Source organism: Bos grunniens, chromosome 21 (genome assembly GCF_055505025.1).
Source record: "Bos grunniens cultivar Pamir isolate PY7600 chromosome 21, Bosgru_T2T1.0, whole genome shotgun sequence".
Classification (NCBI taxonomy): Eukaryota; Metazoa; Chordata; class Mammalia; order Artiodactyla; family Bovidae; genus Bos; species Bos grunniens.
The window spans coordinates 40,156,230-40,731,040 of NC_141185.1; the positions used below are offsets into that span (position 1 = coordinate 40,156,230).

The 574,811-nt window shown below is 43.1% G+C and overlaps 2 protein-coding genes, 1 long non-coding RNA gene and 3 pseudogenes across 9 annotated transcripts; 1 reads left to right on the forward strand and 5 right to left on the reverse strand.

Annotated features, from left to right (window-relative positions):
- Nucleotides 1–26,491: 26,491 nt before the first annotated feature.
- OTUD7A (OTU deubiquitinase 7A) lies at nucleotides 26,492–415,566 on the reverse strand. Of its 5 annotated transcripts, none has more exons than XM_086364070.1 (15): nucleotides 415,427–415,566; nucleotides 384,294–384,375; nucleotides 218,991–219,118; nucleotides 185,855–185,949; nucleotides 184,140–184,294; nucleotides 107,744–107,926; nucleotides 99,305–99,523; nucleotides 74,475–74,576; nucleotides 70,722–70,849; nucleotides 69,877–69,989; nucleotides 50,472–50,599; nucleotides 48,304–48,453; nucleotides 29,620–29,734; nucleotides 29,345–29,429; nucleotides 26,492–28,246 (listed from the first exon to the last, which is right to left on the reverse strand). In XM_086364070.1, the coding sequence occupies exons 5-15, from the start codon at nucleotides 184,288–184,290 to the stop codon at nucleotides 26,801–26,803; spliced, it is 2,820 nt and encodes a 939-aa protein (XP_086220196.1). In that variant the 5' UTR covers nucleotides 184,291–184,294; nucleotides 185,855–185,949; nucleotides 218,991–219,118; nucleotides 384,294–384,375; nucleotides 415,427–415,566; the 3' UTR covers nucleotides 26,492–26,800. The 5 variants fall into 5 exon arrangements, with proteins under 5 accessions (XP_086220196.1, XP_086220198.1, XP_086220195.1 ...); XM_086364072.1 differs by having other exon boundaries at nucleotides 415,308–415,445; XM_086364069.1 differs by lacking the exon at nucleotides 384,294–384,375.
- LOC147349473 (small ribosomal subunit protein bS16m pseudogene) lies at nucleotides 282,064–389,249 on the reverse strand (annotated as a pseudogene).
- LOC147349474 (uncharacterized) lies at nucleotides 389,299–461,603 on the forward strand. The gene is made up of 5 exons (XM_086364988.1): nucleotides 389,299–389,314; nucleotides 391,235–391,582; nucleotides 405,165–405,241; nucleotides 414,884–416,700; nucleotides 460,683–461,603. Exons 1-4 carry the CDS (start codon nucleotides 389,299–389,301, stop codon nucleotides 415,952–415,954), a joined length of 1,512 nt encoding a protein of 503 aa, XP_086221114.1. The 3' UTR covers nucleotides 415,955–416,700; nucleotides 460,683–461,603.
- Nucleotides 461,604–489,920: 28,317 nt separating this feature from the next.
- On the reverse strand, nucleotides 489,921–492,703 carry LOC147349475 (transcriptional adapter 2-beta pseudogene; annotated as a pseudogene). Its single transcript, XR_015150191.1, has one exon. The product of XR_015150191.1 is annotated as a transcriptional adapter 2-beta pseudogene (transcript).
- A 7,298-nt stretch (nucleotides 492,704–500,001) lies between these two features.
- On the reverse strand, nucleotides 500,002–503,477 carry LOC147349476 (uncharacterized). 2 transcript variants are annotated; one of them, XR_015149847.1, is made up of 3 exons: nucleotides 503,129–503,477; nucleotides 502,478–502,575; nucleotides 500,002–502,380 (listed from the first exon to the last, which is right to left on the reverse strand). It is a non-coding gene; the product is annotated as an uncharacterized LOC147349476 (long non-coding RNA). The 2 variants fall into 2 exon arrangements; XR_015149846.1 differs by having other exon boundaries at nucleotides 502,478–503,477.
- Nucleotides 503,478–537,230: 33,753 nt separating this feature from the next.
- LOC147349477 (wee1-like protein kinase 2 pseudogene) lies at nucleotides 537,231–539,711 on the reverse strand (annotated as a pseudogene).
- Nucleotides 539,712–574,811: the final 35,100 nt, after the last annotated feature.

Below are 574,811 nucleotides of genomic sequence, written 5' to 3' on the forward strand. Positions count from 1 at the left end.
GAGGCAGGGATGGAGGAGAGGTTCACCGTTGCCTCAAGGCCTCAGCTGGCCAGTGGGTGACCTTGGTGAGGGCGCTGGCGCTGTGCAGGATACTGCCCCCACGTGTTCCCTAGGGCCCCCAGCCTACCCACTGGCCTGAGGCCCGGTGCACTGGAAGGAACGCTGGAGGGCGGGGGAGGCGGGGAGAAGGCCAGAATCAGTCTCTTACACGCCTGAGATCCATTCCTCCGCCAACCTTTAGCTGAAGGGGCCCACTAAGGGTTGCTCATTGACATTGGGTCGCTTGGGGGAGGGGCCCGCTACGGAGCCCACCAATGGCTGAGCAGGACCACTAATGGTTGCCCCCCAACCGTTGCTTGGTAACGGGGTTGGGGGGCGGGGGGAAATGGCCCACAGCAACAACAATGTGCTCATGACTGCGCCTGGTCCTCATTCCATGACGGTTTGAAAGCTGAGTTTTTATTGTCTTTGATCAACATATCTTGGCTAACGGTAGAATCCGATTTCCAGTGGAAGACAGCTCTTTATTTTTTTGGCCATGCCTGGGGCATGTGGGAGATCCCAGTTCCCTGACCAGGGATCAAACCCCTGCCCCCTGCCGTGAACGTTCAGAGTCTTAATCACTGGACCGCCAGGGAAGTCCCAACAGCCCTTTAATTTCCACAGTTAACACATCTATTAATTTATATTAAAGTGGAGACAGCAGAAACTAAAGTGGAGTGAAATTCTATAAGGCTAGCAAGAACACTTTAGAATTCCCTTTCATTATTATGGAAGTATGGAATTATCATAGATGGTGTTATCATAGATGTCAAGAAACCTGCAAAAATTGTTGTAAGGAGTTTTCAAACTTTAATGTACATCAGAATTACTTTGAGTCATACAAAACCCATGTATTTGTAACTTTATGGAATATTTAAGAGGTTACCAAGGGTGTTTCTGCTCTCTTTTAAATTAATTTGTTTTTGGCTCTGCTGGGTCTTTATTGCAATGCGGACTTTTCTCTAGCTGTGGCAAGCTGGGGCAACTCTCTGGTTTCGGTGTGTGGGCTTCTCATCGTGGTGGCTTCTCTGGCGGTGGAGCAGCGGCTCTAGAGCGTGCAGGCTTCTGCAGTTGCAGCACACAGGTTCAGTACAGTTGTGGCTCCCAGAGTCCAGAGCACAGGCTTGATGGTTGTGGCACAGGGGCTTAGGTGCTCTGCAGCATGTTGGATCTTCCCGGATTAGGGATTGAACCCCTGTGTCCTGTATTGGCAGGCATATTCTTTACCCCTGAGCCACCACAGAAGCCCCCGCTCTGAATCTTAATACCTGCTTTCTCTCACCCTGTGAAGGTGTGTGACTACCTTCTATGGATTATTTTTCTTAAAAACCAGATGTTTTAGAGTAGGGATTCTTAATTCAGGGTCAGTGTTCATACTCCAAAAGATCTGTAAACTCAGAGAGGAAAAAGTTTTTTTTGCTATTGTCTAAAATTTAGTATTTCAGTTATGAATGTAGATCCCCTTTCCCACAAAAAGCAAAGCTAAATAAATAAACAAAAAACCCACAACAGTGTTAGCTGTATGCAAGTGTTCACATCTCAGCTTTATAGTTGGGAGATACATATAGATGTAATGCAGACTCTTCGTTACTTCAGAATTGTGGTAGTTATTGGATCAGCAGCTAAATATTTACATCACTTGAGGAGCTCATAAAATACCACGAAGGTGTGAAAGTGAAAGTTGCTCAGTCCCATATGACTCTTTACGACTCCATGACTGTAGCCTGCCAGGCTCCTCTGTCCATGGAATTCTCCAGGCCAGAATACTGGAGTTGGTAGCTGGTTCCTTCTCCCAGGGATCTTCTCAACCCAGGGATTGAACCCAGGTCTCCCATATTGCAGGCAGATTCTGTGCTGTCTGAACCACCAGGGAAGACCAAGAACACTGGAGTGGGCAGCCTATCCTTTCTCCAGCTGATCTCCCCAACCCAGAAATCGAGCCAGGGTCTCCTGCATTGCAGGAAGATTCTTTACCAGCTGAGCTACCAGGGAAGCCCTCATATAATACCATAGAACATGATATTTTAAATGTTTTGATAATGATTTCAATACAGTTGGTTTCCTTTGTAATACTCTTCTACTTGTTTATAGAAAAATTCTAGGAAAAGCTCCAGTGGCTTAAATAGAGCTAAAAGAGCTGACTGTGTTGGCACTTTTGAAACCAAGTGGACTGAAAATTATGTGAAAAATCTATTCTTCTACAATCAAATTATATTTTTAGGTACTGCCAGGAATTGCTGCTCTGATTTGTCTGATGAATAGGGATAACTTCCAGATATTATTCCAGTCCCTAACGTTATACTTAGTCTTGCAAGTTTTAATGGTAGGTTCAACATAGAGTATAAGTTCCAAAGACTAGAATTCTTGTCTGTGTGTGTTTTGTTGCTGTTGTTCATTGAAGCAGCCCAACACCCAGTACATCATTGAACACATTGAAGGCATGAACACAGTGGAACTTCTTAAAAAACAAACAAAAAAAACAAAACAAAAACAGCCGTATTTGATGCACATTGACATTTTTAGGAATAGAATGTTTTTCATAGTTTAATCATTTAAAAGGGTTGGAAGAATAGATAAAGCATAAGCTCCTAAACTTAACATTTCTTTAAATCCAGATGTACAATGAAAAATAAACCAGCCCTGCCAGTAGATCGCTACTGTGCTGTGTGCTTAGTCGCTCAGTTGTGTCTGACTCTGCAACCCCATGGACTGTAGCCCGCCAGGCTCCTCTGCCCATGGAATTCTCCAGGCAAGAATACTGGAATGGGTTGCCATGTCTCCTCCAGGGGATCTCCCCAGCCCAGGGATCTGTAGATTTTCTTTGCTTAGCAGGTGACAGATGATTTAAATAGATTGATATCCTAATTGTTTTTTTATTGTTTACATTAGATGCTAAGGTGTTTTTGTTGTGTTGAAGTTTGATCTGAAGTGTTGATGAATACATTGCCTTACCCACTTGCCTAAATTTTGAGGAATACCACAGTACAAGTGTGATGACTCTCCCAGATGTGAATATTCTTATATATGAAGAGAACTCACAACTACCTCAGAACTTTTTTTTCTTTTTTACTTTTACAGGTGAGAGAGTGCTATGCTTTCAAGGGCCTCTTCTTTATGAAAAAAAGGTATAAAATCTGTTTTCTTTTTAGAAGTTAATTGAAACTGCTGGCTGGATAATACCAGATTTCAGTGGTTCATAGCTTTAGTGAGTTACTTTTTTCATAGATTTTCATAGATTTGTATTTCATATGAATCCATGGGTTACATAAAGCATTGCTATCTTGCCATTCATTACTGACCTGGGAAAGGAGCAGTAGTTGGAAAGAGCATTTGAAGGGGAAGATAGAAGATTGGCTATTTATGAGAGTAAAATAGCATTATGTAGTTAATGACTTGTGAGAAAATACTGCCAAGTCAATTTTATTTGCAATTATAATATGTTGAGTAGCACCGAATAAGCATTGAATAGTTATGTTAAAAGTAACGTTTAATATGAGTAAATTTATTTTTTTCCTGTACTTGTTGGATTTCCTGGCAAAGTGAATCCCAGAGAGTTCCATTTCCCTTTTGTCTATATCAATGTTGTGTTTAGGTAATAAAAAATGATTTTACATTTAGCCAAAGATAAATGGGATGATGCATTATGAAATTAAAAATGGTTTTAGTATTTTGTTTCTGGTAACTTTTTTAGCACGAATATTTAAGACATATCAATTTTTTTAACAGTTATAGTTTAAAAAAATGAGCAGTATATTAAACAGTATAATATTTAAAGGCAATTTCTATGTATGTTCTCGGTGAATAGTTTGTCTGTAAAATTGTCTTATGATTGTAAAGTATCAGTGTGACTAAATAACCATTTCCACTACTTTTTACTTGTTTTGAATACATAGTAGATGCATGTTCTTAGAGTTCTAAAATGACTGAAATTGGACTCATGGAGATTGTCAAGAACTTTGTGTGTGCATGTATCTTGATGGTATAATACCAGTGCAGTTTATAAGTGTGTTTTAAGTCCTATTGATCATTTATATCCTTCAATGTTATTTTTGTTGTATCAGCTTATGGTAAATTCTGATACAGAATGTGGCAGATTTTTCTTCTGGCAACAGATACACATTTGTGAACAATTTTAAATGGCAGTTGGACTAGCTTAAACTATTGTGGTTCTCTTGGTTTGCCTTTGATAGAAATCCAAAACCAGATAGTCATCGCTTTTTCATAATTAATGACTTTCTCTAATAATTAAATCTAATTTGTTGGACTGAAGTCCCTATGGAAAACAGTGTGACAATTCCTTAAAAAATTAAGATAGAATTACCATATATATAATCTAACAATCTCACCTCTGTATATGCTTGCAAAAAAAAATGGAAAATAGGATCTCAAAGACATACTTATGCATCTATGTTCACTGCAACATTATTCACAATATCCAAGGATTGGAAGCAACAGAAGAGTCCATAAACAGATGAACAGATAAAGAAAATGTGGTCTGTGTATATCAGCCAGTCAGTTCAGTTGCTCAGTCAGGTCTGACTCTTTTGCAACCCTGTGGACTGCAGCGCGCAAGGCTTCCCTGTCCATCACCAACTCCCAGAGCTTTCTCGAACTCATGTCCATCGAATTGGTGATGCCATCCAACCATCGCATCCTCTGTCGTCCCCTTCTCCTCCTGACTTCAATCTTTCCCAGCATCAGGGTCTTTTCCAGTGGGTCAGTTCTTATCAGGTGGCCAAAGTATTGGAGCTTCAGCTTCAGCATCAGTCCTTCCAATGAATATTCAGGACTGCTTTCCTTCAGGATGGACTTGTTGGATCTCCATGCAGTCCAAGGACTCTCAAGAGTCTTCTCCAACACCAGTCCAAAAGCATCAATTTTTTGGCGCTCAGCTTTCTTTATAGTCCAACTCTCACATCCATACATGACTACTGGAAAAACCATAGCTTTGACTATACAGATCTTTGTTGGCAAAGTCAACAAAGGTCTCTGCCTTTTAATATGCTGTCTAGGTTTGTCATAGCTTTCCTTCCAAGGAGCAAGGGCCTTTTAATTTCATGGCTGCAATCACCATCTGCAGTGATTTTGGAGCCCAAGAAAATAAAGTCTGTCACTGTTTCCATTGTTTCCCCGTATATTTGCCATGAAGTGATGGAACTGGATGTCATAATCTTAGTTTTTTTAATGTTGAGTTTTAAGCCAGCTTTTTACTCTCCTCTTTCACCTTCATGAAGAAGCTCTTTAGTTCCTCTTCACTTTCTGCCATAAAGGTGGTATCATCTGCATATCTGAGGTTTTTTATATTTTTCCCAGCATTCTTGACACCAGCTTGTGCTTTATCCAGCCTGGCATTTTGTATGATGGACTCTGTATCTAAACTTCCCTGGTGGCTCAGACGGTAAAGAGTCTGCCTGCAGTTCAGGAGACTGGGTTTGATCCTTGGGTTGGGAAGATCCCCTGAAGAAGGAAAATGCAAACCACTTCAGTATTCTTGCCTGGAAAATCCCATGGACGGAGGAGCCTGGCAGTCTACAGCCCATGGGGTCGCAAAAAGTCGGACATGACTGAACGACTTCACTTTCACTCAGCATATAAGTTAAATAAGCAGGGTGACAATATACATCCTTGATGTGCTCCTTTCCCAATTTTGAATCAGCCTGTGTTGAGCAAGACCATATGAACCATTTTTCCATCAGCATTTTCTTACTTCATGTCTCTGTTACAGTTTGGTGATTCTGGCAACATTTCAGACTTTTTCATTATGATCATATTGTTACAATGATTTGTGATCAGGGGTTTTTGCTGTTGCTATTTCTGAGGGCTCAGATGATGATTAGCAGTTTTTAGAATAAAGTACTTTTTAATTAAGGTATGTATATTGTTTTTCAAAAGACATATGCTATTGCACACTTAATAGATTATAGTATATTGGGAATGTAACTTTTATTTTTTAATGCTTTTTAAAATTGAAGTATTGTTAATTTACAACTTTGTGTTAGGTTTGGGTGTACAGCAAAGTTATTCAGTTTTATATATATATGCATGCTCTGATTCTTTTATATTATAGTTTATTATAAGATACTGGGGCTTCCTTGGTGGCTCGGCTGGTAAAGAATCTGCCCGCAATGCAGGACACCTGGGTTTGATCACTGGGTTGGGAAGATCACCTGGAGAAGCCAATGGACTTCTTTGTAAGGGCTTCCCTGGTGGCTCAGATGGTAGAGAATCCACCTACAGTGTGGGAGACCTGGTTTTGATCCCTTGGTTGGGAAGAAAGATCTCTTGGAGGAGGGCATGGCAACCCACTCCAGTATTCTTGTCTGGAGAATCACGGACAGAGGAGCCTGGCAGGCTATAATCCATGGAGTTGCAAAGAGTCAGACATGACTGAGTGACTGAGCACAGCATAAGATATTGCGTATAGTTCCCTGTGCTATACAGTGGGAATTTATTTATTTTATATATATTGTAAGTATCTGCTAATCCCCTCTTCATGGATCATTGTCTTGTCATGGCGAAGGGGCTTGCGTAACTCAGTGAAGCTATGAGTCATACCGTGCAGGGCCACCCTAGATGGATGGGTCATAGTGGAGAGTTCTGAAAACTGGAGAATGGATTGGCAAACCACTCCAGTATTCTTGCCACAAGGACCCCATGAACAGTATAAAAAGGCAAAAGATATGACACCAGAAGCTGAGCCCCCCAGGTTGATAGGTGTCCAATATGCTACTGGGGAAGAGCGGAGGGCAATTATTAATAGCCCCAGAAAGAATGAAGCTGCAGGGCCAAAGCAGAAACGACACTCAGTTGTGGATGTGTCTGGTGGTGAAAGTAAAATCTGATGCTTTAAAGAACAATACTGCAAAGGAACCTGGAATGTTAGGTCCGTGAATCAAGATAAACTGGATGTGGTCAAGCAGGAAATGGCAAGGGTGAACAATCGACATCTTAGGCATCAGCGAACTAAAATGGACAGGAATGGTGAATTTCATTCAGATGACCATCATATCTAATACTGTGGCCAAGAATCCCATAGACCAAGTGGAGTAGCCCTCACAATCAACAAAAGAACCTGAAATACAGTACTTGGGTGCAATCTCAAAAATGACAGAATGATCTTGGTTCATTTCCAAGACAAACCATTCAACACCACAGTAATCCAAGTCTATGCCCCAACCACTGAAGCCAAAGAAGCTGAAGTTGACCAGTTCTATGAAGACCTAGAAGATCTTCTAGAACTAACACCAAAAAAAAAAAAAAAGTTCTTTTCATCATAGAGGATTGGAATGCAAAAGTAGGTTGTCAAGAGATACCTGGAGTAACAGGCAAGTTTGGCCTTGGAGTAGGAAATGAAGCAGGGCAAAGACTAAGAGAGTTTAGCCAAGAGAACACACTGGTTATAGCAAACACCCACTTCCAACAACACAAGAGATGACTCTACACATGGACATCACCAGATGGTCAATACTGAAATCAGACTGATTATATTCTTTGCAGCCAAAGATGGAGAAGCTCTATACCATCAGCAAAAACAAGACCTGGAGCTGACTGTGGCTCAGAGCATCAGCTCCTTATAGCAAAATTCAGGCTTAAGCTAAAAAAAGTGGGGAAAACCACTAGACCATTCAGGTATGACCTAAATTAAATCCCTTATGATTATACAGTAGAGGTGACAAATAGATCCAAGGGATTAGATCTGGTAGACAGAGTATCTGAAGAGCTATGGACAGAGATTCATGACATTGTATAAGAGGCAGTGAACAAGCCATCTCAAAGAAAAAGAAATGCAAGAAGGCAAAGTGCTTGTCTAAGGATGCTTTACAAATAGCTGAGGAAAGAAGAAAAGCAAAAAGCGAAGGAGAAAGGGAAAGAAACTCAACTGAAAGCAGAGTTCCATAGAATAGCAAGGAGAGATAAAAAGGCCTTCTTCAATGAACAATGATAGAGGAAAACAATAGAATGGAAAAAAACTAGAGACCTCTTCAAGATAACTGGAGATATCAAAGGAACATTTCATGCAAGGATGGGCATAATAAAGGACAGAAACAATATGGACCTAACAGAAGCAGAAGAGATTAAGAAGAGTTAGCAGGAACACACAGAAGAACTGTACAAAAAAGGTCTTGATGATCCAGATAACCAGATGGTGTGGTCAGTCACCTAGAGCTAGACATCTTGGAGTGTGAAGTCAAGTGGGCCTTAGGTAACATTTCTACCAATAAAGCTAGTGGAAGTGATGGAATTCCAGTTGAACTATTTCAAATCCTAAAAGATGATGATGTTAAAGTGCTGCACTCAATATGCCAGCAAATTTGGAAAACTCAACAGTGGCCACAGGACTGGAAAAGGTCAGTTTTCATCCCAGTCCCAAAGAAGGGCAGTGCTAAAAAATGTTCAAACTACTGGAAATTGCCTTCACTTCCCATGTTAGTAAGGTTATGCTCAAAATCCTTCAAGTTAGGCTTCAGCAGTATTTGCATCAAGAACCTCCAGATGTAATGTACAAGCTGGATTTAGAAAAGGGCGAGGGACCAGAGATCAAATTGCCAACATTCCTTGGATCATAGAAAAAGCAAAGGAATTCCAGAAAAATACCTACTTCTGTTTCATTGACTATGTGAAGCCTTTGACTGTGTGGATCACAACTGTGGAAAATTCTTAAAGAGATGGGAATATCAAATACCTTACCTGCCTCCTGAGAAACCTGTATTTGGGTCAAGAAGCAACAGTTAGAACCAGACATGGAACAAGTGAGTGGTTCAAAATTGGGAAAGGAATATGACAAGGCTGTGTATTGTCATCCTGTTTATTTAACTTATATGCAGAGTACATCATGTGAAATGCCAGGCTGGATGAAGCACAAATTGGAATCAAGATTGCCAGGAGAAATATCAACAGCCTCAGATATGCAGTTGATACCACTCTAATAGTAGAAAGCAAAGAGGAACTGAAAAGCCTCTTGATGAGGGTGAAAGAGAGTGAAAAAGCTGGCTTAAAACTCAACATTCATAAAACTAACTTCATGGCATTTGGTTCCATCACTTTCTGTTAAATAGGAGGAGAATAAGTGGAAGCAATGATAGATTTTCTCTTCTTGCGTTCCAAAATCACTGCAGATGGTGACTGCAGTCATGAAATTAGAAGATGCTTGCTTCTGGGAAGGAAGGCTATGACAAACCTAGACAGCGTTTTAAAAAGCAGTGACGTCACTTTTCCAATAAAGGTCCATATAGTCAAAGCTATGGTTTTTCCAGTAGTCAGATGTGAGAGTTGGACCATAAAGAAGGCTGAATGCTGAAGAACTGATGCTTTTGAATTGTGGTGCTGTAGAAGACTCTTGAGAGTCCCTGTGACTGCAAGGAGATCAAACCACTCAATCCTAAGGGAAATCAATCCTGAATACTCATTGGAAGGACTGATGCTGAAGCTCCAATACGTGGCCACCTGGTGAGAAGAGCTGACTCATTGGAAAAGACCCTGACTCTGGGAAAGATTGAGGGTAGGAGGAGAAGAGGGTGACAGAGGATGTGATGTTTGGATGGCATCACTGATTCACTGAACTTGGGTGAACTCTGGTAGACGGTGAAGGACAGGGAGGCCTGCTGTGCTGCAGTCAATGGGGTCACAAAGAGCTGGACATGACTTAGCAACCGAACAACAACAACAATCTGCTAATCCCAACCTCCAAATGTATCCCTTTTCACCCCTTTCCCCTTTGGTAACCGTAAGTTTGTTTTCTATGTTTTTGAGTCTATCTCTGTTTTGTAAATAAGTTCGTTTGTATCATATTTTAGTTTCCACACATAAGTGATATCATATGACATTTGTCTTTCTCTGACTTACTTCACTTATTATGATAAAATCCAGGCCCACCCATATTGCTGCAAATGGTATTACTTTTTTCATTTTTATAGTTGAGTAATATACCATTGTATTATATGTACCACAACTTCATTATTCATCTGTTGATGGACATTTAGGTTGCTCCCTAATGACAATTGTAAATAGTGCTACAGTGAACATTGGGGTGCATATATATTTTCAAATGATAGTTTTCTCTGGATATATGCCCAGGAGTGGAATTGCTGGATCGGATGGTAGCTCTATATTTAGCTTTTAGGTGAACTTCCACACTGTTCTCCATAGTGACTGTACGAGCTTACATTCCCACCAACAGTGTAGGAAGGTTGCCTCTTCTCTACACCTTCTCCAACATGGAAATTTAGTTTTTATATGCACCAGGAAACCAAAAAAATAGTGCTACTTTCTTTATTGCAATATTCATTTTATAGCAGTATTGATCAGGAATTGATCCCACAGTATATCTGAGGTCTGCCTTAGAAAGGAGGTTCCAGGTGGAGAAGCAAGAAATAGTGAGGGGACTCAAGGGCCAGCCATGGGTGACAGCTGAGTGCTGCTCCTCAGAGGTCGAGCCTCCTCACCCACATTCTCTTGTCCACAGCACATCCTCTTGGGTTCAGCACCAAGATTTCTCCTTCCTCACAAATCCAAAAACCTCCAAAACGTGTGGTGTAGACGAAGTCGCCAATCATCTAGTTCCTGCTGTGTGTCCATCAGGATGGGATGGTCCAGAGCTCACTCTGAGATGCTGGAGTGAGCAGCAGCCCCTCTGCTCTTTCTTCCCTCTGCTCTGTGTTGTGGTCCATCAATGGGCTTAACTGTCAGCTCCTCATTCATCTCCCCAGGTTGGGGTTGAGCCCACGCCATCTCATCTGGGGACTTTTCCTTCCATGATGGTCATAAGGTGGCTTTCCCTCTTGTGTCACTGATTGTGGCCAGCAGTTTTCCAAAAGAACAGGAGCTCCGATGGAAGTTTATCCTTCGACTGACAGGCAAGAAGCAGTTTGACCTATGTTCACACCCTTGACATCCCTGGAGACCCTTGGAGCCCGTCCTTGGGGCTCACCATCCTCTCCTCCCAGTCTCCCTTCTTGGGCTGTCTGGCTTTCCAGAGGCACAAGGCATGAGGCACGGATGCTCTGACCTAGTTCCCATGGTGAGTGCTGATCCCCCCAACTGTGATGCTTTTACTGAGATCCAGCAGTTCAAGCCTTCAGATTGACAGGTAGAGGTTAAGTGGCCAGAGAGAATATTCTTCCTGGTCCCCTACCTCTAGGGCAGACCAGTGCCACCAGCTGCTGGACACAAGATCTTCCTGAAACCCCTGGTTTCCCCTCCCTCTGTGGGCACGTGTGGGACAAACACGGACCTAGGGGCCAATGGAGCCTTCTGTAGACCACTTGCTGCTTCCTGGCTGTGGGACCCAGGGTGGATACCATTACTTTCTCTGGGCCGTGATTTCTTGGTCCACGAGCTGCAGTGATGATCCTCCCTGTTGGTGTCAGAGTGGCCAGATTGTGCCAGGATGTCTCCAAGTCCCCTGCGGGGGCTCCCCAAAGCCTTTTCCTGGCCCTGGACCCAGAGTGGAGGTCGCCACTGCTGTGGGCCCACTGTCCTTGTCCATCCTTTTCCCAGTAGCCTCTACACTAACCGGTTGCTGACCCTTTTCTGCTTTCCCCCGCCCTCGGCTGGGAGGAACCTGGTCTGTCGTATTCCTGGGTCCCCAGCCTTGGTGAGCCCAGCACAGAGCAGGCTTCTGATCAGAGTTTGTGTAAGGAGTGCTCACTCCACCTGCTGGACAGACCTTTATTCCCTTCTCTGTCTGATGCAACTCTTTGCTCCCTGAGAAGTCCTCCTTACCTGGCGATTCCTGCTTGGAGCTGAACTGAGCCCCAGGGCCTCACTCCCAGCCGCTCTCTGGGAGATGGCAGAGCAGGTAGTCACCCCCATTCCCTGGACGGCTGCTTGCTGGGCTCACCTGGGCACACAAGGGAAGGTTCCTCTTCTGCACGGAGAGAAAAGGTGCCAGTCACACCCATGGGCTGGGCCTCTGAGGGTAGGGGCAAATCAGACAAAAGTTTTGATGTCCAGGAGCTAAACACCCAAGCAAGGATATGCACACACCTGAATTTGATGAGGGCAGAAGGCAGATGGAGTTCAGCTTCCAAGAGAAAGAGGGCAGGAGGAGGGCAGGAGGAGGGCAGAAGGCAGGAGACACAGATGGCGCAGGTCTGTACAGACACACCATGGGCCTGCCCAGTCTCGCACTTCTATACATGTGCCCACCTTAGGTACGCACAAGCCTGTGTGTGCTGAGAGCCTGCTCCAGAGAGTGGAGTTTCTGGACGTCTGTGGGCGCTACTGCATGGGCATCAGAAATGATGGACTGTATATGTTGGAGTCTCAGGTAACCAGAACCATTGTTGGTGGAATTGGAAAGCCATACAATCTATTTGAAACATTGTTTGGAAATTTCTAATAATATGACATACACACTCATTCTATGAGCTACTAATTTTGCTTCTTTTGTATTTAGCCAGAAGAAATCAAACCTTATGTACACCAAAGATTCATGAAGGCTTCTGGTGGCTTTATTCATAATAGCTCCAAACTGGAAGCAACCTGTCCATTAACATGAAAATGGATATATAAACTGTGATACAGTCACAGTGCCCAGTGATAGAGTTACAAAGAAACAATGCCTGTGGTCAGGTATGGATGTGAGAGCTGGGCCATAAAGAGGGCTGAGCACTGAAGAATTGATGCTTTTAAGCTGTGGTGCTGGAGAACATGCTTGAGAGTCCTTTGGACAGCAAGGAGATTAAACCAGTCCATCCTATAGGAAATCAACCCTGAATCTTCATTGGAAGGACTGATGCTGAAGCTGAAGCTCCAAAACTTTGGCCACCTGATGTGAAGAACCGACTCTTTGGAAATTTCCTATTGCTGGGAAAGACTGAAGACAGGAGAAGAGGGCAACAAAGGATGAGATGATTGGATGGCATCACTGCTTCAGTGGACATGAATTTGAGCCAACTCCAGGAGATGGAGAAAGACAGGGAAGCCCGGTGTGCTATAGTCCGTGGGGTCACAGAATTGGATGTGACTTAGCGACTGAACAACATGGGTGAATCCTCAAAACCTGTGGAACAAATGAGAACTGGCAGCAAACAGCACATATATTGATTCCATATATACATATATAGAGTCTGTAACTCTAGAGTGGTCTGGATAAGAGCTGCTTTTGGGGGCGGGGTGCACTGTGGCGGGTATTCTGATCTCAACCCTGCTAGTGGTGAAAACACACCCAACTGTGTTTGATATTTGTGCTTTTGGCTGTACATAAAATACTCCTCAATAAAATTATTGTTGTTAAAAATTACTTCCGATTTGAAAGCAAAATTCCTTGCTTAGGTAGCCACACTGTAGAGTCACAGAGGTTTGTGGACTTGGCAGGTCTAAGCCACTTCCCAGGCCTGGAACCCCTTGGCTCCTCTGAGAAAGCCTTGCTATATCACCCACTGATACTGCACACCCCTTCCTGACCTCCTCCAGGGGCCTGAGACCTTGCCTTAAGGCGACTGTGGCCTGTGACAGGCAGACGTGTTCTGACAAACGTCTCTTCCCTGATCACCCCAGGGTGGGGCGTGTACTGTGATAATTCAGGGACTCAGCACTGGCTCTGAGTTGTCACTCATTTCTGGTGACTTAAAGATGCCACTGTGATTCCACAGTCAAAGTGGGCGGCTTGTGGTGGTCGTGAGATGAAAAGAGTTTCATCCTAAAGGTGGGAGTCTGCAGCACTGGTGGGTCTGTGGTCACTTCCCCAGCTTCCAATGTGTGGCTGGAGGGGTTACACTTGGCAGCCGGCTGAGCCCCCATGTCAGTTCCCCTCCCTTGGAATGGATGCTACTTCAGTAGAAATGGAACTAAAGTGAAAGTTCTGGCCTTTCCCATCCTTACCATGAGAATAAATCAAAGGTGATTAACTTGCATCCTGGGGGACCTGCAGAGATCTCTGGGGCTATCAATGACTTGAGAGGCTTCCCAATGCATCCCCTTATTGTTTCACAGCAGAGGCTGGAGGGTAGCTTTGGTTCTCTCTGTCTATCTGCAAGGACCACCAGAAACTGTTTGCTGGTGCCTGGAGGTGCCCAGGACTTGTCCCGTCTTCCTGCTCTCTGCCATTGCACAGCTGGCAGAGGGCCCACAAAATGCCACGCTCGATCCCACTATTGATATCCTCATGCAGATGGCACCTGCCTCCCTGAGACACAAAAGAGGGAGAACCCTGCCCCCCACCCCCGCCACCATAAATATTCAGGGACCCATCTACTTAAGAATGCTGTGGGGAGATCATGGAGTGTTTCAGGGCAGCCCAACAAAGTGAGAGAAATGTCGCTATACCTGAAAAAGGAGGCATGATGTTTGTGGAGACTTCTTGGATTTTGAAGGCAACCCATCAGCTATTCCCAAAGCCTTTACCAAAGAACGCGTAAGGCCATCAGGTATGAGAGGGGCCCACAGACGTCATCTCCCAATAGACTCAGTGGCACTTAGTGTGGCCAACAGCAATGCTGCCAGCAAGCAGACCACTGTGCAGAGTGCCAGGGCTCTGGGCAAAGCTCTCCCCTCTTCTGCATGTGACTATTCTCCTTTCTCTGGCTCCTGGCTACTACTGGCTTCTGGTGGGGACTGAACGGCTGACAGAAACATCAGCTGACTACAGTCCTGACCTCTGATCATTATGACCGGGTGTGATCTGCCCCGCCCTCCCACGAGATTGGGTCTGCGCAGCTGCAATCTGTCTTCTCGTGGAGACGGTATGTCGAGAAAACCCAGAAGGTGCGTGGAGAAGTGGCTCAGACCCTGCAACGTGTCCTCTTGCTTGTGGCCTCCTCTCCCTCAACTCACACGTCTCGGGGAGTTCCCACTGACCAGATAGATGGCCGCGGACACCTGCTTTCAGATGGTTCTCTGTGATGTGGGGGCTCCAGCTTGAGGGTGGGTGGTGAGGGCATTACCCACCACCCCCAATCTCAAGTGTCCCTGAAAGCTGTTGGGGAAGGGAAATCATGCCAGTAGACAGAGCTGGAGCGAATAAATGGTTGTCGCTTTTCTGATCTGAAAGACAGCCAGAAGAATTCACCTACACCAGTGATTCTTTCCCTCCTCCTACCACCTTGGGGCTATTTGGCAATGTCTAGAGACATTTTTGGAGAAGGCAATGGCACCCCACTCCAGTACTTTGCCTGGAAAATCCCATGGATGGAGGAGCCTAGTAGGCTGCAGTCCATGGGGTCGCTAAGAGTCAGGCATGACTGAGCAACTTCCCTTTCACTTTTCACTTTCATGCATTGGAGAAGGAAATGGTAACCCACTCTAGTGTTCTTGCCTGGAGAATCCAAGGGATGGGGGAGCCTGGTGGCTGCCGTCTGTGGGATCACACAGAGTCGGACACGACTGAAGTGACTTAGCAGCAGCAGAGACATTTTTGGTTGTTACGCCTGGGTAGAGGGAGCTGTTGGCATCTAGTGAATACAGGTCAGCCAGGAGCTTGCTGCACATCTTTTAATGCACACAGGACCAGTCTCTACAAAGAAAGAACAATCTGGCATCAAACATCATTAACGCCACTCTCAAGTAATCAGGGTTTCCCTGGTGGGTCAGATGGTAAAGAATCTGCCTGCCACACAGGAGACCCGGGTTGGATCCCTGGGTCAGGAAGATCCCCTGGAGAAGGGAATGGCAACCCACTCCAGTATTCTTGCCTGGAGAATTCCATGATCAGAGGAACCTGGTGGACTACAACCCATGGGGTCACAAAGAGACACACGACTGAGCGACTAACCCTTCACCTCACTTCACCAAGAATTCTGATCCACCCTGATTTATGGACAGGGATGAAGAGTTGATCGGACAGTCAGGAACTTGGAAAGGAGGAGTCAGAGGTCGGTGACAAGGAGGTGTGGAGAATGTGGTGCAAAGGAAGCCGTCTGTGGACAGCTCTCCTAGACCACGGGGCTACTGTGTCCCATGCTTACGCTCATTACAAGTACCGGGGGCAGAGGAGGCTCTCGGGAATCGAGTGAATGAGACAGCAGGCCCTGTAATAGCATTCAACCCTCTCTCTAGGCATCCTGATGTTTGTTTAATGGGCCCCAGTACAGAGGAACCTGTCTGTAGGGAAGGAAGCTGGGGGTGAATGAAACTACATGATTCCCCCTTCTCAAGGCCAGCCTGGAGGCCACCTGCCAAGCTTGAGAGACCTTTGATGGTGGGGACCAGCACAGAGACTCTGTGCGGATTCCTCCCTGGGGCGGCCAGTCAGACGCAGCTGGCCGAGGGCGCTGGACCTTTCTCATTGTGGAAGGAAGGCCATTTCTCTCACTAGAATAGACATGTGTGGATTCAGATGTGCCTTCCCTGCCTGCAGTGCTTCTGCCAGAAACTACCATTCATGGATTCAAAAGATGCCTCACTTACCATGATGGAGCTCCACACAGTGTTGCTTTTGGAGACGAAGTTCAGCTTCATGGTGATGGGATCACGCACAGGGGCTTCACTCACTGTGTGTCTAGCTGATCCAGCAGCAGCAGGCCTGGTGGAGCCTGGAATGGCCCACGGGAAGTTGAGCAATGGTGTCAGCAGGGAGTCAGCTCCCGGAAAGGCAGGAGCTCAGACCAGAATGGACCAGATGATTTGAATCGGTGATGGCCATATGGTGGGGTCTGTTCCTTGGCCAGCACATACGATCTGGGAGTGGGAGTGGCTCTTGTCACCATTTTGTCTTGTAACCAAGAACTGTGCTTCCTGCCCCCCATCCTGAGCTCTAGGGGTTGTAGGTCCCCATTCCCAGGGAGGAAGGGGCTCCCCCAGAGGCTGTGTGGTGTCACTGGACTGGGGACTGAGACCTGGCCAGTGGCTTCTCAGGCCACTGCCTCAACTCAGAGAAGGGAGCTGCTGTTTCGCTGGTGGTGAACTCTAATTATCAAGGAAAAGCAGAGCTGCTGCTACACAGAAGGGTTGATCTGTGACATTTACGGGACTCTTGGGGGTGTGTTTTATTATATCCATGTCCCCCAATAAAAGTTAATGGTCAACTACAGCACCCGAAAGAGGGCTGTGATGATTCAGACCTTTCGGGGATGAAAGTTTGGGTTATTTCATTAGAAATGAAAGATCCCAACAAGCTGAGGTTTTGGCTGAGGGCAAAGGAAACGACTGATCCTGGAAGAAGGAAGTCAGGAATGCCAACCACGGGCCCTGACGACTGACAGACACAGGCTTGGTGGACGTGTCTCTTCTTGTTTTCCCCCTTTCTTGGTGTCTGTGCACATGTGTGTATACAGAAAATACGTGTATATGCACACACACACATATGCATACATGCACATGTGCCTCTGAGTGTGCACACACACATGTGCGCACACACACAGGACTTCCTCTTTTCTTTTGCTTCCAGTACCTCTTAGCGTTGTCCTGGCAATAGTTCACCACTTGCCAGCTGCAGTTTGCTCCAGTTACATATCCCCCACATGGAAGGTCCTGCCGTACTATGTCCCCCTCAAGACACCAGCTCCCCCTTCTCAGAGGCCTGTGTTCTGCCCTGGGCACCCCCCACCTCTCAGGTTGTAGCTTGTAACCACCTGGCCCCTGGGCTTTGCCTCCAGCCCTGTGATGAGCTGCACTCTCTCCGTGTGACCTCTATGGGCCCTTTTCGTGTTTTTTTGGTGTTCTGATCCCTCTTCAACCAAGTCCTCATATTCTCTCTGTAAAGATAACTGATATGGCTTCTATTTTCCTAAATGATACACGTATTCCAGGACTTGCTGGGGACATAGAACCTTCCCTCAGGTCCCTAATGTCCCTGTATGTGAGACAGTAAAAGAGACACAGATGTATAGAACAGTCTTTTGGACTCTGTGGGAGAGGGAGGTGGGGGATGATTTGGGAGAATGGCATTGAAACATGTATAATATCATGTAAGAAATGAATCGCCAGTCCAGGTTCGATGCAGGATACAGGATGCTTGGGGCTGGTGCACTGGGATGACCCAGAGCGATGGTACGGGGAGGGAGGAGGGAGGGGGTTCGGAAAGGGGAACACATGTACACCTGTGTTGTATGGTGGTACAGCAGATTCATGTTGATGTATGGCAAAATCAATACAATACTGTAAAGTAATTAGCCTCTAATTAAAATAAATAAATTTAAATTAAAAAAAATTTTCAGAATATACTGAAATTTTATAGAAAACAGGGACCCGGGAAGGTGAGATGCCTTTCTCAAGGTCATTGAAACTTAGGGGCCAGGCTTTCTTTCTTACTGTGCAAGGCTCCCACCATCCTGTACAGCCTTTTAAGTACCTCTCGAATCTGCTGGTGGAGGAGTGTGCCTTTTGTCTGGGATTTGCCACCTGTCCTGCAATAACTGAGCATAGTCTACCATTTTCTAGCTGAGAAGAATGTCTGAGCCAGAAACGGAAGGTGGAGACCTGGCAGGACACTGACCCCAGGACCACAGCACATCTTACATCTTGGCACATCTTACCCCAGCCAAGCATCTTTCCTCTCCTTCCCCAACCATGTCACCCACACTCTCCAAGCGAGAAGACTTGTAGGTTAAGTCGACCCACTGGACAGGCTGGGAGATGCTCCTGGGAGGCCCTGCAGCTTGGAGCTCGGGTTCTTCCATGAGGCAAATTGGAGCTGGAATCTTGGTTTCACCACTTACCTCGCCAAATTTCACTTCTTGTCTACACGATGGGGATTTTGACATCTAATTCACAGGGATAGAGTCTGATGAAGCCTAGAACATGCCTGATGCAGAGCACAGTGGCCACCACCGCCACCGCTGCCCCCATTCCAGCACCCAGAGGCACATAGCTTTGATTGTTCCAGGGGCCCATCACCTGCCTGGGACAGGCCTGCAGCCCTGGACCTCATCTGAGCCTCTGGAAAGCCCACTTACTTTCTTTTACAGACACGTGCCTCTCCTGAACAGAAAAGCATGCACAAATAAAACCCCACCATAAAATTCTCTCATTCTCTTGCCCTCCCAGTTGCCCTCTTGCTGATGTCTGGCAAACACACATTTACAGAAGTTCTATTGTTTTCTGACAGATGGTGTCCTGACCATTGACAGAAACCTTTGTCTCACAAAATAAAACTGCTTGTTTTACAACTCTTCTGATTGAAAGAACTCTTAAATTTGGGTGAGGAAGGATGCCTGTTAGAATCCTCTTCATCTGAGCCAAAAGCTTTTCTTAGATGATGTATTGCCAGGGACACAGGATTGGGTAAATAATTGGACCAGCCAGTGCTTTACAAACATGTTAATTTTATTGAGTAGGCATCAAAGCTTCTCTCCGTGTCAAGTAATGGAGAAGCCGTATCACACAGATTACAGAGCTATTGTTACTTGAAATAATCTTTCATAAAAGAAAGAAATGAAATACAGTTCTTCTATAAAAAGTGCAGTAGTAGTCATTACTGGAAGTTTTCCAAAATGAAAGCAAGATTTACTACATATTGCAAAAATTGGTTTAGTGCTTTAATACTTTACAAAGTAACAACCCAACCACCAAAGACAAGCTCTTACAATGGGTTGCTTCTCCAAGGATGGACCAAGATGGAAAAGAATATTTGCATTGAATTGGAAGCAACACTTGTAGGTAGAAAGGGGCCCAGGACGACTTGGTCAAGGTAACAAGTTTTCTGACCCCTTTCTGCCTCAGTGTTTTCTTTCATCCTTGGTAATAAGTAAACCGGGGAAACAAAGTAATGTATCTCATCCCCAAATCAGTCAAATGAACCTGTGAAAGAAAAAAGGCAGGGAAAGAGACGGAGAAACTACATTCACTTGCCAGGGCACATGGGCGGAAACCAAGCAATTGCACATCCACACCCATTGGTAAATGAGACCACGGTCAGAGCTGAGGGTGAGCGGGGTTCAGGCTCCGAGTGGAGACCCAGGGAAGACCCTTGTGGTTCTAAGGGCTCCGTGGCTGGTGGAGGGCCCGGGGCTTGCTCAGGATGTTGAATGATGACTGGCTCTGGGAGGTGGTGTTTGCCTCCTGGACTCCGGGCCACGGCCCGTCTCCAGCCGTGCTCTAGTTTTGGTCACAAGTTAATGGGACAAGCTGCCCCACCCCCACCTGCCAAATCATCACTCCAAGGCAGGTGTTTGGATTCCATTCCAGGTAGGTGGGAAAAACTGGATGGGCTGCAGGGCTCTCCTGCCTTGGAGACAAATTTGCGAGGTCTGAGGGGGCAGTCCTGGCAAGCTTGCCATCTCTGAGGATTGGCAGGACCACCCCCTCATCCTGCCCCATCTGTCAGGGCAGCAGTGAGAGGAAGCCTGTTTATTTGGCAATTTAAGCAGAGGGACACACCTGTGTGGGCCCACTCACCATCTGCTGGGCAGCTGCCGAGAGAGTGCTATGAGGGAGCTCTTCCCCCCCAAAATGAGGGACCCTAAAGTATGGCACCCAGAGAAATGGCATCAAAACCACAGAAGGGGAAGAAGAGAAGGACAAAGGCTTTTTAACCAGGCCACAGTAGGACAAGGGTCCTATAAGAAGCTTGTAACAGTATTTTGCCAACAACTCTTAGAGGAAAACACATTTGGTCAAAGGACCTAGAAGTAAACGCCAAGGTCAGGTATGTGGGAAGATCAGCCGGGAGAGGACAGATAGTGTGGAAGGGGAGGCCTCCCTCCCCCACCTGCGGGTGGGGCCACCTGGGAGCTGGGCCCAAGGATTTTGTGTTGCTTGGCTCTGCAATGGCTGGGCTGTGCCCCCTGCATCACAGACATACCCATGACTGAGGGGGCAACTGGGGGCCCCCAACTTTGTCAGTACAGTCCCCTTCGTCTCCTTCTTCTGCAGGCCTGCTTCTGGTGACATGACAATGCATCCTGCTAGTGCTCGGGCTGTCTCCCTTTCCTGGCTGAATCATCTGCTGCCACTGAGTTTGCTCTAAGGAAGGAAGGAAGGCCTGTCTCCCTGGAGATACGGAAGGCATGGCGTCCTAAGGACCCATTATAAGGGCCTCTCCAGAATGGTCCAGGCCCACGATGACCTCATGGAGGGGGCATGATCATGAGAGCTGCCCTAGAGGAAACTGTCCCCACCTCGGCCTATCCCAAAGGGTCCTCTGTAAACAGCAGAGTCCCTTCTCTGTGAGGGAGGGCCACCAGGGCAGGCGTTTTTACACGGCATACTTGCCACTATCAGGCCTGGTGCTCACTGCTGCATCTGGTCTTCATGAACCACAGGCTGCCTTATCAGCTAAAATTCTCCCCATTTAGGGGCAAGAATAGACTCTATTTGATAAAGGCTGAAACTGATACTTGTAAGGTTCTTAACAGCTGTCAAATGACTGATTTCATTTCCTTTTTTCAACAAGTATTTCTCCAGCATCCAATATGTATCAGGTGCTGTTGTAGGCACCAGGGGTACAGCAATGAGCAAAACATACCAAAAATTCCTGCCCACATGGAGCTCACATGCTGTGGAGCTGGAGGGAGGCATACAATGAATGAATGAATGGATACTTCACATGCAGCCTTCAAATGGCGATAAATGGGCAGCAGGAGGGTGGGATGTGTTGGCTTATTAAAGAAGTCAGGGAAGGTCTCCTTGAGAGGTGACACTGGTGCAGCCTGGCAGGTAGTGAAGGGTGAGACATGTGCCTGAGAATGGGTGTCAGCGGAGGACATGCCAGGCAGAAGGGCATGTTCTAAGGCCCTGAGGCAGGCTTGGGTCATTGGTGCAGAGGCTGGGGAAGTACGGGGGTGGGAGTGGTCTTTGTAGGGACCTGGTTGTCCCTTCATTTAAAGTCACCTTTCAGTGTCTGTGCTATCATAGACGTTCTCAAGGAACTGGCTCCACTAATTTATCCTCTTTAAAATAAATGGGCTACTTTAGTCTTGAGCATATTCAAGATATGGTAACCCTTATCCTATGTTAAAGAACTGAGTGTGTGTATGTCTATGCGTACCCTTGAGATGTTTTCTTGAAAGAATGAAAAAGGATAAGCAATGGGCACTTTGTGTACACTAATTAGGGTTGGTAGAATTTTGTTTTTGCAATCAAGTAGCAAAACTGAAAATTTCAGCAAATTATTTTGCAAAATACACAGAAATAGTAATATTGCTAACCTTGTTTAGAGATTCTAGTTCCTATGCTATTCCTTGGGTGATGTATGTACCAAGTCAGCCGGGGCAGGGGGGCCTTGGCATCTTGACGCTGTACAAACTACACACACGTTTATTCCCGAGGGGTCCATGGAGGGCAGCCCCCTCTCTCTTCTCTGCTGGGAGAAAGCACTGGTTTGGGGGAACAAAGCCACCAGCAGAACTGTGAACAGACAGTGTGGCACATTGCTCAGAACAATCATGAAACTTTTCTCAACTGAGGGGTGCTTGGGATGAAGAGTCCTAGACTCAGCCCCGTGTCAGCAGACCCATCATTAGAACCATGCTCTAGGGAACCAGGACCCCCACTGGAGAGTGTGACTGAAACAAGAATGAAGCTGGGTGCCCCTCATTACCCTGGAGCCCCCCATCAAAGCAGCCAGCAGCAAAGAGAGTTTACAGTTAGGACTGAAGTGCAAGGTGTGGCCCCGAGGTCTCCAGAGAGCCACCACTTTAAGGCTTTTTCAAAGGGGGCACCTGTTCCCTGGTGTCAGGGGTGCCAATCTCTGCAGGGCCCTTTCCTGAACATGCCTGCGCTCAGGTGACAGCAGAATCAGACTGTGGATGGAGGCAATGTCACAGCAGCCAAGGTCTGATGAGGCAGGGCCTGATGAGCCATGACACATGTTCTCTTCTTATTTATTAGAAGCATTGGAAGAAAGAAAAAGAAAAAAGCACTCGAGGAACTTAATTTGTAAAGTCCACACCACAATGCGGAAAACTGACTCATATCCTAAAGCAGGAAACCGTCCCAAATGCACGTCACTCCACATCTCTTGTAAACATGAAAGACAGAGAATACAACACATGGTTTGGCAAAGCCTTTTTTTTTTTTTTTTAACCTCGCACAAATTTCCCACCATTGATGGGTACAGCCCTTTTTTCCTTAACTAACGTGAAATATGTTTTGATCAGTTAAGTTTATTTCTGCAAAATAGTCTGCAAAATAAGCTCATGGTTGCTAAGCAAGTGGGTGAGAATCATGTAGCCATGACCCTGCCTCAAAGACAGTGGGTACTACCAGGAACATTTCACACCCCGAGGTGTGCCCCTCTATCTTGAGTCACTAAATTCCTGATGGTACGCTACCAGAATTAACACATCAAATGACTTTGGAAAACATGAAGTTTGTAAAGTAATACATCCCAACTTTTCGGAACACCACTGGAGCTACTGGGTGGTGATAGGTAAGAAAAAGTCCACGGTAACTTAGTGAATAGAAAGTATTCATTTAAGAGGAAAGGTGCAGTACCGAAATCCAGGAACAGGAAATGAATCGAGCTTTCCATGGAAAAAGGAAGAGACATTCACAGAGTTCCACTTTCAGATCAGATGTGAACACATAGCAGAAAGTGTTTCATCCCCCAGAGTCCACACCGGAGCCCTACCCAACCTAAATTTAGCCCTCCAAGGGGACAACCCCGTGACAATATAAGGGTGCAAAATATTGCTCTGTGGCATATTCTGAAAATAATATAAAAATAATTTCTATAGTACAGTTTAAACTTGGCTTGTAAAATATCAACATAGCATAAAATCTACAAACAGAATACACTTAAAAACGCCTTCCTTTCACAATATATTAGTTTAAAAAAATCATATACCCAGGTCACGCAGATGCAGAAAGTGTGAAGCAAATGACTGAGATAACCTCCACTGGGGTTTAGAAGTATCTGGGGTTCCTTCTGGAATTTTGCTGTCACGTAGAGACATCCAACATTCCCAGAAAGGGAAGGTTGGCCAGACCAGGTTGGAGGGGAAGACAGCTCACAGGTGGGACTGTCTGCGTCGGGGACCTGTGCCCTGGTGGGGCTCATGGCCTTTCTAGAACATAGATTGGCTGTTTTCCTTTTCTCTAGTGCCCCACCCCACTTCCTTTCCCCCCGCTCCACCAAGGGCCCCCAGGTCACAGAAGGACATTAAGGGATCTCTTGACCCACATGTGAAAAACACAGCTGTTTCTAATGGTTCTCGCACAGCCTGATGAATTCATTTGGTCTAAGAGATGTCTGGCCAGGAATGAGGGGTAAAGCTCTTGTGAACACGGAGGGGCTGGACCGTCACATTTAGCGCAACAGTGGGGCCTCTGTTTTTAACACTGTTTAGAGGAAGGATAGATCCAGATCTCTCACAAGAGGAAATGGCTGTTTGTAAACAATGCTGACCAAGGGCATCGTGTCCCCCACCAGGGAGCGACAACCACAGGTGCTCTGCACATGGAGTGGCTAGTGACCACATGGAGAGACAGAGGGTTGTCTACTCTAGGGAGAGAGGAGGAGCCTGGGGGCTAGGGTTGGGGTTGGATCTCAGGCTCTTATTTATGGCACATATGTCAGATGGGGGTTGGGTAGAGGTGACTGAAATTCGAGGAGCTAGAACAGATCACTGGTTTTTTATAATACGTACAAATTACACTGCCTAGCTCTTCCTCTCGTATTACAAATAGACTGTTTTGTAATAGACTGCCTTTTTTTTTCTGTTTTGTTTTAGTTTTTTTTTTTTTTTAACTTGGCGGAGAGCATGAGAAAGATAAAATATTTGCATAGCCAGTTTTGGAAATTTCTGTTTGGCTGTTTTCATGTTAAAAAATTAAAAAACAAACACGAAGTTACTTTCTGCCTTGACTTGCTGTGCCTATGTGTTTGGTTTATGAATGCACAGGGAAGCTCTTTCCAAGCTGGCTGTTCCACCTTCTGTGAGATGCAGGGCAGGAGCCGGCATCTACACGCGAAGCAGTATTTATTTCCTGTGACCTCACAGCTTTGGATGGCAAAGCAGTTGGTCAGCATGATGTGAAGAATCAGTTCAAAAAGCTGCCACAAACCCTCTTGATGAGAGTTTTTTTAAAAACTGCTTTTTTTTTCTTTCAACAAAAGAAACCCCAGTAATATGAGGGTCATGAATGTTAGTGATTACCACACATTGAAAGTATTGTTTAGCATGAAAAGTAAAACTTCCAAAAAATTTAACGTCCTATTTAATAAATAATTTTAAAGAACCACTTATGTAAAACTTGAATAAATGACTGAAAACTCCACCTGCTGTGGATAATTAAAAACAAAAATGAATTACTCACAGGAGATATTCAAATTAGTTTATTATAATAATTCAAACAAGTAAAAAAAAAATCTTTTTTTTTTTTTTTTTTGCTGCTCTTTATGTCGGGGAAAAGCATCCTTTCTGGAGAAGGAGAAGCTGGCTCCAATGAAGAGATGATCTGCCTCCCGTGTTTTCTTTAGATACACCCCCAGCGAAGCGGGGCACTTTCTCTCTTTCTTGGGATTATTAGAGGCTATTCTAAGGCTCTCACAGGTTTTAAAGGATTCTTTTGCTAGTGAGGATTTCACCCATCATTTCTGTATTTCTTGGAAACAAGGTATTTCCTTAGAGAGGCAGGTTTAACGCCTCAGTGTCCTTGACCAAGAACGGTATTCTCCAGAGGTAATCTTGGAAGGAAGACGCTGCATATTGCTGCTCAGAACAGGGTAGCTAAGGACACATTTTTTTTTTTTTTCCTCAAGAAATGTAAGGAGGCACCAGTATAGGGACCGCTCAGGGATGGGGCTGCCCTTAACGTGTTCTGGAGCCACCGTGCGGAGGGGACCCGGACGGGAGCGGCGCGCCTCCACCTGGCTGATCCCAGACAGATGCGGGTGGAGGTCGGGGTGGGCTTCCTTCCCGGCGGCCCTCAGTCCCTGCCCTCTGGAAAGAGGGGCGGGCCGCGTTTCAGGGCGGCCTAGAGGGGGGTTAAACAGTGACCGCAAAGTCAAGTCCTCGCCTCTCTCCTGGGGCACTGATGGTCGCTTCCGAGGGGCCCCTCCGGCGACAGTTCACTGGGGAAGGGTCTTCGAAGGAGAAATGTGAACAGGCTGTCATCTTTGCTCATATATGGGCAACTCCAAATCGTGAGTTCGGAACCTTGCCCTCGGGCCCCACGGTGTCTTTGGAAAGCTCCTGTCACCTGAGCTGCCCCGCACCGGGAGTGACCGCTACACATCACCGCGCCCCGCGAGGTAGCTTGTCCCGTGCCCAGCCTACAGACGCCCGTGGCTTTGATGGCAGTGTGAGTGTCGCTCGAGCCGGGGGCTGTGGGAGGAGGTTTTGCTTATGAGATGGAGCCGCGTCTTCCTAAGGGGCCAGTGAGACCACCAGGGCGCCAGTGGGCGGCCGAGCACCCTGTCCTCCAGGGGCCCCGGAAGGGCACAGGTGGAAGCCCGAGGCAGAGCCGCCACCGCGGTCCCAGGGCCGCGCGTTTGCCTCGAAACCCTGGGTGGCAATGACTGCACGCAGGTGACCGCTACATGGAAGAGGTCAGTCGCCGGGTTAGGGGGAAAAAAAAAAAAAGCCAAAAAAAAAAAAAAAAAAAAAGCATGTAAAACACTCCCTTCTAAAAACAAAGGGCTGCAAATTTCTTTATTTCTCTTATCGAGGAACAAAAATACCCTTGCAATGGCTATTGAGTTTCCACAGGTACGAGGCAGATGCTAGCTAGCACACCCACTTCCAACAGTATGACTTGTTTCCTATCCGTCTACTACCTGAGTGGCATCAGTGTAGGTTCAGGCACCATTAGGAACGTTTGACCAAACACGTACACAGCACGGACAGAGGATCGCCGGCCTCCCGGTGGACCAGGGCGCAGAGGAGACACCGACAACTTGGAGAGGACAGCCCGGCGGTAGGGCCGAGCCGTGCGCTCAGGGCCGGGCCGCGCGCGCCTCGCGCCGCCGCCGCAGCTCCTCGCGGTAGCAGTACGAGCAGTAGTGCTCGGTCTCGGCGCGCCCGTAGAACGCGCAGTTCTCGCGCTGGCAGCGCCTCTGCGCTGGGCCCGCACCCGGGCCTCCCCGGCAGCCCTCACCGTTCGAGCGCGCGGCCGGCGCGTCGGCGTCGGCAAACTCCAGGCCGTCGCGCGCCGCGCCGAAGCCGTTGGTGTAGGTCTGCGACTTGGGCTCGGCCGCGCCCGCCGCCCCGGGCAGGGCTCCTGGGACGGCACGCGCCAGCGACTCTACCGTGTTGACTGTGCGCAAGGCGGCGGCGCGCGCCGGACTGTAGCTCTGTGATGACAGCGAGCGGTTCTGCTGCGGGTACGTGGCGCACGGCCGCAACGCTCCTACAGCTGGGACGCACGGCTCTTCCCGCGCGCCCGCCGCCTGCACGTGAATGACGCTCTGGCGTCCCGGCGCCGGGGGGCTACGGCCGGGTACCGGTCCGCTGGCGCCTACGCGCCGCGTGCTGCCACTGGGGCCTGGGGAAGCCGAACCGCCAGCCGCCGCCCGTGCCGCCCGGGAGCTGGTTCCGGGCCCCGGGCTTGGGCGCTCCTTGAGCTTAAGCACCAGCTGCGTGGGCTGCCCGGCCGGCGGGCCTGGTGAGGCGCGCTCGGGGCCGGGCGCGCCCTCGGCCTCCGGCCTGCGCTGCGGCCGCTTGGCCGTGGAGGCAGCGGCGGCGGCGGCGGCTGCAGCGGCGGCGGCGTCGCGGCGCCGCTGCTCCTGCTCGGCGCTGAAGCGCTCCTGTGCGCTGGTCAGGTAGTAACCGATCATCTCCTCGTGGAACTGGTGCCGGTGGCTGGTGAGCAGCAGGCCGGCGAAGATGAACTTGCGCTCGCCCTGCATGGCAGCGCGCAGGATGTTGAGGCTCAGCTTCACGTCTGTGCTGTACTTCCAGGCGTCGCCGCGGGGCCCGCCGCCCTTGTCGGCCGGCGACGCGCCCGCTGCCTTGTCCGTGGGCGACGGCGTGGTCTTCTCCGAGGGCGACGTACTGGCTGAAGCGCCCGACTCCTCCTTGCTGCCCTTGCGCGCCTTGGCCTTCTTCTCCTTGCCGCGCTCGGGCGCGTCGCCGTGCTTGCCGTTAGCGGAGTTGGCGCGGCTCATCTTGCCGTGCACCAGGCCGCCCAGGCCGCCCATGTTCTTCTTCAGCTTGATGCCCAGTGTCTTGCTGAAACTGCCCAGCTTGTTGGCCACAGAGTCCGCGCGGGTCTTGTCCTTGTCCTTGCGCTGCTTCTCCTTCTCCTTGTCCTTGCCGTTCTTGCCGTTATTGCTGTTGGAGTTGCTGCACACCGAATCTCGGTCCGAGTCCAGCGAGTCGGCCAGGGACTGCACATCTTCCCCCGCGGAGGCTGTCGGGGACTCCGGCTGCGCCAGAGGAGCCTGCAGGGGAGAGGGAGGGCAGGAAAGGGAGGAGGTTAGAGATCAGCCTTCCCCTTGCTGCCGCAGGAGGCAGACCCCGGCCCCTTGGTGTTGCGTCCAGCCTGACTGTCCCAAGCCTGAGCTGTGTCCCAGCCCGAGTCTCTTGATCCTCGATCTGGAGTTGCTGCCTTCACAGCCCTCGTGGGCCCTAAAAAGGGGCCCACAGCCATGTCATGATGTAGTCCAGGCAGCTGGACTCTGGAACCAGACTGCCGCTGACTGTCACTTATGCCATACAGGGTATCAGGGCCTGCATCAGGGAGCCCTGTGAAAACTTGATAGGAGTAAAGGCTGAAGTACAAAAGCACTCTGATCAGTGCCAACTGGTCCTGGGTACTTACTAGCTGTGCGCCGGGCACTGCCCTCCTTGCCTTCTTCATGGAAACTTAGAAACTATTAGTTATGGGCCCCACTTTATGGTTAATTAAACTGATGTCTGGGGAGGGGGGCAATTATTTGTAAGCTTTTTAAAAAAAATCCCCTTTCCTGAGATTTCACTACCAGGAAAGTGAGGGCACAAAAACATCAGCCAGATACTTAAAGCGAATCATTCTTAACATCTGGAGGCAGGGCCAGCATGGTCTTACCAGAGGGAGGGGGGCAAGTGGGGCACCAGCCCCCTTTCTCACAGCTCTACCCTCCCAGGGGGGAGAGAACAAGAGGAAGTGCCGAGGAATCGCGCCCGGGTTCCCTGCCTTTTCAAGGACCAACACACAGACTTATAATTAATTCTGCTCCATGGCAGCTCAGCATGTTCCCATCTCGGCAGAGAGAGTTTTGTGTTGTGACTTGTCTATAGATTATTTTGAGGGTGTGTTTATGCCTCTCCTTCTGGAGAAATAAGGGGAGAAAAACTCCCCTAGTTGGAGCGCATGCCTATGCCCAGACCCGCAAGCACAGGGGAGCACAGACACGTGTTTCAGCTGGAGCCGGGGCTTCGCAGGCCATAGGCAGGATGGAGGCCAGCATCTGGGGGCCCCGCGTGGGGGAGGGTGCGCCCTGCCTGCCCACCCCAAGCTGAGAGTGCCTGCTGGTCTGTCTGGCACGTGCCAAGCTCACCCTGGTCTCAGAGGGGATCCGGATCCACGTCACATTCATGTAGCTGTGCAGAAGGTTCAACTTGGCTTCTAGTGACAGGATCAGGCTAGGGAGAGAGGAACAGCAAGTGAGATGCGCCCCAGCCCGCCCGCATGTACCCCTCCTGCCGGCAGGCCAGCCAGCCAGCCAGCTACTAGGAGCAGGGGCGCCTTGCCCAGGTCCTCCCCGAGAAACCCAGCAACAGCCCGCCTCGAATGGCACTGGTAGGGAGAGAGGGGCACAGGGTAGGGTCTTACTGGGCCAGCCGGGCGTTATCATTGTCATCTTTCCCCCACTCCCAGTCCTTCCCGGGGTCCACCGCAAAGTGCAGAGGCAGCAACTTGTGCTCCGAATCCGTCAGGGGGATCACGGCTGGAACACAAAAGAGAGAGACCTGTGCCAGGTGGCCCAGGGTGGGGGCGCAGGCTCGAAGCCCCGGCGTCCCCTAGGGAGGACAGGCAAAGTCCACGGAGTCCAGGTGTTGCTGTGATTAAGGAAACCGGATGGAGTTGTACACAGGACCTCTACGTGGGCAGGAGCCTTAAGGCCCGAGGTTTCAAAACCACCACTAACAGTTTAGAAAATGTCTTTATTGTGGATGCCAAAGAGCAGTCTGGAGACATGATTTGGCCTCGACATGGATCAAAAGGCAGATGCCCTCCTGGGGCAGCAGACAAAAAGAAGCTATTACTGCTTTTGCCCTTTCTACGGACCGGACCCAGGCCAGACAGTGCACTGAGCAAGGTCAATGGGGAGAGGGCTTGAGGACAGGCCCACCCAGCTCTGCCCAGAGAAGGGGAGTGAGGGCTGCCTGCCGTCTGCTCATGCATGAGCTCATTGGGCAGGTCTATCTGTGTGGGACCCACGGAAACAATGGCCTTGGCCACAGGGAGCTCACAGCCTATACTGAGGGCGGGATGAACAGCTGACATACAGCTTCTGCTGTCAGGTGGTAATAGCGCCCTGAGGGTGAACAGCAGCCTGAGGGAGCTTTGGTGAGCTGTTCTGGAGCAGACCACCGAAACTTCTGAGGAGGGAACGTGTAGGTGGACAAGGCGGCGATGTGGAAACAGTGACAGACTTTATTTTCTTGGGCTCCAAAAATCTTCACTGCAGATGGTGACTGCAGCCATGAAATTAAAAGGCCCTTGCTCCTTGGAAGGAAAGCTATGACAAACCTAGACAGAGTATTAAAAAGCAGATACATCACTTTGCTGACAAAGGTCTGTATAGTCAAAGCTATGGTTTTTCCAGTAGTCATGTACGGATGTGAGAGTTGGGCCATAAGGAAGGATGAATGCTGAAGAATTGATACTTTTGAACTGTGGTCCTGGAGAAGACTCTTGAGAGTCTCTTGGACAGCAAGGAAATTAAACCAGTAAATCCTAAAGAAAATCAACCCCGAATATTCATTGGAAGAACTGATGCCGAAGCTGAAGCTTCAATACTTTGGCCACCTGATGCGAAGAGCCACTTCACTGGAAAAGACCCTGATGCTGGGAAAGATCGAAGGCAGGAGGAGAAGGGGGCGACAGAGGATGTGATGGTTGCATGGCATGATCGACTCATGAGTTTGAGCAAACTCTGGGAGATAGTGAAGGACAGGGAAGCCTGGTGTGCTATAGTTCATGGGGTCACAGAGTCGGACACAACTGAGCGACTGAACAAAGCAGTGAGGAGAGACAGGCCCCTTATTGCACAGAGGGACTGATTCATCAAAACATGCCTCAGTCCCCAGGGACCTGAGCCCACTTCAGAAGGGTTGGGGTGGACGCAGGACCTGGGAAGCCGGCCTGCCCAAACGCTGGGGGTGGTATATGTGGGTGCAGGGACCATTGCCCCTTCAGGTGTGACACTCAGACCTGCTGGGGCCTTGGGGCCTCCACAGGGAGGTCTCACCCCCGCTGTCCCACCGGCTTAGGAGGCAGGTGAGGCTGGACTACCATCTAGATGGGGAAGTGGGTTAGAAGCTGACAGCTGGGCAGGGCCCTCCCTGATTCAGGGTTATCCTTGCCTGCTCTGGCCTTGGAACGCCTCTGCCCCACTCCTGTGCTGGTGGCCAGATGTTGCCTGACCCTGATTGAGCACACGAGGCCTCCCAAATGCTGCTTTCCTTTGGCACAGAAAGCCCCATCTTTGAGGACACTGAGTCCCCAGTCGCCACTCTAGGGTGCAGGGGCCCTGATCCTGTCTGGGGTTTACTCTGCCTTCTTACTCCTCTGCACATTCCTTACCCCTACTCCCCAGATGCGGGCCACAAATCTGGTGTCATTTCCCCAAGATTCATGACAAAGGTGTCATGGCAAAAACAGAAAGGCAAATCAATAAGTAACAAATACATAAAATCTAAGACTGAATACCCGTTTAATAGTTGATTTTCTAGTAAGAAACAGGCAGTACTGACTTGGTGCTGCCCTCTAGTGTTAATAAAGACACACACATAGTCTTCTTCCACCCCACCCTCTGCTGCTGCTGCTGCTTCTAAGTCGCTTCAGTCGTGTCCGACTCTGTGCAACCCCAGAGACGGCAGCCCACCAGGCTTCCCCATCCCTGGGATTCTCCAGGCAAGAACACTGGAGTGGGTTGCCATTTCCTAGCCCCCGTTTAAGGGAAACAGGTTTGCTCCAGATTTTCCTTTTCACCTGGATGGGGCTGGGCGGCACTGTGCTCTAGTTTGGGAGGTCAGGGGCAGCTTGGTCTACCTTGGCCACAGACTGTTTGGTCTTGTCTGGTGTGGCTGTGACTCATAGCCGTCCCTCCCAGGGCTGAGCTGTGGAGTAGTCACAATGGTGGGGGCAGAGGCTGCAGGGCTGGTTCAGGACCAGCCTCCCTTGGGTCATACCCAGGAGCTGGTGCCATAGTCCCAAGAGTCACCATGACAACAGAGAGAAGGTTGGCATGGCTTTCCACCCCTGGGTTGGGGCAGGGGGTAGAGGCTCCCTCTGTAGACAGGGCAGGATGGCTTCCTGGAGGGAGAGCTTGGTAAAGGTACCCACCCACTCCACACCCCCATGCAGATGGCCAAACCAGAGTGTTCAAGAAACAGACCCAAGGATTCTATTTTAAATAAGCATTATCCATGGGTCTGCTGCTGCTGCTGCTAAGTCGCTTCAATAGTGTCCAACTCTGTGTGACCCCATAGATGGCAGCCCACGAGGCTCCCCCGTCCCTGGGATTCTCCAGGCAAGAGTAATGGAGTGGGTTGCCATTGCCTTCTCCCTCCATGGGTCTAAAATCAAGCAAATCTGGCAAACATTGTTCTAGAATAATAATCTGTTAGAAGTAATTTCTGTAGGTACAATGTGGACAATTTGGGGTCTGGCTGTCCACCTTCCCAGGGAAGAGGTGCCTTGGGGGCACCTTCCTAGGCCTGGCTATATCTCCCAGCCCCCACCCTAGCGTTAGGAAAGAACACAGGCTTGCTTGCATCTGTGGGGCGTGAGCAGAAGCACTGTGTGAAGCCCTGGGCAGTGTGATGAGGGGTGGGCGGGCCTTCTCCCAACACCCTTCCCACCTTCTAGCCTTCTGATGATGGAGGCCCTGCATCAGGAGTGGGTTCCTGATTCCCCACTTGGAGGGGACCTGCCTGCTCATCAGGAACATCTGTTTTAGGCTTTATTTGCAGGAGAAGCAAACTTGTCACTTGAAACCGCTATGACTTTGGCTTATTTGTCAGATAAACCAACTAAAGTAGTATAGCTCTGCAGCCTCCTCAGCTTCCCTACCAAAGGGCCCCTGGGAATTCCTCTACTCAGTAGCTGGGCTGGGATGGACGTCCTGGGCTCCCCACCCTGACCATCCGCCTCCCCCCAAACACAAAAAGCAGAAGGTTGGAATCACCTGTAGGTGCTAGAGCCTGACCACCCAACAGGCTCCTAGCAGCTTCTCAGCCTGGACGTCAGAAGGCATCTTCTGTGCAGAGAGCATAGCTGTGGCCCTCGGGTCAGGGTGGCAGGGCTTAGGAGCCCTACCTGTACAGCCTAGAGGGAGGCCTTGAAAACAGGCCCTCTGTGAGACTCAGGTACTTAAGATGCCTCTGCTTCTCACTTTACACACCTAACTTTTCCCTGTTGGAAGCCTGGGAAGCCTGACCTCACCCAGTGAGAAGGAGACTGATGTGGTGACTTGCCCTCTGGTGGCAAATGTCAGGAACAGCAAATACTTTTCAAAATAAGCCTGTGAATTCCCACCCTCCCCAAGGCCCTTTGAAAAGGCATGCTCCTATCTTTTAACCCCTGCAGAAGGGAATGGCTACCTATTCCAGTATTCTTGCCTGGAGAATTCCATGGACAGAGGAACCAGGTGAACTACAGTTCACAGGGTCACAAAGAGTCAGACACGATTGAGTAACTAATACTTTGGGGGCTTGCCTGGTGGCTCAGAGGGTAAAGAATCTGCCTGCAATGCAGGAGACCTGGGTTGGGTCCCTGGGTCAGGAAGACCTCCTGGAGAAAGGAACAGCTACATACTCCAGTGTTCTTACATGGAGAATTCCCTGGTAACCTGGAAACATATAGGCATCATCTCAAAATAGCCTGGACAAAGTTGGTAACCAAAGCAGCAACCAATTTTCAGTACTTATTTTCGCAAAAAAGAATGGAGACTTCTGGTTTCTTTGAGGGATATAAGAAGGGATATACCACTCGTATAACAACGACAAGCTAGACAAAGTGCAGATTCACAACTTTCCTTTAACCTGTCCAAGAGCTGAAGTCACAGACAACTGGCTAGCCCCAGATAGAAGGAAAGACAGGTGTCTCTGAGGAGGTATGGACATGAGCTTAATTGGGGCAGACTAAGCTAGACCCCAGCTTCCCTGGTGGCTCAGACAGTAAAGCGTCTGCCTGCAATGTGGGAGAGCCAGGTTCGATCCCTGTGTTTGGTAGATCCCCTGGAGAAGGAAGTGGCAACCTACTCTAGTACTGTTGCCTGGAAAATGCCATGGACAGAGCAGCCTGATAGGCTACAGTCCATGGGGTGGGAAAGAGTTGGACACGACTGAGCGACCTCACTTTCACTTTTTTTTCTTTCAGCTGGACCCCACTAAGATTTCAGCTAAAATTGTTAACAAGTTGGTAAAGGAAGGATGTAGACTGGTGGAAAGAATACAGGACCCTAGGGGCCACAGACATAAGGGAAATCCTCAAGCACACACAGCCCTCTCTCTGTGGGACCTGAGCTGGTACTCAGAAAAAGACTGGCCAGTATTCTCACAAAGTGTCCTTCAAAGAGTTCTATACTAAGGAAGAAACTGCAGAGAGTAGGGCAGCACACACCACTGATCTTAGGGCCTTTCTCCAGTAAAGCATGGGGAGGGAGCAGAAAATAGGGAATAAGTCTCTTTTTCTCTGGGGGAGGGGCAGGAATATGTGTTGAGCCCAGAACTACAGCTGGGGGAGGTCACTCCCTCCCCCCAGATCCAGGGACACAGTGCCTGCCTGAGATAGAGGCTTACTCAGAACAAAGAAACAGTACCCTCTCGGCTCTCCCTCCCATACCCAGGCTAAGAAGCTGTGAGGAGTAGCGATCTACTGCTAGAAAAGGGGCCAGGATATGGAGAGAGACCCATGCCAAAGTGAGGCTCAGCATAAAGCATGCAGCAGACAGTGAGAAATACCAGACCCACTACAGACACAAGATCTTACTAGAAGAATCTGAAGCTGGGTAACCAGGGTTTGGATCTAGTCTGATCCAAATTCCATGCAGCAAAACAAAAGGAATCAAAGTGATGTACCTTAGTCTTTATTGCTCTATTCAAGATGGCTGGTTTTCAACAAAATATTTTTGGCAAGAGGAAAGATGAGCGAAAACCAGTCCATTGACAGGTGAAGCCAGGTGAAGGGCAAGATAGACAGGACACAGATGTTTAAACTATAAGACAACGATTTAAAATAACTGATTAATAAGTTGAAGACTCTAAATAGAAAAAGGAGATATCTTGCAGAATTTGATGGTTAATTTCATCAGAGAGAAAAAATCTGTAAGAGTCAAATTGAAATGCTAGAAATAAAAAAAAAAACACAATTATAAAGAATGACTTTGAGAGGCTGATTAGTAGACTTTGCACACCTGAGGAAAGAGTCTGTGAACAATAAGACAGGTCAACAGATGTTAACTAGATGGCAACAGAAAAAACAAGTTGGGGGTTTGCAGACCAGCACATCCAAGATTGGTGGGGCAATATCAGATACCCCCAAATCTGTGCAAGTGTAATCCCAGAAGGAAAGGAGAGACAGAACAAAACAGAGGAGATATTTAAATAAATAATGGCTGACATTACTTATCTAAATATTTCCCAAACAAATGACAAACCCTACCAGATCCAAGAGGCTAAGAAAAAAGCAAGCAGGCAAACAACAGCAACAAATCTGGATATACATAATACATCCAAACTGCTAAAAACGGAAGACAAAGAGAAAATATTGAAGGCAGCCAAAGGAAAAAGACACATTACATATACAGAAATAATCTAAGGATCACAGCAGACTTCTCATGATTAAACAAGTAAGAAGATAGTGGAGTGACATCTTTTTTTTTTTTACGCTATGGAGTGACATCTTTAATGGGCTGGATGAAAACACCTTGCTAATCCAGAATAGCAAAAGATCCTTAAAACGAAAAACAGAACTGCCATATGATCCAGCAATCCCACTCCTAGGCATATATCCGGAGAAAACCATAACCTGAAAAGATACATGCATCTCAATGCTCATAGCATCATTATTTAGAACAGCTAAGACATAGAAGCAATCTAAATGTCCCCTGACAGATGAATGGATAAAGATATGGTACATATATATAATGGAATATCACTCAGCCATAAAAAGAATATATATATAGCATATGGATGGACCCAGAGATTGTCATACTGAGTGAAGTCAGAGAAAGACAAATATCATATGATATCAATTACATATGGAATATTAAAAAGGGTACAAATGAACTTATCTACAGAACAGAGTTACAGTTGTAGAAAACAAATTTATGGTTACCAGTGGACTGGGGGCGATAAATTGGGAGATTGCGATTGACATAAACATTACTATATACAGAACAGATAACTAATTAGGACCTACTGTATAGCACAGGGAACTCTACTCAATAATCTGGAATGGCCTATATGGAAAAAATGTCTAAAAAAGAGTATATATATATATTTTTTTTCTCATTCACTTCGCTGTAAACCTGAAACTAACACAAGATTGTAAATTGATTATACTCCAATAAAATTAAATAAAAAATAAAGAAGACAGTAAAAGACAAAAAGGAATAAAGATAGATGGAACAAACAGAAGAGAGCTGGCATTAAATGTGAGTGGTCTAAGGTCAAAACATACTGATTAATAGATGACACTGTCAGGTCGATAAAAAGCAAAACTCATGTATATATTGACTGCAAGAAATCCATTTGAAATATAAAGACATACATAGGTTAAAAGATACTAAGAAGAAAACTGGAGTGACTCCAGTGCAAGTCCTGTTATATACAGAGGAACATTACATAGTGATTCAGTGGTCAATTCTCCATGAAGCTATCACAATCCTACCTGTGTGCACAGGCTTCAGAGGACATGAAGCAAATACTAACAAAACTGAAAGGAGAAAGACACACTAATTATGGTTGGAGACTGCCACTTTTAGGAACCAACAGAACAAGCAGACAAAATCAGCGAAGATATAGAAGACTGAATTACGTCACCAGAGCCCTTGAATTAATGGACATTTATGGAACTCAGCAACAGCAGAACACGCATTCTTTTCAAGATCCCATGGAATATTCACCAAAACAGAACATATTCTTAGCCAACCTTCACAGGTTTAAAAGAAGAGAAATCATAAAAAGTTTGTTCTCAGACCAAAACTAAATAAAAACCCATAACCAAGAAAGACGTTTGGAGAATCTTGAACATACATCTTTTGGAATTTAAACAACATGCTTCTAAATAACCCTGTTGGTCCTTAATCCCTGTCTACCACCATGATGGTTAATTTTATGTATCAACTTGCCTGGACCAAGGGATGGCCAGAGAGCTGGTAAACATAACACCTGGGTGTGTCTGGGGGTCAGTCCTGGAAAAGATTAGCATTTAAATTGGTAGACTGGATACAGAAAACTGCCCTCACCTACATGGGCTGGCATCATACATTCCACGGAGGGCTCAAATAGCACAGAATAGCCAAGGAAAGAGGAACTGGCTCTCTTTGTTTGAGCAGGACATTGATATTCTCCTGCCCTCAGACATCAGTGCTCCTGGTTCTTGGGTGTTCGGACCCAGACTGAATTACACCACAGGCTTTCCTGGTTCTACAGCTCGCAGTTGGCAGACAGCAGAACTTCTTGGGCACCATAATTATGTGAACCAATTCCTGTAATAAATCTCCTCTTATATATGTATCTATATGTATCCCATAGGTTCTGTTTCTCTGGAAATCCCTGACTAACAGAACCACTAATATGTTTTCCATCTCTATAATTTTGTCATTTCAAGACTGCTATAGAACTAGAATCATACAGAATGCAGTCTTCGGGGATTGGTTTTTTTTTTTTTCCTTCAGCATAATTCCCTTGAGGTCCACTCAAGTAATTGTATGAATCACAGGCATTCATTTTTATTGTTGAGTATGATTCTGTGAGACAGTATGCACCCAGGAATCATGTACCCAGGAAAGACATTTGGGTTGTTTCCAGTTTTTGGCTATGACAAATAAAGCAGTTTTGTGTACAGGCTTTTGGGTGAACATAACTTCATTTTTCTAGGATAAATGCCCAGGACTGCAAATCTGGGTCATATGGTAAGTGAGGGCTTCCCTGATGGCTCAGTGGTAAAGAAGGGGCCTGCAGTGCAGGAGACCCGGGTTCCACCCCTGGGTCAGGAAGATCCCCTGGAGGAGGGCATGGCAACCCATTCTAGTACTGTTGCCTGGAGAAACCCATGGACAGAGGAGCCTGGTGGGCTGCCGTCCATAGAGTCACACAGTCAGACACAGCTTAAGGTGACTCAGCAGCAGCAGCAGCATGAGAAGTGATGTTTAGTTTTACAAGAAGCCACCAAACTGTTTTCCAGAGTGACTGAACCACTTTAACCTTCCCACCAGCAGTGTAGGAGCAGTCCAATTATTCCACATCCTTCCCAGTACTTGGTGGTGTCAGTTTTTAAGATTTTAGTCATTCTGATAGGTGTTCAGTGATATCTTGTGGTTCTAACGTTGACCAACTTTTCATGGGCTTATTTGTCTTCTCTATCTCCTCTTTGGTAAAATGTCTGTCTGTATCTTTTCCCAGTTTTTGTTTGGATGGTTTGGAGGGTTTTCTTTTTGCTATTGAGTTTTGAGAGTTCTTTGTATATTTTAGATACAAATCCTTTGTTGATATGTGGTTTTCAAATATTTTCTCTCAGTCTGTAACTTGTTTTTCCTTCTTTCCTCCTTCCCTGCCTTCCTCTTTTCCTCCTTCCTTCCTGTCCCCCCGCACCTCTCCCCACCATCTTTGCACAGTAGAGATCCAACCTATTTTTTTCTTTTTTGGATTATGCCAATCCCAAATGACTGCATGCTGTGTGATTCCCATTTTGCAGCATGCTTGAAATGACAAAGTTCTAGAGACACAGAACAGATTAGTGGTTCTATTAGTCACGGATCTCCAGAGACACAGAACAAATAGGACAATATGTAAGAACTCTTTACCTACCTCTAGGTCCACAGTTGGACATTTTACTTTTATTATATGGTCAACTTTAATTTTTGTATAAATGAGGTTTGAGTTTACACTCCTTTTCTTTCTTATGGATTTCCAATTGCTTCCTCATCATTTGTCTGAAAAGACTATCCATCCTCCATTGAATTCATTTGCTTCTCTGTCAAAAATCCTCTCAGTGTATTTGTGTGGGATTATTTCTGAGTTTCCTATTCTGTTCTACGGATCTCTGTGTCTAACTCTCCGACAATACAGGCACTGTGTCAGGAGCTCCGCGTTTGTTACTTACAGGTCTTGCATCAGCTCCAGGGTTCTTGCTGCGATTCTGTAGAGGAGGACGTGAACCCCGGCGCTGCGTGACTTGCCCCGGCCACAGGCCGGCCTTACTCCACAGTGTGTACTTTTCCTTTCACTGCTGTTGGCACCTTGCCTCCCCCTCCTTTTAAAAAATTATCTGACATCAGTAGACTGTGAGCATCTAATCTTGTTTATTCACTCATTCAACATTTATTAACTGCTCCCCCAGTGTCTTGGTGCTGGAGACGCAAAGATGAGAAAGACAGGACATGTGGCTTTAAGACATCTAGAAATCTGGTCGATGAAGAACCGAACCTGCGTCTCGAGTCCCTTGCATTGCCAAGTGGATTCTTTACCACCGTGCCCCCTGGGAAGCCTGGCAATCAAGAACAGGAGCCTTTGAAAGGTGGTCCTTGTCATCCTCCTCCTCTCCCTGCACCTGATCCCACCGTGGCCTTGGCTCTGGCCCATCAGTGCCCAAGAACAACCTCTGGTGGGCCTGACGCAGAGTTCCCTGGCTGGGTAAGAACCTTGCATCCTTGTGCCTCTGGGAAAAATCAGACTTGCTTTATGAGGATTTGCTTCACGACTCCTCAAGGTGCACAGCAATGGCAGCTCTTTCCCCTCCCTGAATGCCAGGGATGTGGCGAGTTCCTGCCTGATGAGCTGCCTGTGGCCTCACGCTCCAGGCGGCCCACTGGGCTTTGGTCAGGATGCGTTCTTCCCCATAGACCCTTTCCCCAGAAAAACGTCCCCAGAGACAATTCTCTAAGTGGACTTGGGTTGTCAGGAAGCTGTCCATTTTTTTTTCTGGACACAGGTTCTCTCATGCATTAGACGCAACCCTGGGGAACAGTGATGGGGGCTTCTTGGAGAGCAGAAACAGGCTGTCACGCTGCTTGACTACGAGGTTCCTTCCCCATGTCCAGGGGGCAGGACAGGCACCTGGGGCTTTGTCTCCCTCCTCTTCTGCAGGAGGACTGATGAAGGCCATGTCCTGCTCCAACACCACCCATCAGAAGCCTGCAGGTCCACAGGTAGCCTGGGGCAGCCTGAGGGGAGAGACAGCACTTCATATGGAGATGCGGGCTGGGCTGACTCAGTAGTCAGGGAGATGGTGGCTGGGGGACCAGACACCTTGGGGAGGCCTGAAGGAGCCTGTGTCCATGTCTCCTGCCCCCTCAGCTCTCCAGGCCCCAGTTTCCTAGTGAAAGACCCGTGGCCAGTTCTTGCCGTGTAGTTGAGCACAGCTGGCATCCCTTTGGAACTAAGCCCCGGCCTTCAGAGCTGATGTTCCTTGAGGTGGCGCAGGTGTCGGTGGACAACCGGACTCTTGGGCGTTTGATCAGCAAAACTCAGCTCTCTGAACTCATGTCCCCCTGTAAGCCTAGAACAGAACTCACAGCCTTGAAGTTCCACCCACTGCTCCTGGCCACGCGGGGGCTGTTTGAGATGTTTGTGGGTCAAAACCCAGTAATGTTAAAGATGACACCCTCGTCTGGTCCCCAGGCCTTGCGGTGGCCCACACCTCTGGGAGCCACACTCGAGGCTATGGCAGGAGCAGCAGCGGTATGTGGCCAGTGGCCCAGCGAGGCTGCCTGCAGACCACGTGGAGAGGCAGCTGGCCTTCCACACCCTTCCTGAGTGTGTCTTTCAGTGGCAAACCACAAACCTAGAAAGTGGCTGAACAGGAAGAAGCCTGACTGCAAAGGGAATGCTAGGAATTTCTAAAGACTTCTTGCTACTGTGAACTTATCTGATTCTTATAATGTCCAGTAACAGGTGGGGTGGTATGTGGTTCCTCTATTATTGTATTTAAACAGGTTCACAGATGGGCCAGTTTGATTAGAAAAAGGTTAATTTATCATTTTAGGTTGCTATATTAACAAAATTATATTATAAAATCCATTTAAATGGAACATTTAATAATATTTATAGCCCTGTTAAGACCAATTTCTACTTAATAGGAAATGAATGCTGTTTATTATAAATCAATCCTATAAGAAAAAGCAGAGTTCGTTGTCAAATAGATTGGAAACGAAATGTCGCATTATATCTGGTTTGGGAAATCATAAAACATAGACTGGCATTTAACTGTGAGCTGTGCATAAAATACAGATTGAAAACAGAGTTCATGACCGCTGTTTTGTCATGAAGGGAGAGGCAGTCTCGGTAAGGTCTGCATTCATGTGTTGAAGTCCTATCCCCCAGGCCTCAGATTGTGACTGTATTTGGAGATGGGGTCTTCAGAGGGGTAATTAAAGAAAAATGAGGTGATTAACGCAGACCCTCATCCACTGTGACTGTTGGTCTTATAAGAAGAGTGGATTAGGACAGAGACACAGCAGAGGAAATCGCGAGAGGACACAGAGATTTGGGGTTACTCTGTCTCTGGAGCCCAGGTCACCTGGAGAGGCTCTGCCTTGCTCGGACCCATGCCTGCAGCCTTGCTGACCCCTGAAGGAAGGAGCCGAACCCCAGGCTCTCACCGTGTGAGGTGTGGGCCATCCAGTACTGTCACCGCCACGAGTGTGCTGTCACAGTGAACACTTGCTGAATGAACCTCCCCGTGGCTCAAGCTGTGCAGCGATACGCAAGAGAGCTGGGGCTCGCCTTCAGCCTGTCCCGACCTAGGGCCAGCTGTCTGTCCCCAGTTCCAGCCCCAGCTCTCGGAGCACCTTGTACCCACGGCAGGCTCTCCAGGCCCTCGACCATACATCCAATGGTCCTGCTCTTTGTTCTGCTGAACCTCCCCAGTGGGATCACCCCTTCCCCTGGAGCAGAGTTATAAGATTAGCCATGTTCCAAACGTCTGCTGGGGTGTGGATTTACAGAGCTTGCAGAATATTACTTTGTAAAAAAAAAATTCACCACCAGCTACAGTGGGTCCCAGGATCCCCACACACGAGCTGCTGAGGGCAGAGAGCTCACAGATACTGATCAGGCCACTGATGGATCTGAACGCAGCATCCGCTGGTCAAGAAGGTGATGATGATGAGCTGAGCCAGACGTAACGAGAAACGTGGCAGGTTCTCATTCATTCCCAAGGGCTTGAGTAACCAGGTATTCTCATTCTGTCTGTATTGGTTTGCTTGGGTGGCCATGATGACGAAAGACGGAGGGGCTTAAACAGCAGCCATTTATTAATAACAGTCTGGAGCCCGGAAGTCTAAGCACAAGGTGTCAGCAGAGTCATTTCTTTCTGAGGCCTCTGTCCTTGGCTTGCAGGTGACTCTCTTCTCTGTGTCCTCTTGGGATTTCCTCTGCTGTGTCTCTGTCCTAATCTACTCTTCTTATAAAACCAACAGTCACAGTGGATGAGGGTCTACGTTAATCACCTCATTTTTCTTTAATGACCCCTCTGAAGACCCCATCTCCAAATACAGTCACAATCTGAGGCCTGGGGGATAGGACTTCAACACATGAATGCAGACCTTACCGAGACTGCCTCTCCCTTCATGACAAGCCAGGGTACCTTAACTCAGACAAAGGACCTGTCATCAGTTCACCGAGGGAATGCAGGATCTGGTCTGATGCTTTCCTGCTATTTACCAGTCTCCAAGGTCACGCGTGGCTCCGAGCTTCCTGCAGAACTGATGAGGAAAACTTTCCGCGAGCGTCATTAAGAGGCCATGGACTGAAGCAACTTCAGTGTGGTACCACTCCTCCCAATGATGGTCCTCACTGTCCACCTCGCCTGTGGGAGCCTCATCCATCGGCCCAGGAGCCCTCCCGACACCACCCCTTGTTTCTTCCAGGACAAGATGCACTAGGATCTTTGTGTGTACTTTCTGTCCCAGATCTGGTCATCCTTTTAGACATGGGAGTTTGGGGTCAAACAGGACCCGCTTGCTGCTGGGGGCTGGGGGCAGGTGCTTGTCTGGAACAAAAGGTGAGGAGGCTGCAGGTGAGGCGGAGTCACCTGGTCATCTCCGACATTCCTGAATGTCCCACCTGCCCCAGGGTGCCTGCCTGTCCCGCACTGCTGAGTGTGTGTGAGAACCAGCCCCCTAACTGCCTGAGCCACCTCGAGCTGGGTTTTGATGACCTGCAGCCAAAGCCGAAGCAGTTCTAACCATCACCAGGGAGTGAATGGAGGGAGGCGTAGCAGGGAAGGGCAGGGAGGAGGAGGATGGTTTCCTCACGACCTTTCCTCTCACTGAGCATCCTTGGTCCTCGTAGGCAAGGTTGCTACATGAGTGGTGACGTCAGAGTCTGTAAAGAGCTTCCTGGGCAGCTCCTGGGGGGCAGAGTGCAACCCAGCCTGAAGGTACAGAGCTGGAGACCTTCTGGAAGGAGGGAGTGAGACGCCCCTCTCCAGGCCGAGGTCTCACTTCAGCAGGATCTGAAGGCTCCTGACTGCTTTGGGGAGGTTGTCCTGGCATAAGCCCAGGGCTCTAGGAGAGAAAAGCTCTGAGCATAAACTCCCTGGTGGCATTTAGATGTCAGAGGCATAGGAATGTGCCATCAAGTCAGTCGCCAGGAGCCAAGCCTGGCTCTGGCTCTCAGCAGGACCACCTACCCAGTCCCTGCCCCCCCTCCTACGGGGGCACAGCCATGGGTGGGATGCATGGCGCTTGTGCCACCCTCACCTGGTCAGCCCCAAACCTGACACCCACGGGCAGTGCATGGCCTGGGAGGAGGGCTGCTCTTCTTTCTGCGCTTAAATAAACTGGATTTTCTCCTAAGGAGCACACCATTGACAGCCTCACGCACCCCTGCTTTTTAGGGGATTGAGAGCCTAACAGCATATGTGGTTTATTTCCAGATGAGGACCCGAGTTGGTGAAGAACCCATTTTTTTTTTTTTTTTGCACCTTTGCCCTTCCCTAGATAGGTGGTCATTGCTGGTGAAATAAAGAGGAGAGTCCAGATGCAACTGCCTGGAAACATCACATTCTCTCCCTAATTCATAGCTGGCTCAGTGAATCCCCACCTACCACCTCACCCCCTCCTTCCTCTGATGCACTCATTTCTGAGGTTGCTCCACAGCTGGACAAATGCAAGTGTGGAGCTCAGCCTTTGTTAGTAAGATGCCAACACAGGTACTGGAGGAAGGTGTTTTTCCCAAATAAAATGACTAAGTTTCAAGAAAAGAGCCATTTGGCCCAGCCTGGAATGTGGATGTGATGCTTGGTGCTACAGCATCTATTCTATAACCATGAGGCTGAAATCACATAAGGATGGTGGAACAGGGAGAGGCTGGAGCCTGAGTCCTTGAGGATGTCTAGGGCTAATGCACCAGCCCTGGACCACCTACCTCAGGACTCCCTGTTACAGAAGCAGAGCAGCAACCACCCTTGCAGCTCAATGCTATTCGGAGTCATCTTTTTTTGGGTGCTAACACATGGCTTTCTGTGGTTGCTTCTACTTTCTTGGCCTCATAAAGGCTGAGAAGAGAAGATAAGCCTGTTCCCCAAGCAGATTCCTAATGTTTTTTCAGTTTCTCACCACCATGCCCAACCACCATTCCATCCTAGTGGAACTGCTAGGATCTGGTATTTGTGGAAAGCCGCCGGCAGTCTCTGATGTCAGGCTAGAGGTAGGACAGTACCCCACAGAACTATGGGGTAGACTTCCTCTGGTGATGGCTTCTCGGACACTGTCTGCTCTGTTGCTCCTGCCCACAGCAGATCCTTTCAGGGAGACACTGGGTGGCCAGGAAGGGGGCCAATTGAGGCCTTTAGGTTTATCTTTGAAGGAACATGTATGGATCAGGGGACAGGCCTGATTCTGGGACAGGTGGTACCATTCCCAGGGGTGACTGAGAACTTCCGTGTGTGGAGGGACTATCTCTTGGTGGTAACTTCACAACTAAATGGTGAGGTCCTTACACATGTCCAGTTAGAAAGAGACCAATGGGAAAATGGGTGGAAGAGAAAGGGCAGAGGATGGGGTGGGGGTGAGGAGGGTGAACAAGGGGAGGCAAAGGCGTTCACTCCCAGGGAGGTGGGTGTTACTGCACAACAGAGAAGGGGACAGGCTGGGAGGCACATGGCGCCCCTCGGGCCACACGGTGAGGGCGTGGCAGCGCCCAGGCCCAGTGCCGTTATGCCTCCATGACAGGTGCCTGCGGGGCTGTACCAGCAGCATGCCAGCCACATCCTGCACTGGCACGGCACCTTTGCTCAGCTCCATCTGTCCATTATTTCTAGTTAGAATAATCACTCTCCTGCTGAATGGAGCTGGTGCCTGTCTGGGGCATATACTGCCTTGGACAGAGTGTGGCTTGGTGGGGTTGCCTGTCTCCCCTACAAGGTGGTGAGGGCCCAAGGCAAGGACACCTCATCTTTGGGTCCTTCAAACCTGCAAGCAACAGGTAGTATCACTGAATGGACCCTCAGCTCCAGGCCTGTAGGACCACTGGACTTCAGGCCAATGGGAGAAGCAGGAAGCACGGTTTCGCCTACCAGCACGCACTAGCGAGGGTGGCACAGGGGACGTGTTGGCAGCAACACTTAAAGCCTCAGAGTCTGTAGAGCATTCGTGTTCTCTCCCAATGTGTGAGGGCCTGGTATGCAGCACTGAGGTTACCCAGCCAGTGGGAGCCACTCACATGTGCTGTGCTTCTGCTTGTGCAGTGGTCGTGAGAACTGAATGGGTCAATGTGCAGCCCTGGTCACATGAAGACCGTGGGGGCAGGGACCGCACTGCTACGAGCAGGGAGCCAGCAGGGGGAGCTGTAGGAGCCCACGGCACAGCCCCAGACACCATGCTGGGACCACAGCCCACTTTATGGCAAAGCAAGTTTTCAGAGGTGAAACCACCCGTACCTCTGTGATGCTGCCTGCTAAGCTGTGGAACTCCCCCACATTTGTCCTTTTGTTGATGAGCACCTTCACACTGGCCTGGAAAGCATCCAAAAGCAGCACTAGAAGGCCTGAGAGAAAGCTCAGTGCCTTCTGTGAGGCGGGGACTCAGCTTGGAAGGCCCTGTGACCACGATCTTCCCTTTACCAGAGAGTCTCTGCGAGACCAGATGAGCGGCCTGGACCCCAGTCCTGAGAAAGGGCCCTCATTTTTAAAATTTTGAAATAAAACACAGCCAATTTTATTAAAATTCTCCAAAATTTATACGCAACATGCCGTTTCTACAATGTTTCACCTTGATGTGATGGTTTTATTATTTCATCTTTCTTTTATAGTTTTTTCATTTTTTTCTGTACAGTTCAATAGAAGACTAGAGTTCAGAGCTGCCAGGTTAGGAGCCGCTGACCTACCACTCATGGCTAACATCTGACTTCTAAGGTCTTTTCAATCACTTGCCGGTAGGGTGAGGCTGGGAAAGGGCCCTCTTGTCTCCCAAGAGCCACAGTGAGCCACAAGAGCCGAAAGCCATGAGGGAGGTGCCAGCTCTCACTGGGCCGAAATGCAGAGAGACAACAGGAAAGGCCTAAATGTGGCTACAGTGAGACATCTGTAACAGCTCAGCAAAAGGACGTGACATCCCTCAGCTGCCTGAAGCCCTGCTTGCCTTCCTTCTGGACTCACATCACCATGGGATGAGCCAGCAGATTTCCTGGGACCATGTCCGATGGCAGGGACCCTGAAATCACTCAGCCTTTCCTTCCCTTGGTCGCCTGAGGCCTCTGTCTAACCAGACACAGAAGTGAAAAAGGAAGAGTTCCCCCTTTGTTGCTCAGTTAATCACACATCCATCAGCAGTTAACATTTCAAACAAAATCCCACCATCTCCACAACAGACACATAATGCGCTGACTAAAGACAGGCCCCACACAAGTCTATGTGACTGCGGCTGGGACTGTGCAGTGCACGGCCTGTGGGCCCAGCTTGGTAAGACTTTCTGCAGCACTGAAATGACAGGAAGCTCCCATGTAATGATTTGAATGGAAATATCCATCTTTTGATTCTAAGCTTCCTGCAGAGCAGAGGCTGGCGAACATTGTTCATAAAGCGCTCATTAGTAAGTGGTTTAGTCCCTGCATGCCACACAGTTTCTGACACTGCTTCTCAACTGCTCTAAGGGTACAAAAGCAGTGAAGTCGCTCAGTCGTGTCCAACTCTTTGCGACCCCATGGACTGTAGCCTACCAGGCTCCTCTGTCCATGGGATTTTCCAGGCAATAGTACTGGAGTGGATTGCCATTTCCTTCTCCAAGGGATCTTCCCAACCCAGGGATCGAAGCTGGGTCTCTCGCATCGTAGACAGATGCTTTACCATCTGAGCCACCAGGGAAGTCCTGGTGGCTACTGCTACAAAAGCAGTAGCCACAGATAATTCGCCTTTGAATGAGTGTGCCTATGTTCCAATAAAACCTAATTTACAAAGAAAGTGAGCTATAGTTAGGTGACTGCACTAGAACAGCTTTTAAAAATTACATCTGAGATTAACTACATCCATATAAAATATGCGTAGAAGTGAAGGGAACCACAGTAAAGGCTAGATAAGGGTGACAGAATTATTAACTTCATCATATTTTAAAGTGATTCAGTTATATATATTCTTTTTCCGATTCTTTGCCCTTAGAGGTTATTAGAAAATATTGAGTACAGTGCTATACAGCAGGTCCTCGTTTATTTTATATATAGTAGTGCGTATTTCCTAATTTATCCTTCCCCACTTCTCCCTTTGGTGACCATAAGTTTGTTTTCTCTGTCTGTAAGCCTGTTTCTCTCTTGTAAATAAGTTCATTTGTGTCTTTCTTTAGATTCCTCGTGTGATATCACATGATATGTCTTTCTCTGACTTACTTCACTTAGTATGATAATCTAAGCTTTTTAGTATGATCATCTATGATAATGATCATCTAAATCCATTCCATCCATGTTGCTGCAAATGGCATTATTTTCAATGATATTTTTTGCATGCATACGGTAGTTTTAGGCAAAACCCATCACTGCTGAGTGCCCTTCTCAAGGGAGGGCTCCACATCCCGCCTCCTGCCCTCCTGGCCCCTCTGTCCCCGCCACTGTCAAGTGGCAGCAGGCTTACCTTGTTCTCTCTGCTGGTCTCTCTGCTCCATGGACACAAGGGCAGAGAAATGCGCTTGGTCGTAGGCAAGAACCAGAGGTGAGCAGTGGCATCTGTTGGGAGGTACCTCCAAAGGCAGGTAAATCCCTCCGAAGGGGATTGGAGCGAACGCTGCAGACACAAACAAAGGTGAGGAGGGCACTTGGAGCTGGAGGGGGCACGGACAGCAGCCCTCACCAACCTGGGGGAGGTGACAGGGCAGAGGGAACGGAGGGTGGGCTCAGGCTGCAGCCCTGGGTGCTGGCATCACCCATCATCCACTCGGCAGTAGAGGGGCCTCCTCCCACCCAGCAGGAGCTCCCTGGGAGCCGGGTGTTGCTCAGCCCACAATGGATTAGGAAGCCCAGCTCACAGGGGCCAGGATCATTAGACCCCTAGTCCTGTGCCTGACAGGGCACCCTCCCCAACCTGCCTCCCTGGGCAGCGTCCTCCTGGCTTGTTTGTCCTGGTGCCTTGTCAGGCTGTGCCCTGGGAACAAGAGGACCAGGGCTGAGGGGACTCTGCTGTGACCTGCTGGGCCTGCCTGCAGCCCTGAGGCCTGCTCAGGTGACCAAAACACCTGCCCCAGGTGGTCAGCCAGGACGTGCACTAACGGCTACCTGGAAACCTGTGTTTTCCTGTGTTCACAAAAGCACCTGCACACAGAACAACATCTGTGCTGCGCCAGAGCCTGTCTGTTCTGGGTTTTGAGAAACTCAATGAGAGCAGTCCAGGCCCAAGTCCTAAGTAAGATGGGAAATGAGAGATGGGGATTGGCTCCTTTAGCAATTGGGACGTAATCTTGTTCATTTCCTTACCAAAAGGGGGGAAAGGCCTAAATTCTTACTGAGATACAGTAAATACTAGAAATACATGCCCTGATATGGCCTCTACTTTTTAATCACAAAGGACCTTGTCTCTTGGCCTTGGAGTCAGTGACTCACTGCCCTCCTTTGAGTGAAAGGAAAGGACAGTCGACCTCAGGGATGACTTTGATGAGCTCAGGATTCCTCCCCCACCCTTCCTCTCTCTGTTGAGAGGCAAGGTGGGTCCAACCTTTGAGAGGGCTACAGGACAAGGGAAGGAAGTGTGGACCCAGCCCTTGGGATCTGACGAGTATAGGGACCCTGATGCGAGGCCTGGCTCTGCACCCAAAGGCTGCGGACCTCGGCAGGCCTGTGTCACTGGAAGTGACCAAAGCACCCCAGGCCCCTGCCCTCTGTGGTTATACCAGCCACGAGAGGCAGGGCACTTGCACTGGAATGACCCTTCTGGTCCCTTCTCTTCAGAGAGCCCATAGGTGGTATCCTGTGGGCTCTAGGAGAAAGGCTGGAGGGAGAACATGCCTGGAGCCCTCCCTCCCTGGGTCGATCCTGCTTCCTCCAAGGCTTCAGCCAGGGGTAGGGGCACGTTGTGTGGCCTCTCTGGGCTTCGGGCTTCTTGTCTAAAAAGTGGGAGGCAGTGTCCACCCTGGGAAGTACTGGCCTGGCCAAGGGAGAGGGGGTGTGAAGTAGGTACCAACCCTAGAAAGCCCTCCATCCCTTCCTCCTTCTTCCCAGCTCTGGTCCCATCACAACCTTTTGGGTGACTTTGCACTTTACGCCTTTCTTGTTTCTTCTTTAAAACATGTAATGGGGGCAGGAGGGGACTGGGGTGGCAGAGTGGCCCTGGGACAAGTCTGGCACTACTGGAGGGCATGGGCAACTGGCGGGGCCAGGAGCCCCTTGGGGTTCATCCTGACCCCCTACTCAGCCAGATTTCTCTTGCCATCAAAACACAGGGTGGATGGACAGCCAAGAGTAATCCCTCCTGGGAACTCCCTGAAAGTTCAATGGTTAGGACTCTGGGCTTTTACTGGCAAGGCCCCAGTTTCAATCCCTGGTCAGGGAACTAAGATGCCACAAGTTGAGTGGTGTGGCCAAAAAAAGATAAAAGGAGAGTAAACCCCTCCCCCCTCCCCCCTCCCTGCATGGGGAGGAAAAAGAAACATGGAGTTGAGGAGAAATAATAAAGGCTTTGTTCAGGCAAAGCAAGGTTCTGTGTCTTTCTGGAGGCTCAGCCGTTATGTTCAACGGTCCCTTCCTTATTTGGGATGCTACACTTTCTGGGTGATGAATAAAACACATCCATTTCATTATGGGTAAACTTACCTTCCCCACCTGAGTCCCTCAGCATCGTATCTGCTACGACGACAATGGGCCTCCTTAATATGTGGGCGAGGACGAAAACGTGGAACTCCTCCAGACTCTCGTACACAGGGTCTTCGGCGTTGTCCATGCTGGGGACACAGTGAAGCAAGCCTGTCACTGGACCAAGTCAGGAGGGAGAGCGGCGGATGGAACACCCTTCCTTGCACAGACCCTGGCCATCTCGGCCATCTGAAGTCATCTGTGGCCACCTCCCTCCACACCACTTGATGGCAGCAAGCACACTGGACCCAGCCCTCCACCCCTACCCTGGCTGGGTGGTCTCAGGACAGAAGCTGAGGCAGAGAACCTGGCAACGTGGAAGCTGAGCCCCCTTTAAGACACAGTCTCCCTGGTGCAGAGGCGTCCTGCTCAGAGTGGGTGGCCACATGGGGGCTGGTTCTCTGGGGGGTTGAGGAGGAATGGAGGCTCTCCCTTGGGCTCATGCCCACATCCAGCAGCTTAGGCTGAAGCTTTACCCTCAGGACAGCAGGTATGCTTGGGTACATTTGATGGGCTGCTGCGAGCACTGCTACCAAGATCTGTGGGCCTTTCTAGGGAATACCCCGACTGAAGAGGGCGGTGAGAAGTCTTCCTTGAGTGAAGTGGAGGGAGTGACAGATTGCCCAACCAAGCCACTTAGACTTTCCTCAGCCTGTCCCCTGGCTCTTGTCTGAGGCTCAGGGAGAGGGCAGGCTCCAAAATCTGCATCACTTAGGACTCTAGGACATGGGCAGAGGACTGTAGCCTTGATATCCTCAACAACCAGGCTGCCCCAAAGGGAAGAAGCATGGAGAGGGGAGAGCCAGTGCCCCCAGCTTGATGGGGCCTCTGGGGCACTTGAAGGTAGAGGGTGCTCTGAATTAACTGAGGATGATCTCTGATGACTGGAGTAGGTGGGGGTCAGAGTTAGCAAGTGTGACCCACTTGAGGATTCCAGGGTGGGGCTGTCCGGGGTGTGCACAGCCTGTGGTCAACTGCTTGAGTGGCTTCTAGAACAAAGGCTCTGCATCCCCGGAGATGCCTCACAATCACCTTGGAGTTTTGTTGTTATTGCACCTATGGCTTTTTCTGTTCTTTTTTTTTTTTTGGTGATTCAATATACTTTAATACTTAAAAAAATGGCAATACCCAAAAGCTCACAAAAAAGTTGTAAAATATAAATAATTTTTTTCCCCTTCTGGACCATTTGAAAGTAAATTATCAGCCTGAAATCCCATCACCCTGGTAGAACTTTGTGTGCATTTCCTGTGAACAAGGTTACGTTTCTATGATACATTCTCCTGTGTCACCACCAGACTCTGGAATTCATCTAATCACTAATGCACTGATGCACGTGGTCACAGTTAAAGACCCTAGTCACCATATGCCAGCTGCCCCAGCAATGCCTTTGAAAGAAAAGTTCCAGCTCTGGACGGTGTGCTGTATTCATCTGTAGTGTCTCTTTAGCTTGCCTCTGAAGCTCTGTCTTCAGTTTGGAACATTCCTCAGGGTACTTGACTTCTAGGACCTGGGCTGTTTTGAAGACCACAGGCCTGGTATTGTGTAGAATGTTCATTTATTGTTGTTTAGTCACTAAGTCATGTCTGACTCTTTGTGACCCCATGGACTGCAGCATGCAAGGCTTCCCTGTCGTTTGCTATCTCCTGGAGTTTGCTCAAACTCATGTCCTTTGAGTCAGTGATGCATTCAACCATCTCATCCTCTGTCACCCACTTCTGCTCCTGCCCTCAATCTTTCCCAGCATCCGAGTCTTTTCCAGTGAGTTGGCTCTTCGCATCAGGTGGCCAATGTATTGGAGCTTCAGCTTCAGCATCAGTCCTTCCAATGAATATTCAGAGTTGATTTCCTTTAGGATTGACTTCTTTGATCTCCCTGCTGTCCAAGGGACTCTCAAGAGTCTTCTCTGGCACCACAGTTCAAAAGCACCAATTCTTTTGTGCTCAGCCTTTTTTATGGTCCAACTCTCATATCCGTATGTGACTACTGGAAAAACCACAGCTTTGACTAGACGGACCTTTGTTGGCAAAGTAATGTCTCTGCTTTTTAATATGCTGTCTAGGTTGGTCATAACTTTTCTTCCAAGGAGCAAGTGTCTTTTATTCATAACTGTAGTCACCATCTGCAGTGATCTTGGAGCCCAAGAAAATAAAATCTGCCTCTGTCTCCACTTTTTTCTCCCTCTATTTGCCATGAAGTGATGGGACCAGATGCCGTGATCTTAGTTTTCTGAATGTTGAGTTTTAAGCCAGTTTTCTCACTCTCCTCTTTCACTTTCATCAAGAGGCTCTTTAATTCTCCTTCACTTTCTGCCATAAGGGTGGTATCATCTGCACATCTGAGGTTGTTGATATTTCTCCCAGCAATCTTGATGTCTGTGGTCTGGTTTTGTATTTTCTCACAATCAGAGCAGACTGGCTTATGACGCACCCTTTTAGTGGTTTTAGAGCTGCTGACTTCCCATCCATAATTAATAAGCATTTTATGGGAAGGAACTTGGAACCTATAGACACATTCCACTCCTCACCAAGTCTTAATACCATTTATTGATATCAGTTTGGATTCTCGGCTTTTATTTGATTCAGTGAGTTATAACCCATCAGTGTGGTTATTCTGATGCTCAGATACCCACCTGGTCATTGGAGCTCTTTCAAGTGGGATCTATGGCTATGTGACAGCCCCGTCACTATTTAGAGCACATCCTTGCTTTTCAGCAGAAGGAGGTAGTCCAGGTTGCAAACTAAAAATGCTGCCTGCCGTATCAGTACACAAAGGGTGTTGCAGCCATCAGTCATTATAGCTGCCCCAACAGTGAGCCCTGAGGAAACTCAGGATGAGAGCAGGATGCCCCCCAACACCATCTAGCAGCCAGCTGCTGCAGCCACCCGCCTCTTCCTGACGGTACACCCCGAGTGGACTCAGGACGAGAAAACACAGGATCCTGGCCCTGGAGAGCTGAGGTGCACATCAGAGCGATCAGTGAGCCCAGACTCTTGCATCTCCCCCCGCTCCCCACACACAAAAGCACTCAATTCCTTAACGTGGAATGTTTGGTAATCTTTTGATGTTCTGACTACTTGGTCTTTGTTACAAAAAACGCCTGTCCTGGTTCACCTATTTCCCTCTTAGAGCAATCTCTTCGAGCTATCTGAGGGGCTGTGTCCCAGGTTTAAGTCCTCAGCTTTGTCCACCGAATAAAAACATCACTCTCAACTTTTAGGTTGTGTATATTTTTCAGGCAAGAAGATTCATCTTATATCTCTTCTGCCTCAGCCCTGTATTTAGCCATTTCTATTTTTTTTTCCCCCAAATGGTGGATAATGGTATTTAGAAGCCAAAATATGATTATTGCTAATGTCACTTCCCCTAGACTTGGTAAATAGAGCTGGGAGACGTGTGTGTGTTTGTACCCTCACAGGAGTACACAAACATTTCCATCTGTCATCTATCTATCCATGTATTATACATCTATCTATCCATTATCTATTTACCTATCTATCATCTACCTATCCATCCATCCATTACCTATCTAGCTGAAACTTTGAGTCCCCTGATACCGCCCATTCCAATCTAACACTCCAGAGTTCATTCTACTTCTAACTCCTTTCTCCAAATCTCCACCAGTGATGTTGCCCTTCCCCTGAGTTGCCCTCTTCACTCCATCTGGCTCTGACACCCTGGCCTTGGTCCTCTGTGTCCTGCCACCCTGCACCCTGCCCACTGCAGATGCCCATCTTGCTTTGATGAACCTTATGGATTTAGGACTGAATTTTTCAGGGAAGGAAGGGACGCAAAAGAGGAGCACGTTAAAACATACACATGCCGAGTCTAACACAATGCCACACGCATATCCATGCATGCATGCATGCTTCCATCCATCCATGAACACATGCATTCATCCTTCTGTTCATTCACCTGTCCATCCACCCACCCACCTGTCTGCCCATCCATCCCAGATCTGTGCTAGGGTTGGGGCATGTGGTTGCTCCACATACATCTGCAAGTCTCATAGCTGGACACAGACAGCAGTGATGGGGGTGCAAGCCCAACTGGAGGAGAGTTATGGAGATGAGACTAGAGCAGAGCAAATCCTGTTTTGGTGTTGAACATGAGAGCCAAAGGTCAACTGTGACTCTGCTCAGTGGCCCAGAGGGCGGAAGAAAGGGTCCCAGCTCCACCCTGGGGGCAGCCGGAGAATCTCTAAGTCCTTCCCTACTTGCTCCGGCTCCTTGCTCCCAGGGCACAGGGAGCAGGTTTGAACTGGGGGTGGGTCCTCATTCTGTGCTCTCCCCTCAACACCCTTGCATGCCCTTGTGCTTCTGGAGCCTCAGCAAATATTCCTGCTCATTGGATGCAGGCTGGGAATTTGGCTTGATGACTCCTCAGGCTCCTCTGAGGTGCAAATGGGCAAACAGGAGAAGACTTTGGAACAGTGACCTGTGCGTGTGAGTTACTGTGACTGAGCCTGCTGGTAGAAATCAGCTCCAGCAAAGCCAGTCCTGAATATTCACGTCCACTTCTCATCCCAAGACTTCACATCAACTTCCTGTGAGTTTACTGAGCTGGGGTTGTAAACAGAATCTTGCCTCTGGGAAAAGACACCTAACATCCCTAAAACACTTAGTTATTGGTTAAGAAGACTAATGTGCAATGTAACTGCTTCATCCTCACACCTGGGTGTGTCTGAGAGCTTCCTCACAGGCCCTAGGCCACAACAAATGTGTTCCCTTTACTTCAGTGTGTACCTGGGGAGGGGGGATCAGGAGCACAGGGACACCCACCCACCAGTGAAAACCCCCTGAGAAAGATGGGTTCCCTCAGCAGAGGCGGTGGGACCAAGACGCAAGGATGGTGGAGTGAGTCCAGATGGCACTGAAGCTGGTGGCAGGAATGAAAAGGTACAGTGCAGATTCGGGGGTGGCCTAAATGGCAGTAACAGCCTTAGAGGACATCCCAGCAAGAGCCCATGTCATGGACAAGGAATCCAGTCTGGGCAGCCAGTGGGGTCTTGCCCAAGGGCAGTCACCCGGCTACACAGAGGGGCAGCTTGGGTGCAGGCCCCCCCAGGACATGTTCCCTATTGCCCTCCCCAAGGTGCGGTGTCCACACCTCCTATCTTGCTCAGGGAAGTCCTGCTTTATGGGTCACCAATGGCCGGTGGCCACTCTCACTCTCCACAATGTACCAATTTAGACAAGTTGTATAGTCACCCCAGCCATGGTGATTCTCCTTGTGACATAGTTATCAGTATCCTGTGTACCCTCTCATCTGAAAATAAAAGCATCCATGGATGGGCCTAGAGATGATAATACTAAGTCAAGTCAAGTCAGACAGAGAAAGACAAATACCATATGATATCACTTATCTGTGGAATCTAAAAAATTGATACAAATGAACTTGTTACAAAACAGAAACAGACCCACAGACATAGGAAACAAACTTATGGTTGCCAAAGGGGAAAGGTATTGGAAGGGATAAATTTGGAGTTTGGGACGAGCAGATACACACTACTATATATAAAAATATAAACAACAAAGTCCTACGATATAGCACAGGAAACTATACTTAGTATCTTATAATCCTGTAATGGAAAAGAATCTGAAAAAGAATATGTATATACGTGCAATCGAATCACTTTGCTGTACACCTGAAATCAATACAATATTGTAAATCAACTATATTTCAATAAAAACTTAAAAAATACAAGCACATATGTGTTTGTGTGTGCATACACACATATACAGGACTATGAATATATGTGCATATTTAGCTTCTACATAAAACCCTCCCCACCACCTCTAGGTGAAAGGCAGGGTACCCCATGGACTTTGCCGACCCTTGCTTTTCCTAAGGGTCATCCAGAGAGGCCTCTGCCGTAGTATGCGGTCTCCTCCCCTCCCATAGCTGCACAGCACTCGTTATGCATGTGTCAGTGAAAACACTGTTGCCTGTCATGTCCGTAAGCAGAGGATGTCGCAGCCACCAAACCATCACCTTACAGCTGCCTGGATGGCGAACTCGGAGGGAACTCAGGATGCCCACCATCAAACCAACAGACGCTGCAGCCACCCACGATGGTGCACCCGGAGGACACGAAGGATGAGAAAGCCCAGGATACTGGCCCCGGGTAGCTGAGGTGCATATCAAAGGAATAATTTTAGGGAGCCCAGACTCTTGCACTTTCCCAATGCACGGAAAAGCACTGTACTTCTTAACTTCAGATGTCTGATTTTCCTTAATTAACTGTAATCTTCTGATGCTCTGACTACTTGGTCTGTGTTGTAAAAACTCCCACATGGCTCTTCCCTTACCTTTTTGGAGCAGTCCTTTGAGCTATCTGAGAGGCTACCTCCTGGGCTTAAGCCCTCAGTTTTGTCTGCCAGATAAAACATAATTCTCAATGTTTGCGCTGTGCATTTTCTTCAGTTGACACGTATGTGTCACTGGCAGCATCTCTGCCACTGGTGGGGCTTGACACCTTCTCCTGGGCAGGTTTGGAGCCATGAGGACATTTTTGATGAGCTGACACATAGGTGGAGAGGAAGCTGGATGGGGAGTCAGCCTGAGGGGCTCACAGGGGCTGAGGCCAGCCAGTGCCCTGAGGTGGGCCTCTGTATCTGGTCAGGGACCGTGTCTGCCCAGATGGGCAGCTTTTCAAAAAGATTTCTTAAGGCACAACAGTGCAGGCAGCCAGGACCTTGCTAAGAGTTATGGTCTGGGGATCTAGGACGGAAGGATGGTGGCACTCTGAAGGGACCAAGAGGGTCTCGGGATCTGACAAAGAGCTTCTCAACAGTGGCCAAGGCCTAGGGGTGAGGACTCATCTCACTGCCTAAAATGAAGAAGCTGGGGTCATCTGTGTGACAAATACTTCCTGAGTGCCTGCTATAGGTATAGCACCGTTGCTAGGTGTGTGTATGTGGGTGTTCATGTGTGCACATGTATGCAGGGCTAGGTGGCAGAGACAGACAATTAACAGATGATGAAACAAGAAAAAGTATCAGATGTTAATAAGCATGGTGGTAAATGGGGGCTTCTTTAAATAGGAAGGTCAGAGAAGGCTCCTGACAGATGAAGCGACAGCTTCAATCATATTTTCAATAAGCAATGTCTTTAAAAATTTTGAATGGATTCCGCATTTGCAAATGTGAGAACTCATTAGGTGAACAGTCTTCCTGCTTGGTTCACTGACAGAAGTCACAGAATCTTGAGGAATATTTGTAAGAATGCCTCCTTTCCCACAACAGGCCAAGCCCTGACCCCAGAGTGCCAGTCTGAGGGGTGAGTACCTCCCAGCAGCAGCATGCCACTCAGGTTTCCTTAAAAGACTGAATTAAGGGACTTCCCTGGTGGTCCAGTGGCTAGGACTCCGTGCTCGCAATGCAGGAAGCCTGGGTTTGATCCCTGATCAGGGAACTAGATCCCATAAGCCACAACTAAAGATCCTGCGTGCCACATCTAAGACCTGGTGCAGCCAAATAAAAATAAATGTAAAAAAGACTGACAAGTTCATATCTCTGAGACTGTATATTAGGAAACCATTTAAGAGTCTAGCTATTTCTGAAAAAGCCCAATAAAAAATAAAAGTAGCAAACCTACTATGAAATTATGTAGCACAGCAATGAAATTGTGGGAAGTCAGTTGCACAATGAGCAGCACACTGGGGCGATGCAGGCCTGGGACGTCAGTCACTCAGTGGGGGCTGCCCAAGAGTCCTCGAAAAGGTCCCCCTCTCTGTCTCATTTTCTCTTTGTTCTAACAGCCTCTCAGGCTCCATAACCTGTCTCATCCAATGGAGAAAAAGTAAGCTATTGCTTTATAAAAGGTTAAAGAACAAAATTGATTATTTTCATCACAAATTCCAGGATAAGTTGTTGATTCTTGCTCTTCATGCCTGATTAGGATCATTTGCATGATTGTGCATCAGGATGTTCTGATTTGATAAGAGGGTGGGTTTATGTTGGCAATCAGGTTCAAGTTCAAATCCTGGCTCTGTCCCTTCTGGGCTGAGGGATGCTGAGAACTAATTTCCTGAATTTGTTTTCTGCCATTGGAGATGATAATGATAGCTTCACAGCCCTGCTCGATACAGATCATATTGTAACACGTGTGTGCTCAGTAGATGACATGGCTCTAATTCCTGTCAGACGCTGCTGTCCTTCCCCATCTCCAGTGAATCTTGATCCCCTAGGAAAGCCAGCCTTCCCTGCTCCAGATCCCAGTCAAAGGCTGTGTGGGAGAATGGTGTGAGCACTCATCCCAAGAGGGCTGGCCTTTGCTCCCTGGCTCCTAACAGGTCAAGTCTGGGCACTGGTGTCACGGGCCCCAGGCAGGAATGTCTCCCCTGGGGTGTGTGTGGAGGCACAAGCGCTCAGCACCACACCTGCTGGTCCAGGATCTGGTTCTGTTGGTACACGCAGCCCCATTTGGCCAGCACTGAGCTAGGGTTTGGAAGAGAATCAAAAAGAAGGATTGGGTTGGCTGCACCAATAGGATGTTGCACTGGGAAGGAGAGACAATATAAAACATACATGAGCCCTTCGTGAGCAGGGGCGCTGGACAGGGCTAGGTGTACAGCAGCACATTATGGCTGGAGGACAGAAAAGGGAGTCCCAGGGAACAAGAAAGTACCTGGAAGATTATAAAGCAGGAAGGACTTCAGAAAACAATCCCATAAGGTTGTTTATGAACTCCTGGACTCCCCTTTCTTCAACTCTGGGCTGGGTGATTATCGATATGATCTGCCCTAATCAGTACACCAAAGGCTCTGAGGACTTACTGAATGTCCCCTGCCCAGGTTCAGTTCAGTTGAGTTCAGTTCAGTCCAGTTCAGTCGCTCAGTTGTGTCCGACTCTTTGCAACCCCATGAATCGCAGCACACCAGGCCTCCCTGTCCATCACCAACTCCCGGAGTTCACTCAGACCCACGTCCATTGAGTCAGTGATGCCATCCAGCCATCTCATCCTCTGTTGTCCCCTTCTCCTCCTGCCCCCAATCCCTCCCAGCATCAGAGTCTTTTCCTGAGTCAACTCTTCGCATGAGGTGGCCAAAGTACTGGAGTTTCAGCTTTAGCATCATTCCTTCCAAAGAATACCCAGGGCTGATCTCCTTTAAAATGGACTGGTTGGATCTCCTTGCAGTCCAAGGGACTCTCAGGAGTCTTCTTCAACACCACAGTTCAAAAGCCTGCCCAGGTTACAGACTGTGTAATGTGTGGCTTAGGCAAATAGGACAGCAAAGGCTTTGAAAACCACAGCCCAGAGAAGGCAGGTTGAAATTTACAGCGTGAACCTACATGCTTAACATGAAAAGTCAAGATTTTTCATAGATTATTAACAAGACTCAGAGTCTTGTAATATCCAAAATGTCCAGGATGCAATCCAAATGTACTTGACACCTGAAGAACCACAAAAAATCTCAATTTTCCCAAGGAAGAGAATGATCAAAAGACTACCAACGCTGAGTTGGTGGATGTCAGAATTATCTGACAAACATTTTAAAGAAGTTATTGTGAAAATGCTCCAATCAGTGATGGAAATGTTAGAAATTAAATATACAGTAACTGGAAGAAAAAATTCAGAGCGGACTCAATAGCGGATTGGGGATGAGAGAGAATGAGTCAGTAAATTTGAAGACAGATCAACAGATGACCCAATCTGAAGAAGAGGGAGAAGAAAATATTGACAAAAGGAGAATTTCAGTGACTTCAGACAGTACCAAAAGTGTAATACTCATGTCATCAGAGTTCCAGAAGGAGAAAGAGTACACAGCCCCTAAAAAGGGGAAAAAAAAACTTAAAGAGATAATGACTGCAAGCTTCCTAAACTGGGTAACACTTCAGACCTATCGATTTAAGAAGCTCAGAGAACTAAGGAGGATACACCTAAAGAAAGCCCTGCCAGACACAACAAAATCAAATTGTTGAAACCTAAGGATGGAGGAAAATTGCTGAAAGCATCCAGATGAAAAGTGATACACTGAACAGGGGAACAGTAATTCAGTGACTTGTAGATTTCTCATCAGGAACTACCGGAGAAGAAGGGGAAACGAGATTTTTAAAGTGCTGCAAGAAAAGGATGGTAAACTACTGATAGAATTCTATATCCGTTAAAAATATCCTTTAGGTGTAAAAGGTGAAATAAACATATTCTCAGAAGAATTAGTAATGGAACTCACAACCAGAAAATCTCCCTCAAAATTAAAAGAAAATGTCTGGATTGAAAGAAAATGATACCAGAAAAATGTTGGAACATCAGAAATGAAGGAAGCACAACAGAAATAGTCATGATTTGCATACATATAATAGAGTATCCTTTTCCTCTTGAGTTCTTTAATATATATTTGAAGATCCACATTAAAAATATTATATTGGCTGATGGGGTATTTAAAGTATGTAGATGAAATACATAAGAAAACTATACCATAAAGGAGAGAATAAGGGAGCTATTTGGTAGCAAGGATTTTGAATTGCACTTGAATTCCAAAAGGAATTGCTTAAAATATGTATATTGTAATTACTTGAGCCACCACTTAAAAACTCTATGAAAAGATGTTAAAATCATAAAAATTAAATTAAAATAGAATCTTAAAAATTCAAATAACTGAAACAAGGAAAGGGGAACAGAGGAACAAAAAACACAATGGGAAAAAGCAAACAAATAATAAAACAGGGGACCAAAACTCAAACAGATCAATAATTACATTAAATACAGATTATATAAATGTAGCAGTTAATAGAAATTGTTAGAATCAATAATACCTATTTGCTCTGTTAAAGAAACTCACTGCAAATATAATGATATAGGTAGGTTAAAGATAAAAGGATGGAAAATTACAGATCATAAAAATTTTAATCGAGATCAATTTCAAGAAGCTTTATCAATATCATGCAAAGTAGACTTCAGACCAAAGAAAACTGCCCCAGATAAAAAGAGATATTATACAATGATCAAAGGATAAATTCAGAAAGAAGGTGGAATAGTCCTAAATGAATGTGGATTTAACAAAAAGACTTCAAAATACTTAGAAGAAAAAACTGACAAAACTGAAAAGAGAAATAGAAACAGCCATAAGTATAATTGCAGGGCTCTAAACTTCTCTCTCAGTAGCTGAAAGAACAAGTAGACAGAAAATCAGCAAGGGTATAGAAAATCTGAACAAAACCATCAATCAACTGGATCTAACTGACATCAACAGAGCACTTTACAACAAGTACAGAATACACATCTTTTTAAAATGCACAGGGAATATTCACAAAGACAGACAATACACTCACTCCTTCACAAAACTGAAGGCATTTTAAATGATTTAAATCATACCAATTATGTTCTTAGATCATAAGGCAATTAAACCAGAATTAGTAAAGAAAGACAACAAAACCATCTTACACAATAGACTTTTAAATAATTCAGTAGTCAAAGAGAAAATCTCAAGGGGAGTTAGAAAATATTTTAAACAATGAAAATAAAAATGCAACATATCACAATTTGTTATACGCAGCTAAGCAGCTCTTAAGAGGGAAATTTATAGTCCCCAAATACATATATTACAAAAAATATCTCAGATCAATAATATAAGCTTTCACCTGAATAAAGTAGAAAAATCAGTGCAAAATATACCTAAAGCAAACAGAATGAGCAGAAACTCTAAAGGTAAGAACAGAAATCAATAAACTTTAAATCTAAAAACCAACAGGGACAACCAATTAAGCCAAAATTGGTTCTTTTAAATGATCAATAAAATTGTCAGAACTTTAACAATGTAGATCAAAAAAAAAAAAAAAAAAGAGAGAGAGAGAAAGAAGAAAAGACACTAACTGCTGAATCTGAAAAGAAAGGGCATATCACCAAAGTCCCCCTGAGGTATTAAGTTACAAGAGAAAATCATAAACAATACTATGCACATAAATTCAACAACTTTGATGAAATGGAACAATTTCTCAAAACAACAAGCTACCCAAAACTACTTATTTCTATTTTGTATAACTGTTAAAGAAGCTGAATTTATAGTTAATACACTTCTGAAAAGGCGATATCTGATTGCAGATGAATTCACAGATTTTGTGAATCTACCAAACATTTAAAGAAAAAACATCACCAATTATAGACAATTTACTGGAAAAAATAGAGGGGTGTGTGTGTGTGTGTGTGTGCACACACGCATGCTCAGTCATGTCCGACTCCTTGCAATCCCATGGACTACAGCCCACCAGGCTCCTCTGCCCATAGAACTTTCCCGACAAGAATACTGGAATGGGGTGCCATTCCTTTCTCCTGGGGATCTCTCCAACCCAGGGACTGAACCTGCATCTCTTAGGTCTCCTCCATTGGCAGGTGGATTCCTTTACCACTAGAGCCACTGGGAAGCCCAGAAGGAGAGAGAATTGTCTCCAACTTGTTTATGAGACTAGCATTACACTGGCACCAAAAGTAAACAAAGACAGTAGTGCATAAACAGAAAACTGTGTTCAATAACCTCCATGGCAATAGATACAAAAATTCTCAACATAATATGCCAAATTGAAATAACAAATGAAAAACTTTTAACACACCAAGAGAAAGTGGAATTAAACCCTGGAATGCAATGATTCCCTGCAATGAAATCCCTGGTTCAATATTCAAATATCATCCAACATAACCTACCATATTAATGTCTAAAGAAGAAAAAAATCCACATGATCATATTAACTGATGTAGAAATGTATTTGATAAAATTCAGCATTCATTAATGATAGAAATTCTCAACAAAAAAAATACAAGGAAACTTCCTCAATCTGATAAAAAATACCTACTAAAAATCTATAACAAATATCTTATTGATGAAAGATTTCTGACTAAGAGTGATAATCAGGGAAGAGTTTCCTCTCTCATCATGTCTGCTCAACATCATACTAGAAATTCTAGTTAGTGCAATAAGAAAAAGAAATAAAAGGCATAGAGATTAGAAAGAAAGAAATAAACCTACCCCTACTCACTGATTATATGAATATCTGTGTAGAAAATCCCAAGGAATCTAAACCTCTTAGTACTGATATATGAGTTTAGTAACATCACAGAATACAAAGTCACAAACATCAGTAACTAGCAATAACTAGCAATGAACAATTGCAGATCCAAATGAAAACACATATACATGTGCATGTATGTGAGCACGTGTGCACACACACACACACACACACAATCATTTACAATAGCTTCAAATGAAATATTCAGGTATATATCAGATGGTGATTACAGCCATGAAATTAAAAGACGCTTACTCCTTGGAAGGAAAGTTATGACCAACCTAGATAGCATATTCAAAAGCAGAGACATTACTTTGCCAACAAAGGTCCGTCTAGTCAAGGTTATGGTTTTTCCTGTGGTCATGTATGGATGTGAGAGTTGGACTGTGAAGAAGACTGAGCGCCAAAGAATTGATGCTTTTGAACTGTGGTGTTGGAGAAGACTCTTGAGAGTCCCTTGGACTGCAAGGAGATCCAACCAGTCCATTCTAAAGGAGATCAGTCCTGGATGTTCACTGGAAGGACTGATGCTAAAGCTGAAACTCCAATACTTTGGCCACCTGGTGTGAAGAGTTGACTCATTGGAAAAGACCCTGATGCTGGGAGGGACTGGGGGCAGGAAGAGAAGGGGACAACAGAGGATGAGATGGCTGGATGGCATCACCGACTTGATGGACATGAGTTTGAGTGAACTCCGGGAGTTGGTGATGGACAGGGAGGCCTGGCGTGCTGCAATTCATGGGGTCGCAAAGAGTCGGACACGACTGAGCGACTGAACTGAACTGAAACATGTATAGAACTTTTATGCAGAAAATTATAAAATGCTAATAAAACAAATCAAAGAAGATTTAAATACATGAAGAAGCATACTGTGTCTACCTAATACATGGAAAAAGATGTGTAAGTACACTCAACATTTTAAAGACTTCAATCCTCCAATTCATGTATAGACTTCATGTAATCCCAATAAAAATCCTGGCAGAATATTTTTCAGATATAGATAAACTGATTCTATAAATATGTATGGGAAAGCAAAAAAAAAAAAAAAAAGGACCAGAAATATTGAAAAAGGAGAATAAAGTTAGAGGAGTGATGCTACCTAATTTTAAGACTTATTATAAAATGACACTGTCAAAAGGACAGGTGCATATTTCAATGGAACATAATACGGAATCTCCCACCCAGCGTAAATCTCCCAAACCCACATAAATATTGCCTATAGGTATTGGAAAAACATAAAAGCAATTCAATGATGAAAGAATAGTCTTTTCAAGAAATGATATTGGAAACTCAGACATTCATTCTAAATAAATGAAACCCTGATCTGTTCTCCATCATTATAGTTTTGCCTTTTGGATAATGTCATATAAATGAAACCATACATACAATACATAACTTTTTGAGACCTGATCCTTTCATGCAAGTTGTTGCATATATCAGTAGTTTGTTTTTAATTCCTGAATAGTATTTCATAATATTGATGTACTCCAGTTTTTTTTATCAAAGGACATTTGAGTTGTTTCCAGTTTTGGGCAATTATGAATGGAACTTCTATAAACATTTTACATAGAACTTTGTGTGAACACACATTTTCATTTCTTTGGGGCAGATTTTCTCAATCTTGACACTACTGAAATTTTGGACTAGCTATTTCTTTGTTTGGGGGGCTGTCCTGTGCACTTTAGAAGGCTTAGCAGCATCCCTGGCTTCTACCCATTAGATTCAAGCAGTATTCAGACAACATTCCAGTTGTGACAATCAAAATATCCCTGCTGCTGCTGCTGCTAAGTCGCTTCAGTCGTGTCCGACTCTGTGCGACTCCATGGACTGCAGCCTACCAGGCTCCTCCGTCCATGGGATTTTCCAGGCAAGAGTACTGGAGTGGGGTGCCATTGCCTTCTTCCTAAATCTAGCCAAATGTCCCCTGGGGGCAAAATCATTTCTGGTTGAGAACCAGTGCTCTAGGGTAAATACTTAGGAGTAGGACTGCTGGGTCATATGGCAAATGTATTTTTAAATTTACAAGAATCTGTCAAACTGTATTCCAGAGTGGTTGTGTCATTTTTATATCACCAACAATGTGATGTAAAATTTGCTTTGCACTCTCACCAGCACCTGGTATTGCCAGTATATTTTTTTTCTGACTTTCTTATAGGTATGTAGTGGTTTTAATTTTCATTTCCCTAATGGGGTTTACATGGTATTCTTCAAACTGAGAGGGTCCTGATTTATTCCCTGCCTCCAAAGAGTATAGTGGTTGTTGAAAATTGCTTGAAATTTTTAAGTAATTCCTCTCATTAATTTATCATAGAACTAATGCTTACAAAGGTTTTCAGTATTTGGTAGAGGAGGAAAAGGGAGACCCAGAGAGACTGAGTTGGAAAATACCTTTCTGTACCTCACACAGAAAGACACCTGATGGCAAAGGTTTATTAGCCTATTGTTAACGAAGGCTGAGATCTGAAATGATACTCCCTTGAAACACGTCCTGGCATTAGACTACAAAACAAAGAGGCCCCATTCTATCACCCACAGAAAAGAGCAAGAACTCAATTCTCTATAAGAACAGAAAGAGGCTTCTGAGCTAAGGGGTAGGAGGAAAAACAGGGACCAGGAGACCTGGGAGGCATGACACCTGAATTTGAACTACAGCTCTTCCACTCAGCAGACTACCCTGGGCAAATAGTTTTTATCCTGATTCAAATTTCCTCATACTTTAAATAAGAATTATAACCTTTATCTCATAGGGTTACAGTGATGACAGAATGAGATAGTGTGTTTGGAAATGCACAGCATGCCTCAGGCAATTAATACATGTTGAGTTAATGAATAAATCTTTTTCAGAGTCTGTAAAGGTGGAGTAAGAAGTTGGTTGAACATATTTAGTCTTTGGATTTCATATAATTGTTTCACTTCAAATTAGACAACTTTGACTGAGTGCCAGGAAGTTGATAGCTTTCTGTCTGATTTAACATCTTTCATGACATCATTCATATCATGAATTTAAAGAGAATTTATACCCAAACTATCCATCAAGGGTGAGACAGAATAAAGAGAAATTCAGATATGCAAGGACTCAAAAAATTCTATCTTTCTTAAGAAGCTATAAAACTTGTCATAGCGTCTTCCGTGGTAAACTGCAGGGTCCTGGACTCAGACAGGTCTCAGTCTGCATTCTAGCTCCACCAGTTACAAACCAGAGGTAAGTCAACTAATCTCTCAGAACATTAGTTTCCCAACATGTAAAGGGGGGTAATGCCTAATTTATAAAGTGGAGATGAAGTGTGTAAGGCAGTGGCACTTAGGTAGTATGTAAGGCAGATAGGTGCCCAGCAGAGGTTCATGGCTTTCTTTCTTCAATCCTCACTGCCCAGAACAATAAGCTATTTTTATGTTCCATTCCTACAGGTCTAGGGTCTGGAGGTCAAGGTTCAGAGTATATATAAACTCATAGGACATATAAACTCATGGAAGGGATTTGCTCTACAGTCAGAGACTCCGGAAAGCCCCTAAGGCTCCACCGTTTTCAAGACTCACAGGAATGAATTTCTAAAGGTGGAATATCAGACACTCAGATGAGCCAGTGTGAGTGTCATAACCACTACACTATGGACAGGGAGATGAACCATGGAAAGTCAGGGAAACCATACATTTCAGGTATTTGGGATAGGCCTTACAACATACCATATAGGCAGCAGGCATGCCAACTCACAGGCTGAATGTGACAATGTCTTAATAAACATTATGTTTCTAGTCATAAAAGCTTCTTTCCACTTTCAAACCCATGATTTCACTGCCCAGTGCCAACAGAATCAGAGAATGTGGCCGACTGCTTTGATGGTCACAGAGCCTTCTTGCTGTGTATTTGTTCCTTTGCAATGTGAGAGTTGGACTATAAAGAAAGCTGAGCACCGAAGAATTGATGCTTTTGAACTGTGGTGTTGGAGAAGACTCTTGAGAATCCCTTGGACTGCAAGGAGATCCAACCAGTCCATCCTAAAGGAGACCAGTCCTGGGTGTTCATTGGAAGGACTGATGCTGAGGCTGAAACTCCAATACTTGGCCACCTCATGCAAAGAGCTGACTCATTGGAAAAGACTCTGATGCTGGGAGGGATTGGGGGCAGGAGGAGAAGGGGACGACAGAGGATGAGATGGCTGGATGGCATCACCGACTCCATGCACATGGGTTTGGGTGGACTCTGGGAGTTGGTGATGGACAGGGAGGCCTGGCGTGCTGCAGTTCATGGGGTCACAAAGAGTTGGACATGACTGAGCGACTGAACTGAATGGGACTTTGCCCCTCCTTTTATTAAGGATGGAGTCTATCTGCCCAGAGGCTGGCTCAGCCATGGGACTTGCTTTGGCCAATGTTTCCACGGGACATTAGTAAACTTGATGCAAGTAGAGGCTTGAGCTGAACCTCTACAGTGTAGGCTGCCCCCTCTTATTGCCCTGATCCATACTGTAAGGGTCCTGAGCCTTCTCAAGGATAAAATCTAGATGGAGGCTCAGCAAGAGCCAGAGTTGTGAATCAGGCCATCTTGGATGGTCCTGCACCACCCAGACTAACTGCCAGATGCTGCAGCCCCAGGAGAGGCTCCAGAAAATTCCAGAGCAGAATGCTGACTCCAGAACAGGAAAAAATCCAGTATCTCTGTGTTAAGCCCCCCAGTTTTGGTGTGGTTTACTCCACCACCATGGAAAACTGATATAGCCCAGCAGGGCCCTTACTACCAAATGCATTTTACATCTGAACAACAAAGATGGTCCAGGAGCTTGGGAGACATGCCCAAGATCATGCACCCAGTCTGGGACTCTTAATCCATGACATCTGAGTCTGGGCGTCTGGTTGGGGTCCACCAGGAAGACCCCTTTCTTAGTTCTCAGTTGCCATTAAACCAGATGAAGCACCCAGAGGTCGTCACTAATTGCTTTCATAGATTTTACCAGTTGTATAACAAGTAATGGATTCCTCCCATTGCACACACACCCTCTTCCCCCAGAGTGTCCATAGTCGGGGTTGGGGCTGCACGTGCCAGGTGGTGATGGGCAACTTCATTCCAACACTGGATTCCATGCAGATCCGCATGACTTGGGGTGGAGTTATTTTCCTCTCTCTCCCATGTCTTCTTTTCCTTCTGGGGACCAGCCCTCTTACCCATGGCCCCACTAGCAGCTCTGGTGATGGGCAAGCTGAGTTCACCTTTGCTGGAGGGGACTACAAACTCCAGCAGCAGCCTTTTGGAGGTAGCACTTCACAAGTCTCTGGAGGTGCAGTTAAGTAGCACAGAATGTCTGATTTCTCTTGCTTTAGCCACAAGAAACAGACATGTTGTGATTTGCGAGTAGGAGCAAGAGAAAGAATGAGTACTGTAGCTCTGAGTGCGCCTGCGCGGAAGCCCCCGGCCTCTGCCTGGCCTCGCTCTCACAGTTCTCACCGCATCTGCATCTACTGATACAGTTGCCATTCAGGCTTTCTCACGCATCTGAACTCGGCAGAGAGCTCATGCTGGTCTTGCCTTCCTGGGGTCTGGGAGAGCGTCCTCCCTGTGGTCACCAGTTCTAAACAGCCTATCCATGATGGCTCTCTGGCTGGTGGTTCGCCCTGCCTGGACCCCAACCTGGTCTCCAGCCTTCTCTCTGAGTGAGTCGTGGATACGCCTCCCTGCCTCCAGGGTCTCCTGCTGGGGCTCCGCCAGTGAGCCTTGGGATTGGCTACTATGAGTCTTGCGGGAAGAAGGCAGGAGGTTGGTCAAGTGCATCCTTGAGTCTGACCCTTGCTCCTTTCCGACCTCTTCAGATGTTTAACCTGGTTCTTTCTGGGAAAAACTGCCGGGCCAGTGTCCATGCTGGGAGCAGCAGTGAGCAGCAGTGCAGGGTCTGTTCCCATCTGTCCTGGGGCCAGAGGGCCAGGGTCTGGGCAGGAGTGGGGCTATACATGTCACTCACCATGGGGCCAGGCTCCAGCATGACGCTTACCTGCTCTGGAACCCTGCTGGCCCAAGTTTCATGGAGGTTATTTTAAAAGACCACCACCGTTGCCTGGTGGCCCAGTGGTTAGGATTCCAGCAGCAGCCTGAAGCTTCAGAGCCTGGTGAGCGCGTGGGCAGCTTAGGCCCTCCCCAGGCTGGCTGGACAGTGAGTCCCCCATGCCTGAGCTCAGGAGATGCACACGGTGACTGTGTATACTTTCTTCCAAACATCCGGCAGGGTCCTGTCATCCCCTACCACCTGCCCTGCGTCCTTTGTAGAACCTAAGATCTGAAGGCAGGAGTCTTCCTTGTGTCGTCCCCAGCTTGGGGGTCCCACATCCCCCCCCATCACCTCCCATGCCGTCATGGGGAGGGCTGGGGCAGCACTTACCCCCCGCCCGAGCCGCCGTTCTTGCTGAAGTGTGTGCGTGGCTCGCTGGAGGCCAGCTTCAGCAGCTCCGTCCATTCCCGCTCCCACTCCTCCTCCGTGTACACCAGCCCTGACTGGCACGAAGGGGGGTGGGGTTAGGAGGTGGCGTCCACCTCTTCAGCCCTGCACCCACATCAGTCTGGCTGAGAGCCCGACTTCCCGGCTTGGTCAGCCTGGGGTGAGCACTGTTAGTGGCCAAGGACCGTCAGCATTTGCTCTGGACAGAATTTGTTCAGAACCCCCAACCTCCAACCTCTATGCTGTCAGAAGTGCATTCAGCAACAGTGGTCATTCTCAGGGGTTAGAGCGACCGAATGGAACCTGCACATGTACTGGGCTGGGTGCTGACCACTGACATGTGTGCAGGGACCTGGGCAGACCCATCTTTAAGGGCTTCCATGCCAGCAAAGGGCCAGTGCTCACTAAGGTTCTGGGATAAACATTCTCTTTGGACTGAGCACACACCCTGGGGCTGGGGCCACGCCAGGGCCAATCAGCGGCTGCACCAGCAGCGACCTCACAGTTGACCATCTAACTCACCATTCAGGTTGGGACAGCCTTGTGAGTGAGGGTAGGTGGTTTTCATAATTATACCAGGACAGGCGAGGGGAGTGGATGTCTGGTCACTGTGGGCAGGGGCTGACTGTTGGAATGGGTTCCTCTTTAGTGGGTTTGAGTAGGGGATGGAGCCATTGCTGCCGCATCTCATAAGACAGACTTGATATTGGGGCCCCAAATAGGACCCCATCTTGGCCTTGGCTGCACCCTGGCACCGTCCTGGCTCTGCCATGCTGACAGGTACCCACCTCCTTGTTCTGCTGTGTCTGCTGCCACCTCCACCTTCGCTTCAGGGCCTCCCTCTCGGCCCCTGTCCTCATCATGGTGTAGAGAGCTTTCCGCAAAACCAGGTCCCGGTCATGAAAGCCCCACATTCCTGCAGCCAGGAGGTCCGTGAGGAGTAGAGGAGAGAGGAAAGATGTGAAAGTAAAGTGAACATGTTAGTCACTCAGTCGTGTCCGACTCTGCGACGCCATGGACTGTAACCCGCCAGGTTCCTCTGTCCATGGAATTCTCCAGGTAAGAAAACTGGAGTGCATAGCCATTCCCTTCTCCAGGGGATCTTCCTGACCCCAGGACCGAACTCAGGTCCCCTGCTCTGCAGGTAGATTCTTTATCTTCTGAGCCACAAGAAAATATGCGAGGAAGGGGCAAAACAGAAGAGTTGAGACCACCACCACCTACCAGTCCTGGCCCCCACAACTTTGTCAACAGTAGTGAGATATTCAGTTCTCTCGATTAGCAAGCAGCTCCCCTCTGCCCTCCCTCCTGATGTTTCCTGCAGATGCAGGCACGGAATGAAGGAGCACAGCCCCTTCTTAAAGCAACAGCCATTTCACTAAGTCTTGGGGGCCCTTCGCAGGCTGCCCTCAACCTCTCAAGGTTTGTTCTGAGGGATGTAATGTTTGTGCTTCTGACCTTGTGTTGGAGTGGGAGAGAGCCTGTGGGGACGGTGGATTATGTGTCCTCATGCAGGGCCCCAAGGCAGGATGGCAGTCAGACCCCAGTTTCATCGAGGGTCTGCTGCATCCAGTATCTGTAGCCCTGAGGCATCTCTGCACACATCTGGGCCCTGGGAGAGCACCTGCTTCTGAGGGAAGTGCCCCACCTGGCCCAGGGGTCATAAGAACAACCCAGCATCTCTGAGTACATCCTTGGGGAAGCTCAGAAGTGGTTAAGAAACCCAATCAATGGAAGAAGCGCCAAGAGAGATGCAGCTCTGGCTACAGGGAGAGACCAGGGAAATTTATTCATTCACTTGTTCATTTGTTTAACTGAATACTACTAATTCCACTTAATTCCATACTTATTTTACAGTAAGGGTGAGGCACCATTCTAAGTGATGGGAATACCCACAGCAGCAACTAGGGCAGACTAAATTCCTAAAATCTCATGGAGTCCACACTGAGGGGAAGGGAGGGGAGGCAGCCATAGAATTAACATGTAACACACTATGTTGCAGGCAGTGGCAATGTAAGCGGAGACAAAGCAGGCTAAGAGGACAGAGTGCTGGGTGGTTTGGTCACAGTGTGAGTGGAGACATTGGGACAAAGACATGAGTAGTTAGGGACAGGGTTGAGTCACCATCCCAGGTGGAGGAAAAGGTCAGGGCCAACCCCAAGGGGCCCCATGTGGTGTACTAGGGAGGGGAAGGTGTCTGCAGTTGGGATGGAAGGGGCGAGGTGGAGAGTGGAAAGGTGGGCTTTGAAGTGAGCTGGGACCCTCTGGAGAGCTTTCGGAGAGCAGTGACCCACACTGACTGATGATCAAAGGCTCAGTCTGGCTGCGCATCCTTTTGTGCAAAGACGTGATAACAGGGGCCTGCCGTGGGCTTTCCGGTCGTCTTTTTCTGCAGTCTTTTTCTACAGACAGAGGAAGATGGCCATCAATGCTCCTTTTATGAACTGGCCGAGCTGAGCTTTCTCATCCCTCCGACCTGCCTGCAGCCTCCTCCCAGGCAGGGCAAGTCCTGGGTCCAGTCTACTAGTCATGGCTCCTTGTCTGGGTCTCTTGTGCAGAGAATCTCCTTGTCCCACACGTTTGCCCACAAGCCTGACCCCAGGATTACTGTCATTTCTATGCGTGCCCCACACCCTAGGTCAATGGCAGGGCTGGTCAGCAGGTCCAGTAAGCACTGCTGGTGAGTGTAGAGTGGCCACTTTGAGCAGACTTGCTTGTACATAGTTTAGCAATTTGAGTACCAAGGGGAAACAAAGTACTGGGAGGAAAGAATCAACCGGCCGTGAGTCCCAGGTTCAGTCTCGGCCCAGCCTCTCACAGCAAGAGCAAGGGCCACCTGCAGGAGGCTTTCTCCTCCCAGGCAGAACTGGGGGGCCTGCTGTGCTACTGTGAGACACCTGCCATCAGTCAGGACCACGGTGGCATGTGACCACCTGGCTTGTGGCCTTGTCCACCTGTGGTCATGACGGGGGCAATGCCTGTGTACACTGAGTGTTAGAAGGGCAAAGGCATTCCTGTGCCTGAGACTTTGCAAAGAGGAGAGATGTCTTCTTTTGTAATTTTTCTCTAGGTTTGATACAGAATAAGGTGAAGTAAGTTCCATAAGAGAGGGATACTGAATATTTTATGATGGAATAAGACACAACTTGCAAAACATGTTTTTGAAGAATCAACTTGCAAAACATGTTTTTGAAGAATAACGTGAAAAATTCAATTTACAATTTTAAGGGGAAAATATTGGATTCCAAACCGTGAACACTGTGAGATCCTAATTTCACTGGAAGTATATACAAACGTGTGGAAGACAATATACCAAAATATTAAAAGCAGACATCGCCGGGCAGTGGAATTGCTGATTGTTATTTCACTACGCTGAACGGGGAGTCGACAGACAGGAATGAGTTAATACTGAGACAGAAGCGGGCAGCGGGTGGGGCCCTTGTTTTCCCTGTCACCCTTGGTCAAGCCTAAGGAGCGTGGAATGTCTCCTTTGCACTTGGGCTCCATCCTCCTCTGGGTATCTCGGGGCCTGTCCCAGACGCCCTGCATTTCCCTCGAACACTTTTCGGGCTCAGCTCAGTCCACCTCTTATAGAACAGACCTCTCACTACAGGTCTGAAGTGAGGTCTGGGGCATCCTTGCTCTGGGTCACAGCACTGAATTCAGGTCGTGTTTACCTGGGGAGGTGAGTTTGACCAACAAGGACCATATTCTTGTTGGAGGGGCCCATCCCTGGAGAGGGTCCTCAGACTGCAAGAGTAATAAGGCACCACCAGCTATGATGCTGGGGTCCTTGGCACAAATCCAGTCCTGCATGTGTATGTAAGCCTGGGTCCAGAGGGGTTACATGATCTTCCAGAAAGTGTACTGTGACCTTCTGCCATCCAAACATTGCCACCCGCACCTGTGCATTTGCTGGTGTCGCTTTTTGCAACCAGGAAGCTCACATCTCTTGGAAGAGTTTGCTGACCTCTCTGCAGCATATTCTGAGTGTGCTGATCTCTGTGTTACTTACCCATGTCTGTCTTTTTCTCAGTCTAAGTGCATCAGCTGCAGTCAGTGTGGTGGCTCCAGATCTACCCAGCCTCACGCACTGCCCCACAGACTTTCTGCTCAAGCTCAACAGGGCTCAGCCCTGATCCCAAACACCCTGTTATTTCCTGACTTTCCACTTTATCCGTGTGCTCTCCCTGCCTGGAGGGTCCTATTTATATTCTTTCAAGTTCTTCAAGCCTCAGGAAAATCTCAGCTCCTCCAGGAAGTCCTCTTTGATTGCTCTAGACCCCGATGTCTACTGCCCATCCCTGCAGGTCTGCTCAGGCCTCCTTCTATCAGGACAGATCTTTTCTCATGCATGCTCTATGCCCCCACCAAGCCTGCCAGCTGCTTGACAAGAAGGCTGGGGGTTGTTGGCTCCATCCCTTGGGGATCTTTTCAGTTGACAGTGATGCACGTCACTCTACTTAGTATAAGACTGTCCTCTAATGATACACAGAGAAGGCCTGGGCACTGCCACCCTCTGTCTACACTGCAGGGCTTACCCAGTGAGGCCGCATGTAAAAGGCAGTTCCCGTCCCCTGTCGTGGCCAAAGGAAGAAGCCGTTTACAGCTCGTGCACACGGTGGACCACCAATTCAGGCGACCTGGAACAGAAGCTCATGTTTAGAATCCCAGGACAAACACGGATGTTTGCTAAGTAAGCTTTAATATCAGTGGGTGATTTTCTAGAGGATTCTAGAGAACTTCAGTGGTAAGGCGGAGGGTTATGGCTGTGTGTGCTCAGCTGGTCAGTCGTGTTCAATTTTGCAACCCCATGAACTGTAGCCTGTTGGCTTCTCTGTCCATGGGATTTTCCAGGGAAGAATACTGGAGTGGGTTTCCATTTCCTCCTTCAGATGATCTTCCTGACCCAGGGACTGAACCCGAGTCTACTGTGGCTCCTGCACTGGCAGGTGGATTCTTCACCACTGAGCCACCAGCGTGATGGCTACTTATGCTCAGACAAAACAGAGATATTTTTTCTTTTAAGATAAAAAATAGCCAAATCCTTCCATCAGTTAACAAGAAACTCAAGATTAAAGCCTTCTCTTCTTGAATCTGGGAACATATTTTACACAAAATTTTTGTGTAATTTCCTTGAACACAATTTCTCTTTCCAAGTTATTTAAAAAATCATTATTTGTTGATGTATACATACCTTTGAGAGTATGGTTAAATTTAATTTTTTTAAATTGATGTATAGTTGATGTACAATGCTCCCAGTATACAGCAAGGTGGTTCAGTTATACATACATACATATACCTATTGTTTTTCAGATTATTTTCCATCATAGGTTATTACCTATTCAAAGATATTGAATGTATTTTCCTGTGTTATACAGTGGGTCTTTATTGTTTATCTATTTTACACATAGTAATGTGTATTTGTTAATCCCAAACTCCTAATTTATCCCCCTCTTTCCCCTTTGATAACTATAAATTTGTCTTTTCTGTGTCTGTAGGCCTATTTCTGTTTTGTAAATAAGTTCTTTGTATCTTTTTTTTTTTTTTTTTTGGAGAAGGAAATGGAAACCCACTCCAGTACTCTTGCCTGGAAAATCTCATGGACAGAGGAGCCTGGTAGGCCACAGTCCATGGGGTCGCAAAGAGTCGGACACGACTGAGCGACTTCACTCACTCACTATCATTTTTTTTAGATTCCACATATTAGTGATATCATGTGATATTTGTCTTTTTCTCTCTGACTACATTTAATTTTATACATCAAACCTCTGTAGGTATTTTGGTAGAGTCATATTAAATTTCATTAACACATCTTGAGACTTTTGCTTCCAGGAAAACAGAGTAGACATCTTCTCCCCCTACTGTTTCTACTAAGTACAAGTAAAACCCTTGGACATTAGGTATAAAATAGCATGGGCAGATTGAAAGGCGGATAGAAGGCAGACTGGCTAAGAAACTCAAGACCTGAGCTCAGCCTGGTGGGAAGTGCCCTGGGTTCCTCTTTGGCTCACAAACCCCAGATTAGATGCTAGAGAAGGTGACAGTCTGGAACTAATGGAAATCATTAAAAAAAAAAAAATGATGCTCTCTCTAGACAGAATACCAGGAGACGGTTAGTTGAGCCTGACAGCCACAGATTAGAAATAGCCACTGTATTCCAGCTATATCTGTAGAACGAACTGTAGCCCTCCTACCAACTAGCAGAGTGGGGAGCAGAGACTTCATCCTTGCCAGGCTGCAATGAGTCACTCTCCACCTCTCCCCCACTGCCAGGTGGTGCAGAGTCAGGACTTCAACCCTGCTGGATGGTAATGAGGAGTCCACCCCCACCCCAATTGAGAACACACAGGGAGCCTGGCCTTTCACCCCCATCAGAGGGTGATGAGGTCCCCCACCACCATCCAGCAGTACCAAGAAGTTCACCCCACATTAGGTGTCAGCAGAGGCAGCTTGGAAAACCTGTACATGCAACACAAATATCGCATATTAATGCATATATATGAACTCTAGAAAAATGGGACTGACGAGCACTACCATGTGTAAAATAGATAGCCAGTGGGAAGCTACTATATAACACAGGGAGCCCAGCCTGATGCTCTGTGACAACATAGAGGCGTAAGATGAGGGTGTGGGTGGTAAGCTTCAGAGGGAAGGGATACATATATATATGGCTGATTTGTATTGCTCTGTAGCAGAAGCCAGCACAAGACTGTAAAGCGATCATATCCAATTAAATAAAAACCTGTATGTCCACTCCTGTCTGGTGATTATCAATCAGTGGTGCACGGTACCTAATGGACAGCTGTCAGAGAAAGTCTGCTAAAACATAAGCTTTAAATAAGATTCAGAGTCTTATAACAATACCCCAAACATAAAATTTTTAATTGAAAGCTATTTGCACCAAGAACCAGGAAGACCTCAAATGGAAAGAGGAAAGACAAGTAACCAACACCAACACACATGATACAGATGTTAGAATTGTCTGAGAGATTTTAAAGCAGGCATCATGAAAATGCTTCAACAATTATAAACAGGCTTGAAACAAATGGAAAAAAATAGAAAAATGTCAGTCAAAAAAAATAAGGCTCAACAACAATAAAAAAGAAGATACAAAGAAAAACCAAATGAGGATTTTTGAACTAAAATAATGCAACAACTGATGAAAAACCTCAGTGGATGTGTTTAACAGCAGAATGAAGAGAATAAAGAATCTGTGAATGACCAGGTATAACATAGAAATAAAGAATCTGAATAATAGACAGAAAATAAACTGAAAAAGATCATGTGATCAGAGTCCCATAGGAGAGAAGAAATAGGGTAAAGCTGAAAAAAGTATCCAAAGAAATAACTACTGAAAACTTCCCAAATTTTGTAAAACAAACAAGCAGAAAACAAACAAACAAAACCTATAAATGTATGAATTCAAGAAGCGAGGAAACATATATCTTCAGTACTTGTATGCTAAAAACTAGAAAATGCTGATAAAAGAAATCAAGGAAGATCTAAGTAATTGGAAAGAAAAGTGAAAATGAAGTCGCTCAGTTGTGTCCGACTCTTTGTGATCCCGTGGACTGTAGCCTACCAGGCTCCTCCGTCTATGGGATTCTCCAGGCAAGAATACTGATGTGGGTTGCCATTTCCTTCTCCAAGGAATCTTCCCAATCCAGGGATCAAACCCAGGTCTCCCGCATTGCAGGCAGACACTTTAACCTCTGAGCCACCAGGGAAGCCCAAACAATGGGAGATACATACTATATTCACAATTGGAAACCTCTCAACACAGTAAAGATGTGAATTCTCTCTAAATTGATGCATAGATTAAATGAAATTTCATAATCTATGCAAGGTGTTTTGAAGAAAGGCAATTATTACCAACTTAGAATTCTATACCTCAGATAAATAGAAATAAACAATTTATCACCATCCGATCTACAGTAAGGAATACTAAAGACAGATCTCCAGAGAGAAGGAAAATGATTTGATGGAAGGAGGGTATACAAAAAAAAAAAAAAAGGGTATTGCATATATTGGTAAATATTGGCTGTTCAAAGCAATACTAGTAATGGCTTTTTTGGGTTAAATTATATGTAGAACTAAAAACACACGACAGCAGAAAGAGGTAAAAGTGCTAACTTAAGATAAATTCTAATAGCTCAAAAATGCATGTTGTAAACTATAGGGTAACCACACAAAGACTGATAAGAAATGTATAACTAACAAGATATTAGAGGGGAAAACAAAATGATAAATATCTTTAAATAATTCAAAATAGTACGAGAGAAAAAAAGAAATATGACAATAAAAAACAAACACCATGATAACAGATTTAAACCAAAAGAGCATTTATATTAAAAGTGATTGGACTAAATATTCCAATTAAATTTGCTGTTGTTGCTGCTGTTTAGTCCCTAAGTTATATCTGACTTTTTGAGACTCTATGGACTATAGCTCCTCCCTCCATGGGATTTCCCAGGCAAGAATACGGGACTGGCTTGCCATTTCCTTCTCCAGGGGACCTTCCCGACCCAGGGATCGAACCTGTGTCTCCTGCATTGGCAGATGGATTCTTTATCACTGAGCCACCAGGGAAGCCCAATTTCAATTAAAAGACACCATAAAAAAATACATTATCAGCCTGCTTTCAAAACCAACTAAAGGATGTTTATAAAAGAAACTATAAATATGATGATATAGAAATTTGACAGTAAGTAGGCTGAAAAAGATACATCATTCAAAAACAAGCAAAAGTAAAGCTGGCAAACTTTGATACTGGATGAAATAAACATTATTAAGGCATAAGATAAAGAGGGATATTTCATTGTATAGTAAGGTCAGATATTTATTATGCCTGAATGATTTCAAATTCTTTGAAATTTATTGATACAATCCTTATGGCCCACCATGTGGTCAATTTGGAAAATTTCTTACTTGAAAATAATATATATTTATTCTGCAATTGGTAGGTGCCATGTGGTATGTATGTAAATTGGGTTAACTTCTTTATTTATCTTCATCTAATCCCTACTGATTTTTTTTGAATATTTATTGTATAATTTATCAAGAGAATTCTAGTAAAATTTCCAATTTTGATTTTAGATGTGTCTGTTTCTCTTTTGAGTCTGTCAAGTTTTGCTTTACATGTATTTTAGGATAAATCTCAGGTGTATACCACATTTTTGTGTGTGTTAGTTTATCAACTGTGTCTGACTCTTTGCAACTACATGGACTGTAGCCCACTAGGCTCCTCTGTTCATGCAGTTCTCCAGGCAAGAATACTAGAGTGGTTAGCTATTCCCTTTTGCAGGGGATCTTCCTGATCCAGGGATCAAACCCTGGCCTCCTACATTGCAGGCAGATTCTTTACCATCCGAGCTACCAGGGAAGCCCATAACATATTTAGTAGTCATATTTTCAATTGACTTGTGTGTTGGGGGTTAGGGTTCTGAACAGTGAAACAAATCCACTATGTGCACAGTATCTCCCATCCCTGCTTCTGCATCACCTACGGGGGTTGGAGGGCAAGGGAAATTCACATAAACATGGAGTTCATGCTGCCTGATGACAGAATGATAAAGTCTTCTGCCTCTGACCCAGAAATCTAATATCTTCTTCCAGCATTCATGAACCTATGTTGGGCTGACTAACCAGCTTGCAGAATAGGATCTTCACAGTTCTGAACAGTTTTTAAAGATGGAGACAGGATTCCAACAGAGACTGGGCTTTCTCAAAGAGATAGGACACGGGGTCAGGAAGCTAGGTTAGGAGGTAGAAAAAGATAGTCCCAGGATTCTGTGGGGAACTCTCTTACCAGGTGATGGGCAAAGGGCCAGTGAGTAAGGGCCCAACTCTCTTATCTATTAACAGTTGTTTGGAGGTGAAGCAGTAAGAGTAGGGCTGAATGGGGCTGATGCTCACTCCCCTCCTGTCTGATTCCAAGGAGCCCCCAAATTGATATAAGGTTTCTGATGGACCAGATCATGGGAAATTCATTTGACTTAATTGTAAAAGAACTCAGAAATGAAAGTAACCGCACCTGGCTCTCTCCCTCTGCACCTGCTGGCCCCTCCCTACCTCTCTTCCCCAACATCAGCTGCTTTCATGAAAGGGTGGGCGGCTGTGACCGGCGCACTAAAGCGCGGCCGGGAGGACCTATCCCACACCCGAGGCCAGGGGCGCCGGCCGGGAGGAGCAACCCCACGTCCAAGGAGCGGTGGCTGCGTGGGCGCAGGAGGGCCTAAAGGAGCTATCCCACGTTGAAGGTCAGGAAGGGCGGCAGTGAGGAGATACTCCTCCTCCAAGGTAAGGAGCAACGGCTGCGCTTTGCTGGAGCAGCCGTGAAGAGATACACCACGCCCAAGGTAAGAGAAACCCAAGTAAGACGGTAGGTGTTGCAAGAGGGCATCAGAGGGCAGACACACTGAAACCATATGCACAGCAAACTAGTCAATCTAATCACACTAGGACCACAGCCTTGTCTAACTCAATGAAACTAAGCCATGCCTGTGGGGCAACCCAAGACGGGCGGGTCATGGTGGAGAGATCTGACAGAATGTGGTCCACTGGAGAAGGGAATGGCAAACCACTTCAGTATTCTGGCTTTGAGATCCCCATGAACAGTATGAAAAGGCAAAATGATAGGATACTGAAAGAGGAACTCCCCAGGTCAGTAGGTGCCCAGTATGCTACTAGAGATCAGTGGAGAAATAACTCCAGAAAGAATGAAGGGATGGAGCCAAAGCAAAAACAATACCCAGCTGTGGATGTGACTGGTGATAGAAGCAAGGTCCGATGCTGTAAAGAGCAATATTGCATAGGAACCTGGAATGTCAGGTCCATGAATCAAGGCAAATTGGAAGTGGTCAAGCAAGAGATGGCAAGAGTGAATGGCGACATTCTAGGAATCAGCGAACTGAAATGGACTGGAATGGGTGAATTTAACTCAGATGACCATTATATCTACTACTACAGGCAGGAATCCCTCAGAAGAAATGGAGTAGCCATCATGGTCAACAAAAGAGTCTGAAATGCAGTACTTGGATGCAATCTCAAAAAACGACAGAATGATCTCTGTTCGTTTCCAAGGCAAACCATTCAATATCACAGTAATCCAAGTCTATGCCCCAACCAGTAATGCTGAAGAAGCTGAAGTTGAACGGTTCTATGAAGACCTACAAGACCTTTTAGAACTAACACCCAAAAAAGATGTCCTTTTGATTATAGGGGACTGGAATGCAAAAGTAGGAAGTCAAGAAATACCTGGAGTACCAGGCAAATTTGGTCTTGGAGTATGGAATGAAGCAGGGCAAAGGCTAATAGAGTTTTGCCAAGAAAATGCACTGGTCATAGCAAACACCCTCTTCCAACAACACAAGAGAAGACTCTACACATGGACATTACCAGATGGTCAACACCGAAATCAGGTTGATTATATTCTTTGCAGCCAAAGATGGAGAAGCTCTATACAGTCAGCAAAAACAAGACCAGGAGCTGACTGTGGCTCAGATCATGAACTCATTATTACCAAATTCAGACTTAAATTGAAGAAAGTAGGGAAAACCACTAGACCATTCAGGTATGACCTAAATCAAATCCCTTATGATTATACAGTGGAAGTGAGAAATAGATTTAAGGACCTAGATCTGATAGATAGAGTGCCTGATGAACTATGGAATGAGGTTCGTGACACTGTACAGGAGACAGGGATCAAGACCATCCCCATGGAAAAGAAATGCAAAAAAGCAAAATGGCTGTCTGGGAAGGCCTTACAAATAGCTGTGAAAAGAAGAGAAGCGAAAAGCAAAGCAGAAAAGGAAAGATATAAGCATCTGAATGCAGAGTTCCAAAGAATAGCAAGAAGATATAAGAAAGCCTTCCTCAGCAATCAATGCAAAGAAATAGAGGAAAACAACAGAATGGGAAAGACTAGAGATCACTTCAACAAAACTAGAGATACCAAGGGAACATTTTATGCAAAGATGGGCTCGATAAAGGACAGGAATTATACGGACCTAACAGAAGCAGAATATATCAAGAAGAGGTGGCAAGAATACACAGAAAAACTGTACAAAAAAGATCTTCACAACCCAGATAATCACGATGGTGTGATCACTGACCTAGAGCCAGACATCCTGGAATGTGAAGTCAAGTGGGCCTTAGAAAGCATCACTACAAACTAAGCTAGTGGAGGTGATGGAATTCCAGTTGAACTATTTCAAATCCTGAAAGATGATGCTGTGAAAGTGCTACACTCAATATGCCGGCAAATTTGGAAAACTCAGCAGTGGCCACAGGACTGGAAAAGGTCAGTTTTCATTCTAATCCCAAAGAAAGGCAACACCAAAGAATGCTCAAACTACCGAACAATTGCACTCATCTCACATGCTAGTAAAGTAATGCTCAAAATTCTCCAAGCCAGGCTTCAGCAATATGTGAACTGTGAAATTTCTGATGTTTTCAAGCTGGTTTTAGAAAAGGCAGAGGAACCAGAGATCAAATTGCCAACATCTGCTGGATCATGGAAAAAGCAAGAGAGTTCCAGAAAAACATCTATTTCTGCTTTGTTGACTGTGCCAAAGCCTTTGACTGTGTGGATCACAATAAACTGTGGGAAATTCTGAAAGAGATGGGCATACCAGACCACCTGACCTGCCTCTTGAGAAATCTGTATGCAGGTCAGGAAGCAACAGTTAGAACTGGACATGGAACAGACTGGTTCCAAATAGGAAAAGGAGTACGTCAAGGCTGTATATTGTCGCCCTGCTTATTTAACTTATATGCAGAGTACATCATGAGAAATGCTGGACTGGAAGAAACACAGGCTGGAATCAAGATTGCCAGGGAGAACTATCAATAACCTCAGATACGCAGATGACACCACCCTTATGGCAGAAAGTGAAGAGGAACTAAAAAGCCTCTTGATGAAAGTGAAAGAGGAGAGTGAAAAAGTTGGCTTAAAGCTCAACATTCAGAAAACAAAGATCATGGTATCTGGTCCCATCACTTCATGGGAAATAGATGGGGAAACAGTGAAAACAGTGTCAGACTTTATTTTTTTGGGCTCCAAAATCACTGCAGATGGTGACTGCAGCCATGAAATTAAAAGATGCTTACTCCTTGGAAGGAAAGTTATGACCAACCTAGATAGCATATTGAAAAGCAGAGACACTATTTTGCCAACAAAGGTCCTCTAGTCAAGGCTATGGTTTTTCCTGTGGTCATGTATGGATGTGAGAGTTGGACTGTGAAGAAGGCTGAGTGCCGAAGAATTGATGCTTTTGAACTGTGGTGTTGGAGAAGACTCTTGAGAGTCCCTTGGACTGCAAGGAGATCCAACCAGTCCATTCTGAAGGAGATCAGCCCTGGGATTTCTTTGGAAGGAATGATGCAAAAGCTGAAGCTCCAGTACTTTGGCCACCTCATGTGAAGAGCTGACTCACTGGAAAAGACTCTGATGCTGGGAGGGATTGGGGGCAGCAGGAGAAGGGGTCGACAGAGGATAAGATGGCTGGATGGCATCACTGACTCGATGGACGTGAGTCTGAGTGAACTCCGGGAGTTGGTGATGGACAGGGAGGCCTGGCGTGGTGCGATTCATGGGGTCGCAAAGAGTCGGACACGACTGAGCGACTGAACTGAACTGAATAGGGATGAGGCCCAGGTCTCTCTGCCCCAGAGCGGGGACCACAGGTCACATGCACTTGTCCAAGTGAGCTGGGGCACCTTATGGAGGAGAGGCACTCACACTTTTATGGTTCTGTTGGAGAAAGGTCCAAAGTTACCATCCTACCCAGACACAAGGGGAAGTGGCCTCTGAGCTCAACTGACAGGAGTTGGGTATGTTCACAGTGGGGAATGGAAGCTCGTGGAATTCTGTGTGCAGTGCCCCTGGGTCCAATCCAGTGCAGACTTGTTGCTGCTTCTGAACTTGAACGTACAATAGGAATTAAGTTCACATGCATGGATGTCCCATCCCATAAATGCCAAAGGGGATTATTTTGATCAGAAGAGCCGCAAGTCGAGAAGGGTGAATGGGGAAAATGCTCCTGCCATTTACTCCTGGTGAGTAAGTCAGGGTTGCACAGGAGGCCTACTACTCATGGGGTCCGAGCTTTCACCTTGTAGACGACAACTGCTGACTTGCACATCAGAAGTCAGCCTTGGGGCCTGGACTCTGTCATATCATACCTCAGCCATCTGGGTGGCTGAAAAGTCCCAACAAAATTTAAGAGCCTCCTTGTGAAGTCAAGTTTCTTGGGATGCTGTTGGGGATTTGCAATTATCAATCTCTCTGGTGGTCAAGGAAAACTGCAGTCTCTTAGCCATCACAATCCACTGCAAAAGAGGGCTCCTATTTAGGTTCTGAGTTGGAGATGCATATATGCCTCACCTGGGCATTCTAATTGGTCCTTTATGACCTCCAACTTGCACACCAGCTTCCCATTCATGGAGCCAGCCCATCAGGCTAAGTTGGAAGTGGCCTAGCAAACTCTAGTACGTTTGCTACTTTGGGGCCCTACAGTCCCAGTGTCCCTTTGAGTTCCAAGAGTCTGTGATCAGTGCTTTTGCTGACTGGAACCTCTGGCAGGGGGAGGTGGCATCCAGGCAACAGGTATCCCTTTCGGACTTGTCACCCCCATGACATGACTGCCATGTTCACCCCATTGGCAAAGTCAAAACTGGATACCTCCCCCATGGAAGCCTGGTGATCCTGGCCTGATATTCCTTTTCTGGGGTGGTCACCTCAGCCTCAGCACAAAACAAGGTAGAATGGCCCCATGAGGATCACTCATCAGTGAAAGGGGAAGTCGCTCAGTCGTGTCCGACTCTTTGCAACCCCATGGACTACACAGTCCATGGAATTCTCCAGGCCAGAATACTGCCTTTCCTTTCTCCAGGGAATCTTCCCAACCCAGGGATTGAACCCAGGTCTCCCACATTGCAGGCAGATACTTTATCAGCTGAGCCAAAAGGGAAGCCCAAGAATACTGGAGTGGGTAGCCTATCCCTTCTCCAGTGGATCTTTCCAACCCAGGAATTGAACCAGGGTCTCCTGCAGGTGGATTTTTTTTACCAATGGAGATATCAGGGAAGCCCAAAACACTGCACAGAAAGACATCTATGGCTTTAGAGCATTTACAACATTATAGCATACTGCCAAAGAAGATATAGTGATATAAACTTCCATTTCATGAAGCCAGAAGAAAGAACAGCACATCTAACCCAAATGAAAAGGACAGAAGGAATAAAAATTAAGAGTAGAGGTTAATGAAACAGGAAATAAATGTACCAAGGAAAAGCCAATGGAGACCAAGAAAGGTTCCTTGAATAGGTTAATAAGATTCACATGTCCCTAGCAACATTATTAATGAAAACCAAAGGAAATTTCAAAGTATCAACACTGGAAATGAAAAAGGGACCATTAGGACTTCCCTGGTGGCCCAGTGGCTAAGACTTGTGCTCCCAGTGTAGGGGGGGGTGGGTTCAACCCTGGTCCAGGAAGTAGATACCACGAGCCATGGCTAAGGGTTCATACGCCACAACTAAAAGATCTCGCATGTGGCAGTGAAGACTGAAGGTGCTGGGTGCCACAGCTGAGAAACGGTGCAGTCAAATAAATAAATACATGTTTTTTAAAAAAGAAAAAAACGGCCATCATCACAGATCCTATTGACATTAAAAAAAAACTATGAGCTAACATAAACATCTGAGAATTTAGATAAAACAGCAAATTCTTCAAAGCCATTTCAAAATGACATAAGAAGAAAAAGAGATTCTGAATAGTTCAAAATGTCTTAAAAGAAATCAAGTCTGTAATTTTAAAACACACACACAGCCACATGATCATGTGGTTTCAGAGTGAATTTTTCCAATCATTTAAAAAAGTTATAACATCAATCTTGTAGAAACTCCTCCACAGAATAGAAACAGAGGATAGACTTTACAACTCTTTTTATGAGGTTAAACTAATATTCATATTAAAAGCTAATGTGAACATTACAGGAAACAAAAGAATATTTCTCATGAACATAGATGTCAAAATCCTAATCAAAACACTAGCAAATCAAATTCAGTGATACACAGAAGCAATGATACCATAACTAAATGAGGTTTGAGGTTTACTCCAGGAATGTACGAGTGGGTAACCATTTGAAAATCAATCAATATAACCCACCAATGTACAGAGAAAAAGAGGAAAATCACATGATCACTTTAAAGGATAAGAAAAAGCATTCGATAACTTTCAACATCATTTACGAAAGATAAAAACTTAGCAAACTGGGAATGGAAGGTAACTACCTTAATCTCATATGTATTATAGTATCTACAAAAATGCTACAGCTAATATCATATTTACTGGTGAAATAGTACATTTCCCTCTGAGATTGGAAATTAGTCGAGGATATCTGCTATTAACTCTCCAATTCAAAAATTTCCTGGAAGACCTATACAATGTAGTAAGACAAAAAGAACCTACCCCCACTCCAATTGGAAAGGAAAAAATAAAACTATCATTCTTTGTTTTTTATAGATCATGGACCTAGAAAGTCCAAAAACTTCTATAAGCTACTAGAGTTTATTAATAAATTTAGAAAGGTTCTAGAATACAAGATTAATAAATAACAATAAAGTGTATTTCTATATCTCAGCTGTTGCTGGCACTTTAAGAGCATTTCTTTACAATGTAACAAAATACATAAAATGCATAGAGATAATCTAATGAATAATGTTCAAGACCCTTACTTTGAAAATTAAAAAATATTTGTGAAAGAGTTAAGGAACATGTCATGTTCATTGATTAGGAAATTTAATATTGCGAAGATATAAATTTCTCTCACTTGGTCTATAGATTTATATGGAATTAACATAGATTTCATATTAAATATATAATTATTCTATATAGCATATATACACATTAATTTATGTAGAAATGTAAAGGCTGAGAATAGCAAAGACAAATCATAAGAAGAAAAACAAAGCTGGAGGACTTATACCCCATGATATGACTTATAAAACGATGGTCATCTTGTATTAAGGACAGATGCACTAAAGGAACAAAACAGAGTCCAAATCAGACCCTCACATATACAATCACCTGCTTTATCTCAAATGTTACCTTGCAGTACAGCAGATAAAAATGGTTTCAATAACGGTACCAGGGTAGGTATGTAAACATATGGGAAAATGGACTTTTACCACGTGTAAAAGTCATTTTTCAGGTGGGTTGTAGATTTGTGAAAGAAAGAGTTTTTATCTTCAGAAACCTGGGGTAGGCAATGATTTCTTAAACCAAAATAGAAGTTCTGAAAAAAGAGGAAAAAAAGGTAAATTGAACTACTTTAGCATTGGATCATCTGTTCATTAAAGTGTATCAGTCAGTAAAAGGACAGCCCATAGAGTGGGTGAGGGTATTTGTAATACACATCTGATAAAGGACTTATATTCATAATATATAAGGAATTCCCACAAATCAAACAAGAAGATGAAGGTTAAAAACGGGCAAAAAACCTGAAAAGGCATCCAGTGAAAGAGGATAACCAATGGACAGTAACATGAAAAGATATTCAACTTCATTAGCCATCAGAAAATAAAAATTAAAGCCACCATGGGACATACATCCAACACAGTGAGTAAAACGGGAGGACAAAAAATACAGAACATCCAGGACTCTCAACAGTGCAAGAGTCAGTCGGTACATCCATTTCAGAAAAGTATTTGGAAAACTATTATCAAGCTGAACATATGTAAATCCTATAACCCAGCAATACTGTAGTAGGGAAGAGGCTCTGTATTTTAAGTTAATCACTAAAGGGATGTTACCTATAAACTTAAATTACACATAATGGCCCATCTCCAGAAACCCTGCCTCCCAGGTAATGAGCATTAAGCTAAAACACCTTTATTTAGCTAACAGGAAATATTTTGACCTGGCCCGTCTATGAATGACTGCAGAGAGGAAGAAATTAACATATCCCCTCTGGAAGCCGATGGGAACCAGGAAGTGTTTGACTTTACTCCCTCCCCTTTTTCGTGTAAAAGGAACTTGAATTCTAACTCAGGCAAGATGGTTCTTCGGGACACAAGTTCACCACCTTCTCAGTTTGCTGGCTTTCCAAATAAAGTCCTTATTCCTGGTAAAACAACTCAACTCTCAGTTTATTAGTCTGTTGTGCTGTGAGCAGAACGAGCTTGGATTCCATAACAATACCACTCCTAGGTATGCATCTTCAAAAACATATTCCTGTGTTTATTGAAAACACGTACAAGTGTTCAGTTGCTCAGTTCAGTTCAGTTGCTCAGTCGTGTCTGACTCTTTGCGACCCCATGGACTGCATCACACCAGACTTCCCTGTCCATCACCAGCTCCTGGAGTTTATGCAAACTCATGTCCACTGAGTTGGTGATGACATCCAGCCATCTCATCCTCTGTTGTCCCCTTCTTCTTCCGCCTTCAATCTTTCCCAGCATCAGAGTCTTTTAAAATGAATCAGTTCTTTGCATCAGGTGGCCAAAGTATTGGAGTTTCAGCTTCAGCACCAGTCCTTCCAATGAATATTCAGGACTGATTTCCTTTAGGATGGACTGGTTGGATCTCTTTGCTGTCCAAGGGACTCTCAGGAGTTTTCTCCAACACCACAGTTCAAAAGCATCAATTCTTCAGCATTCAGCTTTCTTTATAGTCGAACTCTCACATCCATACATGACTATTGGAAAAACCATAGCTTTGACTAGGCGAGGCTTTGTGGGCTAAGTAATGTCTCTGCTTTTTAATATGCTGTCTACGTTGGTCATAACTTTTCTTCCAAGGAGCAAGAATCTTAAAATTTCATGGCCACAGTCACCGTCTACAGTGATTTTGGGGCCCCCCAAAATAAAGTCTGTCACTGTTTCCATTGTTTCCCCATCTATTTGCTATGAAGTGATGGGACTGGATGCCATGATCTTAGTTTTCTGAATGTTGAGCTTTAAGCCAACTTTTTCACTCTCCTCTTTCACTTTCATCAAGAGGCTGTTTAGTTCTTCCTTGCTTTCTGCCATAAGGGTGGTGTCATCTGCATATCTGAGGTTATTGATATTTCTCCCCGAAATCTTGATTCCAGTTTGTGCTTTATCCAGTCCAACATTTCTCATGATGTACTCTGCATGTAAGTTAAATAAGCAGGGTGATAATATATATAGCCTTGACATTACTCCTTTCCCAATGTGGGACCAGTCTATAGTTCCATGTCCAGTTCTAACTGTTGCTTCTTGACCTGCATACAGATTTCTCAGGAGACAGGTCAGGTGGTTTGGTATTCCCATCTCTTAAAGAATTTTCCACAGTTTGTTGTGATCCACATAGTCAAAGGCTTTGGCATGGTCAATAAAGCAGAAGTAGATGCTTTTCTGGAACTCTCTTGCTTTTTCAATGATCCAGCAGATGTTGGCAATTTGATCTTTGGTTCCTCAGACTTTTCTAAATCCAGCTTCAATGTCTGGAAGTTCATGGTTCACATACTGTTGAACCCTGGCTTGGAGAATTTTGAGCATTACTTTGCTAGCATGTGAGATGAGTGCAATTGTGCAGTAGTTTAAACATTCTTTGGCATTGCCTTTCTTTGGGATTGGAATGAAAACTGACCTTTTCCAGTCCTGTGGCCACTGCTGAGTTTTCCAAATTTGCTGGCATATTGAGTGCAGCACTTTCACAACATCATCTTTTAGGATTTGAAATAGTTCAACTGGAATTCCATCACGTCCACTAGCTTTGTTCGTAGTGATGCTTCCTAAGGCCCACTTGACTTCGTATTCCAGGATGTCTGGCTCTAGGTGAGTGATCACACATCGTGATTATCTGGGTTGAGAAGATCTTTTCTATATATATAGTTTTTCTGTGTATTCTTGCCACCTCTTCTTAATATCTTCTGCTTCTGTTAGGTCTGTACCATTTCTGTCCTTTATTGTGCCCATCTTTGCATGAAAAGTCCCTTGGTATCTCTAATTTTCTTGAAGAGATCTCTAGTCTTTCTTATTTTATTGTTTTCCTCTATTTCTTTGCATTGATCACTGAGGAAGGCTTTCTTATCTCTCCTTGCTATTTTTTGGAACTCTGCATTCAAATGGGTATATCTTTCCTTTTCTCCTTTGCTTTTTGCTTCTCTTCTCATAGCTATTTGTAAGGCCTCCTCAGACAACCATTTTGCCTCTTTGCATTTGTTTTTCTTGGGGATTGTCTTGATCACTGCCTCCTGTACAATGTCATGAATTTCTGTCCATAGTTCTTCAGTCACTCTATCAGATCTATTCCTTGAATCTATTTGTCACTTCCACTGTATAAACATAAGGGATTTGATTTAGGTCATACCTGAATGGTCTAGTGGTTTTCCCAGTTTCTTCAATTTCAGTCTGAATTTAGCAATAAGGAGTTCATGATCTGAGCCACAGTCAGCTCCTGGTCTTGGTTTTGCTGACTGTATAGAGGTTCTCCATCTTTGGCTGCAAAGAATATAATCAACCTGATTTCGGTATTGACCATCTGGTGATGTCCATGTGTAGAGTCTTCTCTTGTGTTGTTGGAAGAGGGTGTTTGCTATGACCAGTGCATTTTCTTGGCAAAACTCTATTAGCCTTTGCCCTGCTTCATTCTGTACTCCAAGGCCAAATTTGCCTGGTACTCCAGGTATTTCTTGACTTGCTACTTTTGCATTCCAGGCCCTATAATGAAAAGGACATCTTTTTTGGGTGTTAGTTCTAAAAGGTCTTGTAGGTCTTCATAGAACTGTTCAACTTCAGCTTCTTCAGCATTACTAGTCAGGGCATAGCCTTGGATTACTGTGATATTGAATGGTTTGCCTTGGAAACGAACAGAGATCATTCTGTCGTTTTTTGAGAATGCATCCAAGTACTGCATTTTGGACTCTTTTGTTGACTATGATGGCTACTACATTTTTTTCTAAGGGATTCTTGCCCACAGTAGTAGATATAATGGTCATCTGAGTTAAATTCATCCATTCCAGTCCATTTTAGTTCACTGATTCCTAAAATGTGGATGTTCACTCTTGCCATTTCCTGTTTGACCACTTCCAATTTGCCTTGATTCATGGACCTAACACTCCAGGTTCCTATGCAATATTGCTCTTTATAGCATCAGACCTTGCTTCCATCACCAGTCGCATCCACAACTGGGGGTTGTTTTTGCCTTGGCTCCATCTCTTCATTCTTTCTGGAGTTATTTCTCCACTGATCTCTAGTAGCATACTGGGCACCTACTGACCTGCGGAGTTCATCTTTCAGTGTCCTATCTTTTTGACTTTTTATATTGTTCATGGGGTTCTCAAGGCAAGAATACTGAAGTAGTTTGCCATTCCCTTCTCCAGTGGACCATGTTTTGTCAGAACTCTCCACCACAACCTGTCTGTCTTGGGTGGCCCTATATGGCATGGCTGATAGTTTCACTGAGTTAAACAAGGCTATGGTCCATTTGAACAGATTGGTTAGTTGTCTGTGATTGTGGTTTTCAGTCTCTCTGCAAGGCGATGGCACCCCACTCCAGTACTCTTGCCTGGAAAATCCCATGGACGGAGGAGCCCAGTAGGCTACAGTCCACGGGGCCGCTAAGAGTCGGACACCACTGAGAGACTTCACTTTCACTTTTCACTTTCATGCATTGGAGAAGGAAATAGCAACCCACTCCAGTGTCCTTGCCTGGAGAATCCCAGGGACAGAGGAGCCTGGTGGGCTTCCGTCTATGGGGTTGCACAGAGTCGGACACGACTGGCGCGACTTAGCAGTAGCAGCAGCAGCCCTCTGATGGAGAAGGATAAGAGGCTTATGGAACCTTCCTGACGGGAGAGACTGACTGAGGAGGAAACTGGGTCTTTTTTTTGATGGGCGGGGCCATGCTCAGTAAATCTTTAATCCAATTTTCTGTTGAAATGTGGGGCTGTGTTCCCTCCTCGTTATTTGACCTGAGGCCAAACTATGGTGGATGTAATGAAGATAATGATAAAGATAATGGGGACCTCCTCCAAAAGGTCCCATGCACACACTGCTACACTCAGTACCCCCAACCCTGCAGCAGGCCACCACTGACCCACACCTCCACCGAGACTCCAGGACACTCATGAGCAAGTCTGGGTCAGTCTCTTGTGGGGTCATTGTTCCTTTCTCCTGGGTCCTGGTGCAGACAAGGTTCTGTTTGTGCCCTCCAAGAGTCTGTCCCCAGTCCTATGTAAGTTCTGGCGGCTCTATGGTGGGGTTAATGGTTGACCTCCTCCAGGAGGGTTTATGCCATACCCAGGTCTCCTGCACCCAGAGCCCCTGCCCCTGTGGCAGGCCCCTGCTGACCCATACCTCCACAGGAGACACTCAAACACAGTACTGTCTCTGTCTCCATGGGGTCTTTGGGTCCTGGTGCACACAAGGTTTGTTTGAGCCCTCTGAGTGTCTCTGGCGGATATGGGATTTGATTCTAAACTCAATTTCGCCACTCCTACCATCTTGCTGGGGTTTATCTTTTGCCCTTGGACATGGGGTATCTCCTCAAAGTTGCTCCAGGGCTGCAAAGTCACCGCTCCAGTGCCAAGCAGCTGCAGCTCATACTGCATACTTTACATACCCAAAAGTCTGAAATAACCCAACTGTTATGGATTGCATGTTTGTGTTCCCCCTTCATATGCTGAAGCTCTAACCCTGGCATGGCTATGTTTGGAGATGGGACTTCTAAGGAAGTAATTAAGGTTAAATGAGATCAGTAGAAAGTGAAGTCGTGTCCAACTCTTTGTGACCCAGTGGACTGTAGCCCACCAGGCTCCTCCGTCCATGGGATTCTCCAGGCAAGAATACTGGAGTGGGTTACCATTTCCTTCTCCAGGGGATCTTCCCAATCCAGGGATTGAACCCAGGTTTCCCGCATTGCAGGCAGACGCTTTAACCTCTGAGCCACCAGGGAAGCCAGTAGGGTGGGGCCCTAATCTGACAGGAACAATGTCCTTGCAAGAGACACCACAGAGCTCATTCTGCCTCCTCCTCTCCCCTGAAGGTCTTTTACAGGAAAGACCACATGAAGACAACAAAAAGATTTAAATCAATTTAAGTTCAACTTAACTTCTGATTTAAGTTGGGTCCCAGAGGTAAAGACTCTTAACCAGTTGAAAGCATTCCTGAGGCTGTGAGCCAGCTGTGACCATCCTGGAAGATCACCCAGCTATGGTAAATGCCAGTACCTTACAGCTTCTGGAGAACCAAAAATGGCCCAGTGCTATTCTAATGTCTCCAGCTGTATCCAGAACGGGATGCCCAAGATTAAGGGTTCTTCGCAGGAGCAATAGGATTGAGAATATGGCTCACAGTTTCTACTCCAAGCTCTGACAGCGTGATCATTCACGTCTCCCCACACAATGACTTCATTTAAGAACAGGCCAAAAAACCACGGGAACTAGTACTGTGAATGTTAAGAAACAAAAATGAAATCTTGAGCTCCTACAAAGAAGAAAATCAGATGAACATCACCAATATAAGGCTGTGGTGTTACATATGGGTGAGGGGCTATTAGTCACTTATTCTGCCTTTTCTAAGTAACTTTTTTGGGCTTTGTAACAGATGGTTGTTGTCGTTTAGTCTTGAAGCTGTGTTTGATGCTTTTGCTACCCCATGGATTATAGGCCACCAGGCTTCTTTGTCCATGGGATTTCCCAGGCAAGAACACTGGAATGGGTTGCTATTTCTTTCTCCAGGGGATCTTCCTGACCCAGGTATCAAACCTGAGTCTCCTGCATTGCAGGTAGATTCTTTACCACTGAGCCACTGGAGAAGCCCACAACAGATGGTTCAGTTCAGTTCAGTTCAGTCGCTCAGTCGCGTTCAACTCTTCACAACCCCATGGACCACAGCACACCAGGCCTCCTTGTCCATCACCAACTCCCGGAGTATACTCAAACTCATGTCCATTGAGTCAGTGATGCCATCCAACCATCTCATCCTGTTATCCCCTTCTCCTCCTGCCTTCAATCTTTCCCAGCATCAGGGTCTTTTCAGATGAGTCAGCTCTTTCCATCAGGTGGCCAAAGTACTGGAGTTTCAGCTTCAAGATCAGTCCTTCCAATGAACACCCACGACTGATATCCTTTAGAATGGACTGGTTGGATCTCCTTGCAGTCCAAGGGACTCTCAAGAGTCTTCTCCAACACCACAGTTCAAAAGCATCAAGTCTTCGGTGCTCAGCCTTCTTTATAGTTCAACTCTCACATCCATACATGACTACTGGAAAAACCATAGCCTTGACGAGACGGGCTTTTGTTGGCAAAGTAATGTCTCTGCTTTTTAACATGCACTCTAGGTTGGTCATAACTTTCCTTCTAAGGAGTAAGTGTCTTTTAATTTTATGGTCACAGTCACCATCTGCAGTGATTTTGGAACCCCGCAAAATAAAGTCAGCCACTGTTTCCACCGTTTCCCCATCTATTTGCCATGAAGTGATGGGACCAGATGCCATGATCTTAGTTTTTTGACTGTTGAGCTTTAAGCCAACTTTTTCACTCTCCTCTTTCACTTTCATCAAGAGGCTCTTTAGTTCATCTTCACTTTCTGCCATAAGGGTGGTGTCATCTGCATATCTGAGGTTATTGATATTTCTCCCAGCAATCTTGATTCCAGCTTGTGCTTCCTCCAGCCCAGTGTTTCTCATGATGTACTCTGCATGTAAGTTACAGTGGAAGTGAGAAATAGATTTAAGGGACTAGATCTGATAGACAGAGTGCCTGATGAACAGATGGTTACCAGAGTTGAAAATAAGATGTCATTTTGCTTGTCACCCACGAAAACACTTGGATGAAAAAAAGCATAACGAGACAATTTCTATGAGAAAGGCGAGTTCATTCTTGCCCTGTGATCCTCTTTAATATCGCGGCCTTTCTGCAGGCACCACATACCCCTAGGGCCATTGAATCACTTTCTCAGGGCATCATTGTGCTCTGCAAATGCTTCTGAGATTTCCTCCAAGGGGACTGTGAGGATTCATTCCTGTTCTGTCTCCGTTATGTTTCACCCATGCTCCAGACTTCCTCATCCAGCTGGTACCCAACAGTGCACAGGGCTGTTAGGGGCATGGTGGGAGGTCCCTACGATGAGTGAATCCCCTCCCTTGGATTTCATCCCACACTAACTCCCACATCTGCTTCTTTAGCTCAGACTGCTCCTGAACTCCAGACTCACATGTTCAACCAGATGCCAACTTTCCAAGTCTCAATAGGATTTGAGACTTTGCTTCTACATCACCGCCAACCCCTCTTCCAGGGGTCTGTGTCTCCACATGGCACCACCATCTACCCACCATCAAGCAGGCTCATGCTTGACTCTTCTTTTTCTGCTACTGCCCCATCCAATCCATCAGTGAGACCTGTAGGACCTTCCTCAAAACAGATCCTGGTTCACATCTAGCTATTTCCTACCACCTCCACTGCTACCCCCAAGGCTCTGGGCTATCTGCTGCTCTTCCTGCTCCACTTTCCTCTGCAGAGTCCACTCTCAAAAGAACAGCCAGGACATGTCAGTGTGAATACAAACATGTCAACACCCCTTCTTAAAGCCCTCCTGGGGCTGCACAACCTCCCTACAGTTAATCCTGAGGCTCAGGCGTGCTTCCTGGCCCCCGGCTGCCATTTTATCACCTTCCTTTCCAACCCCTCTAGCGTTCATTCCATCTGCTCCCATATTCCACCTTCCTTAATGAGCCAAGGCTTTGAGTGTGTCCCATGGCTCATTCCTCCTTGCCCTCAAGAACCCTCTCTTGGGCACCCTCCCTTCACCTCGGAGTGCCTACCGCATGGTCTTGTGCCATACTGATGGTCTGCCTTATCATCTTTCTTCCCCACTAGAACCTCATCTCCATGAGGGCAACAACTTCACCTGCGTGGTTCATAATGATGGGATTTCCAGCACCTGGACGGGGTGTCTGTGGGACTGCAATTCAGGCTTGCTGTGGGTGCAGTTTTGGCAGCTGTCTTATCTCCTACATTAAGATGGAAGGAAGTGAGGCTCCAGCTGACCTGGCAGGGCTGGGCTGAGTCACGAGGCCTTCAAAAACCTGCACATGTTAGAACTTCTCCGTCAGATTCACTCCAATCCCATCCTCCTCCTGTGGAGACAGACTCAACACCACAGCTCAGAGACGTCCCCACTTTTCCTGACATCTAGACCTCAGCGTCCTGTGTGTGCAGTCACTGTGTGCAGTGACGCAGGCATGTCTCTGCCTTCGGACTCACATACTTGCTGAAGCATCATGCCATCTCATCCCATTCAGGGGCGTCCAAAAGGGGCAGGGGCGCCAGACGTTACTTTCCAAACCGAGAGACTCATGATCTCTGAGTCTTCTTAAGGGTGAACTCAGTAGGATAACCCGGTTGAGAGACGAATACTTTATTGAATTCTCAGGCTAAATGAAGAACGTGAGGCATCTCCTTTCCTCTCTCAGGGGGTCAGTGGCTTTATGTCCTGAAGACCTGGCCCTCCTGTCGTCCCCTCCTATCATGGGGCTGGAGTGGGTCATGTCTTCCGGGATTTTAAGGCCTGCAGAGAATGGCACTCCCTCTCCTGTGGGTTCTGCGGGAGGTGAAGCTTCGCCACTCGAAACAGAGGCTCCTCAAACAGGTGGGGCTGCCTGCATGCCTTGCGGAGCTGGGGGGCCACTCTGGATGCCTGCTCTGTGCTGGGCTTGGAGGGAATGGAGCTGGAGTATGGGTCTGGATCACATGAGCCCCCAGGGAGGGAGAAAAGTCCCCCACCCTGAGGCCCTGAGACAGAGTTTATATTTCCTTCCAAACACGACTTGTATTAAGTCTTGAACAAGCAGATTTTTTTCACTAAAATTTTTTTGAGATCTGTATTTCCATCTCCCATAAACCCAGTAAATTATACTGCTTATCAATGGTTGGTTCACAGTGATCTGAACACTAAATTATTGGACAAGGGAACTGACGCGCTACATGTGGCCATGTCAAGCAGCTTTCTCCCCACTGTTCCTCAGCGGAGCTCTGTCTGCCCTATGGAGAGTGACAGCAGGGCCCGAGGGACGAAGCCGAGGCTGTCTCCCAGCTTCCCAGCTCCTCACCCAGCTGAGGTGGGGGGCTGGGCGGGACTCCTGGGCCTCAGCCAGATTCCCACCAGGATCCAGGCACAGAAAAGGCCTGAAGGATGATCAGTCTACGGCTTAAAGAGAAGTACAGAGAAGCCGATGGATGGTAGGCAGGGGGGCAGAGAGGAATGCACATTTGTTCTACCCTCCACTATTTTCTAGTCCTCATCTCCCTGTTCTCGGCAGAACCCTGATGTTCAGACTCTCCCTGCCTGGGATCGTGGTCCTGAAGGCTGGGGCACTGGCCAGCCTCCAAAGGCCTCCTTCAGCACTGATGGGGTGCTGTCTGCAGCCCCTGAAAATCAAGAGTGAGTCACAGAACACACACGCCATATGCTTTGCTGGCTGCTTCCATGACACCAACAAGGGTGTTGGTAGGTTGACACCAACAGATTAATGGGAGAACAAACAACTCCCCAAGAGCCATTTGAAGGAGCAGAGGCTCAAGGTTTTTACAGGCAGGAGAGGCTGAAGAGAAAGGTGAAAGGAGGCATCCAAGTGCACCCAGGTCAGAGGAAAACCCAAAATGCAAAACAAGCCAGTGACTCGTCATCAGAGAGTGAACATTTGCAAAGAGTCAAGCAGTGCCCCTTTAAAAATGCTGGGTTGGAAGGTAAAATGTAAGTAAAAATTAATATGTGATCCATGGCAAAAAAATAACAGAAAAGACCTTCCAAAAGAGCAAAAGCTCTTGCTGAGCATGATAAGGCTGGAGGAGAAGGCTGGTATGGTGGACTCCATGCCCTTTACCGGGACTGGGGCTTTAAATGAGGCAGCAATTATCAGTGCTACTGACCATGCTCGAGGCTGAACTTTGTCAAGCACTTGGCTACCATAGCCTTCAAGAGAAATTAGTTCATGAATTTTTTTCCTTTGTAACTTATATCAATTTTCCCTTCCCTGTGACTAGTGAATATTAGGTTTAAACTACCACATAGAGGCATCGTTGAAATAGCCAGCCTCTAGAGAGAGGGCTTTAGTGTTAGTTGTTCAGTGGTGTCCGACTCTTTGCGACCGCATGGACTAGCCTTATGTAGATTGTCGCCTTCTAGGCTCCTCTGTCCATGGAATTCTCCAGGCAAGAATACTGGAGAGGGTTGCCATTTCCTCTTCCAGAGGACCTTCCCCACTCAGGGATTGAACTCAGGTCTCTGGCACTGTGGGCATATTCTTTACCATCTGAGCTACTGTGGCTAATCCAGAGAGAAGACCTGGAGGTAAGACAGAACCAGAAGTGGCAGCTGGTCTCTGAGCTGCTTTTGGCAGCTGTGCAGCAGTGGAGAAAAGAGTCACAACATCAGATCCAACACAGTTATCGGGAATGTGGATCCTGTTATTAAGCCAAATACCCCGAGGGTGAGGCTTCCAAGTCCTGGGCTGAGACCTGGCTGCCAGCCTGCCCAGCACAAGTAAGGCCCCACTCACCACCAGCCCCTCTTCATCTTTGGGGATTTAGTGGCCCTATGGAGGATGCACAGGGGCCTGAGAAGGGCATAGGATCCTCTACACGCATGTCTGAGAAGCCCCAAACATGTGACTATGCAAAGATTTATAGTGCAAATGATCATGAGTGAGACAGAGGCTGCCTGTCTCACAAAGAACCAAGGTCTGTTTCAGAATTTGTTTGGAACTAGTTAGTTTATTATTAGAAACTCCAAAGAAGACAAGTTTGGTTTACTCCCTAAATCTTGTCCTCATCGGGATGTCAGAGAAACAGTAAGGAGAGCAGGAAACCAAAGTCAGGCTGTATGCTTCCTTAACCTGGAGCTGGGGGTGCAGGTGTGGGTGGGGGAGGGCAGGAACAGTTCCACAGGGCACCGTGCTGTCTAATGCTCAACCTCACCAGGCCGGCATCCATCCTTTTCAGGTCTTTGCAGAGGGGAAAACTGAGGCCGAGAGAGGCCATGAACTTGTCTGTGTCCACAGGAAGTGCCAGGATCTCCTATTTTTCTCCAAGCATAGGGTCTTTCATTCAGGACCCAATTGGGCCATTGCAGTTGGATGGGAAAGGAGAGAAGTTAGGGCAAAACAGCTTGGGGTTCTTTTTGGGGGGACCTGACCTGGCCAGGCTGGATTAGGAACAAAGAGAACTCTCAGGAGATCTGAGCACCACGTGCTCCTCACCCCACACCAGTGGCTCCAGGCAGAGCTGGGCAGGGCCTGCAGGCACCCAAGTCGACAGAGGGTGGAGCTGGACCGCACATCCCTCTTGCCCCCGCCCCCTCCTCCCGACCAGGGGGGCCTGAATGGGGGGGAACTCACCTGCCTGCTCCAGGGCCACCATGGTCGCCTGTTCGATCAAGTCTCGTTCCACGAAGCTCCGGAAGTCCTCGCTGTACACACTCAGGTCCGGAAGCTGGAACGTGTAGATGGGCATCTCCAGCGGGAACTGCTCGCTGCTGCACTCGCTCGCCACGTGGGACCGCGCCAAGGACACGATGGCTGAGCTGGCGTGGGAGATCCCCCTCGAAAGCCGCTTCTCTGCGTGGGGGAAAGTGAGGGGGGTTGAGTGAGGGGGGCTCTATGGGCGTGCACACTAGCCCACATGACACATCCCACATGTGTGCACAGGAGCACATAGGATGCATATGCACATGTAAACACACATGGCACACTCATGCAGCACACATGGACACACACACATGTACACACTTGCCACACACGCAGAGGCACACCCATGGACACCTGCACACCCATTACCTCTCCCTCCCCAGCCTTGCTGGCCTCCTTCATGCTGGGTTAACATCACCACCACCTGGCACATGGCCCTTAGTCAGGAAACCACTTAGAAGGAGACAAAGGGCAAGTCCACCACACAAATGTTCCTCAGCGTCCGTAAAGATCAGCAGCCTCGCTTCCTGGGTCTGAAGTTACATGGAACTCAGTTCAGCAGAGCTCTCGAGGCATGACATTCTACACAGGGGGCTTCCTTTGCTTTTATGCTTTTGCATTTTTAAAGTGAGAAGCAATCCATTGGGCTTCCTCCACAGTGGCTTGGATTTTAAGATAGGTCACCTCCATTACAGTTACTCTTATAAACACACCCTGCAGGAAGATTCCCAGGACACAAATATTAAGCCATTGCCTGCCTCTATTCTGTCTGGATTTTCTGTTGTCATGGCAATCTTAAAAATTTTTATTTTGCCTAAGCTTTCCAGCAAGGGATGAGAAATGCACTGTAGAATTTCTCTAAAACACAACCGTTACTTTATTAGGAAGTCAATCATCTGATTTAAATGCCACCATCAAGAAGTCATATTTTAAAAAACATGCTTATTTTTTAAAGCTCTGTGCTTAATAGCTAAAGAATTCTTAAATGTGTGATATTAGGAATAAGTTTTCAGTTTTACAATCAATATTTGTAATGATGAAGAATTCTTTTAATAAGGGACTGCTGCTGCTGCTGCTAAGTCACTTCAGTAGTGTCCGACTCTGTGCGACCCCATAGACAGCAGCCCACCAGGCTCCCCCGTCCCTGGGATTCTCCAGGCAAGAACACTGGAGTGGGTTGCCATTTCCTTCTCCAATGCATGAAAGTGAAAAGTGAACGTGAAGTCTCTGAGTCATGTCCGACTCTTCGCGAGCCCATGGACTGCAGCCTACCAGGATCCTCCGCCCATGGGATTTTCCATGCAAGAGTACTGGAGTGGGGTGCCATTGCCTTCTCCGTTAACAAGGGACTAGTCCTCTTTTAATTTTACCCAGAAAACAAAATTCAGACTGGCATTTCAATGAATATTTTCTAATCTTTTCTACCTGTGGTAGACTCATTAGTTCCTGTGGCCACTTAAGTTGAATGGACTCCCACTCACATTAGCCTACTCATCGGTCAGCTTCTGTGCTCTGCTGATGTCTCTCTGAGCCGTGCTTCTGCCCCTGCTGTGCTGGCAGGAAGCCCATGCCCATGCCTTCATCAAGAAGGGAAGCTCTGTTCCCCCACAAGCAAGAGTAGTTGACAGCACTGCCATTGAAGTAATTTTGCTAAAGCAGATGAAAAACAAGAGGCCTTTGACCTGGTATAAGTTAATTTTAAGCTCAAATTTAATTCTCAGAGGCCTCATATATTTCCATGATAAGTCTCAGAGACAGAGTATTTCAAAACAGATAGTTCTGATTCACCTTCAATTTCATTCTGAGATGAATTCAAGACGATTAAAGTATGTTGTATTTTGAAGAAGGACAAGAAGAGAGATCAGACCACACAGGCCATGAGGAAGAGGAGCCAGGGAGCACATGGGCCAGTTGGTTGTCCTGTCCCCCAGGTCAGGGGCAGAGGAGACCCCATGCCTCTCTGCCCCTCACAGACCTTGCTGAGGACACATTTCTTGCCACGAGCTACCTTTCTGGAATCTGGGAAAAGAGGAACTGCCCCATCCTTCAGGACCCAACAGTTTGCTTGAACACCCAAGGTAACATGAACCCACATTGCTCTCAGCAGAGGCAAGGTGCTGGGCAAGGTCATCCACACGTCTTCATGGCTTATCAATCAGCATCTATTGCCAACTGATGAGGACCTTGGAGACGCTGTGACTCATAGTATAAATTGATGCTATTAAGCCACTCCAAATATTAATATTTGGAATCTGAGGGGAAAAGTCCTTTTGAACTAAAAGTGAATTACGTTAAAGATCACATAACAAGAAACAGATGCTCCGAATTCTAACTCCTTCCAACCACCACCTCCATGAATGCACATACATAATCACACAGACACACACACACACTCACACGCACATACACTCACAAATGGATTCTTTAAACATGAATTCAGCAATTCTTCTTTTGGAAGTATAAATAAAATAAAACAGGAATTACCATGTTCAAAGTTATGCCCCAGAGAAATACAGAGAGATTAAAAAAAATATGGAGGGAATATACAGAATTTTCTGACCCTTGACAAAGCCAGCCCAAGCACTTATGATTTAGTATAGTATAAGGGACTATCTTCAATATCCTGTGATGAACCACAGAGGAAAAGAATGTAAAAAGAATATATACAAATGTATAACTGAATTACTTTGCTGTATAGCAGAAATTAACACATTATGAATCAGCTGTATTTCAATAAAAATAAATTAAATAATGAAATTAAAAAACCCACACTAACAAAAAGCTATCTATGATTTAGGTCAGGGGATGTGTATTAAGTCTGTTTTCTTATTTTCTGTATTCTGGAGGCTCTGGCCTCTGGGGCCTCTCTGAATGGGGAGAGAATTTCCCTACGGAATTATCCAATTCTTAGATACTTAGATTCTTAGGACTCACCCAGGACAAACCAACTCAGAGCCCATACTGTGGATCACCTCCTCCATCTGGCTCACACCTGCAGGCCATGCCACTGCCCTAGTTACCCCTGGGCCAGGTGCCAGACAACAAGAGATGGCCCCTATGCCCGCCAAGAGCTGCTGAAGTTACTCACGCCAGCCAATCCTAAGTCTGTTTACCCTGCCTTGTCTTTCCCACTGGAACACAATGCAGGCTGCTGCCCTTGTTCTCCTCCATCCCTTCTGCCTTCTGACCAACCCTGGTGCTTCACCGTGTGACCCCACAGGGTGTGCCATGCCTCCTGTGTCCAGGAAACCGTGAGTATAAGAACCTCTTCTTCTAGGACAGTCGTGTCCCTGTCTGTGTGTCTCATCATATCTGATTAAAACAAGTCCTGGGTACATTTTAAAGCAGGTAGACAAAAATCTTCCCGACCCAGGGATCGAACTTGGGTCTCCTGCACGGCAGGCGGACTCTACCGTCTGCGCCACCAGGGAAGCCAACTTTTCTAAATCTGGAATCTGGGAAAAGAGGAACTGCCCCATCCTTCAAGACCCAACAGTTTGCTTGAACACCCAAGGTAACATGAACCCACATTGTGGTGATGGTATTTTAGGCTTTGTGGGCCATACAATTCGCAGTCACAACTACTCAATTCCGTCTTTGCAGCATGAAAGCAGCCATAGACAGTGAATAAACAATGGGTTCCAATAAAACTTTACTGAAAAAACAGGCAGTGGCCAGATGTGGTTCATGAGTTACTGCTGTTGATTTAGAATGTGGAGGGCTTGGTCTTCCATTTTAGGGGACTGTGATTTCAGGGAGAATTCAATTAAAGGATATATATAGATCTAATTCAGAAACTACAATTTACACTTGTTAAAAATATAGGGCATCCTTGGTGGTCCAGTGGTTAAGAAGCCACCTTGCAATGCAGGAGATGCTGGTTTGATCCCTGGTTTGGGAGGATTCCACACGCTTCAGGCCAGCTAAGCTTGTGTGCCATGACTAGTGAGCCCACAACTACTGAAGCCCACATGCCCTGGAGCCTGTGCTCTGCAACAAGAGAAGCTACCACAGTGAGAAGCCTGCTCGCCACAGCCAGAGAAAGCCCACTCAGCAATGAAGACCCAGCACATCCAAAATTAAATAAATAAATAAAAATACATATGTTTGTTCACAAGGCTCAGTTAATGAAATTATGTTATGATAGACTTCTGTTTTTGTTTTTTTTTTTTTTTTTTACTGATAACAATAAGATAGTGGTGAGTATCCGTATAAGGCCCTGATTCTGCTAATCTGTCTGAAAACAGAGAGAAGGATCCTTCTAGCCCCTTCCTTGGAAGGATAAGATAATGGGTTAGATTGTTTGCTGCTCAGAAAGAGCAGGAACTGCCAAGTTGTCAGCTCTCTGGATTTCCATTGCAGGAGAGATGCTGGGAGGCTGTCTGGTAAGGTGCTGAAGGAGCACACAGTCACAGAAAGGCCAAGCTAAATGATTAGAAGAGGTCAGATCTAAGGGCAGGATGAAGGAGAATTTAAGAACGGGATAACAAGACGGCCAAGTCAGTGACCACACCTCAATACCCTCTTCCTAACCCACCCAGGGGGCCCACAGGAGTAGATGCGTGGGAATGGGCTGGGTTCCATGGGTGAGGGCTGAGGGCGGGTGTTCTGGCTGTGCTTTTCCTCCCCCCAGCTAGCCCTGTGGGGGTAACTGCCTGAACCATCATCACCACAATGCAGGCCAGCCACTGCCATGGCCAAAGCCACTGGAGGAGCATCAGGGCAAATCTCGTGGAACTGGGCACCAAGCACAACACGAACAGGTGGGCTGGCCCCAGGCCTTCTTTCTTTTCTCCTATACTCCCTGTGAGCTGACAGTTACAACAGAAAGTAGAAGCTCCTGCAAATGAGTAATTTCTAGAACAGAGGAGCTGAGAGGTTCCCTAAGCAGGAAAGCCAACTGTGGCAAGGAGAGCCAGTGGAGAACATTTTGAGCCCATATTAAAGCATTCAGAGCTAGCCACTTTGAGTGCACTTCCCTCCATGCTCTCATTCAGAGGAACACAAAACAGAGCCCACGCCTTTGTCCTCTTCCCCCGATACCACGAGCTAAGATGGCTGGTAACTGCAAGGTACTGTGTGCTCACAGGCAAAACTTAGGAAACAGCTCAGCAGTGAGAACATGGTTATAGGAAGTTCACAAAGTACTTGGGCTGGAACGCGTCAGGAGAACAAGGTTTTAAAATACACTTAGTAGATATGTTCAAAGAGATGGAATATTACGATGTGAAATAATAAAAATAATGAGAAAGCGCAAATTTGGAATGAGAAATGCTGATCAACAGAATGGTTCACGTGAAGATGTTAAATTAGGATGTTAGAAGAGCATCTAACATCTAAATTAGGATGTTAGAAGAGCAAGTCAAGGGAATCTCTTAGAAGACATGAAAATGAGATGCAAGAGGACAATGGAGGAGGGGAATGGTTTTAAAGGAAAATAATTTGGACCCAGAGTGTTATTCCACCAAACGAAAATTTAAGTACATCATGTAAACATCTTTAGGTTCTGATGGCCTTAGGAGACTGATCAGGCAAAGTTTTTTTTAGAAAAGTCTTTGGAAAAGTATTCTTTTAGCAAAAGATAAATGTAAGTAAATAAAGAAGTTGACTGTTGTCTAAACAAGCAATAAAAAGAACCTAAATATAATTGAGGGTACATGGAGGTAGGAAGGGAAAAGATAAAAACAGGGTGAAATATGGCTGCTGATAAGTTCTAACAATTAATAGAGATAAAACCTAAATATAGGTTTTAATAGGACAGAGGTAACTTTAACATGAAGGAGAATATATAACTTTCAAACTAGTTGAAAAATTTACTTAGCCAGAAAAGACAGAAAAGGAGAAAAACACATACAAAGAAAGCATGGCAAATAAAACATGCAACATAAAGAAGCACAGATAGGACAATAATAAAAATAAGTAGATTAAATTCACTGCTTAAAAGACAGACACTTGGATTGAATAATAGAGTGATACTTGATGATAAATTACTTGTAAGAATTATATTTGATATACAAGGATAAAGAAAGGTCGAAAAAATGTTATTCCAGGCAAATATGAACCAAGAGAAAGGCAGGGAAGAGGGCTTAATGTCAACTAAAACAGATTTAAAGATAAAAATTATATGGGACATAGAGATACTCTATATATTGTTAAAAAGCACATTAGAGCCAGATGATCTCACAATTATGAATGCATACGCACCCACAAATACAGCTCAGTAGTGGAAAGAGAAGAAAAGCTAAGAGAAGAAACAGATAATGAGCATTAAACTTTCTAACTCAAACTTGGCTTTTCTGGACAACAGAGTAAGTAAGCACAGGACAATAATCCAAGATAGAGTTTCCAATATAGCCTAAATAATCAAGTTGAGCTAACAGAAACAGACAGCAATGACTCAACAGCATGGGAAGGCTGACCTAAGGCCATAGGAGAATTAGAATCCATTGTGTAAATATTAAGAGGAGTATTAAATCATTTCAGATCTTATGACTGTATATGTAGAAAATCCAAGACACTCTCTGAGAACTACTATATTAATAGGAGAATTTATGATATGACTGGATAAAAAATAAATTGCTTTTCTCTGTGCCTAAACTCTTAACAGAATGTGAATAAATGGAGTGGTATATGCAATATTCTTGAGTGGAAAAACAGTATTACCATATACTAATTATCCCTGAAATAAAATAAAAACCCAAGCTACTTCCAATCGGTATTCCAATTTTAAGATTAATATGGTAGAATAAATATCCAAAAATAGTGAAAAGGTTTTGAAAAAGAACGGCAATAAAGGAACTAGCCTTTGCAGAGTGATACTATACGAACCTGTAAGAGTCAAGTATAGCAGGCTGGGTGGTCACAGAGTCCAGAAACAGAGCCAAATACATTTTTTGCTACGTTAATGTACAGCCAAGTTGGCGTGTTAGTTCAGTGGGAAAGGGATGCTTTACTGAATAGATATGCTAGACTAGCTCATTCTCAATCCAGAGAAGCAAAACTAGATTCTTAGCTATTATTTATAAAAATTTCAAATTGCTTATAAGACCTAAGAACAACATTTAAAAAACAAATACAATAAAACATGACAGTAACTTTGAATTTCAGGAGAATTTCTAAAGAAAGGGAGAGGTTACCCATTAGTCATGAATGTATAGTAATATAAACATTTTGTAAGGCAGAATTTTCTGTGAATAGTGATAAAGCAAATAATACTGTGGGATGTATATATATGTGTATATACACATATACGCAAAATATATTTGTAGTTTAGTCTTCGTTATAAAGAATGCTACAAATTGATAAGAAGAACGCAAACAAAATAATATAAAAACGGGCAAAGTACGTGAATAAGTATATCACAGAGGAGGAAATCCAACTGGCTAACAAGCAAATGACAAGATGAAACTATTTTTTACCCTGCCAAGTAGAAAAACAAAGTAGTAAAACCATCATGAGAACGCCCAGTCCTGGCAAAATGAAGGGGAACACCCAGTTTTCATACATGGTGAACAGAAATGTGTTTGGGAACCAAGTCCTGAAGTTATTAAACAAAAAAACATATGTGTTGGTACAGCAAATCCACCTTGGAAATACCCACCGATAGAAATAAAAGCACCAGGACGTACAAGTTATGGTATAAAGTTTATTATAGCAGTGCCTGTAGTGTCAAAAAACCACCACTAACAACAAAATCTAAGAAAAGACAGAATCACCATGAAGAGACATGGTTTAGAAAAATCGTATACTATGGTGTATACTATGGTGTATACTACGGTGTAAACTATGAAGAGAGTACGATCGTGACTTACTGCTCAAGGAAACGAGCACTCTGCCAAGAGCAGTACGTGCATCCGACTCGGGTGTGTTTGCATTCCCAACAAGCAAAGTAAGAAGGAGCAGAAGGAGCAGAATAGGATGGGGCCACTGGTTCATCTCCGGGAGGTTTGGAAGATGTGGAGAAGAAAACTCTCACGTTTCCTTTATATATCTTTGTCACAATGAAATTTTCCCACTTTCGTAATTAAGACATGGAAAATGAAACGCACGGGAGAATGAACGTCAGTGTTGAACAGGTTTGGAGGCTACGCCGCTTAGGAAATAGTTTTGCAAGGGTGAGAGACGTCCGGTTTGGGAAAACCAGAACTCCAGGAAGAATGGGGGATCCCAGAGAAGTGGACTCACTCGCCTCGTCCCTGAGGCAGGAGTGGAAGCTGTAAGCGACAGGGTGAGGCGTGGTGCCTGAAGAGCCCCATGTGCCTGCAGCTGGGAAAGGCGATGACCTCACCCTTCTGTGCACCCCTGCCCCAGCCCCCTTGTAAACCACGCTGGACCAGGAAGCTGGCGCCTGGCGGGCCCCGCAGCAGGTACCTTGGGCGATGTCGTCCTGCCTGGGCAGGCAGGGCCGCTCGGCCGTGTGCCCGGGAGGGGGTGGCTCTCGCTCGGGCTGTTTGGGGCACCTGCCCTCGTTGAACACAGGTGGCAGGTTGGCTGTGTGCACCTGTCGGAGCTGCTCATAGTCACTGAGAGCGGCCGTGAGGTCCCAGTTTTTGCCTGGAGATGAGAAATGACAAGAGATTACAACACGGATGCATGAATAATGGTCGCATGTTAGCAAAGAACCTTGCAAAGAAGGGTCTCTGTTAGCACCTGTTCACTCCAACTCCCCACCAGGAGTTCTTGTTTTTTTAAAAATGCTTTTCCTTTTTTGGTTTTTCACTCAATGGTTTTTAGTATAGTCACAGAGTTGTGCGACTATCCACACGACACAATCCCAGAACATTTTCATTACCCTTTTCAAAAAAAAACAAACCTGAAGCATAGTTGATTTACAGTGTTTCAGGTATAGAGCAAAGAGGCTGTTATACCTGCACAGATATAGGCCTATTCTTTTTCAGACTCCTTTCCATTATAGGTTATTACCAGATATTGAATATAGTTGCCTGTGCTATACAGTAGGCCCTTGTAGTTTTAGTTCTCATTTTTCGAAGGAGTAAAATGGTCGGATGTGTACTCTAAAAGCAGAATTTCTCACCCATGCCCGAGGTCCCTCTGAGGCACATGACGTACCTACTATCCTGGCCTTAGATTCATAGACCCTGCAGAACCTTCCATGCCTCTGAAAACCTAGTTGCAGAGCTTATTTTCCGAGGGAAGCAAAGCACAGAGGAAGAAAAAGTAAACAAAAAGAATTTCCACGTTTTCTTTGGGCTCTCGCTCAGTATTTTAGTGCTGCCTTGAAGCTTAGTTTGGAGAGGGCAGAGGCTCGGGGTGGGGGGTGCTCGCTGAGTGGGAGCTTTGGTGGGAGGCCACCTCAGAGCTCAGGTGATGAACTGGGTGGGGCACCAGGCAAGACAGCTCTGCCCGCCTTGGGCACACTTGGCGGGGATGGGTGCTGGGGGTTCACAGCACGAGGGGAAGCTGATGGGGTCTGGACTCAGCGTGGGAGCTCTGATCCCTGACTCTGAGATTTGGTGGACTTGCAATGGAAGGAAGGAGGTAGCGCACATTGCATCCGACTCCATTAGGCAACCACGTACTTTTTAAAGGCAAAGAATTAAAAGCTTAGCTCTAGTTTTAAAAAGCAAATAAAATCTTATCTTCTCCCAACTAACTTCAAAATGCAGGTATTTACTATATTGACTAATTAAGTGGTACAGACAACAGAACGAGGCTTTGAATGTCTAAAATAATATCTGAACATCTTCCTCTGGTCTTTCTAATTTATTTTTCCTGCCACAGACTTGATACTATCAATCAGAAAATGTTTAAATTCTATCATACAATCATTTACAATTTAATCCAATTTTTTTCTTTCACAGTCAGGTAACAAAGACACAACAGAAGCATCTTTGCATATCTCAGTGGGGAAGAAAAGCAAACGAAATCATTCAGGTTATTCAGCTGAATCTCAGCAAGGTCTGGGGGTGTTTTTGTAAGTGGTGACAGGTAGGGGTCCTTTGCAGAAGGCAGCCCCATTACCATTTGGTAGTTGTGTCACAGAAACCAGCTGAAGCAGAAATAAAAGCACTCTCTTTCACTCTTACATACAACTACCAATCACAGTGTACACATATTGCCTGCGTGGTCGCAAATGCAGTTTCTAGTCTAAGTGCTTGTGTCTATCAAATGGGCATCTGTGCTCCAGCGTGTGGTCTACCGAGGGCAGGACAGGCTCTGCCTTTAGGGACATTATTCCTTAGCAGGGGCGATGACCTGGGTGGGCACCTCGCTCTAAAGCAGGGCCAAGGGTAGCAAATGTCCCAGGAGGGCTGAAACTGTCGGGGAGAAAGGGCAGGGAGAGGGGAGGTGGAGGAGAGGCACTGAGAACGCAACCTTATCATGGAATGCAGACACGTTAATATGGGGGCATGTATTAGCAATGGCACCAGCCCCACAAATACTGGCTGTGAGGCAAACAGCCCGCGTGGAGCACTGAGTGAGCCAGGAATTTCATCGTCCCACAGCGCCACGGGGAGCAGGAATTGTTCTGGCTCCTCACAAACAGGAAGTGAGGCTTAGAAGGTTGCTGCACCACAGTGCATGCGAACCCTCCAATCTCATCTTCCCACCGACTGCATCTTCCTGCAGGGCTGTCCTGTACACAAGACCCGGTCCTAGCAGAGCTGTGCCCCACCCCAGCTCCTGCTCCCAGGAGCCAGCCAACTGTGCTTCTCCACCCTTGGGAAAGAGTGTGTCCTGCTGTTACTACCCATGCCTGACAGGAGATCCTTCCAGAGCTCCTGATCTACGTTCCCATCACAGGTGATCAGGCTGGAGCATGAAGGCAGCATCCCAGAGATCATGCATAGCCTCTGTGGACCAGCGCTCCAGGGTGAGGGTATGTTCCTCCTGCATGCCTAGAGGATCAGCTGGGGTCATGCTGGGAAGCACGTGTCCAGCCATCAGCAAAGGCCAGTCCGCTCTGATCTCCTGCCCAGAGACCTCTCACTCGCTGAGTTTTCCCACTTGCTCTTGACTCCATTGTATTCTCCCATCACTGCCCTGGACTCCTGCCCAGTTTGCTAAACACCTGTCATATCCTTAACCGGCAAGCATCCTGGTTCTAACCTGGGCCACACCTCTTAGCAAATGGAGATCCAGTAAGTATGAGGTGAGAGCGAAGACGGAGGGAGCAGCACTGTCCACAAATTACAGCTCCCAAATGAGCCCCAAGTGCATGACTTTAAGATTTTAAAGAATTCAGAATTCCTCAGGGATCCAGGACCCCAGTGTCTATGCGTGTGGAAAGGGTCCATGAGGCCACTGAAGGGGAAGCAAGCACGATGGACAGCAGATGGAGTCCTCAGAAGTTAAGGGGGTCTGAGATCTGCTTCCAGCTCTGCACAGTTCCAAAGACAGCTGCTCAGGACAACCAGAACGCAAGTGGTAACTTACAGACACGTGGACAGGGATGGATGCCCCAGGGATGGGCTTGACACTGGCGGGTCATACAGACTGTATCTACTAAAGACAGAAAATATAGTGGAGAGGGACAGGCTCCTGATGGCCTAGGAGTAGGGTTTGGTGCTCAGAGAGCACACCTTTCAAGATCCCCTTTCATCTTGTCCGCTCTTCAGTCTGGGAGAGTCCCAACAGATGTCACACGGAGGGAAGATGAGGTGAAAGGGCACAGAGGCCCACCATGGTGGCACCACCACAGTGATGGAGTGGGCTGAGGCTGGGCGAAACGCACAGCTGGGTGACTGGGGCAGCCACAGGCTACGAGCCCTGAAGCCAGCTCACTTGTTAGAGGAGGGTTCAGCAGAGCAGTAAAGAGCCCGGGCTTTGGGTCTGGCCCCACTCCCTGGCTACTTCCGTGACACAGGAAACCTCAGGTTACATTTCTGTGCAATTGGGATAATAAAATGCACCAAATGGAAGTGCCAAGGAGGGGTGAGTGCGGCGAGGAGACTGCATTTGTACAGTTCTGAGCACACGGACAGCTCTTGGTGTTAAGACTATTCATAACAAGCTTTCATTTATTATGAATAGTCTAACCTCTGTCACTTACGGTTGAAATCCAGCTTGCAAGTGACAGAACTGAGATTCAAATCCAGGTCTGTCCTGATCAAAGCCTAAGCTTCTGGGGGCTACAGTTCCCTTGAACCCGACCTTGTTGTGGGTGTCAGGGCTCCTGGCCGCTGACCACCCTTGAAATCTCCCTCTCCTGTGCCCTCTCCTGTGCCATCATGACTCAGTAACAGGACTTTCCCTCCTTCCGGATCCCTCCATCCCCACCTTGCCAGTGTTCTCACCTGCTGGGTCTTTTCTCTGCTCCCCACAGACTCCCCTGTACTACATGGAATTCTCATTCATGTGTCACTCAGGCCATCCCCTGAACACTAGCAGGCCACCAGGCCACTAGGCAGACACCAGAAGGCCTCTGTCCAACATGACATCCTAACAGCCCCTGCGTCCTATGACTGAACACTCTGTCCCCATTGCTGGCTCCTCACCTTTCCCTGCCCTTAAAGCACACTGATTCCCCCTACCCCCACCATTTTTCTTCTTGTTCTTTTTTTCCTATTAATTTATATCCCATTTTGAAGATTAAGTCCACCTCTATGGGAATAACTATAGGTCCAGTTACAGTCTGTATCCTAAGTTTCCAGGCCAAATGTTCAACAACGGCAGATGCTAGTCAATTATCCAATCAATATTCCCCTCCGATTCTTTATGTGCAGAATCCTGATTTGATTTGCAAGAGCAATTTGCACAGCTAGAAATAGTCATTTTTCTCCTGTAGCCGACCTGAGTTTCCAAAGATGTTCCAGCAGTATTGCTCCAAGGTCAGTATTTCTGGTAGGACAGTATCACTGTCTGCAGTTTCTCAACTTGAAGCCTCGAGAGGTGGAGGCAGCTGCCTGACAAATGTTTCCTCCTGGGCGCTGCCTCGGTTTGTGTTTGTCACCTGCAGGTGACTGGGTACCAGCAGGTACAGGTTTCACCTTCCAGCATAGTCTACTGGTGAGGTGCTTGTGTTTTACACTTCTAATTCATTTTGATTTTTGTCTCAACAGGAACATCAAGTGGGGTCTGATCTCAAGTTAAACACCGTATTTCATTTTGTCTCCTGAAGGGGTATGTATGCTTTAATTTAGCACTAAAGCATCACATCCATTAAGGAAAACAATGAAGCAGAAATGTATGAGCCCATGGGAAGCTGTGAAACAGGAACTGACTAAACCCAGGGGAGAAAAGAGGAAAAAAAAGAGTTAAAATAATTTCAGAGATGAAGTTCCACGATAAGGAAGCAGAGAGAAAACAGGTACAGCTACCACAGTAAAAAACAGAAAAATGAAAATTAGTAGTAAAGTGAACGAAATGAGACAGAAATAAAGAAACAAAAGGTTATGGAGGATATGATAGACAGAGACTACAGGTGAAAGGAATGCCACACATACATCATTGGAGCTCAAAACAAGAAAGCTATGATTAAAAGGGAAAGCATTTTTCTTATCATATGGAAGTAATTTATTATTCCCTTATCATCAGGCAAACTCAACAAAATGGTATGCTAAAATGCAATGGTAATAAAATTTCATGAAACTTCAAGATAAGGAAAGCATTTGTCATGTGAAATCACATTGCCATGAACAGACACTGTGGTCCACATCTGGGTGCTTGTGATTCCCTTTTTGGCTGATTCTCAAAAAAAGAAATTTAAAACAATACATACTACCATGCCCGTATATTATGCTTTATCTCATCATTTCAGAAAAATTGTGTGTGTGTGTGCGTGCTCAGCCATGTCCAACTCTTTGTGACCCCATGGAGTGTAGCCCACCAGGCCCCTCTGTCCATGGGATTCTCCAGGCAAGAACACTGGAGTGGGTTGCCATTTCTTCCTCCAGGGGAATCTTCCTGACCCAGAGATCAAACCCGTGTCTCCTGTGTCTCCTGCCTTGGCAGGCATATTCTTAACCACTGTGGAAACTTAATTCACACAAATGTACATATTAAACAATTTAAAATATACAAGCTCCACAGTATCCTTTGATTAATTAAGAAGAAACAAAAACGGGATAGCCATCATCTAGTGATCCTGGGTACCCAATCAGGGAAAAGGGGAGGAAAATAAGGAGCAGAGGAGATGTCAGTTTCAGGAGAGAAATCTAAGCAATCACAGACTTAGCCTTTCAAAACAGAGAATTTCTAACATAAATACTTGATCTTACAGATTGAAAGGCCACAAGAAGATTTCCCTAGTATAATAAAGAAATATAAGGACAGTGTTCATGATATAGCCTTATAATATTATTATGTTTTAAAGATAAAGAGAATTATTTGAATATTTCAGCAAAAAGGAAAAACAATCAGGCTGATAACATAGTTCTTGGCAGCCAAATTCAATGCCTGAAGATACTGAAAGAAATAAAGAAGTGTGAGCTAAGAAATGTTTATACCCATCTAGGCTATTCTTTCATGGATAAAGGCTACAGACAACCCATTTAAAACAGGTATGAGTTCAGGAAATAATAGTCTCATGGATTGTTCTTGAGAAAATTAGGAGAAGATGAGTACCAGCCAGTCAAGAATGAATGGAGGTTTACCAAAGGGAAATTTGAGGGAGCAGTAAACGTATTTAAATGTGCAGCCAAGTAAAAGCAAAGGTACAGATACAAATGACAGGAGAATATTCTGCCAAAATGAAAATGGTAGAAAGCAGAGGCCACCACAGTTGCCTCAGCTGTACTACATGGGAGTACAAGACAGTATTCAAAGTCGGCAGATCAAATATACACATCTGAACATATATAATTTGTTGTTCAGTTGCTAAGTTGTGGTCAACTCTTTGGGACCCCATGAACTGCAGCACGCCAGGTTTCTCTGTCCTTCACTATCTTCTGAAGTTTGCTCAAATTCATGTCTATTGAGTCAGTGATGCCATCCAACTGTCTCATCCTCTGTTGCCCCCCTTCTCCTCTTGCCCTCAATCTTTCCCAACATCAGGGACTTTTCCAATGAGTCCACTCTTAGCATCAGGTGGCCAAAGTACTGGAGCTTCAGCTTCAGCATCAGTCCCTCCAATGAATATTCAGAGTTGATTTCCTTTAGGATTCATTGGTTTGATCTCCTTGCTGTCTGTCCATGGGACTCTCAACACCACAGTTCAAAAGCACCAATTCTTCAGTGCTCAGCTTTCTTTATGGTCCAACTCTGGCATCTATACGTGACTACTGGAAAAACCATAGCTTTCACTAAACAGTCCTATGTCAGCAAAGAGATGTCTCTGCTTTTAAATATGCTGTCTAGGTTTGTTATAGCTTTTCTTCCAAGAGGCAAACACCTTTTAATTTTCTGGCTGGAGTCACTGTCCGCAGTGATTTTGGAGCCCAAGAAAATAAAGTCTGTCACTGTTTCTATTGTTTCCCCATCTATTTGCCATGTCATGATGGGACTAGATGCCATGATCTTCGTTTTTTGAATGCTGAATTGTAAGCCAGCTTTACACTCTCCTCTTTCACCTTCATCAAGAGGCTATTTAGTTTTTCTTCACTTTCTGCTATTAATGTGGTATCATCTGCATTTCTGAGGTAACTGATAATTCTCCTGGCAGTCTTGATTCTAGCCTGTGCCTCATTCAGCCGTGCATTTTACATGATGTACTCTGCATATATGTTAAATAAGCAGGGTGACAATGTACAACCTTGATATAGTTTCTCAATTTTGAACCAGTCTACTGGGTATATGTCCAGTTCTAACTATTGCTTCTTGACCTGAAAACAGGTTTCTTGGGAGTCAGGTAAGGTGGTCTGGTATTCCCATTTCTTTCAGAATTTTCCAGTTTGTTGTGATCCACATAGTCAGAGGCTTTAGTGCAGTCAAACAGCAGAAGTAATTTTTTTTTTAATTCCCTTGCTTTTTCTTTGATCCAGCAGATGTTGGCAATTTGATCTCTGATTCCTCTGCCTTTTCTAAATCCAGCTTGTACATCTGGAAGTTCTCAGTTAATGTATTGCTGAAGCCTAGCTTGAGGGATTTTGAGCAATACCTTGCTAGTATGTGAAATGAGTGCAATTGTGTGGCAGCTTTAACATTCTCTGGCATTACCCTTCTTTGGTATTGGAATGAAAACTGACCTTGTCTAGTGCTGTGGCCACTGCTGAGTTTTCCAAATTTATGACATACTGAGTGCAGCACTTTAACTGCATCATCTTTTAGTATTTTAAATAAGTCAGCTAGAATTCCACTACCTCCACTAGCTTTGTTTGTAGTGATGCTTCCTAAGGCCCACGTGACTTCACATTCTAGGATGTCTGGCTCTAGGTGAGTAACCAACCATACCATCGTGGTTATCCAGTTTATTAAGACCTTTTCTGTACAGTTCTTCTGTGTATTCTTGCCACTTCTTCTTAATCGCCTCTGCTCATGTTAGGTCCTTTATTGTACCCGTCTTTGCATGAAATGTTACCTTGGTATCTCTAATTTTCTTGAAGAGATCTCTAGTGTTTCCTATTCTATTGTTTTTCTCTATTTCTTTGCAATGTTCACCTAAGAAGATGTTCTTATCTCTCCTTGCGGTTTCTGGAACTCTGCATTCAGTTGGGTATATCTTTCCTTTTCTCCTTTGCCTTTCACTTCTCTTCTTTTCTCAGCTATTTGTAAGGCCTCCTCAGATAACCACTTAGTCTTCTTGCATTTCTTTTTCTTGGGGATGGTTCTAGTCACCACCTCCTGTATAACAGTATGAACCACCATCCATAGTTCTTCAGGCACTCTGCCTACCAGATCTAGTCCTTTAAATCTATTTATCACCTCCACTGTATAATCATAGGGATTTAATTTAGGTCATACCTGAATGGACTAGTGTCCATTGTCTTCAGTTTGAACCTGAATTTTGCAATAAGGAGTTTATGATCTGAACCACAGTCAGCTCCAGGTCTTGTTTTTTTGCTGATGGTATAGAGCTTCTCCATCTTCAGATGCCAAGAATATAATCAATCTGATATCAGTATTGACCATATGGTGATGTCCATGTGTAGAGTCGTCTCTTGTGTTGTTGGAGGAGGGTGTTTGCTATGACCAGTGTGTTCTCTTGGCAAAACTCTGTTAGGCTTTGCCTTGCTTCATTTTGTACTCCAAGGCCAAACTTGCCTATTACTCCAGGTATATCTTGACTTCTTAGTTTTGCATTCCAGTCTGCTAAAACGAAAAGGACATCTTTTTTTTTGGTGTTAGTTCTAGGAGGTCTCAAAGGTCTACAGAGAATCGTTCAACTTCAGCTTCTTCGGCATTAGTGGTTGGGGCATGACTTGGAATACTGTGATGTTGAATGGTTTGCCTTGGAAGCGAATGGAGATCATTCTGTCGTTTTAGAGATTGTAGCCAAGCACTGCACTTCAGACTCTTTTGTTGACCTTGAGAGCTACTCTGTTTCTTCTAAGGGATTCTTGCCCACAGTAGTAGACACAATGGTCATCTGAATTAAATTTACCCATTTCCATCCATTTTAGTTCACTATATCCTAGAATGTCAGTGTTCATTCTTGCCATCTCCTGTTTGACCACATCCAATTTACCTTGATTCATGGACTTAACCTAACATTTCAGGTTCCTAGGCAACACTGTTCCTTACAGCATTGGACTTTACTTTCACCACCAGACACATCCACAGCTGGGTGTTGCTTCCACTTTGGCTCAGCCTCTTCATTCTTTCTGGAGCGATTTCCCTGCTTTTCCACAGTAGTATATTGGACACCTACCACACTGGGGAGTTCCTCTTTCAGTGTCACATATTTTTCCTTTCATGCTGTTCGTGGGGTTCTCAAGGCAGGAATCCTGAAGTAGTTTGCATTCTTCTCCAGTGGACCAAGTTTTTCAGGCTCTGACTAGCAGAGACATGCCCTTCAGCTGCTCCACGGAGCTGGGTGACACTCGGTGCCCTGGTTGTCCCACTGCTGGTCCTCGTTTAGTGTGTAAACCTTCACTGGCTGTTGGATGTTGGTCAAAGTGCTGCCGGGGGTTGAGGCAGAGGTCCCACTGGAGTGGCTGGGAAGGGGGTCTGGGGAAGACTGGAACCGATGTTGGAGGACACTCGGCAGCAGAGGGCTCCCTAGCCTGACTGCTGCTACTGGCTGCCCTGGGGCTGATCCATCGCCTAAGAGTTGAGGGTGAACATATGTAACAGGACTAAGGAAAACACTAGAAACATGTGAATGATATAATACTAACTAAATTGGATGGTAGAAGAGAGTGGGAAGAGGAAGAAGATAAAATTAGTTTTATTGAGGCAGATCACTGACACCAACTATAAGAAAAAGGGAAAGAATAATACATCAAGGTAGAAATTTTTAAATAATCACCAGATAAAAACATAACTTCTAAATATCAGAAAGATATTTTAAATCACAAAACTAACCAGTTCCATTGATCTATATGTCTTCTTGTGCCAGTACCATGCTATTTTGATGACTGCAGCTTTGTAATATGGTCTGAAGTCAGGGAGCATGATATCTCCAATTATGTTCTTTTTTCTTAAGACTGTTTGGATATTTGGGGTCTTCTGTGTTTCCATACAAATTAAATTTTTTTTGTTGTTTTAGTTCTGCCAAAAATGCCATTTTAATTTGACAGGAATTGCACTGCATCTGTAGGCTGCCTTGGGTTATATGGTCATTTTAACAATATTGATTCTTCTTCTCCAAGAACAAGGTATGTATTTCAATCTGTTTGTGTCAGCTTTTATTTTTTTCATCAGGGACTTATATTTTTCATAGTACAGGTCTTATGTCTCCTTCAGTTCAGTTGAGTCGCTCAGTCATGTCTGACTCTTTTCGACCCCATGAATCACAGCATGCCAGGCCTCCCTGTCCATCAACAACTCCTGGAGTTCACTCAAACTCATGTCCATTGAGTCAGTGATGCCATCTAGCCATCTCATCCTCTGTCGTCCCCTTCTCCTCCTGCCCCCAATCCCTCCCAGCACCAGAGTCTCTTCCAATGTCACCTTCACATGAGGTGGCCAAAGTATTGGAGTTTCAGCTTTAGCACCATTCCTATGTCTCCTTAGGTAGGTTCATTCCTAGGCATTCTATTCTTTTTGATGCGATGGTAATTTCTTAAATTCTCTTTTTTTTTTCTTTTTGTTTCTCTTCCAGTTTTGTTGAGATATAAATGACATATAGTACTACATACTTGCCTGGAAAATCCCATGGACTGAGGAGCTGCTGCAGTCCATGGGGTCGCTAAGAGTCAGATACGACTGAGCAACTTCACTTTCACTTTTCACTTTCATGCATTGGAGAAGGAGATGGCAACCCACTCCAGTGTTCTTGCCTGGAGAATCTCAGGGACGGGGGAGCCTGGTAGGCTGCCATCTATGGGGTTGCACAGAGTCGGACACGACTGAAGTGACTTAGCAGCAGCATCAGGATTTATTCTCTTAACAACTTTCATATATAACATATAGCAGTATTAATTATATTTATCATGTGGTATTAATTTCCCTTTTTGATCTTTTGTTATTAGTGTATAGAAATGCAAAATTTCTGTGTATTAATTTTGTACCCAGCAACTTTACTGAATTCATTGATGAGCTCTAGTAGCTTTCTGGTAGCATCTTTTTCTATGTACAGCATCATCATCTGCAAACAGTTTAACAGTTTTACTTCTTTTCCAATTTGGATTCCTTTTATTTCTTTTCCTTTTCTGATTGCTGTGGCTAGGAATTCCAAAGCCCAGAAATACACCCACGCTCATATGGTCAATTTATCCACAACAAAGGAGGCAAGAATATACAAGGAAGAAAAGACAGTTTCTTCAATAAGCAATGCTCAAAAAACTGGACAGCTACATGTAAAATAATGAAATTAGAACATTCTCTAACAGCATCAACAAAGTAAACTCAAAATAGATTAAAGATCTAAATGTAAGACCAGATTCTATAAAACTCCTAGAGGTAAATATAGGCAGAACACTCTTCGACATAAATCACAGTAATATTTTCTTTGATCCACCCCCTAGAGTAATGGAAATAAAAACAAAAATCAACAAGGGGGGCCTAATTAAACTTAAAAGCCTTTGCACAGCAAAGGAAACCATAAACAAGACAGAATGGGAGAAAATATTTACAAATTAAACAACTGACAAAGGATTAATATCCAAAATATACAAGTAGGTTATGCAGCTCAATATCAAAAAAACAAACAATCCAATCAAAAAATGGATGGAAGATCTACATAGATATTTCTCCAAAGAAGATATATAGATGGCCAACCAACACATGGAAAAATACTCAACATCACTAATTATTAGAGAAATGCAAATCAAATCAAAACTACAATGAGGTATCAATTTATACTGATCAGAATGGCCATCATCAAAAAATCTACAAACAATAAATGATGGAGAGGGTGTGGAGAAAAGAGAACCCTCCTACACTGTTGGTGGGAATATAAATTGGTACAGCCACTGTGGATAACAGTATGGAGGTTCCTTAAAAAAACTAAAAATAGACTTACCATATGATCCTGCAATCCCATTCTGGGCATATCTGAAGAAAACTCTAATTTGAAAAGATACATGCACCCCAATGTTTATAGCCCCACTCTTTTCAATAACCAAGACAGAGCAGCAACCTAAATGTCCACTGACATGGGTAGAGAAGATGTGGTATGTGTGTGTGTGTATATATACATTTATGAATATTTTGTTGTTTAGTTGCTCAGTCATATCTGACTCTTGGCAACTTCACTGACTGTAGACTGCCAGGCTCCTCTGTCTGTGAGATTTCCCAGGCAAGAATACTGGAGTGGGGTGCCATTTCCTTCTCCAGAGGATCGTCTCCACCCAGGGATTGAACCTGTGTCTCCTGCAGTGGCAGGCAATTCTTTACCACTGAGCCACCGGGGAAGCCCCACAATGGAATATTACTTAGCCACAAAAAGAATGAAATAATGCTGTCTGCAGCAACATGGATGGACCTAGAGATCCTCAGACTAAGTCAGTCAGAGAAAGACAAATACCACATTACACCACTTGTATGCGGACTGTAAAAAAGAAGATACAGCTGAACTTATTTACAAAACAGAAACAGATTCACAGACAAAGAAAACAAACTTGCGGTTACCAAAGGAGACAATGGGATGGGGGGGAAGATAAACTGCAAGTCTGGAATTAATATATACACACTACTATATATAAAATAGGTATGTATATGTATATATATATATAAAATGTGTATAGCACAGGGAATTATACTTAATATCTGCTAATAACATATGATGGAAAGAATCTCAAAAAATAATACATATATATGTATAACTGAATCACTTTGCTGTACACTTGAAACTAACATAATATTGTAAATTAATTATACTTCAATAAAAAATAATTACATTAAACAAAGGAAAAAGGGAAAGAGGATAGCAGTACATAAAAGTAGAATTCTAAAAAGTAAACACTAGATAAAAAATGTAAGTGGTCTAAACAGCAGAAAAAACATTTTAAAATAAAAAGCTAATAAAATATAGTGAAAATCATTTAAATATTTATATATAAATAGAAAATATAATATGACAGAATTAAGACCAACCATATCTGTCATAGCAATAAATTTAAATAGGTTTAATGCAGCTAGTTAAAGAAAAGGATTTTTCATATTACTTTAAAAAGCAAGGACCAACTTGTGCTGTATATGGGAGCTATATTCAGAGTGAAGTGATTCAGAAAGGTTATAACTAAAGGGGAGGAACCATGGTTTATCAGGTTTACCAGGCAGAGATAAAACAACAATAATAATCATAACAACAACAAAAGGCAATATAGGTGGTCATAATCTTACATCAAATAAAGCTGAATTTAGGCCAAAAGGCATTACGGAAGATGAAGAAGGCCACTTTATAATGCTAAGGAGTTCTGTTCATAGTGGAGATGGATTAATCATACAGTTTAATTTCTGTATTTTTGAGGTCTTGTTGACCTGTGAGAGCTCACTCTTCCCAGAACTCTCAGTTTTTAGTAACGACAAGTGACTCCCCAGCAAGTGTGCCTTTCAGTAAGGAAAGCAAGCCAATCCAGAGCCCACAGCCCCAAGCATCTCCTCTGTCAGGCCCTCCTGCTCTGGGCAATCATGCAGGGCCAGAGATGGCTCAGGGGCAGCCTCTGCACGCTGCAGCCTGCTGAAGTGACTCAATCAGTCACTCCTAAACCAGCTACCCTGCCTTGCCCACTCCTTCTTGCAGTAACAAGAGCATACCTTGTGTCCACGTGCTCCCCTCTCTCCCTCTGCTTTCTGACCCTGATGCTTCCCCGGGTGGCCCTGTGTGCTAGGACTCCCGCCTCTACAGAACTGTGAGGGAAACTTTCTTGCTTCATGACAGTCATTTCTGTGTGTGTGTGTCTCTTACTAGACCCGGTTAAAACAAATCCCAGGCACATATTACAACAAGACATAAGAAAGATGAATATATGCATATTAGATAAAAAGTAAAAACTCTACACCAGAAATTACTCTGAGACACTAAGATAAGCACACTGACATGGGCTATTCACAGAATGCCTGCTATTTTATGGCAACAGCCTCCAAACCTGGGAGACCACCACAACAAAGGTTTGTTTTTCTGCTCAGCCCAAAAATCTGCTGTGGGTCAGCTCCAGCTCTGCAGCTACTCTTAAAAACTGCCCTTCAATGTGTCAGAGGGACAGAAAGTCCTGGAGCATCTCCAACTAAGGATTAAACACTCTGACTCAGAAGTGTCACCTCATTTGGGTTCACAGTTCAGTTCAGTTGCTCAGTCGTGTCTGACTCTTTGCGATCCCATGAATAGCAGCACGCCAGGCCTCCCTGTCCATCACCAACTCCCGGAGTTCACTCAAACTCATGTCCATAGAGTCGGTGATGCCATCCAGCCATCTCATCTTCTGTTATCCCCTTCTCCTCCTGCCCCCAATCCCTCTGAGCACCACAGTCTTTTCACAACCCCATGGCAAAAACTAGTCAAAGGGCCCATCCAGCCACAGGGGCCAGGAGGAGTAATGCATCCATGTTCCCACTAGAGGGAGGCAGAGAGCCGGACATAGTCTGTGAATAGCACCAATACAAAGGATACAGAATTGACATACATGAAAAATAGCCTTCAAATATAAACAAAAATAAGTTAGAAGACATAATGGAAGATAATGTTCCATTCATAGTGAAAACTAAAAGAAAAATACTGAGAAATGAACTTAAAAGAGATATGTAAAACACATATGTGGAATAATTATGATATCCCCAAAAGGCACAAGAGTAGAACTGCATACACTATGTTCTTAGCTTGGAAGACTCAATATCACCATTTCTTCATAGCTAATTTGTAAATTTAATCTGACCTCATAAATATATGCATTTTTTTTTCCTTCTTGGAGTCAGACATGTAGAGTTTAACGTTCATTTGGTAAACTAAGAATAACCAGGGGGCTCTGAAACATAACAGCAGCTAGTGGGGAGGGGCACTTCCAGGCCTCCAACCCACCCCACCACCTCAATAACTGATACATGAACAATCAGACAAAACCATGCAATGTAAGGGGAAATCCCAGGGAGACTTCTATTTATACAAAATATCAAAAGGCAAATGTCACTGGGAAAATGTTTGCAACTTCTGTCACATAAGAGGCATCATCTTTGAGGTAGGTCTGTTCATGAGAAAATATGAGGGGAGGCACGCTGTGGGGGGTGAAGGTGCAAGAGAGCCTCGGCTGAACTGGCAAGTGGCATGGGAGTGAGGGTGGCCCTTCAGAGATGTCCACTCTGTGGTAATGGGATAGGCGGGGATCTGGGACCCTTAGCTTCAGTGCTGCAATACTTGTACCTGGACCTCTCTCCTCAAGCAAGAATATACAAAGAAACTGTATGGGACTAAAAACAACCCCATGCAGGTGTAGTCAGGGCAAATTCTGGACAAAAAGATACAAAAGACAGAAAACCAAACTGCTACTTCCTGCAGTTAGGGCAAATTCTGGACAAAAAGATACAAAAGACAGAAAAACCAAACTGCCACTTCTTAAGAGAGCCAAAGCAGGGTACTGCACATGCCCCCTGCACACACATATACCCCTACCCTCACCTCATATAAGGAACATGCTTACCCCTCACTTAGCAAGCCAGTGAGCACGGGAACCCGTTGCTTATTCTTGCTCCCACCTGCAGCAGCAGGGATTCCAATAAAACCTTGCCTGCATTTCTTGTCTGGTCTCTAGTCAACTTTTTTTGATTGGGGAAGGCTAAGAACCCTGGTGGGTATCAGGAAGGGGTTGAGCTGTTACACTTGGCCATAAAGAAGGCACTGGATGGGAGTCCCCCCCCAGGAGGGTAGAGTCTTGGGTGAGGTGACATCCTCTGGTTGGGATGACACCTGTGGAGGCCTTAGCTGTGAGCCACAAGCAGCCATGGCCCCCCAACTGGGCACACAGAGCAGATACGAGAGGTGCATGTCTCTGTGTTCTCCTGCGTGGTGCATGTGTGGTGCATGTGTGTGAGTGTGCAGTGTGTGTGTTTTTTGCCCGGAACCAATAAGGAAAAAAAGACTAACTATTCAAAAGACACATAGGCAAAGGACACAAACAGAGAGCTCACAAAAAAAGAATTATAAACGTCCATGAAACATAAGAAACGTATGAAAAGATGCTTGATTTTATTCACAAAAGAAATGCAATTTACAAATATATTAGAAAAAAAAATCTGCGAAACCATTTTACACATATCAGAGGGTCAAAATACAAAAGTTGGCAACCACCTGGTTACCAAGTTAGGGGGTGAATAGTCTTGCTTAGCTGCTGGCTGGAGAAAGTATGGAATGATATATTCCCCAAGCAAGCAAGCAAAGCAATTTTCCAGGATTCACCAAAATTATAACACCCTCATCCTGTGACTCAGCCACCCCACTTCTGGGAATTTACCTTACAGAAATACCTATAAACATGACAAACCCAGACAGTATATTAAAAAGCAGAGACATTACTTTGCCAACAAAGGTCTTTATAGTCAAAGCTATGGTTTTTCCAGTAGTCATGTATGGATGTGAGAGCTGGACCATAAAGAAAGCTGAGCACCAAGGAATTGATGCTTTTGAACTGTGGTTCTGGAGAAGAATTGATGCTTTTGAACTGTGGTTCTGGAGAAGACTTTTGAGAGTCCCTTGGACTGCAAGGAGATCCAACCAGTCCATCCAAAGGAGATGAGTCCTGGGTGTTTATTGGAAGGACTGATGCTGAAGCTTCAATACTTTGGCCACCTGATGTGAAGAGCTGATTCACTGGAAAAGACCCTGATGCTAGGAAAGACTAGAGGCAGGAGGAGAAGGGGGCGACAGAGGATGAGATGGTTGGATGGCATCACCAACTCAATGGACATGAGTTTGAGCAAGCTTCAGGAGATGGTGAAAGACAGGGAAGCCTGACGTGCTGCAGTCCATGGGGTCACAAAAGACTTGGACACAACTTAGCGATTAAAGAATAATAAATACTCAGTAGGTACAAGATGGTCATTGTAGCACTGTTTGTAACAGTAAAATAATGAAATGAGCTAAATGCCCACCTATAAGAGAATATTTAAATAAACTACAGTCCACTCCCCCCGACATAATGTTCTGATGTGCATGAAGGAATAATGAAGGGGCCACAGGAAGGTCTCCAGCATACCCTAGGAGTGAAATAAGCCAGGTGGGAAATATTCATAATGCCACATTTTCAGTAAGGACAGAAAAAAATATATATATAAATGTTTACTTTCATCTGTTTACACAAAGGTTGGAAGGGTAAATAAGAAACTAACAGGTCAGGGAGGACTTGGGTAGACAGCCCAGAAGGGGGTTCAATGCTTTAAGTTCTGTTAAGTTTTGAACTGTTCGAATACATTAGTTATCTAAAACAAACAGTAAATAAAATTTCAAAAGGATTTAAGGTAAATTACCCATATTTTAAGTGTTTTAGAGTGAAAACTTTCCTATAATGTTTTGTCTGCCATATTGCCATAAGCTGAAGATCTCATTTACGTTTTGCAGGCAACAATATTGAATTTCCTGGCTATTAAATGCAGACAGAAACCGAAAGAACCAATGGAAATACCCAGTCCTTTAAGTGAACTGGTAATTATACAGTTAGTTTTAGTTAGTTTATTTTTACAGAAATATGTAGAAGGAAATCAGTCCAAAGGCTGCCTCAACTAATCTTCCAAGAGGTTATAGCTCACCAGAAGTTTGTCCAAATATAACAACTCATAATATAAAAATTTCGTAATATAAAAATTTTATATGACTGATATTTTGGATATATTAATAAAAAACTTACGAGCACTATTTTGTATTCTGTTACCAACTATAGTACGTGCAGACAATTTAAACAGAGGTTGGAGAACAAGAGATGTTACGTTTGTGAACTTTCACTCTCTGACTTGCCGCAAGATGGCTTTTGTGAGCACTGCTCTACAAAGCCGCTGTTTTCAAGATGACCGACAACCCTGATGCAGATAAATCCAAGGTCACTGCTCTGTACCCATTCACAGAGCTGACCTCTCCATCCTTCCTGATTCCCTCTTCTTTTCGGGTGGTGGGAGAAGCAGTAGCTAACGCACAGCATGGTGTCTGCCACTCTCACTTCTTCAAAGGCACTGTATTCTCTTACTCCAATGCTGCTCTCTTCTTTTCCTCTAAATAGCACCTCTTCCTCCTTCACTAAATCTCTAGATGTCATTCCTCAGTGCTCAGATCTGGGCCAAACTCTACTGGGAGGTGTCTGAAAAGAATTTTTATATAGACGTAAGAGGTGAGCCGCCTTGTGCTGTTGTTCCCCACTCTTACTGACGACAATGCAGACGTGATACCTGGGGCTGCAAACATGAGGTAACAAGCATGAACATGGAAAGGCCAAGGGCTAAGAAGGCTGAGTGAGGGGGAAATAAAGAGCCTGAGTAAGTGTTTGGATAGATCACTGCCAGCAACCAGCTAACTAATGCAGAGAAGAGAGACAGGAGGTCAGAGGACAACAATGAGACCTAAGTGTTGTGCATGAATCAGGGTCTGACAAGGGACCTAGGCGAGGCTCTAACTCAGGCTGGAAGGATGACCAAAGGTGCTTTCTGGAGGATGTCTCACTTAGGCTGAGACCTCAGAGCAGAGTAAAGCTATTTTGGCAGAGTCAGGAGGAGGTGAGCAGGGAGAGGACAACACTTGAATAAACCTGGAAGTATCACTATCCGGCACATTTGAGCACTGACGGCAGTTACATGTGAGTCAAGCCCAGAGAGGAGGAGTCAGGAGAGGCCTTGTTAGGGAAGCTGAAGGATTCAGGGAGAGGGAAATGTTGAGAGAGAGCATCCCTTGAAGGGTCTTGTGAAGTGTGCCATGAAGTCTGGACTTTATCCCAGGGGCAAAGACCAGTCACTGAAGCATTTTCAATAGGAGTAGGGCTGGATCAGATTTTTATTGCAGAAAAATATCTATGCCACTATGGAAGATAGCATGGAGATTCCTCAAAAAACTAGGAATAAAATCATCATATGACCCAGCAATCCCACTCCTAGGCATATACCCTGAGGAAACCAAAACTGAAAAAAGACACATGCATCCCATTGTTCATTGCAGCACTATTTACAATAGCTAGAACATAGAAGCAACCTAGATGTCCATCAACAGATGAATGGATAAAGATGTTGTGGTACATATACACAATGGAATATTACTCAGCCATAAAAAGGAATGTGTTTGAGTCAGTTCTAATGAGGTGAATGAATCTAGAGCCTATTATATGGAGTGAAGTAAGTCAGAAAGAGAAAGATAAATAGTGTATCAGTTCAGTTCAGTTCAGTTGCTCAGCTGTGTCCGACTCTTTGCGACCCCATGAATCACAGCACACCAGGCCTCCCTGTCCATCACCAACTCCCGGAGTTCACTCAGACTCACATCCATCGAGTCAGTGATGCCATCCAGCCATCTCATCTTCTGTTGTCCCCTTCTCCTCCTGCCCCCAATCCCTCCCAGCATCAGAGTCTTTTCCAATGAGTCAACTCTTCGCATGAGGTGGCCAAAATACTGGAGTTTCAGCTTTAGCATCATTCTTTCCAAAGAAATCCCAGGGCTGATCTCCTTCAGAATGGACTGGTTGGATCTCCTTGTAGTCCAAGGGACTCTCAAGAGTCTTCTCCAACACCACGGTTCAAAAGCATCAATTCTTCAGCGCTCAGCCTTCTTCACAGTCCAACTCTCACATCCATACATGACCACAGGAAAACACTAAGGCGTATATATGGAATCTAGAAAGATGGTACCAAAGAATTTATTTGCAGGGCAGCAATGGAGAAACAGACATAAAGAACATATGGACATACGGAGAGGGGAGGAGAGGGTGAGATGCATGGAAAGAGTAACATGGAAACTTACATTACCATATGTAAAATAGTCAATGGTTATCTGCTGTATGTCTCAGGAAACTCAAACAGGGGTTCTGTGACAATCTAAAAGGGTGGGATTTCTATTGTAGAAAAATTAAGTGTTTGCATTTAAGAACAATTACTCCGGTGGAATAGTAGAGACCATTGGAACTGGGCCAAGTTGAAGGCAGAAGGAACGTTAGGGGGTGACTGCAGCAATACAGGTGAGAGATGAGATGCCCTCCCCCACGAGTGACAGAGAATGGAGAGCTGGGAGTGCTCCCAGTGTTTGATCTTTAGGGAGGGAAGTGGGAGGGAGGCATTCAGGACCAAGCTGACTCATCAAATGGCTGGCTGAGTTACGGCAATCCATGTCTGGAAATGACTCAGCCACTAAAGAGAATGGATATGCACACAAAACTGATGTGAGGGGGTTTCACCGAAGGACTGTTTACTGAGAAAAACACAGCAATGAAAGGTGTGTTCGGTACAATCACCGCTGGCAACAGAAGGACCAGCCCTGCCTGGTCCACACCCAGCATCCACATGCCTTTTTGCCTGATGCCGTCGCACACCCTGCCTGTAACACAGGAGAGGAACCCACGGAGCTGATCCTGGAAGCCCTGTCCTGGTCACTGATCTGGGATGGTCTCCAGTAAGAGGTGTTCATATAAGATTTGGAGGAGCAGCTCAGGCCAGTTTTCTCTGGAGCACTGTGAGCAGATGTCTGAGCAGCCTGCAGGCGTGAGGCTGGCTGGAGGTTTGGGGCAGCCCCCTGAGACATGCCTGCTGGGGTGATCTGGCCACTGGGTAGTTGGCGGTGGAGGTGATCCTAGACTCCTGAGACTGCAAGGAGGATGCCCAGTGAGTGCTGGTGACTCCTCTCCCCACCGAGCACAGCTCCTGCCAGGGCACCATTTCTGCAACTTCCTAAACCTCTAGCTTCCATCCCTTCTGGGAATGCTGGAGTGACTTCCATCTTCTTCACCCACCTTCTTCACCCATTGCTAATGGGTACAGGTGGTACTGGGCACGGTGCCAGGAATGCAGAAGCACAGAGATGAAACTGGTTCTTGGCTGCTGTGGGAGAACCAACAGGACTGTGAGGGGCTCTCCTTCCTGCTGCACCAGGCAACCACACTGGGTAACAAGGGATGAGGGGCTCAGCTCCAGGTACAGCTGTGGAGTCAGAGCACCCTTTAGGAATTGATTCCAAATTCAGACCTTTTTGATGCTGCGAGTGGCTGATTTGTGCAAGTTTAAAGTTTTGCCAGGATTCCCATGAATGGGGTCAGACAGTGAGCAGAAAGAATGAGGGCTTGACAGCTGCATGAGATCCTGAGAACACTGAGATAGGTTCTGATGAATGTGGGGGCCTTGAGTCTCCTGAGCCAGCAGAAGCGGCCCCTCCTCCCTTGACTGAGGCTGCTGCTGCTGCTGCTAAGTCGCTTCAGTTGTGTCCGACTCTGTGAGACTCCATAGACGGCAGCCCACCAGGCTCCGCTGTCCCTGGGATTCTCCAGGCAAGAACACTGGTGTGGGGGTTGCCATTTCCTTCTCCAATGCATGAAAGTGAAAAGTGAAAGTGAAGTCACTCAGTTGTGTCCGACTCTTTGTGACCCCATGGACTGCAGCCTACCAGGCTCCTCTGTCCATGGGATTTTCCAGGCAAGAGTACTGGAGTGGGGTACCACTGCCTTCTCCATGACTGAGGCTAGTACCCTATTTTCTGAAGACCCAGCAGTGACCTTCTTTTTAGGTGTGCAGGTGTGCCCAGCTCTTTTTAGTTTTCAGATTTGTAACTAGGAAGATGGCCTAGCTTTTTAGGTGTGCAGGTGTGCCCAGCTCTTTTTAGTTTTCAGATTTGTAACTAGGAAGATGGCCTGGGACAAGGTCCCACACACATCAAAAGAACTACAAGATTTTTGCCAGCAGAAATTTGAAGGAAGTGCAGAGTAAATTTCACAACTGTTAAACCAGCAATTGCCCAGCATGTGAATGGCAGAAAACGATACTGAGTTAATGGCACAGACTCTGAATGTGAAGGTCTGGGTGCTGGGTGAGTGGGAAGTGGAGCAGGGCAGGTGTTACAAACACTCAAAACAGAGTGTCTGCCAGGGGCCAGGTTCAAGGCCACGATGATTTGCAGATTTTCTCCTTTGCTTTGTTATTTATCTATGGTAAGATGAACCAAAGAGTACTCTTCTCCTTTCCTTGTCATAGAACGTACAGAAGGCTAAGTGTGAATAAGCTCTTAATTCAGTCCTCAAGTCACAGTTCATCAAAGATGGTCACAAGCCAACCAGGTGAGGGATGAGCGAAGTTCCAGATGGGGCTTGCGCCTCATGGAGTTGGTGTCTCTGCAGTTTGTAAGAAGTGAAGCGTCTTCAGCCACATGCTGGATGGTGTGGAGTTGCCTGCTCATTTCGATGTGCATCAAAGGATGCGTGTGGACGGGGACTGGACAAAGCAGCAGAGATTGCCGGAGAGCAGCGGCTGCCTCCCCTGCGCCCTTCTCTTCCTTCATTCTCCTCCAGAAATGGGGAAGAAGCATGCAACGGCGCTTCGAGACTGCTTTCCTGACAGGCTCCAGGTTCCTAAATGAGAAGCACTCGTACAAGGTTTGCAAGGCTGCAAGAGGAGCAGCCACCATGCTCCATGGCGCTCCCGCCTCTCGCCCACGCTACCCTTGTCATCTGCACCCACGGCTCCCACAGGAACGCAGAGGCAACCACTCTCTCCTTTGACCACATCCTGTGTGGGGCACGGTGACAGGACGTCACGCTCTGGCGCTGGTCGGCTTCCTTGCCACTCATGGCCCTCTTGGGTCTCCCTCTCTGGATCCTTCTAGGCCTCTTGGCCTCTGCTTGCTGACACGCCTCCAGCCCTGGGGCCACTTCTCTTCCGCATCCATGCTGACTCTCTGGGTGTCACATTGGCTCCTCCCAGTAAACACCCTCTGAGAGTACTGACCTCCCCTGGATTTCCGTCCCTGGGTCAGCTCCTACTTCAGCATTTCACCTTGGGGACTGCTGTGCACCAAACTGTGCGCCTTCAAAATTCATACATTGAAGCCCTAATCCCCAAGGTGACTGCATTTGGAGACAGGAAGGAAATGGAAGTTATACTAGATCATAAAGATTGGGACCCTGATCTAACAGGGCTGGTGTCCTTATAAGAAGAGAAAGTAGCCTCAGAGATCTCACCTTCTTCACGCCATGAGAGCACAGAGGAAAGGCCATGTGAGGATGCCAGCTGGGATGAGAGCCTTCACCAGCAGCCACATCAGCCTGTGCCCTGGCCTGGGACCTCCTGGCCTCCAGAACTATGGGAAGAAATGTCTGCTGTTTAAGCCATCCAGTCTCTGGTCCTCAGTGACAGCAGCTGAGGCAAATGAATCCAGGCGTCCGAGGGCATCCCAGGCGTGACGTGGCCCAAGTCCAGGGCTTGAGCTTCCTCTGCTCTCTGGCCTCACAGAGCTCTACTTGGACGTGAAAATCTAGTGTCAGCTTCTAGTCCGTTCTTGCTCTCACATTCCACATCAGCCAATCCTTTAGGCTTTACTTGAAAATATAGTCTCTCCATCTAATCCTCTCTCAAAACCTCCACCCTTCCCACCCTAGGTTGGCCGCACCTCTTGCCTGGATGATTGCAAGAGGGTCCCGGCTCCCGCTGCTCCAGCGTGCCCTGCATCAGAGAGGCTGTTCCCGGTCATTCCGTCTAAAATGCCATGGACCCTCAGTCCCAGCAATCCCGTATCTAGGAATTCCTATATTGAGGAATATACCCTAGAGAGATGCCTCTTCACCCACCACATGCCCAAGGAGCTGGTGAAAAGCACGCATGGCAGCCTGGGTCATAACAGTAGGAACAAGAAACAGCCTAAATGTCTACCGAAAGGAGACTGAACCAACACATTTTTTTTTTTTTTTTGAACCAACACATTTTTATCTCTTCAAACAATGGAGTGCCATGCAGTGATGAAAAAATCATTTACACTTCATACAAGAGCCCACAGGGATCTCAGGGCATACTGTTGCAGGATATAAGCAAGTCCCTAAAGATTCATATCATCTCAGTCTACTTATGTCAAGTTCAAAACATGCAACGTGAAGCAGCATTTGACTGGGGATACAGATGCAGGAGGTACCACCCTGAAGGTGCATAAGGGATGCAAGAGAACCCACAGCCTGGGTGGTGGGGACCCTGGTGGGAGGGACAATGAGACGAGGTCAGGGAGAACCCCAATGGGGGCTTCCAAGTTCACGACAAAGTCCACTCCCCTGTTTGAAAGGTGGGTGCTTCAAAAGTGCATTATTCTTATAATTGACTCTGACAACCGTGATTTTGTACTGTCTCAGTATTTAATAAAAATAATGCAGTAATTAGTGTAGGTTAAGCTATGGTAATTGGCAGGACCCCATCCCTGGCTCCTGCTCAGTTCAGTAGCTCACAGAGAGAGGTGTGTTCCTTTCACACACAGACTCCATATGGTCCCCCAGATACCCAGGGGCCGCCTGTAACACATGTCCCCCAAGGCTACCGTGCGGACCCTGGCCCCTCAGCCAGAGGGGAAGAGCCCAGAAATCCACACATGGATCCCCTGCTCCACCACGGTCACCCTCAGGCCTCATACCCTCAGACGGGCTGTGCTGGCTGTGACTGTCACTCTCATGACCCTTCCGTGGCGGGAGCCAATCACGTGACCCCTCCAAGGGCAGGAGGCCTGGGCGGTGAAGTCCCTCTCAGGGAGAAGAGGGTGGATTTGGTAAACTGCTAGATGTCCCCACTGTCCTACATGGGGAAAAATATATCTATATCTACAAATCCTGGGCATGTGTACGTGTGCATACACACATATACACATATTACATCTGCATATATGTGTATGTGTACATACGTATAAGAAAAACTAAAAGAGGCTATGGCAAAACATTATTGGGATTCTCTCTAAGGCAGGGATCCTTAACACCCCACCCCACCTGCCATGGACAGTTAGGAACTGGGTGGGCCTGACAGTAGGAGGTGAGCAGCAGGCAAGCAAACAAAGCTTCCTCTGTATTTACAGCCATTCCCCATCCGTCGCTCACTTTACCGCCTGAGGTCCGCCTCTGGCCAGATCAGCGGCAACATTAGATTTTCACAGTTCCTACCATGAATTACGCATGCCAGGGATCTAGGCTGTGTGCTCCTTCTGAGAACCTAATGCCTGGTGATCTGAGGTGGAGCTGAGGCAGGGATGCTAGTGCTGGGGAGTGGCTGCAAATACAGATTATCATTAACAGAGAGGTCTGACTGCACAGAGGCCATGATAAATCAAGTACTTGCAGACCCATGTCCAAACTCTATCAGTGAGTGGCAAATGACAATTAAGCTGCTTCTGATGGCAGGTTTAAGTCAGAATCCGACACTTACTTTAGTCTGTAATTGGCCTGCCTATTGTTTTATTTATCACTTTCGTCTGTGCCTCTTATCTGTACTGTGTACTTGTCTCAGTTACATTTTTGGTAAGCCCACAAGCTAACCCCAGCCAAAATGACTAAAAAACAAATATGCTGGAGAGCTTTTATGAAAATGAGGGAAGACCCAGTGATGAGACAATAGGAAACTCTAAGGCTGCCGACAAAAAGAAAGCTGCATTTAAAAGAAAATACAAGAGTCCTGCTTAAACTGGGCTTCCCAGGTGGTGCTAGTGCAAGAACCTAGTGCCAGCGCAGGAGACTTAAGAGCCACAGACTCAATCCCTGAGTCAGGAAGATCCCCTAGAGGAGGCCATGGAAACCATTCCAGTATTCTTGCCTGGACAATCCCATGGACAGAGGAGCCTGGCGGGCTATGGTCTGTAGGGTTGCAAAGAATGGGACACGACTGAAGAGACTTAGCATGTACACATGCCTACTTAAATTATGGGTTTATTGTAACAGCTGATTCACATTCTCCAAGCCCACTTTGTGTAATATGTGGCTACCGGCTATCCAATGAAGCCATGAAACCTTCAAAACTGCTTTGCCACATGGCAACCAAGCACCCTGGATTAAAAGACAATCCTTTAGAGTTTTTCAAAAGCAAAACGACAACAACAACAACAACATGAAGAAGAGAAGAAATTACTGAAGGCCACCACTTCATCAAATGTGTTGCACTAAGAATATCATTCTAAGAAGTCCTTCACAATTGGCAAAGAGTTGATCTGCCTACTGCTAAGGACATTTTTTGTGAACTTTTACGAGTGTCTTCAGTTCAAAAAGTGGTATGTGTTCCTCTTTCAGCACCACTGATGAAATAGACAAGTTGAGGAACTAACAAACGATATGAGGCACAGTTGTTAGAGGGGATTAATGAGTCACTGTCGTACACAATCCAGGTTGACGAGTCTACCAGTGTTAACAAGAAGGCAACAATGCTTGTTTTTGTGCTTATATTTTTCTGGGGGATGTGCCTGAGGATATGTTATGTGCACTTTTGTTGCCAACCAATGTCATGGCTGCACAACTATTCAAGTCTTTGAATGATCACATCAGGAAAATGGAATTGATCATTTTGTGCTGGTATATGCACAGATGGAGTGGCTGCCAAGACTTGAAGGCCTTCTGGTTTCACTAATCAGGTCAAAGAGGTTGTTTCTGAATGTGAGTCTATGCACTGTGTCATCCATAGAAAAATGCTGACTACCCGAAAAATGTCACCTGAATTTAACAGCATTTTTCAGGATGTGATTAAAATTATCAACCACATTAAAGTACATGCCCTTAACTCATGTCTGTTCATGCAGCTCTGTGAAGATATGGACACAGAGCACACACATCTTCTCTTATAAACAGAAGTGAGATGGCTTTCTAAAAGTAGATTATTGGCCAGGGCTTTTGAGTTATGAGAGCTGCTCCAGAGATTTCTTTTTGAAAAACAGTCAGCACTGGTAAAACATTTCAGTGACACAGAATTGGTCACAAAACTTGCTTACTTGTGTGACATATTCAGCCTGCTCAACAAACTCAATCTGTCACTGCAGGGAGAATGACAACTGTGTTCAATTCAGGTCAGCAGATAAAGTGGTTGCATTCAAAGCCAAACCAGAATTATAGGGTCAATGAGTTACCACAGGGATTTTGACATGTTTCAAACCTTAGCAGAGATTTTGAAAGAGACTGAGCCAGGACCTTCCTTCTCCCAGCTGGTGCATGATCACCTATCTCAGCTTTCAAAAGAGTTTGAGCATTACTTCCCAATCACAAAAGAATGGGAAGGAATATATCTAGGACCCATTTGTGAGTAAGTCAGGTGAACTGACTTTGTCCATGCTAGAAGAGGATAAACTGCTTGAGATCGCAAATGACAGCAGCCATAAAAGTGTGTTTGAGACAACTTCAAATCTCCATATGTTCTTCATTAAAGTCAAAGTGAAATATCCTGAGATTGCCACAAAATCACTGAAAAGCCTGCTTCCATTTCCACATCCTACTTTGTGAAGCAGGGTTTCCTGCAATGACAGCCACCAAAACAAGATTACGGAATAGACTGGACATAAGCAACACACTTTGGGTGTCACTGTCTCCCATCACCCCTAGATGGGACCTTCTAGTTGCAGGAAAACAAGCTCTAGGGCTCCCACCGATTCTGCATTATGATGAATTATGTAATGATTTCACTATGTATCACAATGTAATAACAACAGAAGCAAAAATTACACAATAAATGTAATGCACTTGCATCATTCTGAAACCATCCCTCCACACACGTCCCTTCTGTGGAAAAATTGTCTTCCATGAAATTGGTTCCTGGTGCCAAAAAGGTCAAGGAACGGTGATTTAAAGGGTAGGAACATAAGTGGCTTTTATTTCATTATTTTGTTGTAATCTCTTAATTTTCTTTGATGAATTCATACTAACATCTGAATTAATTTAATTAGCATTAAAATGCAGGTCTCGGTTTACCTGAAAGCTGGGTAAACATGATTTGTTTGTCTAGGTAACTAATTAGCTCCCTTTGGTTTTGTTTTGAACAAATATGCACATATTCAGAAACTAAAATGAATTTTGAACTGAACCACTTTGGACAATTGGTTAAATAATATAGAAAAGCAAGTGAAACATTTAATTTTAGCATTGAGTGATAGTATTTTGTGTTAGCCGGTGAAGTAAATATTGAAACTCCCAGTGTCGTAATGATGCGAAATATCACCTAGTTAGTAAATTTTTAAATATAATAATAAAATAATGCTGAAAAGACAACTTTCAATTTGGTCATGTATATACAGGGACTGAATGAAAGAAAATTATTTCTATATATAGAGCAGATAATAATTCATTTGTTGAATTCAGTTCAGTTCAGTCACTCAGTCGTATCTGACTCTTTGCGACCCCATGAACCACAGCACGCCAGGCCTCCCTGTCCATCACCAACTCCTGGAGTCTACCCAAACCCATTTCCATTGAATCAATGATGCCATCCAACCATCTCATCCTCTGTTGTCCCCTTCTCCTTCTGCCCCCAATCTTTCCCAGCTTACTCTTTTCAAATGAGTCAGCTCTTCGCATGAGGTGGCCAAAGTATTGGAGTTTCAGCTTCTACATCAGTCCTTCCAATAAACACCCAGGACTGATCTCCTTTAGGATGGACTGGTTGGATCTCCTTGCAAGGGACTCTCAAGAGTCTTCTCCAACACCACAGTTTAAAAGCATCAATTCTTCGGCGCTCAGCTTTCTTTATAGTCCAACTCTCACATCCATACATGACTACTGGAAAAACCATAGCCTTGACTAGATGGACCTTTGTTGGCAAAGTAATGTCTCTGCTTTTTAATATGCTGTCTAGGTTAGTCATAACTTTCCTTCCAAGGAGTTAAGTGTCTTTTAATTTTATTTGTTGAATTACTATTATTAATTATTATAGTGTTGTATGAATATATATAAACGACTAAGAACTTATAGCCTGAGAAGTTCTATTTTGGGGTCTCACACACTCCAGAGCTTATAAACAAAGTGTAACTTTCTAGTATGTCCAGGTGCTTGGGCTCTCTATGCTCAGAACACGACTAATCTAAACAAGGATGCGAGTGCATGATGAAATGCCCTCAGAGCAGCTGAAGCGACCTCTAAAATGAGCAGCCAGAAGTTCAGGACAGGGCCTGCCCTGACACTGCACTACGGGGAGTCTTCAGCAGACCCCCAGTTCCCAACACATCCCAGGTGCTGATGATAGAAATGTAAGGACCTATGTGTGCTTTTAAGAGGCCGACAGTGCAGAGGTAAGACAGCCATGTGAGCTGATGCTGTGGACTGGGATGATTGAGAGGTGTGGACAGAGAGCTGGGGGCGGGGTTCTGCACAGGGGCTGACACCCCCATTAATCAAGAGTAGGGAGTGCAGGCTAGAAGAGGAACAGCATATGTGAAAGCTCAGAGGCTTGTAGAATCACCCACTACCACTGAATTGTGCAGAGGTGTGGGGGCCTCAGAGACGTGAGGCTGATTGAAGGAAAAAGATATAAGCAGGAAGTGCAGGGGCACAGACCAGCTTCACGGGGCAATGCATCTCCTGGCAGGAGGCTGTCCAGAGGCTATCGGGTTGTCTCAGCTCAGAAGAGGAGGGGACTACTGGGGAGGGGGAGACGGGGATAGAGTGGAGGCTTCTGTGTTAGGTGACGTTGCTCAGCAGCCTGGGTAGTCTTGGAGTCAGGGAGGTCTGAAGGGCAGCAGCAGCTTGGGGTCTTACAGCCATAGGCTCCATCTTTATCAACGGCCAGCAGATGCTGGGGGATCTTCTGCAAGGAATGCAAAGCAGGCAGGCTCTCAATGGCTAACGGCTTGCTCACTCAGGGTATCTTTAAAACAACTGGATGTGTAAAAATGTGAGTCTTGGTGGGCAGACTTTGAGGCTCCCAGGTCTTTGCCTGCAGTGAAGAACCAACCAACCTCAGAGCCTCTACAGAGGACGTCCTCAGCTCACTAATACAACAGGGGTCGGGGGGCTGGCTGCAGGTTATGACCAGAGAGGACCAAAAACTCGGGTGGGATTGAAAAAAATGCATAATTTGATTTCAGTCTCAGATGGACTTTTTTTTTTTTTTTTAAAGATCACTTGATTTGAAAGACAGACAAATTTAGTGGTCGTCTTGTACCCAGTCACACACTCTGCCTGCCACTCTGCCTGGTGTCTAAGCCATACTGTCCCTACTACTGCTTCACCAAAGATGAAGACCTGTCCAGATAAAACTTGACATTGCAGACAGCATCCTTGAGACTCAATCTTCTCATCTTGTCTGCAGTCAGACTCATGCTTCTTACTGAAATCATCATCAGTCGCAGCAGCTTCATCAACTAAAGTAAGATCTCCTGGCCTTTGATCATTTTTAATATAAGTTTATTTTATTAAAGTATACTTGATACACGACGTTGTGTTAATTTCTGCTGTACAGCAAAGTGATTCAGTTATACAAATACATGTATCCTTTTTCAGATTCTTTTCCATTACAGGTTATTACAGGATACTGAATATAGTTTCCTGCACTATACAATAGAATCTTGTTGTTTCTAGCCTTTGAGCTTGAAATCATATTTTAAAAAGAATCTTGATACTGCTTTTCATAAAATCAAAGACAGTCAACTGTCCAAAGGAAAGATTCAGTCTTGAAAATTCAAGTCTGCTTTGCTGACTTTCTAATGTCGGTGACTGTCCACCCTGAGTGGCCCTGGCTCTGTGTTCTTTGCCCTGGAGCTGCATAGTCGTTAAAAAAGAAATTTACTTCTTTCCGTTTAATTGTTTCTGTTAAAATTTCCCAAGGTAGCTTTTAAAAACTAAAATCAAACTGAATCCTGGAGAGCTAAGAAATAAATCACTTTATGCCTCTTGGATGTTTGCCAACCTAGCCTCAGGGAGAAGTCTTAATTTGTGGTTTCTGAGAAAGCCTTCTAGTTCTTTCCATCCAATCCTACCAGGAGGTCTACCAGCTCCCTCCCATAGTGTATGCATAGTCCAAGGCTGGAAATGGGGTCTGTCTCAGTCACCAGGGTCCAGGCATCACACTGCAGCCAGGTTCTTTCCTGGGGAGCAAGGGCCCTGGAGGAGGACTAGCTTCGCAGAGTGAGCCATTGAGCCTAGAACACATTTAAACAGCTGAGAGCAGTTCCTGCACCTTCCCAGGTTCTGCGGTGCAGAAGGCAAGGTGTCCAGGAGAAAGAAGTAGGTGAGGGTGATGGCAGAGTTGGATGTAGGCTGGAGACCCACAGTCTGTGTAAGGTCTGAAGGCTAGGATAGGTTACTGCACCCACCCAGGAGGCCTGTGCATTCACTCCACAGGATTCAAGAGGTGCCTACTCTGTGCTACTTTAGCATTCTGGTACCAAACAGTTCCCTAATAAAGTGAGAGATCCAAAGAAATAAGGAAGGAGTCCTGAGGCCCTTTGGAGGACAGCATTGTTGGGCATTAGAACAGCGAGGTCAGCCCCTGTTGTGGGCCTGTGTGTCCACGTGTCTACTGAGGAGCAAGGCAGCCTGTGCATAGAGTTAGTGCTGCAGAGTCATGGGATTTTGTTTTGGGAGCAACACGACCATCAGCCGATTGGCAGCTGCATAAAAAATGTTCTGACCCTCTTGAGTCTTTAACACTTCCGTGCCATCATGTACACACTGTGGAATGAATGCCCAGATTCATGTTGAGTTCCATCGTTTTGCTAAGTGCCCACATGTGAAACCATGCCACAGTCAGGCCTAGACCATGGTCATCACTCCAGGAAGGAGTCACGTCCTTTCCCAGTCCCTCTATGGTAGCTTCCTATCGCTTTGTAACAAACGATCACACAGCTTGTACATCATCTACTGATGATCTCACAGTCAACGTGTGAGCAGGGCTGTATCTGCTTCCAGACCCCCCTTGGTTGTGGCGGGATTCAGTTCTGCTCGGAAGCTGCATGGAGTCTTGACAGGAGGTCACTGTCAGTTCCCAGAGGCTCCCCTGTTCCCTGGCTCTGGGCTCCTCCTCCTTCAAGTCAGTAATGGTGAGTGGAGTCCTCTTCACAATTCAGATCTCTCTGACCGTTCCTCCCTCATCAAACTCCTCTGCCTCCCAATTCTACTCTCAAGTGGCCTTGAGATAACCCTGTGTCTGCCCAGAAAATCCAGGAAAACCTCCCTATGTGAAAGTCAGCTGATGAGCAGCCTGAGTTTGACTTGTGAAGTCCATTCCCAGTAGCACCTGGATCAGTGTCTGACTGCAGAGCAGGGAAAGGGAATCAAGGGGGCATCTTTAGAACTTTGTCTATCACATAGCTGCTGCTTTGAACTTCATCTAAATGGAATCCTGCAGTCTGTACTCTTAGGCGTCTGGACTCATCGCTCAGATTAAGGTCTCTGGAATTCATTCACCTTGTAGTACCAACAGTTTTCTTTATTAATTTCTGAGCAGTATTTCTTTGTATAGATATACAACACTTGCTCTATCCACTCACTTCTGAAGGAGCATTTAGTGGTTTCTAGATTTAGGTGATTATGAATAAAGCTGCTATGAACATTCAAGTGCAGATTCAAGTGGAATCTATTATTTTTATAATAAAAATAATAATTTTATTATTATTTTTTTCTACAGTAAATACCCAAGAGTAGGACTGCTGGATCAAGAGGAAAGTGTACTCTTAATTTTATAAGAAATCACCAAGCTTGTTTCCCAAAGTGGTTTGTTACTTTGTATTCCCATCAGCAACATAGGACAGTTCTTTGATTCCATATCCTCCTACTACTTGGTATTCTCAGTCTTCTTAATGTTAGCCATTTTGGTGGGTGTGTAGTGACATCTCATTATGGTTTTGATTTCTATTTCCCTGATGACTTATTTGAAAACTGTTGTCATATGTTTACTGCTCATACACGTATCTTCCTTTTTAAGTCTTTTGCTCACTTTTTCTTGGGCTATTTTTATAATTAATCTTCAGTCATTTAAATATTATTTTAAATTACATGTTATTTAATATATTTATACATTATTATTAATTGAAGTCCATATATATACAAGTGCTTTATCAGATAAGTGTTTCATGAATATAATTTCTCACTTTGTGATTTACCCATTTAACAGTGACTTCTGATGAACAGATTTTTATTTTGATGAAATTCAATGTATCATTTGTTTTCTCCTTTACAATTAGTCCCTTTTTTGGCCTCTCTGAAACATGTTTGCTAACTCCAGGGTCAAAAAGATTTCCCCCACGCCTTTGTCTAGAAGCTTCACAGTTTTTGTTGCATGTTTAGTCTACAGCCTACTTTGAAGTAATGTATGTATATGGGATGAGGCTGATGGTAAAGGTTCTTTTTTTTTTTTACTTTTAAACATAGTATTTTACAGGTGTTCCTGCATCATTTATGGTCGAAAAGATTTTCCTTTCCCATTGTGACTTTGCTAAAAATGCATCAGTTGACGTGTCTTGGGTCCATTTCCAGACTCTATCCTGTCCTGTGATACACGCTCGTCTCTCCTCACAGGTCCATCCTTGCAGCCGAAAGGCAGGTACTCAAAGTCCTCCAGCTCTTTTTTCTGCTGCAGGGCTGTCCTACCCCACATCTTCACAGACTCACTGCCATTCCAGCCATTTTTTGAGAACCTGAAAAGCTGAATCTAAAATTTTTATAAAAATGATTCACGTTTTACATTTTACCTTGAAGAGTACAGCAGAGGACATAGAGGCTCACAGGACTTGGACTGTATTCCTAGTAGAAGGGCTAGGGCTTCTTGAAGGAAAGTCAGCAGTATTTCCCAATGGATGGATGGATGGTGGAGGATCAGGAAAAGGCTCCGAGACTTTCAGGAAAGTAGGGCAATTTCCTGCCCAGCCATGGCCTGACATCATATGATCTGGGTGAACCCTGGAGGTTTCCAGGGAGCTGGGCTGGGCTTGTCTGGGATATGGTTGTCAGGGGACCCAGTGAGCCTTGTGGTTCTACAGCAGTGATGCTGTTCCTAAGGGAGGCTCAGGCTCCTGGCCATGGTGGCAGTCAGAACAGCCCCATTCATTTGACCTGTGGGCATTCCCTAAGATATTTTTTGAAAGCTACATTCAGAAAAAAGCTTGCAATGATGTGACCAACAAGGGCTTAATTTCCAAAATATACAAATAGCTCATACAACTCAATAATAAAAACTCAAACAACTCAATCAAAAAAATGGGCAGAAGACCTAAATAGACATTTCTCCAAAGAAAACATACAGATGGCCAACAGGCAAATGAAAAGATGCTTCACACTGCTAATTATTAGAGAAATGCAAATCAAAACTACAATGAGGTATCACCTTGCACCAGTCAGAATGGCCATTATCAAAAGCTCTACAAATAATAAACACTGGAGAGGGTGTGGAGAAAAGGGAACCTTCTACACAGTTGGTGGGAATGTATATTGGTACAGCATGGAACAGTATGTATGGAGGTTCCTTAAAAAAACTATAAGTAGATTTACCATGTGATTCAGCAATCCTACTCCTGGGCATATATCCAGACAAAACTAATTTGAAAAGATATACACACCCCAGTGTTCACTGCAGTACTATTTACAATAGCCAAGGCATGGAAACAACCTAAATGTCCATCAACAGATGAATAGATACAAAGTATGTGGTGTATATATACAATACTCAGCCATAAAAAGAATGAAATAATGCCATTTGCAGCAACATGGATGGATTTAGAGATTGTCATATGAAGTGAAGTCAGACAAAGACAGATATAATATGATATCGCTTATGTGTGGAATCGAAAATATGATACAAATGAATTTATATCAAAACAAAAATAGATTGACAGACACAACAAACAAACTTATGGTTACCCAAGGGGGAAGGTGGTTAGGGAGGGATAAATTAGGAGTTGGGGATTAGCAGATACAAACTACTATGTACAAAACAGAGAAACAACAGTGTCCCACAAGTCACCAGATAGTGGAACAGAAGGACATGCACTCGTCTTCTCCTTCTAGAACTCCAACATTGCAAAAACTGCTGAACGATCATTGACAGGAGAATGTGGGCTCCCACCAAAAAAAGATACTCCACGTCCAAGGGCAAAGGAGAAGCCCCAACCAGATGGTAGGAAGAGCAAAATCATGTTTAGACTCAAACCCCATATCCACCAGAGATGCTTGCAGGGCTCAAACAAAACCTTGTGTGCACCAGGACCCAGAGGCCCTACAAGAGACTGAGCCAGACCTGCCTTTGAGTGTGTGAGTGTCTCCTGCAGAGCCATGGGTCAGCAGTGGCCTGCCGTGGGGACAGGTGCTCTGGCTGCAGCAGACCTGGGAGGCACAGCACGTGGCCTAGGTCCTCTTGGAGGAGTCGCCATCAGCCCCACCACAAAGCCGCCAAGTAGTAGATCCACAAACTGGAGGGCAATTATACCAAAGATGTTCTCACACTGTTGCAAAAGCTCTAGGGCCCACCACAGATTTCCCAACTGGGAGATATGGCAAAGGGACTGAGAACCCCCAGGGCATTTGACTTTGAAGGCCAGTGGGATTTCATTATAGAACTTCCACAGAACTGGGGAAACAGACTCCTGGAGCACACAAACAAAACCTTGTGTGCACCAGGACCCAGGAGAAAGGCAGAGTGATCCCACAAGAGACTAACTCAGATTTGCCGGTGAGTGTCCAGGAGTCTCTGGCAAAGGTGTGGGTCGATAGTGGCCTTCCGTGAGGCTGGGGCACTGAATTCAACAGTCCTGGGAGCTGCAGTGTGCTGGCATAAGTCCTTTTGAAGGAGGCTGCCATTAATGCCATTACCCCTACCATAGTACCCCTACCTGAGGCCAAACTACAGGGAGGGACACAGCCCCACTCATCTACAGAAAATTGGATTAAAGATTTACTGAACATGGCTCCACCCATCAGAGCAAGACCCAGATTCCCCCATAGCCAGTCCCTCCCATCAGGAAGCCTATTATCCTTATCCATCAGAGGGAAGACAGAATGGAAACCACAATTACATAAAACTAACCAAACTGATCACATGGATTACAGCCTTGTCTAACTCAATAAAACGATGAGCCATGCCATGTAGGGCCACACAAGAAGGACGGGTCATGGTGGAGAGTTCTGACAAAACATGGTCCACTGGAGAAGAGAATAGCAAACCACTTCAGTATTCTTGCTTTGAGAACCCCAGGAACAGTATTAAAAGGCAAAAAGATATGACACTGGAAGATGAACTCCCCAGGTCAGCAGGTGCCCAATATGCTACAGAGAAGAGCAAAGAAATAGCTTCAGAAGGAATGAAGAGGCTGAGTCAAAGCAAAAACAATGATCAGATGTGGATGTGACTGGTGATGAAATTATAGTCTGATGATGTAAAGAACAAAATTGCACAGGAACCTGGAATGTTAGGTCCATGAATCAAGCTAAATTGGAAGTAATCAAACAGGAGATGGCAAGAGTGAACATCAACATTTTAGGAGTCAGTGAACTAAAATGGATCAGAACGGGCAAATTTAATTCAGATGACCATTATATTTACTACTCTGGGCAAGAATGCCTTTAGAAGAAATAGAGCAGCCTTCATAGTCAACAGAAGAGTCTGAAATGCAGTGCTTGGGTGCAGTCTCAAAAATGACAGCATGATCTGTTTGTTTCCAAGGCAAACATTTAACACCACAGTAATCCAAGTGTATGCCCCAACCACTAATGCCAAAGAAGCTGAAGTTGAATGATTCTATGAAGACCTACAAGATTTCCTAGAACTAACACCAAAAAAGATGACATTTTCATCAAAGGGGACTGGAAAGCAAAGGTAGGAAGTCAAGAGATACCTGGAGTAACAGGCAAGCTTGGCCTTGGAGTACAAAATAAAGTAGGGCAGAGCCTAACAGAGTTTTTCCAAGAGTCATAGCAAACACTTTCTTCCAACAATACAAGAGATGGCTCTACACATGGACAACACAAGATGATCAATACTGAAATCAGATTGATTATTTTCTTTGCAGCTGAAGATGAAGAAGCCCTATACCATCAGGAAAACAAGACCAGGAGCTGACCATGGCTCAGATCATGAACTCCTTATTGCAAAATTCAGACTTAAATTGAATAAAGTAGGAAAACCACTAGACCACTCAGGTATACAGTAGAAGTGACAAAAAGATTCAAGGGATTAGATCTGATAGAGTGCCTGAAGAACTATGGATGGAGATTTGTAACACTGTACAGAAGGCAGTGATCAAAACCATCCCCAAGAGAAAGAACTGCAAAAAGGCAAAATGGTTGTCTGAGGAGGCCTTACAAATAGCTGAGAAAAGAAGAAAAGTTAAAGGCAAAGGAGAAAAGGAAAGATATATCCATCTGAATGCAGAGTTCCAAAGAACAGCAAGGAGAGATAAGAAGGCCTTCCTAAGTGATCAATGCAAAAAAATAGAGAAAAACAATAGAATGGGAAAGACTAGAGATCTCTTCAAGAAAATTAGAGATACCGAGGGAACATTTCATGGGCACAATAAAGGACAGAAACGTTATGGATCCAACAGAAGCAGAAGACAATAAGAAGAGATGGCAAGAATATACAAAAGAAATACACAAAAAGATCTTAATGACCCACATAATTACGATGGTGTGATCACTCACCTAGAGCCAGACATCCTGGAGTGCAAAGTCAAGTGGGCCTTAGGAAACATCAATATGAACAAAGCTAGTGGAGGTGATGGAATTTCAGTTGAGCTATTTCAAATCCTAAAAGATGATGCTGTGAAAGTGCTGCACTCAATATGCCAGCAAAGTTGGAAAACTCAGCAGTGGCCACAGGACTGGAAAATGTCAGTTTTTATTCCAATCCCAAAGAAAGGCAATGCCAAAGAATGTTCAAATTATCACACAACTGCACTCATCTCACAACACTAGCAAAGGAATACTCAAAATTCTCCAAGCTAGGCTTCAACAGTACATGAACTGTGAACTTCCAGATGTTCAAGTTGGGATTTAGAAAAGGTAGATGAACCAGAGATCAAATTGCCAACATCTGTTAGATCATAGAAAAAGCAAGAGAGTCCAGAAAAATATCTGCTTCATTGACTAGGCTAAATCCTTTGACTGTGTGGATGACAACAAACTGGAAAATTCTTAAAGAAATGGGAATACCACACCATTTTACCTGCCTTCTGAGAAATCTGTATACAGGTCGAGAAGCAACAGTTAGAACCGGACATGGAACAACACACTGGTTCCAAATAGGACAAGGAATATGTTAAGGCTGTATATTGTCACCCTACTTATTTAACTTACATGCAGAGTACATCATGTGAAATGCTGGACTGGTTGAAGCACAAGTTGTAATCAAGATTGCCGGGAGAAATATGAATAACCTCAGATATTCAGATGATACCACCCTTATGACAGAAAGCAAAGAGGAACTAAAGAGATTCTTGATGAAAGTGAAAGAGGAGAGTGAAAAAGCTGACTTAAAACTCAACATTCATAAAACTAAGATCATGGCATCTGGTCCCATCACGTCATGGCAAACAGATGGGGAAACAGTGGAAACAGTGACAGACTTCATTTTCTTGGGCTCCAGAATCACTGTGGACTGTGACTACAGCCATGAAATTAAAAGACGCTTGCTCCTTGGAAGAAAAGCTATGACAAACCTAGACAGCATAGTAAAAAGCAGAGACATTATTGACAAAGGTGTGTATAGTCAAAGGTATGATTTTTCCAGTAGTCATGTATGGATGTGAGAGTTGGACTATAAAGAAAGCCGAGAACCAAAGAATTGATGCTTTTGAATTGTGGTGTTGGAGAAGACTCTTGGGAGTCCCTTGGACAGCAAGGAGATCCAACCGGTCTATCCTAAAATAAATCAGTCCTGAATATTCATTGGAAGGACTGATGCTGACACTGAAACTCCAATACTTTGGCCACCTGATGCGAAGAACTGAATTATTGGAAAAGACCCTAATGCTGGGAAAGATTGAAGGCAGGAGAAGGGGAGGAAAGAGGATGAGATGGTTGGATGGCATCACCTACTCAATGGTCATGAGTTTGAGCAAGCTCTGGGAATTGGTGATGGACAGGGAAGCCTGGCGTGCTGCAATCCATGGGGTCGCAGAGTCAGACACAACTGAGAGACTGAACTGAACTGATGCTGGAGACACAAATTGAATTTTTGTTTCAGAAATAGCAAATTATACCTAAACATAAAAGTTATGTGTGTGTATCATTTTAAAATATTTGTATGTATATGCTGCTACTGCTAAGTCGCGTCAGTTGTGTCCGACTCTGTGCGACCCCACAGACAGAAGCCCACCAGGCTCCCCTGTCCCTGGGATTCTCCAGGCAAGAACACTGGAGTGGGTTGCCATTTCCTTCTCCAATGCATGAAAGTGAAAAGTGAAAGTGAAGTCGCTCAGTCGTGTCCAACTCTTCATGGCCCCATGGACTGTAGCCTAGCAGGCTCCTCCATCCATGGGATTTTCCAGGCAAGAGTACTGGAGGGGGGTGCCATCGCCTTATATAAGATACATACATATTTTCAATCCTAACTGAAACATTTGCATTCCTTTCCTCATTCCTATTCCTTTCCTCTTTCTGTCCAGATGAGGCCCTTACCCTGCCCTCATTCACAAGGGTGACCGGGAAGTGGCCAGAAGGGACAGGGAAGAGCCGGGATACAGCATCAAAGGCAGAGGCAGGGGCAGGTGCTGACAGACCTGTGGTGTGGAGTGAGCTCGTGTGTTGTGTGTGTGCTACGTGCATGGGCTATAATGTGCGTGTGTGCCTTATATACAGGAAGGGGGTGGAGTGGGTATAGGGTTCTGTCTATGGTATGTGTATGTGTAATGAGCATTTCTGGTGCCTTGTGTGGCATATGTCAGACAAGGTCTGACATGGTCTGCAGACTTTCCATGCATTTGTGGTGGGGTGAGGGGTCTTTTGCATGTGTAGTATATGTGCCTTGTATGGTGTGTGGGGTGTATTACGTGCTAGGTTGCATGGCACGTGTGGTGTATGTGATTGGTGTGTGACGTGTATGTTGTATGTCCTATGTGCACATTATATGTGGTGAGATATGAGGTGTGTGCACAAGAGGGCACGTGAATGCATGTAAAGTGGGTGTGCATGTGAGATGTGTGCACATGTGTGTGTGTGTGATGTATATGAAGTGATGAGCGTGTGTGCTGTCTGGCAGGGGTTGAATGGTGGGTGTGCAGGGTGAATATGCTATGTGGTGTGTGTGGTGGGTATGGATGGCGAATGTGCAGTGTGTGAGTGTGTGTGTGCACTGTTGTATGTGCACACTTAGGCTCCGGAGGGCAGCTATTACTCTGTCTCCCTCCAGGGCAGGCACGGATGCAGAAGGGTGCCTGCATGGTGAAGGGTGTGGGGGACACACGGACACACAGGGGTGCACTGGGGACCGCGGTCGTGCACGCATTCAGTTTTGCAGGGCTGCTTGCATCTGAAACCCCAGCTGCCCTTTTCTGAGCACCAACCCAGGCTCAGGTGAGCAGACGACAGCTGCCCCTTGGGCCTATATCCTGACAGGGCAGGGCCGTGGGCAGTTCCCAACATGCAGGTGCACGAGCAGTGTAGAATCTGCAAGCATGGCATGGCCAGGAGTTTCCTGGGGAGAAAGCCACCGAGGCACCTTCATGCTCACCGCCCCCACCCCCCACCATCACCCATCCACTGGGAACTGAGGTCTGAAATTATGGAACCAACTGTTGAAAGTGCAGAACAATGAACGAGTTTTTCAGACATTTTCTGAAATGGTTTAATCTATGCCTGAGGCCAAACATCTATTAATTAAATAGGAACTCCGATCTCTACATTCCCAAGTGGCTGCCGCAGCACTGCATGAAGGGTCTAAGGCTGTGGCTCTGGAGCAGGGCCCTCCTCCCATCCCTCTGCCTTTCTCTAGTCACAAGCGAGACTGTGCTGGCTGCACATGGGCAGGAAGTGATGAAGGATGAGGTTCACACCCCGAGCACTGAGCTATCTCTGTGGAGGACGTGGGGAACCACACTGTGGAAGCAGTGCTGGTATTGATATCAATGGGCCTTTCTGGATATTCATGGAGTCAGTCTCCATTACAGGAGGACGTTATTATGAACACAGCTCATTTATCTCAGCCTAAGTTAACCATCTAGATGACCCTCCACCAAAATCACCAGTTTGAATCCAGTGATCTGCATACCTCCTAATATTCCAGTCATCACTGGTTTTGGCTTGCAATGTTTGGCAAGCAAAGACAGAATAACCTAGATTTCATTCCAGCATCTCTGGCTAGATTGACAGGGTTATTCTGAAACTTTGCTCTACTGTTTTCCAATCTTCACTTGCAAAGCCCTGGCAAGTTGATTTTAGCCTCAGGGAGATACAAGGGGCTGCAGACCTGGGGCAGGCTTTTAGAGGCCTCCAGTTATAAACACACACAGAAACACAAGGAGCTGGACCAAGAGAATATAAGGAACAGAAGACAAAGATATCCTGTTACAAGAAACAGCAAAGGAGGATTGTAAGCAGCAAGAGGACAAAAGAGGAAGGTGGGTAATGTTCATTTTGTCATGCCTACTAGACTATAATTCCTCTTAGGGAAGGAGTTGATTTATATTCGTTTTTGAAGGAAATGGCAACCCACTCCAGTACTCTTGCCTGGAAAATGCCATGGACAGAGGAGCCTGATAGGCTACAGTCCGTGGTATTGCAGAGAGTTGGACTTGACTGAGCGACTTCACTTTCATTTTATTTACCATAGCACTTGTTCAATAAATGCTTTTAACATTGCAAAAAAGTAGACCTGGAAACATGTCACATGCCTCTCAACATGGGAAGTCATTCTTAATACTGCTGTCACATGGAGCTGTTTAAAATAAATCGGTCAGGATTTAGATGGTTAACAAAATTAACTGAATTTTCTAACATGACTTGTAAAATGTAAACCATGGCAGACAATCAGTGTTCATAGTTTTGAAAAGTTCCCTTTGCTGCCAAAATGTATGACATCTAATAGCAATGGAACATACATCCTGTACACAATTCATCTGAATAAACAACAACACTGCAAAGCGACATAGCTGATGTTGATATCTGTCACATTAACTGTCTAATGTACAACTTCTGTTTTTGAAGGAAGTAATCAACCTGGGAATTAAATAGGCAATATTTACAACCACATTTTTCCCACACGTGAGTTAAGTAATACTATTTTAAGAAAAGCTAAATGCTGACATCAGCCAATTTGGGATTTTTTAATTAAAAATACCATACATAAAACTACTGTATACTTATTTTAATACTGAAGCATTGATTACTGATATCACAGTAAACAAATTCAAATCATACTTGGGAGATTTGTTTCTGGCAATGGAAGACTAGGTTGTTTCAGACTAACACACATTGGAATAACTAGAAAACATGGCAAGGTATAAGAAAGAAGCCTCTTTGATAACATCTGAGAACACAAGGGCAGTGCAGAATTTTAAGGCTAAGATCTGGGAGGAGATCAATGACAGGGGAGGTGAGACTTGCACTGAGAGTCACTTTCCCTACTGGGAGTATCACCAATGATGAGAACAGTGGCTGAGAGGCTGAAAAGTGGGCAGATCTTTCAACAAATCTTGATCTTGGAAGACAAAAACTGAGTTCAAAGTTCATGGAGAAGAACAGACCTTGGTCAACAACCTGAGCTCTTAGTTGGGACCTGAAAGGATGACATCTCAAGAGTCAGAGTGAATTAGAAGTAGAGCAGTCATACTATGGAAATAAGTCCAACTTCAGATCATTTAAATCTCTGATTATTTTATTAAAGTAGTCGTGCATTGTTAGTACCCCAATCCAAACTGCCTGAAATAAGCAAATTGAATCCTCTCTGGAAAATGATAAACTCATCCAGAGCCTAAATTTGTACCTTAAAATTTTAATATATAATCCTATATCCAGCATTTATTAAAATGATCAGGAAGATGAGAAATTAAGACAGACAGAGAAATAACAGAAAACCAAACAGTAGGAACAGAAAAACAGATCTCAACAAACATACACTTTAATTATAACAAATACGTTGAAGTTAAAGAATTTTGGTAGAGAACTGGGAAATGTAAAATAAGCCAACTGGAAACTCTAGAAGTGAAAAACAGAATAACTAAAAACTCAATGGGTAGGTTTGAGAGTTGACTTGGTACTCACATAAAGAAAACTGATAAACTGGAAGACAGGTCAGAAGGAAAACTCCCGTCTGAAGCTCATGTGTGTGCACGCGAACACACACACACACACACACACACACACACACACACAGAGCAGGGGAAGGAGGGTGGTGAATAAGAAAATAAGTGTAAATCTATAAGCATAAGCACAGGCAAGGCACATCGTATCCAAAATACGTATAACTGAGTCCCAGAAAGAAAAAATATTTTAAAAAATATATTGAGAGAATTTTCTAAAATTAATGAAAGAGATCAAGTCACAGATTCAGAAATGACATCTGTCTACAATGTGGGAGACCCAGGTTCAATCCCTGGGTTGGAAAGATCCCCTGGAAAAGGGAATGGTTGCCCACTCCAGTATTCTTGCCTGGCAAATTCCATGGACAGAGGAGCCTGGTGGGCTACAGTCCATAAGGTCACAGAGTCGGACACAAATAAGTGACTAAAACACATGTGAACCCCAAAGAAATGCCAGAAATCTATAAGGAAGAACAGAATTTTAGAGCCAGGAAGAGGAAAAAAAAGACATATTACCTTCAAATGAGCAATAAGGAGATACACAATTGACTACTTAATGGAATAATGAATGCCAAAAGAAGATGGAATGACATATTCAAAGAGCTGAAAGAAATGACAGTCTAGATCCCTGTATCTTGTAAAAATTCTCCTCCAAGGTAAAAGCAAAATTTAAAAAAAATCCAGGTAAAGTCTGACAGCATTTATTGCCAGTGTACCACACTAAGGAAAATACTTAAGGGGGTTCTTTAGACAGAAGGAAATAATCCCAGATTGGAGCCCAGAGGTCCATGAAAGAATCAAAAAGCAGTGGAAAGTTTCTAAAATGTCTAAGTAAGTACTAATTTCATAGAGAATGATGCTCGCTTTATGGGGTTTAAAATGGAATCAAATTATGGGACAGAATTAGCACAAAAGTCAGGAGGGGGTAAATGGAGTTAAATTCTGAGTTCCATGACCTATCTGAAGTGTGGCAGAGGCACTAATTTAAGGGGGAACTCTGTTTTCAAGTGTGCATGTTATAATCTCTATAGTTACTGCTAAAAAATACTAAGGGATTCATGGCTAAGAAATCAGAAAGTGAAAAATAAATAATAAGTATCTTGATTTACACAAAATAAGTCAAGAAGGATGAAAAAATGGAACAAAGAGCAGATAGGAAAAACAGTGTGATGGACCAACACAACAGTGTAAAGCAATTATCCTCCAATTAACAATAAAAATTAAAAAAAAACAGTGCGATATTAGGTCTATAACCAAATATATCAGTTATCACATTCAACGTGGGTAAACTAAATACTCCATGTTATAGATAGATTATCAGCCTGAATAAAAAAACCCTAATTATATATTGCTTAGAAGAGCTACATCTTAAATACAAGGTGTCAGGAAGGTTGAAAGTAAAAAGAAAAACACATAGTACAAACACTAACCAAATGAATATAGAAATACTCATTTTGGGAAAGCAGACTTTAAAGAAAATAAAATTTTAATAAAGTTAGAAGAAAAAGTGTTGATTATGGTAATGGAATCACAGTCCAACAGGAAGATGTGACAAGACTAAATGTACTTAACCTCAAAGTATATAAAGCAAAAGCCAAAAGAAAATAAAGGAGAAACATACACATCCATAATCACAGTTGGAGGTTTGAACAGGTGCTTTCAGTAACTGATAGAACCAGCAGATGAAAATAGTATAGATTTAAGTGCACCCTAGAGCTGACTCCTCAGCCATGGGGATTCCATGGCTCACACTGCAGACATGTGGTTCCAGTGTTTCAGTGTCCACCTTTTTGGTGTGAGGGATGAGGACCTAGGGCCTGGCACCTCTGGCTACTCTTCTTTTCACTGTCTATATATACTGAATCCAAAGGTGGTTTGTGTATCTTTACTAGCTGAATTAGTGCTTGCCCTTGCCTTGTTTTGTGTTGTGTGTTAGAAATTAGTGACAAAAAGATAAACAGAAAAATCCTTAAAAGCTTGTCAGTTTAGCAGAAATGTCTAGCCTTCAATATAAATATTTGAAAAGGCTGAACTGAACATCAATAATCTAACTTGGGTGTTGGCAAATTATAGCCTGCAGGCCAATTCCAGCCTGCCCGTTTTTGTGCAGTGCACAGGATAAGAACAGCTTTTACATTTTTAAATAGTTTAAAAAAGAATATGTAACAGAGACTGCATACGGCTTGCAAAGCCTAATGTGTTTACTGCTGCTGCTAAGTCGCTTCAGTCGTGTCCGACTCTGTGCGACCCCACAGACAGCAGACCACTAGGCTCCCCTATCCCTGGGATTCTCCAGGCAAGAACACTGGAGTGGGTTGGCATTTCCTTCTCCAATGCAAGAAAGTGAAAAGTGAAAGTGAAGTCGCTCAGTCGTGTCTGACTCTTCGCGACCCCATGGACTGCAGCCTACCAGGCTCCTCCGTCCATGGGATTTTCCAGGCAAGAGTACTGGAGTGGGGTGCCACTGCCTTCTCCTAGAGTATCTGTCCTTTTGCAGAAAGGTTTGCCCACCCCGATTCAAGTACACATATTAACCGGTTAAAAAGAATAGCAATTTTAACCAAAAGATAAGAAGGGGAAAAAAAAGGACAAAGAACAGTTAAAGAAAAATCAGTGAGATGATAGATCTATAATCAAATATAGTAAGCATTTATAAAGGAAAGATCAGAGCTTCGTGAAATAGACAAATAACAACAGAAAGAATTAATAAAGCCAAAAGGTTGTTCTTTGGAAAGACTTAATAACCTTGGAAAGCTGGATCTATCTCTGTCTCCATATCTATCTCTATATCTGTCTCTGTCTCAGTCTCTATCTCTTTTTCAGTCTTTCTCTCTGTCTCTATCTATATGCAAAAGAAGTCAGACATACAAGAATATATACTATATGATTACATGTATACAAAGTTCAAGAATGGAAAAAAAACAAATCTAAGATGTTAGAAACTACAGTTGTGGTTGCCTTTGGAGAGAAGGAAGGTTAGTAAAAGGAGCGGGGAGGAAAGGGACTTCTGGGCATCTGGTAATGTCATAGTTTTTAATTTCTGTCAATGATGATTATCAGTGATGAATTATGAGAATTCATTAGGCTCTAAACTTATACTTTTTGTAATTTCTACGTGCATACAATACTTCAATAAGAAAATTTAAAACTTTGTGTTTTTTGGTTTTAAATTGTAAATACTTTGCAGTTGACTTTTTACCAGGTTTTGTACAATGTCATATGTTAGGTTGTTACTCAGAATACATCTGGTTTTAAAAGCATCCGGGGATGGAAACTAGATGAAGAGGAGATAGAAAGGCTTTTAACTGAACACTGTTTTGTCCCTACTGGGGTTGTAATGTGTGTATGTTTATTAAAAAGAAATGAACTATTAAAAAGTGGGGAAAAGTTATTAATATATAACAAAATGTAAATAGAATACTTATAAATACAGATATAAAAATATAAATAAGCACATAGTTTTATACACTTGTCCCTTTTAAATTAGTCTATTATGACTCACTGTTAGTCCAAAGTTAATACCAAATTAAAAGCAGTGTTACTTATTCTTATGAGCCTGATTATATCACCAAAATAATTCAGGCAAGAGGGAAGTATGCTAACAGTTCCTAGATCATGGAATAAGCATTAACATTTCACAACAAACCATTAGACGAAGAGCCATGATTAATAGGGCAAATGACACACAGTGATAGAATAAAACTTCCCAAATATCAGGAAACAAACAGAAAATGAATCTGAAGCTGGTCTTTTCCAAGGGTTTATCAGTAGTCCATCAGGATCTTCCCAGATGGGCTTTGGCACATCTAGTCCTTGACACTGAAATGAGATAAAATTACATCGGGTGAAGGGCATAAAACTGCAATTTGTATGAAGCACTGGTAACCACCCTCTACCTGGGCCCTTATGTACTTAGTGCTGTACATGTATGATTTCATTTAATCACACCACCATTCTATATCTGCAGAAACTGAGGCTCAGATTTAAACCCCTTGGTCCGACGATTCCAGCAGGCTAGGAAGCGGTAGACTAGAACTTGGACACAGGATGGCCAGCTTCAGCAAGCTTCACAGAAACACTTCAGCTGATTGATATTCCAATCAGCCCAGACAACAATTTCCCTCCCTTGTCAGTAGCTGCTTCTATCTTCTTCCACATGTGGTAGCCAGACTTCAAAACAGCCCCCAGAGGTCCCACCTACTGTTACTTACACCTTTGTTTCATCTCCTCCACATTCTACCAGAGTTGGTTTGTGTGTGCCCAGATATGGCAGAAGTGATAGGATGTCCCATCCAAGATTACATTGTGAAATACTGCGGGTTCTGTCTCAATTCCCTCTTTCCCTCCATCCCTTTCCCTCTGTCTCTCAATCAACTCATATCTTATGAGGATATCAGGCATGTAGTGAGACACTGAAGTCCCCGGCCAAGCGCCAATGAAGAGTGGAGACCCGCTGGCTACCATGTAAGGATCCCGGAACAGATCCCTCAATCTCAGTCAAGCTTCAGATGATGCAGCTCAAACTTGACTATAATCTCATGAAAGATGGAACCAGAACCACACAGCTAAGTCACTTCTGGGTTCTCAGTCCTCTGAAATGGTATGTGAAGGTATACAAGAGGTGGTTTAAGCTGCTAAATTCTGGGGTGATTCAGTAGCAATACAAAAAAAAAATTCACCATGACACCAGACTTTGATGACGTAAACATTCCTGATTTTAAGTAATACAAGAAGTGCTGCAAGATATCACTACCTGTGCACCAGAATGGCTGAAGTAAAGAAGATGACAACACCAAAGATTGTTCATTAAGATTATGGAGCAACTGGAACTGTTATACACTGTTATAGTGGAAGTATAAAACAATACAAACACTATATGAAAAGGTCCTGCAGTTTCTCTAAAACTGAACGCATACCACCAATGATCCAGTTATATTTAACTATGATCCTAGATATCTACGCTTATGTATTTATCTAAGAAAAGTGAAACCATATATCCATAAAAAAACGTATAACCTTCCAAAACTGAACCAGGAAGAAATATAAAATCTTAACAGACCCATCACAAGCACAGAAATTGAAACTATAATCAAAAATCTTCCAACAAACAAAAACCCAGGACCAGATGGCTTCACAGGTGAATTCTACCAAAAATTTAGAGAAGAGCTAACACCTATCCTACTCAAATTCTTCCAGAAAATTTCAGAGGAAGGTAAACTCCCAAACTCATTCTATGAGACTACCATCACCCTAAAACTGAAACCAAAGATGCCACAAAAAAAGAAAACTTCAGGCCAATATCACTGATGAATATAGATGTAAAAATTCTCAAAAAAATTCTAGCAAACAGAATCCAACAACATATTAAAAAGATTATACATCATGACTAAGTGGGCTTTATCCCAGGGATGCAAGGATTCTTCAATATTCATAAGTCAATCAATGTGATAACCACATTAACGAATTGAAAGATAAAAACCATATGATTATCTCAATAGATGCAGAGAAAGCCTTTGACAAAATTCATCACCCACTTATGATAAAAACTCTCCAGAAAGCATGCACAGAAGGGACATACCTCAACATCAGATCAGATCAGATCAGATCAGTCGCTCAGTCGTGTCCAACTCTTTGCGACCCCATGAATCGCAGCACGCCAGGCCTCCCTGTCCATCACCAACTCCCAGAATTCACTCAGACTCACGTCCATCGAGTCAGTGATGCCATCCAGCCATCTCATCCTCTGTCGTCCCCTTCTCCTCCTGCCCCCAATCCCTCCCAGCATCAGAGTCTTTTCCAATGAGTCAACTCTTCGCATGAGGTGGCCAAAGTACTGGAGTTTCAGCTTTAGCATCATTCCTTCCAAAGAAATCCCAGGGCTGATCTCCTTCAGAATGGACTGGTTGGATCTCCTTGCAGTCCAAGGGACTCTCAAGAGTCTTCTCCAACACCACAGTTCAAAACCATCAATTCTTCGGTGCTCAGCCTTCTTCACAGTCCAACTCTCACATCCATACATAACCACAGGAAAAACCATAGCTTTGACTAGATGAACCTTTGTTGGCAAAGTAATGTCTCTGCTTTTCAATATGCTATCTAGGTTGGTCATAGCTTTCCTTCCAAGGAGTAAGCGTCTTTTAATTTCATGGCTGCAGTCACCATCTGTAGTGATTTTGGAGCCCAGAAAAATAAAGTCTGACACCATTTCCACTCTTTCCCCATCTATTTCCCATGAAGTGGTGGGACCGGATGCCATGATCTTCGTTTTCTGAATGTTGAGCTTTAAGCCAACTTTTTCACTCTCCACTTTCACTTTCATAATAAAAGCCAAATATAATAAACCCATAGCAAACATTATCCCTAATGGTGAAAATTTGAAAGCATTTCCCCTAAAGTCAGGAACAAGACAAGGGTGCCCACTCTCACTACTATTAGTCAACAGAGTTTTGGAAGCTTTAGCCACAGCAATCAGAAAAGAAAAAGAAATAAAAGGAATTCAGATTGGAAAAGAAGAAGTAAAACTGTTTGCAGATGACATGATCCTCTACACAGAAAACCCTAAAGACACCAACAGAAATCTACTAGAACTAATTAATGAATATAGTAAAGTTGCAGGATATAAAATTATACACATAAATCCCTTGCATTCCTATACACTAACAGTGAGAAAATAGAAAGAGAAATTAAGAAAACAATCCCATTCACTATTGTGATGAAAAGAACAAAATACTAAGGAATCTACCTAAAGAAACAAAAGATCTATATATAGAAAACTATAAAATACTGATGAAAGAAATCAGAGATGACACAAATAGATGGAGAAATATACCATGTTCATAGATCAGAAGAATCAATATAGTGAAAATGAGTATACTACCCAAAGTAATCTATAGATTCAATGCAATCCCTATCAAGCTACCAATGGTATTTTTAAGAGAACTTGAACAAATAATCTCACAGTTTGTATGGAAATACAAAAAACCTCAAATAGCCAAAGCAATTTTGAGAAAGAAGAATGGAACTAGAGGAATCAACCTACCTGACTTCAGACTCTACTACAAAACTACAGTCATCAAGACAGTATGATACTGGCACAAAGACAGAAATATAGACCAATGGAACAAAACAGAAAGCCCAGAGGTAAATCCACACACCTATGGACACCTTATCTTTGACAAAGGAAGCAAAAATATACAGTAGAGAAAAGACAATCTCTTTAACAAGTGGTGCTGGGAAAACTGGTCAACCACCTGTAAAAGAATGAAGTTTAAAAATAAAATAAAATTAAAAAAAAAAGAATGAAACTAGAACACTTTCTAACACCATACACAAAAATAAATTCAAAATAGATTAAAGATCTAAATGTAAGACCAGAAACTGTAAAACTCCTAGTGGAAAACATAGGCAAAACACTCTCTGACATACATCACAGCAAGATCCTCTATGACCCACCTCCCAGAGTAATGGAAATTAAAGCAAAAATAAACAAATGGGACTTAAGTAAGCTTAAAAGCCTTTGCACAACTAAGGAAATTATAAGCAAGGTGAAAAGACAGCCTTCATAATGGGAGAAAATTACAGCAAATGAAGCAACTGACAAAGAATTAATCTCAAAAATATATAAGCAGTTCATGCAGCTCAATACCAGAAAAATAAACGACCCAATCAAAAAATGGGCTAAAGAATTAAGCAGACATTTTTCCAAAGAAGACATACAGATGGCTAACAAACACATGAAAAGATGCTCAACATCATTCATTATCAGAGAAATGCACATCAAAACCACATGAGGTACCATCTCACACCAGTCAGAATGGCTGTTATCAAAAAGTCTACAAACAAGTCCTGGAGAGGGTGTGGAGAAAAAGGAACCCTCTTACACTGTTGGTGGGAATGCAAACTAGTACAGCCACTATGGAGAACAGTGTGGAGATTTCTTAAAAAACTGGAAATAGGACTGCCATCAGTTCAGTTCAGTTCAGTTCAGTTGCTCAGTCCTGTCCGACTCTTTGCGACCCCATGAATCGCAGCACACCAGGCCTCCCTGTCCATCACCAACTCCCGGAGTTCACTCAAACTTATATCCATCGAGTCGGTGATGACATCCAGCCTTCTCATCCTCTGTCGTCCCCTTTTCCTCCTGCCCCCAATCCCTCCCAGCATCAGAGTCTTTTTCAATGAGTCAACTTTTCGCATGAGGTGGCCAAAGTACTGGAGTTTCAGCTTCAGCATCATTCCTTCCAAAGAACACCCAGGGCTGATCTCCTTTAGAATGGACTGGTTGGATCTCATTGTAGTCCAAGGGACTCTCAAGAGTCTTCTCCAACACCACAGTTCAAAAGCATCAATTCTTTGGCGCTCAGCTTTCTTCACAGTCCAACTCTCACATCCATACATGACCACTTGGAAAAACCATAGCCTTGACTAGATGGACCTTTGTTAGCAAAGTAATGTCTCTGCTCTTCAATATGCTATCTAGGTTGGTCATAACTTTCCTTCCAAGGAGAAAGCCATACAACCCAGCAATTCCACTGCTGGGCATACACATTGAAGAAACCAGAATTGAAAGACACATGTCCGTGTACCCCAGTGTTTATCGCAGCACTGTTTACAATAGCTAGGACATGGAAACAACCTGGATATCCACTGGCAGATGAATGGATAAGAAAGCTGTGGTACATATACACAATGGAATATTACTCAGTTTTTAATAAGAACACATTTGAATCAGTTCTAATGAGGTGGATGAAACTGGAGCCTATTATACAGAGTGAAGTAAGTCAGAAAGAAAAACACCAATATAGTACATTAAGGCATATATATGGAATTTAGAAAGATTGTAACGATGACCCTATATGCAAGACAGCAAAAGAGACAGATATAAAGAACAGTCTTTTGGCCTCTGTGGGAGAAGGCGAGGGTGGGATGATTTGAGAGAACAGCATTGAAATATGTATAATACCATATGTGAAATAGATGCCCAGTCCAAGTTTGATGCATAAAACAGGGCACTCAAAGCCAGTGCACTGGGAGAATCTAGAGTGATGGGATGGGGAGGGAGGAGGGAGGGGGGTTTGAGATGGGTTTGGGACACATGTACACCCGTGGCTGATTCATGTCAATGTATGGCAAAAACCACCACAGTATTGTAATTTAATTAGCCTCCAATTAAAATAAATATATTTATTTTTTTAAAAAAAGACACATAAGAATGCCTTTAGCAGTCTTATTTGTAACAGCCAGATCTGGAAACCACTCAGATGCCCAATAGTGAACAAATAAATTAACTGAGGTATATACACATAACTGGAATATCACTCAGCAATGAAATAAGCTACTGATACACACACAAATGAATCTCAAAATCATGCTCAGTGAGATTGATATAGTTAACTTCAGGCAGGTTGATAAGCAGTTCAAGGCCCCTTAGGGAGGAGGTACACATTCTATGTCTGAGCAGTCAGGTAGGCACTGTATTAATGATTATATAGCAACAATATATCTTGCTTAAAGGCATGCTTTCCTCCTTAACAGGAACTCATTCTTTCTGGATAATCTTGTACTGAAGTTATCTTAAGCTGTATGCTTTGGGAAAGGGTCTGGTGGAAATTTTACAACATTGAGATATTCTTTTCATCTATTCTTAGCAGCCAGTTGAAAAGTATATAATGTTCTGCTCAAGCTAAAATGTTGCTCTCTCTGTCTTTCCCTGAAAGGGGTTTACCTGCATATTTTAAAACCTGATACCTGAGGGAGAGGCTTTTAATTGAGAAGGCATCTAGGGAATGGAAATAATCTTCCCCAGAGCCTGGTGATACCGATGGACACCTTCTTCATCTTCTTCCTCCAGCCTGATCCAACAACAAGAAATCAGTATCTCCCTGGAAGGAACACATGTCTAGAACCCTATATTTTGAGACTGCTGATTGAGGAATGGAACCTAGGACCTCTTCATTCTGACAGCCAATAGGATTTGCATTCGTAAGTCCCATGGGACTGAAGCAAATGAAGAAGCAGTTCCTAGTGGGTATAGGAGAATTCCCTATCCTCTGCCCCAAAATACACACCCCAGAGCTATACACCCAGGCTTGGCACAGAGGGAGCAGGAAAAAAATTGCCCATCTCTAAGTCTGTCCATGGAAGGGCCTTAACTATACTCTTTCCCAGGTGGTGCCTATGGGTTAATCTTCCAACTGGCCTGCATCTAGGTGCTAACTATGATCCTTCCCTTGGAACACTGACAGTCTTGGCACATTCTCAACTACTGGGAGCCACCAAGTGCAAAAAAAGTAGCTTGGAAAACCACAAAGTTTTGAGAGACAATTAAAAGCGAGACATTCTTTTGATTTATTGTTATACCCAATTAAAAAGTATATAGCTCCCTTGCTAAGACTAGCAAGTGGGGTGCTATCCGTTCCCCTTGTGATGTCTATGTTAGAAGATTTCTTTGTCCCCTCTTATACTTTAATAAAACTATGCTACACACAAAAATAAATAAATAAATAAAAGCTTGGGCTGGGCTAAATGATAAGACTCATTTAACTACACAACATCACCCTGTCAAGACTTGGGAGAAGAAGGTGGCTGTTTTATTTAGTACATACAGAGTTGAGGAAGATGAAGAAATAGAAGAATATGTTTCAAACAGAAGAACAAGATAAACCTCTAAAAATAGATCTTAGTGAAATGGATATAAGTGATTTACACGATAGAGAATTCTAAATAATGGCCATAAAGCTGCTCACTGACATCAGGAGAGTAACACCTGAACAAAGTTAGAATTTCAGTAAATAGCAAATATAACAAAGCACTAAGGAGAAATCACAGAGCTAAAGAATACAATAACTGAACTTAAAAATTCAATAGAGAGGTTCAACATTAGATCAGATGAAATAGAAGAAAGGATCAATGAACCAGAAGACAGAGCATGGTATTCATCCAATCAGGGGAGCAAAAAGAAAAAAAGAATGAAAAAGAGTGAAGAGAGCTTTTAAGAGACATAATAAAGATGATCAATTACACATTACAGGGATTTGAAAATAAGAGAGAGAAGGGGGCAGAAAGTCTATTCAAAGATATAATGGCTGAAAACTTCCCTAATGTAGGGAAAGGAACATCCAGATCCAGGAAGCCCAGAAAATTCCAAACAAGCTCAATCCAAATAGACCCACACTGAGACACAATGTAATGAAACTTAAAAGTTAAGCACAAGAAGAGAATCTTTAAAGCAGCAAGATAAAAGTAACATGTTATGTACCAGGGAATTTCCATAAGACTATTAGCAAATTTTTCAGCAAAACTTTGCAGGCTAGAAAATGGTGGGATGGTATTCAAAGTGCTGAGAGGCAAAAACTGCCAACCAAAAATACTCTACCCAGCAAAGTTGTCCTTTGGAATTAACAGAGAGATAAAGAGTTTTCCAGACAAAAGCTGAATGCTTTTGTTACCATCAGATCAGCTTTAAAAGGAATGTTAAAAGGAGTTCTTCAAGATGAAACAAAAGAATGCTAATTGGTAACATAAAACATATGAAGCAGTAAACTCACTAATAGAGGTAAATATATAGCTAAAATTTTAAATACTCTAATGTTGTCATGGTGGTAGGTGAATCACATATAATCCTACCATCAAGATTCAGACAAAAGTATTAAAAATAATCACAATAAATTTGTTAACAAATTTAGAATGTACAAAGAAAACCTGACATAAAAATATGACATATCGAGGAGTGTAAAAATGTAGAGCTTTTGCATGTGTTCAAAGTTGAGTTGTATGAGCTTAAAATAGACTATCACAAATATGATGTTTTATGTAAGCCTCATGATAACCACAAAGCAAAAGCCTATATATAGATATGTGAAATATAAAGTAAAAATAAAAGAATACCATTATAGAAAATAATCAAATCACAATGGAAGACAGCAGAAGAGGGAAAAGGAACAAAGGAATTTTTTAAAAAGACATCAGAGAACAACAAACAAAATGGCAATAATAAGTCTGTATCTGTCAATAATTACTTGGAGTGTAAAAGGACTAAATTTTTGAATCCAAAGAGTGGCTGAATGAATGAAAAAATAATACCTAACTATATGTTGCCTATAAGAGATTCACTTTGGCTTTAAGGATACACAGAGACTTTTAATTTCTTGGCTGCAGTCACCATCTGCAGTGATTTTGGAGCCCAAAAAGATAAAGTCTGACACTGTTTCCACTGTTTCCCCATCTATTTCCTATGAAGTGATGGGACTGGATGCCATGATCTTCGTTTTCTGAATGTTGAGCTTTAAGCCAACTTTTTCACTCTCCTCTTTCACTTTCATCAAGAGGCTTTTTAGTTCCTCTTCACTTTCTGCCATAAGGGTGGTGTCATCTGCATATCTGAGGTTATTGATATTTCTCCCGGCAATCTTGATTTCAGCTTGTGTTTCTTCCAGTCCAGCGTTTCTCATGATGTACTCTGCATATAAGTTAAATAAACAGGGTGACAATATACAGCCTTGATGTACTCCTTTTCCTATTTGGAACCAGTCTGTTGTTCCATGTCCAGTTCTAACTGTTGCTTCCTGACCTGCATACAGATTTCTCAAGAGGCAGGTAAGGTGGTCAGGTATTCCCATCTCTTGAAGAATTTTCCACAGTTCATTGTGATCTACACAGTCAAAGGTTTTGGCATAGTCAATAAAGCAGAAATATATGCTTTTCTGGAACTCTCTTGCTTTTTCCATGATCCAGTGGATGTTGGCAATTTGATCTCTGGTTCCTCTGCCTTTTCTAAAACCAGCTTGAACATCAGGAAGTTCACGGTTCACGTATTGCTGAAGCCTGGCTTGGAGAATTTTGAGCATTACTTTACTAGCATGTGAGATGAGTGCAATTGTGCGGTAGTTTGAACATTCTTTGGCATTGCCTTTCTTTGGGATTGGAATGAAAACTGACCTTTTCCAGTCCTGTGGCCCCTGCTTGAGTTTTCCCAATTTGCTGGCATATTGAGTGCAGCATCACTTTCACAGCATCATCTTTCAGGATTTGGAATAGCTCAACTGGAATTCCATCACCTCCACAAGCTTTGTTCGTAGTGATGCTTTCTAAGGCCCACTTGACTTCATATTCCAGGATGTCTGGCTCTAGGTCAGTGATCACACCATCATGATTATCTGGGTCATCAAGATCTTTTTTGTACAGTTCTTCTGTGTATTCTTGCCATCTCTTCTTAATATCTTCTGCTTCTGTTAGGTCCATACCATTTCTGTCCTTTATCGAGCCCATCTTTGCATGAAATGTTCCTTTGGTATCTCTGATTTTCTTGGAGAGATCCCTAGTCTTTCCCATTCTGTTGTTTTCCTCTATTTCTTTGCATTGATTGCTGAAGAAGGCTTTCTTATCTCTCCTTGCTATTCTTTGGAACTCTGCATTCAGATGTTTATATCTTTCCTTTTCTCCTTTGCTTTTCACTTTTCTTCTTTTCACAGCTATTTGTAAGGCCTGTCCAGACAGCCATTTTGCTTTTTTGCATTTCTTTTCCATGGGGATGGTCTTGATCCCTGTCTCCTGTACAATGTCACGAACCTCATTCTATAGTTCATCAGGCACTCTATCTATCAGGCAGAATGTGGTCCACTGGAGAAGGGAATGGCAAACCACTTCAGTATTCTGGCCTTGAGAACCGCCATGAACAGTATGAAAAGGCAAAATGATAGGATACTAAAAGAGAAACTCCCCAGGTCAGTAGGTGCCCAATATGCTACTGGAGATCAGTGGAGAAATAACTCTAGAAAGAATGAAGGGATGGAGCCAAAGCAAAAACAATACCCAGCTGTGGATGTGACTGGTGATAGAAGCAAGGTCCGATGATGTAAAGAGCAATATTGCATAGGAACCTGGAATGTCAGGTCCATGAATCAAGGCAAATTGGAAGTGGTCAAACAAGAGATGGCAAGAGTGAATGTCGACATTCTAGGAATCAGCAAACTGAAAGGGACTGGAATGGGTGAATTTAACTCAGATGACCATTATATCTACTACTGCGGGCAGGAATCCCTTAGAAGAAATGGAGTGGCCATCATGGTCAACAAAAGAGTCCGAAATGCAGTACTTGGATGCAATCTCAAAAACGACAGAATGATCTCTGTTCGTTTCCAAGGCAAACCATTCAATATCACAGTAATCCAAGTCTATGCCCCAACCAGTAACACTGAAGAAGCTGAAGTTGAATGGTTCTATGAAGACCTACAAGACCTTTTAGAACTAACACCCAAAAAAGATGTCCTTTTCATTATAGGGGACTGGAATGCAAAAGTAGGAAGTCAAGAAACACCTGGAGTAACAGGCAAATTTGGCCTTGGAGTATGGAATGAAGCAGGGCAAAGACTAATAGAGTTTTGCCAAGAAAATGCACTGGTCATAACAAACACCCTCTTCCAACAACACAAGAGAAGACTCTACACATGGACATCACCAGATGGTCAACACCGAAATCAGGTTGATTATATTCTTTGCAGCCAAAGATGGAGAAGCTCTATACAGTCAGCAAAAACAAGACCAGGAGCTGACTGTGGCTCAGACCATGAACTCCTTATTGCCAAATTCAGACTGAAATTGAAGAAAGTAGGGAAAACCACTAGACCATTCAGGTATGACCTAAATCAAATCCCTTATGATTATACAGTGGAAGTGAGGAATAGATTTAAGGGCCTAGATCTGATAGATAGAGTGCCTGATGAACTATGGAATACAACACGACAAATCAACCGTAATTATACATACATCCCCTTCCTCCCTAGCCTCCCTCCCGTCCCCCATCCCATCTCTCCAGGTCATCACAGAGCAGCACACTGGGCTCCCTGTGCTACACAGCAACTTCTCACCAGCCATCCATCTTACCCCTGATACTGTACATATATGCTGATGCTACTTTCCATTTGTCCCACTGTCCTCCTCCCTCCCTGTGTCTACAAGTCCATTCTCTACATTTGCGTCTCCACTCCTTCCCTGCAAATATGTTCATCAATATCATTTTCTTGATTCCATATACATGTGTTAATACACTATATTTGTTTTTCTCTTTCTGACTTACTTCACTCTGTATAACAAGCTCTAGGTTCATGCACCTCATTAGAACTGACTTAAATTCATTCTTTTCTATGGCTGACTAATATTCCCTTGTACATATGTACCACAGCTTCTTTATCCATTCATCTATAGATGGATGTCTAGGTTGCGTCCATGTCCTGGCTATTGTAAACAGTGCTGCTATCAACACTGGGATACAAGTGTCTTTTTCAATTATGGTTTTCTTTAGGTAGTGGGGTTGTTGGGTCACATGATAGATTTATTTCTAGTTTTTAAGGAGTCTCCATACTGTTCTCCGTAATTGCTATATCAGTTTACTTTGAAACCAACAGTGTAGGAGGGTTCCCTTTCCCCACATCTTCTTCAGCACTTATTCTCTGTAGATTTTTTGATGATGGCCATTCTGATTGGTATAAGGTGACACCTCACTGTAGTTTTGATTTGCATTTCTCAAGCTGGAATCAAGATTGCCGGGAGAAATATCAATAACCTCAGATATGCAGATGACACCACTCTTATGGCAGAAAGTGAAGGGGAACTAAAAAGCCTCTTGATGAAAGTGAAAGAGGAGAGTGAAAAAGTTGGCTTAAAGCTCAGCATTCAGAAAACGAAGATCATGGCATCTGGTCCCATCACTTCATGGGAAATAGATGGGGAAACAGTGTCAGACTTTATCTTTTTGGGCTCCAAAATCACTGCAGATGGTGACTGCAGCCATGAAATTAAAAGGCGCTTACTCCTTGGAAGGAAAGTTATGACCAACCTAGATAGCATACTCAAAAGCAGAGACATTACTTTGCCAACAAAGGTCCGTCTAGTCAAGGCTATGGTTTTTCCTGTGGTCATGTATGGATGTGAGAGTTGGACTGTGAAGAAAGCTGAGCACCGAAGAATTGATGCTTTTGAACTGTGGTGTTGGAGAAGACTCTTGAGAGTCCCTTGGACTGCAAGGAGATGCAACCAGTCCATTCTGAAGGAGATCAGCCCTGGGTGTTCTTTGGAAGGAATGATGCTAAAGCTGAAACTCCTTTGGCTACCTCATGCGAAGAGTTGACTCATTGGAAAAGACTCTGATGCTGGGAGGGATTGGGGGCAGGAGGAGAAGGGGATGACAGAGGATGAGATGGCTGGATGGCATCACTGACTCGATGGACTGAGTCTGAGTGAACTCCGGGAGTTGGCGATGGACAGGGAGGCCTGGCGTGCTGCGATTCATGGGGTCGCAAAGAGTCGGACACGACTGAGCGACTGAACTGAACTGAACTGAACTGAATAATGTGATGTTGAGAATCTTTTCATGTGTCTATTGGCCATCTATATGTCTTCTTTGGAGAAATGCCCATTTAGGTATTCAATATTTTTTGACTGGGCTGTTTGTTTTCCTAATATTGAGCTGTATAAGCTGCTTATATTTTTCTATATATTAATCTTTTGTCAGTTGTTTCATTCGCAACTATTTTCTCCCATTCTGAGGGTTGTCTTTTAATCTGTTTATTGTTTTCTTTTCCATGCAAAAGCTTTTCAGTTTAATTAGGTCCCATTTATTTTTGTTTTTATTTCCATTATTATAGGAGGTAGATCATGGAGGATCTTGCTGTGATTTATGTCAAGGAGTATACTACCCATGTTTTCCTCTAAGAGCTTTGTAGTTTCTGACCTTACACTTAAGTCTTTAATCCATTTTGAGTTTATTTTTGTGTATGGTGTTAGCAAGTATTCTAGTTTCATTCGTTTGCATGTACCTGTCCAGTTTTCCCAGCACCACTTACTGAAGCAGCTGTCTTTTGTCCACTGTAGATTCCTGTCTTTTGTCAAAGATAAAGTGCCCATAGGTGTGTTAAGTTTTCTGCTAAGATTTTGAGTGGGATTGTACTGAGTTTAAGATCAATTAGGGGAGAATGAACAATATTGCGATGCCATGGATGTGCAACATTTCTCCATTTAGGTCTTTAATTTCTCTAAGCAATGTGTTATAGTTTCAGTGTGTAAGTCTTACACATCATTGTCAGGTTTATCCTTAGTATTTTATATCTTTTGACGCTACTGAAAAAGTTATTTTAAAAATTTCAGTTTCCAATTATTCATTGCAAATATATAGAAATGGAATTTATATCTGTATATTAATCTTATATCCTGCAACACTGCTGAACTCACTTAATAGTTGCAATAATTTTTGTAATTCCACTGGATCTTATACATAGGTCTCTATGCCTTCTGTGACTAGAGATAGCTTACTCTTCCTTTCCAATCTGGATGTTTTTTTAAACTATATTTTGCTTGACTACACTGGCTAAAATTTCCAGGGAAATGTTGAATATAGTGGTGAGAGTTGGCGTTCTGGTCTTGTTCCTGGTCTTAGGTGCAAAGCATTCTTTCTTTCACAAATATCTTGGTAGCTGTAGGGCTTTTTGTTTCCTTGTTTGGTTTGTAAATACTCTACATTATATTGAGAAAGTATCCTCTATACCTAGTTTTCTGAGAGTGTTTTGTTTTTTTTTTAAGTCAGGAATGAATGTTGGATTCTGTCAAAGACTCTACATACCTATTGAGATGATCATATAGTTTTCTATGTTTTGGTTTGTCAATATGGTAAATCAAATTTATTTTGAATGTTAAATTAGTTTTGCATTCTTGGAATAAAGTCTACTTGGTCATGATGTATTATACTTTTTATATATTACTGAATTCAATATGCCAAAATTTTGTTTAGAGTTTTCACATTGATCTTCATGAAGACGATCTGCTCTGGGCTGTTTGGTTTTGTATCAGGGTAATGTTGGTCTTGTAGCATGAAATGCTAAGTATAGTTCTTCTTTGATTTTCTGGCAGAGTTTGTATAAAATCGCTATCATTTCTTCTATGTGTGGTAGAATTTATCAGGGAAGTATCTGTGCCTGCTGTTCTCTTCGTGTGAAGGCTTTTAACTCCAACTTAAATCACCTTAAGAGATACAGATACATCCAAATTATTTACTTTTTCTTGCATCAGCTCTGGTTGTTTGTATCTTTTATGGAATTTGTCAATTTCACATAAGTTGTAATTATTGGTTTAAACTTGTCCATAATATTCCCTTATAAAAGTTTTAGTGTCTATACAATCTGTACTGAGGCAATCTCATTCTTTATGTGTGAATTTATCTTCACTTTCCCTGATATCTGGCTGGAGGTTTACCAGTTTTATTGATCTCAATGAATTTACTCTTGAGTTCATTGAGTTCTCTACTGTTTTTATTCATTATTTCTGTTCTGATCTTTATTGTTTCATTGCTTTAGCTTGCTTTGGGTTTAATTTGCTCTTCTTTTGCTAGTTTTTAAGGTGGAAACTGAGGTCACTGATTTGAGACCGTGTTTCTTTTCTAACAAGATTAGTGATGAAGTTTCCCCTAAGTACTGCTAGCTTCTTCACTTATTTTTTCATCCCTCACGCTCCTCTTCCAATTACACATATTTTAGGCTGACAACATTTCTTCCACAGCTCACTGACACATTTTAAATTTTTTTGATTCTACTTTTTCTGCTTCATTTTGTATAGCTTCTATCATGTCTCTATGCTTATTAATCTTTGTTTTTCCATAATATTCAATCTGCTCTTAATCCCATTGAGTTAATTTCTAATCTTATGTAGTTTTCATATTTGAAAGTTTGACTTAGGTCTTTAAAAATATTTCTACACCTTTACTTAAATTTTTGAACATACAGAATACAATTTATCCATCTCTGCTGTTTTTACAACTTTTAATAACTCTTAACGTCCTGTCTGATTATCCTAACTTCTATGTTAGATCTGAGTTGGTTTTGAATGAATAAAATTTCTCATTATGGGTCATGCTTTCCCACATCTTTGCATTTCTGCTCTTTTTTTTTTTTTGGCTACGCTGGCTCTTCATTGTGGTATGTGGGCTCTCGAGTTGTGGTGCATAAGCTTAGTTGCTCTGTGGCGTGTGGGATCTTAGTTTTCTGAACAGGGATCAAACCCACATCCAATGGCAACCCCTGCGTTGGAAGGCAAATTCTCAGCTGCTGGGACACTAGGGAAGTCCCCTCTGCTAACTTTTGATTGGATGATAGACAATGTGAATTTTAGTTTGGTGCTGAATGCATTTATATTCTAATAACTATAACTCAGCTTTGTTCTGGAATGTAGTTACATTTCTTGGAAATAATTTGATCCTTTTGGGTCTCACTTAACATGGTCTGTTGGAGCTTCCCTGGTGGCTCACATGGTAAAAAAAAAAAAAAAAATGCCTGCAGTGCATGAGAATTCCTGGTTCAGGAAGATCCTCTGGAGAAGAGAATGGCTACCCACTCCAGTATTCTTGCCTGGAGAATTCCACAAACAGCTATAGTCCATGGGGTCACAAAGATTCAGACACGACTGAGTGACTAAAATTTTCACTTTTTTCTCTGGTTTGTTAGGTGTGACCAGGGCAGTTTTTACTCCACAGTTAATTATTTGCCATTACTGAGGCAAGATCCTTCTAGAAATCACATTCAGTACTTTTCCTGTTTGATCTGTTGGTACAGACACTGTTCGTGGCTCTGTGTTGGCGGTGGGCACTCTTCCCTCTAATCTTAGTTGGCTCTTTCCCCAGCTGCATGTAACTTCCTCACACAAATGCTGAGTAGCAGAGGCAAACCCTTGGTTCATTGTTATCTTCTCCCTGTTCATCTCCTCTCTGTATTCCAATCTCCTTCACTTCCCTGACTCCCAGCTCTGACTCCCCATGATGCGGAGTTGGCCGGCCTCCATCTTGGATCCCTCTTCACACCACATCCTGGAAACTCTCAAGGTTGACAGATCAGCTGTCACAGGTAGTAGTACCTTGTACGTTTTCCATCTTTCAGGGATCACTGACCTTCATGACTACAGTTTAGGCCCTTATTTCTTATACACTGCTCTTTCCCTTTTTCTCAAGCATGAGGGTAAACCCATTTCCTAACCCATCTTGGCTGGAAGCAGAAGTTTACCAATGCTGCTTTTAAATTATTGTTATGGAAAGTTGTATAAGCATCTAGGAATACAAAGAAGATTATAATGAATTTATTTGTGTCTATCACCCAGTTAAAAATTTTTTAAATTTTAATTGGAGGATAATTACTTTACAATATTGCAAGGGTTTTAGCCATACATCAACATGAATCAGCCATAGACATACCTGTATCCCCTTTCTCCCAAACTGCCCCCACCTCCCTCCCCAACCTGCTCCTCCAGGTCAGCACAGAGCACTGGCTTTGGGTTCCCTGCATCATACATCAAACTTCCACTGGCTATCTATTTTACATATGGTAACATATGTTTCAGTGCTTTTTTCCTCAAATCATCCTACTCTTTCCTTCTACTGAGTCCAAAAGTCTGTTCTTTATGTCTGTGTCTCCTTTGCCACCCTGCATGTAGGATTGTCAGTACCATCTTTCTAGATTCCATATATATGCACTAATATGCAATATTTGTCTTTCTCTTTCCGACTTACTTCACTCTGTATAATAGGCTCCAGATTCATCCACCTCATTAGAACTGAGTCAAATGTGTTCCTTTTTATAGTGGAGTAATATTCCATTGTGTGTATGTACCACAACTTCTTTATCCATTCATTGGCCAGTGGACATCTAAGTTATTTCCATGTCCAGGCTATTGTAAACAGTGCTGCAATGAACACTGCATCACCCAGTTTTAATAAATAATCAACTGAGCTAATCTTGCTTCATTTCTAATCTCACCATTGCATTATTAACTACATCACATACTCCCTTAAGAAGTCCATCCACAAGCTGTGGGGGATGCCTCTTCAAAGCAATTCCATTTAGTCCATGTTAATGAATACATGGGGCTGGGAGCCCTGGAGTAATGTGTCTATCAGGAGAGGAAGGTAGAACACAAAAAGGTTGGGTAGCCCAGGTGGAGATATCCTCCAGAAAGACTGCAATGGATATGGCTGGCTTTCCAGAGAGGAAGCATTTAATTTTAAGCAGCCAGTGATGGTACCTGGGGTTACAATCTTCCTTAAGGGAAAGGAAATGACGAATGTACTTAACTGATTAGCATGCCAAAACAGAACTCACTACAGACGCCCTACTGGCTTGTTTATTTTCACATGTATTTAAATATAATCACCCATCTAAAGAGAAAATGTTTCCTCTCAAATGGGACCAGGCCAGAGGACGTGTCTTGGAAGTTTGATCCTGGACAGGATTTTTTGGTTATTTTATTTCAAATATGTCTAATCTAATGGCAGAGCTGCACCCCTCTGGGGACAGGACAGTAGTCAGAGGAAACTGGTTTCATTTCAGTATTTTTACACTCACAGGTAATCCTGGCTCTGGCCAGAGGCGATCAGGCCTTCTCTTCTAATTCCCTCTCAGATTCACAGTTACCAGGCTGTTTTTTTGCTCCCCCTCAGGGATGTGGGTCTTGCTCACATTAACTCTCTAATCACACAAATTTGAAAAAAACTAGAGCAGTGAATTTTCCTGGTAAATTAGGTGATGTGTGTTTAAGATTGGGCTTCAGATCTAGCTTGATTGAAGAGAAGAGATGTTCTGGTGTGGTGAGTCCAGCCTTTTATTTCTTTTATTTCTCACTGTAATTGAAAAGAGTGACCATTCTGGAGCCTACTTCAGTTTCCTGGGTGTTTAGTAAGTTAGGGTGGTTCTTGGAGCCACAGTATCCTGGGCTAGCCACAGCAACTGGTGGGGCTCCAGGCAGAGGGCTTTTGGGCTCCTCCCACTTTGAAATACTCCACCTGCAGTCTTGTGGGTTCCCTGTGGGTAGATCCCATGACCATCTGTTAGGCTAAGGAGAGACTTCTACTAAACACATGCTCCCCTGAGTTGCTTCCATCTCCTCCCCCATTTCTTGGGTGTATATTTTTTGAGCATTACTGTGTTTATCCAAGTAAGCAGCTGCTGTCCCTAAATCGCAGGAATATTTTCAAAGGTCAAATGTACACGTTAATGAAATTATCTGTCAATATGACTGGCAAGTGATTGGGAGAAGCCTCTCCATAGTAGCTGGACCACCATCTGTGAATTTCCCAACAAAATATACTTTAAACCCAAGGGACTCAGGATTAGAAAAGGGTATATTTTCTCATAAACAACTCCATAAACTTTGCTAATCAAATTACCAAGTCAACTGGTAAACATACATGCATCTTAAAATATGTGCATAGCTTCCCTATGTGTATATGTAATTTTCAGAATACGATTTAAATCACTTGTTACCGTTTTCCTTAATTTTGCAAATTCCAAAAAGATTATGAAAAATTAGACTAGGGACATGTGAAATGTTAATTTCAAGTTAATGTTTGTTCTAAATGTAATCTGGCTTCTTTATTCAAGGATACTTTCCCCATGGATAGCAATGTAAGTGAGGGATGGAAACACTGAATGAACATCTTGGTAAAGCTGCAAGGCCTGAAACTCACAGCTATTGTGAAAGTGTGAGTTGCTTTAAGCAGGGAATTGACACTTTAAAAACAACTCATGTGTTTGGCTTCCGACTTGAAAATTTTTTAAACCAACTTTTAATATATGTCCAGTGACCAGACAGTGTCTGGCACATGAATGTTAGCTATTAGTTCTATTTTTTGAATAGTTTTTGTGGTCTCTTGAAGTGGTATTTTATTTGAAATGCTAATTAGTTACATCATAAAATAGGTTACTCAAACATTCCTCCAGTGACTAGTCTACTGAGTAGACACAGCATACAAAATGCTACTACTCTCTACAAGGACAGAGGAATAAATGGTAGATGATCCAGTTTTGCAGGAAAAAATCTGGTACTTAGTGTCACAGTGGATTCACATGTGGTTCTGCTATGTCCTGACTGTGCAACTTCAAGCACTTTTCCTTACCTCAGTTTTCTTCCATATACAATGGGAAAGCTAAGACTTTGTTAATGTGTTGCACATATTAATGAGACATCACATTTAAAGCACCTAGTGCCTGACATAAAACAACGCACCAAAAAAAGTTAACCATTGCTGTTATGCTACTGCCCCTGTTTTAAGAACTCCTTTTCTTTTAAAATTTATATCTCTGTTTTAATTTAATCAGGAAAACTCCCTTTAGAATGATTCTATTATTACCTTAAAAAATTGAAATGTAACTTACAATGTTGTGTTAATTTCAAGTGTACAGCAAAGTGATTCAGTTATACACACATACACACACATATATGTATTATGTATAATTTTCTTTTTCAGATTCTTTTCCAGAGAACTTCTAATTTAATGAGGAAAAAAAGTATGTAATCAATTGTCAAAGAAGACACAACCAAATATTTGTTATAATAGAAGTCTATAAAGTTCTGAGAAATGGCAAGGAATAGCCAATTCATCCCAACTTCCTAGAAACTTCTTTCCCAGGAATCCACTCTCTCATACCTCAAATCTTTGCTCAAATTTCATTTTTTTAAAAGTTGGGCCTTCTCTGACAACACTAACTTAAAATTGTACCCATACCTGCATCCCCTACTGCTCCCTTTAATACAGGTTTCTCAGTAGCACTAATGACTAAAATGCCATCTAACTCATTTATGCTGTTCATTGTCTGTCTCCATGTGCCTGAGGATTTCCATCTGGTTGTTGGTTCCTGGATCCGCAGAAGCCAGAAAACACTATCAAGGGGCCAGCATGTGCCTGGTGGTGGGGGAACACAGTGGGCAAAACCTGGAGTGGTCTCTCCTATCATGCAGCTTGTGGTCTAACTTGGAAGAGAAGTAGAATCAAGAATGAGATGAGTGTGTGGGGAGTAGTGCGCAGCATGAGACATGAGTTTAAACAAAAGCACAGATGTGGATGGTGTCTGGGGAGAAGGATGGTGAAGGGATGCAGTGGGAGATGAGGTAGAAGGGATGGAGCAGGACCAGATGCTGAAGGGACTTCAGTGCCCTGTGGAGAAGTTTATTCTGCAGGCAGAAGGGACATCAGAGGAATCTGGTGAACAAAGTCATACGCCCTGACCTTTGTTTCAGAGGGGATCACTTGACCAACAAGCAAAGGGCAGGCCTGAGGGAAGCTAGCAGCCAGGTAAGGACACACCCTTTGACCTGGAGGTTGATTGGTGTCAACTTCTTCTCCTTGGTCTCTGCCAGATTTCTATCAGCCTCTGCTGCTCTTTCCTTCTGTTGTACTGTGATTCCCATCTGAATGCAGAGTTCCAAGAAGAGCAAGGAGAGGTAAGAAAAGCCTTCCTAAGTGATCAATGCAAAGAAATAGAGGAAAACAATTGAATGGGAAAGGCTAGAGAGCTCTCCCAGAAAATTAGAGATACCAAGGGAACATTTCATGCAAAGATGGGCACAAAAAAAGACAGAAACAGTATGGACCTAACAGAAGCAGAAGATATTAAGAAGAGGTGGAGTGGGGTGCCATTGCCTTCTCCAAAGAATACACAGAAGAACTACACAAAAAAGATATTCACGACCCAGATAACCATGATGGTGTGATCACTCACCTAGAGCCAGACATCCTGGAGTGCGAGGTCAAGTGAGCCTTAGAAAGCATCACTATGAACAAAGCTAGTGGAGGTGATAGAAATCCAGCTGAGCTATTTCAAATCTTAAAAGATGATGCTGTGAATGTGCTGTGCTCAATATGCCAGCAAATCTGTAAAACTCAGCAGTGGACACAGGACTGGAAAAGGTCAGTTTTCATTCCAATCTCAAAGAAAGGCAATGCCAAGGAATGTTCAAACTACCGCACAATTGCACTCGTCTCACATGCTAGCAAAGTAATGCTCAAAATTCTCCAAGCCAGGCTTCAACAGTACATGAACCAAGAACTTCCACATGTTCAAGCTGGATTTAGAAAAGGCAGAGGAACAATAGATCAAATTGCCAACATACTCTGGATCACAGAAAAAGCAAGAGAATTCCAGAAAAATATCTACTTCTGCTTCACTGACTACACTAAAACCTTTGACTATGTGGATCACAACAAACCGGGAAATTCTTAAAGAGATGGGAATACCAGACCATCTTACCTGCTTCCTGTAAAAAATCCAGAGAAATATGTATGCAGGTCAAGAAGCAACAGTTTTAACTGGACATGGAACAACAGACTGGTTCCAAATTGGGAAAGGAGTATATCAAGGCTGTATATTGTCACCCTGCTTATTTAACTTATACACAGAGTACATTATGTGAAATGCTGAGCTGGATCAAGCACAAGCTGAAATCAAGATTGCCATGAGAAATATCAATAATCTCAGATATGCAGATGACACCACCCTTATGGCAGAAAGTGAAGAGGAACTGAAGGGCCTCTTAATAAAAGTGAAAGAGGAGAGTGAAAAAACTGGCTTAAAACTCAACATTCAAAAAAACAAAGATCATGGCATCCGGTTCCATCACTTTATGGCAAATAGATGGGGAAAACATGGAGACAGTGACAGACTTTATATTTTTGGGCTTCAAAATCACTGCAGATGGTGACTGCAGCCATGTAATTAAAAGATGCTTGCTCCTTGGAAGAAAAGCTATGACCAACCCAGACAGCATATTAAAAAGCAGAGACATTACTTTGCTGATGAAGTTCCATATAGTCATAGCTATGGTCTTCCCAGTAGTCATGTATGGATGTGAGAGATGGACCATAAAGAAAGCTGAGCATGGAAGAATTGATGCTTTAGAACTGTGACCTTGGAGACACATTTGAGAGTCCCTTGAACGGCACAGAGATCCAACCAGTCCATCCTAAAGGAAATCAGCCCTGAATATTCATTGGAAGACTGATGCTGAAGCTGAAGCTCCAATACTTTGGCCACCTGATGCGAAGAACTGACTCATTGGAAAAGATCCTGATGCCTAGAAAGATCAAAGGCAGGAGCAGAAGGGAACAACAGAGGATGAGATGGTCGGATGGCATCACTGACTCGATGGACATGAATTTGAGCAAGCCCCGGGAGTTGGTAACGGACCAGGAAGCGTGGCGTGCTACAGTCCGTGGGGGTCTCAAAGAGTCGGACGCGACTGAGTGACTGAAGTAAACTGAACTGCTACTGTTTCCCTCTGTCATTCTGTGATTCCCACTCTTGTATGCTTTTAACTTTTCTTAATAAATTGTATTTTATTTTTAATTGGAGGATAATTACAATATTGTGATGGTTTCTGTTACATCAACATGAATCAGCCACAAACATACACATGTCCCCTCCTCTTAAACCTCCCTCCTACCTCCCTCCCCATCCCACCCCTCTAGATTGTCACAGAACATCAGCTTTGGATTCTCTGCATCATACAGCAAATATCCGTGGCTATCTATTTTATATATGGTAATGTATATGTCTCAATGCTACTCTCTTGAGTCTTCCTACCCTCTCCCTCCCCCGTGGTGACCAAAAGTCTGTTCTTTACGTCTGTGTCTTCTTCGTTGCCCTGCAAATAAGATCATCAGTACCATCTTTCTAGATTCCATATATATGCATTAATATACAATATTTGTCTTTTCTTTCTGACTTAACTTCACTCTGTATAACAGGCTCTTGGTTTACCCATCTCATTAGAACTGTGTTCAAACGTGTTCTTTTTTATATCTGAGTAATATTCCATGAACTTTTTATTTTGAAATTAATTAATTAATTAAAAACACACAAATAGTTGGTTTTCTTTCACTTACTCTTTTTTAAAAATTGAAGTATAGTTGATTTACAATGTTGTTTGAGTTTCAGGTGTACAGCAAAGTGATTGAGCTATACATACATACATAATATGTATCTATATATACATTCTTTTTCAAATTCTTTCCCCTTATAGGTTATTATAAAATACTGAGTACAGTTCCCTCTGCGATACAGTAGGTCCTTGTTGGTTATCTATTTTATATTAATGCATAGTAGTATGTATCTGTTAATACAAAACTTCTAAATGATCCTTCTCTGACTTTCCCCTTTGGTAATCATAAGTTTGTTTTCTGTCTGTGGGTCTGTTTCTGTTTTCTAAATAAGTTAATTTGTAGCACTTTTTTAAGATTCCACATAAAAGTGGTATCATATGATATTTGTCTTTCTCTGTCTGGCTATTTCACTCAGTATGATAATCTCTAGGTCCATTTATGTTGTTGCAAATGACATTATTTCATTTTTTTTACATGAAAATTTGACTAATATTCTATTGTATATATACACCATGCCTTCTTTATTTATTCATCTGTTGATGGACATTTAAGTCGTTTCCATGTGCTGTGTGTACTTAGTCACTCAGTCTTGTCCAACTCTTTGCAACCCCATGGACTGTAGCCAACCAGGTTCCTCTGCCCATGGGGATTCTCTAAGCAAGAATACTGGAGTGGGTTGCCATGCCCTCCTCTAGGGCATCTTCCAACCCAGGGATTGAACCAGGTCTCTTGCATTGCAGGCAGATTCTTTACCGTCTGAGCCATCAGGGAAGCCCAGGAATACTTGAGTGGGTAGCCTTTTCCCTCTCCAGGGGATCTTCCCAATCCAGGAAATCAAACCAGGGTCTCCTGTATTACAGGCAGATTCTTTACCAGCTGAGCTATCAGGGAAGCCCAACTTGCTTAAAGTCGTTTCCATAAAAACATACAAATAGTTTAAAAAGTACTACAGAGAAGGCCCATGTACCTTTCACCCAGCTTCTGCCATCACTGAAAATTTTTTACCGTTAGGTCTGAGACCTCACAATGAAAATAGTTTGTCCTTTGAAACACTGACTTTTAGAAAGTAATTGACCCAAATAACTGACAACTTAAAGAACCTGCTATGTACAGGGAACCTTGGGCTTCCCACTTGTAAAAACAGAAGATAGTTTGCAGGGTATATGATGGAAGGATACCACATGTGTCTCTCCTACTGAAATCAGCTATTTGCCTGGACACCATGCCTGGAGCAGCTAGTGAGCATCCAAAGAAGTAAATGTAAGCAGGCAGACTGAGGAAGAAAACCATAGAACATGTGGTAATATCGCTTTTTACTTCTAGTCTCTCTGATGTGAACTCATGTAGCCCGGAACCCAGAAGTGGGCATTAGCTCCAAGGGAAGACCTCCACTCTGACTCAAAAAATAAGAAGGGGTATCCAATGTTTAGAGAGTGTAGAAACCTCTTATTTATCTTTTTTTTAACAATTTTTTTTTCATTTCTCTTGTGCCCTAGACCTCAAGCAATCCTGTGGAGCAATGAGAGATGGCAAGAAATCAGAATAGGAAGGCAGGGAACCTTCTTCTCCAATCAGAAGAGCTGTGGATTCCAGTGGGTGTGGTGGGCCCCACTGCTATTGCTCTCCCTCTGGCTTCTGCTCAGCTCTGAGATGGGTACAGCCAAATCAAATGTGGAAGAGTGTGGGGGCAAACAGAGCTTTAGGGTGCTAGCTGTTGGGCCGGAGAGCAGAGTCCCAGGGACCCAGAACTATCAAGGCAATTATGATATGGCAGGGGCTTAGGAAAGCAAACCCTTAAAGTTGTTTATGAATTCTTGAGCTGCATGTATATGGATCTGACCCTAAGTAGATTCCAGGGACCTGGAGCAGTAAAATATGGGGCAAACAATTGCCTAAGTCCTAGATTTGCCACTAGGTGTACACCAGACAGATCCAATAGCACTTCTCAAAGACTCAACATTGAAACCACAATCTACAGAAGTCTCGGGGAACTGAGGACTTGTGATTTGAACCCTACGGGGTTAATTACCTCCTAAAACAAAATCTGCTATAAGATTCAAACAATATCTGTTATAAGGTTAAAAAAACAACCTAAGTCTTAAAACATAATATTCAAAATGTCTAGGATACAATCCAAATTTACTCACCATAACAAAAAACCAAGGAAATATCAACAGCAATGCTGGGATGCCACAGATATTGGAATTATTCCACCAAGACTTTAAAGTAGTTATTATATTTTCCAACAAATAAGACAGAACAAACACTCTTGAAAAATACAGAAAGCCTCAGCAAAGAAACAGAAGGCATAAAGAGGAATCAAGTGGAAATGTTAATGAAAAAATTCAACAACTAAAATAAAAAATCATTGGATGGGCTCAGTAACAGAATGGAGATGGCAGAGGATTCAGTAATTTTATAAGGAGATCAACAGAAGTGAATAATTGACAGAGAAAATATCAGAAAAGAAAATGATTAGAACTGTAGGGATATGTAGGACAGTAACAAAAGGTTTAACCTTTATATCATCGAAGTCCCATTAGGAGATGAGAAAAATGTACAGTAGAAAATCTTTGAAGAAATAATAGCTGAAAGGCTCGCTTACTATTAGAAGGCAATCAATGCAATACATTATATTAGCAGTTTAAAGAAGAGAAAGAACTCAATCATATCAATTGATGTAGAAGAGGCATTTGGAAAAAAAAACAACTGTTCATTATAAAACTCTCAGCAAACTAGTAACAGAAAGGTATTTTCTTCACCTGACAAAGAACATCAACCAAACCCACTCTGCATAATGGTGAAAGATGGAAAGCTTTCCCCCTAAGATCAAGAACAAGGCAAGGAGGTTCCCTTTCATCACTCTTATCCCACATTTTACTGGAGGTTTTAGCTAGTGCAATAAATAGGAATAAGTGAAGAATAAGTCAAGAAAAATAAATAAAAGGCATACATTGGAAAGGAAACAACATAAGTGCAGAAATAGAAACTTTTAAGGAACAGACATACTCACACACTTGAACAAATAACTGAGTGTAGTATAATTGTAGGATATAAGAACAGCATGCAAAAATCAATTATATTTTTACATACTAGCAATGAACAATTAGAAAATGAACTTAAACCATATATAGAAGTTCAATCCCTCCCCAAAGATGTATCTTACAAAATATGTATAGGATCTAATATGCTAAAAACTATAAACTGTTAATGAAATAACTCAAACAAGCCCTAAATAAATGGAAAATATGGCTACAACGTCTTCATGGATTCAAAGACATAACATAGTTGGCAATGATTTATAGAGTTACCATAATTCCAATAAAAATTTCAGCAGGAAATTTTATAGATAGAGATAACCTAATCCTCAAGTTTATAGGGAAAGGCAAAAATACAGGCTACTTGAAACACTTTTGAAAAAGAACAAAGCTGAAAGAATCGTGCTGATTTTAAGATTTGCCACAAAGCTAATCAAGACAGTATAGCATTGGCAAAAGAATGGACATACTGATCAATAAAACTGAATTGACATCAATAGTTTCCTATAGACACACATAGTTTGTTTGTGACAACTATGTAAATGCAATTCAACAGAGGAAGGATAATCTTCAAAAAATGGTTTGAACTGGTCATCTATATGCATAAAAATGAAGCTTGCTCTAAATCTCACGTGTTACACAAAAATCAGCCCCAAATGAGTCAGACATCACAACTTTTGAGTTCACACAGGAGAAAATCTTCATGACCTGGTTATGCAAAGGTTCTTAGATGTGTCACCCAAAGCATAATCCATAAAAGAAAAAAATGATAAATTGGATTCCAGCAAAATTAAAAACTTCTGCTCTGCCAAGAGCACTGCTAAGAGAGTGAAAAGTCAAGCACAGACTGGGAGAAAATATTTACAAATCACGTATCTGACAAAGGATTTATACTCAGAATATATAATGAACTTTCAAAACTCAAGTGTAAAAAAACAGCAACCTAATTTTTCTGAGAAATTGGAAAAAAGCTTGAACAGACATTTCACCAGGGAGAATACACCAATGGAAAGTAATGAAAACAATTGAGCATCATTAGTCACTGGGGAAATGAAAAATAAAATGATGAGGAAATGACATTCTAAACCTACAATGGCTAAATTTTTTTAAAAAAGCCAATTGTGGTGAGGGTGTGGAGTAGCTAGAACTCCCACATGTTTCTGATAGAAATACTAAATGGTACTGCACTCTGGAAAACAGTTTGGCAATTTCTTTTAGATGTATACTTACCATTTGAAATAGCAATCCCTCTGCTGTGTTTACCCTAGAAAAATTAAAACTGTGTTCACAAAACCCCTGTCCTCAAATGTATCATGCTATGCTATGCTATGCTATGCTATGCTAAGTCACTTCAGTCGTGTCCGACTCTGTGTGACCCCATAGATGGCAGCCCACCAGGCTCCACCGTCCCTGGGATTCTCCAGGTAAGAACACTGGAGTGGGTTGCCATGTCCTTCTCCAATGCATGAAAGTGAAAAGTGAAAGTGAAGTCACTCAGTCGTGTCCGACTCTTAGCGACCCCATGGACTGCAGCCTACCAGGCTCCTCTGTCCATGGGATTTTCCAGGCAAGAGTACTGCAGTGGGGTGCCATTGCCTTCTCCGCAAATGTATCATGGTTCTAGTTATAACTGCAAAAAACTGGAGACAACTGAATGCCTCCCACAGTTGAGTGGCTAAACAGTCCATGGTCCACCTCTACAATGGGTGTATCACTCAGCAAAACAAAGGAACAAACTATAGACAAGCACATCAGCTCAGATGAATCTCAAAATAATTATGCTGAGTGAAAATAAGCCCATTTGAAAAGGTTAGGTTCTTTGTGACTCCATGTATATGACGTTCTCGAAAGAGACAATACCAAAGTGATAAAGAAATGGAATGGGCATTGCCAGTGGCCAGGGCTGGGGAAGGCATGGGTGTAAGAGAGCAGGAGGAGTTCTTGGGGCTGATAAGATGGTTCTGTGCTCTGAGAGAGGTAGTAATGACACAAATATACACACGTGTTCAAATTCTTAGAACTCTACACCAAAAGTTATTTTCTTGCATTTTCCCTTAAAAAATAAAATTAAAGAAAAAAAAGCTGAAAGCTCTTGCTTTCAGTTGAAGACTAACCACATATCAATGGCAAAGTCAGTACTACCTGCAAAGAGGGCAGCAGCAGACAAGGCCTTCACCTGCTACTGTTTGAGCATCTCTAAATGCTGGTCATGCCACCCACCAAGCATTTACATCGCAACTTCTAATGTTCACGATCACCCTAGAAGGTGGGTTAGGTTCAATGTATAGACAAAAACTAAGGCTTAAGGGAAATAAAATAATCTTCCCTACATCTTTTAGCCAGTAAATTGTCGAGTCTGGACTTATCCCAGTCCTTGTTGCCAATCTCATTGTAAACCTACTTCCCTACATGACTGCTCACTAAAACTAAGAAAAGCAGTGAAAAGCTATCAGGGAAACATTAGAATAGCACTTTGATTCACATACATCACATATATTCTCTAAGCATATTTCATTCTAAACTCCAAGAATGTTTGAAATTCTGGGAGGTTCAGGGAAATTTACAAATGACTCCCATTTTATCAGAATCCTCCAATAGGGAAGTCTTAATTTTCAATAGGATAGAGTATTACCTCCAACCATGCAAATGTACAGTGAGTCATATTTTTCCTTAAGGGAATGAAGGAATCATTGTGACTTACACTATTTGACCAAGTATTTGCTAATTTTGCAAGGAGGAATTTATATATTTGGAGCAAAGAGTAATTGTTTATAACTCCTCTTTCACACACATGACTCTCCTGAGAAGCTGTAATCAGTTCTTCCCACTTCTTTCTACTCCACCACAAAAAAAAAAAAAAAAAAAAGAAAAGAAAAGAAACTGTAAAAATATGCAAAATAAGTCAATTTTAGAGACTGAAACTAAATATTACTTTTATTTCGTTATAGCTGAATAACTATCTCAAAACATTCTAAATATAGACTAAGCACGTTTTTCATGAAGTGAATGATACCCACTCTAAAAGCCTGAGGATGAATTTGCCTTCTTGCTTGTGAATTATTTTCAACTATTTTGTTGGCTATTAGGTGTTTTTTTCACCAAAAACCTTGGCCTGAAATATTTTTGTCTCAGCTAAGACACAGATAAGCAGCTCAGGTCTTCAATAAAGTGTTTCTTTTTAATGGTTTCTAATTTCTGCTTTACTGAATCTATTTTCTTTAAAAAAACAGCCTGATAGACTGTTATTGATAGACTTTGACTCAATATCTACAAGCTTTAATGCAAAGCAAAACCAAGTGAATGCCTTCTGTTCTTTTCCTATAGAGAGTTGGGTGATCTATTCAATTCCCTAAAGAAAGTCAAGAGTAACAAACCACACCACACCTCATCCACACCCTCTTTGACTTTTTAAGGAGTCCAAGTACCACCCTTGTCAGTAAGAGAAAACTTATCTTTTGTCACTGCGTTGGGGGCAGTTATGGCCAAGAGGGTGGTTTGGGGGACCTGGAGGAGGCCTACCTTCCAGCAGGTCTCTGGCCAGACCAGGTTCTGCCCCCGTGGACCGAACAAAGTCTGACAGGACTGCGTCCATATCAAGAGTCATAGGATCGTGTAGGAGGGCTGCCCAACACTCAGCCGAGGTGGGGTTTGGAAGCAGGCTAGAAACCATCCATCTGCAGGAGAGAACAGAGAGGCAAACGTGATGGAAAGAAGAAACCAGTTCCACTTGGTGTGACACATATCTGAGCCAGTGTGGGACAATGCCTGATTATTTGTGTGCAACAGTAAATAATAAAGGTCAGACTCAAATGTCATTCCCTTTGTAGGTGCCATAGGAGAGAGAGGGCATTCCCAATTCAGTCTTCCTACCCTGAGTGCGTGTTTAGCTGCTCAGTCATGTCCAATTCTTTGACACCCCATGGACTGTGGCCCACCAGGCTCCTCTGTCCATGGGGTTTTCCAGGCAAGAATACTCAATTGGGTTGCCATTTCCTACTCCAGGGGAATCCTCTCAACTCAGGGGTCAAACCCACATCTCCTGCATTGACAGGCAGATTCTTTATCTCTGAGCCATTGGGAAAGCCCACTTCCCATCTTAGATTATGTCAATTCCAGTGACAACCAATTGAAAAGAAGATAGACTTGGTTGTTCTAAAATAATCAAACACTTAATGAATCTTAGAGAGATTCATTTAGAGCTGCTAACATTTCCACGAATGTAATTGTGTTGCTGCTATATCCTACCTACATCTTAAACAGTGACCCATCCCCATGCCTACCTCAGTCCTTACTTGGCTCTTAGGAAATATTCCACACCAATCCAGAGTCAACAGAAATACTATGCTTGCTAAAGAGGATAAATCATTTGCCATTTTCCCAAGAGTTGTCATACTCACAAGAACAATCAATAAAATTCATAAAGCTCTCATATTTCCTAGCAGAATAATCCCAGTTAGAGGAATAAAATGTCACCCTGTAGCTTGATCACAGGCTAACTGCACCAGGCAGTTGCTAGGGAGAAACAAACAGTACCTGGCATGTGAGGGTGACTCCCACCAGTAAACTGGTGACACGGTCATGCCTGATAAAAAAAAAATGCACCTCTGTCTCCAACAAGAAGGGGTTGGCGAATTACAGTCCACTACTTTGTGAATAATGTTTTATTGGAACCAGCCCTGTCCACTCCCTGTTGTACAATCTGTGGTCATTTTTGCATGTGGCTGAGTCAAGCAGTTAAAATAGAACCTGTAAGATCCACAGAACCAAGCATGTTTACTATCTGGACCTTCACAGAAAGTTTGCTAAGTATAAATAATGGAAAATATTATCTTGGTGAGCATCTAATTAATTTTTCAAGTAATGGGGGTGAGTTTAAATCCCATGCCACTGATGAGAATCCCCCATTTCTTTTTCACTTGGATGGGCTCTGCTCGAGCGCTAGGTCTGTGCCGACTGCTGCTGCTTTAGAGCCAGAACTGCAGGCCTAATCCCAACCCCAGCTCAGCCCCTCTGATAAGAGGTGACATGCTGTGTTACCTCTCTGAGTCCACCTGAGCATCTGTAAGACTTGGGGAAGTAAGCTCATAGAAGGTGCCAGGCCCTGAAGATGGAGGATTAAGACAGTGGCGTCTGTGATGTCAGACACTCACTGTCCCTACACCAGCTTGCACATGGCTCTGACTGGGGTGTGATTTTTGGGTTGGTATGGCTTGACAATAAGAAAATGATTTGACCTAATGTATATGGTTCCAATTAGGAGATTGCTGTCTTCCTTCTCTCCATGTACCAGGGCCTCGGCCAGGAGAGCCACTTCTTTGGTCACTTCCACCTGGAGGACAAAGCAGAAGATAAGAGCATGTTACTCTCCTGACAGTCAGACAGAGGCTGAGGCTTTGCTTCGTGTCATAGGAGGTGCACCTGGGGCTCGGCCGACTGTCTGAATCAAGTCTGTTTTCTCCTTGAGCACCTGCCTACCAGGCGGCCATCACCTCCCAAACATGGGGGCTTTTGCAAGGCAGGTAGTATCTCAAATTTCCTCTTTGTAACCAGTACTTATATTTCAGAGAGTATCCTTTTCCCATCACAGACCTGTTTTCAACCTTAATAGTAAGTACCCCATCAATACATTGAATCTTGCATATTTTTAATTATTATAACACATATATAACATGAAATCCCATTTTAACTATTTAAGAGTGCATTTCAGTGACATTAAACATATTCTACATTATTATGCACCCATCATCACCACCATCATCTCCGGAACTTTTTCATGTTCTCCAGTGGAAACTCTGCCCCATTAAACGTGAACTCCCTTTCCGTCCCCCCAGCCCCTGGAACCCATCGCTCTACGTTGTTTCTAAGTTTGACAGTTCCAGGATCCTCTTAACAAGTCACGTAACATTTGTCCCCTGTTGACTGGTTTATTTTGCTCAGCATGGGGTCTTCCAAGGTGCATGTGTGTTGTTGCAAGTGTTGGGATTTCTTTTCATTTTAAGGCTCATCTTAGTTGAGGATGCTGTCACAAAATGCCACAGATTGGATGGCTCAAACAAGGGACATGGATTTCTCATAGTTCTGGAGGCTGGCAAGTCTGAGATCAAGGTGCTGGCAGATCTGGCATCTGGTGAGAGCCCATATTCTGGCTGCAGATGCCACCTTCTCCCTGGGTCCTCCTGTGGCAAGGACACAAATAGCAACATGGGGGCTCCATCCTCACAATCTCATCTAAACCCAGTTACCTCCCGCTGGTTCCACCTCCTAATACCATCACGTTGGGGGGTTAGGGCTTTGGGACATGAATTTTGGGAGGATACACCATGCGGCCACAACAAGGTTGAATAACATTCCACTGTACGGACAGACCACACCTTGTGGAGCCATCATCCGTAGCTGCACACTAGGTTGGTTCCACCTTTGGGCCGCTGTGTATAACTCAGCTTACACCATTTCTACACTTACACCAGGCCCTGTGCTGAGACCGAGACTGGCTCTCACCAGTGCTGTGATGAAGACTCATGCCACACCTCCTCCTCTGTGCCCTGTCCTCTGCACAGACAGAAATTAAAGCGTGGACCTCAAAAGAACTTTTCACCACATCCAAGTATAAACATTGGTGCAGCAAGAGGTTAATGTGCATGTCCCCTTGAAGACTTCCTTCTTTTATTAAAAACTATCATTATTTATCTTTGGCTGTGCTGGGTCTTTGCTATTGGCTGTGGGCTTTCTCTAGTTGCGGCGAGTGGGGGCTACTCTCTAGTCGTGGTGCACAGGTTTCTCCTGGTGGTGTCTTCTTTTGTTGCAGAGCATGGTCTCTAGGGCAAGTAGGCTTTAGTAGTTGCAGCATGGCCTTAGAATCTTCCTGGGCCAAGGACTGAACCCATGTCCCCTGCATTGGCAGGCAGATTCTTAACCACTGGACCACCAGGGAAATCCAAGACTTATTTCTTAAATCTAATGCCCCCATCACACAGAGGCCCCACATTCAAGCACTGTGATGACACAGGAGGAGCCAGGCCAATGGGGACATGGGCTCCCAGCCATCTTGGCCATCCTCACCCCTGCCCCCTCATGCCAGTCCTCCAGAGGGCACTGCTGGGTCCCACAACCCACCCTTCATGGCCAAGGCACCCCTGGCCTGTCCTAACCCTGTGAGGACCAGGGAGGCCATGTCCAGGCTCTGCATCTTGCCCCTGGACAGAACTTCTCTGAGGGTCTTGCCTACTGTCCTGGGGACAGGGGCATGTCAAGCTCTTTCAACTGTGGCTTTGTCTTGGGAGAGGCAGTGCAGTCCAGGGATGGGGCTTGGGCCTGGAATCAGCCTCTCTCAGTGCCAAAATAGCTCCATCACCACTCCTGTGAGGCCTCAGGTATACTGTTTCAGTTTCCTCATTGGTGGATCAGAATCATAACAGTACCTCTTAACTGGTCTAAAGTCTGAAGGAGTTAGTGCATGAAACACACTGGCCCACAGGGCATGCTCAGTAAGTGCGAGCTATTATCCAACCTGTGATGATGAGGACCACCCTCGCCTGCCCAAGTCTCCACTGAGGAGCAGAACTGCTGCCTCTGGAAGTACTGAAGAGCTAGCTTGGATGGCAGAAGGGGTGTGTGCTGCCCTCAGCCAGTCCTGCTGGACATACCAGAAAGCTTGCTAACTGATTACATGTAGGCGTGTACCCAGACAGGTAGGTGCCTGCTCCCGAGAGCAACAGAGGCACCAAGTGCCCCCCCTCCCGCCCCCTATCACTCTCAGACACAGGCAGGGTGACCAACACCCTCTTTCCTGGCTGTACCTTAGTCCCTGAGTCCAGAAAGGCCTGAAAATGCACAGTAGGACCCTGGGGAGAACCCGGGAGGGGATTCAAGGTGACCATCCAAGCCCATCCCTGGGCTCTGTCCTCTCCCTGCAAAATATAGGGCTTTGGCCAGAATATTCTGTTTCTGGCCAATCACTGCCCATGTTCCAAGGACCAGGCCCCTGGCTAGGCATTTTCCTAAACCATGTTGGGGGACATGCTCTTTATCCTTGATAGGTATTTTAAAAAAATAATTGGTACGCTAATTTAAAAAATGTTATACATTTTAACATATGATTTATTTATTTTTAATGAAGTATATATTTGATTTACAATATTGTGTTAGTTTCAGGTATACAGCAAAGTGATTCAGATATATATACATATATTCTTTTTCAGAATTTTTTTCCTTTATAGGTTATTACAAGATATTGAGTACAGTTCCCTGTGCTACACAGTAGGTCCTTGTTATCTATTGAGTAGGTATTTGCATGATTCCTCTCTGTGTGTGAGGTGATGGAGGTTTGAGAAGGGAGAGCTAGGCAGCGCTGTTGAGATGTACCCTGGTCTTTCCCTTGGGATGAGAGCTGTCTCCTGCCCTTGACCTTCTCCTCCATAGGCAGACAGACTGGACCGACAGCTCTCCTGCTGGGAGCCTCTCAAGGGTCACTTGGAAGCCCAGAGCACAGAGGTGCTTCCCCTGCCCTTCTCTCTGGGTCCCTGCAGCCTGGCCTAGCCCCTCACACCCCTGGCTCCCTCCTTCCCTCCCTCCCAGGCCCCTGACTCCGCACAGTCACAGTCCCGAGAGGGTGTTCTGCATGCCCACAGGCGCTCTGGACTGCCTGCCACATATGGGGTGTCTCCTGTGTGGCTCCCCTCAGTGTCCTGCTGACCCCCGACCAACCCTAGCCGTGCTCGGCCCCAGCAGTGCTGCCTGAACCCCTGCAACAGCGTAAACTCTGTCACACTACATACACAGGAACCCCAACCAGAGAAGACAGAAGCAACTGCCACAGAAGAGAGCCTCTTGACACACCGATTTCTCAGGCTCTCCCTTGCACATGCACACACACACAGCACTGTGGGTGTCACATGTGGAGGCTGGGGGCCTGGCTCATTCCATGCTTTGGGAAATATGGCTAAAACTGCACTCTCCTCCCATTTTATTACATATTAGGCTTTCGTTTCTAATTAAATCAGCAAGTTGATGTCAAGTTTAAATGATAAGTTCCTAAGGTTTATACAACCAATTAAAACAAAGGATGGCCCAACTTCCTAGAAAGCACTCCAAGCATTTGTCCCTTTGCTTGGGTAAGTTAGTTTCATTACATACGAGAATGTGGGCCAGTTTTGGATTTCACCCTGAGAACGCCCAAGGTTTCGAACCAACAAATGCACAACACCAAGAGTGAACCTCAATGGACATTATGGACTTTGGGTGATAAGGATGTGCCAGTGTCAGTTCATCGATTGTAACACACGTATTGCCTTGGTGTGGGATGCTGACAGAGGTGAAGGCCATGTGTGTGGGGACAGGAGTTACATGGTAACAGTCCACACCTTCTGCTCAGCTTTGCTGTATACTTAAAACTGCTCTGAAAATTATCTATTAAAGGGTTTTATTTTTCATATTGAAAGCACTGATGCAGTTGGACTTGATCTTGGTGTATCAAGTGAGGAATGGATTCAATTTTAGCATTTTACCTGTCTATCCAACTGTTTCAATACAACTTAAGAGCAAAACCCATCAGTGGGGAAGCCCTTCTAATCTCAGATGCTTTCATTGCTATATGGTATGTTTGCATATGCAATTGGGTCTATTTCTGTATTTTTCTGTTTAAATTATGCCTTGGCTATTGTTTAGTCACTATGTCATGTCCAACTCTTTTGTGATCCCAAGGACTATAGCCCAACAGGCACCTCTGTTCATGGGATTTCCCAGGCAAGTTACTGGAGTGGGTTGCCATTACATTCTCCGGGGATCTTCTCAACTCAGGGATAGAACCCGTATCTCCTGCATAGGTAGGTGGGTTCTTTACCACTGAGCCACCAGGGAACCCCATATTTATGCCTAGATATCCAAAAAAGGTATCTTTTCTCCCAATATGTGTGTTAACTGGTTATCATATTTCTAAACAAAACTATTGACTTCTGGTTGTTAAATTTATATCCTGCTCTTTTACTAAATTCTTACTTAGTGTTTATAGAAATTTATCCGTTGGTTATTTATTCCCCCTTATTTTTCATTTTGCTAGATATACAATCACATCTTATGCAAACAGAGATTATCTTGCTCTGAATTTTCAGGTTTTAACCCTCTTTCTTCTCTTGCTCTCTTTCTCTTGCTCTAACTTCTCTTTCTTCTCTTGTTCAGTCAGTTCTCTGACTGAACTAATTCAATATACTATTAACTATTCATAGAGGATGGGCATTTTTGCTTTTCTCCTAACTTTAGTAGAATTGCCACACTGAGTAAGATGCTGGCTACTGACTTTTGGGCTATACACATATTCGTACATACGTTTAGAAAGTACCCATATACCTTATTGAGTAGCTTTATTATGGATGGATGTTGATTTTCACATAATTTTTTTTCTTAATATCTATTAATATAATGAATTCTATCAATTAACTTCTAATATTAAGCTTTATTCATACTTCTAGAATAAATAAATCTTTAATCATTTGTTGGTATTTCATTTCCTATGTGCGTTTTTCTTCAGTTCACTAGTTTTTATTTAAAACTCCTATTTTCATATTAATGCATTAACTTGATATATGGCTTTTATTTTTATGTGCAATCTTTTGTGTAAATTTGACAGTTTTATGGTTAACATCCTATACACAGAGCAAAACCATAGGCTTATCTTCTTTCTCAATTCTCTTGCAATGGCCTAAGTAGTACTGGACTCACCTGGCATTTAAATGTTAGGTAGATATTCCCTGTGAATATTCCCTGTGAATCAATCTATTCCTGATGCTTCTTCTGAAGGAAACCCTTTACAACTTTCCCTATTTATTTTTTCCTGTGGAAATTACTGTTTAGACTTTCTGTAGGATTCAATTGTGTTAGACTGTATTTTACTACAGATTTAACCATTTCATCTTGGCTTTCCAATTTATTTGAAAGGAGCTGGACAATGAAAAATATTCTTCCCGTGGGTGTAAATTCTCTCTATAGCTAAACGAGGAAAATAACTACGATTTGTCAAGGGCCCAGGATGACACGGGGTATACTGAGGACTTTATAGGTGGGTTAACTCTCATTCAAACAACAACTCCACAAGGCAAGTGGTTCTGTTCCATCTTACTGAAGATCAGAGAGCTCAGTAGCAGAGTTATGACTCCCACAAAGACCCACTTAGACCTAAGGTCACTGTTCACCAACCCTTTATAATGGTATGGGGCCTTCAGACATTCCGAGGTCCAAATGTCCAGCACCTTTAAAACACAGCACGTGCATCAGTGTATGATCAGAAGTAAACTATTTCCTTAGTAGACACTCAGTCATACATTTTAATGATTTTTCTCCTAGGATGGAAAGATGGAAAAAAGTCTCTCCTAAAACTTATATTGTTGCTAATAGTACTAAGTGTAGGATCTACTGAGGTTTTCTATTGTGTACATGGAAATGACACATTAATAGGTTAAATCTCTAAAAATCTTCAACAGTTCTTAGTATGGGAACAGATGTATAGGTATCATCACACTAAGGCTCATGAACCCCAAAGAGTTACAGACTGTTCTTTCCATGCTGCTTCCTACCTTGGACTCACATTAAGAGAAGACGATTAGAGAATCCACAAGGAATAATAATCACTCATTTTGAAGATAATACTTAAACATGGAAGTAAAGTTTTAAGGCCACAAGACATGGCATTATTTATTCTCACTTTTAGAGGACAGTAATGTCCGTGGAACTGTGGAGGGTGCCCACATCAGGAATGATCACCTTCTAAGGGCGCTTGGATGTCAGAACATTATTTGCATCCTTGAAAATCTCCAGCAGAGCTTCCCTGCACAATTCAAGCCTTCAGCATTGGAATGCTTGCAAGATTCCCTTGCTTTAAAGGATTTATGCTTTTACTCTCCAGGCTCACAAATCTAGCTGTTACACAGGCATAAAATGTATGTCTGAACCAGACCAATGTGCCATCAACAAGGGTTTAAAAAGATCTAAACAACTCATTAATCAGATTTATACTTCCCCTGTTGATTTTAATCATTTTATCCAGGTCTTCTGGGAAAAGGTATATCTGCTAACAAGTTAAAAGAGTCTTAAAAAAAAAAAAAAGCCTAAAGGGTCAGGCTCCTTCCATGGTCTCACTGACATGAAAGGAACACTTCAAGTATGTGTGGGTCCTGGGCTGCCACTGCTGACCTACGTGCCTCCTCGTCTCTCTCTGTGAGGGTTGTCCCGAAGGTCAGGGTTCCTATTTTTTTGCACTAACATCACCACAAGTTGGAATATACCAGATGTTAAATAAATCTGCTGAGTGAACAAATAAAATAAAAATACTAAATCCAAGTTCCTACTCCATCTGATGGGTGTGCATGAAAATAACCTTATTATTATTATTCAACTTAGACTGGTATAAATGCTATAATATGATTTATAAAAAAAATTAGGATACTAGAAAGAGTCAGTTCCTTCTGCCTGGCAGAATGAAAAGGCCAAATGTAGGATGAGTTTTTGAGGATTTAGGAAGGCTGAATAGAAGACATTCCAAGCTGGATGGACACTGAGCACAGGCCAAAAGGCAAAAACACATCTGTATGTCTCTGGGTCCAGAGATACCAGAAGCAGGAGAGCTATGGGCATGGTGACTACAGGTGAAGGTCAGGGTCAGACCTGTGGGCTGTCAAGGTGAGAAGCTAGATTCTAACATGAGGCCAGTAGGAAACCACTGGGAGTTTCTGAGTAGAGAATGGACATGTACTGTGCTAGGCAAACAAAGACACAAAGATTTGGTAACAGTGAAAAATAGATCAAGAGTGTAGAAAGAAATAGGAAAGTACTCATTCATTTCTTTGGGATTTCTTTGGAAGGAATGATGCTAAAGCTGAAACTCCAGTACTTTGGCCACCTCATGCGAAGAGTTGACTCATTGGAAAAGACTCTGATGCTGGGAGGGATTGGGGGCAGGAGGAGAAGGGGACAACAGAGGATGAGATGGCTGGATGGCATCACTGACTCAATGGACGTGAGTTTGAGTGAACTCCGGGAGTTGGTGATGGACAGGGAGGCCTGGGTGCTGCGATTCATGGGGTCGCAAAGAGTTGGACATGACTGAGCGACTGAACTGAACTGAACTGAATGTCATTTATAAACATGGATGAAAACCTTAAAAGATGGGTAAGTGAATCCAACTGTAGAAAAAGACAGAGAAAGACAAAGGACTCTGGAGCCCTAGCCCCAATAGGATAATGGAGATAAGGGTACAGGGAGATTCAGAAGGCAGGAAGGCAGTCCTGGGGATTCGTGGAATTGCCATCCCTGAAATGCTTACCCCAGACTCATGAGAGAGAAGCAAAATTTCCCTCCTACTAAATTCCCTATTATTTCTTCTCTCTGTTACTAACAGCCAAACATGATCCTAATGTGAGTATGCTATATTAACACTTTCCAGAAGAAAAACCATATGATCATCTCAAAAGATGCCAAAAAGCTCACATCATTCATTATACAACTCAAAATAAACCAGGAATAGAAGAAAACTTCCTTTACTTATTAAAGGGTATTCCAAACTTATAACAATTATCCTACCTAATAATACAAACTTTAGAAGCAGTGCCATCCAAATTTAGAACAAGCCCATGACCAAGTCTTAGAACAAAGAAGAACATTTTAAATGGCTGGAACAAGACCAACATAAAAAAAATCAATACCTTTTTTACATACCAACATTAGCCAATTAATCATTTTTATAAAAAACAAAAGATCCACTTCATTAAAAGTTTCTATAATTAACTAGGGTTCACACATCAAACATGAAATAAACTCTCTGTTTGGACAGAAAACAATATTTAAGGCGAGAAAGAAAACTAAAAGGATGGGAAGACTATTTTTAAGATTCTAATTCATACCATAACTTCAATACCACCAGAACAGACCTGTTATGGAATATGACAGTTTCTAAAACAAAGAAGAATAAAGAAGCAAGAAATTCCAAAGCACTTTTGATAAAGATCAAAGTGGATTCAGAAGTCTGTTCTACCACACATCAAACATAAAAGTACTGTGATTAAAGTAGTGTGGAAAGGGGCAGACAGAGAGACCAGGGAGAGGATGGAAAATGTGTGTGTTTATGTGTGTATAAAATAGACTGAGAGAGAAAGAGAGAGGAGAATAAGAAGGAGGAAGGGGTGGGGAGGGGGAGGAAGAGAGGAAGAACAGGAAGCAGAGGAAGAAGGGAGAGAGAGGGAAAAGGAGGAGGAGAGGGAAGGAGGAGAGGAGAGGTGAGATGGGGGAGGGAGGAAGGGAGAGAGAGCTCTCCATGCTACCCACACTGCGCTGACTGACATATGGCAAAAAGTAAAACTGTACTGTGTTAAAGCACCAGAGTTTGGGGGACGATTGTTGTAGCATTTAGCCTGTCCTGACTCATACAGAAAGCCTTCTTAAAATACAAAAAGCAAAAGCCATCATAGAAAAATTTGATGAAATGAATAACAGCGAAAGTGCCAAATCAATAAATAAACTGAATGACAAAACAAATCCTGTAAAAACTTCAAAGTTAGACAGAACAGGAGAAAATTTTGGAAAATATATAATGAACAAGGAACTGACATTCAGAATAGAAAATGAACATATCCAAATAATTAAAGATTCACAGAACAAGAAAAAATTTGGCAAATCATATGAATGTGAAGTTTATAGGAAGCCCACATGACAAATCAATATATGGAAAGGTAATTAACCTTAGTAACAATGAAGGGAATACAAATTTAACTATAAGATACCCATTAACCATGCCCACCCAAGCCCTACCCCACAGATTGGCTCCTCAAAAACTTAAGTTTGGAGGGTCTTGAAGATGGCATGGGAAGTGGAGTGCATCTCTCTCCACGGATACATCAGGAATACATCTTCAGATGTAGAAGATCTCACAGAGCACCAGCTAAGAGTTGGCAGGAGTCCCTGACCACTGGAAAGGAATATATAGAGCCATGCAAAACTCAGTAGGATGAAGGAAGGAAGGGAAAAAGAGGAGGAGAGTGAGCGGGGCTGGATCTGTACCTGGGGACTGAGGGAGCTGAAATCTCCATGTCAGGGCAATCAGTTGGGACAGAGGGAAAGCACTTGAAGCTGTCAGAGAGTGAAACAGCTGATCTGTGATACTCTGAATAGAGTGAGAACCACACAGACAATCCATGCCGTGGCCCTACGTACCTTGGACAGTGACACAAGTCACTGCTGGCAGCAGGAGTGTAGGGAATGGAGAGCAATTCCAGGGCGAGGACTGCTGTTGACTATGGGGTGATGGCCTGAGGTGATGGGAGAGAGGAAACTGTGGCGGGGAATGCCTTTGGAGGGAAGCCTGGCAGCTATACAGGCAGGGCATGACTGCTGAGTCACGTGCAGGCTTTCTCTTCCCACTTGTTGGCGCCAACAGCTGACCAACAGAGAAAGACCAACAGAGAAGGTGGCCCTTTGAATGCCAGCTACCAGAGACTAGTTTTCTAAAAGCACCATATCTTCTACACCTGTGGCTGCTGGCTTCATGGTGGACCTGGTGCCTCTGGGGTCTCTGATCAAAGCAGCCATGCCACCTCTATGCTTGGCCCTCACTGGGGCAGAGTTACCAGAGGCTGGGGAAAATCCCTAATGGTGCGATATCTCCCACACCCATGGCTATCAGCTTCCCTGCAAATTTGGCACTAACAGGGGCTCTGTGATTCAAGCAGCCACACCACCTCCATACCCATTGCTCACTGGGGCAGTCCCAAATCCTCCAGGACAGCCTCAAGAGCAGACTCCCATGGATGACCCACATGCAGAGGTGGGGATAAAACCACAACTGAGCCCCAGGGGCGGAGTGGCTAAGGAAGAGGACCAAAAACCTTTCCACCAGCTGTAAACGCTGTAGATTAAATCCACATGATCAATTAGGTAGACTCTGATTCTAAGGAATATATAAAAGGACAATGAGTGTTCCCACAAAAGAAAATGCCCTAGCTCTGGAAGCTGTGAAACTGGAGGCAAGAACACTTAGGAGCAGGGCCAGAATAGGTTCAGCTGTCACCACAGTAGGTCCAGAGAGACCAGCCCCCCACCCCCACCCAGTACTGGAGGGTCTCCTAGGGAAGCAGAGGTGGGCCATGGTTCACAGAGGGGGAAAAGATGCTGACAGCTGAGACTCAAGGAAAACATTTATTACTATTCTTATATTTTGATTTTTCTGTAGTTGGTTTAGGATTTTTTTCTTTTTCTTTTTTTTCTCTGTAGCTGTGGTTTGTTATTTTTATCATTATTATCTCTGTTTAGGCTTTTGAGAACTTTTTAAAAAATCACACTTTTAATTGCCTTTACTTCTACTTTGGCTTTCTGCAGTTCTGTGATTTTGTTTGTTTGTTTTTGTTTTGTTTTGCTCTTTTCTTGTTGTAGTTATCATTTAATATATATTTATATACATTATTTAACTTTACATTTCTATTCTTTCTTTCTTTTTTTCCACTATGTTTGTTAGTTTGATTTGTTTTCTTTGCTTTATTCCTTAGTTGACACTCTGCTTTGGTCTTGGTTTTGGTTTGGTTTTGTTTTTAATTGATTGATAACAATTCTGGTTTCCTTTGCTCACTGGGCCACTCTCTCGGTATGTCATTCACTTCAGACTGTGTTGGTTTTGGTTGTTTGTGTGTATGTGTTTGTGTGTGTATGTTCATGTTTCTATATTCTGTATTTCTGATTTTGCATTCACCATTTATCTGGGGTTCATTTTTTTTTTCTATTTTTTCTGTTTTGTTTTGTTTGTTTAAATCCCCTTTATTGCCATAACAATCAGCTTTTTAGGGGTTTCTTGACCAGAGATTGGGCCTGAACCTCTGGGTTGGGAATGCTGAGTCCAGGGCACTAGACTGCCAGAAAACTCCTGACCCTAGGGAGTATTAATTAGTGAGAACTCGCATGAAGGCCTCTGCCTATATTCAAGACTTGGCACCACCTAACTGCTGACAGCACCCAGCACTGGAAGCCTCACCCAAACAACAAGCAAGGTAAGATCACAAACCTAATCATCAGCAGATAGGCATTCCACAGACACCCCAAATCATACCACCTCACACAGCTCTATCAGAGGGAAATACTTACCTTCTCCCACCAGAACACAGGCACAAATCCCTCCTGACACAAAGCCTACACAAGACATTGAAGAAACCTTACCTGACGAGGCCAGAGACCAAAAGCAAAAGGAACTATGATCCTATAGTCCAGGGAAAGGAAACCTCAAACACAGTAAGTTAGATAAAGTGAAAAGACAGAGAACTATTGTACAAATGAAGAAACAAGGTAAAAACCCCTAAGACTAAACAAATGAAGAGGTAATAGGCAAACTACGTGAAAAAAATTCAGAATAATGATAGTAAAGATGATCCAAAATCTCAAAAGTAGAATGGAGAAAATGCAAGAATCATTTAACACATTTAAAAAGATCTAGAAGAAATAAAGAATAAACAAACAGTGACAAAAATACAATTATTGAAATTAAAAATATTCTAGAGGAAATCAATGGCAGGATACCTGAGGCAAAACAGATAAATGAGTTAGAAGATAATATGGTAGAAATTACTGTTGAAGAGCAGAATAAAGAAAAAAAGAATGAAAAGAATTGACAATAGTCTCAGAGACCTCTGGGACAATATTAAATGTACCAACATTCAAATGGTAGGGGTCCCAGAAGAAGAAGAGAAAAAGAAAGGGTCTGAGAAAATTTTTGAAGAAATTATAGTTGACATTTTCCCTAACATGGGAAAGGAAATAGGAGAAACATCCAAGGAGAAACACCCTGAGACACATTAATCAACCAACAAAAATTAAATGCAAAGAAAAAATATTAAAAGAGGCAAGGGAAAAGCAATATGTAACATACAAAGGAAACCCCATACAGTTAACAGCTGATCTTTCAGCAGAAACTCTGCAGGCCAGAAAGGAATGGCAGGATATATTTGAAGTAATGAAAGGGAAAAATCTACAACCAAGATTACCCAGCAAGGAGCTCATTCAAAATTGATAGAGAAATAAAAAGTTTTACAGACAAGCAAAAGTTAAGAGTATTTAGCACCACCAAAGCAACTTTACAACAAATGCTAAACAGATTTCTATAGGCAGGAAACACAAGAGAAGGAAAAGACCTACAAAAGCAAATGCAGAACAATTAAGAAAATGTCAGTAGGAATGTATATATAATAATTACTTTAAATGTAAATGGATTAAACACTTCAACCAAAAGACTCAGAGTTGCTGAATGGATACAAAAACAAGCCTATATATATGCTGTCTACAAGAGCCCCACTTCAGACCTAGAGACACGTACAGATTGAAAGTAAGATGATGGGAAAAGATTCTCTATGCAAATGGAAATCAAAAGGAAGCCAGAGCAGCAATTCTCATATTAGACAAAATAGACCTTAAAGAATATTACATGAGATAAAGAAGAACGCTACATAATGATCAAGGGATCAATTCAAGAAGACATGAAAATTGTGAATATTTATGCACCCAACATAGAAGCACCTCAATACATAAGGCAAACACTAACAGACATAAAAGGGGAAATAGACAGTAACACAATAATAGTAGGGGACTTTAACACCCTACTTACACCAATGCACAGATCATTAAAACAGAAAATTTATAAGCAAACATAGCCTTAAATGACACATTAGACCAGATGAACCCAACTGATATCTTCAAGACATCCCATCCAAATACCAAAGAATATACTTCCCAAGTACCCCACTCCAGTACTTTTGCTTGGAAAATCCCATGGACGGAGAAGCCTGGTGGGCTGCAGTCCATGGGGTCGCTAGAGTCGGACACGACTGAGCGACTTCACTTTCACTTTTCACTTTCATGCATTGGAGAAGGAAATGGCAACCCACTCCAGTGTTCTTGCCTGGAGAATCCCAGGGACGGGGAAGCCTGGTGGGCTGCCGTCTATGGGGTCGCACAGAGTTGGACACGACTGAAGCGACTTAGCAGCAGTAGCAGCAGCATACTTCCCAAGTATACACAGAACATTGTCCAGGATAGATCACATCTTGGGTCACAAATCAAACCTTGGTAAATTTAAGAAAGTTGAAATCCTATAAAGCATCTTTTCTGACCACAACACTATCAGACTAAATATAAATTATAAAAAAACTGTAAAAAATACATACACATGGAGATTAAACATTATTTTTTTAATTTTTTTTATTATTTTTTTTTTACTTTACAATATTGTATTGGTTTTGCCATACATCAACATGCATCTGCCACGGGTGTACAGTGTTCCCCATCCTGAACCCCCCTCCCACCTCCCTCCCCATACCATCCCTCTGGGTCATCCTAGTGCACCAGCCCCAAGCTTCCTGTATCCTTCATTGAACCTGGACTGGCGATTCATTTCTTGTATGATATTATACATGTTTTAATGCCATTCTCCCAAATCATCCCCCTGCCCCACACAGTCCAAAAGACTGTTCTTTACATCTGTGTCTCTTTTGCTGTCTCGCATACAGGGTTGTCGTTACCATCTTTCTAAATTCCATATATATGCGTTAGTATACTGTATTGGTATTTTTCTTTCTGGCTTACTTCACTCTGTATAATAGGCTCCAGTTTCATCCACCTCATTAGAACTGATTCAAATGTATTCTTCTTAATGGCTGAGTAATACTCCATTGTGTATATGTACCACAGCTTTCTTATCCATTCATCTGCTGATGGACATCTAGGTTGCTTCCATGTCCTGGCTATTATAAACAGTGCTGTGATGAACATTGGGGTACACATGTCTCTTTCAATTCTGGTTTCCTCGTTGTGTATGCCCAGCAGTGGGATTGCTGGGTCGTATGGCAGTTCTATTTCCAGTTTTTTAAGAAACCTCCACACTGTTCTCCATAGTGGCTGCACTAGTTTGCATTCCCACCAACAGTGTAAGAGGGTTCCCTTTTCTCCACACCCTCTCCAGCATTTATTATTTGTAGACTTTTGGATCGCAGCCATTCTGACTGGCGTAAAATGGTACCTCATTGTGGTTTTGATTTGCATTTCTCTGATAATGAGTGATGTTGAGCATCTTTTCATGGGTTTGTTAGCCATCTGTATGTCTTCTTTGGAGAAATGTCTATTTAGTTCTTTGGCCCATTTATTGATTGGGTCGTTTATTTTTCTGGAGTTGAGCTGCAGGAGTTGCTTGTATATTTTTGAGATTAGTTGTTTGTCAGTTGCTTCATTTGCCATTATTTTTCTCCCATTCTGAAGGCTGTCTTTTCACCTTGCTTATACATCATGAGAAATGCTGGACTGGAAGAAACACAAACTGGAATCAAGATTGCCGGGAGAAATATCAATAATCTCAGATATGCAGATGACACCACCCTTATGGCAGAAAGTGAAGAGGAACTCAAAAGCCTCTTGATGAAAGTGAAATAAGAGAGTGAAAAAGTTGGCTTAAAGCTCAACGTTCAGAAAACGAAGATCATGGCATCCGGTCCCATCACTTCATGGGAAATAGATGGGGAAACAGTGGAAACAGTGTCAGACTTTATTTTGGGGGGCTCCAAAATCACTGCAGATGGTGACTGCAGCCATGAAATTAAAAGACGCTTACTCCTTGGAAGGAAAGTTATGACCAACCAACTAGATAGCATGTTCAAAAGCAGAGACATTACTTTGCCAACAAAGGTCCATCTAGTCAAGGCTATGGTTTTTCCTGTGGTCATGTATGGATGTGAGAGTTGGACTGTGAAGAAGGCTGAGCACCGAAGAATTGATGCTTTTGACCTGTGGTGTTGGAGAAGACTCTTGAGAGTCCCTTGGACTGCAAGGAGATCCAGCCAGTCCATTCTGAAGGAGATCAACCCTGGGATTTCTTTGGAAGGAATGATGCTAAAAGCTGAAACTCCAGTACTTTGGCCACCTCATGCGAAGAGTTGACTCATTGGCAAAGACTCTGATGCTGGGAGGAATTGGGGGCAGGAGGAGAAGGGGACGACAGAGGATGAGATGGCTGGATGGCATCACTGACTCGATGGATGTGAGTCTCAGTGAACTCCGGGAGTTGGTGATGGACAGGGAGGCCTGGCATGCTGTGATTCATGGGGTAGCGAAAAGTCGAACTCGACTGAGCGGCTGATCTGATCTGATCTGATCTGATAGCTTCTTTTGTTGTGCAGAAGCTTTTAATTTTAATTAGATCCCATCTGTTTATTTTTTCTTTTATTTCCAATATTCTGGGAGGTGGGTCATAGAGGATCCTGCTGTGATGTATGTCGGAGAGTGTTTTGCCTATATTCTCCTTTAGGAGTTTTATAGTTCCTGGTCTTATGTTTAGATCTTTAATCCATTTTGAGTTTATTTTTGTGTATGGTGTTAGAAAGTGTTCTAGTTTCATTCTTTTACAAGTGGTTGACCAGTTTTCCCAGCACCACTTGTTAAAGAGATTGTCTTTTCTCCATTGTATATTCTTGCCTCCTTTGTCAAAGATAAGGTGTTCATAGGTGCACGGGTTTATCTCTGGGCTTTCTATTTTGTTCCATTGATCTATATTTCTGTCTTTGTGCCAGTACCATACTGTCTTGATGACTGTGGCTTTGTAGTAGAGCCTGAAGTCAGGCAGGTTGATTCCTCCAGTTCCATTCTTCTTTCTCAAGATAGCTTTGGCTATTTGAAGTGTTTTGTATTTCCATACAAATTGTGAAATTATTTGTTCTAGCTCTGAAAAATACTGTTGGTAGCTTGATAGGGATTGCACTGAATCTATAGATTGCTTTGGGTACTATACTCATTTTCACCATATTGATTCTTCCAATCCATGAACATGGTATATTTCTCCATCTATTAGTGTCCTCTTTGATTTCTTTCACCAGTGTTTTATAGTTTTCTATATATAGGTCTTTAGTTTCTTTAGGTAGATATATTCCTAAGTATTTTATTCTTTTCATTGCAATGGTGAATGGAATTGTTTCCTTAATTTCTCTATTTTCTCATTATTAGTGTATAGGAATGCAAGGGATTTCTGTGTGTTGATTTTATATCCTGCAACTTTACTATATTCATTGATTAGCTCTAGTAATTTTCTGGTGGAGTCTTTAGGGTTTTCTATGTAGAGGATCATGTCATATGCAAAGAGTGAGAGTTTTACTTCTTCTTTTCCAATTTGGATTCCTTTTACTTCCTTTTCTGCTCTGACTGCTGTGGCCAAAACTTCCAAAACTATGTTGAATAGTAGTGGTGAGAGTGGGCACCCTTGTCTTGTTCCTGACTTTAGGGGAAATGCTTTCAATTTTTCACCATTGAGGATAATGTTTGCTGTGGGTTTGTCATACATAGCTTTTATTATGTTGAGGTATGTTCCTTCTATTTCTGCTTTCTGGAGAGTTTTTATCATAAATGGATGTTGAATTTTATCAAAGGCTTTCTCTGCATCTATTAAGATAATCATATGGCTTTTATTTTTCAATTTGTTTATGTGGTGTATTACATTGATTGATTTGTGGATATTGAAGAATCCTTGCATCCCTGGGATAAAGCCCACTTGGTCATGGTGTATGATCTTTTTAATGTGTTGTTGGATTCTGATTGCTAGAATTTTGTTAAGGATTTTTGCATCTATGTTCATCAGTGATATTGGCCTGTAGTTTTCTTTTTTTGTGGCATCTTTGTCAGGTTTTGATATTAGGGTGATGGTGGCCTCATAGAATGAGTTTGAAAGTTTACCTTCCTCTGAAATTTTCTGGAAGAGTTTGAGTAGGATAGGTGTCAGCTCTTCTCTAAATTTTTGGGAGAATTCAGCTGTGAAGCCGTCTGGACCTAGGCTTTTATTTGCTGGAAGATTTCTGATCACAGTTTCAATTTCCATGCTTGTGATGGGTCTGTTAAGATTTTCTATTTCTTCCTGGTTCAGTTTTGGAAAGTTGTACTTTTCTAAGAATTTGTCCATTTCTTCCACATTGTCCATTTTATTGGCATATAATTGCTGATAGTAGTCTCTTATGATCCTTTGTATTTCTGTTGTCTGTTGTGATCTCTCCATTTTCATTTCTAATTTTATTGATTTGATTTTTCTCCCTTTGTTTCTTGATAAGTCTGGCTAATGGTTTGTCAATTTTATTTATCCTTTCAAAGAACCAGCTTTTGGCTTTGCTGATTTTTGCTATGGTCTCTTTTGTTTCTTTTGCATTTATTTCTGGCCTAATTTTTAAGATTTATTTCCTTCTACTAACCCTGGGGTTCTTCATTTCTTCCTTTTCTAGTTGCTTTAGGTGTAGAGTTAGGTTATTTATTTGACTCTCTTCTTATTTCTTGAGGTATGCCTGTATTGCTATAAACTTTCCCCTTAGCACTGCTTTTACAGTGTCCCATAGGTTTGGGGTTGTTGTGTTTTCATTTTCATTTGTTTCTATGCATATTTTGATTTCTTTTTTGATTTCTTCTGTGATTTGTTGGTTATTCAGCAGCATGTTGTTCAGCCTCCATATGTTGGAATTTTTAATATTTTTTTCTCCTGTAATTGAGATCTAATCTTACTGCATTGTGGTCAGAAAAGATGCTTGGAATGATTTCAATTTTTTTTGAATTTACCAAGGCTAGATTTATGGCCCAGGATATGATCTATCCTGGAGAAGGTTCCATGTGTGCTTGAGAAAAAAGTGAAATTCATTGTTTTTGGGTGAAATGTCCTATAGATATCAATTAGGTCTAACTGGTCTATTGTATCATTTAAAGTTTGTGTTTCCTTGTTAATTTTCTGTTTAGTTGATCTATCGATAGGTGTGAGTGGGGTATTAAAGTCTCCCACTATTATTGTGTTATTGTTAATGTCTCCTTTCATACTTGTTAGCATTTGTCTTATATACTGCGGTGCTCCCGTGTTGGGTGCATATATATTTATAATTGTTATATCTTCTTCTTGGATTGACCCTTTGATCATTATGTAGTGTCCTTCTTTGTCTCTTTTTACAGCCTTTGTTTTAAAGTCTATTTTATCTGATATGAGTATTGCTACTCCTGCTTTCTTTTGATCTCTATTTGCATGGAATATCTTTTTCCAGCCCTTCACTTTCAGTCTGTATGTGTCCCCTGTTTTGAGGTGGGTCTCTTGTAGACAGCATATGTAGGGGTCTTGTTTTTGTATCCATTCAGCCAGTCTTTGTCTTTTGGTTGGGGCATTCAACCCATTTACGTTTAAGGTAATTATTGATAAGTATGATCTCGTTGCCATTTACTTTATTGTTTTGGGTTCGAATTTATACACCATTTTTGTGTTTCCTGTCTAGAGAATATCCTTTAGCATTTGTTGGAGAGCTGGTTTGGTGGTGCTTAATTCTCTCAGCTTTTGCTTGTCTGTAAAGCTTTTGATTTCTCCTTCATATTTGAATGAGATCCTTGCTGGGTACAGTAATCTGGGCTGTAGGTTATTTTCTTTCATCACTTTAAGTATGTCTTGCCATTCCCTCCGGGCCTGAAGAGTTTCTATTGAAAGACCAGCTGTTATCCTTATGGGAATCAAGATTAAACATTATGATTCTAGATAACCAACAGGTTACTGAAGAAATCAAAGGGGAAATTAAAAAATACCTAGAAACAAATGATAATGAAAACACAACTCAAAACCTATGGGATGCAGCAAAAGCAGTTCTAAGAGGGAAGTTTATAGTAACGCAATTCTACCTCAAGAAATAAGAAAAACATCAAATAGACAACCTAAACTTGGGGCTCCCCTGGTGCCTCAGATGGTAAAAGAATCTGTGTACAAAGGAAAAAGATCAATGAAAAAGAAGTGAAAGAAACAATAGCAGAGATCATAAAACTAAAAGTGGTTCTTTGAGAAGATAAACAAGATTGACAAAACACTCGCCAGACTCATCAAGAAAAAAGGGAAAAGACTCAAATCAACAAAATTAGATTGAAAAAAGGAGGGGGTTACAACAGACAATGCAGAAATACAAAGATCATACGTGACTATTATGAGCAACTATAAGCCAATTAAACAGACAACCTGGAAGAAATGGACAAATTCTTAGAAAAGTTCAACCTTCAAGACTGAAACAAGAAGAAACAGAATTATGAACAAGCCAGTCACAGGCACTGAAATAAAAACTGTGACCAAAAATCTCCCAAGAAACAAAAGCCTAGAGACAGATGGTTTCACAGGTGAATTCTATCAAACATTTAGAGAAGAGCTAATGTCTGTCCTTTTCAAACTCATCCAAACAATTTCAGAGGAAGGAACATTTCCAAACTCATTCTATGAGGCCACCATCACCGTGATACCAAAACCAAAGACATCACAAAAAATAAAATTTTAAGCCAATATCACTTATGAACATAGATACAAAAATCCTCAACAAAATTTTAGCAAACAGAATCCAACAACTTATTGAAAGGATCATATGCCACGATCAAGTCAGGTTTATCCAAGAGATTTAAGGATTCTTCAGTATATGCAAATCAATCAATATGATACATGTGTTAACAAATTAAAAGATAAAAATCATATGATAATCTCAATAGATGTAGAAAAAGCTTTTCATAAAATTCAGTACCCATTTATGATAAAACTCTTCAGAAAACAGGCACAAAAGGAACCTATCTCAACAAAGTGAAGGCCATATATATTAAACATTATTCTCAATGGTGAAAAACTGAAAGCATATCCTGCAAAATCAGGAACGAGACAAGAGTGCCCACTCTCACCACTATTATTCAACAGTTCTGAAAGTCCTAGCCATGGCAATCAGAGGAAATAAAAGGAATCCAGATTGGAAAAAAAAGAAAGGAATCCATATTGGAAAAGAAACTCTTACTGTTTGCAGATAACATGACTATACACAGAAAACCCTAAAGATCCTATCAGAAAATTACTAGAACTAATAAGTGAATTTAGTAAAGTTGTAGGATACAAAATCAAAACACAAAAATCCCTTGCCTTCCTATACACTAATGATGAAAAATCAGAAAGAGAAATTAAGCAATCAATCCCATTCACCACTGCAACAAAAAGAATAAAATACCTAGGAATGAACCTACTTAAGGAGACAAAAGAACTGTTTACAGAAAATTACAAGATATTGATGAAAGAAATCAAAGACAACATAAAGAGATGAAGAGATAATACCAGGTTCTTGGATTTAAAGAATCAATATTGTGAAAATGACTATACTACTACCCAAAGCAATCTACAGATTCAATGCTGCTGCTGCTGTTAAGTCATGTCAGTTGTGTCCGACTCTGTGCGACCCCATAGACGGCAGCCCACCAGGCTCCCCCATCCCTGGGATTCTCCAGGCAAGAACACTGGAGTGGGTTGCCATTTCCTTCTCCAATGCAAGAAAGTGAAAAGTGAAAGTGAAGTCACTCAGTCATGTCTGACTCTTAGTGACCCCATGGATTGCAGCCTACCAGGCTCCTCCATCCATGGAATTTTCCAGGCAAGAGTACTGGAGTGGGTGGCCAGTGCCTTCTCCAACAGATTCAATGCAATCCCTATCAAATTTCCAGTAGCATTTTTCAGAGAACTATAGCAAAAAATTTAACAATTTGTATGAAAATACAAAAGACCCCAGATAGCCAAAGCAAACTTGAGAAAGAGAAATGGAGAGCCAAAGGAATCAACCTTCTTGACTTCAGACTGTACTACAAAGCTACAGTCATGAAGATAGTATGGCTGGCACAAAAATAGAAATATAGACCAATGGTACAAGATAGCAAGCTCAGAGATAAACCCACGCACCTATGGGTACCTCATCTTTGACAGAAGAGGGAAGAATATACAATGGAGAAAAAACTGTCTCTTTAGTAAGTGGTGCTGGGAAAACTGGACAGCTATGTGTAAAATAATGAATTTGAGCATTTCTTAACACCATACATAAAGATAAACTCAAAATGAATTAAAGACCCAAATGTAAGACCAGAAACTATAAAACACTTAGAGGAAAACATATACAGAACACTCCTTGACATAAATCATAGCAAGATCCTCCATGACCCATCTTCTACAGTAATGGAAATAAAAACAAAAACAAATGTGGAAACTAATTAAACTTAAAAGCTTTTGCACAGCAAAGGAAGCCATAAACAAGATGAAAAGACAATCCTCAGAATGGGAGAGAATAACTTTAAATGAAGCAACTGCCAAAAGATTAATCTTTAAAATATAGTATCTCATTGAAGCTCAATATCAGAAAAACAAAGAACCCAATCAAAAAATGGGCAGAGCATCTTTTCATGTGTTTATTAGCATTCTGTGTGTCTTCTGTGGAGAAATACCATCAAAATCACAATGAGGTATCATCTCACGCAGGTCAGAATGGCCATCATCAAAAAGTCTAGAAACAATAAATTCTGGAAAGGGTATGAAGAAAAAGAATCTCTCTTACACTGTTAGTGGGAATGCAAACTGATACAGCCACTATGGAGAACAGTAAAGAGATTCCTTAAAAAACTAGGAATAAAACTACCACATGGCCCAGCAATTCTACTACTGGGCATATACTCTAATGAAACCAGAATTGAAAAAGACTCATGTACCCCAATGTTCAATGCAGCACTATTTACAATAGCTAGAACATGGAAGCAACCTAGATGTCCATTGACAGATGAATGGATAAAGAATCTGTGGTACATATATACAATGGAATATTACTCAGCCACAAAAAGGAACACATTTGAGTCAGTTCTAATGAGGTGGACAAACCTAGAGCCTATTATATAGAGTGAAGTGAGTCAGAGAAATATAAATATCATATACTGATGCTGGGAGGGATTGGGGGCAGGAGGAGAAGGGGACAACAGAGGATGAGGTGGCTGGATAGAATCATCAACTCGATGTACATGAGTTTGGGTGAGCTCCGGGAGTTGGTCATGGACAGGTGTGCTGCGATTCATGGGGTTGCAAAGAGTTGGACACAACTGAGCGACTGAACTGAACTGATATGAATGCATATATATGGAATCTAGAAAGATGGCACTGATAATTTTCAGGGCAGCAATGGAGAAACAGACATAGAGAACCGACTTATGGACACAGGGGGAGGGGAGGAGGGAGAGAGTGAGACGTATGGAGAGAGTAACATGGAAACTTACAATACCATATGTAAAATAGATAGCCAATGGAAATTTACTGTATGACTCAGGGAACTCAAACAGGGGCTCTGTAACAATCTAGAGGGGTCGGATGGGGAGGGAGATGAGAGGGAGGTTCAGGAAGGAGGGGACATGGGTGCACCTGTGGCTGATTATTGTGGATGTTTGACAGAAAACAACAAAATTCTGTAAAGCAATTATCCTTCAGTTAAAAAATAAATATATTTTTTTTAAAAGTCAGACACAACTTAGCAACTACACCACTACCACCACAGGTGATTCATGTTGATGTATGGCAGAAACTAAAACAATATTGTAAAGCAATTATCCTCCAATTAAAAATAAATAAATTAAATTTAAAAATTATTTGGAAAAATCAGCCCTGATGGATTGAAATGGGTTATTTTTTCCACCACTAGGGGGAGTATATGGGGTTTGTGGTGAGGTGAGTAGAGAGCATTTTGTTCAGTATCTAAGTTTTTTAAATGTAATTCTGCCTCTTGGTATCTTTCATAGAGTCAGGCATGCTCAAGTGCACAAGGATGTTCTTTGCAGCACAGCTGGAAATATCCAAAACAACTGTTTTTCAAAGAGGAATGTCTGCATTACCTATGGCACCAGGACATGACCTGTCCCTGAGGTGTCAATATGAACATTTCTCTAAGGCACATGAGAATATCCATGTAGTACAGAATAATTAAAACTATTGAAAGGGAAAAGAATCTCATTTGTAGGGCAATGTCTAAAAAGCCACAGCCTTCCTTTTAATTTTACTTCTGGCTTTCAGAGCTCTGCTTGTGCTCAAATGATACAATCTACTTGAAGTATTATTTTCTGCAGAAGCTATTCAATTAGATAAGAAATGACAGGTGGGCTCAAGTCTGAAAACTGAAGGGAACAAGACAAAGGAAAGGCTCAGTTGGTAAGGCAGTGACGGAAGTTGGAGAAGCAAAGGAGAAAGGCCAGACTGATGAGACCTGGGTGCTGCCATCCTCTGTAAGAATGACCTCTGGATGGTCACTAAAGCCCCTTCAATCTTTTCCTCATCTATATAAGGGGGGACTATACCATATCTTTCTTAGAATTTTGTTAAGATTAATTAAACTTAAGTTAAACTATATCCCTCCCTCCCTTCTCTATTTCTACCTACCTGCCAACCTGACTACTTACCTATCTCTCTACTTTTCAATCTCTTCCCTTTTCTATTTGGCTTTGTGTCTATCTGATTATATGCTTAGCTATCTCACTATCAGTTCAGTTCAGTTCAGTTCAGTTGCTCAGTCGTGTCCGACTCTTTGCGACCCCGTGAATCGCAGCATGCCAGGCCTCCCTGTCCATCACCAACTCCTGGCGTTCACTCAGACTCACGTTCATCAAGTCAGTGATGCCATCCAGCCATCTCATCCTCTGTCATCCCCTTCTCCTCCTGCCCCCAATCATTCCCAGAATCAGAGTCTTTTCCAATGAGTCAACTCTTCGCATGAGGTGGCCAAAGTACTGGAGTTTCAGCTTCAGGATCATTCCTTCCAAAGAAATCCCAGGGCTGATCTCCTTCAGAATGGACTGGCTGCATCTCCTTGCAGTCCAAGGGACTCTCAAGAGTCTTCTCCAACACCACAGTTCAAAAGCATCAATTCTTCGGTGCTCAGCTTTCTTCATAATCCAACTTTCACATTCATACGTGACCACAGGAAAAACCATAGCCTTGACTAGATGGACCTTTGTTGGCAAAGTAATATCTCTGCTTTTCAATATGCTCTCTAGGTTGGTCATAACTTTCCTTCCAAGGAGTAAGCGTCTTTTAATTTCATGGCTGCAGTCACTATCTGCAGTGATTTTGGAGCCCCCCAAAAATAAAGTCTGACATTGTTTCCACTGTTTCCCCATCTATTTCCCACCAAGTGATGGGACCGGATGCCATGATTTTCATTTTCTGAATGTTGAGCTTTAAGCCAACTTTTTCACTCTCCACTTTCACCTTCATCAAGAGGCTTTTGAGTTCCTCTTCACTTTCTGCCATAAGGGTGGTGTCATCTGCATATCTGAGGTTATTGATATTTCTCCCGGCAATCTTGATTCCAGCTTGTGCTTCTTCCAGTCCAGCGTTTCTCATGATGTACTCTGCACAGAAGTTAAATAAGCAGGGTGACAATATACAGCCTTGACGTACTCCTTTTCCTATTTGGAACCAGTCTGTTGTTCCATGTCCAGTTCTAACTGTTGCTTCCTGACCTGCATACAGATTTCTCAAGAGGCAGGTCAGGTGGTCTGGTATTCCCATCTCTTTCAGAATTTTCCACAGTTTATTGTGATCCACACAGTCAAAGGCTTTGGCATAGTCAATAAAGCAGAAATAGATGATTTTCTGGAACTCTCTTGCTTTTTCCATGATCCAGTGGATGTTGGCAATTTTGTCTCTGGTTCCTCTGCCTTTTCTAAAACCAGCTTGAACAACTGGAAGTTCACAGTTCACATATTGCTGAAGCCTGGCTTGGAGAATTTTGAGCATTATTTTACTAGCGTGTGAGATGAGTGCAATTGTGTGGTAGTTTGAGCATTCTTTGGCATTGCCTTTCTTTGGGATTGGAATAAAAACTGACCTTTTCCAGTCCTGTGGCCACTTCTGAGTTTTCCAAATGCTGGCATATTGAGTGTAGCACTTTCACAGCATCATCTTTCAGGATTTGAAATAGCTCAACTGGAATTCCATCACCTCCACTAGCTTTGTTCGTAGTGATGCTTTCTAAGGCCCACTTGATTTCACATTCCAGGATGTCTGGCTCTAGGTCAGTGATCACACCATCGTGATTATCTGGGTCATGAAGATCTTTTTTGTATAGTTCTTCTGTGTATTCTTGCCATCTCTTCTTAATATCTTCTGCTTCTGTTAGGTCCATACCATTTCTGTCCTTTATTGAGCCCAACTTTGCATGAAATGTTCCTTTGGTATCTCTGATTTTCTTGAAGAGATCTCTAGTGTTTCCCATTCTGTTATTTTCCTCTATTTCTTTGCATTGATCACTGAAGAAGGCTTTCTTATCTCTTCTTGCTATTCTTTGGAACTCTGCATTCAGATGTTTATATCTTTCCTTTTCTCCTTTGCTTTTTGCTTTTCTTCTTTTCGCAGCTATTTGTAAGGCCTGTCCAGACAGCCATTTTGCTTTTTTGCATTTCTTTTCCATGGGGATGGTCTTGATCCCTGTCTCCTGTACAATGTCACGAACCTCATTCCATAGTTCATCAGGCACTCTATCTATCAGATCTAGGCTCTTAAATCTATTTCTCACTTCCACTGTATAATCATAAGGGATTTGATTTAGGTCATACCTGAATGGTCTAGTGGTTTTCCTTACTTTCTTCAGTTTAAGTCTGAATTTGGCAATAAGGAGTTCATGGTCTGAGCCACAGTCAGCTCCTGGTCTTGTTTTTGCTGATTGTATAGAGCTTCTCCATCTTTGGCTGCAAAGAATATAATCAGTCTGATTTCGATGTTGATCATAGGCATGGAGGAGAGAATTAACGGGGCTGAGGAAGTGATCTTTCACCTGCAGAAGAACTAAGAATTTTGCAAGTAAAGAGGTAGAGAGCTGATCTCCACGTGAATATGAGGGGTGGGTGGGAAGTACAAACAGAGCCAAACAGGTGGAGCAGGATGTGTATAGACCTGAAGATCAACAAAGCAAGGACATATTCCTGAAACAAAATTGCAGGGAGCTCACAAAAATCAGACAAAAGAGACCAACCATGACCTAAATAAATGAAGAGACGTACCACTAGCATGGATTGCAAGATACAGTGCAGTTAAGCAGTCAATTACCCTCAAATAATCTACAAATTAAATACAATCCCATTCGACATCTAAGCAGGATTCTTTGTAGACATGGACAAGTGGATTCTAAAACTTACACGGAAAGATGAAGGAACCAGATTTTTGAAACAATTTTGAAAAAAGAAAAACAGCTGGAGGATTCATGCTGCTTAAAAATGCATTATAAACCTACTGTGGGCAAGACAGTGTGGTATTTGGGAGAGGATAGATACACAGATCAATGGAACAGAAAACAGCTGAGATTTTGACAAAGGTACCGAGGCAATTGATGGGAAAAGGACAGACTTTTCAAACAGTGAGCCTAGAACGAATTGACAGTCATATGCAAAAGCAAAGAGACAAAAACACCTCAATCTAGACCTCACACCACATATAAAAATGAACTCTACTTGGGTTACAGACCATGTGTGCATGTGTATTGAGGTGTTCACGTGTGACTTTGTGCACGTGTAGGAGTCTATGTGTGTGAGCTTCTGTGTGTCCGTATATGAGTATGTGTACTTGTGTTTATGTTGGATGTGGATGCATATATATGCGTGTGTGCATAAGCATGTATGCATCCTTGCATAACTGTGTGTCTGTGTGTTTGTGTGTGTGTGTGTGCATGTTAAAGAGGTCGGGAAAGCTATCTAGGGGATATTTAGACAGAAGTTCCAGTGAGCTAGATATTTACACTTGGAAGTTTCCAGCATACTTACAAGAAGTGAGACAAAGGGAGTAGATGTGATAGCTCTTTTCCATTAAAAAATAATTAAATTTCACAAGCAAAGGAGAATTTCAGCTTTTATGCTAGAACAGGCTATTATAAAATTCAGTTTTATCTAAGTATCTATCTCTCCAAACAGAAGAAGCCAGTTTACCTAAATGAAGGAACAAACAAATAAAAAAGAAAAAGACATCTACAGACTGCATCATCCTGGATGGCTCTGTGTATTTTATAATAGCTGACAGTGAGAAGGGAGATTTTTAAGAACCCAATCAGTTTCCTATACTTACCTGACAACTTTATGACCTGAATGTGTTAATCTACTAATTGTATTCTTTGGATATCTGAGTTTCAAGCTTTAATCACTAGGAACACTTATACTGAAATACAAATGCACACAGGCCTGCAAATAAACTGGGACAATCAATTTCGTCCCTGGCTCTCACTGCTTCCCTTTGAAATGAGGAGAGTAGCTCCTGTTTTACATGGTTCTGGAGGTGATTACACAACACAGTGCCTTGCCCACAGTGGGTACCAAAAATAGGTTATATACGATTATTACTGTTGTAATTATCTATTCATTTAGTTGCAAATATATTCTTAAACTAATAACTTTAGACACCTAATAAGACCCTCTGGAGTACCATTCTTTCAGAAGATTTGCTTTTATGTCATATCAAAAGAACTTATGTTATACAGGCCTTCCCTGGTGGCAGTAGAGAATCCGCCTGCCAATGTAGGAGACACGGATTCAAACCCTGGGCTGGGAAGAGCCCATGGAGAATGAAAAATGGCCCACTCTAGTATTCTTCCCTGAGAAATCCCATGGACAGAAGGGGCCTAGTGGGCTACAGTCCACTGGGTCACAAAAGAGTCAGTCAAGACTTATTAACTAAACAACAACAACAATATATATACTTTTTTAGATTCTTCTCCCTTATAGGTTGTTGTAAGATACTGATTATTGCTCCCTCTGCTATATAGCAGTCCTTGTTGTTTATCTATTTTATATGTGTGTGTGTGTGTGTGTGTGTGTGTGTGTGTTAGTCACTCAGTCGTGTCCGACTCTTTGCAACTCCATGGACTGTAGCCCGCCAAGCTCCTCTGTCCATGGAATTCTCCAGGCAAGAATACTGGAGTGGGTTGCTGTTTCCTCCTCCAGGGGATTTTCCCCACCCAGGGATCGAACCCAGGTCTCCTGCATTGCAGGCAGATTCTTTACTGCTGAAACACCTGGGAAGCCCTCTATTTTATATATATGTTGATAACTGTGTGTATATGCTAATTCCAAACTCCTAACTTATTCCCCACCACCTTTCCCCTTTGGTAACCGTACGTTTGTTTCTGTGTCTGTGGTTCTATTTCTGTTTTGTAAATAAAAAATATTAATAATTTTTAAAAGGTTGGTTCACAAAAGGTGATGCACACAAAGTTAAAGTTTATGGGATCAGCTGTCTGAGTTAAGAAAGAAATGACACTTTTAAGCAGAATATATAAGTACAACTCCCCTGAGGAAAGAATGGTGAAGCCAATATCACTCAAACACTTAAGTGCTGGCTCAAGATCAAGTAAGAAGCTTTGCAGCTTTGGAGAGCATCAAGTTTGAGGTAGTTGATTTCAACCTTTTTTTTTTTTTTGCTCAGAGTCCAACCCCCTGGGGAACCACTGACTCCTTGGGCAGCTGGGGAGTCAGGGCCACCCAGCTAGAAAGTGGGAGTGAGCACTTGACCCCGAGACCCCAGAACCTCAGAGCCCAAGAGGTGATGTTTCACATGGATGGAAGCACAGCCTATCTGCCCAGCATCCCCACCCCACTGCCCCAGAGTTTGGCACCAATGGGCAGAACCAGGCCCCCCAGGGGGAGCTCAGGGCCCTGGCTCTGATACCTTCCTCATGACCTGATGTGTCACCTAGTCTGGGGCAGCATGGGCCCATTCTTCCTGGGGAAGTGTGGGTGTGTGTGACACAGACAAATACAGCGCCCTGATCACACCTGCCCCAGAAAAACGTGAGCTCCTGGGATCCAGGGAAGCAGCTGCAGGAGAAGACTGAGGCCCTTCCTGTCAGGCACAAGGAAGCAGGAAAAGGGAGCAGAAGAGAGGGACTCAGGGTCCTGGCCCAGGGTTGCCGGGGAGGGCCCCCGCGAGGCCCAGGGCCTGCCAACCTCGGGGACGGGGCTTCTCCAAGAGGGGCTTCTCCGAGCCTTCAAGATGCCTCAAGGCCATCCTTAAGCATGCTGGTTTGGAGCACGCCTCTCAAAACTGGGTAACTCAGGTTTTCAAGGGGGCAGAAATTCCTCATGGTGCATACTAGGAAATGAAAAAAAAAAAAGGCCGTCCTGATATTTCTACCCATATGTTCAAATGAAACTCAAGTAATCAACAAAGATTTCCAGTATAGCACAGGGAACTATATTCAATATCTTGTAATAACCTATAATGAAAGGGAATGTAAAAAAAAATATATATATATGTATAAATGAATCATTGTTCTGTACACCTGAAACTAACACAGTATTGTAAATAAATCAATATATATCAAAAAACAAACAAACCCAAGTGCTCTCTTCTGTGTCTCTGCAGAAGCAGAGATCCGATTTTCAACTTGGCTCCACCCATCCCATCAAGTTGATGTCAGACCTACAACCTAGTTCTTTCCCCAGGGAACTCATCCCAAAGGCACACAGAGACAGGCAGAGGGTCCCCAGCTCAGAAACTGCTAAGAAGGAGGAAACCAGAAGGAGGAGGTGGGAAACTTCAGGGGAGCTTTGGGTTGGGGATGCCAGCTGGGCTGGCTATCGCCCCAGAAAGCAGGAGAACAGGGGACACCACAGAGCCATCCTGCAAGCTCTGTCTGACAAGCAGGAAGCACCCTGGCTGCAGCCACAGGCATCCTTTATCACACCAGCCCTCATCTGCTTTTAAGAATCGCAGGGAAGTTTGCCAAGGGGGAGGCTGGAGTTAGCACATGCAAGCTTTTATAAACAACAAGGTCCTACTTTATAGCACAGAAAAATATATTCAATATCTTATGATACACTGTAATGGAACAGAATATAAAAAAGAATGCATATACATGTATAACTGAGTCACTTTGCTGTACAGCAGTAATTAACACAACATTGTAAATCAACTACACTTCAATAGAAAAAAAGAAAGCACTGTGGGGAAGAAAATGAGACACGTAAAATGTACAGAGGAAGTGTTTTGAAGATAATCTAGTAGCTACAAGTACTCTCCAGAAGCAATCTAATCCATGTCCACATGTAGCTTGTAAATCACATGTATATTCACAATACTATTCCTTGGTAAAATTTCTAAAACATTCTTAAGGAAGATTCCACGGCCAGAAAATAAAACCATAGGGACTGAATAAAACCACAGTGACTAAATCGAAACAGAAAGAAATCTAATAACCTTCAGACAAGAAGTCCAATTAGTTATCTGTGACTGAAAGGCAGACAGACAGTAGGCCAGGGAGGTCCAGGCCTGCAGCAGGGTGGAAGGGAGTGTGACCGTGAGAGTGAGGAGTAACCAGAACAGGGGGTGGAGTCACCTCACGGGGACACTGTTCGCTGGTGGATGCTTCCTGCCATGAGTTTGCTTCTCTACGCAACCTTCTAAGTGTAGGGACTTACGATTATGAGCACTCAGACTAGAGCTCTGCCCTGTCATTAATGTTCATCAGCCTTTTGGCCAAAGGTCTGAATCAGCTTTCATGGGTTACAAACGAACTCAGGGTTGGAGCAGCACTCACTGGGCACTCAACCATCCTTCCTGCCTCTGTAATCATACCCAGTGAGTGCCACCCATGGCTCCAGCCCCACTGGACACCTCTCGCAGGACTTACTCCTGTCTCTAGTGTTAAACACTAGGGTACTGAGGGTTGTGAAGTGAAGCATTTACCCAGGTCGTCTGGTCAGCATGTGACAGAGACAAGGGGCACACCTATACAGTTTGATTTCAGAGTCCTTCTCTTGACTAGCCAGATACTCCCTTGTGTGATCTCACAGATGTGGAAAAAGTGAAAAAGGGGGAACTATGTTACAGGGAAGGAAGTCTGACGCGCAGATTGAATGATTGGTGAAAAATCATAATACGACCAGCAATGGGTGCTAAATCACTGGTGAAAATTATCTGGGAAAGAGAATATTCCTATGATCTCAAACCTCACCCCACAGATTACTTACTAATTAGAAGAAATAAATAAGGTAACATCATAAAGGAGAGCTCTGGCAGAAATCACCTTGGCCAGCTGAACTTGTCACTACCAATACTAGGTCATGATGATGTAAATGCGAGGCAAATACACGAGATGTCTACCTGCAGCTAAGGATGAAGAACAGTCAGACAACTCCTGCGAGATACTCTACAAAACGAAAGGCTTAGATTCTTTTTTTCTTTTTTTTGCTCAGATTCTTTACAAATATGTGAACATTGCAAAAGACAAAAACAAAAACAGAGCTGTCCCTAGGACAGCAAGATTAAACCAGTCAATCCTAAAGGAAATCAACCATGAATATTCACTTGGGGGGGCTGATGCTGAAGCTGAAGTTCCAATACTTTGGCCATCTGATATGAAGAGCCTACTCAATGGAAAAGACTCAAGATGTTTGGAAAGACTGAAGGCAGGAGAAAGGGGCGACAGAGGATGAGATGGTTGGATGGCATCACCGACAATAGGTATGAGTTTGAGCAAACTTCGAGAGATGGTGAAGGACAGGGAAGCCTGGCGTGTTGCAGTCCATGGGGTCGCAAAGAGTTGGGCACAACTTAGTGACTAACAACAAAGAGATATAACTAGATTCAGTGAATGACATTTAACTGAATACTAAATAAGGGAAGACAGTTATAAAGGATATTTGGGGGGCAACCAGGGGTATTTGAATTGGAACTATATATCGGAAAACATTGCTTTATCAGTGTTGAATTCCACGGTGATAATGGTATTATAGGACAGTTTTGAAGAAGACAGCCTATGAATTTAAGAGATATATGCAAAGTATGTCATGATGTCTGCAACTTATGTACAAATGATTCAGAGAAAAAACTGAACACGTATCCATAACACACACACATCCATCTTTACAATCTCTCCGTGTGTGTATGTATCTGAGTGTGTACTTGGGTAAACATCTAGTAAATCTGAGTGAAGAACACGGGTGTTCACTGCCCCCTTTTTCCATTTTCCTAAGAGTTTGGAGTTTATCAAAAGGAAAAGGAGGCAAAAAAGTAAATGAAGAGATTTGTTTGAAGAGTCATAAGGTAAAAGAATTGCTACTCTAATATCAACTAGATAAAAATTCTATTTCTGGACAAGCACTAAGAAAAACATTAAAAATAAAAGCAATTAATATGTTAATATGAGACTTTAGTCTTTTGCTTAAGTTATTCTTCTAATATTTTAAAAATCAATCATGATAACTACAGATGGCAACAGAGTGGCTTAATAAATTCTGCACTAGTATAAATCAAATTACCTCCTGGTTATTCACTACAGCCACGTTCTTTAGAAGGGTGATGTTTACTATTCTAAACACAAATCTTAATGCAACATGAAATGCATTTTATAATTTCCTCTCAATGGACTTCAGCAGATAAATTAATGCACTCTCATTCCCTGGCTTTAAACCTGATTTTCAGGTCATCTGTTCCCAGGACCACAACAAGCTCTCCTGTTGGAAATGTTGATTGCACTTGCCCCACCCCAGCATAGTCATGACAGACCCCATGAACATGGAACTCACTTTTCAGACACTGCAGTTCACTGGAGGTGGGTGGCAGTCAGGCACCCGGGGCAACGCGGCACTGCCTCTGCTGGAAATGGGCCATTGTTGTCCCAGTGGATGGCGTGAGACCACAGCCCCTGAGAACTCTGGAAAAGACAATAATGAAAGAAAACATTTACATCTCATTAGAAGTAAGAATTTAAAACTTTTTTATATTTCAAATTTTAAAATGATTTAAAATATTTGGTATGGTATGAACTTGAAATGGTCTTTAAAGATTGTTTAAATAAGCTTTATTGACAAATAGGTTACATATAATAAAATACATGCATTTTAAGTACATGAAAGCATGAAAGTGAAAGTCATTCAGTCGTGTCTGACTCTTTGTGACTGTAAGTCCATGGAGTTCTCCAGGCCAGAATACTGGAGTGAGTAGCCCTTTCCTTCTCCAGGAGATCTTTCCAACCCAGGGATCGAACCTAGGTCTCCTGCATTGCAGGCGGATTCTTTACCAGCTGAGCCACATGGGGGTCTCCTGCATTACAGGTGGACCAACTGAGCTATCTTTTTCAACTGAGCTATCAGGGAAGCCCTTTAAGGAAATAGATTTCAACAAAATGTATACACCTGTGTAACCACCACTGTAATCAAGATACAGAGTTTGACCTTGAAATGGTCTTGACAGTGAACTCCATGCCCCTGCATCTCCCTGCCTCACACATCATCCCACCTTTTAATTTTTAAATAAATGAAGGCATTGAGAGTTAGGTCAGGATAAAAGGAAAAGTCTTCTAAGTGAGTGTCAACTCAAGGAAGTGACTATGAGGTCAGAGTCATGAGAAGTTCATGGGCTATGCTGATGCTCCAGGATAGGTACACAGAGAGGCTCACAGACAGAAGCTGAACTTCTGACATCCCATGAGAACCTCAGGTGGCACAGACCACAGGGAATCACAAAGTTAGAAAGCTGTTCATCATCATCCTTGCCAGGGTATGGTGTGATCCTCAGGAAATTCAAGAGGTCAGGCTGATGACCACTCCTTGTTCCTGGTGGGGTGTACCAGGCCAGGAGGTCAGACTGTCACCAATAGGATCTTGAGTCAGGAGGGTTCCTGTGGACCAACCTTAGTCCAGGTGAGTGCAGGGTGCACCCCAGCAGTGGGGGGGTGGGGTGGGCAAATATCACGAGTAGCATGTTGACTCCTGAAATCTACTTGCTTATCTGTGATGTGGGCTTTTCTTGCAGGCATCAGACCTCCAGGATGCTCATAAGCTAGGAGGGCCATGACTGCACAGGTGAGGGGAAGGAGCTGGGTCACGCCCTATACATAGTACCAAGACCCCGCTCTCTTCCATGTTAACATACAGGTTCTGGATGAAGTCTGAGGACCTCTCCTGCATCCAGAGACTGCCTCTCAGGGGGTGCACCCACAGCCTGGGGATGGCCAGTCTGGTCCCTGTAGATCCTGAGCACCCGGGGCTCCAGAACGCAGGCTGGTTTCCCCTTTGACCTCTTACATCCACATAGGTAAATCACATATCCTCATAAACCTAACTGAATTTTTAAATAGACATGCAGTTCAGTTCAGTTCAGTCGCTCAGTCATGTCCAACTACTTGTGACCCCATGAATCGCAGCAGGCCAGGTCTCCCTGTGCATCACCAATTCCCAGAGTTCACTCAGACTCACGTCCATCGAGTCAGTGATGCCATCCAGCCATCTCATCCTCTGTCGTCTCCTTCTCCTCCTACCCCAATCCCTCCCAGCATCAGAGTCTTTTCCAATGAGTCAACTCTTCGCATGAGGTGGCCAAAGTACTGGAGTTTCAGCTTTAGCATCATTCCTTCCAAAGAACACCCAGGGCTGATCGCCTTCAGAATGGACTGGTTGGATCTCCTTGCAGTCCAAGGGACTCTCAAGAGTCTTCTCCAACACCACAGTTCAAAAGCATCAATTCTTCGGTGCTCAGCTTTCTTCACAGTCCAACTCTCACATCCATACATGACCACAGGAAAAACCATAGCCTTGACTAGACGGACCTTGTTGGCAAAGTAATGTCTCTGCTTTTGAATATGCTATCTAGGTTGATCATAACTTTCCTTCCAAGGAATAAGCGTCTTTTAATTTCATGGCTGCAGTCACCATCTGCAGTGATTTTAGAGCCCAGAAAAATAAAGTCTGACACTGTTTCCCCATCTATTTCCCATGAAGTGATGGGACCGGATGCCATGATCTTCGTTTTCTGAATGTTGAGCTTTAAGCCAACTTTTTCACTCTCTTATTTCACTTTCATCAAGAGGCTTTTTAGTTCTTCTTCACTTTCTGCCATAAGGGTGGTATCATCTGCATATCTGAGGTTATTGATATTTCTCCCGGCAATCTTGATTCCCGCTTGTGTTTCTTCCAGTCCAGCGTTTCTCATGATGTACTCTGCATATAATTTAAATAAGCAGGGTGACAATATACAGCCTTGACATACTCCTTTTCCTATTTGGAACCAGTCTGTTGTTCCATGTCCAGTTCTAACTCTTGCTTCCTGACCTGCATACAGATTTCTCAAGAGGCAGATCAGATGGTCTGGTATTCCCATCTCTTGAAGAATTTTCCACAGTTTATTGTGATCCACACAGTCAAAGGCTTTGGCATAGTCAATAAAGCAGAAATAGATGTTTTTCTGGAACTCTCTTGCTTTTTCGATGATCCAGTGGATGTTGGCAATTTTGTCTCTGGTTCCTCTGCCTTTTCTAAAACCAGCTTGAACATCAGGAAGTTCACGGTTCACGTATTGCTGAAGCCTGGCTTGGAGAATTTTGAGCATTATTTTACTAGCGTGTGAGATGAGTGCAATTGTGTGGTAGTTTGAGCATTCTTTGGCATTGCCTTTCTTTGGGATCGGAATGAAAACTGCCCTTTTCCAGTCCTGTGGCCACTGCTGAGTCTTCCAAATTTGCTGGCATATTGAGTGTAGCACTTTCACAGCATCATCTTTCAGGATTTGAAATAGCTCAACTGGAATGCCATCACCTCCACTAGCTTTGTTCGTAGTGATGCTTTCTAAGGCCCACTTGACTTCACATTCCAGGATGTCTGGCTCTAGGTCAGTTATCACACCATCATGATTATCTTGATCGTGAAGCTATTGTTTATACAGTTCTTCTGTGTATTCTTGCCATCTCTTCTTAATATCTTTTGCTTCTGTTAGGACCATACCATTTCTGTCCTTTATCGAGCCCATCTTTGCATGAAATGTTCCCTTGGTATCTCTAATTTTCTTGAAGAGATTGGAAGACACTAAAACTAAATGCAAAAGAATGAGAATCCATAGCCAAATCAATTTTGATAAGAACAAAGTTCTCACACTATTGGGAAAACTTGGATATCCACATACAAAAAAACAAAGCCAGACCCTTACCTTACACCATACCTTAAAGCATTAGTCGCTCAGTCATGTCTGACTCTTGGCAACCCCACAGACTGTAGCCCACCAGGCTACTCTGTCCATGGAATTCTCCTGGCAAGAATACTGGAGTGGGTTGCCATGCCCTTCTCCAAATACCTCAAAGTGACTTCAAAATGGATCAAAAACCTGTATTTAAGGGCTAAAAGTATACTTTTAGAGGAAAATCTTCATGATCTTGGATTTGGCAATGATAACTTGGATATGTTACAAATAGCACAAGCAACAAAAAAAATTAAACTTCATTAAAACTTTTGCACATCAAATGACACAGAATGAAAAGGCAACCTATGGGATGGGAGAAAATATTTGCTAACCATATAGCTGATAAGTGATTGATTAATATCCAGAATATATAAAGAACACCTACAACTCAAGAGAAAACCCAAAGAGTTCAGTTTAAAAATAAAGAACTTTAATACCCATTTGTTCGAATAAGATATACAAATGGCCAATAATCACATGAAAAGGTACTTGATATCAGTAATCAGTAGAAAAATGCAAACCAAAACCACAGTGAGATACCATTTCATAGCCATTAGGAGGGAAAAAAAACAAACAAACAAGAAAATTGGAACCCTTTTGCATTGTTGGTGGGAATGTAAAATGGTACAGCTTCTATAGAAAACTTCTATATAAAACTCTGTAATCAAGATGAGGAACCACAAAAAATTAAACAAAGAATTACCATATGATACAGCAATTTTACTTCTGGGTAGAGCTGAGATTTGAACAGACATTTGTACAGTCTTGTTGGTCAGAATTATTCACAATAGCCAAAAGGTGGAAGTAACTCAAGTTCCCATCAATGAATGAACAGATTAAAAAAATAAGGTCTAGCCATATAATGAAGTATGATTCAGTCTTAAAAAAGGAATGAAATTAATTTAAGTGATATCATATGATATTTACCTTTCTCTGTCAGACAATCTCTAGGTCCATTCATGTTGCTGCAAATGGCATTATTGCATTTCTTATATGGGTGAGTAATCCTCCATTGTATACATGAACCACATTTCCTTTATCCATTCCTCTGTTGACAGACATTAGTTTGCTTCCACGTTCTGGCTACTTTTTGAATTGTGTTTTTCTCTGAATATATGCCCAAGACTGGGATTTGCTGGATCATATGGTAGCTCTATTTTTAGTTTTTTTTTTTTAATTGGATGATAATTGCTTATAATATTGTGATGGTTTCTGCCTACGTCACCATGAATCAGCCACAGATATACATATGTCCCCTTCCTCTTGAACCTCCTTCCCCATCCCACCCCTCTAGGTTGTCACAGAGGCTTTGGGTTCCCTGAATCATACAGCAAATTCCCACTGGCCATCTATTTTACATATGGTAATATATATGTTTCAATGCTACTCTGTCAAATCATCCCACTCTCTCCTTCCCACACTGTGTCCAAAAGTCTGTCCTTTATGTCTCCATCTCTTTTGCTGCCCTGCAAATAGGATTATCAGTACCATCTTCCTAGATTCCATATATATATATACGTTAATATATTAATACAATATTTGTCTTTCTGACTTACATCACTCTGTATAATAGGTTCTAGGTTCATCCACCTCATTAGAATTGATTCAAATATGTTTCCTTTTTATAGCTGAGTAATGTACCAAAACTTCTTTATCCATTCATCTGTCAATAGACATCTACGTTGCTTTTATGTCCTGGCTTTTGTAAACAGTGCTGCAGTGAACACCGGGGTACATGTGTCTTTTTCAATTATGGTTTCCTCAGGATATATGCCCAGTAGTGGGATTTCTGGGCCATATGGTAGTTTTATGGGGCTTTCCAGGTAGCACTAGTGGTAAACAACCTGCCTGCCAATGCAGGAGACATAAGATATGTGAGTTCGATCTCTGGGTTGGGAAGATGTCCTGGAGGAGGGCATGGCAACCCACTCCAGTATTCTTGCCTGGAGAATCCCATGGACTGAGGAGCCTGGTGGGCTACAGTCCATAGAGTCGCAAGGAGTCAGACATGATTGAAACAACTTAGCATGCACGCATGCATGGTAGTTTTATTCCTAGTTTTTAAAGGAACCTTTATACTATTCTCCATAATGGCTATACCAATTTACATTACCATCAACAGTACAAGAGGGTTCCCTTTCCTCCACACCCTCTCCAGCATTTATACTGTTTGTAGATTTGTTGATGGCCATTCTGATCGGTGTGAGATAATACCTGATTGTAGTTTTAATTTGAATTTCTCTAATAATTAGTGATGTTGAGCATCTTTTCACATGCTTGTTAGTCATTTGTATGTCTTCTTTGGAGAAATGTCTACATCATCCAAGATGCAGAAAACAAACGAGGGGGGAAGGAAGGAGGGATAAATTGGAAGGTCGGGACTGAATGTATACACATTACTACAAATAAAATAGAAACTAATAAGGACCTACTGTATACCACAGGGAGCTCTACACAGCGCTCTGAAATGGCCTATATGGGAAAAGAACCTAAAAGAGCAGATGTATGTATACGTATCACTGACTCACTTGCTGTGCACCTGAAATTGACACAACATTGTAAATCAACTACACTCCAATTAAAAATTTTTTTGAAAAAGGAAGGAAATTCTTACACTCATTACAACATGTATGAACCTTGAGGACATTATAAGTGAAATAAGCTAGTAATTAAAGGACAGGCACTGTATGATTCCACTTACATGAAGTATCCAGAATAGTTGAATTCTTAGGGGCAGAAAGTAGAATGGAAGTTGTTAGGGGCTGGGAGATGAGGAATTGTGTTAGGATTTAATGAATAAAGAGTTATTACAATGAGGGGAAAAGTCCTAGGAAGGGATGGTGGTGATGGTTGAATAACAATGTAAATGTACCTAATACTACTGAATGGACACTTACGGTACATTTATGTTATGCATGAAAGTGTTAGTCACTCAGTCGTTTCTGACTCTTTGTGACCCCACAGACTGTAACCTCCATTCATGGAATTCTCCGGTTAAGAACACCGGAGTGGGTAACCATTCCCTTCTCCAGAGGACCTTCCCGACTCAGCAATCAAACCTGGGTCTCCCACATGGCAGACAGATTCTTTACCATCTGAGCTACCAGGGAAAACCCCATGTTATGTATATTTTCCCACCATAAAATATTTTCAAAACAAACACACAAAAGAATGAGATCAAATTAAAGACTTTTCCATTGGGCACACAGCATTCAGAGAGAAATATGTTTTAAGACAGGAGGTGAAGGGAGTAGAATTTGGAACCTAGGACTATACGGAAAGACAAATTATCTTTCAAGAAAAAGATGATGTATGTTTACAGACATACAGAGGCTCAGAAGGTTCACTGCCCACAGACTCTTGAAAATATTTAGAGAGAAAATACTCAAATAAAAAGAAAAATAAATCCAATGGGAAAAGGTAAGACACAAGAAATAATTATTAGTTAAACGAAACGATAATATGGTATTTACTTGGATTATTAATCAACTGATTGCTATTAAAACTAAAGGTTAAAAATAAAAGGGCAAAATGAGTTATCTTAGTCCAAGATTAAAAAAGGAAATCCTAAATTAATATTAATTGTCAACAAAATAAGTTCACTGTGTAAACCTTATAAATTCACCACATGATAAATTAAAGAGGAAAATCATATGACCATTTCAAAAGATATACACTGATATAATTCAACATCCATTCACGATAAAAGAATCTCTGTAGCAAAGTAGAAATAGACGCTCTTTAACCTGATATAGGATATCTTCTAAAAGATGACAGGAAATATTACACTTCGTGGTGAAATGTTGTATAATGTTGAATGCCCTTCCTTTAAGATCATGAATAAGATAAGGTCACACAATCACCACTGGTGCTCTGCTGTGCTTGGTCGCTCAGTCGTGTCCGACTCTTTGCGACCCCGTGGACTGCAGCCCGCCAGGCTCCTCTGGCCATGGGGACTCTCCAGGCAGGGATGCGGAGTGGATTGCCATGCTTTCCTCCAGGGGATCTTCCCAACCCAGGGATTGAGCCCAGGTCTCCCACATTGCAGGCGGATTCTTTACCATCTGAGTCACTAGCAAAGCCCAATACTAGAGTGAGCAGCCTATCCCTTCTCTAGGGGATCTTTCTGACCCAGGAATCCAACTGGCATCTCCTGCATTACAGGTGGATTCTTTGCCACCTGAGCTAACAGGGAAGCACACTGTCACCACTGTAGGTCACCAATCTCCTGGCAGTCTTAGCCAGAGCACTAGGGACGCATAAATAAGTTAATTAAAGTGAAAGGCATGAGAAGTTTAAAAGGAGAAACCTGCATTATTCGTGGAAAATATGGCTTAATACATAGAACATAATCTTGCTGATAAATTATTAGAATAAAAGCTTTCAGATATAAAATGAATATACAAAATCAATTCTATGTGTATGAACCAGAAAGATATAGAAAACCAAGTAAAAAATGCGATATACAATAGCATCAATGTGAAATATACAGGAATGAATCTAACAAAAAGTGTACAGAAACCTCATGGAGATAAAATAGGTCTGAATAAGTGGAGATATAGATGTGGAGACATTACACTTCTAAAGGTTCACACACATGGCCTGTAAGATAATTGCATTTAATATCTTAAAGGACATGTGTGTGTTGGGTGGAGGGGTGTGATGTGTACATGTGTACAACTGGCAAATTAATTCCAAAGTGTATTTAGAAGCCTAAAGTTCAATGCACACTGAAGATAAAGGATGAGGTGGAGAAAGGCCCTGCGGGGTAACCAGACTCATCACAAAATGACAGAAATGAAGACACTCTGTCATTACAGTACAGGGATAGACACGTAGGGAAGTGGCCCAGAATAGAAAACCTTACAAAAGGATCACACATATATATATATGGACATTTGATACATGACAGATGATTTTCCAGAGCAGTTGGAAAAGAACAGACTTTGCACTATACAATGCTAACACAAGTGATCATGCAAATTGAAATAATGAAATTGGACCCCATCATGCCAAGAATAAATTTCTAAATTAAGGCTAAACCATACAAATTCTAGAAGAGAATATGGGAAATTTCTTATGACTCTGAAGTAAGGAAGAATTTAAGACAAAACAAGAGCATAAATATGGCTAAAATAAATTATAAACTGCTTTGCATAAAAGTATTAAAACTGTTAAGAAAATGAGTGGACAGACCACATGATGTGAGGAGATACTTACCAGACACATCACTGATTAAGAAATGGTACTCAGACAATTTAAAGTACTCCTAAGATTTACTAAAAAAAAAAAAAGAAAGAAAGAAAATCCAAACAAAAAAATGGGCCATTGAAATAAGCAGAAATTTTGTAGAAATTGTGCAGAAATGCAAGAACAAAAAAGTAATAGACATAGAAAAAATTCATGTCAGAAAGAAATTCTGACCATCTAATTTTTATGAAAATAAATGGAAAATAAGATCACAAAGAGAAAATATTTTATACCAGCCAGAGTGGCAAAACAATTTAAAGGAACAAAGCCATATATGGACAAGGATATAGAGAAAATCCTATAGAATCTTCTTTGGATGCTGGTCAATGGCAAATGCAGTGCAGCTGTTTGGGAACATTGCATGTCCTGACCTAGACGAAAGGCACCAGCGTCCCAGGAACTCTCCCACATCCTTTGGGCCTCACACGCATGCACCTGAGAGCACACTCAAGCTCATCAACTGCAGAATGGAATCCAAATTTCAGGCAAAGTGAGTGCATGATGGCTACAGACATCAACATGGCTGGACAGATAAACTATACTAAGGGAAAGAATCAAGCCACAGGAGAATGCACACAATCCACTTATATAAAGTGCAAATAGCAGGCCGATCCAGGCAGTTTAGCTTGGGAATGAAATGGTCCTGGACTTAGGATGGTTCTACAATACTCACTCAGCTTTAGGGTGGTGTGACATTTATGTCCATTCAGTAGAAACTGTACTTTAAAAACTTAAAAATTTTTATTTTATACTGAAGTACAGTTGATTAACAATGCTATGTTAGTTTTAGGTGTACAGTAGAATGATTCAGTCATGCATATATATGTATTTATTCTTTTCTAAATTGCTTTCCCATTTAGCTTATTATGGAGTGTTGAGCAGAGTTCCCTGTGCTATACAGTAGGTCCTTATTGGTAATCTATTTTAAATATACCAGGGTACACCTATCAATCCCAAACTCCCAATCGGTCTCTCCCCCGCCCCCTCATCATCCCCCCCCCCACCCCCAGCTCCCAGTAATCGTAGATTTAGTAAGCTTGTTCTCTAAGTCTGTGAGTCTGTTTCTGCTTTGTAAATAAATTTTTATCTTTTTTCAAGATTCCTGATATAAGCAATATCATATTTGTATTTCTCTGTCTGACTTACTTCACCTAGCATTATAAATCTGCAGGTCTATCCATGTTGCTGCAAATGGCATTATTTTGTTCTTTTTTATGACTAAGTAATATTTGATTGTATATATGTGTCACATCTTCTTTATCCACTCTTCTGTCCATGGACACTTATGTAGTTTCTATGTTTCAGCTATTGTAAACCACACTGCAATGAACACTGGGGTATATGGATCCTTTCGAACCGTGTTTTTATCCAGAATATGCACAGGAGCAGGACTGAAGGATGATATGGTAGCTCTTGAATCTGGATCTTTTCCTGGGCGAGTGCTAAACCACATAACCTGTTCTGGAGATGCTGGGCAGTGGCAGTGAGCCACCCCACCATGCGGGTAAACCATCAATACACTGACAACCAGCCTGGACCCAGACATCCATTCTGTTTTTTGCTTCAAGTACAGTATTCAACAGATTACATGAGATAGTCAACATTTCATTATAAAACAGTCTTCGTGCTAGATGATTTTGCCCAACTATAGGCTAATATAAGTGTTTTGAGCAGGTTTGAAGGAAGCTGGACTAAACTATGATGTTTGGTAGGTTTTATGTATTAAATGCATTTTGACTTGGGATATTTTCCATTTACAATGGCTTTATCAGGATGCTGAGGGAGACCTGTGTAAACATGGATGATTCAGGACAGTGGTGACCTCTGCGGGTCGGGGAGCGGGCGCATCCATGAATTCTGGGGTACAACCATGTTCCTCCTGTGTGACCGGTGCACAGCTGTGTAGTTTATTCTTTAAACCATTCACACAGTTTTCAAAGCACTTTTTTTTTGTCCACATGTTATTGCTTAAAAAAAAAAAGAAAAAAAAAAGAGAAATATGCAGAGTAAAATATCCTAAAAAGTCCTTATGAAAAAGTCTAATTACAAAGGTATAGAAATCATCCAGGAAACCTATAAAACTCCACTATAAAACAGGAGTTGAACACTGAATAAAGGGAGAATATTTCCTGGACTAGTAGACAATATTGTGATATTAATTCATCTGTAATTAATCTATTAAAACCAGTAAAATCTCAACAAATTTCCAGCAATCTTAAAAAGCCATTTCTAAGATTCCTAGAGAAGGAATGTCAAGGCCAGGTGAAAGAGGGCTAGTTGTACCAAATTTACATTTTACTGACTTGCTTTGGGATGTGAACCTTTTAGTGTACACCACAACTGGTCTGGACAAACAACCAATTCGTTTCTCAATACATTTGGCCCCAAGACTGAAGGGGAAATGACCAGGCACTAAACTGAGTTACAGATGCAGACCCGCTAGTGGACAGTTTTGGGCACAGCTCCAGGAGCCCCAGCACTGGGTCCTGGAGCCCACAGGAGCCGGTGCCAGGCGTGGAGGCGGGAGGGCAGGGACCCACAGAAGCAGGACTACATGGGGCTGATGAATTCTGCTCTCAAGCCAGGGAGACCAGAAAGAGGTGACTTTGCCTGTGGTGTTGGGGGAGGTAAAAAGTCTCCGACAGTAATATTTCAGAATCAGGGATTCAAACTATTATATATGGAATGGATAAACAACAAGGTCCTACTTATAGCACCGGGAACTATATTCAATATCCTGTGATAAACTGTAATGGGAAAGAAATATATATATATATATAACTCAATCACTCCGCTATACAGTAGAACATAATGTAATACAACATTGTAAATCAACTATAATACTTCAATAAAAGAAATTAAAAATATTTTCATTATCAGGGGATGTTTCTCTCCCAGATTCATCGCCCACTTCATGTTAGTGGATGCCACAGAAACTCTAGCAAAGGTAATAATGATCATGATTTTTCACTGCAGCTCCTATTTACTGAGCACATACTACACACAATGTAATAGGCTGAATGTGTCACAGGATTTCCTTTAATCCCACAAGAACACTGAAAGGGAGGTCTCTCGTCCCGGCTCAAATGCCTATTCTTCATGAAACTTCTCTTCCTTTAATCCCACAAGAACACTGAAAGGGAGGTCTCTCGTCCCGGCTCAAATGTCTATTCTTCATGAAACTTCTCTTCCTTTAATCCCACAAGAACACTGAAAGGGAGGTCTCCTGTCCCGGCTCAAATGTCTATTCTTCATGAAACTTCTCTGAGCCTCCCAACATCTCCCATGCAGGCTCCCAGCCTGTGCTCCTGGGATGCCTAGCTCACTTGTAAAAATACAGGGTTCTCCTCCACACATAACCTTCACACACTGGCTTTATTTCTTAGTCTTTTAAGAGTTTTAAAAGAAAAGTGAATTTCTATGAAATGGGCTTTAAACCACTCAGAACTTTTGTCACTCAGGAAGGCACAAAGTATGGAGACCTCGGTCCTCCTGGGATGCAGTTTGATTTCCAGTTATCAAAGGGAATCAACACTTGCAGCATGTCCTGGCTGAACTTTCAAGACATTTAAATTCAGAATATGTCTGTAACAACTTCTGGAAATAAAAGGGAGATTCTCTTTTTGTACCGGAAGATACTGCAAGCACAAAATATGTCTGCAATAAATTATGTAAAGTTTTGGGAGGCTGAAGTGCTTTTCAAAATCCAAGTTCCTCTAGAGGGAAATGCAAGAAAATTGCAGTGATTTATAAACATGTTTAGATTGAGAATACAGTGAGGGGAGAGAAAGGTTATCAGCCAAAAGGAAGGATGTTGAAGCTTTGCGTGCACTTTAGTTCTGGAAGACATGTTTCTAAAATCAAATAGCCATTTTAGACCCATACTGCTGTCTTGAAAGGCAGGATGTGGCTGGCTTGGACATGGTGATGGTGACACCTTGGAAAGCCATTTCATCTCCATTTCATCTATTACCATGGGTGGCTGGTCCAAAGGTCCAGGTGGAGACTGATGGGGAGGAGCCTCTGAAAATACTCTGGGGACAGAAGGGAGCTCATGGCTGTAAAGTGACATTATTCTAAAGTAAAATATATACGCATACAGAGGGGCTAAAGATGAAAGAAGGCCAGGCATACTCCCAGGCCTGACTGCTGGCAAAAAGCAGGTAAAAATGAATTGTGGTCACCCAGCAGGGTAGCCAGGCTGGCAGGTGCCCAGAGGCTGCCTGGGAGACTCCGGGCCATCCCAGGCAGGTTACCACTCACAGGGGCTCTCTCTGGCCTCCCCTGGGGTGGTTTCTTCCCTCAGACCACCCAGACCCCGCTGCCTCCCACCCTACTTAAGTTTTGCTGTGTTTTTCCATTGGGTTCCCTTCCGCCTATCCCAACGTGTCTCTGCCCTTCACAAGCCAGGGTTCCTTCAAGTTCCTTATCCTGCAAGGAATCTTCGCAGATCTCTCAACCAGCAAACTTTCACTGAGCACCTACTTTGTCAGGAGTTGCAGGAGGTGGGGTGCAAGTAAAGCACATTTGTGTTTGCCCTGAAGACCCGCAGTCTTGAAACAGGAGAAGGGCTAGGAGCGCAGGGCCAGCAGGGCAGTTTGCTCCCTGCTGAGCCTCAGAGGCCGGAGAAGAGAGAGGAAATGCTGGGCTTGGAAATTCACCCTGAGCAATTCCCAGAAGGCGCAGGGAAGTGGCGTTTGTTGAGTGACTGCTCTGTGTACCTGGACCAGGTGTTTGTGACTTCCTCAGGGAATTCTCGTGACTTCAGCTGAGGAAAGTCCTGGGGTAGTGGGAGGACACAGACCTGTCCTTCCAGTGCCATGGAGAGGAATTCTCAGCAGGGCAAGGAATTCTTTGCAGACTGCAGCTGCAAAGATGATGCCCTGCACGTGGAGACTGCAGAAGGATGCAGTGCATCTTTAGTGTGCAGTGTGTGGGGGGTGGGGAGGTAGGATGGGGGCTTCTCTGTAGCAGGGACAGTGCTGGGTGCTCTGAGACCACACACGGTGTTGAGACTGCAGGCAGCACATGAGTAGTGGCGCAGTCCTGGCAAGTCACATGCAGAGTTTGCCACCAACGTGGCATCACCAGGGAGGGAAGGGAGCCCTGGTCTGCTTCCCAGGGTCTGAAATCTCCATGCCCTTCTCTAAGGCAGAATCCAAACCTCAGTAAGTGGGGCTGTGTACCTGCACTGTGGCTGCTGGCTCACCCACCCACACGTCACATGTCCTTGGTACCATCTGGGTGTGGGAGCCATGTGCCTGCTGGGAGAGCTGGCCAGGCAGCTCCACGAGAGGCAGAGAACTCAAGAAGGGGCTAGCCAAGCGGCTCAGCAGGATGGTTCCAACAGAGCTGCTGGCCCAAGGAGTGTCTACCACCTGGAGGACACAGGATACGAGAGGATGATGGAGAGTCGGGGGCAGCAGCCTCTGTGGCCTGGAGGGCTGGATGTCCTAGTGGCTGGGCCAACTCAGAAAGCCCGGGGCCAGGCTGCAATCCTGAGAGTGAAGGCAGCAGAGAGCAGGAGGGAAATGAGGGGGGAAGAGGCAGTCTGTCTAGACTCTGGTGAGAGGGGCAGGGGAGGGGCTGGGATTCCATCACAGCTCAGGGGGGTCTGGGGGGACTGCTCACTCCTCTTCTGGACAGCTCTGATTTCTAAGATTGTACTGAGGTTTCCAGCCCTCCCTACCCTCTATGCCCTCCAGCCCCTGAACGTTTCCTCTTCCTGGGTCAGGGAGCAGGACCAGACATCTGGGCCAGGAGGAGGGGTCCCTTTCCCATCTCCTCTCCACTCCCAACCTCTGCTCAGATGGAGGGTGTATGAGCAGTGTACTAACTAGGCTCTATGCAAATCAAGAGTTGAGGACCTTGGTTGTAGGAGATTCCCAGCATGCAAGCCTCTTCTCTTCAGAGTTCAAAATCACCTCCTGCATCCACAGAGGCCGCTGGGTCTGACACCCCTCATTAGGCTGTGGGTCAGTGATAAATGTACTTGTGAAAACACAAGCAATGTTCATAACACAGCACAACCCCACCGGATGTGCTGAGCTCAGGCTATGGGAGTATCTTCGACCAGGGGTGTGAAGTTGACTGGGGTCCAAGTGGCACTAACTGGGCAGTGGACTAGGTCAGGTCAGGACAGGGTCAGGTGAACCTGGGAGCTGGGGGAGGCAGATGGCCCAGGTCTGAGCGGACAGGGTTGATCCTTGGCCCTGGAAGAGAAGGTCCACTCATGGGCAGGATGCCAACTCAAGGCGGGCAGGGCAACATCAAAGCATTGCCTGCCATCCACGTCAGCCATGGCAAGGGCTCCCAGGCAGCCCTAGGGAGCAGGAACAGGTGACTGAGGGGCCAAGCAGGGATCCCGACTCAGGGACAGAGCCTGGCCGCAGCCTTGACTTCTTGCTGCTCCAACTCAAGGTGGTTCTGGGGCTTGGAGCCTCCCTGGCCAAGCCAGCCCTCTTGGGGAAGAGCCTGCTGGAACAGGCTGTGCTACCAGAGACCATATGCTCCATCCTTAGGTTTCGCAATAATCATGTGCTTCTAGAGATAATACGGCCCCCTTAATGACCACTTCTCCTGAACCCAGAAGAGTTAAGGAACCTGCCCAGGGTCACGCAGCAGTAAGTCACTTAGAATAAGAATGCAAGTCAAAGCTTTGACACTGTGCCACTTCTTCAGTTGCTCTGAGATGCTAATGATACTTTATTCTGTTTTTTGAAGGCCACAGCCAGCTCATCCCCCTGTTTTACTGGAGCCCCAGAGGCGTTTTGCCTGCCTGAAAGTCCTTCTGTGATAACCAAGCCCACAGGCCTGTTACTGCTCCTCCAGAGAGGTCTTTGCTTTCTCTCCCAACAACAGCAGCCAAGTCTTCTTCTTTTTTAACCTTTTCATTCTCCACCAGGTATGTTTTTTATTTCAAAATGGTAGAAATTATACCATAACAATTATATCTCTTATTCAAGATGACAAGCCAAGAAATCTTCAGACATGATCTGGCCCACAGGATAGAAAAGCTCACTGCTGTGATTAGTTGGGACCCATTTCTCCCATTCTATTTACTATAGTTTCAGAAATAGGCATAAAGTTATTGTTTAAGAGATGGCTCAGTTTTAACAAATTATTTAAATTTTTTAATTAAAATTTTTAAAACTTATTTTATTTTTATTGAACAGTTGATTTACAATATTATATTAGTTTCAGGGGTACAACATAGTGATTCAATATTTTTATAGATTATACTCCATTTAAAGTTTTATAAGGTAATGGCTGTATTTCCCATTGCAATACAATATATCCTTGTTGCTTATTTATTTTATACATATTAGTTTGTATATTTCAATCCCCTACCCTTATCTTTGCCGTCTATGGGGTCGCACAGAGTCAGACACGACTGAAGCAACTTAGCAGCAGCACAACCCTTATCTTGCCCCTGTCCTTCCCCTCTCCCTACTGCTAAACACTAGTTTGTTCTCTACATTTGTTTCTGTTTTGTTATGTTCACTTTTTGCTTCATTTTTATATTTCGTATTTCAGTGAGAACAAGAATATTTGTCTTTCTCTGTCTGACTCGTTTCACTAAGTATAATATCCTTTAGGTCCACCACATTGTTGCAAATGACAAAATTTCATTCTTTTTTATGGTTGAGTAATATTTCATTGTGTGTGTGTGTGTGTCCACCCTCCACATCTTTATCCATTCATCTGTTGATGGGCATTTAGGTTGCTTCCATATTTTGGCTATTGTAAATGCTGCTAAGAAAGCTGGGGTGTGCATATGTTTTCAAATTACAGCTTTCTTTTTCTTTGGATATATACCCAGGAGCACAATACTGGATCATATGGTAGTTCTATTTTTAGTTTTTTGAGGAACCTCCATACTGTTTTCCATAGTGGCTACACTAATTCATATTCCTACCAACAGTGAAAGGTTCCCCTTTTGCTACTTGGTTAAAAAGCTGTTCTTTGCTTCTTTGATTTTATCTTTCAACCTAAATTTACTATTCCACTGTCATCAGTACTGAATTTCACTGGACTGGATTTAGCACACCACAACTCCTGCCCATCAGAAGTCATCTAGACTACTCTTGGTTTTACTTGCCAGCCTAACTAGCATGTTTGCCCACCTGTCCCACAGCATTTATAAAACTGGACAAGAAGGAAAACACGGCCTCACAGCAAACTACTGAAGGACCATTTCTAGGATTAGATAAATGACTAACAAATAGGTGGCTCAGATGGTAAAGCATCTGCCTGCAATGCGGAAGACCTGGGTTCAGTCCCTGGGTTGGGAAGATCCTCTGGAGAAGGAAATGGCAACCCACTTCAGTATTCTTGCCTGGAAAATTCCATGGACAGAGGAGCCTGGTAGGCCATGGGGCTGCAAAGAATCGGACATGACTCAGCAACTTCCCTTCAACTTCACTTCACTGGTCATGATGACAATGTTGACAATGATGAATCAAGGTTACATTTTTCCATCATTATCATAGGACTGCCATGAAAAATTTACAAAAGCAGAGAATTATAGCTTGAAGTGACTTTAGAAATAACCTAAAACCCCACACCTTCATTTTACAAATGGAAAGCTTGATCCCAGAGGTAAAGTGACTCATCCATGATTAACAACAGGTGGTTGACAGTTTAGGGATTTGAATCCAAATCTCCTGATTCAAATGCAGTTTATTGTTTGTTGTTTTTGTGTGTTTTTATTTAACTGCTATATTACCATTTCCACAAAACTCTATTCTGAGAGAAAATGAAGTAAGAACTTCCACTCGCTTGTAGCAACATCAATTCAAGTTGCCCTCCTTCCTCTGGTCATCTGTTCCAGAACATGACATTACTTGGACATCACTGTCATAATTTTACAGAATCAAATTTTTATTCTTCCTCTTAAAACTCTTAAAAATCCTTTGGGTACTATAAGAGGAAAATCTCCTGGATACATTGCTGATTTCACACATTAATTTCTGCATATCTGTAATCAGAGGTCCTTGTGAGAGTGTACTTCACTTTCTATTTATCCGTAGGTATGGTATAGGAAGAAGGATTACTAATTTTCTTCCTAATTTATACCAAATGATGCTAAAAACTCATTAAGCATTGCTTCCCCACTGGAGTGTGAGAGCACAAGGTTTGGTCTGGCATATGGCACCTAAGTGCCTCACCCTGAGAGCTGGCGCCACCCGCCAGCGTGTGTCTTGTGTGTCAAATTTCTATTCAAGAGATTATGGAATGTGCTTTGTACTCTTGAAACATAACTTCAAGGAATTGTGACTTTTGTTCAAAAACTTAATGTTCTAAATTAAATGAGAGCACATGCATAAAATAGAATATAGAGACACTTAAATTGCACTTTTGAAGTTTTATATGCCATGGGGAAACACCAAAGAAGTAAAAAATAATACGAGAAATTCATATATGGCATCACCTCCCTGATGGCTCAGTGGTAAAGAATCTGCCTGCAATGCAGGAGACACGGGTTCAATAGATACCCTGGAGGAGGAAACGGCAACCCACTCCAGTACTGTTGCCTGAAGAATCCCATGGACAGAGGAGCCTGGCGGCTTACAGTCCATGGGGTCGCAAAGAGTTGGACATGACTGAAGAGACTTAGCAAGACCAAGAATGTAAAAGTGTAGATATAAAAGACCAAAAGAAAATATGCTAAAGTCTTATCATATAGTCAAATCTTCCAATCCTTTTCTTTATCATTCTGAGATTTCTGTCTGACTTAAGAAGACCTCCCTGGATGGTCTTCTTATACTTGTGTGATTTGACTTTTTATTCAACACTCCAATGTAAAACTCATCTGAAATTTATTCCTTTATAAAGCATATTGTTGCCATCTAGTTCTATTTTTCTCCAACATCACTGATTAGGGCAAAATATTAATTAAATATGCCATCTTTTCCCATTGAGTGAAAATACATCTATGCTTCAATCTGTTTATAAAATCAACTTTTTCAGTGATTTTTTTCCCACTCTGTGCCAATGCTATACTGTTTACCTAGTATAGTTATATAATACTTTTAGTATATGAAACTAGTCTCCTTATAATATTCTTTTCCAAGCATCTCTTGCCAATATTTATGGGTTTGGGCTCAGCTAAAACAAAAAACTTAAGGTACTGATTAAAACTGTATATTACACTTATATATTAACATCAAAAGGACTGATGTCTCCAATATAGTTTCCCCATCTACACATGCAGTATATATCTCCATCAGTTAGATTTTAAGTTCTTTATTAAAAATTTATACTTTTCATACTTCTTGCCTTTGGTATGCATCCCTACAGCAAGACACAAACACAATACACACAAAGTAAAAAGAGTGGGAGAGATTATTTCCAACACTCAGTTCAAAAAAAGCTAGACTTTCTAATGCACAAACAGCTTATAAGTTGATAAATAAAAATGATCATGATTGTAAATTGGTGCTCACTATGGCAAGCAATATAGATGTTTCTCAAAAAAAACCCAGAACTATTATATGACCCTGCTAAGCTGCTGCAAAGTCACTTCAGTCGTGTCTGACTCTGTGCGACCCCATAGACGGCAGCCCACCAGGCTCCCCTGTCCCTGGGATTCTCCAGGCAAGAATACTGGAATGGGTTGCCATTTCCTTCTCCAATGCATGAAAGTGAAAAGTGAAAGTGAAGTCGCTCAGTCGTGTCTGACTCTTGGTGACCCCATGGACTGCAGCCTACCAGGCTCCTCCATCCATGGGATTTTCCAGGCAAGAGTACTGGAGTGGGGTGCCATTGCCTTCTCCGATTATATGACCCAGAAAGCCCATTTCTGGGAATATATCCCAAAGAAATGAAAACACTATGCTGAAGAGATAAATGCACCACCATATTCATAGCAACCGGTGTTCAAAGAAAATGTGAGACATGGAAATAACTCAGTGCCCAAAGAAGCTGTGAGTTGTGTATATATGAACGAGTACATGCATACATACATCACCACAATGCATACATGGGATTTTATTAAGCCGTAAAAAATAAGGAAATTCTGCCAATTGGGACAACACAGAAGGACCTTAGGACCTTGAGAGAATCATGCTAAGTGAAGTAACCCAGACCGAAAAAGACAAATACTGTATGATCTCACTTATATGTAGAGTCTAAAAAACAAACAAACAAAAAATGCAACCAAATTCATAGAAAAAGAGATCAGATTTGTGGTTACTAGAGTTGGGGGTGATGGGTGGGGGAACTGGAGAAAGGTAGTTAGAAGGTACAAACTTCTGGTTACAGGATAAATAATTACTAAGGATATAACGTATGATATATTTCAAGATTGTTGAGAGTAGAGCCTAAGAGTTCTCATCATGAAGATGATTTTTTATCTGTATGAGGTGATGAATGTTAACTCAGTTTACTGTGGTAATCATTTCACAATATATGTAACTCAAATCATTACGCTGCACACCTTAAACTTACACAGTGCTGTATGTCAATTATATCTCAGTAAAACTGAAGGGAAAAAAGAACAACAGTCATTGAGGACAATGGGCAAAAGCTATTCTTGTAAAAGAGGGATTGTGGACAGTTAATGAGAGTATGAAAGAATTCACTACCTACCACACCTCATAAGCAATTAAGAAAATACAAAGTAAAACACACAACTTTTTAAATTAATTTGATGAGATTTGCAAAACAACAAAAAACTCTAACATCCAGTGATGGTGAAGATGTGCATCTCACACATTACTGGTAGGAGTGTGAATTCTAAAAAGATGTGCCAGCATAGGTGAAACCTTAAAATGTACACATCCCTTGAATGACAAGTTTAAGATTTTATCTTACAAAAGTAGATTTCTAGTACAGAAAAACCATATACAACAGCCTAACCTCAGCAGTATTTGTGAGAGGAAAAGTATGAATATCAAACCCTAACACCAGCAATATTTGTGATAGCAAAAGTATGAATATCAAAAATGAAGGATATATAGTTATCCCTCTAAAATCCTTTGTTTACTTCTTTGATCTAATTAACATGGGGAAATAGGGCTTATCATGAGAAAGCCTGAAAATGAAACAGGACTTCAGATGAAGACATGTGACCCCCATATTTGTTGCAAGGCATTCGTCAGTGAGTGAGGTTTTCAGTCTCAGAACAACAGGAAGTACAGACTGAAACAATATAACTCCCCTCAAGCACACTCAGCCTGTAAGAATGGAATAAAATAATTTAACAACGTGAATCTCCAGTTCTAGAACTAAATAGAGTGGAACAACAATACAAAAATATATAATCAAAGCTATGGTTTTTCCAGTAGTTATGTACAGACATGAGAGTTGGACCATAAAGAAGGCTGAGCACCAAAGAATTGATGCTTTCAAATTGTGGTAATGGAGAAGATTTTTTTTTAATTTACTTATTTTTAATTGAAGGATAACTGCTTTACAGTATTGCATTGGTTTCTATCAAACATCAACATGAATCAGCCATAGGTTTACCCATGTCTCCTCCCATTTGAACATCCCTCCCACCTCCCTCCCCATCCCACCCGTCTAGGTTGTTATAGAGCCCTGGTTTGAGTTCCCTGGTTCATACAGCAAATTCTCATTGGCTACCTATTTTACAAATGGTAGTGTATGTTTCCATGTTACTCTGGAGAAGACTCTTGAGAGTCCTTTGGACTGCAAGGAGATCAAATGAATCAATCCTAAAGGAAATCAACCCTGAATATTCACTGGAAGGACTGATGCTAAAGCTGAAGCTCCAGTACTTTGGCCATGTGATGCAAAGGCAGAACTCATTGGAAAAGACCCTGATGCTGGGGAAGATTGAAGGCAGAAGGAGAAGAGGGTGGCAGAGGATGGTTAGATAGCATCACTGACTTAAGTGAACATTAATTTGGGCAAACTCCCAAAACAAAATTTGGGAGATAGTGAAAGGGAAGCTTGGTGTGCTGTAGTCCATGGGGATACAAAGAGTAGAACACAACTTAACAACTGAACAATAAAAACAAAAATATTCAGATCTATCTATCTATCTATATTCTTTTTCAGATTCTTTCCCTTATGGGTTATTACAAAATATTGAGTGTGGTTCCCTGTGCTATACTTTGGTATCTATCTACTTTATATATAGCGGAAATGGCAACCCACTCCAGTGTTCTTGCCTGGAGAATCCCAGGGACGGGGGAGCCTGGTGGGCTACTGTCTATGGGATCGCACAGAGTCGGACATGACTGAAGGGACTTAGCAGCAGCAGCAGCAGCAGCAGTGTATATATAGTAATCCAAAACTCTTAATTTATCCCATAAGTCAAATAAAAAATAAAGTAAAATAAATAAAAAATTAAATAAATAATAATAATAAAATGATAATCAAATTTGCCATTAACTGTTTTTTAAGTTTACAATTCAGTAACATCAAAAAATAGAAAATGCCTGACAAATTTGTACATCATCTTTACATGAGTTCAGTTCAGTTCAGTCGCTCAGTCGTGTCCGACTCTTTGCGACCCCATGAATCGCAGCACGCCAGGCCACCCTGTCCATCACCAACTCCTGGAGTTCACTCAGACTCATGTCCATTGAGTCGGTGATGCCATCCAGCCATCTCATCCTCTGTCATCCCCTTCTCCTCCTGCCCCCAAACCCTCCCAGCATCAGGGTCTTTTCCAATGAGTCAACTCTTCGCATGAGGTGGCCAAAGTACTGGAGTTTCAGCTTTAGCATCAGTCCTTCCAATGAACACCCAGGACTGATCTTTGCATAGGGCCCTTGATAATTTTCTCTGAATCACTCTGATTTTAGTAAATGTGCTGCCAAAGTGAGTGCTGGCCAACTGAATTTTCTTTTACATTATTGTTTCTAATATTCTTTTCCATTATGGTTTATCAAAGGATATTGCATATAGTTCCCTTTGCTATACATTAGGATTTTGTTGTTTATCCATTCTAAATGTAATAGTTTGCATCTCCCAATCCTAAACTCTCAGTCCATCCCACCAGTGTTGGTGCTAGTGGTAAAGAATCCATCTGCAAACGCAAGAGATGCAGGTTCGATTTCTGGGTCTGGAAGATGCCCTGGAGAAGGAAATGGCAACCCATTCCAGTATTGACTGGAAAATTTCATGGACAGAGGAGCCTGGTGAGCTACAGTCCATAGAGTTGCAAAGAGTAGGACACAACTAAGCGACTGAGCACACATGCATGCATAATTCAGCAGTATTGAGAAAAACACTCCAATTGTAGCAAAGGCAAAAGACCAGAAGAGGCTATATATAAAGGCTCCAAAGACATACAGATGGTCAAAAAGCACAGGAAAAGATGCTCAATATTGCTCATTATTAGAGAAAAACAAATCAAAACTATTAGGTTAGTGTAACAGTAACTGTGGTTTTGTCTTGTTGAAATTTACTGTTTGATATTTGAGCACATTCTTAAATAAATGTGGTTATGTTATACATCATTTTAATGAGCATTTCTTGCCTTATTTTAATTTTTTTGTTTTTTTGCTAATGACATTACTTGCTGTATATTTTATATTTATTTTGAAGAAGTGAAGTAAAAGTCACTCAGTTGTGTCTGACTCTTTGCGACCCCATGGACTATACAGTCTATGCCGTTCTCCAGGCCAGATACTGGAGTGGGTTAGCCATTTCCTTCTCTAGGGTGTCTTCCCAACCCAGGGACTTAACCCAGATCTCCTGCACTACAGGCAGATTCTTTACCAGCTGAGCCACCAGGGAAGCTCAAGAATACTCCAGTGGGTAGCCTATCCCTTCTCCAGCGGATCTTCCCGATCCAGGAATCGAACAGGGTCTCCTGCATTGCAGACAGATTCTTTACCAGCTGAGCTATCAGGGAAGCCCATGTATTTATTTTAGACTATGGAAATGATATTAGACAAAAAGCAATTTCCACCAATTTTCTTATTCGAGCTCAAAATGGGTAATAAAGCAGCAGAGACAACCCATAACATCAACAACACATTTGACCCAGGACTACTGATGAACCTACTGTGAAGTGGTGGTTCAAGTTTTTTGCAAAGGAAACGAGAGCCTTGAAGATGAGGAGTGCAGTGGATGGCCACTGGAAGTTGACAAAGACCAACTGAGAGCATCACTGACGCTGATCCTCTTATAATTACATGAGAAGTTTCCAAAGAACTCAATGTTATCCATTCTAAGGTTGTTCAGCATTTGAAGTAAACTGGAAAGATGAAAAACCTCAATAAATGGGTACCTTGTGAGCTGCCCCCAAATAAAAAAAAATTGTTTTGAAGTGCTGTCTTCTTTTATTCTATGCAACAACAGTGAACCACTTCTTGATCAGATTACGACATGCAATGTAAAGTCAAATTTATATGACAACCAGCAATGACCAGCTCAATAGTTGGATCGAGAAGAAGCTCCAGAGCACTTCCCAAAGCCAAAAAAAGTGAAAAAAAAGTGAAGTCATTCAGTCGTGTCCGACTCTTTGTGACCCCATGGACTGTAGCCCACCAGGCTCCTCCATCCATGGAATTTTCCAGGCAAGAGTACTGGAGTAGGTTGCCATTTCTTTCTCCAGGGGATCTTTCTGACCCAGGGATCAAGCCCAGGTCTCCCGCATTGCAAGCAGATGCTTTACCAAATGAGCCACCAGGGAAGCCCAACCTGCACTCAAAAAGGTCATGGTCACAGTTAAGTGGTCTGCTGACAGTCTGATCCACTATAGCTTTCTGAATCCCGTGAAACCATTATGTCTGAGAAGTATGCTCAGCAAATCGATGAGATGCACTGAAAACTGCAATGCCTGCAGCCAGCATTGGTCAACACAAACGGCCCAATTGTCCTCCACAACCAGTTAAATGAATTGGGCTATGAAGTTTTGCCTCATTCGCCATATTCACCTGACCTCTCACAAACCAACTACCACTTCTTCAAGCATCTCAACAACTTTTTGCTGCTAAAATGCTCCTACAACCAGTAGGAGGCAGAAAATGCCTTCTAAGAGTTCACTGAATCCTGAGGCATGGATTTTAATGCTACAGGAATAAACAAATTTATTTCTCATTGGCAAAAACGTGTTGATTGTAATGGTTCCTATTTGGATTATTAAGATGTTTTTGAGTCTAGTTACAATGATTAAAAATTCATAGTCTGAAACCACACTTATGTTTATACCAACGTAATACAAGGAAGCATCACCTCACACTGGTCTGAATGGCCAACATCAAAAAGTCTATGAACAATACTGGAGAGGGTGTGGAGAGAAGAGAACCATCCTACATTGTTGGTGGGAATGTAAATTGGTATAGCCACTATGGAGAATAGTACAGAAGTTCTTTAAAACCCTAAAAATTAAGCTACCATATGACCCAGCAATTCTGCTCCTATATATCCAAAGAAAATCGTTAATTTGAAAAGCTATAAGCACCACAAAGTTCAGTGAAACACTATATACAATAGCCAAAATGTGGAAACAACCTATATGTCCACCGACAGATGAATGGATAAAGAAGAGGTGGTAGGTATATACAATGAAATATTAGCCAGACATTAAAAAGAATGAACTAATGCCATCTTCAGCAACATGGGGGGACCTAGAGATGATCATACTAAGGGAAGTAAGTCAGACAAAGACAGATATCATACGATATCACTTATGTGTGGAATCTAAAATATGATACAAATGAACTTATTTACAAAACAGAAATGGACTCATAGAAAACTAACTGTGAAATGGACTCACAGAAAACTAACTCAAAGAAAACATGGTTACCGAAGGGGGAAAGGTGGGGGAGGGATGAATTATGAGTTTGGGATTAACAAACACATACTACTATATAGAAAATAACCAACAAGGACCTATCATATAGCACAAGGAATTTCGACTCTATATTAAGTAATAACTCATATGGGAAAAGCATCTGCAAAAGAATGGACAGATGCATATGTATAACTGAATCACTTTGCTACACACCTGAAACTAACACAACATTGTAAATAAACTATCAGATCAGATCAGTCGCTCAGTCGTGTCCGACTCTTTGTGACACCATGAATCGAGCACGCCAGGCCTCCCTGTCCATCACCATCTCCCGGAGTTCACTGAGACTCACATCCATCAAGTCAGTGATGCCATCCAGCCATCTCATCCTCTGTCATCCCCTTCTCCTCCTGCCCCCAATCCCTCCCAGCATCAGAGTCTTTTCCAATGAGTCAACTCTTCGCATGAGGTGGCCAAAGTACTGGAGTTTCAGCTTTAGCATCATTCCTTCCAAAGAAATCCCAGGGTTGATCTCCTTCAGAATGGACTGGTTGGATCTCCTTGCAGTCCAAGGGACTCTCAAGAGTCTTCTCCAACACCACAGTTCAAAAGCATCAATTCTTCGGTGCTCAGCCTTCTTCACAGTCCAACTCTCACATCCATACATGACCACAGGAAAAACCATAGCCTTGACTAGACAGACCTTTGTTGGCAAAGTAATGTCTCTGCTTTTGATTATGCTATCTAGGTTGGTCATAACTTTCCTTCCAAGGAGTAAGCGTCTTTTAATTTCATGGCTGCAGTCACCATCTGCAGTGATTTTGGAGCCCAGAAAAATAAAGTCTGACACTGTTTCCACTGTTTCCCCATCTATTTCCCATGAAGTGATGGGACCAGATGCCATGATCTTCGTTTTCTGAATGTTGAGCTTTAAGCCAACTTTTTCACTCTCCTCTTTCACTTTCATCAAGAGGCTTTTTAGTTCCTCTTCACTTTCTGCCATAAGGGTGGTATCATCTGCATATCTGAGGTTATTGATATTTCTCCCGGCAATCTTGATTCCAGCTTGTGTTTCTTCCAGTCCAGCGTTTCTCATGATGTACTCTGCATATAAGGTAAATAAGCAGGGTGACAATATACAGCCTTGACGTACTCCTTTTCCTATTTGGAACCAGTCTGTTGGTCCATGTCCAGTTCTAACTGTTGCTTCCTGACTTGCATACAAATCAACTATACTCTAATACAAAATAAAAATTAAATTTAAGAAAGTCAACAATTAAAGCTAATTAACAAAACAAAACAAAAGGCTTTTATGTTTAGAACTATCACTGCTACTGCAACCAGTATGAGACTCAAAATGATTAAACTGTAACACCCAGGCCCTGTGTCTGGAGAGGTTTGTGGGTATAACCCAGAGAAGTCTGGAACATCTAACATGTGCAGTAGTAAAGGATCCACCTGCCAATGCAGGAGATGCAAGAGACACAGATTTAATCCCTGGGTCAGGAAGAGTCCCCTGGAGCAGGAAATGGCAGCCCATTTCAGTATTCTTGCTTGGAAAATTCATGGTCAGATGTTAGGCAAATGAAATGGAAGTGGTCTTATTCAGGCTTCAGAGACAAAAAGCAGAGCAAGCCTCTGACCTTGCTTCTGACCTGCCTGGACACTGCCCTGACTATGTACCTGCTGTGACTTCAAGCCACTTGACACCATAGATAAGGTAGGGGATGGATCTTGAGATAGTTGAGACCCTAGAGGAGGTCTGGTCAACCATTCCTGGAATTAACAACATTCCAAGATTTATAAGATACAACTAACAGCATTAACATAAAACTGGAGCTGCAATTTGCTTGCAAGCTGATGATGATATCAGTTTGTGGCCTGGGATTATAAGTGGGAACCCCCAAACTGCAATTTTGAAGTCTTACCCCTGGAGTGGACATGCTGCCTGGGACCTTTTCACAACTGTAATGCCAGACTGCTTGCTGTAACACAGGACTTCCAGCAATGTTTGAGTCTGGATGTTGCTCAAAACCCAGTTAGGTGATATATCTGCTGTCCTATTTCTTTTTCTTATTAATGACTGTTTATTGAAAGTTAAGTTAGATAATTCTCTATTAAATATTAAATTGTTTATTTGTGTATAAGAGTGGTTTCTTTTGTTAACAAATCCTTTAAACCTGAGACAAAAGTTTTAACTTTTGTCAGAACAACAGAGGAGCCTGGTGGGCTACAATCCATGAGGTTGCAAAGAGCTGGACACAACTGAGCATACACCTAGAGAGAAGACTGCAGGGAACACCCAAAAGGGACCAAGGTCAAAGTGTGCAGACATTGGGCCTTCCCCGTTGCTGAACAGAAAGGGGAAGAGATTAAAACCAATCTTTCAACACTGTCTGCATCATGCCATCACCAACAGGGACAGAAAAAGCTAGCCCTATCCACTTGAAGCACTTAAATTTGAACTTGAGCCAACATGGGCCAAGGTGGAAACATCTTTGCAGTTATGGCACCTGCTCTCGAGGACTGCTAGGTGGAATGGAAGGCTGTCCTTGTTTTGGAGCCAGTGTAAGAAAAGCAAGAGAGACTCCATCTTGAAGCCTGTCATCCCTCTTAAAGACAAGATGTGAACTGGGCATGAACTTTGCCCAAGAGTGAGCAAACTGTTGCTAATGGAAACCAGGTCTCCAGGAGACTTCCCTCCCTACAGATGACAAAGGGAGACTATAGCTAAGGTCAGACTGCCCCTGTTAGATTAACCACGGAGACATCCCCCCAGGATGTATAATCACTCTTCCCCCTCTTTATCCTTAATTGTTTGTTCTTCTAGCACCTATTTGTGGTAAAACTCAGTCATATACAACAAAGAGGTTGCTAACATGTAACCATTCACAAAGCAGGGGGTATAAAACTGGGCCTCTCAGAAATATCAGGGTCCTTGTTGGGAACTGGTTCCCCTTGGACCCACTGGGCTGCATAATAAACTGTACCCCACTGTCTAGAGTGTCCTCTGAGGTGTGTTTTGTGACTCCAGATTACACAGCACTTGGTGCTCCTCAGTGCCCAAATCATGGGTTACATGATTTAAGTGAACGTCCTGTGGTAGTGCAATGCCAGGTTGAGGATGAGCTGTCAGGAACTCCTCTGGAGATGTGTGAGATACAGGAGAGGGCCCGCGAGTACCAACACCCCAGTACATAAGAGTGTAGCCAGCAGGCCCAGGAAATTTGCACTTCCTCCTGAAACCAAGCAGGATCCTGTAGGGTTCCCCTGCACAGGCACAAGGCCTTTGTGGTTCACTTGATTACAGAAAATGTGCTTCATTAGGCCTCCAAGACCTTCCTTGAGTTTCAAGGGGGCAGGTTCAAACAGTTGTATTAGGGAAGAGAGAGGATACGGAGACAGGGGAGGCGCAATCAAGAAGCAACAGTGCAGCCTCGGGGCAGGTTCCCCCTCAGGGGACGTACTTGACAATATCTTTCAACTGTTCTGCAGTTTTCTGAAAGGGATGGGAATACCAGACCACCTGACCTGCCTCTTGAGAAACCTATATGCAGGTCAGGAAGAAACAGTTAGAACTGGACATGGAACAACAGACTGGTTCCAAATAGGAAAAGGAGTACGTCAAGGCTGTATATTGTCACCCTGCTACTTTAACTTATATGCAGAGTACATCATGAGAAACGCTGGGCTGGAAGAGGAACAAGCTGGAATCAAGACTGCCGGGAGAAATATCAATAACCTCAGATATGCAGACGACACCACCCTTATGGCAGAAAGTGAAGAAGAGCTTGATGAAAGTGAAAGTGGAGAGTGAAAAAGTTGGCTTAAAGCTCAACATTCAGAAAACGAAGATCACGGCATCTGGTCCCATCACTTCATGACAAATAGATGGGGAAACAGTGGAAACAGTGTCAGATTTTACTTTTGGGGGCTCCAAAATCACTGCAGATGGTGATTGCAGCCATGAAATTAAAAGACGCTTACTCCTTGGAAGGAAAGTTATGACCAACCTAGATAGCATAATCAAAAACAGAGACATTACTTTGCCAACAAAGGTCTGTCTAGTCAAGGCTATGGTTTTTCCAGTGTTCATGTCATGTGTGGATGTGAAAGTTGGACTGTAAAGAAAGCTGAGTGCCAAACAATTGATGCTTTTGAACTGTGGTGTTGGAGAAGACTCTTGAGAGTCCCTTGGACTGCAAGGAGATCCAACCAGTCCATTCTGAAGGAGATCAGCCCTGGGTGTTCATTGGAAGGACTGATGCTAAAGCTGAAACTCCAATACTTTGGCCACCTCATGTGAAGAGTTGACTCATTGGAAAAGACTCTGATGCTGGGAGGGATTTGGGGCAGGAGGAGAAGGGGATGACAGAGGATGAGATGGCTGGATGGCATCACCGACTCTATGGACATGAGTTTGAGTAGACTCCGGGAGTTGGTGATGGACAGGAAGGCCTGGCGTGCTGCGATTCATGGAGTCACAGAGTAGGACACGGCGGAGTGACTGAACTGTACTGAACTGAAAACCCCTATCAGTTGAGAGAAGTTAACTGAATGCTGCCCACAAGAATACAAAACCAATACAAAATTGTAAAGTAATTAGCCTCCAATTAAATAAATTTATATTTAAAAAATAAAATAAATGCAAATAAAATAAAATGTTGAGATTGGTTAAAAAAAAAAAAAAATAGAATGCAGACTCCAGACTGGTTGGAACTAGAAGACTGATCTTCTCACCAACCAATCAGAAGACTATCCATGAACTGATCACATCCTCTTTGAACCATTCATTGCTCATTACCCTCTCCAGGTTGGGACACTCAGTTTTTAGGGCATTATCCCACCATGGCACCCTTTGCCTGGCAAAACAATAAAGCTATTCTTTATTACTTCACCCAAAACTCTCGTCTCCTAACTCAGTGTTAGGTATAGGGGATGGATTCAGCTTCACATCTCTTAATTTCTACATATGATGCTCTCACAACTTGAGGCCTGCTTACCTTGGAGAAATGACTTGTTCCAAAGCCAATTCCTGGGGCTTCCAAGGTGGCTCATTGGTAAAGAGTCCGCCTGCCAATGCAGGAGATGCAGGTTTGATTCCTGGGTCAGGAAGATCCCCTGGAGAAGGAAATGGCAACCCACTCCAGTATTCTTGCCTAGGAAATCCCATGGACAGAGGAGCCTGGTGGAGCTACACAGTGTATGGGGTTGCAAAAGAGTAGGACATGACTTGGTGACTAAACAACAGAGGCCCAATTCCTAGAGACAGTAAAGAACCTGTTCTCAAGCGTACAAACATATACAAACCAGTCAATCCAGAGCCCACATGCCCAACCACAGCCTCTGCTGGGGTCTCGACTCCAGGCCACTGTCCCTGCTGCCCTAATCACCCCAAGGCCAGGAACCTAACAACAAGGAAGGGACACCACTTAGGGCCCCAAACCTACTCAAACTATTCAAACTAGCCAGTCCTAAGACCCTACTTGGCCAGGTCCTTCCCATAGAAAGCACAGTAAAGGCTCTTACTTATGTTTTCCCATCACTCCCTCTGCCTTCTGACTGCTTTGGTGCTTCCCCTGGTGGCCCGCTGTGGTGTGGTGTGCCTCTTCCTCCAGGGAGCTCTGAGTCACAAACTATCTTTCCAATGACAGTCATCTCCTGATACGTAGCTATGCCTCAAATTATTTATTTTTATTTTTTTAATTTATTTTTTACTGAAGGATAATTGCTTTACAGAATTTTCCTGTTTTCTGTCAAACCTCAACATGAATCAGCCATAGGTATACATATAATCCCTCCCTTTTGAAACTTCCTCCTATCTCCCCCCACATCCCACCCCTCTAGGTTGATACAGATCACCTGCTTGAGTTTCTTCAGCCATACAGCAAATTCCCCTTGGCTATCTATTTTACATATGGTAATGTAAGTTTCCATGTTACTCTTTCCATGCATCTCACCCTCTCCTCTCCTCTCATGTCCATAAATCTATTCTCTATGTCTGTTTTTCCACTGTTACCCTGTAAATAAATTCTTCAGTACCATTTTTCTAGATTCCGTATATATGTGTTAGAATACGGTATTTATCTTTCTCTTTCTGACTCACTTCGCCCTGTATAATGGGTTCTAGCTTCATCCACCTCATTAGAACTGACTCAAATGTGTTTCTTTTTATGGCTGAGTAATATTCCATTGTGTATATCTACCACAACTTCTTTATCTGTTGATGGACATCTAGGTTGCCTCCATGTTCTAGCTATTGTAAACAGTGCTGCAATGAACAATAAGATACATGTTTTTCTTTCAATTTTGGTTTCTTCAGGGTATATGCCGGAGAAGGCACTGGCGGCCCACTCCAGTACTCTTGCCTGGAAACTCCTATGGATGGAGGAGGCTGGTAGGCTGCAGTCCATGGGGTTGCTAAGAGTCAGACACGACTGAGCGACTTCACTTTCACTTTTCACTTTCATGCATTGGAGAAGGAAATAGCAACCCACTCCAGTGTTCTTGCCTGGAGAATCCCAGGGATGGGGGAGCCTGGTGGGCTGCCCCCTATGGGGTCGCACAGAGTTGTACACGACTGAAGCGACTTAGCAGCAGCAGCATATGCCTAGGAGTGGGATTGCTGGGTCATATGGTGGTTTTATTCCTAGTTTTTTAAGGAATCTCTGTATCATCTTCCATAGTGGCTGTATCAATTTACATTCCACCAACAGTGCAAGAGTGTTCCCTTTTCTCCACATTCTCTCCAACATTTATTGTTTGTAGACTTTTTGATGAGGGCCATTCTGACTAGTGTGAGATGATATCTCATTGTGGTTTTGATTTGCATTTCTCTAATAATGAGCGATGTTGAGCATCTTTTCATGTGTTTGTTAGCATCTGTACGTCTTCTTTGGAGAAATGTCTGTTTAGGTCTTTTCCCCACTTTTTGAATGGGATGTTTGTTTTCCTGGTATTGAGTTGTATGAGCTGCTTGTATATTTTGGAAATTAATCCTTTGTCAGTTTCCTTTGCTATTATTTTCTCCCACTCTGAGGGTTGTCTTTTCACCTTGCTTATAGTTTTCTTTGCTGTGCAAAAGCTTTTAAGCTTAATCAGGTCCCACTTATTTACTTTTGTTTTTATTTCTGTTACTCTAGGAGGTGGGTCATAGAAGATCTTGCTTTATGTCATCAAGTGTTCTGTGTTTTCCTCTAAGAGTTTTATAGTTTCTGGTCTTACATTTAGGTCTTTAATCCACTTTGAGTTTATCTTTGTGTATGGTGTTAGTAAGTGTTCTAATTTCATTCTTTTACATGCAGCTGTCCAGTTTTCCCAGCACATTTATTGAAGAGGCTGTCTTTGCCCCATTGTATACTCTCTCCTTTGTCAAAAATAAGGTACCCATAGGTGCATGGGTTTATTTCTGGGCTTTCTATCTTGTTCCATTAGTCTATATTTCTGTTTTTGTGCTAGTACCATACTGTATTGACGACTGTAGCTTTGTAGCATAACCTAAAGTCAGGAAGGTTGATTCTTCCAGCTCCATTCTTCTTTCTCAAGACTACTTTGGCTATTCAGGGTCTTTTATGTTTCCATATGAATTGTGAAATATTTTGTTCTAGTTCTGTGAAAAATGCCACTGGTAATTTTATAGGGATTGCATTAAATCTGTAGATTGCATTTGGTAGTATAGACATTTTCACAATATTGATTCTTCCTACCCAGGAACATGGAATATCTCTCCATCTGTTTATGTCATCTTTGATTTCTTTCATTAGTGTCTTATAATTTTCTGTGTACAGTTCTTTTGTCTCCTGAGGTAAGTTGATTCTGAGATATTTATTTTTGTTGCAATGGTGAATGGGATTGTTTCCTTAATTGCTCTTTCTGGTTTTTCATTGTTAGTATATAGAAATGCAAGTGACTTCTGTGTATTGATTTTGTATCCTGCAACTTTGCTAAATTCACTGATTAGCTCTAGTAATTTTCTGATACCACTTTTAGGGTTTTCTATGTACAGTATCATGTCATCTGCAAACAGTGACAGCTTTACTTCTTCTTTTCTGATCTGGATTCCTTTTATTTCCTTTTCTTCTCTGATTGTTGTAGCTAGGACTTCCAGACCTGTGTTGCATAATAGTGGTGACAATGGACACCCTTGTCTTGTTCCTGATCTTAGGGGGAATGCTTTCAGTTTTTCACCATTGAGAATAATGTTTGCTGTAGGCTTATCATATATGCCTTTACAATGTTTAGGTAGATTCCTTCTATGCCCATTTTTTTGAAGAGTTTTAATCATAAATAGGTGCTGAATTTTATCAAAGGTTTTTTCTGCATCTATTGAGATGATCATATGGTTTCAAATTATTGATTAATTCACTATATTTTAAAGTAATTTGTTCTTGAGATTATAACTGTTAAACCTCACATACTTAACCTCCTTTTCTCTATAATGTGGCTGCATTCTTCACAACAAGACTTTTGAGTTGCTTCGTAAAATTTAGAGTTAAAGGGAACCCTTTAGAATATTGATAAAGAGAGAGAACCAATTTCTTGCTAACTGGCTGGTTTGTGAGCTGATGAAAGCTTGATTTTCTAAACTAGTTTATTATTTATTTATTTATTTATTTATTTTTGGCTGCACTGGGTCTTCATTGCTACACACAGGCTTTTTCTACTTGTAGCAAGCAGGGGCTACTGTCTATCTGCAGTACATGAGCTTCTCATTGTGGTGGTTTCTCTTGCTGTGGAGCGTGGTCTCTAGGTGCATGGGCTCAGTAGTTGTAGTACACATGTAGCTGCTCCATGGCATGTGGGACTCTTCCCAGACCAGGGATCAAACCTGTGTCCTCTGCACTGGCAGGTAGATTCTCAACCACTGGACCACCAGAGAAGTCCCATTCTTTTTTTATGGCTGAGTAATATTCCATTATTCACTATCTATCTATCTATCTATCTATATATACACATACACACATACACACACACACCATGTCTTTTTTATCCATTCATCTGTCAATGGACATTTAGATTGCTTTCATGTCTTGGTTACTGTAAACAATGCTGTAATGAACACTAGGGTGCATGTATTCTTTTTGAATTAGAGTTTTTTTCTGGATACATGCCCAGAATTGGGATTGTGGGGTTATATGGTAGCTTTACTTTTAGTTTTTTAAGGAATTTCCATACTGTGCTTCTCACCTGAATTCTTATCACCATTCTACATAATTCTGCAAACCTTATTTGCTATAAACCACCTTGAAGTCACCTTATTCTCCAGAGAGAATAAATTCTAAGTTGCACAATGATATCTGTAAAACCTACAGTTTTGAAAAATGGGAAAAAATAAACTCAAGAATGAGAAAGGATTTACTCCTTAATGCCTCCTAGAGTAAGATATATTGCTTTCTAGCAACCATGCAGAATGCCCCTAGCTTTAAGTTTAAGAGCCTATCCCATGGTTTGCACTGAGGTTTCAAGAACATAATGCAAAACTGAGGTAAGTATAAATAAAGGATACGTAATGCATTTTGTTCATGCCATCTCCAATTAAGATGCACCACTTGCATTCTTTAACACTTTCCCTATGGTTAAGTTGTGAGTGGCTGCTACTGCTGCTGTCGCTTTAGTCATGTCCAACTCTGTGCGACCCCATAGATGGCAGCCCACCAGGCTCCTCTGTCCCTGGGATTCTCTGGGCAAGAATACCTGAGTGGGTTGCCATTTCCTTCTCCAATGCATGCATGCAAAGTTGCTTCAGTTGTGTCTGACTCTGTGAGACCCCATGGACAGCAGCCCACCAGAGTCCTCGGAATTCTCTAGGCAAGAATACTGGAGTGAGTTGCCATTTCCTTCTCCTGTGAGTGGCTGGGAAGCTGCATATCAGGACAGTGCCCTGAAAGTAGATTTTTTTCTCTCCCAGCTTGTTACTGTGTTTTTCTCTCCACTTTGGCAAAGATTGCTTGAGCACCTAAAAATGCAAGCAACTGTGCAGCAAAGAGCCAGATATGCTAGAATGAGAAGTCAAGTGGGCCTTAGGAAACACCACCAGAGGTGATGGAATTCCAGTCGAGCTGTTTCAAATCCTAAAGGGTGATGCTGTTAAAGCACTGCACTCAATATGCCAGCAAATTTGGAAAACTCAACAGTGGCCACAGGACTAGAAAAGGTCAGTTTTCATTCCAATCCCAAAGAATGGCAAAGCCAAAGAATGCTCAAACTACTGCACAATTGCATTCATCTCATATGCTAGCAAGGTAATGCTCAAAATTCTCCAAGCCAGGCTTTAACAGTACATGAACCAAGAAATTCCAGATGTTCAAGCTGGTTTTAGAAAAGGCAGAGGAACCAGAGATCAAATTGCCAACATCTGTTGGATCACAGAAAAAGCAAGAAGTTCCAGAAAAAATCTACTGTTTTATTGATTACGCTAAAGCCTTTGACTGTGTGGATCACAACAAATGGCGGAAAATTCTTAAAGAGATGGGAATACCAGACCACCTGACCTGCCTCCTGAGAAATCTATATGCAGGTAAAGAAGCAACAGTTTTAACCATACATGGAACAACGGACTGGTTCCAAATTGGGAAAGGAGTATGTCAAGGCTATAGTGTCACCCTGCTTATTTAATTTATATGCAGAGTACATCATGCAAATGCTGGGCTGGATGAAGCACAAGCTGGAATCAAGATTGCTGGGAGGATAACCTCAGTACGCTGATGACACCACCCTTATGGCAAAAAGCAAAGAAGAACTAAAGAGTCTCTTGATGAAAGTCAAAGAGGAGAGTGAAAAAGCTGGCTTAAAACTCAACATTCAAAAAAACTAAGATCATGGCATCCAGTTTCATCACTTCATGGTAAATAGATGGAGAAACAATGGAAACAGTGGCAAACTTTATTTTCTTGGGCTCCAAAATCATTGCACATGGTAACTGCAGCCATGAATTTAAAATACGCTTGCTCCTAGGAAGAAAAGCTATAACCAACCTAGACAGCATATTAAAAAGCAGAGACATTTCTTTGCTGACAAAGGTCCATCTAGTCAAAGCTATGGTTTTTCCAGGAGTCATGTATGCATGTGAGAGTTGGACTATGAAGAAAACTGAGCGCCAAAGAATTGATGCTTTTGAACTGTGGTGTTGGAGAAGACTCTTTTTTTTTTTTTAATTTTATTTTTAAACTTTACATAATTGTATTAGTTTTGCCAAATATCAAAATGAATCCGCCACAGGTATACATGCATTCCCCATCCTGAAACCTCCTCCCTCCTCCCTCCCCATACCATCCTTCTGGGTCATCCCAGTGCACTAGCCCCAAGCATCCAGTATCGTGCAGTGAACCTGGACTGGCATCTCGTTTCATACATGATATTTTACATGTTTCAATGCCATTCTCCCAAATCTTCCCACCCTCTCCCTCTCCCATAGAGTCCATAAGACTGTTCTATACATCAGTGTCACTTTTGCTGTCTCGTATACAGGGTTATTGTTACCATCTTTCTAAATTCCATATATGTGCGTTATTATACTGTATTGGTGTTTGTCCTTCTGGCTTACTTCACTCTGTATAATAGGCTCCAGTTTCATCCACCTCATTAGAACTGATTCAAATGTATTCTTCTTAATGGCTGAGTAATACTCCATTGTGTATATGTACCACAGCTTTCTTATGCATTCATCTGCTGATGGACATCTAGGTTGCTTCCATGTCCTGGCTATTATAAACAGTGCTGCGATGAACATTGGGGTACACGTGTCTCTTTCCCTTCTGGTTTCCTCAGTGTGTATGCCCAGCAGTGGGATTGCTGGATCATAAGGCAGTTCTATTTCCAGTTTTTTAAGGAATCTCCACACTGTTCTCCATAGTGGCTGTACTAGTTTGCATTCCCACCAACAGTGTAAGAGGGTTCCCTTTCCTCCACACCCTCTCCAGCGTTTATTATTTGTAGACTTTTGGATGGCAGCCATTCTGACTGGTGTGAAAGGGTACCTCATAGTGGTTTTGATTTGCATTTCTCTGATAATGAGTGATGCTGAGCATCTTTTCATGTGTGTGTTAGCCCTCTGTATGTCTTCTTTGGAGAAATGTCTATTTAGTTCTTTGGCCCATTTTTTGATTGGGTCATTTATTTTTCTGGAGGTGAGCTGTAGGAGTTGCTTGTATATTTTTGAGATTAGTTGTTTGTCAGTTGCTTCATTTGCTATTATTTTTTCCCATTCTGAAGGCTGTCTTTTCACCTTGCTAATAGTTTCCTTTGATGTGCAGAAGCTTTTAAGTTTAATTAGGTCCCATTTGTTTATTTTTGCTTTTATTTCCAATATTCTGGGAGGTGGGTCATAGAGGATCCTGCTGTGATGTATGTCAGAGAGTGTTTTGCCTATGTTCTCCTCTAGGAGTTTTATAGTTTCTGGTCTTACGTTTAGATCTTTAATCCATTTTGAGTTTATTTTTGTGTATGGTGTTAGAAAGTGTTCTAGTTTCATTCTTTTACAAGTGGTTGACCAGATTTCCCAGCACCACTTGTTAAAGAGATTAGGGTTAAGACTCTTGAGAGTCTCTTGGACTGCAAGGAGACCAAACCAATCAATGCTAAAGAAAGTCAGTCCTGAATATTAACTGGAAGGACTGATGCTGAAGCTGAAACTCCAATTCTTTGGCCACCTGATGTGAAGAATTGACTCACTGGAAAAGGTCCTGATGCTGGGAAAGATTGAACACAGGAGGAGAAGGGGATGACAGAAGAGGAGATGGTTGGATGGCATTACTGACTTGATGGACATGAGTTTGAGCAAGCTCTGAGAATTGGTGATGGACAGGGAATCCTTGCATCCTGCAGTCCGTGGGGTTGCAAAGGGTTGGACACGATTTAGCAACTGAACTGAACAGAACTGTGCAGCAAAGAAACACACCTCTACCCCAGGGCACAAGATAGGTTCCTGCACTGAAGGCCCCTGTGGGTTTGCAGGTGACTCGCCCCACAGAGCTGTGACAGTCCCTGTAGTCAGGCACCTCAGCCTCAGGCAGTCCTGAGCTGTGAGATAGTTACCTGCCCAGGTAAACGCTCTAGGAAACTGAACGAACATGACTTGGGGGATATAATAAAAATACAACTTCAAACTTGCCTCCATGTGACCTCTTTAAATGTATATATTTTGGGGAACTCAGAAGGGGTGTTTCTTCCACTGGGTGAGAATCTGGCCTGCCCCCTGATTTACAAACATAACCTGCATCACAAATAAACGGTCCTCTGTCCTCCTGGTATGGTGGTGGCTCCTGCCTGCTATGAGGGGACCAGGCCTGGCATCTTTTGCTGATTGGAAACAGGAGAAGGATACTCCACATATTATCCTACACTCTAGACCCAGCAGATGTTGAAGGCTCCCTTGCCCTTCAGGCATTTTTATTGGTTCCTTGTTCATGTGCTTCTCACAGTCATTTCTGACTCTGCAACCCATGGACTACAACCCACCAGGGTCCTCTGTTCATGGAATTTTCCAAGCAATAATACTGGAGTGGACTGCCATTTCCTACTCCAAGGGATCTTCCCAACCTGAGATCAAACCTGTGTCTCTTGCATCTCTAACACTGGCAGGCAGATGGGGTCACTTACTTATAGGTTCCTTGACCTAAGTGGCCACATGCCTGCTCTTAATAATGGTGGCCTGTGGCAACTTCAGCATTCTTAGGAACTGATGCACATCTCTGGCTTCTTGTTGTTGGTGTCCTTCTGCTCCCCCAAGTGACCCCAATGTAAGGGCCCAACAGGACTAACACAGCCTCTAGGAAGGTGGGCTGAACTCTTTTATCACCCCACAGATGCCCAGGTGAGGCCTAGACCCTGGTTCACTCTGCTCCAAACCAAAAGATGGCACCTTGTTTTCCAATGTTCCCACCGATCCTCAGCCTAATGGCCCCAGGTAAGCAGGAGGGAACCACCCCTCTCCTTTATTCATCAGAGGAGCTGACCTCTAACGGCCTTTGCAAACATTTCTCATCATAGAATCCCTTCTTCCATATCTGATTTGTTCCTTTAGATCCCTGATCAGCCTGAGAAGTCCAAAAACCAGAGGAGTGATTCTAGCTCATTTCCTTCCTGACTTGTGGACTTTGGCCCACCACCTCACTTTGGGATGCAATATCAGCTACATTTCCACACTTGTGTCTAAATTTAAATACTGACATCCTGTTATAGGCAGCTTTACAAAGGAGATCATCCTTGACTGAAATTATATAATATAGTATTTGAGAAGTCTATTTCTACAGGAAAAGTGCTAAGTCAATGGGATGGCCATATGAGCACATGTATCTTGATCCCTACCTCATAGCATACACAGTTCATGTTGATGGTATTTCTGTATGTGAAGGGTAAAACAATAAATCTTCCAGAAAATGATACAATGGAACACCTTCTTAAACTTGGGATAGGCAAAGGTTTCTGAAACAGGATGCCAAACTACCAACTATTTTAAGCAAATACATTAAGAATTTCTTTTCACTAGAAAATACTATTTAGAGGGTAAAACAGCAAGCTACACAGAGAGAAAAGATCATTGAAATTCATAAAATAAAAAAGGTTGATATTCAGAAAGTGTACAGAAAAAGAAATAGTTAAATGCAATAGAAAAAATAGAAAGATATCTGAACAAATGCTTTACAATAGGACACACAAATGGCCAAGAATCAATAAAAAGTTGCTCAACCTCATTAGTTATCAGATAAATTAAAATCACAATTAGAGGGCTTCCCTGGTGGTCTAGTGGTAAAGAATCCACCTGCCAGTGCAGGAGACACAGGTTTGATCCCTGGTCTGGGAAGATCTCACATGCCACAGAGCAACTAAGCCCATATGCCACAACTGTTAATCCTGTGCTTAGAGCCTGGGAACTGCAGCTACTGAGCCTGTGTACCACAGTTATTAAGTCCACACGCCCTAGAGCCCGTGTTCCACAACAAAGAAGCCACCAGAAGGAGAAGCTCACACACTGCAACTAGAGAGTATCCACTGCTCACTGCAACTAGAGAAAAGCCTGTTTAGCAATGAAGACCCAGAACAGCCAAAAATAAATAAATAAAATTAAATAAAAAAAAATACAAATCTCTAAAAAATCACAATTAGCTATCCAGTGGATGGATAAAATTAATAAAACAGAAAATACCAAGTGTTGATGAAGACATGAAGCAACTGGTCTCCTATGGGGCTGATGAGAGTATAATTGGTTCAACAACTTTGGAAAATTACTTGGCAGTGAGATAGGAAGAAAAGAGGCAGGATACAAACGCTAAATAATTAAGACAGGCATAGCTGTTGGGATGTGATAAAGACTGGCTGGAACCAGCTGAAACCAAGGTGGCTTTGAAAAGAGTCCAGACATTGATCTTTAGCTTATTATACCCTCATTGTAATACTAAAAATCACTCCCCCTTACTCCATAATAGCTCTGAGGAGGACTATGAAAGGCCAGAAAGTGGGCAATGGCTCATTTTCTGGAAAATCCCCACTCTACTCCAAAATAGCAAGAATATTCCTCCCACTTGTTAGCTTGTGAAACTACTTAACCAATAAAAACCTACAGCCCCCATGCCTTGGGGCTGCTCTCACCTTCTGAGACAGCCTACATTCTGCCTATGGAGAGGGTATCTCTCTAAATAAACTTGCTTTCCCCTTAAATTGTTTCATGCAAGAAGCCAAGAACACTCTCTTGGTGGGCTGTTATAAGGACTCCTGCTGGCCCCAGGACATGCCAATGACATCTCCCTTTCTTGCAACATTGCTATGCTAAGTTGCTTCAGTCGTGTCCGACTCTGTGCGACCCCATAGACGGCAGCCCACCACGCTCCGCCGTCTCTGGGATCCTCCAGGCAAGAATACTGGAGTGGGTTGCCATTTCCTTCTCCAATGCATGAAAGTGAAAAGTGAAAGTGAAGTCGCTCAGTCATGTCCGACTCTTCGCGACCCCATGGACTGCAGCCTACCAGCCTCCTCTGTCCATGGGATTTGCCAGGCAAGAGAACTGGAGTGGATTGCCATTAGGATCTACCAAAGCTGATCATACATATACAATATGATCTGCAATTTCAGAACTTGGCATATATCCAACTAAAATGCATACATGAATACCAAAATATAGGGTAAGTATTTCCACAGCAGCACTGCTCACAGAGCTCAGAACAAGAAGGCACTCCAATGATAACCAAAGATAGAATGTCTATATTGGTGTATATTCACACATGGACAAACAGCATATTAATAGCATAGTATGAACCAATGACCCAGTGGTACATACAACAGATGTACTATTTGCCTCATCACATGAAATTTAAAAATAAGCAAAAATAATCTACAAGATAGAGGTCATGAAAACCGAGAGAGCAAGTAGAGGGAAAAGGAAGCAGGGTGAGCAGAAAACACAAGGGGGCAGAATGGCTGCAGATAATGCCCTATTTTTTGGTCTGAGAGGTGATTACAAAGGGATGTTTGCATTTTTATAATTCATTTTGATGTGTATTTTTCTGGAGGTGTATTATACTTCAATAAAAGGATAAGCAATAAGGATCTATGGACCATAAAAAAAACCCTACATAAAGTTAATAAATAGGCTCATGAAGGACTTCTCCAATCCAACTTCTGCCTGCACATATTTTGAAAAACAGCTTTACCGGCATGTAGCTAGACATTTGCTAGTAGGCTATTGATTGTTTCGCTCAGTCTGAATGCTTTACTCACATCAGCAAATCAATTGGCCCCTTCCTCCAATCCTTTCTCCACACAGCCAAAAAGAATTTGAAAAGATGTAAATTATATCATGGCTTTTTCTGCTTGAAACCCATCAATAGCTTCCCACTGCATTGAAATAGAACCCGAACTTCTAAGCCTTCATTGTGTCTTTTGGTCCTGCAACTCGATGCCACACCCACCTCTCTAGGTGCCTCTGGCAGCAGACTGTCAGCATTTCAGGCTGAACCTTCCATCCATCCCCACACAAGCAAGTTGATTTCTTCACTCCTTTTTGCACTTGTGATTTTGTCAGAAGAGCTTTCACAGTGTTTCCTCTCCTCCTCCTTTTATTGCAAGTCTCTGCTTCAATTTCACCCCTGCTAAGAAGCCCACTATGGCTCACTTGTCTAAACTACCCTGCCTCTCATTTTATTGCTGAACCAATTACTTCTTCTGCAGCACTATCAGAATCTGTAATAACGCTACACATCCATCCATCCATCCACCTGTCCATCCATCCTGTGCATGCTCTCTCTGCAGAGTTTAAATCCTGGGAACTTGCTTGATTTGAATATCCAGGACCTAGGAAAGTTTAGGGTATGTAATAGTTACTCAGTAAAAGCATGCTGAAGAAATAAATGGAAACTAAAAAGGAAACTAACCAGTCAACACATTGCTCTGCTTTATATCTGAGCATTTCCCCCTTCTGCTAAAATCCAAACTGACTTTTTTGTGAAGAATACGTAACTATTTTCACTGAATAAAATTGTATTTATTCCCTCCTAACTTAGCAGCACACTGTACACAGAGGGTAGATTAAGACACAGACACTGCCCATGTTTAAGTGGTGGAGTGACACTCAGACACATTGTGGTTCATGCTGGCTTATAAGGAAGTTATACAATTATTAAAAAAAATATGAAAATGAAATCAATCATTTTTTCCCCAGAAACTCAAAGAAACAACCAGAGAGAAAGGCTTAGAAAGGTTTACTGATAACTACTCTGACTTACCAATTTTTAAAAAAATTAATTATTTCAATAATGCAGTCTGTATTAACACCTTTATTCTGTGATCTACAAAGGGATCACGCTGTTGAGATACATTAGCAATGAGACAGGATGTAAGAGTAGGCAGGACTTCCACAGAAATGAACATGTATGGAAGGAGCAAGGGTCAATAAACTTGCAATATACCAGCATTAGAACCAAGAGAAAGTCCTGCAGAGAAGGAACACATGTTCTGATGGGACTCAAATACCTTCCCAATCTCCATGCCCCAAACACACATATGTAGTTTCAACACAGAAGCCACGGGGATCCTGTTAAACCTAAGTTGGATCATGTCCCCCTGATCAGGACCTTCCAACTACGCCCCATCTTATTCAAAGGGAAAGCCAAAGTCCTACCATACCTCACAATGTTTTGAATGGCATGGCACTCTCCTCTGATCCCCTCTACTTCTCCCCGTCTCTCATCCCCACCCCATTCCTTTTGGCCTGAAAATGCCAGCACTCACCAGCTACAAGCCTTGTCCATCACCTCTCTTCCTGGACATCCTGAGCTCAGGCCTCCCAGCTCTTCCTTCTTCTCCTCCAGATCTCCACGATCAGCTCTTGGTGAAGCCTTCCGAGACCCACTTGCCTAGATGTTCAACTCCCTCTGTGGGGTCGTAACTACTTCAAATTCTCTTTCTCTGCTTTGTTTGTTCTCTGTAGCCTTGACTGCACACATATATATTATATTGATTGTCTACTGGTCTCACTGAAATGTAATTTCCATGGGGACATGAAGTTTGTTTGCCTATTCATTAAAACACAGTGACTGAATAGTTTAAAAATCAAATTGAAATGAAATGAGTTCTGTATTTCAAAGGCGGTTTCCTACATCTAATTCAGCTTTTCAATCTAGAAGAACAGTTTTCAGGAGGTCTAGTTTACCCTATCATGGAAAATCTATGGCATATTTTCTATATAGAAAGAAAAACTGGTGGCCTTGGGCTGTTATTTATTCTTAAATCAGTTTGAAAAACTGTCAATGGATTGTTCATCTCTAAGCAAAGGAAATCCAAGTGTCAGATGAAAAATAATCATACTCATTTGTTCTTTTTGCTTTTAAGCTTAAAAGCCAAAACATTTTGTACCCAGAGACTAAGAAATGTATCTCCTCCTTGTAAAGGCTTAATGAAAATATAAATGATAATAATATTAATGGTAAATTAATTAAACATTCTAAAACAGACAAGGAATTTTGGAAGTGTTTAAAGTTATGGACAAGGCACTTACAGATAGGAAGATCAGGCTGTGTAAGTTAGTTCCATCAACATTGTATCCAATAAAGTTGCTATTTGTTTTTCTATAACCAGTATGTGTGCTTTATGTGTATGTTTACACGTATGTATGTGTGCCTGTGTATTCTCTTGAGATAATCAGGGAAGAATATGACAGTACAAAATGACACGGCTCTACAACAGGGGGACAAAGTGCTAGAAGAATGTCATTAAGTTCTGGCAAAGCCAAAAGCGATACTGCTTCACATGCATGTTTTCTAAGAACCTGGAGGCTTTGGGCTTTGACTCTGTCCTGTGTAAAGTAAGCGGGCTCAGGCTCCTCCTTCCACTCTGGGGTTCCGGGCTCCATCAGCATTCCTTTCATACTCTCCGCCCTCATAATCTTCTGCCACCATTAATTAGCTTTTCACAGTTTTTTTTCAAGAACAAAAGTTGAAAATCGATTAAAAGAAACTTACTCATTTTCTCCAGCATCATTTGTGAAAGACATTAATTACTCCGTCCAACACAAAACAATCTAATGCTTTTTCTATCCATGTGATCATTACTTGGTTTCCGTTTTCTGCCCATATAATTAAAATTCTCTCTTAAATTAGTGGAGGCCATTGAGAAATCATGAGGGAGCCACCCACAAAGCCCAGTGACAGCTGCTGTACACAGCTCGCCCATGTTGTGGTGTGCGGAGTTGAAGGCAAATATTCTGGCCATCAGCCTCCGTGTTGACCCTGAGCTTCCCTGAGGTCAGGACCTGCATCTTTGTCATCTGATTCCTCACTTCTAGTCTGCTTAGAAAAATATCTGTTGACCAGCTGACTGAGTGAATATAGATAACTAAGAAGAGTGGGATCTGGTGTGTAAATGGAAGAGGAAAGCAAGTTCCACTAACACAGAGGCTGGTCTTGGCCTGTTGCAAAACCTCCTGGTCCCTTGCATGGATTCTGGGCATTAAGCCCAGACATGACATGAGCTGCAAAAGGGCCTGCAGTACCTCTGAGATCAACAGTGAGGGGAGAAAGTGGTTCACCCAGAACCCCCAAAAGGAACTGGAGTAGGGTGTGGAGGTACAGTCTGATGGGCAGGGACAGGGTGGCACCAAAAACAGCCTGAGTCCCTTCTATTTCAGTGATCCTGAAACAGCTTTGACGTTTCTGAGACCAACATAACCCCCACTGTAAGAAAACTGGGCAGTCTTGGACCCCATAAAAGTATATACTCTGTGGCTGTTACCCCAGGGGTTCTTGGAAGATTTTCTTGGAAAGTGGGTAGCTCCTCCTAGAGGTCCACAAGCTGTCCCCCAAAGCGCTCCCTGCCTGGACACTACAGATGTGCACACCTGCTTCTGTACGCACTTTCAACTTAGAAAACGCTAGCCACATGGCATGGGGTGACAGTCTGCATAGAGTGGAGGCCCCGAAGGCAACGAAAAGACAAGGTGAGGCTTGAAGGCGGCCTGCAAGGAGGAAGCTGTGGCCCAGGAAGAATGATCAGAGCTGGTCCAGCTGCCACCAGCCAGGGAGCACAAGGACACCAGAGCTAAACTTTGTTACAGAGAATTACAGTCTTCTCAGAACTTCTCATTCCTTGTGGTTATTATCTTTTAATAAGTTAAATTTCACGTGATTGTATAAAAATAAAATCAACAATTATGTGGGGCAAAAAGCAAAACTCCTCCTGTGCTGAGGTCCAGTCCTGACTGCAGAGGAAATCAGTTAAGAGGGTGTCAGGAGCTGACAGCACTGCTGATGCTGGGCTGCTGGGGGCCATGCTGCCGCTGCAGGATGCTTGGGTAAAAGGACCCCAGCACAACCCTGTCCACCCCTTATCTTACAGAACCCGGGGCTCTCAACTGCTTGTCAAAAAGGAAAGTTCTGGATACCTCGTCTGACTGTCCTGGCAACTGTGACTCCAATCCCAGGGCCCCTTGACAGTGGCACAGTTGGGAAGAGGGCAGGGAAGATGTTGCTGGTCAGTGGTCCCCCTAGAAGTACCTCGGCATTTACCAGGACAGTGAAGCCCACAAGGGAGGCAGGTCTGTGGGGAGAGGCTGGGAGGATGATGGGGAAATGGAAGACAAAGGATGCAGGAGAGCAAGAATGGGTGGGAAAAGAGGCAAGATGAGGGGCCCAGACAGGCAGGAGGGAGACGCTGCCAAGGAGCCTGACACAGCAGCTGGGTGAGGCCACGCAGCAGAGCCAGAAATGAAGGGGCTACCTCGGGAGGGCCAGGAGGCCAGGCCGGCTGTCTCCCCGCTCAGCCTGGCCCACACAGCACAGCCTATCTATGATGGTGGCACTGGTGTAAGTCAGGACACACTGACCACCACCTGATCCACACTCCACCCCTCACTGGTATGACATCGTGGGGTAGGGACTGGCTAAGTGCTCAGCTTTGCACAAAGAAATGCCAGTCTTATATCCTTCTAGACCTTTCCTTTGCATACATATACTCCCTCAGTCTTTTCAGTGGTACAATTAATATCCTATTACCTGTTCTTGGGTGACTTGTTTCTCATATGCCATGGCATATTCCATGTCCCATGCCCCAACATAATTCATCCCCCACTGTCTGAGCAGATTTCTATTGTGAGAATGTACTGGGATTCACTGAACCTGTCACAGGCTCTGTCATGAAATGTGGGTCTTCCTCTGGCTATATTTGCCTGCAAAGGCAGAAACGGCTGATGGAAATGTTTTTGGAAGTGGGAATGCCAGGTCAAAATGCAACTAGATGTCACATTTAGACAGACAGATATTTAGATAGATAAAGCACCCATCACAAATCACAACTCAGTTATGTATCATCACTCACTAACCACGTGAGGGTCTGGCCCCTCACCCATGCCAAGACTGAGTGTCTTTATATATGTATAGTCTTTTAAATATCTGCCAACCTGGTGAACAAAATGTGGTACCTCAGACTTTGTTTTTGCTTTTTACTCCCTTAATTTGCATTTCTCTGATTACTCACGGGATTGATGAACTTTTCATTTGTATATGGACTATTTGGATTTCTTCTGCAAATCTCTTCTATATATTCTCTGATTAACTCGTTTATTTTTCATACTGAATTGAGGCACTCTGTGTATTAAGGATATTCAATTTTTAATAAATTTCCCAAGATTGGTTGCTTGTCTTTTTATTTTTAATGATGACTTTCATCCAAAGAAGTTGAAAATTTAATAAAATAAAGTCTTCTATTTCTCTTATATGGCTTGTGAGCTTTGTGACGTACTCAGATTATGCTTCTGTCAATATCACACACTAGAGATGCCTTTAATGCAGCCCTAAGGACACAAGGAGTGGGTGGTGGGAGCCGTGGGAGGCAGGAGAGGGCTTCAAAGAACTGAGAGTAAGCTGAATGTGTGTGTTCTGTGTGCAACTGTGTGGTTATGTATGTGTGTCTGTATATGTGGTTGTGTTTGTGGTTCTATGTGTGTACATGTTTGTGTGTATGGGGGTTGTGAATGTGTGGGACTGTCAGGGGCTGTGTGTGGAGTGCATGGTTGTGTGACTGTGTGTGGGCATATGGTTTAGTGTGTATGTGTGGTTGTGTGTGCAGCTGTGTGGTTGCACATGTGGATATGCTGTGTGCATGAGATATATCACTGTGTTAATAGTTGTGTGTGTGCGATTTTGTTTGTGAGTATGTGGTTGTGTGTGTGGTTCCATACATGTGCATGTTTGTGTGTGGGGTTATGTATGTGTGGGACAGTGGGGGGCTGTGTATGTGCTGTGTGTGATGTGTGTCACTGCGTGATTGTGTGTGGTTGAGTATGTGTGGGTATGTTGTGTGTATATAAGACAAGTGTATGCTTGTGTTAGTAGTCGTGTATGTCTGGTTCCACGTGTGTGCATGCCTGTGTGTGGGGGCTGTGTGTATGATTTTGTATATATGTTATGTGGTTGAGTGTATGCACAGTTGTGGGTGTAGTTGTATGGTTGTATGTGTGGATATGTTGTGTGTGAGGGGTGTTTGACTGTGTTAGTAGTTGTGTGTGTAGTTTCTTATGTTTTCTGTGGTCAAGTGTATGTGGATATGTTGTGTGTGTGTGAGAGAGGGTGTATGATTGTGTTAGTAGTTACAAGTGTGTGTGGTTCTATGAGTGTAGGCAGTGTGTTGTGTGTGTGGTCACGTGACTATGTGTGTGTCTGTGTGGTTGAGCGTGTGTGTATGTGTGTGTAGTGCATATGTAGCTGTATGGTGTCAGCTAACTTGTCTCTTTAGTTCACGGGTCTGCAGACTCAGAGAAGCTGCCTCTGGTTCTTACAAAGCAATGAATCCTTGACCTTTAGGCTTAGGTGACTTTGTTTCTCATGGGAAGCATTTCACTGGGTATTTGCATTGGAAGAAAACGGAGCCAGATCATTGGTGAGCTGAACTGCCCTGCAGCGGGCAGTGACCCTCTCACTAATCTCGGCACTTCCCCTGCTCCCAGACCCTGAGCAGAATCACATCCCTGGTCCCTGGAAGCAATGTGTGAACTTATAAGCTGCTTTGGTCAGTGACATGTGAGAAGTGATGTGTGTCATTCTCGGTGGATGCATCTCATTGTCGGTCCTTCTTGTCCTCCCACCATCAACCCTGGTGACCTTCCAGATAGCTGTAGCTCTACTAGCCTCAGTGAGGATAACATGGAGCAGGCTCCAGGCAGACCCAGGAAACAAACCTTGCAGATGACTCCTGCGACCTGGGGGCTATTAGTCACTGTCTAACTAATTGTTGTGCTAAGTCCTTCCATTCACCCCATGGCTTCAAACATCCTCTCTCTACTGATGACTCTATGCTTTGTAATTCTGCTGCTGCTAAGTCACTTCAGTCGTGTCCGACTCTTTGCGACCCCACAGACGGCAGCCCACCAGGCTCCCCCATCCCTGGGATTCTCCAGGCAAGAACACTGGAGTGGGTTGCCATTTCCTTCTCCAATGCATGAAAGTGAAAAGTGAAAGTGAAGTCGCTCAGTCATGTCCGACTCTTAGTGACCCTATGGACTGCAGCCTAGCAGGCTCCTCCGCCCATGGGATTCTCCAGGCAAGAGTACTGGAGTGGGGTGCCATTGCCATTCTAGCACACACCTAACCCCTGAGCTAGGAACCGGGTTGTTTTGGGGGTTTTTTTTGGCTCTACCTCTCTCAACTTACAAACTCTTCAGTGCCCAGGGCTCTGTCATGGGCTCCTTTCTCTTCTCTGTCTACACCCTCCCCCTCAGTAATCGATTCTGCATCAGGCTTGGGAAATACTGTTTCTGCAATGGTGTTTTCTAAAGCCTGGCTAACACCTGTCCACTTTATTCCTGGATGATGCCTGCATTATTCTGGACTCTCAGAACTCAATAGAAATATTGTCCCTGCCTCCTGAATTACACTCTTGAATTGAACAATAGTGCCTAATATAAAAGAGGTCCTTGAAAAAGTCAACACACAATTTGATAAAGAGGTAGGAAAAAATGTAATAATAAAAAAAAAAATCTTTAACAGTTTAACTCAGGAAAAAAGGAAGGAAAAAAGAAGGGAAAGGTAGATGCAGCTTTGTTACATCAAACGGAAAACGCAAAAACTGAAAACAGAATGTTGCCCCATGTCAGCAGGAACCTTCATCAACAATCATATTTGAGAAGCACAAGAAAAAAACCAAAACATGGGACAAAGAACTATAATCAGTATTTTGTAATAACCTATAAGGGACAATAATATGTATTATTGTATTATATAATATGTATATATAATATGATATATGTATTATTATATATTATATATTTATGAATTACTGTGCTATGCACCCGAAACTTACACAACACTGTAAATCAACTATACTCTAACAAAAATTTAAAGATAAAACATTAAAAAATAAAAGCACTGAAAGGCTTTAGAAATCTAAAGCAAATAAATACAGATTTTCGTTAGCTGATAGCAGCTCTTCTATGTGCAGACTTGAAACTTTTTCATTTGGATATGAATTTTTTTATTGCATAGATTTATAATCATGAAAACTTGGTTTAAAATTGTAGTGGTTTTGAGACTCCCTTTCTACTACAAACTGTTACATGTAATTCCCTTACTTACATGTTCTTAAACTCTTAAACCATGATTTTGCTTCCAAAAAAAAGAGGCAAGAACTGAACCCAGCTCTCTTTCTAAAACACACATTCCCCATGAATGTACCCTCAAGGACACAGCTCACGCAGGACCACAGTCAGCGGGACACTGCAATGGCGGTCCCAATCACTGCATTAAGTCACTGTCCCCACCAGCCATGAGCACATTGTGGAGTCAGTTTGAACGCTGGAGGTGGGGCAGCACTGGAAGGACTCCCTGGGTCAACAGTTTGCAACAGGAGAATGATTCTCATTGCATGAAGGGACCCAGGTTCTGGGAAGAGCTACCTGAAACTAAGGTGGAAAATGGCAACAATAATAGAAAAATACATTCAGCCTACCTCACTGTGTTGTATCAAGAAACAAAAGTCTTCACTTTACAATCACGCATCAAGCCTATGATCAGAATGGCGAGGCCAGTGGAGGTGGAGACAGGAGCGTGTGGGACAGGCCACCCAGAGCAGCCTGCAGGGGTACTGGGTGGGTCCCAGGGCTCACTCACCTGGAAGAGATTCTCTTCCCCATCAGGTCCCAAATCCATCACCCTCTCATCACCAGAACAATACCCTGGCCCTCCTAGACTTCCCACCTGGAAGCCCATACTCTGTGGTTCATCCCTCTGCCTCACCCCCATGTCCCAGTGTCTGGCACAGAGCAGCTGAGATGATCCCCACTTCTCCTTTCTATTCCCAGCCCCATTCTATTCCCCACAGAGGAACTTTACTGATGTTTGAAACCAGAACATGTTTTGCCCTGACCTCAAATTCTAAGGTGGCCTTTTCCTACATATGGAATCAAAATAGAAGCTCCTTTCCATGTCCCAGGAGCAGAAGACTTCTGGCCCCCACCTTACCCCTCCAAGTTTTCCCTTACACTTTTTCCTTCCATCATTTCACTCCTGTCCCTCTTAGTGTCTCCCCTCAGATCCTCTACACATTCTTCCTCCTTTGTCTGCAACTTTTCCTGCATTGATTCACACACATTCTCACATCCTATGTCACTTGCTAAGAGGCTTCCACTGGTTAATGTACCTATTAAGTCCCATCTGTATTTTCCCATAGAACTCACTTTTTTCCTTAACTGTGCTTCACATTAATTGCAGTAGATACATGTGCATGTGTTAGTATCTTTATCCTTCATTGTACTGGAAGCTCCAGGGAGGGGTGGGCCATGTCTGTTAACCTTCACTGGAAACCAGCGTCTGGCACACAGATACCTAGAGAGTGTCAAATAAGGACACCTATATAGTTTATTGGGTAAATAGGTAATTGAAATTCATAACTGTGACGCCCATAGGTTAGCAAAACAGCATGGACTCTTGGGCCTGGCTTGTGTCCTAACACAAACACTGAGTGTCATGAGAAGGAAGAGGTAACAGCAAGGAAGTTCAATGCCCAGGACATGCCGGCAACTGGCTACAGTCACCATTGTTCTCGTTACTGTAGAAGCTTGAATTTAGACTAGCCGGGAAGGTGTCAAGTGCTCAGAGCAAAGAGCTGAAGACAAGGCTTGCTGAATGTGGCCTTTCCATGTTTTTTCTTTTAAAGTTAAAATGACATAGCAGATCTGACACCTGGTATACCTTCAAGGGCATTCCATACAGTGCCTGGAGAAAAAAATAATATAACTAAAATGGGGTCTTATTTTCATTCTCTACTTTCAGACTTTAATCCCCTGCCTCCTGGACCTTAATCCCATCTCACTCGCATTCCTGTCAGGAACCAGCTCCCATGCCTCGCCCAGGATCACAGCACCCTGCTGTCAGCACAGCTCACTGCCTCCCTGGACCGCAAGGCCTCCTCCAAAGCTCTGTCCCAGTTCCAGCCTTCCTCCATCATCTGATCTCTCGACCTTGTCGCCTACACCTGCCCCACCACTTTCCTCTTCGTGTGCACGAGGCCCTCCGCCCTTTGCTTTCTACCCTCATTTCTCCCATTGAGTCTCATATTTTCCCTTCTCTCTCCCATGATACTGATGATCCCTATCATGGAGTGAATGTTTGTATCTCCCTAAATTCATATGTTGATGTCCTAATGTGCATCGTGATGACATTAGGAGGTGGGGCCTTTAGAAGGCAATTATGACCTTCATGACCTATGAGTGTCCTTATAAGGAGAGGCATGCGGGAGATGATCTCTTTCTGCCTCATGAGGACACAGCAAGAAGGTGACCATCAGCAAATCAGGAAGAGAGCCCTCACTGGAACCCAACCATGCTGGTCCCTAATCTCGGACTTTCAGTCTCCAGACTGTATGAAATACATTTCTACTGGTTAAGTCCCCCTGTTTGTCGTAGTTTGTTATAGCAGCCTAACTGACAGAGATTATTTCTTGTACTTCAAATTCTTGTCTCTGTCATGGTATTTTACTCTTCTTTTCTCCTCCAGGTCCCCATCTTCCACTTTTAGTGCTGGTTCTCTGTCTTCTCTCATTATCCTGCTGTGGACTTCTGTCAATGCTTTGCTTGTGAGAGTCCATCTGTCCATTTCCTACGCTCCAAATAGCCTCTATGTATCTGACTATGAAATGTCTACATTCCAGCAAGCCTACCAAGGCTAACTCAGTCCGTTCTTCAGTTGTGTGCTGGGGGATTTTATTTCCTGAAGATCACAATGCAGTAATCACATGGGATGACATGGGGTCAAGTGTGTTTCCTGCAAAGGGGCAGCACAGTGGGCTCGGAGGAGGTGACCTGAGTTAAATCCCAACACTGTCATTTCTGATCTACATGACTCTGGGCAGGACACGTAGGCTTTCTACACCTTGGTATCCTCATCTCCCACATGGGATTGCACTCAAGGGGTTGCTGTCATCACACAGAGTGAGATTCAAAGGGTCTGTGGGGAGGATAATGATGAAAGAAAGTGCAGAAAGGTCCATGGACAGTTCAAGCTCAGTGCAAGTTGATGCCTTCTGCACTGGAGCAGAATATAGCAGTTTCTTGGTCAAGTCACGGTGATGTCAAAGGTAAAAATTTTTAAATATATAAATATAAAACATAATGAGGACTGGCTCCAAGATCCGCTTTTCTTCCTAACTGGTGAGGTTATCTCTTTAAGGGTTTCAGTAACTGGGTGGCACAGGACTACTGGGATCAAATGTCTGTGGCATAGTTTGACTGAGCTGTGGTATTCAAGCTCCAGAAATTGATTTATCAATTTAAATACTGTTACTATTTGATGTGGTAGCCAAATGCAGTTGGATCGTGTCCATTTTTATTCTTCTCTAAGCAAGATTCCCCCCTTTACATCCTATAGAGGCGTTCCATAATCAGAAGTTGGGAGATGTATTTTGATTTTGCATTTTAAAGAAGTAAGATAAGCACACAGATATTTATAGCAGCTTATTCATAACTGCCAAAACTTAGAAGCAACCAAGATGTCTATGTTCTACAGAGGTGATTGGCTAAATAAACAATGGTGCATCCAGACAAGGGAAAATTATTAAGTGCAAAAAAGAAATGAGGTAAAAAGGTACAAAAACACAGGGATGAACCTTAAATGTATCTTACTGTGTGAAGGAGGCCAATCTGAAAAGTCTACATCTTGTATAATTTCAACTGTGTGAATTTCTAGAAGAGACAAACTACCCAGACAATGAAAAGATCCATGGTTTCCAGGGGTTAGGAGGCAAGAAGGGACAAAGAGGTGGAGCACAGAGGATTTTAGGGCAATGAAACTATTCTGTATGACACTCTATACATGTACATGTATAGGTCAGGGGCTCTACATGTCATCTTACATTTCCCCAAAACCACCGGATAGACACCACCAACAATGAACCCTCATGCGAACTATGTATGTACTGGGGGTGACTAGGTGTCAGTGTAGGTTCATTAATTGTAACAAATACACTGCTCTAGTGGGGGATGTTGATAATGGGGTCCCTATGCATGTGTGGGGCATGCGGGTATATAGAAAATGTCTTAAATTTGCTGTGACTGCCCTAAAAATAAAGTCTATTTAAAAAGATTAAGATAGGAAATTATTCCCAATAAAAAAGTACATTTCAATACATCATCACATAGAGTAACCCTTCTCAAACATGCTCTATTCCTTCTGGGAGCAGAAGGAGGAGAGCCCAGGGCAGGCCAAATTCTCTTCTCCTAACTTTCTGGAATTTCTTCTTCGACATTAAAATTATATATATAAAAAAAAACCAACAAAAAAACAGACTCAGAATCGCCTCAGCCCCTCCTTCACTCCACGGTCCTGTGTTTTTACATTCATTTGCTTTCCATGTAGCTCAGTTGGTAAAGAATCTGCCTGCAATGTGGGAGACCTGGATTCAATTCCTGGGTCGGGAAGTTCCCCTGGAGAAGGAAATGGCAACCCACTCCAGTATCCTTGGCTGGAGAATCCTATGGACAGAGGAGCCTGGCAGGCTACAGTTCATGGGATCCAAGAGTCGGACATGACTTAGAGCTATCTTTCTTTTTCTTCTTTCTTTTCTCAACCACTCAGACACACTGAACACCTGGATTCAATGGAATTTTTTAAACAGCAGAAATGCCACAAGAAGCTCCCGATGGCTCTGACCTGTGGGCTTGATATTTACTCTGGGCTAGAGGTAATTGTGATGAAATGAGACTCAGAGAGAGAGGTCCAGTCCTGCCCAAGGGGTGGCAAGATAGCTTATCCTGTGTCCGAGTTCAACTTGCTTTGCCTTATGCTGGTTTCACCCTTAGATCAAAGGGAGGATAAATTCAGTGGTGAAACTTCAGCTTAGTAAACTAACCAAAACACACAGTTCACGGTAGAAAGCTGTTCGTGACATATGGCTAAAAGAGCCAAAAAGTGAATCTTGCAGTGTGCGCCCATTACCTGGAAAATCACTCTAGGAAGTTCTGTGGCACATCCAACAGGCATGCCGTTGACATGCTGACTTTATAAAGATGACCTCATGTAACTTTATATATATATATACATATACATATATATATACATATATATATATATATATATATATATATATATATATATATACTGCCTCATGTAACTACATAACATATTATGGGGAAATGCTGTACTAATAAAGCTAGATGTGGTCCAATGGTTGTATTCTGCCTTCCCTTCCACCACTTCTAAGCATTTCTTCCAGTGCCTTTTCCCATAGAATACTTGTTTCTGGGGTTACATCCCATTTTCTTGGCTATATTTTCCTTTGGGTATCAGTCTGTGTGTTCTGCTGTGGTTGTAAAAATCTCACCCAAATGGCAGACCAGAATCCTCCCCTTGACCATGAGCAGGATCACTAACTCCTCTGCATTCAGCAGCCAAAACCAAGAAGTGTCACTTGCTTGGTGTCTCAGCACGCCATGGTGGGCTCTGGCATCCGAGTTTCAATCCTGACTCAGGATCCTGATGGCTGAGTAAATGTGGCCAAGTGGGTGAAGTATTGGAGCCCTGCCTTCTTCTTGAGGGTTCAGTCCCTGGGTTGGGAAGATCCTCTGGAGGAGGACATGGCAACCCACTCCAATATACTTGCCTGGAGAATCCCATGGACTGAGAAGCCTAGCAAGCCACAGTCCATAGGGTAGCAAACAGTCGGATATGACTGAAGTGACAGAGCATTTGTCATGCTTTCTTTATATCTCATCTCGTTTCACTGCTGAGGGTGAAATATTGTGATACTGTGGTACATCCCAAGGGTTCAGCACAGAGTCCAGGGCAGAGTGGATAGATCTTGATGATGGTGATGACAATATCTGCTGGTATTCCCTCCCCTGAGCCCAGCACATTCCAGCTCTTTGTGACCCCCACCCACATCCCCAGACTCAGTCAACATGGGCTACTCATCCTCTGAGTCCCAAAAAACAGGATCTTGCTTTTTCTCGAAGTTCCTCCCACCTTCTGCCTCCTTTTGCACAGCTTTCATGTTCTGCTCCACTGCATGGCTCATTCCTATTGGCCCTTCAGAATTCATCTTAAATACTGTTTCCTCCAGGAAGCCTTCCTGGGCTGCACTGACCAGATCAGGGCAGCTCCTTGCTCACTGTTCTGAGTGTGACCTTGACTAACAGGGAGCAGAGGTCACATCTGTTTGATTCACTGCTGTCTGTCCAGGGCATGCTGAATGGTCAACTACTGTCTGTTGAATGATTTAAGAGTCATAGCTGGAACTGTCACCTTGGGAATCAACTGTAGATGGATGCTGTCTGGGTCCTCTCAGAAAAAGAACTCAGAACTCAAAGCTCAGCATCTGAAAGACAAGGAGGACTCAGGAAGAGACACGCACAGGCCCTCCAGACCCAGCCATCCAGAGGAGGATAGAAAGCCAGGGATATGGAGACAGGACAGCACGGAAACACTGATCATGCCTCCCAGGGGACGATGACATCATAAAAACGCTGCTTCAAAACAAATGCAAAACTGGAATACAATGTCAACCAGAATTCCAATGTTGTATTTTGGGGGAACTGAATGCAATTATTTTGAAGTATAAAGTATGAACTGATAGGAATAGTAGTAACATGAATAAACACAGCGAACATTTTTTATATTTATGGCTGAAGTGGCAGTGGGTGAGGGTATAGAAAAATATCAAGAACTGGACACAACTTGATAATCATAGACATCAGGTGCTGAATCTATGGGGATTCAGTATACTACTGTTCTGTATACACTTATAGAGGTTTAGTATTTTCCACAAAAAAATGAGGCACTCTCCTAAGCACTTTACATCTATTTTTAAAAGCAGACAAGAAAACCAAAGAACAGAATAATAGGGAGGGTTTGCTTTACCATAAAGGTGTGCTAGTCAATACATTATGATACCAATGTACACCCAACTGGCCTGTAGCTCTCAGGGAAAAGAATAGTTTACTTAGTAAATGAATCTGACAGAAAACAAACTTATACCCTACCCCACCTATACACAGAAGTAAATTCCTGGTAAATTAAAGACATAAATGTAAGACATGTAACTGTAAACATACCACAAGAAAATGTATTCAAATATTAAATAGCTGTATGACTCTGACATAAGCAAGACCTTTTTAAACAATGCAAGATACTCAGTAATTACAAAGAAAATAATAAAAAATACTTAACAGGATAATATTTCAAAATATGACAAACAACACAAAAATAGTTGCAACACATATTTCAGTAAAGTGCTAACCTCCCTTTAAATAAAGTCTTAAGATAAAGGCAAATGACTCAACAGAAACTCAGGCAAAAGACATGAAGAGGCAATTTATAGGAAAAAAATCCAGAAAGCCAAGAATGCATAAAAAAGATGCTCACTCTGAGCAGTAATCGTGAACAAACAATGCAAATTTCCAAAACCATATCATTATCAGACAGACTGGAGAAGAAGCTGGTGATGACACCCAGACACAAAGGGATTGAGGGAACTCTTTATGCTTTTGCATTTTTCGTACGAATGTAAATTTCTAAGCCCTTTTGGGAAAGTCATTTGAAAATAGCAATTCAAGTTCAAAATAAAGAGCTTGTTGACTCAGTAATCCCATTTTGGGAAATATATCTTATAGAAATAAAAACTAGTAGTATATTAGAAACTGTTCAATGACACTTAATAAAGACTTCTGAAGTGGCAGAAAATGAGAAAATCAGAATGCTTCTCAACAGAGAATAGCTGGATAAGCTGGATGGATTCATATGTTTAGAAAAGATAAATCAGACTTGATTTGTTGATCTGGAAGGACACCCATGACACACAGTTTGCTGAGGAAAGGAAGTATCACAGTAATATGGATGGCACGGAACCATTGACATCTGGTTGTATAAACAAGTGCAAAAGGCTCTTCTATATTTATAAATAGGTGCACAGGTGTAGCTAGTAATTTATACACAATATTTATTAGCGAAGGGAAGTATAAATTGGGGGGCATCAATAACATTTTAAAAATTCTTTTCATTGCTTCACTGGCTGGAGAAGTGAGGAATGTGGTTGAATACAGACCTAATCAGAGAGGAGGGGAAGGTTTACCAGGGTTGCTCTACGTCCCTGGATGACCACCCCAACAGCCGATCACAACTTCAGAGGGTCCTATGGGGTTGCACAGAGTTGGACACGACTGAAGCTACTTAGCAGCAGCAGAGGCATCTTGATAGAGCAACACAGGGAGCCCTATTTCCTGGGCAACTCAGGCGGATTATCTGCTCACCAGGAGGACAGCAACTGCTTTCCTGGGAGGAAAGGGCCAGAGCCAGGCCACTGTTGAGGGCCTTGATGGTGGTGTGCACGAGCACTGTCAGTGACATATCTTTGCAGTGTGCTGCTCATTGTGAGTTTTGAAATCCAGCCCAACAGAAAGCATAACCCCAGTAAGATGGTGCTTCCTGAGACAGGACGCAGAGGCTGAGTGCTGCCTGCCTATGGCATGTGATCCCCACAGCTGGACCGTGGTCCAGAGAGGCACAGACGTGATGCGTGGGTGTCAGGGCAGGCCTGACACCTGCATCCTTTAGCCTTTGTGCTCGGACAGGCTGGGGGCGGAAAAGCCAAGAAGCCATCCTGGCTTTAACACTATTCGAATTGTTCCTCCAATGAGGATTTTAAACTTCCATTTACACCTCCCAGGCTCACTGAAATCACTCCCACACTCATGCCAGGCTTCTACAAATGCCACATTGTGATCAGATGCTAAATGCAGTGGTCCTCAGAGAGGCTGAGGACCGCTTGGGAGGGGTGCTCACCCCTGGGTGGGGGCTTCAGAAAGACCAGGGACTGGTACAACATTCATTCCTGAGGAACAGCCCAGCTTCTCAAAGCGAAACTTGTGTGTGCGGGATCTACAAATATCAGAGGTATTTTTATGCCACTCACCTGGAACCAGTTGTCTTTGGAAGCCACTGAAGGCCCTCATCATGCTCATGAATGTGTGAAGCCAATGAACTGACAAACACTTGGTTTCTATCAAAAGGCAAATTCGAGGCCCATGTCTCAGTCACACACTTCAAATACTGGATCCAGTTTCCCACAAAACAACTGCATTTTCATACTTTCATCCTGCCTCTTCCTCAAAAAGTAAACACCCCCTACCCCTCAAACAAAAAACACACAAAAAATAAAACTTAAAGTAAATGGAGTATCTTAAAAGTGTTCACAGGTCATTGTAAAGCCCAGAAGGAAGGTAACAGCGTTGGCTAACTTGAGACTTTGAGTAGTTAAGTATGCACACTGTCGTTTCCATGGTAACATTAAAATAAGAGACATAAGTGCATGTAACTTTCAAATAATTACAAGAGAAAAAGTGAAATTCTCACATTTCTTCACCAGTAGCTTCTGAGTGTCTACCCTGGGTCAGGCTCTGTTTCAGGGCCTTGATATGTTCCTAAACAAAAGGGCAGAGACGCCCCAGGGGCTTCTTTTCTAACAGAGGCAGAGACACAACACAGGGCACCATAACTGGTGCACTGTACAGGGTGACAGAGGGAGCTGACTCCTACGAGAACAGGACAGGGTCAAGAGCAGGTGGAGGGCGAGGGGTGGCCAGGGCAGACCTCACAGAAAAAACGTTTGGAACAAGGGCGTGGAAGAGGTATGCCATGTGCATGGCAGGGTGAGAATGTCCAGCCCTGGGGGAGGAGGGTGGGGCTCTGTACTGTCAGAGGACCGGCAGGTGGTCACATGTCTCAAGTACACGGAGCAAGGGCAGTTGGGCAGCACCGAGGCCCGCAGGCACAAGGCCATGATGTTCCCCTAAGCACCATGGACAGCGCTCACTCTACACAGGCACCAAGCAGGCTTTGTAGGGAGGGGAAACTAGCTGACATGCTAAGAGGCTCACTCTGGCTGCTGCTTAGTGAGCAGATGGCCGGGGGAGGGCGGGGAGTGGGAGGAAGGACAGAAGCAGGGAGATGAGTCAGGAGGCCACCGCCTCACCCAGAGGAAGAAGGAGATGGTCTGGGCGGGACAGCAGCAGTGGGGGTGGTGAGAAGGGGTTGAATTCTTGATATATTTTGAAAAATCGATTTGAAAAAGAATCCAAAAGAAGGCAATAAACAAGGCAGGGGGCGAGAGGAGCAGATGTAAAACAAGTAAAGAAGCACAAGATGAGATGAGTAGATTTAAACCTAAATGTGTCACTAATTAAATTAAATGTAAAGACACCAGATGCTTCAGTTAAAAGCAATAAATTGGCAGACTGAATACAAAATTCAACAATATACTATTTATAAAAGCTTTCCTACGTGTAAAGATACAGAAAAGATGAAATTTTAAAGGTAATGTAAGAAATACACTATGCAAATTATAATCACCAGAAAACTGGTGTAGCTCTGTTAATATGAGAGGTAGAAGCATTTACTAGTGATAAAGACAATTACTTCCTAGTGATCAGATCAAATATCAGTGGAGACATTAAAAATTTGAATGTATTTTTGACAAACTTCACCTATTTGACATATAGAATTACACTTTAAAGAGCTGCAGAATACAAATGTTTTTAGTATGCATGGGACATTAACAAAATATTTCTTATATTTTGGGACGTAAAGAGTATCACAAGAAATTTCAAATGATGAACTTAAAATGTTCTCTAAAGAAACAAGTCAGACAGATAACTAGCAAATCCCCATATAGTTAAAAAATTTAACCCATACAAATAACCATAGGATTTGCTCCAAAATAATATAGGAGGCTGAAGTAGCAGTAGGCAAGAAAAAACAAGTTTGGACATGACTGGATAGTCATTAAAGATGGGTACATGGGGATTCATTATATTATTCTGTGTACATTTATATATATTTTATATTTTCATAGTTAAATGTTCAAAAATGTAAATAAAGTCAATAGGAAAAATCACCTGAGCTATCAGGTTTCCCCTATGACAAATAAGATGAAATAAATAACTCAAGAGTGAAAGAAAAATCAAAACTGAAATAATAAAAGATTCTGAACTAAATTAATTGAAATATTTCCTATCAAAACTTGTGGGATGTAATAAAAGCAATAGTTAGAGGGAGTTTTATTGTTTTCAGTGCATAATGAGAAAATAAAAAGGACCAAAAATTTATGAGCCAAGCAGCCATTTCAAAGGGGGAGAAAAAATTAGCAAAATAAACACAAAGGAATTAGAAGGAAGATCATAATAAAACACATAGATGGTAGATAGGATCAACAAAATCAACAATTAGTTTCATGAAAAGAATATTATTGATTAACTTATACTATGCAAAAACATCTATTTCTGCTTTATTGACTATGCCAAAGCCTTTGTGTGGATCACAATCAACTGTGGAGAATTCTGAAAGAGATGGGAATACCAGACCACCTGACCTGCCTCTTGAGAAATCTGTATGCAGGTCAGGAAGCAACAGTTAGAACTGGACATGGAACAACAGACTGGTTCCAAATAGGAAAAGGAGTTCGTCAAGGCTGTATATTGTCACCCTGTTTATTTAACTTCTGTGCAGAGTACATCATGAGAAATGCTGGACTGGAAGAAGCACAAGCTGGAATCAAGATTGCTGGGAGAAATATCAATAACCTCAGATACGCAGATGACACCACTCTTATGGCAGAAAGTGAAGAGAAACTCAAAAGCCTCTTCATGAAATTGAAAGTGGAGAGTGAAAAAGTTGGCTTAAAGCTCAACATTCAGAAAACAAAGATCATGGCATCCAGTCCCATCACTTCATGGGAAATAAATGGGGAAACAGTAGAAAGTGTCAGACTTTATTTTTTGGGGCTTCAAAATCACTGCAGATTGTGACTGCAGCCATGAAATTAAAAGATGCTTACTCCTTGGAAGGAAAGTTATGACCAACCTAGATAGCATATTCAAAAGCAGAGACATTACTTTGCCAACAAAAGTCCGTCTAGTCAAGGCTATGGTTTTTCCTGTGGTCATGTATGGATGTGAGAGTTGGACTGTGAAGAAGGCTGAGTGCCGAAGAACTGATGCTTTTGAACTGTGGTGCTGGAGAAGACTCTTGAGAGTCCCTTGGAGATCCAACCAGTACATCCTGAAGGAGATCAGCTCTGGGATTTCTTTGGAGGGAATGATGCTGAAGCTGAAACTCCAGTACTTTGGCCACCTCATGCGAAGAGTTGACTCATTGGAAAAGACTCTGATGCTGGGAGGGATTGGGGGCAGGAGGAGAAGGGGACAACAGAGGATGAGATGGCTGGATGGCATCACTGACTCGATGGACGTGAGTCTGAATGAACTCCGGGAGTTGGTGATGGACAGGGAGGCCTGGCATGCTGCGATTCACAGGGTCGCAAAGCGTCGGACACGACTGAGCGACTGAACTGAACTGATAGACAAATTGGACAAATTCAAAAAAACAAAAATAAAATTACAAAAATTGACTTATTTTTAAAAATATTTATTTTTACTTATTTGGCTGCACAGGGTCTTGGTTGTGGCATGCAAACTCTTAGTTGCAGCATGTGGTATCTAGTTCCCTGACCAGGGATGGAACCCGGGCCCCCTGTATTGGGAACGTGGAGTCTTAGCCATTGAGCCACCAGGGAAGTCCTCAAAGTTGATGTTAAATAACAGAAAATTTGAGTAGTGCTATAACTGTTAAAAAATTAAATTGACAATATTATTATTACTTTTTTACTTAATTCTATTTATAGACCTCTAAATATAATAAAAGTAAGAACTTCGCACAAATATTTTAAGAGGACTTCAACCTTGTTCCCACTGCTATGTTCACTGAAGTCAATTCTCTTGTTTCTGTAGCTTCTGTATCTGTTTTCTGAGCAGCTAAGAGCACTTATCATGCCTGTTTCTGTCACAACCTCTCAGCATTTGCGACCACCGTTAGATGCTGAGGGAAATAGCCAGAAAGACCCACAAACTTTTCCACAGGCTTAGAGAGGTGGGCTCCACAAGCAATACAATGCCACATCTGGTCCAGGTTGAGAGCAATGAGTTTCTTTCCATAATTATTGGACATTGGATCATAGGAGCCCAGCTGCTCCATGAAATGGCCATCCTTGGGACACTTGTTGGGGGAACCACAATGTGGTAAAAAGGCCATTTGGTACAGCCACCCAGGGCAAGGCGGATGGTTAAGTGGCCTCCATGGCAGGCCTTGTAGAGGACAGTAGTGAGCTGGACCACGGCACAGCCAGAGGGCGCTGGGGCTGTGGACCAGCTGAGACGCCTTAGAGCCTTCCAGTGCCTGCATGGTAGGTAATTGGCTCTAGTGCCTCAGGCAGCATAGAGAACCAACTGTAAAAGTCAACACTGAAACAGCCTCACCCCTCCATGACCCCAACCCAGGCACCTCAGTGCCAGTAAACTTATATTAAAAAATCCTATACCTATCATCAGACTTTATGGTATAATATTAAACTTTTTCCCCTAATATTAGGACCAAGGTAAGCATATTCAGTCTGAACACTTGGATAGATCCCAGCCAGTGAAATAAGTGAAAAGGGTTGAAAAGGAAAAGCTTCTCTTTTTGCAGATGACATGAATGTCAGAACAGAAAATTCTAAGAACTCTATAACAAATAAATGCATTTAGCAAGACTGCAAGTTACAAGGCTAATATACAAAGAATCATTTGTATCTATACATATTAGCAGTAAACAGTCAAAAAGTGCAATTAAACTAAATCAATTTACAATGACTTTGGAAAAAATACTTACGAATAAATTTAGTAAGAAATACCAAGACTTTCTACACTGACACATAAAACTTTGTTGAGAGAAATTAGAGAAGACCTACCTAAACAAATGGAGCAATATACCATGTTTAAGGATTCAGAGAGTCACTATCATGGTCAATTCTCCCGAAATTGATCTGTAGATTCAATGAAATTCTATTTACAAATACCAGCAGCATTTTTATAGGAAACTGATAAAAAAAAAAGTCTAAAAATTAAATGAAAATTCAACTGCCCAAGATAGATAAAATTATCTTGATAAAGACTAAAGATGGAAGTCTTATAAAATTTTAAGAATTACCACAATGCTATAGTAATAAAAATGATATATATGTGAAGACAGTCTGATATATATGTGAAGACAGACATGCAGATCAGTGGGACCAAACAGAGGGTCTGGAAACAGACCCACAAATGTGCCAAAGCAACTCAATGATGAAAAGAAATATTTCAACAGATGGTATGGGGAAGAGCTACATTTTCATATGGAAAAATAATGTACCTCAACCCTACCTAATACCACACATAAAAATTAATTCAAGATGGATCACAAAACTAAACATTAAAGCTAAAGCTATAAAATTTTTAGAATAAAATTTAGGATTATATCTCTGCAACCTAGGGGAAGGTAAGGATTTCTTAGGATACAAAGACTAACAATCACAAAAGAGAGAAAAAAAATCAATATATTAGGCTTTATCAAAATTCAACATATCAACTCATCAAAAACACTATTTAGAAAAAAAGACAAATCATAAACTAGGAAAAATATCCATAAGACATATACCTGACAAATGACTTATTTGCAGAATCATTAAAAAACTATGACAACATTGAAAAGACAACCCACTTAAAAAAAAAAGACAAAAGGTTGGTAAAGGAACTTTAAAGGAATATACAGAACTGACAATAAGTACATGAAAATCTGCTCAATATCACTAGCTATCAGGAGTTAAAACCACAGAGAGATACCCTATCTGATACAAAGTAGAATGGCTCAAATTTAAAACTCTGACATCAAATGTTGGCGTGGATGTGGAGCACCTAGAATTCTCTCATAATCCTGGAGGGATTATAAAGATAATGAAACTAATTTGGTAAATATTTGGTACTTTTCTACAAAACTAAGCACACACCAACCTTATGATCTAGCAGCTCCACTTTTAGGTATTCATATAAGAGGATGAAAACACGTGTCCACACAAAGTTGTGTAAAGGAATGGTCAAAGCCACAATATTCACAATATCACAATCTGATGTCAATCAAGAATAGAATGGATAACTAATTTTGGTATTTTTTATGAAGTAATACTTATTGCGCTAAGTTGCTTCAGTCGTGTCTGAATCTTTGGGACTCTATGGACTGTAGCCCACCAGGCTCCTCTGTCCATGGGATTCTTCTACAGGCAAGAATACTGGAGTGGGTTGCTGTGCCCTCCTCCATGGGTAATACTTAATAGTCAATAATAAAAAGGGACAAACCTTGGCTACATGAAGCCATGTGGGTGAATCTCAAAAAAGCTGCAAATAAGAGAAATCAAACAGTATAGTTCCTTTTACATGAAGTTTTAGACTTGGCAAAACAAATCTACACTAAAAAAAGTTTAGAAAAAGGGTTGCCTCTAGAGGAGAAATACCAACAACCTTAGATACACAGATGATACCATTCTAATGGTAGAAAGTGAAGAGGAGCTAAGATCATCTCAATGAAGATGAAAAAGGAGAGCAAAAAAGCTAGCTTGAAACTCAATATTAAAAAAAAACTAAGATCATGGCTTCCCTTGTGGCTCAGCTGATAAAGAATCTTCCTGCAATGTGGGAGACCTAGGTTTGATCCCTGGGTTGGGAAGATCCCCTGGAGAAGGGAAAGGCTACCTACTCCAGTATTTTGGCCTGGAGAATTCCATGGACTGTATAGTCCATGGAGTCCTAAAGAATAGGACACAACTGAGTGACTTTCACTTTCACTTTCAAGATCATGCCATCCAGCCTGATCACTTCATGGCAAATAGAAGGGTAAAAAGTGGAAACAGTGACAGATTTTATTTTATTGGGTCCAAAATCACTATGGACAGTAACTGCAGCCATGAAATTAAAAGACACTTGCTCCTTGGAAGAAAAGCTATGACAAACCAGGACAGCATATTAAAAAGCAGAGACATTGCTTTGCTGAAGAAGGTCCATATAGTCAGAGTTATGGTTTTTCCAGTAGTCATGTATGGATGTGAAAGTTGTACCATAAAGAAGGCTGAGCACCAAAGAATTGATGCTTTCAAAATGTGGTACTGGAGAAGACTCCCTTAGACTGAAAGGAAACCAAAGCAGTCAATCCTAAAGGAAATCAGTCCTGAATATTCATTGGAAGGACTGATGCTGAAGCTGAAGCTCCAATACTCTGGCCACCTGATGTGAAGAGCCAACTCACTGAAAAAGACCCTGATGCTGGGAAAGACAGGGTAGGCAAAAGGAGAAGAAAGTGACAGAGATGGTTAGATAACATCACCAACTCAACTGGCATGAATTTGAGCAAACTCAGGAAGATAGTGGAGGACAGAGGAGCCTGGCATGCTGCAGTCCATGGGGTTGCCAAGAGTTGGAAACAACTTAGTGACTGAACAACAATAAGAGGGTACTGACTGGGGAAAGTCACAGTGATGAGAAACTTCAATATCTTGATAGAGGTTTAATTTACATGAGTACATGCATTTGTCAGAATTTACTGAACCGTGGAATTAAAATGTGAATTTCACTTATTTTACCTAAAAATACTCCCACACAAATACCAAACTACGGTTAGTTGGTTTATTTTTTTCCTTTGTATTTAATGGTAATTCTGATACCACTTCCCATATATTCTAGATTTGAGCAAATAAGTAAATGTATTAAGGGAACTGAAAGGAAGGTATCCCACTACTGGTTAAAGGAGTTACAAATATGGAAAGGGTAGTGCTGATTGGTTGAAAGTATTAATATAAACTCTTGTTTTTCTGATAGATGGATAAGTGAAGTGAAGTAAAAGTCGCTTAGTCGTGTTTGACTCTTTGCAACCCCATGGGCTGTATAGTTCATGGAATTCTCCAGGCCAGAATACTGGAGCGGGTAGCCTTTCCCTTCTCCAGAAGATCTTGCCAACCCAGGGATTTAACCCAGGTCTCCTGCATTGCAGGCAAATTCTTTACCACCTGAGCCACAAGAGAAGCCCATGATGGATAAGTAGTTCTACATATATATACACGTTTCTTAATTCTGCAAAGGCTTAGAAGCAATGAGTACATCCAGCACCTATGTCTTCATTTAGGAATGCTGCTGCTGCTGCTGCTAAGTTGCTTCAGTCGTGTCCGACTCTTCGCGACCCCATGGCAGCCCACCAGGTTCCCCCGTCCATGGGATTTTCTAGGCAAGAGTACTGGAGTGGGGTGCCATCGCCTTCTCTGCCTTTAGGAATAACATTCTCTAATAAATGGAAATAGGACTTCCAAAAAAGGCTGATTTCTGAGCTGCTGCTGCTACTGCTGCTAAGTCGTTTCAGTCATGTCTGACTCTGTGCAACCCCAGAGACGGCAGCCCACCAGGCTCGCCCGTCCCTGGGATTCTCCAGGCAAGAACACTGGAGTGGGTTGCCATTTCCTTTTCCAATGCATGAAAGTGAGAAGTGAAAGTGAAGTCGCTCAGTCGTGTCTGACTCCTAGCGACCCCATGGACTGCAGCCTACCAGGCTCCTCTGTCCGTGGAATTTGCCAGGCAAGAGTACTGGAGTGGGTTGCCATTGCCTTCTCCAATTTCTGAGCTGAAGCATCATCAAATGATCTTGGAATACCTTGTTATAGAGGAAAGAAAAGAAGTGTTAAAATAACAATGGGCACGAATTCAAAGGACTCGAGCTCGGTTGAAGGAATCCTCTGTCAGTTAAATCTGGAGCAATCTGAGCATTAAAGGGAATAATGGAAGCAACAGAATAAAACTCTAGCTAAAATAAGGTCTACAAGTTCATAGAAACAGATGAACAAATAGGCTCTTCCACACAGATGTCAACATAAGACAAGTGACAGAGTGAGAAATTCATCAAAGGGCGCTAAAAGTAGGAGACAAAACTTGGATGGGAAAAATGCTACTCATTTACAAAGGGGAAACATTACTTTTACAGGGGAGAAACCTAGCTACATAACCAAGTGACCAGTTAAGATAGCCAGTAAAGAAAGAAATCAACATTACATGTCTTTTGATAGAAGGGATTAGGAAGGAGGTAGGACTATTTCTGAGGTATTACTGAAAATGCATAATCTGACTAATAATCAAAAAACCTCAGCAAACCCAAATTGGGGAACATTCTACAAATTAACCGGTCCATACTCTTGAAAACATCAAGATCAAGATAGATAAAGGTTTAGGAAATGTTCCAGATTTTAAAAACATACAATTAAGTGTAACCTAAGATTCTGAATTAAACCTTTGACCAGAAAAATAAACAGTTATAAAGGAAATTACTGGGAGAATTTATAAAATTGAGTCTAGACTATGGATTAGATAACAGAATTATACCAATGTTAAAATTTCTGAATTTAGTTAATTGTACTGTGGTTATGTAAGATAATGGCTTCTTTCAGGAAATATACACTTAAGTTTTTCATGATAAATGGGCTTGATATCTCTATGTCTCAAATAGTTCAGAAAAACTGCTAACAGATAAATATACATAAAATATATGCTCATATACCTACAGATACTTTTATATACGGGCTTCTCTGGTGGCTCAGACTCTAAAGAATTGCCCGCAATGCAGAAGACCTGGGTTCGATCCCTGGATCAGGAAGATTCCCTGGAAAAGGTAATGGCTACATACTCCAGTATTCTTGCCTGGAGAATCCCACAGACAGAGGAGCCTGGTAGGCTACAGTCCATGTTGCAAAGTTGGACACAATTGAGTGACTAAGCACGGCATATATGTGTGTGTGTGTATGTGTGTTAGTTGCTCAGTCGTGTCTGACTCTTTGCAACCCCATAGACCATAGCCCACCAGGCCCCTCTTCCCATGGGATTCTCCAGGCAAGAACACTGGAGTGGGTTGCCATATACACATACATACATATATGTGTATATATGTATGTGTGTGTGTGTGTATATATATATATATAAAACATTATATTATATAGATAAAGGAAGGGAATGAGGAAGGGTAAGTGGAGGGTACAAATAAGGTAAACATATGGTTGTAATTGGCTTATATGGGTAAAATACATATGAGAGTTCTTATACTATTCTTGCAACTTTTCTGTATGTGCAGAATTATATCAAAATAAAATTTATGAAAAAGTTAATTGCACTCATGAAACTATAAATTAAGACAACAGCATAGAAAACCATTCAGCAGCTATCTATCAAAGCAAAACATACAAAATACCCTGTAAACCGGCAATTCCATTCCTGGGTATTTACTCAATGGAATATTCAGATATGGTCACTTAAAAAGTGGGCACAAGAACATCCATAACATTATAATACCATGGGATTCGTTTGCACTGATATATCACAATTTGTTTATACATTCTACCCTCAGTGGGCATTCAGACTGCTTTCAGAGTGGGGTTGTTACAAACAGTATGAAAAGGTGCTGAATTTCATGTTATCAAGGAAAAGAGATACTCAAACATCCATCACATGAGCATAAATTTTAAAGTCTGTTAGACCAAGTTTTGGTGAGGATATGAAGCAAACAGATTTTTCTTTGGAAAACAGCTTGGTATTACTCAACTTAAATTAGGTAATTATTCAAACTGCCTAGATTAAAATTTAAGACATGTATATCCTATGAGCCAGCAATGACATGTTTCCTTCTGAAGACATGAACACATCAATTATTTTCCCGTACACTCTACTTTTATTAATCCTAAACAAAGTACTGAGCTCATGTATAAGCTGGAATATCCTATACAAGATAAGTTACACGGAAATTGGTTGGGTTTCCCTGGTGGCTCAGCCGGTAAAGAATCTGCCTGCAATGCGAGAGACTTAGGTGTGATCCTTGGGTCAGGAAGATCCCCTATAGAAGGAAATGGCAACCCACTCCAGTATTCCTGCCTGGGAAATCCCATGGACAGAGGAGCCCGGCAACCCACAACTGAGATTTTGATGAAACCTGCAGGCTGAGTAATTATTCAGCATCTCTCGTGCACATGAGCAGAAGAGTGCCAAAAGCCGTGTGCTGGACACACGGTGGCCATCGTCGTTGCTTCCTGTTGTAAGAATGATGGCGAGAACCCATTCATGCCCTCAAAGCAGACTTCTCCAGCTCACCTCAAGGAGCAGCTGTAATGCCAGAACCGGGGGAGACTGAGCAGGTGGAAAAGATAGAGGCGTGCGTCTTATGGGGGCTCTTCACACTCCATGCCTGTCAATACCAACCCAACCTTCCTGTGGCACCATATTTACCCCTACATCCCATCTCCTGCTCCTATCTGGGACAGAAGCAGACCCATTAAGGCTTCATCTCCAGGTCGAATCTCCAGGTGCTGAATCTCTGTGACTCAAACTGGAGCAAATACGGCCAGGGTTCTAACTCTTCTACCCTAAAACCTGGGCAAGATGAGGATGGAAATGACACTTTCCTTATAGGGTGCCATTTCTCCTTTACTGAAGAGATAAAATAGGGTTATCAAGGGTGCCTGGCACAGACAGAGGATGTGACAGAGGTTAGATCTTACTGCATCCCTCTTAGTGCTGCTGCCCTTGCTGCCACTGGAACACGATGGTGCAAGGGATTGCAACATTATTTCAGATAACCCCAGGGATGCAGACAGATGAGACCGAGACAGACTAAACAACAATGTAAGATGGAGTTTGGGAAACCAGCCCCCTGGTCACTTCTGGTCTGTTCCAACATTTTTCCGGGTAGTATACCATCTACCCTGGCTCTGAGGCATAAATATAAACTCACTACAAAATGTAAGTTCACTTTCTAAATGGACTTACAGGTCACTGTCATCTGGGCAAAACAATATTTTACACGATAAATTAGAATTTAATGAGGAAGACCTTTAAGATAACTGCAGAATGTTTTGAGCTTTGGAAAGACATAGCTCATGAAAATAAATGATGATGCAGAGCAGCTTCCACAAATGCAGCTGACCCACTGATGATCCTTCAGACAGTAAGGCAAGCACCCAAAACAACGTCCAGATGCTCCCCTGAAACAACTGTGAATATACACACTCTGCCAAATGGTCTGAAGTGCATCTGAAGGACTTTAATGGAACACACAAAAAGCAATGTCTTAGATGTTTATTTTACACAAATCCCCAAATGCTGGTTTTTTTGTTTAATTTTAAAGTTGGTAAATTATCAACCTAAAAGGTCATGCTGTCAAGTTCAAAAACTGCTTTGAGATAGCAACTTCCTCTTAAGTCTATCTAGAAACGTGGGAATGGGAGAGTACAATTTGAATGAAGAAAAACAGCAACCTGTTTTTCATACCAAAAACCCCACAAAAACAAGAAACAACAGCTCTTCTCCTGCTCAAGTATGCCATCATTTCCCTCTGGGCACATGGTCAAGGATAATGCTGCCATGTAGGTCAGGAGACTCAGCTGGTCTGACTCTGCACTGATTTTGTAGGAGCCTGAGTCTTTTACCAATCTATGAGTCTTTTATCTATCTACCAACATATGAAATTAGTCTGTATGATCAGACAAACTCTACAGAACCTATCCTTCCTCAACACTCTCTCTTATAACTGTATTTTACAAGCATCCTGCATCCATACCAGAACTGTGTTCCCCTCTTTAGTTCTGTTAACACTGCACAAAGCAGAGTGCATATGTGTGGCTATTTATAATGACTAGGGATTTCATCAGAACATCCCCAGACTAATATGCTTTAAAAATACATAGCAATCGACAATTCACCCAGAATTGGGGGGAGTTTTCTCACTTCAACTTAAGCCTTGTCTCTCTAGCTTCAGACCTGGCACTAACTGCCTCTTCGACATCTCCACCTGGTTGAAGCACAGATACTGCAATCTCTGCATAAAATAATAAAAATCTCCTCCCCAAACTGCACCCCATCCAGTGTTTCCTATCTTAAAAAAAATGGCACAGCACTCTCCACAAGGCTTCTGGATGAACGATGAAAATGTCATGTGAGTTTTTTAAAGTCCCGATTTAGCAATCCCTGGTAGCTCAGACGGTAAAGTGTCTGCCTACAATGCTGGACACCCGGGTTCGATCCCTGGGTCAGGAAGATCCCCTGGAGAAGGAAATGGCTAACCCACTCCAGTATTCTTGCCTGGAAAATCCCATGGACTGAGGAGCCTGGTAGGCTACAGTCCATGGGGTCACAAAGAGTTGGACATGACTGAGCGACTTCACTTTCACTGATTTTAATGTGATTAATCTGGGATGCCATCTTGGCATTGAGATTTTTTTCAAAGCTTCCCCCTCCCCAGGGCTGAGAATCACTGCTCCAGATATGTTTCAAATCCCCAAGACTCTAATGGGTGTATTTCTCCTCCACTGTGTTCTCAATTATAGATGCTCTCAACTGCTGCTGTTGCTAAGTCGCTTCATTTGTGTCCGACTCTGTGCGACCCCATAGATGGCAGCCCACCAGGCTCCACTATCCTTGAGATTCTCCAGGCAAGAACACTGGAGTGGGTTGCCATTTCCTTCTCCAATGCATGAAAGTGAAAAGTGAAAGTGCAGTCGCTCAGTCATGTCCAACTTTTAGCGACCCCATGGACTGCAGCCTACCAGGCTCTTCCATCCATGGGATTTTCCAGGCAAGAGTACTGGAGTGGGTTGCCATTGCCTTCTCGAAAGGCAATGCAGCTCTCAACTGCTACAACCTGCCAAATAGGGTTGCCATGGGCTGTATGACTGTGATGCCACTGGGGGCTGTTCAATGTGGCAGCTCTGCCTTCCAGTCCCAAGTTCTCCCAGCACTCCAGGCTCTGCTGTAGTCATTCTGCATGTTTGAATGACCTGTGCTCTTTTCAAAGCCATAGATGCTCAGAAATTCTGGATCAATGGGGTTGGAACCCACAGACAACATTTTTTTTTAAAAGTTCCCCAGAAGACTATGAAGTGCAGCCACAATTAAGTACAACTTGTTCAGTAGCTTAGTGTCCCAAAGAAAATTTCTCATTTCTATGTGGTACCATTGTGCATCCGTCAGTCTGCCATTTCTCTGGACCTCCAATCTGCTGGTCCTGTCACTTTTCATACTTCATCTTCCTCCTCAAGTCCTCACTTTTCTAAGTGACCAGCCTAAACACTGCGGTTCAATACATGGCCATGAGTTTACAAACAGTATTAGCATCTTGCTCGTCCTCCCCTCCCTTCCCTTCTACTTACTCTGCACTGTACCAAAGCATCTGAACATTGTTGGAAAAAATTTTAAAACACTGATGACTGAAATTTCTTCAAATTTATACCATATACCTCAGATAGGAACTCAAAATTGTCAACTGTCATATTTCCTTAGAAATTTCACTTTGCCATTCTGCAAGATGACTATTTCATGCTTTTCTATTCCTTTCAGGTATCCAAACAGCCTCTCCAGTCTTATCTTGTGCCTTTGCTGCCTATTTAGTGGTCTGTGGATAATTTTGTCATCTTTCCATCACCAACCCTTTAGCTTCTGTACCCTCACCGATTATCAATGTCTTTCCCATTAACTTCCTTTGTAGGATACCCCCCTTCACCTACTAAAGATTATTAAGGGACATGATCCCTCTAATTTCTACTGTGTCATCAATTTCTCCTCCTCGACTTGATTATACTTTCAAATTGCTCATCCTAAAAACAGGATATATATATATATATATATTCCTCCAGTTGCCACTCCTTCTGCTTTCCCTGGCAGCAACAGACTTTGAAGATTTACCTATGCTCTGTCACTAAATGTTGACTTCTTTTCCCTTTATTTTGCAAAGATACTGGGGATAGACTTTTAGATTTATAGGCATTTGCACTGAGCATACTGAAGTTATTAATATACTGTCTTCCAGCTTCCAATACTGCTGTTAGAAGACATTCCACGTTCATGGATCAGAAGACTTAATATCATCAAGACGGCAACACTCCTAAAATTGATGTACAGATTAAGTATATCCCTATCAAAATCCCAGCTGGCTCTTTGCAAAAGTTGTTATGCTGACTTTACGATTATCAAGGGACCAAGACTAGCCAGAACTATCTTAAAATGAGAGGTCTTAAAACTTGCTAAAGATTTAAAATAATTAAGACAGTGTAGTATTTGCATAAATCCTTACATTTATGGTCAACTGAATTTTGACAGTTGTGTTAAGACAATTTTGTGGGAGGAAAGTTATTTTCAGCCAATGATGCTTGGACAACTGGGTGGTAACATTCAAAAGATTTAAGTTGGATTCCTACCTCACAATGTACACAAAAATTAACTCAAAATGGATCCTAGATTTCATAAAAGTTAATACTACAAAACTCAAACACAGAAGTAAATATTTGTGATCTTGGGCTAGGCAATAGATTTTGGGGCACAGTACCAAAAGCCTAAGGAATCAATGAAAAAATAGATAAATTGGATTTCATCAAAATCAAAAATAGTTTTGATTCAAAGGACATAGAATGTGAAAAGACAATCTACAGAACTGGAAAAAATATTTGCAAATCCTGTATCTGATCAGGGAACTTGCATCCAGAATATATAAACAAGCCTCGCAACTCAATAATAAGAGAACTAACCGATCAAAAAATAGCGAAGGAATTGAATGGACATTGCCTGAAAGATGTGTAATGTGACAGACTCAATGGACATGAGTTTGAGTAAACTCTGGGAGTTGGTGATGGACAGGGAGGCCTAGTGTGCTGCAATCCATGGGGTCGCAAAGAGTCGGACACGATTGAGCAACTAAAGTGAACTGAACTGAAAGACGTGCCACGTAGTGGTGCATAGCTGCAAAGATCCAAATAGCATTTTAAAGGCTCTGAAACCCCAGACTTGACATTAGATCACATCCCAAGGAAGCAAGGCCAGTGTCAGACTTTATTTTGGGGCCTCCAAAATCACTGCAGATGGTGACTACAGCCATGAAATTAAAAGATGCTTACTCCTTGGAAGAAAAGTTATGACGAACACAGACAGCATATTAAAAAGCAGAGACGTGACTTTGCCAATAAAGGTCCAAAGCTATGGTTTTTCCAGTAGTCATGTATGGATGTGAGAGTTGGACTATAAAGAAAGCTGAGCACTGAAGAATTGATGCTTTTGAACTGTGGTGTTAGAGAAGACTCTTGAGAGTCCCTTGGACTGTAAGGGGATCCAACCAGTCCATCCTAAAGGAAATCAGTCCTGAATAGTCATTGGAAGGACTGATGCTGAAGCTGAAACTCCAATACCCTGACCACCTGATGCGAAGAACCGATTCATTTGAAAAGACCCTGATGCTGGGAAAGATTGAAGGTGGAAGGAGAAGGGGACGACAGAGGATGAGATGGTTGGATGGCATCACCAGCTCAATGGACATGAGTTTGAGTAAACTCGGGAGTTGGTGATGGATAGGGAGTCCTGGTGTGCTACAGTCTATGGGGTCGCAAAGAGTTGGACACGACTGTGCGACTAAACTGAAGTGAACTGAAAGATGTGTCATATAGCGGTGGGTAGCTGGAAAGATCCAAATAGCATTTTAAAGGCTCTGAAACCCCAGACTTGACATTAGATCACATCCCAAGGAAGTAAGGCCAGTACCTGAAGGCTGAACTTAACCAGATCAGTTGTCTGCTAAAATAAACAAAAAACAAACAAACAAACAAAAAAAAAAACTGACGTCCTCCTTAGAATTAAACAAGACCCAGATTTTCATATCATAATATTCCAAATGCCCAGACTACAATCAAAATTACATGGTTTATGAACAACCAGGAACATCTGAGCTTGGAAGCGAAAAGAGAATCAGCACATGTCAACTCTGAGATGACAAAAATGTTGGAATGACCAAATAGAGATGTTATTATAACCATACTCCTAGAAGTAAGGCCAAACAATTGAAAATGTAAAAAGTATCAACAATGAAATAAAAGGTATACAGAAGAATCAGATGAAAATTTTAGAAATGAAAATATAATAACTGAGACAAAAATATTAACTAAACAGGCTCAACAGCAGAATGGAGATGACAAAGGAAAGAGTCACTGACTTGCAAGAGAAATCAATAGAAATGATATAATTTGAGCATCAGAGGGAAAGTATTGAAAAAATATAAGAGACTCGGGGACCTGTGAAAAATATCAAAAAATTATTGACATTTATCCCATCAGAGTTCCAAGAGAAGAGTCTAGTGCGGAAAAAAAATGGAAGCAATAATAGCTGAAATCTCACCAAATTTTTGTGAAAGACAAACTCATAGATTCAAGAAACTCAAAAGCAAATCCAAATTAAAAAAAAAAAATCCAATTCCAGACATATTACAATTAAACAGCTGAAAACCAAATACAAGCAAAAATCTTGAAAGCAGCTGGGGAAAATCACTGCATTTATGAATAAAAGAACAATGATTTGAGTAACTGTAGATTCCTCATCAGAAATCAGAGAGCCACAATATTTTTAAAGGATGTCAAAAAAGAACTGTTAACTCAGAATGCTACATCCAGCATAAATAATCTTTGAGAATGAAAATGAAATACAGATATTCTCAGATGAGGGGAAACAAAGTGAATTAGTCACTAGAACTGCTCTAAAAAAACGTTAAAGGAAGTTCCTCAGACAGGAGGCGAATGATCTGAAAAGGAAACTCAGAGCTTCAAGAATGAGAAGCAATGGAAATGACAAAGGTGTGGGCAAAATATAACTGATTATTCATTTGGGGGGTCATTTCTATAAAATATATATAATGATTAAAAGCAAAAATAATAACACTGATGGAGTTCTCAGTGTATGTGCATGTAATACATAATAAACTTACCAACAAAGGGGGAAAGTCAAGGGAACTATGTAGTTGTAAGGTTTCTACATTTCACATGAAGTGGTAAAATTCTACAGAGACTATGGAAAGGTAAGTATGACTATTATAATTTCTAGAGAAATTAACAAAGAGAATAAAAAATAAATTAAAATGGAATACTAAAACATATTAAAATATTCCAAAGAAAGACAGAAATGAGAAACAGACAAAAAGGAGAGAATAAAGGAAAAACAAATAATAACTTTGCTAACCTAAACCCAAACATATCAATAACTCCATTAATGCCAAACAGTTTAAATATATCAACTAAAAGACTATGACTACTAGAATGGGTTAAAAAATAAGATTCAGTAATATGATCTCTCCATGAGACCCACTTTAAATACGATGACATAGGCAGGTGAAAAGTAAATGATGGCAAAAATACTCCATAAAAACATTAACTGAAAGAAAGTGGAGTGGTTATATTAACATCAGATACAGTCAACTTCAGAGCAAAGGGAACTACCATGGATTAAGAGATGTTAGCTAATGATAGATATTATGTAATGAACACCAAACAACCAACCAAGGGAAACAATCCCAAAAGTGCAGGCACCAAACAAAACAGCTTCAAAATCCATAAAGCAAAAACCAGTAGGAATGTAGCTTGGCAATTAAACATAAACTTACACATAGTCCAGCGGTCCCACTCCTAGGTATTTATTCCAGAGAGATGCAAACTTAGTTCCCCCTAATCCTTGTAAATGGATGGTTATGGCAACTTTACCCAAGAGAGACAAATGTGGGGACTTCTTGGATGTCCTCCAAAGGGTGAATAAATAAACTGTGGTATACCCATATGATGGTATAATATCCAACAATAAAAACGAATTAACTGTTAATTCACACAATTGCTGTAAATCTCAACTGTGCTATGCTAAGTGAAAGAAGCCAGCCTGCAAATACTACATATTGTATGACTCCAATTCTATGACATTCTGTAAAAAGCACAACTATAGGGTTAGGAGTGCAGGAAGACTGACTGCAGACTGGCAGCCTGAGGGAGTCTCATGGGTGATAAAACTCTCCTGCATACTAATTATGGTTGGTAGTGGTGCCCAAGCACCTCAACTAGAGAGTAACCCCTGCTTGCCACAGCTAGAGAAAGCCCACACACAGCAACAAAGACCCAATGGAGCCCAAACAAACAAACAAAAATTATATATATATATATATATATAATAAAATATTTTAAAAATTTATTTGGATCCATCTCCTAGAATAATGGAAATGAAAACAGAAACATACAAAAGGGACCTAATTAAAATTTTGCACAGCAAAGGAAAATATAAATGATGCTACTGACAAGAGATCAATTTTCAAAATAAACAAACAGCTCATACAGCTTAATGTAAAAAAAAACCCAACCCAACCAAAAAATGGGCAGAAAACCTAGAGACATTTCTCCAAAGAAGACATACAGATAGCCAATAGCCAGGTAAAAAGATGTTCAAATTTGCTAATTATTAAAGAAATGCAAATCAAAACTAATGAGGTATTACCTCACATCAGTCAGAATGGCCATCATTAAAAAGTTTACAAATAATAAATGCTGACGAGAGTATAGAGAAAAAGAAACTGTCCTACACTCTTGGTGGGAATGTAAATTGGTGCAGCAACTGTGAAGAACAGTATGGAGGCTCCCTCAAAATCTAACCGTAAATAGATAGCCTACTGGAATTGGCTGTATGTCTCAGGAAGCTCAAACAGGAGCTCTGTACCAACCTAGAGGGGTGGGTGGTGAGGGAGACAGGAGGGAGGTTAAAAAGGGAGGGGATATATGTATACCTATGGCTGATTCATGTCTAGGTTTGACAGAAAACAACAAAATTCTGTAAAGCCATTATCCTTCAATTAAAAAATAAATTAAAATAAATAAATAAATAAATTTTAAAAAATATAAATATAGGGCTACCATATGATCCAGCAATTCTACTACTAGGCATATATACAGATATCCAGAGAAAATTATAATTCAAAAAGATACATGCAATTCACTGTTCATAGTGAAAGGCTGTTGCTGAGCCATGAAAGATGCTGGGATTCTTGGGCTCTGGAGGAGAAGAATTCAATCCGGGGCCAGTGATGAGGCTTGACTGCTCAGAATTTTTGTGTAATAATGTTTTATTAAAGTATAGAAGAGACAGAGAAAGCTTCTGACATAGACATCAGTAGGGGGCAGAAAGAGTGCCCCCCTGCTAGTCTTTAGCCAGATGCTTTAGCTACTAGCAGTCTGATAATTAGAGAAAGGAAATATTTCAAAACTCAGAGACTGGCACCAGGCCCCTCACCTACAACATACATTTTGAGAAAACATTGGCACAAGGTGAGTTGTCCTTGGCCATAAAATGATTGACATGAATCTTGAAGAAAGGCAGGTTTCCAAGCAAATACAGTCTCATTAACATAGCTTAAAAGAACATTTGCCTGAGTAAAACCTACCGGTTTGTCAAATCGGTTCTGAGTCTTAGGTGAAACCTACTTGAACACAGAGTCTAGGGTAAATACATAGTTCATTAACATAGCTTAAGACATTTCCATAAGAAAAGTGCATTGGTTAGTTCAAGGTTTGAGAAAAGTTAAGTTCAGGTGGAACCAGGTGTTGTCATGGCAACACAGAATTTTAAAAGACACCTCTTCTTAAAATTGTATAGAGAAGGGGAAAAAATATGACATTAGCAGTTTGTTTCCTCCTGCCGCTTAAGAGAGAGATAAAAAAATGTCTGACACTTGCAGCCTATTTCCTCCTTTTGGAGACCCCTGGCCTTCCTGCCTGTTACTCTCTCAATAGCAACACTATTACAATAGCCAAAATATGGAAGAAATCTAAGTGTCCACTGACAGATGCATGGATAAAGACAATGTGGCACGCGCGCGTGCACACACACACACACAATGGAATATGACCCAGCCATCAAAAAGAATGAAATAATGCTATTTGCAGCAACACGGATGGACCTAGAGATTATCATACTAAGTGAAGTGAGGAAAAGATGCCCGATGATATCACTTATATGTGGGATTTAAAATATGACACAAATGAACTTATGTCAAAGCAGAAACAGACCCACAGACATGGAAACCAAACTTACGGTTACCAACAGGGTAGGCAGGGGCAGAGAGAAATAAATTAGGAGTTTGGGATTAACATATATATACTACTATATATACAATAGGTAAACAAATAGGACCTACTGTTCACCACAGGGAACTATACTCAATGTCTTATAATAACCACTAAGGAAAAAGAATGTGAGAAAGAATAATGTATAACTGACTCTCTTTGCCATACACCTAAAACTAACAAAACACTACTGTGGTGGTGGTTAGGTCGCTCAGTTCTGTCCGACTCTTTGTGACCCCATGGGCTGCAGTCCATCAGGCTCCTCTGTCCATGGGGCTTGCCAGGCAAGAATACAGGAGTGGGTTGCCATTTCCTTCTCCAGGGGATCTTCCTGACCAAGGGATGGAACTTGGGTCTCCCACATTGCAGGCAGATTCTTTACTGCTGAGCCACCAGGGAAGTCCCTTAAATGAACTATACTTCAATTTTAAAAAATAATTCTGTTGTAATAACTCACTTGCAGTTGAGTTCATGGAAAAATTAAAACTTGCAATATAATGAAGAGGAAACAAAGCTTTGTTATTCTGAAACCTAAAGGAAAAATCAGAATTTTCAAAAGTATTTACTGTAACTTTTTAAAACTACTTTCTTTTTAGGAGGAAAGCATAAGCCATAGCTTTGAAACTGAAGTATGAATTTATAAGGACCAGAACAGGTTAGAATGAAATAAAAAATTTAAAAAGAGCACTACAAGTTCTCACAGAGGTAGAGAAGGCAGAACTGGGGCAGCATGAAATAAATATGTCAATGGGTAGAGGATGAAATTGAGAAGCTCTCCTAAAAATACAAAAGAAAATATCACAGGGATGAGAACAACGTTTAAGATAATAGATGTGGAACATAAAGAAGAGAGAAACAAACGTTAAAGCGTTAAAAGTACAAGTCTTCTAAAGGATTAAGTTAGAACAAAACCCACAGACATCACATCCAAGTCTCTGAGCTGATAAAACATACAGGTATTAGAATGGCTCAATGCAGTCCAGTAACAATCAACAAAAAAAGCCAATCATAAATCTCACCCTGGTGACATTTCCAAATTCTAAGCACATAGAAAAATACTACAAAGCCCAAACAGAAAACTTAATGGTTTCTTCAGAGTAACAATATCAGGCTGCTCTTGAACTTCTTTGGATCTTTTGAAGTTCAAAAACAGCATTACCACGACTTCTTTGGTGGCTCAGTGGTAAAGAATCTGCCTCACCAATGCTGGATATGTGGGCTCAGTCCCTAGTCTGGGAAGATCCCACATGCCTCAGCAAGTAAGCGCTTGTGACGCAACTACTGATCCTGTGCTCTGGAGCCTGGGGCCGCACCTATGGAAGTCCACATTCCCTAGAGCCTGTGCTCTGCAACAAGAGAAGCCCTTGCAATGAGAAGCCCTTGCATGGCAACTAGAGAAAAGCCCACAAGGCAACAAAGACCCAGCACAGCCAAAAATAAATACAAATTCAAAAAACAGCATTACCAAATCTAGGGACTTTGTAGAGAAATAAGTGCTATAACTTAAATATTTTCTACCCAACTGAGCTGTCTGGCTTAGGGCAGGACAATGGAAAGGTGTTCTCACATACAGAAGAGTTCAGAAAACAAGCCTCCCCATGTGCTTTTCTTAATGATGGTATACCACAGGCAGCCACAGAACATGTTAAAATGAAGATGGACAAGATACCAGCAGAGAGATGGTAGCAGAAAGGAACCAGGGACCAGCAGACTTTTCTGTGGAAGAGCAATATGCAACAGCAACCAAACATTGAGATTTCTGTCGACTGTCACCTTCCTATGCCAAAACAGCTGAGTTTATCACAATAATGAGCTTTCAACACGGCAGTCTTGGTGCCTCCTCTCATTCCCTCACAAAGATACAACCTAAAATAAAACTAATTCTTTTTTTTTTTTTTTAACAAAAAAGAGTTACATGGGAATATTGTGAATAACCTCATGCCAAAAAAGTTAGAAAATGCACATACAGTGGAAAAACTTTTCAATGTACACAAATCACCAAAGCTCACACAAGAAGAAAACAGAAAATCTAAATAGATTGGTAACAAGGAAAGAAACTGAATTGGTAATAAAAAAAAAAGTTGAGTCTTATCCAAAATGACTTCAATGGTACATTCTACCAAACATTTAAATGAAAAATAATACTTCACAAATGCTTTTATAAAGTATAGGAAGGGGGAACATGTCTCAACTCATTTTATGAAGTTAGCATTACTCAAAGCCAGATGAAGATATCACAAGAAAAGAAACTATAAATCAGTATACTTCATGAACACAGTGATAAAATAATCCTTAATGAAATATGAATAACCTAAATTCAGGAACAACAAAAAGTTACATGTCATGATCAATTTGGGTCTATCTCAACAATGCAAAGTCGCTTATACATCTGAAGAGTCCAAAATGCAGTACTTGGACACAGTCTCAAAAACAACAGAATGATCTCGGTTCATTTCCAAGGCAAACCGTTCAATATCACAGCAATCCAAGTCTATGCTCCAACCACTAATGCTGAAGAAGATGAAGTTGAATGATTATATGAAGACCTACAAAGACCCTCTAAAACTAATAGCAAAAAGATGTCCTTTTCATCATAGGGGACTGGACTGCAAAGGTAGGAAGTCAAGAGATATATGGAGTAACAGTCAAGTTGGCCTCTGACTACAAAATGAGGCAAGGCAAAGGCTAACAGTTTTGCCAAGAGAATCCACTGGTCATAGCAAACATCCTCCTCTTCCAACACCACAAGAGACGACTCTACACATGGACATCACCAGATGGCAAATACTGAAATCAGACTGATTATACTTTGTGCAGCTGAAGATGGAGAAGCCCTACAGAGTCAGCAAAACAAGACTGGGAGCTGACTGTGGCTCAGATTATGAACTCCTTATTGCAAAGTTTACGTCTAAAATGAACAAAGCAGGGAAAAACCACTAGGCCGTTCAGGTATGACCCTAACCAAAGTCATGTATGGATCTGAGAGTTGGACTGTGAAGAAAGCTGAGCGCTGAAGAATTGATGCTTTTAAACTGTGGTGTTGGAGAAGACTCTTGAGAGTCCCTTGGACTGCAAGGAGATCCAACCAGTCCATTTTAAAGGACATCAGTCCTGGGTGTTCTTTGGAAGGAATGATGCTAAAGCTGAAACTCCAGTACTTTGGCCACCTCACGCGAAGAGTTGACTCATTGGAAAAGACTCTGATGCTGGGGAGGATTAGGGGCAGGAGGAGAAGGGCACGACAGAGGATGAGATGGCTGGATGGCATCACCAACTCGATGGATGTGAGCTTGAGTGAACTCCAGGAGTTGGTGACGGACAGGGAGGCCTGGCATGCTGCGATTCATGGGGTTGCAAAGAGTTGGACACGACTGAGCGACTGAACTGAACTGAACTGAAATCTCTTAAGATGATACAGTGGAAGTGACAGACAGATTCAAAGGATTAGATCTGACTGACAGAGCGCCTGAAGAACTATGGACGGAGGTTCATAGGAGGTGGTGATCTAAACCAACCCCAAGAAAAAGAAATTCAAGGCAAAATAGTTGTCTGAGGAGGCCTTGCAGATAGCTGAGAAAAGAAGAAAAGCAAAAAGCAAAGGAGAAAAGGAAAGATATACCCATCTGAATGCAGAGTTCTAGAAAAAAGCAAGGAGAGGTAAGACAGACTTCCTAAGTAAACAATGCAAAGAAATAGAGGAAAATAATAGAATGGAAAAGACTAGAGACTTCTTTAAGAAAATTAGAGATACCAAAGGAACATTTCATACAAAGATGGCCACAATAAAGGACAGAAATGGTACGGACCTAAAAGAAGCAGAAGATATTAAGAGGAGGTGGCAAGAATACACAGAAGAACTGTACAAAAGAGATCTCAATGACACGGATAACCATGATGGTGTGATCACTCAGCTAGAGCCAGACATCTTGGAGTGTGAAGTCAAGTGGGCCTTAGGAAACATCACTACAAACAAAACTAGTGGAGATGACGGGATTTTAGCTGAGTTATTTCGGAACCTAAAGGATGATGCTGTTAAAGTGCTGCACTCAATATGCCAGCAAATTTGGAAAACTCAGCAGTGGCCACAGGACTGGAAAAGGTCAGTTTTCATTCCAATCCCAAAGAAGGGCAATGCCAAGGAATGTACAAATTAATGTACAATTGTACTCATTTCACATGCCAGCAAGGTAATGCTCAAAGTCCTTCAACCTAGGTGTCAACAGTATGTGAACTGAGAAATTCCAGATGTACAAGCTGGATTTAGAAAAAGGAGAGGAACCAGAGATCAAATTGTCAACATCTGTAGGATCATAGGAAAAGCAAGAGAATTCCAGAAAAACATTTACTTCTGCTTTATTGACTATACCAAATCCTTTGACTGTGTGGATCACAAGAAACTGTGGAAAATTCTTCAAGAGATGGGAATACAAGACCACCTGACCTGCCTCCTGAGAAATGTGTATGCAGGTCAAGAAGCAACAATTAGAATCAGACATGGAACAACAGACTGTTTCAAAATTAGGAAACGTTGTTTATTGTCCCCTTGCTTATTTAACTTATATGCAGAGTATATCATGTGAAATGCCAGGCTGGATGAAGCACAAGCTTCAAGCCAAGATTTCAGGGAGAAATATCAATAACCTGATATGCAGATGATACCATCCATATGACAGAAAGCAAAGAGGAACTAAAGAGCCTGTTTATGAAAGTGAAAGAGGAGAGTGAAAAAGCTGGCTTAAAACTCAATATTCAGAAAACTAAGATCATGGCACCCAGTCCCATCATTTCATGGCAAATGGATGGGGAAACAATGGAAACAGAGACAGACTATTTTCTTGGGCTCCAAAATCACTGCTGCCATGAAACTGAAAGACACTTGCTCCTTGGAAGAAAAGATATGACAAACAATACGCTAGACATCATATTAAAAAGCAGAGACATCACTTTACTGACAAAGGTCCATCTAGTCAAAGCTATGGTTTTTCCAGTGGTCATGTACAGATGTGAGAGTTGGGCCACAAAGAAGGCTGAGAGCCAAAGAATTGATGCTTTTGAACTGTGGTGTTGGAGAAGACTCTTGAGAGATTTCCTAAGACAGCAAGGAGACCAACCAGTCAATCCTAAAGGAAATCAGTCCTTAATATTCATTGCAAGGACTGATACTGAAGCTGAAGCTCCAATACTTTGATCACCTGATGTGAAGAACTACCTCACTGGAAAACACTCTGATGCCAGGAAAGATTGAAGGCAGGAGGAGAAGGAGGCAACACAGGATGAGATGGTTGGATGGCATCACTGACTCAAAGTACATGCGTTTAAACAAACTTTGGGAGATGGTGAAACACAGGGAAGCCTGGTGTGCTGCAGTCTATGGGGTCACAAGGAGTCAGACATGACTAAGCAACTGAACAATAACAATTCAAAGTTGCTTAACATCTGAAAATAGTGTCATACAGTAGTATACTATAAAGGACCAAAACCATATAACAACCTCAGAAGATGAATAAAATGCAGAGAAACCATTTGAAAAAAAATCAAACATTTATTCATTATAAAAATTCTCAACAAACTAGGACTGTAAAGGCATTTTCTCAACCTTATGAAGGGCATTCTGAAAAGCCAACAGCTAACATAGTTAATGAGGAAACACTTTTCACCTCAGAGCAAGAACAAAGTAAGGATGTTCCAACTTGCTCCTTGTAATCAGCAATGCCCTAGAGGCGCTGGCCAGTGAAATAAGAAAAACAGTGACATGCTAACAGAATCTGGACAGGAAAGAAGTAAATCTAAACAGAATGTATTCACACATGACATGACCTGACATACAGAAAACCCTAAGAAGTTCTTAGGAAAATTATCAGAATTATTGAATTTAGCAAAGTTTTAGGAGGTTAGTTCCTAGAAGGGTAAACAAGGAAATTTCTGGGGGCGCTGTTAGCATTCTGGCTTGGAGAATTCCATAGACTGTATGGTCCATAGGGCTGCAAACAATTGAACAAGACTGAGCAACTTGCACACACACACACACAAATTAGCATTCTGTTTCTTTATCTGTGTCTTGGTTTATTCCACTGCTTATCTGTCATTTCCTTTAGATGTCTAACAGGAACTTATGTCAAATAGATTATTGATTTTATTCCCAAATCCACATTCATTCACAACTGCTCACCAACAATCTCCTTTTCCATTGGGGAATCAAGATTCCCTAATTAACTGACATTAACTGACATCAAGATTCACCTACTTGCTCAGTAGGAACTGGAATTATCCTTGATTCCCTCCTTTTGCTTGCATGACATTTATAATGCACCAGCAACTCCAGTGGATTCTATGTCGAAAAACATGGTGAATTCATCCACTTCCCTCCATTTCTAAGACAACATCACTCTTGCCCATCTACTCTCATTCCTTGGTTTAATGAATGTATAGCCTCCACCAAGAACCTTATCTCCCACCTCTTCCTACTCCCTTGCTTTGTTAAAAGTCACCAACCATTTGACAAGGTTCCAAGTCCAAGGCAAAGGTCACTGGCATGGCTCCCAAAGTCTTGCACCACATGCCTCTCTCCATCTTCTCGTCAGCCTCTCCCATGGGCCACATGAGCCCTTTGTTTGTCCTTAGGACGTGACAAGCTCTACTTGTCCTGGAGGATTCATCCATGCCCTCTTGCTGCTGAGATCCCCACTCATTCTCCATAACAGCATCTTGTTCATGATCTTCTGCTCACCTTACACAATCTTTAACATTTTGGATTTATTAATTTGTATACTGTCTGTCTTACTCTGCCATAGCAACCTTGCATGAGGGCAGGCCTATGTCTTTTTTCATTCACCACTATGTGCCCAGCATCTGCATAATGCCTGGCAGGTGGATGGCACAGTGTTTATTCATTCAAATGCACAGGGTACAGTTTAATAAATCAAAGAATACTGGGGCAGATTCAGATACTACATGAGATGATTCTTCATGCACTGCATATACCAGGGGTTCCTAAACTTGATTGCACATTAGAATCCCCTGGGTAGTTTTAAAAAATCCCAATATACAGATTTAATCCTATGCCTATCACATCAGAATGGCTGGGACTGAAAGACAGACAGCAGCAGTTTTTAAAGTTTCCCAGCAACGTAGGGGAACCATGGACATATACACTTTAAAATGTAAAGCATATAATAAAGTCTGCAAAGAAAAAACTTATTCCTTATGTTCATATTATATATATCTGAATTTAAAATGGCTTCTGCAAAATATTTTACAGGCCCATATGTGTTATGTGTGCTATGATAAATGTGCTATGTACTATGATAAAGCACATGTGTGCTATGATAAAGATGTGCTATGATAAATTCTAACTATGGTTAGTATTGACAAACACTTTTATTTATTGAGGGCTTCCCAAGCAGCGCAGTGGGAAAGAATCCACCTGCCAATGCAGGAGACACAAGAGACACAGATTTGATCCCTGGGCCAGGAAGATCCTCTGGAGGAGGAAATGGCAACACACTCCAATATTCTTGACTTGAAAATTCCAAGGACAGAGGAGCCTGACAGGCTATAGTCCATGGGGTCCCAAGGAGTCAGACATGACTGAGCACACACGCACACTTCGCACTTCACTTATTAATTTGCAGTGTATTCCAGAAGTTTGTAAATGATGTCAAGTAATGAAAGTACTTGTTCCAATATTAACAATGTTGAAGGTGGTGCTTTTTCCTGTGTATCTTCAATTTTTAGCAGATTTTATTGATTAATTTGATATTGTTGTCGTTCAGAGGCTCAGTCATGTCCAAATCTTTGCGACCCTATTGACTGCAGCACGTCCGCCCCTGTCTTTCACCATCTCCCAGAGCTTGTGCAAACTCATGTCCATCGTGTTTGTGATGCCATCCAACCATGTCATCCTCTGTCATCCCCTTTTCCTCTGCCTTAAATCTTTCCTAGCATCAGGGTCTTTTCCAACGAGTCAGATCTTCGCATCAGGTGGCCAAAGTATTGGAGTTTCAGCTTCAGTATTAGTCCTTCCAGTGAATATTCAGGACTGATTTCCTTTAGGATGGACTGGTTGGTCTCCTTGCTGTCTTGAGGAAATCTCTCAAGAGTCTTCTCCAACACCACAGTTCGAAAGCATCAATTCTTTGGCGTTCAGCCTTCTTTATGGTCCAACTCTCACATCTGTACATGACTACTTGAGAAACCATAGCTTTGACCATATGGATCTTTGTTGGCAAAGTAATGTCTCTGCTTTTTAACATGCTGTCTAGGTCTGTCACTACTCTTCTCCCAAGGAGCAAGCGTCTTTTAATTTCATGGCTGCAGTCACCATCTGCAGTGATTTTGGAGCCCAAGAAAATAAAGTCTCTCACTGTTTCCATTGTTTCCCCATCTATTTGCCATGAAGTGATGGGACTGGATGCTATGATCTTAGTTTTCTGAATATTGAGTTTTAAGCCAGCTGTTCCACTCTCTTCTTTCAACTTCATCAACAGGCTCTTTAGTTCCTCTTCACTTTCTGCCATAAGGGTGGTGTCATTTGCATATCTGAGGTTATTGCTATTTCTCCAAGAAATCTCAATTCCAGCTTGTGCTTCATCCAGCCTGGCATTTTGGATGATATACTCTGCATATAAGTTAAATAAGCAGGGTGACAATATATAGCTTTGACATAATCCTTTCCCAATTTTGAACCAGTCTGTTGTTTCATGTCTAGTTCTAACTATTGCTTTTTGACCTCCATACAGGTTTTCTAGAAGGCAGGTAAGGTGGTCTGGTATTCCCATCTCTTTGAGAATTTTCCAGTCTGTTGTGATCCACACAGTCAAAGGCTTTATTTAGTATAGTCAATGAAGCAGAAGTAGATGTTTTTCTGGAATTCCCTTGCTTTTTCTATGATCCAATGGATGTTGATATTAGCTGGCTATTATAATTAAGGGCTTCTCTACTCTCTCAAGTGGTAAGGAAACTGCCTGCATTGCAGAAGATGAGGGTTCGATCCCTGGGTCAAGAAGATCCCCTGGAGGAGGGCATGACAGACCACTCCAGTATCCTTGCCTGGGAAATCCCATGGACAGAGGAGCCTGGCAGGCTACAGTTCATGGGTTTGCTAAGAGTTGGACATGACTGAGCATGCTTGCACATTAGAATTACATATATGTGTAATTCCACAAACATTAAATGAACAAATATTAGTTGGCAGGTATTCTGCTTTGTGTTATAGAATGTGGGAAACCTAAGCTGGAGTTTTATTTACATAAATCCTTTATGTGTTGGCAGTCTCCTAAGATGATGATTGAGAAATTATTTGACCAAGCTCATTGCCTTGTGTGGCAGCATCGTTCCCATTCAACCCAGTTCAAATTCCAGGTTATCCTCTTTATTATCTGTATAAATTTAGCTGACTGTTAGTATTTGTATTTCTGTTTTTTGTATGAAAACTGAGAAGGGTAAGCTGAATGCTGGAGCTCCTGATAGGTTTAAATTATATGAAATATACAAAGTGACACTGTTGTTTCCAATCAATCAACAAACACTCAAGTAAATGAACTCTGTTCACTCCCTGCAGCATTTCCACTGTCTCAGTGAATATAACAAAAATCCTGCATTTGCTCATTCCACAAATAATCACATAATGAAAATTATTTTAGGTGCTCAGGGCACAGGAGTAAACAGACAAAAATCCACAGCCTGGGGGAGCTGATGTTCCAGTAGGTGAGACAGACAGTGAATATTTGGTATTAAAAATGCCAATTAAACAACAGGTTATGAGTCCATTATAAAAAACAGTAAGTCCTTTAAAGAAGAGGTTATGAGTTGGTTATGAAGCTGCTGCTGCTGCTAAGTCGCTTCAGTCGTGTCTGACTCTGTCCGACCCCATAAAATGGCAGCCCACCAGACTCCTCAGTCCATGGGAGTTTCCAGGCAAGAACACTGGAGTGGGGTGCCATTGCCTTCTCTGCGTTTATGAAGAGGACCTGGTCTGCTGGGCCAGAGAGGGTGGGAATGAGAGAGAGGATCACAAAATCAAACAGCCTGGCAGAGAAGACGATGAGGACGCAAATGCCTGGCGAATCTGAGGGCTTAGCTGTGCAAATATTTGGGGGGAAACATTATTGGAAAACTGAATTTTCAAGCAACAAAATGTGATCTTTTTCATGGGAGACACCATTTTCCTAACCCCATCCTACTGAGTGGGCTTTTAGTTTAAGGGGACAAAGTCTTGCTCCTGAATGCCCAAAGGAAATGATTTTAGAAATGGGCAATGTAGCAGAGGCAGAGAACAAGAAAGAGAATCATGTCAGTGCCTCCCTTAGGAGGTCAAAGTCAGAACTGGCTACACCTGGGGGTGGACATGGACGTCTCAAAAACCCAGGCCACAGACATAGGAGTGCCTTGATTTCTCCAACTAGTTTGGTTTCCAGCAGCAGCGTATTAAAAGCTTGATTTAAGTCTGCAAGTCATACAATTAGAATTTGAGGTAAAGACAAATTTTTAAAAATTAACAGAAGAATATTCCAGGGAAAAAGAATACTCCAAGGAACAAGAATACTCTACCTGAGTGGACACCGACACACACCCTGCTCTGAGTCACAGCTGAAGCTCTGGGCTGGGTCCCAGAGAAGCAGCTCCCTCCACCTCCCCAGCAGGGGCTGCCTCTGAGAGCAGCCCAGGTAGGTGTCCCTACTATAGGGCCTGGCGCCTGCCCAGTACGGTTCAGGCTTATTCCGCAGAACACTTCCAAGGTGTGTGGACAGGTGGTGACAAACCACTCTGTGGAGAGTGCTGGAGAAGGGCCAAGCCCAGGGCAAAGGCATGCACTTTCTGGAATGTTCTGGAACATGCTGGAACCCTGCACACCCACAGCTCTCCCTCTGCTCACTGACCCCGCTGATGGCTGGCAGCTCCTGTGTGTTGGTGCCCAGGTCAGAGGTGAAGATGCTCTCAGCCCCTGAAACCCAACATGGGGCTCCTGACTGCTGTCTAAGTGCGGCCAGCTGAGGACACTTTCATGGATGGGCTGCCCTGACCACCTTGCTGAGGCTGGTTTGGGAGGCTGAGGCTGGTCTTCTGAGCTCCTGGCAGAGCATGAGGGGAAGGGGGAGAGGGAGCACTACTGGCCTCCTGCTCCCTCTGCTCAGGACACACAGCCCTCTCAGCATCCCATCCTTCCTCAGAGGCCTCCACAGCCACCTGGTGAGAAGCGACTTCGCCTTTGAGTTCAGTGCTTTTCACACTTCTAAATTCACACAACCGTGAGAGATGCATTTTACATGAGAGTCAGGGCATTTACGTATGAACCAAAAATTACCCTGGCTACCCTTTAAAGTACATCTATTTTTCATTCTAGTCCATTAAAAAATATTCTGGCTATGATCTATGGAATGGATTCCACGCCATAGGGGATTGCCCGGAATGGCCTGACTGTAGCTGATGTTGGAGATCCACTGACTGAATTGACAGGCAGCCACAGGAAGGCAGGAAGGCCTGGATAGCATCCAGGAACAGGAATGAATGACCAGCTCCCTCTGTGCTCCACTGCACTTCACTCCTAATTGTGGTCTGGATGTTTGTGTCTCCCCAGAATTCATGTACTGAAATCCTAGTCTCAGTGCAATGGTATTAGGAGGTAGAAGCTTTGAATGGAGTTAGTGACCTTCTGAGAGACCCCAGGGAGCTCCCTCACCCCTTCCATGGAATAAGGATATGAGAAGACAGCACTCTGCAACCCAGGAGAGAGTCCTCACTGGAACTTGGCCATGCTAGCCCCTGATCTTGGACTTCCAGGCTCCAGAACCATGAGAAATACATTTCCATTGTAAAACACCCAGTCTATAGCACTTTGTCCTAACTGCCAGGACTAAGACACTCCTACCATTTGAGTCTGTAATGTGGCTGAGAAGGTGTCCTGAGGGCGGGGGTGAGACTTCCCACAGCAATGCCCCCAGCTCCAGACACAGCTGCTGGTGAGCAGGAGGTCTGGTAAAACTTCAGTGGATGAACAAATGAATACTTTCTAGGTGGAGAAGAGTATCATGCATTTAAAACCACTTTTACTCACTTGCACTTTGCTAACCAGGAACAGTCAATTGATTTGAGGTATAAAGCAACAGCTTAAGAAAATCAACATTTTTAAGTTAGGTTTTGTACACAGGTAATATTTCATGACCCTGATTGCCCTTCTTTATAAACATAGTGACAAGTGACACTGAAGGTATACTATTTGTGAAGAACAGTTATAAGCACTTAATATGCACTGTTTTATTTCATTGCTTCTACTATCTTATGGGGTATCATCATCCCCATTTTACAGAGGAAGAAAGAGAGGTTTAGAGAGTTGAAGTCACTTGCCTAAGGTCACATGGCTGATGCAAAGCTGGAATTCAAATCTCCTAGTTTGACACTGGGATCTATACTAGAAACCACGGCATAATTTACTAACCTGTAATGACAGACTATTCTCTAGTAAAGAATCTCTCTGGCCTCTGTCTCTGGCTTCGTGGGAGGTAACCTTTAAATCCCTGGGATTTCCTAAGTGATAGGAGAGGCTGTCGTTTGTGGTGGATCCCTTGGATCACAGCTACATTGATGCTAACAAGATGATTCAGGACAGGCTGCCCAGGCCACAAAGACTAGCCATGTGATTAGTGGTTAGTGGGTTGGGACTTTGAGTTAAGTGTTATCAGCCTAACCTCCCAACCTCCTGGGAGGGAACTGGGGCTGGAGACTGAGTTCCCTATAGCCAGTAATCCAATCAATCATGTCTCCATAGTGAGACCCCAATAAAAACTCTGGACACAATGGGGACCTTCCTGGTTGGTGAGCACATCTGTGCCAGGTGGGTCATATGCTCCAGCTCCACAGAGAGAGGGCAGGGAGGCTCCCTGTGTGTCTCCTCATTTGGTTGGTCTTGATTTGCACCTTAATTACAAAACTGTAACTTGCAGCCGTTAGTCAGAAGAGCAGTTGGTCCTCAGGTTACCTGGGGACTGTGGAACTTGTGTCTGGTGTTTGAAGTGAGGCAGGCTTGTTAGGGACCACGCTCTTAACCCGTGGGGTCTGTGCTGACCCTGGGTGGTGAGCATCAGAACTGCCCAGCCACACTAAGCCATCCAATCTAGAGAAGCAGGAATTTAAGGGAGGGAGCCTCAGATAAAATCCAGTTCAGCATCATGGGGAGAAATTGGCCAAGAAAGGGAAGACCCATTCTTGAGATGTGTCCTATCCTTGCTGAATTGCAGGAAAAGAAGTGTCTTATCAGGCAGAGCATTCCCAATTTACTGTGGCCAGAGTCTGAACATGGCTGCCTTCTCGCAGGATACGGTGACGACAGCTGTAGTTCCGTTATCAGTGAAGACCTGCTCTGCTCTACTAAAACTAAAACTACAACTACATTGAAATCAAAGGACCATAAAACTCAGGACCACCGAGGAAAAAGTAGGGCATTCCTTGTGTACCAAAGAGCTTTGCATTGGGACATGACTGCTAAGGCCTGTCCACAGGAACTGAAGGGTACTTACAACACCCTTTGGGAGATGTGCAATCCCAGAGCTGAGCTGTTAACATCATTTTGGCCCTAAAAACAGTTGTTCAATTTTCTAGGAAATGAAACTGGGCTTTAAGTATATACTAGCAATGTTTACTATTCATTTAATAGGTTCCTATCATTAATCCTTCTGTGAAATGGAGTGTCTTGTTATAAAGCCACCTGACCCCTTGTCCTAGTCCATTTGGGCTGCTATAACAGCATACCATAGATGAGGTGGCTTATAAACAACAGAAATCCACTTTTCACAGACCTGGAGGCTGGCAAGTCCAAGATCAAGGTGCTGGCATATTCAGTGTCTGGTGGGCGCTCCCTGGCGCATAGACAGTGCCTTCTCTCTGTGTCCTCACACAGTGGATGGGGAAGGGGCGTTCTCCGGGGTCCCTTTTATAAAGGACCTCACTCATGAGGGCTCCATCCTTATGACCTAAATTTATCTCCTAAAGCCCCCACCTAACACCAACACACTGGTGGTTAAGATTTCAGTGAATGCATTTTAGGGGGACACAAGCATGCAGTCTATAGCTCCCCACTAATAGCTGGTATTCCTATGGGTTCAAGATGATCCAAAAGGTTAATGCTGAACCATATTGAATGTGATCTTTACCTAGTAGGGTGTCAGGGAATTTGCATGGACTCTGGAGGCCCTGAAGGATTTCTGGGGTCTTGTGCTAAAGGCATGGCCAGGAGATGGAGGGAGGCCCCTCACCCTCTGTCCATGAAGGAGGCCAGGCTGGGAACACAGCACAAGGCAGGGCAGCATAGATGGGGCTCAGTGCTGGGCAGGTGAGGTCCAGGTCTGGTGTATCAGGCTGGGGCCAGTAGTCCCAGCAGGCCGAGGCCCAGCCAGGCAGGGGCCTCCACCCCAGAGGCACACTGAGTGAGACCTCATGTGGTGGGGGGTGGGTTCTACCTAAAGGCAGCTAAGTGGAAGGGCTACAGACCATTCTGCATACAGAGGAGCACTCTGTGCAAAGTAGCAAAGGCAGGAGCCTGGTCAGAAGGTGGCCATGGTGTTCAGAGCCACGACTCCACTCAAGGAGGGAGAAAGGAGACAGACACAGGAAAGTGAAGCAGGCAGGGGCGACAAGCAGTCTTCGTTGGGAAGGGAAAGGTGGCCAGGGAGGGGACAAGAGACTCCCCCACCCAATCTCTGACTTGGTTTCTGGGGTGAAGTGTGGGGGGACAGCACCTGGCAGTTGTGTGCCTGGAGGGGTCCCCAGGACGGGCAGGTTAGGAAGAAAGGGAATGGTTCTTAGACACAGAGTCCCTGGTGGTTGGCCAAGTGTGGATCAGTGGGATGCAGGGGCCTCTATCTCAGGAAGAGGCAGAGGGGTGGAAGGAGCAGACAGAAAGTCGAAGGACAGTAACTCAAAGCTGTGGTCCAAGTTCTACCTCAGAAGAATTTCAAGGCTCCTCTGTGGGGCTCTGGGAGGTAGGTGGGCATGGGATGGGGTGTGGGGGTAGCGTTTACAATACAGGGATACAAAGGAAAGGAGCCTGGCCACTCGATCTATCGTACAGGGGGTTTTGGAAGGCACATTCTTCAAGTATCTTTAGACACTTTGAATATATCCAAACAGTTCATTTCCACAGAGGGGTTCGTGTCATTTTGAAAAAAAAAAAGGCTGTCCACCCTTTAGCTCTCTCCCAGGTTCACCGTCAAGGTCAAACACTGCACTTCCTGGGCCCACGTGCACAGCTGAGCCCAGAGGTCAGCTCACCCCTGGAGGCCTGTGTCCCTTTCTTTTGCAGCACTGTGACCCAGAATGGACAACTGGCTGGGATCTTAGAAATGAAACTCCCACCAGGAAGAGTCACACAGTGAGTGCTAACACACTTTGAGAAGTCTGCTTCACTGATTTAAACCTGCACTCAAAGGCAGCCCAGCAGCATATGCATTTTATCCGTGTTCTTAGAGGCCGCATGGGAAGCAAACCTGGCATCAGAATTATCTCACTTCATACAAATAGCATTTGTTACACAAGAAAAAGAGATGCACATTCTTGCTGGATACCTCACTGTAAAGAAGCAGGTAGAGGAAGAACCCTGCTCCTTGCCCTAGCTCTGTATATCAAACAGATGTTGACGTTTGTCTGGTTTGAATCTCCAGGAAAGAACTTCAAAGTATTGTCACACCTTTTTCAGCACAGATTTGGGCCCTGGTGAAATTTCCAGAACAGCAAACCAAATGGTCATTGTCCACCTCTGGTCACCAGAGCCCTCCTCCTGGACACTGTAAAGGCCTGGAGGGGGTGAGTGAGAGGGACACAGTAGGCGTGGGGTTGGGGGTCGGGTGGCTACAACACAGTGACACAAAGGGAAGGGGCCTGGCTGTTCTAGGTCTGTCGTTGGTAAAGAAGGGTTTGGAATTTACATTCTCCAAGGGTCCTACCAATTCTGAAAGAGTTACAAAGGGGATCTGCAAGAGGTTGGGAACTGTATATCTGTCTACTTTCAGTGAAGGCCTTTGAAGTTTCCTAGGGTGGACAAGGGACTTCCTTGATGGCTCAGCGGTGAAGAATCTGCCTGCAATGCAGGAGACCTAGGTTCAGCCCCTGGGAAGGGAAGATCCCCTGGAAAAGGGAATGGCAACCCACTCCAGTATTCTTGCCTGGAGAATTCCATGGACAGAGGAGCCTGATGGGCTACAGTCCATGGGGTCACAATACAGTCAGACACAACTGAACAAATAACATACATACAAACATACACAGGGTGGCCCGGAGGCCCAGGCCAGAGCAGCACGGTGTGCTGTGATACATCCCTCCTGGGGGAGTGCTCCACGGTCATACAGGAAAGAGCCTGGCTTGACTCAAGAGTGACAATGATGAAGCAGGCAGGCCACCAAAGCTATAATTAAAAGCCTCTGCATTATCTGCCTCTCTGCTCTACAGATTCACTTAAAAATAAAACAACCAGACATCAATTTAGCTGGCCCCATGAAATTTCCTGCTACTTTCTCCACTTATAATAATGGACATGCAAGCACTTAATGTTGAAGCTAACTTCTACTTTATGTATATACTATATCATTTACTTAAAGGGGTTCCTGAAATGCAAGAAACAGCTATTTGTCCTTTAGATATCAGGGGGGTAATCAACCTCACTCTGAATTAAACTCTTGAATTAAAGTAACAAGAACCCTCAATCAAGCCTCCTTACGGGAGAGAGTGCTGCAGGATGCAGAAGCCCTCCTGAGCTTAGCATCTGTGACAGTCAGTCCTGGGCCTGTAGATTCTGAAGACCGAGGTTTCAGTGACCCCGGAAGATGCCCCTGCCTGGGAAAAGGATTCAATATGGGGTCTTCACTTAGTAACTAAGTCTCCCCACATTAAGTTATGTGGGGAGAACAGAGGAAGGAGTCCTCTTTGGGAAGAAGAGCCCCAGAAAGAAAGAGTGGCTCACACTGCCTTCCACAGAGGAGAAAGGACCAGGGGATCTGCATGAGTCTTCTGCCAAGTTGACCGTCAAGTACATCTCTACAGAAGACAAGCCGGCACTAGGCTGGAGATGCTGGGCCCAGCCCTTCAATTCCTTGCATTCCTATGTTCTAAACAGTCAGAAGCTTCTGTAGACTTTCCCCAGGGAGAAGGATGCACTGACCACAGGGGGACATATTCTGGATCTACCTAGTGGGTGTTCATGGCAAATTTTAACAGCAGATTTATGTATCAGCCTCTTGTTTGCCTGGATAAAGTTACTAATACACCTGTGGCAAATTATTCTACAAGATGAAGGCATCCCCAGAATCCCAGCGATGCTCATCATGTTTGCTCTCCTACTGTGTGGCCCTGCCACCCCTCCCCCAAGAGGAGGTGTCTACTACATGTACCCTTGATTCCAGGTGGGCTCACGACTGTAGGATCAAGAGAACACAGCAGGCAGGGGTGACCTCCAAGAACGGGTGCTCACAGGTGATACAGCCTTGACTCCTGGAACCCTGTACCAATGGCCCTGAGGCCAGCATGCTACCATGGAAGCCAGGCCATGTGGAGAGGTCATGTGCAGGCGATCTGTGGTCAATCTCAGCGTTCGCATCATCCAAACCCAGGCTCCAAGATAAGGCTTCAGGTTAATCTCCTCTTTCTTTCCAGCTGGGGCCCCAGATGTCATGGAACAGAGGTTAAGACTTCCTCACTGTGCCTGAATCCAGCTTAATAAATAGATGATTTATGTGCTAAGTTGTGGGGTCATTTGCTATGAAGCAGTAAGTAACCAGAACACCCCAAACCAGACCAGCTCGAGTGTTTCAAAGTTTGGGGCCATGGGAGGCTGTACTTAACACGTGACCCTCCCAGGTTTCCCCAACTTTGTAAGACCATCCTTGGCACTAAGTTGTCTCTCCTGAAAGGCACAGCTTTTCAATTTTGCTCACAAGAATGTATTTTAGTGTCTGACAATGGTACATCTTAAATGGCAATCCACTCCAGTACTCTTGCCTGGAAACTCCCATGGACGGAGGAGCCCAGTAGGCTGCAGTCCATGGGGTCGCTAAGGGTCAGACATGACTGAGCAACTTTACTTTTACTTTTCACTTTCATGCATTAGAGAAGGAAATGGCAACCTACTCCAGTGTTCTTGCCTGGAGAGTCCCAGGGATGGGGGAGCCTGGTGGGCTGCCATCTATGGGGTCGCACAGAGTCGGACATGACTGAAGTGACTTAGCAGCATCAGCAGCAACATTTTAAAGGCAACACATACCCCAGGTCTATCCTGGGTCAGCTAGGACCACACACCCTCCCTTCCCCGTAGATTCTTGGTGCCTGATGTCCTGCACTGCCTGGTCCCCACGTAGCCTTTCCATCCCCAGAAGGACTGTCTACACTCAGCCACACTGGGCCACTTACCTCACCCCACTGTTCACTCATTTAACCTGCCTCCTATTGAGGGGCATTTTTACTGCCTCCAAATATACAGGGCAGATTTTAAATAAGAAGGGATAAACATCCTCACATATAGCTCTGCATTGTATCTTTAGTGACAGCCTTAGGAAAGATTCAGAAAAGCAGGTCTGTGGGGCACTCAGTATGAGTTTCAAGGATGCTGGTACACACTGCCAGGTGGTTTTCCAGAAACCGATTACTAGGGAAGTTGGACATGGTTTGAAACCTCAATTGTCATTTCTATTTTTCTTTTGTGAACTGTTTCCCCTGGTCCTTTGGCCATTTGAGGGCATGTGCTTTCTCACTGGTGGGTGGGGGCTCTTGGGAGATGCCCCTGTTCCTGAGGTGGTTACTGCACCCTCCTGCCTCCTCCTGTGAACAAGGCAGGTGGGCTCCAGCTGGCTGGCTCAGAACCCACACTGGTAGGGGCTCACCATGTGGTGATAATCCAAGGGTCAGGGTCATGACGGGCTGTGGAGTGAGATGATACAGGAGTCTGCAGGTGAGGGAGTGGATGCAGGAGATCAGCTGTGGACCTGGTCACTGAAATGAGGCCCACTGAAAGGAGTTTCACAAGCAATAACAGAAAGCCCAAAGGTGGCTGAAGGCTGGGTCTGTCCACGGAGTCCACTAGAGGTCAATGTGCTTGGACAGGATGGGCAGGGGAAGAGGCAAAAGGTGACGTCAGAAAGTGAGGAACAGGGCCATGTAAGTGCCGGAAGGGAGGTGGAAGCCTGAGGAGTGGTAAATGGGAGAATCAGGAGGACCTGACCTGGGGCCCTGGTCAGGGGGATGGTGTGCAGGAGAGGCTAGAATAGGGGCAGAGCAGACCAAGAGGACGGTGACAGTAACAGTTCTGATGTGGGGCCGTGACAACAGAAAGCAGGTAATTTTAGAAATAATTTCTTACGATTTCATGGTGGATTGACTGTGCCGGGAAAAAGTGAGGTGCGATGCATGAATCCAAATCACCTGAACATCAGGAGGCCCGAAGCAGGAGCTGGCCAACAGGCAGATCTCCTTTTAGAATCCCATGTTAATGTGGGGACATCACCCGGGTGACCAGCCACTGGCCCCAGGCTTGGAGGACAGTTCTGAGTGGAAGACTAACTGGGAATCTGCACAAAACTGGCACTGAAAGCCACGGGCCTTGAAACACCAAACAAGAGCTGAGTTAAAGAGTATAGGATTCTGGGCTGAGCCTGCAAGAACTCCAACATCTGAAGGTCAGGGAGATGTGGAAAAGCAAGAACCAGCACATGTGCTGGGCAAGGGGTGGCCACTGAGCTAGGGAGAAGCCAAAATGCTGTGGCATTCTGGAAACCAAGGGAGGAAGTGCTTAAAGACTAGGGGAAAAGGGTAGAACTTCCAGCTGCTAGAAAACAGGAAATGAAAAAGCAGAGCAAGTGTGGCAGGGATGATGTCTTCAGCACCCAGGGGCCTGGACTTCAACCGTGGTGAAAGAACCCCAGAGTGGAGCTTCCTTGAGACCCTTCCAGGGGACCCACAAGGTCAAAACAGTTACTCCAAGATGGTGCTTGTCTTTTCACTATGCTGACACTCGTGTGCAAAAACAAAGGTGGGTCCCAGTGCTGGTGCCTTTGCACAGAGTAAGATAGTAGCACCAAACGTACCAAGAGCACTTGTTCCCGGCACCATCAGTCAGAGTCACAGAACTAAAACCACAAAAACAAGAGTAAACAAACCAGAGAGAAAATAACTTAAGAATACCCTTGTACTGGAGCCAGGATATTTGAGTCTTTAGACCTGGGTTCAATCCCTGGGTTGGGAAGATCCTCTGGAGAAGGAAATGGCAACCCACTCCAGCACTCTTGCCTGGAACATCCCATGGACGGAGGAGCGTGGTAGGCTACAGTCCATGGGGTTGCAAAGAGTCGGACAGGACTGAGTGACGTCACTCACTCACTCACATAGCAGTGAAAGCTGTCCTATTCAAGCCACATATTAGGCGTGTCATTTTGCACAAGCAACATAATCTTCCTGAGCCTCAGTTTCCTCATCTGTAAATGGGGCAAGTAGCAACTTCCTGATAAGGCAGGTCAGAAGATTCAATGATACATTTCGTAATACACACAAAATAGGGCTAGGTATAGAATAGGCATTCAATTAATATTAGCAACTATTATTATTTATCTAGTTTAACAAGTTCTCTGTCTTCCAAAAACACTTCTTTCTGAATTTGCCTGGGCCCTGAAAGCAAAGAGGCCCGGAGCTTGAATAGGACATCGTGTTATAGGAACTTCCTCTTGTGGGAGCCAGACAAAGAGGAAGTGAGCAAGCGGAAGGAACTGCGGCTCAAGGCTGGGGTGTGTCCCTTGGCTATGGGTGTGGTGGTGAGCTGTGGATGGTGCTTGGGACACAGGTGACAGGTGAAGCCCATGTGAATGCACCACGTGGGGTGTGCACTGTACCCTGTGCCCTCTATGCCCTGCTATTTCCTCCATCACCACATAGGCGGCTGCAGAGAAATGTCTCTGAGAAAAAAATCAGGTTGAAGGTCTGAGAATGAAGGTTTCCAGGAAGAAGGTAGAGCCAACTTGCCCTGGGATGGGGATGTTTAGGAGGGACCTTCAGGCAGACCTTTGAGGGGGCTTCTCAGTGGCTCAGAACCATAGCTTCACCAGAGCTCTGACCCAGGAACCTGGAGTGCTGTCAGAGACGGCCCAGCCTCCCTCCTCACTCTATCTCATTATGTGCATGAGGCCTGCTCTTCTGCAAATGAAGGACCTCAAAGAGGAGGCAACATGTGGTTTACATCTCAAAACCAATATTTGATGTCAGAGATACTTCTCCAAGTGAGACACCCAAGGAGAACTGATCAGATCTTGCAGGCAGACAACCACGGTGCAGAGAACCGTGGCATGCAGAGGCGGGAATGTCCTGCTGGAACCATGAAGCCATCTGGACTCTGCTCCCAAGAGGGTCCAGCACCACGTGGCCATAGAAACATGCAGCTTAATCTCAGGGCAGGATGCTGTGCTCTCTAAGCCAGATGTGACTGCATTATTGGAATAATGAAAGGGGCCCTTGGTGGTTGTATGGGAAAAAACAAAAAAAATCGCACATATTTGTTGACTCAGCAAGTGAAGCTATGTCTTACCTTGAAATGGAGATCTTAAAGGACACAGCAGGAAAGGATTTGATTCTCTAATAGGAATGATGAATTTTCCAAGTCTGGAGTTAAGGTGTGTGCTGATCAGTTATGGAGGGACGACTATGTGCAGAAAACATACATCTTCTACCCTGCTTCAGTGAAGCCATAATGCAGGAGGACCCAAAGGCTTTAGGCAGGTGGCAAGCCTCTCATCCAGGATTTAGCCTTGGAATGCTGGAGAACTCATACTGGAGAGCTGCCCTGTGACTGTTGATGAATATGGGAAGGCATTCAGTGCACAGCACCCACTTGCTGGAAATCAGAGCATTCATACTGCTGAGAAACCTTGAAGTGTGAAAAATGTGGGAAGTTCTTTAGACTTAATTCAAGCCCCAAAGTACATCAAAGAAGTCATAATGGTGAGAAAGCCTTTGAGTAGAGACAATGCAGAAAGGCTTATAAGAAATGGCAGGCAATGTCACACCTAGCAAACAATTCACATGAGTGTAAAATCTCTCCCATGAGTACAATATAGGAAGATCTCTAGATACGGTTCAATCCTTAGAAGAAATCAGGGAATTCACACTGGCATAAGACACTACAAAATATAGGGAATCGTCCAGTAATGGCCCAAACATGTCCAACATCAAAGAATTTGTTATATGCTTTATTTAACCTAAAAACCTACTGCTATATCATTAGCTTGTAATTGGACAGTACTGAATACTCTAATCATTTTGTCATTCCACAATGCAAGACTCAGAGTAACACTCAAGAGTTCATTTTTTAATAAGTAGGTGAATGAATGAGTTCTCTTGGATTTTCTAGGTAAATTACATTGCTTACAAAGAATAACAGTTTTGTTTCTGCCTTTCCAATATTAATATCTGTATTTTCTCTTCCTTGTGCTAATGCATTAAATCTGAATTTCAGACCCTGAGAAATACAGAAAAGACCTTGTACTAAAGTACCTGACAAAAGCGTTATCATGCCAAAGGGCTCTTTGGGCTGCAGTTACAGAAACCCGCATGGGTTGGTGAAAACACACAAGGGAAGGGCAGATACTCTAAGAGCCAGGAGCAGTCTCAGCCCCAGACAGGGCAGGAACCAATGCTATGCTATACGGTATCCAAACGGTGCTCTCTTGACTCCCATCACTTCTTCTTCTGTTTTTCATCCCATTGGCTACTGACGGTGAGAAGACTCTCCTGAGGAACACTGTGCAAAGTCCCAGGAAAGAATGGCTTGCCCTTCAGGTACCCTCCTTGGGTTAGTCATCAATAGCCCACAGTTGGGACTGTGTTGGCCCTGGCCTGGGTGAGGCAGGTGGTACTGGGGTGCAAGAGCAGGGCCATTTCTATGCACATGCACCAACGCAAGCTGAAGGGAAGGGCATCCTTAGACCAGAGGTACTGAGAGCCCAAAAGTCATCCACAGCACAGAAGCCAGATCTGCCAGGCCTGCTTAAACAGTGCTGTTCACATCACCTCCACCGCTCCATCCTCAACATTCCAGGATTCTCTTTTATGTACATTTTACATGTGAACCAACCGAGGCTCAAGGTTTGGTGAATTTTCCAAGGCCATACAATTATCAGATCCAGGGACTCCAACTCCAAATTCCATTCTCTCCAGTCTCTCTGGCTGTTGTCATACAACTATGAACATCTCTCATGCCCAGTTAGATCTCTGGCATCATTAAACTCTTAAAGAGGTTAGAAATTAATTTCAAACTTTGGAGACTCTCAAGGATGATACACCCATTACACACTGAGAGATGGTTACGAAGAACATCTGTAAGTGTTTGATGTAAGCAATCCTGAGCATTGCAAGCCATACCTTTCCCCAGGCAGGGTAAAAACTAAGAGAATCTGATGCAGATTTAATCTGGATTCAGAATCACATTTAGCTTCACGTTCAAACAAGTGGGAAAATTTGTTTCTTCATCTGGTCTGGTATTTCCCAAGAAACACAATCATTCCCAAAGTGTCTGAAAGTAATTCCCACCAAAATGTCAATGCTGTCAAAGTTTCTAGTGCTAAATATTAATTTCAGAAAAAAATAAAAGTCAGGCCACTTCTTACATGCACTCTCTGAAACTAACAGATGTAGCAATAGTGTAACACACCTCTCTTCTCCATGATTACACTTCAAACCCCTATCCTCCCCTGCTAATCTAATGTTGTGTGTGTGTGCACTCACTCAGTTGTATCTGATTCGTTGTGACCCCATGGCCTGTAGCCTGCCCAGCTCCTCTGTCCATGGAATTTTCCAGGCAAGAAAACTGGAGTGGGTTGCCATTTCCTTCTTCAGGGGATCTTCCTGACCCAGGGATCAAACTCTTGTTCCCTGTATGTCCTGCATTGGCAGGCAGATTCTTTACCACTGAGCCATCTGCAAAGCCCGAGTCTGATGTGACTAACTGCAAAAGTCCTGGACCCTTTTGTTCACATTCTGATGTAAATTTCAATAGGTAGCACATTCTAAAGAAAACCCTAACCCTAATCCTTAACCTTCACCCTAACCCTAGACTAGATGATCTCAGCTTTTCTGTAAGAAAGTTGGGAGTGGACACCTTCCTTAAGGTCACCAGGGATGGGGACTGACCATGTCACGACTTGGGGCTTATCCACTTCCCTAAACTCCCCAACTGACCGTGGCCCCTTCCTCCTCTTCTCCTTCGACTGCTCCAGTCTTTCATTCAGCAGAAGCTTTTCCCCTTTTCTAATATGAAGTGTTTCAGCCTCTTATTTTCTTCCAGTTCTCAGATCCATCTGGTGATGGATGCTCTGGCCCCAGAGCACAGCAACAGAGAGGAAGGTGGTAGAGTAGCGGGTGGGGAGTGGGTGGGAAAAGGGAGTAGAAAATGCCAATCCTTATTATTCTCCTTGTCACAGTTATAGCTGCAAAAAGACACCAGTAGTTGTATTTCTGGTGAAGACAGAGGTGAAACTACGCAAAGCAGTTCTGTGCTGAACCCCACCAATGCTGTCTCCCCACCATTTTCACACAGTTAGAGCCTTGGGTGCCAGGGCTGGGAGGCTTCATTCCAGGGCCCCATCCGGTCAGAGGATTCTCAACAGCTGGGAGAAAGGGTGAGGGCACAATCTAACGTCCTCACAGCTGCATGCATCTCTGGATTCTAAGGGTCTCCCATGTAGAGGTGCAGCTCCACGGCCCTGTGGAGTCAGCATCCTGGGAAATGAAGAATGTCTTCCCTCCCAGAGGGACCAGGGCCATCAGTTGCAGGGACCACTGGTATCTCGGGTGTCCAGTTGGCAGGGACGTGAGAACCTGGTGGCTACACCCAGGCCCAGAGACTCTGCTTCAGGAGGGCTGGGAGGGCCAAGAATGTGCAATGCCAGAAAGCTCCCTTGATGCTGATGCTGCTGGCTTGGGACCCTAAAGTCTCTATTTTATAGATGAGAATGCTGAAGCCCTAAAAGGGGATGCCATGACTGGACCCCAGGTCTCTCAACTCAAAGAAATCCTCTAACAAGAAGGAAGTAAGGAAGAGAGAAGAAAGAAAGGGAAGAGGGCATTAAATAGATGATATTTTAAAAAGCAGAGAAAGCACAAAACAGCTCCCTGAAGTCTAAGCATGTGGGGAGGGCACAATTCCATCCAGGACCCTAAGATGCGGGCGTTCAGGGGCAGCGACTAGCCCCACTTCTGAGCTGCCTTTCAGTTCCTGCAGCAACTCAGACAATGTAATGGACTCCGTGACCTACAGAACCCCCTGGGCCTGCCCACCCTCAGCCCACTAACAGCAGCCTGGGGGCAGCACACACCGCCTCGAGGCACCCCCAGCCTGCAAGAGGAAGTGTCCCCTTTATGGAACTGCCCAAGGGGAAGGGTTCAGAGAGACAGAGTCACAGGTTAAGGTCCTCTTGTAAGATGGGGTAAGAATCAGAGAACTGGGACATATACCAAAGTGACTTCTTTTTAAAAAATCAACTATAATTAATGTACAATATTGTGTTAGCCAAGTGATTCAGTTATATATTTTTCAGATTCTTCTTTTCCATTATCGGTTATAATAGGATATAGAACAAAGTTCCCTGTCCTAAACAGTAGGATCTTGTTTATCTATTTTATGTATAGTGGACAAAGTAGGAGTCTGGGATTAACAAATACAAACTACTATACAAAGTGACCTCTTTGTCCAGAATATCTGTTGTGGAAACAGTGGGATGAGAGGGAGAATTCTTGATTTCTAGTCTTGACTTTTCAATGAACTATCATCTTAGTTGAGTCACTTGCTCCCTAGAAAGTTGGATTTTTGTTAAATATACAAAATTAATGATTTATTGGGCTTCCCTGGTGGCTCAGATGGTAAAGAATCCACTTGCAATCTGTGGGAAACCTGGGTTCGATCCCTGGGTCTGGAAGATCCCCTGGAGGAGGGCATGGCAACCCACTCTAGTATTCTTACTCAGAGAATCCCATGGACAGAGGAGCCTGTCAGGCTACAGCCCATGGGGTCGTAAAGAGTCAGACACGAGTGAGAGACTAAGTCCAGCACAATGATTTATTAGGTACTTTCCCAAATTTTCTATTCCATCATTCATGTTATCTTTTGGTTTTATTGCTTTGCCCCTCTTTTTGAGTAGGAGGGTGAAGGAAGCCACATCTCTGCTTCTAGCATGTAGAATAGGAAAAGTTTACCTAAACGGGTATTTGTGACATGAGCCTGTGACAAGGGATTCAGGTACAAAAAGTCCCAGTTAACCCACAGCTAAAAGGCTTTCTAGTCGGGTTTGTGCTGACCAGGCTGACCTGCGTTCTATGATCTGCCATGAAGTAGATTTTATATGAACTGACCTTCAAGAATATTCCTCAGAGCTGGCCTGTGCCCCTTGTGAAACCTGCCTTCCTGTGGTTCTCCTGGGCCTCCTCCTTCTCCAGCTCTCAGGGACGAAGGTCCTGGGGTGCAGGGCTCAACTGGGGCTGCCCCTTGTCTCCATCTCCATCCACACACTCCCCTAAATGCAGCATCTGTGTGATGCAGAGGAGGCCACAGTCCTGCCTCTGTTCAGACATCTCCCTGCAACTCTGGACGTCTGCGTCTACCTGCCCTCTTGATGTTTCCACTCACTCCAACCCAGCTGTGCCCAGCCAGAGCTCTCCACTTCCTACCCCACACCCTCTGCAACTCCCTCCTCTCCTTCTCCCAACTTAATAAACAGTACCAGCACCCACCCAGCTTCCCAGCCAAGAGCTGAAGCTTCCCTTGATTTCTTCTTTTTTTCCCTGGCTTCACTTATAGCCAGTGGGCAGATCAGAACACGGATCTCATCTCTCCACTTCTCATGATCTCTGTGCCCTCACCTTGGCCACTTCCTAACATTTCTTGCCCCTCTGCCTGATACCCTTGCATCCTTTGGGCTTGACTACAATCCAAGCCCCACAAAGCAGGAAGTGAGTTTTTTTTTTTTTTTTTTTAAGAAGAAACTGGATTTCATCACTCCCAACTGAAAACCTCCCAGTGACTTCCCCTCACATGTAAGGTCCATGGCCAAGCTCACAAAAGCCTGTCCTGCCCAGATCTGCCTCTATCCCTGGTATCCCAGGCCTCATGACCTCCTCTCCCCCTACCAGCTGGCCACTATGGAACTGGGAACTTATTTCATGTTTTCCCACAGCCTGGCTCCTCCCTGAGTACAGGTCTCAATCTGAATGTCTCCTCTGAGAGCCTGCGCTGACCACTCAGGCTGAAGTGAGCCAGGCTCTCTCTGCCATGCCACCCTCAGTTCTCGGCACCGTGGTTATCACCACCAGATCATTTTCTTGTTTATGTGCTGTCTTCCCCACAAGAAGGCAGGCACACTCACCTCTGCAACCTCAGAGCCCACTCAGGACGGTGGCTGGCCCCCCGGAGTGCTTATGAAACACTCACATGACGGGCTTCCTCAGGGAGCAGCAGCCTAAGGGTGGAAGGGGGACAGAGGACAGTCCCAGGGGTCTTGCCCAGCGCTCTGGGGAATAATACTTCTCACCACCATCCACAGGCAACACCACAGACCTCACGGTCAACACGAAATGGCAGGTGACATATGAACACTGAGAATGACCCCCAAACCAACTGGGCCTTGCCCCACTCTCTGCCTATGAGGGAATCTCAGGGTACCTGTGCAGCTCTGCTTTTTGGCCTAGCTTCCCAGCTCTTCCCAGAACCTCCCCAGGAAGGGCTGGGGACACCCTTTTACATAAAAGGGGGCAGGACCTGTCCTGTCCCCTGCCAGCATCCATCAGGGCCTCAGTTGCTTCAGTTCTCACCCTGTGGGCTGACTCTGGCCTGGAGGTGGCTGTTACTTACCTGGATCACCAACCAGAGTGCAGGGGGTTGGGAGCGGCTAGGCTGTGGAGGTCCTGGGGGAAATCAGGGCCAACATCTCCTTTCCCTCCAGCCTCCAGCCCCTTGGGCCAGAGGGATGCCTCCTGCCTGTCCAGTCTCCCTGGCCTCTCTGACCACTGAGCTCCATCACCCCTTCGTGGTCTACTGTTGCCTTCTTCCTAGAAAGCATCTCTACGCTTGTCTCCGCCTCTTTCTGAACCCCAATGACACACATTTCCAGCTCATTCTCAATCATTATTAAATCGCAGTTCTGGAAGCAGTAGTGAGGGATCATTTTCTTAAGTTCTTCTGTTTTCATGATCAGAGCTACTAGTGGAAGGCTTACCACATTTTCCACGTCACTTTAACTAAAGTCCATCAGTTGCCCGCCAATGATGCTTCTCTGATTAAAAACAACTTGGAGCCTCTTTCCTTTGCTTTCTAACCTTGTGAGTTTCCTGTCCTGTAAAATGTCTGAGCAGATACTCTGTCCTTTTTTCCATCTGGGCTCTTCTTGGTTCCTGTTGATTTGGAAGAGTTCTCTGCATATTGTTCCTTGATATAGGTGAGATTCCCCCCAAAATGTCATGTGACTGTGGGTGCAATCCAAGTTCACCTTCATTGAACAGAAATTCTTAACTCTAATGTGATCAAATTCTTTTTTTTTTGCCTTATTATTTGTGCTCTTCAGGTTCATCTAGGTCCTTCCTACACCTGAACCTTCTTCAATTAACTGTATAAGTTCAGGTGTTTGGTATAGATCCAATTTCCTTTCTCTCTATATTGAATTTTCCCTCTATGGAGAGTTTCTGTATTGAGACTTTCCCTATTGATTTGTGGTTCCATCTTAACATAAATTAAGCTCCTGTCCTATGGAAGTCTGTTTCTGAGTTCCTTCTTCTGTGCTATGGGCCTATTTGTACTTGCATGAGACTACAATTATTAATCACTGGATATGTGTGGTATGCCTTAATATCTGTCAAAGTAACCTTACATGGACAGCTAGATCTTTAAAGAGATTATTTAATAATTCTATCTCACCATGCAGAAGGCAATGTAATAGTCCCAATGATATACATATATTCTAATATAAAATGGTCACTTCCTATTTTTGCTGAGTGCCCACTGTTACTGGTATATGATGAGGGAGATGGGAGAAAACTATAAATTGATAAGTGATTGATTAATTCATTCAACAAACATTTAGTAAGCCCCTACTAAGTGCTAGACTACCCACTTCAATTTTCTTGGCCTTCCCTGGTGGCTCAGATGGTGAAGAATCTGCCTGCAACGCAGGAGACCTGGGTTCGATCCCTGGGTTGGGAAGATCCCCTGGAGAAGGGAACAGCTACCCACTCCAGTATTCTTGCCTGGAGAATTCTATGGACAGAGGAGCCTGGCAGGTTACAGTACATGGGGTCGCAAGAGTCAGACACGGCTGAGCAACTTAAAAAAAAAAAAAAAACAAGTGCTAGCTGGCACTGTTCTAAAGGCTGGGGATGGAGCAGTGAACAAAAGCAAAAGAAAGACCCTGCCTTCATGGAACTTACACCTGAGAAATGGAAATCAGGGAACCATTTCAGCAGCCTCTCTTCCTCCTGGCCCACTGGCTAGGGAATGCCCCTTTCCTGGGGGTCCTCAGTAAGAATGTACTCTGGCTTTTCAAGTGAGTATTTCATGAGAAGAGAGACCATCTTAACCTGTAAGTAAATAAAATGTTATTGCTTCTCTTGGGGTTTACAGGCAACTGTATAAACCCAGATCTATGAATTAATTTACTTGAGATTTAACTTAAAAATAAAAAATCAAATGTTTTTAGGTTCATTGAAATAACAGGTAATTTCTTTCCTCTCCAGAGTTTAGTCATTGTTCTGATACTCAATAAAGATCTGTAAAAACTAAGTTTAAAAATACTGGGGTTGTGAATATTTTAAGTGATAATACAATCTAGTTATGTTCACTATGTTTCTTTCATATTGAACAGGAGACTATCTCTGAAAAACAGCAACTTGGGACTCAAAGAAACCTAGACAAATTCAGACATGCCCCCTCCTCATCCAGGCCAACGGGTAACGTAGGAAGACAGAGTTCATCCTGGACGCATGCACAGGCTTTGCTGGGGGGTCTCTCCCAGCCAGTGGGTGATCCCAAGATGCCGAGGTTTCCCTTCCACCAGGCTCACTGGGAGGAGGGCTGACCAAAGACTTTAGCACTACAGTGGTTTCACTTCATTTGCTCAGAACAATAGTCTTATAACATCCAGTTTAGATACCCTTTGGAGTTCAATCCGGAGAAGGCAATGGCACCCCACTCCAGTACTTTTGCCTGGAAAATCCCATGGACAGAGGAACCTGGTGGGCTGAAGTCCTTGGGGTCGCTAGAGTTGGACACGACTGAGTGACTTCACTTTCACTTTTCACTTTCATGCATTGGAGAAGGAAATGGCAACTCACTCCAGTGTTCTTGCTTGGAGAATCTCAGGGACGGGGAAGCCTGTTGGGCTACCGTCTATGGGATCGCACAGAGTCGGACACGACTGAAGCAACTTAGCAGCAGCAGCAGGAGTTCAGTCAGAGAGCTGCCCTAGAGGAGGTGGGTTTACAATGTTCCAAAGAGGGAGAGCTGTGGCAGGAGGAGGAGAAGCTATGACACATGCAATTATGGACTGGACAATCTCTCCAGCATTTCTGAGAGGGGACAACAGGGGGCTGGTGGTCCTGTGAATTTCCTATGTCCTCCCAGGCAGGTCCCACAGAGTGCTTCCTCATCTGCCTTTATAGAGCCCTAGTACTCTCGCCTGGAAAATCCCATGGATGGAGGAACCTGGTGGGCTGCAATCCATGGGGTCGCTAAGAGTCGGATACCACTGAGCGACTTCACTTTCACTTTTCACTTTCATGCATTGGAGAAGGAAATGGCAACCCACTCCAGTGTTCTTGCCTGGAGAATCCCAGGGACGGGGGAGCCTGGTGGGCTGCCGTCTATGGGGTCGCATAGAGTCGGACATGACTGAAGCAACTTAGCAGCAGCAGCAGGGCTGGGACAACAGCTGGGAGCCACAGGGAACACTCTGACCTCTGTGCGCTCATAGGTAAGCCTCCCAGGGCACATGATGCTGAATGCAGTGGTGGTGCTAAGTGACCTCCCCTGCATGGAGCTGCGAGCTCTTCTCTTAAAGCTTGCTACCTTGGCAAATTTAACAGCCTTGTTCCTGAAACCAGTGATAAGCCAGTGAGAAGGGGGCATCATTCACATTTCATTGAAGGCTAAGATGAGGCTTGAAGAGCTTGCACAAAATGCAACAAGATTCAGAGCAGGAATTGTAACCGAGTAGGATTCTGTGGGGCCTTTGCGGAACAGACATGCTCCACCCTCATGTCCTCCATCTGCCTCTTGTCTGTAGAAAAACTGTAGCTTCCTAGGTCTTCCCTGGTTTTCTTAGGTTTTCCCAAAGAGTAAAATTAATCAGAGCAGTGCAAAAAATGCAGAAAAAAAGGAAAAGAGTCAAGCAAATGGTAATAGTTTAGCCATTAAACAAAGTCAAGGACCTTTAGTTCCTCCTCAAGGGCTACAGATAATATTCTGAGCCACATCTTTTGAGCTGTTTTGTCTACTGTTTTGTCTACTGAAAACCACACCAGGTAGAAGAATTTAACTGCATGCTTCCCACAAGTCCATAGACCCCAGACCAGCTGGAACCAAAAGGTTGGCGATGTTTACTCTCAATCACTTCATAATCAGCCAATCAGAAGAACATCCACGAACTGAGGACACACCCCACGATCCCCCTTTCTCAATTCTGTCTTTAAAAACCTTTCCCTGAAAGTCACTGGGGAGTTCAGCTCTTTTGAGCACTAGCTGCCTGAATTCCTTGCTTGGCTCCTGCAATAAAAGCTGCACTTTCCTGTACCACAACCCAGTGTCAGGAGATTGGTTTTTCTTGCACGAAGGCTAGCAGACCCAGGTTTGGTTTGGTAAGAGAACCACGGCCATGTTTACTACACCTGAGTCTCTGAATTAGTCAGGCTTCTCCACAGAAACAGAACCAGTAGGGGGTATGTGTCGGTAGGTTTCTATCTATATGTCTCTTTTCTCTCTCTCTATGTGCCTACCTACCTACCAATTAAGACAGGTTGACTGAAGGAATTGGCTCCCATGATTATGGGGGTTGGCAAGTCCAAAACCCACAGGGTGGGCTGGCAGGCTGGTGACCCAGGGAAGGGCTGATGCTGCAGCTTGAGGTGGAAGGCCATCTGGAAGCAGAATTCCTTCTTCCCAGGCTGACTTAAGTTTGTTCTACTGAGGCTTCATCTGATTGGATGAGGCCCATTCACATCATGAAGGGTCATCTGCTTTATTCAAGGTCTACTCATTTATACATCAATCATATTTTTAAAACACCTCCAGAGCAGCACTCAGGTGTGTTTGACCAAAATCCGGATACTATGACCTAGCCAGGCTGACGCATAAATCCACAGTTATCGCCATAGTTGTTAAATATAATGTTAAAGAAATTAAGAATGAAAGTAAGCTTCTAGGTCAACTAGGACTCCACATTTTTCTAGTACTCCTAGTTTTTTTGTTACATTTATATTAGACAGAAGTTTCTTTCCAATATTACTCTTGCACAAACATAAAAAGAAACTTAAGACTTCCTGGAATTCTTAATCAATGATGCCTCAGGAGAGAAGCTGCGGCCAGAGTTGCCTTTGGGACATTATTCCAAGCTGCAGACTCCCTTCTGCAAGCTGGGGGGTGGGGTGTTTTGTTGTTTACGGCAGGCTGAATCATCTTTTTATATGTATCTCAGCAATAAAAAAGAACGATAAATTCATCTACCTTTCGAGAGCTTCCTTCTTTAGGATACAGAAAGCACTTGATTGTGGTGGGCAAGGAAGTGTTGATTCACACTCATGTCTTAAAGACAATTACTTGTTCCATTAAGGTGAAATCCAAGTGCCACTGCTCTGCCTCCTTCTGCACACACAGCACCATCTCTCTTCAGTGCAGGGTCAGGTGTGATCCCTCTGAATATGTTTTAGCCAGCAGATAAAACTCAGCACACACAAAGTAGTGATACCACAAACTACCATGACCAGGTGTGCCCAAGCCTGGGCCATGACAACCAGTCATGACCAGCCCTGGACCTAGACAGGGGCACGACTCCCAGCAACTTCAGGGGTGATAGAATATGAGGGAGACGTGCATTTTAGAATCAATGAACTATTTCGACAGCTCACTCACTAGAAATACTGCATCTTCAAAGGTGCCTACCATCTGGTGAGCATGAAGCAGCCTGGAGAGGGGGGTGGCACTGCCATACATATTTAACCTAATATATTACCTTATTAGTAATAAAACCTCTAAGTTTTTAGCTGAAATTTCATTATTTTAAATGATATCATCTTCTTTATAAACAGGAAAACCACACAGCTCAGTTTCCCTGGAAGAGCAAATTATAAATAGTGCTCCTCTGTAAAGGGTCTAATTTTGGACAATCCTAACCTGTAATGTCAAAATTCTTAAAGCCAGGATCACTACATGGATATACCATGAGACGTATCTTCTCACTGAATTCCCCAAGGACCCATAACTAAGGGTATGTAAGTCAGGTCCACTCTTCAACGAGTTTTAAAGTTTGCATTTGCTGTTCTTGGACATCAGATATCACTTGAGGAAACAGCTCCATGAACCCACAGCCTGAGTTAGGTTACCCAACCCACTCATTTCCTTACAGTGGGGTTCTCCTTACAGTGGGGTTCTGAGCCCTGATGGCACATGGCCAGTCCCAGGCAATGCTGGAAGGAGAGCCTTGCTGCCCTGATGCCCAGCTGGGTTCGCTTTTCCTCTTTTCTCAGGAGAATGAACCTATCAGCATCATGCTCCTTGGGCTCAAGGCATTTCTGGGCTGTTTCTGGTCAAAGCCAGTCTCGAGAGCCACCTCCAAGGACCTGAGTCTGATAATCCTGGTTTTTCATTCCATGTTACCCCCAGGGAGGCCTTCTTCACCCAGGAACCTGAAACCTTGCTGGGCTCCCTCCCCTTCTGCTGGCTTTGCTCTCTTTGTCCTGCTGCCTCTTTGTCCCCCTATCAGTCAGCGGACAGGCTTGAGAGACCACTGGGACCTTGCCCTGATCTTCTCCATGGACAGCCCAGCCCCCTCCATGACGCACAAACAGCACTATCCCTGAGGTTCCTTCTGTAAATCACATTATTCGTCCTCCAAACGGAGTTACCTACATCAGGACCCACACTCTATCCCAATCACAGATTCATACTTCCTAAGTTAAAATACTCTTTGAAAAACAGAAACTTGCATACCACAGAGCTGCAGCAATCAAAACAGTGTGGTACTGGCACAAAAGCATATAGATCAATGATCCGGAAAGAAAGTGCGGAGATAAACCCATGCACCTATGGTCACCTAATTTATAATGGAGGAGGCAAGAATATACAGAGGAGAAAAGACAGTCTGTTTAATAAGTGGTACTGGGAAAACTGGATAGCTACCTGTAAAAAAATGAAATTCCAGCACTCCCCAACACCACACACAAAAATAAATTCAAAATGGATTAAAGATCTAAATGGAAGGCTGGACACTATAAAACTCACAGAGGAAATAGGCAGAACACTCCTGACATAAATTCTAGCAAGACAGCAAGATCTTTTTTTGATACACTTCCTACAGTAATGAAAATAAAACAAAAAATAAACAAATGGGACTTAATAAAAGTTAAAAGACTTTGCACAGCAAAGGAAACTACAAGCAAAACAAAAAGACAACCCTTAGAATGGGAGAAAATATTTGCAAATGAAGCAACCAACAAGGGATTACTCTCCAAAATATTAAAGCAGCTCACACAGCTCAAAATAAAAAAAAATAAAAAAAAACAATCAAAAAATGTGTGGGAGACCTAAACAAATATTTCTCCAAAGAAGATATACAGATGACCAAAGGGCACATGAAAAGATGCTCAACATCACTAATTATTAGACAAATGCAAATCAAAATGATCAATACAATGAGGTATCACCCATACTGGTCAGAATGACCATCAAAAATTCTACAAACAGTAAATGCTGGAGAGGGTATACAGAACAGGGAATTCTCCTACACTGTTGGTGGGAATGTAAACTGGCACAACCACCACGGAGGAAAGCATGGAGGTTCCTTAAAAAACTAAACATAGACCTACACTATATACCCAGCAATCCTACTCCTAGGTATATGCCTGAAAAAACCATAATTCAAAAAGATACATGCACTTCGGTGTTCACTACAGCACTGTTACAACAGCCAGGACATGGAAACAACCCAAACATCCATCAACAGAGGAAAGGACGAAGAAGATGTGATACACATACACCATGGAATACTACTCTCAGCCATAAAAAGGACAAAACCATGCCACAGGAAGCAACGTGGATGGACCCAGAGATTGCTATTCTAAGTGAAGTCAGACACAGAAAAACAAATATCGTATGATATTGCTTACATGTGGAATCTAAAAACGGGTACAAGTGAACTTACAAAACACAAATAGAGTCACAGATGTAGAAAACAAACTTTACCTGGTTACCAGGGGATAAGGGCGGGGGGGATAAATTGGGAGATTAGGATTGACTTATACACATTACTACATATAAAATAGGTAACTAATAAGAACCTACTGTAGAGCACAGGGAACTCTACTCAATATTCTGCAATGCCATATGTAGGAAAGAATCTAAAAACGAGATCTATGTGCATGTATAACTGATTCACTTTGCTGAACATCTGAAACTAGTACCACACTATGAATCAGCTACTCCAACAAATTTTTTTTTTAATTTTAATTGAATAACTGAAATAAATAAAAACAGAATTTGCTCCTACTGCCACTGTTTCAAGGAACAGTCTGTGTGTGTTCTGAGTCTCTAGTGCTGGACTATTTCTGCCCAGCACATCTGTTACTGGACATTATCCTAGTCTGCTAGCACTACCATCAGAAAACACTGGGCGTGGTGGGGTGGGGGCGGGGGGTGGGGAAGGGAGGATAAATAGCAGGTATTTATTTACTCAAGGTGCCAGGGGTCTGATGTCTCCTGATGCCTCTCTCCTTGACTTGCCTGTGGCTCCCGTCTCCCTATGTCGTCACATGGTCTTCCTCTGTGCACACACATACCTGGAGTCTCTCTCCTTCTTATAAGGATCAGGGCCCACCCTCATGACCTCTTTTAACCTTAACTGCCTCCTTAAAGACCCCATCTCCAAATACAGTCCCACTGAGGGTAGGGCTTCAACAGATGAAGTTTGGGTGGGGCCACAATTCACTCCATAGTAAATTTAACCTTCCTGGAAACTGAGATGAGGGAGGTCATTGATATAAAGGTGGTTCCTATGAGCTGCGTGCTGTTGTGTGCACAGTTCACTCTTCCATTCAATAAGCATTTGCTAAGTGGTGCCTGATGTGGGCTGTGCTTGCTGTCCCAGCTGCCCGATTTGTGGCTATGGACAAATCAGAGCAGGTTCCCATGCTCATAGGTGGGTAGTGAGGAAGCATACACCTAAAATAAGTCAGGCAGCTTCTAGTGTTGGCCAGGCAGGCAGAAGAGAGAGGTCAATGTTACTCGGCCTGAGATGTGATTTTTCTTCTGCTCACTGCACCAGTCAAGAGGAAGGACCAACTCTCCCAGGAGATGGCCAAGAGTAAACCCACTATATACAGCCCCAGAAGTCCCGAAGTAGACAGCAAGACACTGCATCCCAAGAAGATGACCAGTTACTCCCGGGTCAGAAAACACAAGAGTCAGCCTTTATGTTCTGGCTCCCCTGCCCATGAAGCTCCTGGGAGACCGTGAGAATGCCACACACAGAGGAAAGCCCTGCATTTAGGAAACCCGTGGCTTTGAGAGCAGGTAGAGAGAAGCTGGAGAAGGCAATGGCAACCCACTCCAGTGTTCTTGCCTGGAAAATTCCATAGGTGGAGGAGCCTGGTAGGCTGCAGTCCATGGGATCGCTAAGACTCGGACACGACTGAGCGACTTCACTTTCACTTTTCACTTTCATGCATTGGAAAAGAAAATGGCAACCCACTCCAGTATTCTTGCCTGGAGAATCCCAGGGATGGGGGAGCCTGGTGGGCTGCCGTCTATGGGGTCGCACAGAGTTGGACATGACTGAAGCGACTTAGCAGCAGCAGCAGCAACAACAAGAAGCCTGGTCCTCACCTGCAGGAGTCACAGTCTCACCTCTGTGAAAGGTCCAAGGGAAAGAGCGGTCTGGCCAGCAGAGGTGCACAGAGGCAGGGCTGCTGGGTACACAGACCCGCAGTGGGTGGGTGGAGATGAGGTGGCCGCAGAGGCCCTCAAGGAAGAGACAGGGAGCTGAGGGGTGTGTGGCCAGGACAGGGTCACAAAACCAACTGGAGAAAGCTTTTTGAGCAGAGAGAAAATAAAGTGCAAAAGTCTTAAGGCAAGAGTGAGTCTTGGGTTAAGTCCTAGAACAGAGAGAAGGCCGGAGTTGCCAGAGGGGACCCAGCCAAGAGAACAAGCACAGAGGGGCGCCTGGGCAGGAGGAGAGGGCCAGGTTGAGTGGGCTTGAGGTCACATGGTGGTGGGGGCACAGGCTTCCTTGTGAGCATGATGAGAAACTGCCAAGCAGAGGAGAAAAACCATCTGACAGGTGTCCCTAAAAGACCATGGGGCAAAAAGGGATGCGAGCGGAGCTGGGAGAGCCACAAAATCAGGGGTTGCTCCAGCGAGATGGAAAAGGTGGCATGTCTGGGGCAGTGTCGGGCTCAGGAGGCGAGGGGGTCAGAACTCACTGAGGGGATGTGTGATGATGACGACTGAGCTGATTTGGCCTCCAGCTTCCCGGTGACGAACCAGGGCCCACGTCGGGGATTCGCAGAAACTGCCTCTTTTTATCTAGAGGCAGTTTTTTTTTTCAGTCCCAGAGCTCTATTTTTCTTCTCAACTTGCAGATGAGAGAACATAATCAGAAACAGAAGCAAGATGCTCCTTCTCTCGGCTCCTGAGTAGTGGCTCAGGGCCAGGGGCCAGGGGCCAGGTCCTGCCGGCTCACATCTAGCTTCTCCCAAAGCCTTCCTGCCAGTTGACTTGGGATGCAGGGCCTCCTTTCAGCTGGGGTGGGGGGGTCACAGGCTGAGGAGGCCAGAGGTTTGAGGACATGGTCTCCTCATCTGCAACCCAAGCTTTCCAACCGGCCCCCATGTTACAGTCTAATCCTAGAAACCACACCTCAGACGCAGAAGCCAGAAGGGTATTTATCACTTTAGAAGCTGCAGGAGCGAGTAGTCAGCAGAAGGCTGTGACTCAGGCAGAACTCTGTCATATAATCTAGGAATATACATCCCTTTTGCGGCTGGATGCTTCTTAATGACACAAGGCACAGAGTGCCCTGAGCACTCAGCCTGAATGTGCACACGGCAACCCCCCGTGAGGGCGGGCAGCAGACCCCAGCAACATGGCCTCTAGGCAGTGCCAAGTATTGGGGGCAGGGACCTTCTGTTGCCCCCGGGACTTGCAGGGTCTGCCCAGCACAGTAACAACACTGGTTTGCACTCAAGTGGAAGGACTGCTGCTGCTGCTACTGCTAAGTCACTTCAGTCGTGTCCGACTCTGTGCGACCCCATAGATGGCAGCCCAACAGGCTTCCCTGTCCCTGGGATTCTACAGGCAAGAACACTGGAGTGGGTTGCCGTTTCCTTCTCCAATGCATGAAAGTGAAACGTGAAAGTGAAGTCGCTCAGTGGTGTCCGACTCTGTGCGACCCCATGGACTGCTGCCTACCAGGCTCCTCCGTCCATGGGATTTTCTAGGCAACAGTACTGGAGTGGGGTGCCATTGCCTTCTCCGAAGTGGAAGGACACTTGATGACAAACTGCCACACTCCTCCTCATGTAAGACTCTCAACACCCAGAGGTAGATGCTTGCTCCTTGTTTTACAGATTAAAGAACACTAAGAATCATTAAGTAATTTGCCCAAGGAGAAACTGACAGGAAGAGTTAGGAAGATGACTCAAACGCAGGTCTGACAGATCCACTCTCCTCCCTGCTTCCACAGAACCTCTATCCATCATCCACTGTTGGTCCCACTACATGTCTACCATGTGCTCGGCAGGTAACAGGCTTGGGCGAGTCAGCTGCGTGCAGGCCTCCCCTCCAGGGACACATGCTCACTGGGGCACACGCCATGTTTGTGTGTTCAGAAGACGCAGACCCAGAGACATACCAGCCAAAATCTTGGGAGACTTCTGGAAGGGCTGGGAGGATCTGAGGGGTGGAGACAGATGTGGAAGCGGGAGGAGGAAGAAACAGAACCTGACTCCATCTCTGTGCCAAGCAGTGCTTCCCACCTGGAGCTAGGTCCACCTTAACCTTACCAAAGCCAGGCAGCCTTCCAAGCCCAGAAAGAGGTCCCTTCTCAAGACACAAAAGAAACCTTGCTCTTTGTCAGCACTCGAAAACCCATCAATGTTTCCCACTGGTCGACTCCTACCATGAACACCTAGCACTGCCCTGTGCTGCCCAGCACCTCCTACACTCTCCACTCCAGCTGAAGGGCCTCTGCACAGACCACTCCTGCTGCCAGAATGTTCTTTTCTCCCCTCTTCACCTCTTTTGCACCTACTCATCCCTCAGACTTGAAAGTCATAGTCACTGCCTCAAGGAAACCTTCCCACGATGGCTATGTCTGTCCCATCCTGATGTGCCCGTGGTCACTGTCCTCAGCAGGTGGGCAGATACCTGCATATTTTTCCAGTGTCCTGCACCCCTGGTAGGGGGTGTACCCCTTCACAGAGGCTGGATGGGAGGCTGGCTGAAGAGACCGGCAGACCAGTGTTCCCTGAAGAAGCTCCACCTTTGTTCAGCTGGGCCTTAGCATCCGAGTGTGGAAGGGAAGTGCTGGACATGCCGAAGGCATGAACACACGGGGTCTGGGAATAATCAGGGCCCATGCTATAGCTCAGCACACTGTTGAGACAAAAGCCCCAGGGCCCCACACCAGTGTACTGAAGGCTCAGTCAGACAAGGACACTTTGGTCCACCCGAGGAATGGCCAGAGCCTGTGGCCAGGGTCATGGTGGCCCAGGGCACCCCAACCTGCCCTGTGATGAAGGCAGAGGAGGGATGCTGGGCCTTATGTTCATCGTCTTCCCCAAGGCTGGGTGTCCCCAGGATTCTGTGGGGCCACGACCTTAGTGTTTCTAGGGTCACAGTGATGGAACCAGCAGGGGCAGAGCAGACAGCTGGCCCCGTAGCCCCCGTGGCTAGGCTCCTGTCACCCCTGGTGGCAGACTCCCAAGGTTCCCCATTGTGGCTGCACAGAGCCACGTCCAGGGCTGAGTCCTGCTTCCCCATCCACAGGACCCCAGAAGCCTCCTGCTGTTAGAAGTTCAAGTTCCTCCTGTCCTTCCGAGAAAGAAGCTGTGAAGGGAATGTCATACCTGGTTCACAGCACAGAAAAACCAGGATTGGAGTTTTTGTTTTTTTCACTCATCTAAGATTCCCAACAAGTGGCTGGCTGAGCACTTGCCTGAGTCCTAGTGTCAGGAGCCACGGGCGTCCACAGATGACTCCACCCGTGGTACAGTCATTTGAAGGCTCTACTCATGTGCGTAGACATCCTTGGGCCCCCTCCACAGATGCTGCACACACACTCTCAGGTCTCTGAATGATGAGCCAGAGACCAACAGACCAGGAAGCAATCACCACCGAAAGGAAATACGCATACACAGAGCCTAATGTACGGCATTATCCAGCAGCCGCATTGTTGAAAAGAACGGAATCAGGTTTCCACAAATGGTTCCGGAAAGCAGATACGGCCAGAAACCCCACACTGCAATTAGCTCTCCCAGTGAACAAGGGCTGAAACCCCTCCCACCTGGAGCACAAGCAGGACGGAGCCCGGGCAGGGCTGCCAGGTGGAGCTCCAGAGGACAGGGCCCAGGTGTGAGGACAAGCCACGCCCTTGGCACAGACAGGTGCTCTCCTCTCGCCTCTGGCCGGGCCCACAGGACAAGGCACTGATCCTCTGCCCCCACCAGCCCTGGGCTGCCACAGAAAACGAGACTGCCCAGAACCCAGCCCTGCTGGGAGCTCAGCACTCGGAGGGCCCGTCAGGACGGCTCCTGGGCCTGAGGGCTGCCAGCCGGGAATGAACAGGGGCCGTCACCATGGATACACAGACGTTCTTCTCAAAGTACATAAGATGGCATTTCTGGAACAACAGTAACATCTTAAAGCTCTTAAAAAAAACCCAAACAAATTAGGCTAAACATCATTTACTTTGTGAGTGCTAAAATGTTCTATGGAAAAATTGTGTTGCATATGTGTGTGTGTGCACAGGAATATGAGGTTCACTATGGATTAATTTCAGTTTGCAACTAAAAGTCAAGAGAAATCAGGATACTTTTAAATCCTAAACTTATGTTGTGTGACTGATGATTTTTTATATAAATATGTAAAGCTAAAATAAAATAATATATTACATATACCAATGATAATAAATATGATTATATACATATACTATATAAAGTACATATACATATATATATATCAGTCTATCTATCTATATATATACAGTTTACCTGAAACAATCAGCCAAACAGCATCGATTTGGAATAAACATAATGTGTGTCTACATATCATATTAAAGTAATGCTACTTTAGTGTCATGTAACCTCCATGTTCCAACAGTGTAGTTATCTTCTATTTATCGATAGCTTTTACATGAAATTACAAAAAAGCATAATATTTTAATCTCACATTATACTCAGTTATGCCAATATTCACAACAGAAGTAACTACGAAGTAAATCTGATGTTATGAAAATTCCATCTAGCTGCACCACATATGACCTGTAGGAATAACTAGGCTGGGGGTATATTAACATCCTACATCTTTTTGTTAATGAATTGAGTTATTTGATAGGAAAAAGAAAGAAATGAAGTCATAGTTATTTCTTCTTTGTAATGTGGTCTTTGGAAGGCAGTTACCATTGATTTCACACAAAACAATTATATATGGACTATTTAAGGTCTAAATCTTTCAGGCATGAGTTGAATCCCTCCTAGGAGTCAGTGCAAAGACAGCTGGGTTGTCAGGTTCTGCACCATCCCAGAGTGAGAGGGAGCCCCCGAAACCCCCCAGGCCTTTGGGCACCCTTTTGGCTGAGGGAGGGGAGGATTCATGGATGGGCCTGTGTCCTGTGACTTTTGCAGATAAGACTTTACTTGAGCAGGGCATGCCAGGGCAATTGAAAATACTAACAGGACAGAGAGGGTGTGGAAAAAGGGAACCCTCCTATACTGTTGGTGGAAATGTAAGTCAGTGCAGCCACCATGGAGAACAGCATGGTGGTTCCTCAGAAGAGTAAAAGTAGAGTTACGATTTTTGTTGTTCCTAGGTAAATATCCAGAGAAAACCATAACTAGAAAATATACATGCACACCAATGTTCATAGTAACACTATTTACAATAGCCAGAAAACATGGAAGCAACCTGAATGTCCATTGAAAAGTGAATGGTAAAGCAGATGCAGTACATATATACAATGGAATATCACTCAGCCCTAAAACGGAATGAAATAATGCCATTTGTAGCAACATGAATGGACCTACAGATTATCAAAGTAAGTGAAAACTGGAGAGAGAAAGATAATACCACATGATATCACTTACATGTGAAATCTAAAATATGACACAAATGCACTCACCTAAAAAACAGACTCACAGACACAGAGAGAGGAGGGTGGGCAGGGAGAGAATGAAGGATTGGGAGTTGGGGATTAGCAGATGTGAACTATTATATATGGGATGGATAAATAACGAAGACTTATTTATCTTAGTTTATCTTCGCACAGGGAATTATACTCTATACGCTGCAATAAATCATGATGGAAAAGAATCCAAAAAAGGATATCTATATCTATATACACATATAAAACTGAGTGCTTCCCAGGTGACTCAGTGGTAAAGAATCTGCCTACAGTTCAGGAGCCACAGAAGATGTGGGTTCAATGTCTGGGTCAGGAAGATCCCCTGGAGGAGGGCATGGCAACCCACTCCAGTATTCTTGCCTGGAGAATCCCATGGACAGAGGAGCCTGGTGGGCCACAGTCCACAGGGTTGCAAAGAGTTGGACACGACTGAAGTGACTTAGCACACAGGCATGTGTAACTGAATCACTATGCTGTACATCAGAAACTAATACACACTGTTAAATCAACCATACTTTAATAGCATAAATTTTAAAAAATCTTAACAGCTGAAAGCCACTCATCCCCACAACCAGTAATCATGTTCTAGAGAAGATGACAGAGGCTCAGAATGGGCCAAGTCACTGGGTCATGGAGCGGAGAACCTCAGATTGGCACTGGCTGTTCTGATCAAGAGGCCGGAAATATCCGCCTCTGTGGCACAGGGCCTGCTGCTCAGGGATCAGGACTAAAAACATCTTTCTACATCAGACTTCAGAATCACTTCAAAATCTTGAAGTAGAACTGTTAAAAAAAAAAAAAGGCATTTGCAAAATGTCATTTTCCTTTTATGTCTTCCTCATTCACAAAATATTTCTTGAAAATTGTGTATGTTAAGCTTGTTCCTTATTGTCCCTAAGACACTGGTGGCTCAGATTCCTCACTGGAATCTGAGCCACCAGTGTCCCTCAGCCACCCTCTTTCTGGGCTTAGTGATTGGGCTCTCTGGCGAGGCTGAGGGACCCACTGCATTCTTCCTCTTGAGGACCTCCAGGAGGCCAGCACCCTGTCTGAAGCCTGTCCCTTGGGTGGCCTCAGCTCCAACAGGAGCCACTTTTTTTTCCCACACGTTACCGAGCCACAGGGCTGAATCAGAGTTTTAATTATAACTTGAAAGACTGGCCTCTGAGATCTGTCTCCCTGTTCTCAGACAGCTTGTCACTTAAACGCCCTCTGCAGTGACCACCTGAGAGCAATGGTCTGCAGTAGTTGATGTGTGATGCCTGCCTGCCCCACAAGGCTAAGCCAGGTGAAAAGCCCTAGAAACTGCAAACACCCGCTACTGCCCACTGCCCCAGGGAGCTGCTCCAAGGGCAGAACTCAGGAGTTCTCAGCCCTGAGTCGAGTCACCCAGCTCCACATGTCTCTCCCGGGCATCAAAGTGTCCCTGTGGGGCAGGTCAGGGTGATGACAGTGGATGGCAGGTCAATCTCCAACTGGAGGGTAGGAGTGATGTTGCCCTGGCATATAAGGGGGCAGAGTGTGACAGATGGGAGATACACATTTCTGTCCCATGAGGTGAAGTCAATCTACCTGAATCCTGGTGTTGTCCTGGTCATCATCTGCCCTTTTGTGCCTCAGCTCTGCAAAGGCTCCTAGACCCTTCTGAGGCAGCACTTTCTTGGAAAGGAACGACATGAAGAGCTGGGAGTCAAATAGCAGAGCAGGGTGGTAGAGGAGGTGTCCATCCCCCTGTACCCTGCATTCCCCCTAAAGCATGTTGGGGAAAGCCCCTGGGACGCAGTCCTAAAAGCACAGTCCCCACAGGGACCTTCTATTGCTAACAGGACACACTGGGGTACCCACCCACTCTCCGAACTAGGATCTCCCCAGGAAGCTCTCCCTTCTGAAGCTCAGGGCACTCCCCCTGCCTTGCACAGCTCCTTCCCCAGGACTGTACTCTCCTCCCTTCCTACCTTCCCTGTACAGTGCTCTGCCAGGGGTCATGTCTGCCTTACCCTTCAGTGACCTCCCCTCCGCTTTGCACAATTCTCAGTCTGGTGCTGTGAGCCAGGCCTGATGTCTGAACCAGATCAGTCTGCCAGAAGACTGCACTGGTCCTGAGGTGAGGCTGGCATGGAGGGGGCCCAGTTCTGGTGGACCGGAGGGAGCTGGCAGACCCCCCACATACAGAAGAGCTATCATGTGACGCTCTGAGCACACTGACCCCGGGCTGGACGGTGCCTGCGAGCATGTGTGAATAAACACATGTGCGTGTGTGCGCACGCACACACACACACGCACACACAGAGGGATGAGTACAAGGCATGTTAATCCAACCCATTCACGAAGGAGGTCAACCCCATATGTGTGCAGACTCTTTCAGTTTAAGCACTGACTATCTATTTCTTTTGAACTCTAAGAGAACTGCTCACAAAAGGCACAAAAGTGGCTGGTAAAGGAGTAAAAGGTATCAGTAAAGAAATATCATTTCGATATTTGGCAAAACCAAAACAATACTGTAAAGTTTAAAAAAAAAATAAAAGCATGTATGTCCACAAAAAACTAAAAAAAAAAAAAAAAAGAAAGAAATATCAGGGCTTCCTTGATAGCTCAGTTGGTAAAGAATTTGCCTGCAATGCAGGAGACCTGGGTTCAATCCCTGGGTTGGGAAGATCTCCTGGAGAAGGGAAAGGCTACCCACTCCAGTATTCTTGGGCTTCCCTTGTGGCTCAGCTGGTAAATAATCTGCCCGCAATGTGGGAGACCTGGGTTCAATCTCTGCGTTGGGAAGATCCCTGGAGAAGGGAAAGGCTACCCGCTCTAGTATTCTAGCCTGGAGAATTCCAAGGACTGTACAGTCCATGGGGTCACAAAGAGTCAGACACAACTGAGCGACCTTCACTTTCACTTCAAAGGAGTAACAGGCAGGAGAAATACACGATTGCCCCAAGTACATGTTGGGAGGCCTGGGAAGGAGACAAGCATCAGAAAGCAACTGTGTTGGAAGGCTCTTCACAGGCAGACAGGAACTGCCCTTAACCCACCCTTGACCATTTCCTTCCCCTAAACCAGGCTGGAGGCAGGAATGCTTCCCAAGACTACTTAGAAGGCCATGGCAGCTGTACCCCAGCTCTTGGGGAGGAGGGGGGCCCAGGATTAGATTGAAGCAGGAGGGCAACCCCTTGGAAGCCTCACTAGCCCTGAGGGTGCCACAGGCAGAAGGAGACTTAAGCCTGGTTTTTAATGAACTGGAAAAAGCCAGATGAGCTCAGGTTACTTGTAATCTGGAGAGAGTGGGCAGCTCAGCAGTGGGCCTGTGCTGGAAGGCCAGGTTTGGCACAGGGCAATCTGGACCCCTCTGGCCTCTCCTGAGGGCCCAGCGTCCTCCCTGAAGGTGGGGAGGGCTGGCCCACCTCTCAGGGCCCCAAGTAGGGGAAGAGCCTGAGTGGGTATTGGGCTGGCGTCTGGCTGGCAGGCACTCACCACGTGTCCATGTCCCTACTTATCTCTTCTCCCCAGAATAGGCGGGCTTAACCGCTTCAATCTGTCTGGACAGGCACATGGTGGGAGAATGGAAGCATGGCCTTCAAAGGGAGGCCTGTGACTTACCAACAGGTCACTGAACAGAGGCACAGGGAGGAGCTAATAGATTCATATTTGGCAAAATCCAAGACCTAATTACATCACACTCAGCACCTTTACTTAGAAATGAATGTGCTTCTCTCATGAGCAGGAAGAGAAGGTATGGTCTCAACCTGATGCTCCACTGGGAGGAATGCACAACCTCAGTGGATTTGTTCTCAGGTCCTGACAGCTAAGGGACAGCCTGGGGTGTCTCAGGATCACCCTGCTCCAAAACCCAACAAAGTATACAACAAATACCGCATTCAATCAGTAAATACAAACCAATTAAAATACCCCCTCAGGGGACTTCCATCATGGTCCAGTGGCTAAGACTCCAAGCTATCAATGCAGTAGGCCTGGGTTTGACTCCTGGTCAGGGAACTATAGTCCACATGCTGCAACTAAAGATCCCCCGTGACACGACTAGGAGCCAGTGCAGCCAAACAGATGAAAATTTACAAATAAATATTAAAAAACACTCCTTCGGCTACCAAGCAAGAAAAGAGACCAGAAGAGTAAGATGAACATTTTCAAGGCTTTCTCTGGCTTCCCCAAATTTTCAAAATGCCATATTATTTAGAATACATTTTAAGAACATTTCTATGTGGCAGTATATCAAATTAAAGTTTAGAGACCTGGAGATTTTCTATGTATTTGGGAATTTCATTCCAACTAATCTAATGTGATCATGGCCGTAAAACTAAATTATATTATGCTAAACTCTTGTTGGCTTCCAATCCACTGAGGTTCATTCTGTCCAGAGAACTACGATCATTTTCTGCTAAGAGTTTGTATAAGACCTTTGCTGGTATTAACACAGATCTCTGAGTCTCATTCAGTTCCAGCAGCATGTAGCTCCTCTTGCAATTATCAGTACATCTCTGGACAGGAACTTTCCCTGGCCTCTCATCCATGTGCCCTTCCTTGTGAATCAGTCAGTCATTCTTTCAGCAATAGATATAAGAAGAGACCATCCAAGCCAACCTCTTAAACCCACTGCAAATGACTCAAAGCTCAGTACAGTCTGTGGCACACACTGCAGCAGGTATTCAAGGCTCCTGTGGTTACAAAGACCTGTTCATATGTTTTCTGGCACTCCAGCCTTCTCGTCGGAAACTTCACAGACCCGTGAAGAGATGTGCACCCACAGGGCACCCGTTGTGATCACTGATGGCCCTGGGTTCACACCCACCTGTCTCCCTGTCAGTACCAGTGCCTGTTCCTGGTGTCCCAAGATCATGTAGGGAAATCAGTTCCTTTATTAAAAAGAGAGATGTCCTGTCAAACTGTCTAATCAATAACAGTGACTACAGAGTACTTACAATCCCAGTACAAATGCTAAGCCAGGAGCAGTGGGTCTCCCACTGGAAAGGTGTTGCTGCTCTCCTAGCCCTGCCTCTGGGGAGCCAGCAATGCACACAGCCTGAGGGAACAGACAACAGGGTCCACAGAACACACAGACCCCTCCCTGCCCTGCATCATGGGACATGGCTCTCCCACTTTCCAGAAAATAGGGGGTGGTGGCCTTGGGTCATGTGTGCCGCCCAACCCCAGGTCCCCCTCTCTTGCTGGTAGACATCAGTAGACCTCTGGGTCCATTCAGTTTAATTACCCCTTATTTGCCAGTTCCTCTGTGACAGGCAGTGTACTAGTGTTTTTATAGCATTGCTTCACATAATCCCAACGCAGGCTTGGACGGCGGGTCACTGACATCATTCCCCAACACACACAGGGGCTGCAGAGTCTCAGAGAGACCAAGCAACGTTCCCACAGGAGCGACAGTACAGACTAGGCCTCCTGTCCACTGAACCCCAAGCTCTTCGCTGTCATCACCCTACACATGTGGTAGAGCAGGGAAACAGATGTGTGTGTGCATGTGCACACTGACACATGCACATACTGACACACACACACATATACACACTCATATACACACGTATTCACACACATGCAAACTCATACACACATGTCAGTGAAAAGGTGTGTGACTATGCCTGTGTGAGTTACTGTGAGTTACTACAAGTCACTGTGGTTTGAGAACTTATTTAATGTCTGTTTTTAACTCTATGTTCCTATTATGAAGCATTTATGTATTAAATGCTGACTGTCTGACCGTCTGACTGTCTCCAAATGGCATTCTAATTTGGCCCCAAATAAGCAGCCAAAAAATGGAGATATACATCCAATAAAAGTATCTGGGCTTAAAATGACTCAGGGGCTGACCAGGACACACCCCAGCTCCTACTTGGACGGACCACTTGACTTGCCTGCAGTGGCTTGGTGAGGTTGCGAGGCCCTCCTGGCACCACAGCTGTGTTGGCAACACAGGCCCCTCTGCTGTGTGCAAGCGGAGCCCCACCTTAGCTGGTCTCCCAGTGGCGGATGTGCTACATTTGATTAGATTCTCACAGAAGTACAATGGACCTGGAATCAGAGATCAGAAAACAAACAAGCAAATGGCACACAGGAGGGAGTGACAAGACTCCCCTAGGATACTGTTCACCCCACGGTCTATGTCATGTCACCTGAACTCTCCCAAGGACTGAGGGAAACCATCCAGTTCTGAGAGTCTCTCCTACCAAAAGGTTGTTTTTATACTTACTGATCCAGAGGAAGTTTTCCGGCCTATAGTTGCCAATTTGTAAGTATTTATTTATTGGCTGCTCTGGGTCTTCGTTGTGACATGTGGGATCTAGTTCCCTGACCAGGAATCAAACTCGGGCCCCCTGCATTGAGGGCACAGAGTCTTGGCCACTGGACCACCAGGGAAGCCCCTAGTTGCTTTTTAATCAAAGCTTTTTTAAAAACTGGTATTAGGCGCCATTTTCATTTGTCTTTTGAAAAGCTGACACCTGAGAACATGTGGTACTTTTACATGGAGAAGGAGTCTGCTATGGTTTGAATGTTCATACCAGGGTTCTTGGCTTTTCTCATCAATAGAAATTGATCAGAGACCAGACAAGAACTTCAGGCAAGAGTACTGGGGTCCTTATAGCAGAGTGAACTAAAACAGGCAACAGCTTCCCTTGCTTGCTCCCTGCCCAAGTTGGCTCCAGTGGGGCGAGGGCAGAGGGTGTGTCCAGGGCTCAGGCTGGAGGGGTGGTTTAGGGGGTTTGCCCAGGCCTTCAGTGGTGGTGCTGTGTGCAGGGGGCATGCGCAGTACCCTGCTTTTTGCTCCCTGCTCTCCAAAAGAGGCAGGTGGGTGTTTTGGTCTCTGTATCTTGTCCCAAATTTGCTCTAATTGCAGTTATTTTTAGCCCATTATAGTTTCTTTGTATTTTGTTGCTAGAGGAGAGGTTTATCCGAGTGCAAACACTGAAGCACTGCAGCAAAGGGTCCCAGATCCCAGCCTGTCCCATCCCCAAATTCATGTGCTGACATCCTAATCCCTACAGATGACAGTATTAGGAGGTGGGCCTTTAGGAAGTACCTAGGTGATACGGGTGGAACCCTTGTGAATGAGATTAGTGTCCTTATAAGAGGCCCCAGAGCTCCCTCACCCCTCCCACCATGTGACGACACCAGGAGAAGCAGGTTATCTGCAAGCTGCAGGAGGTCCCTCGCCAGGACACAACCACTCTGGGGCCATGATCTTAGGCTTCTGGCCTCCAGAAATGTGAGAATAAAATTTCGGTGGTTTATAAGTTGCCCAGTCTGTGGTATTTTGGTTACACTTGCCCAAACGGACTATGAGTCAGAAGAGAGAAAATCCAAACACATGTTATTTTGTTCCACAACCGAGAAGATAAAAGTTTGATACCCAAAGGGGAAAATAAACTCATAAATCCTTCAAAAATTTTCAATTGAAACATCATTCGACAATTGCCAAACCATCAGCAAGGTGCCAGGATACAATTTCCGAGCAAAGTAACCTTTCATTGAGCAAAACTCTGCCTCCTATTACACAGGCCCCGAGATGAAGCCAACATGCCTTGAAATCCAGTCAAGCGTCCACAGTCACACACACCTTCTAGGACCTCCCAACACACACCCCGTTTAAATGAGCACATCCAGGGCTGGGAAGAACTTCTCACAAAACAAGACACGCTGAGAACAGAAGGTGCCTGAGCCAAAGTCTAGCACGGGGCCATCCTTCCCAACTCCACTCCTTTTTGCCTCAGGATGGCCAAGCACATGGATTAATATCTAGGACTTCGTTTCCATGTTTAGAAGTCGAGAGCAAGAGACCCTGGGGCCCTTTCCTTTCTAGAGACACCTGAGCCTGTTGGATCTCCTTCATGCTCAGGGACAGCCTGACCCAAGGCCTCACGTGGCTCTGCACACAAGGCCACTCACACAGGCTTAGAGTCAATGAAAGAATGAACCAAAGACCCTCCCTGCACCTCATGACTGCAGTGCAGCGGTGCTGAGCTCCTGCACAGATCAATCAGGCGCCTGAGAGGGGAGCCAGGCCCTGATCTTCCTGAGCCCCAGGCCCGCTTCCTGTTACAATGTTTAATCATGCACCCAGCATCCTGCCTTTCCTTAACTTTGCTTTTTACGTAACAACACCTGATTTACCATATTACATTAGTTTCAGGTATACAGCATAGTGATTCAGTATTTTTGCAGATTATAAGTAATTACAAGATAAAAGCTCTAACTCCCTATGTGATGCAATGTATCATTGTTGCTTATCTATTTTATACATAGTAGCTTGTATCTCTTAATCCCATACTCCTATTTTGCCCCTCCCCCTTCCCACTCTCCTTTGGTAATCACAAGTGACTCTGTGAGTCACTGTTTTGCATATGCGTTCAGTTGTATTATTTTTTAGATGTCACAGATAAGGGACACCATACAGCATGTTTTTTTCTGCCTGACATTGCACTAAGTACAGTATTGTCTAGGTCCATCTACATGCTACAAATGGCAGCATTTCCTTTTTTCTATGCCTGAGTAATATTCCACTACACATATATGCCACATCTTTGTCCAGTCATCTGCTGAAGGACCCTTTGGTTGCTTCCATGTCACGGCTATTGAAAATAGTGCCACTAAGAACACTGGGGTGCACGTACCTTTTTTGAATTCGTTTTCATTTTTCTCTGAGTGTGATGGGTGGATCATATGGTGGTTCTACTTCAGGTTTTCTGAGGAACCTCCATACTGCTTTCCATAGTTGTCTGCACCAATTTACATTCCCACCAATAGTATACAAGGGCTTCCTTTTCTTTACATCCTCCCTAACATTTGTTATTGGTAAAATCATTGGTCACTTTCCCCATTGTGACTGGTATGAAGTGACAGTTCATTATTGTTTTGATTTATATTTCTCTAATAATTAGCAATATTGAGCATCTTTTCATGTGCCTGTTGCCCATCTGTATGTCTTCTTTGGAGAAACGGCTATTCAGTTCTTTCCCCATCTTTTGATTTAGTTGTTTGTTTTTGATATTTAGTTGTATGAGCTGTTTATGTACTTTGGATATTATTCCCTTGTTGATCACATCATTTGCAAATAATTTTGTCCCATTCTGTAGGTCTTTTCATTTTCTCAGTGATTTCCTTTGCTACGCAAAAGCTTTTAACTTTAATCAGGTCCCATTTATTTTGGTTGTTTGTTTGTTTTTGCTTTGATCTCTTTTGCCTTAGGAGACTGATTCAAGATAACATTGTTACAATTTATGTCAGAGAGTGTTTTGCCTATGTTCTCTTCTGGAAGTTTTATGGTTTCAAGGTTTATGTTTGTGTCTTCAATCCATTTTGGGTTTATTTTTGCATGTGGTGTGAGGGAGTGTTCTGGTCACATCATGTCAGCTTTGTGTAGCTGTCCAGCTTTTCCAGCACTACCTGTTGAAGACACTTTCCTTTTTAGACTTCTTGCACAGTTGACCAAAGCAGTGACTGAATGAAAAGCAAAGCCAACAGGAAGCCAAGGCACAGAGAGGTATGGAGCATGCACAAGACAGACGCCAGCAGGAATGGAGACAGGCATGGGGAAGGCAGGGAGCAGCTGGTGGGCAGGAGGGAGTGGAGGACACACTTGGGTCAGGACCCATACCTGCATTCCACCAGGTGAGATTCACACCTGACTCCTCGCCCTCCATACTGTTTTCTATTCACAGCCCAGGTAAGAAACACGAGAAGAGTCCCTGTCAGAGAATCTAGTAACCTTTCTACCACTGGCAGCTCTTTTGTTGTTCAGTTGCTAATTTATGTCTGACTCTTTGTGACCTGATGGACTGCAGCACACCAGGCTTCTGTAGCACTGGCAACATTGAATCCCAGCTATTAGGCAGTAAATCGTATCCCATGAGAGAGGTTACTTTTGTTTGTCATCTATCCAGCACCAGTCCCCTCCTGATTCACCATCAGAACCTAGTTTGAATGGTGGTGGTGGGTTCACATCCCTGGCCTCAGGTGATAGATCTTGCTGAGTGTAAGCCAATGCCAGTTAGTGTGAGACAACACTGTTCTTCTCTGCCTCCCTCTGAGCCAGAGGTAGCCATATGACCCAGCTCTGGCTAGTAAAACCCAAGTATAAACCTCCCTGTCAGATTTCTAGGAAATCTTCGCAATATTGATTTAAAAAAAATTATAAACAGCTGGCACTACCCTTCTTTCTCCCTTGAACTAGCACATAATGGCTAGTGCTTCAGCAGCCATTTTGTGGCCAGGTGGTCAGGAGAATTACAGAGATGTTAACCAGAGGGTGATGCCTCTGGACCAATGCTAGGAACCTCCTTCCTTATGTGTGAGAGGCAATCCACCGGTCAGTTTCCTGTTATTTATACCTGAACAGATTTTTGATACACTGAGATATTTTCAGTGATAACAGGTATAATAATTATCTTCCTGTGAATATAACTGTTTAATCTACTGAAAATTTCCACAAAGTCTATCTAATTGGACCCACTGACATCAAGTGTCTTTTCCCCCATTTCCAGGGAAAGACACAGTGATAAATCCAAAAGACTTGCTCCAGGCTCTCCCCAGCACTTCTTGTAGAATTTAGTACCAGGCAGTCAGGTTGAAGAGGACAATGCAGCTTATCAGGTGGCAGGAGGAGGGAGACCATTCCAGGAGGCAGAGAAAGTATCCCTGCCAATGTGGTATGCTGGCCTAACTGTGAGCTCACACCCAGAGCTCCAGAAAGCTAGCTACCTACCTACATGAAAGGTACACAGGAGACAAGGGAGAGCAGTTGAAGGAGGCCAGAGCAGGCAGCAGAGCTGAGCTGAAAACTCTGCCACTGTCACAGACTGAATAGCATGCTCCCCAAATTCACCTGTTGAAGCCCTAACCCACAATATGAGCATATCTTGAGATAGGAGCCTTGGAGGTAATTAAGCTTAATTGAGGTCTTAAGGGTGGGGCCCTGATCTGGTAAGATCAGTGTCCTTCCAAGAAGAGGAAGAGATACTAGAGATCTCTCGCTCCCATGCATGCACAGAAGAGGCCAGGTGAAGACATGGCGAGAAGGCAACCACCTTCAACAGAGGAGCGTGGCGTCCCCAGAAACCAGCATGCCGGTGCCTTGATCCTGGACATCCAGCCTCCAGAGCTGTGAGATATAAATGTCTGTTGTTTAAGCTACCTAGTCTGTGGAGTTCTGTAATGGCAGCCTGAGCTGATTAATACAACCACCACCACCACTGGTAATTTCAGCAGCCTCTACGTGCTGCTAAAATGAGCCATATGCCCAGTGGTTCTGGACTAAGCTTGGAGGATGGGTGCTTTAAGGACTAACTCGGTCCCTTCCAGAATTGCTCACGAACACCTGTCTCTCTCAGCTCTGCAGTGTCAGTCAGTTTGACATCTGTGCCCAGGAGGTTCTGAATGCTGAAGGACACCCAGCAGGGCAAGGCAGGGCTTCTTCTGATGGGAAAGCCCCATATTCAATCAGGCTCATGCCATGCTAAGTGTCTGCGGATGGAGCAGCCTTGCATGTGCACACCACAGGAGCCGGGCCTGAGGGTGTCCTGTTGAGGAGGGAGGGGCAGAGCCAAGGAGAAAATGCATTAAATGCATTATGCACATAATGGGCACTCCAGAGCGGGTGCACAGATTTAACCTCCTGTCTCAGTCTCTACCATTAGGAGCAATTTAAATGACATTTGGTGGAAAAGATAATAATATTTCAGGTCAGAGAAAGACAGTGATGGCTGCAACAGGAGAGCAGGGACAGAGGGAGGCAGACAGAGTGAATAAATGAATTACAGGGGCCTGTGATTGATGTGATGGGTATGCATGCTGGGGGGGTGTGCACAGTATGTCACGTGGTGTGGGGAAGATGAGGGGTGTGATGTCTGGTACACAGGGTGTACGTGGTGTATGTGCATACATGGTTATGTGTGTGGCTTGTATGTGTCTATAGGGGGAGGAGGCAGCGGGAATAAGAATCCAGCAAGGGTCCTGGTGACAGATGAGAACCAGAACACAGGTGACCATGCAGTCAGTTTGGGAATGGGGCTGGCAGGTGTCCACCAAGAGTAGGGTGGGACGGGCCCAGCTCCAAGGCCTGCAGCAGGAAAGGACTTGTATGGACAGGGTGGTCAATGGCTGAGCAAAGGCCCTGCCTCTCCTCCGGGCTCCTGACCCTGATCCCTGGAGAAGGTCCAGCCTGGACTCTCACACTGCATCCCAGGCCACTGTACGCGGCATTTCAGGGAGCTGGAGGGAGCCTGCGAAGTCTGCTGGCTGTGGCTGATTGGCTTTCCATCCTGTCCTTTACCCCTATCAACAGGGATCAAGGACATTTAGTGCATCAGACTGTCACCTCCTTGGGCTCTTCTGTACAGGAGGGGCACGCATATGGATGTACATAAGTGCACTTGTGCATGGTGTGTGTGTGTGTGTAAGTGCACGTGACTGCACACATGTGGTGTGTGTGGTGTGTGCAGCATAAATAAACATATATGAGCATAAGTGAAGTGAAGTCCCTCAGTCATGTTTGACTCTTTGCTACCCCATGGACTAGCCTCTCTGTCCATGGAATCGTCCAACCAAGAATACTGGAGTGGTTTGCCATGCCCTTCTCCAGGGGATCTTCCCGACCCAGGGGTCAAACCCAGGTCTCCCGCACTGCAGCTGGATTCTTTACAGTCTGAGCCCCCAGGGAAGCCCATATGAGGGTAAGTTGTGGCTTACTGTGCATGTTGTGTGTGTGTCATGAGCACACACATCTTTTGGTCCTTTGAGAAGAAAAAGGGAATGAGAACATATGTGGGCATTGGAGGTGAAAGCATCCTGCAGGCAGCTGGAGAAGCGCTCCCAGGGCTGGGGGCAGGGAAGCACGGGAAGCACTGGGCCCACGGAGGCTACCTAGGCCCACATGCTGCAGGGAGAGGCGTGGCCTCGGCCAGGGAGGCGGGGAGAGCTGGGAGTGAGGCCCCTAGGCTGGGTGGAGCCAGAGAGGGGTGCTAATGGGCCAGTGTCTCGCTCATCACATCCCCGTCCACACAGGGTGGCCCGAGTAGACCTGGTGGGGGAGGAGTGAGCAGATAGGAAGATGCTGGGTCCCTGAGAGCTGCTCTTCAGCCACTCAAGGGCGAGGCGCTGACCTGAGTCCTGCTCAGTCCTGTCCCCAGCCTCACACCCCAGCTGCACAGCTGGCGCACCTGGGGAGCATTAACGAAGATACCCTGGGAATGCGACCGCACTTCCATATTTCTGTAAGCATCCCTGAATCACCACACCCAGTGCCGTATCAGACCAGAATGTCCCTGCTGAACCCAGCTCCAGGGACGTCCATCTGGGGCTTTACCACTCTCCCCAGAGGCCCTGTGCCCATGGTGCTGACCTGCAGAATCGGGCAGCTACAGCATCTGCTGGCCGAGGACAGCACCTTGTGTTCAGCCACCGCAAGGTCATCTGAATGTAAAAGGGGCAGAAGTTGAATTGTTCTGCCTCATTTCCAGCAGCACTTCCTGCAGGAGAGAAGCTGCAGCCTTGGGAGAGGCTTCACAGCACGGTTAAAACTCAAGCCCTGAAGTCATGTCATGGCCCGATTAAAGGGCCAATTTATGTCTTTTGAGCCTGAACAAATTCCAGAAGAACTGCCTCATCAAAGGAGTCCAGATCCCTCTCATGACGGCTGAAAGGCAAGGCATCCATGATGAAGAGCCTGTCCAGCTGCTGTGAAGTCCCCTCTCCTGCCATCCCCACCAGCATCTCCCTCCATCGCACCACTGTGCGGGTACCCGGCCACAGGTGTGAAGGCCAGGCCCTCCACTGTGCACCAAGCCTTGCGGGAAGCACAGCCCTGTCCAGGGCTTTGGCCCCCAGCCCCCTACCCACCCCTCAGCCTCACAGTGGCCACCTTGGCGAACTCTCCCCGTGGTCCTCAGTGGCCTTGGCCCTAACACGTGACGGCCTCCACTAAAATACAGGTGTCTAGCTGTCGTTTCTAAAGCACACAAACACAGCCATGAGGTCTAGACTCATCATGTGGGCTCCCTTAGGGTCCCACGCTGGGTCTTCCAGGCCAGGACCTTCCAGAACCCAGCCCCAGGCAGAGAGAGGGCAGAAGCAAGGCATCTGGTAGGGGGGTCTCTCACAGGTCAGGGAATCTGTCATGTACTGCGTGTTCTCCATGCTGATCCCCAGGCCTTGTGCCAGGACAGCCCTGTTGTGCGGGTGCTGGTGAGGGCCAGAGACCTGCAGGTTTCCGGGGGCCCTCCCCACACTGACACTGACGCACAGGGTCCTGGGCTGCACATGAGTGTTCTATGTACAGCCAGGATAGGAAGCCTTGTATACAGATGGAGCTCAAAAAAATTGCTGTTAGAAAAGACTAGAAAAGGAATAACTATGTCATAATAAGCACTATATCCTAATGACTTCCTTGATGACACATCCTGCAGCTTTTAGATGGGATCAAGCACCATTCTACCGCAACAGGATCTGGCAAATTGCACATTTCACGTACTAACTTCCTTGTAAACACTGGGCCTGAGAGATGTATGGGGCTGGGGTAGAGGAGGATTGAAAAATACCGAATTCCGCTTGACTAAACTGCAGGTCTTCTCAGAGCCTTTGATCTTATAGTGGGCACTGCTAATCTTCAAGGACAAACTGAGAATATAGAATATTTTCCCAAACTTACTGAAGGAAAGCATTATCTTTTAAGGGAACCTATTTTAGCATCATGAAACATAAATGGGGAAACCTCCAGGTTCACCATTTTTGCAGAGTTTTTTAGTTTTCAACATGTTTCAATAAATAAGAATCTCCTGAAATGCGCATGCCCAGTTCCTGCCACTGCAGACAAGTGTCTTCTTTCCGGTTTTGTTGAGAATGCCTGAAGATTCCTTAGCCAGGAAAGCTGGAAACCAACCAGAGGAATTATCATACTGTCTTGGTTCTAAGATACAGGATCAGTCTGATAACAGCTTGTAGAGAAAAAGGGGGGAAAGAGGAATGGGGAAAAAATAAAGGGAAAAAGAGGAAAAAGCAGTGAGAGCATCAGTTCCAGCCAGTACCCTGGCAGCTCACACCCACCTGATTCATTTCCAGACCCTGCAGTACAGTCATGATGCGCTGAGGTCAATCAGGTGGTGCTCTAGGACCTCTCCCACTTCAGGGCCAGAGACTGATGGGGCAGCCCCCACCCCACCCCTACACTGTTCATCACCAAGCAGAGGGCAGGACAGCTCTGAAGGGTCACACACCTTCACACCAACACTCCAGCCTGGAAGAGACACACAATCACTCCCAGTCACAATTCATGGGGCAGAATCATCCTCCAGGGCCTGCCCCACCGCCCAGGCTTGGGACACAGGCCTGCTGGGTGTCAAAAGCCTGGAAAGCTGGAAGGCCTGCCCACCCTGGTCATGGCGTGCCCCCGACATCCTAACTCCAGCAACGCTAAGATAGAAAGATGGATTCTAACATTTAAGAAAATGGAATTGAAAAATCATGCTAAGTTCCATGTTTCCTGACCTGTTAATACGTACATAGGTATGAATCCATGTACACATTGGCCAAGTATTCGTGACACAGCAGCTCTGGGTGACCGACCTCCCTTGCTAAGATGGGAAGGACCTTCCACATGCTCAGGGTCACCTGTCCCGGCTCTGGAGTCCCAGAGGCTGTGAAGGAGGCAGTGGGCCTTCCTGATTAGCATTTGTCCCCGGTTCCTCAGGAGAGGCACAGATGAGAACTCCCAGCCTCGCCCCTGCCTCTCAGGAGGCCCAGGATGCTGTACTAGGCTTGCAATTGCCCAAATCCACGCCATGCGGAAATGTCTTCCCAAATACTCTTGGCCAGGACATTTGTGAAAATTTCCCCGTCACATTTATTGTGATGTTGCCAGGACATTTGTGAAGTTTTTCCCCACACATGGACACTTACTGCAGCCTGCTCTCTGCCAACAGGATCAGGGCTTCTTGAGGGAGGGTGGTCCTTCCCACATTCCCAAACTGCAGGGCAGATGGTGGCTTATACCCTGTGCTCTGCTCCCTCTGAGGCACAGTGCTTTATGGGCAGCCAACTTTAGCAGCAAAAGTAACGGCCCCTCATAAAGAGCTATGAATCAGATGGCTCACAGTGCAACCACTCTGCCATTGTGAACTTGTGGCCCCAAATGTGGGTGACCCCTCACATCTGTCCTCCACCTAATCATCACGGCCATCCTGGAGGGCAGCAGAGTGATGTACATTCAACCTCTCTTACAGATAAAGACACATCTTTCCAGCAAGGTACCAGCTCTGGGTCACCTGGATAATGGACATTCCGATTCTTTACGCATTTGGAGCTTCTGGCCCCTCTGCCACTGTCCTTCAGCCAAGGCCCGCTCAGTCGTGTCCGACTCTTAGCGACCCCATGGACTGCAGCCTACCAGGCTCCTCCGCCCATGAGATTTTCCAGGCAAGAGTACTGGAGTGGGGTGCCATTGCCTTCTCCGGACAACTGCCTTAGGTACTTAAAAAAAACTATGCATCATATCAGTAAAACATGACTGAAACAACCAGTAAGTTCTAAGGCAGGTGCTGAGAAGTGCACAGGGTAGGGTCCACCGTGGTGGGAGACAAGGTCCCACCCTCATGGAATCGGCGTGGATGACAGCCAGCAGGGCCCACCCACTCCATGTTCAGAGGACGGCACTAGAAAGGGGACCCGAACCTGTCATGCAACACATATAAAAAGACACGTGAATAAAGAAATTTAAAAAGCCAAACTGCCCTCTCTAGTTGAACTCACAAAAACAATAAACTGTAGAACTGCATTCACGGGAACCCAAGTCGGAAATAAATAACAAAGCGAGGCAGCTCCTAGGTATGTCCGGACTGAGGCTATGAACACTGTGGTTTCTATGACAGCGTCATATGACAGGGTCTCCAGACTGCGGGTTTCCAAGCCCTACCTATTTCAAGGTCACTCAGGTTGCTGCCCAGAGCTTTTCCTCCAAGTTCAGCCATTACATATTTCCCTCTTTGTCTTCACCCACTCTGGCTCACTTCCCAAACACCCACAGCTCTCCTGAGAGATTTTGCTACAAGTCTGGAGAAGCCAGCATTGATAAAACCACAGAATTCTAAGGAAGGCAGCTTCCCTTTCACAAATAAGACATCAACACCAGGAGATTTGGTGTATTTCAGTCACGTTTTTCTGTTGTGTCGTGCTCTATCCAGAAACTCAATATCGTTTACAGATTAGAAGGAATTTTATACAATGAATGTTTCTACTCTGGGCCTTTCTTCACTTACTGCTCGAAAGTCAGTACACACGAGTGGTTTTTGAAAGCACGAACTGGTTCTGAATGGCAACCTGCACTTCCTGGGTTTTTGGTGAATCTTTCCCACAGCTAAGGTGGTACACTGCCTTACCCTCTAAGGGAGGAAGGCCAGTGGAGCTTGAATTTGAGCTGCCAGTCTCCAGCCAAAACATACCCCAGGCCCAGGCTGTGAAGGACCCCACCTTCTTGCTGACCCCAAGTGGCCACCAACCTGACAAACCTGCCTGCCTGCTTCCCATCTGTACACAGAGACGTGCCGTGTGGGCCAGTAGCAGCCTTGACATCCAACATTTTAACACAGTTAATCTATGTCTATCAACTTATCCTCAGGAAAATGAAAGGATAGGATCAAACAGAGGTATGGACACAGGATGATCATAACATCTCTGTTTCTAAGAAGAAAAATGGAAGCTGATAATTTCACCAAAAGGATATTATGGTGACCACTGCTGCTGCTGTTGAGGCAGTCCAGCCTCCTTCCAGGTGATGGATGACAGTGGCTCCCCTGCCCCTGGGAATGAAGCCACAGCCTTGTTTTGGCAAATAAAAGAGCAGGCAGAAGTGTCCTGCCACCTCCTGGAGGGAGCCTGATGGGCACTACACAGTCCTCCATAACACCTCTGCCCCTGCCCACCTGCAACATTTTCTGCAGGGACCACTCCATCAGTCTGCATTCCACAGGCCGCTAACGACCCAGGATAGGCCCAAAAGGAGAGTGCGCAATACACCTGTGTAAACCACTGCAATCCTAAAGTTGTTTGTTACCAAAGCACAACTGAGCTTACAGTGACTGACCCAGAAATGGGTATCTATGTAAAGTAATTAGCCTCCAAAAAAATAAATAAGTAAATAAATTTAAAAATATATACTGAAAAAAAAAAATGAAATGGGTGTCTAGTAGTGGGTTGCTATTGTAAATGATATTAGTTTATGTAGATGTGGCCGTGGGGGTTGGGCAAAGAGCAGGAAGGACACTCTTATCTGAGACTGCAAGAATGAGGAAAGGTTCACTGAAATTATTTCCAGGTAACATCTGGAGGGCAGATCCTGCACTTAAGGGTGGAGGCCTCAGTATCAGGTATGCGTGGGGTTTGCTGTTTGCTGGGTTTGATAAGGTGAAGCAAGAAACATGAGCTCAGAAAAGAACTGGCTGATTTGCAAGGAGTCATGAAAGGAGAGAGAGCCCATAAATTTACAGATTTGCCAAATGTAAAATGAAACAGCTTCTAATCTCCAAATACTAGGAGATTAAAACAACAGTGGATTTGATCTACAAAAATAAAGTTTAAAAGCAAGGATCTAATGAAGGACAGAGCCCTTACTCGACTGTTATTAACTGTGGATAAAATAAGTCCATCAATTGTTTTTAGTTGGGCAAAATGGCTCAGGGAAAAAACAAAAGCTAAAAACTATGCACTTCTATGGAAGCCTAATAGATCCAAGGAAGCTGCCACCAAGTTAAATGTAGGAAACTTAAGTAAATGTTATATTTGCAAGCCTCCTGTAAGTCTAAAATTATCTGAAAACAAAAAGTAAAAGAAAAAAATATGTTATAAATCTGCATTTATTAGCACACAAGGATATTTCATATATGTTCAGTGAAAAAAAAATACAATCTATATGTTTGAACAGAAACAAAATCATTCCAGGTACGTATCAAAAGTGGTTATTTATAAGATGGAATTTTAAGATTTCAACTTATTTAATTTGCATAATCTGTTTTAAAATGTGATCACATATTAGGTGCACAAGTCAATAACTAATTTTCATATATATTTATACTGTTTATATACTATACAGGCAGACCTTGGAGATATTATGCATTTGGTTCCAGACCATTGCTTTAATAAAGCAAATATCACAATAAGTGGTGAATCACACAAATTTTCTTGTTTTCCAATGTACATAAAAGTTAGGGTTACTAGTCTATTAAGTGTGCAATAGCATTCTGTCAAAAAATTAATGTATATACCTTAATTGAAATACCTAACTGCTAAGCCTTCAGCAGGCTGTAATCTTTTTGCAACAGTCACATCAAAGATCACTGATCAGGGGTTGAGATCAAGATGGTGGAGTAGGAAGACACATCGAAAATAAATCTACATTCGGAACATTCCCACTGGAAACAACCTGGAGACCTGAAGGAAGACTGCTACAACCAAGGCCGTGAAAGCCACACAAAGTCAGGCAGGAAGGGAAGAGAGTGATCAGGTTGGTACAAGCACTGCCGGGAGGGGATATAGAAGAGTTAAAGATATTAATGGGCTCAGAGATCCTCCCAAGTGAGTGAGGGGTTGTAACCACATATTGGGTACCCAGTCCTAGGGTCTGACACCAGGAAGATAAGTACACTGAGCTGACCTTTTCTTTGCCCTGCCCCTGATAGAGCAATGATGGTCACTGAACCCAGGAGAAAGTTGGTTCACACCTGGCCCTGGCTCTAACTCTAGCCCCTTCATCTCCAGCCCCACCCCCCACCATGTTCTTAGCTGCCAACACATCCTGGGGGAAGATATGACCCAATGTTCACATCAGATCCAGCTCCCCCAGCAAAGTCACTGGACACACACAAATCACACAGGAGGTTCCCACACAGGGATATCCCTTCGAGACCAGACAGGTGACTATTTCAACTAATGTGATAGAAACAGAGAAAGATAAACAAAATGAGAAGACAAAGGAATTTGTTATAAATGAAAGAGAAAAAAAATCCTGAAAAAACAACTAATAGAGATAAATAATTTACCAGTGAAGAATTCAAGAATTATTAACAAAAATAGTAACTGAACTTGAGAAAAGAACAGCTGAACACAATTTGAATTTTAACAAGGGACTAGAAAAGAGAGAAAAGAACCAGTCAGAGCTGAAGAATACAACAAATGAAATGAAACATACTAGAAGGAACCAGCAGCAGAGTAGGTGACACAGAAAATGCATAAGTGATCTAGAAGATGGTATAACAGAATCACCTGATCAGAACAGCAAACAGGAAAAATAATTAAAAATGAGGACACTTTAAGATCTCTCTTATACACCAAATGTACTAACTTTCACACTATAGGGGCCCCATAGGAGAAGAGAGAAAGGGTTCAAAAATGTATTTGATGAAATTATGGCTAAAAACTTACTGAAACTGAAGGAGGAAACAGATATCCAGGTACAGGAAATACAGAGAACCGCAAACAAGATGAACCCAAACAGACTCACACCAAGACATATCATAATTAAAACAGCAGAAGTTAAAGAGAATTTTAAAGGCAGCGAGAGAAAAGCAAAGAGGCATGTACAATGGAAAACAAGACTCTTTGTTTATTTTGGCTGGTTTTTTCTGAAGGGCCAGCAGGGGGTGGCATGACATATTTAAAATGCTGAAAAGGAAAAACCTACAACCTAGGATACTCTATATAGCAAGGTTATCATTCTGAATCGAAGGAAGAAAAAAGAACTTCTCAGACAAGGAAAAACTAAGAGCTTCATAAATACTAAGCCAGCTGTAAAATAAGTGTTAAAGGGTCTTCTGTAAGTGGAAAAGGCTACAAGAAGTAGTAATTTATAGGAAAGCCAAAGTCCCACTAGAAAAGGCTATGAATCAGCCACTTGAATAAGTTAGTACTAAGATTAAAAGTCAAAATTGTAAAACCAGCTCTACAACAATCAGATAAGGGATGAATGTAAAATATGACATCAAAACCACAAAATTTGTGTGTGAGGAGAGTACAAAATATAGATCTTATAGAATGTGTCTGAACTTAAATGACAGTTTAAAATAAGCTCTTACGGTTATAGGTCAACACATATGAATGCCGTGGTAACCACAAATCAAAAATCCTACAATGAATATACAAAAAATAGAGAGAAATGCATGCAAGTATACCACTAAAGAAAATCATCAAACCACAAGGGAAGAAACTGAGAGGAAAAAGAACAAAGAAAAACAAAACAACTGGAAAGCAAATAACAGAATAGCAATAAGTACATAACTATCACCAATTACTTTAAATCTCAATGGATTAAATGCTCCAATCAAAAGACAAACAGTGGCTGACTGGATTAAAAAAGAAGACCCATCTATATGCTGCTTAAAAGAGACTCACAGACCAAAAACGAGGGAATGGAAAAAGATACTTCATGCAATGGAAACCAAAGAAATATGGGGTAGCAATACTAATAAAAGACAAATTAGGCTTTGAAAAAGACCCTATAACAAAACACAAAGAAAGGTATTATACACTGATAAAGGGATCGATATAAGAGGCTCTAATATTCACTAACATATATGCACCTCATATAGGTGCAACTAAATAAATAAAGCAAAGAGTAACAGACACAAAGGGATACACTGACAACAGTATAATAGTAGTAGAGGATGATAACACCCCACTACATCCATGGACAGGTCATCAGGTAGAAAGGTAATAGGGCACTAGTGGTTTTAAATGACATATGCAACTAGTTGGACTTAATATATGTATCTACAGGCCATTCCACGCAAAAACAGTAGAAAAGACAGAGCGCACGGCAGCCCACTAAACAAGTCTAATCAAATGTAAGAGAACAGAAATTATATCAAACACTTTTCCCAACTACAACAGTATGAAACTAGAAGTAAATTAAGAGGAAAAAACCAGGGAAACAAACACACAGAGACTTAACAGCACACTACAAAAAATGAGGGAGGAGGGTTCAGGATGGGGAACACATGTATACCTGTGGCAGATTCATTTTGATATATGGCAAAACCAATACAATATTGTAAAGTTAAATAAAATTAAATTAAATTTTAAAAATGAAAGAGGAAATCATGAAATACTTTGAGAGAAATAAAAATAAAAACACAACTTTCAAAAATCTTGAAAAAAAAAAAAAAAACTAAGAGATACAGCAAAATCAGTTCTAAAAGGGAATTTTAGAGTGAGAAAGGTTTACCTCAAGAAATGAGAAAAATCTTAAACAACCTAACCTACCATCTAAAGAAATTAGAAAAATAAGAATAAACAAACCCTTCAGCAGAAGGAAATAATAAAATTCAGGAGGAAATTACTATAAAATAGAGACCAAAAAAAGAAAAAACAAAATAGTAAAAGATCAATCAAACCAAGAATTTGTTTTTGAAAACATGAGCAAAATTTGCAAGACTTTAGCTAAGCTCACTAAGAAAAAAAAGAGAGAGGACTCAGGTAAACACAGTAAGAATAAGGAGAAATTACAACCGATATTTCAAAGACACAAAAAAATCATAAAGGAATACTGTGAACAGCTATATGCCAAAAAAACTGGTCAACAAAGAAAAAGTGGATAAATTTCTATAAACATATAATCCTCTAAGACTGAATCAGGAAAACACAAACAATCTGAACAGATCAATCGTTAGTAGTGAAACTGAATTAGTAATAATAAGAATTTTAAAAATCTCCCTGACTGGTGTGAAATGGTACCTCATAGTGGTTTTGATTTGCATTTCTCTGATAATGAGTGATGTTGAGCATCTTGAAAACAAAAGTCCAGGACTGGACAACTTCATGGGTGAATTCTACCAAACATATAAACAGCAGCTAATACCTATTTTTCTCAAACTACTCCAAAAAATTGAAGAGGAAGGAATACTCCCAAATTCATTTTATGAGGTCATCACTACTCTGATACCAAAATCAGATAAAGACACTATAAAAAGTAAAATTACAAGCCAATATCTATGATGAATGTATCAGTAGATGTGAAAATCCTCAACAAAATATTATCAAACTAAATTTAACAATTATAAAAACAATCATACATCACGATCAAGTGGGATTTATTTCAGATGCAAAGATGGTTCAATATCTGCAAACCAATGAATGTGATATACCACATTAACAAAAGGAAGATGAGTCATACGGTAATCTCAATATTTGTAGAAAAATTATATTACAAAATTTAATAACCATTCATGATAAAAACTCTCAAAGTCAATATAGAGAGAACATATCTCAACATAATAAAGTCCATTTACGGCAAACCCACAGTTAACATCATACTCAATGGTAAAAAGCTAAAAATTTTTCCTCTAAAATCAGGAACAAGATAAGGATGTCCACTCTTACCACTTGTGTTTAACAAAGTATTTGAAATCTGAGACACAACAATCAGGCAAGGGAAAGAAATAAAAGGCATCCAAACTGGAAGGGAAGAAGCAACACTGTCACTATTTGCAGCTGGCATGACAGTGTGTGTGTGTGTGTGTGTGCGTGTGTGTGAACTAAAATCTCCACCAAAATTTATTAGAACCAATAAATAAATCCATACAGTTTTAAGAAACAAGATTACCATGCAGAAATCTGTTGCTTTTCTACATCCTAACAATGAACTATCAGAAAGAGAAAGCAACAAAAAAATCCATTTAAAATTGTGTCAAAAGGAATAAAATATATAAGAATAAATTTAACCATGGAGGCGAAAGACTTGTACTCTGAAATCTACAGGTCACTAATGAAGAAAACTGAAGATAATACAATGAAGTGGAAAGATATTCTGTGCTCACGATTTGGAAATATCAATATTGTTAAAATGTCCATACTCCCCAATGTAATCTACAGATTTAATGCAATCTCTATCTACATGCTCATGACATTTTCCACATATGTAGAAGAAATAATCCTAAAATTTATATGGAACCACAAAAGACCCCAAATAGCCAAAACAGTCTTGAGTAGGAAAAAAACAAACAAACAAACAAACAAAAAACAAAAAGAAACAAAGCTAGATGTACTATGCTCTCTGACTTTAGACTATACTATATAGCTAAAGGAATTGAAACATCACGGTCCTGGCATAAAGACAGACACAGAGATTAATGAAACAGAATAGAGAGCCCAGAAACAAACCCACACAATTAATCTATGACAAAAGAAGCATGAATAAAAATGGGGAAAAGACAGTCTTTTCAAAAGTGGTGCTGGGAAAATTGAACAGCTACATGTAAAAGAATTCAACTAGAACAGTTTCTCATACCACACACAAAAATAAACTCAAAATGGATCAAAGATCTAAATGTAAGATTGGAAACCATAAAACTCCTAGAAGAAAACACAGGTAAAGCACTCTTTGACAAAAATCATAACAGTATTTTTTTGGATCTGTTTCCTAAGGCAATGGAAACAAAAGCAAAAATAAACAAATGAGACCTAGTTAAACTTAAAGCTTTCTGCACAACAAAGGAAAACATGAACAAAATGAGAAGATCTATGGAACGGAATGAAATATTTGCAAATGATGTGATCAACAAGTGGTTACTATCCAACATACGTGAAAAGTTCATATAGCTCTATATCAAAACAAACAACTCAATCAAAAGACAAGTAGAAGACCTGAGTAGACAGTTCTCCAAAGAATACACACAGATGGCTAACAAACAAATGAAAAGATGCTCCATATTGTAGCCCACCAGGCTCCTCTGTCCATGTGGATTCTCCAGGCAAGAATAATGGAGTGGGTTGCCATGCCCTCCTCCCAGGGGATCTTCCCAACCCAGGGATCAAACTCAGGTCTCCCACATTGCAAGCGGATTCTTGACCACCTGAGCCACCAGGAAAGCCCAACTAAATATTAGAGACATGCAAATCAAAACAACAGTATCACCTCACAGCATTCAGGATGGCTGTCATCAAAAAGTCTACAAATAACAAATGCTGGAGAGGGTATGGAGAAAAGGGAATCCCACTGTTGGTGGGAATGTAAACTGGTGCAGTCAATATGGAAAACTGCATGCTGCTGCTGCTGCTAAGTCGCTTCAGTCGTGTCCGACTCTGTGCGACCCCATAGACGGCAGCCCACCAGGCTCCCCCATCCCTGGGATTCTCCAGGCAATGACACTGGAGTGGGTTGCCATTTCCTTCTCCAAAGCATGAAAGTGAAGAGTGAACGTGAAGTCGCTCAGTCGTGTCCGACTCTTAGCGACCCCATGGACTGCAGCCTACCAGGCTCCTCTGTCCATGGGATTTTCCAGGCGAAAGTACTGGAGTGGGGTGCCATTGCCTTCTCGGGGAAAACTGCATAGATTCTTCAAAAAACTAAAAATAGAATATGATTCAAAAATTCCATTCCTGAGTACACATTGAAAGAAAACAAAAACACTAATTTGAGAAGATATGTGCACCTCAATGTTCATAGCATCACCATTTACAATAGCCAAGACATGGAAGCAATCTGTGTATCCATCAACCGATGAATGGATAAAGAGGTTGTGGTGTGTAACTACAATGGAATATTGTTCAGTCATGTCCAGCTCTTTTCAACTCTATGTGCTGAAGCTTGCCAGGCTCCTCGGTCCATGGAATTTTCCAGGCAAGAATACTGGAGTGGGTTGCCATTTCCTACTCCAGGATAATGGAATCTTATGCAGCCATAAAAAAAGAATGAAAAAATGCCATTTGCAGCAACATCGATGGACCTGGAGATTATCAAACTGAGAAGAGTAAGTCAGAGAAAGACAAATGTTATAGGCTAAATTTACATGTGGGATCTAAAAAATAATACAAAGAAGTGAATATAACAAAACAGACTCAAAACTACAAACAACAAAGGAGCGCTTACCAGTGGAGAGAGGGGTGGTGAAAAAGGACAAGAGAAGGGGAAGGGATTACAAGCTACAAATTAGCACTTTGTAAAATAAATAAGCTACAAGGATATATTGTACAGCACAGAGAATGCAGCCAATGTTTTAAAACAACTTTATAGTTACCATCTGTAAAAATACTGGATCACTATGCTGTACACCTGAAATGAATACAACTATACAAGCCGGACACTACTGAGCGACTGAACTGAACTGAACTGAACTGAACTGACTGATACTTCAGTAAAAAAAGAAAAAAATGATCACTTGTCAAAGATTATCATAATAAACATAATAACAATTAAAAAACTTGAAATATTAGGAGAACTACTAAAATGTGAGACAGAGACAAGAATTGAGCAGATGTTATCGGGAAAAATGGTGCCAAGTTCTTGACACACTGTCTCCTCAGGGAAAGAAACAATTGTATGAAGACTGCCCCGCATCCTCAATTTGTAAAAAAATAATGTCTGAGAAGTGCGTAAAGTGCAATAAAATGAGGTCTGCATGTATGTACGTATGTGTAATATATTATACATATATTACTCACATAGGCTGTGATATTGAAATTATCACCACAGTAATTATGGCTTTGTCATATGTATATTGTCACTCTGCTTATTTAACTTCTATGCAGGGTACATCATGAGAAACGCTGGGCTGGAAGAAGCACAAGCTGGAATCAAGATTGCTGGGAGAAATATCAATAACCTCAGATATGCAGATGATACCACCCTTATGGCAGAAAGTGAAGAGGAACTCAAAAGCCTCTTGATGAAAGTGAAAGTGGAGAGTGAAAAAGTTGGCTTAAAGCTCAACATTCAGAAAATGAAGATCATGGCATCTGGTCCCATCACTTCATGGGAAATAGATGGGGAAACAGTGGAAACAGTGTCAGACTTTATTTTGGGGGGCTCCAAAATCACTGCAGATGGTGACTGCAGCCATGAAATTAAAAGACACTTACTCCTTGGAAGGAAAGTTATGACCAACCTAGATAGCATATTCAAAAGCAGAGACATTACTTTGCCAACAAAGGTCTGCCTAGTCAAGGCCATGGTTTTTCCAGTGGTCATGTATGGATGCGAGAGTTGGACTGTGAAGAAAGTTGAGCGCTGAAGAATTGATGCTTTTGAACTGTGGTGCTGGAGAAGACTCTTGAGAGTCCCTTGGACTGCAAGAGATCCAACCAGTCCATTCTAAAGGAGATCAGCCCTGGGTGTTCTTTGGAAGGAATGATGCTAAAGCTGAAACTCCAGTACTTTGGCCATCTCATGCGAAGAGTTGACTCATTGGAAAAAACTCTGATGCTGGGAGGGATTGGGGGCAAGAGGAGAAGAGGACGACAGAGGATGAGATGGCTGGATGGCATCACTGATTCGATGGACGTGAGTTTGAGTGAACTCCGGGAGATGGTGATAGACAGGGAAGCCTGGCGTGCTGCAGTTCATGGGGTCGCAAAGAGTCAGACACGACTGAGCAACTGAACTGAACTAAACTGAATTATGGCTTTATGAGTATTCTAGGTACTCAAATTCCTCCTTTTTTCCCTGTCCTCATCACCTGGACACTGTGAAGCAGGAAATGCTCTCATGGCAGATGAGATGCCTGAGATGTGGTGTTGGAGAAGACTCTTGAGAGTCCCTTGGACTGCAAGGAGATCCAAGCAGTCCATTCTGAAGGAGATCAGCCCTGGGATTTCTTTGGAGGGAATGATGCTGAAGCTGAAACTCCAGTACTTTGGCCACCTCATGCAAAGAGCTGACTCACTGGAAAAGACTCTGATGCTGGGAGGGATTGGGGGCAGGAGGTGAAGGGGACGACAGAGGATGAGATGGCTGGATGGCATCACTGACTCGATGGACGTAAGTTTGAGTGAACTCCAGGAGTTGGTGATGGACAGGGAGGCCTGGAGTGCTGCAATTCATGGGGTGGCAAAGCGTCGGACATGACTGAGCGACTGAACTGAACTGAACTGAACAAGGATATATTGTACAGCACAGAGCATGTAGCTAATATTTTAAAACAACTTCATAGTATAATCTATAAAAATACTGAATCACTATGCTGTACATCTGAAATGAATGTAATATTGTATATCAATTACACTTCAGTAAAACTATACTTAACTTTTGCTCCAAGTGTCAGACACAAAGGTTCATGAGAAAGCTCATCCCTGTCTCGCTCCCCTCAAATGATCTTGTTATTCACGTCTGTCAGCAATCTCTTAATATTTAATATCACAGGAAGCAACAAGAGAAAATAGTGACAGTACCATACAGAAACCTGTAAAGATTGTCATACAAGCAGGCAACTGGGCATTATCAGTTAATATTCTCAGACTTGTCTTCGGGTTCCTTGAGGTTAAGTTTATCCTGGGATCATGTTTTGGGCACCATATTTCTCCATTCTTCCAGGTGTAGCATGACACTGATGGAACCGCTGCAGCTGGTGTGTGTGGTGTGCCAGGCTCTGGACTAAATGATTCAAAGGCAATGATTTATCTTCATCCTGACATCACTATTGATACACACACTACCATCTTCCCACATGGACACCCACTGCTCCCTCTAACTCAGCTCTTCGCCAGGTTCGTGTTACAGGGGCACAAGGTCCCCACGTACTTACAAAAGGATCCCACTCTGCATAACATTCCATGGTGGACTGGAATACATATTATTTATCTATTCATCAGTTGATGGGTATTTGGGTTGGTTCTATTTTTTGGCTGTTATAAAAAATGTTGTTGAATATTCATGTACAAGCCTTTGTGGGGACATGTGTTTTCACTTCTCTTCAATATATACTCAGGAGCAGAATTGCTGGGTCATATGGAAATTCTGTTTAATTTTTTGAGGAACTGCCAAGCTGTTTTTCAAAGAGGCTACACCATTTTATATTTCCACCAGCCATGTGTAATGGTTTTAATCTTTCTACCTCCACAACAATGCTGATCTTTTTCTTCTGGTTCTAGACATCCTAGTGGGTGTGAAGTAGACTCTCATTGTGGTTTTGATTTGTATTTTTCTAATGATTGTATGTTGGGCATCTTTTCATGTGCTGCTTGTGCTAAGTTGCTTCAATTGTGCCCAACTCTTTGAGACCCCATGGACTGTAGACCACCAGACTCCTCTGTCCATGGAATTCTCTAGGCAAGAATACTGGAGTGGGTTGCCATGCCCTCCTCCAGGGGGATCTTCCCAACCCAGAGATCAAACCCATGTCTCTTACGTCTCCTGCATTGGCAAGTGGGTCCTTTACCACTAGCACCACCTGGGAAATATATGTGCTGCTTACGTATCATCTTTGGAGAAATGTCCATTCAAATTTTTTGTCTGTTTTCTATTGGTCTATATATTTATCTTTTTTTCTACTGAATTGTAAGAATTCTTTATATATGCTGGATATGAGTTCCTTTTTGCAAATATTTTCTCTTATTCCTTGGGTTGTCTTTTCACTTCCCTGAAGGCCTTGCTTGTGGTGCAGAAGTTTACACGTTGCTGTAACTCACCTATTTTGCTCTTTAGTTGTCTGTGCTTTGGTGTCATGGGTGGTAGCTGTCTGAAGTGAGGGAGCTGTTGGCAGCCATCTGCCACCAGGTAAATGAGGGGTGTCAGGAGGGAGTCAGCCCACGTGGAAAGAGAATGACAGTCACACCGTGAGAAATGCAGGCGAATGTGTGAGAGGTAGAACCATGAGGGGGAGACAGGCCTGGGCTCTGCCAGCACCAGCCTCTCAGGTCAGCATACCTGAGACCCACTGGATGTGATGGGGACTCACTGGGACTCTGGATACTTGTTCTCAGCTCTGCCTAGTTTCATCTGTTTGCTGGCAAAAAGACAAAGAAACAACAATGAAGAAAACAAGCAGTCTGACCAGTGTACCCAGTTTAGAGATGAGAAAAGAGAGGCTCCAAGAGGAGCAGGTCCTATTGAAGGACTAGTATTCTGACATGGCCTGTGTCCCAACCTGGCCCCCTAGCCTCCCTGTGGGCAAAATCATCACAAAGAAGCAGACAAGCACCTTCACTTGCAAAGAGGTACACAGAGAGCTTCCTTTCAATAGCACACCGCATCAGCTGCCCTGACTTTCCAGCATGATAGAAATGAGCAATCAGTCAGCAGAGGCTTCGTCTTCAATCCTGGAGGGAGGCCAGGAGCCAACAAGAGGCAGCGCTCCGTGACCACCCTGGCTGGTCCAGTGGAATGGCTCAGAAAGGAAGAGCAGGCCCGCCATAACCAAGAGGGCAAATCTCGAAGACAAACGTTGTAACACGAGCTCAGGAAACATCCAGGTGCAGACAGAACCTCAAGGTAGAGGGACAGTTGGTGACCAAACGGAAGCTGCCAAAGTCTCTATGGACCATGACTGGTCAAAACAGAGCAACACAAAACTCAATTTTATAAATTTTCTGTGTGGATAACTAACGTATCTACTGTTCTACATACAAACTCCAGAGTGAAATGGGACAAAAAAGCTTGACTGGTGGAGCTGGGATTGCAGTGTTGAAACACATTGTTTCAAAGGATGCTCTAGCTCATGTTTCAAAGACAAAAAATAATGCATCCACAGAGCACCACTCCTGGGACCTCTCCCCATCTCTCTCTAAGTCAGCAACCTCCCTCAAATCTCACTAACCTGGGCTTCTAGGGTAGAGGCCACCACTGTCTCACCCCACAGGCTTCAGACCCAGAACACTCTACATATATAGCAGTACATCACCCTAAACGAAATAATCAATCTATATGTGATCATGAAAATGCAGATTCCCAGCAGCCAGTCTTGCCAACAGAGAGGATACATTTATCCTAAAGGAAATAAAATGACTTACTACCCTGCTTCCATAAGTCACCATATCTGTGATTTCAATGTCTCATGGTGGAGAACAGGTGAAGTTAGCCAAAGTATGCTTCCAGAAGGGCACTGCCTCTGGAATCTGATAGAAAATATCTTAACTCACTCTCTTCTCAGATAAACACAGATGAGGATCTTGGCCATGAACTTAATTTCTCTTAGTGCACAAGTACCTCAGAACCTAAAACCCTCAGAAGATAAATCTATATGGTTCATGAGAGGCTAGAATCTTGAGCTGGCTGGTCCTGGGCCATCATTAGCCACCTAAATGTGGATTTTACAAGGCTCCCAAAAAGCAATCTTATTAAAAAAATACTAAGTTTTAAACATAAAATGTGGCTAATGGCACAAACTGTAATATGTCATTAACCTTACACCCTCAAAAATCCATCCACTCACTCATTTGTTCATTCACTCATCTATCTTGCCACCTTCACTGGGTATCTTCCAGACAGTGCTAAATGATGGTTAGGTAGGTAAAAAACACGATGACACAGTTCAACGCAGGAAGAGTATAGTAGGGACAGGATTACACAGGAGACAGGCCATCTGCTGGACTACTAACAAAGCAGGCACCAAACACAAGGCCCTTGTTCTGTTTCTGGAACAGGTCCCTTCCCATCCAGGGTTCTACAGCCTGCTCCCCAGCCTGGTGGGCTGCAGATCAGCATCTGGGCTGATCTAAGCATCTCTTTCCTGAGGCCTTCCTCAGCCACATCGCTTCTCTGTTCTCAATCACTTCACCTGCTTCACTTCCATAGCACTCTCATCATCTGTTCATGGATGCCAGCTCACTAGGTATTGTCAATCCCTACAGCACACTGAGCATCGGTGAGCAGCATTTTTCATTGAGGACAAAGAAAGGGAAGCAAGGATGTGACAGCAAAACAGAAAGAACTGCTAAATTTCAGAGAAACATTTCTTTGCTATAGAAGACATCTTTTTAAAAGACTGCTCTAAAGGTAACATATATATGAAAAACCTTGAACTTACAGCTCTTGTTGTAAAAAAGCATTTTCAATTTAGTGAAAATGCTAAGAAAGATGAGGACATTACATACTTCCCTGACCCCTCCTGTTCCCCTCCCAGTGATTTTCCTAAATTATATTACTATTTGTAAGGTTTATATTATCTATACTATGTGCTGCCACTGTAACTCACACAGACGGCTGATCTTTCTTATTTTTATATTTAAACAGATTTGAGGTGCACCATCCATCTTATAACAAGTGCGGAACTTTTATACACTTCTATTTTGGCTGGATGTCGACATTCAATGGTTTTATTCAAAACCCTTATTTGGAAGGGCTCACAGCAGCTAAGCTCTCTAATTTCTGGCATGCTTGAGAATATCTGTCCATTGTCTCTGTCTTTACACTGGTCAGTTTGGCTAAATAAGGAACTATTGGGACATCCATTGTTCCACTCAGAATCCACCAGGCTCCTTTCAGAGGGTGCGACTCGGCAGAGGCTGGCACAGCATGTTCTACCGTGACTGATGCTTGTTACCTTTTCTGCCCCAATGCCAGATGGAGGGCAGCAAGGAAGTGAAGAAAATCACCACGACTCAGTCATTCCTTTTTCTTTGTTAGTTTTTCCTTTCATCAGCTCCTCCCTATCTCCTCCACCCCCGATGCTGTCAAGGACGTTTCTATTCTCTGTTTCTAAGTTTAAAAAAAATTATTTTTAAGATCCCATAAATAAGTGGTACCAGAGAAGGCAATGGCACCCCACTCCAGTACTCTTGCCTGGAAAATCCCATGGACAGAGGAGCCTGGTAGGCTGCAGTCCATGGGGTCGCTAAGAGTCGGGCATGACATTGACTTCACTTTCACTTTTCACTCTCATGCATTGGAGAAGGAATGGCAACCCACTCCAGTGTTCTTGCCTGGAGAATCTCAAGGACGGGGGAGCCTGGTGGGCTGCCGTCTATGGGGTTGCACAGAGTCAGACACGAGTGAAAGTGACTTGGCAGCAAATAAGTGGTACCATGCAGTTTTTGTCTTTCTCTGCCTGGCTTATTTCACTTAGCATAATGTGCTCCAGGTTCATCCATGTTCTCACAAATGGCAAGATTTGCTTCTTTCTCATGACTGAATAATATTCCTTTGTGTCTCTGTGTATATATATATATACAATCGGAGAAGGCAATGGCACCCCACTCCAGTACTCTTGCCTGGAGAATCGAGGAGCCTGGTAGGCTGCGGTCCATGGGGTTGCTAAGAGTCGGACATGACTGAGCGACTTCACTTTCACTTCTCACTTTCAGGAAATGGCAACCCACTCCAGTGTTCTTGCCTGGAGAATCCCAGGGACGGGGGAGCCTGATGGGCTACCGTCTATGGGGTCGCACAGAGTCGGACACGACTGAAGCGACTTAGCAGCAGCAGCAGCAGTGCAAATGCTGTGAATAATGCTGCAATGAACATGAGAATACAGGTGTGTTTTTGAGAGCCTGTTTTCATTTCCTTTAGATATATATCCAGAAGTCGAATTACTGGCTATGTTAGTACTAGTTTTAATTTTTTGAGGAACCTCCATACTGTATTCCACAGTGGCTATACTGGTTTACATTTCAATCTACAGAGTAGGAGGGTCCCCTTTTCTCCACATCCTCACAGATACTTGCCCATATCTGCTGTGTTCTGGATGACAGTTAAGTGACAGGCGTGAGTGGTATCTCATCGTGCTTTTAATTCATCCTTCCCTGATCATTTTCAGTGTTGAGCACCTTTTCCTAAACAGGTTAGTCATCTGTATGTCTTGTTTGGAAAAATGTCTGTTCAGGGCCCCTGCTCCCATTTTTTTACTCAAACTGTTTGTTTCTTCGTTTTCTTTTCCTATTGAGTTGTATTACATATTTTGGATGTTGATCTCTTATCAGATATATGATTTGCAAATATTTTCTCCCGCTCTACAGGCTGCCTTTCCTTTTTGTTGATGGTTTCCTTTGCTGTGCAGAAACTGGTAGTCTAATGTAGTTCCACTTGTTCATTTTGACTTTTCCTGTCTTTGCTTCAGGTATCATATCCAAAAGACCATCACCAAGACCACCATCAAGGATTTTATGCCCTTTGCTTTTTTCAAGGAGTTTTATGGTTTTAAGTCTTATATGCAAGTCTTTAATCCGTTTTGAGTTGATTTTTTTGGTATAATGTAATACGCAGATGACACCATCCTTCTGGCAGAAAGCGAAGAAGAACTAAAGAGTGTGTTGACGAAAGTGAAAGAGGAGAGTAAAAAAGTTGGCTTAAAGCTCAACATTCAGAAAACTATGATCATGGCATCTGGTCCCACCACTTTATGGCAAATAGATGGGGAAACAGTGGAAAGAGTGGCTGACTTTATTTTTAGGGGCTCCAAAATCACTGCAGCCATGAAATTAAAAGATGCTTACTTCTTGGAAGAAAAGTTATGACCAAACTAGACAGCATATTAAAAAGCAGAGACATTACTTTGCCAACAAAAGTCCATCTAGTCAAAGCTATGGTTTTTCCAGTAGTCATGTATGGATTGAGAGTTGGACTATAAAGAAAGCTGACCACCGAAGAATTGATGCTTTTGAACTGTGATGTTGGAGAAGATTCTTGAGAGTCCCTTGGACTGCAAGGAGAGCCAACCAGCCTTTCCTAAAGGAAATCAGTCCTGAATATTCATTGGAAGGATTGATGCTGAAGCTGAAACTCCAATACCTTGGCCACCTGATGTGAAAACTGACTCATTGGAAAAGACCCTGATGCTGGGAAAGATTGAAGGCAGGAGGAGGGGATGACAGAGGATGAGATGGTTGGATGGCATCACAGACTCAATGGACATGAGTTTGAGTAAATTCCGGGAGTTGGCAATGAACAGGGAGGCCTGGTGTGCTACAGTCCATGGGGGTCGCAAAGAGTTGGACATGACTGAGCGACTGAACTCAATAATAAAATACGGGTCTAGTTTTGGTCATTTTTTTAAAAGCTTAACTAAATGCAATAAGTTTGGGCTGGATATTTACACAGTTTTCTTTGACTGTCTACTTAATTTTCCCCCTTCTTTTCTAAAACTTTTTGTTAGGAAATCAAATCACAGTGGTACTTGGTTCCTTTTTGGCATTTCCTCCACCCTGTCCCTGTCCGATGAGGCCTATTTTGTGGCTTCTGAATTAGTCTCTGTGTCACTATCATTTTTACTTTTTTCTCCTCCAACTTTTTTCCCCTAAATTCTGCCGTCGTGGGCTTTGTTCTCTTCTGTCTCACTCAATCCTCTGAATCTTTCTTCTATGCTCAATTCTACTTAAGAGATCATGATGCCAGCATTTTCTTTGAGCACCTGGAAACTTACTTTTCTGAACTCTTGAGCTAATCTCTGAATCATCCACATTTTCCCGTAATCTTGGCTTGTGTTCTTTTTCTTTATTTTCATGTTTCTCTTATAATTCTTTTGTAGTCCTTAGTCATCCCTTAATGAGATCAGCTATTTATCAAAGAAGGAGTGTGCAGTAAACTGTTTGATTAGGCTGAGAAAATATAAGGCCTTGATTGAAATATGTCTGGAATATCTTCTCATCCATCTGGACTTCCTCTGTCCCGGGAACCTGCCTCCCTGGGTTTTTGGATCTACTGTAGGGCTGGCTAATAAGAAGGTGTTTACTGTGGCCCACCCACTGGGTGGGGATCCCAGACCTCCCTCTCCCTATTTGCCTGGGCCGAGTCCCTGAGCTGGGAGCCAGGTCACACCAGCACATAGGTGGCAGGTCACATGTGAACACCCAGTGGCACTGACCTGACTTCATCTGAGTGCAGAAAGTGCTCTTTTCCTTCTGCATTGGCTGTCCCTGCTCTACAGTACATGCTCAATAAACATCTGTTACAGGAATGAATACTGAGTCAACAAGTAAACCAGATGAAGAAACAATGCAGGGCAGGGCATGGAGAGCAAGCACAGCACACCAGGAGGCAGTCACAGGACAGTCTGCAAGTCAAGTCTGGAGGCATGAAGCTGGCACCCCCTGCTCCAGCAAGTGCGGTCCTAGATCCAGGCCAGGGCTGGGGATGTGCTGGCACTTCCCTCAGCTCCAGCAAATCTCTGGTGTAGGTGTGGCCTGGGGTCATCAATACAAATAAGGGAAGGCTTCCCACACTTCATCCTCATTCATGCCAGTTTTGTTCTGAAAGTTACTGCAGTCTTCATTCTTGGTTCCGTAGGTCTCTACCCCCAACAGGGTAATAGCTCCAGGGAGCAGAAGCCACCATGCAGTGATATGAGCACACGAGAGGTCAGGATGTCACCGGAGGTATGCCAGAGGTATAGACCTCCTCCAGGTGCACACACAGTCAGGCAGGTGGCAGCCTGGACACTCAGGGTCCGTCTGTGTGGACCACTGGCAGGAGGGTAGCCGTTCCCTCTGCAGACCACCTCCTTTCGGCTCTGAAAAGCCCACCTGGGGCACAATGCAGGGAGGCAGAGGGCACCCCAAATGACTGTGGCACAGGGAATGGAGGCTAAGCATCAGAATCAGAGCAGACAGATGGCAAAGGAAAAGGGCTCTTCCTTGACACCTGAGTTTGCTGCTTGGGATCCAGACACACTTAACCCGAGACACTCTTAAACAGCTCTCAAAGCCTCCACTCAGGGCTCAGCATGACAGCGGCAATCTCTGCCTCCAGGGAGCCACTTTTCGCCCTTCTCTCAACCTCTGCACATCCACTCTGCCCTTGCAGGGGACTCCCACCTATCCTCTGTGTTAAGGGGCTAGGGAATATTCTAGACACACCCCAGGATGCACGGACAACTCGAGAGCAGACGGTCAGTCTCACACCACCATCTGCCACTTACTCAGGTCTGGGTGCCTGCATTCTACAATCGCTGCTGCTGCTGCTTCACACCCGCCCTGCTCTGTGTCTTAAATCAAATCCAAGAAGGAAGGAGCTGTCTCTTTGAGTCTGTAAACTCTCCTACTAAATAATTTTAATGCGTTATTTGTAAAGTGTGACAATAAACACGAGAGGAACTCAAATACACTGTATTATCTGTGGTCCTTGAGAAAATCCTGATAGACACAGTTACATTAATGACAATAAAAAAAAAATGAAATAGGTACCAGATCAATGATGTGAGCTCTCGTGCCTGAGTAAAACACAAAAAGGGGGAAATATATCCCCTGCCCCCTGAATGTTTGCAATCCTAGTAGAGAGAGAGTGGGAAAGATGGCGATTGACGCTATTAAAATGTTTTAGCGCCAACAAACTGTTTTCACATGCTTTAATACAAATGTGTCTGACAGTGACCTTGAAGGATATTATCTTCATTTTACATATAAAAAAACCAAGGTTAGAGAAGTACACTTAAAAAAATTAGAGAATGCTGCAAAATTAAACAGTCAAGGTCAATATTGAAATGAAGTAGACAGTGCCTTGGTTTTGTCCTCTGCCACAGAATCCAGGATCATAATTAAAATTATTTTATCTTAAATGTCCATTAAAACATGAATGGATAAAGAAGATGTGAGATATATATATATATATACACACACACACATATACATATAATGAAATACTACTCAGTCATAAAAAAGAATGAAATAATACTATTTGCAGCAACATGGATGAACCTAGAGATTATCATACTATGTGAAGTAAGCCAGACAAAGACAAGTATCATGTGATATTGCTTATATGTGGAATTTGAAAAAAAAGATACAAATGAACTTATTTACAAAACAGAAATAGATTCACAGACACAGAAAATAAATTATGGTTACCAAAGGGGAAGGTGGGGTAAAGGGATAAATTAGGAGTTTGGAAATAACATATACAGACGACTATATATACAACAAACAACAAGAACCTACTGTTAGAGCACAGGGCGCTGTACTCAATTATCTTGTAACAATCTAAGGGAAAAGAATCTAAAAAAGAATATCTGTCTAGCTATATAACTGAACCACTTTGCTGTATACCTGAAACTAACACATTATAAATCGACTATACTTCAATAAAAAATTATTTCATCCTGTTGCTTCTCTACTGACTTCCCAGTCATGCCAGAGATATAGTGAAGGTATACAATCAAAAAGGAAGAGAAACACTTACTGAGTATGTCCTGTGTGTGGCACTGTGCCAGGTACCACCATAGGTAATTCACATGGTCATCACCATCACTCAGCAGCAGCACCACTGTCTCACACATGAGGAACATGAGTGAGCAAACAATGTGAATATCGTCTACTGTATCGTCCTGCAAAGCCAGGAGAGTGTGATGGGCAGGATCTTGGATGTTATCATAAAGGTACAGTAACCAAGGCAGTATGATACTGACATAATGAGACAAATGAATCAATGGATGAGAATAAAGAGACAAGAAATATATCCTCTCTTACACGACCACTTGATTTTTGACAAAGCCACCACAACAGTTTAGCATGGATAGGATGGTCTTTTGGACAAATGGTGCTAGAAAACACTGGATATCCACATGGAAAAAGATGAACCTCAAACCCCACCTCACCCCATATGCGAAAATTAATTGAAGCTGAATCACAACCTCAGTAAAGTTAACTACAGAACTTCAAGAAGTAGAATATCTTCATGACTTACAGTAGGCAAAAGTTTTTTTAGGACATGGAAAGCAATGATATATATAACTGATAAATGACAAGTTATTAATAACTTCATAGACATTTTAAAATTCTGCTTAAAGTCACAACTACAACTCAGTAATATGAAGACAAACCACCCGGTGAAAAGTGAAGCAAAGAGCTGGCCAGGCACTTCAACCTGGCCAGGGAGGTGCAAATTAGTCACCAGGGAGATGCAAATTAAAACTTCAATGATACACCACTGCACACCCACTGGGATGCCTTAACGGAAATAAGGCTGGCAGTACCAAATGTTGGCAAGGATGCAGAGCAACCAGAACCCTAAAGCCTCATGGGTAGGGGTATGAAAATGGTCTAGCAGTCTTTTACAGGCCTGCCCCACGACCCATTTATTCCATTCCTAGGTATTAACCTAAGAGAAACAAAAGCATCGGTCCACAAAAAGCCTTGCATCAAAATGTTCACAGCTGCCTTATTCATAAGAGCCCCAAACTAGGAACAGCCTAGCACTTCAGTAACAAGAAAGTAGCCAAACAAGCCCTGGCACCGTGAGACAATGAAAGAGAGACAAGAAGGAAGAGGGACAAGCTGCTGATAAAGCAACAATACAAATGAATCGCAGAAACCCCACACTGTGTGGAGTACCTACCACCTGATTCCTTTCATAAAAGTTCTAAAACAGGAAATTTAATATATAATGGAGAAATCAAAAAAGCAGCTGCCTGGGGTGAGCTGGAGGCAGGGTCTGAGAAAATTTTCAGGCATAACCCTTCCGTATTTTGATGGGGATGTGGATTTTCACAGATGCGTGTTTGCTGAGACTCAGCTGAAAAATATTCTTATTGTCCGTGTATTCCATTTTATTTCCCCAAAAAAGGGAAAAGAAAAAGCGGAGCTGGTAGGCTCACAATCTAGACTGCCCCCTCCATCCAGCCTGAACCAAAGGTACTTCAGGCATCCTGCCCTCTCACCCACTGGCCACACCAGACAGACAATGTTGGGCAGCCAGACAAACATATGGGGGCTCAGGGTACAGACCCTGAAACAAAACCTAAAGTGCCTGAAGGTGTTGTAAGTAACCCACAGGAAGGCATAAGTAGTCCCTTGACCTCTAGACGGGCACACCTCCATGATACTTTTTAAAAATTTTGGCCAGATACATATACAATTTACCTTTTTAACCACTTTTAAACATACAGTTTGTGACTTCCCTGGAAGCTCAGCAGTAAAGAACCTGCCTGCCAATGTAGCAGATGCTGGTTCAATCCCTGGGTTGGGAAGATCCCCTGGAGAAGGAAATGGTATCCTTGCCTGGAGAATCCCATAAGCAGAGGAGCCGGGCAGAAAAAGAGACAAATATGACTTGGTGTCTAAACAACAACATCAACAAAGTGTACAACTCAGTGGCATTAAGTATACTGATACTTCCCTGCAACCATTACCACCATCCATCTCCAGAACTTTTTCATCTTCCCAAACTGAAACTCTATACCTCAAAAAAACATGTCCCCTTTCTCCCCTCCCTCAGTGCCTGGTATCTACCATCCACTTCCTGTCTCAATAAATGTGACTATTCTAGGCACCTCACCAAGTGCAATTAAGGCAGTATTTGTCCTATATGCCTGGCTTATTTCACTGAGCACTGTGTCTTCAGGATTCATCCATGTTCTAACAAGTGTCAGAACTTCATTCCTTTTTAAGGTTAATATCTCATTTGATATTATTTCATTTGCTGACAAAGGCCCATATAATCAAAGCTATGGTTTTTTCCAGTAGTCATGTACAGACGTGAGAGGTAGACCATAAAAAAAGGCTGAATGCCAAAGAAATGATGTTTTCGAACTGTGGTGCTGGAGAAGACTCTTGAGAATTCCTTGACAGAAAGGAGATCAAACCAGTTAATCCTAAGGGAAATCAACCCCGAATATTCACTGGAAGGACTGATGCTGAAGCTGAAGCTCCAATACTTTGGCCACCTGATGCAAAGAGCCGACACATTAGAAAACACTCTGATGTTGGGCAAGATTGAGGACAGGAGGAGAAGGGGGCGACAGAGGATGAGGTGGCTTGGATGGCATCACCAATACAATGGACATGAGTTTGAGCAAACTCTGGGAGATAGTGAAGGACAGGGATGCCTGGTATGCTGCAGTCCATGGGGTCACAAAGAGTTGGACACGAATGAGTGACTGAACAACAACTCCTTTGATGTTAATACCACATTTTGTTTATCTGTTCATCTGTCAGTGGACACTTGGGTTGTTTCCAGCTTTTGCCTACTGTGAATAATGCTGCTATGAATACGGGTGTCCAAATATCTTTTAGAGTCCCTGCTTTTTACTTCTTTTAGGTACATACCCAGAAGGAGGATTGTTGATCATATGGTAAATCTATTTTTATTTTTTGAGGAACCACTGTATTATATTCCATAGTGGCTGTACCATTTTATACTCCCACCTGCAGTACACAAGAGCCACATCTTGGCGCCAACACATGTTACTTTCTGGGTTAATTTTTGGTGGTGGGGTGGAGGGTGGGGGGAGGGGAACGATAGCCCTTCTAATCAAGGTAAGGTAACATTCTTAATACCTTTTAAAAAAGAAGAAATTCTAGGCTCCTTTCCCATAGGAAAATAAAGATGGTTTATTTACAACATAATTTCCCAACAGGTCCAGAGGCTCACAGTTGGGAACTGAGGCAGAGAAGAAGGCCCAGGGGATAAAAGAGGGGCATATCCTCAAATTGCCAGACTCTGAAGAGTCCCCTGCACATGTGCACACAAGGCTTGGCCAATGTTTATTTAATGCAAGTGTGTGTATAATTTCTAGTTGTTAGAAACCAAAGCAAGTTCTTTATGTTTAAGTGTTAAAGTTAATAAACAGAAAATATTTATAAATGAAACAATCTCCATTTGGAAAAGTCTTTATTCAGGTTTAATGGCTTCAGAAACACTCCCCCAAATGGGAATAAAACTGCAGTAAATTTTGTCCTTCCTATTTTAACTCCAAAATTATACAAAAATATACATTCTGAGCACTGAAACCCCAATTCTTAGGAAATACTTATTTATGCAAATTAAGCAATAAAACATACTTGCTGCTAAGTCACTTCTGTCGTGTCTGACTGTGCGACCCCATAGACGGAAGCCCACCAGGCTCCCCTGTCCCCGGGATTCTCCAGGCAAGAACACTGGAGTGGGTTGCCATTTCCTTCTCCAATGCATAAAAGTGAAAAGTTAAAGGGAAATTGCTCAGTCGTGTCCGACTCTTAGCGACCCCACGGACTATAGCCTACCAGGCTCCTCCATCCATGGGATTTTCCAGGCAAGAGTACTGGAGTGGGGTGCCATTGCCTTCTCCAAAAACATACTTAAGTCAATATAAAATGTTATACTTAAAAATTTCTTGACATTTTAGGAAGTACGCCAGATTTAAATATCCTCAGAATTCCAGAGATACTAGAAATTATCAAATTTCTCAATTCTGTATTTTGAGTAAATAAAATAGCCCATCACAAGGAATATTTTAACCTGCATTCTAAGTGAATTTAGTTGGAAATTTAGAAGTTTGAGATCAATCACAAATGCAGGAACAGTGAGTTCAGTGTTCACAAAGCATGAAGAAAATTACACTAGAAACTGCCACACTGCTTTCAAGGGGGACCCCAAACTCATCCCCATCCAGGGCCCCGTGTTCTTTGGGATCTTACAAATGAAACAGCAAGACCATGGTGTAGGGAGGAAGGACTTCATTTTAGCTGCTGGTAAACTGACTGTAATGCTTTTTCTCTGACTTGACTGTAAGGAGTATTCAGCCCTTACAAGAGCCATTCTCTTTATCTTTGTTATTTAGCAGAGCTGTGATTCTAACAGCTTCATGTGTCCCCAAAGCAGCCAAAAATACAAACAAGAGTCAGGGGCATTTCTGTCCTCTGGATTAAAATGAAGTCTAACAGATATAAGGATACTGGCCACAGCAAAGAGGTTCAAGTTCATAGTGTGGCTTTGCCAGCTGCCCAACAGAATGAAAGCAGAAGAGGACAGGTTGGGGACTCTAGAGATTAGTGCTGCTGGAAAGAGAGACAGCAGGATGGTGGCTGAGACCAGGCCTCCTCCTGCTGATACCTGAAGCCTCAGGGTGTTCACAAACCCACCATCTAATACAGGCACCACAGACGACACCAGCACAAAGCAAAGCATGCAAGAGAAAAACTCTGTTTCTACTTACACATCTGACCCAGGAGGATGAAAGACATATGACGTATCTATATTGCATGGACACAAATTCAGGCAGCATCCTAAGAGGGTAACTGCAAATGAGACAGAGGTGGGAATATATGGATGAGTAAGAATCTTCTTGAATCATGAGATGCTGGCAAGAGAATGGAGTGAGATCACCGCACAGTGTGAGTAGGCCTTGTCGGTACAGGGTACAGACTGGTCCTTAGAGGGTGAAACCTCCGCCCAGAGTTTCACACCTTGATGCAGGCACCCATAAGAGAAAAAACACGAAATATTACACAAGGTCCACCATCATGTTCACCTGCCAGGAAAAGATAACTGTCTGACATGAAATAAAACAACTGCTACAGAGTTTTGACATTCCTCTACACCGTCTGATGGTTTTACCCTGAATGAAAATGAGCAAGGTTCAAAGTATAGAAAAAAACAAGGAAAAATCTATGGCTGCCAGATGAAAAACAGACATCTGGTTAAAAATGAATTTCAGATAAACAATAAATGTTTTTAATAAGTTTGTAATATTTGGGATAAAAATAGGCAGCTTATATTTCTATTTGCTATATCTGGCGAGTAAAAAGGAAGTATAAACTTGTTTGCTCTTCCTGAAACCCTCTCTACTGGTTACCAAACACAATGGTCAAGCAATATGGAACAAGACAAAATGTCACTGGTTTTCACTGCAAACAGTAAGCCAGAGGCAGTCACAGCTGGATATGTTGGACAGGAAATGCAATTACTGTTTCATTATTTTTTAAATTATAGCTTCCTCTTTGTTCTCCAAAACTGCCCTATTTTTGGATCTAGATTTAAATATTTAATTATTATATATATATATGTATATATATGGATTGAGATGACCAACTCAATACTTCTCTCATGATTGAGCTACTGCAAAACCAAAAAAATAAATAAATAAAACTTTTTTTTTCCTCCCTGAAACTCAGCACTGTTTTATAATCTGCCTTTTATTCAACATACATATTTAAGGCAAACTCCAAAGGTGGTATTTGGTGCTGAAATGTTTAAATATTCTAATGCAGAACTGTGGTACAGATGCTGTCTTTCACTATTCTCTCTGGAACAGAACCTAAAAGAGGTAACTTGTATAACTTAATCACTTTTCAGTTCTTCTGAAGTATTTTGTTTTTCTTTCCTACACTTTTCATGAATTTAAACCACTTTAAATTGAGAATACCTAAAAAAATATTTGCAATGCAATGTTAAACTCATGATTTCTTTCATAAAGAGGCTTACTAAGAACACTGTGAACTGATTTTATGAGGCCACCACAACCATAATAACAGAACCTGTCAAAGACATCACAAAAGAAGTACCCACCTTCCTCATTCCCTCATTAACAGGGACCATGTGGGCTTCCCATTTAAGAGTCACATGGTCATATAAACTGCCTCAGAAAAACATTTGACAAAATCCAACATACACACAAGATAAAATATTCAGCAACTAGGAATTCAAAGGATCTTTCTCACACTGATTAAGGGCATCTGGAACAAGAAAGGATGTCCACTTTCACCATTGCTATTCAACACAATATTAGTTTTGCAAGTAGAATAAGGTGTGAAAAGAAAATAAAAGGCATATATTAACAGGTTGAAAAAGAAATAATGTTCTTTACAGATAATGAAATAGTCTACAAAGAAAATCCTAAGGAATCTATAGAAAACCTCCTAGAACTCAATGAATTCAGTAAGGTCACATGATAAGAGATCAATATTCAAAAATCTACATACTAGCAAAGCACATGTGGAAAGTGGAAAAACACAATATGATTTATAATCATTCAGATAAAATTAAGTGCTTAGGCATCAACTGAACAAAACATGTATGGGATACATATTGAAATCTGTGAAATGATGAAAGAAATCAAAGAAGATCAAAATAAATGGAGAGACAAACCATCTTCATGGGTTATAAGGCTCAATGTAGTAAAGATGTCAATTCTATCCAAATTCCTACTGGAAATCCCAGCAAGCTGTTTTGTTTTGTTTTGTTTTATTTTAATTGGAGGCTAATTACTTTACAATATTGTGGTTGTTTTCGCCCTACATTCACATGAATCAGCCATGGGTGTACATGTGTTCCCCATCCTGACCCTTCCTCCCACCTCCTTCCCCATCCCATCCCTCAGGGTCATCCCAGTGCACCAGATCTGAGCACCCTGTCTCATGCATTGAAGCTGGACTGGCGATCTATTTCACATATAATACATGTTTCAATGTTATTCTCTCAAATCATCCAAGCTGTTTTTAATAGACATGATTATTCTAAAATGTTTATGGAAAAGCAAAGGGACTGGAACAGCTAAAATAATTTTGAAAAAGAATGGGATGTGAGACATTGCTGTACTTGAGACTAGGGCTTACCATAATGCTGCAGTAATTGAAGCAGTGAAATATTAGCAAGAGGCAAACAAGTAGATCAGTGAGCAGAAGTAAAAACAAAACAGAAACAGACCCACACAAGAACAGCCAACTGATTCTGACAACGGTGAAAAAACAATTCAATGGACGAAGGCTCATCTTTTCAACCAGGAGTGCTGGGCCAGTTGGACATGCACAGGCAGAACACCGAAATTCCATCGAGACATCACACCTGAACAAATTAGCTCAAATGGATCAAATACACAAATGCAAAATGTAAAACTATAAAATTTTAGAAGAATCAGAGGAAATCTTCAGGAGCTAGCCTAGGTGAAAAGTTCTTAGACATGGTATCAATCAGATCAGATAAGATCAGATCAGTCGCTCAGTCGTGTCCAACTCTTTGCAACCCCATGAATTGCAGCACGCCAGGCCTCCCTGTCCATCACCAACTCCCGGAGTTCACTCAGACTCACGTTCATCGAGTCAGTGATGCCATCCAGCCATCTCATCCTCTGTCGTCCCCTTCTCCTCCTGCCCCCAATCCCTCCCAGCATCAGGGTCTTTTCCAATGAGTCAACTCTTCACATGAGGTGGCCAAAGTACTGGAGTTTCAGCTTTAGCATCATTCCTTCCAAAGAAATCCCAGGGCTGATCTCCTTCAGAATGGACTGGCTGGATCTCCTTGCAGCCCAAGGGACTCTCAAGAGTCTTCTCCAACACCACAGTTCAAAAGCATCAATTCTTCGGCGCTCAGCCTTCTTCACAGTCCAACTCTCACATCCATACATGACCACAGGAAAAACCATAGCCTTGACTAGATGAACCTTTGTTGGCAAACTAATGTCTCTGCTTTTGAATATGCTATCTAGGTTGGTCATAACTTTCCTTCCAAGGAGTAAGCATCTTTTAATTTCATGGTTGCAGTCACCATCTGTAGTGATTTTGGAGCCCAGAAAAATAAAGTCTGACACTGTTTCCACTGTTTCCCCATCTATTTCCCATGAAGTGGTGGGACCAGATGCCATGATCTTCGTTTTCTGAATGTTGAGCTTTAAGCCGACTTTTTCACTCTCCACTTTCACTTTCATCAAGAGGCTTTTGAGTTCCTCTTCACTTTCTGCCAAAAGGGTGGTGTCATCTGCATATCTGAGGTTATTGATATTTCTCTGGGCAATCTTGATTCCAGCTTGTGTTTCTTCCAGTCCAGCGTTTCTCATGATGTACTCTGCATATAAGTTAAATAAACAGGGTGACAATATACAGCCTTGACATACTCCTTTTCCTATTTGGAACCAGTGTGTTGTTCCATGTCCAGTTCTAACTGTTGCTTCCTGACCTGCATACAAATTTCTCAAGAGGCAGATCAGGTGGTCTGGTATTCCCATCTCTTTCAGAATTTTCCACAGTTGACTGTGATCCACACAGTCAAAGGCTTTGGCATAGTCAATAAAGCAGAAATAGCTAAAAAGAATACACTGGACTTCAAACTTAAAAACACAAACAGAAACAACACTTTCTGATTGGCAGAAAACCCTTTAGAAGAGCTCAAGTATCACTACCTCAGCCAACCAGCACACCCCCAGAGTCATACCAGGCCCTGGTTCCACCTGCACACCGTGCTCTGTCTCACATCTGTCCACTGCACACCACTGACCAGATGCCAAAGCCAGGCCTCTCTCCACCTCCATCACTTGAGCCGAAACGGTCCTCAACTGTCTCCAGGGCCCACAGGGCTGCAAGACCTCAGTGACCCCGAGGACCCCCTCCATTGCTCCGCAGTGATTCTGAGGACCATCCCACCCTGTTCCTCGGTGATCCTAAGGACCCTCCCCCAATTTGGAGAGCCCCCACCATCCTAATTGATCTCTAGGATCCTCTCTTAGAATCAAATTCCCAAGTCCTTCACAATCCATTTAACAGTCAGAGAGACATTTGTCAGATTCACTTCTGATCATGATCCAGATGGAATCCTTTGAGATCCCACAACATCAGAGCAGATCTCATGGATCAAGTGATCCCACACTTGATTTGGGGCGGGAGCTGCATGATGCGGGGTGTGCTGTCCTCCCAGCAGGTGTCCATGTGCTCCCAGGGCAAGGTTGGCGGGCACTCAGGCCCCTCTAGCTTGAGCATGGCTTTAAGCACAATGTAGAAGCCAGCCGCATCCCTCTCCCCTCCTCCCCCTGGCTAGCAGCGGTGACTGTGCTGCTCCCCGTAGTGGGCGGATGCTGGTCTGGGCACTGGATGTCCCTCCATGCAGTGACCAAGTCACTCGGCAGTGGCTGCTTTGGTGAGCAGGCCCTCTCTTTCATGTGCTGTTCCTTCTGCCATCGCTGGTAGCAGGTCTGCCAGCACATTGAGGGTTCCTGGACCAAGGAACAGAGTGACCAACAGGATGAGGGTTCAGAGGGATTTCACCTTGAACTCTGAAGGGAACACACCATCATCTGAGGCTCTGAAACAGTGGAGTCAAACATGACCCCAAAGACATCCCATTCCTGAAGGCGGCGCTGGCCTCTGCTCAGCACAGGCACGAAGTGTGTCAGCGGCGCTGACATCCCTCACAGATGCTGTGGGCCAGGGAACTTACCAGCACCAGTCACCACGATGGTATTCCAAAGCGGTAAGCACACGTGAATTTGAAATTGAGGGTAACGGCTGGAGGAAAAGGCCAAGGAAGACGCTCCAGCCTCCCTACGTCTCCACAGCTCTGGCCACTGCCACCTGGTTTCCCGCCACCAGAGTGAGGAACTGGTGTGTCTCCTGCAGGATTCCTGGGAGGAACAAGAGCGCCCATATCCCTGATAAAAACTGACTTGGGATCACCTACTGTGACATGTAAACTCTCACATCAGGGCTGGAATCCTTACACACTAAATTGCTTCTCTGGGAGTGATATGATTTGTATCACTTACACAGATAAAAAATGATAAGTGACACAGGAAGATGTTTTATTTACTTAAAAAAAAAACAATTTAGGGGTTATTTTGTTGTTTTATGTTTATAGCTCTTTAACTTGGTCCAAACTGACCTAAACAACTTACACAAAATGAAAATCTCTTTTGATAATAAAACCAACTAATTTTGACTGATAGTCCCCATTGAAGATTTCAAGGTACGGGTGGCAGTTTCTGAAATAATTTTATAGAATATTAGAAAGTCACAGCACAAAGCTCACCCTGCTAACAATAAAAATCTGTTTTTTATTAGAATCATCAAAGGTAATTTTGGAGGTAATCAAGCTTCCTTTAATGACAGACATACCATGAAGTTAACTATACTATTTCTTGGTCTATTTATTTCTTCCTATCATACACATCAATAATTTTGGAAAATATGCTTTTGAGGTTAACTCTAAGGTTTCAGAAAATACCACACACCAACAGGAAAGGTTAAAATCTACAGTACTGCCAAATGTTCTCGAAGATTTATTTTTTATTTTTATTTTTTCAAATTTATTTATTTATTTTTATTAAAAAAATTTTTTTAAATTTTATTTTATTTTTAAACTTTACATAATTGTATTAGTTTTGCCAAATATCAAAATGAATCCATCACAGGTATACATGTGCTCCCCATCCTGTCACATGACTTGATCGACTACATCCCATTACCTGAATTTTCTAAAATAACTTTTTAGAATCGGTGTGAACTAGCACATCAATGAATACCCAAATGACAGGCCTGTGATGGTTTCACCCTAGTGGGACCACTGCTCCTGTGGCTGGAGAGGCGCACCATCACCTGTGCAAGAAGGAGGCTGCAAAGGCTGCCCTCTGCCAAGACCAAAGGAGCCAGTTGTCCAGACAAATCTGTTAAGAGTCACTGTACAATAAAATACCACCTTTCAATTACCTGCTTGATAAACAGGGGAGGGGGCTGCACTGTAGCGGAATACCACGGGGTTTGTGGCCAGAAGATACAGGCCAGACCCCCTTTTCTTATTAGTCAAGTTGAGACCCTGGACCAGTACTTAACTTGAACCTTTGTTTCATCATCTGTGATAAGAGGGTAGCCCTGTCTCTGATCCCCAGCCTCAGAGGGTGTGGATGTGATGCTGATCGAAACCTGAGTTAAGTCACGAGGTACCCAGGACATGACACGTGCGTGGCGGGTTTCCTTAGCCCCAGGGCCATCCTGAGACACAGCTTAATATAAGATGCAGCTTCTGCAGCACATGTAACAAGCAGTGATGGCATGGTGGGCCTACTCAGCCTCTGCCTACCCTGGGGAGTAGGAAGATGTGATTTAGTCCCTCACCCCCCACCCAGAGTGGGTTTATCAGGGCAGGATATGTCCTATTGGTAGATGACATCAGCTGAGCACAGTGAGAAAAAGTTATGTGAGCTACACAGCAGACAGTGGGATAGAAACCCCTCATTTAAATGCAGAATCCACTTCTATAAAGACCAGTTCTCCTCTTGTCAGCTGTCTGAGTGTAACTGCTGACTAAAGTGCCTTTGGATCCTTACCTGAACTCATGTCAATCCAATAAGTCCCATATTGCCACTGGGGTTTATTCTCTCTGCCTGGGAAACTTTAGTCTGGCCTCTACCTGCTGGGGAAGCCAAAGGGTCTCCTGAACTGAAGCTCCGCAGCCCCGTGACCCAGCACCTGCACTCCCAGGTGTGCTCGCAACAGACATTGCAGCCAAATGTCCAGCAAAGACATGTTCCAGGACAGCCCTCTGCTCCCAAGATCCTACCCTGCAAACCACCCCGACACCTGTCAGCAGGCAATGTCGCCTATTCACACAGCACTGGGAATGAACGAGAGCCAATGAAGCATGGGGACCTGCACAGACCTCACAAACACCCTGAGGAGCCAAAGGAGCCGGAGAAGAGCATGTGCTATGGGATCTCGCAGACAAGAAGTGCAAGAGGCCAGGCAGGTATGCGGCATGAGACACGGGGACAGCAGTGGCCGGGTGCCGGTGTGATAACAGGGGTGTCAGTCTGTGTGCGCTTATGTACCTTTCTGAATGAGGCTGCGCTTGCACAAAAAGCTTAGGTCAGGAGGAAGGGACGGTTCTCTCATCCACGTCCAGGACTTGGTTTTGTCAGGCAGGCAAGAGGACAGATGGTCCTCAGCCAGCAGGGAAGGCATGTCCCCAGGGACCCACTGCACCACCACTCCCCCACCCTCTAAGTCTTCAGCAGAGACTGTGCGGTGAGGAGGGGTGTGGGGAGTGGGGAGCGAGAGGACTCCACAGGCCAGGAATTAAGACTATTTAACCAGATTGCAAGTGCACTCTGTATTCTGACAAGATTCGTGACTCTCTCCAAATTTACAGCAACTCACCTGTGATCTCGTCAAAACTGTGACAAAACCCTGACCTACTTAGTGCTGGGAAAGTGCCTGGAAATGACATCGCCACTTCCCTATTTAAAGCATGTCTCTCCTAACCGAAGCAAGAACAGAATAGAAGAAAATCCCCAATTCACCACAATCTGAAAGATGGATTTACCTTTAGCACCTGCCCCCGAAGATCCCAAAGGATAATGCAACATGCACTGCAATGAAAGCTCCTGGGACCCACAGGAGAGGGCTGAGATGCTGCCAGGTGTGTGACCAACCTCACACCTCAGCGGTGCAGACCTCAGTCCTCACTCAACGAGGGAAACGAGTAAAGGAAGGCCAATCAGGCCTGGCCGCCCTGCTCTGTCCACCCTCCCCAGGATCGCCCTCCTGACAGCCCTAGAAAAATGCCCTGCACACATGGAAGCCAATCTCACCCATCTCCTGGGGGATTTCTCTTGGATGCTTCCATCTTCCACATGACAAGAATTTTTAAAATGGTTTCCTCGAAAATAAAAATTACAACTGAGCCTTCATTAATCTGGTCTCTTTAAAACATGTTCTGACAGTAATTTTTTCTACCTGTTCTGTTTCCAGCTCTTCTTTTAAAATTTATAACTTGAAAGTCAAAGGCCATATGATATCACTTATACGTGGAATCTAAAATATATGATAAAGTGAGCTTATCTATGAAACAGAAAGAGACACACATAGAAAACAAATCTATGGTTACCAAAGGGGGAGGGGAGGGAGGGACAAATTAGGAGTTTGGGATTAACTGGTACATACTATTATATATAAGATAGATAAACAACAAGGTCCTACCATTCATTCAACATGCTGTAACAAACCATACTGGAAAAGAACATGAAAAAAGATTTAAAACTTAAAATGAAAGTGGGTACCATGTCCACTTGCCAGGCTCACGGCAGGCGACAGCCACGTTTCCTGCAAACATCTGCAGCAGCATCACAGATGAGCCTTCGCTGGGCTCAGTGACAATGCACAAACCCTGGCCGTGTCACAGTAATCCTTTTTGGCCTGTTATTTATTTATTTCTGTCCTTGTGACTCAAACAAAATAGTTTAAGGACTAGCAGGGCCAGTCTGTTACATACAATGTACAGTCCAGGAACCGCCTCCATTCTGTGCAGGGTGAGCTCTAAGCTTGCACCAAAATACTTTTGACCATCGAGGATGCCCTGGAGTCACAGAGGCCCAGCTAACATGTGGCCTGTGTGAGGACCACCCAGCCAGTGTAACACACCCCCGAGCTTTCAAATGAAATTTCCTCTGCAAAGTCCAGCAAAACCTCCAAGGACATGCTCATGGGAAATCTGAAAACGGGGAGGGCAATGACTCTTCATCCCCTGTTCATCATCTGGAAACATCTTTTCACAATTTCCCAGAGAAACTGAGCTCTCCTCTACTCTTGGACCCTGGGCCGAGGCCATGCAGATGGGGGAGATGGTCCCTCCATTGCCTCCTCCACAGCCTCTTCTTATCTGGACCCTGCAGGCAGAGGCTGCTCTAGTGGCCCAGGAACCCACACACCGTGGCACAAAAGGCAACAGAAAACAAAATTAATACTCACAAGCAGTTCCACAGCTGCATCTGCCTGTCTCTCCAGTCCTGACACACGGCCCAAGGGCACTCAGAGTGTCTGATTCCACAGAACACAGAGGGCCCCCCAAAGGTTAAGGACTCATAGAGGATTTTTAAATAAATAACAAATATTAAATTCCAAATTTAACCCTCCCAACCTTGCACAAAAGGTAAGAGCTAGTACCAGGTAGACAGGTGGGCCCCATGGAACAAGGCCTAAGGCAAGGCCTGCCCTGCTCCATGGGCACTTATATACATCCTGCAGGCGTGGTTGGGCTCTGCTCACCGTCTAGGGCACCACCCATGGCTTCACTGTCCCCGTGAGCCAGGAGTGAGGCCATCACTTACAGAGCAGCACAGAGGGGAGCCAGGAGACACCGCTTCCCCGCAGCAAGCCAGGCATCCATTCTCCCCTCTGCAGCTGGCAGGAGGCTGCTCCTCCTTGCTGGGCTCCTGAGAGGTACCACAAATACGATGGCTCCTTGCCATCCAAACACCTGCCTATTTCCATCACACTACTTGTTTTACAATGATAATCGTACGAAGCAGGATCCTTGATGTGTTGACCTTCCCCAGGGTGAATGGTCCTAGGCATGCCCTCACCTGCCCTGGATGGCACACCCCTGCACCCTGACATCTACACACACCTTGTGCCGCCCTGAGCCTTGCTCTCAGGGCAGGTGAATAAGAGAGGCCGCCAAGTGGCACGAGGCCTAGAGTTCCGTCCCGTTTTTCTCCAGTGCTTGGCCCCAGCTTTCCCAACAGGCAGGTGGACCTGTGTGCCCCCAGGACATCAGCCAGCTTCTCGATCCTCTATCCTCGTGAAGCTGGCCACACACTGGTTCTTACCACACAACGTACCCTGGGGGTCAGGGGAGCCAGTTGAGCAGGAGAATCAGCCTGGCATCTTTTATAAATCCTGAGACCTCAGGCAAACACCCACTGTAAGGGATGGGGCCCGCCTGAAGGTCCTCGACTACCCAGTGCTCTCCCCACCAGGTTCCTTCGAGTATCTCCAGAGACACTTCCTCCCTTACTGCACCTCCTTTCTCTCCACACTGATGTGCCAGGACCCCAGGCTCTAAGTTGGTCCTACACACAGTGAAGAAGGGCCTGTGGGGGCGGAGAGGCCAGCACTCTGCCTATAGCAAACAGAGACCCTTGGGGCACACTGGTGGCTCTCCCCCGGAGGAGGAGGGAGGGAGGGAGGAGGAAGATGAAGTGAGAGGGGGAGGGGAGGAAGGGGAAGAGATGGAAGAAGGGGAGGAGAAGGGGTGGAGGGAGGGACAGGAGCCCAGGGTCTCCAGCAAACAGCTGCGCCCACAGTCCTGGGGGTGGTGGGGGTGGGGAGGGTGGGGAGGCAGCTGTCAGCCGCCCAGCCCTGGGAACGTGGGATCCAGACTGCTTCCTCCTGCTCCTCTCTGCTGATGCTGGTTCTACCCTCTGCAGGACTGGGTCTCCAGCCTCCTGCCCCTACAGCCTGCTCGTCTGGTCCACTCTCCCAGAGGCCCATCCACTGCTGGTTGCTGTCCCCCCAGTCTCTCTCAACCTCCTGCCTCCTGGGTCTCTCCTGTCATTCCCAGGGGCCTGACTTCTTCCACATTCCCCAATTCAAATGCCCAAGAATCCCAAGTTCTGGAATCTGAGCCACACAACCTCTCCTGGTGCTGAGTTCCTTCTGCTGTTCCAAGGGCGGCTACTGTTCTATCTACCGCCCCAGACGTCCTTTTGCTGGCTTGTAGAGGAAGGATGTGGAATCTAAACTCCTTGGGTACACTGTTGCTAAGCTCAGAAAGCTGGAATGATGGTGTGTGACAGAGACCAGAGTAAAATTACCTCGGGGGCCCCTGATCAGGACTGAAAGGAAGGCTCCGGCAGTGGCCTCAGGAGTAAGAACAGGCTCTCCCATGTGTGGTGACCGACATGCTGCACTAGATGACCCATTGTCTGACCTGGAGCACGTGCCGGGCAGGGCTGCCTGCCTAGCCCTCAGGAGCCCACAATCCATGATCATTCACTGACTATAGCATGTTCAGCCCACTCAGTGCCATGTGGCCGTGGGGACCTCAGTTTAAGGCTATTCAGTAATGTGGGAAAAGCTCAAGAAATAATGCCAGCTGAAGAGGAAAACAAAACCAGAGGAAACATTCTTTGCACATGATTACTTCTTTTCCACTGAGTATTTTTCCCAAAGGCTATTGTTTACTTTTAGGAGGAAGAAAATGTTTAGACAAAATATCTGCTGAATGAATGAGATGACACAAAGTCAAGGGCAGCATAATTTTGCAAAAAATTAAATGCCAAGACAGTTAATAAAATGTCCCACCACTCCTGGACGGTGGGGGACACCACAGAGTCCTCCCTGCCCTTCCCCTAAACTATGATGAGGAAGACGGATGCCCAGTAGGTCTGCCATCCCTTTGGGTGGACTGGGTTGCACTGAATAAGCCCTGTGTGTCAGGGCAGCAGCAGTGGTCAGACTGCAGAGGAAGTTCAAGATGTAATTAATAGGAACACCTGGGGATATTTTATATAAAAGCACAACTGATTCAAACCTTCCAGGATCAAATACAGTCACCCCTCAGTATCCATGGGAGGTTGGTTCCAGGACCCCTGAGGACACCAAGATCCACAGATGCTCAAGTCCCTCATGTAAAATGGTATCAAATTTGCGTATACCTCACTGTATATCCTTCCTTACACTTTAAATCACCCTTTGATTACTTATAATGCTTATTACAATGTAAATGCTATGTAAATACCTGTCAAAGTACAGTTAATTCAAGTTTTGCTTTCTGGAACTTTATGGAATAGTTCTTAGAACATCATTGATTGTGGTGGATTGAACACATGCATGCAGGACCCATGGACACAGAGGGCCGGCTGCAGAGGTGATTGAAGCCTTTTACTCCTGAGACAATGCTGCCTGGTTCCCTACGCGCAGGAGAACAGTGTCCAGAGCAGGACAGCAGTGCACACTAGCACACCACAGAGCAGACAATGGAAATGAATGAAGGGCATGGGAACACGTCAGAGCACGACAGGAGCTCTGCTCCACTGAGTACAACTAACCATGGTCCCACCCTTTACAACCAGAAGAAGGCGGCTCTTTGTGAAGACCCAGGCCACAGTGATGTGGTATGAGTACTACACTCCTGGGAAGCAACAAAGTTACCTCAGGCCACCAAATCTGTATGTACTGTGTGTGCACAGATTCAGAGGGCAGGTGGGTATTGCAAGGCTCTACAGGGGGCACAGGGCACTAAGGGTACAAGGACTTGCAACACAGTTAAGTGTTCCCTTCTTTTGGAAATCTAAAGAGCTTTTCCAATGTCATGGCCTGGTCGCCATAAGAAGGTATCCCATGGGTGAGGTGCACCAACACAAAGAATTGCAGCCCAGCCTTCGTGCTCCTGGGAGAGCACACACCCTGGGACGCAGAGCAGGGCTCCCAGGTGCCATGAGTGGGGAAATCATAAAGGTGTCATGGGAGACACAGGGGTTGGTGCTGGAAGGGCTCTGCATCCAGGGAAGGGCGGGGGAGCCAGCAGCCAAGATGTGGCAAGAGATCCATGAACCGTGGTGTGTCCGGGGCGAGGGGGCGGGCTGGACCAGTCCGCTTAGAGGGAGTGCCTAAGCTTGAACTTTCAAGTAGTGGTTCCCTAGCTATAGCCAATACTCTAAAATGCTTTGTGCTCTTCTTTTCTTCAAGTTTTCTACAGCTGAAACCTCAGACAACTACGTAACAGGCTCAAGAATATTCCAGCAGAGAGTGTACGGACTGCCCTCCTCCCTTCCCTGCACCGACTTGGCACTCATTCCTGGGGTATCTTGTGCTCTTCTACATCCATTGCTTTGCATTTAAACTTGTTGATATGATAAAAAGAACCAAGCAAGCCTCTGGAAATTGCAGTATGCTTAGCTGGGAAGGGCCTGCCAGTCCTTTGTCTCTTTACAGCCAACAGAGCCTCCTACCACCACAGGGCACTGTCAGGAAACCACTCATCAAGGCATTCCCAGGCCTTGGCACACAGACATACATACTCACCACCGCCCTGTCGGTTAGTAGCTCTACTCCCCAAGTTGGTCCCAACTTCAGAGTCAGCCACCCTTTCAACAGGCGCACAGGATCTGTGTCTTGTGGCCAGTCCAGTCCTGACCTCCCACTGACTGCATCCTTGCCACAGACATAGCACTGCCACAGCCTTCCCCGCAGGCTGCATGACAAAGAGCGGAAGGGCAAAGTCTCAGCGGGTGCTCACCTCAGACAGCCACCGTTTCCAAAACCACCAACCCAGGGAGCTGACACGCAAGGTGACCCTGGGCTCACAGCCCCCCGTGGATCTAACAGAAGCAAATACGATCTCACTGGCCAGATGCACCCACCCTGGCACCAAGCAACGACAGAGCTATAATCAAGTGAGGAGACACAAGTAGAAGTGATTCCCCAAGAACAGGGCCAGCAGGCCCAGCAAACAGTAACACCAGACAAAAACTCCCAGCTCACCACCATCAAGAAGTTCAGATAACAAATCATTACTCAGAGACCATAACATACAGTTTTAATTGACAGATGCAAGTACTTCTTAAAGTGATCAAAACCCTAAGTAAATAATATGATACCTCTTAAAAAGACAAGAATATGGGAAATTAAGAAAATTTATGGAAATGAATAACACAGTCACAGAAACTTAAAACCAAGTGACTGTTCTTTACAGTAGATTTGATGTGGATCGGGTAGAGGGCAGATGAGCCAGGTGGAAGGCAACACCGAGCAAAGTGTCCAGAATGCACTGCAGGGGCTAAATGAAGGCATACCACAAGAGAATTGCTGGAAAATCAGGATACCAGAACAAACATGCATGCTCAGTTGCTCAGCCATGTCTGACTTTTTTATGACCTGCATGTAGCCTGCCATGCTCCTCCGTCCGTGGAATTTCCCAGGCAAGAATACTGGAGTGGGTTGCCATTTCCTACTCCAGGGGACCTTCCCAATGCAGATCCTTGTCTCCCGCATCTCTGGCACTGGCAGGTGGATTCATTAGCACTGTGCCACGTGGGAAGACCACAGACTAATAAATGACAAACTGGGAGAGGAAGGAAGAGAGGGAAGTGGTAACAGGCAATCTTTGAAGAGCTAAAAGCTGATGTCACAGAACTGATCCCAGCATGAATCATGCCCGGGGGAGGCCCAGAGGAGCGGGCAGGAGGAAGTTCATTCTCTCAACATCCCAGGTGTCCAAAGAAGCTTCAGGAAGGCTACAAGGCTACGTTCTCTGAGTCGCACACTCTGGTTGTACAGGGAACCCAAGGACGTGGTCTTTCTCAAAAACTAGGTACATTCTGTCCTTCCACCACATTGGCAACAGCACAGTGATCATTTCACCTGATTCTCGGGTGTTGCTGACCATCTGTCTAGAGGGGTGCAAGGCTTGACCCAGCAAGCCTCTCTGAGGCCGTGGCCCACCAGTCACTCATCCCCATGACTACAACCCTATGGACCCTACAAAATGAAAGGCAGGCAAAAAAAAAAAATTTAGAGATTCTAGTTTACTATCTTTTTACTTATCAGTTTATCATCTTTACTGCACAGTGGATTTCTCTCCCAGTAACTGAGGAGAGACAGTGGGGGCACTCCCCTCCTTGTACACTGACTGGCTGGAAAACTAGTCTGTCACCCCAGGGATGCCACACTAGAGGGGCTGTGTGTGCACAGGACAGCCCAAAGTAGGTCTGGCTGGAGCAAAATCCTCATGAATTCTCATTCCTCAGAATTTAGGGCTTCCTACCTCTAAGTCGCCCTGGGTTTTGAATGAGAGAGAAACACTGCACAACTGAAGGTTGCTAACATATAACTATCTAAAATTCAACATTTAAAACTAATGAATCTTAGATCACTACAAGGAAGCTGTTCCGAACATATCTGGGGCCAACAGATCTGCACACACAAAGAGTTTGGAAAAGAACGAAAGAAGTTCATAAGCTTCAACTCAACCCAGCAAAGTAAGCACACACTTCCTGGGTGTCAAGGACCAGGTCCAGCCTTTGTGAAGGCAGCCTGCGTTTCGTAAGACAGACAAATGGCATCTCCAGGCACTCCAACCTGGCTTAACGGCCAAATGAGGCTGAACCATGACACCTGCCTCACAGGATGGCTGTGAGATTTAAACCAGATAGTGTCAGAAAAACACACAGCAATCACTGGAGGCTATCCTACTGCTTAGGGATTACAGCATTAATTTAATATTCATTAGTGATTAAAGCAGCAAGTGTTCATTCAGGCCTTATTGATTAACATACAAAAAGCCACACAGATTTCGGAGACACAGGAAGTGAGTTCAAGGCTGCTGGGGCATGGCAGGGGCAGGATCTGGCCTCAGAGGTAGGGAAGCCTTGGGCCAGAGGTCCGGTGTGGCACGTATCTGCCACCTTCTCCCAGGCTGCTAGCATGGGAGGTCAAATCTTTTATACAATAGCTTGTCTAATCTAATGGAAGGGCTTTTACACAAAAAGCATTCTGGAGTAAAACAAAAAATCTTCTTGGAAAAGGAATCCCAAAGCCACAAATGCTCAACAGTGTCCAGACCCCAAGAGAAACGGTGACCCATTTCTCTCTCTCAAAGCACAAGGAGCTCCCCAAAGATGGTGAGTAAAATCCCTCAGCATCTACACCTGCACCCACCAGAAAGCAGTTTCCAGTGAATGGTTTACTCCTCCACACTTTCTCTGAAAGCCCTCAAAACAATGAAAAGGGAGACAGAGAATTAGAAAGAGAAATATATTCCACTTTTGACAAATCAAGAAAACAGACACGAGCAGAGTACACAAATCCCTGGGTGGACCAGACCAATGGCATCAGGAAGAGACACAGCAAGCCAGTGCCCCACTCCTGACCCCTGGGGAGATAAAGACCGTGCCACGGCAGCTTGCAAAGGATCGTGTGGACATGTGCGCAGAACCACTGAGTAGACCATGGCCTGTGGATTTGGCCTCGTATAGAGGCAGAGGCAGGTAGCAAACACATGACACTGAGGCCTGCCAGGAGCAACACCCAATTTATTCATGAGGAACTGGGGAACACAGCTCCTAACTGGGTAAAAGAAATACAACTTGAAGAGTGTACTCTTGCATTCCAGACTATAAACTTGAAATGAAGTGCAACCCTACCCCATTCTTCAAAAATGCACTGACTAAAGTCACAAAGTAACCAACTTGGGAATCAGGCTTAGAAATGGGGTGGAGGTGGCGGGTAAGCACCTGTAGGCCCAGAGGAAAGCCTCCTAAGGAAAGAGGTAAAGAACTTTTTTAGTAACATACTCCCCTACAGTCTCTGTGAGTTTCCTGTTACTGCTGAAACAAATCACAACAAATCTACAAATCTGGTGACTTAAAACAGAGCAACATATCCTCCTACAGTTCTAGAGATCAGGTGTCTGAAATGGGTCTTGCTGGGCTAAAGCCAAGGTATTGCAGGACAGTGTTCCTTCTGGAGGCTCCAGGGGAGAAGGTACCCTACCTTGCACAGTGTCCAGGGGCTGCTCCCATTCCTTGGCTGGTGTTCGCCTTCCAGAAACTGTGTCCCTGACCTCTGAGTGCATCTTCAGGTCTGCTCTGACTTTGCTCCTCCTGGCTCTTTTGGGGTTACTCAGGCCCACCTGGAAAAATCAGGCCAATCTCCCCAACTCAAGATTCTTAATTTAATTACATCTGCAAAGTCTCCTTTTCCAAATAACTGAACATATTCCCAGCTTCTGGAGGTTGGGACATGAACGTCATTGGGGGGTCATGACTCCAGCCACTGTAGGAAGCCCCATTTTCCTTGCTGTATCCAGTCTGGAGGCCACATACATGCATTGGATCATGGCCTCCTGTGGCCAACAACATCAGGACTGGTCTTTCTTGTGCTGACACCTCTCTGGTCCTCCATCTTCCCCTTTCACGTACCCTCTGACTACACTGGGCCCACTTAAGATAACCCAGGATAATCCCACTACTTTGAAGTCAGACAGTAGCAACCTTAACTCCATATTCAATTTTACTTTTCCAATTCCAATTCTCCCAATATATTCACAGATTCTGGAGATTGGGATATTGATATCTTTGAGGGGCCTTTATCCTGCCGACTGTACTCTCCTAAAAAGATTTTTAAAAATCAAAGAAGAAATTATTAACCAACAGAAAGACAAGAGCTTGGGAAAGAAATGGAGAAAAAGAAAATAAATGGGGTAGGAATGATGAGCACATTAGAAGCCATTAAAAAATAGAATAAACACAACCAACCAACCAAAGACACAAGCAAATGAAATGGCAAAGTATGTGAAATACTGAGTTTCTCAAAGAGATGACATATATAAGACACAGAAGAAACAGTGACTTGTCTCTGTCAGATGATGGGATATACTGTGCGCAGTTTTTAAAAAAAGTGATACAGAAAGATGAACATACAGAAATAGCCTGGAGAAGTTAATGAATCAAAAGAATGATATGAACATCCAGGCAGAAGACAGGCTGAGCTCAAATATCTGAACAATAATCCTCAGTGCTAAACGACGGAAATATTTCTATGAAGTTTTAAAGGGAAGGTGGGACGCGAGAGTTTTATACTCATGCAGGAGATATTTTGGAGCTCGCAAAAATTCTCCACTGAGGGTCATGAGCCATTTAAGAAGAGAGTGGGGATCACAATCCACAAACTCTACAATGAACTCCAACTGAAAGAGGAATTGAAAGAAAGGCCCTGACAATTCCTCTAGAATTACTAATAAAGGACCAGTACTGTGTGATCCTGGAATCCATCTAAACACAGCACAAAGACCAGGTAACTGGAAGCTGAGGTTACCCATGAGAGGGCAAACAGTATGTGTCTAGACCGTGGACGGAATGGAAACATAAGTAACGAGACAGGAGGCATGGGAGGGTGAGGAGAGAAGCGGGGCACACACTTCAGTCAGCTTTCAGAGCAGAACTAAGCTGATACCACTCATGGCAGCTGGTAAACACATTTCAGAGTTTCCCCCTAACTTTACAGGGGCTGAATGGAAACTACAGCTTCTCCCTAATTAATTCTTCTTTCTGAGTACCTGCCTAACCCACATGGCAGGGCGTGGATAGAGGGGCACTCCTTCCTGCTCAAGGGCCAGCCCAGGTACCTCGCTGGGTTGTTGTGAGGACCACAGAGGCTGGTGGACAGGTGCTGGTGTCAAGATCAGAGAGAGATCACCCCGGAAACAGAAGGGAGAAGCCCTGTGATGGGCCGGCCGCTGCGTACTCTGGGACTATGCACTTACTACAGGCTGGCCCACCAGCCCAGGAAGGGACATGCTGGGAACTCCAAGATAGAAGACACTGAGCTTAAATTCAGCAAATCTGTCATTATTAAATTAAATTTAGATGAGTACATTTTATATAGACCAAAAGACTAAAAATGTAATAATCTCCAACATGATTAAGTGAGAAAAAGGGAAACCAGAGGAAAATGGACACTGTATGCTCCCATGTGTTTAAATATGAAAAAAAATATACATACTTGAGCATCCACAGAATTTTTTCAGAAAGATACACAGGAGCAATTAACAGTGCCTGTTGAGAGAGGGATTGGGCCTGGCATAAGAAAGTGACTCACATTTTACTACATACTCTTGTTTTGTTTGAATTCTGTTAGCCTGTGTAAATACTGGCCTTCTCATTTTTTAACCAAATTGAATGAGCAAAGGAGAAAGGGTAAAAACTAGTATGCTTTCTATTTCCATGGAGTAATACTTGTTCTCCCACCTTTCTGTAGGGCTGGGGACAGGATGTGGCAAGATCTGTATTAGTTTTGTTTTCTAGATTTCAGTATTTTGTATGGATGCGTTTTACAAACAGTTTCTCCAAAACAAATGGTTTATGCTAAAAACACCAAGAGTCAAGTGCAGTAAAATAGGTTTCCCCGGATGTCAACTAAATTATTAATAATCCATTGAAAAACGAATGTCGATGATGCACACTGGACAAAGGTTTGAAGGATCCTCCAGTTTGTTGCCTGAAAAGGAAAATGCAAAGTGAATTCCTATGAAGGTCCAAAGGGTCTAGACCGCCCTGTCCTACTCCAGGTTGTTCTGTGTCCTGGAGCATTCCACCAGCTCAGGAAGATGGTACTTGTGGGACTCACTCTGGGGCTCCCAGAGGGTCGCTTCTCCCTTCTGTTTCCGGGGTGATCTCTCTCTGATCTTGACACAAGCACCTGTCCACCAGCCTCTGTGGTCCTCACAAAAACCCAGCAAGGTACCTGGGCATCCCCTTTTTCCAGATGTGGAAATGGGAACTCAGAGTAATGAGACCCCTCCCCAAGGTCACCAGGGCCCCCAGCGATGGGATAGGTCTCTTCCCAACTCTGCTGGAAAGGAACAAATGCCTAGGACTCCATCCTGAATAGAGAGGAGCTTGGAGAGAAGCTGCAGAGAGCTGACGGATACCCCTGGGTCTGCTGTCACCTGCCAGGATGCGGAGGCTAGGAGACAACCTGTGCCAGCCAGGGATTCACAGTAGGAGACAGCACCATGGAAATGGAACCCAGTGTGCCTGACCCCAAAGCACAGCCTCTCCTACATCCCTGCCCACAGGGGACCCAGGGATGGCAGTGTCCCACCCCCACTGGCCTGGACACTCAGAGGCTCTGAGTGTCACTTGGGTACCCACAACCTCTGCAGTCACTTGGGTACCCACAACCTCCTCTGTGGACTCTCTGAAAAGCAGAGTATGTTGGGGACAGAGGACCCCATGGGAGTGGCTGGACAGAGCAAGTATAGAACCATAGGGTGGTCCAAGCAGGGATCTGATCTGGATCCACTCCACTCAGTGCCCTGAGCATGGGGGTCCATCCAGCAGACACTCACCGGCTAGCCAGAGTCAAGTACTCAGAAACATGCAGGGAACTGGGGCAAACACAACTCCTGGGGAGGATGTGGCACAGCACCAGGGAATGGGCATGCAGCCTCATGCCTGCTGGGTCCCACAGAAAAGTCCCACAGCCTGACCGCAGCTGAGCTCTGCCTGCGTGCAGCCTTGGGTCTAGCTCTAGCCTGCTGGGTCTGCAGCAGATGCCTGGGGGCCATTCTCCTCTGTGAATCACTAGGAGCCACCTAACACCTTCACGCAAAATTTTATGTGTCTCCAAATGACTTAGGCTATTTCTACATTTCAGGTTTTTATTTCTGCTTCTGAAAAGTAACAATAATAACAATGTTAAAAAAAAAAAAAAAAACCCTCAAAACAGTTTCTTACATTTGTGTAAGTGCATTAAGTGTTAGTCGCTCAGTTGTGTCCGACTCTTTTTAACACCATGGACTGTAGCCCACCAGGCTCTTCTGTCCATGGAACTTTCCAGTCAAGAAGTGAGTTGCCATTCCCTTATCCAAGGGACCTTCCCAACCCAGGGACTGAACTTAGATCTCCTGTATTGCAGGCAGATTCTTTACTGTATGAGCCACAGTCTTAAACAATTTATAAAGTACACTCTCATGTCTAGATGAAGAAACCCAACCTGGACTTGTGAAGAGCTCTGCCTCTCTTGAAAATGTGCTTGGGCCCCAGAGGCCCCCACCCCACCCGTCTACCATGGAGGAAGCATGGCTCCCGCCTGGCTGAGCTCCGCTGACAGGATGCCTCAGGTATGACCTCCCCTCCAGCCTGACAGCTGCCCAGTGATCACGCAGTGCCCTGTTTTTCCTTGTGTCACGCATGCTCAGCCCAGGCCAGCACCCAGGACCCTTAGAGGAAGTCTGCTGTTGGCACATCCAGATGTCTATGTCGAAGGTGCTTTCTCATGCCTTTGCCCACTGGTCCACAGATGCCACCAGGAACCCAGGACAAAACGTCACTGCCCATCTCTTGGGCAACACAAGGAACTGGTGGGAGGAACACAAGGAACCCAACCCTCCCTGCTGCAGGCTTGGCAGCTCTATGCATTTAGACAGGTTGTTTCATCACGACGGGGAGTGGATAGCCAATACCCTCTCCTGATTGGAAAATGTCTCTGCTTCTCCTCCTCTCTGTTAGGGTTAGTTTAAGGGAAGAATGTACATTTGGGGGCTGGGGGGGGGGGAGGGGTCTGGTCTCCAGATTGCTCCAAGTGAAAGGGAAGTCAAAGTAGCTCAGTCATGTCCAATTCTTTGTGACCCCATGGATTGTAGCCTGCCAAGCTCCTTTGTCCATGGAATTCTACAGGCCAGAATACTGGAGTGGATAGCTGTTCCCTTCTCCAGGGGATCTTCCCGACCCAGGGATTGAACCCAGGTCTCCAGCATTGCAGGTGGCTTCTTTACCGTCTGAGCCACCAGACATACTCTCAAACACTAGACTTTCTAGTGCCCTGGGCATCATCTTACTGCAGGGGTTACTACTTGATCACAAGCCTGTTCTCAGCAATGCCCATCCTTAGGGCCCCACACCTGGCCTCACTCAGGGTGTGGGAAGGGAGGGGAGGGACCATCAACCTTCCAGCCTCATTAAGGGCTGTTTCACACTAAGGCTACAGTGTTGAATCATGAACCTCCACTTTATCATCATGAGTACAGTGGTTCCTTTCTAGACAACTTTTGCAGGCAAGAGAACACCAAGAGAGGATAGTGACAGAGAAGTCTTATCAATTACTTAAAAGAAAAAAAAAATCCTAGCATACTTTATCCAGAAAGCATCATTTTCCCACTCAATATCATGGGGACAGACTTGTCCATTATGGTGTCATAGTTCTGTTACGGGAAGTTGGGTAGATCTTATCCTCTTGGCAAACTGAAATAAAAGGGAGGTGGGTAGTAAGGAATCTTGCTCAGGGCCGAGGTTTGGGGGCACCAGCAGCCCCCTGGAGGCTCTCCAGAGCAGGGAGACAAGCCTAGGAGAGAGGTATGGCAAGGAGCAAGAGGGCAGTGCTGCTCAGGGGGCCAGAGAGGGCAGAACATTTGTCAGTATGTGGAGGGAGTCCCAGAGGAAGTACTAAGTTTGGGGTCCCACCCACTCCCCAGGCTGAGCCACATGGATGATGCGGACTGCTGCTTTAAGGCCCTCCGCACCCCAGACAGGTAAAAGGAGGTGGGGAGGAGGATTTTTCAAAATCTGGAGTGCAAACTAACACAATATTGTAAGGCAATTATATTCCAATTTTAAAAGAAATCAGGAATGCAGTTATTTTCCTTATCAAATAGATGTACCTAATATTCCCTGAGACCGCATACAGTGTCTGTGACACATATATGGAAAAGACAGAACTATACCTCCCCAGAGAATGGCACTCTGCAGTGTGCCACAGCATGGTGAGTCGGTAAATAACTTGCTGTTTGTTTTTTCTTTGCTCACTGCCAAACTGGGGGGCTCAAGTTGGAAAATGTGTCAAATTTGACATGAGCCTCATTCTCAACCCTAACACTTTTGAACTCATGGGAGCTAAACAATTCTAGAAAGAATAATTAAATTTCTAAGTTTAATTCCCATAGGACTAGTGAATGCATTTCATAAACACGCATGGAGAGCCTGTTCTGAACAGGCTGGGGCACAGCCTTCTCCTTGGAGCCTCACAGTCAGAAGGAGGGATGCTGACCACACAGCCCATTTCTAACTATAAATCCTTCTTCAAATGCTCTGTATTCTCCTCAGCAAGAGAAACGGATACAAACATTCTCAAAAGACGCCTAATTTTCCCTAGCTGTTCTCTCGCAGCAGTGAGTGGGCCTTTCTTTCCCCTGATTAGTCAGCACTAGGAGAGAAGAAGGGGATTACTGGGCACAGAATATGGACTTGAATAAGGTATCAGAGGTCAAACAGCTACCTGTCTCCACCTCACCTGTGAAACAGAGGACTAGAGAGATGCCCAAGGTGGGGGCCTGGTGCAGAGGCTGGGAGTCTCCCCAGCAGGCCCCGCCTTGACCTGCAGGGCCCACACACAGACTCTCCTCCATGGCCACGTTTCCCACCTGGTCCTCCAGTCACCCCACAGCCTACTTACAGGCAGACCTCCTTTCAGGGCTTCGCTTGACTGCACTTCATAGATACTGCATTTTTGTTTTTAACAAACTAAAGGTTTATGGCAACCCTGTATTGTCAAATGGTAGCTTGCATTTTTTTAGCCATAGAGTATTTTTAAACTAAGGGGTGTACATATAGAGAGATATATTTAGACATAATGCTATTGTACACTTAATAGATGATAGGACGGTGGTGTAAATGTAACTTTTATATGCACTGGGAACCAAAAGACTTCATGTGTTTTGCTTTACTGTGGTGTTTGCAACCTCCACAGTATCTCCTAATTTAAATGCAGCAGCACAGAGTCTTCTAACAAACCTCTAACTTGAAGCAGTGGAATTTCTTGCCTGTATCACCCCTCCCAAAACCCAGAAGCCTTACGTACCCTATGTGACAAAGTCTTTCTGAACACAAGGCTCTCCAGACTATTCATGGGATAAGTGGAGTTGGGTGGAAGAAACCTTAGGAAATGCTGTCAGTCATGGGCAGTGTGGGCAGATGACCCAGGGGAGAAGGAGGTTGCCCACACATGCCAGGCCTGACAAGCCAGAGTCTGCCGGCCACTTTGAACCAGGGGACCCTGAGGGCCTAGTTCACAGTCGGCACCTCAGACCAGACAGACTTTACAAACGAAATAATCAAGAGACGTGGACATGAAGTGCAACCCATTCCTACAAGTCCAGGCCACAGGCTCCCAGAGATCCAGTGTGGCCTTTCAATTCGCCTACCAATAATTATGCAGCTACAGTGCCAAGCGAAACAGCCATGGAGCTTTCACGTGACCTAGCAAGTGACACGGAGAAGGCAATGGCACCCCACTCCAGTGTTCTTGCCTGGAGAATCCCAGGGATGGGGGAGCCCGGTGGGCTGCTGTCCATGGGGTCGCACAGAGTCGGACACCACTAAAGCGACTTAGCAGCAGTAGCAGCAGCAGCAAGTGACAGGGCTTGCAAAAAAGCCACTTCCTCCCACAGGGGCCTGTGTTGTCCCTCAGAAGCCACAGAGACTTCTTTGCCCTGCACCACATTCAACACCAATGATGAGAGGATGCCCCTTGGTCTCAGAGGCCAGAGACGTGCTCCAAGAACAGCAGCCGGCCCTGCCAAGGGGCTCTTTCAGGGTGAGGAGAGCAGTGTAGACACAGAGCTTAGCCACACACTTCCCCCAAGGGTAAATGCCAAGACCACCCATGCTGGTGGGGCCTCAGGCCACGGTCACTGCCCTTCACAGACATGGGACTGCTGCTGCTGTTGCTAAGTCGCTTCAGTTGTGTCCGACTTTGTGTGACCCCATAGATGGCAGCCCACCAGGCTTCCCTGTCCCTGGGACTAGCAGGACCCCATCTCTGGAATGCTTTTCTCCTTCTTCTCTTTCCACCCACGAGTTGTCCATGTAAAAGACTAATTCTTCCATCAACTCCAAGAGTAAGAAAGTGTGTTCTGTAACAACCCATCTGATGAGACCGAGGGGCCTGCTAGAGGTAGGAGATGCAGCCCAACTCTCAGGGGGTCTGTAGTCTACCTGACTTGGAGGAACTTCCTTTAGCCTATTTTAACAGAACTGGCTGACCATTCCAGATAAACAATAAGAATCACTAAGCCAAAGAAGGTCCTCCATTCTTATTACCCATGCCTCCTGCTTCCTCTGCAAAAAAAGTTAAAAGCAAGTTCACTGAAGCTAGGCCTTGAGTTACAAGTGTAAGCTGTAAATCCATCAACAGACAACACTGGCAAGGGAGAGCAATGGGCTCGTGGTAAATGAGATGGGCACACTGCTTCCTACGTCCTTTTACTGGAATGATCTCTTTAGAATTGAAGGACTCACTGCACACTCTCTCATCTGATTCTCCCCCCAAACCTACACAAAACCAGAGAAGAGATTCTCCTCTTGGGGGGCCACCTGGGACTGTGCCCAAGGTCACACAGCCTGTCACATTGTCCAAGTCAGCAAGCAACTCGTCCATCTTCTTATCTACTCAGGGATGATTCTTTTCAAGAGATAGCATGATATTATTTAAAAGACTGGCAAAACATACTCCATTTTAAGAAGAAAAAGCGTGCAACTAGAGATTATCATACTAAGTAAAGTAAGTCAGAAAGACAAAGACAAATACCATATGATATCACTTATACATGGAATCTAAGATATGATACAAATGAACCTATCTATGAAACAGAAATAGAATCACAGAAATAGAGAACAGACTAATGGTTGCCAAGCAGAAGGGGGTCGGGTGATGAATGAGTTGGGAGGCAGAAGTTAACAGATGCAAACCATTATATTTAGACTGGATAAACAATAAGGTCCTATTGTAATAGCAGATATATTAAATATCCTATGATAAACCATAATGGAAAAAGAATATAAAAAAGAATGTGTATATACATAAGTATATGTGTGTGTATATATATATAATTGAATCACTTTGCTGTACAGCAGTAATTAACATTGTAAATTAATATATTTCAATTAATAAATAAAAAGAAAAAGTGAACAATATATATATTGGATGCTGGACAATTCCTTTTAATGCATGAAAAATTACACATGCAAATATGTTGCCTCATATTTTGATAATATACATATTCCCAAAGCTTCAAATCATCATTACAAGAAGTGTGGGGAAATGGATTGGAACCATGGTCTTTGGACCCCCAAGATAAAAGGATACTGACTCAGTCTTGGGGGTTAGGGTGGCCTTCTTGGAAGGAGGCACATCACATCCCAGGATGTGGTCCATCGTGGGGTCTCTTCCACAGTCCTGCCAGGCCAGCCCTGAGCATACTCTAATATCTGAGGAGCCCCACATCATAGGCAACTTCTAATATGGAACCAGAGAGATGATCTGAGTAAACCATGGGTGTGTCAGCCTCAGGGGCAGCAGAAGTGGGGGGCCTTCACAGCAGTAGCAAGGCTCAAGTTGGCAGGGGCAACACCAGGACATCTGCTCCTACACTCATCTCAGCAACTGAGAGACTGAATCTCAAGGAGGGTGAGTGGTCCATTCACACCCATCCCTAGCATCGTGAGAAACTGCTGATTTAATAAAACAATTGAATGAAACACTGAGCAGAAAAGAAAAAGAATTTCAGAGGTATGCCTTTGTATTTTGTAAAAGTTATACTGCATTTTATGCATGCATATTCACTCAGACATCAAATATCCATCACATTTATAAGGAAAACTATGGAAGGATAAACTAAGCTCAAACAAATATTTCCTTGCAAGGAGAAAGGTGAGATCCTTCAAACCCAGAAAATGAGTTTATTTTATCCCTAACTGCAAGAGACATGTATTTAGAACTTGCATTGGCATGAATGTACATTTGACTTCTAAGAATGTCAGATGGTGGACAGAAGAAATCTAATAGCAAGCACTAGGGGTTTGTGGAATCCTGCAGCTTCACTAGATAAGGCCTTGGAGACATGGAGGTTAACTTTCTCCTTTTCTCACGAGTGGCCTAAAGCATGACACGGAGAAGGCAATGGCACCCCACTCCAGTACTCTTGCCTGGAAAATCCCATGGACGGAGGAGCCTCATAGGCTGCAGTCCATGGGGTTGCTAAGAATCGGGCACGACTGAGCGACTTCACTTTCACTTTTCACTTTCATGCATTGGAGAAGGAAATGGCAACCCACTCCAGTATTCTTGCCTGGAGAATCCCAGGGACAGGGGAGCCTGGTGGGCTGCTGTCTGTGGGATCACACAGAGTCGGACACGACTGAAGCGACTTAGCAGCAGCAGCAACAGCAGCAGCAGAGCATGACAGGGCCATGCCTCATTCAGGGTGGTGGGTTGTGGCTAATGCAGAAGGAAAAGTAAGGTCTACTCTCTCCTAATCCCTGCCTTGACCACAGCCCACACGCCCCCAGCTCCAAAAGAAATACCATGTGTAAACCAGCCAGCTAAACACACCTCCAAAACATGGGTAGGTAAAAATGGCAGCATCAACCTCTCATTTTCAGAATTTTAATGACTTGTTTTCAACTCATGTACTCATTCTGTTACTATGAATGGCAAGGAGCTTCATCCCCAAAACGAGAGGGCAGCTTCTCCCTGACTGGCTCTGTCACATCTGTGTTAAAGTCATCTTCTTCTTGGTCGGACACACAGACTGCTCGGGGGATGCAGCAGTCTATCAAGGGCAAATGAAACTCTGCTTCCAAGTTTCCAAGGGTAAAATATTTTCAAATTAGATATACCATAAAAAGGAACCAGCATGTTTTGATTCCTTTTAAAAGCCTGTGGATCTCAGGATTCCCTCTTGCGTAGGATATCCTGTGGTCATCCTCAGGGATGGACAGCTTCCAAAAGGATCAGGTGCCACCTGTCTTTAATTGAGTGGCACTTCCCCTATAGCCATTTAAAATGCTCCAAGAGAAGCACAAAGCTGGAAAACTTTTTCCTTTTACCTCTCTAAAATCAACAGTTCAATTCTACAAGCATTTTGACAGAATAAGAAGTATAAAGAATTATCCAGTCATAGCATTTGGATAGGTGTCCAGTAAAAGATCTATTCCCTTCAAGGTATTATCTCTCCCTTCAGCATCTGGGCTCTACAAGGAACTTGAGGAAGTCACCATATAACTAGAAACACTGATGATCATCCAAGCTTTGAGACACAACCCTCCCAGCTTGGCAAGATGACCCTCCCGGCAGGAGCTCAGCTCTCCAGACCCACCAGGAACTTTCTGATGAATAACATGGCACACACTTAAAATCAGATTAAGCACACTAAAGTGAAAAGCACAGTTGCTTCTTTTCTCCCGTTTTCATTTTCTTCAGGTAAAAACACATACAGGGATTAAACATTTGCTTTTCTTTATCTGAGAAACCCTGAGCCAATAATGTTGGCAAGGCCAGCAAATAAACCCCCTGAGAGGTGCTACTGACACAGAGTCCTGGGGTTTAAGTCAATAGTTGTCAAACCCAAGAGAAAATATTGTTGGGGGATGGGAGACACATCCACTGGCTGTCCTGGTTGGCACCATCATGCCCTCTCCAGGACCAAGATATAGGCAGGGATTTCTGTGAGGCCAAGTCGCTCCTCTCCAAGCCAACACTCTCCCTTCTGCTGTCTGAGGAGGCACTGAATCTTCTGACTGGGACCAACCATCACTCTCCAAAGACATGGAGCCATTAAAGCTGCCCCATGGAGGGAGACCCATTCTAGAAGCCGCAACCTCTGGCTATTTAAAGCATATCCTTCCTTCAGTGTCCATCCCTTGGGCGATAGGCACACAGAGATGTGGGGCTCACAGGTATGCACCCCTAGTTTGGGGATCCTCCATACTTTTCAAGGTGGCTCAGGTAAAGGCCTGCCAAGATGCATTTAGCACGCCCCCTGCTGGCCCCTCGGGAGCTGACTCAGCCTTTATCTTTTGGGCCTAAGACAAGAATTAAATGACCTTAACATCCAAAGGAAACAAGAAGAAAAGCCAAGGCAATCTTGGCTTTTTAGAATCGGATGTGATACTCTAAGTATGAAAGGGGCATGAAAAGGCTTTAAAGTGAGGGATTTTGAAATGTTTTAGGAAACCAGTGGCTAATATCTCAACATTTAGTGAAAACACTTGCTTTGTATTATCAAAAGTACTACAGTGAGTTAAATTAAAAAAAAAAAAAATTACAATGAATACTTTCACAGGTCTACAGGTGGGGAAAAAAAAAGGATATGTGGCCAGAGTGGTTTCACAAACTCAATTTCTAAAGAGTTCATAGCTCAGAGACTTAAAAGCCAATTTTCACACATTTGAGGCTACTTCAATTATAGAAAAAAATCTCAGCAATGACTTAGAAGGTCGATTTCTAAAATAACCGTATGCAGCGGGGGCAAAGTTGCTGAAAAGATGTATATTTAAAGTCAGTTCTGCTATAAGGCTTCCTGTCTCAGGCAGCCTTGCCACTGTGAATAAATCTGGCACCTTTAGGCTGTGACAGGCCATGCACACGTGGCTGCTTCAGACGGACATGCCACTCTCCTTCTCCACAGGGGAGAACAGACAATTCAGCTTTCCCGCAGAAAAGGGGAAAGCTAGCCTTTCCCAGGGCTAGGGGCCTCACACAGGACCCAGGCTGAGACCCACATGAGGCAAGACTCTGTAATGCAATGGTTTCCATCCACTGCCACCCTGAATGCCAAGCCTAAGGTGATGCTCTACTTCCGGTTTTCTTCCCACCAATCCAAGGTTTTTGAAAGCTTACCCTCCTGACCGGACTCAAACTTTTGCATGGCCTGTGGTATTAAATTCTTTACAGACCCAATATGATCACACTAATAATTTAAGGTATGCTTCTTTGCACCAATTAGGAAGTCATTAATTATTAAATACACAAATGTCAATACTTTTGTCCCTCACTGAATATCCTTTCAATATGCTAGGCTTCAGTAGAAGTGCAGACTGTCTTGGGAACTTGCTTACTTCTGTTCCCATCACAGTCCATACTAATGGAACACTTACACACACTATAATGCTGGCACTCTGCTCCCATTTATGGGGAGAAATTTCCCCAGAACTTTGTGTGCCATGCAGGTTAAGTCCCAGCCTCTGCACTCTCTCAACTCTCTTCAGGTGTTAAACTAGCCCTGGAGGCTGGTGGGCCACACAGCTGCTACAGGAAAGGCAGGGAGGGCCCCAGAGAAGCTGTCACCCCTTTCTCCAGAGCAGACTGCTCCCAGGCCCATCATGGTGGGGAGTCCTGGAGGAGGTGGTGATGGAGAGCTAGAAGACCAGCAGATTTTCCTGAAGCAATCAGGGCCTGTGAAGATATAGGCCACACTGTCTACCTTTTCTGAACACATCATCTGCCACCTCAAATACAATGTCTTTTAATTTTTCTCATCTTATAGCTCACTTTCAGTTATAAAGATAAAGCCGGGTAATAGCCACTGAAGTGTCATGCGTGACTTTCCCCTGGATGCTTGTGATATGGATGGAGTGATTCCCGGATCTGTGAGGATCTAACAAGTTTCCCTTCAGCCTCTCTTGAATCTACTCATTCTCAAGCCAAGAAATAAAAACAAAAACCGTTTTCACCTGTGTAAGGTTGGTGAGTTCACAGAGCAAAGACAAATCTATTTTGTAGCAAAGACTCTCAAAGGGCTGCAATAGCTTCACTGGAGGAGGGTGCACTTGGGCGGTTGTGTCCAATGAAGGAAAGTTTTTGTTAATGATGACATCACTGACATCTCCCGAATTTAAAGGAGCACTTAAAGCACAGCAAATGCGATTTTACCCCCTCCAGTGAAAAGATGCCAGGGAAGGCCTCCAGGTTCACAGCCAAATTGCATTAGCCGCTCGCCCACTGTCCAGCCAGACCCAGAGGAACGAGCGAGCGGCGCACGGGGCCGCGGTGGCCCACGCAGCCACGGCCCGGTCACCCGGCCGGCGGCCTCACGCGATGCTGCCGGGCCGTGCCTGGGAGTCCTCCGGCGCCCCGGGACCCCAGTGCGCCCAACGGACCGAGGAGCCGGTGTCCCCGAGCCCGTCATCACGTTCCAGTGCAGACGGCTCCGGGGCCCGAAGGAGACACCGTCCGCGACCCAGCGGGAGCGCCGCACCCTGCCCGGAGACGCGCGCCGCGTCGGGCTAGCGCCGGTGGCCGAGGCGCCCGCGGGGTCCAGAGCCGAGCCCGCAATGCAGACGCGCCGGCGAGCCCCGCGCTGTGCCCGCGACCCCCGCGCCCCAGACCCGGGGCCGCCCGGCCTCTGCGCCCACCTGCTCCGTCACGAAGCTGCGGAGGCACCCAACGCAGCACTGGGACGGATAGCGCACCTGCCGGGCCCGCGGCCCCGGCCCCACCGCCGCCGGCAGCACCGCGGCCAGCGCCGTCTCACCTGCCGCGCCGCTCCGCTCAGTCAGCCCGCAGCGCCGCAGTAGCTGCTACCCGACTTCCATTTTCTCTGGCTTTAAGGAAAACCGGATCAGCTGTTTCTCGCGCTCCGGCTCCGCGGCCCCCTCCCCAGCTGCCGCTCGCTGTCCGGGGGCCTCTCCTCCCCCGCCTCCTCCCGCGCTCTGCTCCGCCCCTCGCGCCCCTCCGCTCCGCCCGCGGCCGCGCGCTGTGCCCGCCTCTCCGCTCCGCCCGCGGCCGCGCGCGCCCCCTGACGTCACCGGCCTCTGCCGCGCCTCTCCTTCGCCCCGCGTGGACGTGCGCGCGCCCCATCTCCGCCCCGCCCCCGCCCCGCCGGCCGGCTCCGAGAGCGCGTGCTCGCAGCCGCCACCCGCGGCTAGACCTGGTCTCTGGGGAGAACACCGGACACCCCTCGCGGGCGTTCAGACGCCCACCTTCCCAGGCGCCTGCGCTCGCTCTTCCAGGTGCCCCTTGGTACCTGCCTCAGAAACTGCAAAAGACACTGCTGAAATAACCTGCCTTTGCCCGTCTGCCTGCCTCACACTGTTTGCGCCCACCTTTATCTTTTCTTGCTTTCTGCTCACACTTTCTTTTTCAGGATCTCAAACTTTCTCCCATCCATCCTGTCTCGGCTCTTCCGCCAAGCCCTGCTTTGGGGCCGGTGCATCACATCTCATCTGAAGTTGCTCCCTTAGCCTTTTAAACCGATATTCTGACTTTTCTCCCTTTCTTACCTTCCTCTTAAAAGTATTTCTTACCTTCCTCTTAAAAGTATTTTCACACCACGACTTGGAACTGTTCCTTTCTCTGATGCCAAGGCGGGCCCACAGCTTACTGCCCACTTTCGTATCACCCTCTCAATGTAGCTATGCCCGGTTCTTCCAAATAATACCATATGTTAAAGGTTACTAGTACTGGAGACATTACTTTGCCTACAAAAGTCCTGGTTTTTCCAGTATTCGCGTTCAAGATGTGAGAGTTGGACCATAAAGAAGGCCAAAGAATTGATGCTTTGGAACCGTGGTGTTGGAGAAAACTTTAGAGTCCTTTGGACTGCAAGATCAAACCAGTCAATCCCAAAGGAATCCTGAATATGCCTTGGAAGGACTGAGGCTGAAACTGAAGCTTCAATACTTCGGCCACCTGATGCTAAGAGCTGACTCACTGGAAAAGACCCTGATGCTGGGAAAGATTGAAGGCAGGAGGAGAAGGGGCTGACAGAGGATGAGATGTTTGGATAGCATCACCGACTCAATGGAGGTGAGTTTGAGCAAACTCCAGGAGATAGTGAAGGACAGGGAAACCTGGCATGCAGCAGTCCATGGGGTCGCAGAATCAGACTCAACTGATCGACTGAGGGACAAGAAGTACTGTTCTCATGCATTTCTTAACAATCCTTTCGCTCTTGGTTTAGGATTTCTTGCTTGCTTTTTAAACGTTATGTATATGCTTAGTCTCAGCAGACTCCATGGACTGTAGCCCATCAGGTTCCTCTGCCCATAGAATTTCAGAGGCAAGAGTACTGGAGTGGGTTGCCATTTCCTACACCAGGGAGGTGTACCTATACCGGGGAGTTATATATACACCATATATGTATATATGTGAATTACTAAATATATATCATTTTAGTAGTTTATTTGACTTATTAAATACAGTAGAATGGATCTTTTGGATATACAGCCCTGTAAGTTTGGATTACTGTAACCACCATCACAATTAAGATACATAACCCCAAGAACTCCCACTTGTTGCTGTTTTATAGCCACACCCTTTCCAAACCCTAATATGTTCAGACATACGGCAACCACTGATATGTTCTGCATTGTCTCCATTGCTGTAGCGTGTCTTTTCAAGAATGTTATACACAGAGAATTATGCAACGTGCAGCATTTTATAACTGACTTTATTCATTCATCATCATGGCTTTGAGATTCACCCACGTTTATCAATAGTTCTTTTTATTATTGGGTATTGTTGTTCAATTGCTAAGTTGTGTCTGACTCTTTGTGACCCCACAGACTGTAGCACAGCACGCCAGACTCCTCTGTCCTCCACTATCTCCTTGAGATTGCTCAAATTCATGTCCATTGAGTCAGTGATGCTATCTAACCATCTCATCCTCTGTTGCCTCCTTTTTCTTTTGCTTTCAACCTTTCTCAGCATCAGGGTCTTTTCCAATGAGTCAACTCTTCACATCACGTGGCCAAAGTATTGGAGCGTCAGCTTCAGCATCAGTCCTTCCAAAGAATATTCAGGGTTGATTTCCTTTAGGATTGACTGGTAGATCTCCTTGCTGTCCAAGGGACTCTAGAGCATTTTCCAGCACCACAATTCTAAAGCATCAATTCTTTGGCGCTCAGCCTTCTTTATGGACCAAGTCTCACTTCCATACATGACTACTGAAAAAAAAAACATAGCTTTGACTATACAGACTTTTGTCAGCAAAGTGATGTCTCTGCTTTTTAAAATGCTGTCTAGGTTTGTCATAGCTTTTCTTCTAAGGAGCAAGTGTCTTAATTTTATGGCTACAGTCACCTTCTGCATTTGTATGTTTTTTGGTTTATTCATCCACTGAAGGTTTTCAGTTTGGAGTGACTGTAAATAGGTGTTCTATTGATACAAAGAGTTGCATGCAGAGTTTTTCATGGACAAGTTCTCAAATTAGTTGGGTAAATACCTTGGAGTACTAATGCTAGGTCTTTTGGTAAACTTGCTTATCATTATAGAAACACTAAAAACAGTTTTCCAGAGTATTTATACCATTTCTATAACCACCAGCAATATATGAGAGTCCCACTTACCTGCATCCTTGCCAACACTTGATATTTACTGTATATTAGGCATTCTCATAGGTGTGAAGAAATTTAATTGTTGCTTTAATATTAAGTTCCCTAATGAAAAATAATGTGTGGCATTGTTTCACTTGCTTATTTGCTACTGGTTTATCTTCTTTGGTGACACGTTTGTTCATATCTTTTGCCAATTTTTAAATTATTTTTCTTATTGTTGAGTTTTAAGAGTTCTTTGCATATACTGGATAGAAGTAATTTGGTGGTGCAAGTGGTAAAGAACCGGCCTGCCAATGCAGGAGACTAAGAGACGAAGGTTCGATCCCTGGATGGGAAAGATCTCCTGGAGAAGGGCATGGCAATCCATTCCAGTATACTTGCCTGGAGAATCCTATGGACAGAGGATCCTGGCAGGCTAAGGTCCACATGATGTGCTTAGTAACTCAGTTGTTTCTGACTTCTTTGAGACTCCATGGACTGTAGCCCGCCAGACTCCTCTGTCCATAGGGATTCTCCAGGCAAAAATACTGGAGTGGGTTGCCATGCCCTCCTCCAGGGGATCTTCCCAATCCAGAGATCGAACCCAGGTGTCCCGCAATGCAGGTGGATTCTTTGCCATCTGAGCCACCAGAGAAGCCCATAGGGTCACAAAATGTCAAACACAACTAAAGTGACTTAGCATGCATGCTAATATAGAGCTTGTTGAGTTTTTTCTTTCCTGTTTTCCATTTAATGCTGTAAGTTTTTCTCTAGACACAGGTTTTCTGTATACAACAAATTGTGATAAATTGTATTTCCAGTTTTGTTTAATTCAATACATTTTAATTAAACTTGAGAATTCCTCTCTGAGGCAAATGTTTTTAGAAATGTATTATTTAGTTTCCAAATAATTATAGAGATTTTCAGCTACTTTTCTGTTTCTGATTTCTAGGTTAATTCAATTGTGGTCTAAGAGCATACTATGTATGATTTCTACTTTTCTGTAATTTGATAAGGTGTGTTTTATGGCCCACAATGAGAATGTATATTATGCTGTCCTTGGATAGAGTATTTGTAAATGTCACTTAGATAAAGGTGATTGATTGATGTTGTTCAGGCCAACAATGTCCCTATTGATTTTCTACCTATTTGAGCTATCAATTTTTGAAAGAGAACTTTTGAAATCTCTAATTGTAGTAGTATGTTAGTCCATTTCATTTAGCAGGTTTATCAGTTTTTGCTTCACATATTTTGATGCTTTGTTGTTAGATACAAGCACATGTAGAATTATTGTGTCTTCTTGGAGAATGGGTCTCTTTGTGATTGTACAGTTCCCCTCACCTTTACCTAATACTGTCACTTCAAGTCTGTTTTGTCTGAAATTAATTTAGCTACTCTATTTTTTGATTAGGGCTGGCATGGTATCTTTCTTCACACCTTAACCTTTAACCAAACAGATTATGGTTTAATGTGGGCTTCTTATAGACAAAATAGAGTGGTATCTTGTTTTATTATCCATTTTGGCAACATCTGTCTTTTAATTCTGGAGAAGGCAATGGCAACCCACTCCAGTACTCTTGCCTGGAAAATCTGGTAGGAGGAGCCTGGTAGGCTGCAGTCCATGGGGTCGCTAAGAGTAGAAAACCACTGACTGACTTCACCTTCACTTTTCACTTTCATGCATTGGAGAAGGAAATGGCAACCCACTCTAGTGTTCTTGCCTGGAGAATCCCAGGGACGGGGGAGCCTGGTGGGCTGCCATCTATGGGGTCGCACAGAGTTGGACACGACTGAAGCGACTTAGCAGCAGCAGTCTTTTAATTCATATGCTAAACTATTCATATTTAACATAGTTATTGACAAATTTGGGTTAATATAAACCATGTTTGTAACAATTTTTTACTTGTTGCCTGTGGCTTATTTTTCTACCCTCTTTGATTTTCATTGAGCATTTTATATGACTCGACTTTATCTGTTCTCTTAGAGTATCAATTATACCTCTTTGAAGAATTTTTAGTTATTTTTCTCGTTTTTAACTAATTTATGTACACTTTCCAATAATACTATTCAGTGTCACATGTAGTATAGACATCTTATAACCATGTGTTCCCAATCCCCCCCTCCTCATTCCTTGTGATGTTGTCATTCACTCACTTAACCATGTGTGTAATTTCCTCTACTTCTAATATTCCTGTAAACAAACAACTATCTTTTAGATCAATCAAGAATAAAACAAATTAAAAATTTTATTCTACTTTCATTAATTCTTTCTCCAATACTCTTGCCATCTTTTTGTAGATCCAAGTTTCTGACTTGTTTCATCTTCCTTCTGTCTGAAAAAAAATCTTTTAACATTTCCTGAAGGATAGATCTGCTGGTGAATAGTCTCAGCTTCTCTTTGCCTGAGAAAGTCTTAAATGTCTTCTTCCCTTTTTAATTGAAGTATAGTTGACTTACAGTATTATATTGGGTTCAGGTTATTTATTTATTTTGACTGTGCTAGGTCTTCACTACTGCGCAGACTTGTCTCTGCTTGTGGAGCAGTCTACTCTCTAGCTGTGTGCAGGCTTCTCATTGTGGTGGCTTCTCTTGTTGAGGAGTACAGGCTCCAGGGCACAGAAGCTTCAGTAGGTGCAGCATGTGACCTTAGTATTTGCAACCTTGGGTTTCTAGAGCAGAGGCTCAATAGATGAGACTACAGGCTTAGTTGTTCCACGGCATGTGGGATCTTTCCAGATCAGGGATTGAACCTTTGTCTCCTGCATTGACTGGTGGATTCTTTACAACTGAGCCACGAGGGAAGCCCTAGGTTCAGGTTTAAAACATAGTGATTCAGTACTTTAATAGATTATATAACATACAAAGTTATTACAAAATATTGACTATATTCCCTGTGCTGTATGTTACATCCTTATAACTTACTTATTTTATAACTGGTAGTTATAATAACTTCTTAATCCCCTTCATTTATTTTGTTCCTCCCCATTTATCTCTGTTTTGGTAACCACTAGTTCATTCTCAGCATCTGTGAGTCTGTTTTTGTTTTGTTGTGTTTGATCACTTATTTTATTTCATTTTTTAGAGTCCACATATAAGGGAAAACATACAGTATTTGTCTTTCTCTGTCTGATTTATTTCACTAAGTATAATACGTTATATGTTCATCTATATTGTTGTAAATGTTAAGATCTCATTCTTTGTGTTATATATAATGGAATATTACTTGACCATAAAAGGAATGTGTATATATGTCACATCTTCTTTATCTATTCATCTATCAGTGGACACTTAGTTTGCTTCCATATCTTGGTTATTGTAAATAATGCTGCTATAAACATTGGGGTGCATATATCTTTTTGAATGAGTGTTTTATTTTTCTTCAGACAGACACCCAAGAGTGGAATTGCTGGATAGTATGGGCAGTTTAGTTCAGTCACTCAGTCGTGTCCAACTCTGCATCCCCATGGACTGCAGCACTCCAGGCTTACCTGTCCATCACCAACTCCAGGAGCTTGCTCAAATTCATGTCCATTGAGTCAGTGATGCCATCTGACCATTTCATCCTCTGTCGTCCACTTCTCCTGCTTTCAATCTTTCCCAGCATCAGGGTCTTTTCCAATGAGTCAGTTCTTTGCATCAGGTGGCCAAAGTGTTGGAGTTTCAGCTTCAGCATCAGTCCTTCCAATGAATATTCAGGACTGATTTCCTTGTGGATTGACTGGTTTGATCTCCTTGCAGTCCAAGGGACTCTCAAGAGTCTTCTCCAACACCACAGTTCAAAAGCATCAATTCTTTGGCACTCAGCTGTCTTTATAGTCTAACTCTCACATCCATACATGACTACTGGAAAAGCCATAGCTTTGACCAGACAGACCTTTGTCAGGAAAGTAATGTCACTGCTTTTCAAGATGCTGTCTAGGTTGGTCATAGCTTTTCTTCCAAGGACCAAGCACCTTTTAATTTCATGGCTGCAGTCAGCATCTGCAGTGATTTTGGAGCCCAAGAAAATAAAATCTCTCACTGTTTCCATTGTTTCCCCATCTATTTGCCATGAAGTGATGGGACCGGATGCCATGATCTTAGTTTTTTGAATGTTCAGTTTCAAGCCAACTTTTTCATTCTCCTCTTTCACTTTTATCAAGAGGCTCTTTAGTTCTTTGCTTTCTGCCATAAGGGTGGTGTCATCTGTGTATCTGAGGTTATTGATATTTCTCCTGGCAATCTTGATTCCAGCTTGTGCTTCATCCAGCCTAGTGTTTTGCATGATGGATAGTATGGTATGTTATAGTAGTTATAGTCTTAATTTTTAATGAACCTCCATACTGTTCTCCGCAGTGGCTACACCAATTTATATTCCCACCAACAGTGTACTGGGATTCCCTCTCTTCACATCCTTGTCAACATATGTTATTTCTTGTCTTTATGATGATAGCCATTCTGACAGGTGTAGTGTGTTCTTCTTCACCTTTGAAGGATATTTTTTCTGGATACAGAATTCCAGATTGGTTGTTTTGTCTTTCAATCCAAAATCATTTCACTCAACCCTCTTCTTGCTTGCATGATTTATGAGAAGACTGCTGTAATTGTTATCCCTTTTCCTCTATGAGTAATCCCTACCCCTCAACCCCATGGTCTGATTTCTTTCAAGATTTTGGTATTTTGGAATTTGACTATAATGTGTCTAGGTATAGTTTTTGTGTTGTGTGGTATTGTTTTATCCTTTTTGTTGTTCTTTGAGATACTTGGGTCTGTGGTTTGCTGTCTGTCATTAATTTTGTAAAGTTCTCAGGTGTTATTAAGCTATTTATTTTGCCTTTTTTCCCCCTACTTTGGTTTTCTAATTACACACATGTTATGATTTTACAGTTATCTCACAGTTCTTGACTGTTCCGTACTTATTTTTTCATTTATTTTTTTTCTTTTTACTTCTAGTTGCTGTTGATTTTTACTCAGACTCACTGCATTTTTCTCAGCTATGTCAGTTCTACTAATGAACCCATCAAAGATATTCATCATTTCTGTTATAGTGAATGTTTAATTTCTGACATGTTCTGTTATTTTTTCTTAGACTATCCATCTCACTGTTTATATTATCCATGTATTCTTGCAAATTATGTATTTTTTATTACAGCCTATGTCAGTCAGGGTTCCTAAAAGAAATACATGTGGCTGAATAGGGGTTCAACAAATCAGCTAATCAATTTTGGAGTCTGGTAAGTATAAAGTCAGTAGTGTAGTAGTGTAGACAGGTAGGCTGGAACACTTCATTAGGAGTTGATGCTGCAGTCTTGGGGCATAATTTCTTTTTCCTAAGAGAAACCTTCATTTTGCTCTTAAGGCTTTTTAATTGGTTTGAGGAGGCCCACCCACATTAGAAAACATCTCTACGAACAAAGCTAGTGGAGGTGATGGAATTCCAGTTGAGCTATTTCAAATCCTGAAACATGATGCTGTGGAAGTGCTGCACTCAATATGCCAGAAAATTTGGAAAACTCAGCAGTGGCCACAGGACTGGAAAAGGTCAGTTTTCATTCCGATCCCAAAGAAAGGCAATGCCAAAGAGTGCTCAAACTACCGCACAGTTGCACTCATCTCACATGCTAGTAAAGTAATGCTCAAAATTCTCCAAGCCAGGCTTCAGCAATACGTGAACAGTGAACTTCCTGATGTTCAAGCTGGTTTTAGAAAAGGCAGAGGAACCAGAGGTCAAATTGCCAACATCCGCTGGATCATGGAAAAAGCAAGAGAGTTCCAGAAAAACATCTATTTCTGCTTTATTGACTATGCCAAAGCCTTTGATTGTGTGGATCACAATCAACTGTGGAAAATTCTGAAAGAGATGGGAATACCAGACCACCTGACCTGCCTTTTGAGAAACCTGTATGCAGGTCAGGAAGCAACAGTTAGAACTGGACATGGAACAACGGACTGGTTCCAAATAGGAAAAGGAGTACATCAAGGCTGGATATTATCACCCTGCTTATTTAACTTATATGCAGAGTACATCATGAGAAACGCTGGACTGGAAGAAGCACAAGCTGGAATCAAGATTGCTGGGAGAAATATCAATAACCTCAGATATGCAGATGACACCACCCTTTTGGCAGAAAGTGAAGAGGAACTCAAAAGCCTCTTGATGAAAGTGAAAGTGGAGAGTGAAAAAGTTGGCTTAAAGCTCAACATTCAGAAAATGAAGATCATGGCATCCAGTCCCATCACTTCATGGGAAATAGATGGGGAAACAGGGGAGACAGTGGAAACAGTGTCAGACTTTATTTTTCTGGGCGCCAAAATCACTGCAGATGGTGACTGCAGCCATGAAATTAAAAGACGCTTACTCCTTGAAAGGAAAGTTATGACCAACCTAGATAGCATATTCAAAAGCAGAGACATTAGTTTGCCAACAAAGGTTCATCTAGTCAAGGCTATGGTTTTTCCTGTGGTCATGTATGGATGTGAGAGTTGGACTGTGGAGAAGGCTGAGTGCCAAAGAATTGATGCTTTTGAACTGTGGTGTTGGAGAAGACTCTTGAGAGTCCCTTGGACTGCAAGGAGATCCAACCAGTCCATTCTGAAGGAGATCAGCCCTGGGATTTCTTTGGCAGGAATGATGCTGAAGCTGAAACTCCAGTACTTTGGCCACCTCATGCGAAGAGTTGACTCATTGGAAAAGACTCTGATGCTGGGAGGGATTGGGGGAAAGAGGAGAAGGGGATGACAGAGGATGAGATGGCTGGATGGCATCACTGACTCGATGGACGTGAGTCTGAGTGAGCTCCGGGAGTTGGTGATGGACAGGGAGGCCTGGCGTGCTGCGATTCATGGGGTCACAAAGAGTTGGACACGACTGAGCAACTGAACTGAACTGAACCCACATTATCAAGGAAAATGTCCTTGATGTAAAGTCAACTGATTATAAATATTAGTTACATCTACAAAATATACTCACAGCAACACCTATATTAGTGTTTGATTGAATATGGGTTTCCCAGGTGGCACTAGTGATAAGGAACCTGCCTGCCAGTACAGGAGACATAAGTGATGTGGGTTCAATCCCTGGGTTGGGAAGATCCCCTGGAGGAGGGCATGGCAACCCACTCCCGTATTCTTGCCTGGAGAATCCCATGGACAGAGGAGCTAGTGGGCTACTGTCTGTAGGGCTGCAAAGAGTCTGACATGATTCAAGCTACTTAGCATGCACATAGCCTAGTCAACTTGACATATAAAACTAACCATACCAAGTTCTATTGCTTCATTTATTGCTCAGACTGTGTTTTTCTCCTGTTTTATCATCCCTTGTAAATTTTTGCTGAAATCCAGACATATGGTATTGGGTAATGGAACCTCAGGTAAAGAGTCCTCTAGAGTGAGGATTGACATTATTATGGCTAGGATTGGAGCATTACGTTTATTGTACATGCCTGAGGCTTCAAACTCCTCTCTTAACTTCATTTTGTCTCCTCTTTTAATTTTGAGCCCTCCTAAATACCCTTTTTAATTGAATATGGGTTTCTCGGTGGCACTAGCAATAAAGAACCCACCTGCTAGTACAGGAGACATAAGAGATGTGAGTTCTTAGTAGGTTTGATTTCTCAGAGTTTTATTAAAGATTTTAGCATATTTGTTTATTGTATTTGATCTGTAGTTTTCTGTTTGCAATTTCTTTGGTTTGGTTTTAAGATTATAGTCTTATAAAATGAGATCAGAAATATTTCCATTTTGTCTACTTTTTGTGTAAGATTGTTGTTATATCTCCCTTAAGTAAGCATTCAATGTCTGTGACAGATATATGCAGACTTTATATTTCTGGTTTGTGTAATTTTTTAGTTTACAAAGAATTGCATCTCAGTTGTTGAAATTTTGTTAAAAAAAAACTCATAATATTTCCTTACTATCCTTTTTATGTCCATAGTATCTGTATCTGTAGTGATGTCTCTTTCCTTATTGATATTGATAATTTTTGTTTTCTCTCTTTTTTAGTCTTGACCTATCTTGCTGAAGTTGCAGTTTGACAAGTCTTTTCAGAGGATTGGCTTTTTCCACTGTTTGTAAATTTTCTATTTTATTGACCTTCTATCATTACTTTTCCTTCATCTACCCAATTTAGATTTTAGTTATTCAGTTTTTGTAGTTTGCACATTATATAATATAAATATTTGTACCTGTTTTTCTTAGTTCATCCTTAGCTTCAATTCCTGCATTTAAACATATTATACTTTTATTATCATTCACTATAACTTCTGATTTCATTTTAAACAGAAGAATTACTTGAGTTCTCATACACTTCACACTCAGTTTCCTCTATTGTTAATATCTCACATTAATATGGTTCATTTGTTACAATTAACAAACTGATATTGATACATTATTTTTAATTGAAGTCCATATTCTTTTTTTTTTTAGTTCCAGAATCTCTTGTAGTCACAAGATACCATATTATATTTAATTGTCATATCTCCTTAGGGTTCTCTTTGTTGTGATGGTTTCTCAGACTTTCCTGGTTTTTGATGACTTTGTCCATTTTGTGTATTAGTCAAGTATTTTGTAGAGTACCCCTTCATTGGAACTTGCCTGATTTTTTCCCTCATAATTAGACTGGGGTTATGTATTTTTAGGAGGAAAAGCACAGAAGTGTTGTTCCCATCACATCATATCAAAGGAATGTAGTGTCAACACCATTTATTACTGCTGATATTGACTTTGATCATCTGACTGAGACAGTGTTTGTCAGGTTTCTCCACTGTAAAATTACTTCCTTTTTCTCCCTCTCCTTACTATACTTTTGGGAAGATATTTACTATGTGCAGCCTAAACATAGGTAATGGAGAATTATGCTTCCCCTCCTTGAAAGAAGACTATCTATTGGGATATTTTTCTCTTCTCTCCCATTAATTCAGTTATTTAATCATTTATCTATATCTGTATGGACACATGGATATTGATTTTATACATTGGACTATAAATCCAAAACAACTTTAGTTTCTCAAATTGTTCTAGCTTTGGCTATTGGGAGCTCTTTATGTAATTTTTAAAAATAGAATTTTGTTTTCTTATTGGGGAAAACTTGAACTATACTAGAACACATAAAGTTAAAAATTTGACCAATTTTGACATATATACAACTATGAAGCCACAATCATGAACAAACCTTTCCATTACCCACCCCTAAGATCTCCCTTCATCACTATTCCCAAACAACCACTAATTGCTTTCAGTCATGACATATTAATTTTAATTTTTACATTTATATATATGCTCATACAATACACATTTTACTTGCTTTTTCACTCAAATAATTATTTTGAGATTCATGTTGCATGAGTTGCTGAGTAATATTCCATTGTGTACTTCAGTTCAGTCGCTCAGTCATGTCCTACTCATTGCGACCCCATGGACTGCAACACGCCAAGCTTCCCTGTCCATTACCAACTCTTGAAGCTTGCTCAAATTCACGTCCACTGAGTTGGTGATGCCATCCAACCATCTCATCCTTGTTTTCCCCTCCTGCTTTCAATCTTTCCCAGCATCAGGGTCTTTTCCAATGAGTCAATTCTTCAAATCAGGTGGCCAAAGTATTGGAGTTTCAGCTTCAGCATCAGCTTCAGCTTCAGTCCTTCCAATGAATATTCAGGACTGATTTCCTTGTGGATTGACTAGTTTAATCTCCTTGCAGTCCAAGGGACTCTCAGGAGTCTTCTCCAACACCACAGTTCAAAAGCATCAATTCTTTGGCACTCAGCTGTCTTTATAGTCTAACTCACATCCATACATAACTACTGGAAAAACCATAACTTTGACTAGACAGACCTTTGTCAGCAAAGTAATGTCTCTGCTTTTTAAAATGCTGTCTAGGTTGGTCATAGCTTTCTTCCAACGAGCAAGCGTCTTTTAATTTCATGGCTGCAGTCAGCATCTGCAGTGATTTTGGAGCCCAAGAAAATAAAATCTCTCACTGTTTCCATTGTTTCCCCATCCATTTGCCATGAAGTGACGGGACCGGATGCCATCATCTTTGTTTTCTGAATATTCAGTTTCAAGTCAACTTTTTCACTCTCCTCTTTCAATTTCATCAAGAGACTCTTTAGTTCTTCCTTGCTTTCTGTCATAAGGGTGGTGTCATCTGCTTATCTGAGGTTATTGATATTTCTCCTGGAAATCTTGATTCCAGGTTCTGCTTCATCCAACCTGGCATTTTACATGATGTTCTGCATAGAAGTTGAATAAGCAGGGTGACAATATACAGCCTTGACTTACTGCTTTCCTGATTTGGAACCAGTCTGTTGTTCCACATTCAGTTCTAACTGTTGCTTCTTGACTTGCATACAGATTTCTCAGGAGGCAGGCAAGGTGGTCTGGTATGCCCATCTCTTTAAGAATTTTCCACAACCCCCCACCAAAAAAAAGAATTTTCATTCCCAAAGAAAGGAATGCCAAAGAATGTTCAAGCTACCTCATAACTGTGCTTATCTCACATGCTAGCAAAGTAATTCTCAAAATTCTCCAAGCCAGGCTTCAAAGGTATGTGAACCGTGAACTTCCAGATGTTCAAGCTATAGCAAAGGCAGAGAAGCCATAGATCCAATTGCCAACATCCATTGGATCATCAAAAAAGCAAGAGAGTTCCAGAAATACATCTACTTCTGCTTTATTGACAACACCAAAGCCTTTGACTGTGTGGATCACAACAAACTTTGGAAAATTCTTAAAGAGGTGGGAATACCAGACCACCTTACCGTTGTGTAGATATGCCACTTTTTTAATCCATTTACTTATTGATGGACATTTTTTTTATTTCCAGTATTTGACTACTGAAAATAAAACTGCTATACACATTTGTCTACATGTTGTTGTGTGGACATAAACTTATGATTTCTCTTGAATAAAAAGCAGAAGTAAAGTGTTTGGTTTATATGGCAGGAGAATGTTTAAGTCTTTAGCAAACTGTCAAATTGTTTTCCAAAGAGGTTGTATCATTTTATATTCCCACCAGTATGACATGAATATTCCAATTTATTCGTGTTCTCATAACACTTGGTAAGGTCAGTGTTTTGTTTTGTTTTCTAATTTATAATTTTAGTGATTCCAGTGGTCATGCACTGGTATCTCCTTGTGATTTTAATGTGCATTTCCCTGAGGACTAATACTGTTAGACGCATTTTCATTTGCTTATCAGCTATTGGTATTTTTTTATTTGTGAAATGGCTATTCAAATATTGTCCTTACCTCATTTATAACTTGTATTTTGTTATTGTTTTGTAAGAACGCTTTCAGTCTTCTGAATATAAGTCCTTGGTTGGATACATTCATTACAGATACATTCTCTTAGGTTATGGCTTGCCTTTCTGATTTTCTTTTCTTTTCTTTATTTTTTACTGAAGGAGAATTGCTTTACAGAATTTTGTTGTTTTCTGTCAAACCTCAACATGAATCAGAAATAGGTATACATATATCCCCTCCCTTTTGAACCTCCCTCCCATCTTCCTCCCCATCCCACCCCTCTAGGTTGATACAGAGCCCCTGTTTGAGTTTCCTGACCCATGCAGCAAATTCCTGTTGGATATCTATTTTACATATGGTAATGTAAATTCCATGTTAGTCTCTCCATACATCTCACCCTCTCCTCCTCTCTCCCCATGTCCATAAGTCGATCTTTATGTCTGTTTCTGCATTGCTGCCCTGTAAATAAATTCTTCAGGCATTTTTCTATTTTCCATACATGTGCATTAGAATACAATATTTATCTTTCTGACTCACTTCACTGTGTATAATAGGTTCTAGGTTCATCCACCTCATCAGAACTGACTCAAATGTGTTCCTTTTCATGGCTGAGTTAATATTCCATTGTGTATATGTACCACTTCTTTATCTGTTCATTTGTCAATGGACATCTAGGTTGCTTTCATGTTCTAGCTACTGTAAATAGTGCTTCAATGAACAATGGGATACATGTGTCTTTTTCAACCCTGATTTCCTCAGGATATATGCCTAGGCGTGGGATTGCTGGGTCATATGGTGGTTTTTTTCTTAGTTTTTAAAGGAATCTCTATACCGTCTTCCTTAGTGGCTGTATCAATTTACATTCTACCAACAGTGCAAGAGTGTTCCCTTTTCTCCACACCCTCTCCAGCATTTATTGTTTGTAGACTTTTTGATGAGGGCCATTCTGACTAGTGTGAGGTGATATCTCATTGTGGTTTTGATTTGCGTTTCTCTAATAATGAGTGATGTTGAGCATTTTTTCATGTGTTTGTTAGCCACCTGTATGTCTTCTTTGGAGAAATGTCTGTTTAAATCTTTTTCCCACTTTTTGATTGGGTTGTTTGTTTTTATAGCATTGGGTTGTATGAGCTGCTTGTATATTTTGGAAATTAATCCTTTGTCAGTTGTCTCCTTTGCTATTACTTTCTCCCATTCTGAGGGCTGTCTTTTCACCTTGCTTATAGTTTCCTTTGCTGTGCAAAAGCTTTTAAGTTTAATCAGGTCCCACTTGTTTACTTTTCTTTTCATTTCCATTACTCTAGGAGGTGGATCATATAGGATCTTGCTTTGATTTATGTCATCGAGTGTTCTACCTATGTTTTCCTCTAAGAGTTTTATAGTTTGTGGTCTTACATTTAGGTCCTTAATCCATTTTGAGTTTATCTTTGTGAATGGTGTTAGGAAGTGTTCTAATTTCATTCTTTTACATGTAGCTGTCAAGTATTCCTAGCACCACTTATTGAAGAGACTGTCTTTTTGTCCCATTGTATATTCTTGCCTCCTTTGTCAAAAATAAGGTACCCATAGGTGCATGGATTTATTTCTGGGCTTTCTATCTTGTTCCATTGGTCTATATTTCTGTTTTTGTGCTAGTACCATACTGTCTTGATGACTGTAGCCTTGTAGTATAATCTGAAGTCAGGAAGGTTGATTCCTCCAGCTCCACTCTTCTTTCTCAAGACTGTTTTGGCTAATTGGGGTCTTTTGTATTTCCATATGAATAGTGAAATTTTTTTGTTCTGGTACTGTGAAAAATGCCATTGGTAATTTGATAGGGATCACACTGAATCTGTGGATTGCATTTGGTAGAATAGTCATTTTCACAATATTGATTCTTCCTACCCAGGAACATGGAATATCTCTCCATCTGTTTATGTTGTCTTTGATTTCTTTAATCAGTGTCTTATAACTTTCTGTGTGTAGTTCTTTTGTCTCCTTAGGTAAGTTATTTCTAGGTATTTAATTCTTTTTGTTGCAGTGGTGAATGGATTTGATTCCTTAATTTCTCTTTCTAATTTTTCATTGTTAGTATATAAAATGCAAATGACTTCTGTGTATTGATTTTGTATCCTGCAACCTTGCTAAATTCACTGATTAGCTCTAGTAATCTTCTGATACTATCTTTAGGGTTTTCTATGTACAATATCATGTCATCTGCAAATAGTGAGAGCCTTATTCTTCTTTTCTTATCTGGAGTCCTGATATTTCTTTTTCTCCTCTGATTGCTGCAGCTAGGACTTCCAGAAATAAGTTGAATAATAGTGGCCAAAGTGGACACCCTTGTCTTGTTCCTGATCTTAGGGGGGATGCTTTCAGATTTTCACAATTGAAACTCACAATTGCTGTAGGCTTATCATAAATGGCCTTTACTCTGCTGAGATAGGTTCCTTCTATGCCCATTTCTTGAAAAGGAGAAGGAAATGGCAACCTACTCCAGTACTCTTGCCTGGAAAATTCCATGAACAGAGGAGCCTGGTAGGCTATAGTCCATGGGGTCACAAAGAGTTGGACATGACTATGCAACTTTACTTCACTTTAATCATAAATGGATGCTGAATTTTGTCAAAGTCTTTTTTTGCATCTATTGAGATTATCATGTGGTTTTTATCTTTCAACTTGTCAATATAGTGTATCACATTGATTGATTTGCATATATTGAAGAATCCTTGCGTTCCTGGAATAAACCCAACTTGATCATGGTATATGAGCTTTTTGATGTGTTGCTGAATTCTGTTTGCTAAAATCTTGTCGAGGATTTTTACATCCATGTTCATCAGTGATACTGGCCTGTAGTTTTCTCTTTTTGTGTTGTCTTTGTCTGGTTTTGGTATCAGGGTGATGGTGGCCTCATAGAATGAATTTGGAAGTGTTCCTTCCTCTGCAATTTTTTGAAAGAGTTTTAGAAGGATAAGCATTAGCTCTTCTCTAAATGTTTGATAGAATTCTCCTATGAAGCCATCTGATCCTGGACTTTTGTTTAGGAGGAAGATTTTTTATCACAGCTTCAAATTTTCTTGTTTCTTGAGGTAGGATTGTATTGCTATAAACTTCCCTCTTAGGACTGCTTTTGCTGCATCCCATTTAGGTTTTGAGTTGTCATGTTCTCATTGTCATTTGTTTCTAGAAATTTTTTGATTCCCCTTTGATTTCTTCAGTAACCTGTTGGTTATTTAGAAGCGTATTGTTTAATCTCCATGTGTTTGTGTTTCTTACAGTTTTTTTTTCCTTGTAATTGATATCTAGTCTCATAGTGTTGTGGTCAGAGAAGATGCTTGATATGATTTCAGTTTTCTTAAATTTACTGAGGTTTGATTTGTGACCCAAGGTGTGGTCTATCCTGGAGAATATTCCATGTGCACTTGAGAAGAAGGTGTATTCTTCTGCATTTGGATAGAATGTCCTGAAGATATCAATGAGATCCATCTCATCTAATGTATCATTTAAGACTTGTGTTTCCTTATTAATTTTCTGTTTTGATGATCTGTCCATTGGTGTGTGTGGTGTGTTAAAGTCTCCTACTATTATTGTGTTACTGTCAGTTTCTCCTTTTATGTCTGTTAGTGTTTGTCTTATTATTGAGGTTCTTCTATGTTGGGTGCATAGATATTTACAACTGTTATGTCTTCCTTTTGGATTGATCCCTTGATCATTATGTAGTGTCCTTCCTTATCTCTTGTAATCTTCTTTATTTTAAGGTCCATTTTGTCTGATATGAGGATTGCTACTCCAGGTTTCTTTTGCTTCACATTTGCATGGAATAAATATATTTTCCAATCCTCTCACTTTTAGTCTGTATGTGTGTTTAGGTCTGAAGTGGGTTCTTGTAGACAGCATATATATGGGTCTTGTTTTTGTATCTATTCAGCCAGTCTGTGTCTTTTGGTTGGAACATTTAATCAATTTATAGTTAAAGTAATTATTGATATATATGTTCCTATTACCATTTTCTTAATTGTTTGGGGTTGATTTAGTAGATCTTTTTTCTTCTGTTGTATTTCTTGACTATATAAGTCCGCTTAACATTTGTTGTAAACCTGGTTTGGTGGTACTGAATTCTCTTAACTTTTGCTCATCTGAAAAGATTTTTAATTCTCCATCAATTTTGAATGAGATCCTTGCTGGGTACAGTAATCTTGGTTGTAGATTTTTCCCTTTCAGTACTTTAAATATATCCTGCCATTCCTTTCTGGCCTGCAGAGTTTCTGCTGAAAGATCAGCTGTTAAGTGTATGGGGTTTCCCTTGTATGTTACTTGTTGCTTCTCCCTTGCTGCTTTTAATATTCTTTCTTTGTGTTTACCCTTTCTTAGTTTGATTAGTATTGTCTTGGTGTGTTTCTTCTTGGGTTTATCCTGCATGGGACTCTTTGTGACTCTTGGATTTGATTGACTATTTCCTTTTCCATGTGGGAGAAATTTTCAACTATAATCTCTTCAAAATTTTTCTCATACCCTTTCTTTTTCTCTTCTTCTTCTGGAACCCCTATAATTTGAATGTTGGTACATTTGATATTGTCCTAGAGGCCTCTGAGACTATCCTCAGTTCTGTTCATTCTTTTTACTTTATTTTGCTCTTCAAAAGTTATTTCCACCATTTATATTCCAGCTCACTGATTCATTCTTCTGCTTCAGATATTCTGCTACTGATTCCTTCTAGAGTATTTTTAATTTCAGTAATTGTGTTGTTTGTCTCTGCATGTTTATTCTTTAATTCTTCTAGGACTTTGTTAATTGATTGTTGCATTTTCTCCATTCTGTTTTCAAGGTTTTTGATCATCTTTACTGTCATTATTCTGAATTCTTTTTCAGGTAGTTTGCCTATTTCCTCTTCATTTATTTGGACTTCTGTGTTTCTAGTTTGTTCCTTCATTTGTGCAGTATTTCTCTGCCTTTTCATTATTTTTTTTAACTTTTTGTGTTTGAGGTCTCCTTTTCCCAGCCTTCAAGATTGAATTGTTTCTTCCTTTTGATTTCTGCTCTCCGAAGGTTGGTCCAGTGGTTTGTGTAAGCTTCTTATAGGGTGAGATTTGTGCTGAGTTTTTGTTTGTTTGTTTTTCCTCTGATGGCCAAGTCTGAGTGAGGTGGTAATCCTGTCTGCTGATGACTGGGTTTGTATTTTGTTTTATTTGTTGTTTAGATGAGGTGTCCTGCACAGGGTGCTATTGGTGGTTGGGTGATGCCAGGTCTTGTATTCCAGTGGTTTCCTTTGTGTGACTTCTCACTACCCCTAGGGTTAGTTCTCTGGTAATCTAGGGTCTTGGAGTCAGTATTCCCACTCCAAAGGTTCAGGGCTTGATCTCTTAAGCAATGGCACTGTTCAAGAATATATATGAGAAATTAAGTCAGCTGATGGGCTTTGAACCCAAAGCAAGATCTTCTTCCTTTTCCACCTGGAATCTCTTTCAAGTGCAACAGAGTTAGGTGCTGTTAATTGTTCCTTACGGCCATTCATGAGTTGCTTTCTGCTGAGCCTGGGGATGAGGGGGCATAACTCAAATGTCGCCTTTCTGATTTTCTTAATGGTTAACTTTAAAGAGCAAAACTTTTAAATTTTGATGAAATTCAATTTATTTATGTTTATTTTTGGCTTCCAAATAAGGTATTTGGTGCTAGTGGTAAAGAATCCACCTGCCAATGCAGGAGACTAAGAGACGTGGGTTCATTTCCTGGGTCAGGAAGATCCCCTGGGGGAGGGCCACAGCAACCTACTCCAGTATTCTTGCCTGAAAATCTGATGGGCAGCGAAGCCTGGTGGGCTACAGTCTAAAGGGTTGCAAAGACTCGGACACGACTGAATGGACTTAGCATGCACACACTACACGTGTTTATTTTATAATTTGGCATTTTATGTTACTACCTCAAGGTCACAGCCATTTTCTGTTTTCTTCCAGAGGTTTTATAGCTTTCAGTTTTCAGTTTAGGTGTCTGATACATGTACTGTTAATTTTGTCTATGGTGGAGCATAATGGGCTAATGTTCATTTTATTGCTACTGGCTCTCATTGTTCTGGCATGCTTTATTGAAAGATTTCTCTTCACATTGTATTACTTTGGACCCATAATCAAAAATCAAATCTAGATTCCATTCTGTTATATTTGTATATTTGTTTATCTTAATGCCAACACCACAGTCTTAATTAATGTTGTATAATATGAAGTCTCGAAATCAGAAAGAATAAGTCTCCCAAATTTGTTTTATTTTATTTCTTTATTATTTTTATTGAAGTATCTTGCATTTTATATAAATTCAAATATTAAATTGTCAATTTCTTTTTTAAAGTTTTCTGGAATTTTGTTGAACTTGTGTTGAATTTATAGATTAACCTGGGGATATTTAACAGCTTTAAAAAACTTTTATTTTTTTGAAATATAGTTGATTTACCATGTTACATTAGTTTCAGGTGTATGACATAGTGATTCAGTATTTTTGCAGATTATACTCCATTATAGTTTATTACAAGATAATGACTATAATTTCCTGTTCTACAGTATATCCTTATTGCTTATCTATTTTCTATATAGTAGTTTGTGTGTGTGTGTGTGTGTGTGTGTGTGTGTGTGTGTGTGCTACTTCCTCAGTCACGTCTGACTCTACCTATGGACTGTAGACGGCCAGTCTTCTCTGTCCATGGAATTCTCCAGGCTAGAATACTGAAGTGGGTTGGGATTCTCTTCTCCAGGAGATCTTCCCAACCCAGGGATCAAACCTGGGTCTCCTGCACTGCAGGCAGATTCTTTGCCATCTGAGACACCAGGGAAGCCCAATTAATCCTATATCCCTAATTTATCCCCCTCCCTTTCTGTCTCCCCTTTGGTAACCACAAGTTTGTTTTCAATATCTGTGAGTCTGTTTTGCATATACATTCATTAGTACTCTTTTTTCAGACAGTATTTTGGGGCTATTTAACACCTTAATATTGTCTTAATAATATTGTGTCTCTTTGTAAGAAGGACTTGTTAATATCTAGATTTCAGGTGATTTAGGTTTATTTACATTCTTAGTTCTCTGATGGGCTTTAGAAACTAGGATTCTTCAGGTTATTTGGTTTCCTCTCTTGTGCTACATCCTTAGTGACTTTCTATATCCTAAATGGGAGCAGAAACCACTTTTTTATTAGAGTAGCTTTTAAAGTTCTGACTCAAATACTTTATTTCTTTTTTTTAAAGTTACTATTATTTTCTTTATCAAATAGCTTTATTCAAGATATAATAGACATTTAATAAGGTGGACACAAGTTTTACAATTAGAGATGTTTTACCAGATGAATACATCTCGTAATCAAGATAATAAATATATGTGACACCTCCCAAAATTCTTCATGTCCCTTTGTAATCACTCCTCACACATCTCCCCAGTCTGCCCCCATCCATAGACAACCTCTGATCTGTTGTCACTATATATTAGTTTGTATCTTGTGGAATTTAAATAAAACTGTCATTTCACTTGGCACAATTACTTTGAGATTCATTTATGTTACTGAATGTATCATTAATTCCTCCTTTTGTTGCTGTGTAGTATTCCATTTTATCATACCTCAGTCTGTGTCTCTCTATTCAGTTATTGGTGAAGATCTGGGATGTTTACAGGTTTTGGCTGTCATAAACATAGCTGTTAAAAACATTCCTGTATAGGTTTTTACATGGATTTAATGCTTTGTTTGTGTGCTCAGTTTCCCAGTCATGTCTGACCCTTTGCAGCCCCATTGACTGTAGCCTGCCGGGCTCCTCTGCCCATGGAATTTTCTAAGCAAGAATATTGGAATGGTATGCTATTTCCTGCTCCAGGAGATCTTCCTGACCCGGGGATCAAACACAAATCAAACGCTTTGATTACTGTTGGGTAAATAAGTGCCTAGCTGTGGAATGACTAGAATCAATGGTGTATTAATTAATTGGTCACCTATCTGATTTCTTTTATATGCTATGCTCAGTTTGCTTGTACTTTGTCAAGAATTTTTTGTATGTTCAAAACATTAATCCTTATAGTTTTGTTTTCTTGTAATGTCTTTACTTACTTTTGGTATTAGAATAATTTTGGTGTCATAAATGAATTGGGAAATATTCCCTCCTCTTCAACTTTGTGTAAGAGTTTGTGCAGAATGAGTATTCTTTCTTGGTTAAATTCCTCAGTGAAGATGCTTGGGTCTAAAAGGTATTCTTTTTTTAAGGATTTTAAGTATATTTTAATTTATTTGGTAGATAGAGGATACTTCATGTTATCTATTTCTTCTTGAGTGTGTTTTCTAGTTTGTGTATTTCAAAAGACATTTGTCCATTTCATCTAAGTTGTCAAATTTATTTATGTAAAGTTGCTCATGTGCATGGGTATATGTGTGTACTCAGTTCTGTCTGACTCTTTGCGACCGCATGGACAATAGCCTGCCAGGCTCCTCTGTCCGTGGGATTCTCTAGGCAAGAATACTGGAGAGGTTGCTCTACCCTCCTTCAGGGGATCTCCCCAACCCAGGGATTGAACCCAGGTCTCTTACATCTCCTGCATTGGCAAGCGGGTTCTTTACCAATAACACCACCTGGGAAGCCCTATAAGCTGCAAACTATATTGCTATTATTGTTTAAACAATTTTCTTTTGAAAAGATTTAGATACTTAGAAATAGCTTTTTGTATTTACCCAAGGTAGTTACACTTCTAGTCCTTTCATTCCTTTGTATAGACCCTTCTTTCTATCTTTCTTCTGTCTGATGAGCTTCCATGAGCATTTCTTGTTGTGTGGTAATTATTTTGTTTTTGTGTGTCTGAAAATGTCTTTATTTGTCTTAATGTTTGAAATGTATTTCCTCCACATATAGGATTCTAGGTTAACAGTTTATTCAGCCAGGGATTTAAAGATGTTATTCCACCCTCTTTCCTGTCTTCTTCTTTTTTAAAATGATAAATTTGCTGTCTTCCTTATTTTTGTTCCTGTGTATATAATTAGTGTTTCTCTTGGCTATATAAAAGATTTTCTCTTCATCAAGTATTTTGAGCAATCTGATTGTAGTACTGTTGTCGGTGTTCAGTCACAGTCGTGTTTGACTTTATGACCCCATGAAATGCAGCACACCAAACTTCCCCATTCTTCACTATCTCCCAAAGTTTGCTCAAACTCAGGTCCATTGAGTCACTGATGCCATCCAACCATCTCATCCTCTGTCTTCCCCTTCTCCCCTTGCCCTCAGTCTTACCCAGCATCAGGGTCTTTTTCATTGAGTCAGCTCTTCACATCAAGTAGCCAAAGTATTAGAGCTTCAGCTCACCATCAGTTCTTTGAATAAATATCAGGGTTGATTTCCTTTAGGATTGACTGGTTTGATCTCCTTGCTGTTCAAGGAACTCTCAAGAGTCTTCCTCAGCACCACAGTTTGAAAGCATCCGTTATTTGGCCCTCAGCCTTCTTTATGGTCCAACTCTCGTATCCATACATTACTACTAAAAAAACTATATGGACCTTTATCAGCAAAGTAATGTCTCTGCTTTTTAATACCTGTTTAGGTTTATCATAGCTTTTCTCCCAAGGATATCTTGGTATAACTTTTTCATGTCTTGTGTTCAGAGTTTGTTCAATTGCTTTGGTCTTTGGGCTTGTAGTTTTAATCAAATTTGGAATGTTCTAGGCCATTATTTCTTCAGATACATTTTCTGCCCTGCCCCTTTTATGAATACCAATTACACCTGTATTATATGACTTCAAGTTTCTTCTGCCCTTCACAAATGCTCTTTTCATTCATTTATTGTATATTTTTTCTTCTGTATGTGTTTTTTCTTGAATAGTTTCTATTGCTAATGTCTTCATATTTGTAAATCTGTTTGTTCTGCAATGTCTAGCATGCTCTTACTGCCATCCAGTGTATTTCATTTTTCACCTCAGACTTGTAATTTTCATTTCTGAAAGTTTTATTTAGCTCATATTTAACTATTTAACTCTTTTGAAGATCTGTAATAGAGTTGAAACCACAATTGTAATGTTGTTTTCTGCCAGTTCTAACACCTCTATCAGTTTGGGGTTTTTTGTTTTTTGTTTTCTCATTCCAGATTGTATTTTCTTGCTCTTTGCATGTCTGGTGGGTTTTGATTGGCTGTCTGGCACTGTGAATTTTATCTTGTTGAGTGCTTGACTTTTGTATTCATGCAAATATTCTTAAGCTCCATTTGTAACTGAGCAGAACCCTTTGGGGCCTTTCCAAAACAGACTCTCCCTACCCCAACCATGTCCACCACCTGCCTCTTATTTGTTGAAAAATGTAGCGTCCTAGGCTTTCCTTGATTTCCAAAGAGTAAATTTAATCAGAAGTGAGGAAATGAACAGAAAACAATCATGCAAGATAAAACAATAATAGGTTAGCCATTCAGCAATACGTTGGTTCTTCCTCACGGTCTACAGGTAGTGTTCTAAGCCATGTCCTCTGAGCTGTTTGGCAGAGCCTAAAACCCCTACCAGGTGGAAGAAGTTAACTGTATGCTGCCACAAGCACATGGTAGACCCCAGGCCAGCTGGAACCAGAAGGTTGATGGAGTTGACTCCCAATTACCTCACCACCAGCCAATCAGAAGAATTTCCATGAGCTGATAACACATCCCACAAGCCCCCTTGCTCACCTTGTCTTTAAAGACCGATCCCTGAAAGCCTCTGGGGAGTTTGAGTCTTTAAGGCACTAGCTGCCTTGAATCCTTGCTTGGTGCCTGCAATAAATGTTGCACTTTCCTTCACCACGACCTGGTGCCAGTCTGCTAATCATCTGCTGGCTGGCTTCATTGTGCACAGGCAAGTGGACCCAAGTTTGGTTGGGTAACGTGTTTGCTATCAGGTTATGTGGAAACGGTTTCATCCTTAGGGTCCTGTTTTTACTATTTGCTAGATAGGACCGAATAGTACAGGGCTAAGTATTGCCCACCAGTGAGGCAAGACTCTTTCCTAGGAAACGACCCAATGCCCCATAAATTACGCACCAGCCTGGCAGTGGAAATAGTTGTGATTTTTGGCCCGTGTGAGTGCCAAGCCCTTTTCTCTGTGCTCCTTTCAGGAAGTGCTTTTTCAGCCTCCAGTGAATGTCTTTACACGCACGCTTCAGTCTTCCTCTGCTGACCACTCAGTGCCCGCCTCGCACATGGAGTGCTCTATCCTTCTTGTTCTCCTGGGGTCTCAGTTCTGTCTCCTCCATTCAAAGACTCTTCTGGGCTCTGGGTTCCACCTCATCATATTACAGTCTGGAAACTCAAGACAGTTGTCAGTCTTGCTTCTTTTGTTTCCAGCTCTCAGGTTTACTTTCCTTTGCTGCCTAATGTCCAGTGGCAAAACACCATTGTTGCATTTATTTTGTCTTTTTGAAAAGTCAGTTGTGTCCAGTGTGAGTAAATTTAAATCCTGTTATTCCATTTTGTCAGGAAGTTAGCTATCTTTATTTTCCGAGATATTTCTCCCTGCCCCACTGTGTGGCCTCCTTTGTCATTATAATCAGTCACTTCAGCTTCCCTGCTGCTGCTTGCCCTCCTTCCCCAGCCCTTTCTTTGACCCCAGATCCTGGTAGAACATCCCCCTAGTGATAAGAATTTCAAAGTAGTTCCATAAAATCCTTGTTCTAGTTTGCAACTTTAAGTACTGTATGAACCCTGTTTATTATTATGGAAGATTATCTATCATCTATCTATGCATTATCTATCTGTACATCCATCTATCTATTTATCTATTTCTAATTAAAATTTTTTTCCAGGCTGTATGGTAAAAAATATCTTATTCCAGAGACTTCAAGTGAAGAAGTTTATGTAAGAATATAGACAGATGTAGTGAAGCACAGGATGTGCTCCCAGCAGCAGATCCGGTCCTCAAGGGAAGTCAGATGTTCATTCAGGATCCCACGGAAAGTTTACGTAATGTTCCCACAGGACAGATGGCATGAGTCAAGCCCTGTGTGCGTCTGGCCCAGGTGCCAAGCCGGGGGTTGCTTGGTCACATAGCACCATGTTCAGCAACCTTCCAGATAAATGCTTCTCAGAGGAGGCTGAGGGCTTCACTGGACCCTGGGGCTCCCTGGAGTGTCCAGAATGATGCTAATGGTTCACAAGGATAGGCACTGTTTATTAAGTACTCATCTTACAAATATTTCCAACACTCCCATCCTTACAGCATATATATACATATATACATATTTATGTATGTATATATATCAACTTTCCTGTTTTCCAAGAAGAAATACAGACTCAGACAAGTGAAATGTTTTTCAATGCACCAACTCATTCCATTCACACCCTTGATTATTTTGGAGCCAGCAGATACTATAATACTTTCTTGTTCCAGGTCATGCAGAAGAGAATGGATTGTTGTTATAAACTGCATTGTGTCCCCCAAATTGCTGTGTTGAAGCCTTAACCCCCAAATTGGTTATATTTGGATATAGGACCATTATAGATGTAACTAAGTTAAATGAGATCACAGGGTGGGGCTCTCATCCAATGTGACTGGTGTCCTTATAAGACAAGGAAGAAACAGCAATGATGGACACAGAGAGAAAAGGCGACATGAAGACACAGTGAGGAGGCCAAGGAGAAAGGCCGTAGGAGAAGCCAACTCTACTGACATCTTGACCTTGAATTCTCAGCTTCAGACTGTGAAGGAATAAATACCTGTCTTTTAAGCCACAAGTTTGTGGTGCTTTATTATGAAATCTCAAGCTGATGGATACAGTCCTCAGCAACAAGAAAGAGAGTTTCAGATTTCTGTGCATGCATACTAAGTCACTTCAGTCATGTCTCACTCTTTGTGACCCTCTGGACCGTAGCCCACCAGGCTCCTCTGTCCATGGGGATTCTCTAAGCAAGAATACTGGAGTGGGTTGCCATACCTTCCTCTCAGATTTCTGTAGTCCTTCCCAAATCTAGCATTCTGTGGGTTGATCCCTTGACTACACAAAACAAATGCCAACATCTTGTTAAAACCTAGAAATTCAACCATCCCTCCAGACTCCAGGTACATTTTGGTAACTGTAGCTGGAGACCTTTTTTCTCACCTTCCCCAGAGGGTCCTTACTGACCAGTGAGTCATGGCCCAGGGTTCTCCAGGATAGGTGAGTACAGAGTCAGATCACATCAGATCAGTCGCTCAGTTGTGTCCGACTCTTTGCGACCCCGTGAATCGCAGCACGCCAGGCCTCCCTGTCCATCACCAACTCCCGGAGTTCACCCAGACTCACGTCCATTGAGTCGGTGATGCCATCCAGCCATCTCATCCTCTGTCGTCCCCTTCTCCTCCTGCCCCCAATCCCTCCCAGCATCAGAGTCTTTTCCAATGAGTCAACTCTTCGCATGAGGTGGCCAAAGTACTGGAGTTTCAGCTTTAGCATCATTCCTTCCAAAGAAATCCCAGGGCTGATCTCCTTCAGAATGGACTGGTTGGATCCCCTTGCAGTCCAAGGGACTCTCAAGAGTCTTCTCCAACACCACAGTTCAAAAGCATCAATTCTTCAGTGCTCAGCCTTCTTCACAGTCCAACTCTCACATCCATACATGACCACAGGAAAAACCATAGCACTGACTAGACGAACCTTTGTTGGCAATGTCTCTGCTTTTGAATATGCTGTTTAGGTTGGTCATAACTTTCCTTCCAAGGAGTAAGTGTCTTTTAATTTCATGGTTGCAGTCACCATCTGTAGTGATTTTGGAGCCCAGAAAAAGAAAGTCTGACACTGTTTCCGCTGTTTCCCCATCTATTTCCCATGAAATGATGGGACCGGATGCCATGATCTTCATTTTCTGAATGTTGAGCTTTAAGCCAACTTTTTCACTCTCCTTTTTCACTTTCATCAAGAGGCTTTTGAGTTCCTCTTCACTTTCTGCCATAAGGGTGGTGTCATCTGCATATCTGAGGTTATTGATATTTCTCCCAGCAGTCTTGATTCCAGCTTGTGCTTCTTCCAGTCCAGCGTTTCTCATGATGTACTCTGCATAGAAGTTAAATAAACAGGGTGACAATATATAGCCTTGACGTACTCCTTTTCCTATTTGGAACCAGTCTGTTGTTCCATGTCCAGTTCTAACTGTTGCTTCCTGACCTGCATACAAATTTCTCAAGAGGCAGATCAGGTGGTCTGGTATTCTCATCTTTTTCAGAATTTTCCACAGTTGATTGTGATCCACACAGTCAAAGGCTTTGGCGTAGTCAATGAAGCAGAAATAGATGCTTTTCTGGAACTCTCTTGCTTTTTCTATGATCCAGCGGATGTTGGCAATTTGATCTCTGGTTCCTCTGCCTTTTCTAAAACCAGCTTGAACATCAGGAAGTTCATGGTTCACATATTGCTGAAGCTTGGCTTGGAGAATTTTGAGCATTACTTTACTAGCATGTGAGATGAGTGCAGTTGTGCGGTAGTTTGACCATTCTTTGGCATTGCCTTTCTTTGGGATTGGAATGAAAACTGCCCTTTTCCAGTCCTGTGGCCACTGCTGAGTTTTCCACATTTGCTGGCATATTGAGTGCAGCACTTTCACAGCATCATCTTTCAGGATTTGGAATAGCTCAACTGGAATTCCATCACCTCCACTAGCTTTGTTCGTAGTGATGCTTTCTAAGGCCCACTTGACTTCACATTCCAGGATGTCTGGCTCTAGGTCAGTGATCACACCATCGTGATTATCTGGGTCGTGAAGATCTTTTTTGAATACAGAGTAGGGCTTCTGAAAGTGATGTTTCCTGCCATAGGAACCAATGTGGATATTGTCCCTAAGGTGCCCTTGAGCCCAAGTGAAGAGCCCTGGATTCTTGCAAGCTGGGAAAACCCTGCAGAACAGACTTGATGGTGGTGCTTTATGAGAACCAGATCATGGGTGACACAGAAGGCCAAGTATAGTGCCCCAGAGAAGGGAGGATGTGGTATCCTTGAAATCTCACTTTTCAAACCATGAACCAGGTTTTTGTTTGTCTTTAAGTGCTTGCAATATCTTCCAAATTCCATGATTTCACCCCCACTTTTCTTCTTCCTATACATACCTTCCACACATCAGACTCTGAACCCAGATCACTTTCAGCCCTGGCTCATCAGCACCCACTTTCCATATTTCTCCCTTCCTCCTGCAGGGAGAAGCATGGTGATTTGGGCTGTTCAGGACCAGCCTGAAAGAGCACAGAATAGCTCTGGTGTGTGATTTGAGGGCTGAGCCTGAAACATACCCAACCTCAGCTGCAGTCTACTGTATTCATCCCTTAAGTGAAACAGGGGAAGTCCACAACCTCCATAATGGAGATACAACCCTAGCCTGGAGCAGGAGAAGTTAAACTGGAAAAGGCTTCTGGTTGAATGAATTAGGAGAGAGAGAGAGTCCATCTTGACACCCTCATTTGAAGGGAGTTGGAAGGCTGGGGACTGTGTATACTGTGGGCCACGTGAGGAGGTTGAGAAGACCTGGGTCTAGGTACACCAGCCTTCAACCCCAGTGCCGTCCACGCTAGTCTCTGGGAGTCCTGTGTGGAGGGTGTCTAGAGAACTGGGCCTCTCAAGAAATACCCTTCACACTCCACTGTGCCTGCTTGCTTCCTCCTCTGTGTTGTGGCAGCATAAGGAGTCACCCATGCTGTGTGATTAAATCCCCAAACCAGATTTTCCCAGCTCCCCCACCACCTGTCTCCTTTCATACAGGCCCCCATACCCCTGCTCCCCACAGCATGGAGCAGTGAGGACTGACCAAGTCATCTCCCTGAGGGCACATCACAGGCTGCTCCAATGGTCTCTGATGAAGCCCAGTCTCCCAAAGTATCCTAGCTTGTGATTTCCCACAATGCATAATTCAGTCATCATTAGTGTCCCCAAAGGATCTGATAGATGCAAAAGGCCCTATCTGGATGACATTCAAATATTTACATCTGCAGGGGGGTCCTATTTTGATGGGGAAACTACAGAGTCTTTGTCCACAATACCTCCAGGCGTCTTTTGATCTTAACCGCCCTGCAGTACTGTGGGGCACTGCTGGTGTGTTCTGTATGTACCACACACAGCAGAGTGAGAGCCTGCATTTCACAACATAGCTGTAATGTCTCAAAACTGGTCTTTCGGAAATTCAAATCTGAAACAGGAATCTGAGATGTAAACATCTTGAGTTTCAAAAGTTGGGCCCTGAGAGACAATACGTGCTCATTTTGAGTCAGTTTCTCTTAGTCTGAAGAGTAGATTGAATTTTCCTGGGCTGGCGGGAGGGATAAATATATTTATAAACATATATATAAAGATATTTACCTGAGAAGAAAAAAGGAAATGAATCATGGGGCTTGAGCCACAGGCCCAGGGCAATCCCCCTGGAGAGCCTGGCAGGGAGGGCAGGTGGAGATGGTCGGAGTCAAATTATTATGAGTAATAATTCATGTAATATTCACTGATTGTCATGTAATAATCACTGAATTATTATGAAGGGGCCTTGCAACCACAAGTGCAGGGTAACTGAGCAGCAGCTTGCATGCAGCAGTAACAGGGACCCCTGTGCAGGCAAGCCCTTCAGGGGGTGGCAGACAGAGGATGACACAGTGGAGACAGACACTCATCCCCATCCCTCTCTGACACCACAGCACCAAGAAACCACCCAAAACATAGGCATACTGGCAGGAAAAGGAAAGTGTGTGTGTGTGTGTGTGTGTGTGTGTATGGTGTGTGTGGCAGGGGGAGACCTGAATTGCCTGAAATTTCATTTCTCCCATGGAAGGATACTTAAGAAAAATTATCTTATATAAACAAAAAGCTCCATTAAAAAAAAAAAAAAAACTTAGAGATTCATGCCCCGCTATTCCATTTTATTTATTCTCTAGAGAAAAATTTAAGCACATAAAAATCAGAGTATAGTTGGATGAAAGCTTTATTGCCAAGGCTTTGAAGAATAAATATATATAATCCTACCTGTAGTTGAAAAATTATAAACGTCATTATTGAATGAATCTTTTACTGCTATGAAAACTAAAAAAAAAAAAAAAAAAGACATAAAATTGCCAACATTTTTTGTTCCTAGAACAAAAACAAAAATGAAAATAGTAGATGAATAGACTCTCAAATCACAATAATAATGTTGAGAGCAATTTTCTTCTATACCAGTAAAATTCCAGATAAGAAATGGTCTCATCTAAAGAAATTGATAACAGCAATTCAGTCTCTTTGATGTGCAGCTTAGCGTGAGTATGAGGCCCAGAAAGAAAGTTCTGTGAAAGCAGATCTTAGTTAAGAAGAACTGGATTAGAGCAAAGCCACCTGCCCTATAAGGGAAGGGATCCCTTTTAAGAAGCTCATTAATGAAGACTGCAGAAATCAATACTGGGCATGGATTGATGATGATGGTGTACCAGCCACTTTGTATATCTTAAACACATAAATCCTGGACATCACCCACAAGGCCTGGACTATGTCTGCCTTTATTACCTGACCCCTAGTTGTCCCCTCTCTAGCAGAGGGGGATGGTGATGTTTCAGGTCCCTAGGTGTCAGTGTCACCTCTGAACTTTCCCGACAGAGAACTCTATGTTCTCTGCAGACCCACATGCTGTGGGCCTGGCCCAGGCCACAGCCTATGTTCCAGTTTCTGGGGGTTGGAGAACAAGACTATCTGAATTTTCTTGGCTTTTGTAATTGAAGACAAATACCTTCCTCTATAAGCAGAGTCTCTGTCTTGGTCAGCTCAACATGTCACAACTAAGTATGATACACTGGGTGCCTTAAATACCGGAGATTTATTTCTCACACTCTGGAGGCTGGAAGGCCAAGGCCAGGGTCCCAGCATGGTCAAGTTCTGGTGAGGACCTGCTTTCTGGCTTGCAGACACCACCTTCTCCCTGTGTCCTCATAAGTTTCCTATAAGGTGGCTATAATGTGTCTCTTCCTAAAAGGGCACTAATACCATTATAGGGATCCCACCCTCGGAACCTCATCTAAATCTAATCACCTCCCAAACACACATCTCCTAAAACCCTTCCTTTGGGGGTTAGGGCTTCAATATATTAATTTTTCTGGGATACAAATATTCTGTCCATCAGTACAGTTCAGTTGCTCAGGCATGTCCGACTCTTTGCGACCCCATGAACAGCAGCACGCCAGGCCTCCCTGTCCATCACCAACTACCAGAGTTCACTCAAATTCAAGTCTATTGAGTCGGTGATGTCATCCAGACATCTCATCTTCTGTTGTCCCCTTCTCCTCCTGCCCCAATCCCTCCCAGCATCAGGGTCTTTTCCAATGAGTTAACTCTTCACATGAGGTGGCCAAAGTATTGGAGTTTCAACTTTAGCATCAGTCCTTCCAATGAACAACCAGGGCTGATCTCCTTCAGAATGGACTGGTTGGATCCCCTTGCAGTCCAAGGGACTCTCAAGAGTCTTCTCCAACACCACAGTTCAAAAGCATCAATTCTTTGGTGCTCAGCCTTCTTCACAGTCCAACTCTCACATCCATACATGACCACTGGAAAAACCATAGCCTTGACTAGATGGACCTTTGTTGGCAAAGTAATGTCTCTGGTTTTTAATGTGCTATCTAGGTTGGTCATAAGTTTCCTTCCAAGGAGTAAGCAGCTTTTAATTTCATGGCTGCAATCACTATCTGCAGTGATTTTGGAGCCCCCCCAAATTAAGTCTGACACTGTTTCCCCTGTTTCCCCATCTATTTCCCATGAAGTGATGGGACCAGATGCCATGATCTTCGTTTTCTGAATGTTGAGCTTTAAGCCAACTTTTTCACTCTTCTCTTTCACTTTCATCAAGAGACGTTTTAGTTCCTCTTCACTTCCTGCCATAAGGGTGGTGTCATCTGCATATCTGAGGTTATTGATATTTCTCTCAGCAATCTTGATTCCAGCTTGTGCTTCTTCTAGTCCAGCGTTTCTCATGACGTACTCTGCATATAAGTTAAATAAGCAGGGTGACAATATATAGCCTTGACGTACTCCTTTTCCTATTTGGAACCAGTTTGTTGTTCCATGTCCACTTCTAACTGTTGCTTCCTGACCTGTATATAGGTTTCTCAAGAGGCAGGTCAGGTGGTCTGGTATTCTCAACTCTTTCAGAATTTTCCACAGTTTATTGTGATCCACACAGTCAAAGGCTTTGGCATAGTCAATAAAGCAGAAATAGATGTTTTTCTGGAACTCTCTTGCTTTTTCCATGATCCAGCAGATGTTGGCAATTTGATCTCTGGTTCCTCTTACTTTTCTAAAACCAGCTTGAACATCAGGAAGTTCACGGTTCACATATTGCTGAAGCCTGGCTTGGAGAACTTTGAGCATTACTTTACTGGTGTGTGAGATGAGTGCAATTGTGTGGTAATTTGAGCATTCTTTGGCATTGCCTTTCTTTGGGATTGGAATGAAAACTGACCTTTTCCAGTCCTGTGGCCACTGCTGAGTTTTCCAAATTTTCTGGCATATTGAGTGCAGCACTTCCACAGCATTATCTTTCAGGATTTGAAATAGCTCAACTGGAATTCATCACCTCCACTGGCTTTGTTCATAGTGATGCTTCCTAAGGCCCACTTGACTTCACATTCCAGGATGTCTGGCTCTAGGTGAGTGATCACATCATCGTGATTATCTGGGTCATGAAGATCTTTTTTGTACAGTTCTTCTGTGTATTCTTGCCACCTCTTCTTAATATCTTCTGCTTCTGTTAGAACCATACCATTTCTGTCCTTTATCGAGCCCATCTTTGCATGAAATGTTCCCTTGGTATCTCTAATTTTCTTGAAGAGATCTCTAGTCTTTCCCATTCTGTTGTTTTCCTCTATTTCTTTGTATTGATCACTGAGGAAGGCTTTCTTATCTCTCCTTGCTATTCTTTGGAACTCTGCATTCAGATGCTTATATATTTCCTTTTCTCCTCTGCTTTTTGCTTCTCTTCTTTTCACAGCTATTTATAAGGCCTTCCCAGACAGCCATTTTGCTTTTTTGCATTTCTTTTCCATGGCGATGGCCTTGATCCCTGTCTCCTGTACGGTATCATGAACCTCCGTCCATAGTTCATCAGGCACTCTGTGTATCAGATCTAGTTCCTTAAATCTATTTCTCACTTCCACTGTATAATCATAAGGGATTTGATTTAGGTTATACCTTAATGGTCTAGTGGTTTTCCCTACTTTCTTCAATTTAAGTCTGATTTTGGCAATAAGGAGTTCATGGTCTGAGCCACAGTCAGCTCCTGGTCTTGTTTTTGCTGACTGTATAAAGCTTCTCCATCTTTGGCTGCAAAGAATATAATCAATCTGATTTCGGTGTTGACCATGTGGTGATGTCCATGTGTAGAGTCTTCTCTTGTGTTGTTGGAAGAGGGTGTTTGCTATGACCAGTGTGTTCTCTTGGTGAAACTCTGTTAGCCTTTGCCCTGCTTCATTCTGTACTCCAAGGCCAAATTTGCCTGTTACTCCAGGTGTTTCTTGACTTCCTACTTTTGCATTGCAGTCCCCTATAATGAAAAGGACATCTTTTTTGGGTGTTAGTTCTAAAAGGTCTTGTAGGTCTTCATAGAACTGTTCAGCTTCTTCAGTGTTACTGGTTGGGGCATAGGCTTAGATTACTGTGGTATTGAATGGTTTGCCTTGGAAACGAACAGAGATCATTCTGTCATTTTTGAGATTGCATCCATGAGATTGCATCCAGGTACTGCATTTTGGACTGTTTTGTTGACCATGATGGCTACTCCATTTCTTCTAAGGGATTTCTGCCCACAGTAGTAGATATAATGGTCATCTGAGTTAAATTCACCCATTCCAGTCCATTTTAGTTCGCTGATTCCTAGAATGTTGACGTTCACTCTTGCCATCTCCTGTTTGACCACTTCCAATTTGCTTTGAATCATGGACCTGACATTTCAGGTTCCTATGCAATATTGCTCTTTACAGCATCAGACTTTGCTTCTCTCACCAGTCACATCCACAACTGTGTATTGTTTTGCTTTCCCTTCATTCTTTCTGAAGTTATTTCTCCACTGATCTCCAGTGGCATATTGGGCACCTACTGACCTGGGGAGTTCCTGATTCAGTATCCTACCATCTTGCTTTTTCATAGTGTTCATGGGGTTCTCAAGGCAAGAATACTGAAGTGGTTTGCCAATCCCTTCTCCAGTGGACCACAGTCTATCAGACCTCTCTACCATGACTCGTCTGTCCTGGGTGGCCCCACATGGCATGGCATAGTTTCATTGAGTTAGACAAGGCTGTGGTCCATGTAATCAGATTGGCTAGTTTTCTGTGATTATGGTTTCAGTGTGTCTGCCCTCTACTACTACTACTACTACTAAGTTGCTCCAGTCGTGTCGACTGTGCGACCCCATAGATGGCAGCCCACCAGGCTCCACCGTCCCTGGGATTCTCCAGGCAAGAACACTGGAGTGGGTTGCCATTTCCTTCTCCAATGCATGAAAGTGAAAAGTGAAAGTGAAGTCTCTCAGTCATCTACAACTCTCAGTGAGCCCATGGACTGCAGCCCACCAGGCTCCTCTGTCCATGGGATTTTCCAGGCAAGAGTACTGGAGTGGGGTGCCATTGCCTTCTCTGGTCTGCCCTCTAACAACTTCCAAATATAGGTAAATATAGGCAAATATAGGTTTCAGTTGCCTGGCAGTCACAGAAGCAACAGGAAAACCTCCAATTCTTGCTCATCCCAGCAGGGCCTGGCCCCTGGTCTATTCACCTTCAGAAGTCAGGAAATCATCTGGTACATGATGCTTCCTAGGAGGGTTCAGATAGTTAGGAAAGTTGAGAGTGTCTATTGGGAATTTGGGGAATGTTGGGAGTGCTGATAATGTTGGGAATTGGGGGACAATTGGGAATTCTGGGAAATTTGAGAATGCATCCACGCTTTTGCACACACTGCTCCCTCCTGGCACCCCGTCTCCATTTGTCTTCTGGGCAATCCCTGTGCAGCAGTGATTCATGCGTCACCCCTTGTGAAGACTTTCATGTCCCCCTACCCGTCACAGGCAGTGAGGGCATTCATGGCTCTAGCAACTTACTTTTATTATTTGTGTCTAATATTTCATTATAATTATGGGTTTTTTTTTCAACTAGTATCTGAGCTTCTTGGCAGCCTTGACCAAAGAGGCTGGTGGAGAATGGGGAGTCTCAGTTGGGATGACTCTGAGCATGCTCATAGTTCATCTCAGAGTTGGCCTCTGGGCCCCCAGCTCAGACATGACCTAGAGCCCAGTTGAATGCCAGACTTTGATGAGATTCTTAAAAAATGTGTGACAAAATGAGCCCTGAAGTTGATCAGAAATCCACTGATTCATTAATAGAAGCAATGAACATTTCTGGAATACCTATCAGGATTGAGGCCTTATCCCAGATACAATGTGATAAATCTGAATCATCATTTTAAGGAATCTAAAATCTAATACAGGACTTCCTGGTGGCCCAGTGGTTGGATCTGCCTGCCAGTGCAAGGGACATGGGTTTGATCCCTAGTTGGGGAAGATTCCACATGCTGCAGGGGCAATTAAGCTCTCATGCCACAGCTACTGAGCCTGTGCTCTAGAGCCCAAGAGCTGCAACCATTGAGCCCTTGTGCTTAGAGCTCTAAGCATGTTCTGCAACAAGAGAGGCCACCTCAATGAGAAGCCACAACTAGAGAAAGCCTGCACGCAGCAAAGAAGACCCAGAGCAGCCAAAAATAAATTATTAATTAAAAAATAAAATCCAATACAGGAGACAGTGCATGCAAATACATAATGTTAATAGTTGTCTGTTCTTTGTAACAAGTTTCCCCCACATTTAGCAGCTAAAGACAACAAACATTTATCATCTCACATTGTTTCTCTGGGTAAGGATCTGGGTATGCTTGACTGGGTGTCCCCAGCTCAGGAACCCCACAGGGTTGCATTCAGGCTGTCATCTGGGAATGCATCATCTGAAGGCTTGGCTGGGCCTGGGGCATCCGCTTTCCTGGCAGCCACCCCCACAGCTGGCAAGTTGGTGCTGGCTGTCAGAAAGAGGCTTCACCCCTTAGTTCCAAGGACAGAAATCCATTCTATTGGCTCTCAGCTTAGCTGAGTCTCCCTTGTGGCACCTTGAGTTAAGCAAACAGCATTTCACATCTTTCCTGGACTGACTGCTAACTGGAGATTCTCTGCACACTTATAAGAGTAGGTTAGAGGCACAGAACCCCTCAGCCCCTCATTTCCTGGGGAAGTTAGAGAGCTGTGGAGGAGCCCTCCAGGCCCCCTGTTCTCTGTCCTGGCTGTGCCAGCTCTGAGCCTGGAACATGGTTGATCACGAAGTAGGAAATAGCGCCAAGTGGCCAAGAATGTGGGTGCTGGCTTGACTTCGAAGAAATTTCTTACTCTCCGCACCTCAGTTTACTCACAGGCAAACGGGTTGGTGACAGTAGCTCCCCTGTGACATTGGCTAGAGATGAAATGTTGACTTCACTGTAGCAGAGTGCATGAAACAGAAAACAGCAGAAGGTGGTTCTGTGGACCCTCTCATTTCCAGGCAGAAGTTTGCCGCTCTTGCAACAGGTCATTCAGACAAACATCCCCTGGAAAAAAACAAATCAAGAACTGAATCACCAAATACTGATTAAACACAAACATGGTAATCTTGGTAGTATGTGTCACAGGCCTTCCCTTCAAGGCACTTGTAATTGAGAAGGCAACATTTAGGACCGTAAAAGGAATCGGTGAGCAGCAGTAAGGCAACCTGGCTTGGACCACAGGGGTCTAGTCCTGGGTTCCAGGGCAGTAGGGACTGACCTGTGCTTTGGGTTGGGAACCCATTTGCACCTTGACTTCAAATAAAGCACTGGAAGGAAGGGCTGCATTTCCCAGGATGTCCTGCAGAGCCATCCCACCTTGCCTCTCCTCGGACACACAGTGAACGGGTCATGACTCAACATTTACCCAGGTCCATGGTGCCTGCCGAGATACTGTACTCCATGTTGAAGAACACATAAAGGTGGGGACAGTGTGTGCCGCGATGGTTGTGCTTTCAGGCAGAAGAAGCTGGGCACGTGCACATACACATGCGGCAGTGTGTCAGGCTGTCACACGCAGTCAAAGTAGTCAAGTTGGGATTAGAAGCTGGACCCCTGGGCAAGGCACTTACTTGGTATTGCTGCAGTGATGAAGTGGCAGAGGGACATAGGAATAGCAGGCATAGCATTATGGGGAGAGAAGAGTGAGCTGGGGCTGCTAGATCCACCTTCTTAGCATAATTGCCCCTGGATGGGAGTCTCTTCCAGTGCCCAGAAGGGTTCTGGTGCTCACAGGTGTCTCCTTAATTTTGGGGGGCATGCTACAATCAAACAGGCTCTTAGATCAGATAGCCAGAACCCTCCCTTGAGCTAGGACTCAGGGATACAAGAACAGCAAGGTTGAGCTGAGCTGAGGACTGGTGGCCTGAGGAAGTTGGTTGTCTAGAAGGCTCGGGATGGGCAGGCCATGGGAAGGTCAGCAGGGAGCTAGGTGTCCAAGAGCAGAAGCCAGGGAACCACATTGGTGTCTCTGGAGCAGACCTCTTGTCTTGGCTCACTGCTGTGCATGGTGGCAGGCTATGAAGGAGCTCTGTGGCCAGGAGAGTGCTGGGTGAAGCTGGACAGACAGATTGGAACAGGTGAGGTGGCTATTTGAGACCACAGGAGCCACTGGGAGTCAGAGTGGCTTTGCTGTGATCAGGGTGGACTTAGGGGTCGTTGGTCCGATGTCACCCTGCAGGGAAGATGTCAAGAGCACAACAGGACTATGGTCAAGAAGGTGACAGAGGAGGGGATTCGGGAGCCGTGTCCTGAGTAGTGGTGTCCAGGGCACCCTCTTCTGAGCCAAACTTGCTCCTACAGCAACAGGAAGTTCATGCTTCAGGCCATCCCTAGGTATTCATCCCAGCGGCCAGTAGTCCCTGACCTGTGTCCTTCCTCTGGACAGTGTGGCCCTCAGCCTGGGGAGATGGGGAGATGCAGGCCGCACTCCGGCTGTCCTCATGCACCCTCTCCGTGGATGCTGGCCTCTGCCCCGGGCCATTTCCTCCAGGCCTGTGCCATCACTATCTGGAGGCACTGGCTCTGCAAACAGACATTCTTCCACTGAAGCCGAAGGAACACTGGGGTCAGATTTAATTCCTGCTGGCATGGGGGTCTTAGATGTGTTATAACAGTGGCTGGACTGCTTCCATCTCTTCTCCATCCAATCTGTCTGGGGGCAAAGAGGGAACCAGGAAGACCCACCTGTGCCCTGACCCCAGGTGTTCATCCCAAGAGGTTCTGGTGGGTTTTCTGTTCCTTAAGGCCAAACCCCAGCAACTGTGAGTTGGGTGTTGCTTGCTTTCTGTCAAATCCTGGGAAAGTCTCCTTTTTAATTCTATGTTTTCTGAGAAATAGGGATTTGCTGATTTTATCTTTAGATACGTTCATGAGGGAACTTTCTCCCATTTTCAGGGGAGGCCCAGCTTGGCCCGGCTGTCCTGCTCCTTTCTCTGACCTGTGTCCTGGGCACCTGTGGGGAAAGGACAAGCAGGCTTGGGAGGGTTTCTAAAACTTTAAGCTCATCTACTGGCCCAAAGCTACTTGTTTTTCTTGACTTATTTTCCTTTCTCTTACAATGTCTATTTTCTTCTTTTTCATTCCTTTGGAATTCTTGTTTGAATATTTTCTTCAGGTAGGGTATATGATTTATATGCTTGTAGTAGACATTCCAAAGGTAAAGTTAATAGAGGGGAGATGAATTGGTGAGGGTGAGATGGCCTTGTTGGAACCCCTCTGGCCTCAGACCTCACAGATTGACTAGCCACCAGTTCCCTTCCTGACTCAATTGTGTTTCGTTTCATGAAAGAATCAGACTGTCACTAGGCGTGCGCACGCACACACACACACACACACACATTATCTTGCTAATTAATCAAGCCTACCTATCTTGCTAGTTAATTAAGCCTACAAAAAAAGCCTACATTCTTTTTTTTTTAATTATTTATTTGGCTGTGCCAGCCAATAAATAATCTTATCTGAGCACTTGGCATCTTCTATGTTCCTTGAGGCATTTGGGGTCCTCAGTTGTGGTATGCAGGGTATTTTTTCTTTTTTTTAGTTGTGGCATGTGAACTCTTAGTTGAGGCATGTGAATTCTTAATTGCGGCATGTGGGATCTAATTCCTGGACTAGGGATTGAACCTGGGCCCCCTGTACTGGGAGCTGGGAGTCTTAACCACTGGACTACCAGGGAAATCCTTAGTCAGACTTCCAGTATGATTATAGAAAGAGTGCAGATGCAGGAGGAAATACAAACTAATAAAGGTCCACTCATTCCTCTTCAAGAAGATATGTTCTTGTGGGTGAGCAAGATAATACAAGATTCAGATAACAGATAAACCAGATGAGGTGCTTGACGCCAGAATATGGATCTTAAAGAAATAGTATTTTCTCTTTGAATGTTAGGATAATAACCATGGCAAGTTCCAGAAAATAGAGTTGAAGGCCATTTTTCCCTTAGAGTTCTTATCTAGAACCACAACATGGCCAGAAGTAGGAGGAACTTCAACATCCTCAGATTTCTGCAGAGGAACCTCAGGTTCAGGGCAGAAAATGACCTAGGCAAGGTCCACTGTAAGCTGTTAGTGGATCTGGGATTCAGCCTTCACCTTCTGATGTCCAGGAAAGCATGGTGCCAACTCTGATTTTCTTTAGGCTCCTATGTTAGTTGTTTGGATATAATCCTTGTGTAGGTATCCAGCTATATCCATGATCAAAACACAGCTGAACTTGTACATTTTGGATTAGCATCATCATCAAATAATTATTAACAGTTAATAATTCAGACTTCAGTCTCTACATTATGAATTTGCAGGAACAGTAAATTAATTTTGGTCATTGTGATAGTCTGTTAAGATTACTGTAACAAATTACAACATACTGTGGAGTTTAAATAACAGAAATTAATTTTTTCACAGTCTGGAGGCTGAAAGTCCGAAATCAAGGGGTCTGCAGTGGTGGTTTCTGCTGAGACCTCTCTCCTTGGCCTATAGACTGCTGTCTTCTCCATGTCCTCACGTGACCTGTCTTCTAAGTCTGTGTTCCCAACGCCTTCTTATAAGGACTCCAGCCATAATGGGTTACGATTCATCTAATGACCTGAGTTTAACTCAACTGCCTCATTTAAAGACTCTCTCTTCAAAGTAAAGTCACATTCTGAGGTACTGAGAGTTAGGATTGCAGCATATGGATTTGAAGAGGGGACACATTTCAGCTCATAACACTCACTTAAAATATCAAAATAGCACAAAAAGGAAGCAAGGATATTAAGCATCATGAAAATAGAAGATTCCAAATTAAAGGGAAAAGTAAAGGAGACCTCGTCTTGGTCCCATGTATGGCAGTACCTTGTATAACCTTTGCACACAGAAATCGGGCTCGTCCACCTGACCTAAACACTTCAACCTGCACCTGATGCTCCTTTCCCACCAACCCTCAGCATGAAAGAACTCAGCATCACCCACTCACAGGTGCCCAGGAGCCTGGGAGAGCCATGAGGCATCACAGGGCTGAAACCATGACAGACTGCCATGGAGAAAAGGAGATCCCTTACCTCCCTCAGGCTTCCCTGATAGTTCAGTTGGTAAAGAATCTACCTGCAATGCAAGAGACCCCGGTTCAACTCCTGGGTTGGGAAGATCCGCTAGAGACAGGAGAGGCTACCCACTCCAGCATTCTTAGATTTCTCTTGTGGCTCAGCTGGTAAAGAATCCACCTGCAATTCGGGAGACCTGGGTTCACTTCAGTATTCTGGCCTAGAGAATTCCATGAACTGTATGGTCCATGGGGTCGCAAAGAGTTGGACACGACAAGCAACTTTCACTTTACCTCCCCTTATGTGGTTCCATTGTTGTCAAGGGAATGGCAAGGTATATATTAATTAGTATTTGAATTATATCAACAGATTATGTACTCACAGTATACTGTAAGTACATAATTATACTTAAAATACTAATATTAATAAGAATGCACTAATAATATATAATGCATTGTGATTAAATAAATATAAATATAATTATTGTATTGTATTAAGTTATATTAATATATTATGCATGCTGTTATATTGATTAATAATTTCATTAACACATAAGAATCATTATATATATATACTTAAACTTTATATAATAGATAAAATATATATAAATATATTTCTCAGTTATTTGTAAAGCCTCCTCAGACAACCACGTTGCCTTCTTGCATTTCTTTTTCTTTGGGATGGTGTTGGTCACTGTCTCCTATACAGTGTTATGAGCCTCCATCCATATTTCTTCAAACACTGTGTCTACCAAATCTAATCCCATGAGTCCATTTGTTACCTCCACTGTATAATCATAAGGGATTTGATTTAGGTCATACCTGAATGGCCTAGTGGTTTTCCCTACTTTCTTCAATTTAAGCCTTAATTTTGCAATAAGGTGCTCATGATCTGAGCTCCAGGTCAGCTCCAGGTCTTGTTTTTATTGACATAGAGCATATAGAGCATCTTTGGCTGCAAAGATCATAACCAATCTGATTTCAGTATTGACCATCTGGCGATGTCTCCTGGGTTGTTGGAAAAGCGTGTTTGCTATGACCTGAATGTGCTCTTGATAAAATTTTTTAGCCTTTGCCCTGCTTCATTTTGTACTCTGAGACCAAACTCGTCTGTTATTTTAAGTTTCTCTTGACTTCCTACTTTTGCATTCAGATCTCCTATGATGAAAAGGACATCCTTTTTGGTGTTAGTTCTAGAAGCTGTTGTAAGTCTTCATAGAACTGGTCAATTTCAGCTTCTGCACAATCAGTGGTAGGGCCAGAGACTTGGATTGCTGTGATGTTGAATGGTTTGCCTTGGAAATGAACTGAGATCATTCTGTCATTTTTGAGATTCCACCCAAGTACTGCATTTCAGACTCTTTTGTTGACTATGAGGACTACTCCATTTCTTCTAAGGGATTCTTGCCCACAATAGTAGATATAATGGTCATCTGAATTAAGTTTGTCTATTCCCCTCCATTTTAGTTTGCTGATTCCTAAGATGTTAATGTTTAATCTTGCCACCTCTTGCTTGACCACATCCAATCTACTTTGATTCATGGACCTAACATTCCAGGTTTCTATGCAATATTCTCTTTATGGTGTTGGATTTTACTTTCACCACCAGACACATCCACAGCTGAGCATCATTTCCACTTTATTCTATTCACTTCATTCTTTGTGAAGCTATTAGTAATTACCCTTTACCCTTCCCCAGTAGCATTTGGACACCGTCCAACCTGGGGGCTCATCTTCTGGTGTCATATCTTTTTGCCCTTTCGTATTGTTCATGGGGTTCTCCAGGCAAGAATACTGGAGTGGGTTACCATTTTCTTCTCCAGTGGACCATCTTTTGTCAGAACTCTTAACTACAACCTGTCTGTCTTGAGTACCAGCACAGCATGGCTCATAACCTCATTGAGTTACTCAAGCCCCTTTGCCACACAAGGTTGTGATACATCAAGGGTTGTACTATACATCCGAGGATACAGAGTCAGTGTTTAAAGGCCCAAATACATTATTTATGTGATGTACTATGTTTATATATATATACATACATATATATATATATATATATATACACACACATTAATTATGTATTTGGGCCTTTAAACACTGACTCTGTATCCTTGAGTGTCATTGTGTGAGTTATGAACATACACATTTGGCCCTGGGTGAGGTACTTATCTTTTCTGTGTTGACGTGCATATTTTTAATAGAGGAACAACATCTGCCTGCCTGTGAAGAGCACTGAGGCAATGTCAGCAGGATTGACACATGATTGTAATCCATAAAATACAAATCGCATATAAAGATGATTTCCTAGCCATCAATGACTGATATAGAAGACTATGGCAACTCCAGAGTTATCTTGCTGCAGAATCATAGCTCCATCATAGCTCCGTTTGTTATAATTGAATCAAAATAGGTAAGGCTTGCAGATAGCACAGAAACTGTAATGAAAACATAACAAAACTACAGTTCCATTTATGTTGAGTTTATAAATCTCTTAAATCATATTATGTTATTGTGTTAATTATCTTATGTTTTGTTTGGCTGTTCATAGTGAAGGCTGCTGTCAACACTCATGCCACAGTGAGGCCAGTGACCCCAGGTAATTTTGTTTGTGAAATTAGAAGCTTGAGATCTGTAAAGAAGAAAAAAAAAAAAAGCAGAGCAAAAGGAAATGGGTTAGCAGACAATCTCAGTGAGAATTGGCGATTTCCTCACTGCTCCCACAGCAAGTGCTTACAAGCCTGACCTTCCTCTTCCCTGAGGAAGTTTCAACAGAAGATACCAGATGTCCCCTTGCCATCAGTGAGATCAGTTAATTTACAACACAGAATAGAAATGGAGAAAATAGGGCTCAGCTCAGAAGACTGTCACATGGAGATCTCTGAAAAAATTAATCATACTATTTTGTTGAATTAATTCTATTAGTAATAAAATCAGGGCTTCCCCCGTGGTGCTAGTGGTGAAGAACTCACCTTCCAATGCAGGATGTAAGAGACGTGGGTTCGATTACTGGGCCAGGAAGTTCCCCTGGGGGTTAATGAAATCATACAATTTTATTGAATTAACTCTGTTAGTAATAAAATCAACAGCTTTGGTTGAGGTCTGCTTTGAGCAGGCACAGACAGGGCTGATTCATGTGCTATTTCCAACACCGACATTCCAGTTCCCATGCTGGAACCAGATATTTGCAGTCCTTCAGATTTACACGTCTTCCAAGATGCCTCTGCTTCGCTTGCAGCCACTCCCAGTGCTAGCTTGAAGAAAGGGCCAGACAATTCCTTGGGTCTAACCAGGAAGAAACCAGAACTTTTCATTTGTGTTAGAATTATGTAGTTGAATGTAGTTGGTTTGTTAACTATTTTGTGTTGAAATTAGAAAATAATAACATTAAATTTAAATTACTATTTAATATATATATTTATATTTGTAGGCATTCAAAATAGATATTTTATATTTGGCTCATAAAATACTTTATAATATAGTCAGAAAGCAAAAGAGGGAAAAATAATATTCATCAGTTACCTCTTAACCATATTCCCCTATTGTGTTCTCTTTATTGGTGGAGTTGATTGCAGAGTCCATGGTTTGCTGTTTTGCTGAAAGGTGAGAAAGAAAACAAGCCCCTCCAACACCACCTCCTGTAGCCAAAATATCGGGCCATATTTTGGCTGCATGGTATCTCACATTAATGCAGCACTAAACTTTTTATGACTTTTCTGTTGTATTTCTCTTTCAGGGTTTTCCGGAGGAGTACAGAACCTGAGCAGAAAGAGGCCAGAGTCAGAGCAACTCTACCTGCTGGATGACATCAGGTGTCCAGAGTAGGGCAAACAAGAGCCTGACATGCCACAAGGCTGCCGGACCCTCCAGGATCTGTGATGGCCATGCTTCTCTTCGAGCCATGGAGAAAGGCTTAAATCCTATATCCTCAAAACGCCAACAACCAAGGCTGAGTGTGAGTCTGGTTTATATTTCCACTTAAAATGGAATTTAAAATTTGACACCTGCATATGGGGACTCTGCCATTTGACTCCCGTGCTCACCTGGTCCAGTACACTGGTCACCTGGCCACAACACGGCACACGGCAGGCAAGGCAGCTACTTCCCTGTACAAGAAGGAGGCCTTTTTGGTGCTAAGTGCATTGAGAGCTGTCAAACAGTCTTCAATGAAGATAAGGTTAACAATGTGTATTTCCATAACGACGCATTGCTGCTTAAAATTTGCCTCCCAGGGGAGAATTTCAAAAGTAGGTTTATTTAGAGAGATCTTTTCTGTGTGAATATATTTCTTCTGCTGTAGAGGAATAATTACCCAATGCAGCCGAATGGAACTGCAGTGGGGAAAAAATCATCAGGAAATCCAGAATAGAGATTTGCCAAGAAGGTCCCAGTCAGGGCAGGGGACTTCATCTTATTCTTACAGTGAGAAGAGGAGGTACAGAAAAGAGATTTCATGCTAATGGAATGGGACAAGATGATACTGTCCTGAGTGGCATTATCCTCAGGTCAGGCTGGGAAAAGGATGTTCTTCATTGCAGTCAGTTCATTTAGATTTTAAGCATCTGCTAGACTCTGGAGAAATGAACTCCCTCTTAATCATCACTATCAAGAAGGAATAAATATGTGCATTTCTCTTTGCACAGTAATTGGCTGTGAAGATTCTGGCAATCCTTTCATTAGTGTGATGAGATCCAGAAATAGATCCAAGTATGTTTATTGGAAGCTAATAGACCCACCTGAATGTAAAAATTCCTGTAAATGCAGTCGTTCACAGAGGGGTGTGTGTGTGTGTGTGTGTGCGCGCGCACGTGCAATCCCTCACGTGGGTTGTGGAGGGAGCAGTGGAGGGGAGTGGGAAGCAGGTAGTGATTAATTTTTTCACCACCTCAAGTCTTCCTTTGGAATGAAGATACATAGCCAGTGTAACTTGCCCTTTCTGGGGTAATCCACCTTTGCTCTAAGGTCCCAGTTTGAGAACTGCTAAGTCCAGTACAGACTCTGTCTCTGCAAGCTCCTCCAGGACTGGCAGACCTCGGTGGATTTCCCTTCCCTGCCAGATAGGAGGGGACAGCACCGCTTTCTCCTTGCTCTGTGGTCTGGGATTAGGCTTTTATATTTCATGATTTTATGTATGTATTTATTTTGTGGCTGTGCCGGGTCTTTGTTTTTTCGTGGGCTTTTCCGTCGTTGCAGTGTGCCGGGCTTCCCATTGCGGTGGCTTCTCTTGCTGTGGCGCACAGGCTGTAAGATGTGAGGGCTTCTGTGACTGTGACTTCTGGGCTTTAGAGCCCAAGCTCAGTAGTTGTGGTGCACTGGCTTAGTTGTTCCATAGCATGTGGGGTTTTCTTGGACCAGGGATCAAACCCGTGTCTTCTGCACTGGCAGGCGGATTCTTTTCCACTGAGCCACCAGGAAAGCCCTGAGATATTAGGTTTTGAGTGATTATAACTGGGCACGCAAAACTCTGGCTTGGGTCCCAGTAGGAGCGACTGCAGTGGGCAGGATTTGGGGTCCCCACCCCCACCTTTCCCTGACACACACCTGGTGGTATAACTGTGACAATGTGGCAACCGAAAAAAATTCAGATTTCAGTATCTGGAAGTGGGATGCTGCTTTTAAAATACCCACAAATGGGACAGTGGCTCTGGAATTAGGCAGTGGCCCAAATCTGGAAGAGTCTTGACCAACATGATAATAAAAGCCTAGACTGGCTCGAACAGATTGTTATTAGAGATAGCAGGTGCGAAAGACTCTTGCGGTGAGGACTCAGAGGGAGTGAGGAGCAATGTGGAAAAATCCTACATTCCCTAGGAGAACGCCTGTCACCAGAAACAAACTATTTGTAGAGATAGGGACTTAAAGGCCACTGCTGGTTCAGCTCCCAGATTGGACTTGGAGAATGTCGCCCTTGAGCGCTCAGAAGAAAGTGAAGAAATGCCACTGGAAGGTGGAAGAGGAGGCTCCCCTGGCAGAAAGCTTAGTGAAGCTGGGCCCTGCAGATGTGTAGGAAGTAGAATTCGTTATGACAAACCTAGTCCTTCAGCTGAGGAAAGCTCCAAGTCGAGGGTGGAGAGTACAGCCTGTTTCTGTCCTGCTGCTCAGAGTATAGGGTGAGTTGGGAGAGAGAGACTGAGGGAAGAGAAGTTCCCAAAAGAGCAGCTAGGACCAGAGAATTCGGGAAACTGGCAGCCTATTCAGAGAGCAAAACCATCGGAAAGGAGAAACTCACCATCTCCTCTGCATGCATGTGGCCTCTCGGCCTTTCCTGGCACCTCGGGAGGGTCAAAGTCTTGACTTTATTTATCAAAAGGGGATGATTCATCTGCTGATAGACATTTAAGTTATTTCCACATCTGGGTTCTCATAAATAGTGCTGCTAAGAACATAGGGGTGCAGGGATCTTTTTGACAGTTGAATGGATGAAGAAGGTATGATATATATGTACAACCACACATTAGAATATTTATTACTCAGCCACAATAAAGACTGAAATAATGCCATTTGCAGCAATATGGATGGACATGGAGATTATTATACTAAGAGAAGTAAGTCAGAGAATGACAAATATCATATCATTTATATGTGGAATCAAAAATACGACACAAATGAACTTGTCTATGAAACAGATTCGCAGACAGAGAGAACAGACTTGTGGTTGCCTAGGGGGAGGGATAGTGGGGGAGGGATGGACTGAGACTTGGGATTAGCAGATGAAAGCTATTATATATATCCATAACTGAATCACTTTGCTGTACAGCAGAAACTAACACAACATTGTAAATCAAATATACTTCAATGAAATACATTTTAAAAATAATTAAAAAAATAAAAAGATCGGGGATGATTCACTCCCTGACACAAAGGGCTTTGGGAAGAGATTGAGAATGAATGTGTGAAGTGAGTAATTTCAATAAATTAAGGAGAGGAAAGGACTTCCCTGCTGGCTCAGATGGTAAAGCATCTGCCTACAATGTGGGAGATCTGGGTTCGATCCCTGGGTTGGGAAGATCCTGTGGTGAAGGAAATAGCAACCCACTCCAGTACTCTTGCCTGGAAAACCCCATGGACGGAGGGGCCCGGTAAGCTACAGTCCATGGGGTCGCAAAAAGTCGGCACGACTGAGCGACTTCACTAAGGAGAGGAAAACGCAAATAGGTTAACATCCTTGTGCCTGAGCGTACAAGTGAAGGAAAGTGAAAGTGAAGCCCCTCAGTCGTGTCCGACTCTTTGCGACCCCATGGACTGTAGCCTACCAGGCTTCTCTGTCCATGGGATTTTCCAGGCAAGGATACTGGAGTGGGTTGCCATTGCCTTCTCCAGGGGAATTTTCCTGACCTAGCAATTGAACCTGGGTCTCCCACATTGCAGGCAGACGCTTTAACCTCTGAGCCACCAGGGAAGCCCGTGAAATCCAGCTGGCAGCTTTTGCCGAACAGAATTTGGTCCACTAGGGACCGAGTCCTGCCTTTTCCTCTCAGCTGCCCTGGTGCTGGCTCCTTTCTTGTGCTCTTAACACATGGAAAACATGAAAGACTAGGTGCAGATGAGAAACTCAAATAGAAGCAGAGCAAATCAGAGCCAGGAAACTCCAACCTGGGAAGGAATTTGAGAGGCAGCTGCGATGCAAACAAAGGATGGTTTGAGATATGGGTAAATGCAGGCTCAGAGGAGCCCCTGGCATGCTGTTTTCTTGCCTTGCCTATGGCTTGAGTCTGGTGAGTGTAAGAAATAAATCAGATCATTATATAGCCACGTGTTTTTTTTTTTTTTTTCCTTCTTCTTCTTCTTCTTTATTTGTCAGGAATAGTTGCTGCTGGGAAAACCTCAGGTTTTCAAGAGGACAAAGGCTCAATCTACTGGGCCCATGTAAGTCAGCCCAGAATTAATGCCATTTGGATAGGAGGGGCTTAGAATTTGTTTCTGTACTGGAGTCATATGGTTTCTTCTTTGTTTCTATTATTATTGAAAATTATATTGATTAGTTTTTGAATGTTGAACCAAGCATACATTCCTGGGATGAGCCTCACTTCGTGGTGATGTCTTATATCTTTATATTCCTTACTAGCTTTGATTTCCAAATATTTTGTTGAGGATTTTGTGTCTGTGATCATGAGAAATATCAGGGTAGCGTTGGTCTCTTGGTAAGAGTGGGAAAGTGTTTCTCCCTCTTCTATTTCCTGGAAGATATTGTGTGGAATAAATATTTCTGCCTTTAAATGTTCAGTAAAATTCACCAGTGGGAACTTTGGGAATTAGCTATTCTTCATTGGAGAAAAAAATTGTTTTACAATGATTAACTAGGAATTCAGTTCCTTTAATAGATGTGGGATTATTTAGTTTATCTGCTGCCTGGGTGAGTTTTGGTAGTTTGTGTCTTTCAGTAATTGGTTCACTTTATCTAAGTTGTCAAACGTGTGGGTATGGAGTTATTTGTAGTGTTCTTAGGTCAGCCTCTTAATGCCTATGGGATCAGTATTAAAGTCTTTCGTTCCTGATATTGGTAATTTGTTTCTTCTCCATTTTATTCCTTGGTCAATTTGTCTAGAATATTATCAACTTCACTGATCTTTCAAAGAGCTAGCTTTGTGTTTCATTGATCTTTAATTTTTTTCGTGTCTGCTCTTATCTATTATTTCCATTCTTCTGTTTGTCTTGGGTTTAATTTGTTCTTCTTTCTCCTGTTTCTTAAGATGGAAGCTTGCATTACTGATCTCAGACCTTTCTTCTTTTCAGATATAAATGTTTAATGTTATAAATTCCCTCTAAGCCCTGCTTTGCTGTATCTCGCCAATTTTGATCATTTTTCTTTAATTTAAAATATTTTAGTTTCTCTCGAGATTTCCTTCTTGAGGCACTTGTTTTGCTTAGAAGTGTGTTTTTAATTTCCAAATATTTTGAGATTTTCCAGCTGTCTTTTTGCTCTTGATTCTTAGTTTAATTTCATTTCAGTATTAGAGCAACTATGCATGATTTCTGTTCTTTTGTGTATGTTAAGGTTATTTTCTGGGGCCCAGAGTGTTGTCTGTCTTGGTATGTGTTTCCATGTGCACTTGAGAGTAACGTCCATTCTGCTGATGTTGGGCGAAGTGTTCTAGAAATGTCAGGTCAAGTGAGTTGATGGCGTTCAGGTACATGCATTCTTACTGATATTTTTTGCCTACATGTTCTGCAAATTATTGAAAGGTGAGTGATGAAGACTCCATATATAATTGTGGATTTGTCTCTACTGTACTTTCAGATCTATGATTCTTCACCCATTCATTTTGAAACTCTGTTGATAAGTGCATAAACACTTAAGATTTTTATGACTTCTTACACAATTGACCCCTTTATAATTATACATTAGCCCTCTTTATCCTTGATAATAATTCTTGTTCTGAAATTTACTTTTTTGGAAATTAATACAGATACTCTGGTTTTCTTTTGATTTGTGAGTACATGTATATGCATGTATTATCTGTCCTTCGACTTTAATGTATATTTCTGTTTCTAAAGGAGGTTTCTTGTAGACATCCTATAGTTGGATTTTAAATTTTATGTATTTAAAAATTTAATTGAGGAAACATTGGGTTATAACATTAAAGAAGTTTCAAGCACACAGCATTATATTTCAATGTCTGTATATAGTAGTAGTCAGAGGAGGAGGGTGAGACAGGTAAAGGGTGTTCATGGTGACAGATGAGTGGGTCCTACTTCTTTATCCATTCTGACAACCTTGGTCATTTTATTGACTTCTTTAGAACATTCGTATTAAAAATGATTATTCATAGATTAAATTGTCCCATCTTGCTAGCTGTTTTCTGTTTGTTTCATTTTTGTTTACTTCATATTTTTCTGCCTTCTATTGGCTTAAATGAACATTTGCTTGTGACTCTGTTTCATCTTCTTATCGACTTATTATTTAAATATTTCTTAAACATTAATTTGACTTACCACATACATTTGAAAATAATGTTGTCTGCCTTTAAATAATATTATACTGCGTCGCATATAGTATAAAAAACCTTGTAACAACACATTCCCAATTCCTACCTCTGATGCCTTTGTCATGTTTCAGTTTTACATTTACTATAATCACACAGTATTTTTATTATTATTTTTGTTTTAAAAACCAGTTATAACACATTTGAAATAAGAAAAAATATTCTATTTTGTCATCATTTATTTCACTTCTGATCTTTTCATTGCTTTGTGTAAATCCATGTTTTTGACTATATCTAATTTTTTCTGCCTGAAAAACTTCCTTTAACATTTCTTGTAGAGTAGGGCTAATCTGATAGCAGTGTTTTTGTTTTCTGTTTTTATGAGAAAGTCTTTATTTAATTTTCAATTTTTAAGAATATTGCCACTGAGTAAGAATTTGGGGGCTGACCGTTCTTTTTCTTTTATCACATTACTGATGAAACTCTTTATCTTTTCATTTTCATGATTTCTGATGATAAATTTGCTGTAATTCTTACACTTTTCCCTCTACAGATCAGTGGTCCCCAATGTTTTTGGCACCAGGGACCAGTTTTGGGGAAGACAGTTTTTCCACAGACAGGGATGGGGTGGGCAGAATGGTTTCCAGAGGATTTTTGTAAGACGCATGCAGCCTAAATCCCTGGCAGTTAAATCACAGTTCCCAGTAGGGTTCTCTCTTCTCTAAGAATTGAATACTGCCACAGAGATCAGGCTGTAATGTGAGTGATGGGGAATGACTGTAAATACAGATGAAGTTTGCTTGATCGCCCACTGCTCATCTCCTGCTGTGCATTCCTAATCCTAACAGGGCAAGGACCAGTAATGGTCCGTGGCCTGGGGTTGGGGAGCTCTGCTACAGATCACATTTATTTTCTCTTTGGTTGCCATCATGATTTTCTCTTTAGTTGTCAGTGCTTTGAATATGACATGCTTCACTTTTTTCTTTCTTTTCTTCTTCCTCCCTTCTCCTTGGTATTTTCTAAGCTTTTTGAGCCACTGGTTTGGAATCTGTCACTATGTTTGAAAAATCCTAGTGTTTATTTCTCCTTCCTTTTTCTGTCCTTTGTCTCCTTCTGAGATCCAATAATATGTGGATTGACCTTGTCCCACAGCTCTTTAAAACTTTGTTCTAGTTTTGTAGATATAAGTGAAAGTGCTAGTAGCTCAGTCGTGTCCGACTCTTTGCGACACCGTGGACTGTAGTCCACCAGGCACATCTGTCCATGGAATTCTCCAGGAAGGAATACTGGAGTGGGTTGCCATGCCACTCCAGGGGATCTCCAGGGGATCGTCCCAACCCAGGGATTGAACCCAGGTCTCCCACATTGCAGGCAGATTCTTTACCATTTGGTTGGTTGGATTTTACTATTTTTTTTTCCAGTTATGGTAATATCTATTGCCCTATCCTCAGTTTTAGGCAGGCACTGTGAACCTGGGTCTTGGGAATGATCATCCATTTTCAAGACTATTTCTAGTAAATTTCTTCTACTCCCTCAGGGTAGAGCTTCATTTTCCTGTTTTGTTATCTCCAGTGGTTTTTCACTGGTGGTGTTGGTTTAATTGCTAGGTCGTGTCCAACTCTTGTGACTTCATGTTCTATAGGCTGCCAGGCTCCTCTGTCCATGGGATTTCTCAGGCAAGAATACTGGACTGGATTGTCATTTCCTTGTCCAAGAGATCTTCACAACTCAGGGATCAAACCCAGGTCTCCTGCATTTCAAGTGATCTTCTGCATTGTAGGCAGATTCTTTTCTAACTGAGCCACCAAGAAAGCCCAGGTTTTCACTAGTGCTTCCTTTTTCCCCTTTAGATTCTGCCTTCTGTATCCTCTAGGAGATGGAGGAGATATGTTCTGGGTGGAGTCTGCTCTCCATCCTCTGGCAGGTACTAGAAGGAAAGCTTTCTCAAGATCCTTCCTAGTCTTTCCCATGAATACCTGGTAGGATTCCTAGAGGGAGAACGTGAAGGAGGGTGTCAATTGCTCTCTGTCTGCCACCCTCAGAGACTTCACACTCTTACAGTCAGCTTTTACTAGCTTTTATGGTATGTGCTCTTGTCTGCTCCAGTAAATAAATGCCTGCATCTTGCTTTTCTCTATATTTGTTGTTGTTGTTCAGCCACTAAGTCATGTCCAATTCTTTGTGACCCCATGGATTGCAGCATGCCAGGCTTCCCTGTCCTTCAACATCTCCCAGAGTTTGCTCAAATTCATGTCCATTGAGTCAGTGATGGCATACAACCATCTCATCCTCTGTTGTCTCCTTCTCCTCATGCCCTCAATCTTTCCCAGCATCAGGATCTTTTCCAGTGAGTTGGCCTTTTGTATCTGATGGCCAAAGTATTGGAGCTTCAATTTCAGCATCAGTCCTTCCAATGAATATCAGGGTTGATTTCCTTTAGGATTGACTGGTTTGATCTCCTTGCTGTCCAAGGAACTCTCAAGAGTTTTCTTCAGCATGACAATTCAAAACCATCAATTGTTCAGCACTCAGCCTTCTTTATGGTCCAACTCTCATATCCGTACATGACTGCTGGAAAAACTATAACTTTGATCATACAGAACTTTTTTGGCAAAGTGATGTCTCTGCTTTTTAATATGCTGCCCATGTTTGTCATACCTTTTCTTCCAAGGAATAAGTGTCTTTTAATTTTGTGGCTGAAGTCCACTGTCTGCTGTGATTTTGGAGACCAAGAAAACCATTTACCCCCCATTTATTTGTCATGAAGTGATGGATCTGAATGCTGTGATCTTAGTTTTTTGAATGTTGAGTTTTAAGACAACTTTTTTATTCTCCTCTTTCACCCTCATCAAGAGGCTCTTCACATCCTCTTCGCTTTCTGCCATTAGAGTGGTATCTTCTGCATATCTGAGGTTGTTGATATTTCTTCTGGCAATCTTGATTCAAGTTTGTGACTCATTTAGCACAGCATTTTTGCATGATGTACTCTGGATATAAGTTAAATAAGCAGGGTGACAGTATACAGCCTTGACATACTCCTTTTCCAATTTTGAAATGATAATCCATTGTTCCATGTCTGATTCTAATTATTGCTTCTTGTCCTGTATACAGGTTTCTCAAGAGACAGGTAAGATGGTCTGGTATTCCCATCTCTTTAAGAATTGTCCACAGTTTGTTGTGATCCCCACAATCAAGGCTTTAGTGTAGTCAATGAAACAGAAGCAGATGTTTTTTGGAATTCCCTTGCTTTTTCTATGATCCTACATATGTTGACAGTTTGATCTTTGGTTCCTCTGCCTTTATACACCCAGCTTGTACATGTGGAAGTTCTTGGTTCACATACTGTTGAAGCCTAGCTTGAAGAATTTTGAGTATTAGCTTGCTAGCATGTGAAATGAGCACAACTGTACAGTAGTTTGAGCATTCTTTGGCATTGCTTTTCTTTGTGATGGGAGTGAAAACTGACTTTTACAGTCCTGTGGCCACTGCTGAGTTTTCCAAATTTGCTGGCATATTGAGTGCAGCACTTTAACAGCATCATCTTTTAGGATTTGAAATAGCTCAGCTGGAATTTCATCACCTCCGTTTGCTTTGTTCATAGTAATGCTTCCTAAGGCCCACTTGACTTCACACAGCAGGATGTCTGGCTCTAGTTGAGTGACCACATTATTGTGGTTATCCAGGTCATTAAGACCTTTTTTGTATGGCTCTTCTGTGTATTCTTGCCACAACTTCTTATTCTCTTCTGCTTCTGTTAGGTCCTTGTTTTTTCTGTTGTTTATGGTGTGCATCTTCTCATAAAATGTTCTCTTGATATCTCCAATTTCCTTAAAGAGATCTCTAGTCTTTCCCTTCAGTTTTTTCCCTCTATTTCTCTATAGTTTGCCTATGTCTATTAGATTTCAGTTTGGTTACTTGGCCTGAGACCTCAGTTCTCTGATGAGTTAAAGAAATTCATTACATGCAAAACTTGGAGACTGTGGATTTGGTGTCAGAACGTTGCAATAAAGGGAGTCACATGAATTGGTTTCCCAGTGCATATAAAATATTTGTTTATTTTTGTTTTTATTTCCATTACTCTAGAAGATGAATCAAAAAAGATATTGCTATGAAGAGTGTTCTGCCTGCTTTCTTCTAAAAATTTTATAGTATATTGTCTTACATTTAGGTCTTTAATCCATTTTGAGTCTATTTTGGGGTATGGTGTTAAAGAATGTTCTAATTTCATTTTTTACATGTAACTGTCCAGTTTTCCCAGCACTATTGAAGAGACTGTCTTCCTTCCATTGTATTGTCTTGCCTCTCTTATCATAGATTAGTCAATCTATGATTGATTAATCATACACACCCATGGGTGTGTGGGTTTGTTTCTGGGCTTTCTATCCTGTTCCATTGATCTCTGTTTCTGTGCCCGCACCATACTATGTTGATGACTGTAGTTTTGTGGTATAGTTTGAAGTCAGGGAATCTGATTCCTTCAGCTCCATTTTTGTTTCTCAAGATTTCTTTTGCTCTTTGGGGACTTTTGTATTTACATTCAAATTTTATGATTTTTTGTTCCAGTCTGCAAAAAATGTCATGGGTAATTTGATAGGTATTACATTGAATCTGTAAGTTGCCTTGGGTAGGATAGTCATTCTGACAGTATCGATTCTTCCAAACAGAAGAACATGGTAGAGCTTTCCATTTGTTTGTGTCACCTTCAATGTTTTCATCAGAGTTCTATAGTTTTCAGAGTACAGGTCTTTTGTCTCATTAGGTAGGTTTATTCCTAGGTATATTATTCTTTTTGATGTGTGGTAAATGGGATTATATCTTTAATTTCTCTTTCTGATCTTTTGTTATTGATGTATAGAAATGCAGTTGATTTCTGTTAAACTCAAAAGCTTTTGCACAGCAAGGAAACAAAATGAAAGACACCCACAGAATGAGAGAAAATATTTGCAAATGATGTAATTGATGAGGGATTATTCTCCAAACTTTACCAACAGCTCATGTGCCTCAATATCAAGAAACAAACAAACAATTCAGAAAAAAAAAATGGCAGAAGATGTAAATAGACATTTTTCCAAAGAGACATGCAGATGGCCAACAGGCACATGAAAAAATGCATAACATCACTAATTATTAGAGAAATGCAAATCAAAACTACAATGAGATATCACATTACACCAGCTAGAATGGCCATAATCAAAAAAATCTATAAAAAATAAATGCTGGAGAGGGTGTGGAGAAAAGGGAAACTTCCCTTCCTGTACTGTGGATAGGAATGTAAATTGGTACAGCTACTGTAGAGAACAGTATGGAGGTTCCTTAAGGATCTGTTAGGTTGGTGCAAAAGTAATTGTAATTTTTGCATTGTTGAAATTTGCTGTTTGATTTTGGAATACATTCTAAATAAATGTTGTTATGTAATACATCATTTTAATGTGCATTTCTCACTTTATATATATATATATATTGCTAATGACATTATTTGCTGATTATTTTTATACTTATTTTAGACAGCCAGTCCATTCTAAAGGAGATCAGCCCTGGGTGTTCTTTGGAAGGAATGATGCTAAAGCTGAAACTACAGTACTTTGGCTACCTCATGCGAAGAGTTGACTCATTGGAAAAGACTCTGATGCTGGGAGGGATTGGGGGCAGGAGGAAAAGGGAATGACAGAGGATGAGATGGCTGGATGGCATCACCCACTCGATGGATGTGAGTTTGAGTGAACTCTGGGAGCTGGTGATGGACAGGGAGGCCTGATGTGCTGCTGTTCATGGGGTTGCAAAGAGTCAGACATGACTGAGCGACTGAACTGAACTGAACTGAACTGATGGAAATGATATTAGACAAAAAGCAAATTCAAGAGATTTTCTTGAGTTCAAAATTGGACATAGAGCAGCAGAGACAACTCACAACATCAACAACACATTTGGCTCCAGAACTGCTAATGAACATATGGTGCACTGGTGGTTCAAGAAGCTTTGCAAAGGAGACAAGAGCCTTGAAGATGAGGAGCACAGTGGCCAACCCATCATTGAAGCTTATGCCTTACAACTACAGGAGAAGTTGCCCAATAACTCAACGTCTACCACTCTACAGTTGTTTGGCATTTGAAGAAAATTGGAAAGGAAAAAAGCTCGATAAGTGGGTGCCTCATGCGTTGACCAGAAATTTTAAAAATGTCATTTTGAAGTGTTGTTTTCCCTTATTCTATATAATAACAACAAACCATTTCTCAGTTGGATTGTGATGTGTGAGAAAAGTGGATTGTACAGAACAACCAGTGATGAATAGCTCTGTTGCTGGCCTGAGAAGAAGCTCCAAAGCACTTTCCAAAGCCAAACTTGCACCCAAAATAGCTCATGGTCCCTGCTTGGTGGTCTGTGGCCAGTCTGATCCACTATAGCTTTCTGTATCCCGGTGAATCCATTACATCTAAGAAGTATACACAACAAATTGATGAGATGCACCAAAAACTACAATGCCTTCAGCCAGAATTGGTCAACAAAAAGACCCAATTCTTCTCCATGACAATGCTCAACCACATGTTGTGCAACCAATACTTCAAAAGTTGAATAAATTGGGCTATGAAGTTTTACCTCATCTGCCATATTCACCTGACCTCTCACCAGCTGACTACCACTTCTTCAAGCATCTTGACAACTTTATTCAAGACAAACTCTTCCACAGCCAGCAGGATGCAAAAAATGCTTTTCCAATAGTTGGTTGAATCCCAAAGCACAGATTTTTGTGCTATAGGAATAAGCAAACATATTTTTCAGTGGCAAATATGTGTTGATTGTAATGGTTCCTTTTTTGATTAATAAAGATATGTGTGAGCCTAGTTATAATGATTTAAAATTCATGATCTGAACCCATAATTATGTTTGCACCAACCTAATAAAAATAGAGCTACCATATGATCCAACAATCCCACTCCTGGGCGTATATCCAGAGAACAACATGGTTCAAAAGGATACATACAACTCAGTGTTCACTGGGGCATTGTTTACAATAGCCAAGACATGGAAGTAACCTAAATGTCCATTGACATTTGAACTGACAACTGTCCATTGACAGATGAATAGACAAAGCAGAAGTGGTACATATATACAATGGAATATTACTCAGAATGAAATAATGCCATTTGCAGCAACATGGATAAACCTGAAGATTATCATACCAAATGATGTAAGTCAGTCAAAGATAAATATCATATGATATTGCTTATATGCAGAATCTAAAAAAATAATACAAATGAACTTATACACAAAACAGAAATAAGTCTGTTCTCACAGACTTAGAGAACAAACTTATGGTTACAAGGGGGAAGGGGTGGAGAAGGGATAAATTAGGAATTTGGGATTAACATGTACATACTACTATCTATAAAATAGATAACCAGTGAGGACCTACTATACAGCACAGGGAACTCTACTCAATATTCTGTAATAACTTAAATGAGAAAAAAAATTTAAAGGAATATATATTAAAATTATATAATTCTATATATATAAATCCAAAACCACTGCAGATGGTGACTGCAGCCATGAAATTAAAAGACGCTCACTCCTTGGAAGGAAAGTTATGACCAACCTAGATAGCATATTCAAAAGCAGATACATTACTTTGCCAACAAAGGTCCGTCTAGTCAAGGCTATGGTTTTTCCTGTGGTCATGTATGGATGTGAGAGTTGGACTGTGAAGAAGGCTGAGCACCAAAGAATTGATGCTTTTGAACTGTGGTGTTGGAGAAGACTCTTGAGAGTCCCTTGGACTGCAGGGAGATCCAACCAGTCCATTCTGAAGGAGATCAGCCCTGGGATTTCTTTGGAAGGAATGATGCTAAAGCTGAAACTCCAGTACTTTGGCCACCTCATGCAAAGAGTTGACTCATTGGAAAAGACTCTGATGCTGGGAGGGATTGGGAGCAAGAGGAGAAGGGGACGACAGAGGATGAGGTGGCTGGATGGCATCACTGACTGGATGGATGTGAGTCTGAGTGAACTCTGGGAGTTGGTGATGGACAGGGAGGCCTGGCGTGCTGCGATTCATGGGGTTGCAAAGAGTCGGACACGACTGAGTGACTGATCTGATCCAATATATATAAAATTTAAAAGGTATATATATATATATATATATATATATATACATATATATATATATATATAAAACTGAATCATTTTGCTGTAACCTGAAACTAACACAATATTGCTAGTCAGCTATGCTTTAATATAAAATAAAAAAAAATTTTTAATCTGCATTTACACTATCTTTTCTCTAAGTATGCAATGGCATTATTTCTAAAAATGTATATACCTTAATTTAAAAATACTTTATTGCTAAAAATGTTAGCCATCATCTGAGCCTTCATCAAGTTGTAATCTTTCTGCTGGTGGAGGGTCTTGCCTCAATGTAGATGACTGCTGACTGATGTGCTAACTGATCAGAGTGGCAGTGTCTTAAGTCTGGGGTGGCTGTGGCAATTACTTAAAACAAGACAACATTGATGTTTGCCACATTAATTGACTCTTCTTTTCATGAATAATTTCTCTGTAATATGCAATGCTATCTGATAGCATTTTACCCACAGTAGGATTTTGAAAATTGGAGTCAATCCTTTCAAACTCAGTCACTGCTTTATCAACTAAGGATATGCAATACTCTAATTCCTTTATATCATTTCATCAGTCTTCACAGCTTCTTCACTAGGAGTAGATTCTATCTCAAGAAACTACTTTCTTTGATTATCCATAAGAAGCAACTCCTCAATTGTTAAAGTTTTGTTGTGAGATTGCAGCAGTTCAGTTACATCTTCAGGCTCCACTTCTAGTTCTCTTATGGTTTCCACTACATGGTGTACTTACTTCCTCTGCTGAAGTCTTGGACCCTTCAAAGTCATCCATGAAGGTTGTAATCAACTTCTTCCAAAGCTCTGTTAATGTTGATATTTTGACCTTTTCTAATGAATCAAAAATGTCCTTAATGGCATCTGTGTATGCATGCATGCTCAGTTGCTTCAATTGTGTCTGTCTCTTTGTGACTCTATGGACTACAGCCCTCCAGGCTCCTCCATCCAAGGATTCTCCAAGCAAGAATACTGGAGTGGGTTGCCATGCCCTCCTCCAGGGGATCTTCCCAACTCAGGGATTGAAGCCGCATCTCCTGCATTGCAGGCAGATTCTTTACTGCTGAGCCACTGGGGAAGCCCCTAATGGCATCTAGACTGGGGGGATTCTTTCCAGAACCTTTTCAATTAACTTTGCAGAGCTAAATAAGGAATCGTTTTCTATGGCAGTTGTAGTCTTAAAAATATATATATTTCTTAATTAATAAGGCTTGAAATAAAAATTACTTCTTGATCTATGGGCAGCAGAATGGATGTTGTATTAGCAGATATGAAAACAGCATTAACTTCATTAAAGCTCTTGGATACATTCTCAATGTTTTGGGGGACATTCTCAGTGAGCAGCAATGTTTTGAAAGGAATCTTTTTATTTCTTTCTTTCTTTTTTATTTTTGAGGAACAGGCCTCAGTCAGTTTAGTTCAGTTCAGTGTTCATTCGTGTCCAACTCTTTGCAACTCCATGGGCAGCAGCACGCCAGGCTTCCCTGTCCATCACCAACTCCCAGAGTTTGCTCAAACTCATGTCCATAGAGTCGGTGATGCCATCCAACTATCTCATCCTCTGTTGTCCCCTTCTCCTCCTGCCTTCAATCTTTCCCAGCATCAGGGTCTTTTCCAATGAGTCAGTTCTTCGCATCAGGTGGCCAAAGTGTTGGAGTTTCAGCTTCAGCATCGGTCCTTCCAATGACTATTCAGGACTAATTTCCTTTAGGATTGACTGGTTTTATCTCCTTGCAGTCAAAGGGACTCTCAAGAGTCTTCTCCAACACCCCAACATTGCACTTAAAATATTCAGTAAACCATGTTGTAAACAGATGTGCTGTCATCTAGGCTTTGCTATTCTACTGAGAGCATAAGAAGAGTAGATTAAGCATAATTCTTAAGGGTCCTGTCATTTTCAGGATGGAAAATGAACAATGGCTTGAACTTCAAATCACCAGCTGCAATATCCCCATTTCATTGAATTGAAGAGAATTAAGGCCTTGTTCTGGTGGGCTGCAGCCCATGGGGTCGCTAAGAGTTGGACACGACTGAGCGACTTTGCTTTCCATTTTCCCTTTCATGCATTGGAGAAGGAAATGGCAACCCACTCCAGTGTTCTTGCCTGGAGAATCTCAGGATGGGGGAGCCTGGTAGGCTGCCATCTATGGGGTCACACAGAGTCGGACATGACTGAAACGACTTAGCAACAAGGCCTTGCTCTGGATTAAGCTGTGACTTAAGGGAATGTTATGGCTGGTTTCGCAAAGAGTCGGACATGACTGAGCGACTGATCTGATCTGGTCTGATCTGATGGCTGGTTTGCTGTTCTATCCAGACCATTAGTACTTTCTCCATATCAGCGATAAGGCAGTTAGGCTTTCTTATCATTTGTGTGTTTACTGGAGCAGCATTTTTTTAAAAATAATGTCACCTCTGCATTCACAACTTGGCTAACTGTTTGGCACAAGAGGCCTAATTCTCTGCCTATCTTGGCTTTTGACATGCCTTCATCACTAAGCTGAATTAATTCTAGTTTTTGATTTAGAGTGAAACATGCACCTCTTCCTTTCCTTGAACATTTTGAGGCCATTGAACTGTTATTAATTGGCCTAATTTTAAAATTGTGTCTCAGGGAATAAGGAGACACAAAAAGAGGGATGGGGAGTGGCCAGTTGGTGGAGCAGACAGAACTCACACCACGTTAAATTCAACACACAGCAACACACAACAATCGTCTTACGTGGGTGTGGCTTATGGAGCCCCAGACAATTCCAGTAGGAAGGGTCACTGATTGCAGAGCCCCATTACAAATATAATTATGAAAAAAGTTTGAAATAGCGCTAAAATTACCAAAATGTGACTCAAAATACCAAGAGAACATATACTGTTGGGGAAAATGGTGCAATAGTCTTGCTCAGAGGAGGATCGCCACAAACCTTCAATTTCAAAACAAAACGCAATATTTGCAAAGTACAACAAAAGTGAAGGCAGTGTAACAAGGTCTGCCTGTGTATCTTCTTATGTGCTCTGAAAAGGTGTAAGATTAGCATCATTTTTCCCCCATAAGTATTTGGTAAACCTGGTGGGTAAAGTCATTCAGGCCTATACAGGTTTTATTTGGAATGATAATAAATCTAGTAGATTTTTGTGGTGCTATTCATATTTCTCTCATGTCAGTCGTGGTGAAGTACATTTTTCTAGAGAGTTGTCCATTTTGTTTAGTTTACCTGTTTGAAGGGAAAGTGAGTTGTTTACTACTTTTTAAAACATGTTCTGATTTTTGGCTATTCTTTCTTTTTATTACAAGTAGTTTTATCAGGATTTATCAGTGTATTAGCCTTTTCAAAGGATAAACTGATTTTCTATATGTTTGCTTTTTGCTTTATTAATTTTTGCTCTTTTACTTATATTTTCTCTGTCCATTTTATTTTAAAAGGTTGAAGGCTGCACTATACACATAGCCTAGAAGATTTACTATTCAAATGCAATCCCAATAAGAAGCCCAAAAAGTTTCTTTGTTTTGTGAAACTTGACAAGATAATTCTGGACTTTGTGTTAAGCGTATGACTAAACCAAAAATGAGAAACTAGGGAAAATATTTAATCTTATATGATAGACACATGCTTAGTTTTATTAGTCACTTTTACAAATCAGTAAGAAAGAGAACAACAAACCAATATTAAAACATGCAAAGGACATAAATAGTTAGGTTACAAATGAGAAAAAATAAATGTCTTAAATATAGGAACACTATTCAACCTCACCAATGGTATTCAAACTAAAATTTTTAAAACAGTGAAAATGTAAAAAAAATCATAGCAAAAACTGACATACCCACATATATGAAAATAAATTTCAATAATGAATAAACCAGTCAGGCCAAAATTTAGTAAGAGCAAAGGACATGTGAACAGTGTGAATAGCAAGCTTGAATTAATGAGCACATCTAGAACCCTGCACTCAAAGTCTGTATGAGATTTTAGCCAAGTTGGAGGATAAAAGGCCACAACACCAATCTCAGTGAATAACGGAATAGTGTATTTAATACACATAGTGGTATCTAGTAGCTATTCAAAGATAAAATATCAATGATAAAATATAGCCCAATAAGGCATATTCCTCAGGAAATTAAAGAAATCCATTGCTGAATAATTCAAAGGATGGGAAGATCACAGTGGAAAACATGAAATATTCATGAATGAATCATAAAGAATGACTATGTGTCAATACCTGAGTGATGCTGCTAAAATGGTAATTGAGGAATATTTAAGTGCATCCATTAGAAAAGAAATAGTGACCATTATTGAAATAAATTTTCAAAACCAAGACAAGAAAGAGAGTAACCCCAAGGTAAGCAGAGGAAAGTGTATAAAGTATAAATACCAGTGAAAGAGGAAGCAAAAGAACCAGGACGACAGCCAGTCAAGCTGATAGCTCATTCATCAGAAAGGACTAAGTGATAAACTAGACATCTGAAGGGATTAATAATTTTTTTCCCCCTGGGAAGATTTTAAATTACAAATTCATTTTTTAATTTGTTAATAGATCTGTTCATATTTTCTACTTCATTTTGAGTCTGCTTTGTTAATTTATGTCTTTGTAGGAATTATTCATTTCATCTGAATTGTCTAATTTGTTGTCATAAAGTTCTTGACAGTATTCCTTTATAATAATTCATAATAATTCCCCTTTCCTTTCTGTAAATTCACCAATGATATGTCCTTTCTCTTTCATGTTTTTCTTAATTTTTCTTTCATTTCTTGGTCAGTCTACCTAGAGGCTTAGCAAATATTACTGATCTTTTCAAAGAATCAACTTTCAGTCCATTGATATTCTATATTGCTTTTCTTTTCTCTGTTCAATTGCTTTCCTCTCTAATTTGTATTATTTCCTTCCTTTGACTTGTTTTAAGTTTAGTTTTCTCTTTTTCTCTAGTTCTTAAAAGTTGGAGCACACGAGGTTAACTTGGATCTAACTTTCTAATATAGCCATTCAAAGCTCTCCATTTCCCTGTGGCACTGCATTAGCTGTATCCCATAAATTTTTGATGTGCCTTAGTTTCATTCTGTCTGATAATAGTACAACCACTCCAGCACTCTTATGGCTACTGTTTACATGGTATATCTTTCTGTATTCTTTCTCTTTGAACCTACGTATGCCTTTGGATCAAAATTGTGTATCTTAGATCTTATTTTTTAATTGAATTTGAAAATATTTGACAGGATTAGAGAGTTCAATCCATTTACATTTAATGTAATTATTCGTATGATTGTACTTATGTATGCCATTTTGATAATTAATTTTTATGCCTCATACTTTTTTATTTCCTCTGTTGCTTCTTTCTTTTTTTTTAGCACTAAGTAGATACTTCCTATTTCACCATTTTAATTCCTTTGTTATCATTGCTCTTTTTACTATATTTTAGATGTTATTTTCTTAGTAGTTCTCTAGAGATTAAAATATGTATCTTAATTTATCAAAACTGATTTCAAATCAATATTAATGTAATCCCAGTAAAATATAGATATTTTGTGCTATTACTGATGGCATTATACACACATAGGTTAAAATTCCACAATAAATTTAGGATTATCATTATTTTTGTGTAAATGTGTTTAAATGAGTTAAGACAGAAAAAGGAAATGGCACATTTATACTGTCATCTATGTCTGAGTTGGGGGAACACACTGAATGTTCAAAAAGACCACAAGTATACTTGGCTTCTGTTTTCTACCAGTAGTTCTTATTTCCCCTTTGAGCATCACTTTCAAAGATAGGAGGCTATTCGGGGCCCCTCCAGTTTCATCTAATATAAGTAAATATTCCTTGAAAACATAGTTACATAATCTCCCCTAATGCATTGTTTTTCAAATTTCTCTCTTAACCTCAATTTTCAATATATTTTTTAAAAATGTAGATGACCAGTCCAAGTTCGATGCATGAAACAGGGCACTCAAAGTCCGTGCATTGGGACAACCCAGAGGGATGGGAGGGGGAGGTAGGTGGGAGGGGGTTTCAGGATGGGGGACAAATGTACACCCGTGGCTGATTCATGTCAATGTATGGCAAAAACCACCACAATATTTTAAAGTAATTAGCCACCAATTAAATTAATTAACTTAAAAATGTATTGGAGTATAGTTGATTTACAATGTTGTATCTGTTTCAGGTGTACAGCAAAGTGAATCAGTTATACATTTATCCACTCTTTAACAATGTTCAGACAGGCTTTCTTTTCCTTAAAGCTTGATTTGTATTTCCTTTACATAATTCCTGGATTCTTATAAATATATAGTAGAACCTCCATTTCCACGGGTTCATCATCTGTGGATTCAACCAACCATGAGTTGAAATGTTGGTTTGCATCCATGGATGCAAGACCTGTGGATAGGGAGGGCCAAATGTATACATGTCCTGTGCCATTTCATATAAGTAATTTAAGAATTCACAGATTTTTGGTATTTTCAGGGCTCCTGGAGCCAACGGACCATGATCACTGAAGGACAACTACCACTGATTTGTTCAATCTCAGAAACCCACAACTTCCCTGAAGCCCTTTCAGATTATCCTGTTCTCCCTCTTCCCCACCTCCATGTCCCTCTCTGCCCATCAAAGTAGAGAAATCAATCCTTCAGTCTTCAGGAGCCCATATTTTGTATCTCTTTTAGGATTTCTTACCAGGCTGCCCAATTTTGTATTTGCTTGTGTCTTAACCTCCTAACTGTACTATAATGCCCAGGGAACAAGGGACCGTCCTTTATTTATATCTCCAAGCCTGCCTTATTCCCAGCGAAGACTCGCACACAGTGGGTGTTCACTGTGTGTTCAGATAAGGGTGATTTTTGTTTGTTGGCAAAGCTAGGCTTGCTGTGGCCCGCCCCTTCCTCACATGGGCCAAGGCCCCTGTGTCACCAGGGCTTTTGTGTCTCCAATATTCTCCAGCTTATGCTTCTTGGGAACATTTGTGGGCTATTAGTCATCTTATGTAGAACAGGATATATCTGTCACTTCTCTGTGAAATCCTCCCTTCAGCAAGATTTATTTTAAGAACTGTGTGAAAAGAGAAAATTTCGCAGGCAACCCTGTGAAAATCTGGTCCTTTGTTAACATGTGGGATCAAGTGCCTTGAGTACCCGTCTGGCTGCTTCTGGCCCTGCCCACCCCGGGGCCCCCTTGGCAGTGCAGTTCTCATAGACTGGCGTCATAACTGCAGGTTCTGAGTCTGCCAGGAAGCTGTGGTTGGTGAGGACACCTCTGCTTTCCCTGCTCTCCACAGCTCCTGTGCCGGGTGAGCTGTAAATTCTCTTGAACAATGAGGCTGACAACCATGCATGTCATCTCCCTGAGTCCTCAGCGCCACCTTGGACATCACTCTGACTCCATGGCAGAAGGGAAAACTGAGTAGACAGCTGGAATGAGCTGGAGCTGGGCTTTGAACTCAGGCCAGTGGTCTCCACGTACAAGGTTCAGTTCAGTAGACTGAGGTGGCTGGTGATCTGCCACTGGCTGCAGCAAGTCTTCACTGAGTTTGGAGCAGGTGGAACCAAATAGCTGCTCATTAAGAATCAGAGGTCTCTGAAGGGATGTGGGATGCTGGAGGTTACCATCCAAAACCCAGCTGGAGGCAAGCTCCTCCTTGCTACACACCATCCTGCCAAGGGAGAGAGCACACGCTGTGGGCACTCTGTGGGGGGGAGTTGGCGCTCTGTCCATCTTTGGCTGTTGGTCTAATCTCTGCCACCCTGACATCTGGCTTCTAGGGCTGCAGTTCCACTAGTTCTGACCCATAGTGGTTGGGCTCCAGGAGCTCTCCGCTTCCCCAAAGTTCACACTGGAGTTAAACAGAAAAGGAGCAGAGTGGCTGCCTCCTCCACACTCTGGGACACACATGTTGGGTGAGAAACACTGGGGCTGCTTGAAGCAGAGCTGCCAGCGCCCTGCTCCAGGCTTCCTGCATCAGCCGGGAGGCTTCACACCACATCCTACCCAACACCCCCACTGTGAGTTTCCATAGCAACTTTTGGGAGGAATTTCCAAGGCTCAAAGATTCTGTCACAGTAACCCAGTGAGGGGAGAAGGCAGCCTAGGACCCTACACGCAGGTAGAGGCTGAGGCCCTGGAGGCCCCAGCAAGGCCAGGAGAGCAGAGTGAGTGGGCCCCACAGAGAGTGGTGCAGTGGTCGGGGTTCCGGCTGGCTCTCGCCAGCTCCTAACAACAGGTCACACCTTGTTCCTGGGCATCTCACTTTAGACAATACAGTGAATCTCAGAGATGGTCATGATGATTAAGTGAGGGAGAGCTTCAGGCTTCTCATTTGATGTTTCCTGAAGAATTAGGGCAAGACTAGCCAGGATTTGGATACCAGAGTAGGGCCACCCGTGGGTGTCTGTGGAATTGAAATGAAATTATGCAAGCAGATGGCTTGATGAAGAGACAAAAATATGGATAGAAAAGCATCCTACCCGTGGAAATGCTAATTTTTAAAGCTTTTTAATAATGACACAACTTTGGATATCAAAGCCATCTTCCAGTTTTTATTAAGCCCTCCAATACATTTTCAACAGCACACTGCTCTAAACCACGCACAAGAATTTAAAATGGAGGATTTTTAAATGCCTGCCTCTTAATACCTAAGCACTGATCATGTAACATCCAGCACATGTATCTGCAGACTTAAAACCCATCCAGGCTGTGCTGTGCGTCCTGGGGAGTAGAAAGTGACTACACTGTGAGCCCTGCCCTTGAATTGGGGGTCAGCAGTAGGGGAGATGGGGCGCTTACATCTACTGTGGGGAGTGCCAGTGACATTCCAAAGAAGGCAGAAACACCTCTGGAAATGAGGAAGGTTTCTCCAGTGAAGCCAGAGCCAAGCCTGAAGGCAGGCTCCAGGAGGAGGGAGAAATACAAGCTTCAGACCCCAGTGCAGGAGAGGGTGAAAGGGTGAGGAGGCCGATGGAGTGTGGGATTAAGCGATGGTGAACCCCTTCTGCCTGCACTCCCTCTGAGTCACTGCCAGTAAACCTCTCATCAACTGGCAGATCTCGGCTTTTCACTAGAGTAGAGCATTATACTCTCTTCTTTTCAGGCTTCTGTGGGTATTAATTCAGTCAAGAATTCAGCCCAGGTCCTGGCACAGAGAAAGCACTTAACAGATTATAAGAGAAGCAATACAAAGTAAAAAGCATAGAAGTTGGCAGTAAGAAAGGATCCTATGTTATAATATCTGGGGATAGAAAATGGCAATCCATTCCAATATTCTTGCCTGGAGAACCCCATGGACAGAGGAGCCTGGTGGGCCACAGTCCATAGCGTTACAGAGTCAGACGCCACTGAAGCAACTGAGCACATGTGTGACTGGGGATGTTCGGATGACTGTCTGCTTTGGGGCTTTCATTTCTCTTAGAATTCTATAATAAAACAATTTTTGGCTCACTCATGCCACTGTATACCCTTCTGCCCTGGTACATCCAGCAAGATACACAGGGAGGGCTCCCTAAGCACCAACACCACAGCAAGCTCTATTAGCCACAGTCAGATGTGTTAGATGAGAACCCAGGCTTTGCAGATGGACATCTGTTGAGTGGGACACTCCCTGTGCCCCTTCATCTTTCTGTGGGCCATTGACATAAATGGACATTGGGAGACTATCAGGTGAGAAATTCTACCCCCTAGGGATTCAGTATAGGATAAGAAAGGAGGGTATTGAACACAGGCATGCTGCTGCTGCTGCTGCTGCTAAGTCACTTCAGTCGTGTCCGACTCTGTGCGACCCCATAGATGGCAGCCAACCAGGCTCCCCCATCCTTGGGATTCTCCAAGCAAGAACACTGGAGCGGGTTGCCATTTCCTTCTCCAATGCATGAAAGTGAAAAGTGAAAGTGAAGTCGCTCAGTCGAGTCTGACTCTTCGCGACCCCATGGACTGCAGCCCATCAGGCTCCTCCATCCATGGGATTTTCCAGGCAACAGTACTGGAGTGGGTTGCCATTAAAAGCTCACATGATCCAGATAGCACAGATGAGGTCAGCTTGTCACTGCTGCATCCCTCGGGGATACCTGTGATCATCTCTCTACCTCTCCTCTGGTAGCAGGAGTCTTTCATATGCCTTCAGAAGATGTCCCCCAGACTCCTGCACCCATTCCACTCCTCAGAGGACATTCCCCATGATAGCCCTCAGCTCAGGACTGCCAGGTACAGGAGCGTGGAAGCCCAGCACAAGTCTCCTCAAAGGATACCTTCCAGTTACTATTTCCATTCCAGAGTCTCCCTTGTTAAGGAATAAAAATACACGACAATTGTTAAAATGTTAAAGCAAACTTCATGCAGAGGTGCCAACCGTGTTGTGCTTCCCAAGTGGCGTTAGTGGTAAAGAACCTGCCTGCCAGTGCAGAAGACATAAGAGACACACATTTGATCCCTAGTTTGGGAAGATCCCCTGGAGGAGAGCATGGCAACCCACTCCAGTATTTTTGCCTGGAGAGTCCCATTCATGGAAGAGCCTGGTGGGCTACAGTCCACAAGGTCTCAAAGAGTCAGACATGACTGAAGTGACTTAGCATGTATACACTGTTGTGACAGGCATAAGCACTACTGCAGTTGGGGCTGTGCAGTAGGGGAGAGGCATGGGGCTCGACTCCAAACACACAGACAAGTGGGAATTTAAACCAAGAAGCAGGGTGGGGGTAAATAGATGCAAAATTAATAAGGGGATACATCAAGGGTAAGGGGGATTCTGGCTAAACTGACTTGGCAAGATTCTTTGCTGAAGACAGGCCAGCCTAATTAGATGTCACCTAGCGGGTAGTGGAGGGTGCAGAACCCAATTACATCTAAGAGTCATCACATATCAAGGGTGATCAAGGGGTTTAATTAAGCCCCTTAGCAGGATTCTTGCTAAAATTGGTTGATGCAAAGATGGAGGTAAGTTTAATCGCTTAGTTGGATCTGACGCTTTGCAACCCCATGGATTGCAGCATGCCAGTCTTCCCTGTCCATCACCAACACCGACAGTGCTCAAATTCATGTCCATTAGGTCAGTGATGCCATCCAACCATCTCATCCTCTGTTGTCCCCTTCTCCTGCCTTCAATCTTTCCCAGCATCAGGGTCTTTTCTAATGAGTCAGCTCTTTGCCTTAGGTAGCCAAAGTATTGGAGCTTAAGCTTCAGAATCAGCACTTCCAATGAATATTCAGGGTTGATTTCCTTTAGGAATGACTGGTTTGATCTCCTTTCAGTCCATGGGACTCAAGAGTCTTCTCCAACACCACAGTTCAAAAACATCAATTCTTCAGTGCTCAGGTGTCTTTATGGTCCATTTCTCACATCCATACATGACTACTGGAAAATAACAGCTTTGACTAGATGGACCTTTGTCAGCAAAGTAATGTCTCTGCTTTTTAATATGTTCTCTAGGTTTGTCATACCTTTTCTTCCAAGGAGCAAGCATCTTTTAATTTCATAGCTGTAGTCACCATCTGCAGTGATTTGGGAGCCCAAGAAAATAAAGTCTGTCACTGTTTCCATTGTTTCTCCATCTATTTGAAACGAAGTGATGGGACCAGATGCCATGATCTTAATTTTTTGAATGTTGAATTTTAAGCCTGCTTTTTCACTCTCCTCTTTTACTTTCATCAAGAGGCTCTTTAGTTCCTGTTCACTTTCTGCCATAAGGGTGGTGTCATCTGCATATCTGTTACTGATATTTCTCCCAGCAATCTTGATTCCAGCTTGTGCTTCATCCAGTCTGGCATTTCACATGACGTACTCTACAGATAAGTTAAATAAGCAGGGTGACAATATACAGTCTTGACATACTCCTTTCCCAATTTTGAACCAGCCCATTGTTCCATGTTGGATTCTAACTATTGCTTCTTGACCTGCATATAGGTTTCTCAGGAGGCAGTGGGTAGCCTGGTATTCCCATCTCTTTAACAATTTTCCACAGTTTGTTGTGATCCACACAAAGGGTTTAGAGTAGTCAGTGAAGCAGTAGTAGATGTTTTTCTGGAATTCTCTGGCTCATTCTATGATCCAATGGATATTGGCAATTTGATCTCTGGTGTGTATGCCTTTGAACATCTGGAAGTTCTCATTTCACATACTTTTGAAGCCTAGTTTGGAGAATTTTGACCATTATTTGGCTAGTGTGTGCTAGTGGCTAGTGTGCAATTGTGCAGTCATTTGAACATTCTTTGGCATTTCCTTTCTTTGGGATTGGAATAAAAACTGCCTTTTTCCAGTCCTGTAACCATTGCTGTTTTCCAAATTTGCTGCCATATTGAGTGCATCACTTTAACAACATCATCTTTTAGGATTTGAAATAGCTCAGCTGGAATTCGATCACCTCCAGTAGCTTTGTTCACAGTGATGCTTCCTAAGGCCCACTTGACTTCACACTCCAAGATGTCTGGCTCTAAGTGAGTGATCACACCGTCGTGGTTATCTGGGTCATTAAGATCTTTTAATATAGTTCTTCTGTGTATTCTTGCCACCTCTTCTTAATATCTTCTGCTTCTGTTAGGTCCATACCATTTCTGTCCTTTATTGAGCCCATCTTTGCATGAAATGTTCCCTTGGTATCTCTAATTTTCTTGAGGAGATCTTTAGTCTTTCTCAATTCATTTGCTTTCCTCTATTTCTTTGCATTGATCACTTAGGAAGGCTTTCTTATCTCTCCTTGCTATTCTATGGAACTCTGCATTCAAATTGGTATATCTTTCCTTTTCTCCTTTGCCTTTCGTGTCTCTTCTTTTCTCAGCTATTTGTAAGTCATCCTCAGATAACCATTTTGCCTTTTTGCATTTCTTTTTCTTGGGGGTGGTTTTGATCACTGCCTCCTATACATTGTTACACACCTCTGTCCATAGTTCCTCAGGCACTCTGTCTATCAGATCTAATCCCTTGAGTCTATTTGTCACTTCCACTGCATAATTGTAAGGGATTTGATTTAGGTCATACCTGAATGGCCTAGTCATTTTCCCTACTTTATTCAAGTCTGAATTTGGCCTTAAGGAGTTCATGATCTGAGCTACAGTCAGCTCCTGATCTTGTTTTTGCTAACTGTATAGAGCTTCTCCATTTTTGCCTGCAAAGAATATAATCAGTCTGATTTGGTATTGACCATCTGGTGATGTCCACGTGTAGAGTTGTCTCTTGTGTTGTTGGAAGAGGGTATTTTGCTATGACCAGTGTGTTCTCTTGGCAAAACTCTGTTACCCTTTGCCGTGTTTCACTTTGTACTCTAAGAACAAACTTACCTGTTACTCCAGGTATCTCTTAACTTCCTACTTTTGCATTCTATTCTCCTATGATGAAAATGACTTTTTTTTTTTTTTTTTTGGTTCTCAACTTTTTTAATGTGTAAAAGGGGAAAAAAGAGGCAGTAGGCAGAGTTTCGGTCTGAATACATTCTCGGAATGCTGGCCATCGAAAGCATCATTCTGAACAGCTGATTATCTTCTGTGATTGGAGAGAGTTTCAGTTTTGAAAAGACCTAATTCCATGGGATTATGGTGACTCGTTTATCATTAAGAATTAAATACAGAAATTTAAAGACTGAGCAAACAGCAGGGGCGGGACTAATGTGACAGTAAGAGCTGGAGTTGATGGGGCAAGAGGCAACCAATCATAAAATTACTTTTCCCTTGTAACAAAGGGTTCACACTTTTAACATAAATTATACATTCATTATATAAACAAACCTGTGGCTCAGACGGTAAAGTGTCTGCTTGCAATGCAGGAGACCCAGGTTCGATCCCTGGGTTGGGAAGATCCCCTAGAGAAGGAAATGGCACCCCACTCCAGTACTCTTGCCTGGAAAATCCCATGGACAGAGGAGCCTGGTAGGCTACAGTCCATGGGGTCGCAAAGAGTCGGACACAACTGAGCGACTTCACTTCTTCACTTCAGTTTATACATTCATTATGGTGTTTAAAAACAGTCAAGCCTAAATAAATTCTTCATACCATCTAGAAGAGACACACACACTGACAACCTGCTTAAGCACAGAACATCTCATTTGAGAGCTTTTGGCCAGGGTCACGCACGTTTTACAGGGAGCTTTTGTTTCTCAACCTTAGTGAAAGTCTGGCGATCATTTTGTATAAAAATAAGACTTAAATTAAAAACCTCACCCAACTAGGAATCTGATGTAGAAAATCAGTGACACGGGAGCGGCTAAAGCCCACAGTTCTCAGACTTCAGCCTGAATCCCAGTGACCTGAGAGGCCCCGCCCCGCGTGTCCGAGGCTTGGGGTGGGGGGGTGGGGGCAAGTCCCTGAAGGGCCAGCCTGTTCCCCCAGGGATGCTGCGCTGCTGCTCCAGGAACCCTGGCTGAGAACCCCTGGAAGGACGTAGCACCGTCTCCGCCTCTGCTTGGCGCAGACCGTGTCCGTGCTCTGGTCAGCTGTGGTTACCTTGTGGGCGACGGCAGGAGGCGGTGCTAGGGAGTGATACCACCACCCGCTGCTTTTTGGTCAGAGAGAGCGGTCCTGGGCTTGAGGTCAGGTCACGGGGAGTGCTGCTCTGCCAGCATGCGATGCAGTTTACAACTAAAGCCACGAACGACGTGTTTGAGCATCAGGCACTCAGTCACGCCTGACTCTGCAACTCGGTGGACGGTGGCCCACCAGGGCTCCTCTGTCCGTGGGGGTTCTCCAAGGCAAGAATACTGGAATGGTTCCCATTCCCTTCTCCAGGAGATCTTCCCGACCCAGGGATCAAACCCAGGTCTCCTGCATTGCAGCTGGGTTCTTTACCATCTGAGTCACCAGGGAAGCCCCCAATATAGTTGACGTGTGTATTTAATGCTGGAAATTCACCCTAGGGGACAGACAGAAGGGTGTGAAAAGAAAAGGCACCATAACTGAGCTGTCCTTGGCAATGATGAGGTTTCTTTTTTCTTTTTTTTTTCTTTTCTCTCTCAAATACCTTCACTTTAAAGTAACTTCAAGCCCAAGCATTCTGGGAGGTAAACAATCTGGTAGCTACCAGGGATGAGGGGCAGGATGTGCCCCAGGACGACCAAAGGACCACTGGGGTCTGGCCACTCCAATGACTCTACAGCAGGGCCTTGGACCCGAGAGCCCCAGGCAGCTGGAAGACACACGATTCCTCAGGTTCCCACGTGAAGGCACCGTTTCTGTCACGAAAGGAAGCCCCTGATACCCTCTCTGAACCAGGCTGGGCAGAGCCACACCAGAGTCTGGCTCAAGGAGGCAGCCCAGAGAAGAAGTGCCCGGGGCCTCCAGGCCACAGGGGTCCCTCTCGCCTGGCCCAGCGCCTGACACCACACAAGACAAGACACGTGGCCAGTCTCAGAGAAAGAGGGGCTTGCCACTGGGGTGAGAACCCTCGAAGGAGCTGACCCAAAACCCAGAACTCTAAACTCTCGGTCAACTTCATTTAAAATGAGTTCTTCCAAGTAAAACGCATGGCCAAGTTCTAAATGCAGCAAGCAGCAGCCCCAGGGGAGGTGGCTCTGCGTTCTGCCAGTCTGCACTGCGCTGGACCCCGTGTCCCCCTGGACACCGCGGTGAGCTCCCTCAAAGTGCCACCACATGCTGTTGTGGGGAAGCTCAGTTTGGCCAAACCATTCAACACCAGATTCCTCCCGCGAGTCCCTACGGATGCCCATCCAGCCCTCCCCCGGCCTCTTCTGCTGGCCCGGCGCCCTCCACCTAAAGTCCCACCTGCCTGACATCGAGGGCAGACGCGGCAGAGCTCAGGTCACGAGAGTGAGCCGGCAGCCGGCAGGGAAGGGCTCCTCTCCACCCATCTCACAGTCCTGTACCACTGCTGCTGCTGCTGCTAAGTCGCTTCAGTCGTGTCCGACTCTGTGCGACCCCATAGACGGCAGCCCACTAGGCTCCTCTGTCCCTGGGATTCTCCAGGCAAGAACACTGGAGTGGGTTGTCATTTCCTTCTCCAATGCATGAAAGTGAAAAGTGAAAGTGAAGCCGCTCAGTCGTGCCCGACTCTTGGCGACCCCATGGACTGGAGCCTACCAGGCTACTCCATCCACGCGATTTTCCAGGCAAGAGTACTGGAGTGGGGGTGCCATTGCCTTCTCCGCTGGGAAGCAACAAAAAAAAAAAAAAAAAAGAAATTTCCTGATATCATCATCATATGCTCCACACTGAACACTTAAAGGCAAATCGTCATCTTAAAGTACTACGTTTAAGGATTCAGTTAAAATATACACGGGTTTTGTCTTCTCCTTGATCCGACTGTTGCTTCTTCAGAGGACGGTAAAAAGAATTGATACCCTAAAAAAAGAACTCGATTTGTTAAAAAAAAAAAAAAAAAAAAAAAAGCAACAACGCGGGGTGGGGGTGGGGGTGGAGCCGGAAAGGCGTTTCCTCTCCCACTCCCGCCCACCCCTTTTCCTTTTGGCTCACAAAGCTTTTTTTTTTTGACTCTTCGCTGTCGGTGCGGCTCTCGCTGCGACCATCCAGCCATCCGTCCGTCCGTCCGTCAGTCCGTCTGTTCCGGGCGGCGGGCTTCAGGAGGCGTCCCTGGATATCCACCCACTTTCGGTAAGGAAGTTCAGGATTCACTTCCTGAGGACTTTATCCAGGCAGCTGGGCAGGCGGCTCTTGGAGGGGATGCCCCGGCGCTTCTGCAGGTGGTCCTTGATGATTATGGTCTTCACAGTCACGTAGCGCGCGGGGCTCAGGTTCAGCGAGTTGCACATCACTTTCTCGCGGTCGACAAGCGCTCGAAGCCCGGAAGGTGCTCGATGGCCACGAACTCGCCATCCCGGCCGTCCTCCTTGCCGCGCTTGGCGCCCCCCGCCGCCGCCGCCTTGTTCTCCTTGCACTTCTCGTGCTTGTGCCGGGCCGCCTCGTACTCGGCCGACTCCTCCATCTTTGTGATGCCGTTGCGCTGGTAGCACTGCAGCTTCTCCTTGTGCATTTTCTCGAATAGGTCGTCGAACTCCTTGCACGACATGAACTGGTACACTGGCCGCAGCTTCAGGCGCAGCTCCTTCTCCTTGGTGACCTTGCATAGCGCCGCCCGCTCCTTCTCCTTGTCCTTGCCCAGGAAGGCGGGCACCAGGTTGTAGTCGCGCGCGATGTTCTTGCTCCACTGCCGCTCGCGGACCTTGAGCACGTACATGTGCACGTGCGCGCGCTTCAGCTCGATCTCCACGTCTCATCGTCGTAGTTGACCGGGAGCCCGGTGATGAGCGTCTCGGCGTTCTGGTCGTACTGGATCTAGTAGTCGTCCACAGAGGCATGTAGCCCAGCTGCTACTGCTCAGCCACCGAGATGTGTAATGCTCCATCACTTCCTGGGGGGTCCGGGAAGCGCCGACGTGAGTTGCCATGTCCTCCCAGTTCCCATAGCCGAACTGCTCGATGGCATCCAGCAGCAGCTGCTCCTCGCGGCTGCTTCAGCCGCCCTCGGCCTCGGGCCCCCAGAGCGTGAAGCGCCCGCCGTGCACCAGCTGGTATCCGTGGTAGCGGCGGCGGTGGTGGCGGCGCCGCGGAGAAGCACTCGGGGCACGGCTGGATGTCTTGGCACTTGGTGCAGCGGAAGCGCAGCGGGCTCACCTCGGCCAGGCAGTACACGCAGTACTTCTTGCCGAGCTCCTCCACCTTCCACCGCCGGGGTCCCGCCGCCCTGTGCTCCAGCGAAACCGCCGGGCCGCCGCCGCCCCGTGCTCCAGCGAAACCGCCGGGCCGCCGCCGCCTGGGCCGGCCCGCCCCAGGCGCCCGCTGCCGACATTTGTTTTATTTATTTTTTTTTTTTGGTGATAATTCTGGAAGTCTTGTAGATCTTTATAGAACCGTTCAGCTTCAGCTTCTTTGGCGTTAGTGATTGGGCGTAGACTCGAATTCCTGTGATAGTGAATGATTTGACTTGGAAACGAACAGAGATCACTTGGAAACGAACAGAGATCATTCTGTTGTTTTAGAGATTGCACCCAAGTACTCCATTTCGGACTCTTCTGTTGACTGTGAGGGCTACTCCATTTCTTCTAAGGGATTCTACTGTCCACAGTAGTAGACACAATGATCGTCTAAATTCACCCATTCTGGTCCATTTTAGTTAACTTATTCCTAAAATGTTGATGGTCATTCTTGCTAGCTCCTGTTTGACCACTTCCAATTTACCTTGATTCGTGGAGCTAGCATTCCAGGTTCTTATGCAATATTGTTCCTTACAGCGTGGGACTTAACGTTCACCACCAGACATATCCATGACTGGGCATAGTTTCTGCTTTGTCTCAGCCTCTTCCTTCTTTCTGGAGCTAGTTCTTTGCTCTTCTCCAGTAGCATATTGGGCACCTAGAGACCTGAGGAGTTCATCTTTCAGTGTCATATCTTTTTGCCTTTTCGTACTGCTCATGGGGTTCTCAAGGCAAGAATACTGAAGTGGTTTGCCATTCCCTTTTCCAGTGGACCACACTTTGTCATAATTCTCCACCATGACTCATCTGTCTTGGGTGGCCCTACAAGACATGGCTTGTAGTTTCAATGAGTTAGACAAGGCTGTGGTCCATGTGATCAAATTTTGGAGCATAGAAATGTTTATTATAGGGCTATGCAAGTAGCTGTGTGGTTTATACTCTTAAAAAACCCCTAACTCCCAGAAGGGTTTCAGCAAAGCATTTTAAAAGGCAAGGAAGGGAGGAGGGGCTGGTTGGTTGTTACAAACTGCTTACTGTAGGAATCTTTTATTGTTGCAGCAGGCCACGTAAGTCAGGTCATGAATGTTCCTGTAAACCTCCAACAAGACCAATGTTATTCTCTGTTCTGCAACTTTTGTTTAGCTCTATATGAATGGAAAAGTGTCACACACTTAAAGGTCGGAGTCTTGGACTATCCTGTATATTTCAGGTTATAGCCAATATTCTTAACTCAAAGCAAATGGAATACAATACAAAGGTTAAAGTAAAAGAAATAGGTTTATTATAGACTGAGATTTGTTCTTCCCTATTACATTGACAGAGGTAGAAGTCTCAAGCAGATTTAAAGGAAAATATTTTATCCAGCTTTCATAATTTTCTCCAGCAGAAATATTAGTCAGAAAATTACCTTGTTCCTTATTACCAATAGCACGTGCAACCATGACTGTTTTTACACACTTTTATAAAACACTTTTTAATCTTTTCTTCATTTTTAGAAAAGTAGGGTGGGAGAGGGACTGTAGTGTCTATTCAGCGAGTCATCTTGAAAAGGAAGCCTTTATTTGGCATATAATGAACATGCTGGATATTGAGAATCCGTCAGTGACTATGAAGAAATTACTACAGCTATGGACTTACAGTCTAGATGGTGGTTACTGACCACAATCAGGACAGTATAGGATGCTAACTTCTCCCTGAGCAGCTTTCCACTCAGAAACAACACCCAAGCAACTCTTGAGAGTAAAGAAAACTCTTGAAGTTTTTCTAAGTGTATTAGTCAGATTTCTTCAATGAAATATCTATCTAGTCTATCTATCTAAATTATAAAACACTGGCTCACACAATTATGGAGGCTGAGAAGTCTGAAGTCCAGACTGACAAGCTAGAGCCCCAGGAGGGTCAATGGTTTGGTTCTAAGAGCTGATGTTTCAGTTAAGTTGGAAGGCAGGAAAAAAGTTGATTTCCCATTTCATGGCAGTCAGGTAGGAGAAGCTTCCTCTCACTAGAGGGAGAGTCAGCTTTTTTGTTCTATTCAGGTTTTCACTGATTAGATGAGGCCTACCCACACTGGGGAGGGCAATCTGCATTACTCAATCTACCAAATCAAATTAAAAAAAAATTTTTTAGGATTGTGAATGATTTGATTATTTTAATTTGCTTTCTATGTACTTATATTGTGCAAGAAAATAATATTAATCAGGAAAAATAGTAATTTTTAAAAATTGAAGCGTAGTTGCTTTGAACTGCTGTGTCAGTTTCTACTGCATAGCAAAGTAAATTAGCCATACACATACATGCATGTGAGCTCAGTCACTTCAGTTGTGTCCAACTCTTTAGACCCCGTAGACTGTAGCCTACCAGGCTCCTCTGTCCATGGGATTCTCCAGGCAAGAGTACTGGAGTGGGTTGCCATGCCCTCCTCCAGGGAATCTTCCTGACCCAGGGATCGAAGCTGCATCTCTTACATCTCCTGCATTGGCAGGCAGGTTTTTTACCACTAGCACCACCTGGGAAGCCCATATATATATCTATAACCCTCTTTTATGGATTTCCATCCCATTTAGCACCGAATAGAGTTCCCTGTGTTATGCAATAGGTTCTCATTAGTTATCTATTTTATACATAGTAGTGTATATACATCAACCCCAATCTCCGAATTCATCCAACCCCCTGCCCCTTTGCTCCTTGGTAGGACCAAGAGACCATCATACAGAGTGAAGTAAGTCAGAAAGAGAAAAATATCCTGTATAATAATATATGTGTTACCTAGAAAAATGTTAAAGATGATCTTATTTGCAAAGGAGGAAAAAGACACATGTAGAGAACAAGTATATGAATACCAAATCAAATGTTAGTCTCACCCAGAAACACCCTCACAGACACACTCAGAATGTTGTTTGACAAGTACCTGAATAATTCATGACTTGGTGAAGTTGACACAAAATTATCCATCCAAGCAGGTAAAGTCACTAAAACAAGAGGAGTCTCAAGGATGAGCAGACATTAAGAAAAGCTGAAGGTCAACAGGAGTGGAGAGGGAGCCAATAAGGCGAATAACTTAAGGGTTGAGTGAACATAATTCAGTAGGTGAAAAGGAGGTGTAGTCATTTGAATAGTATTCACCAAAATTCACGTTCACCCAGAAACTCAAAAGGTGACTATATTGAATAGAGGTCTTTACAGATGTAACTAGTTAAGATGAGGTCATCCAGTAAACCCAGTGGCTAATATTCTTAAATGGACAAGGAGATGTGGAGACCCACAGACACACAGAGGGAAGGAGGCACGTGAAGATGGAGGCAGAGATGGGAGTGGTGCAGCTACAAGCCCAGGAAAGTCAAGGACTGCCAGCAACTACCATGCGTAGGAGAAATGGATTCTGTCTCACAGTCTCCAGAAAGAATCAACCCTGGTAACCCCTTGATCTCAGGCTTTGCCTCCTGACTTGAGATAATAAATTTCTGGTGTTTCTTAAACTCCATCACTTATGGCAATTTGTTACAGAGCTCTAGGAAACTAACACAGAAAGTGTTTCAGAAATGTTTGTGTATAAAGTGCGCAGGGGAATCAGTGAGATGGAGATAGGGGTCAGGAGGGGAAGACCACGAATGGCATGTGAACCACAGAAAATATTTTCTTTATTATGAGACTCAAAGGAAGCAGACAACTTAATATCAGTAAGAGAGCAAAATAATGAGATTTATGTTTTTATAAAGATCCCTCCGAGGCCAGCTGAGCATCTGAGGCTGAAGGTCAGATGCCCAGTGAGAAGGATTATTGTGGAGAAACAGGCTAGAGAGGATGATGGCCAGAATTCTGTAACAGATAAAGGAATGCAGATATGCAAATGGATCAGAAGATAACATAGAACCATACCAGTAAATTTGGATGATTATATAAGCATACACAGTACACATGGAAAAATTAATCTTGACCCTTGTGTCTCATATACCTACACACATACACAAAATCCTAAATTGATGTTAGATGTAAATGTGAAAGCAAAAGCATAAAACGTCTCAGAATAGCATGTAAGATTTATTCATGACCTTAATTAAGGAAAGCAAAGATTCCTTTAAAAAGATACCACAAAGAAAATTAAGACAATTTTAATATACTAAATTCAAGAATTGAAAATCTATAAAAGCAAAAACATATGAAGTAGAAATGTCAGAATGTAAGATTTTTGCAATATATATCTAACAAGACCCTAAAATTTCTAAAGAACCTCTATAGGTTCATTAGTAAAAGACAGCCTAATTTTAGAGAAGTGGGCAATAGACTAGAACATGCCCTTCATGAAAAAGTCTATCCAAATGCCTCAAAAACATGTGAAAAGGTGATCAGTTATATTAATCATCAGAGAAATGCAAATTAAAGCCACGGTGAAAAGTCTCTACTCCCCCCACCACCAAAATGGCTGAGTGTTGAGGAGGTGCTGATGGAAACTCACACACCCCTTTAGGAATGTTACTCTCTGGCAGCATTCTGAAAACAAGTAATCACATGTGTAGGTATATATACCCCATATAGGTACAACAAAAGGAGTTTATGCAAATGTTAATAGCAGAATTATTCATAAAAACTAAACACTGGAATAAATCCAAATATCCAAGGAAGGAAGTACATTCTGGTAAAGTTATACGATAGAATACTTTGAATCCATAAAAAGCAAAACTAATACAATTATGTAAAGTTTAAAAATAAAATAAAATTTAAAAAAAAGTAATAAACTGCTATATATAACTACACAGATGAGGTTCCCAAATGTAGTGCTGATTGAAAGAATCCAGACACAGAGAATAGATAGTATTTGACTCCATTTATATAAAGTTCAAAATTGGTAAGACTAATTTTTGCTGGTAGACTAGTGATGGGTACCTTTGCAGGGTGGGCAGATGGATTGGATACCAGAAGAGCTTCTGGTGTGTGATAATGTTTTATTTCTTCAAATGTGTGTTGATAACCTGGACATGTTCAATTTGTGAAAGTCTTCTGAACTCTAAAATGGATTTGCCTGCTTTTCTGTACATATGTTATACTGCAATAAAAAGCTTATCTAAAATACATCGACTTAAAGTTTTTTTTATTCTAGTTGATTTACAATGTTTTGTTAGTTTCTGATGTACAACCAACTGATTCAATTATTCATTTTCATTATGATTTATTACAGGATATTGAATATAGTTCCCCATGCTATACAGTGGGATCTTGTTGAGTATCTATTTTATATACAGTAGTGTGTGTGTGTTAATCCCAAACTCCTAATTTATCCCTCCCCACCCCTTCCCCTTTTGGTAACCATAAGTTTGTTTCTACATCTGTTTCTGTTTTGTAAATATGTTCACTTTGTCATATTTTAGGTATATTGTTTTTTTAAATATAATAATTTCATGAATTACATATTGTAAGCCCTCTTCATCACCCCTAGCCCCTCTATAGGAATAACCAAACTGGTATCAGGGTGGTAAGAAATTTCCAGGATTTAAGAACCTCAGAACTTTGCTGCTAAATGCAAAGCACTCTAAATAAACCTCACTGTTGTTGAGTTTAAGATAGATACTAGGAATATTTATCTTTTTGTTGCTATTTTAATTAAGTATTTTAAAAATTATCTAGTTCTTGGTAAATTTTCTAACCAATAGTTTAAGGTTTTTTACTACATTGGATTTTTAAGATGAATCAAAGCACAGAAGTTTAAAAAGAAAAGCTAATAATTCTCCTTCCTTCTCACTCCTATGTGTGATCACCCATTCTTCTGTACTTTTCTTTATTGTCAAGTAGGCAAAAATAAATGTACATGTATGGTCCTCTCTATGCCATTTTTTATACAAATGGGATTAAATCAGCTCCTTACATGTCAACCTATTCAATCATGGGTTTGTGCACATAAAATTAATTTATTTTTCAAAAACAGGATAATATTTTACAATGTGGCAGATTAAAGAATGCCACTGATTCTTTGCTAATCCTTCCACTGAGTGGTTGAATCTAAAGTCCCTCTGCTTAACTTTGGGCTGGACTTGGTGACTTACTTGCCTAACCAACAGATGGAGACAGAAGCCATATTATTTAAAGCTTCCACCTTTGTCCCTTGGAACCTGGGAACTATGCTGTGAGGAAGGCCTAACAGCTCCATTCAGAGACCCCATGGAGTGACCCATTTGGAGAAGAAGATCCCAGGCATATGCTGGCTAAGCATCCACCAAGAGCCAGAACCAGCTCCTCAGTCTTATAAGTGAGAGTGAGTCTTCAAAGTGTTTCCCCTTCCAGCCTCAGAAGAGCTGGACCAGCTGAGGTTGCCCAGAGCAGAGACTGGCTGTTGTTGCCATGCCCCATTCAAATTGCTCATTCATAAGCAAAATGAGTAATTCTCATTGTTTTAAGCCACTTGGTCTTGTGGAGGTTTGCTGCAAATCAATAGATAACCAGAATGCAAGGAATCAGAATATCTAAACATCTTAATTTACTCATTATGAAACCACTCCACTATGTATAAACATTTCTGTTAGATTTCAGGTTGTTTTCCCCCCGGACTTGTAATAATCCTGCAACATACAGTAAATACTACTGAAGTATCTGTTTACTGCATTTGATGCTGTTGGTTTTTCCTCAAACATCCTGTGGTTTGTTTTGTGGTACATGATTTATAGAACAGACATAGTATCTGAGTGTTTCTAAACTTTCAGGCTTACCATATTGATCCATCAATCCTCCCCATTCTATTTTTCTTTTTACTAGTGACAGATGCTGACTCTTTTTTTCCACACATCAAGAAAAACACTTAGTTTGATTTTTAACAAAATCAACAGGATGAGTCATGGCATTCTTTAAAGTTTAATCTCTCTTTTTAGAACTCTTTGAATTTAATTGCCATCATGCTACATCGCCTTTTGCATGTTTTAGAAAAATCAGTACAATACTCCTTGAAAAAAGCTTTCTGAGTCCACAAAATCTGAATTCTTTGCCATTTATCCAGAATTTGCTTGAGGTCAGAAAATCCTGCATTTTTTCCCCTACTCTCTGCTGAGAAAACCAATATTTTGGCAAGTTTTTTTCTTCTCTTCATTATTAAGGTGATTTCAAAGCACAAAGCTGGCTGTGTGTACACTCAGTATAATTTCAACAAAATTTGTTTGCTGCTTTTCAGATACGGTTCATCAAAACTGATTTGGTGCTGGCTGTGGCATTATAAGTTCCTCATGCTTTTTTCAAGGTCCATGACAACTAAGGGTGACAATCTCCTCTGGAACCATATGGCCCCTATTATTTTTCAATTTAAACATGGAAGTCAAACTTCATGTTTCTGCTGCTTGCACTTTGAATAGAGGGTACCATAGGGGAAGACACCTCATTCACATATGAAATAAAGAATCCAGTGAGGCTGGGAAGTGGCCGGTTGGCTACTTACCAAAGACTTACAAGTGTATTTACTCCAGTACATTGATTACATACAAAACCTTAGTCTCAGTATTTTCATTCATTTCAATCACATTATTCAAGATAACAGTAAAGGTAGCATAAATGAACATTATTATGGCAGCTTCTTCATTGTAATGCTAATGTAGAATGTACACACATCAGAAATCCCTCTGTTATATAAACATCTACACTGGAATATAATACCTAGGAGCAACCAATAAAGAATCTATACAAAGAGATACATTAAAATTGCAGATAAAATGAAATTCCTAAGTAATGTTCAGAGACCCAGAAGGCAAAGAAAACAGAAAAAAGAACCAGAGAAAACAAATAGAAAACAAAATGTAAGTAGGCAGACTTCATTCCTAATACACCAGAAACTATATTAAATATAAATGTCTAAATAATGCCAGTCAAAAGACAGTAATTTGCAGAGTTGATTTAAAAATGACCTAACTATATGACAGCTACAAGAAATTCACTTCCAATATAATGATATAGTTAGGTTGAAAAATGATGGGACAATATGATACGTAAACATTAATCAAAAGAAAGTTGAAGTGGACATATTATCACATAGAACAGACCTTAAGGTAAAGGAAATTACCAAGGACCAAAAGGGACATTTCATAATGATAAAAGCATAGAGCAATTCTAAATACGTATGCACCAGTCAACACGGTTGCAAAATATGTGAAGAAAAACTGATAAAAGGCAAAAGCAACACAATTATTGTTGGAGGCTACAACACCCCTTCCTCTCTCTACAACTGATGGAGCCCAGCGTCAACCTGCAGGATATAATCAACCTTCAGAGGCCACTCCGCCCAACAGCAGTGGAATACACATTCCTTTCAACCGCCCGTGGAATATTTACCAAAATCAAACATCTCATGAGCCATTAGGTGAATTTCAACAGATATAAAGTAATTGAAATCACTTGGAATTTGTTCTATGACCATGGTGGACTCAAACTAGGAATTGATAACAGAAAAATAACAGAAACATCTCCATGCTTTTAGAAACTACACAACATTCTTCTAGTCCGTGCCTCAAAGAGGAGGTCTCAAAGGTAGTTTAAAAAGTACACTGAACTGAATGAAAATACAATATATAGTTAAGTTCTGGGATAGAGACTTCTAGAAAGGTGGAATAAATGTACTTTTCCTTATTCCTCCCACTAAGTTCAGCTAAAACCCTTAAACATTATACATAAAACTAACATAAAAATTACTCTGAAAGGTGGAAAGAAGAAAACAGATCAGTAAGGGATCTTGGATCTGGAGAAATGACACAGTGATGAGTTCCCTGGATTTTTCTTTCAGTCTCACATATTCCACTGTCCATGAAATTCTCCAGGGAAGAATACTGAAGTGAGGAGCCATTCCCTTCTCCAGGGGATCTTCCCGACCCAGGGATTGAACTCAAGTCTGCTGCATTGCAGGCAAATTTTTCACCATCTGAACCACCAGGAAAGCCCTATATATCCCACACCTAGTGCTAAAGAAGCCAGCAACCTGCCAACAGGAAATCACAGATAAAAAACAAACAAACAACAACAAAAAAAACCTAGCTTTCTGTATCCAGTTGTTAAGTTGCTCAATCATGTCCGACTTTTTGCTACCCCGTGGGCTGCAGCACTCCAGGCTTTCCTGTCCTTCACCAATACCCAGAGCTTGCTCAAACCCGTGTCCATCGAGTCAGTGATGCCATCCGACCATCTCATCCTCTGCCATCCCCTTTTCCTCCCACCTTCAATCTTTCCCAGCATCAGGGTCTTTTCTAATGAGTCAGCTCTTTGCGTCAGGTGGCCAAAGTATCGGAGCTTCAGCACTAGCATCAGTCCTTCCAATGAGTATTCACCAGGAAAGGGTCAGTCTGGCCAGACAGAAAGGTCTAGACAATAACCACCCTACTTCAGCCCAACTTTACAGAAAGACTTGAAGGTCCAGGTGACCCTTGAAGGCAAGAGCCAGGTGCTGGGCCTAGCCTTCCGTGCTTGCCCAGCTGCAACAAGATGACACAGCTGCTCCCCTACACCCAGCTTGTATTGGAGAAGGCCAAGTGGGAGGTCAGGACTTCAGTCCCTGACCAGTGCTAATAAGGTCTGGTCCCCTTGAAGTGCCAGTGGAGATCACATGGGTTCATAACAAGGCACCTTGCCTCTCTGCCATGGTGATATCAGCAGGCATCATGAGAAGCTGAGCCTCCCACCACTGCTCAGCAGTAATGAAGAATCCTCCCCTCCAGGAGTGAAGATTGGCCAGGTAGGAATCTGAACTTCAGCACCTATTTGGCACTAGCAATGCTGAACCCTCTCCATCCATAGAAGTGATGTCAGAAGAAATCTCTGAACAAAAGATTTAGATAAGATCAAATTTCACAATATAATATTTCAAATATTCAGGTTTATTCACCCATCATACCAAGGGCTAGGAAAGTCTCACCTTGAAAGAGTAAAAATGATCAGTAGACATCAACACAGAGATGACAAAGACGTTAGAATTTTCTAATGAGGATTTTAAAGCAGCCATCATAAAAACACCTTGAATGAAAAAAGAATTACCGACATCAGGAATGAAATGAGGGATATCAATATGGACAAAACAAGTGTCTTAAAGATAATAAGGAAATATTATAAACAGTTCTACATACATAAACGTGACCTTAGATAAAATGGACAAACTCCTTGAAAAGCACAAATTACTACAATCTACCCAAAATGAAACAGATATTTAAATAGTCCCATAAATATTAGGGCAATTTATTTTGTAATTTGAAGCTCTCCCTCCCAAAATCTTTAGGTCCAGGTGGCTTCACTGGGAGAATTTTATCTCAAGTTTGGGAAGAATTAGATTTTCCAACTCATTTTACCAGATCAGTATTACCCTGATATCATCTAGACAATGGCAGTACAAAAAAAGAGATAACTACAGACCAATATCCATCATGAATATGAACACAAATGTCCTTAAAAAACATTAGAAATAGAATCAATGTATAAAACAAATTATACAGCATAACCAAGGGGGATCTAGATTAGAGATGCAAGGCTGGTTCCATAATCAAAATCAATCAATACTAAAAAAAATCAATACCATTTTCACAGGCTAAAAAAGAAAATTACACGATCATATTAAATGATGTGGAAAAAAGCAAGTGAAAAAATTCAACACTCTATGATAAAACTCTCAGCAATCTAGGTAAAGAAGGAAATTCCTCAACATGATAAAGAATATACACAAAACCCCTCCAGTCAATAGCACATTTAAGGATAGAGGAGTGAATGCTTTCCCCCGTAGACGAGGAGAAGGAAGGAGATCTCTCACCATTGTTAGTGGTCCTGGAAGCTCCAGCTGATACCATCAGGCACGTGAAGGAAATAAAAGGCATATGCATCATAAAGAAAGAAACCTGTGTCGATAATTCAGATGACATGGTGGACGAGGTAGAAAATTCTAAGGGATTTGCCAAAAAAAAATACCCCAAAACCCTTCTAGAGTAAGAGAGTTTAGCAAGTTTGCAGGAAAGAAAGTTATACACACCAAAAAAAATTGTATTTATATATACTAGCAATGATCATGGAGAAGGCAATGGCACCCCACTCCAGTACTCTTGCCTGGAAAATCCATGGATGGAGGAGCCTGGTAGGCTGCAGTCCCTGGGGTCGCTAAGGGTCAGACACAACTGAGCAACTTCACTTTCACTTTTCACTTTCATGCATTGGAGAAGGAAATGGCAACCCACTCCGGTATTCTTGCCTGGAGAATCCCAGGGACAGAGGAGCCTGATGGGCTGCTGTCTATGGGGTCGCACAGAGTCGGACACGACTGAGGTGACTTAGCAGCAGCAGCAGCAGCAGCAATGAACATGTGGAAACTGAAATTGAAAATCAAATACCAGTTATGGTCACTGAAAAAAAAAAATGAAGTACTTAGATGTGCAGCTAACAAAGCACATACAGGACTTATACTGAGAACTAAAAAAATTACAAAGTTACTAACACTGTACACAAGTATGCCAGACATATGTAATTTATACATATAACTTAATTTGAAGAAAAACTTCTGTTTCTTGCTGTACATATTTTGATTTTTTGTGAATTCAATACACTGTACTATTGTATTTATAATGTAAATCTTTAAAATGTGTGACAATGCTAAGAATGGTTAAGAACATAGTAGATAGAACTTCTGTTGCAACTCACATTGGTTCAACCAATTTAGAGAATAGTTGGCATTACCTTTTAAATGCCTAAATTATATTTAAATTGATTTGACAACATGAATAAAGCACTATTTTGTGCTATTCACTGTTCTAAGTGCTTTCCATAGTCTGACTCATTTAATTCCTCCAATCCTCTGAAGTACATACTGCTTACAGTGCTACTTCACAGTTGAAGAAATTGAGGAACAGAGGTATTAACTATTTTGCCCAAGATATATCAAATAAGTGGCAGAGCCAGCATCCAAATGCAGGTCCTCTTGTTCTCAGTTCAGTTCAGTTCGGTCGCTCAGTCGTGTCCGACTCTTTGCGACCCCATGAACAGCAGCACGCCAGGCCTCCCTGTCCATCACCAACTCCCAGAGTTCACTCAGACTCACGTCCATCCAATCAGTGATGCCATCCGGCCATCTTATCCTCTGTCATCCCCTTCTCCTCCTGCCCCCAATCCCTCCCAGCATCAGAGTCTTTTCCAATGAGTCAACTCTTTGCATGAGGTGGCCAAAGTACTGGAGTTTCAGCTTCAGCATCATTCCTGCCAAAGAAATCCCAGGGCTGATCTCCTTCAGAATGGACTGGTTGGATCTCCTTGCAGTCCAAGGGACTCTCAAGAGTCTTCTCCAACACCACAGTTCAAAAGCATCAATTCTTCAGTGCTCAGCTTTCTTCATAGTCCAACTCTCACACCCATACATGACCACTGGAAAAACCATAGCCTTGACTAGACGGACCTTTGTTGGCAAAGTAATGTCTCTGATTTTCAATATGTTCTAGTATCTACCTATTCCTCTGTTGACTCTGCTTTGTGCACACTGACCTTATGACCATCAGACTCCACTCCTAGGTCATGTCTTTAAGACTTTGTTCTAGAAAGCATACACAAAGATGTGCATTGCAGCATTGCTTGTGATTATGTGCACACAATCCAAATGTTTATGAACAAAACAACAGAAGATGTATTACGACTTTCACACTATAGAATTTTGCTGTTTTTGTTCAGTTACCAAGACTGTGACCCCATGAACTGTAGAATGCCAGGCTTCCCTGTCCTGCACTATCTCACAGAGTTTGCTCAAATTCGTGTCAGTTGAGTCAGTGATGCCATCCAACATTTCATCCTCTGTTGCCCCCTTGTCCTCTTGCCCTTAATCTTTCCCAGCATCAGGGTCTTTTCCATGGAGTCTACTCTTCTGATCGGGTGGCCAACATATTGGAGCTTCAGCTTCAGCACCAGTCCTTCCAATGAATATTTCAGGGTTGGTTTTCTTTAGGATTGACTGGTTTGATCTCCTTGCTGTCCAAGGGATTCTCAAGAGTCTTCTCGGCACCATTGAAAGCATCAGTTCTTCGGCGCTCAGCCTTCTTTATAGTTTAACTCTCACATCCTTACATGACTACTAGAAAAACCATACCTTTGATCATATGGACCTTTGTTGGTAAAGTGATTTCTCTGCTTTTTAATACACTGCCTAGTTTTCTCATAGCTATTCTTCTAAGGAGCTAGTGTCTTTTAATTTTGTGGCTTCAGTCCGAGTCTACATGGATTTTGGAACCCATAGAAAATGAAATCTGACACTGTTTCCACATTTTCCCCATCTATTTGTCTTGAAGAGATAGGAAAGGATGCCATGGTATTTGTTTTTTGAATGTTGAGTTTTAAGCCAGATTTTACACTCTCTTCTTTCACTTTCATCAAGAGGCTCTTTAGTTCCTCTTCACTTTCTGCCATTAGGGTGCTGTTATCTGCATATCTGAGGTTATTGATATTTCTTCCTGAAATCCTGATTCCAGCTTGTGCTTCATTCAGTCTGGCATTTTGCATAATATACTCTGCATATGAGTTAAATAGGCAGGATGACAATATACAGCCTTGACGTACTCCTTTCCCGACTTGGAACAAGTCTGTTGTTCTATGTCTGGTTCTAACTGTTGCTTCTTGACCTGCATACAGGTTTCTCAGGAGGCAGCTAAGGTGATCTGGTATTCCCATCTCTTTAAGATCTCTGGGTCATTAGATCTTTTTTTGTACAGTTCTTCCGTGTGTTCTTACCACCTTTTCTTAATTTCTTCTGCTTCTGTTCGGTCATTGCTGTTTTTGTCCTTTACTGTGACTATTTTTCATGAAATATTCCCTTAGTATCTCCAATTTTCTCTAAAAGATCCCTAGCCTTTCCCATTCTATTGTATTCCTCTATTTCTTTGCATTTTTCATGTCAGAAGACTTTATCTCTCCTTGCTATTCTCAGACACTCTGCATTCAGATCCAGCATACGCTAGATCATAGAAAAAGAAAGAGAATTCCCCAAATCATCTACTTCTGCTTACTATGCTAAAGCCTTTGACTGTGTGGATCACAACAAACTGTGGAATATTCTTAATGAGATGGGAATACCAGACAACATTACCTGCCTCCTGAGAAACTGTATGCAGGTCAAGAAGCAACAGTTAGAACCAGACATGGAACAACAGACTGGTTCCAAATTGGGAAAGGAGTACATCAAGGCTGTATACTGTCATCCAATTTACCTTGATTCATGGACCTAACATTCCAGGTTCCTATGCAATATGGTTCTTACAGCATTGGACTTTACTTTTATCACCAGACACATCCGCAACAACACATTAATTTTACACAGCAGTTAAAATTAATGTACTAGAATTACATGAAACAATATACACAAATCTCAGAAACATAATGGTAAGTGAAAATAAGAAGATCGTTTCCAGTAGAGGAATACTTAAAGGCTTCCCAGGTGGCTCAAGTAGTAAAGATTCTGCCTGCCAATGCAGATGTGGAATTCGATCCCTGGATCAGGAAGATCCCCTGGAAGGGGAAATGGTAACCCACTCCAGTATTCTTGCCTGGGAAATCCCACAGCCAGAGAAGCCTGGATTCTTAAATGTAAATTCCTGGAGGGCTTACAGTTCATGGAGTTGCAAAGAGTTGGACACAACTGAGCATGCACACACAGAGAAGTACTTAGGCAAAGCTACAAAGAAGTAAAACTGAATGGCATATGGCCTGGAGATACATGCTTACGGTAAGCACTCTTTCAAGGAACAGAGGATAAAAACAGGAATAATAGTGCTTTCCTCTGTTTGGAATGAAGATGCAGTAGACAAGGAGGAGCCAAGTATACTTTGTCTGCCCTGTTTCTTAAGTTGGCAGGTTGGTTCACAGTTCAGTATTGGTTTGATTATCATTTGTTATAACTTCATAAATGTTATAGTCTTTGGCTTGTGTCAATATAATAGAATATAAATTTTTTAAAAATTAATAGAAACATGAATTTAAAAAAAATAGTAGAGGAAAAAATAGTCAATAAGACCAAAAACTCGTTCTTGGAAGGATTCTCCTCCCCTCAAAAAATTAAACTAGACCCTGGCAACCTCGATCCAAACTAATAACAACTACAACAATAATAATAATAATACTGCAACAATGACCACACTGGAAAAAGGAAATATACCTATAGATAAAAGGAAATATATTAAAGGTATACAATACATAGGTGTTATTTCAACAAATCTGAATTTATACAAAACTGGTTTTATAAATATTAATAAATTTTAAGTGCCCAAAATTTATTGAGGAAATAGATTAAAAAAAAAAAAACCTGGAATAAGCTTCTGCTGCTGCTAAGTCGCTTCAGTCATGTCCGACTCTGTGTGACCCCATAGATGGCAGCCCACCAGGCTCCCCCGTCCCTGGGATTCTCCAGGCAAGAACACTGGAGTGGGTTGCCATTTCCTTCTCCAGTGCATGAAAGTCAAAAGTGAAAGTGAAGTCACTCAGTCGTATCTGACTCAGCAACCCCATGGACTGCAGCCCACCAGGCTCCTCTGTCCATGGGATTTTCCAGGCAAGAGTACTGGAGTGGGTTGCCATTGCCTTCTCCGCTGGAATAAGCTAATATTCATCAAATGTTTACAAGTAACCGGGCAACAAATCCTGGCCCATTTGGACTGCCTGTTGGGTCCATTTCCCAGTATGGCAGGCATTACGACTCACCTGATCCTTTCTACCACCCTCTGAGGTGGGAGCTGCTGTCTCCTTTACAGATTTTACAGGTGCGGATACTGTGGGGAGGAGAAGTAAGGTAGCTTCCCTCATTTAATCAGCTTCTAAGTGACTGGTGCAGACTTGAGCCCAGCGAGTTTGGCTCCAGGTGGGAACTGGAACCTAGCTGGTTTGGCTCCAGAGCCTGATGTTGTGATGGCCTTGCTGGGCTGGTGATGACCTCTAAAGTCTCTCCAAACTCCCCAGGACATCCCAGACCCAGACATTACACGGTGTCCTGGCAGCGGTGACACCTGTGTGGATAAACTGCCAGAGTAGAGACAACCCCGCCCCCCCCCCAGCCCTCAGGTGATGAGGATGCCAAGGAGGAACGAGGATGGGGGCATCCTGATGTATTTTTTGTAGCAGATGGGGAGGCTGGGGGTTGGCCTGCTGGTCGTCAAAATTCACAGAGCTCGAGAGCTTACCATCTACCCTCTTCGCTTCGTCTCCATCCCACTGTCTCCACTGGCCCTCAACAGCCCTGCATTGGGCACTTCTTTGACCCTCATTGGACAGGTGATCAGTGCTCTGTCCCAGTGACACTGAGCTACAAAGAAAAGTGACTTCTGCTCCCAGAAGGGCTGGGCTGGGCTTCAAAAATCTGGACCCCCAGCCACATTTTCAGTAAAGATAAATAGACAGTGTCTTCCTTCCGCATTAAAAAACCAAGCAGAATTTCCTCCAGACAGAAAATGACAGATTATATCAAACCGTCCAGGAATGATGTTCCTCTTGTACCCACACCTGTTTAGGAGCAGATGCAAAATGTGACATGGAGACTGGGTAACGGTACTTTGCCTTTGTATCTACCTGCTTCTGTTGTCTTGTTATTCATCCCAGCAATGAATTCCGTTTATTATACTGATACCAATTCCTATGTGTGGGTTTTACCCCCACAACACAAAGCAATTCTTCTATACCAGCTGGGTGTCCTACAATTCAGTTCAGTTCTGATACTCTTTACCTGGAGAAGGCATCCGGTCCCACAGGGAGAGGGCTCAGTCCTACAAGTCTGCCCTCCCCCTGCTCAGACACACATTTCAGATGCCAATCAAGTCCAAGCTGTCAGCTGTGCTTCTGAACCATTGGCTATAGATCAGAGGTCCCGAAGGCTCCCCACCCTGGATTCAACTAATTTGCTAGAGTGGCTTAGAAAATGCAGAGAAATAGTTACTTACTAGATTATTAGTTTGGTATAAAAGGATATAAGTCAGAAACAGTCAGATGGCCCAGGGTGAGGTGTTGAGAAAGCACAGAGGGTCCAATGCCTTTTTTGAGCCTTCAATACTCCTAGAATCTCCACACAATCACCACACTGGAAGCTCCCGAAACCCAGTCCTTAGGGTTTTTATGGAGGCTTCATTACATAGGCATGATTAAAATCACTGGTTATTGGAGACTGATTCAACCCCCAGGCTCCTTCCCCTCCCTAGTGGGTGGAGCTGAAAGTCCCAACCTTCTAATCACAGGGATGGTTCCCCACCTCCATCTTTAGGGGCTTTCCGAAAGTCACTTCATTAAGATAAACAGATGCGTGTTGAAAGGTTTTGTTACGAATATCAAGAGATCTCTATAGCTCTTATCACTTAAGAAATTCCAAAGGTTTTAGGACCTCTGTGCCCAAAACAGAGATGGAGACCAAATACATATTTCTTAACATAATTCACAATGTCAGCAAATATATATTTCCTATTATAAGTCACAGTGGGTTGTGCAGAGTTTTTAGAAAGATTTAAAAAGGGCTGATGCCACTGACACAGCAGACTGTTATAAAGGATCAAAATTAACTTAAATGTTGCATGGTCTAGAGCATAGCAGGTGCTTAGAAAGAACATTATTTCATCCCCTTAAAATGCTTTATGGAAGTAGATTAAGTGAGATGATGGATTCTCAGGGCCCTGAGCCCTTCTGGGAATCATCTACAAAAGATCTGGGGATTGGGGAAGACAGAGAGGGCTGCGAGGAGTCAAGACACCTTTCCCAGATGGAGAAGTGCTGTGTAGCTGAGGTCATCACCTTCTTGATTGAAACGGCCCTCTGCACTCACTGTGGGCCAAGCACCTGAAGAATCAACAAGATGGAGGAGAAGACAATGCCAACATTACTGGGAAGAAGGAAGGAGGGAGCAGAGGCTCGGCAGGAAGGCTCAGCTCTGGGGGCACCCTCTGACCTGTGCCCCTCTGCTGGGCTTGCAGGACCTTACTTAAGTACCTGCGCTGAGCCGGGAACTTTCTCCTTGTTTGGGAAATTGCTTTTATCTTTTCACCCACGAGGAAGCTGAGGCCCACAGGCTGAAGTCCAGCTGCCCAGTTTTCTGGTGCGAGGCTCCTGCTCCCTCAGGTGGGCCTGTGCCGGTGGCCGTTGCCTCCTTCCCCGTGCTGCGCAATTTGCAGGGCTGAGAAACAAGGCCAGACCAAAAACCACCAGATAGTTCCGTAGAGTGTGAGGTCTGCAACAGCCCCACTAAGAATTTTTTAGGCCCCTGTCATCAATAACTGAGCAATTCTAGAGCTGCCCTGGCCTGGGGGGAGCGGTTAGGGGCTGGTACTCAAACCCTGGCAGCCTTCTCACGTCTGAGAAGGGTGTGGCTGGGGGTGCTCAGCATCACCCCCTGTCATCTGTCTGGGGAACTCCAACAGGTCATGCAGATCAAGCAGTGTGCAGCCTGGGCCTGAGGAAGGGAATTTCAAGTTTGCTGTCCGGCTTTGGCCTGCCAGGGGTCTGGCTTTCCTGCTCTCTCTGAAGTCCCTCAGGGACTCACGGAGGATGCTGTTGGTGCTGCCAGAGCTGAGGAGAGCACAGAGATAAGGCCGTGATGCCCAGGCCCTGCCCCAGAGCACAGCAAGCCTGGACTGTCCACCCTGAAACCCTGCAAGCCCATGGCTGCTTTGCAAAGAAGCAGCTGCGTGCCGCGGGAGTTGCTCAGGAAAGGATGTTTTAAACAGTTTTACCCATTTGCTCATGGATTTAGTAAACATTTGCCAACCACTAGTTCTCTGTTACACAGGTGCTGGGTAGCAAACAAGGTCACTGGGCCCTGAAGGGTGAATGGTGATCTGCAGAGGAGTCTATGTTATTGCATTTCCCATCAGGGAAAGCAAAGACTTGTATACAAAGCATTTAGAGTTGCTTGAAGATGTTGCCATACCTACCAGATTCTGGAGGTGCAGTTTTCCTTCAGGCTAAATTTCAGAATCTTCAGGAGGAAAAGAAATCTCTGGAGAGGAAGGTCAAAGGCATCACATTGCTTAAACAGTTACTTTGGGGCGCCACCTAATGGCAAAAGGGCCAAACTGCTCATCTCAAGGTCCAGGGGAGTTAGGGGTAGGGAGGGGCAGAAATGGGGAGAGGAAGGGGAGGCGGAGGGGTGGGAGGGATGGCGGCTTCTGGGATTTGGGATTTGGGACCTGGGAAGAGTACAAGCTCTGAATGTCACTACAGTCCCAGGCCGTTTTACTGGGCATGCTCTGACTTTCCTGGTGGAAATGCAAAGGGGCATAGCTCAATGGAGATAAGCAGCAATATCGAGCAAAATCGCGTGTGCTTTTTATAATTTCATTTACTTTAATTTTTGCTGTGCTGGGTCTGCGTTGCTGCACGGGCTTTTCTCTAGTCGTGGCAAGCAGGGGCTACTCTCTAGCTGCAGTGTGTGAGCTTCTTGCTGTGGTGGCTTCTCTTTTGCTGAGCAGGCTCTCAGCAGGCAGGCTTCAGTAGTGGCAGCTCCCAGGCTCCAGAGTACAGGCTCAATAGTGTGGCGCATGGGCTCACTTGCTCTGCAGCATGTGGAATCTTTCAGAGTCAGAGATCGAACCTGTGTTTCCTGCACTGGCAGGTGGATTCTTTACCACTGAGCCACCAGGGAAGCCCCAGAATCACGTGCTTTTGTCCTTCGCCCTGGTATTCTAGGGAGCCAAGCCAAAAATTCTCTGGCAAAATGATAATAATATATAGAGATACTATGGAGAAGGAAATGGCAAGCCACTCCAGTATTCTTGCCTGGAGAATCCCATGGATAGAGGAGCCTGGCGGGCTCCAGTCCATGGAGTCACAAGAATTGGACACGACTTAGTGACTAAACCCAGATAATCACGATCGTGTGATCACTGACCTAGAGCCAGACATCCTGGAATGTGAAGTCAAGTGGGCCTTAGAAAGCATCACTACGAACAAAGCTAGTGGAGGTGATAGAATTCCAGTTGAGCTATTCCAAATCCTGAAAGATGATGCTGTGAAAGTGTTGCACTTAATATGCCAGCAAATTTGGAAAACTCAGCAGTGGCCACAGGACTGGAAAAGTCAGTTTTCATTCCAATCCCAAAGAAAGGCAATGCCAAAGAATGCTCAAACTACCGCACAATTGCACTCATCTCACACGCTAGTAAAGTAATGCTCAAAATTCTCCAAGCCAAGCTTCAGCAATATGTGAACTTCCTGATGTTCAAGCTGGTTTTAGAAAAGGAAGAGGAACCAGAGATCAAATTGCCAACATCCACTGGATCATGGAAAAAGCAAGAGGGTTCCAGAAAAACATCTATTTCTGCTTTATTGACTATGCCAAAGCCTTTGACTGTGTGGATCACAATCAACTGTGGAAAATTCTTCAAGAGATAGGAATACCAGACCACCTGATCTGCCTCTTGAGAAATTTGTATGCAGGTCAGGAAGCAACAGTTAGAACTGGACATGGAACAACAGACTGGTTCCAAATAGGAAAAGGAGTACGTCAAGGCTGTATATTGTCACCCTGTTTATTTAACTTATATGCAGAGTACATCATGAGAAACGCTGAACTAGAAGAAACACAAGCTGGAATCAAGGTTGCCGGGAGAAATATCAATAACCTCAGATATGCAGATGACACCACCCTCATGGCAGAAAGTGAAGAGGAACTAAAAAGCCTCTTGATGAAAGTGAAAGTGGAGAGTGGAAAAAGTTGGCTTAAAGCTCAACATTCAGAAAACGAAGATCATGACATCCAGTCCCATCACTTCATGGGAAATAGATGGGGAAACAGTGGAAACAGTGTCAGACTATTTTGGGGGGCTCCAAAATCACTACAGATGGTGACTGCAGCCATGAAATTAAAAGACACTTACTCCTTGGAAGGAAAGTTATGACCAACCTAGATAGCATATTCAAAAGCAGAGACATTACTTTGCCAACAAAGGTTCGTCTAGTCAAGGCTATGGTTTTTCCTGTGGTCATATATGGATGTGAGAGTTGGACTGTGAAGAAGGCTGAGTGCCGAAGAATTGATGCTTTTGAACTGTGGTGTTGGAGAAGACTCTTGAGAGTCCCTTGGACTGCAAGGAGATCCAACCAGTCCATTCTGAAGGAGATCAGCCCTGGGATTTCTTTGGAAGGAATGATGCTAAAGCTGAAACTCCAGTACTGTGGCCACCTCACGCGAAGAGTTGACTCATTGGAAAAGACTCTGATGCTGGGAGGGATTGGGGGCAGGAGGAGAAGGGGATGACAGAGGATGAGATGGCTGGATGGCATCACTGACTGGATGGACGTGAGTCTGAGTGAACTCCGGGAGTTGGTGATGGACAGGGAGGCCTGGCGTGCTGCGGTTCATGGGGTCACAAAGAGTCGGACACGACTGAGCGACTGATCTGATCTGATAGTGACTAAATCACCATCATAGACATACTAGGCACTGCATGATTTTTTCTCATAGCAAAGGACTCAGAATGACTCACATTCCCATCACAGGAGCCTGATAACATACATCCACACAAAGAATTCCAACCAGTTGTCCAGGCTCTGCAGTGGTGACAAATGACACTCAGACCCCAGGCGGGAGTGGGGCTGGTCCCTGGGGTAGTGGGGAAGGAGAGCAAGGCTAGCCCAGAGCCCTGGCTGAACAATGAGCCTTCTCCGCACACCTCATTCCTCATAGCCAGCTCTGAGTGCCAGTTTAGTGTGCCCACCATTGTGTCTCCTGCATCTGTGGCCAGTGTGCTCCCGCTGAGCACCCGTGATGCATCCTGATTCTGTGTGCCTGACTTGCCATGCTCATACAGTGCACCTGGCATTTGGCACTGGGCCCTGTGTGTCTGACTTTGTATTCACAGTGCTGCATGCTGGTTGTTGTTTGCCCAGCTCCATATGCCTGGCAGTGTGTGTGTGGTTCTGTGTGCCGAGTTGTGTGTTCAGAGCTATGCATCTGACACATGTCATATGTCCAGGGTGTGTATCTGGCATGTGTGCTCAGCATTTTGCTGTTGGTGTGTGTGCATGCCAGGGATTATGTATTCAGTGTTGTGTGCCATGGGCTGTGTGCCTGGTGTTGTGTTCTCAGAGTCTCTGACTGGTGTTGTGTGTCTAGTTTTGTGTGCCCAGCCTTATATATAGCATGGTATTGCCTGACGTTGCATGTCTGGCATTGTGTTCCCAGAGTCTGGACCTGGCATTTTGAGCTGAGAGTGTGTGCCCAGCATCGGGTGTCCAGCTCTGTGTTCCCAGAATTTGGGTCCTGCTGTGTGTACCCGGCATGTGCTGCCATCTTGTGAGCTCAGTACTGTGGCCCCAGAGATCGGGCCTGGTCTGGGTGCCTCCCAGGGGCTGTCTGATGTGTGTGTCTATCCCCTGGGGTCTTGTGCGTAGTGCCAGACAGTGTGCTAACCGTTGTGTGCATGGTATATGTACCTATTTGATTTTCTGGCATACTCTGAGCACGTGCCAGGCTTGTGTGCCCCAAGTGTGTGCCTGACACGTGTGTCAATGTTTTGTGCCCCTGGCAGCATTGTGTTTCGGCATGTCTGGTATGTGTTATTAGCGTATGCTCTTGCCATGTATACCTGGCATTGCGCATTTGCTTCGTGTCCCTGGGGTGTGTATCAGCTTCTGTTCCTGCTGTGGGTGCCAGGCATGACCCTGGTGTGTGTGCAGGTGTGTGTTCCTGGCGTGTGTGCCCAGCTTGCCAGGCTGCCACTGCAGGCCTTAATTGCTTGCCAAGAGCTGTGTGCCAGTGTTGTGTTGCTGGTGCTGCCTATTTGGCAATGTGTTCTTGGCACGTGTGTCCACTCTCCCGTGCCTGGAGTGTGGGCCTGTAAGTGTGTGGCCAATATTTCCTGCCCAGTGTATGTGCCCAGTGCTGTGTCCTGGTGATGCACACCCTGTGATGTACACCTTGTGTTTCCCAGTGTGTGTTCATAGCCTGGGCACTGGCACATGTGCCCGGTGTTGTGTGCCCAGCCTGGTACATGTACATGGCATTGTGTGCATGGCACCCAGCAACTTTGACTTACACCTGCTGGGGGCACCAGTGTGGGGGTGCCCTCCCTCTGCAGAGTGGGATTCAGGGCCCATCCTGGTCTTGGTCCCTTAAGGGTCCCTGCATTCCCTCCATCTCTATGAGCTCATGTCCCTGTTAGCACACTTGTGCTGGAAGACTCCCGAGTTTAGCCTCTCTGAGGAATCAACCCCCACCTCAAAGACACCCCATTCACGTGGGGAGTCCCAGCAGGGTAAGGCACCCCAAGCAGGCCTCATCTCCTGGGCCTGGGGAGGCTGCAGACAGAGCCGAGATCCTGGAGAGGCCACAGGCCCTATTGGGCACTGCCATCCAAGCCTGAATGTGGAGGAGACTTGTTCCCCCAAATTGACGTTGTCCCCAAAGCAGCATGACTCCCAGCTCACATCTCACAGATCTCCACTAAAACTGCCCCTTCGTCTGCTTCCCTTTCCCTGTGGGGCCCAGACAGAGCTCCCGGAGCCTCCTTGGGGGTGGATCCCTGCTCTCCTCCCAGCCTCCTCCCTGACCCCATCTTTCCACACAGACGTGGGCCTGGACGGGCCTCCAGTTCCCAAGGGTCCTGCCAAAAACCTGAGTGCAGGGTGTCCACCCTGTGTAGGTTCACCAACTCCCTGGCGGTCTAGTCCCACAGGCCCAGCCACCCGGGAACAGCCACAAATCCAACACCAAGGCTAACGACAGACTGTGCCAGCACGCCGGGTGCCGGGCCTTGAAATTTTGAGGTGATTGTAACTTCCTGTGTAGTCAATATGTCTGAATGCTTCAACTCAATCATACTTTTTTCTTTTTAATTTTTCCCAACTATTTTGTTGTTCAGTCACTCAGTCATGTCTGACTCTGCAACCCCATGGACTGCAGCACGCCAGCCTTCCCAGTCCATCACCAGCTCCTGGAACCTGCTCAAACTCATGTCCATCAAGTCAGTGATGCCATCCAACCATCTCATTCTCTGCCGTTCCCTTCTCCTCCTGCCTTCAATCTTTCCTAGTGCCAGGGTCTTTTCTAATGAGTTGGCTCTTCACATCAGGTGGCCAAAGTTTGGCAAAAATGAGCTGTTGCTACACTGAGAATCATGAGAGGGGCGGTGTAGAAAGGTTGTCTGAAAATCAGGGACATTTATTAAGCACCAACTATGACAGGGATCATGATTGAGATGAGGGATTAGAAGCACTATCTGCCTACTAGCAGCCTGTTTCCCATCCATGAAACTTTTATTTTAAAATGTGAATTTGTAACAAAAATATTAATAAAAAAGCAAGCGGCTTCCCCTCCTGCCTTGTGGCTTTCCCTCCTGCCTTGACTGAACCCGGTTCCCAGGTCTCCTGGCTGAGCATGGCATCTCCTGATTCAGCCACCAGGTGGCAGAGCTCCCTCTGTCCAAGAAGGCAGACCCTTTGTTACCTCTTCCACAGCTGCTGCTGCTGCTAAGTTGCTTCAGTCGTGTCCGACTCTGTGTGACCCCATGGATGGCCGCCCGCCTGCTGGATAGGGCCTATTGCCTGTTGCCAGAGCCTGTCTCATCTCGGATCCCTTCTGAATAGAGATGGAGGTGTAGACACCAAAGTTACTCATTGACCTAGATCTCCAGACAAGTGGAAGGCAGGAACATCATTAAAAACAGGGAGATTATCATACTCAGTGAGAGATAAGCCAGACAGAGAAAAACAGATGTATGATTTTGCTTACATGTGGAATCTAAAAAAGTGATACAGATAAACTTATCCATAAAACAGAAACAGACCCCACAGACATAGAAAACAAACCTATGGTTACCAATAGGGAAAGGGGAAGGATAGATTAGGAGTTTGGGATTACCAGACACAAACTACTATGTATAAAAACATATATTTTGTACCATGTATAAAGCTAGATAAACAAGAAGTACTTACTGTATAGGGAACTATACTCAGTATTTTGTACTAACCTATAAGGAAAAAGAATCTGAATATATATATTCCTTTGCTGTCCACCAAAAACTAACACAACATTGTAAATCAACCATACTTCAAAAAATGAAAAGAACAGTAGGGAGAGTTTTAAAATGTACAGAAAAGCGCAAACCTAACTATACACCAAGCATTTACACAACTTGTGTGTGTGCATGTGTGTGTGTGTACTTTGACATGATTTCAGAGAAAGACAGCTGACTTGGGCTATAGATGCTGTAATTTTAACTTGCTGTTTTAAATTAAATCAGGACTTGCCTTTGTTTCCCTGCTGGCCATCGGAGGTGTCCAGAGCTCCATCTCTGTTTGTCTCCTTAGGACAAAGGTCTGGGTGGGAAGGGGCTGAGGAGCTGCATTCTCTGGGACCCTCTGACTGAAAGGAAGCCAACCAGAGACATCCCCTCCTGAAACTCCAGGACAGTTCAGATGTGAAGCAGACCTGATGGAGGTGCTGCTGTCTGGAACTCAGTTCTCCGGATCCTGCAGCATCCAGACCACAGTCCTCCCTGCTGGCTGGCTGTGCTATGGTCCTGCCCTGGCTCACAGGTGCTCTGCAGTTCCTGAGATGCTGATATTATTGTTCTTGTTCTTATATATCTATATAGCTTATATATCTATTTTCTTCTCCTTTCTAAGGAATTTCTTCTCCTTTTCATGGGATGCAAAGATGTGTGTTAGGATCATCACTGACCAACACCCACCCTGTCAGGCCCAGGACAGTGCCTTCTGTTCTGGGAAACCCTCTACACTCCCAGAGGGACCCCCAGCCACGCTCATGACCCAGAACCCAGGGAGCACATGCCCCTCAGCCCTGTGCCACCCTTGGCTCTGGGGAGTCCAGGAAAGTGCCTCTCCTAGAGGGCGAGGGTGGGGACTTGCCTGTCTGTTCTGAAATGTGTCAGAAACTAAATCTCACATTGCATTTTGCAGCTAATTATGTCCATGCCCTATCTTATCTGGTTCATCTTAAATGACCAAAGTCCTCCAGAGTCCCTGCTGCCTTGAGGGAGCTCACTCTATGGTCCATCCCCCCTTGCTGCATCTTCTGGAAAGGACATTTTGGAAAACAGCCCTTTGAATTTTTAAATTTACATTTAAAAGTAGTTATTTGATATTTGGATATAGTCAGGCTCTGAAATTGTGTGTTTTAACACAGAATGAGTGGAAAGTGGTTGAATAGAGGGCATTCAACTAAGAGATGAAGAGAGTGACAGCCAGTTCATGACAAGGTCACTGCCACCAGCCTTCCAGTCCCCATGATTATCTGCCCTGAGACTCAGCTTGTGTGAGGACGGGGACCTTCAGGCTGGGGTCTTTGTCTGAGGCTATCGTGGAGGGCAGGATTGGGCCTTGGAGAATGCCTGTGAGTCTGAGAGTCTCAGACTGTTTGCTCTTTGACACTCTTTTTATGTCCCAGTCTGGGCCATTTCTTAATCTTTATTTCATTCCAAACAGTTGTCCACATTCTCAGAAAGGATAGTGAGCTGAGTAACAGCCGCAGTTTTTGTGATCCCACTAGTGCCAGGCTCTGACTCTGGTATCCAATCAGGCATTTTAGGACATGTCTGATGTGGTTTCCGTTTGATTTTGGGGGGAGACACACATGAAGCCTACCATGATTCTCCAGTCTGTTTATTGGGCAGCAGGGAATTCATGGGTCATGGGCACAAAGGATCTTGCTTCTCTTGGGGAGTTCATAGAAGAAATGGGAGCCATTTGAATCTTGAATGGGCTTGGGGACTCACAGGTGGGACCTCACTCACAGAAGGAAGGTTTTCTTTTCAGGCTACAGTAGACACATGTGTTGAGGATGGAGGTGGGGGCAGCCCTGGATTTTATGGGTGGTGTAGGATTCCTAGTGCTGATGGGAATGACACAGGTAGGATTAGAAAAAGTGGACACGAACCAGATCCTGAAGGTCTCGATCGAAACTGAGATCACAGAAGAGTTTAACTCTTTAAGTAGCTTGCTTGATTTTTTGTCCTACACACAGCAATCCAAGTGGGGAAAGACTGTAGAGCCATCACCGTGCACCAGTCCTCGAGGGAGGTGAGGCAGGTGTGAAGCAGGGGTGGAGAGCACATGGGATGTGAGGGTTCCATGAAACCTGGTTCCTGGTCGGTCAGGGAGTGGAAGAGGGGTCGGGGCTCCTGGGCTTCCACGCAGGATCGAGTAGCTACTCAGAGCTTGAGAGTGTGGCTGGCTCCTCTGTCCCATGGTTCATCTTGGATTCATGTATTTAGTCACATCTGTCACCTGTGTGTGAGGAGCAAGAGGACCTTTTCCCAATTATATGAAAATAATATTAATAATAAGTTTTTTTAAACAGCTGTCCTTAATGGCTACCTTTAGGACATGGTATATCAGCCTAAGATTTATAGTATCATTAACTTGGAAATATTGCCTTATGGACAAAGTGCAATGTGAAGCCACTTGTATATTGCATTGCTTGACGTTGCTGAATGTAATCAGGAAACATTTACTTAGCATTTTGACCTAGCTGTCTGGCTTAGGAAGGGTCAAGGGGAAAGACATGCCAGTGGGTATCAAGTATGGAGACATAAGTGAAGACTTGGGTGGGCCTCGCTTTGGCAAATTGCTTCCAAGCTTTTCTGTGCAGGTTGAGATTGAGTAGGGAATAAACATGGTCCAGAGGAAAGCCTGCTTCCCTGAGTGCTGTGAGCGGAGTGGCCCGCTGGGAGCGGAAAGGCCCTGGGGACTCTTCAGGGTTGGGTGCCCCAAGTTTTCGCTGTAGTCTGTTCCCTGGAGTCCCTACCAAGCCTATTCCTGATTAGAGAATGCTGCATGCCCAGGGACATGCTGACACTGGCTCATAATTAGGAAGGAAATGCTGACAGAATTCTAACTATAGACAGGCAGGGGACCTTGGCCAGCTATGCCTTTTAGCGATCAACAGAATAGCCCTGGGAAAGTCATTAGGAAATTACAGGCTGAAGATTAGCTGAGAAAAGGCAGAAAATTGAATGAAGTCAGTGTGAGTGCACAAAGAGGCATTTTTCTAGCTGTCTGCTCAGAAAGGTCATTGAAGGATGGCACACCAGTGTGGCAGAGACGAAATTGGGCCCTGAGAGCAGCCCCTGCAAACAGCCCCTGAGAAGGACGCCAACTTGCCAAACATGTAGCCTTCCTGGATACCTTTCCTTTTCCACTGCATCTTTGTGGTCAGCTGAGAATCTAGGTGCATATATCCAGCTAATTTACAATGGGCAGAAGAAAACATGCAACAGCTCACTTAGAGGGTTGCATACATGGGTGTGCAAATCAGTCATAAACACTGCCTTGGGCCTCCATCCCTGTGCCCAGGAAGGACAGGCAAAACACTGTCAGGTCCATGCTGCTTAGCTGAATCCCCAGGGGGAGCCTTTACTCTGTCTAGGGAACTCTACATATCTGCCAACAGAAAAGTTGCCTGCCAGTACAGTGGCTACAAATGAGATTTCAGGTGAGCACAGGATGATAGAAAATCTGGGCAGAGGGCATGATTTGTGTTTCCCAGGCCTTCTGCCAGGCGCCTCCTAAACATCTCTGCCCAAAAGCAGAGGCTGCCTCGGTAAAGGCTGGAGTGATCCTAATTCCAGCTTTATTGCTAAATGCTCTGTGCTCTTTCCTCTATATTCAGGGCTTCTTTCTTTTAACCAGAAGCATTTCTGTCTTAAGATGTGCCCAAGCCACAAACATATGGAGAGATATACCATGCTCTTGGATTGGAAGAATCAATTCTGTGAAAATAACTATACTACCCAAAGTAATCTACAGATGCAACACAATCCCTATCAAACTACCAAGGGTATTTTTCACAGAACTAGAACAAAAAAGTTCACAATTTGTATGGAGACACAAAAGACCCCAAATAGCCAAAGCAATCTTGAGAAAGAAAAAGGGAGTTGGAAGAATCAACCTTCCTGACTTCAGACTATACTACAAAGCTACAGTCCTCAAGATAGTATGATACTGGCAAAAAAATAGAAATATAAACCAATGGAATGAGATAGAAAGCCTAAAGATAAATCCACACACCTATGGGCACCTTATCTTTGACAAAGGAGGCAAGAATATACAATGGAGAAAAGACATCCTCTTCAATAAATGATGTTGGGAAAACTGGACAGTTACATGTAAAAGAATGGAACTAGAACACTTCCTAATACCATACATGAAAATAAACTCAAAATGGATTAAAGATTTAACTGTAAGGCCAGAAACTATAAAACTCTTGGAGGAAAACATAGGCATAACACTCTGACATACATCACAGCAAGATCCTCTTTGACCCACCTCCTAGAGTAATGGAAATAAAAACAGAAATAAATAAATGGAATTTAGTTAAACTGAAAATCTTTTGCACAGCAAAGGAAACAACAAACAAGATTAAAAGACAACCCTGAAAATGAAAGAAATGAATAGCAAATGAAACAACAAAGGATTAATTTCCAAAATATATAATCAGCTCATGAAGCTCAGTGCCAGAAAAACAACACAATCAAAAAGTGGACAGAAGAACTAAACAGACACTTCTCCAAAGAAGACATGCAGATGGCTAATAAACACATGAAAAATGCTCAGCACTGCTCATTATTAGAGAAATGCAAATCAAAACTGCAATGAGGTACCATCTCACACCTGTAAGAATGGCTATCATAAAAAAAAAATCTATAAACAATAAATCCTGGAGAAGATGTGGAGAAAAGGGAACCCTTTTGGACTATTGGTGGGAATGCAAATTTGATGCAACTACTGTGGAGAACAGTATGGAGATTCCTTTAAAAATTAGGAGTAAACCTATCATATGACCCAACAATACCACTACTGGGCACAGTTTCTGAGAAAACCAGAACTGAAAAAGACACATGTACCCCAATGTTCATTACAGCACTATTTACAGTTGCTAGGACATAGAAGCAAACTAGATGTCCATCGACAGATGAATAGATAAAGAAGTTGTGGTACATATACACAATGGAATATTACTCGGCTATAAAAAGGAATGCATGTGCATCAGTTCTAATGAGGCAGATGCACCTAGAGCCTATTACACACAGTGAATACTGTCCACTTTTTGATTGGGTTGTTTTTCTGGCACTGAAAAACAGAAAAAAGTCAGAAAGAGAAAGACAAATATATATTAATGCATATGTATGGAATCTAGAAAGATGGTACTGATGATCCTATTAGCAGTTCAGCAAAGGAGATACAGACATAAAGAACAGACTTTTGAACACAGTGGGAGAAGGAGAAAGTGGGATGGTGTGAGAGAGTAGCATTAAAACATATACATTACCATACATAAAATAGATAGCCACTGGGAATTTTCTGTGTGATGTAGGGAAGCCAAAACTGGTGTTCTGTGACAACCTAGAGGGGTGCGATGGGGAGGGAGTGGGAGGGAGCTTCAATAGGGAGGGGATATATGTATAATTATGGCTGATTCATGTTGATATATGACATAAACCATCACAATATTGTAAAGTAATCATCCTCCAATTAAAAATAAAATGAAATTAAAAAAAAAAAAAAGATGTGTCCAAGCGACAGGCAAGACACCGTCTGTGTGAGTGTCGGGGGTGCCTGCCCTCGTCCCGCTCAGGTCAGCCTCAGTGCAGTTACAGCAGTTGTGAAGCTATTCAGTCAGTCCTTTCCTGCACAATTGTTCTCCTAGTGGGCACGTGTGTTAACAAAAGGACAAGAATGGCCAGAGCAGATCCCAAGAAATCAAGTGCAGCCAGCCCTGTCGATCACCCCAGAGAACAACTCCTCCCTGGGAAAGATATGTAAACCAAACACATTTTGTGTCAAACCAAATAGCTGAAGCATACTGCAAAGCTGCTTGTTATAAGGCTGCACGTGTGCATATGTGTGTGGGTTCCTGGGGGAAGGGGTGGTGTGCACAGGGAGGAAGAGACAGAATGGAAGCAGGATTGAGGCAAAGCTTCCTTTTTTTCCTCTGATTATCTGCTAAGAATGACGAGCATCAGGATTAACAGGATCAGAAGTGGGATCTCCAGGCTCACTCCCCCGACTTTACCCAGGAAGTGGGGAGCAGAAGGGGGCACTGAAAATCCAGAAAAAGTCACAGGACTCACATTCCAGCCTCCTGGATCTCACAGCACCTCTTGCCACTGCAAGTCTTGGGGACGCAGATCCTGACAGGGCCACCATCCGCTCTGCTTTCTGCACGGTGGCACTTCCTCTGCTGCTCTGCTCCTTCCCGGATGAATTCTGCATGGGCCGCTGAGCAGGTTGATTGGGCTGCCATCAGTGTGCACAATCCCCCAGCCTGCCAATGCGAACTTAACTGATTCCAATTTTGTTAAGGAAGCAGAAGATAACTTGAAGTTATGTTGAATTGAGTCCTTTTCCGAAGTAAAGAATATTTAAGTAGATTACAATTTTATATTCTTGGCCATTTTCTGTTGGCTGGTAGAGGAATTGGAGAAAGTGAATAATAGAGTCGCTTCCTAGGGCGGAAAATGGCTTTTTTCTGGCTCATAGAAAGTTCCATGGCTTTTGAAATATGATTAAACATGGTGTAAACAAAGCCTTGGGGCTTTCCAGGTGGCTCAAGTGGTAAAGAATCTGCCTACCAATGCAGGAGATACAGGAGACTCAGGTACGATCCCTGGGTCGGAAAGATCCCCTAGAGGAGGGCATGGCAACCCACTCCAGTATTCTTGCCTGAGAATTCCATGGACAGAGGAGCCTGGTGGGCTATAGCCCATGGGGTCCCAAAGAGTTGGACACAATTGAGTGACCGAGCATGCACACATGCAAACAAAGCCTTGGCGCATGTTCACTGTGACAACATTCCTCTGCAAATCTGTTCTGCCCCAGGTCTGAGCTGTGCTCTTGGGATATAAAGCTGAGTGAGGCTTGGGCAACACTAGCCATCTTCCAGCCTCACTGCAAACAAAAGAGACCCCTGGTGTTGTGAGAACACAGAGACAGAGCCATTGACACTTCCAGGAGGTGGATGAACTGGAGGAAAGCTGTAAAGGTGAGGCAGAATTTGAGGGAAGCTTGAGGCAAACCAGGTCGGGGTCCAGGACAGATGCGGCAGATGGCTGTGAATCCTGGGGCTGTCCAGAGTCTTGGCACCTGCCCCTGGAAGGCCGACTGCCTCGTGGAGGTGGCTGGACTTAAAGGGGGACTGGCAGGTGGGTCTCCAGGAGCACAGTGCTTTGAAGAGCGGTATAAGGTAGGAAGAGGAAGGATGTGGTCTGTTTCAGAACAGTGTGACTTGGACAACAGAAGGCAGTGGCACCCCAGTCCAGTACTCTTGCCTGGAAAGTCCCATAGACGGAGGAGCCTGGTGGGCTGCAGTCCATGGGGTCGCTAAGAGTTGGACACGACTGAGCGACTTCTCTTTCACTTTTCCTTTCATGCATTGGAGAAGGCAACGGCAACCCACTCCAGTGTTTTGCCTGGAGGGACGGGGGGGCCTGGTGGGCTGCCGTCTATAGGGTCGCGCAGAGTTGGACACGACTGACTCGACTTAGCAGCAGCAGCAGACGAGGACAGGGCAGCACTGCTGTCATTGCAGAGGTGTTGGGGTCTTTGTGTGGATGACATGGGACTGAGCCTGGCTCTGTGGAGGAGGGGAGAGACAGGAGCAGTGGACCTGTCTAGGGCAGAGTGAATGGGACTTGGGGGTGGAGGTGAGAGGAGGAGGACTTGGTTCACAGCTGAGCTCCACAGCTTGGACACTGGAGAAGGATGGCACCTCTTGGTGACGCAGGGCACTTGGCAGAGGTGACAGGTTCAGGGACAAAAAGGATACTCTCATTTATTTTTCACTTTTTATTTTAGAATAATTAGACTTATTCTAATTATCCTATAATTAGAAATATGGGAAAAGCAGTGCCAAAAATTCTTATCAACACTTCACCCAGTTTCCCCTAATTGTTGATAATGGTACAATTATCAAAAATAGGATGTGAACATGGACACAATACCATTAATTGAGCTACAGATGTCACAGAAATTTTATCAGACATTGTGCCTGGTTTTTTGGGTTTTCTGAGTTGAGGTGTTAACAGACAAACTTTGTTACTCAGCAGACTAACATGAATAATAACATCTTTGTTTTCTTTTTCCGTGAGTGCTCTGTACTTTGCCTTTTTTGGTCGCTACACTCTTACTATTTATTTTTCAATCCTCTTGATGACATTTTATTTTACATATGTATACACATATATACAATATATACGCATATGCCATATTGAATGGTATGTCTCCCTCCTCTCCACTTGTCTCAGAATTATTTTTATTTGCAAGACTTCCGTCCCCTTACTTGAATTGTAAGAACTGCCCTAGAAGTGTCAGCTACCTAACATCACTACGCGGCCCCATGGCACTGTCTGCTCCATCAGCCCTGCAGCAAGAGGCACCAGCTCAAGGTGGAGGCTGCTGAGCTGAGTCCTCCAGCCATGAGCCAAGTGTGAATGCCAAGTCCCGCTTCTGACTGTCTGCCCGTACACAAGCACCTTGTTATGCTTTCTGTCATTGCCTTCCTTACTGTCTCTTTTGGTTTCTTTATTTTTTTTTTGTCTATGCAATGTTATCATGTGCTCTTTTTCTCAGTAAAGAATCTGCCTGCAGTGCAGAAGACTGGGGTTCGATTCCTGGGTTGAGAAGATCCCCTGGAGCAGGGAATGGCAACCCACTCCAGTATTCTTGCCTGGAGAATTCCATGGACAGAGGAGTCTGGCGGGCTACAGGCCACAGGATTGCAGAGTTGGGCACAACTCTTTAGTGTTAGTGCGAGCTACTAATACCAACACTTAGTGGTGTTCAAGGAGACATTCTCTTTGAGCTCCTAGTGGTTGCCTTTAGGTTGATGGAAGTCTCTTGCAGATTCTCGCTGAAGGTCTCCATGCTGTCCCACCCAGGGAACTCCTGTGGCGCTCAGTCCACCTGCCTTTCCAAGACTCTCCGTATGACACCTCTCAGGACACGCATATGCACTGCTCCCCTCACTGTGCCCCTCTCCTGCTTCACTCTGAGGTTAGATTGCCTCGGGCCTGGGATGTTTCTTTGTCTCTGTCTGCATCTGTCCCAGTGACCTGCTTCCTTCTACGCTCGAAGTTCCATTTCCCACCCGCATCTCCAGCTGAGATGGCTCTCTCTTCTGAGGTTCAGACTTACGTAGTTGACTAGAGAGCTCAGCTTGGATGGCCCACAGGGAACCCAAACCTAACAGGTTCCTAATGCACTCAGGATCCCCACTGCTCTCCTGGCCCCCACTGCTTGTGGCCATTCCTCTTGTTTGCCTTTTCTTAACTTGTCACAATCAAATCATCCACAAATCCTGTAAATTCTATGTCTGCCTATCACTTGTTCATGTCTCTCTGATTCCCCATCACTCACCAATAACTCTTTTTCTGAATAGTTATAAAAGCCTTCCAAGTGATCTCATTCACTTTCCAAAACATTCTCTACTCAGAGGGTGGACTGGGCTCTTGTAATTGCAAGACAAATTATGTCACTTCCTTGCTTAAAGAAGCATAGGCTTTATTTGTTGACATCCAGAGTGCAGAATGTTACATTACAGAATGCAGGGCAATTGTGAATTTATATCAAAATAATACAATGCTTAACTTAGCTTTTGATTCAGCAGTACCTTCTGGGAATTTGTCTCCTGTGTGGGTTTTTACATATGGGCAGTGATACATAATAAATACAAGCTTATCCTCAGCTACATTGAAACAGCAAAGTATGGCAAACCACTCAAAAGCCCACCAGTAGGAAACTGGATACATAAGCTGTGGTCTATCACCACAACAGAATTCCTTGAAGCAGCAAAAGAAAAAAAGATTGAGGAAGGTCCCATATGCTGCTATAAAAATATCTCCAGAAAATCCTGTTGCATGAAAAAAGCAAGTTAAAAATAATATTTTATAGTATGTCATCTTTTATATAAGAAAGAAGAAGAAAGGAGAATTTATGTTTGCTTGAGGTTGAAGTTGGTGGGGTAGACTAGACAGGGGTAGAAGTGAGACACTTCATTGGGTTAAGTATTAAAGTGTTTTGATTTTTGAACCTTCTTGAATATATTATTGACACACACACACACACACACTCACCTCCTGCAGTGACTCTCCTGCCATCCAGTGGAGCCCTAACCCCCAGCACGGGCACCGTCAATTCCCCCCCTCTTCCTCTCTTCTATGGGGTGGGCTTCCCCTGAACTAACCGCTCAGCTCTCCACCGACCTCAGTTCTCTTCAAAATTCAGGGCCTGCCTGAAAGACACATTAGCCTTTTTGTGCATCTGGGTTTTCTCAGATTTCAGGGTGCTGTGTACATGCCACCTTTCAGAAAGGACCTTGCTGACCAAGCACACAGACACACAGGAGTGTGTCCCGTAGCATTCTCTGCTCTTAAAGCCCTGAGTGCTACGCAGTTTGCAATTTCCTACTTTGCTGTTAGTTGCTTATCTCCCCTGCTTATCAGTTAGTCCAAGAAAGAAGATATCACTCCTTCTCATTCGAAATCCCAGGCCCTCAATATATTTCTTGAAGAAATGAAAGGACATGCTTATGCCTATATTTATCTGATCAGATTTTTCTAGCAAAATCATAAACAAAATTACTTTTATCCCTCATATTCAAGGAAGAATTTTGCTTCCTTGACATACTTTTAGTCCATCAACCCTGCTTTAAAGTTACAAGACTGATTAATATTTAAATGTTAATACTTAATAACATTCAAATGTCAGTATTTAAATGTAAATTTAAAAAATTTTTTTGAATTTTGCATGCAGCTTTGTTACCATATTTACAACATTTATTTATACCCAAATCCATATGTTCAAACTGTTTCAATGTTCAACTTCCACCTCTTCTATGAGATTTTAATTCTTTGTTTTCATGCTTTTTCTATTTTCGTGTTTCTCTCACTCTGCTGGAATAAACCTTCAAAGTTTTTTTTTAACCCTCAGGAACTGTATGGAAGTGGTGGATTTTCTGAGACCTGGTAATGCTACTTTTCCTCACGACCCACAGATTGTGTAAATTTTACACTCTCTCTTCTCCATGTATTCCTCCCAAGGCTCATAGACACTCTACAGCAACCCCAACATTGGCTGGCACAGAGTTTTTAGTTTCTTTCTTGTTAAAATTCAAAAAAATTGCTATGGTTTCTGGTTGTTCTTTGGGCATTAATATTATTTGACAAAAGGAAGACTATCGTAAATGTGGATGAAAATCTTCGGCAACTGCAGCAACACGGACAGACCTAGAGGTTATCATACTAAGTAAGGTAAGGCGTAAAAAGAAATGCAAATGCCATATGATATCACTTGTATGTGGAATCTAAAAAGAAATGATACAAATGAACTTATATACAAGACGGAAATAGACCCACAAACATAGAAAACAAATTTATGGGAACTAAAGGGGAAAAGGGTGGGGAGGGATAAATTAGGAGTTTGGGATGAATATATACACACTGCTGCTGCTGCTGCTAAGTCACTTCAGTGGTGTCCGACTGTGCGACCCCATAGATGGCAGCCCATCAGGCTCCACCGTCTCTGGGATTCTCCAGGCAAGAACACTGGAGTGGGTTGCCGTTTCCTTCTCCAAGGCATGAAAGTGAAAAGTGAAAGTGAAGTCCCTCAGTCGTGTCGGACTCTTAGTGACCCCATGGACTGCAGCCCACCAGGCTCCTCTGTCCATGGGATTTTCCAGGCAAGAGTACTGGAGTGGGGTGCCATTGCCTTCTCCGATATACACACTACTATATATAAAATAGATAAGCAACAAAGACCTATTGTATAGCACAGGGAACTCTGTACTTTGTAACAAACTAAATGGGAAAAGAATTTGAAAAAGAATTAGATACATGTATATGTGTAACTGAATCACTTTGCCTGTACACTTGAAACTAACACAATATTGTAAATCAACTATACTCCAATATAAAAAAGATAGAATTAATATAAAATGAAACTAAACAAATAGTGGGTTTTTTGTTCATTTTTGTTTTGCTTAGGAAACATTTTTCTTCTATAATACCAATAATTATTATTTTAACTGGCATGGGAGGAACAGGTATTATTAAGTTTTAATTTTAAGGAGTTAATTTTTTAACTTATTTTTATAGGGCTTCCTTGGTAGTTCAGCTGGTAAAGAATCTACCTATAATGCAGGAGACCCCGGTTCAATTCCTGGGTCGGGAAGATCCCCTGGAGAAGAGAAGAGAGGCTACCCACTCCAGTATTCTTGGGCTTCCCTGATGGCTCAGATGGTAAAGAATCTGCCTGCAATGCGGGAGACCTGGGTTGGATCTCCAGGTTAGGAAGATCACCTGGAGGAGGGCATGGCAACCCACTCCAGTATTCTTGCCTGGAGAATCCCTGTGGACAGAGGAGCCTGATGAGCTGCAGTCCATGGGGCTGCAAAGAATCAGACATGACTGAGTGACTAAGCATGCACGCATGAGTAAAGTATTAGCAGTTAAATTTTCCTATGTAAATTCATCCCAAGAGTCAATGCCATGCAACTAAGCTGCTTGCTTAAATATGAGGATGTGGCTGGTTCCACCCTACATGCTTCCCAGGAATCGATTTCACTTTAATTTTTACATCACCCTTGTGAGGCCTGCAGTGTAGACACATAGCAGATCTAGTTGTCAAGCTGCTTGGATAATCTTGGAGTCAGGAGATCTCCAAATCTCATTTGTAAGACCCATTTCTCCCAGCTGATGCTGCAGAAGCAAGTAAAATCCTTCTAAAGTGAGCGGTAAAAACAGTGCTGCTACATCACTTACAGCAAAAGAGAGGCAGAATGACTTCAAATTGATGGCATATTTTGAACCCTTTGGAAATCTGTGGTCACAGAACAACTAACCACCCCAAATCTAAGGAGGGTCAGTGCCTGCAAGGGAAGATGTGATGCAGGTATTCACTCCCCTGGGGTCTATTCAACTGGGCCCTGATAAGAAAACTTCAGCTAGTATCATTGACAAATTAGTTACCACCAAATGAGGGTGGGTGAGACAGTGTGGAATCCCAAGAGGCCACAGAAATTGGGAGACCAGGGTCTGTCTGTGGGCTCTTTCTCTGTAAAGACTACCAGGCACTCAGAGAAAAGATCAGAAGAAGATCTGAAGTACCTATTGTTATGCAGTGAGCCAGTGGATGAGCAACCATGTGAGGGGGCAAGAAATTCCACCTGAATCCTCCTCCTCCATCAGCACCCTGGAAAAGATCCTTCATTTGTAGGCAGAAGGGCAACAAATGCTTCTTCTTCTAGAGCATTGGTAGGAAGGGAATAGGGAGTCAGGTGCCACTTAATTCAGGGGGTGAGTGTGGTGGTGCAAGAAAACCAGAAGAGCCACACATCTGAGACCCAGGGTCCCAGTGCAAGCCAATGACAGAGGCTTAATCAGAACAACAGAGACTTCAATTCCCTTTCCACTGCTATGATGACAATGTTTAAATGAGAAATGATAGCAAAACGCTCCAGGAAAATGTGTGTTAAGACACTTCGTGAGTCAAAGTTCAAAAGGAAGAGCTCAACCTCTGAATCAGACACTGTTCTGGAAAAAAAGAAAAAATGATTTCCCTTATACAAAAGGAATCTTTACTGGAATTTGAAGCTTGGGTTTCACTGAGAGTAACCACAACAACCCCAAATCTTAAACCAATCCAAATCTAGATTAACTCAAATCCCCACACAAAAGGTGTATCAAATAAAAAAAAATTTACTTGTATCCAGGCATGAAAACAATTGAACATAAGATATTCATCTTTTGGTAAAGTTTTTTGAGGTAATGAAAAGGCAAGAATATAATACTCAGAAGACATACAAAAATCATCAGAGCCTGATGAATATGGCACAAATGTTGAGACTATCTGAAAGGTAATTTAGTATAATTATGATTAATATATTTAAGGTGGACACTATACAAGATAAGATGAGTTATTTGAGCAGAAAGGTTGAAGCTAAAAAAAAGGAATTAATGGAAATAGTAGAAAAAAAAAATAGTAACAGGATAAAGAAAGCCTTTAATGAACCATCCATGCTGAGAAAAGAATTAAAGAACTTGTAGATAGGTCAATAGAAATTTTCCAAACTGAAGGGAGAGAGTAAAAAAATTGGGACAATCAAACTTTCTAAACTACATGCTATTGGAATCCCAGAAGAAGGGAGAGAAAATGGAGAAATAAAAAATATTTTAATTAATAGTAACCAAGAATTTTCCAAAATTAATTACAGACACCAAAACATAGATACAAGAAGCTCAGAGAACCTCAAGAAGGATAAATATCAATGCACATACACACACAAACATGTCTCTGTTCATATTACACTAAAACTACTGAAAACAAAAGAAAAATAAATTATAAAAGGTAGCTGCAGAAGAGAAACACCAAGTGTAAGTAACAAAGTAAAGAATTGGAACAAAGTGAAGAATAACAGTGGACCCATCAGCAACAAAGCAAGTTAGAAGGCTATAGAGTGACATCTTTAAAGAGCTGGGAAAAATACCATCAACCCAAAGTTCTATACAGAGTGAAAATACCTTTCAAAAAAGAAGAAGAAATAAAGATATGCTCAAAGTAAAGCTGAGAGAATCTACTACCAACATATTCACACTACAAGAGGAAAAAAGTGATCAAGCAAAAAAATATGACCACATATTTAAACATGGAATCTATGCAGAAATGAGGACTTCTGTAAATGGAATGATTGAAGGTAAATTAAAAATATGCATATTTTAAAATGTTTAATTGAATAAGAGATAAGTGCCTAATTGACCGCTTGTGAGTTCTAGGGTATGTGTTGAAATTGTATTTGACCCTTGAACAACAAAGGTTTGAAGTGTGAGCATCTCCTTATAAGCAGATTTTTAAAAAATAGTAATGCTAAAGTATTACATCACCCATATGTTGAATGTATGATTGAATCCGTGGATGCAGAGGAACTGCATATACAGAGGAATGACTATAAATAGATGGATTTTCAACTGCATAGAAGGTCAGTGTCCCTGAGCCTCATGTTGTTCAAGGCTCAGCTAAACTCAGCTCTGCTGCTATACTACATCCATAAAAAATACATAAATGAGTGGGCATGTTATGTTACAATACAACTTTACCCACAATGAGATCCTTTAGCCTGTAGTGTGTCAGCCCCTGGTCTAAATTAAAGAATAACAATGCAGAATGCATTTATAGCATATGCAAAAGTAAAAAGTAGGACAACAATGAATAGTATGAAGAAATTGGTAATATACTGCTGTAAGGTTCTTATATTATTTGTGGAGCAATATAATATTACTTTAAGGTAGACTGATTAACTAAAAAATAAAGCCTAAGGCAATGTTAAGATTTTAAAGAGGTGTAAATAATAAATTAATAGAGAAGGTAAATTGAAATCTCATAATGCTCTGAATTAACAAGACAGAAGACAGAAAAAGAGGAAAAGAAAAACAAAGAACAGATGGATCAAGTAGAAAATAGCAAACAGGATAGATTATAATCCCCAAACACAAAGAATGATACTAAATGTGAAAAGTCTGAAACCACTAATTAAAATATAGAGATTTTCAGAATAGATATAAAATAAAGACCTAAGTATATGCTGTTTTCTAGAAGTGTACCTCAAAAATAGCTACATAGATAGACAAAAACTAAAAGAATGGAGAAAGATATACAAGTAGTACTGCCTAGAGAAAACACTAAATCAATGAAAGCCAGAGTAGTTATATTAATTTCAAGAAAATCAGATTTCATAAAATGAATGATTATTAGTAATATGAAACCCAAATCAGTTCAGTTTAGTCGCTCAGTCATGTCCGACTCTTTGCGACCCCATGGACTGCAGCATGCCAGGCCTCCCTGTCCATCACCAACTCCCGTAGTTCTATACAACCCAAATAGTTCTAAGCTTAATTTAAAAATCAAATTCATAGTTTAAAATCTTCCCAAAGAGAAACACTAGGCCCGGATGATTTCTCTGGGATGAATTCTACCAAATATTTAAAGAAAAATTGATATGGGTTGTATAGAATTCCTCAAGAATAAAACTATTATTAATTACTTCCAAACACTTAATGATGCCAGCATTATCCTAATAACAAAACCAGACAAAGACATTACAAGAAAAAAGTACTGTTGATCAATATCCCTAATGAACATAGATGTGAAATCCTCAAGAAAATGCTAGCAAATAAAGACTAACAATATATAAAAATAATACCTCACAGCCAAGTGGATTTTATCCCAATATACAAGATCATCACCATTTTAAAAAATCTATCAAAATATTTCACTTTATTAACAGACTAAATAAGAACAGTATTTGATCTTCTTAATAGATATAGTAACAGCATTTGACAAAGTAAACATCTGTAATACTGTCTGACTCCATTTACAGTGTTTGATATTTACTCTTTTCAACTCCATCGTTTCCCCTTTTCCTTCTGATTCACATCTTCGAAAGCTGATAAAAAAGCCTGTGTGTTCCTCCCATTGGTGTCAGTGAAAAGTCCAAACAACGCAAGCACTGGCCAGTTAAGTGTGAATTCCCACCATAGCCCCATTCCCTAAGCACAACAGAAATCCCAAGCCACTTAAGGACCTGCTTGGGAGCCTGCTCTGCTCTACCCAGAAGGCCTTCATTATGCAATTAATAAATTTTTCTTACTCTTTTGATATATGTCTGGCATCATCAGAACCAAATTTTGGTTGGGATCTATCACCTTTCTATAGTGTATCCACAATGACATCCATTCATGATAAAAACTCTCAGCTAACTAAGAATAAAAAGGATACTTCTTTAACCAGATAAAAACCACCACTGACAAACAAAGAATAAACAAACAACAACAACAAAACAGCGAGCATCATATTTAAAAGTGAAAGAAAAAAAATGTCCTTTCCCTTAGACTGGGTTCAATGCTTGAATGGCCTCTTTCACCATTCCAAGTCAACATGAATGGAGAAGGAAATGGCAACCCACTCTAGTATTTTTGCCTGGAGAATCTCATGGACAGAGGAGCCTGGTGGGCTGCAGTTCATGGGGTCACACAGAATCGGACATCACTGAGCACACGTAGTCAACGTGAAAAGTTTTACCAAATGTGATAAAACAACAAACAGGGATAAAGATGGAGGAGAGGAATAAAACTATTCCTTTTCATAGGGATATATTCATAGAAAAATCCCAAAGAATCAAGAAAAAATCACCTAAAACTAATAAATGAGCTTCCCAAGTTCACAGTACAAAAAGTCAACCTTAGAAAGTCAGTTGTGTTTCTATATAAAAGCAATGAACGATTGAAATTTGAAATTTAAAAATAAATACCATGTACAATAACACCAATAATAGAATATTTTAATATGAATCTAACAAAATATGTGCAAGATCTGCAATTTGAAAACTACAAAATGTTGATGAAAGCAATCAATGAGGACCTAAACAAAGGGAAAGACATACCATGTTCATGGGTTGGGAAACATAGTATTGTTTAAGATATCAGTTTTCCAAATTTGAACCATATATTCAGTGAAATTACAAACAAAAATTACAGTAAGTTTTTGGGAAGGATATTAACAAGTTTATTCTAAAGTTTATACAAAAAGCAAAGAAACTAGTTAATTCAATTTGTGGGGGGAGAACATAGACTACTCATACTACTATATTTCAAGGATTACTATAAAATTACAATATTCAAAATAGTGGATATTGGTAAAAGGATGGACATATAGATAAATAAACAGGATAAAGATATGAGATATAGTAGACAAAGATATTAGAAACAAAACCAGACAAATACCGTCACCTGATTCTTAAAAATATAAAGGGCAATTCAATGTAGAAAAGATAGACATCTTACACATGGGTTTTATAAAAATTTCATGTCCATATGCAAAAAACCCACATCTTTCTATTAAATAAAGTTGTTCAGATAGTGAAAATAAAAGCACAGAGTAGGAGAAAAATATTCACTAATCACATCTCTAACAACAGACTTGCATTCAGAATAGAAAGAACTCTCAAAACCCAACAGTAAGAAAACAAACAACTTAATGTTAGTTGACAAAAGTTCTGAAGAGATATTTCGCTAAAGAAGATGTGAGGGTGGCAAGTAAACATATAAACAGATGTGATGTTTACTATCTTTATCCAGTAGTGAAATTGAAATTACAACCAACCCTCCCTATCTGAGAATTCAAGAAGATGGAAAATACTTTGCAATCTGTGGTTGGTTGGTTGAATCTGCCCATGCAGAATCAAGCACCAACTGTAAGGGATTTGAGCACGCAGGGATGGTGGTATCTTTGGAGGTCCTGGAACCAAACCCCTGTGAATAACGAGGGATGACTATAAAATCACACACAAAAAGATGGCTATACTTTGTGCTGACAAGGATGGAGAGCAATTGAAACTCATACACATTGTGGGTGAAAATGCAAAAATGATACAGCCACTTTGGGAAAAATGTGACAGGTTTATTAAATTATTTTTATTGAAATTTTCATTGAGATAAACATAGATTCACATGCAGTAGTAATAAATAATAAAGAGATATCCCTCATATGTTTGCAAGAGTTTCCAACATGGTAACATTTTGCAAAACTATAGTATAGTATCACAACTAGGATATTCACCTTCATACAACCCACTGACATTATTTAGATTTCCCATCTTACTTATTCTCATTTGTATGAGTGTGTGTTAAGACTTCAGGGGAATTTTATCACCCCTGTATGTTCTTTATCCATTGCCTTCATCAACACACTAAGAAATTACAACACAACAAAGATGCCTTCTGTTGATCTTTTAAAACCCACTTACTTCCTCATACCCTACTTTCATCTCTAAATTCTGGCAACAACTAACACGTCCTTCATTTCTAAAATGTATCATATTTTAAAAGTTATATAAATGTAACCATATAGTACATAACCTCTGGGGATTTTTTATATTCAGCATAATTTCCTAGAGTTTCTAAATTGTTGCATGTGCTAATAGTCAATTCCTCTTTATTAGCAAGTAGTATTCCATGGTATACTTATATCAACCACAGTTTATTTAACCTGATGAAGGGCATCTGAGCAGATTCTAGTTTTTAGCTGCTGTAAATAAAACTGCTCTTATTATTAGAGGACAGGTTTTTGTGTGAACACTAATTTCCATTTCTCTGAGATAAAAGCTCAATTTCTGGGTCATATGGAAATTGCACGTCTAGTATTCTGAGAAACTGCCAAATGGTGTTTCAGAGTGGCTGTACCATTTATATTCCCACCAGCAAAGTATGAGTGAAGCAGTTTCTCTGCATTCTCAATGGTATTTTGTGGTATCACATTTTTAAATTTTAGACATTCTGATAGTGATATTTCATTGTGGTTTTAATTGGCATTTCTCTGATGGCTGGTGAGGCTGAGCATCTTTTCATGTGCTTCATAGCCATGTCTGTTCATATAGTCTGCCAATTCTCTAATTGGATTTTCTTTTGACTGCTGAGCTTGTATCTTCTAGCTACTAATCTGTTGATAGATATGTGATTTGGAAATGTTTTATCAGTCTGTTGCTTGTATATGCATTCTCTTCACAGGGGTATTTATCTTGCCCCCCCCCCTTTTTTTTTTTTTTGGCTTAGGACGAGATAGAAACCTTTATTTAAAAACATTCTATTCCTTTAAAAATATATACAGAGTAAAGGGTTTGGATAAGATATGATAAAATCACAGGAAGCAAAGCCAAATTCTGATACAATGAAGGAGAAATTGGTGACACTCAGAAAATCAAAACCAGTAATAGCAGTCACAAGAGGGTCAAAGCAAATAGATATTGGAACAACAAACCACATCAAATTTCCCTCAAGCCCTCTACCTGGTGTTTTTGTTCCATAAGTTAATAGACAGCTCATAAATTTCAAGTTATGCAGAGTCTTATTTCTACCCACCTCACATAATGGTGAAGTCATTTATTTAATATCAGAGAAAGGGATTGTCTCCACTCAGAGAATACAATAGGAGAGCCACTTGCTCAAAGTGACTGAAAATTCTTTGAGGAATAAAATCATCTAACCTAGGAAGCATTGTTGATATCCAGGCACGTGAAAGTCAGATGTTACCTCAACTCAAACAAAACTGAATTCCTTTCTGTTTGCCAGGAGTGTCCCTGGGATCCTTGGTAGATAGGTAAGCAGCCTTGTAATCCTGCACGGGGCTTTCTTTCAATCCAGAAACCCATGCTTTCTTGTTGTGCATCAACAAATCTGAGGAGTGAACTGTTGACAGGTGGTATTAGGAATGCAGCAAGAGAGAAGAGAAATGGCTGCCAGTGATAATACCTGTGACCAGTGCTGCTAGGAAGCACTGATCTTGGCTGAAAATGCTAAATTAGGAGTGGCTTTTGAAATCTCCAGCACTCAAGACCATTGGTTTCTCCCTTTACAAGAGAAAGGTTGACACGGTCAGTATCTATTTGGGGGGGAAAAGGAGAGTTGGTGTGAAAGGAGTTCTTATGAGGAAGCCTGCCTCAGTGAAACTTGATTTGGAGCTCCTTCCTCCCAGCAGGCATATGGTGCTTCTTGATCCTGTGGGGGTCCCAGTGACCCCTGGGACTCCGTGGCATTTCTTGAGGGACCAGGCCAGCTGGGCTTCTTTCAGTCCCCTTTCCCGTGTGACTCTCTTGAACCTTTCTAAGCTCAACTGCTGCTGAAGCTCTTCTGTTTTCCCCCAGAGAGAGACAGAGAACTTGACCTTTGCTGCAGAAGTTCTCTCTGATGGATCGGAGTGGATCATGTTCTTAAGTAGTTTGTGAAATTCTTTGCAGAGCTCCTGAGAAATGTCCAGAAGATTCCCCTCATGGATGTGATGCCTCATGGTGCCATTGGTGGGTAATGACTCTGCTTCTGCAGCCACTACAATGGTCAATCCCAAGACAAAAATTTCTGCTTTAGGAAGGTGCTGATAATTCTTTTGCAAAATCTCATTATCCAGGAAGTGATTGTGTCCCTCTTCCACTTGGATTTACTTATTGATATCACATGACCCAAGTCACCAATTCTATCCATCACATTGGCAGAGAGAAACCAATCAGCTTCATTTTCAACCTTTTTATGGGACTATGAGAAAGTCACTTTGCATCTTATGACAAAGGAAGTTGTTACTAGGTTTGTGTTACTAGGTTTGATGTCCAGGTGCACCATGCCAGAGTTGTGGATGTACTGAAGCCCAAGGGAAATCTATAGAAGGATATCCTGGAGTTTGGGCTCTTGGAAATGATTGCCAGACTGCGTTTTCAGATATAGCAGCCTGCAAGCTCCCACCATTGCAGTATTCATTCTGAATGATCACGTGGTCATCTTGTGCCCATGCAGAGTAGTAAGGTACCATATGGGAGTGATGCCCCAGCACCACGTGGGCATGAACTTCATGCATAGCCAAATTCTCATCTGATAATCCTCCCAAAGTTTTCAGGGAGCATTTTATTGCATAAACACATCCATCCAGCCTTTTAATGCACTTGTAGACTGTTCCAAATTCCCCAATCCCATTTTTTTCTACCTCCAAGAAATCTTTTTCATAGTGGGAAGCCATGTTGGTTTCTCATACAACATGTCTCTTGGCAGGGAACACTTGTTTTACCTTGTCTTCTCTTCTCTGGACCAGCTTCCTCTAGATCACCTTGGGTTTTCCTCTTGCCATTGGATTTAAGGAATTGTTTTCTAGACTCTAGGGTGAAGCGATTAATGTTTACCAGAGCCAGTGAGGTCATTTCACCAATGAAGGGGCCAGGTGTGAGCTTCAGATGCTTAGAGCTTCAGGAGGGGAGCTTCCCTGTTGAAGAAAGCATAGGCTGGCTCACCTGGCCTTTGGGAGTGAAGAGGTTCTCACAGAGTGGTGGCTTGCCCTTGTCTGGTGGGGCTGGTGCTTCAGGATGTGTGAGAGTGTGGCACTGGAGTCGTCACACCCTGATCTGGACTCACGTGGTCTTTTCCCTGAAATATATTGAAGTCACATGCATTACTAAGGGGGAGTTCTGGAGGTATAAGCTTTGCCTCTGAATAGTAAACTCCAGATTCCCCTGGGGTTTGACTTGGCGCCTCCTTTCTCTATTGTGTCTCCGTCTGCCCTTTGTTCTCATGCATCTCTTCACAATAGAAGTTTAATCTCTGCTTCAGTTCTTTGTTCTCCCGGTTGTCACTCATCTCAGCCAAAGAGCTTCATAACCTAGGCAAGAAGACCTGTCAAAAGGAAACACTGCAGAACTGCAGAAATGAGAAGAAAAGTATGTAAGCTTCAAGTTCCCAGTGCTAGCCTGGCTTTCCTTCTTCCAACTAACAGCTATATCAAATGTATTTAATTTCGACAAGCTCTGAATTATCAATGTTTTGGTGTCAAGTCAAAGAAAACTTTGCCTAGCCTTAGATTCAGAAGTTTTTCTCCTATATGATTCCAAAACCTTTATAGTTGACATTTTATATTTAAGGCTATGAAGAATTTTGAGTTAATTTTGGTATAAGGTATAAGGTCTGAGTTTAGGTAAAGGTCCATTTCTCCCCCCGTGGATTTCTCATTGCTCCAACACCATTTGTTGAAGAGGCGATCCTTCCCCCATTGAGCTTCTTTTGCACTGTTGCCACAGTCGGTTAAGCATATTTTTGAGGGTCTGTTTCTGGATTCTCTATTCTGTTCTATTGATCTCTGTTCATCTCTCCCCAATAACAAATGTCTTGATTACTGTATAGTGAACCTTAATATCAAGTACAATGTTTCCTTTCATTTTATTCCTCTTTTCAAGGTTGTTTCAGCTATTCTAAAGCCTATGCCTATTTACATCAATTTTAAAATAAGTTGTTTATATCTACACAAATTCTTGCTAGGGGTTTTATAGGAATTGGATTAAACATATGGATCAATTTTGGGGAAATTGACATTTTGACTATGTTCAGTTTTTTAACACATAAACGTGATACATGTCTCCATTAATGTAGGTCTTCTCTATATCTTTCAGCAGTGTTTTGTCATTTTAGGCACATAGATAGGACACAGGTTTTGTTATGTGCATACCTAACATTTCATTTTATTTGGAGTGATTGTCAGTGTTATTGTGGTTTCTACAATTGTTAGTATATAAAAATCTGATTGATATCTGTGTGTTGAACTTGTAAACTGGGACCTTGTTGAACTAATTCATTCTACGAGTTTTTTTAAGAGAATCCTTGGGATTTTTACATAGATAATCAGATCATTTACAAATAGAAATAGTTTTATAGCTTCCTTTTTCTGATTAGTGTGCTTATTTTTTTTTGCCTTTTTAACAAAATTAATTTTTATTTTATATTGGAGTATAGTTGATTAACAATGCTGTGTTCAGTTCAATTCAGTTCAGTCACTCAGTTGTGTCCAACTGTTTGCGACCCCATGGACTGCAGCACACCAGGCTTCCCTGTCCATCACCAGCTCCTGGAGCTTACTCAAACTCATGTCCATCGAGCTGGTGATGCCATCCAACCATCTCATCATCTGTCATCCCCTTCTCCTCATGCCTTCAGTCTTCCCCAGCATCAGGGTCTTTTCCAATGAGTCAGTTCTTCACATCAGGTGGCCAAAGTATTGGAGTTTCAGCTTCAGCATCAGTCCTTCCAATGAATATTCAGGACTGATTTCCTTTAGGATGGACTGATTGGAATGTTGTGTTAGTTTCAGGTATACAATCAAATGACTCAGTTATACATATACATATATCCATTCTTTTCTCAGGTATATTATTATAGAATATTGAGTAGAGCTCTCTGTGCTATACAGTAGGTCCTTGTTGATTTATTAAATGGCTAGAACTTTCAGTACTGTGTTAATAAGAGTGGTGAGAGTTGGTATTTTTGTCCTGTTCCTAATCCTAGGGGAGTAAAGAAGCATTAAGTATAATATTAGCTATAGTTGTGGGTTTTTTTTTTTTCTGTAAATGCTTTTTATCAAATTCAGACAATTCCTCCCAGTTCTCAATTGCTAAAAAAAATTCTTAAATCATAAATGAGAGATAGACTTTGTAAAATGTATTTCCTGTGTATCAATTGATAAAATCATATGACTTTCCCCCCTTAACTTGTTGACATGATGGATTGCATCAGTTGATTTCAAATGTTGTACTAAGATTGCATCCTGGAATAAATCTCACTTGGTCATGGTGTATAGTTTGTGTTACACTTCGATAGATCCAGTTGCTAATTTTTTTTGAGGATTTTTGCATCTAAATTCATGGGAGATATTGGTCTGTAATTGTCTTTTCTCTTATACTATTTTTGCCTAGCTTCAGAATCAGGGTAATACTGGCCTCAAAAAAAAATGAGTTGGGAAGCCCTTCCTCTGCTTTTTTCTGATATGGATTGCATAATATTGATTTATTTTTTTAATGCTTATTTTTATTAATGCTTTAATATGAACCTGGAGATTTCTTTTTCCAGAGATTCTAAATTGCAGACTCAATCCCTTTAATGATTGTAGATATATTCAGATGACCTACTTCATCTTGCATGAGTTTTTGTAGTTTGGGAATTTTATTTTGGAATTGGTCTATTTCTTCTATGTTGTCAAATTTATGAGTAATTGCACAAACCATCCCACTGTTATCTTTTTAATGACTGCAGACTATGTATTGAATAGTAATATCCTCAGTTTCATTCATAACATTGATGATTTGAATTTTCTCTCTGTATTTTTTTCAGACTTGCTAGAGATTCATCAATTTTATTGACTTTTTTCCCCCAAAGAGCCAGCTACTTGTTTCATTTATTTTTCCCATGTCTGAACAGTCACTGATTTATCTTATCTTTATTAGTCCCTTCATTTTTCTTGCTTTGGATTTATTTTTATCTTATTTTCATAGTTCTTAGGTAGGAACTTAGGTTATTTAATTAGACCTTTCCTAGTTTCTAATGTAAATATTTAGCAGAATACATTTCTCTCTTGATGCTGCTTTGGCTGCAACCCACAAACTTTGATATGATATTTTCAATTTCATTCAGTTCTATGTGTTTTTCAATTTTCTTTCAGATTTCCCTTTTGACCCAAGAATTATTTAGAGTGTTGTTTACTTTCTGCATGTATGGAGATTTTCCTGCTGTCTTTCTACTATTAATTTATAGTTTGAGACTATTATGGTTCTATAATCACAGTATACTCATATTGAACACACACGTGATACAACTTTGGTTCCTTTGTATTTAGTGAGTCTGATTTTTGGCCCCAGGTTTATCTTGGTGAAACTTCCAACGGAACTTGGCGGGGAAACGTGTGTTCTTTTCTGTTGTTTTGCGGACTGTTCTGTGTGTCAGTTACATCCTGTTTTTCATGTCGTTCAAATCGTGTGTCTCCTTCCTGGTTTCCTAGTCGGAGGGGATGGGTGTTGAAATCTCCAGCTGTAACTGTGGATGAGTCTAGTTCTCCCGGCACCTCCATCGGTTTTTGTCTCGTGTACTGTGAAGCTCTGCGATTGGCTAGTTCACATTCGGGATCACTGTGTCTTTTTGGTGGATTATAAATCCACCAGTTATCATTATGGAACATCCTTCTCTGTCTCTGGCAATTTTCTTTGCTCTGGAGTCTACTTATATATTAACCTACTCAATCTTTCTTTTAAAAAACTATGTTTACATGGCATCTTTCCCCCTCATTTCAATGTACCTATGTCACTGAATTTAAAGTGAGTCTCTTATATAAAATTTGTAGTTGGGCCCTGTTTTTTTTATTAAGTCCACTCTACCAAACTCTGTCTTTTCATTGGTATATGTAGACCACTTGTATGTAGGGTGTTTATTGATATTATAGATATGAAGACTGCCTTTTAAAAATGTTTTCTGTTTGTTTCCTCTGGTTCCCATTCCCCTGTCTCTTTTCCTGCCTTCCTGTGGATTTTGAACACTTTTTAAGATTCTACCTTGATTTATTTGTAGTGCTTTTGGGTGTAACATTTTATATATTTTTCATTCTAGTTGCTCTGAGTAGGTATTACAATACACATATGTAACTTATGATAGCTACTGATATCAGTATTTTACAACTTAGTGTTATGTGTGGAAACCTCAATTTCAGTTAGGTACTTTGCCCCATTTTTAAAAACCATTGTCTGGGTGTCAGATGCTGTTACAGTTTTTGTTTCAATCATTAAATGTGAGTTATAAAGCTCATTAGGGAAAGAAAAATAATGTCTGTATTTTTACTTTTACCATTATTTACCTTCATTTATCATTTCCTTCTGTTTGATGTACTTGCTTTAGTGAGTGAGTGAAAGTTGCTCAGTCGTGTCGGACTCTTTGCGACCACATGGACTATATGGTCCGTGGAATTGTCTAGGCCATACTGGAGTGGGTAGCCTTTCCCTTCTTCGGGGGATCTTCCCAACCCAGGGATCCAACCCAGGTCTCTCACACTGCAGGCAGATTCTTTACCAGCTGAGCCACAAGGGAAGCCCAAGAATACTGGAGTGGGTAGCTTATCCCTTCTTCAGGGGATCTTCCCAACCCAAGGATCCAACCCAGGTCTCTTGCACTGCAGGCAGATTCTTTACCAGCTGAGCCACAAGGGAAGCCCAAGAGTACTGGAGTGGGTAGCCTATCCCTTCTCCAGCGTATCTTCCCAACCCAGGAATCGAACTGGGGTCTCCTGCATTGCAGGTGGATTCTTTACCAACTGAACTATCAGGGAAGCCTTGATATCAGGGAAGTACTTGCTTTAACCACTCTTTAAGAATAGGTCTGCTAGCATCAAATTCTTGCTTTCCCTCATCTGACAATGTTTTCATTTTTCTGTATTATTGAAGGATATCTTCACTAGATACAGAATTTTTGGTTGACAGATCATTTCTTTCAGCACTTGAGAAATCTTGTGCTACTTCCTTATGCCTCTATGATATGGGTTCCAGTAAGAATTGTGTTGTTATTTGAGTCGGTGCTTTCTTATTGATAATGTATTGTTTCTCTTTGCTTGCTTTCCAGATATTTCTCTTTGGTTTACAAAAATTTCATTATGATGTATCTTAAAATGATTATTTGGGTTTATCTTGTTTGGATTTTCTTAGTCTTTGGGGGCTTTAATTTTGTCATTTTTGCCAAATCAGAGAAATCTTCAGCCATGATTTTATTAAAAAAAATTTATTTTTTAATGTGGACCATTTTTAAAGTCTTTATTTAATTCATTACAATATAGTTTCTGTGTTATGTTTGGGGTTTTTTGGCCATAAGGCATGTGGGATCTTAGCTTCCTGACCAGAGATTGAACCTGCACCCCCTGCACTGGAAAGTGAAATCTTAACCACTGGACTTCCAGGGAAGTTCAAACTGTTATTTTTTCCAAATACTCTTTCTGCCCCATTATCTTTCTCTTCTCCTTCTGGGACTTTGATGATATAATTGTTGGATTCTGTGTTATTTTCCCACACATCTCTGAGGCTCTATTCACTTTTTTCCATATATTTTCTCTTTGATGTTCAGATTGGCTGAGGCTTATTGGTACATTTTCAAGTTCATTGATTCTATCCTCTGCAATTTCCGTTCTACTATTGAGCTCATCCAGTGGGTTATTTTTTTCTCTGTCCTGTATTTTTCAAATCTATAATTTTCACTGAGTTATTTTTGTAGCTTTTGTTTCCTTGCTGAAAACTTCAATTTTTTTCATTTGTTTCAAGAGAATTTGTAACTGATTATTGAAATGTTTTAATGACAACTGCTTTAAAAGTCCTTTAAACTAAGTTAAAGAGCTGAATCATCTTGGTGGTGGTGTCAATTAGTTGTCTTTTCTCATTTAAGGTGATTCTTAGTATGACAGGTGACCTTCAACTGTATTCTTACTATTTTCTCATTAGATTAGAAGGCTCTGACCTATTTAAATATTTCGATTTAGCATGCTCTCACCCTTTGCAGATTTAGTGTGGGGTTCTTATTCAAATTTTGTGAGTTGTGGTCCCAATGGCAGTTTAGTGTTCAGAGACTTGCTGCTGCTGCTGCTAAGTCGCTTCAGTCATGTCCGACTCTGTACGACCCCATAGACGGCAGCCCAACAGGCTCCCCCGTCCCTGGGATTCTCCAGGCAAGAAGACTGGAGCGGGTTGCCATTTCCTTCTCCAATGCATGAAAGTGAAAAGTGAAAGTGAAGTCACTCAGTCGCGTCCGACTCTTTGTGACCCCATGGACTGTAGCCTACCAGGCTCCTCCGTCCATGGGACTTTCCAAGTGAGAGTACTGGAGTGGGGTGCCATTGCCTTCTCTGGTTCAGAGACTTAGCAGTGCTATTTTTCTGTTTGGTTTATTTGGCCCCCTGAGGATCCTAGTATTGTCAACCAGTGCTGCCTGAGGAGCAGAAGAGGTCTCCCCAGGCGGGACACATGGGCATTTTTTTGGCAAGGGAGGGCAGTTCCATGTTTGCATGCCTTATACACTTCCTCGGTGTCTTTGGGTGAGGGAAACAGTCTTCTACTCACAGAGACTAAGAGGTTTCAGGGGCCAGATTGCTTGCTGTGACTGGGGCCTGTTTACTTTTTCTACCTATCTCTGGTCTAGATTGAGGAGAATTGGACAATTTTGTATAAAATTAATCACACACCTACTCTATGACAAAGAGTCCTACTCCTGTGTATTTATCCAAGGGAAATGAAAATGTACATTCACACGAAAGCCTGTAATGCGAATGTCCTTGACATGATGAATAGATAATTAATCTATGAAACATCCATCTAATGGAGTACTTTTCATCAACAAAAAGAAGCAAATTATTCATGCATGCCAAATTATAGATGACTCTTAAAAGCATTTTGCTAAATGAAATAAGAAAGATCCAAAAGATAACCTATTGTGTAATTCGATTATATATAATACTGGAAAAGGTAAAATTATAGAAAGGAAAGGAGATCAGAGGTTGTTTTGCATTGGAAGAGGGTTTATTTAAAAGGGTAGCACAGGGGAGCTTTGGACATAATACAACTGTTTGATATGAAATGGTTGAGGTGATTCTGTGCTGATTGATACAAGACTGTATTCATTTGTCAAAATTAAAACTCATACTGGCCAGAGATGCTCTGAGGGTGCAAACAAAACCCTTGTGTGCACCAGGACCCAGGGAAAGGAGCAGTTACTCCCACAAGAGACTGAGCCAGACCTGTGTTTGAGTGTCTCCTGTGGAGGCATGGGTCAGCAGTGGCCTGCTGTGGGGATAGGGTATCTGGCTGCAGCGGACCTGGGAGGTGTGGTGTGTGGCTCAATTCTTCAACAGATAAATTGTTTAAAACAGAAGAAAGTAATGAATAAAAGAAGAAGAGATGAACACATGACTTCCAGATTGAAAGAGAATAGAATATTGGAGACACAGTTAGATGGTAAATCCCCAGTTAGATGAAGAAACGCAAGAAAGTGCCTATTATAAAAGGTCCTATCTGAAGTTATTGATATTTCTCCTGGAAATCTTGATTCCAGCTTGTGCTTCATCCAGTCTGGCATTTTGCATGATGTACTCTGCATTTAAGTTAAATAAGCAAGGTGACAATATACAACCTTTACATACTCCTTTCCCAATTTGAAACCAGTTCGTTGTTCCATGTCCGGTTCTAACTGTAGCTTCTTGACCTGCATACAGGTTTCTCAGGAGGTAGGTAAGTTGGTCTGGTATTCCCATTTCTTGAAGAATTTTCCAGTTTGTTGTGATCCACACTGTCAAAGGCTTTAGCATAGTCAGTGACACAGAAGTAGATGTCTTTCTGGAATTCTCTTGCTTTTTCTATGATCCAATGGATGTTGGCAATTTGATCTCTGGTTCTCCTGCCTTTTTTAAAACCAGCTTGAACATCTGGAAGTTCATGGTTCACATATTGTTGAAAGGTAGCTTGGAGAATTTTGAGCATTACTTTGCTAGCATGTGAGATGAGTGCAATTGTGTGGTAGTTTGAACATTCTTTGGCATTGCTTTTCTTAGGGATTGGAATGAAAACTGACCTTTTCTAGTCCTGTGATCACTGCTGAGTTTTCCAAATCTGCTGGTCTGTGGAGTGCAGAATCCTCTGCAGAAGCCCCATCTACTTGTTTCTCCCGGTCCCAGAAACAGTCCTATTCTTTTGTGGTACAGTTACTATAGATTTAGATTTATTAATATGCTTTCTGTGTACAGATCACCAAAATAGAAAATCAGTGTCATAATGTCAGAGAATCACTGAATAATGGATTTTGAATATCTATGAATCATGTAATCTTAAATTTGCTGAGTCATGATATTTGAAGATTATGTTCACTTGAAGGTTTGGATTTGTACTGATGTACTAGGAAAGAACCAATCTGATTCCATATTGGATCTATTCCTTTAGCTCTAACCCTTGTCCTCTGCTGCCCATGCTTAGTCATGCTGGCTCTGCATCTTTTGTAAAAGAATGTTGCCCATAGCCTGAAATATACATGATAACACTTTCTCAGGGCTCTGACCTTTAAGAGTCCATTCATATAGAGATAAAAAGTTGCAGAACAGAGAATAGCATTTGTTTTGTTGGAGGTTTACAGGAACATTGTGACCTGACCTATGTGGACAGCTGGAAGAACAAAGGACTTCCATACCAAGAAGTTGGTAACAACTAACCATGCCTCTTGCTCACCTGGCCTTTAGAAATGTTATGCTGAAATCATTCAGAGAGTTCAGGGTTTTTCTTGGGCTCAAGTCACCCATTTCCTTGCTTGGCCCTGCAATAAACCTTTTTCTGCTCCAAACTCTGATGTTTTGGTATTTTTTTGGCCTTACTTTGTGTGAGACACAAGAACTTTCCTCTGGTAACACTTGCTGAACATCAGAACCATGACTGTGGAAACCCACAGTCACTCTCACTGAAACCTTAAGCTTTGATTCAAATGTTTCATGACTGCAAACTCACAAATTCCAAGAAATGAGGCATCAGGGAATCATAATGTCTTAAAGATGCAGGTAGGAATGCTAGAGCAAGTTGTGAATGCACAAATTGAGAGCATTTGTCTGCCACCCCCAGCAGAAATGCCCCGTTGTTAAAGGAAGTCCCCGAGGGGAACTCAGATATTCAAAGTGGTGAGAAAGAGGGAAATATTGGAGTGGCCGAAGTTTATTTGGGTTTTTCTGTAAGATGTTATGGGAAAACCCAAAAGAATTTTTTGGCAAACGCAATACTAATGTCTTACTCTGCATAACCACACAAAGATCATTCACAGCATGTGGTGTTATCCTCATTTGTGCATGCTAAGTCCCTTCAGTCATGTCCAACTCTTTGCGACCCTATAGACTGCAGCCCGCCAGGCCTCTCTATCCATGGGATTCTCCAGGCAAGAATACTGGAGTGGGTTGCCATGCCTTCCTCCAGATCTTCCCAACCCAGGGATCCAACCTGCATCTCTTACATCTCCTACACTGGCAGGCAAATTCTTACCACTAGCAACCTGGGAAGACATCTTCATTTGAGGGGCAAGGAAATTAAAGCCAAGAATGATTTAACATAGAAAAGTCAGCTGATGCTTGCCAGATCCAGGACATTAACTGCTCATGTGTCAGAAGCCTTGATAAACTGCTGTGACAGCCTGGGGTGAGAGTGAGATCGAGGAAGACTCAGCTTCTAACTGGTCAGGGTCCCATTTCAGAAGCCTGCAAAATCTCCCAGGTCGTAATCCACCTGCACCTACTCACCCTCACTCTCTCTCCTGGCAGATGACCAACTAACTCATGAGGTTTGCAAATGGTCCTTTGTTTACCTCTCTGAAGACTCATATACCCACAAATCCTTACTTTTCCCCTGCTCAAATCCCAGTGCCCTTCTGAGAGACAATCAGAATTGAATCACAAATTTGTCTGCACATGAGAAACACCTGCTGATGTTTAAAACCACCAAAAGCCCTGGCCACACCTAGACAAGTAAAACCTTTGTCTCCGAGAGGTGAAACACTGGTGTCAGTATTTTTAAAACTCACCAGATGATTACAATGGAAAAACAAGTTAAGGAACCTAAGGGTTATTCTGTTATTCACACAAAGCAGTGGTTTAAAATAAGAATCAAATAAAAGATATTTAAAAAATAAAACTTTCTGAAGCCAAAGTCCAATCTCAGACCAGTTAGAACAGAAGTTCTGGGGGAAGTCTGGGCATAGATTTTTCTAATCTTCTCAGGCTGATAGAGATGAAATCCTGAAAGCTTAAGGCAGGCGATCTCTTAACTGCATAATCTTCCTGGGTCTTTTCAAACTCAGTTTTAGAGCTTCCCACTCCATGGTTTAACCTTGTGAGTCAACAAATTACCTATTTTTGCTTAACTGGTGACTCTCTATCTTCTGCAAGTTCTGGAGTTGACCAACTATCCCAGTTTGCTCAGAACCCTCTGTTTTGCCGAAAATTTTCACTTTTGTCTCAGGTTCAAAGGATCTGTTGACAAAATAAGCCACTCATTATATACAAATAAATAATACAAATATTTATTAGAGAACTATAGAGTTTATTTTCAATACACTAACATTAAAAGAAAAGGAAAATAAAAACAGCAAAGGATACATCACCAAATTGGGTTTTGATCAACATCCAGACTTAAACAGTGCTGGTAAGTCCCGTGTCACAGCACATCTAGAGTCTCAATTGGGAAAGTGTCCTAGGTAGCACATCTGCTCCGTGGGTAAGACTTCAAAGATTGCTGTTCAGGGTTCCTATTTATAATCCCAGGACAGAGACAATCTGATATTCTCTTCAATCTGTAACCAAATTGCAAGCCTGGTTTCATGTTAATCCTGTTTGTTTTGTCTTGTAAAACTTGGAATGTTGCTAAGCCTGGAGCTTGGATGGCCAGGTCCCCCGCCCAGGGACTCAACAATCTCAAGATTTCTCCCCATTTTATCTGTGGTGTTGCAAGTCTTGCACTCACAGCAGGCAGTCACTCACAGTCACACAGTAGTCCAGGCAGGTTAGAAGCAAGGTCAGAGTTTTGCTCTGCTTTGTCTCTGAAGCCTAAACAAGACTATTTAATTTCCCTAACCCCCTCCTCCCCGGTGGCTCAGACAGTAAAGTGTCTGCCTACAATGCGGGGGGACCGGGTTTGATCCCTGGGTTGGGAAGATCCCATGGAGAAGGAAGTGGCAACCCACTCAAGTACTCTTGCCTGGAAAAATCCCATGGACAGAGGAGCCTGGTAGGCTACAGTCCATGGGGCCACAAAGAGTCGGACACAACTGACTGACTTCACTAACCCCCTCCTGGTTTTAGCATTGAAAATTGCACTTTCCAGGAAATTCTTCAGTCATAGGCAAACCAATATAACTTTGTTACCCAACTTGGAATCAAAGCATCCTGACATTTAACTTCTTGCTGGATTTCTTGGAATGAGCTCTCTTCACCCTCCTAATTAGGGCTCATAAATGAACCACCATCATAATTTATCTCAATCACATGGATCTCTGAGTACAAGCCCCACATAGATACCGAGATGTCATCCTAGCCTTCACTGGCTCCCAGTCTTGTCACATGACTGCCTCTCACTTCTGTGCCTTACCCAGCACTATCCCTGGACCCTGATTCACTGACACCTCTAAAGCAGAACAACACTCTACCCAACTGTGCCTCTATAAATCACATTAGGACCTCCCCTCCATGTGTGGCTTAAGCTGTTGGAAACTGAAATATGAAGCTCACTTCCAAGATGTCTCTTCTCACACTTGACTGTTTGGGTCTCCTTGGTCAAAGTTGATGGCAACTTTCTAGAAAAGTTAAGAAAGCAAAACTATGATTCATTTGGGCTACTTTTCTTCATGGAACAGATGTGCCAACTCATGTAAATGGGAGAAGAGCTTAAGAATACCTTGAAGAAATCGGAGAACAGTAATCTTAACTGTGGGATAGGTCTTCACAAGAACCCAGGGAAAACCGAACAACTATGCCTCACATCATGGTTAGGAAGCCCAAGTTAGCCACCAGGAAGACCTGAACAGAAGAGTTTCCTAAATCCAGGGCATCTCCAGCCTCAGGTGCAGGAATCCAAGGACCACTCCAAAGCCACTTAACTACCCACTAAACTAGCCCTCCTCTCTGGATCAGCTTCCCTTGGCCTACCAAGGAGCACATGGTTGTCCAGCCTCCTCCTTTGAATTCCAGAGAAGAAGACTCTTGTATCTTGTTTAGTAGATATCCATATTATCTGCCAGGAAAAAATATTTCCCTAAGCTTTGTTCACCTTAGGCCACTGACTTTTGCAGTGGTTATCTTTAGGTCATTGCAAGTCCCTGGTGAATTATCTGTGCGCTAGGAGGGGGGCCATGGTATGACTACCTACGGCTGGGTTCACAAAAGGGCCTGTGCTCATAGCAGTTTATTAGAGAAGCCATGAGAAACCCTACAACTGTCATATCTAGTAAGAAGATAAAATCTTATTGTTGGATGAATGCTAATGAAATGCAACTCTAGCATCTTATGGGTGAAGGTAAAGTGCTATATATTGAGAAGAGTCAGAAGTGTCTGGGTTTGAACCTCAGTAAGTTTTTACCAGTTGACCTTGTAAAATTTACATCACTTCTTTTGATCTCATCTGTAAAGTAAAAAAGAATACTTGCCTTTTATGTTTGTCACATAAAGACTAATTAACATTGCCTACCTAAGCTCCTGGCAAAACTTAATACTGGTTTCCAGCATGGACTTAGGCACTTCATCCTCCTGCCTTTTGTCCTTAGCCATCACACTCAACGTGACACAGCACAATAAGGGCTCTTCAGTCAGCAATAAGTTCTGCTTTAGATGGAGCACAAGCTGGTTGGATTTGGGCACCCAGTTGTGCTCCATCAATCTCAAGTCTCTTATGTAACCAACGCACATGATCAAAGATCCTATACTTCAAACCTGAATCATCAATCTCAGTGCTAATGGGATATAGAAAAACGTTTTTCCCTGGAAGATCACTAAAAGGTCACAGTCTTGTTTTCCCCAGATAGATTTTCTGTCATATTATATAGTAATGTTCAGTTGGGTGGCAAGATTACTGTCCTCCTGAGAATAACAGTCATCTTTGTAGCTGTTTTACCCAACTCTCAAACTGGTCTGTGAATTTCTCTTGAGATGACTTTTTGATTACTGGCATCTAATTTTTAATTAGTTTTGCTTTTTAGACCACAGACAAACAAAATTAACCCGACCATATTCTTCAGTCTAGGGCACACTTACCATTAGTCTTCCCTGCAAAGTCCATTTTGTGTGACATCATTCATTTTTTATGTTAGTTATTAATTTTCCCCTTCATTCATCATCCCCATTCCTATTCCACTCGCCAGCCTGACCTTCACAATGTACACACACTGTACCTAAAGTTCATTTAAACCATTTTCATGCATTCACTCAAAACTACATGTGATGTATTTCATGTGTATGTGATTAATGCAGTTTTTTTCATTAACCGCACACAAACTGATATATGTAAATCTAATTCTGACTGCTGCTGAGATCTTCCCCTTGCACACACACAACCTCATCTATTTCTTTTAAGAAAGGCCACCCGGATCATTTCCAGCACTTGTTCTCATGATCAAGGCTGAATGCCCCAACATCATCAGTCCTTTTTTTGACCACCACTGACACCTTCTTCAGGATACATGCCCTAGAGTCAGATTGCTAGGTGGGAAGGTATACACATATTAATTTCACCTGATTGCCCTCCAGAATGGCTCCACCAGTTTTCACTTCACAAAGTAAACAAATGTTCCTGTTTCACCTAAAACCCCAATAGCATTTAATGCTATCAAACTTTCTCTTTTTTGCCAATCTGTTAGTAATGCTGTAACATGATGTTTAAATTTGAATATTCCAGAATATTAGTGAGGTTAAGTGCATCCTCATTCAGTTAGCAGCTGTTCTGTCTGATTTTCCACCTGAAACGCTTCCTCCTGTGTCTTGCCCATTTTTTCCTACTGGATTTTTTATCTTTCCCTTGATGATTTGTAAGAGTTCTTCGTATATTCTAGGTACTGAAAGGAGTAGAATTCAGGCTGGCACTCATTGTTAACTTAAACTTCGCTAAACAGAAATCACAAATTCTGAATGGGTCAAGCCCATTCAGTTCAGTTCAGTTCAGTTCAGTCGTTCAGTCATGTCTGACTCTTTGCAACCCCATGAATCACAGCATGCCAGGCCTCCCTGTCCATTACCAACTCCCAGAGTTCACTCAGACTCACATCCATCGAGTCAGTGGTGCCATCCGGCCATCTCATCCTCTGTCGTCCCCTTCTTCTCCTGCCCCCAATCCCTCCTACCCTTTCCTATGTATGACTTTTGGGTCTTAGTTAAGAAAGACTTCTCCACCCAAGTTTACAAAGACATTCAGTATCTTCTCCTGTTTGTTTCAGTAGACTTACTTTTTAAAGTGGAACTTTAACCTATTAAATGTTATTGTGTAAGCGTGTGTGTGTGTGTGTGCACGTGCATGCACAGGCACATAGTGTAAAGTAGGAATCCAGCTTTCTTTCTCTGTACAAGTATTCAGCCTGTTTATGCAACACCATTTACTAAGTAAAAACCCATCCTTATGGACAATATCATATACCATATCCCTAAATACACATGTGGCTCCGTTTGGACTGTCTAGGCTATTCCATTGCTCCTCTCCTAGTAACATATTGCTTTACTAAAGAATTTTAAAATATGTATTATTTTAAGGTAGGGTAATTACTCCATATTGTGTGCTTCATTTTCACAATTTATTTAGTAGGTTATGCACTTCAAAATCAGTTTATTGATTTTCCCTAAAGAAGATGATTACAAAATAAAGCCTGGCTATTGGAAGTTGATTATATAAACTAATTTATGGTTATTTCACAAAAAATGCAAATAAGTAGAATATCAACTGAAAGAAAATTAGCATAAATATACTAGAGGATTTTTTAATGAACAAAATTTTCTTTTAAACATGACAGACTGAGATTACATTCAAAATTCCACTGAAATTGAAATAAAGAAGAAAAACATAGCATCAGTGTAGAAGGGCAAAGCAAATAAGATTGCATCAATTAATCAATCTTAGGAACCTTTAATAGTGGCAAAGTAGAAGGACAAATGGTCAGAGTTACCAGACCAGGGCAAGCTAAGTGTCTATGAGGAATGCAGCCAATGGTGATAACACAAGATACTGCATCCATTGGGTAAAAACATGATGCTTTTAGAAAGCACTTGGTCTGAGAGCAAACATTATCAAAACTTAAAAATATAATGGGAAAATATATATTCAATAAAAGGGCTGGAAGATGAAGTGGAGTTATTCTCTAAGAATGTAGAGCAAAACAATAAACAGACAAACTGTAAGAAAAACAAAAGATCAATCTAGGAGGCCCAACATGCAAATAACTGGAGTTCCAAAATATGAGAGTATATAAAAAGCAGAGAAGAACAATAACAAAAAATTAATACTAGAATTCTTGGAATTTTAGGGAATGAGTGTCCAGATCAAAAGTTCTCACTGAACACTTGACACAGTGTGGAAAACTAAATCATAAGAAACCGTTGATATATTGTGGGCAGATGACAACAATATGGCAACAAAGAGATGAATACAAAAGATGAGTCACTGCAATTACCTCAGGCTATAAACAATGCCCCCACCTTCCTAAAGAAAACGATTCCCAATCCAGACTTCTATGCAAGCTATTCAATTATTCTCAGGTAAGGATATAACAAGGATACTTTTAGAATGTAAGGTCACAAAATGTCATTGCCACATACCCGCTCTTCAAAGGATTTGTTCTAAAATGTAACAGTAATAAAAGAAGGAAGAAAGTATGAGATCTTAAAAAAATTAGCTAATTCAAAAATAAGCATAAATAATTCTTAGTATGATGATAAGGCCTTAGTATGACAACTGCATAAGAACATGTCTAAACCTGGTTGACAATTCCATGGGAAGAGTTTCTGGGAAGAATGGGAAATTATTAGTGTCTTGGAAGTATTGGAAAATTTACCCTTTTTTACTAGAGAGTGTTTACTCGATGTGAATGTTAAAGCTATTTAATTTAAAGTTTATTGACAAGAATATTATGAGCAACTATGGAGGACTAAATATAAAGATCTAGGGGAAGTGAAAATTTTTTTGAAAAAACTTAAAATCTAACTTTGGTGCTAGAAGAAAAAAAAAATGTGAAAACCAGTAACAAATGAAAATATTAAAATTGTAGACTGAGACTGTAGAATTTACATAGACAAATTCTACCAAACTCTCAAAGAATATGTAACCCCTATTTTACACAATTTGTGGAAGAAAGTAGAACTTGAAGATAAGCCTCCAAACTCATTATATGAAGTCAGTTAATAACCTTGTTACCAAAACAGAGGAAGCAAATTACAAGGAAGGAAAATGACAGACTGATTTCACGGATGAACGTAAACTCAGAAATGAGAAAAGGATTGTTAGCTAATTAAACTCTATAGTATATTTTTAAACTAACAAAACAAAGCAAAATGATGTGGTGAGTTTATCCCAGGGAAGCAAGCATGCCATCAGAAAATATTTAACATTAGATTATTTCATATCAGAAAGTCTACCAGTGTAATTTACTACAGAACACAGTAAAGGAGAAAATCACATGGTCTTCTCAAAATATTTTCAAAAGCCATTTAACAAGTTCAATGCTGTTTACATTGAAAACTAACAGGAAAAAAAGACTAAACATACAGTCTATCAGAATAAATAAGAAAATACAGCAAAATTGCCAGATAAGAGATCAGCATGTAAAAATGAATTTTTTGTTTAGTTTCTAAGTTGTGTCTGACTCCTTTGTGGTCCCACGGACTGTAGCCTGCCAGGCTTCTCTGTCCACGGGATTTCCAGGCTAAAATACTGGACCGGGTTGCCATTTCCTTCTCCAGGACATCTTCCTGACTCAAGGATTGAACCCATGTCTCCTGAACTGGCAGGAAGATTCTTTACCACTGAGCCACCAGGGAAACCATGCTGCTAAACCAGTAATAACTATCAGGAAAATATAATAGACTACAAGATACAATTTATAATAGAAAGAAAATCTGTAATATATTTAGGATAACTTAACAAAAAATTCATGAGATCTTTATAGAGAAGAAGAATCACTCTAAGGACTTTTTTTCTAATTAAACTTTTTAATTTTGAGATAATTGAATATTCATATACAATTGTGGGAAATAATACAGACAGATCCTGTGTATCCTTTGCCCAATTCCTTCCAATGGTAATGTCTAGCAAAACTACTTTGCATCATCACAAGCAGACATTAATGTGGTCCACCTACCTTATTTGGACCATCCTCAAACTGGAAACAAGGCAAACATCCTTCAGTGGGTAAAGGATTAAATAAACTACAGTAAAATCCATTTCACAGACCACAGGCCAGCTGGGGACTCGGCTACAGGAGGAGCACAGCAGTGACACCTCTAGGCTCTTTTTCTGCCTCACTGGAGAAACTTGTGTTTAAAGATTGTCAACAGGTGCAGACACAAAATTCTCCATAAACACTAGCTCTCTCAACCCAATAGACCAGGAAAGGCACAACATAGCAAGATGGAAAACTTTTCTTAGAGTTAGCCCCATGCCCACCATACCAGTAAAGTTCCACTCTCTGACCATGAGTGGGCACTGCTGGGGTCCATTACCCCCTCCCCATCACATAAGAGGAAATAGGTAGTTGGGATTTTCACTCCTACTTATGGTACTGACACCTCCCATTTCACAGTGTCAGTGGGGTCCATGAGGAGTCTTGAACTTCTATCCCCCACCAAGTGGTAGCAGGCCTCCCTTATCTCATAGTGCCAGAGTGCCCCTCCTGTTCCAGGCCAGGGTGGAGCCTGACGGGAATTCTGTATCCCACCTCCTTCCAGCAGGACCCTGTGGAATCATGTCTTCAAAAGGGTTGAAAGTAAACAACTGTGAAAATCAAATTTTACATAAGTTGAAATGTCTTCTCAAGAACTCTGGGAAGATGGGGCATGTGGCAATATATATATACATATAAAATATTAAATCTCTAAATTCCCAGTGAACACACAGAGAATTGTGGCACAATCCAAATTCCATAGATAACATATACAATAAAGCTAGATAACTCAGTTTCCTAAGAATTCCAGAATGCAAGAGGGTAGGGGAACCATCAGCTTGCCAAAGATACATGTAGCTTCAACAGAGGGCAACAGAGTGTGTCTGCAAGGCTGAGACTTCCAATATAACTCCAGGCAGGGCTGACCTCATGGGCCTGTGCCTATCTCAGTCACACAGGGCTGACTCTCAGAATGGGCTCACACATGGAGGCTAAGGATCTATAGTGGTCATCTAGAAATGCTGAATAATTTTTGAATTTTTATTCTGGGATGATAGAGCAGGCATTGGGGGCTTGGAGACCCCACTTGATACCGACTAGGGTTCTTGACCTTCTCCAACCAATACAAATTGATAAGAGACCAGACAAGAAATTCAGTTCAGTTCAGTCACTTAGTCATATCCAACTCTTTGCAACCCAATGAACCGCAGCATGCCAGGCCTCCCTGTCCATCACCAACTCCCGGAGTCCACCCAAACCCATGTCCATCAAGTCGGTGATGCCATCCAGACATCTCATCCTCTGTCGTTCCCTTCTCCTCCTGCCCTCAATCTTTCCCAGCATCAGAGTTTTTTCAAGTGACTCAGCTCTTCGCATCAGGTGGCCAAAGTATTGGAGTTTCAGCCTCAACATCAGTCCTTCGAATGAACACCCAGGACTGATCTCCTTTAGGATGGACTGGTTGGATCTCCTTGCAGTCCAAGGGACTCTCAAGAGTCTTCTCCAACACCACAGTTCAAAAGCATCAATTTTTTGGCGCTCAGCCTTCTCCACAGTCCAACTCTCACATCCATACATGACCACTGGAAAAACCATAGCCTTGACTAGATGGACCTTTGTTGACAAAGTAATGTCTCTGCTTTTTAATATGCTGTCTAGGTTGGTCATAACTTTCCTTCCAAGGAGTAAGCGTCTTTTAATTTCATGGCTACAATCAACATCTGCAGTGATTTTGGAGCCCAGAAAAATAAAGTCTGACACTGTTTCCACTGTTTCCCCATCTATTTGCCATGAAGTGATGGGACCAGATGCCATGATCTTAGTTTTCTGAATGTTGAGCTTTAAGCCAACTTTTTCACTCTCCTCTTTCACCTTCATCAAGAGGCTTTTGAGTTCCTCTTCACTTTCTGCCATAGGGTCGTGTCATCTGCATATCTGAGGTTATTGATATTTCTCCCAGCAATCTTGATTCCAGCTTGTGCTTCCCCCAGCCCGGCGTTTCTCATGATGTACTCTGCGTATAAGTTAAATAAGAAGGGTGACAATACACAGCCTTGACGTATCCCTTTTCCTATTTGGAACCAGTCTGTTGTTCCATGTCCAGTTCTAACTGTTGCTTCCTGACCTGCATACAGGTTTCTCAAGAGGCAGATCAGGTGCTCTGGTATTCCCATCTCTTTCAGAATTTTCCACAGTTTATTGTGACCCACACAGTCAAAGGCTTTGGCATAGTCAATAAAGCAGAAATAGATGTTTTTCTGGAACTCTCTTGCTTTTTCGATGATCCAGCAGATCTTGGCAATTTGATCTCTGGTTCCTCTGCCTTTTCTAAAATCAGCTTGAAAATCTGGAAGTTCACGGTTCACGTATTGCTGAAGCCTGGCTTGGAGAATTTTGAGCATTACTTTGCTAGCGTGTGAGATGAGTGCAATTGTGTGGTAGTTTGAGCATTCTTTGGCATCGCCTTTCTTTGGGATTGGAATGAAAACTGCCCTTTTCCAGTCCTGTGGCCACTGCTGAGTTTTCCAAATTTGCTGGCATATTGAGTGTAGCACTTTCACAGCATCATCTTTCAGGATTTGAAATAGCTCAACTGGTATTCCATCACCTCCACTAGCTTTGTTCATAGTGATGCTTTCTAAGGCCCACTTGACTTCACATTCCAGGACGTCTGGCTCTAGGTGAGTGATCACACCATCGTGATTATCTGGGCCGTGAAGATCTTTTTTGTATAGTTCTTCTGTGTATTCTTGCCACCTCTTCTTAATATCTTCTGCTTCTGTTAGGTCCCTACCATTTCTGTCCTTTATTGTGCCCATTTTTGCATGAAATGTTCCCTTGGTATCTCTAATTTTCTTGAAGAGATCTCTAGTCTTTCCCATTCTATTGTTTTCCTCTATTTCTTTGCATTGATCGCTGAGGAAGGCTTTCTTATCTCTCCTTGCTATTCTTTGGAACTCTGCATTCAAATGGATATATCTTTCCTTTTCTCCTTTGCTTTTCACTTCCCTTCTTTTCACAGCTATTTGTAAGACCTCTTCAGACAGCCATTTTGCTTTTTTGCATTTCTTTTCCATGGGGATGGTCTTGATTCCTGTCTCCTGTACAATGTCACGAACCTCAATCCATAGTTCATCAGGCACTCTGTCTATGGCAAGGCTTTATTGGGGCTCCCACTGCAGCAGGAGGGGAATGAAAACATCTAACAGCTTCCCTTGTTCACTCCCTGAGGCGGGGCAAGCTGGTTCCTTATACAGGGTGAGGGTAACAGGTGTGTCCAAGTATCAGGCCAGAGGGATGGCTGAGGGGGTTTGCCCAGCCCCTAGGTGATATTTTGTGCCGGGGGCATGGGCAGTGCCCAGTTTTTACTCCTGACATCCTGTTTTTGCTCTGGGCTTTTCAGAAATGGCAATTGGGTTTTTTGTTTCTTTGTATCTTACTATCCATACTTTGTTCCAACTGCATATGCACGCAGTTATTTTTAGTCCCTTATAGTTTCTTTGTATTTTGTTGCTACAGGAGATCTTTGTCCAGGTGCAAGCACTGAAGCAAAGGATACCAAGTCCCAGGTCCCAGCCTGTCTCAAGCTCACCCGTGGTCCTACTTCCCACCACCTCCCTGCCTACCCAGCAAGGATTCTCAGGAGTCTGCTTATCCACATCCACCCCAAGACTGAAGCCACTGTCACCTTGATGGGGACTTGGCCCAGGCAGTACTGGCGTTGGGCTTGTGCACCCTGTGAAGTGAATCATGGAGGGACCCCCAGGTACCTAGGAGGGTCTCTCTCTTCTACAAGTATTCTTGTGTAGAAGAAAGGGAAATAAATTAAAACAAAGGTTTTATTTTTTTGGAACAAAGAGTCTGCCATCTTCATTTAGCACTGGGCCCCCTCAAAGCACGTGGCAAGCCTTGCTACTGGTTACTTTATAGAGTCCAGTGGCCCAACCTTTGAAAGCAGCTGAATGGGAAGGGATTTTCTCACTCTTAAACCAAGTGAGGGCAAGTGAAAATCAATAAGGTCTAAAGGGGCCAGTGCAGACTAGGTCCTACAAACTCTCAGGAATAATGAGCAAACCTCCCTTCCAGGACAGAACACCACTGAGAGGAAACTTCTAAGAAAAGAGTTAAAATTGAGCTGGATAGGGACAATGGAGGCAAAGGAAAATGAGTCCATATGTAGATGGTGGAGCAGAACAGTTAGAATCTGTCAGAAAGCATGTGCTCTATTTTCTAACATTTGTCAAAAACAACCAAAGAGGTTACTTGTACCAGCAGTTAAGATTCAGAGAAGCAGAACCACTAGGGTGTGTGTGTGTGTATTTCTGATCAAAGGTTGTTGCTGCTGCTAAGTTGCTGCAGTTGTGTCTGACTCTTCGCAACCCCATAGATGGCAGCCCACCAGGCTCCTCCATCCATGGGATTTTCCAGGCAAGAGTACTGGAGTGGGTTGCCATTGCCTTCTCCAGATCAAGGGTTAGGACTCTGTAAATCTGAAATCCTTGCACGTGAGTCTGAATTTTGTAGGGCAGGCAGTCAGGAAAGGAGGCATGTGCAGTGGGGAAGAAAAAGAATCAGCTGGAACTTTGTCAAATGGACTGAAACCCATGCAGAGCTTGTTGTCTTTGAAACTGGTAATGTGGGTGTCCTGCAGAAGCCAAGGCCGTTTGTCAAGAGCTGGAGTTGAAGATGAGGGAGGGTCCAGGGGAAAGTGGGACCCAGCCTCTGCTTCATACAAACTAAAGTGAGTCATCATATCAGGAACAACACATAAGAGCTCCAAATTGGTTCTTGTTTCCCCCTCACCTTCCCAGTCTCCCCCCAGATTCTCCTTATTATAACAGGCAAATCAGTGAAGGGAATTCTAGGAAACAGTTTGGCCTTGTCAGTAAACATGTTAAAAGCCACCACAGTACTTGAGGGCTGTGATACTCAAAAACCTTCTAACCTTTCCCTGTTACTGGGTTGATTTCATGTCCACACACTAAAAGGGAAAGGATAAGTCAGACAGTTAATATGTAAAAAATAAATCAAAAGCTTACCAGAAAGACATTTTGATAAAAAGATTAAAAATATACAAACAGGCAAATTCTATATCGTAGCATTTAAAAATAAATCATTAAGAAAATGATACAAGAGATGAAAGAGCATAAATTCAAGGGACAATATTTTTGAAACTGCATCTCATAAATAAACATGGCACACATAAACATAGCAGGTTATGTCTTAGGGGAAATGGGAAAAGAAAAGGATATTTTAACATTTAAAAGCAAGATATATAAAGGATTTGAGTGAGAGTGAGATTATAAATGACCACCACCACAAAGACCAAACATGTAGACCAAAGAAGAAAACCAAAACAGGGGACTAAAACAAATACTAAGGACTGTACTTTAAATATATTTAAAAAACAGGATTGAAAAACAAAATGTGAAGATACACTGCCTACCTGGGAAAGCCAACTCAGAACAACCAATAAGGCATAGGCTAAAGTATTTGACTTTAAGGTAAAGGAAATATCCTTTGGGTACCTAGGAAAAAAGAAGATAGAAAAAAGTTGACATATAACAGAAAGAAAATGTTATTATCATCAGAACTTTTAAGATTAGCATCTGGTGTCAGAAGAAAAGGAGTAATATATGTAAAGATATGCAAATTTTAAAACATTTGAAGGGCTTCTCTGGTGGTCCCTTAAGACTCTGCACTTCCAATGCAGGGGACGCAGGTTTAATTCCTAGTTAGGGAACTAAGATCCCATATGCTGCAAGGAGCAGTCAACACATAAATAAATATTTAAAAATTTTGAGCCAACAATTATATATTGAGGCAAACTGACTCTCAAATATAAAAGAAAAAAAATTGCCATCAATATGCAAAAAGTATAGAATGTTCTTCCATGAGTCCTTTCTTAGGAATGGACTGAAGGATGATCTTTAGATATTAAATATTACTGGAGAGATACTGGCATAAAAACTGGGGATGTATGCTATTATTTCATATGCAGAACTAAGATTAAATATGAGATTCAAAGGAGGGAGTATAGCATGTAATAGCTACAGGCTTTGACAATGTACATCCAGTAGAACTTTTTTGAAGGGAAGAGAATATGGAAAAAGCACAAAAAAGCAATTTAAGAATGTTTATAGTAAGAGTGTTGGTATCTGCTGAATACTCTTTCTGAGTACCTATGTATTCTTTCTAATTTTATTATCCCTAGTGCTTCTGTGAACCAGGTCTCCTAGGAGCTGCAAATGTAAGATAAAAAATCTTAAGTAAACACCCTACAATCTTGAATGTTTGAACTCGAGGCATTTTATCATAGATATAGATTAATTCAGTTCAGTTCAGTCAGCTCAGTTCAGTTCAGTTCGATTTTGTGACCTCACTGACTGTAGCACGCCAGGCTTCCCTGTCCATCACCAACTCCCGGAGCTTGCTCAGACTCATATCCATCGAGTCGGTGATGCCATCCAACCACCTTATCCTCTGTCATCCACTTCTCCTCCTGCCTTCAATCTTTCCCAACATCAGGATCTTTTCTGAGGAGTCAGTCTTCGCATCAAGTGGCCAAAGTATTGGAGCTTCGGCTTCAGCATCAGTCCCTCCAATGAATATTCAGGACTGATTTCCTTCAGGATGTACTGGTTGGATCTCCTTGCTGTCCAAGGGACTCTCTAGAGTCTTCTCCAACACCACAGTTTCAAAGTATCAATTCTTTGGCGTTCAGTTTCTTTATAATTCAACTCTCACGTGCATACATGACTACTGGAAAAACCATAGCTTTGACTAGACAGACCTTTGCTGGCAAAGTAATGTCTTTGCTTTTCAATATGCTCTCTAGGTTGATTATAGCTGTTCTTCCAAGGAGCAAGCATCTTTTAATTTCATGGCTGCAGTCACCATCTACAGTATTTTGGAGTCCAAAAAAATAAAGTCTCTCACTGTTTCCTTTGTTTCCCCATCTATTTGCAATGAATATATGGGACCAGATGCCATGATCTTCTTTTTCTGAATGTTGAGTTTTAAGCCAGATTTTTCACTCTCCTCCTTCACCATCATCAAGAGGCTCTTTAGTTCCTCTTCACTTTCTGCCATAAGGGTGGTATCATCTGCATATCTGAAGTTATTGATATTTCTCCTGGCAATCTTGATTCCAGCTTGTGATTCATCCAGCCTGGCATTTTGCATGATGTACTCTGCATATAAGCTAAATAAGCAAGGTGACAATGTACAGCCTTGACATACTCCTTTTCCAATTTGGAACCAGTCTGTTGTTCCATGTCGGGTTCTAACTGTCACTTCTTGACCTGCATACAGATTTCTCAGGAGGCAGGTCAGGTGGTCTGGTATCCCCATCCCTTGAAGAATTTTCCACAGTTTGTTGTGATCTACACAGTCAAAGGCTTTGGTGTAATCAGTAAAGCAGAAGTAAATGTTTTTCTGGTATTCTCTTGCTTTGCTGATGATCCAACAGGTGTTGGCAGTTTGATCTCTGGTTCCTCTGCCTTTTCTAAATCCAGCATGAACATCTGGAAGTTCAAAGTTCACAAACTTTGAAGTCTGGTTTGCAGAATTTTGAGCATTAATTTACTAGCGTGTGCTGCTGCTGCTGCTGCTGCTGCTGCTAAGTCACTTCAGCTGTGTCCGACTCTGTGCGACTCCATAGACAGCAGCCCACCAGGCTCCTCTGTCCCTGGGATTTTCCAGGCAAGAATACTGGAGTGGGTTACTAGCGTGTGAAATGCATGCAATTGCGTGGTAGTTTGAACATTCTTTGGCATTGCCTTTCTTTGGGATTTAAATGAAAACTGACCTTTTCCAGTCCTCTGGCCACTGCTGAGTTTTCCAAATTTGCTGGCATATCAAGTGCAGCACTTCAACAGCATCATCTTTTATGATTTGAAATACCTCAACTGGAACTCTATTACCTCCACTAGCTTTGTTCCTAGTGATGCTTCCTAAGGCCTACTTGACTTTGCACTCCAGGATGTCTGGCTCTAGGTTAGTGATCACACCATCATGGTTATCTGGGTCATGAATATCTTTTTTGTATAATTCTTCTATGTATTCTTGCCACCTGTTCTTAATATCTTCTGCTTCTGTTAGGTCCCTACCATTTCTGTCCTTTATTGAGCCCATCTTTGTATGAAATGTTCCCTTGATATCTCTAATTTTCTTGAAGAGATCTCTAGTCTTTCTCATTTTATTGTTTTCCTCTATTTCTTTGCATTGATCACTGAAGAAGGCTTTCTTATTTCTCCTTGCTATTCTATGGAACTCTGCATTCAAATTGGTATATCTTTCCTTTTCTCCTTTGTCTTTAGCATCTCTTCTTTTCTCAGCTATTTGTAAGGCCTCCTCAGACAATCATTTTGCCTTTTTGCATTTCTTTTTCTTGGGGATGGTCTTGATCCCTGCCACCTGTACAATGTCACGAGCCTCCATCCATAGTTATTCAGGCACTCTCTCTATCAGATCTAATCCCTTGAATTTCTCACTTCCACTGTATAATCATAAGGGATTTGATATAGGTCATACCTGAATGGTCTAGTGGTTTTCCTTACTTTCTTCAATTTAAGTCTGAATTTGGCAATAAAGAGTTCATGATTGCAGCCACAGTCAGCTCCCAGTCTTGTTTCTGCTGATCATATAGAGCTTCTCCATCTTTGGCTGCAAAGAATATAATCAATCTGATTTCGATGTTGACCATCTGGTGATGTCCATGTATAGAGTCATCTCTTGTGTTGTAGAAAGAGGGTGTATGCTAAGACTAGTGCATTCTCTCGGCAAAACTCTGTTAACCTTTGCCCTGCTTCATTTTGTACTCCAAGGCCAAACTTGCCTGTTACTCCAGGTATCTCTTGACTTCCTACTTTTGCATTCCAGTCTCCTATAACAAAAAGGACATCTTTTTTGGATGTTAGTTCTAGAAGGTCTTGTAAATCTTCATAGAACCATTCAACTTCAGCTTCTTCAGCATTACTAGTTGGGGCATAGACTTGGATTGCTGTGATATTGAATGGTTTGCCTTGGAAATGAACAGAGATCATTCTGTCTTTTTTGAGATTGCACCCAAGTACTGCATTCAGACTTTTTTGTTGACTATGATGGCTACCCCATTTCTTCTAAGTGATTCTTGCTCACAGTAGTAGATATAATTGTCATTCGAGTTAAATGCACCCATTCCAGTCCATTTTAGTTTGCTGATTCCTAGAATGTCGACCTTCACTCTTGCCATCTCCTGTTTGACCACTTCCAATTTACCTTGATTCATGGACTGAACATTTCAGGTTTCTTTTCTTTTTTTTTTTTTTTTTACATTTCAGGTTTCTATGCAATATTGTTCTTTACAGCATCGGACTTTACTTCCGTCACCAATCACATCCACAACTGGGCATTGTTTTCACTTTGGTTCTGTCTCTTAGTTCTTTCTGGAGTTATTTCTTCATCCTTCTCCAGTAGCATTTTGGGCACCTTACAGACCTGGGTAGTTCATCTCTCAGTATCATATCTTTTTGCCTTTTCATACTGTTCGTGGGGTTCTCAAGGCAAGAATACTGAAGTGGTTTGCCATTCCCTTCTCCAGTGGACCACATTTTGTCAGAACTTCCACCATGACCCATCCGTATTGGGTGGCCCTATATGGTATGGCTCATAGTTTCACTGAGTTAGACAAGGCTGTGTTCATGTGATCAGTTTGATTGATAGATATACATAGGTAGATGATAGATATATAGATAGATAGATGATAGATTGATGGTAGATAGATGTTAGGTAAAGAGAAGATGGATTATATAGATAGATAGATGACAGGTAGAGAGATAGACAATAGATGATAGATAGGGAAAGATAGATGATAGATAGATACCCTAAATAAGTTCATTGAGTAAGTCTAAAAATAATATTTCCAACTAAATTACACCAGGGCTTCATAGAGAAATGATTGAAATGAATGATTCGATTTCTGGGACAGGAAGAGGACAAGATGAGCTTGTGAGTTTAGAATATATTGTAACAGTGACCATGGGCATTATCAAAGACTAGAAGAGTTGTTTTAAAGAGACTTGGGAGACAAGCTGGAGAATCTCCCACTTAGCAAAGACAGGGCAACTGGAGCATCAGTAAGGTTATGCCATAGATGGATGGAGACAAACCAAAGAGGTGCAAATCATCTATGTCCTCCAAGAAACAAATGCTGAGGCAGAATAAAATGCAAGGCTTTGACTGGAAGAAACGGACAAGTGAGGGAAAATGTATAGTGAGGGAGGAGTCTGGAAGAACTATCAAACTGCAGTGTAAATCTGATCCCAGGTGCAGGGAGAAGGGAAGAAAGTTGGGTGGCAGAGTCCTAGACTACCATTTAGGAAGGTTCAGCAAGCCCACTGGGAAACCTCAACACAAAGATAGTCAGAGGATTTCAATGTCTCCAGGATAGGGTCTTATAGGAGTGAGGAACAGTCTATCAGAAGCTTGTTTTCAGCACAGATGGGGAGACAGAATTCATAGTTCTTGTAGCTGGAACCCTCGGTGAATTATGCTACCTAATCTTGAAGGTCTGCATGCTTGCTCTCTCTCAACTTCTCCCTCTCTTTCTATTTCTTTCTCTCTTACCTAATTACCTAACTCTGTAGAATATGAAGGAAATCAGTTCTTTATTTTGCAAACTCATTTAAAAAAGGAAAGACTTAACATATTTACTGCCTAGGAAACCAAAGGACAGAAATGGGAATATATTTAAACAAAGAATGAACAATAGAATTAGAGCATCTCCATCTTGCAACACATTCAAGATCTAAGCACTTCCCACTAAGAATCTATGACTGTCAACCACAATAAAGTAGATAACTAGACCGTAAGATGCCCCTTGACAATGAACTCCACAGTATCTATGATGTAATCTTCCTCCTGAAGTAAAATCTGAGTCAGATTAAGTTTATACTCATTTACCACTTTGCAGGAAATCTAGAGGACAAATAAAATGTGAAATTAAAGCATAGAAATGCAATCAGCAAAATCTTAGCTGCCCAGAATTGGTTTTGTCAACAGAAGATGTTCAAGGTTAAAAAGATACAGAGGGGTAACACACATATTTTTGAAAACCAGGATAAGCTATACTGTAGTGTTTAGTATACTCAACTAGGGCTCCTCAACTAGGTAATAAAACTACAAATAAAAGTAATGAAAGAATTTCCATAAAATCTAGAGCAGTAGTTATTCTTGTTACGGGAAGGCAGTGCGCACTTTGAGGAAGAGGTTTGAAGCTTCTGGGGTTGCTGCCAAGTTCTATCTGACTTATGGGTGTGATTAAAAGGACATTCATCTTATAAAACTCTTTAAGTGGTATATTTTCTCCAAGCTTTTTTCTGTATTTGTGTTATCTTGATCAAAAAATTCAAGATTTGGTAGGAAAACACGGATGTATACCTAACAACAGGATCTTACCACATATAGACCGTCACTAAAATAAGTATCAGTACTAAAGATGTATATTCATAAAAGTAGTAAACATAGAGGGAAAGCAATTGAACTAAGAAACAATATGTTGATAAAATTAACTAAATATTGCCTACATAAATTATGTTGATAACCTTAAGAGTAGGTTTGAAAGTAATTTTCTAGATCCAGTTCCAGACAAGATGGAGTAAACACAGGCTCATCTTCCCATCTCACTGAACACCAATTATAAACCCTGAACAGAAGGAAGAGGCAGCATTCTGAGAACTCTGAAAAGTAAACAACAGCAGGCAAATCAAAGGAAATCTTCAGAATTCAAAACACCTATAAACTGGCAGTGAGTTTACCATTTTTGCTTGGATATTCCCAGTCTGAATTGGATGCACTTTGAAAATCCGGCTTGAGCATTGTAGTGTACACAGAAAGCCCAGCATAACCCTCCTGGGCTCAAAGACCAGAAAACAGAAATGCATGAAAAGCAAGAGAAACCCCCCATTTTCTCTCTCTAACTTTCTGGTTCTTACACCCTGCTGTTGCTGCTGCTAAGTCACTTCAGTCGTGTCCAACTCTGCAACCCCATGGACTGCAGCCTACCAGGCTCCTCCACCCATGGGATTTTCCAGGCAAGAGTACTGGAGTGGGTTGCTATTGCCTTCTCTGTCTTGCACCCTAGCCCCCAGGTAATTGTGAAACGGAGGTAGCAGCAGCAAAAGGACCCAGCAATGGAGAACTGCAAGAGCTAAATCTCTGTAGGAGGGGAGCTTCCCCTAGCATGTGTTGTCCCTACCCTTCTAAGAGGGCAGGGTGGTTGTTTTTCTCTCCATTAGCTATTATATGGGCCTTGTATGTGGAATTAAGGAACAATCATAGAACTGGGCAGCTCTGGCCAAGGAACTGAAAAGGGGAACTGTGGGGACCAGAAAAAGTACTGGAGAGACAACAGAGAGATGAGTTTGGTAAAGTGAAGCCATCAATCTTTTTATGACTTCTTGTACTCACCTCTAACCTGCACATTCATGGAACTGATCCCAACCAGCACACCAACCCTGAGAAGTGAGATAGCCAGTTGACCTATACCCAGGTCCTTGATGACCACTGGGCAGCAAAATTCCAGGACAAATTTGAACAGCACCAAAAGGCTTGCAAAACTGACCTGCCATTGAAACCACAGCCTATAGAAGGCTAAAACATATGTATCTTCTTTCTTCAAAGGATTTAAACAAGACCCAAGGTCTCACAAAACATTCAAAGTTTATAGGATAAAATCCAAAACTATTCAGCACATGAAGAATCACACAAAAACCCCCCAACTTGCATTAGAAAGGACAATAAACAGATGATAATGAGGTATTGGCATTATCTGATAAGTCTTCAAAGCAAGTATTAAAAATATGTTCAGATGAGACAGATGAATGGATAAAGAAGATGTACATATATACAGTGGAATACTACTCGGTTGTTAAAAAGGATGAAATATTGCCATTTACAGCAACATGGATGGACCTAGAGGTTATCATACCAAGCAAACTAAGTCTAAGAAAGAAAGACAAATACCATATGATACATGTATATGTGGAATCTAAAATCTGACACAAATGAACTTAACTACAAAACGGAAACAGACTCACAAACACAGAGAAGAGACTTGTTGCCAAGGGAGCGTGGGGAGGTATGGATGGAGAGTTTGGGATTAGCAGATAAAAACTATTACATATACGGTGGACAAAAAACAAGGTCCTACTCTATAGCATCATGTTTTTAAAATATTTTAAGAAAGAACTATTAACCAGAATTCTATAGCCAATGAAATATATTTCAAATATAAATGAATGACAGGGAATTGCCGGGAGCCGGCATATTGCATATTGAGTGCATATTGCATATTGAGTGCAGCACTTTCCACAGCATCATCTTTCAGGATCTGGAATAGCTCAACTGGAATTCTATCACTGCCGAGAGCCAGCATGAGGAACTCCACCCATGGTAAAGGTCATGAGGAAGGAGGCTCGGCATACGCAAAGGCGGGATCGAGCCTCAGAAGTCCCCCTGGAAATTCTCGAGCATGTACCCCCAAAACCAGAGTCTGCCTACTTTCTGCTTTGTGCTTTCACCTACACCTCTGACTTTACGGGGGGCTGTCCCCCACTACCTCTCTCTGAAAAAAGAGTTAGCTTACAGCTCCAGTTAATAATTCCTGGGTGTGACAGTGTTTCAACCTACAAACTCCTTTGGAAATCCTCTAGCCTGCCTGAATAGGTTTTTCCGGCCACATGTGATTGTTCAGAGCCTCCCAACTGTGAGAGGCAGGAGATGTTCTAAACTGTCTAAACACAGATTCCTTTGAGTAGTTAAAAGACTGATTAGAAATTGTATTGGTGAAGGGTTTTTCACTTTTTGGGCCAATGTATGCTGCTAAGTCTCCATACCCCTTACCTACTGTGTCCTTGGCAGTGTATTGATTGACATAATGGGTGTATAGAAATGTAAGTAGTAGCCTCAATGTTTGTAACCTTGGACCCTTGAGTTAATTCTTTTCTTGATTGAGCCCACCTCACCTTTGCCCTTAGGAATGCAGCTTTGTCCAATGCTTTTTTGGAGGCTGGTGCCTGACTTTGGAATAATCACCTTTAGAGAAAAATAAGTTTCTTGAAGTGTTAACAGGCCTCCGGGCCAGAAGATGATGCAAATCACCTAAATTTTGCATATGATAAGTTTGCAGGAAGAAAGACTGGCTTACTGCATGACTCTATCCCTTCCCCAGTTATCCTCTATGCATAACTTAAGGTATAAAAACTACTTTGGAAAATAAAGTGCGGGCCTTGTTCACTGAAACTTGGTCTCCCCATGTCGTTCTTTCTCTCACCTTCTGGCTGAATTATTCAGCCTCTTTTCTCCACTGAATTTCCTCACTGAGCTATCCTCATTCTATTACTCTTTATATCTTTGATGAATATTTAAATAAATAGGTCGCCGATGCCGTCTCTTCTTCGAATACCCTGGATCAGCTGGGGCTGGACCCCGGCAGGGAATGGTTATCTTTTATCCAGAAAATGAATTATTTCTTCAGTGGATATAGGGTTATTGACTTATATTTACTTTATATCAACAGAATGGAGATGATTCCTCTTTTAGAGTTTCCATTTAATATGTATTCCATTTAATATATAATATGTACATATGATAAACATTTAATAAGTTTACATATGTAACATATATCAGTTAAAAAGGTAAGACACAAAACAAAAAAGTAGACCAGTTGATTGTTTTAAACATCAAAAATACTAGATTTAGATAGCAAATGCTAGATATTAAAAATAATACACATAATTGAAAAACATACCAATTGAACTATATAAAGGCCAGTGAATTTTATTTGTCAAAATATATCTTCAGAGAGTGAAAAGGAAGCCACAGAGAGGAACAAAGGATCCATATCCAGAATAAATAGGAAATTCCTTCAAGTAAATACTAAAAATATATCTATTCACTAAAAATGGGCAAAAAAAAAACCCACCTCTGAACAGGTGCTTCATGAAAGAGGATATTTAAATGGTTAATAAATTGATGAAAAGGTTCTAAACTTCATTAATTAGCAGAGAAACTGGTAACTAATACCATCAAAAATGTTTCAAACAAAAGCAATAAAGGAGATGGAGTAATCATATTTGATAGACATAAACCCATCCACTGAAAGATCAGTTATAAAAATGTTCACAGAAGTATCATTTTTAATTGCTCCAAACTGGAAAATACTCAGTTTGCTGTTGTTCTGTCACTAAATCATGTCCAACTCTGAGACCCCTTGGACTGCAGCATACCAGACTTTGCTGTCCTTCACTATCTCCCAGAGTTTGCTCAAATTCATGCCCATTGAGTCCATGATGCTATCTAACCATCTCATCCTTTGCCACCCCCTTCTGCCCAATTAACATTAAAAGGATATTTGGTATAGTCTCTTGATGAAATACTACGCAGTCAAGGAATTACACTGTTCATGGAGTTCTCAAGGCTAGAATAGTGGAGTGGTTTGCCATTCCCTTCACCAATGGACCATGTTTTGTCAAAAGTCTCCACCATGGCCTATCCAGGTGGCTCTGCACAGCATGACTTGTGGCTTCATTGAGTTACACAAGGCTGTGGTCCATGTGATTATTTTGGCTAGCTTTCTGTGACTGTGGTTTTTGTTCTGGAGGCTGTGAGATTGTAGTTCTTGCTTCTTCTGTCTACCATTTGATGGATAAGGATAAGAGGCTTGTCCAAGCTTCCTGATGGGAGGGACTGGCTGTGGGAAGAACTGAGTCTTGCTATGGGCTGCTGCTGCTGCTGCTGCTAAGTCGCTTCAGTCATGTCCAACTCTGTGCGACCCCACAGACAGCAGCCCATTAGGCTCCTCTGTCCCTGGGATTCTCCAGGCAAGAATACTGGAGTGGGCTGCCATTTTCTCCTCCAATGCATGAAAGTAAAAAGTGAAAGTGAAGTTGCTCCATCGTGTCCAACTCTTAGCGACCCCATGGACTGCAGCCCACCAGGCTCCTCCGTCCATGGATTTTCCAGGCAAGAGTACTGGTGCTATGGGCTATGCTCAGTAAATAAATATAAATAAATATCAACAACTTCTATATATAGAGGATACCACTTTAATGGCAGAAAGTAAAGATGAACTAAAGAGCCTGTTGATAAAGGTGAAAGGGGAGAATGAAAAAGCAGGCTTAAAACTCAACATTCAAAAAATGAAAATCATGGCATTCAGTCCCATCACTTCATGGCAAATGATAGGGAAAAGTGGAAACAGTGACAGATTTTATTTTCTTGGGCCCCCAAATCCCTGCAGACAGTAACTGTAGCCACAAAATTAAGATGCTTGCTCCTTGGAAGAAAAGCTATGACAAACCTAGACAGTATTAAAAAGCAGAGATATCAGTTTGCTGACAAAAGGTCTGTATAGTCAAAGCTACGGTTTTTCCAGTTGTCATGTAGAGATGTGAGAGTTGGACCATAAAGAAGGCTGAGTGCCAAAGAATTGATGCTTTTGAACCGTGGTGCTGGAGAAGACTTTTGAGAGTCCCTTGGACTGCAAGGAGATCAAACCAGTCAATCCTAACTGAAATCAACCTGAATATTCATTGGAAGGACTGATGCTGGAACTGAAGTTCCAAGTACTTTGGCCACCTGATGCGAAAAGCTGACTCATTGGAAAACACCCTGATGCTGGCAAAAATTGAGGGCAGGAGGAGAAGGGGATGACAGAGAATGAGATTGTTGGATGGCATCACTGATTCAATGGACATGAGTTTGCACAAACTCCAGAATATAGTGAAAGACAGGGAGGCCTGGAGTGCTGCAGTCCTTGGGGGTCACAAAGAGTCAGATATGACGTAGCTACTGAACAACAAAAAGAGAATCAATGAACTACAACTGCATGCCAAAAGATATAGATTAATATTAGAAATATAAAACTGAGCAAAAATTACCAGACAAAATGAGAGTTCACTATTCAATCACATTTATACAAAATTCAAAATAGGCAAAACTATCTATGATATTAGAAGTCAAGATGATATTATCCTTTGATGGATAGAAACTGGAATGCAGCAGAAAAAAGTTCTTTTGGGGTGCTGGCAATATTCTTTTTCTTAACCTCAATAAGGTTAAGAAAACTTAACCTTATAAGGTTCACAAATATGATTTTTTCTGTTTTTATTTTGTGCTTTCATTTAAAAAGTTATGAAAATGAAATTTTCCTGATTAAAAAAAACACAAAACTGAATGGCTTCACCAGCAATTTTTTCTAATGATTTGGAAAGAAAATAACAGAAAGCTTACACATATTCTGAAATGGGGAATAATTCCTGACTTACTTTGTGAAGTTGACATAATATATATGCCAAAACCATACAACTTTACAGGAAAATCCTTTGTTAAAAATTCTAAAGGAAATATTCAGTAAAAAAAAAAAATTCAACAATATTTTAAAAAATAATAATAACTAAGATTAGGTCACTTTTCTGGACTAGAAAGTACAAAGAAACATGCTAATGCTGTGTCTTTATAGATACACACACTCCTACTTGTGAAGCAGTTTCAATTCTAAAACTCTGCTAAGAGCTGATGAAACTCACCAGCCATAATGTGAATAAAGATTCAGCAGAGGGTAATACAGCCCATTATGATTACTGATCTAGGGGCATTTTTAGCATGATATACCTGGTTTGTATGAAGAGGGCATGGCAACCCATGCCAGTATCCTCACCTGGAGAATCTCATGGACAGAGGAGCCTGATGGGCTACAGTCCATAGCGTTGCAAAGAGTCAGACACAACTGAAGCAACTGAGCACGCACGCACACTTGGTTTGTGTATCCTGTTTATTATAAATAAATCTGCAATTGATAGGCTGCATCTTCACTGAACAATGTAAATTAGTCACACAGCCAGAATGAGGCCACACGAGTTGCAGGATATAACAGCTGAGTGATACACAGCTATTTTCCTGTGCTGACTTGTACCTATTCATCACTCTGAAGCTAGAATTCATGCTACACAGGAGAAGAGCACTCAGGGGACTGAGTGGAAGGAGTTA

Bases quoted from the DNA above. Each gene is read 5' to 3' on its own strand.
- OTUD7A (XM_086364069.1), bottom strand. From the start codon at position 184,290: ATGGTTTCTAGCCTGCTTCCAAACCCCACCTCGGCTGAGTGTTGGGCA. The intron at 29,735-48,303 runs GTAAGCCTGCTG...TTTGTGTTCCAG, and splicing joins AGACCAGCAGAGAGAACAAG to CCGTGATCCCCCTGACGGAT. The intron at 29,430-29,619 runs GTAAGACCCTAC...CTCTCTCCCTAG, and splicing joins GATAACGCCCGGCTGGCCCA to CCTGATCCTGTCACTAGAAG.
- LOC147349474 (XM_086364988.1), top strand. The intron at 391,583-405,164 runs GTATGCGGCATG...CTTGGGCCCCAG, and splicing joins AAGTGCAAGAGGCCAGGCAG to AGGCCCCCACCCCACCCGTC. The intron at 405,242-414,883 runs GTATGACCTCCC...AAATTGCATTAG, and splicing joins CCGCTGACAGGATGCCTCAG to CCGCTCGCCCACTGTCCAGC.